General features: G+C 44.4%; 1 protein-coding gene across 1 annotated transcript; it reads left to right on the top strand.

The window, feature by feature from the left end:
- Positions 1 to 39,854: 39,854 nt before the first annotated feature.
- VGLL3 (vestigial like family member 3) lies at positions 39,855 to 64,699 on the top strand. Its single transcript, XM_069760975.1, has 3 exons — positions 39,855 to 40,190; positions 57,779 to 58,025; positions 63,915 to 64,699. Exons 1-3 carry the CDS (start codon positions 40,080 to 40,082, stop codon positions 64,439 to 64,441), a joined length of 885 nt encoding a protein of 294 aa, XP_069617076.1. The 5' UTR covers positions 39,855 to 40,079; the 3' UTR covers positions 64,442 to 64,699.
- The last annotated feature ends 512,017 nt before the right edge of the window (positions 64,700 to 576,716 follow it).

The raw sequence follows: 576,716 nt of genomic DNA, 5'->3' as shown, positions 1-576,716 counted from the left end.
CGTATATACTCGAGTATAAGCCGAGATTTTCAGCCCCAAAAAATGGGCTGAAAGTGCCCCTCTCGGCTTATACTTAAGTGATGGTCAGCGGGGGGGTGAGGGGGAGTGATGATGGTCACATACTCACCTGCTCCTGGCGCTCCTGACAGGTTCCCTGCATGTCCCATGGTCTCCGACACCAGCACCTTCTTCCTCTGTTCAGCGGTCACGTGGTACCGCTCATTAAAGTAATGAATATTTACTCCACTCCCATAGGGGTGGAGCCGCATATTCATTCCTGTAATGAGCAGTACCAGTGACCACTGACAGAAGAAGAAGCTGCCACGCCCGGAGACCATATGCCTGGGAGAAGCGGGGACCGCGCTGGGAGCAGGTGAGTATTTCATATTCAACTGTCCCTCGTTCCAGCGTCGGCGCCGCTCAGTCGTCTGAGCATCCTCTGCAGTGACTGTTCAGGTCAGAGAGCGCGATGACGTATTAGTCTGCGCACCGCCCTCTGCCTGAACAGTCAGTGCGGAGAGACGGGACGCTGAGGAGCAGCAACGAGAGGTGAGTATGTCATTTTTTTTTATTGCAGCAGCAGCATTATATGTGGCACATTGTTATATGGAGCGTCTATGGGGCCATAATGAACTGCATGGGGCATTAGATGTGGCACATTGTTATATGGAGCATCTATGGGGCCATAATGAACTGCATGGGGCATTACATGTGGCACATTGTTATATGGAGCATCTATGGGGCCATAATGAACTGCATGGAGCATTATATGGGGCATATTTGTATATGAAGCATCTTATGGGGCCATCATGAACTGTATGGAGCATCTTATGGGACCATCTGTTATGATGCGGTGGTTTAGGAGCAACATGGAACGAGCTCTGAAGGAAGTGGTAACTGTACTGACCGCAGTCCCTAAGCTCAACACAACACTAGAAGTAGCCGTGGGGTGCTCCTAACTCTCCCTAGGCACCTCGTCACCGCCTAAGAGCTAACTACCCCTAAAGATAGAAGCAGGAAAACTATCTTGCCTCAGAGAAAATTCCCAAAGGATAGATTAGCCCCCCACAAATAATGACTGTGAGTGGAGAGGGAAAAGACATACACAGAATGAAACCAGGATGAGCACAGGAGTCCAGTCTAACTTGATAGATAGGACAGGATGGAATACTGTGCGGTCAGTATAAAACACTACAAAAATCCACGCAGAGTTTACTAAAAATCTCCACACCTGACTAAAGGTGTGGAGGGTAAATCTGCTTCCCAGAGCTTCCAGTAAGACAAAATTAATTCATACTGATAACGCTGGACAAATATAGAAGCACAGAACGGATAAGTCCACAAACTGTGAACAGAAAAGAGCAAGCAAAAACTTAGCTTTGTTGAACTGGTCAGGATAACAGGGAACTCCAAAGAGATGTGAATCCAACCAGGAACCATTTACAAGTGGCACAGGCAGAAGGACAGAGCCAGGCATAAATAGCTGAGCAGAAAAGACGATCAGTGGAAGCAGCTGAAGACAGCTAACTCCAAGGAGCAGCCATACCACTTGAAACCACAAGAGGGAGCCCAAGAGCAGAACTCACAAAAGTGCCACTTACAACCACCGGAGGGAGCCCAAGAGCGGAATTCACAACAGTGGCCACTTGTACTGTTATGATGCGGTGGTTTAGGAGCAACATGGAACGAGCTCTGAAGGAAGTGGTAACTATACTGACCGCAGTCCCTAAGCTCAACACAACACTAGAAGTAACCGTGGGGTGCTCCTAACTCTCCCTAGGCACCTCGTCACCGCCTAAGAGCTAACTACCCCTAAAGATAGAAGCAGGAAAACTATCTTGCCTCAGAGAAAATTCCCAAAGGATAGATTAGCCCCCCACAAATAATGACTGCGAGTGGAGAGGGAAAAGACATACACAGAATGAAACCAGGATGAGCACAGGAGGCCAGTCTAACTAGATAGATAGGACAGGATGGAATACTGTGCGGTCAGTATAAAACACTACAAAAATCCACGCAGAGTTTACTAAAAATCTCCACACCTGACTAAAGGTGTGGAGGGTAAATCTGCTTCCCAGAGCTTCCAGAAAGACAGAATTAATTCATACTGATAACGCTGGACAAATATAGAAGCACAGAACGGATAAGTCCACAAACTGTGAACAGAAAAGAGCAAGCAAAAACTTAGCTTTGTTGAACTGGTCAGGATAACAGGGAACTTCAAAGAGATGTGAATCCAACCAGGAACCATTTACAAGTGGCACAGGCAGAAGGACAGAGCCAGGCATAAATAGCCGAGCAGAAAAGACGATCAGTGGAAGCAGCTGAAGACAGCTAACTCCAAGGAGCAGCCATACCACTTGAAACCACAAAAGGGAGCCCAAGAGCAGAACTCACAAAAGTGCCACTTACAACCACCGGAGGGAGCCCAAGAGCGGAATTCACAACAGCCATCATCAACTGTATGGAGCATTATATGGGGCTTCTGATTCAATATGGATATTCAAAAACACTTAACCTACTGATGGCTCAATTTATTTTACTTTTATTGGTATCTATTTTTATTTTTGAAATTTACCAGTAGCTGCTGCATTTCCCACCCTAGGCTTATACTCGAGTCATTAAGTTTTCCCAGTTTTTTGTGGCAAAATTAGGGGGGTCGGCTTATACTCGGGTCGGCTTATATTCGAGTATATACGGTATTACTGAAAGAACAGTGTATGTCAGTACAACAAATATGTGCATAATGAAATGTAATCATGGCATATGCCTAGGGTAAATGACAGCGGTTATTTTATAGGGGCCAATAAACCTAGGTCCCAGCTTCCAGGAAGGGATTTTCAACTTGATATTTCTGGTAGACAACCACGCAAAGTCATTCATACTTAGGTTCAGACCTGGCGAACATTTCCTGACAGCCATACGTTTGCACCTGTCTCCCATGATCTTAAAATTACTCTAAAGCCCCTACCACACAGAAGAGAGTGACATAGCAAAACGTTCCTCCTTGGGAACTGCTGAAGCCCCTCCCCCACTAAAAGTACTAATCTGTGGATGGAAACCGTAGGCACCAAAGAACGGTGACCTGCCAGTAGATTCTTGGCAATGATTATTAATAGCAAATTCGGCCAGTGGTAAGTAAGATGCCCAGTCCTACTGGGTTTCGGAGACTAAACACCTTAGGTACCGTATTTTTCGTTTTGTAAGGCGCTCCGGATTATAAGACGCACCCTAGATTTTGAGGAGAAAAATAAGAAAAAAACTTTTAATAAATTGGTGGTGCTTCTTATAATCCATGCATCTTATTGCTTACCAGGGGTTGTGGCTGCAGTGGATTAGGGTCCCAGGGCCGCTGCTGGAGACAGGAGTGAAGCTTTGCTGCAGACTGAGATGAGCTCTGGTGCTGCAGGGGTGTCTCTGGTGCTGCAAGGGTGCCTTCGGTGCTGCAAGGTTGCCTCTGGTGCTGCAATGGTGTCACCGGTGCTGCGGGGGTGTCTCCAATGCATTGGGGGTGTCTCCGGTGCTGCGGAGGGCTCTGCCGACATTTTGTGAAAGGCCAAAGCCCCCCAGCAGTTCGTCCATGCTTTCTTGTGCGGTGGACTTCGGGAAAATGGCCGCCAGGAGGCGGCGCATGCGCACATGGAGATCTTGGGACCAAGATCTCGAGAAATGATATCTCAGCGCTGAAATCTCATCTCCCGAGATTCCAGCGGCCATTTTCCCGAAGTCCGTCGCACAGGAAAGCCTAGACCAACTGCTGGGGGGCTCTGGCCTTGCACAAAATGTCGCCCGAGCCCCCGCAGAGCACCGGAGACTCCAGCATCACCCTGGGCGGCAGCGGACAACCGCGGCAGCAGTGGCTGACAACCGCGGCAGCGGTGGCGGACAAACCCTCATCCCAGCCTGTAACCGTTAGCGGTATATCCGCTTTGTAAGACGCATCCCCATTTCCCCTCCAAATTTGGGGAAAATAAAGTGCGTCTTACAAAGCGAAAAATACAGTAAGTCTCTAAATTCTGATTATTGTTCTCGGTCTGTCCATTCGATTGAGGATGGGAAGTATAGGAGAAGGACAGCTGCACCTCTAGTCAAGTACAGAAAGCTTTCCAGAACTTAGAAACAAATTGGGTTCCCGGATCTGACACCATATCGGAGAGAACCCTGTGAAGCTTCACGATCTCATAAATAAAAACCTGAGCAAGAGTCTTGACGTTCGGAAGTGCTGGTAATGCGATGAAATGAACCGTTCTACTGAACCTATCTATAACCACCAGTACCATCATTTTGCCTGCCCATACCGGTAGGTCAGTAATAAAATCCATGGACAGCTGTGTCCATGGTCTACTGGGAATGGTCAATGGAAGAATAGGACCAGACTGATGGGTATGCAATACTTTAGAATTGAATGTGTGCAAACATTGAAAGCAGACACCTGTTCAACCACATCCCGGTGCAAGCCTGGCCATCAAAAATGACGAGAAAGGAGGTCCGCGGTTGCCTTACCGCCTAGAAGACGAGCAAACACAGAGTAATGACGTTTGTTATTTACTTTACGGTGCAAATTAGATGGTACAAATAACCTCCCCGAAGGGCAGGAGGCAGGAATATCCCCTGAGCCTCCAACACCACTCCCTCCCGGTTAGGGTGCAAGGCCAAAATGACTACCCCTTCTGCAAAATTGGGGCAGGGTTCTCATGGTCACCATCACCAGAGAAGCTCCAGGACAAAACATCAGCCTTGGTGTTTTTAACTACTGGACAGAAAGTGACAACAAAATTGAACCTAGTAAATAACAGGGATCACCTAGCTTGTCTAGGGTGAAGACGTTTAGCAGATTAAAGAAATGACAGGGTCTTGTGGTTCGTGATTACAGTAATAGGATGAACTGCTCCCTTCAACCAATGTTGCATTCCTCAAACGCCAATTTAATTGGAAAAAGTTCCATATTACCCACGTCATAATTTCTCTCAGCCTAGGATAATTTTTGGGAAAAGAAGGCGCATGGACGTCATTTACCAGGGGACGGACCCTGAGACAACACTGACCGAGCCCCCACCTGTGACGCATCCACTTCTATGATAAAAGGTTGACAAACATCAGGTTGACTGAGTATAGGCATAGTGTCAAAACAGCTCTTTAAGGAGGAAAAAGCCTGCTGAGCAGCATTCGACCATTTAGAAAAATCAGACACTTTCCTTGTCATGTCAGTAAGGGGTTTCACTATTACCGAATAATTTTGAATAAACTTCTGGTAAAAATTAGTGAAACCCAGAAAGCTCTGTAATAGCTTCAGGTTCTCAGGACAGTCCCAATCAAGTACAGCATGATCCTTCTCCGGAACCATCCAAAAACCCGAAGATGACAACAGGTACCCCAAAAACTGCAACTCCTGTATGGCGAAAACACATTTCTCTAGTTTGGCATAAAGCTTTTTATCCCTTAATATCTGAAGCACCTGTTCAACATGCCCCCGATGTGTCTCAAAATCAGGTGAATAAACCAAAATATCATCCAGATAGACCATCACAAACCAGCCCACCAAATTATGGAAAATATAATTTGTGAAACGCTGGAACACCGCCGCTGAGTTTGTCAGACCAAAAGGCATAACCAGACTTTCGAAATGTCTCTCGATGGTATTGAACTCTGTCTTCCTTTCAACTCCTTCCCTAATCCTAACCAGGTTATAGGCCCCCCTTAAATCCAACTTGGAGAAAACCTGTGTAGAATACTGTGCACAGTTCTGGTCTCCGGTGTATAAGAAAGACATAGCTGAACTAGAGTGGGTGCAGAGAAGAGCGACCAAGGTTATTAGAGGACTGGGGGGTCTGCAATACCAAGATAGGTTATTACACTTGGGGCTATTTAGTTTGGAAAAACGAAGACTAAGGGGTGATCTTATTTTAATGTATAAATATATGAGGGGACAGTACAAAGACCTTTCTGATGATCTTTTTAATCATAGACCTGAAACAGGAACAAGGGGGCATCCTCTGCGTTTGGAGGAAAGAAGGTTTAAGCATAATAACAGACGCAGATTCTTTACTGTAAGAGCAGTGAGACTATGGAACTCTCTGCCGTATGATGTTGTAAAGAGTGATTCATTACTTAAATTTAAGAGGGGACTGGATACCTTTCTAGAAAAGTATAATGTTACAGGGTATATACACTAGATTCCTTGATAGGGCGTTGATCCAGGGAACTAGTCTGATTGCGGTATGTGGAGTCGGGAAGGAATTTTTTTCCCCAATGTGGAGCTTACTCTTTGCCACATGGGTTTTTTTTTGCCTTCCTCTGGATCAACATGTTAGGGCATGTTAGGTTAGGCAATGGGTTGAACTAGATGGACTTATAGTCATCCTTCAACCTTAATAACTATGTAACCTTAGCTCCCACAACCTGGTTGAATAAATCTGGAATCAGAAGAAGAGGATATGGATCTTGGATAGTAATTAGATTCAATTCCCGGAAATATAAACAGGGACAGAGACTGCCATTCTTATTTTTCACAAAAAAGAACCCTGCCACCAAGAGCGAAGATGAAGGTCTGACATGTCCCTTCTCAAGACACTCAGCAATAAAATCTTTCATGGCTTGTCTCTCAGGGCTGGAAAGATTGTACAGTCTGGACTTGGGTAGTTTAGCTCTGGGAGTCAGGTTAATAGGACAGTCATATGCATGATGGGAAGGCAAACACTGACACTCCTCAGAAATTACGTCCTCAAAACCAGACAAAAATGCAGGTAAGGTCCCGTAGATACTGCACAAAGTGAAATGTTTAAGCAGTTCTCACAGAAGTGATCTGCCAATTCCACAATTTCTCTAGATGGTCAATCCGCTATCGGATTATGGTTCACCAACCAGGGTAATAAGTGTGAGCACTCTCTGTTAATTGGGGATGTGGTTGTTTTCAGAATTGGCCAATCACATTTAAACTCATTTTGAATTGTAGTTAGTACACAGCTGCCATCATTCATAGTGATTTGGATTAACCCCATATAAAGTTGAGCTGTACTTGTAGGGTTTTCCTAACATCTTCTTTGTTGCATCTGATAACAAAAGCCATGGTTCGTAAACAGCTTACAATACAGCAAATGAATCTCATTGTTGAAAGTTATTAGTTAGGAGAAGTGTATAACAAAATTCTAAGACATTATATTACCATGGAACACTGTCAATAAGGTCATCAACAAGTGGCTTATATTTGACACAACAGTGACATTACCTAGAACTTGACATCTCTCAAAAAAATTGATGAAAAGACAAGAAGAAAATTGGTCTGGGAGGCAGCCAAGAGGTCTACAGCAATAGTAAAAGAGTTGAAGAAATTTCTGGTAAGTAGTTGTGGTCTTCATGTGAACTCAATCTCCTGTATTCTTCATCTGACTCGGCTGTGGGTTAGGATAAGACAGAAGCCTTTTCTTACAAAGAACAACATCGAAGTCCAACTATTTTTTACCAAGACTTAAATCCCATCTGCCAAAAGCATGTCTGAAAACATGACTTCGTCTAATGAGATCAAGGTTAAGCTTCTTAATCATAATTCCAAAAGGTATATTTGAGGCACAGCATCAAAAGAAGATCATACTCACAGTGAAGCATGGTGGAGGCAGCATTATCTTTTAGGGCTGGTTTTTGGCAGCTGTAACTAACGCTTTAGACAATGTGGAGGGAATAATGATGAAATATCTGTCAATCTTACAACAAAACCTTCAGGCCTCTGCTAAAAAGCTGAAGATAAAGAGGTATTTCACCTTTCACCATAACAACAACCCCAAGTATACCTCCAAATCAACAAAAGATTGGCTTTGCCAGAAGAAGATCAAAGTTTAGGAATGTCCCAAAAATAGCCTGAATCCAGTTGAAAATCAGTGGGTGACTTGAAAATGGCGATGGAAACAGGAGATACCGTCAAAATGTAACCGATTTGAAGTGCTACTGCAAGGAACAGTGGGTAAAGGTTGACAATTCTAACTGTGTCATTGTGGTAGACTCCTACCCAAAAAAGATTAGATGCTGTCAAAAATGTACAGAGTACTTCAAAAAAGCATAAGTTTAACCCTCCGTCACATACAATATTCGGACTAACGAGTTCACATACAATGTGCCTGTCAGGCGCCTGCTGGAAAAATACCTATAATATCTAATGTTTGCAATTTCAGTGCTCTAAAAGTGATCAGTGACCTTCATAGGGATGTAATAAAAGAGACTACACATAATCAGTTGCAAAAAAAAACATTTACTTAACATAAAACTAATAACTATGAAATACAAACTTTTCAAAACTCCCGCCAAATAGTCCCCAGTTCGACTCTCTCAAAAAAATGTACAAAGAAAATTTTTGAACACAAACTTAATTTTAAGGTACCTTAAGTACTATTAGAAACATATTCAATCAGAAGTAGATGCTGAGGTTTCCCCAGAAAAGTCACACTTGCAGAGCAAATAGCAAGAATTACACACCATTTTTGCATGTGTCAGGCAAATTGCTTTATGACATTTGAGACATTCATAATTTGAAAGCCTTCTGGTTCCGCGTTCCGTTTGGCAGGTGGTGCATCTCCTTCTTTTGTGAGGTGGTGCAGATGGTGACTTTTCACCATCATCTTCTGGGCGGAACCTTTTGAGCTGAACTTGAAGGCGAGAGGGGATACCGATTGTTTTCACGCTTCTCCTGCGTAGCTCTCCAAGTACTAGTTCATGGGCCAATTTTTTCAGATACAATCGTCTACGGAGTGGTTCAAGCTTGTTTTCAAGATAAATTACTTGTGAATTTATACCACCCAAATTCAACATAGCAAAAAATATGACCATTGGCCAGCGTTTGATGTTTCTGCTGACGTTGAAAGTGGAGCACATCTGATCTGCTGTATCCACACCCCCTTTGGTGGCATTGTAAAATGTAATTATCTCCGGGTTTTTTTCTGCCCCAGTCCCAGGATCGATGGCAGCATCATCATGAAGTGTTGATAGAAGAAGTACGATTTTTTTGGCATGTGGTACATAGGAAACTAAAGCCTTTCCATTATGGAATGCAAACATACTGCTGTACTGTTGTCTCTCTTTCACACTTACAAACTGTGGCGGCAATTCCCTTTTGTTTTTTCTTACAGTTCCCACATATGACAGCTTCTGAATTTTCAGATAATCAATCAGATCACAACTTGTAAACCAATTGTCAGCTGTAATATTGCAACCCGATCCAAATAAGGGTTCAGCCAGTCTTTTTACAACATCAATGGATTTGTTGCTCACACAGTATGGACCTTCTGGTTGTTTTCCTGCATAAACTTCCAGGTTGTAAGTGTAGGTCTTACTGGCATCAACAAGGGCATACATTTTTATTCCATATTTGTTTGGCTTTGATGGAATATATTGACAAAAGGCACATCTACCACGAAAACCAGGGAGCATTTCGTCAATAGTGAGATTCTCTCCAGGGTAATAACTTTGTTTACAGTTTACAACAAATCTTTGAAATATATCACGAATTGGAGCAAGTCGGTCATGTGTTTTGCGTTCGGTTCGGGTAGTTCTGTCGTCAAACCGAAGGCAACGAATTAGAATCTTGAATCTGTTTATGGACATAACAAGGCTAAATTTTTCAACTCCATCCCCATCTTTACCCCAAAGTTCCTCCAAACTTTGTCTATTTGCCCTATAAGCTCCTGCAAGGTACAGTAATCCAAAAAAAGCACGCAGTTCTATTTCATCTGTGGGCTTGATGGTTCTGTTGCAGATGTACTTGTCCTTTATAATGTCTATATATTGGTTGGTATATGTGACAATAGAGTCCAGAATGTCATCTGTAAATATACTGTTCCAGCATTCAACTGCAGTTTTTGCATTACGTGCAGTTCCTATTACTGCAGGAAGGTGAGTAATAATGTTTAAAGGTTCCCTACGTTTTTTCTGGAATGGCTTCTTGTTCCATTTAGTATTTTTATCTTTTCCAATATAATATGATCCAACTTCTTCATCCTCACCACTGTCACCATCTTGCTCTGTTTCAGAATCCAGGACACATTCTTCCACCTCATCATGAGAATCAATCTCACTTTCCTCTCCTAAATCCTCATTCAGTGTGAGGTCTCTATCATCTAACAGCATGTTTGTTACTTCCTCAACATCAAGTTGTTTGGATAAATTGTACATTTTCCTCTCCATTTCAGCAGATAATCTGAAGCAAGAGAAGGAATATGTTAGGGAACTACTGTATATGCCTGAGCAGCACACTTTCTTTTATAAAATCTCCCTTATTTCTATGAAATATCCTCACATTTTGTGCTATACATTCATAAAACAAGCTAAATAAACTATTGTGATGAATAAAAACATAAAATACCAACCTTACTGAATGTGACGTATTCACATACAATGAGCCTGAGAGATCTGTGCAGCTATATCCTCTCCCCTGAAGCTCTGAAATCCAACTGTGATATCAGGTTTCACAGACCTTCAAGAGACAGGAGACTACCTGGAGGGAGAGGGTTTCCTCACAATCTGGTGAGGAAGGAGAAATGAAAGTAAAAGAGAAGCGCCTGTCAGATCAGTTGTATGTGACGGAGGGTTAAGGGTGTGCATATTTATGTAACAGCATTATTTTAGTTGTTTTTCTTTTCCACCCAAAAAGATGTCTAATTTTTCTTTGACTGAATTGTACAGATTATGGGTGACGATGTAGCTGGAGAAAGTTCTGAAATGATGCTTCTGGGTATGATATTTTTACATGATAAAAACCTGGCATTTTAATGTAGACTTTTAATATTGACTGTATGCATCCATTCTTGGCTGCTATGGGTCTCTGCATGTCTTTGTACATTTAAGTCAGCTCTTGGGGTTAGATGAACTCTGTGCTGCCTACACTCACACCCACGATCTTATTGTTTCTTGGCAGACTAATGGGCTGCATTCTGCTCTTCTGAGATGGTATAAGAAAGGTTTCTACTTGTTACTGAATAGCGTGTATACGCAGATAACATGTAGAACAATCCATGCATTGAATACCTACAGAAATGAGCGCTTGTTGCTCTGAAGCACTCGGCCAAAACTGATATGAGCAGCACAAATCAGTTTTTCTATTATTTGAACCAACCTCTATGTTGAGATTTCCATTATTGTACTCATTTATGAGTGGTACATTGTACCTTATCAGTTCAAATAGAGTTTAACATGGCATGATTATAAAAATCCCTTTATCAGTTTTAGCAATTTAGAAATGTCTTGGTTTGCAGGATTATTTAGAGAAATAAATGTGATTGTGTTAAAAACAAAACAAAATACCATCACATAATAAAATGGCTACCTAGGTAAATTTATATTAAAGAATGATTGTGTATGTATATATATATATATATATATATATTTCACAGTAATATTTCATCAGATCCACAACCAAGTAGCGGGAATTGTATGCAGGAACATCTCCAGTCCAGGTGGGAGACCACAGAGAAAGTGGTGGAGAATAAGGGTATGTGCACACGTTCAGTTTTTTTTGTGTTTTTTTGCATTTTTTTGTGTGATAAAAACGCTATAAAAACGCCTACATATGCATCCTATGATTTAGAATGCATTCTGCAATTTTTGTGCACATGATGCGTTTTTTTCCACAAAAAAACGCATCGCAGTAAAAAAAAGCAGCATGTTCATTAATTTTGTGGATTTTTCGCGTTTTTCCCACTATATAATGCATTGGGGAAAAACGCAAAAAAAAAAACTGCACAAAAAACACGTCAAAAACGCATAAAAACCACAAAAAAGCGCAAAAAAAACCACATGCGGATTTCTGGCAGAAATGTCCGGTTTTTGTCAGGAAATTTCTGCTAGAAAATACTTGAAGTGTGCACATACCCTGGCTAAAATCCTGTGGGAATTCAAGATCCGGACAGATAAGAAGGTGTCGGCTAACCAACCAGACATTGTGATAGTAGACAAGGATCAGAAGACAACAAAAATAATAGATGTGGCAGTGCCTAGTGACAGCAACATCAGAAAGAAGGAATATGAGAATCTGGAGAAATACCAGGGCCTCAAAGGAGAATTGGAGAAGATGTGGAAGGTGAAGCCAACAGTGACTCCAGTGGTGATAGGAGAACTTGGAGCAGTGACCCCTAAGTTGAGAAAATGGCTACAACATATCCCAGGAGCAACATCTGAACTCTCTGTCCTCTGGTAGAGGACCCGAGAATGAGAAAGAATTACAAAGACCACCCCCCAGTGGGGTGAGAAGGAAGTTTTTAAAAAAAATTAATCTATACATCTATTTATTTATCTATCACATAGTTATCCATCAATATACAGTATATATAAACTGTATATATATATATATATATATATATATATATATATATATATATATATATATACACAGTACAGACTAAAAGTTTGGACACACCTTCTCATTTAAAGATTTTTCTCTATTTTCATGACTATGAAAATTGCAAATTCACACTGAAGGCATCAAAACTATGAATTAACACATGTGGAATTATCTACTTAACAAAAAAAGTGTGAAACAACTGAAAATATGTCTTATATTCTAGGTTCTTCAAAGTAGCCACCTTTTGCTTTGATTACTTATTTGGACACTCTTGGCATTCTCTTGATGAGCTTCAAGAGGTAGTCACCGGAAATAGTTTTCACTTCACATGTGTGCCCTGTCAGGCTTAATAAATGGGATTTCTTGCCTTATAAATGGGGTTGGGACCATCAGTTGTGTTGTACAGAAGCCTGGTGGATACACAGCTGATAGTCCTACTGAATAGACTGTTAGAATTTGTATTATGGCAAGAAAAAGCAGCTAAGTAAAGAAAAACGAGTGGCCATCATTACTTTAAGAAACGAAGGTCAGTCAGTCTGAAAAATTGGGAAAACCTTTAAATTGTCCCCAAGTGCAGTTGCAAATACCATCAAGCGCTACAAAGAAACTGGCTGACATGAGGACCGCCCCAGGAAAGGAAGACCAAGAGTCACCTCTGCTTCTGAGGATAAGTTTATCCGAGTCACCAGCTTCAGAAATCGCAGGTTAACAGCAGCTCAGATTAGAGACCAGGTCAGTGCCACACAGAGTTCTAGCAGCAGACACATCTCTACAACAACTGTTAAGAGGAAATTTTGTGCAGCAGGCCTTCATGGTAAAATAGCTGCTAGGAAACCACTCCTAAGGACAGGCAACAAGCAGAAGCTACTTGTTTGGGCTAAAGAACACAAGGAATGGACATTAGACCAGTGGAAATCTGTGCTTTGGTCTGATGAGTTCAAATTTGAGATGTTGGGTTCCAACCACTGTGTCTTTGTACGATGCAGAAAAGGTGAGCGGATGGACTCTACATGCCTGGTTCCCACCGTGAAACATGGAGGAGGAGGTGTGATGGTGTGGGGGTGCTTTGCTGGTGACACTATTGGGAATTTATTAAAAATTGAAGGCATACTGAATCAGCATGGCTACCACAGCATCTTGCAGCGGCATGCTATTCCATCTGGTTTGTGTTTAGATGGACCATCATTTATTTTTCAACAGGACAATGACCCCAAACACATTAGGCTGTGTAAGGGCTATTTGACCAAGAAGGAGAGTGATGAGGTGCTACGCCAGATGACCTGGCCTCCACAGTCACCAGACCTGAACCCAATCGAGATGGTTTGGGGTGAGCTGGACCGCAGAGTGAAGGCAAAAGGGCCAACAAGTGCTAAGCATCTCTGGGAACTCCTTCAAGATTGTTGGAAGACAATTCCCAGTGACTACCTCTTGAAGCTCATCAAGAGAATGCCAAGAGTGTGCAAAGCAGTCATCAAAACAAAAGGTGGCTTTGAAGAATCTAGAATATAAGACATAATTTCAGTTGTTTCATACTTTTTTGTTAAGTATATAATTCCACATGTGTTAATTCATAGTTTTGATGCCTTCAGTGTGAATTTACAATTTCCATAGCGATGAAAATACAGAAAAATCTTTTAATGAGAAGGTGTGTCCAAACTTTTGGTCTGTACTGTATATACAGGTGTTTCTCACAAAATTAGAATATCATTGAAAAGTTAATTTATCCCAGTTCTTCAATACAAAAAGTGAAAGTCATGTATTCTTTAGAGTCAAACAGAAGTAAACACTTGAAATAGATCACTGTGTTTGCAATGACTGTATATAATATATGAGCTTCACTTTTTGTATTGAAGAACTAAAATAAATAAATAAAGCTTCTTTATATACAGCTCTGGCAAAAATTAAGGGAGCACTGCAAGATTTTCATTTTTTCTGATTTTTCTCTTTATAGGTATATTTTTGAGTAAAATGTAATTTTTTTCTTTTTTTCTCTAAACTACTGACAACTTGTCTCCGAAATTTCCAAGCGATAAATTTTATATTAATTTTCTGAAAAGGAAAAATTGTCAAAATTAAAAAAAAATACAGTGCTTTCAGGACCTCAAATAATGCAAAGAAAACAAGTTCATAATCATTTAGAAACAACAATACTAATGTTTTAACTCAGGAAGAGTTCAGAAATCAATATTTTGTGGAATAACCATGATTTTTAATCACAGCTTTCATGCGTCTTGGCATGCTTTCCACCAGTCTTTCACACTGCTTCTGGCGCACAAATGTAAGCAGTTCTTCTTTGTTTGATGACTTGTTGTGACTATCCATCATCCTCTTGATTACATTCCAGAGGTTTTCAATGGGGTTCAGGTCTGGAGATTGGGCTGCCCATGACAGCGTTTTGATGTGGTGGTCTCTTAATTTTTGCCAGAGCTTTATATGCACATATAGTCAATGTGATTTTACAAATTCATGTGATGCCATATACAATTGTAGGTATTAGTATCTTTATGATAGATCATCAGTAATTGATCATCGGAGTTTACACCCCAAATAAATATCAGAAATATTAGGAGTGTTTGAATGAGGCTCATCTCTGCTACCAGGCAAAGCAGCAAGTACGTGATGCGCTTCCATGGACATTGATTGGGTGCTGGTGCTCTTCGGAGTGGTATAGAGTGCTAATTTTGTTAATAAAAAGGGTTGTCCACTACTCTGCCAAGCCCTTCTCAATCCTTATATTTCCCCTCATAGAATAATAACACCTGCACTTGCCTCCGGTGCCGGCGCTGTCACACAATCCCTGCAGTAAATCAGCTCTGGCTTAAGGTACCGTCACACATAACGATATCGTTAACGATATCATTGCTTTTTGTGACGTAGCAACGATATCGTTAACGAAATCGTTATGTGTGACAGCGACCAACGATCAGGCCCCTGCTGGGAGATCGTTGGTCGCTGGGGAAAGTCCAGAACTTTATTTTGTCGCTGGATCTCCCGCTGACATCGCTGAATCGGCGTGTGTGACGCAGATCCAGCGATGTCTTCACTGGTAACCAGGGTAAACATCGGGTTACTAAGTGCAGGGCCGCGCTTAGTAACCCGAAGTTTACCCTGGTTACCGTTGTAAATGTAAAAAAAAAACACTACATACTTACATTCCCGGTGTCTGGTCATGTCCCTCGCCGTCAGCTTCCCGCACTGACTGGTGAGCGCCGGACGGCCGTAAAGTACAGCACAGCGGTGACGTCACCGCTGTACTTTACAGCCGGCGCTCAGTCAGTGCGGGAAGCTGAAGGCGAGGGACATGACCAGACACCGGGAATATAAGTATGTAGTGTTTTTTTTTTTACATTTACAACGGTAACCAAGGTAAACATCGGGTTACTAAGCGCGACCCTGTGCTTAGTAACCCGATGTTTACCCTGGTTACCAGGGATTTCAGGATCGTTGGTCGCTGGAGAGCTGTCTGTGTGACAGCTCTCCAGCGACCAAACAGCGACGCTGCAGCGATCGACATCGTTGTCGGTATCGCTGCAGCGTCGCTTAGTGTGACGGTACCTTTAACATCATTCTATACTGTAGATTATAGTCAATGTTTGTAGAACTCTGTGGGAGCAAGACTGTTAGATAAATGGAGCTGTGTGGTAGATGCTGTGCTGCACTGGTAAGTAGGCTGAAGGGCATGAGAGCTATGTATAAAAAGACAAGCATGGCAAGAGAGGATATGAATTGGCCAGCAAAATATTGCCCCACCAAAGAAAATCCCCACTATATATTAACTCTAGAGGACCAGTGCTGGTGGCGTGCACACGGCAAAGTGAATGGCTGACTGGTGAGCTGAATGAGTGAAAATACCGGAGCTGCTGACAGATTCTATGTAGAGCCCAGTGGTCGATATATGCTTGCCAATAGCTGCTTTACTCTGCTTTGGCAGTCACTAATACAGCAATATAAATAATACAGTTTAAAAGCTTTTTCTAACCCAATCTAGGAAGAGGTTTATGTCCATAATTATGGTTAAGGTTATGGTTAGGGTAATAAAAGAGTTAAATAAAAAAAAAAAGAAAAAATGTACTTTAATAAAAGAATTAAATAATATTTCAAAAACATATGACCTTTAATTTTTAAAACATTATGTTGTAATTCTGAAAAAACAGGGGGCATGAGGGCAAACTATAACAAGCTATCAGTATATTCTTAAAATGCAATACATGTGCTTGAAATAAGGTTTCCTAAACTGGATTGTGCATAAGGAAGACCTGCCATGGGATAGGCCCAGATAATTAATCAGCATGGCTAAATTCCTGTACAGACATGCCACGTCCTCCTAAAACCAAATGGAAACAACATGCAGATGAAGCAGTGCTGAAGAGTGCTGCAAGAGGCAAGCTCAGTGAGACGAGCTGACACAAGCAGAAGATACGCGGCGACCACGGTTAGTAGGGCGGCACTGAGGAGTTACCACTGTGACAATTTCCTTAAAAGGGTGTGTCCCTTCACAGTCTGACATTGCCAACCCCGATTCGACATCATATGAATGCGTAGGGGCACAGTCTAAACTAGTTTCATTTTTTTCTTAAAAATCTCTAGAAGGAGTAACAGTGTTATGCTCGAAAGTGGCGCAAGTTGTTCGTGGACCCACTGTGCCACAGCCCAGATGTGCTCTGGAGGGGCGTAACTAAGCAGCTACCTTAGTGTTCAATGGAGCCTCTGGTGGTGAGGGCAGACTTGTGCAGCAAGTAGCTGCCCAGTTGGCACTCCAGGGCAGCGTCCGGCAGTAGCAGCTGACCCCAAATGTTTAAGCGGTTAATCCAGATTCCTAGACAAGGCAGGACGTCTACTAGGAAGCTCAGAAAGTGCAGACAGGATGGCTACTGGGAACGGTTCAGACTGTGCAGGCAGGAGAGCCACGAGGGACAGGTACAGACACACAGGTCTCGGGTAACAGTTCTGATGCTGATGCGACCACGGGGTACAGATACTACGGATGCGGTTTCATGATTAGGACACCGCTGTAGCAGTCACAGGTAACAAGGACATCCTACTGTATACTGGATTAATGGGACACAGGATATGGGAAAATTTATAACAAACTATGCGTGGGGGACCTGGAAACATACAGCTGCACACACCAAACCACCTAGCCATAACTATACAGGTTGCTTAGGCATCTTCTTATTGGGGCTGAGAGACATCTTGGAGCTATTGGTTGGGAGACATCTTGCAGGTGTTCACATTAACTAAATACCTCCCAGCTGTTAGCTAGGGGCATTTACCATGTGCTCACTACCTCTTTAAGAGCACGCTCTGTTCTTGTGCATGCCGCACTGTGTCTCAGACAGGGAGTACGCCGGGATCACACCGGAGGGCCTGGGCGGTGAGTAAGCTGCCATCCTTGCATGGAGGGAGAAGGGAACACCATGCAGGGGCTCCGGCCATCGCTCTACACAGAGGAATGACACCATGCAGAGTTATAAGAAAAAAATACTCCAAACTTGTTATAAAAACGGGAATAAAATTATTTGCTAAAACTTTTCCTTTATTCAGGTCACAATGAAAATAACAATTATTACGGTAATTCTTTTATTTTATTTAAAAAATTGTAGCTTTTTTAAAAAAAAACTTTTCACTAACCAGTTGCAAGAAATCAACAGTTGCTACTTGTTGGGCTTTCTAATGTTTGGTGAAAATCCTTGAATTATTTCTTTACCTCTTACATTCAATCATTTCCATGCAATACACTAAGTTATTTTCCACTTATGCTGAAGCAGAACTTAGAAGTAATCAGCCTATTACACATTTACCAGCAAGCCATCTTTCCCTTAATTGAGACTAGATAATGTCAGAAAACCCACACAGCTCCTTGAGCAGAATGGTCTCTGCCTTTTACAGCAGAATTGCATGTCATCGTTCTGCTGTATTGATTCTCTGGGTACATTAGCTACCAAAACCTATTTTACCTTTCATAACTTAATGCATTTTATTAATGCGCAATAACAAGGTATGATGGAATAACAAGGCAGTCTGACCAATTGAGATTGAATGGAAACATGTTTTATTTATAGTTCATCTAGTTAAACATCATTTTCAAGTAACCCTTCCATGACACAGCTAAGCCTGTTTAGTTCACTTTATTGCTGGGGTCGTATTTGCTACTTTACACTGTGGGCAGGGATGAAATTAAATTTTTTCAAAATTCGGTCTTTTAACGACACCCATTTACACACATCCTACCTCACTCAAAACAATAAAATTATGGTGACCAAAATTAAAGGCATATTTTCCTGCAGATTTTATTATATATATATATATATATATATATATATATATATATATATATATATATATATTACTGCTAATAGCACACAGTGATATCTCTTGAGTGCTGATAATGTAGTATGTGCTATACAGGTATTTTATGCGATTTCAGAATTTACACATATGTATAATTCAGCATACTGGGGTCGGATGTCGATCTTTCCTTACCCAACAAATAATAAGTTTTAGTGCTCCTATTAAATATTGTGAAGTAGTAATTTTTATTAACTTGCAACCATGGTGGTTCTATGTTAATAAAAATTAGTACTTCACATTATTTGTTAAATGCACTATAACGTATTATTTGTTGTACATGAATACATAATTAAAACCTCCAACCGTACATGAATACAACACTATAACCACCATAAGTACATACGTACAACACCAAAACCACCATTAGAATATGAATATAACTTCAGAACCATCATGAGTACATGAAAACAGCTCCATAACTAACATATGTACATGGTTCATTTAAACCAGGACATCAATACAAAACCAGAAACATCACTACATGAATAAATCACCAGAACCATCATCAGTACATGTATACAACAAAAGATCCCTCATGAGTACATGAATACAGCACAAGAAAAGCTATCATCACCAAGCTTAGTACAGCGATCAAATAAGATATCAGATCAGAATTGAACATGTATTTTTGCATTGCATAAACCTACAATTCCCAGTATGAACTTAAAATGATAATTCCAGACTTGCATTATTTTTCACAAAGAACAGTAAATGCATATGTATTGATAATATATAGTGTAACCCAACATAACTTTTTCCATATTTATCTGAACCTTGGTACATAAAGTTTCAGAGATATTCTTATCTGCTAAAACTACATTTCACAGCAGCATTTGCTTCTCTTTAGTGCTGCAAAGTCCTTCCTCCTTATTTTGTGTACTCCTGGCAAGTCCACCTCTCTGAGCTAATCTACTGTAAGTTTAGAATTCACCTTAAGGTACCGTCACACTCAGCAACTTTGCAAAGAGAACGACAACGATCCGTGACGTTGCAGCGTCCTGGATAGCGATCTCGTTGTGTTTGACACGCAGCAGCGATCTGGATCCCGCTGTGACATCGCTGGTCGGAGCTAGAAGTCCAGAACTTTATTTGGTAGTCAGGTCGGCGTGTATCGTCATGTTTGACATCAAAAGCAACGATGCCAGCAACGTTTTCCATGGAGCTAACAACCAGCGAGAACGATAAGTGAGTCACCGTTACGTCACAGGATCGCTCCTGCATTGTTCTGGAGTTGCTGTGTTTGACGTCTCTACAGCGACCTAAACAGCGCCGCTGCAGCGATTGGCTCATTGTCTATATCGCTGCAGCATCGCTGAGTGTGATGGTACCTTAACGCTTTTGTGCTCCTCTACATTACCATGCCTGACTGATTTTATATTCTGTCATCTACATCACTATAGCTTAAGTGTGGCTTTACATCGTTATCTGATTCTAGCAGAACTGGACTGTCCCACACTCCTCCTCAGTGGCAGTACAAAGTTGTAATTGTTGTCTGCTGCACACAGAGGCATATAGTAGAAGATAATCCTCTGCAATATTCATCCATGTAGCAGCAATTTCAGCTTCACATCACTGATCTCCTAGCATTAGGCAACAATCACAGCTCAACTAATCTCAGTCCAATTAGACAAAGTCCTATTCTATAATATAAAACTCCCTTCAGTCCCCTGTATACAGCCCATTTTGCAGTGTATATATCTTGTTTCTATCCCCTCTATATTAAGACTATCCTACAGTTAATATCTCCTTTCTGTCCCTGCTGAAATCGCCATCCTGCAATGCATCACTTCACTTAGTTAGCAGCATGGAGGCACATGGCTTTTCCTGGAATGAGCTCTGCCCTTTTCCATCACATCATCCTTCAGAATAGAAGCCTTGTTCTAGACACAGGACAGCAATCCTAGCTGAGAAAAATGCACTATGCAGGATTGACTTGGGCCCCTAGAACTACAGCAGGATTCCAATGGCAACTTAAGAGTAAATAATGCCTGGAGGGACATTCTTGTGGAAAATGAAGCAGATTTTTAAATGGGTTATATTGGCACAGATAAATGAATATATGTTATAAAAAGAACAAAATGCAATAGGGTCTCATCTGAGTAATAAAGTTGAAGATTTACTGTAATTTGCTCTCCTGTAGTGGTTGTGTGTGACACAACCACTATCGTAGCATAGCTGACAGCCATTGTAATTTCCACAGATTGGAATGCAATATAGGGCGAGCCAGAACAAGTGGACTTCAAGTGCGCTGCTGATTTATGAATGGATCTTGACAAATTAATAGTGTCAACGCGTTTAAGAGGTAAGCCCAACTCTTTGCTCAGTACAATCACATCATGTTTGACTCTGAAATGCGTTCACAATAAACCACTTTGCGTCTGTTAGACAGCCACAAAACATTCAGGGATTGCCTGACTAACACTAACAATACCCCCATGTTTTATGGCTGTGTAACGGCTGTGAAACATCTGGCTACGGGGACTCAAACATGTCACTTGAGCACTCGCAATACTCTGTGCGTACCCGGGCACCCTAGGCAAACTTGAGTAACGAGCACTTGCGCTCATCACTACAAGTTACTTGAAAGTGGTCATTGTCAACGCATTTTAGAGTCAAACCCGACTTCTTCCTTAGGACAACCACTTGTAATCGTCATGAGGAAAGAGTCGTGTTTGACTCTGAAACACGTTGCCAATAAATCACCTTCAATTCATTTGTCATCAGATCCGTTCTTAAATCAGCAGCGCAATTGAAGTCCACTTATTCTGGCTCTCCCTACAAATCAATATATGTGACATTATTACAAAATCACATTGTGATTTTAGTAATACCCCTTTATCAATGGTAAGGATGCTGGAGTCGTTACTAGTCATCACCAGACTGTGACCGATACAGGTAACACAGAACTAATTAGATGCAGTCAGTATCACAACTAAACATTTACCTCCAGTTAAATTATAGTTGACATCTTATCTCATTGGAATTGTTCCCTTTCTGTTTTTCTCCATTTTATGCATAGCCATAATGATTTTTCACATCCACAGCTTGTCTCTGTAGACTTGCCTTTTTTTTCTGCCTTCTACAGCACATTACAACACAGTGCCCTTAAAAATAAGTGTTAGTACAGTGTCCCCAAATTAAAAATATATGCCTGTAACAGCGTGTCCCTCCCCTGGCCTGTGTCACTGGACTGCCATGTAATCAGGCTTGAGTCAACAACCAGTGTGGGAGCCCTCCCCCATGGAAGGGTGGATCCCCAGACACAGATCAATAGACTCAAGTGTTGGCTGATTCAGTTGTGGGGTGACTTGCTAAGGGCTGGGATCTTTTGCTGAGGTGAGATCCTGGTGACAGTGTGTGGAGGGTTAAAAGCTGCCACGTTGGACTCTGTTGTGACCCTCATCTGCTGGAGCCATTGAATTCACTCAAGGACTATTTCTATTTCCCTGGCGTTGGATTGCTGGGTGGCGCCCCCGGATCTACTCCCTTTCTGTGGACTCATTGTGGATTCATTGTGGACGCTGCAGAATTACTTTCATTTGCATTGTCCCAGTTCCCTGCACCAATAAATCTTGTTGGATTGTTTATTGGCCTGGTGTCTCTTTCTGCTCTGTCGCATACCCCGTCACAAATTTTAATGTTGCTTCCTCCACAAAATATGGAGTCCCCCATATGGTACATTGCCTCTACTCTTCTGTCTCCTATAAAATATTTCCTCCACAACATCCCCTTTATGAACTATAACTTCCATACCATCCTAGGTTATGAACTATACCCACTAAACTGTCCACACTTGTGAACTATAAGCATCTTATTGGCCTCCTCATTAAATATGTATATGAACCCAGGAAGTATGGAACCCGAGTCAGCATGCTGTTTTACCGATGCACCGAACCGGCTGTGTTTTTAACAACTTGTTTTGGCGAATTTATGAGAACCAGTAGAGTCCCATCCCTGACTTTAGCTCCTATTCTTGCCAGACTTCCTGCTAAAAAATAAAATAATTTGAGAGACTGTGTGTTGATAAGAGATGAGCAAACTTGTTTGGAAAATGTTCGCCAATCTCAAATTCGGTATAAATGTTGCACATTCGGATTCGTGTTCGAATTCCAGAGCATTTCTCCTTAAAATTCCATTAGCAGCATGGGCCACAAAACGTCCTGCAAGCATGCACACTGATGCCACACGGATGATATTCATGTGTCATCGGTGTAACATGTAATGGTGCCTGGGAAACAGTGGTACTTTTCCCTGAAGAAAGCTTACATCACTGTCCCCTGCTCGCTCTGTGATCAGCGCTAGAAGGGGACAATGTTGAGAGATATATTCTACTGTTAATAGCGAGAGCAGGCGGGGGCTGATGGCAGTATTCATCAGCCGCCACCTGGATTATAAATAAATAAATATCAACATATCAATATATTAATAAAATTACCTGGGGTTCCCCTGTATTTTTGATAACTAACCAGGCTAAACTGACAGCTACAATACTCAGCTTTCATCTTTAGCAAGGTTGGTTATCAAGAATAGAGGGGTCCCCATGCTGTATTTTTTAATTATTTAAATAAATACTTCAAAAAACAGCGTGGGGTCCCCTTCATTTTTGACAACAAGCCAAACTAAAACAGCTGGGGGCTGGTATTTTCTATTAGAGGCGCTGATTCTGTCACTTTTCCCGGCTTTTGCCACTTGCCCTGGTGTGGTGACAAGTGGGGTAATAATCGGGATAGTTGATGTCACCTTTGTATTGTCAGGTAACATCAAGCCCAGAGGTTACTAACCCCATAGTGATACTGTATAACTAAAACACACACCCAGAATAAAGTTCTTTATTTGTAAAAATAACACAGACTCCTTTAGTGAATCTAAATTAAACTATTTTCACATCATCGTCCAGTCCACAGAAGCCAAAGTCTCCTGTAAACGAATTAAAATAATAATCAACAATGTTCCTCACCTGTCCACTGAGAAGATAATAATCCATTTGTCCCATGATGGATTTAGCTCTGCTACATCTAGATGGCAGGCTGGATTGTTACATCATGCGACTTTACAGCCTGCCATCCATCAGAGACACTGAGCAGCATGTGATAGCGCTTCTCAGTGTCTCTTGGTGCACTCCTATGACTTGACTGATGTCACTTTAGCATGAGAAAGTTCTCACGCTCATGGTGCCGTCAGAATGAAAGCTGGCTTTCTGCCGACAGTACTAGCAGTATTGACCTTGAAGACTTTCGATGAGGTGCCAGTCTTGTTTTTTTTCGCCATTTGGTTCTGAATGTACTGATTTCTATCAGTTGCTAAGATGAAAAGCCTCCATTCTGCATCAACCAATCCTAGGCAAGTAATCTTTTAGGAGATGATTTCATAAAATGTTATTTTTTTTAAATTTATACTGTAGTTATAGATTCACAAAAATTGTACACAGTTCTTAATTTTTTTATGTCAACATTGTAAAACTTACATTTAGCTCATCCTCTTTTTCCAGAAATCTCCCAGGAGCTAAAGTAATGAAATGAGCACAATTTGCTTATATTAGAGCCCTGCGTGACACTGTTTATTCTGCTTTTATGAAGTTCTCAGTGTTGTGCCTCCATTAGAAATCATATATATTGCTTTCTGCCATTTTATGCTTTCTGACCTAACCTTTCAAAATTCATAGTGACAATCTTGAATGACGGTAATTGCTCAACAATAACTGAAAATAATATTAAACACATGCATACATGTACCTGCTCCACACTTGTACACCCAAGTGCACTTAACCGGTAGGAACTGACGAATGTTCTGTCTTGTCGATGGGAATAATAACGCTCAATACTCTGTGTAGTGGATGTGTTACATGAAGCTGTTCAGAGAATAGACATTATTTTTAACAGTACAATATTTAACTACTTATAAGAACACTTAGCACAAAAAAAGCATAAAGTATAGAAAAAAAATACCCAGCAACTTCTCCCCGAGTCACGTTTTCTGTGATTTTCTATTGTCAAATAGTAGAGTTAAAACTGAGAAATATATAACAAAAACTCCTGCATCCAAGGAATTAAGTCACATCTATGTTCTTCCTCTAAGCCTTGTTTGTGGCTGTAAGACAACTGGCTGTAGCAGAAACCTTCCACCTCTGCCCTATCTGTAGCAAAGCGAAAGAGCACTAAGGCTGGGTTCACATTACATTTCCCCAGACCGTTAGACGGACTTCGTAACACCGCGGCATAACAAGGTGTAATGCAGTCCGTTAACGCTGCCATTAAGCCCTATTTCGGGTGCATCGCTAGCGCACGCCCAAAATGGGCGTGCGCTAGCGATGTGGCGTCATTGAGTGACGGACCCTCGGACGCGGGCTGCAGCGTTTCCGGGTCTATCACCGCTAGCGCAGATAGAGCATCTGCTAGCTCTATGCACTAGCGCGATCGAATTTCGGCACTTGAGTTATAGCAGCCTGTTTAACGCATGTGTTGATCGGGCTGCATTAACGCAATGTGAACCTAGTCTTTAAGTCTGCCCCTTGTATAAGGGAATATTCTTCATTGAGGTACCAGCCTTAGATGGAATTGATCAGTAAGAATTTTATCCTTAGTCCTCTGCTGGATTTTTACAAGACCGTGTTTAATATACTCTTTAGTATGTAAATAGTAACAGTACATGTATACATGTAATTAACATTACTTAGTTATAATTATATATTATATATATTATATTATATATTATATATATTTATTATATATTATATATATTTATTATATATATATTTATATATATTTAAAATATATATATTATATATATATTATATATTATATATTATATTATATATTATAATTATAATACTTAGCTAATGCTATTTTGATTTGAAAAGCATAAAAGCTAACCCACCGTGACAACGTGTACCCAATCGGGACCGACCTATCCAGTCTCTAGTATTAAAACCTGACCTTATGTCAGCCAACCTCAATGTGGATAAGGGCAGATTAGGGCAGGGTCCGACTGTTCAGAGACCTGCCCATGCAAAGCTATGTAGTTGTAATGCCAAGATAAAAAAGAGGTAACAAACAATGAGGACAACCATATTTTTTGTTTAATTCAACAATTTCTAGGTTTTCTGTTCCTTTGACCTTCTATAACCTTTTGTTAATTTATTTCGCTATAGCACAGTCATATATATCATTTGCTTAAAACATGGGTTACCACAAGAGCAGCCACTAAATAACAACAAAACGGGGGAACTAATTTCCAATTAGACCACTTTGACATGTCTGACATATGTCCAAAGATATATCAATATTGGAGAATCCTTTCTTAGGCTTCGCGTTTTTTTCACGATAAAAACGCGATAAAAATGAATAAAAACGCATACATATGCATCCCATCATTTATAATGCATTACTCAATTTTTGTGCATATGTTGCTTTTTTTTCTGAGAAAACAAAACGCATTGCGGTAAAAAAGCAGCATATTCATTAATTTTGCAGATTTTTTGTGGATTTTCCACTATATTATTGCATTGGGAACCTCCAGAAAAATCCGCAAAAAATCCGCGAAAAAAAACGCATGGTGATTTCTTGCAGAAAATGTCCGGTTTTGTTCAGGAAATTTCTGCAAGAAATCCTGACGTGTGCACATAGCCGTATAACTTTAGTTCTGATTAATTGTTGCATTTGTGTTTTTTTGTCTACTTTATGGTGTTTTTCACCTATTTTTCATTTGTACTCTTGTTTTCCTTTCATCTTAATGTTTGTTTATATGTGTTAATCTGTGTTTTTTTATGTTCATCATTTTGGGTTTGGTGTATCCACATGTTTTCAACTCATTCATTAATTGCTACTTTTTTAAAGTTACGACATTTTTGCACAGATGTAATCCAGTCCCTTTCTGGAATGATTTTACGTAAGTGTAAAATTTCGGGCAACATTTTTTAAGTATGTAGCAGGAAATGCAGTTTATTTTGCTAAAACATTACTAAAAAAGGTTGCATTAATTTTATTTTAGGCAATATTCATGAACCACGTGCACCAGTTTTGAAGATTTTGATGCAAAAAATGCCATCGGATACCAAAAGACAAATGAAAAAAAAAAATGACATTAATTCTAGTTAATATTTTGAGCAGTAGATGACCATTTCCCTTTCACTCAGCCCAATCCACTTCTTAGAAAAGTGACAAAAGTAGTGGAAAACTGAAAAAGAAAGTTAGTTGTTTTTTTTGGGGGGGGGGGCAATGTATAGTATGTGCAGTCAACTTTTTTTTCCTAGAAAGTGACACAAACAGCTTAATAAATCCTTATCCTAAAAGTCTCAACAAGTTCTCCATGCTTTATTCCTGAGTCCATGCAGATTCCCCATGTACAGACAGCTGATAATGAAACACACAAAGGTTAATTCTACATTCCCTAAAATCTACACTACATCCAAAATAATAGTCGTTTCTTTTGACTTTCATTTTAGGCTAATTTGCAAACCTTTTGGGAGATAATCTATGCTGCCCTGGTTGCAAATTATCCATATCCATGTTTGCCGGTAATTACAATACACTGACCATAAATAATGGCAGCGGTATCTGTACGCCTGCAGATTTTCTATATTTTTACAAACAAATTAATATTGTCAAGTAAATTCTCTTGTTATAAGAAAAGCAACCTGTGCATAGGACCTAAACAGGTGATCAAATACACTTTTTACTATTACCATTTTACTGTCGTTTTTACTATTAATTCATAAATCAATAGTAAAAACGCTTAAAAATATAAACGTTGTTATATATTTTTTCAGAGCAATTTGCTTCTTTCTCCTCCTGGACTGATCTTTTATTTTCAAAAATCTCAATTTACTTGTAGAATCCACATTCAAAGAATAACAAAGTATAACCGCGACATCTAGGATGAAATTAGATTTTTTTCTATATGATAAATTATTTAATTTTTCAGTGCTTTTCTGGTATATAAATGTAAAAAAAAATTTAAGCATCTGGAGTGCCCTCAAGGGGCCATGGGTTACTCAGTATCAGGTCAGCACAGTTAAAGGGACACTGTCACCTGAATTTGGAGGGAACAATCTTCAGCCATGGAGGCGGGGTTTTGGGGTTTTTGATTCACCCTTTCCTTACCCGCTGGCTGCATGCTGACTGCAATATTGGATTGAAGTTCATTCTCTGTCCTCCGTAGTACACGCCTGCACAAGGTGCAATCTTGCCTTGCGCAGGCGTGTACTACGGAGGACAGATAATGAACTTCAATCCAATATTGCAGCCAGCATGCAGCCAGCGGGTAAGGAAAGGGTGAATCAAAAACCCCAAAACCCCGCCTCCATGGCTGAAGATTGTTCCCTCCAAATTCAGGTGACAGTGTCCCTTTAAAGGGGTGGTCATGGCGGCGGTGACCCGGTCCGTGGCCCTGGGCGTCCAATAAAAGGGAAAAGATGTAGTGGATAATAAAGTCTATGGAGTAATGTTCGTGACGCCACCTGTGGTACTCGGCCAGGGATGGCCGACGCTGCTTAAAGGGATCCATTGGGGCCGGTGGTGATGCAGCTTAGATGGTTTTGCTCCCCACAGGTGGAGCAGGGCCCCAGGGCTACCAGGACAATCTAAGAGGGGTTGTAGATGTTGAGACGCAGGAAAGAATTGGAGGACACAGGGTTTGCAGTCTCTTTACCTTTTAATTGCCAGTGTAGTCCAGAATGCTGGTGACAGGTGATCTTTGAAATCTGGGCAGCCTGGAAGCAGTTCGGAATCCCCCTAGCCAGGTGGGGTTAACAGCCTTCCTTTCTGCGCTTAATTCTAGGTTCTTGATGCATTAGCTTTCTTCATGTCCGTCTCTCAATCTGTCCCTCAGATGGAACATTACCCACATGGCAGGCAGCTCAAGCCTTTTTCAGGTATCCCTCTCTTATGGCGACTCCGGGCTCTAATCTGCTGCTGTACCTTCAGGTGTAGTTGTGGCCAGGAGACCTGCAATCTCCTGCCCTCCGGTTTCAGCTGTGGGGCATACAGTTCCCACACAACCTCGGACCCCGGTGTCCGGTTTTTTATTCTCAATCCTGGGGGTGAGCTCAATTGCAGCTATACTCCCAGTTTCTCTCTCTTCATGTGCTTCCTCTCCCTTCACTGTCTCACACAGACTGACCTCTAACTCCTCCTCCAGACCAGAACTTATAGGGAAGCTACCCTGAAACCGGGTTTAGAGCTCCCCCTTCTGGCCTGGAGTCAGGAAAGTGTTGTATGCAAGTGTTACCTGCTAAGGAGATTCCTGTTCACTTCCAGGCATGGCATAACCCTCCCCCGAGAGGCAGGCAATGCCACTGTGACAACTGAACTCCTGGGGTGCCACATATCATTATTAAAACAATTTTCACCTATCCATCCATAAAGGGTATCCTACAGAAAAGGACGTTTTCTAGTTTATTGACTTATGTAAAATCAAATTACATACATGTAAATAGAAGCAGAGGCATATCTACAATACCTGGGCATGCTCTTGATGAGGCGGCGGATGATCTCCTGAGGGATCTCCTCCCAGACCTGGACTAAAGCATCCGCCAACTGCAGGGCAGTCTGTGGTGCAACGTGACATTTGAGGATGGAGCGAGGCATGATGTCCCAGATGTGCTCAATCGGATTCAGGTCTGGGGAACGGGCGGGCCAGTCCATAGCTTCAATGCCTTCATCTTGCAGGAACTGCTGACACACTCCAGCCACATGAGGTCTGGCATTGTCCTGCATTAGGAGGAACCCAGGGCCAACCGCACCAGCATATGGTCTCACAATGGGTCTGAGGATCTCATCTCAGTACCTAATGGCAGTCAAGCTACATCTGACAAGCACATGGAGGGCTGTGCGGCCCTCCAAAGAAATGCCACCCCACACCATTACTGATCCACTGCCAATCTGGTCATGCTGAATGATGTTGCAGGCAGCAAATCGCTCTCCACAGCGTCTCCAGACTCTGTCATGTCTGTCACATGTGCTCAGTGTGAACCTACTTTCATCTGTGAAGAGCACAGGGTGCCAGTGGCGAATTTGCAAATCCTGGTGTTCTGTGGCAAATGGCAAGCATCCTGCATGGTGTTGGGCTGTGAGCACAACCCCCATCTGTGGATGTCGGGCACTCTGACCATCCTCATGGATTTGGGTTCTAACCATTTGTGCAGACACATGCACATGTGTGGCCTGCTGGAAGTCATTTTGCAGGGCTCAGGCAGTGCTCCTCCTGTTCCTCCTTGCACAAAGGCTGGGGTAGCGCTCCTGCTGCTGGGTTGTTGCCCTCCTACAAGCCCCTCCATGTCTCCTGGTGTACTGGCCATTCCCCTGGTAGTGCCTCCAGCCTCTGGACACTAAGCTGACAGACACAGCAAACCTTCTTGCCACAGCTCGCATTGATATGCCATCTTGGATGAGCTGCACTACCTGAGCCACTTGTGTGGGTTGTAGAGTCCGTCTCATGCTACTACGAGTGTGAAAGCACAACCAACATTCAAAAGTGACCAAAACATCAGCCAGAAAGCATTGGTACTGAGATGTGGTCTGTGGTCCCCACCTGCAGAACCACTCCTTTAGTGAGTGTGTCTTGATAATTGCCAATAATTTCCATCTGTTGTCTATTCCATTAGCACAACAGCATGTGAAATTGATTGTCAAACAATGTTGCTTCCTAAGTGGACAGTTTATTTCACAGAAGTCTGATTTACTTGGAGTCATATTCTATTGTTTAAGTGTTCCCTTTATTTTTTTCTAACAGTGTATAATCAGTGCTTTGCATGTGTAGTTTCCTGTATGTTTATTTTTTTGAGCAGTGTATGTGTTATATATTTGTTTAATATATATAACAATACTATGGTATTGCATTATAAAGTATAAATAATCAGACTATTGCAGGTTCAAATCCCATAACGTGACTAAATAATGATGAAAAATAATGATGGAAGTGTGTTTGCTTATGGCAAGTTTACTGTGCACTGTGGGGAAGGGCGCTGTTTCAGTTTTTGCCTCATGTTCTGATAACATGTTGCATGATGCCAGAGGTAGCAGTGGCGTAGGAAGGGGGGTGCGGGGGGGGCGGTCCGCCCCGGGCGGCACAATGCTGGGGGCGGCCGGCGCTGCAGGAGAAGAAGATTAAAAAAAAAAAAAAAAAAAAAAAAAAAAAAAAAGACGCCCCTTTAAATCTTCGGGCGGCGCCGTCCGCCGCCACGACCAGGGCCAGCTCCCCCCACCCCCCGCCCCCCGCCCCCCGCCCCCCGCTCTATACTCACCTCTCCTGGTTCCTGCGGCGCCGGCAGCTGCAGCGTCCTCTGACTCTGCGACGTCTCAGAGCAGAGGGCGCGATGACGTCACTACTGTGCGCGCCGCTCTGCCTCTCTGTCCTGAGCGTCGCAGAGCCGGAGAGATGCTGACTGCACCGGACCTGCGCTGGGAACGGGAGAGGTGAGGATTTTACTTTTTTTTTTTTTTTCTTTATGTCTGACTGTCTGGGGCTGGGGCAATGCTGGAGACCATGGGGCAGAATGCTGGACACACTGGGGCAATACAGGAGACCATGGGGCAGATTGCTGGACACACTGGGGCAATACAGGAGACTATGGGGCAGATTGCTGGACACACTGGGGCAATACTGGAGACCATGGGGCAGAATGCTGGACACACTGGGGCAATACAGGAGACCATGTGGCAGAATGCTGGACACACTGGGGCAATGCTGGACACTGGGGCAGATTGCTGGACACACTGGGGCAGTACTGGAGACCATGGGGCAGATTGCTGGACACACTGGGGCAATACAGGAGACCATGGGGCAGATTGCTGGACACACTGGGGCAATACAGGAGACTATGGGGCAGATTGCTGGACACACTGGGGCAATACAGGAGACTATGGGGCAGATTGCTGGACACACTGGGGCAATACAGGAGACCATGGGGCAGATTGCTGGACACACTGGGGCAATACAGGAGACTATGGGGCAGATTGCTGGTCACACTGGGGCAATACTGGAGACCATGGGGCAGAATGCTGGACACACTGGGGCAATACTGGAGACCATGGGGCAGAATGCTGGACACACTGGGGCAATACTGGAGACCATGGGGCAGAATGCTGGACACACTGGGGCAATACAGGAGACCATGGGGCAGATTGCTGGTCACACTGGGGCAATACTGGAGACCCTGGGGCAGATTGCTGGACACACTGGGGCAATACTGGAGACTATGGGGCAGATTGCTGGTCACACTGGGGCAATACTGGAGACCATGGGGCAGAATGCTGGACACACTGGGGCAATACTGGAGACCATGGGGCAGAATGCTGGACACACTGGGGCAATACTGGAGACCATGGGGCAGAATGCTGGACACACTGGGGCAATACAGGAGACCATGGGGCAGATTGCTGGACACACTGGGGCAATACTGGAGACCCTGGGGCAGATTGCTGGACACACTGGGGCAATACTGGAGACCCTGGGGCAGATTTCTGGACACATTGAGGCAATGCTGGAGACCCTGGGGCAGACTTCTGGACACACTGGGGCAATGCTGGACACTGGGGCAGATTGCTGGACACACTGGGGGTAATATACTGGACACAGTGGGGCAATGCTGGACACTGGGGGTAATATGCTGGACACACTGGGGCAGACTGCTGGACACACTGGGGAAAGGCTGGACACTGGGGCAGATTGCTGGACACACTGAGGGCAGATTGCTGGACACACTGGGGGTAATATGCTGGACACACTGGGGCAGATTGCTGGACAACATGGGGGTAATATGCTGGACACACTGGGGGCAGGACTTGAGGCATGGGCAGAATGTAGATACGGGGCATGATTGGAGACACGGGGCAGGATTGGATCATGGGGCAGGACGGATACGATGGAGGCTGGTGGGGCAGGATGGGGAGATCATATGGGGTAGAATGGATACTCATGAGGGCAGGATACGACAACATATGGCTGGAGCCAGGAATGAGATAAACGGGGCCAGGGTGGGGAATATTATTACCATAGGGGATAATTAAGGGATATTATTACTGCAGTGATGTATTTATTTTATTTTTTGAGTATACTGTTTTAAATGGGGGGGCGGTCCTGTTACTGTGCAGAGTGACACTATATCACCTTTTTTTCTTCATGTGGTGTAATGTAGAAGTTGTGAAAAATTAAGTAATGTGTTCTGCAAGCGGAGCTCGAGATAACTGTGTTATTTCCTGCAGAAACGAGTCCTGGCTGGAAGGAATGATGGCGGTCTGTGCTGGATGAAAGATGAAGGACTTCACCTAGAGACGTCACTGGTGAGTCAGTGTTACCTATACACTGACACTATACACTGTATACTATATAGAGGTCCTGTGTATAATGTCACCAGTGATCTCTGCATTACCTCTACACAGACACTGCATACTAAGTACAGATCTCCTGTGAATACTGGCACTTATGGTGATAGTATTGTGGTTTTTTTTTTTATTACTGATCAGTATTGTAGTATTCAGTCACTATGTGGTGGTAATATGTGGTCTGGAAATGGTGCGGTGGTATTTGTCCCTTGTATGTAGTATTATTCGGTCACTATGTGGCCTGGTCATGGTGTGGTGGTATTAAGTCACAGGTGTGGCATGTGGGGGTGACACCATTAGGCCCAGTTTAAGTTCTACAAAACAGGAAAACCATTTTTGGTAACCTTTGTGTGTATTGAGCTGGGGGGGTGGGGGGGGGGGGGCGCCAAACTCGGGATCAGCCCCGGGCGGCAAAAGCTCTAGCTACGCCTCTGAGAGGTAGCACCAACAATCCAACTGGCCAGAGTGTTTAGATACTGTCTTGGGCAGCAAACGGAATATTTGCCAAAGATGCATAAATGCCTATACTATACTTATAAAGAAACAACTAAATGATACAATCAGTTCTCATTCCTCTGTATCTCTTCAGCTGACACTGAGCACAGTATTTCCTTTGTCATGTTGACCCTTTCATTTGTGGTTTTCTCTGTTCCCGCTCTACAGTTCCCTTCTTTTTCTTCTCCCTTGAAAAGAGAGGCAGACCATCCTACAGGCCATATTAATGTTCTGCCCTTTTTACGCGACCATGATATTGCCTCTTGATTTGTGTACTGTTTTCCTAGTACCTTTTCAAAATTTAGAGTATATTTTTACGTTTTTATTTATTTGTAACTCTCTGTCATGATTTGGATATCTATAATACAAACAGATTTTGCAAAAATAATTATTTGCAAGATGTAGAAATTATTATCTCTCTAAGATTTACACAGGACCAATTCACCTGTGCTATACAGAGTGGTAAGCTTTCCTTCATTCAGAGAGCAATCCTAGAACTGTATCTAAATACCATGGACAAAGTAGAGTTGGCAACTCCGAGGCATCCGGCATCAGGGTAACATGCTGCGCCGGCCACTTCACCTCTGCATGTAGTACAATCATTACTTCTTTGTTTCAATTGATGAATTATGTGTTACTCTGTAATGTATGATTTTGTTTTGTTTATATATATCCTTCTAAAGTGCAACATATTTGTGTTATATAAATAAAAAAGTATTATTATTATTATTTTTATTATTATTATTATTATTGTATCCGTTCTGCCATACAGATAGATGGCTGTAAAACACATTATTATTATTGTTATTATTATTATTATTCATTCCCTGAACTGAAACACCCTGCATGTCTATTGCTCCAGTCCCTGACAGCAAGCAGCCTGAATGGTATCTGAGTCACTCTATCTTCGGCATTGAATTCTGCATGTTTCTAGATTTGTTAGCCATCTTAGTAAGCAATTCTTTTTGTTTATAGATATTTAACTCACGTCTGCTTGTCCTCATGCAGAGAGATCACATAACTGTTTTCAAAGCGGTTTATGATCCATGTAGACCTGGACATTTGTTTATGTGTTCACTACATTTATTGTGTCCTGCTGTCTCAAATGAGTTAGATTGATTGCTAACGAGAGGGGGAAAAAAAAGTGAGATCTAAGAGCTAGCCTTCTATAAATGTAGACATACTTTGGGGACGCATTTGTGCAGCGGTGCATTCGTGCACTATTATTCGTGTACAATTATTCAAAGTACATTTTCTAAGTACTGGCAGTTATAACATGGCAGTTAGACAGGGCAGGAGACAGGTAAAACTATCTAAATCTAATCCCTGTTCATTTGGAACAGAACAAATACTCACCATATGCATTTGTATGATCTATATCCTGGCTACTGCATTCACTCACATTCACCGGCCTTGCATAAACTCTTTACACTCCATCCATATCGGCCCCTCTGTCCTTGCCTCTCCTATGTATAGCACTCATGCTCTGTTCACATTGCTTAACAGCGCAGATCCATTCAGTCCCACCATCCAACACAAGAGACGCTCTCACAAATCACTTAACCATCTGCTCACTCTTTCTATCCTCCTTCTCCTAGTCGCTGGAGACATCTCTCCCAACCCTGGCCCCCCATGTTATAGCCAGTCAAACCTCCCAACTGCTACACTCAGAAACCCCTCTAACCTTATTAATATTCCATGCATGCCTTCTGTCTCTTTCAATTGTGCCCTTTGGAATTCTCGCTCTGTGTGTAATAAACTCTCCTTCATCCATTACTTCTTCCTTTCTAATTCTCTTAATCTCCTGGCTCTTACTGAAACCTGGATCCAGCAGTCAGACACCACTGCTGCTGCTGCTCTTTCATATGGTGGACTACACTCATACCCCAAGATTGGACAACAGAGCAGGTGGAGGCGTTGGTCTGCTCCTTTCACCCAAATGTACCTTCCAAGTAATCCCCCAAGTTACCTCACTTGTCTTTCCCTTCCTTTGAAGTCCATGCTGTCAGACTCTACATCCCCCTTCTCCATGCGAGTGGCGTATCGTCCTCCCGGCCTCTCTCATCAGTTCCTGGATCACTTTGCCACCTGGCTTCCAAACTTTCTCTCCTGTAACATCCCACCCTCATCATGGGTGAGTTCCACATCCCCATTGCTTCTCCCCTCTCCCCATCTACTTCTCACCTTTTATCTCTAACCTCCTCTTTCGGCCTCTCGCAGCATACTAACTCTCCAACGCATGAAGACGGAAACTCCCTCGACTTGGTCTTCTCCCGGCTTTGCTCAGTGGACGATTTCACAGACTCCCCTCGACCGCTCTGACCACCACCTTCTTTCATTCTCTATCAAGAACTGCCATTGCGCTCAGGTCACCCCCACTTTCCACACTTATAGAAACATACAGGCAATTAACACCCAGAAACTTATGAAGAACTTGCAGTCCTCATTGGCCCCAATCTCCTCCATCCCATGTCCTGATTCTGCTCTCAAGCATTACAATGAAACCCTGCAAAGTGCCCTGGATGAAGCTGCACCTCATATACATAGAATAACTCGACACAGACGGCGACAACCGTGGCACACGCTGCAAACATGTTTCCTGCAGCGGTGCTCCAGGTGCGCAGAACGTCTGTGGAGAAAATCTAATCTACCCGAAGATTTCATCCATTATAAGTTCATGCTAAACACATACAACTCTGCCCTTCACCTCTCCAAACAAACCTATTTCAACACCCTCATCACCTCACTATCAAATAACCCTAAACGTCTCTTTGACACTTTCCAGTCCCTACTCAACCCAAGAGTACAGGCCTCAACCACGGATCTCCGAGCTGACGATCTGGCCAAGCCAATTACTTCAAGAAAAAATTGACCACATTCAACAGGAAATCATCTCCCAATCTCTTCATACCATGCACTGTCCTCCCTCCCCCACTGCATCTAGCTCACTCTCTGACTTGAACCAGTTACAGAAGAAGAAGTAATCAAGCTCCTTGCATCTTCTCGCCCACCCACTTGCACCAGTGACCCGATTCCGTCACATCTCCTCCAGTCCCTTTCCCCGGCTGTCACCTCTCACCTAACAAAAATATTCAACCTTTCTCTCTTCCTTTATTTTTCCCTCCTCATTTAAGCATGCCATCATACATCCATTACTTAAAAAACCATCCCTCGAACAAAACTGTGCCGGTAATTATAGACCTGTCTCTAATCTTCCCTTCATCTCTAAACTCCTCGAACGCCTGGTCCACTCCCGTCTTACCCGCTGTCTCTCAGATAACTCTCTTCTCGACCCTCTTCAATCTGGTTTCCGCTCTTTACACTCTACTGAAACTGCCCTCACTAAAGTCTCTAATGACCTACTAACAGCTAAATCTAATGGTCACTACTCCATGCTAATTCTCTTGGATCTCTCCGCAGCATTCGATACTGTGGATCATCAGCATCTCCTCACTATGCTCCGCTCCATCGGCCTCAAGGACCACCGTTCTCTCCTGGTTCTCCTCCTACCTCTCTGACCGCTCCTTCACTGTATCTTTTGCTGGTTCCTCCTCCTCTCACCTTCCCCTTACTGTTGGGGTTCCTCAAGGATCAGTCCTAGGCCCCCTCCTCTTCTCTTTGTATACTGCCCCTATTGGACAAACAATCAGTAGATTTGGTTTCCAGTACCATCTCTATGCTGACGACACCCAATTATACACCTCTTCTCCTGTTATCACGCCGACCTTTTTAGTAAACACCAGTGATTGTCTTACCGCTGTCTCTAACATCATGTCCTCCCTCTAGCTGAAACTGAACCGTGTCAAAAACTGAACTCCTTGTGTTCTCTCCCTCTACTAACCTACTTTTGCCTGACATTGCCATCTCCGTGTGCGGGTCCACCATTACTCCAAAGCAACATGCCCGGTGCCATGGGGTCATACTTGATTCCGAGCTTTCATTCACTCCCCACATCCGATCACTGGCTCGCTCATCTTATCTGCATCTCAAAAACATTTCTAGAATTCGCCCTTTTCTTACTTTCAACTCTGCAAAAACTCTTACTGTTTCACTCATTCATTCTCGTCTGGAGTATTGTAACTTTCTACTAATCAGCCTCCCTCTTACCAAACTCTCCCCGCTGCAATCTGTCCTGAATGCTGCAGCCAGGATCATATTCCTCACCAACCGTTACACCGATGTCTCTACCTTGTGCCAGTCATTACACTGGCTACCCATCCACTCCAGAATCCAGTACAAAACTACTACCCTCATCCACAAAGCACTCCATGGCTCAGCACCACCCTACATCTCCTCTCCAGGGGCGTAACTACCACGGTCGCAGCAGTCGCCATTGCGACCGGGCCCAGGGTAGTCAGGGGCCCCGGCAGGTCAGATGCACGCCGACACCAGCAAAAAGTTAAAAACTGTTGCCGTGCAGGTGATTCGTCCCGCACGGCAACAGACAGACCTGCCCTCCACCTGACCTGCCGGGCGCACACATCATATCAGCAGCCGACGCCTGATCTGAAAGGAAGAACTGAAGATCCTGTGGTGACGTCATCACTATGATAGGTCTTTCACTTTTTATCAGCTCCGCCTCCTGATCACATGACGATGACGTCACCACAGGTCCTTCAGCTCTCAGCACCTCAGTCCTGGTTGTGTGCAGCTCGTGTTCTCTGGTATCAACCAGCAGCAGATTTCCGGTTCCTGCTGTTCTGGTGAGATGTGGAGACAGGGGCAGAATGTGGAGACGGATGGGGCAGAATGCGGAGACGGATGGGACATAATGCGGAGACGGATGGGGCAGAATGTGGAGACGGATGGGGCAGAATGCGGAGATGGATGGGGCAGAATGCGGAGACAGATGGGGCAGAATGCGGAGACGGATGGGGCAGAATGTGGAGATGGATGGGGCAGAATGCGGAGACGGATGGGGCAGAATGCGGAGACGGATGGGGCAGAATGCGGAGATGGATGGGGCAGAATGCGGAGGTGGATGGGGCGGAATGTGGAGATGGATGGGGCAGAATGTGGAGACGGATGGGGCAGGAGCATGGGCAGGATGTGGATTTGGGTGCAAAAATGTCTTGGTGGGGGGGCCCCATTTGAAAGTTCGCATCGGGGCCCATAACTTTGTAGTTACGCCACTGCTCCTCTCAGTCTACCACCCTACCCGTGCCCTCCGCACTGCTAATGACCTCAGGTTAGAATCCTCAATAATCAGAACCTCCCACTCCCGTCTCCAAGACTTTACACGTGCTGCGCCGATTCTTTGGAATGCACTACCTAGGTTAATACGATTACTCCCCAATCCCCACAGTTTTAAGCGTGCCCTAAAAACTCATTTGTTCAGATTGGCCTACCGCCTCAATGCATTAACCTAACGATCCCTGTGTGACCCATTAAAAAAAAAACCTAAAACCATAATCAGGTTCCTCGCATCATGGTCTCATTCACTTTATGCAGTTAATAGCCCTCTGTGTCTGTACTGCTACATACTTAAGCAGTTAACTGGTTCATGCAGCTTTACATGAACACCCGAGCCTTACACTATGGCTGGTCCGAATAACTAAAGCAATTGTTACCATCCACCTCTCGTGTCTCCCCTTTTCCTCATAGTTTGTAAGCTTGCGAGCAGGGCCCTCATTCCTCCTGGTATCTATTTTGAACTGTGATTTCTGTTATGCTGTAATGTCTATTGTCTGTACAAGTCCCCTCTATAATTTGTAAAGCGCTGCGGAATATGTTGGCGCTATATAAATAAAAATTATTATTATTATTATTGTATCCATTCTCCCATACAGACAGCTGTAAAACACATTATTATTATTATTATTATTACTATTATTATTCTTGCAGCTGTTCTCCCATGCAGATAGATGGCTATAAAACACATTATTATTATTATTATTATGATGATGAGTGTGTCTGTTCTCCCATACAGATGGCTGTACTGCACATTATTATTATTATTATTATTATTATTAGATCAGTGTACCGTTCTCCCATACAGCCTTAGGCTGCCATCACACTAGCAGTATTTGGTCAGTATTTTACCTCAGTATTTGTAGCCAAAACCAGGAGTGGAACAAATAGAGGAAAAGTATAATAGAAACATATGCACCACTTCTGCATTTATCACCCACTCCTGGTTTTGGCTTACCAATACTGAGGTAAAATACTGACCAAATACTGCTAGTGTGACGGCAGCCTTAGAGCACAGCTTCCTTGCACCAGTCTCAGTGATCTGATGAAAACTTCATTCTGAAGAATCAAGTGAGAGGGAAGACTCCTCCTCTGTTCCCGGGCAGCCAATCACAGCGCAGCCCAGTGTCAAACTTTCGTCCAGTCAGAGGCGCCGAGCTGGCCCCGCCCCCGCCCCGTGCAGCGCTGCAGATGAGCCGTCCTGTGTGCACAGAGCCGAGCTGCCCATTGGCCGCGGTGTGGCCCGTCCATTGTGTGCATGCTAATGCTGCTGCCTGTGCCCTCACCCTGCTCGTCTATAAGGGACCTATGGAGAGAGCACCCAGGAGCGCGGAATATGCGGGGCTCGCCCACCCACTCCTAGGATCCGCCGTATTCCGGGGGAGCAGCTGCCCGGGGGTCCTGCCATGAGCTGTCTGGATGTTATGTATCATCACCAGGTGTACGGCATGCCCCAGTGTGTGCCCGGCACGGCAGCGTGCACAGCGTCCTGTTACCACCGCCACCACAGCCAACAGGTGAGTCCGGGATTCTGGGTTGTTCTCCGGTAAGTGGGAAGAGAAGTCATCGCCGGCAGCGGAGCCTGTGAGATGCCAGGATGTTTACCTAGGACTGCAGGCAGCCCCATGTAGGCAGCCCCATGTAGGCTTTATTCACACCTCAGTATTTCTCTGCCAGAACCTGAATGTCTCTACAGCACAGAACTCGGGTCTGTTCATTCTAGTTTTTCTCTGTAAGTTCCAGTCCTGGTTTTGGTATACGGATACTGATGGCAAATACTGAGCGAATACTGACGTGTGAGAAAGCCCTAATATAAGCAGAAAAGAGGCGAAGATTACTGAGCGACAAACTCAGCGCTGCTATTCCTGTAACGGGAAGATGGGGCAGATCTATCACCGACATGTCTCATCTGATATCAAACAGGAAAGTATGAAAGTGATGAACCCAAAATACAGACAGAGGGTGACGGGGGTCCTGCGGCCATACTGACAGTCCCCGCTACACATCCATAGGGCACAGCGCTGTCAGCGGGCGGTCACACCGTCACTACAACAGTGCACAGCGTGGAAAATGTGAGTGTTGGAATAAAACCACCTCCTACTAGGAACTGTCTGTACTGACACGGGTGTAGATACAAATCATAGCAAGTGAGAGTGTGATTAAAAAGTCTAACGTCCGTCTATTATCTATCATCTATCTATCCATTATCTATCTATCATCTATCTATATATATATATTATCTATCATCTATCTATTATCTATTATATATCTATTATCTATCATATCTATCTATTATCTATCTATTAACTATCATCTATTATCTATCTATTATCTATCTATGTGTTATCTATTGTCTATCATCTATCTATCTATCATCTATGTATTATCTATCTATTATCTATCATCTATCTATGTATTATCTATTTATATATCTATGTATTATCTATCATCTATCTATTTAATCTATCTATTATCTATGTATTATCTGTCATTTATCTATCATTTATCTATCATCTATCTATCTATTATCTATCTATTATCTATCTATCTATTATATATCTATTATCTATCTTCTCTCTATCTATTATCTATCGATCATCTATCTATTATCTATCTATCTATTATCTATATCTACTATCTATCTATTATATATCTATTATCTATCGATCATCTATCTATCATCTCTTTCCTTCCTTCTTTCCTCTCTATGATGCTGTCTGTCCGTCCGTCCATATTCCTGTGTGCTGTAGTGTCCAGCTCTGCAGACATAACAGCACCTGGAGATGACATAATAAGTGATGTATACATTGGCTGTTGGGCTCTGAAGTCAGGATACATAAAGTACAGCGCACTGTCCAATTGTACGTCTCTAGCTTGTAATCTGGAGAATAATTATTGTTTATTAATTCATTTAGTGTCAAATTATTAGACGCTAATTAATTGCAAAATGAAGTATAAAAACAAGGAAATAATGCAAAATTAAGACAAAGTGTATATCCTATTGCCCATTGTGGAGATAATAATAATACAAAAAAAAAATTACCATTAACAAAATTGCTTTTTAATATATAGGTATATTTATATAGCAGAGATGTAGATATGCAGATATAGCAGAGCTGAAATTGTCAATTGTGCCATGTGTTGTTTTACAAAACACAACAGGTTATCTTAAAGTGGATCTGCCACCAGATATCACAATACAGACTGTATACATGGATTAGACCTGATGAGGCTGGTGTACTGACCTTGAAAATAATCCTGAAATTCAAATGAGCATGTCGTCATTTCAAACAGAGCTAGAACTGGGCTACTAAAGTACTATATTTAAAACCAGTCAGAAAAACGTTCAAAAATAAATATATAGACATTTTGACCTGGATATTCAAAGTAAATACACCGGCCTCATCCTCTCTAAGCAATGTATTTAATCGTGTATGTAGTTTATATCGTGAAATCTGTTGACAAGCTCACGGACTAAATTCATCTCCTTTATGGAATTTGCATTAATGGTGGGGTTAGAGGACATTGTTAGTTTTCATTAATGGTGGGGTTAGAGGACACTGTTAGTTTTCATTAATGGTGGGGTTAGAGGACACTGTTAGTTTTCATTAATGGTGGGGTTAGAGGACATTGTTAGTTTTCATTAATGGTGGGGTTAGAGGACATTGTTAGTTTTCATTAATGGTGGGGTTAGAGGACACTGTTAGTTTTCATTAATGGTGGGGTTAGAGGACACTGTTAGTTTTCATTAATGGTGGGGTTAGAGGACACTGTTAGTTTTCATTAATGGTGGGGTTAGAGGACACTGTTAGTTTTCATTAATGGTGGGGTTAGAGGACACTGTTAGTTTTCATTAATGGTGGGGTTAGAGGACATTGTTAGGTTGTATTAATGGTGGGGTTAGAGGACACTGTTAGTTTTCATTAATGGTGGGGTTAGAGGACACTGTTAGTTTTCATTAATGGTGGGGTTAGAGGACACTGTTAGTTTTCATTAATGGTGGAGTTAGAGGACATTGATAGTTTTCATTAATGGTGGGGTTAGAGGACATTGTTAGGTTTTATTAATGGTGGGGTTAGAGGACACTGTTAGTTTTCATTAATGGTGGGGTTAGAGGACATTGTTAGTTTGCATTAATGGTAGGGTTAGAGGACATGGTTAGTTTTCAGTAATGGTGGGGTTAGAGGACATTGTTAGTTTGCATTAATGGTGGGGTTAGAGGACACTGTTAGTTTTCAGTAATGGTGGGGTTAGAGGACATTGTTAGTTTTCATTAATGGTGGGGTTAGAGGACATTGTTAGTTTGCATTAATGATGGGGTTAGAGGACATTGTTAGTTTGCATTAATGGTGGGGTTAGAGGACACTGTTAGTTTTCAGTAATGGTGGGGTTAGAGGACATTGTTAGTTTACATTAATGGTAGGGTTAGAGGACACTGTTAGTTTTCATTAATGGTGGGGTTAGAGGACATTGTTAGTTTTCATTAATGGTGGGGTTAGAGGACATTGTTAGTTTTCATTAATGGTGGGGTTAGAGGACATTGTTAGTTTTCATTAATGGTGGGGTTAGAGGACCTTGTTAGTTTTCATTAATGGTGGGGTTAGAGGACATTGATAGTTTTCATTAATGGTGGGGTTAGAGGACATTGTTAGTTTTCATTAATGGTGGGGTTAGAGGACATTGTTAGTTTTCATTAATGGTGGGGTTAGAGGACACTGTTAGTTTTCATTAATGGTGGGGTTAGAGGACATTGATAGTTTTCATTAATGGTGGGGTTAGAGGACATTGATAGTTTTCATTAATGGTGGGGTTAGAGGACACTGTTAGTTTTCATTAATGGTGGGGTTAGAGGACACTGTTAGTTTTCATTAATGGTGGGGTTAGAGGACATTGTTAGTTTACATTAATGGTGGGGTTAGAGGACACTGTTAGTTTGCATTAATGGTGGGGTTAGAGGACATTGTTAGTTTGCATTAATGGTGGGGTTAGAGGACACTGTTAGTTTGCATTAATGGTGGGGTTAGAGGACATTGTTAGTTTACATTAATGGTGGGGTTAGAGGACATTGTTAGTTTACATTAATGGTGGGGTTAGAGGACACTGTTAGTTTGCATTAATGGTGGGGTTAGAGGACATTGTTAGTTTTCAGTAATGGTGGGGTTAGAGGACATTGTTAGTTTGCATTAATGGTGGGGTTAGAGGACACTGTTAGTTTGCATTAATGGTGGGGTTAGAGGACATTGATAGTTTTCAGTAATGGTGGGGTTAGAGGACACTGTTAGTTTTCATTAATGGTGGGGTTAGAGGACACTGTTAGTTTTTATTAATGGTGGGGTTAGAGGACATTGTTAGTTTGCATTAATGGTGGGGTTAGAGGACACTGTTAGTTTTCAGTAATGGTGGGGTTAGAGGACACTGTTAGTTTGCATTAATGGTGGGGTTAGAGGACATTGATAGTTTTCATTAATGGTGGGGTTAGAGGACATTGATAGTTTTCATTAATGGTGGGGTTAGAGGACACTGTTAGTTTTCATTAATGGTGGGGTTAGAGGACACTGTTAGTTTTCATTAATGGTGGGGTTAGAGGACATTGTTAGTTTACATTAATGGTGGGGTTAGAGGACACTGTTAGTTTGCATTAATGGTGGGGTTAGAGGACATTGTTAGTTTTCATTAATGGTGGGGTTAGAGGACATTGTTAGTTTACATTAATGGTGGGGTTAGAGGACACTGTTAGTTTGCATTAATGGTGGGGTTAGAGGACATTGTTAGTTTTCATTAATGGTGGGGTTAGAGGACATTGTTAGTTTACATTAATGGTGGGGTTAGAGGACATTGATAGTTTTCATTAATGGTGGGGTTAGAGGACATTGTTAGTTTACATTAATGGTGGGGTTAGAGGACACTGTTAGTTTGCATTAATGGTGGGGTTAGAGGACATTGTTAGTTTTCATTAATGGTGGGGTTAGAGGACATTGTTAGTTTACATTAATGGTGGGGTTAGAGGACATTGATAGTTTACATTAATGGTGGGGTTAGAGGACACTGTTAGTTTTCATTAATGGTGAGGTTAGAGGACATTGTTAGTTTGCATTAATGGTGGGGTTAGAGGACATTGTTAGTTTTCATTAATGGTGGGGTTAGAGGACATTGTTAGTTTACATTAATGGTGGGGTTAGAGGACACTGTTAGTTTTCATTAATGGTGGGGTTAGAGGACACTGTTAGTTTTCATTAATGGTGGGGTTAGAGGACATTGATAGTTTTCATTAATGGTGGGGTTAGAGGACACTGTTAGTTTGCATTAATGGTGGGGTTAGAGGACATTGTTAGTTTTCATTAATGGTGGGGTTAGAGGACATTGTTAGTTTACATTAATGGTGGGGTTAGAGGACACTGTTAGTTTTCATTAATGGTGGGGTTAGAGGACATTGATAGTTTACATTAATGGTGGGGTTAGAGGACACTGTTAGTTTTCATTAATGGTGGGGTTAGAGGACATTGATAGTTTTCATTAATGGTGGGGTTAGAGGACATTGATAGTTTACATTAATGGTGGGGTTAGAGGACACTGTTAGTTTTCATTAATGGTGGGGTTAGAGGACACTGTTAGTTTTCATTAATGGTGGGGTTAGAGGACACTGTTAGTTTACATTAATGGTGGGGTTAGAGGACACTGTTAGTTTGCATTAATGGTGGGGTTAGAGGACATTGATAGTTTTCATTAATGGTGGGGTTAGAGGACATTGTTAGTTTACATTAATGGTGGGGTTAGAGGACATTGTTAGTTTGCATTAATGGTGGGGTAGAGGACACTGTTAGTTTGCATTAATGGTGGGGTCAGAGGACATTGTTAGTTTGCATTAATGGTGGGGTTAGAGGACACTGTTAGTTTTCATTAATGGTGGGGTTAGAGGACATTGTTAGTTTGCATTAATGGTGGGGTTAGAGGACACTGTTAGTTTGCATTAATGGTGGGGTTAGAGGACATTGTTAGTTTTCATTAATGGTGGGGTTAGAGGACATTGTTAGTTTACATTAATGGTGGGGTTAGAGGACACTGTTAGTTTTCATTAATGGTGGGGTTAGAGGACACTGTTAGTTTACATTAATGGTGGGGTTAGAGGACACTGTTAGTTTGCATTAATGGTGGGGTTAGAGGACATTGATAGTTTTCATTAATGGTGGGGTTAGAGGACATTGTTAGTTTACATTAATGGTGGGGTTAGAGGACACTGTTAGTTTTCATTAATGGTGGGGTTAGAGGACACTGTTAGTTTTCGTCCCATAGAAGCCCTTGCTGCTCCTCTGTAGTAGAGGTGTCCTCTTCTCGGCATGCACGGAGCGTGGGTGTGAGCTGGCCCTGCACTCTTCTGGCTCAGACCTCGCAGTCATTAGAGACTCCAGAATTCTGTTGTTGCATTCCATAAAGTTTTATCATTATTAAGCATGAAGATCATTCTTTACATGGGAAGTGTCTCTGAAGGAAGGAATCTCGCCAGTAACCGAGAAGGATTTCTGAGCCGTTCTGGCGCTGGGTGCAACTACAGGAATATTTAGTGTATTGGAATTACAATTGCATAATAAAGCCATTTGAATAAGTTTGTACACCCTGTAGTATTATGGTTGACTTCATGATCAGCCAAAACTTATAGTGGAACTCTCGCTTTATAAAACTCTTTATATACTACAGGCGCTGCATAATGCTGCCGATCGGTCAGGGATCGGGTCCTAAGACACCCACTGATTGGTCAAAACACTGCTCTGAAGTCCGCAGCGTGCACAGAGCGATGTACAGGTTCTATAGTAAATCTATGGGTCTGTACATTCACCCTCACAGAGCTGTGTACGGCCCCATCGATCTGCTATGGAGCGCTGTGTGCAGCATATGCACTTCAGAGCGGTGTTTTTTGCCAATCTATGGGGGTTTCAGGTCCCGGACCCCCATCATCAGCAACATTGTTCAGAACCTAGGGTATATAAAACATTTTATAAAGCGACTATTAGATTTTAGTCTAGACCACTGTACTGTATGTCTAACATGTGAACCTGAAAAATAGAAACATATGTAGGGAGAAGAAGCTCAGACTTGTACTTCAGCAACAGGAAAAGTACATAAATTGAGTCAAAGGATTATACCCAAAATCGTAAGTTATCCCTTAGTTAAAGGAAAGGGGATAAGTTACTGATTGTTAGAGGTCTGATCGCTGGAAACTCCATAATTCTCAATAACTGGGCTCAAAATCTGCTCTATTCATTGACTACGGTACTGCTGCCTGTGAAGCAGTCCCATAGACAATGAAGGTAGCGGTTCCACCCCTCTAGATCCTTGTTCCCAGTGCTTGGACCCCAGTGATTAGCAAGATATCCCTGTCCTATGGATAAGGGATAACTGTGACCTTGGGAATGACCCTTTGTTTGATCAGGGACATTTATTGCACTTAGATGACCCCATCTTAGGTTGACCCATTGGGTGGTAAGAACAAACACAAAGTTCTCCGTCTCCACAGGCCCCTCTAGGCAACAAGGATCTGTGGATCTTCTCTCTTGGAGACTTACAAAAGTGTTATGGGGAAAACAACAGGTAGAGAGATGTAATATGGTGGCCTAGGTAGCACGAGGAAAAGGCCTGATTTAGTTTCCCCCCATAAACCGGCTGTTCCTACATGTGCCCCTCGTTAATGTAACTTTTTACTTGTCTGTGTGTTTGATACTTGTAAAACTATAAAAAAGAAGAAAAATATCTTTGTTGTCCATGGCAACCAATCAAAACACAGCTTTCATTTTTCTCAGCATAGATCAAGAAAAGAAAACTAAGCTGTGATTGGTTGCTATGGGCAACAAAGACTATTATCCTTTTAGTTTCGACAAATTAGGACCCGTGTGTTTCTTCAGTCTAAACCCCCCCCCCCCCCAAATTAAAACTATTCTTCTATAATTCCTAAATAATGCAATAAGTCTACATGTGCCACTGTAATGTATTCCTGTACACATAACAGCGCAGGTCGGGAAGGATTACAACCAGCTAAAGAAGACGGAGGTTTTCCCTATAGCAACCAATCAGAGCCCTTCTTTCATTTCTTAACCTGCTCTGAAAAAATGAAAGCTACAAGGTGATTGGTTGCTATGGACAACAAGGTTTTCATTTGAGACGGTTTATTTTTTTTGTGCCAGAGATGATGCTTTTACTTAAAGGGGTTGTCCAAACAAAACAAGTTATCACCTAACCACAAGATGATAATTGATCGGTGGGAGTTCAACCACTGGTGCTCACACCGATCACCGGACAGAGGAATTCTTATCTCCATCAGAACAGAGCAGTAGTGCGCATGCCTGACTACCACTCCATTCCTGGGCAGCACGGTGGCTCAGTGATTAGCACTGGGGCCCTGGGTTCAAATCCCACCAAGGACAACATCTGCAAGGAGTTTGTATGTTCTCCCTGTGTTTGCGTGGGTTTCCTCCAGGTTTTCTCCGCTTTCCTCCCACACTCCAAAAACATACTGATAAGGAATTTAGATTGTGAGCCCTAAGGTGGACAGTGATGATGATGTCTGCGGAATATGATGGCGCTATATAAGTAATGCATAATAAATAATAATTCTCTGCCAGAAATCCCAATGCACAGCTCTCAGCAGCCCCATCCTGAATGAATGACCCCCACTGATTGATAAAGTATTACCACCTATCCTCTCAATAACTTAGAACTTGTTTTTACCAAACAACCCCTTTAGCTTGAAATTTGTAGTTACAATTATGAGAAAAAAGTTATTCATATTAATATGACACACATAAGGCACTTTATAATATATCTTATCAGAGAAATCTGAGTCTTTCTCCTCCAGGACTTAAGTTGATGAGTAAAATCTGTATTCAGTGAAGACAGATTTTCACATTACTGAGATAGGAGATGGCAGGTGGTGCTTATAAGATTCAATGGAGAGAGTAAGGGAGAGATCTGCGAGAGGCAGGCACACATTCTCCTGCAAATTCTCCGTAAGGCCGGTTTCACACGTCAGTGGCTCCGGTACGTGAGGTGACAGTTTCCTCACGTACTGGAGACACTGACTCACGTAGACACATTAAAATCAATGTGTCTCTGCACATGTCAGCGTGTGTTCACGGACCGTGTGTCCGTTTGGAAAACACGGAGACATGTCAGAGTTCGTGGGAGCGCATCCGTGTGCCGCACGTGTGCCGACTGAGGACCACACGCACCGTGCAGGAGACAGCGCTACAGTTAAGCGCTGTCCCCTGCATCTGGTGCTGAAGCCGCCATTCATTTCTTCTCTCCAGCATCGTTCGCTGGAGAGAAGATATGAAAAATCTTTTTTTGTTTAACCCCTTCATGACCGGGGGATTTTTCGTTTTTCCGTGTTCGTTTTTCGCTCCCCTCCTTCCCAGAGCCATAACTTTTTTATTTTTCCGTCAATTTGGCCATGTGAGGGCTTATTTTTTGCGGGACGAATTGTACTTTTGAACGACATCATTGGTTTTAGCATGTCGTGTACTAGAAAACGGGAAAAAAATTCCAAGTGCGGTGAAATTGCAAAAAAAGTGCAATCCCACATTGGTTTTTTTTTTGGCTTTTTTGCTAGGTTCACTAAATGCTAAAAATGACCTGCCATTATGATTCTCCAGGTCATTACGAGTTCATAGACACCAAACATGACTAGGTTATTTTTTATCTAAGTGGTGAAAAAAAATTCCAAACTTTGCTAAAAAAAAAAAAAAAAAAAAAAAAATTGCGCCATTTTCCGATACTCATAGCGTCTCCATTTTTCGTGATCTGGGGTCGGTTGAGGGCTTATTTTTTGCGTGCCGAGATGACGTTTTTAATGATAGCATTTCGGTGCAGATACGTTCTTTTGATCGCCCGTTATTGCATTTTAATGCAATGTCGCGGCGACCAAAAAAACGTAATTCTGGCGTTTCGAGTTTTTTTCCCGCTACGCTGTTTAGCGATCAGGTTAATACTTTTTTTTATTTGATAGATCGGGCAATTCTGAGCGCGGCGATACCAAATATGCGTAGATTTGATATTTTTTTTATTGATTTATTTTGATTGGGGCGAAAGGGGGGTGATTTAAACTTATATGTTTTTTTTAATTTTTTCCCATTTTTTTAAACTTTTTTTTTTTAACTTTTGCCATGCTTCAATAGCCTCCATGGGAGGCTAGAAGCAGGCACAGCACGATCGGCTCTGCTACATAGCAGCGATCTGCTGATCGCTGTTATGTAGCAGAATTGCACGTGTGCTGTGAGCGCCGACCACAGGGTGGCGCTCACAGCGACAGGCAATCAGTAACCATAGAGGTCTCAAGGACCTCTATGGCTACAATGGAGACGCATCGCCGACCCCCGGACATGTGACGGGGGTCGGCGATGACGTCATTTCCGGCCGCCCGGCCGGAAGCGGTAGTTAAATGCCGCTGTCTGCGTTTGACAGCGGCATTTAACTAGTTAATAGGTGCGGGCAGATCGCGATTCTGCCCGCGCCTATTACGGGCACATGTCAGCTGTTCAAAACAGCTGACATGTCCCGGCTTTGGTGCGGGCTCACCGCAGAGCCCTGCATCAAAGCAGGGGAGCCGGCATCGGACGGTATAGTACGTCCGATGCCGGTAAGGGGTTAAAAAAAAGATCCCATAGGGGTGGAGCCGCATATTCATCACTGTAATCATTCGCTGGAGAGAAGATATGAAAAATCTTTTTTTTTTTTCAAAAAAAAGATCCCTGTCCCCAACCCCCTCCCACCCCCTGTGCGCCCCCTGCTGTTAATAAAATACTTAGCCGGCTCCCTCGCTGCTTCCTGTCCTAGACGCAGCTTCTCCTGTATGAGCGGTCACGTGGTGCCGCCCATTACAGTGATGAATATGCGGCTCCACCCCTATGGGATCTTTTTTTTTAAACAAACAAAAAAAGATTTTTCATATCTTCTCTCCAGCGAACGATGCTGGAGAGAAGAAATGAATGGCGGCTTCAGTGCCAGATGCAGGGGACAGCGCTTAACTGTAGCGCTGTCTCCTGCATGGTGCGTGTGGTCCTCAGTCGGCACACGGATGCCGCATGTGTGCCACACTGATGTGTCACATAAACGCACGGACACAGGGACACGGATAATTCCGGTACCGGAATTATCTGGACGTGTGAGACTGGCTTAAACGATAGTTAGATTTTAAATAAAGTGGGTAAAATATGAATTGAAGCGCAAATAATTGGTGAAATATCCCCTGACTATTCTCTTTTCCCACTATGAGGACATGGTACAGTCACCGTGCTGTAGCCGTTGTCTTACATTCATTACACGAACAAAGAAAGAAAAATATTTTTTTTTACGTTCTCCGAGGAAACTTGTGACCTGATAGATATAAATGAAGGAAAGAGGTGATATAAATATATTGAAAATTAGATAAAAAGGTTGTATTGTTGTACTTAGCTGCCATGGGTCACAGAAAACTGCAACTAGTTAAAAGAAGTGCAGTTACTGAGTTACGCCTCATTTAGACACCCAATGTTCTCATGTACAAGATTAGTTCGATGAGACTCTGATAACTTTGATCAGAGTGCGATCAAATAAATAAGGCACCACTCCGCAGCACCAAAAATTGCAAACATGAAATATGAAAATTGAATTGCATTACTGCACTAGAAATATGAAAAATTTAAAAAGTTTAGCACATAAATTGGCCAATTCATGTGTACCTGGTAGCCACGATAAGGCATTTCTCGTTTACCAGGGCCTAGCAATGCCTTTCCTCACTTAGAATAAAGTCTTGTATGGGAACATGAATCCTCTATTAGACTAAAATCTATATCTCTGTGGAGGGGTAGTGGACCTGCTGTGATTAAAAATACCTGTGGCTAAAAGGCGGAGTGCTCAGTCAGAAGGCTAATGAATACAAATTTCAAAAAAACTGACCGTCACATCCAAACAGACTAAATGGGAACAGGTGCTTTTTTTGAAACTTGATCAGAGTGCGGTCTGAGTGTCAGAAGTTATTCTCGTACGTGGAAAAATACAAAAGTTTCCCCATGAAAATTGGACCGCAGTCAGCTATCATCCGAGTGCTGTCCAATTCTTTTCACGTACCCATAGATTTGCATTGCCAATGTTGACCCAACCCACGAGTCAAAATCGGACATGCCTCCACAATTTTGTGAAAATTCACAAACGTGTGAATAGCTCCATAATTTGTAACAGGTACGAGTGATATCCGTTAAAAGCACGGAGAACTCTCGTACGCGAAAATTGGATATCTGAATGGGGACTGAAGTAATCAAATTTTACGTTTTCCCAATGTTTAGCTCTATATACTCGCTACACTTGATTACTTTATTAACCAACTCTTACCATGTCTCAAAGAATTTTGTTTTCCCCAAAATTGAGAATTTTTTTGCATTTTTAACACAAGGCCTGTGGTAAATGAAACAACTTCACTTGTTTTACCTTTCAGTCCATGTAAAAATTGTCGCCATTTTCTGAGATGCGCTTCATTTTCTGTTTTCAGAGGCAGAGCTATGTGAGGGCTTGTTTTTGCGAGGTGAGCTGTCATTATTATTATTAATATTTTGTGATAGACATTTTAATCACTTCTTAGTGTATTTTTTTTGCTACGTAAATTCGGTGTCAGGAAGGAAATTTTGTTTTTCCTAAAAGTGATCAAAATGGACTGAAAACAAGGTCTGGGGGAACAGAAGTTCCACGATAAAAGAAATTCTATTCCTTAATTAGTGTAACCTTCTCAATTATTTTTAAGCCGTAACGTAACTTGTCCATTCATTTCTCTCTTTAGCCTCACGGCATATTTTTGTCCAAATGTCTCCAGCATTGTCCCTCGTTTTCAATTTAAGGTTACGTGTAAATTAGATCAAAAGTGAGACCCCAATTTATTGTTTGTGTTTTTTTTTTTAAGCGACTTTCCTTTTCTGTCTTGTTGTGTTCTATAAAATGGTGCAATAGGTTAGTGAATTTTGCTCAAAATTAAAGATGTTCTTTTTTTTTTTTTGTCTTTTACCTTTTTCTTTTTTTTTTTTGGCTCCATTCTAGATCATAAAAGTTACAGGATGCTTTAAAATGTTCCACATTAGTCTTCAAAAAAGAGAAAAGTCACAAATTATAAAACCTCTTCATAAGTAAAAGTAAATTAAAAAAACAAACAAAACAATAAAATGGATAAGAGGCAAACAAAATAGTCCGTATTAGGTCCGGATCACACTTGCGAGTGCAACGCGAGAAATTTGTGCAAGTCTCTCACATCAATACCCGGCACTGCCGCTGGCACTCGGGACCGGAGTGTGTTGCCTCATGTATTTCTATGCAGCTGAATGCTCCGGCCCCGAGTGCTGGCGGCAGTGCCGGGTTTTGAGACGAGAGACTCGCGCGAGTTTCTCGTGTTGCACTCGCAAGTGTGACCCCGGCCTTAGGGCTCGCTCACACATCCGATGATTCTCTCAGGCGAGAAAATCAGATGCTACATGGAAATGACCCTCGGCTGTGAGTGTGAGCCGAGAGTCATCTTTCTGTGAGCCGTGAGTCATCTTTCTGTGAGCCGTGAGTCATCTTTCTGTGAGCCGAGAGTCATCTTTCTGTGAGCCGTGAGTCATCTTTCTGTGAGCTGATTCTCTCTCATGTAAGAATCAGATCACAGGTGCGGAGAAGATGGAGAACTTCATTTCTCCATCTTCTCCTTTCTGGCAGTCGGCGTATATTGGACTGCAGTGGGATGACATCCGATGTTTTGCACCCACCCGTAGACTTGTATGGGTACGTGCCGTCCAATGTACGCTGCCAGTCGCAGCATGCAGCAATTTTTTTTTCTCGTGCCAACTCATGAAACACCTGATAGCACTGGTCCGAGCTATACGATGGCTGCTCGCCAGTGTGAGCGGACTATGAGAAAAAGACACAACAACAACGATGAATTCAGGCCTCAGTGTTTCTTCAGGGTGGAAACAATGCGACATAAACATACAGAGATTTTCCAGACTCCACAAATATGTTTTTCACTATATTAAAATATGCGCCAAGAGAAGAATACCTCGGTATTGAAATTTAAGATGATTCATACGTAGTGCAAACCTATGAGACTACAAGAAATTTACTTCAAATTCCTAATTGTGGGTTATTCAAGTTATTTTCCCCCATGATTCATATTCGCAGCAATTTTTGTACTTTTCCAGTAAATTCACAGTCACACAAGTTCAGTCCAGCAGATAACTTCACATCGTAAGGTCAATACAAAAAGCGACGTCTGATATCTGCAGTGCAGTGGTTTATTGTGATCTGACTCAGATATGATAGGATTCCTCATAAGACAAATATCTCCTGTACAGAAGGCTCTATGCAGTGAATTGTGCAGACGTGCAGCCATTGTCCTGCTGACCGCTGTCAGTCACCCCGCTCATTGTGCCTTTTATATGGAGGTGAGGAGGACGGCACCTCCTGTGCTTGGTCAATAATGGGAGGACAGGACTCACAATTTTTCTTGGTCAGTAAAAGAAACTTCTGTATCTGAGAGCTATTGTGTGTACAGATGGAGAGTGGAGTTTTCATATGCTAAAGCAACGTGTTTTCTTCTTGTGCCCTTCACTCTTTTATGTACATAGAGCAGGTACACGTAAAATACACAGATATACCCACTGTACATAGTGGTAATGAGACAACCTAAGATCCAAAATCTATCTATCTATCTATCTAATAAATGATAATAATTTTATTTCTATAGCGCCAACATATTCCGCAGCACTTTACATTTTAGAGGGGACTTGTACATACAATAGACATTACAGCATAACAATGAGCACATAGTGTAGATCAAAACAGATACAGTGAGGGCCCTGACTGCAAGCTTACAATCCATGAGGAATCTATCTATCAATCTATCTATCTATCTATCTCATATCTATCTATTATTTATCTATCATCTATCTATCTATCTATCATTTATCTATTATATGTTTATCTATTATCTATCTATCTATTATATGTTTATCTATCATCTATCTATCTAATATCTATATATTATCCAATATCTATATATTATCTATCTATTATATGTTTATCTATTATCTATCTATTATATGTTTATCTATTATCTATCTAATATCTATCACCTATCTATCTACAGTATCTATTTATCATCTATCTATTATCTATCTGGTCCTCTCTCCTCCTCTACTTGTGTGTGCCTTGTTTTACTCATGTTTATTGTACTTGTCTAAATTTTCCCCGTTCACATGTAAAGCGCCATGGAATAAATGGAGCTATAAAAATGTATAATAATAGTCATCTGTCATCTATCTATCTATTATCTATCTATCTGTCTATTATCTATTATGTGTCTATTGTCTTTCTATCTATCATTTTTCACTTGCACTGAATACTTTATAAAATATAATAGTATATAGTAGCTCTAGTACACTTTTCATAGAGCTTTAGCAGTGCCCATGTTTATCGCGCCGTACACCTATATGTAAGAGTATGATCCCTCTGAAATATTAGTGCCAGGATTACCTGCCTGTATTAGTGTCAGACATCTCCACCTGCCTGTCTCGTGGAGTGCACACTGCCTCTTTATCTGGGCCTGTGGATGGAGGCCAGGTCATGGAAGTATGTTCTGCAGATCGTGCACGTGATCACTGGAATGGAATGGAAACTATTTGGTAGCACATTGTGCCAGAATCCTGTGCGATGTCTGCTCGGCTATTATTTTTTATATTTTTTCATATCAGTATTCTTGTTTGGTAATAGAGAAGTATACGCTGTGTATAAGGTATTACCCTTCTTACTGTTGCTGAAGAAGGAAATCACATTGTCTTATGCATTGATTACGGTACATTTATTCTTTAGCTTTCTTGAGATATTTTCATACGTTATATGTTTCACATAATTAAATAATTCCTCCCATTGGTAGAGTGAGTATAGTCCTATAGTATTAGAGCGGATAGAAAATGAGTAACGGGAAAATGATTGGCTGGTCCAATACTACGGATCCCCCTAGTCACAAGCATGGAGATCCCTCATTCCTCCGCATCAGCGTTACTCATATAGAAGGAGATTGTATGGAGCAGTAATAGTTTACTAGAATTGCTCCTTTGCTAGGGGTGTAGTTATTCGGGATGCAGGTGTAACATGGCACACACTGGTATCTGAGGGTAAGAAGTCGCTGGCAATAGATACGGAAGTTAATGGGCCCTGTTACATAATGTGCATTGTGTGCGGCCCAGAACTTCATATTAAAGGGATTTTCCGAGATTAGAAAGAAACTGCTGAAAGAGAAAATGCCTTAAAATAGGAAATTGCCTGCAGAGGTCATATGGGTAGATGGGCTCATCATTGCCTCGGTGTATTGAACGGAGAATGGAGGGGACAGAGAGGTTGGATTCACCGGGAATATTCACTGGTAGATAACCGTTATTTTGCTACTTGACGGCACATCTTTTAAACAAAACCCCCAAAAATTAGCCAGAGCATGTGTTTGTATAAGTGCAACGCATATGTGCACATTCACACTGTGGCCATTTAACAGACATAACCTAAGATAAAAACAAAGTGAGCAATTACCCAGTAAATAGATAATACATGTAAATATCACAGGGTACTTAGTTAACACTAGTTTGATTAAAATAACGTGTAAAATATATCCCACCGCGACAAGGTGTACCCAATCGGGACGTTGCGTAAGGGTACCGTCACACTATACCATTTCGATCGCTACGATGGTACGATTCGTGACGTTCCAGCGATATCGTTACGATATCGCTGTGTCTGACACGCAGCAGCGATCAGGGATCCTGCTGAGAATCGTACGTCGTAGCAGATCGTTTAGAACTTTCTTTCATCGCTGGATCTCCCGCTGTCATCGCTAGATCGGTGTGTGTGTGACACCGATCTAGCGATCTAGCGATGCGATCCAGCGATGCGTTCGCTTGTAACCAGGGTAAACATCGGGTAACTAAGCGCAGGACCACGCTTAGTAACCCGATGTTTACCCTGGTTACAAGCATAAAACTAAAAAAAAACAAACAGCACATACTTACATTCTGGTGTCCGTCAGGTCCCTTGCCGTCTGCTTCCCGCACTGTGACTGCCGGCCGTAAAGTGAAAGCAGAGCACAGCGGCTGTGCTTTCACTTTCACTTTACGGCCGGCAGTCAGTGAGTGCGGGAAGCAGAGGGAAGCAGACAGCAAGGGACCTGACGGACACCAGAATGTAAGTATGTGCTGTTTGTTTTTTTTTTAGTTTAACGCTTGTAACCAGGGTAAACATCGGGTTACTAAGCGCGGTCCTGCGCTTAGTTACCCGATGTTTACCCTGGTTACCCAGGGACCTCGGCATCGTTGGTCGCTGGAGAGCTGTCTGTGTGACAGCTCCCCAGCGATCACACTATGATTTACCTACGATCACGGCCAGGTCGTGATCGTAGGTAAATCGTATAGTGTGACGGTACCCTAACTCTTGTAGTTCAAGTTACTATGTATTAGCAGTCGTCCAAATGCATAAGGGCAGAGCAGGATCAGCTCCCGACTGGCAGCCACCTGTCCGTGGGTCCGCGGAAAGCAATGTAATCAAAAAGCCCTTATTTAGTTAAATGGTTAGTCAGCTAAAAAGTAATGGGATGAATGACCAATTGGGTATGCAATCAGCCCCCATGGCTGGAAGCGACCGACAGTCCCATGGGAGATAAAGCACAGTAGATAACAGTAGCTGAGATAGTAGTTAAGTAGTTGAGATCGTAAGTAGTTGACTAAGTAGTATTATTGTTGAGTAAGTAGGTAGTTACCTAAGTTGAGTAAAGTAGGTAAGTACTTGAGATAATAATTGAGATAACTGTAGTTGATAGCAGTTTAGGATGCTCAATTTTGATTATTTTTCTATCTACTGGCTAACATGGTTCAGAGATATATTTTTCCCGTAACTTGCATTTATTGAAATGAAGTGTTTCATGGCTATAGGGGTCAGTAATGGATCTATGACCTTTAACTCCCATGGTTCAGTTACTACTACTACATTATTTTATAACTGTAGCAGGATAATTATATATTTAAAGGTAGTAAAATCTTGTGGCTTCAAATTTCCTTTTTTTTCCTTTTTTTCAATGCAGAAGAAGATTGTTGCATACAGTAAGATGCAAGAAGCCTTAGAAATGGCCTTTCCCACCAAGCAAGAAGAAGATGAAAAAGACCAGCCTGCTGAAATGGAATATCTGAACTCGCGCTGCGTCCTCTTGACCTATTTTCATGGAGACATCGGAGCGGTTGTAGATGAACATTTCTCTAGGGCCTTAAGTCAAATAAGAAACTTCAATCCAGAAAACATAGTCTCAAAGAGCAAAATAGGAACAAGTCGAGGTAATCGTAAATTTTATTTCCTAACAGTAGCACAATGGCCATGCAACACCAGTTCTAATGCTTACCCCGTTTCTGCTGAGATATATTTTATGGTCCTGTCTCGGCACACTGACTGAGATTGTTCACGTCACCACTCTTTTCGGTAATTACTTCAGTGGGCATTTCTGGCCTTTTTTGGACAGTCGAGAAGCAGGGACTGGGTAAGCATCAGAATGGAAGCTGTGGACAATTGAGAAGACTCAGTATTAATTCCTCTATTTTTCTTAAGGACATGTGAGCCTAAAATATCCCAGCCAGTGTTAAAATTGCAAGTGTTCTACTTTTTTTTTCTGCAGATTGTGATATGAAAATATAAATTGGCAAAAATTTATTTAAAAAAAAAAATGCATTTAACCCAAAAACCTGAGCCCTGCATAAAATATTAATTATTCCTTTATATTAACATAATATGGGCTCAGGTATTTTACAAGTCAACATCTGAGACATCCTAGAGGTCATTGAACTTCTTCAACTTGTGTGTCTCTTGATATGAAATATTGTACCTGCCATTGATCTAGGACATCCTCATGACTTTATGATTTGTGACTCGTGTAGAATATCAACCTTATCTCATTCTAGGACATATAAAGAATTTGGACCAAATTTTAGACTCTCGACCTTGAGCTTTAGTGTAGAAAATTTCCTAAAAGAAATAGATGGCCTAGAAACACAAACAATAACACAAAGCTCGCTGATTCTTCATACCCTTTCTGTTAGACATGTAAAGGAAAATCTAATCCAGGCATCAGAAACTGTTCCCATGGGATGTTCCCTCTTAAAATAGTTGACATTTTACTTATAATTAGAAAAATGAGCGAGCTTAGCCCCGAACAAGGGAAAAAACTCCAGCAAACTATTATTCAGTAGACAAATTTATCCATTCTTCAATAAGCAGCTTCCCTTTTTTCAGTCTTGACTATAAAAGGCGTTTTATAAGTCATGGATTTGTTATATCGATTATATCAGTCTATCTCGAAGACTCTTCTTGAGCACATGGTCATTGCAGATGTCCTTGGACTATGCATGGGTTACATTTGCTCTATACAGGTCCTTCTCAAAAAATTAGCATATAGTGTTAAATTTCATTATTTACCATAATGTAATGATTACAATTAAACTTTCATATATTATAGATTCATTATCCACCAACTGAAATTTGTCAGGTCTTTTGTTGTTTTAATACTGATGATTTTGGCATACAACTCCTGATAACCCAAAAAACCTGTCTCAATAAATTAGCATATTTCACCCATCCAATCAAATAAAAGTGTTTTTTAATAACAAACAAAAAAACCAACAAATAATAATGTTCAGTTATGCACTCAATACTTGGTCGGGAATCCTTTGGCAGAAATGACTGCTTCAATGCGGCGTGGCATGGAGGCAATCAGCCTGTGACACTGCTGAGATGTTATGGAGGCCCAGGATGCTTCAATAGCGGCCTTAAGCTCATCCAGAGTGTTGGGTCTTGCGTCTCTCAACTTTCTCTTCACAATATCCCACAGATTCTCTATGGGGTTCAGGTCAGGAGAGTTGGCAGGCCAATTGAGCACAGTAATACCATGGTCAGTAAACCATTTACCAGTGGTTTTGGCACTGTGAGCAGATGCCAGGTCGTGCTGAAAAATGAAATCTTCATCTCCATAAAGCATTTCAGCCGATGGAAGCATGAAGTGCTCCAAAATCTCCTGATAGCTAGCTGCATTGACCCTGCCCTTGATGAAACACAGTGGACCAACACCAGCAGCTGACATGGCACCCCAAACCATCACTGACTGTGGGTACTTGACACTGGACTTCAGGCATTTTGGCATTTCCTTCTCCCCAGTCTTCATCCAGACTTTGGCACCTTGGTTTCCGAATGACATGCAAAATTTGCTTTCATCAGAAAAAAGTACTTGGGACCACTTAGCAACAGTCCAGTGCTGCTTCTCTGTAGCCCAGGTCAGGCGCCTCTGCCGCTGTTTATGGTTCAAAAGTGGCTTTACCTGGGGAATGCGGCACCTGTAGCCCATTTCCTGCACACGCCTGTGCACGGTGGCTCTGGATGTTTCCACACCAGACTCAGTCCACTGCTTCCTCAGGTTCCCCAAGGTCTGGAATCGGTCCTTCTCCACAATCTTCCTCAGGGTCCGGTCTCCTCTTCTCGTTGTACAGCGTTTTCTGCCACATTGTTTCCTTCCAACAGACTTACCATTGAGGTGCCTTGATACAGCACTCTGGGAACAGCCTATTTGTTGAGAAATTTCTTTCTGGGTCTTACCCTCTTGCTTGAGGGTGTCAATGATGGCCTTCTTGACATCTGTCAGGTCGCTAGTCTTACCCATGATGGGGGTTTTGAGTAATGAACCAGGCAGGGAGTTTATAAAAGCCTCAGGTATCTTTTGCATGTGTTTAGAGTTAATTAGTTGATTCAGAAGATTAGGGTAATAGGTCGTTTAGAGAACCTTTTCTTGATATGCTAATTTATTGAGACAGGTTTTTTGGGTTATCAGGAGTTGTATGCCAAAATCATCAGTATTAAAACAATAAAAGACCTGACAAATTTCAGTTGGTGGATAATGAATCTATAATATATGAAAGTTTAATTGTAATCATTACATTATGGTAAATAATGAAATTTAACACTATATGCTAATTTTTTGAGAAGGACCTGTAAGTCTCCGATCACATATCTGTGTGAAAAGTTCGTGTACTGCCAAATTTTTTGTCGGATGGCACATGAACCTTCAGGCCCCGATTCATCAAAACCAGCAATTTTCTTAATAGGGCTTGGCGGAGTCAGATGCTCCTGATTCATTAAGAGGTGCATGTCCTCATGAAACTGGAGCGCTTGCTGAGTTGTTTGCGTCTCCAGTCACCGTGCCCGAAATCTCACTCCATTCAGAGACTTCTGGCATAAGGATTGCCACAGCTGACCATGAATTAGATGAGTTGTGGTGTCACACCCCTGCTGTGACGTCCACCCTTGGTTTTGTGCTTTTGGCAAAGTTGGGAGAAACTGATGTGAAAACACCGAAAGTCGGAAACTTTTGGCACAACTTTGAGTTGAGCCAATATTATATGACCTTTCAAAGCTTTTACAGCACTTTTTTTGTAATAAAAGCTTTGATGAATCTGGGTTTTAGAGTTTCCTGGATATGTTCACAAATCCCTGAAAATCACGAATCTGACAGCACACTTACACTATCTAGCCTTAGAATGAAATAATTAGGATAATGCTGTAATGAGAATGAAATGAAAGGAATCGCGAAGGTCAGTTTGCATGAATGAAAAAGACACTTATTTGTACCCAATATTATTGCATGCTGTTTCCAAGCTCGAGAAATCATAAACCAAGATACTGTCCAATTCTGCTAATCACCATGGGTCACCTACATTTTTTACGCCCATGTAATGCTGTAAGTGTTTTTTTTACACCTGTTTATTTTTTAAACACCTGTTTTGCATACATTAACGAGACCGTACTTTCAAGTAACCTTTCAGAATAAGCTGTCTTTTGTGTGTACATGAGGAATAACACTATTTCTGCCCATTATATGACTAGTATCCTGCATTTTTTCTATTTATCTCCTTTAGTTATCTATTTCTTAGTTTATAATCAACTCTGAGCTGGTGGTAGGAAACTGATTGTTATGATGTCTCCTACACAGGGCATAGCAGACAGAAAAGTGCTTCTGGTCTTTATTCCATAGTTTGTACACATACAGAAGCAACAGCAGAATGGAGGACAATTTCTAGAGCACTGAGAAGTGTAGATGTGAGCTCAGCTCTGGTGCCAGGGAAAACACATGTAGAAAGCTGTGTACGACCTTTCTGTGTCCCTCTCTAGTTATTTTCTCACGTTGAACCTCACTCATCCTCCCTTCTTCTGATCTCCATAGAGTATTTGTGCAGCACAATGGCTCAGTGTTGTATTGCATATCTGAGGTCATGGGTTCAGATCCCACCAAGGGGAGTTTTTCTGTTCTCCCCATGTTTGCGTGGGTTTCTTCCGGGTTCTCTGGTTTCCTCCCACACTCCAGAGACATACTGATAAGGAATTTATATTGTGAGCCCTAAGGAGGACAGTGATGATGAAGTCTGTAAAACTCTGTGGAATTAATGGCGCTTTATAAGTGAGCCTTATATGTGCAGTCTGACACCTCCCTGTGCTGGCAATTCATCTTGTCTTGAACAAGATGGAGTTGAGCTGTTTTATCAGAGGGGATGTGTTTAGAAGGCAGGATGGAGTGGCATGAAAGGCTCTTATGTGGAGAAAAAGCTGATAAGATAGATTACAAAATCTGGGACAGCTCGTAGAATCCCACAGTTTGTAGTATCATCTCTATGCCGATGACACCCAGATCTACCTATCTGGACCTGACCTCACCTCCTTACTGACCAAAATCCCACAATGTCAGCTATATCAGCCGCCTTTTCTGCTCGCTTTCTAAAACTGAACATGGATAAAACAGAATTCATTATCTTTTCCCCATCTCACTCTACCCCTCAACCAGACCTATCCATCAATGTCAATGGCTGATCACTTTCCCCAGTCTCACATGCTCGGTGCCTCGGGGTGATCCTCGACTCTGCGCTCTCTTTCAAGCCACATTTCCAAGCCCTTACCTCCTCCTGCCGACTCAAAACTGAAAAATATTTCCCACATCCGTGCATTCCTTGACCAGGAAACCACAAAAACATTAGTGCATGCCCTTATCTCCCGCCTCGACTACTGCAACCTCCTACTCTCTTGCCTGCACTCTGGCACCCCTCCAATCCATGCTACACTCTGCTACCCGACTAATCCACCTGTCTCACCGTTATTCCCCAGCATATCCTCTCTGCCAAGCCCTTCACTGGCTTCCTGTTGTCCAGAGACTCCAGTTCAAAACCCTAACTATGACATACAAAGCCATCCACAACCTGTCTCCTCCATACATCTGTGACATGGTCTCCCGGTACTTACCTACAGGCAACCTTCGATCCTCCCAAGATCTCCTTCTCTACTCCCCTCTGAACTCTTCTTCCCACAACCGCATCCAAGACTTCTCCCGTGCTTCCCCCATACTCTGGAACTCTCTACCCCAACACATCAGACTCTCGCCTACCATGGAAACCTTCAAAAAGAACCTCTTCTGACAAGCCTATAACCTGCATTGATCCTTAGTCTACTGAACCCCCGTACGATTAGCTCTACCCTCTCCTAGTGTATCCTCACCCATCCCCTGTAGACAGTGAGCCCTCGGGGGCAGGTTCCTCCCTCCTGTACTTGTGTGTGCTTTGTTTTGCTCATGTTTATTGTACTTGTCTATAATTGCCCCTTTCACATGTAAAGCACCATGGAATAAATTGAGCTATAAAAATGTATTATAATAATAATATTAATTTGTACTATTGATTTATACACAATTTGGTGAGTTTCAATTTAATATCTTTTAAGATTATAAAACCTGCTAAGTTTATGGGGCCTACTGAGTAATGTAGTGTTGACAAAAGTAGACAACCCAGTGTCAGTTAACAAGATAGTGTTCATTCTTTCTGTCTTCGACATAACACTGGCTGATTAACCCCAGTTTCCTCTTTAACTGGTTTTCCAGGAGAACATAAATATAGCTGGGGGTATGTGGATCTATATCTCACCCAAAAGGTACTTTTATATTGATCCATGCATGTGCATATATATTTATCACTGATCCATGAACCATCATATTGTGCAGTGTTTGGAATCTGGATTATAACGAAGAATAAATTAAATAAATTAGTGGTCAGAAGGGTCATTGTATACAGATGTGTATAAACAATAGAGATTTAATTTATACTAGCATTTTTAAAATGTCACATTTTTATTCTATTTTCCATTTTTAGAGAGTCCGTCGTCATCATGTCAAAGGACTAGTTTACCTCCGTCACTGTGGACAAGCTCATATCAATCATCACCACCAGCTTGCTTGAGCGGAACTCACCCAGACTTTACAACGACAGCCACTGGCACTTTCTCCACCACCGACCCAAACAGCTGGGCTGGAGAGAACGTGCACCAGACTATACCACATCCTTCACCAGAATCCTGGCATTATCCATTGGCCTCGCCAACCAGTTCTCCTTACGCACACATGCATGATGTTTACATGTATCACCACCATGCTCATCCACATATGCATCACCACCATCACCACCATCACCACCCTGGCTCCCACCTAGACCCACGATATGGACCTCTTCTAATGCCTTCAGTACGTACGGCCAGGATTCCCCCACCGCAGTGTGATGTAGCTAAAACAGAACCAAGTACAAGCCCAATGGCCACCACAACCTGGGCCGGGGCGTTTCATGGCACTGTGGACATCGTACCAAGCTTTGGCTTTGAGTCAGGTAACAGTTTTACAGCCTAAATGTTTCTTTGCTAGTCAGGAGGACAGTACAACTGCAAGGAAGCCAAATCCGGGATTTTAGCACGCTTTACTATGGAGTCTGGAAGAGAACCTATGTAGACCTAAAAGGACTTTATGATTGTATTTTCTTATGCAAAACCAAATATGAATTTCTATGTAAATGTTTTTGTTTTTTTTGTCTTTTTTTTGACCAAAGCATTCTGTGAATAATTAAAAAGAAACAGACTGGTTTTATATTAAATATTAATGATTTCTTAATCAGTTTCCTCCGGAATGCTCCTACTTTTGTGTGTGGTCTTTATTCATGCTTTACAATTGCTCCGGTGGAAAGATTGAAACCAGATTATTCTGGGGGAACAAAATAAGTCATCTAACTCACTATATAAAGCCAAAAAGCAGACTGTGGCCATGTATGAAAAGCCATTGAATTATTCCTAACGGTCCTTCACGCAACCAGTATAGCCGGTACAGAAAGGTCGGAATGGAGCACACCGAGTTATGAAGCCGTATAAGGCATTATTCATTGCATCTTATATGTATCAGTACACTTATTGATGCGTTTCATGGCATCGTAAGATCACATCGTCTACTGATTACTGTAAAAGCAAATAGAAAATGTGGCTGAGGTTTCTCGTAAACTAGATTTAGAGTAATAATGCTCAATTCTTTATAAACTCCCTATGAGTCGCCACCTAAACCTCGTAGACGAAAATGCTATAAAAATCTGTTTGTGCGGTATGGTCGCTGCAGTGCAATAAATCACATTTAAGTATACTGTACTCTCTTGTAAATTTGCAATTGTGATCCCCTAATTTTCTACCACCAGTATGTCATGTAAATATTTAAAGGGTTCTTGCCTTATAACCACTTGCCTACGCAACCAACTTTCATTTTTACGTTTACCTTTTTCCTTCGCCAAATTCAGGACCCATAGCTTCTATATTTTTTCCATCCACACAACCATGTCAGGCCTTGTTTTTTTGCAGTAAGAGTTGTACTTTTAAACAACATCATTTTATTATTTAATGGACTAAAAAGAGAAAAATTCCCAAGTGGGATGAAAGCGTGAAAAACCAAATGCATTGATTTTTTTTTTTTGTTTTAATTTTTACATTATTAATTTTAGGGAAAACAATGACCTGGTATCTTGATTTCTCCAGGTCAATACAATTATGGCGACACCAATGTTTCATAGATTTCCATTTTATTTAAATGATTAAAAGAAATTCAGAAGTAAAAAAAAAGTGCTGGTCTCTGTTGCCGTTTTTCAAGACCCTAACCAGTTTATTTTCTGGTCGATGGAGCTATGTGAGGGCTTTTTTTCTTGTGTGATGATTTTATTATCATCAATTTGGTATACATACAATTTTTTTTTTTGTTTGTTTTAAATGCGTTTTTTAGGGAAGTGAGTTGATTGAAAAAAACACAATTCTGGCATTTTGATTTTTTTCTCTTTATGGCATTTACCTTATGGGTTTTATATATTTTATATTCCGATACACATTTAATGACATGGTAATATCAATTTATTTATATTAATTTGATAAAGATTTTTATTTTTTAACCCCTTCCCTCCAAAGCTTGTTTTCACCTTCCTGTCTAGGCAAAATTTTCCAATCCTGACAATTTCTCACTTTATGCTGCAATAACTCTGGACACATTGTACTTTATGGTAGTGGTAAATTTTAGGTCAATATTTTTTGTGTTTATTTGTGAAATTATAAGAAATTTGGCAAAAATGTCACAATTTTCAAACTTATAATTTTTATACCCTTAGACCAGAGTTATATCACTCAAAATAGTCAATAAATAACAACATTTAACACGTGTCTACTTTATATCACCATGATTTTTTTTAAACATTTTTTTAGGAAGTTAGATTACATGATTATTAGCAATTTCTCATTTTTCCAACAAAATTTACAAAACCATATTTTTAATATTTCTACTATTTTTGAAAACTTATTTTTTTTTCTCTTACCTTATCTCAGGATGGGTCATCAACTTTCTTTTGTCTGATTGCTGATCTAATACCCTGTAATACTTTTGCATTGCAGGGTATTATATCTATGCATTGAAAGCAGACAGGTGGAATGTCACCTCCTGTCTCAGCAGGCACTTGCAGGCTGTCATACCTGGGCAACTTTGCCACTATCTTTCAGCCCGGAGTCCATTTGCATTACGTGGTCTCAATGGCATTTTGCCAATCAGAGCAGAGAGGGAGCGCAGTGTCATGAGAGGGGTTAAACAGCCGCGGTCGGCTCTAGCACCGATCATGGGTGATTCTGTAGGGTGACAACTATAATATAGCTCTGACACCAGCTTATGATCGCATCCACTATGTGATTGAGCCAATGTGATCATCCCACCGTACACGTACAGTGGTTTGCAGGAACACACCTCTCGTGATGCCGTACATGCATAGCAGACATCACAAAGGGGTTTGTAATGTGGCCGTGGGTGACCTACTCGTCTCCTGTGTCCTGACGCTCTACAGGAAAACAGGCTCTCTGAATGTGTGTTGATGTTGCTGTTGGGGACACCTTCAGGTTCAACTCCACTAACCTTGGAGCGGCACCGGACCCCTTTAAACCCACGCTGATGGAACCAGACATGTTGTTAAAATCAAAATCCTTTTTATTGACAATCCAACTGCCACACAAAGGATAGCAGAAAATAAACTTGCTGTTCTCTTCTGGACAATACAGAGGCACAATTTTGGTGGTTACTGATGGCGACATAGTACTTGTGATGAACTGTAGATTTACAGGTTAAACTGAAGACCTCCATCATACCGGTGTAGCGCCACCCAGGTCAATCAATTTAGCTGTGGTAACAACACTCCGACTACACTTCCAGGAAACAGACGTAAGTAGCTTCTGCTGTCTCCTTCTTATACTTGCCAAGCCTCGCTGACTCTGTCTCAATGACCACAGCTCCGACCAGCGTTAAGGGCATTCCCACCAGTCTCTTAAAGACATTCCTAGAAACTTCTTGCTGTAGGTCCCCCGATTTGCCTGTTTAAAGAAGAACACCTTTCCTTCTCACCCACACCCAATAATGATGATTCTCTGCCTCTCTGTGGGTATCCTCTCTTGTCTTTCACATACTGACTACATACTAACATAGTTATTAAGGTTGAAGGAAGACTTTAAGTCCATCTAGTTCAACCCATAGCCTAACCTAACATGTTACTACAAAAACAGGAACTTACCCACAGGTCCCCAATCCTTCTCAACTATGGGCTGGCCCTACAGTAAGCCCTGTCGACCCTGACTACCAGGAACTGCAGGTTCCCAAGGAAAACACATTTAAAATATCAGTGATTTCCAGACGGGGTGCACCTCGAACGATGCAAAACCATCCCCTCACCCCAAGAGGGTTGATGGGGAATTAGGCAGGTGATTCTAATTTTTCATGTTTTTAGTTTTTTTTTACATTTTAATTTTTTTCACTTTATTTTTGTGTCTCCTTAAAGATCTTTAACATGCAGTTGTTTGATTGCTTAAACTATATACTACTGTACTATTTCAGAAGTCCCTCAGCTGCCATTCTATTTCATAGGTGTACCGCAATCACATTTCTGCGGTTCCATAGTTTTTAACAATATCAGCAATATTATGCGGATCTAAGTCGGTCACTGCTTGCTTGGCCCATCTGGCATTTGCAAGAATTATCAGATGGGTCAAACTGCTCTGGATGATAAATGGATAGATTGATAAAAGATAGATCAGAGGTGAACATATCATTGGTGCAACCTGTGCACAGGGGCCCAAGAGGTAAGAGGGTGCTATTTTCACCTCTAAAACAGGTGGAATTGTGCATTTTGATGAGTTACTGGACTGCAAAGGGCCCATATGCTGTTCTTGCACAGGGGCCTTCTCTTTTTATCCACCAGTGAGACAGATGAAGCATACAGTAGATAGAAAAGAGTAAACACTTGGTGATATATACGAAATAGATAGATTGATAGATAATTAGATGATAGATTGACAGATAGATTTATAGATAAATAGATGATAGATTTATAGATAAATAGATAGATGATAAATTTATAGATAGATGATGGATATATAATAGATAGATGATAGATTTATAGATAGATAATAGATTTATAGATAGATTAGACTGTATGTTCGCTAGTACATTCGTATGTACAGTACATCCACTAAGGTCCAAATATCTTCTGCTTTGAACCAAAGAGTACAGGTAAAGACCCCACACACATTAGACTAAAGTTGACTTCTCAATATCGGCAGGTCTGGCCAACAGTCTATTATCCATGGGGCCTCCCATCTTGAAGGGTCGGAATCTTGAATTTTAACTCGACCTTTTTGTTATTCAGGAGATGAACTCCTTGCTGAGCTGTTTGTCAGCTGTCTCCACTATCCCCTTTGAAAATAAATGAATGTTCGGCTAGGCCAAGCATTAATGTGAATGGTGGAGTTAGCAGAGTTAGCAGATGGCTGAATGAGCGCTTGATCGTCAGGTATCGCATGTGTATGGGGACATTAAGTCCTTGAGGGAAGAGATACCGGTAGGTTAGAGGTGTCCGCCGTATTCAGGCCTATGTGTGATAATTATCAGTCCTCATTTTACCAGTACAGTATAGTATGAATCATTGTGAATAATCACATAACATACTTTTCTACATGATGAATTTTGCAATTTATTTTCCTTTCCATCCCTCCCCATATATAATAAACCATTTAAGAGGTGGGGAAAAAATTCTCATGGCGTAAAGTAAAAACAGGCAAGAGACTCTGAAAATAAGCAAAGTTACCAGACATAAATCTCCGCAGTATTGTGCTGTAGGTAGGTTGCCAGTTAACAAAGAGAATTGCTGAGCGCTGCAGTTAAGTTTTTAGCACCTCGAGAAACTCACATTCTGTAATAATTACCTTCTGCAAGTCGTCTCTCAACAGGAACATGCAAATTATTAAACTGGAATTTATGGATGGCTGTAGTATTCTAACAAACAGGTTAGCAGATGGCTTCATCAGACGAGGGAACGAAGCCTCCTTCCTACTACTATGTATTATTCTGGAATTTCCCATGTGAATGTTTCACTATTACACTTTGCAGTTAATTAGCAAAATAGATTAGAATAGAAGTGAAGCTCCAGCTCCACCCTGGAGAAAATATCTATCATATGTACTGTATGGACACTGCTAACATCAGTCAGTCATATAGAGACTGTATGAGAGCAGAAAATGGGGATAAGTTGCAGTACCAAACATGGCCTGTGGACAAAAGTGGTGCTGTTTCAGGAGTAACAGTAGCTCTGGACTGTTTTGCTCTTGCCCAGGTCTGGAGGACAGTGACGGGTTACTGTTTGTTCATGCATTTTCAAGAAAAATAACGCAGGAACAACAGAAAATGGAGTTCTACAAAAAGAGGTCGCAACTTGGTTATTTTCTGGGGAATACAGAACTTGATTATTTTCTGGGGAATACAGTTGTTTCCTAGAACAGGTATGTTAACAGAGCTACTGATCCTCTTCGAATGTCTTTATGCCAGTTTATCCTATATTTATTATGCCCCTGAACACATTTTACGTATGTGAACATATAGGGGTTTGGTCATGTTTCAGACCTGACTTGGCACTGTTTTCAAGGGGTTTTCCACTACTAGGATATTGATGACTAGTGTTGAGCGATACCTTCCGATATCGGAAAGTATCGGTATCGGATAGGATCGGCCGATATTCAAAAAATATCGGATATCGCCGATACCGATACCCGATCCCAATGCAAGTCAATGGGACCAAAATATCGGAATTAAAATAAACCCTTTCTTGCCTTGTAGGTTCATTCTACATGAAGGAAAACAACTAAGAATAATGTAGGATGTATTGTGGGAGGTGGCGGAGACATTAAAGGCAATGAGGTTTAGCCCAATCAAATAGAATAGCATGTTTTTTGTTTTTTTTTAAGACGTTCGGAGTGAAAAAGATATTGAGTATGTAAATTTTTTTTTATTTTGTCAGATATTGATGTTTCACTATTCCACGCCCTTCCCCTTCTTTTTTTTTCTTTTTTTTTTTTACTTTTCCCACACTTTCATCTTCATCATCATCAGCATCTTTGACATCAACTTCTTCTTCACCTTATTCATCTTCTTCTTCATCTTCTACCTATTTTTTTTTTTTATTACATTCTTCATATTCATTTTATTCAACTATTATTATTCTTCCTATTCTACATATTCTTTTTATTCCACTGTTATTATTCTTCCTATTCTACTTCTTCATCATATTCTCATTTGTGACAGGCATTCCCGTAGTTGTTATCTATAAAAGTTGGAAGATTACACCTTCCGTTCTGCCAGTCACAAAAGTTACATTTGTCCGCGTTCAGTTTGGCCTGCAGCATCAGGCTTTATCCAGGGGCACCACGAGGAGGAACGGACTCACCCCCATACACTGCTTAGTCTTCTTCTGCATATAATTTAGATAATATCTTTTGCTCTGATATTAAGTCTTATGCTTAATGTTCTTCTGCTCTTTGTTCTGCAGCCTCTTGTTCTTCTGCTTCTCGGTCTTCCATGTCGTCGTCTCCAGGGTCGTCGTCTCCAGTGTCGTCATCTCCGCCGTCGTCGTCTCAGCCGTCGTCGTCTCCGCCGTCGTCGTCGTCGTCATCGGGGTGGTCTTCCGGGTCGTCGTCGTCGTCATCGGGGTGGTCTTCCGGGTCGTCGACTTTAGGGTCTTCAACTTGGAAATGTAGCAGAAGGTACAAGAAGGCTGAGAAAATGCCAAGAACCAGCTGATGGAACTGGAACTCGGATGGCTACCCGAAGGTTCAAGAGCCTATGGAACTACCGAGGACCAGCTGACGTTACTGGAACCCGGTTACTAAGCAGGAGGTACCCGTGCTAAAAAGCACTACCAAGGACCGCCTGACGTTGGCGGAACTCGGATACCCAGAAGGAGGCACCTAAGCCAAAGGCTCTGCCCGGAACCAGCTGACGGTACTGGAACCAGGATGGGGAGCAGAAGGTACAAGAGAAAAAGACACTGCCGAGAACCAGCTGACGGTACTGGAACCCGGATGGGTAGCCGAAGGTCCAAGAGCCAATGGAACTACCGAGGACCAGCTGACGTTACTGGAACCCGGTTACTAAGCAGGAGGTACCCGTGCCCGAAAGCACTACCAAGGACCACCTGACGTTGGTGGAACTTGGATACCCAGAAGGAGGCACCTAAGCCAAAGGCTCTGCCCGGAACCAGCTGACGGTACTGGAACCAGGATGGGGAGCAGAAGGTACAAGAGCAAAAGACACTGCCGAGAACCAGCTGACGGTGCTGGAACCAGGTGGTGGACGTGAAGGTCCACAGGAGAGGAGAGAACAGCTAGGCTGCGAAGCAGCCGCAGTTACCGACCCCAACAGTCCTACAGGGGGCAGCTGGGCCTACTGGCACTACAGAACCAGCCTTGACTACCAGTTCACGCAGCCCACATAGGAAGCTCCTAAACTGGAGGCACCCTGGAGTTGGCTAACCCGACCGCACCACGACGGGGCAAGCATAGGCATCTCAGTGAGCTTGACACAACCCGGAAACAGCTGGCGGTGCTGAAACCAGGCTTGGCACGAGGGAGTACCTGTGTCTAGAACACTGTCGAGAACCAGCTGGCGGTGCTGGAACCCAGATGCGTTGCCCCAGTGTGCAAGAGCCAATGGCACGACCGAGGACCAGCTGACGGTGCTGGAACCCGGTTACTAAGCTGTAGGTGCCCGCGCTTAAAAGCACTACCAAGGACCGCCTGACGTTGGCGGAACTCGGATACCCAGGAGGAGGCACCTAAGCCAAAGGCTCGGCCCGGAACCAGCTGACGGTGCTGGAACCAGGTGGTGGACCCCAAGGCCCACAGGAGAGGAGAGAACAGCTAGGCCGCGAGGCAGCCGCAGTTACCGAACCCCAACAGTCCTACAGGGGGAGCTGGGCCTACTGGCACTACAGAACCAGCCTTGACTACCAGTTCACGCAGCCCACATAGGAAGCTCCTAAACTGGAGGCACCCTGGAGTTGGCTAACCCGACTGCAACACGACGGGGCAAACATAGGCGTCTCAGCGAGTTTGACACACCCCGGAAACAGCTGACGGTGCTGAAACCAGGTTTGGCACGAGGGAGTACCTGTGACAAAAACACTGCCGAGAACCAGCTGGCGGTGCTGGAACCCAGATGCGTTGCCCCAGTGTGCAAGAGCCAATGGCACGACCGAGGACCAGCTGACGGTGCTGGAACCCGGTTACTAAGCTGTAGGTACCCGCGCTTAAAAGCACTACCAAGGACCGCCTGACGTTGGCGGAACTCGGATACCCAGGAGGAGGCACCTAAGCCAAAGGCTCGGTCCGGAACCAGCTGACGGTGCTGGAACCAGGTGGTGGACCCCAAGGCCCACAGGAGAGGAGAGAACAGCTAGGCCGCGAGGCAGCCGCAGTTACCGAACCCCAACAGTCCTACAGGGGGAGCTGGGCCTACTGGCACTACAGAACCAGCCTTGACTACCAGTTCACGCAGCCCACATAGGAAGCTCCTAAACTGGAGGCACCCTGGAGTTGGCTAACCCGACTGCAACACGACGGGGCAAACATAGGCGTCTCAGCGAGTTTGACACACCCCGGAAACAGCTGACGGTGCTGAAACCAGGTTTGGCACGAGGGAGTACCTGTGACAAAAACACTGCCGAGAACCAGCTGGCGGTGCTGGAACCCAGATGCGTTGCCCCAGTGTGCAAGAGCCAATGGCACGACCGAGGACCAGCTGGCGGTGCTGGAACACGGTTACTAAGCTGTAGGTGCCCGCGCTTAAAAGCACTACGAAGGACCGCCTGACGTTGGCGGAACTCGGATACCCAGGAGGAGGCACCTAAGCCAAAGGCTCGGCCTGGAACCAGCTGACGGTGCTGGAACCAGGTGGTGGACCCCAAGGCCCACAGGAGAGGAGAGAACAGCTAGGCCGCGAGGCAGCCGCAGTTACCGAACCCCAACAGTCCTACAGGGGGAGCTGGGCCTACTGGCACTACAGAACCAGCCTTGACTACCAGTTCACGCAGCCCACATAGGAAGCTCCTAAACTGGAGGCACCCTGGAGTTGGCTAACCCGACCGCACCACGACGGGGCAAGCATAGGCGTCTCAGTGAGCTTGACACAACCCGGAAACAGCTGACGGTGCTGAAACCAGGCTTGGCACGAGGGAGTACCTGTGACAAGAACACTGCCGAGAACCAGCTGGCGGTGCTGGAACCCAGATGCGTTGCCCCAGTGTGCAAGAGCCAATGGCACGACCGAGGACCAGCTGGCGGTGCTGGAACCCGGTTACTAAGCTGTAGGTGCCCGCGCTTAAAAGCACTACCAAGGACCGCCTGACGTTGGCGGAACTCGGATACCCAGGAGGAGGCACCTAAGCCAAAGGCTCGGCCTGGAACCAGCTGACGGTGCTGGAACCAGGTGGTGGACCCCAAGGCCCACAGGAGAGGAGAGAACAGCTAGGCCGCGAGGCAGCCGCAGTTACCGAACCCCAACAGTCCTACAAGGGGAGCTGGGCCTACTGGCACTACAGAACCAGCCTTGACTACCAGTTCACGCAGCCCACATAGGAAGCTCCTAAACTGGAGGCACCCTGGAGTTGGCTAACCCGACCGCACCACGACGGGGCAAGCATAGGCGTCTCAGTGAGCTTGACACAACCCGGAAACAGCTGACGGTGCTGAAACCAGGCTTGGCACGAGGGAGTAACTGTGACAAGAACACTGCCGAGAACCAGCTGGCGGTGCTGGAACCCAGATGCGTTGCCCCAGTGTGCAAGAGCCAATGGCACGACCGAGGACCAGCTGGCGGTGCTGGAACCCGGTTACTAAGCTGTAGGTGCCCGCGCTTAAAAGCACTACCAAGGACCGCCTGACGTTGGCGGAACTCGGATACCCAGGAGGAGGCACCTAAGCCAAAGGCTCGGCCAGGAACCAGCTGACGGTGCTGGAACCAGGTGGTGGACCCCAAGGCCCACAGGAGAGGAGAGAACAGCTAGGCCGCGAGGCAGCCGCAGTTACCGAACCCCAACAGTCCTACAGGGGGAGCTGGGCCTACTGGCACTACAGAACCAGCCTTGACTACCAGTTCACGCAGCCCACATAGGAAGCTCCTAAACTGGAGGCACCCTGGAGTTGGCTAACCCGACCGCACCACGACGGGGCAAGCATAGGCGTCTCAGTGAGCTTGACACAACCCGGAAACAGCTGACGGTGCTGAAACCAGGCTTGGCACGAGGGAGTACCTGTGACAAGAACACTGCCGAGAACCAGCTGGCGGTGCTGGAACCCAGATGCGTTGCCCCAGTGTGCAAGAGCCAATGGCACGACCGAGGACCAGCTGGCGGTGCTGGAACCCGGTTACTAAGCTGTAGGTGCCCGCGCTTAAAAGCACTACCAAGGACCGCCTGACGTTGGCGGAACTCGGATACCCAGGAGGAGGCACCTAAGCCAAAGGCTCGGCCTGGAACCAGCTGACGGTGCTGGAACCAGGTGGTGGACCCCAAGGCCCACAGGAGAGGAGAGAACAGCTAGGCCGCGAGGCAGCCGCAGTTACCGAACCCCAACAGTCCTACAGGGGGAGCTGGGCCTACTGGCACTACAGAACCAGCCTTGACTACCAGTTCACGCAGCCCACATAGGAAGCTCCTAAACTGGAGGCACCCTGGAGTTGGCTAACCCGACTGCAACACGACGGGGCAAACATAGGCGTCTCAGCGAGTTTGACACACCCCGGAAACAGCTGACGGTGCTGAAACCAGGTTTGGCACGAGGGAGTACCTGTGACAAAAACACTGCCGAGAACCAGCTGGCGGTGCTGGAACCCAGATGCGTTGCCCCAGTGTGCAAGAGCCAATGGCACGACCGAGGACCAGCTGGCGGTGCTGGAACACGGTTACTAAGCTGTAGGTGCCCGCGCTTAAAAGCACTACCAAGGACCGCCTGACGTTGGCGGAACTCGGATACCCAGGAGGAGGCACCTAAGCCAAAGGCTCGGCCCGGAACCAGCTGACGGTGCTGGAACCAGGTGGTGGACCCCAAGGCCCACAGGAGAGGAGAGAACAGCTAGGCCGCGAGGCAGCCGCAGTTACCGAACCCCAACAGTCCTACAGGGGGAGCTGGGCCTACTGGCACTACAGAACCATCCTTGACTACCAGTTCACGCAGCCCACATAGGAAGCTCCTAAACTGGAGGCACCCTGGAGTTGGCTAACCCGACCGCACCACGACGGGGCAAGCATAGGCGTCTCAGCGAGCTTGACACAACCCGGAAACAGCTGACGGTGCTGAAACCAGGCTTGGCACGAGGGAGTACCTGTGACAAGAACACTGCCGAGAACCAGCTGGCGGTGCTGGAACCCAGATGCGTTGCCCCAGTGTGCAAGAGCCAATGGCACGACCGAGGACCAGCTGGCGGTGCTGGAACCCGGTTACTAAGCTGTAGGTGCCCGCGCTTAAAAGCACTACCAAGGACCGCCTGACGTTGGCGGAACTCGGATACCCAGGAGGAGGCACCTAAGCCAAAGGCTCGGCCTGGAACCAGCTGACGGTGCTGGAACCAGGTGGTGGACCCCAAGGCCCACAGGAGAGGAGATAACAGCTAGGCCGCGAGGCAGCCGCAGTTACCGAACCCCAACAGTCCTACAGGGGGAGCTGGGCCTACTGGCACTACAGAACCAGCCTTGACTACCAGTTCACGCAGCCCACATAGGAAGCTCCTAAACTGGAGGCACCCTGGAGTTGGCTAACCCGACCGCACCACGACGGGGCAAGCATAGGCGTCTCAGTGAGCTTGACACAACCCGGAAACAGCTGGCGGTGCTGAAACCAGGCTTGGCACGAGGGAGTACCTGTGACAAGAACACTGCCGAGAACCAGCTGGCGGTGCTGGAACCCAGATGCGTTGCCTATTAAAGATTGTCTTCCTAGAGCCCCAACTAGCGGTGTTGGAGCTAAGGGTAAGCAGGGGGAGCAGAGTGTAGGCCGAAGCCTGCACTGGAGGCAGCTTTGTGTCTGCGTTGCGTTTGCAGGACACTTTGCCGGCTACACAGTGGGGGAACAGCTGGCGTTGCTGAACCCCACTAACACAATGGCGTGTGTTTTTCTCTGTGCAGCTAGCACTTGCGGTCAAAAACTAGCGATGTTAGAGCCCGTGTTGAAGCAGGAGGAGGAGGAGAGGAGCAGAGTGTAGGCCGAAGCCTATTTGAACCAATTTCAAAGGAAACCTTTAACCCCCCCTCAGGTGTTACAAAGTACAAGAGACACACCTTGTGCAGTATTAATGCTGCACAAGTGAAAGGTTGCTCTATTAATTTGTATACTTGCACACGCTGAATGAAAGACGTACACAATTTAGCCCATTCTACAGTCAAACTGTAGTGGATGCGTGACTTGGCTTTTTAAGGAGACGCAGCACAGGTGTCCCAAATAACGCCTTGGTGCTTGGCGCAGCTTCCTGAGCGTTGTTATTTGCTGTACAGGAGTCTGCGCTCTTGTGTTATCCCTTGGCAATGCCCTGTTAGAGCTGCCCGTCTTATGACCTCATTTCATGTTGGCCGGTGCGGTTAACGATGGCCATAAATCCCAGACCCACAGTGCCTTTTCATAAAGTCACACTGCGGTGCTGTGATTCGTGGCCTTGAGCAGTAAATATTTTGGCCGCTCACACACGTCCTTACACCTGCTTCAGACTGGGCGGCCTCTGCTGATCCCTTCTCGCATGCCGCGGCCATGAGGCTGCACAGTCTGAAGAAGGCGGAAGGAGATGAGTTAAGACAGGTGAAGATATGCACTGCTCGTGCCCATCAATCACATCCTCACAGTCAAAATAAGACAACGAGGAGCATTGTTTCAGGCAGGGCGGACGCACAGGCGCAACAAGCCAACCAATGATGTCAGAAGACGGGAAGCGCTACCAAGGGGGGTGCTGCGTATCATTAGAAAGGAAAGTCACACCTCAGGGACAGTGGAATGGTCTCAATAAGACACATTTTGTACGTTTTGAGTTCCACGTGGGCAAGGACAAAAAGTCAGCCACCTTGTACAAATGCAGCAGTACTGCTGTACAAGGTGGCTGTTATACATAGAAACACCTGGGGGTGGGGGGCAGGCTCCCTTCAATTTCAGTTCATGTGCCTGCGTGGCGTTTGCAGGACACGTTGCCAGCTACACAGCAGGGGAACAGCTGGCGGTGCTGAACCCCACTAACACATTGGCTGGTGTTTTTCTCTGTGCAGCTAGCATGTCCGGGCAGAAACTGGCGTTGTTTGAGCCCAGGGTCAGCAGGAGGAGGAGAGGAGCAAAGTGTAGGCCGAAGCCTGCACTGGTGGCAGCTTTTGGTCGGTTGTGCCAGCGTGGCTTGTGCTGGACACGTTGCCGACTACACAGCAGGGGAACAGCTGGCGTTGCTGAACCCCACTAACACATTGACTGGTGTTTTTCTCTGTGCAGCTAGCAGTTCCGGGCAAAAACTAGCGGTGTTTGAGCCCAGGGTCAGCAGGAGGAGTAGAGGAGCAGAGTGTAGGCCGAAGCCTAGTTGAACCAATTTCAAAGGTTACCTTTAACCCCCCCTCAGGTGTTGCAAGGTACAAGAGCCACACCTTGAACAGCATTAATGATGCACAAGTCAAAGGTTGCTCTATTTAATTTTGCTCCTTGCACACGCTGAATTAAACACGTACACTATTTAGCCCATTATACTGTCAAACAGTAGTGGAGGCGTGCCTACTAGTCTTTTTAAGGAGACGCAGCACAGGTGTACAAATTTACACCTAGGTGCTGTGCGCAGATTCCTTACCGTTGTTATTTGCAGTACAGGAAACTGCGCTCTTGTGTTATCCCTTGGCAATACCCTGTTAGTGCAGGCCGTCTCATGACCTCATTTCATGTTGGCCGGTGCGGTTAACGATGGCCATAAATCCCAGACCCACAGTGGCTTTTCCTAAAGTCACACTGCGGTGCTGGGATTCGTGGCCTTGTGCAGTAAATATATTCGCCGCTCACACATGTCCTTACACCTGCTTCAGACTGGGCGGCCTCAGCTGATCCCTTATCGCATGCCGCGGCCATGAGGCCGCACAGTCAGAAGAAGGCGGAAGGAGGGGCGTGAAGACAGGGGAACATATGCACTGCTCGTGCCCATCAATCACACCCTCGCAGTCAAAATATATGAGACAACGGGGGGCGTTGTGTCGGGCAGGGGGGACGCACAGGCACAGCCAGCCAACCAATGATGTCAGGAGACGGGCAGCGCTAACAATGGGGGTGCTGCGTGTCATTAAAAAGGAAAGTCACACCTCAGGGACATTGTAATGGTCTGTAATGAGACACATTTTGTACTTGTTGAGTTCCACGTGTGCAAGGAGAAAAAGTCAGCCACCTTGTACAAATGCAGCAGTACTGCTGTACAAGGTGGCTGTTATACATAGAAACACCTGGGGGGGTGGGGGGCAGGCTCCCTTCAATTTCAGTTCATGTGCCTGCGTGGCGTTTGCAGGACACGTTGCCAGCTACACAGCAGGGGAACAGCTGGCGGTGCTGAACCCCACTAACACATTGGCTGGTGTTTTTCTCTGTGCAGCTAGCATGTCCGGGCAGAAACTGGCGTTGTTTGAGCCCAGGGTCAGCAGGAGGAGGAGAGGAGCAAAGTGTAGGCCGAAGCCTGCACTGGTGGCAGCTTTTGGTCAGTTGTGCCAGCGTGGCTTGTGCTGGACACGATGCCGACTACACAGCAGGGGAACAGCTGGCGGTGCTGAACCCCACTAACACATTGGCTGGTGTTTCTCTCTGTGCAGCTAGCATGTCCGGGCAGAAACTGGCGGTGTTTGAGCCCGGGGTCAGCAGGAGGAGGAGAGGAGCAGAGTGTAGGCCGAAGCCTGCACTGGTGGCAGCTTTTGGTCGGTTGTGCCAGCGTGGCTTGTGCTGGACACGATGCCAACTACACAGCAGGGGAACAGCTGGCGGTGCTGAACCCCACGAACACATTGACTGGTGTTTTTCTCTGTGCAGCTAGCAGTTCCGGGCAGAAACTAGCGGTGTTTGAGCCCAGGGTCAGCAGGAGGAGTAGAGGAGCAGAGTGTAGGCCGAAGCCTAGTTGAACCAATTTCAAAGGTTACCTTTAACCCCCCCCCTCAGGTGTTGCAAGGTACAAGAGCCACACCTTGAACAGCATTAATGATGCACAAACGCTGAATAAAACACGTACACTATTTAGCCCATTATACTGTCAAACAGTAGTGGAGGCGTGACTACTAGTCTTTTTAAGGAGATGCAGCACAGGTGTCAAAATTTACACCTAGCTGCTGTGCGCAGATTCCTGAGCATTGTTATTTGCTGTACAGGAGTCTGCGCTATTGGGATCCCTTGGCCATGCGCTGTGAGCGCTTCCTGTCTTCTGACCTCATTTAATGTCGGCCGTTACGGTTAGCGATGGACATGAATCCCAGACCCACAGTGTGTTTTCAAAAAATCACACTGCGTGGCTGGGATTCGTGGCCTTGTTCAGTAAATATGTTTGACGCTCACACATGTCCTTACACCTGCTTCAGACTGGGCGGCCTCATCTGATCCCTTATCGCCTGCCGCGGCCATGAGGACACCCAGTCTGAAGAAGGCGGAAGGAGATGAGTGAACACAGGCAAACATATGCACTGCACATGCCCATCAATCACACCCTCGCTGTTCAAAAAAATAAGACACCGAGGGGCGTTGTTTCGAGCAGGGCAGACGCACAGGCGCAGCCAGCTAACCAATGATGTCAAAAGACGGGCAGCGCTAACAAGGGTGGTGCTGCGTATCATTAGAAAGGAAAGTCACACCTCAGGGACAGTGGAATGGTCTCAATGAGACACATTTTGTACGTGTTGAGTTCCACGTGGGCAAGGAGAAAAAGTCAGCCACCTTGTACAAATGCAGCAGTACTGCTGTACAAGGTGGCTGTTTTACATAGAAACACCTGGGGGTGGGGGGCAGGCTCCCTTCAATTTCAGTTCATGTGCCTGCGTGGCGTTTGCAGGTCACGTTGCAAGCTACACAGCAGGGGAACAGCTGGCGGTGCTGAACCCCACTGACACATTGACTGGTGTTTTTCTCTGTGCAGCTCGCATGTCCGGGCAAAAACTGGCGGTGTTAGAGCCCAGGGTCAGCAGGAGGAGGAGAGGAGCAATGTGTAGGCCGAAGCCTGCACTGGTGGCAGCTTTTGGTCAGTTGTGCCAGCGTGGCTTGTGCTGGACACGATGCCGACTACACAGCAGGGGAACAGCTGGCGGTGCTGAACCTCACTAACACATTGACTGGTGTTTTTCTCTGTGGAGCTAGCAGTTCCGGGCAAAAACTAGCGGTGTTTGAGCCTAGGGTCAGCAGGAGAGGAGCAGAGTGTAGGCCGAAGCCTAGTTGAACCAATTTCAAAGGTTACCTTTAACCCCCCTCAGGTGTTGCAAGGTACAAGAGCCACACCTTGTGCAGCATTAATGCTGCACAAGTAAAAGGTTGCTCTATTTGTTTTGCTCCTTGCACACGCTGACTAAAACACGTACACTATTTAGCCCATTATACTGTCAAACAGTTGTGGAGGCGTGACTTGTCTTTTTAAGGAGACGCAGCACAGGTGTCAAAATTTGCACCTAGGCACTGGGCGCAGATTCCTGAGCGTTGTTATTTGCTGTACAGGAGTCTGCGCTATTGTGATCCCTTGGCCATGGGCTGTGAGCGCTTCCTGTCTTCTGACCTCATTTCATGTCGGCCGTTGCGGTTAGCGATGGACATGAATCCCAGACCCACAGTGTGTTTTCAAAAAATCACACTGCGTGGCTGGGATTCGTGGCCTTGTGCAGTAAATAGGTTTGCCGCTTACACATGTCCTTACACCTGCTCCAGACTGGGCGGCCTCAGCTGATCCCTTATCGCCTACCACGGCCAGGAGGCCGCACAGTCTGAAGAAGGCGGAAGGAGATGAGTTAAGACAGGCGAACATATGCACTGCTCGTGCCCATAAACCACACCCTCGCTGACAAAATAAATATGACAACGAGGGGCGTTGTTTCTAGCAGGGCGGATGCACAGGCGCAGCCAGCTAACCATGATGACAAAAGACGGGAAACGCTACCAAGGGGGGTGCTGCGTATCATTAGAAAGGAAAGTCACACCTCAGGGACAGTGGAATGGTCTCAATGAGACACATTTTGTACGTGTTGAGTTCCACGTGGGCAAGGAGAAAAAGTCAGCCACCTTGTACAAATGCAGCAGTACTGCTGTACTAGGTGGCTGTTATACATAGAAACACCTGGGGGGGTGGGGCCAGGTTCCCTTTAATTTCAGTTCATGTGCCTGCGTGGCGTTTGCAGGTCACGTTGCCGGCTACACAGCAGGGGAACAGCTGGCGTTGCTGAACCCCACTAACACATTGGCTGGTGTTTTTCTCTGTGCAGCTAGCACTTCCGGGCAAAAGCTAGCGGTGTTTGAGCCCAGGGTCAGCAGGAGGAGGAGAGGAGCAGAGTGTAGGCCGAAGCCTGCACTGGTGGCAGCTTTTGTTCTGTTGTGCCAGCGTGGCTTGTGCTGGACACGTTGCCGACTACACAGCAGGGGAACAGCTGGCGGTGCTGAACCCCACTGACACATCACCTAGTGTTTTTTCTGTGTAGACAACACTTCCAGGTGGCAACTGACAGTGTTGAAACCCAGGGAATCAAAGAGGAGCAGAGTGTAGGCCGAAGCCTGCAGTGGAGCAAGTTGAAAGGGAACCTTTAACCCCCCCCCCCCAGGCATTTGTTGCTGAAAGAGCCATCTTGTACAGCAGTAATACTGCACATGGAAAATGGTGGCTCCGAAAATTATGCTCCTTGCAAACGCTGAAGTACACACTCATATAATGTGTCCCCTCACACCGTCAAACCATCCCGGAAGTGGGACTTTCCTTTGTAATGTGACACAGCACAGCCGTCATTCCAACCCCCTTGGTGCCGGGCGCCACCTCCTCAACGTTGTTTGGTTCTGTCACGGAGCCCGCGCTGTAATGTTATCCCTTGGCCATGCACAGTTAGCGGTGCCCGTCTTCTGACATCATGTAGGTGTCAGGCTGGCAGTGCCTGTGCGTCCAAGCTGCCCGAGATCCAACCTTGCAGTGTCATCTAATGTAGTCCCACTGCGGGCCAGGGATCCATGGGCATGCGCAGTGCATATCATCGCCCCTCACTCACCTCCTTCCTGCTTCTTCAGACTATTAGGGATCAGCTGACGCCGCCTAGTCTGAAGAAGCGTGAAGAAGGGGAGTGAGAGGCTAGTATATGCACTGCGCATGGCCATGGATACCAGGCCCACTGTGGGATCACATTAGACGACACTGCGAGGTGTGATTTCGGGCAGCGTGGACGCACAGGCGCAGCCAGGACGACAACAAATGATGTCAGAGGACGGGCAGCGCAAACTGTGCATGGCCAAGGGATAACATAACAGCGCAGGGTCCATGACGGAATCAAACAACGCTAAGGAGGCAGCGCACGGTGCCAAGGGGGTAGCAATGACGGCTGTGCTGCGTCACATTACAAAGGAAAGTCCCACCTCCGGGACGGTTGGACGGTGTGAGGGGACACATTACATGAGTGTGTAGTTCAGCGTTTGCAAGGAGCATAATTTCAAGAGCGACCTTTCCCTTGTGCAGTATTAGTGCTGCACATGGTGGCTCTTTCAGTAACAAACGCCTAGGGGGGGGGGGGACAGGTCCCCTTACATTTTAGTTGTGCCAGCGTGGCGGTCGCATGACACGTTGCCGGATACACAGCTGGGGATCAGCTGACGTTACTGAACCCCAATAACAGAGGAGCGACTGTTGACTGTGCACACAGCACTTCCAGGCACCAACTGGCGGTGTTAGAGCCCAGGGACAGCAGGAGGAGCAGATTGGAGGTATTGCCGCACACACAGCTGGGGATCAGCTGACGTTACTGAACCCCAATAACAGAGGAGCGACTGTTGACTGTGCACACAGCACTTCCAGGCACCAACTGGCGGTGTTAGAGCCCAGGGACAGCAGGAGGAGCAGATTGGAGGTATTGCCGCACACACAGCTGGGGATCAGCTGACGTTACTGAACCCCAATAACAGAGGAGCGACTGTTGACTGTGCACACAGCACTTCCAGGCACCAACTGGCGGTGTTAGAGCCCAGGGACAGCAGGAGGAGCAGATTGGAGGTATTGCCGCACACACAGCTGGGGATCAGCTGACGTTACTGAACCCCAATAACAGAGGAGCGACTGTTGACTGTGCACACAGCACTTCCAGGCACCAACTGGCGGTGTTAGAGCCCAGGGACAGCAGGAGGAGCAGATTGGAGGTATTGCCGCACACACAGCTGGGGATCAGCTGACGTTACTGAACCCCAATAACAGAGGAGCGACTGTTGACTGTGCACACAGCACTTCCAGGCACCAACTGGCGGTGTTAGAGCCCAGGGACAGCAGGAGGAGCAGATTGGAGGTATTGCCGCACACACAGCTGGGGATCAGCTGACGTTACTGAACCCCAATAACAGAGGAGCGACTGTTGACTGTGCACACAGCACTTCCAGGCACCAACTGGCGGTGTTAGAGCCCAGGGACAGCAGGAGGAGCAGAGGAACAGAGTGTAGGCCGAAGCCTGATTGGAGCAAGTTGAAAGGAAACCTTTAACCCCCCCCCCCAAGACGTTTGTAGCTGAAAGAGCCATCTTGTGCAGCACTAAGGATGCAAAAGGAAAAGGTTGCTCTTTTAATTATGCTCCTTGCAAACACCGAAGTAAACACTAAAAATGTGTCCCTTTATACCGTTAAACCGTTCCGGAGGTGCGAATTTCCTTCGTAATGGGACACAGCACAGCTGTCATTCCTATCCCCTTGATGCCGTGCGCTGCCTCCTCAGCGTTGTTTTAAGCTGTCACGGAGCCTGCGCTGTTCTGTTAGCCCTTGGCCATGCCCAATTAGCGCTGCCTGTCTTCTGACATAATTTGGTGTCAGGCTGTCAGTGCCTGTGCGTCCACGCTGCTCCAGATCCAACCTCGCAGTCTCATCTAACGTAATCCCACTGCGGGCCTTGGAACCATGGGCATGCACAGTGCATAACCTCGACTCTCACTCCCCTCCTTCCCTCTTCTTCAGACTGTGCGGTGTCACGGCCATGGCATGCTAGGGATCAGCTGACGGCGCACAGTCTAAAGAAGGCGGAGGGAAATGAGCGAGAGCCCGAGGGGAAGATATGCACTGCGCATGCCCATGGATCCCAGGCCCGCAGTGTGACTCAATCAGAAGACACTGCGAGGCGGGATCTCGGGCAGCGCGGCCGCACAGGCGCAGCCAGCCTGACACCAAATTATGTCAGAAGACAGGCAGCGCAAATAGGGCATGCCCAAGGGATAACAGAACAGCGCAGGCTCCGTGACAGCTTAAAACAACGCTGAGGAGGCAGCGCATGGCACCAAGGGGGTAGGAATGACGGCTGTGCTGCGTCACATTACGAAGGAAAGTCCCAGCTCCGGGACGGTATAACGGTATCAGTGAACACATTTTATAAGTGTTAAGTTCTGCGTGTGCAAAGAGCTAAAAAAAAAGAGCTACCTTTTCCTTGTGCAGCATTACTGCTGCACAAGATGGCTCTTTCAGTAACAAACGACGGGGGGGGGGGGACAGGTTCCCTTACATTTAGGTTGTTGTGCCAGCGTGGCGGTCGCAGGACACATTGCCGGCTACACAGCTGGGGATCAGCTGACGTTACTGAAACCCAATAACACTGGGTCGTATGTTTTTACTGTGCAGCCTGCACTTCTGAGCCGCAACTGGCGGTGTTGGAGCCCAGGAATAGCAGTTCAGGTGGTAGAAAGATGAACACAGCAGGAGACCTGGATGACACCCAATTACTTAATCAGGCAGAGGAGTGGCAAATTCCTGCGAGATCCAGGCCTGGTTCATTTTCAGGAAAGTAAGCCGGTCAACGTTATCGGAGGATAGTCGCATGCGACGGTCTGTTAGTACACCACCTGCGGCACTAAAGACACGTTCCGATAAGACACTAGCCGCAGGGCAAGCCAGCACCTCCAATGCATACTGGCTTAGCTCTGGCCATGTATCCAGCTTAGAGACCCAAAACTTGAATGGGGAAGAGCCGTCTGGGAGTACAGTAAGAGGGCAAGCGATGTAGTCTGTCACCATCTGACGGAACCGTTGCCTCCTGCTGACTGGAGCCGCCGGTGATGGTGTAGACATTTGGGGCGGGCACACAAAAGTGTGCCAGAGTTGTGCCATACTGGGCTTGCCTTGGGCAGAGGCACTGCTTCTGCTCCCTCTTTGGGCAGAGCCTCCCCCACTGCCTCGACGCACTGAGCTGCTTTGTAAAGCACTAGCAGCACTCCTCTCAGTTGGACAGGAGAAGATGATGGTATTCACCAGTGTGTCGTGGTACTCCCGCAATTTACGCTCACGGGTCAACGCAGGGATGAGGTTTTGGACGTTGTCCCGGTAGCGAGGATCGAGGAGGGTGAACACCCAATAATCAGGCATGTTGAGAATGTGGTCGATGCGGCGGTCGTTTCTCAGGCACTGCAGCATGAAATCCACCATGTGCTGCAGAGTGCCAACTGGCCCAGAAACGCTGTCCCCTGCTTGAGACATGATCTCTGCCCGCTCGTCATCACCCCACCCTCGCTGTACACACTGACCACTGGACAATTGTGTCGCTCCCTCCTCTGGACGGAGCTCTTCCTCCTCCATTGACTCCTCCTCATCCTCCTCACAAATTGGCCCCTGCGTACCCCTTTGTGAGGAACCACGTGGCGCTGACTCTCCAGAAGCTGATGGAAAAGGTGACTCCTCATCCTCCACCTCTTCCACCACATCATCCCTTAACCCTTGCAAAGTTTGCTGAAGCAGGCAGATAAGGGGGACAGTCATGCTGACTAGTGCATCATCTGCACTTGCCATCCGCGTGGAATAATCAAAAGGAAGCAAAACCTGGCAGACGTCCTTCATAGTGGCCCACTCTGTGGTTGTGAAGTCTGATCGGCGCTGACTGCGACTTCTTTGCGCCTGATGCAGCTGGTACTCCATAACTGCTTGCTGCTGCTCACACAACCGCTCCAACATATGTAACGTGGAATTCCACCGGGTAGGTAGGTCACATATGATGCGGTGTTCCGGAAGGCGGAATCGGCGCTGCAGAGCAGCAATGCGGGATCTGGCCAAGCTGGAACGCCGCAAGTGAGCACACTCTAGACGGACCTTGTGCAGCAGGGCATCAAGATCCGGATAGTCCCTCAGAAAACTCTGCACAACCAAATTGAGCACATGTGCCAGACATGGGATGTGAGTGAGGTTGCCAAGGGCCAAAGCTGCCACCAGATTTCGGCCATTGTCACACACTACCATGCCTGGCTGGAGATTCGCTGGCAGTAACCACACATCGCTCTCCTGCTTGATGGCATTCCAGAGCTCCTGCGCTGTGTGGCTTCGATGCCCCAATGAAACTAGTTTCAAGACGGCCTGCTGACGTTTGGCCACGGCTGTGCTCATGTCGGTCATAGGTAAACGTTCACGGGTCCATGTGGAGGTGGACTGTGACGGATCCTGCAGAGAGGAATCAGAGGAACTGGTGTAAGAGGAGGAGTCGATGCGTACAGACTGGATTCCTGCAATCCTTGGAGTGGGCAGGACACGTCCTGCGCCACTCGCACGATCTGTACCTGGCTCAACAACATTAACCCAATGGGCAGTGAGGGAAACATATCGCCCCTGTCCATGCTGACTGGTCCACGCATCGGTGGTGAGGTGGACCTTGCTACTGACGGCGTTCAGTAGCGCATGTTTTATGTTTGCCTCAACATGCCTGTGCAGGGCAGGGACAGCCTGCCTGCTGAAGTAAAAGCGGCTGGGCACCTTGTACTGTGGGACTGCCAATGCCATCAAGTCACGGAAGCTGTCAGTCTCCACCAGCCTGAACGAGAGCATTTCCAGGGACAACAGTTTGGCAATGCCTGCATTCAGAGCCTGTGCTCGGGGGTGGTTGGCCGAGAATGCCCGCCTTTTCTCCCATGCCTGGACTACCGATGGCTGTAGAGTAGACTGGGAGTGTGAGGATGACTGGGAAGGTGGTGCTGTGGGTGGAATTACACTAGGTCTCTGGACAACAGTGGAGGAAGAGGCAACACGAGATGAAGAGGTGGTAGCTGCCGCTGTTGGTTGTCCTACGTCTTCACTGTGTTTCTGTAACTCCACCGCGTGCCTGTTCCGCACATGTTTCCACATATTTGTGGTATTGAGGTTGCTGACACTTTTACCTCTTTTTACTTTCTGATGACACAGCTTGCATTTGACAAAACAAATGTCATCTGCAACTGTGTCAAAAAAGGACCAGGCACTGCAAGTCTTGGGAGCGCCCTTTTTGGCTTTGGAAAGAGACAGGCTCCTAATGGGTGCCAAAGTGGAGGCTACAGGCTCCGCAGTCTTCCCCCTCCCTCTCCCTCTTTGGCCCGTAAGGGGAAGCTCTTCCTCAGAGCTGCTCCCACCACCTTCCTGTTCCTCACGCCACGATGGGTCAAGGACCTCATCATCTCCACTACCCTCTGCCACCAACTGCTCCTCCTGGGTAGTCTCGGCAGCACAGTACGCATCAGAAAGCGGCACCTGAGTTTCATCATCAGATGCGTACTGCGCTGTGGTCACCGGAGGCACTGGCCCACCTGCCTCTTCAGAGTCAGAGAGATAAAGCTTTTGGGCATCACTGCACACTGCCTCTTCTTCCATTTCTCCAATGCTGCTTGGCTGGCCCCCTGTTTCCAAGCCAAGAGATTCAGAGAACAGAAGTAGAGACGGCTCCTGTCCTGGGCTCTCTGACTGCCTGGCCAATTTGGCAGGTGGTGAAGAGACAGATGGCTGCTCTCCAGTGCTCTGTGCCTGAGAGGATGTGGCACTAACTGAAGTCGATGCCGAGGCGTTAGCTGCCATCCACCCGACAACGGCTTCAATTTGGTCTTCACGTAGCAGCGGTGCACGGCGCTCTCCGACAAAGCTGCGCATGAAGGACTGTTCCCTGCTGAAACTGAGTGACGACGAGTCACCGGCGCCCGCAGCAGGCACAGAATCACCACGTCCTCTCCCTGCTCCTCTCCCTGCTCCGCGCCCACGCCCACGTGCCTTACTCCCTGCCCTCTTCATCTTGGTTGACAGATAAAGATAAGCAGAAAAGTACTAAGGCCTTAGTGTGCTTATTCCTGAAATGCTCCTCCTAACAGGTATAAGAAACACTAATGTTGTAAATTGTGGACTAAACTTTATTATTTTTCAAATGTGGCCTACACAAGTGTTAAGTTGTGTTTGGTGAACTTAACTTTTTTTTTGGTGCAGATCGGGCTACAGAGCTAGTTTAAATCACACGGAGACCGTGTAGACAGCCGTAAACGGCGCTGCAAGGCCAAAAAACCCTCCTCTCGGTTATCCTATATAGTGTTTTTCCACTATTTAGCTGGATACGAGTGGAAAGACACTAATAGGAATTTTTTTTTTCAAATTTTAAACTGGGTGCACTATTTGAAAGAAAGGAAATTGTTTTTCAAGGTATGAGGCAGTAACGCACCCTGAGCTGAATCCAACCGGCTATGGCTGCACACAGACTACAGGGCGAGCTGCGCTCACACAGAGACCGTGCAGACAGCCGTAAACGGCGCTGCAAGGCCAACAAACCCTCCTCTAGGTTATCCTATATAGTGTTTTTCCACTATTTAGCTGGATACAAGTGGAAAGACACTAATAGGAATTTTTTTTTTCAAATTTTAACCCCTTTACCCCCAAGGGTGGTTTGCACGTTAATGACCAGGCCAATTTTTACAATTCTGACCACTGTCCCTTTATGAGGTTATAACTCCGAAACGCTTCAACGGATCCTGGTGATTCTGACATTGTTTTCTCGTGACATATTGTACTTCATGATAGTGGTAAAATTTCTTTGATAGTACCTGCGTTTATTTGTGAAAAAAACGGAAATTTGGCGAAAATTTTGAAAATTTCGCAATTTTCAAACTTTGAATTTTTATGCAATTAAATCACAGAGATATGTCACACAAAATACTTAATAAGTAACATTTCCCACATGTCTACTTTACATCAGCATAATTTTGGAACCAATTTTTTTTTTTGTTAGGGAGTTATAAGGGTTAAAAGTTGACCAGCAATTTCTCATTTTTACAACACCATTTTTTTTTAGGGACCACGTCTCATTTGAAGTCATTTTGAGGGGTCTATATGATAGAAAATGCCCAAGTGTGACACCATTCTAAAAACTGCACCCCTCAAGGTGCTCAAAACCACATTCAAGAAGTTTATTAACCCTTCAGGTGTTTAATAGGAATTTTTGGAATGTTTAAATAAAAATGAACATTTAACTTTTTTTACACAAAAAATTTACTTCAGCTCCAATTTGTTTTATTTTACCAAGGGTAAAAGGAGAAATTGGACCCAGAAAGTTGTTGTCCAATTTGTCCTGAGTACGCTGATACCCCATATGTGGCAGTAAACCACTGTTTGGGCGCATGGGAGAGCTCGGAAGGGAAGGAGCGCTATTTGACTTTTCAATGCAAAATTGACAGGAATTGAGATGGGACGCCATGTTGCGTTTGGAGAGCCACTGATGTGCCTAAACATTGAAACCCCCCACAAGTGACACCATTTTGGAAAGTAGACCCCCTAAGGAACTTATCTGGATGTGTGGTGAGCACTTTGACCCACCAAGTGCTTCACAGAAGTTTATAATGCAGAACCGTAAAAATAAAAAATCATATTTTTTCACAAAAATTATATTTTTGCCCCCAATTTTTTATTTTTCCAAGGGTAAGAGAAGAAATTGGACCTCAAAAGTTGTTGTCCAATTTGTCCTGAGTATGCTGATACCCCACATGTGGCAGTAAACCACTGTTTGGGCGCATGGGAGAGCTCGGAAGGGAAGGAGCGCAGTTTGACTTTTCAATGCAAAATTGACAGAAATTGAGATGGGACGCCATGTTGCGTTTGGAGAGCCACTGATGTGCCTAAACATTGAAACCCCCCACAAGTGACACCATTTTGGAAAGTAGACCCCCTAAGGAACTTATCTAGAGGTGTGGTGAGCACTTTGACCCACCAAGTGCTTCACAGAAGTTTATAATGCAGAACCGTAAAAATAAAAAATCATATTTTTTCACAAAAATTATATTTTTGCCCCCAATTTTTAATTTTTCCAAGGGTAAGAGAAGAAATTGGACCTCAAAAGTTGTTGTACAATTTGTCCTGAGTACGCTGATACCCCATATGTGGCAGTAAACCACTGTTTGGGCGCATGGGAGAGCTCGGAAGGGAAGGAGCGCCGTTTGACTTTTCAGTGCAAAATTGACAGGAATTGAGATGGGACACCATGTTGCGTTTGGAGAGCCACTGATGTGCCTAAACATTGAAACCCCCCACAAGTGACACCATTTTGGAAAGTAGACCCCCTAAGGAACTTATCTGGATGTGTGGTGAGCACTTTGACCCACCAAGGGCTTCACAGAAGTTTATAATGCAGAGCCATAAAAATAAAACAAAAATTTTTTCCCACAAAAATTATTTTTTAGCCCCCAGTTTTGTATTTTCCCTAGGGTAACAGGAGAAATTGGACCCCAAAAGTTGTTGTCCAATTTGTCCTGAGTACGCTGATACCCCATATGTGGGGGGGAACCACCGTTTGGGTGCATGGGAGGGCTCGGAAGGGAAGGAGCGCCATTTGGAATGCAGACTTAGATGGAATGGTCTGCAGGCGTCACATTGCGTTTGCAGAGCCCCTAATGTACCTAAACAGTAGAAACCCCCCACAAGTGACACCATTTTGGAAAGTAGACCCCCTAAGGAACTCATCTTGATGTGTTGTGAGAGCTTTGAACCCCCAAGTATTTCACTACAGTTTATAACGCAGAGCCATGCAAATAAAAAATATTTTTTTTTCCACAAAAATTATATTTTAGCCCCCAGTTTTGTATTTTTCCAAGGTTAGCAGGAGAAATTGGACCCTAAATGTTGTTGTCCAATTTGTCCTGAGTACGCTGATACCCGATATGTGGGGGGGAACCACCGTTTGGGCGCATGGGAGGGCTCGGAAGGGAAGGAGCATCATTTGGAATGCAGACTTAGATGGATTGGTCTGCAGGCGTCACATTGCGTTTGCAGAGCCCCTAATGTACCTAAACAGTAGAAACCCCCCACAAGTGACCCCATATTGGAAACTAGACCCCTCAATGAACTTATCTAGATGTGTTGTGAGAACTTTGAACCCCCAAGTGTTTCACTACAGTTTATAACGCAGAGCCGTGAAAATAAAAAATCTTTTTGTTTTCCCACAAAAATTATTTTTTAGCCCCCAGTTTTGTATTTTCCCAAGGGTAACAGGAGAAATTGGTCCACAAAAGTTGTTGTCCAATTTGTCCTGAGTACGCTGATACCCCATATGTTGGGGTAAACTCCTGTTTAGGCACACAGGAGAGCTCGGAAGGGAAGGAGCACTGTTTTACTTTTTCAACGCAGAATTGGCTGGAATTGAGATCGGACGCCATGTCGTGTTTGGAGAGCCCCTGATGTGCCGAAACAGTGGAAACCCCCCAATTATAACTGAAACCCTAATCTAAACACACCCCTAACCCTAATTCCAACGGTAACCCTAACCACACCTCTAACCCTGACACACCCCTAACCCTAATCCCAACCCTATTCCCAACTGTAAATGTAATCTAAACCCTAACCCTAACTTTAGCCCCAACCCTAACTGTAGCCCCAACCCTAACCCTAACCCTAGCCCTAACCCTAGCCCTAACCCTAACCCTAGCCCTAACCCTAGCCCTAACCCTAGCCCTAACCCTAGCCCTAACCCTAACCCTAGCCCTAGCCCTAACCCTAGCCCTAACCCTAGCCCAAACCCTAGCCCTAACCCTAGCCCTAACCCTAGCCCTAGCCCTAACCCTAGCCCTAACCCTAGCCCTAATGGGAAAATGGAAATAAATACATTTTTTTTTATTTTTCCCTAACTAAGGGGGTGATGAAGGGGGGTTTGATTTACTTTTATAGCGGGTTTTTTAGCGGATTTTTATGATTGGCAGCCGTCACACACTGAAAGACCCTTTTTATTGCAAAAAATATTTTTTGCAATACCACATTTTGAGAGCTATAATTTTTCCATATTTTGGTCCACAGAGTCATGTGAGGTCTTGTTTTTTGCGGGACGATTTGACGTTTTTATTGAAAACATTTTTGGGCACGTGACATTTTTTGATCGATTTTTATTCCGATTTTTGTGAGGAAGAATGACCAAAAGCCAGCTATTCATGAATTTCTATTGGGGGAGGCGTTTATACCGTTCCGCGTTTGGTAAAATTGATAAATCAGTTTTATTCTTCGGGTCAGTGCGATTACAGCGATACCTCATTTATATCATTTTTTTATGGTTTGGCGCTTTTATACGATAAAAACTATTTTACAGAAAAAATAATTATTTTTGCATCGCTTTATTCTCAGGACTATAACTTTTTTATTTTTTTGCTGATGATGCTGTATGGCGGCTCTTTTTTTGCGGGACAATATGACGCTTTCAGCGGTACCATGGGTATTTATATCTGTCTTTTTGATCGCGTGTTATTCCACTTTTTGCTCGGCGGTATGATAATAAAGCGTTGTTTTTTGCCTCGTTTTTTTTTTTTTTTCTTACGGTGTTTACTGAAGGGGTTAACTAGTGGGACAGTTTTATAGGTGGGGTCGTTACAGACACGGGGATACTAAATATGTGTACTTTTATTGTTTTTTTTTTTTATTTAGATGAAGAAATGTATTTATGGGAATAATATTTTTTTTTTTTTTCATTATTTTGGAATATTTTTTTTTATTTTTTTTACAAATTTGGAAAAATTTTTTTTTACTTTTTTACTTTGTCCCAGGGGGGGACATCACAGATCAGTGATCTGACAGTTTGCACAGCACTCTGTCAGATCACTGATCTGACATGCAGCGCTGCAGGCTTCACAGTGCCTGCTCTGAGCAGGCTCTGTGAAGCCACCTCCCTCCCTGCAGGACCCGGATCCGCGGCCATCTTGGATCCGGGGCTGGAGGGAGCAGGGAGGGAGGTGAGACCCTCGCAGCAACGCAATCACATCGCGTTGCTCCGGGGGTCTCAGGGAAGCCCGCAGGGAGCCCCCTCCCTGCGCGGTGCTTCCCTGCACCGCCGGCACATCGCGATCATCTTTGATCGCGATGTGCCAGGGGTTAATGTGCCGGGGGCGGTCCGTGACCGCTCCTGGGCACATAGTGCCGGATATCAGCTGCGATAAGCAGCTGACACCCGGCCGCGATCGGCCGTGCTCCCCCCGTGAGCGCGGCCGATCGGCTATGACGTACTATCCCGTCCAGGGTCAGATAAGCCCAGGGCACCTCGACGGGATAGTACGTCTAAGGTCACAGAGGGGTTAAACTGGCTGCACTATTTGAAAAAAAGTAAAATTTTTCTCTAGGTATGAGCCAGTAACGAACCCTGAGCTGAATCCAACCGGCTATGGCTGCACACAGACTACAGGGCGAGCTGGGCTCACACGGAGACCGTGCAGACAGCCGTAAACGGCGCTGCAAGGCCAAAAAACCCTCCTCTAGGTTATCCTATATAGTGTTTTTCCACTATTTAGCTGGATACGAGTGGAAAGACACTAATAGGAATTTTTTTTTTCAAATTTTAAACAGGCTGCACTATTTGAAAAAAAGTAAAATTTTTCTCAAGGTATGAGCCAGTAACGAACCCTGAGCTGAATCCAACCGGCTATGGCTGCACACAGACTACAGGGCGAGCTGGGCTCACACGGAGACCGTGCAGACAGCCGTAAACGGCGCTGCAAGGCCCAAAAACCCCCCTCTAGGTTATCCTATGTAGTGTTTTTCCACAATAAAGCTGGAGACTGGTGGAAAAACACTAATAGGAAATTTGAGAAAAAATGTGCAGCAGGCTGCACTAAGAGCAAAAAAGGACAACTGTGTGAGGCAGTGTGAACCCCCCCTGAGCTGAATACAACCGGGTATATGGCTGCACACAGACTACAGAGTGAGCTGCACACACACACACACAGAGACCTTGCAGAACGCTGTTAAAACAGCGCTGCAAGGCAAGAGCAAGGTGAACAGTGAAGAACACACAGCGTTTTGCTAAATTAGCCTTTGGAAAGGAAAATAAAGCAATTAGCTAGCTCGACTGGCCCTCAGTTAGAACACAGCGTCCTGTCCCTAACTGAAATCACAGCAGAGTGAGCGCAAAATGGCGGCAGCGTTTTTTATAGTGCAGAGTGACATCATTTCAGCAGCCAATCCAAGCCTTGCCAGTACTTACATGCCCACCATGCTAAACAGGATGTGCCCACACTTTCATTCATTCCTCATTGGCTGCTGCGTTCAGTTTGAATTCTGGGAACTTCCGATTCCGGTATCCGATACGCGGGAAGTATCGGAATTCGGTATCGGAATTCCGATACCGCAAATATTGGCCGATACCCGATACTTGCGGTATCGGAATGCTCAACACTATTGATGACCCGTCCATCCATAGGATAAATCATTAGTATTAGATCAGTGGTGATACGGCACACAGATCAGATGTAATCAATACAATGTGCATTTATGTCTATGTATATTCAGATCAATGGTTGGGACCATCGATTCAATTTTTATTTCATAAATCAATAGTACACATGAAAATAAGAAACTTTATAATACATCTCATCAGAGAAATCTGCTTCTTTTACTCCATGGACTGATCTTTTACTTTCAATTTATTGGTAAAATCTGTAAAATCTGTATCCAGTGAAGACAAGACAGATTTTCCCATTACTGAGATATAAGATGACAGTTGGTGCTTTTTAATACTATGGTAAAAGGAGGTGGAAGAGGAGGAGTTAGACGCAGACACAGATATTCTGCTGCAAGTTCTTCTGAAATGACAGTTACAGCTCTCTATAGAACTTCAAGGGCATCAACTGTCATCTCCAACCTCAATAATGCAGAAATCTAGTGTCAATGAAGACAGACTTTACCTGTGAATTACAAAATCTTGAGATTGAAAGGTGAATAAGATTTGTCTGATAAAATTAAAAAACCTTCCTTCTCACCCCAATGGGGATGGTCTTTGTTGTCCTTTCTCATTGTTGGGTAATCTACCAGATGCCTAGGAGTTTGAGGGTTCCTAGCATTGCGCTTTTCTGGACAGAGCTCAGATGTTGCTCCTGGGACATGTTGTAGCCATTTTCCCATCTTATGGGTCACTGCTCCAAGTGCTCCAATCACCACTGGAATCAATGTTGCCTTCACCTTCCACATCTTCTCCAGTTCTCCTTTGAGGCCCTGGTATTTCTCCAGCTTCTCATATTCCTTCTTTCTGATGTTGCTGTCACTTTACACTGCCACATCTATTATCATTAGTGATGAGCATTCAGATACTGCAAGTATCGGGTATCGGCCGATATTTGCGGTATCGGAATTCCGATACCGAGTTCCGATATTTTTGCAATATCGGGAATCGGTATCGGGAAGAAGAATCGTGTAAAATAAAGAATAAAAATAAAAAATATTGATATACTCACCCTCAGACGCGCCCTGGTTGTAACCGCCTCAACCGCCATGCTTCCCTTCCTAAGAATGAGCGCGTGAAGGACCTGCGATGACGTTGCTGCTTGTGATTGGTCGCGTGAGCGGTCACATGAGCTGCTAGTAACAGGCGGTACTATATGGCGGTATGAGCGAACTCTGTTACTTCACAGATTCACTAAGAAAAGAGAACGCTGTGCCCTTTTAACCTCACCGGAGATCACAGCTACCTAATAGAGCCAACAGTGGTCATGCAGTCAGAAAAGCACACAAGCAACTTCTCTCCGGTGGAGCCGGTATTCTAATGGCGATACGCCAGCCCTGAATCCACATACACAAAACTCCTCACCGGAGGTGCCGGTATTCTAGGGGCTTCTTTCAGCCAAACCCTGATCACATACAACCATGACCACACTGGCGCTGAGCTCATAACATAGGTTTGATACTAGCGTATGGCCGTGCGGCCATGCGAACCTTTTATAGTTTTAGCACTCAAGGACCTTCCTAGTGGTCCAACAGGAACCGCTTCAGGACATGCGCATGTAACCCCCCGACCTCCAATGGGAGGTCGTCCCGTGGGCATGCCCAGTATGGGAAAAGCAGGACTTAGTCCCAGAAAGATGTGTTCGCTGCTGTTCAGCGCTGGCTACAAAGGCAGAGCCTGGAAGAACACTAGTAACCAGTCACCCAGTATCAGCCTGAGACAGACGCTGGGACCGACGTCTCCATTGAGTAGGCTCTACTGCGGCTTGAGAAGAGTGGGAGACAGCAGCGGAGATGGTTTGAGATCCCCCTGTGCAGAGGCGGGAATTCAACACCTAACACCTTGTCAGGTGGATCAGTGAATTGATGTCTCCTTCGTTTATCGCATACAGCTTGATATCATCCATGTAGAGGAGGTGGCTGATGGTGCTTCCGCTCTTGAACTTGTATCCATAGCCACACTCTGTAATTATCTGACTGAGGGGCTTCTAGCCTATGCAGAACAGCAATGGGGACAGTGCATCAGTTTGGTATATGCCACATTTGATGGTCACTTGTGCTACTTGTGCTACTTGTCTTGAGTTGAATTCCAATTTTGTTCTCCATAGCCCCATTGAGTTTCTGAGGAAGGTTCTTAATTTCCTGTTGACACTGTAGAGACCCAAGCATTCACAGATCCATGTGTGTGGCATTGTGTCATAGGGTTTCCTGTAATCCATCCAGGCTATGTTGAGATTGGTCTGTCTGGATCTTGAGTCTTGAGCGACTGCTCTATCTACTAGGAGCTGGTGCTCAGAGCCTCTGGTGTCGGTCCCAATGCCTTTCTGAGCTGGATTCATGTACTGGTTCATGTAGTTCTGTAGCTTGGTGGCTATGATGCCTGACAGGCATTCCCATGTTGTTGTAAGGCAGGTTATTGGGCGGTAGTTGTAAGGAATTGTTCCTTTGTGAGGATCCTTCGTGATCAGCACTGTTCTACCTGGTGTTAGCCAATCTGGGTGGTGGCCTGCTTCTAGCAGTTGGTTCATCTTTCTTGCCATGCGTTCATGTACTGCTGTTAATTTCTTTAGCCAGTAGGTGTGGATCATGTCTAGGCCAGGTGCTGTCCAGCTCTTCATGTTCTTTTGGATGTCTCCTTCTGTAATGGTGACTGGTTCTTGCTCTAGGTGGTTGCTGTGTTTCATTCTCAGATCTTGCAGGCACATTGCACTGGTGTTGTGTGTTTTTTCCTTCTCGCATATGTTCCTCCAGTATTGCGCAGTCTCTGCTATTTGTAGAGTTGCTGCCTTTGTGCTATTACTCTGTAGTTGGGAGTACACCTTGGATTGTTCTTTTGAGAACAGGGCATTTATTTTCTTGGCCTCAGCTTCTCTAGTGTATCTCCCTAGTTTTGCAGTGAGTGCTGTGAGCCTTTGTTTAGTAGTCTCTAGGGCTTCACTTGGGGTTAGGCCTTTGTACTTGTCCAGCTTGGTCTTATTCTTGATCTTTACACCCTTCTGTATTTCTGTTAGTTGGCTGACTTTCCTTCGTGTCACCTTGATCTTTGTCTCACGTCTTCTTTTCCAAGGGGGGCATGTACTTCTGCTGTTCTTGCTGGTTGTATAGCCAAGCATTTCCTTGATAGCTGAGGCAGTAGCATAGATCAGTTTTTTAGTTTGAGTTACGGTGGTGGTAGGTATTGATGCAAGTGCTCTATTGGCATCTTCTAGCATACTGTCTCGGGGTGTTTCTTTGCTGAGCCTTGGCAGTCGATCTTTGGTATTGATGGTATTTCATTTATCTAAGATCTTCTGTTTCACATCAGCTGCAGTGCTCTCTAGCTGCAGGTTTGATTAGGATCATCAGGGGGTTGCACATGTTGTTCTTCCAGGTCTTCATGTGGGGTGGATCTGCAGTGCAGTTGATCCATCTCAAGTTATGACAATAGCGTTCTCTTTATGATATTGAAACATTGGGTGACTACTTGTTTCTCAGTTAGTGGACATGCAGGTCTTGTATTCAACCAGAGTTTCCTCATACGTTTGATACAGCTGCATTTCACAAAATTAGAATATCATCATAAAGTTAATTTATTTCAGTTCTTCAATACAAAAAGTGAAACTCCTATATCATATAGAGTCATTACAAACAAAGTGATCTATTTCAAGTGTTTATTTCTGTTAATGTTGATGATTATGGCTTACAGCCAATAAAAACCCAAAAGTCATTATCTCAGTAAATTATAATACTTTATAACACCAGCTTGAAATGTTGGCCTACTGAAAAGTAGATTCCGTAAATGCACTCAATACTTGGTCTGGGCTCATTGTGCATCAGTTACTGCATCAATATGGTGTGGAATGGAGGCGATCAGCCTGTGGCACTGCTGGGGTGTTATGGAAGCCCAGGTTGCTTTGATAGCAGCCTTCAGCTCATCTGGATTGTTGTGTCTGGTGTCTCTTATCTTCCTCTTGACAATACCCATAGATTCTCTATGGGGTTAATGTAACACCCCATGGTCCTGGTTGTTACAGTGGCATTGCTTTCCTCATGGGGAAATTGATGCCACGCTTGGAAGCGAACGAAGATCTCTTTTATCAGGTAATACGTAATAATGTCATACGGGTTTGTGTCCTAACCTTCATGGAGGACAGAGAGAATTGTGAGGACCTTGCCAGAAGCCAAAGGCAGTAAGGGACTACAAAATCACTGGGCTAATAGGAAGGCTTCTAATTCCACCTGGAAAAGGGGACTCTGAATTTGCTTCCAAGCCGGCCGGACCCTGCCTGTACCTGTGATCTGGTGCCCTGGACCACGGTTGCCTGAAGCCTTCAATAAACGAGGTAAAGAGACTGCAAACCTGTGTCCTCCGTTCTTTACTGCACCATTCACCATCCTCATCTATACTCCGGGAGCCCTGGGGACCTACTTCACCTGTGGGAAGTTATACCATCCAGCTGCCATAACATCACCCGAGAGGACCCCTTTATGCAGCGTCGGTCCCCACTGACCAAACACCACAAGTGGCGTCACGAACACAAACTTTATTTCAAATCCCATTAAAAGAAATTTCCCTTTTAATTGGGCGCCCAGGGCCACGGACCGGGTCGCAGCCACTGTGACATCCCCTTAAGTACCGGACCCGGTACTGAGTATCCCACGGCCCTGGCGGGCGACTCATTAAGGTCAGATGAGTTTTCTGGCCAATCAAACATAGTGATACTGTTGTTTTTAAACCAGCAACTGGTACTTTTGGCAGTGTGGACAGGTGCCAAGTCCTGCTGGAGAATTAAATGTCCATCTCCAAAAAGCTTCCCAGCAGAGGGAAGCATGAATTGCTCTAAAGTTTCTTGGTAGACTACTGCGCTGACTTTGGTCTTGATAAAACACAGTAGACCTACTCCAGCAGATGACATGGCTCTGGAAACCATCATTAAATGTGGATACTTCACACTAGACCTTGGAAATCAGGGTCTCAGAGTCGGGAGGAAGAGTGGAGAGACAGACATTCCAAGCTGTTTGAAGTCTAGTGTGAAGTTTTCACAGTCAGTGATGGTTTGGGGAGCCATGTCATCTGCTGGTATAGGTACACTATGTATTATCAAGGCCAAAGTCAGCACAGCCGTCTACCAGGAAATTTTAGAGCACTTCTGATGCCCTCTGCTTACAAGTGTGACGCCCAAGAGACCGGGATACCCAGCACCGGACCAATGGGGTCTGTCTCTTGAGGGGGATGTCTAGGGTGGCTTGACCCGGTGCTGTGGCCTCAGGCAATGCACAGTGTAAGGGGTATCGTGAGGGGACAGGCACTTACTTGATCAGCAGCAGGTTCTCCCAGCGGTGACGATCCCGATCCTGGATAGATGGCTATTGTCCAAATGAAAGACTGAGGCACTGAAATGTTTAACCAGTTTACTTTAACATAAAAGGATTTACAACCAGTCCTGTCACCGGAGTCTGTATGGGAACTCTGAGTTACTTTGACCCTGCCGGGGTCTTCGCCTCTTATTGTACGCAATTTCTGTGTGGCCCTGCTGCTGTATGTGAACTGGCTGCCGGCCCAATCTGTCCCCTCCGGGTCCTGGTTCGACGGGCAACCCGAGTCCTTTTATCGGCTTACCCCCTCCAGGAGTACCGCTGAACTCTGTGTCTGTTGCTGCATCCAACCCTAGTGAAGCTGATATCACCTCACGTTTTTCCGGTTGCTGTATTATATATAATGAATACAGCCACGGATCCGGTATCCGTCTTTGCGCCTGTTCTGGGTAGTGATTAATGCTACCCGGTTCTCACAATGTCCTTTTTCTCTATCCCTCTTCTCCTCAGGCCGGTGATTTAGGCCTGGAAACCGTCATAGGGCTGTTAGAAATTCAACTGTATGACCTCTCACTTTCAGCTCCTTGGCCCAACTGCCATTTCTTCTCTCAGACCAGAATGGATCAAGGGGAGTCTCTGAGGGCTCCCCCTTCTGGCCGGAGGTGGTAGTGCAGTCTTGCTATTTTAGTATTTGTATTTACTGTCAGTAACTATTTTTGTGGCAAATACCCCTAGGGGTGCCACATTCCCCCTTAGTTAAGAACAGTACTCCGGGACTGTGGGACGATAACATTTTGAAATAACAATTAATAGGTACAGAGTCTTAAAAATGAAAAGTTACAAAAACCACTCAAGGAAACAAAAATAGAGTTCTGTAAAAAGTCACTTCAAATAGCGTCCATTAATACAGTTCTATCCTTGAAGGTATTAGGAAAGGCACTGTACTTAGTGTCCAGGAATTTAGTTCTATTTTTCCAACGGAGTTATCAATATAAAGTCTAAAGAAAGTTCAAAAAGAGCAAAAAGCAAAGTTCAAAAAGCAGTCTTTCCGGAGCTTAAACGTTGCAGACTGATAACAATGACTATACTACATTTTCTGTTTAACTATATACGGCATAACATATATACAATTCACATTATGAGCTTTATAGTTGGTAATCTGCATACCTGGCCGGTAATTGACCCTGGGTACTACGCTGTGATCTACGTAATAGCGGTGTCTCTTCATGTGGTGTACTACTGTCTACTGCGGATGTAGTATCTGCCCGCTCTGCTAAAGATAATTCCACCACTATGGAGTTGGCAAGTCCACCGTGAATGGGATTACTCTGACCAGGAATCTGTTCTTCCTGGCCTGGAACCTCCTGTAGTACGGGGTCAGCCTCTTCCTGTCTTGGGACTTCTGGTATTGGGTTCGGTGTTGGGTAAAAGGCCACCATGGGAACCACTACTGCACCATGGTATGTTAGTAGGGTTTTGGGAAAGTCTCCTATACAGGTGTGATACACTTCCTCTTCTTTTTCCTTTACTGGTTGAACCTGTATGGGTTGAATAACTTCTGGTTCTGGCTGGACAACGTCTGGCTCTTTCAATGCTTCCGGACATAATTTAAGATTGTCTCTTGACACTAGTACAGATGTTAAGCCTCCGTTTTTGCTAATGAGACACATTTTAGGATTATCCACTCTTGTTGGTAAAACTGTGTAGGGTACGGCTTCCCACTGATTGTCCAGTTTATTGGTTCGACGATTTCTCTTGAGCACTTGGTCACCCGGTCTTAATGGGGTCGCTAGAGCATTCTGGTTGAAAGTTCGCTCTTGTCTTTCTCTAGTTTGCTGAAGGCTTCTTTCCACACTCTCTTGCACTTGGCGATACTGCTTTTGCCGTATGATATCCCAATTGGAGTCTTGAACTTCTGCGTCTGGTTTCAGAATTCCCATTTCTAGATCGATTGGTAATTGGCCGGGTCTTGCACGCATAAGGTAAGCTGGGGTGCAGTTGGTGGAGCTCACCGGGACATGATTATACAGATCCACCAAGTCAGGCAATTTCTCTGGCCATTGATTCCTTTCTGTCTCAGGTAAAGTCTTTAGTAGGTCTATTACAATATGGTTCATCTTCTCGCATAAGCCGTTTGTTTGTGGATGATAGGCTGTCGTCCGGATCTTTTTGCAACCATACATATTACAGAATTCTCTGAAGATCTCTGATTCAAAGGCTGTACCTTGGTCGGTGAGAACCTGTTCCGGATATCCATGGGGTCTACAAAAGTACGTTTGGAACGCTTTGGCTGCTGTTTTTGCTGTCAGATCTTTTACGGGTACTACTACCAAGAAGCGTGAATAATGGTCCACGATGGTCAAGGCATAGACATAGCCGGACCGGCTTGGTATTAACTTCACGTGGTCTATGGCTACAAGTTCAAGTGGTTGTTTGGTGATTATGGGCTGCAGTGGTGCTCTTTGGTTCTTTTGATCGTTTCTTCTGAGGTTGCACGGGCCACAATTTCTGCACCACTGTTCGATTGATTTTCTCATCCCGACCCAATAAAATCTTTCTCTTAGAAGTACTTCTAACTTTTTCCAACCGAAGTGACCAGCACCATTATGGTAAGCTTCGAGGACCATCTTGACATCTTGTTTAGGCACGATAATCTGCCAAACCAATTCATGTGTTTTCGGATTGGTGTACCTTCTACAGAGCTTCTCTTGATACAGGAACATTTTGCCTCTCTCTTTCCAGAGTTGATGCGTCTCTTCTGGGGCATCCTCATCGGGATATGCACTTTGGTCAGTTAACAGTTCCTTCACCAACTTCACAGCCGGATTGCTGTCTTGGGTGTCAGCCCATCTATGGTGTGCTAACGGATTAAAATTCACCTCTTGTTGTTTCTGATAGGTACTTGACTGATGATGTTTTGCCTTGGGATGATGGAAGGCTGGTAGTTCAATTTCTTCAAGCTCCCCCGTTTCTTCTTCTACATATCTCAAGTGTGGCATCCGGGATAGGGCATCAGCATTTCCATTCTTGCGACCTGCTCGATACTTGATCTTGAAGTTGTAATTAGATAACCGGGCTATCCATCGCTGTTCTAACGCACCTAATTTGGCTGTGTCCAGGTGGGTCAACGGATTGTTGTCAGTATAGACAATAAATTCTGCAGCGGCCAGATAGTGTTTGAAACGTTCAGTCACAGCCCAAACTACTGCCAGTAGTTCCAATTTGAAGGAGCTATAATTTTCTGGATTTCTTTCAGTAGGCCGGAGCTTTCTACTTGCAAAGGCGATGACTTTCTCCCGACCTTCTTGCTTTTGTGACAGCACCGCTCCTAGTCCCACATTACTGGCATCGGTGTAGAGGATGAAAGGTTGATGGTAATCTGGGTATGCCAGAACCTCTTCTCCGGTTAGTGCCTTCTTTAGTTGTTCAAAGGAGTCTTCCCTTTCGTCGTTCCACTGGAAAGGAGGGTTTCGGTTTGAAGGTTTCTTCGTCTGCCCTACCAAGGCGTCTTGCAAGGGTGCTGCCAACTTGGTAAATCCTTTTATAAATCTGCGATAGTAACCCACCAATCCCAGGAATTGCCTCACTTCTTTTGCGCTGGTAGGTCTCGGCCAATCCCTTATGGCGGTTATTTTCTCGGGATCCGGTGCTACTCCCTCCGAACTCACGATGTGTCCCAGGTACTGTACCTTTGGCTTGAGAAGGTGACATTTGGATGGCTTGATTTTCATGCCATACCTGGATAAGGCTTCGAGCACTTCTGCCAAGTCTTTTAAGTGTTGTTCGTAAGTCTTTGAGTAGACGATCACATCATCTAGGTACAGGAGGACGGTCTCGAAGTTCTTGTGTCCGAGGCAGCATTCCATCAGCCGCTGGAAGGTACCGGATGCATTGCAGAGTCCGAACGGCATGCGATTAAATTCACTTAGACCCATTGGTGTGGTGAATGCCGTCTTTTCCTTATCTCTCTCAGCCACCGGGACTTGCCAATACCCGCTTGTTAAGTCTAAGGTGGAAAAATAATTAGCAGATTTCAAAGCAGTCAAGGACTCTTCTATCCTAGGCAAGGGGTAGGCGTCTTTATGGGTGATGTTATTAATCTGCCGGTAGTCTACGCACATTCTCATGGTTCCGTCTTTTTTTTTGACAATCACTAGAGGGGCCGCCCAGGGGCTACAGCTGTCTCTTATTACCCCGGCCTGTTTCATCTCCCTCAGCATATCTTTTGCACATTGATAGTGAGCGGGCGGTATGGGTCTATATCTTTCTTTTATTGGGGGATGGTCACCGGTGGGGATTGTGTGTTCTACCTCTTCTATCCGTCCGAAGTCCAATGGGTGTTTACTGAAGACTTGTTCATATTCCATCACTAGCCTATACACCCCTTGTTTTTGATGGGTAGGTGTTGAATTTATGCCCACGTGTAGCTGTTGGCACCAATCCTCCATTTCTCCATCTGAGCCATTGCCTTCCACCTGACAGGTTGGTTCTAAGGGCTCAATGGTTGTGATGGCATTGTCGTCAACAGTATATAGCTTTGCCATTGTAGCATACCTTGGCAAAGTGACCTCTTCCTCTCCACAGTTCAAAAGTCGTACCGGCACTCGTCCCCGGTGTACCTCGACTATCCCTCGTGCTGTGAGTATAGTGGGCCTGCTGTCGGTGTACACTGGTTCTATTAAGGCTTGATAATCTCGTCCCTTAGTACCAATGGCTGCTCTACACCATACCAGCATTTCTGTTTTTGGTGGGATTACAATAGACGTTGGATCACTTACCCTCACACTGCCGATTTCTCCACCTGCAACTTCTACCTGTTGCCTTAACATCAATACTTTTATTTCCCTCTGGAGAACTCTCTGCTGGCAGGATTGGGCAGTTTCAGCAATTTGCTGTAAGACAGAAATGACTTCGGAAAAGCAGTTCTCTAACACATTCATTCCTATCAATACAGTTGGTTCACAGTTCCGCCGGTCAACATCAACAACAATTATACCCTGTTTCTTCAATTCTACTTTACCAATCTTTATGGTCATCTCCCTGAATCCTAGTTTCGGTACCAACTTACCATTACTGGCCCATATATCTAGTTCAACATCAGAGGGCCCTTTATCAATATCTGCATCAGCCCAGTACCTCTTATAAAGGATATACGGTATAGATGAAATCTGGGAACCTGTGTCCAGCAAAGCGTTGAGGGGCATTCCGTCCAGCACGATAGGGATAATGGGTCGTCCTCCGATGTACCTGTCGTGCCAGGGTGTTGGGCCTTGAAAGTTCATTCCTGCGAAGCGGCCCGCATTCCCAGGGGATTCCCGTTTAAATCACAATCTCGTGCAAAGTGACCTGGCTGCTGGCAACGGCGGCAAATGGGCTGTCCATCCGGTTGGTAGCGGTCACGGGGTCGTCCTCTCCATGTCGGGTATCTCCGGGGTCTCATCCATGGAACACCTTCTCTACGGTTTGACAACTCCATCTTGGGTCCTCTCATCTCCTGCATGGTTTTAGCCATTGAAGCAACAACATCAGTTAAAGAGTCAAGCTTTTGTTGAAGAGCCTCATTAGTACTGGGCCCCAGGGGCTTAGCAATGGCCCCGGACATAGATGATGTCACTGGTACTCCATGTTGTTGAGGTGCCTCTGCCATGGGTTGCGCAGGATCCTGATCCCGAGGTGCCTCTGCCAGCTGGAGACGTATAACGCTCTCCTTTAATTGGGCAAATGTCAATTCAGGGTTCTTAAAAACAAGCATGCTCACATGCCCCCGGTGAGAAGGGGTGTAGAGTCCCTCAATAAATTGATCTCTTAGCAGTTTATCCGCTCCGGTGTTAAAAATGGGTTCAGCCAGTGTAAGTGATTTAAGGGCTTCCTGCAGGTTTAAGGCAAAGTCTCTCACGCCCTCATTAACTTTTTGTTTGCAATTAAAGAATCGTACTTTAGCTTTGCTGCTGGCAGTGGTTTCAAATGTAGCTTTTAATCCAGCAAATATGCGTTCAACAGTGCCTTTTAGATCAGCTGCCCATGCTGTGACTTCTCGCTTAGCATGGCCACTTAACTGCATCATCAGGAGACTAACACGCTGAACTTCACCCACGGGGAACATGTCAAAATGGGCCAGCATCTTTTCCCTGAAATCGTCAAGGGTATTAGGCTCACCTTCATACATTGGAAGCCATGGGCCACCCGGGGTATATGGCATCAGCACCGGCATGATGGGCGCCACTCCTTGCACCGCTGCGCTACCGGACTCTCTATCGACACTCTGTCTTTCAGCTGCATTAGCGTCGCCGGGTGCTGCGGCGTCTCCGTGCTGCGACATACTGTGCCCCCTTAGTTAATCCGGACCCTTCCGGTCCTCCGCTTCCGTCGGGATAGTGTAGATTCGTTCCGCTGTGCAGCAGGATCGATTTTCCCCTTGCTCTGATGTCAGAGCGCTCAGCTTGGTGCCGCCCACAATGACACGCCCCCTGCTGCTCCCACCCGCCGCGCTCTGTAATGGCGGATTCTGAAGTTTTTCAGTTAAACTGGGGCTCATGTGATGGCGTAGCTCAATTAACAGTCTCGTGCCTAACGGTTATGAAGTGATTACCTCAGGGGATGGCGGCCATCTTTACTCCATTATAACCAATGGGGAAAAGTCACTTTCAATAGTTTTCAATGGGAAATGGAATTTTCTTTAATAAAGTCAATTTTCAAGATTTTTCATCCAAGTTTTCACAATTTTGGACTCCAATCATGGCACACAATACCCGGTATACGGGCTGGCTGAATCCTGTTCGTGACGCCAATTGTGACGCCCAAGAGACCGGGATACCCAGCACCGGACCAATGGGGTCTGTCTCTTGAGGGGGATGTCACGGATGGCTTGACCCGGTGCTGTGGCCTCAGGCAATGCACAGTGTAAGGGGTATCGTGAGGGGACAGGCACTTACTTGATCAGCAGCAGGTTCTCCCAGCGGTGACGATCCCGATCCTGGATAGATGGCTATTGTCCAAATGAAAGACTGAGGCACTGAAATGTTTAACCAGTTTACTTTAACATAAAAGGATTTACAACCAGTCCTGTCACCGGAGTCTGTATGGGAACTCTGAGTTACTTTGACCCTGCCGGGGTCTTCGCCTCTTATTGTACGCAATTTCTGTGTGGCCCTGCTGCTGTATGTGAACTGGCTGCCGGCCCAATCTGTCCCCTCCGGGTCCTGGTTCGACGGGCAACCCGAGTCCTTTTATCGGCTTACCCCCTCCAGGAGTACCGCTGAACTCTGTGTCTGTTGCTGCATCCAACCCTAGTGAAGCTGATATCACCTCACGTTTTTCCGGTTGCTGTATTATATATAATGAATACAGCCACGGATCCGGTATCCGTCTTTGCGCCTGTTCTGGGTAGTGATTAATGCTACCCGGTTCTCACAATGTCCTTTTTCTCTATCCCTCTTCTCCTCAGGCTGGTGATTTAGGCCTGGAAACCGTCATAGGGCTGTTAGAAATTCAACTGTATGACCTCTCACTTTCAGCTCCTTGGCCCAACTGCCATTTCTTCTCTCAGACCAGAATGGATCAAGGGGAGTCTCTGAGGGCTCCCCCTTCTGGCCGGAGGTGGTAGTGCAGTCTTGCTATTTTAGTATTTGTATTTACTGTCAGTAACTATTTTTGTGGCAAATACCCCTAGGGGTGCCACACAAGCTTTTTGGAGATGGAGATTTCATTATATACTGTATGTATCTCAACAGCAAAAAAAGTGTTTTTATCTGCTGAATGACTATAGACATGGTTGCTTGTCATAGCCTCAAAACATCTCGCCTATTGTGTGGGCACTGTTGCTGTGCTTATATAATGCCTATAATGCACAACCACTGCCCCATTCTGATAGTGGAGATCAGAGCAACTGATGATCCTCTACATTTAACCAGTTAAATGCCACAGTCAATATAAGTGATTGCATGGACAGGGGAAATTTGGGGGGGTAGAAGAGGCAGTTTTGTTTGCAATACCAGCAAAATACTCAAGATGGAGCAAAATTATAGAGCCTCACCTCTTCTCTTACTCACCGGCATAAGAGCAGCTGTGACTAAAGAGCTTCCAGGGCCAAATACCCTACCTGTAGCATGCACAGATAGTAGGTAACAACCAGCATAGGAAGATGAAAGTCCATTGAGGTACAAGACCAGGTGACCTGTGGGTTCCATTCCTGACTTTCCCAAATGTATCCATGGGGCTCGGGTGACCGTTGCGTCCAAATCGTGACTACCCCAAATGTGTCCAATGGTCAATGGAGCACATCTGTATTATTTCAGCCATGGTCCTGTAAGCTGGCATCCTGTAGAATGTCAAATCTATGTCCCTCAGGATGGAGCCATGATCTTTTGGCTGCTGTCCTGTAGAGTGTTCCTGGCTGTGGTTTTGTAAAAAGTTTCTAGTTCTTTGGATCTCTGGATCTCCTGGCCATCTGGACTCTGGATGTCTCGATGTATATTGTTAGAGGCATATCCCACTTATATAGCTCAGAACTGTTGTCCTTCAAGCCAGCATCCAGAGGGGAAAAGGAAGGTGTGATTAGACTAACTCCCATTGTTTGACTATTTCATCAATTTGCATAGTTTTTACTCCTCTGTTTTGAAAATCAACAAGCTAGCCTGGACAATGTGCAATCAACATATTAGCAAACATCATTGTTCAATTACCCTTTGTCTCTGAGATCCAGGATAACAGCACATTATGTTACAACAAACATCAACACATAAATTCAAAAGTCATCAAATAGATAACAGTCTATTCCACCTGGCTTACCGAAAATAGATATCTGGCTAATTAAGATAAAATGCTGTGTTGTCACATGCCCTATTAAAAGATGTCTCATTACCAAAGTGTCACACAAGAACTATCTCATGATGGGTAAAACCAGTGAGCTGTCTCAAGATCTTTGCAACCTTATTATTGCAAAATATACTGATAGCAATGGTTACATAAGAATTTCTAAACTACTGACTGTTCCCAAGAGCACTGTTAGGGTCCTAATCCAGCAGTGGAAAGAATATAATTTTACCATTAACCATAAACTGGCTACAACCAGGTTCTCCTTGCAATATTTCATAGAGAGAAGTGAAAAGTATTATCAGAAGAGTTGTCCAAGAGCCATGGACCCCTGGTGGAGAACTACAAAAAGATCTAAAATCAGCAGGTATTTATTTATTTTATTCAATTACATTAGCGTCATTATTTTCAACAGTGCTTTGCAGACATTATCAGCACTGTCCCCATTGGGGCTCATAATCTAGACTCACCATCAGTATGTCTTTGGAGTGCAGGAGAAAACCGGTGTACCAAGGGGAAACCCAGGCAAACTCTTTGCAGGTGTTGTGCTTGGTGGAATTTGTACCCAGGACCCCAGCGCTGCAAGGCTGCACTGCTAATCACTGAGCCACTGTGCTGCATGTGCAACTGTTTCAAAGAAAACTGTAAGTAATGCACTTCACCTCCATGGCCTGTATGCACTCTAACCACGCCATTTCTGAGCAAAAAGCATGTTAAAGCGCTTTTAAAGTTTTCTCAACAACATTTAGAGAAACCTGTGAAATACTGGTAGGATATAATCTGGTCAGATGACACCAAAATTGAACTATTTGGATGCCATAATACACACCATGTTTGGAGGCCAAAAAGCACTGCATATCACGCAAAAAGCACCATACCAACAGTAAAGTTTGGAGGTGGAACATCAAGGTGTGAGTCTGTTTTTCAGCATATGGCACTGGGAGACATTATATGATTAAAAGAAGGATGAATGGACAAATGTACTGAGACATTCTTGATAAAAATCTGCTGCCATCTACCAGGATGATGAAGATGAAACAAGGGTGGACGTTACAACAAGACAAAGATCCCAAACACACAGCCAAGGAAGCTCTTAATTGGTTTCAGAGTAAGAAAATAAAGTTTCTAGAATGGCCTAGCCAATCACTAGACCTTAAGTCAATGGAAAATTTATGAAAGGAACTAAAGCTCACAGTTCATATCAGAAGTCCAAAAATGTAGGATTTGAAGAGTATTTGTATAGAATATTTTTTAATTTCAGAATGGTAACAGGAGAAAATGGACCCCAAAAATTGTTATGTAATTTCTCCTATATATGGTTGAAAACTACTGATAGTGTGCATGGCAGGGCTCGTAAGGGAAGGAGCACAGTTTGACTTTTTAAGCTCAAAATTGGCTGAAATCAAGAGCAGATGCCATGTCATGTTTGAAGAGCTCCTGATATACCTACAGAGTGTAAACCCACATAAGTGACACCATTTTTGAAAATAGACCCCTTAAGGAATGTATGAATGTATCTAGATGTGTGATATGCACCTTGAACCGCCAGATGCTTCACAAAAATGTATAATGTTGAGTCGTGCTGTGAGAATTAAAAAAAATCACATTTTTTTTCCCATAAAAGATGTTCTTTTAACCCCAATTTTTTAATTTTCACAAGAGTAACAGGAGAAACTGGACCCCAAAAATTGTTGAGAAATTTCTCCTGAATAACCTGGTACCAGATACGTGGGAGAAAACTTCTTTTTGGCCACACAACAGAGCTCAGAAGGGAAGGAGTGAGGTTTTGGAATGCAGACTTTGATGGAATGGTCTGTGGGTGACGGATCATTTTTGGAGAGCCCCTGATGTGCCTAAACAGTAGAAGCTCCCCACAAGTGGTCCTATATTGGATTTGATCTAGTGTTTTTCTGATATGCAAATTTCACAATTTGGTGACATGTGCAAATTGTGTAGAGGGCTTCAGATTGGCATAAGTGAGTTGTGTAGAGTGCATCAGGTTGGCTTATGTGAGTATTGTAGAGTGCATCAGGTTTGCTTTCACAAGTTGCGTAGAATGCATTAGGTTGGCATACATGAATAGTGTAGAGTGCATCAGGTTGGCTTATGTGAGTTGTGTAGAGTGCATCAGGTTGGCATACATGAGTAGCATAAAGTGCATCAGATTGACTTACATGAGTTGGTAGAGTACATTAGGTTGGCATACATGAGTTGTGTAGAGTGTATCAGGTTGGCTTATAAGAGTTGTGTAGAGTGCATCAGGTTGGCTTATGTGAGTAGTGTAGAGTTCATCAAATTGGCTTAACCCCTTCCTGACCTGTGACGCCACGTAGGCGTCATGAAAGTCGGTGCCAATCCGACCTGTGATGCCTATGTGGCGTCATGGAGGGATCGCGTCCCTGCAGATTGGAAGAAAGTGTTAACTCCAATTTCACCCGATCTGCAGGGACAGGGGGAGTGGTACTTTAGCCCAGGGGGGGTGGCTTTGCCCCCACGTGGCTACGATCACTCTGATTGGCTGTTGATAGTGCAACAGCCAATCAGAGCAATTTGTAATATTTCACCTATGAAATTTGGTGAAATATTACAATCCAGCCATGGCTGATGCTGCAATATCATCGGCCATGGCTGGAGACCACGATTTGACCCCCCCACCGACTGACAGCGGCGATCTGCCGCCGCTGTCAGTATTTCCTCCCCTCCATTTTGTGCTCCGCTGCTTTCCTCTCCCCTCCGGTGCCCCTCCGCTGTCCGATCCCACCCCACTTACAGCTGGAGTCCCGGGGACCCTTCCGGTGTCCGTCCTGCATCTTCGATGGGCGCCACCATCTTCCAAAATGGCGGGCGCATGCACAGTGCGCCCGCCGAATCGGCCGGCAGATTAGTTACAGGTACATTTTGATCACTCTGATAGGTTATATCACAGTGATCAAAATAGAAAAAATATTAAATAAAGTCCCCCCTTATCACCCCCATAGGTAGGGAAAATAATGAAATAAATTAAATACATTCATTTTTATTTTTCTACTAGGGTTAGGGCTAGGGTTAGGGCTAGGGTTGCAATTAGGGTTAGAATTAGGGTATATGCACAAGGTGCGGATTTGGCTGCGGATCTGCAGCGGATTGGCCACTACGGATTCGTGGCAGTTTTCCATCACGTTTACAGTACCATGTAAACCTATGGAAAACCAAATCCGCTGTGCCCATGGTGCGGAAAATACCATGCGGAAACACTGCGTTGTATTTTCCGCAACATGTCAATTCTTTGTGCGGATACCGCAACGTTTTACACCTGTTCTTCAATAGGAATCCGCAGGTGAAATCCGCACAAAAAACATTGGAAATCCACAGTAAATCCGCAAGTAAAACACAGTGCTTTTACCTGCGGATTTTTCAAAAACGGTGCAGAAAAATCCGCTTACGAATCCGCAACGTGGGCACATAGTCTTAGGGCTGGAACTAGAGTTAGGGTTGGAATTAGGCTCGGAAAGGAAGTAGTGACGTTTTGAAATGAAGACTTTGATGGAATGGTCTGCGGGCGTTACGTTGCGTTTGCAGAGCCCCTGATGTACCTAAACAGTAGAAACCCACCACAAGTGACCCCAGGGAAGGGGTTAAGAAGATGGAGAAAGGGAAAAAAAGGGGGGAGATGGCAATTGGGGTGGATTACAAAAAATCAGGGATCAGGAACAGATCAGGAAAATTTTCTTTTTTCTTTCAGGAACTGCAGCATCAACACCAGCAGTGTTTGCACAGGTTTAGAAACATTTGTGGCACCACAATGCCCAGCACAGCACAATAGAACAGCACATTGTCTGGATCCAGCATGAGAAAGTACACAGCGGTTATTGTAGAGTCAGAGCATGTCTATGCACTCTGATTGGTGCGACGTCATACGTTATCATCTGATCCTAACAAATATTGTTGGGCCAGGTGATGGTGGCATTGCTAGGCTGCAGCTGATGATCGACGCTGTTACAGCACCAATCATCGATCGTAGTTGTGGGGGTGGACAAAACCCTTCGTGATGATGTGTCCAGGTAACCTGCTGTCAGAAACAGCAGGCACCTTGATGTAATCACTGCGACTACCGTCACTGTGCCGCATTTTAGCCATGACATACCCAGTATGTCCAATGTTGGGAGGTTCCTCTATTTTATGACGTACTGGGAGCGTTCAAGGTCGGGAAGGGGTTAAAGGTGTTCTCCACTGCTAGTACAACCCCTTCTCAATCTGAATGTGTGCTCCTGTGAAAAAAACCACAACCAGTGCTGGTGTCACTGTCCCCATTTTCAGATGTATTCATAAAATGAATCTAGAGCTGTGGCTGGCAGCTCACTTCCTATGATTACTTATAAGTCTGAAAGTGGGGACAGTGATGCCAGCCCTGATTGGATGCAGGGATCAAGAAACAAAACAGATGCACATGAGCCTCAGAAACGTGAGAGACGATACCACTCGAACAGCACTGGCATGGAAGGGGAGTATAAGTGTTTTTATTTTCACAGCGAAAAAAAGATAGAGGGAAGGTTGTGCCTTCAAAGGGGTTGTCCAGCCTAAAATAAAAACTTTGCAGTCACTCTTTGTGTCTGCAGACTTGTGAATCCTCCCAGCGCCCTCACTGTGCTCTATAAGGACTTGCCTTTTTCTTAGCTGGAAACGTAGGATAGGTATGCGATATTCCCTAGACGCACAGAGTGACTGTAGACTTTTCATTTTAGACTAGATAGCCTTTTCAATTTGTAAGGTTTTGATAAAGAACACCACATAATAATATTGCCTTGCTAGTGTGGCACCCCAGGAGTCCGGTTGCCACAGTGGCATTGCCTCCCTCTCAGGGGGTGATGTCATGCCTGGAAGCAAAGAGGGGTCCCCTTACCAGCTGACGTCCGCATCCAACACCTTTCCTGACTCCAAACCAGAAGGGGGAGCTCTAACATAGTTTTCAGGGGAGCTTCCCCCATAAGTTCTGGTCTGGAAGCGGAGTTAGCGAGTTTTAGTGTGTGTGTGAGGGAGCAGACAGAGAAGGAGGAAGTGGCAAGAAGTGAGGAGAACCTGAGGGATTGGAGCTGTGACTGAGCTCACCCCAGGACTGAGTGCCAAAGATTGGACACCGGAATCCATGGTTGTGTGGAATCTGCAGGCCTGGCAACCAAATCCGGAGGACAGGAGATTGCAGGTCTCCTGGCCCAAGCCGACACCTGGAGGAACAGAAGCATACTAGAGCCCGGAGCCACCACGAGGGAGTGACACCTGGAACAGGCTCAAGCTGCCTGCCATGTGGGTAGTGTTTCACTTAGATGACAGACTGAAAGAGGGACTTAAAGAGAAATAAAAGCACCAAGCACCCAGAGAATAGCGCAGCGGGAAGGCCTCCAACCCTACCTGGCTAGGTCAGCTCTGAGTTGCATACAGGCTGCCCGGATCTCCATCACCAGCTGTGACTTGTGCCCCGGACTGCACTTGCAACCTGGGATTAAAGGTAAAGAAAACTGCAACCTTTGTGTCCTCTAGTTGTTCCTGAATCCTCAGTCCTGCACCCCAACATTGCAAGTCCCTTACAAAAATGTACCTGTAGCCCTGGGGCCCCGCTCCACCTGTGGGGAGCAGAACCATCCCAGCTGCTTCATCATCGGCCCCAGCGGTCCCTTTAAGCAGTGTCGGCCATTTATAGCCAAACACCACATGTGGCGTCACATACAATCCCTTTCTTATTTTATTGTGTGCCCAAGGCCATGGCCTGGGTCACTGCTGCTGTGACCACCCCTTTAAGAGCCATGTGACCCAGCTCCGAGTACCCCATGGCCCTAGTGGGTGTTGCATTTTCTGACATCACAAACAGGATGGCCCGACCCAGCAAACTGGGTCCTGAGCGCCATAGACTTTATTAAACTGAGTGATAACTGCCATTTTTCACACCGCGTGGCGTGCAAGGAGCAGAGGTGGTGTGTCTTCGTGGGTGGAGCCAAAGAAAGAGTGCAAAAGGAAGCTGCGCTCCATCTTCTGCCGTCAGAGGGCGAAAAAGCAGGAGGCCCTGGACCTAAAAAAAACAGAAAGAGCACCGTCCAGACCGCCGGTGGAGCAGCCACTCACTCTGGTAGTGAAACGCAGAGCCTGGCTGAGGTTCACTAGGGGGGAAGGAGAAAATGTCCACTACAGGTGGAGGTTCAGCGGCAGCCGCAGCCCCCATAAGCCTGCCGGATCCAGCCACAGGGTCCATAATGCCATTATCAATGCCATATATACCAGGAGCAGCCTTGTTACTGCAGTATTCAGGGGAGTCACACACCCTGAGCGATTTGAAGGCCAGACCCCCTGTCTGAGAATCAAAAAGTCAGCATCCTCACTGTCCAGTTAAAGGGAACCTGTCACCCCCAAAATCGATGGTGAGGTAAGCTCACCGTCATCAGGGGCTTATCTACAGCATTCTGTAATGCTGTAGATAAGCCGCCGATGTTACCTGAAAGAGGAGAAAAAGAGGTTAGATTATACTCACCCAGGGGCGGTCCTGCTCTGATGGGTGTCTCAGGTCCGCTCCGGCGCCTCCCATCTTCATTCCATGACGTCCTCTTCTGGTCCGGCGCAGGCGTACTTTGTCTGCCCTGTTGAGAGCAGAGGAAAGTACTGCAGTGCGCAGGCGCCGGAAAGGTCAGAGAGGCCCGGCGCCTGCGCACTGCAGTACTTTGCTCTGCCCTCAACAGGGCAGACAAAGTACGCCTGTGCCGGAGCCGTGGCGTGAAGACCAGAAGAGGACGTCATGGAATGAAAATAGGAGGCACCGGAGTGGACCTGAGACACCCATTTGACCAGACCGCAGCGGGACCCGCCTGGGTGAGTATAATCTAACCTCTTTTCTCCTCTTTCAGGTTACATCGGGGGCTTATCTACAGCATTACAGAATGCTGTACATAAGCCCCTGATGATGGTGAGCTTACCTCACCATCGATTTTGGGGGTGACAGGTTCCCTTTAACTGGTGCAGCTCAGAGGGAGGTAAAGTCCTGGCTGGACACTGAAAAAGAACTGTTAAACAATTCTTGGCCAGGCTGAAGGACACCTTTGACAACCGCACTGCAAAAGAGATAAAAATCAGATTCTTTGGGTGCAAACAAAGGGTGCAGGACAGTATACGGGACTATGCCCTTAATCTCCAGGAGGCGCTGCGGGCTGTTAGGCAGGTTGATCCTGACAGCATGCAAGATGGGGACAGATTGTTAAAGGAGCAATTTATTGAGGGACGTCTGTCTAGCACCCACAGAACACATCTGCACATCTTGGTCCTACAAAACCCTGACCTGGACTTTGCACACTTTAGAGATAGGGCCATCTGGGTGCTGCATGAGCCAAATTCCAGCCGAGTACCCCACGTCCCTAGCGGGTGTTGCACTAGCTTTATTCATTTCATTCCATTTCTCTGCCTGCAGGTTGGACAAATGTAAGGAACAAGTGCTTCAGGATATAAGACGTCCTACTCAAAGGTTTCATCATTCTTATGTCTGCATCAAGTGCATGGAGCACATTTATATCAGACCAATGAATGTCGTAAATTGTGATTTTCTCTATGAAGATGATATCGGTGATATAAAACAGCTGTGTACATGTAGAAGCAGTGTGGACATATTTCCCTGAATCTAACCCATGTGTAGGCTTACCCATATGTAAGTGAACTCTGAATAAACCCTGGTTTATTCCTATTACTATATTGTTTACATCACTTTACCCTTCATTTTAACCAGAAATTCTATTTATGCAATGGCAGTCAGAATGCTATAATGCTAATAAACTTCTCAACTTCAATATGCCCATAATATCCATAGAACAAGAACATTATTGTAAATGTGCAACATTCCTTTCATAAAGGGCTGGTGCATGTTTTGGCCAAAATATATCCAATAAAGTCATAAAACTGTTAAAACATTGCACATGGAGCTTTTACTATCAATAAAAATGTAATCTAAAGTGTATTATTGAGAAATATTTATTGTGTATATGACTTTAATAAATCATCTGTAAGTTATTTTCAAGAATATTTTCAGACAAGTTTTCCAAGAATTAGTTGCTGATTGTGTAAATAAATCTGCGAGTTTTAGTTTTTCTGTACACCAAGTGTTTATTCATCTAACGTAAATTGCAAATGATATAATATGCATAACGTCAGAATATTCCCTACAGAAGAGAAGGCGCATATACACATTGCTATATTGAAAGAACGGACCAATAATCCTCATCAGGCTATGCACAAAAATTATCCAAATAGATTGACCTTCACCAACAACTGGAACCTATTGGTGGCTGCACTCGGTAAGCCCTTGTGATATCTTAAGGGTGAGGTGGGTTCTTGAAACATTTAGTCTGAATAAGCTGTTGTGAAGCAACACGGACTGATAGTGATGGTGGAGCAGGAGAATCCAGATGGAACAACGGAAGCTGTGGTGGCAGAACAGCAAACTGGAATCATAAGAGCTGATGAAGCAGGGTTGAAAAAACAGAAACAGGTGTCATAAGAGTTGTTGCCCATAAAGAAGCAGAGGAGGACAACAAAGTTATCTCAGTCATAATAGAACTGACTTTGTCAGGAGGTCTAATGTAGAGCTGGTAGCAATATAGTAGGTTTGTATCTGTGATAGCAGAGCTGAGTTTGTTATAGAGTCAAATGCAGAGCTGGCAGCAGTTCAGCACAGTTAACGCACAAGAACAATGCTGAGTTTGTCTCATGGTCCAATGCAGATGTCTCAGCGGTGCAGCAGAGTTGACTCTGTGAGAGCAATGCTAGGCTTTCCCCAAAGATCCATAAAGGCACAGAACTGATAGAGGCGTGGAGGAGTTGACTCAATGGTACCAGAGCTGTCACAGTCTTCAATGCAGTGGTGTACAGGTGCGTCGACATCAACTAACTGAATACTCAGCAGAAAGAAATAAATAAACTGGAGTATAAGTTGGCATACATGCAATATGTAGGATCATGTTCACACTGGCAGTAAAAAAGATAAAACCTAAGATTAAAATAAAATGGACACAACCAAGCTGGGTACACCAGCGTCAAGGTGTACCCAATCAGGATGGTCTTGCCCTCTATTATTACAACCTTAGCATGTGTCAAAAAAGACGTTAATGTGAATAAGGGCCAAGCAGGACTTGGGGCTAACTGCTCAATCCTTATTCACATTGAGGTTATTTTTGACACATGGTAAGGTTTAAATATTAGAGTTTCGAACCATCCTAACTGGGTACACCTTGATGCTGGTGGGATGGCTTTTATGCTTTTTTAATTAAATACAGTATTTACTAAGTACCCTCTGTTATTTATAAGCACTATTGCTTTTTACTTGCTTGTAGCAATGTATATGTTCATTTTATTGCCATCATAGGTTTTCATTGAATACTCAGGTAGCATCCAGCACCTGAGATGGGTTATAAGTCCAGTGAGCAGGGTATCACTGAAACATCTCAGGGTACATTGATTTGGTCATGGAAACAGTGGGACGGTCCTTCCCACAAGTGTCCCAGGAGCTGAGTTTTAGCACGATAACACTAGGCTGCATGTTGCTGTTGCTACTGTGAACAGCCTGCGTGACCTAACTGTGCTAGGTCTCCAGACTTGTCTCCCGTCAAGCACATCTGTGACATCATAAATCTGAAATTGCAGTGGGAGCTGCCAGCAGTGGATTTTGATGATTTTCCCAAGTGCATTCAGCATGGCAGAACATTCCTCTGACCATTAATAACCTCACTGATAGCAAACAAGGCCGTAAGTGCGGGGATTTTCTGCATATGGTACTCATACACAATACTGAATAAATCAAGATGTTTTGAAAATTTTGTTTCCATTTTATCATCATTTGCATATCATTAAGTGGTCTATCCATCCTGTGATTGCCATAACTCAGTGATTTTTCCTTCCTGGTGTTGGCATGTCAATCTTGAACGGTGTATATTAGGATCAACCTCTATAAAATATTAATGACAAGGAGCTCCCATATACTTCATCAAATGGGCCAATCTGGGATTATTACTATCTTTATTGCTAAAAAATGAAAATTTGCATGTACTATGTTGAGGCTAGGTCACACGACTGATTTAAATAATCAGAGTAGTCACTTGAACAAATGGGAAAATCAATTTCGCAGCTATTTACATTACAAAAAGTGAAAAACTTTATTAACCATGAACCATATACTGAAAAGTTTACCCCCTTACCGACCTCCGCTGTACTATTACAGCGGAAGTCGGATCCCCTGCTTTGATGTGGGCTCCGGCGGTGAGCCCGCATCAAAGCCGGGACATGTCAGCTGTTTTGAACAGCTGACATGTGCGTGCAATAGCGGCAGGTGAAATCGCGATTCCCCGCTGCTATTAACTAGTTAAATGCCGCTGTCCAATGATGACAGCAGCATTTAACCGGCACTTCCGGCTGCGCGGCCGGAAATGCTCGCATAGCCTACCCCATCACATGATCGGGGGTCAGTGATGCGTCGGCATAGTAACCAGAGGTCTCCTTGAGACCTCTATGGTTACTATGCCGGCTTGCTGTGAGCGCCACCCTGTGGTCGGCGTTCATTGCAAGCCTGTAATTCAGCTACATAGGAGCGATCTGATAATCGCTGCTATGTAGCAGAGCCGATCAGGCTATGCCAGCTTCTAGCCTCCCATGTAGGCTATTGAATCATGGCAAAAGTAAAAAAAAAAGTTCTAAAAAATGTGAAAAAAATAAAAAAAATATAAAAGTTTAAATCACACCCCTTTCGCCCCATTCAAAATGAAACAATAAAAAAAATCAAACCTACACATGTTTGGTATCACCGTGTTCAGAAATCGCCCGATCTATCAATAAAAAAAAGCATTAACCTGACCGCTAAACAGCATAGCGAGAATTACGTTTTTTTGGTCGCTGCTACATTGCATTAAAGGGAACCTGTCACCTGAATTTGGCAGGACTGGTTTTGGGTCATATGGGCGGGGTTTTCGGGTGTTTGATTCACCCTTTCCTTACCTGCTGGATGCATGCTGACCACAATATTGGGTTGAAGTTCATTCTCTGTCCTCCGTAGTACACGCCTGCGCAAGGCAAACATCGGCCTTTCTATTATATATCTATGGATATATCTATCTATAGATATATTTATAGATAGATATATCTATAGTCCAAAAAAATGAAGACAGCACTCCAATAGAAAAAATAAAAGTGATTTATTGGCACATGGGCCAATAAATCACTTTTATTTTTTCTATTGGAGTGCTGCCTTCATTTTTTTTGGACAATAGTATGAGGTTTGGTACATGCCTGGAAGGATTTTTTGCACCCTTTGTTTTCTTTTGGTGCTGCTTTTTGTTTTCTTTTTCTATAGATACAGTGGGGCAAAAAAGTATTTAGTCAGTCAGCAATAGTGCAAGTTCCACCACTTAAAAAGATGAGAGGCGTCTGTAATTTACATCATAGGTAGACCTCAACTATGGGAGACAAACTGAGAAGAAAAAAATCCAGAAAATCACATTGTCTGTTTTTTTAACATTTTATTTGCATATTATGGTGGAAAATAAGTATTTGGTCAGAAACAAAATTTCATCTCAATACTTTGTAATATATCCTTTGTTGGCAATGACAGAGGTCAAACGTTTTCTGTAAGTCTTCACAAGGTTGCCACACACTGTTGTTGGTATGTTGGCCCATTCCTCCATGCAGATCTCCTCTAGAGCAGTGATGTTTTTGGCTTTTTGCTTGGCAACACGGACTTTCAACTACCTCCAAAGGTTTTCTATAGGGTTGAGATCTGGAGACCGGCTAGGCCACTCCAGGACCTTGAAATGCTTCTTACGAAGCCACTCCTTCGTTGCCCTGGCGGTGTGCTTTGGATCATTGTAATGTTGAAAGACCCAGCCATGTTTCATCTTCAATGCCCTTGCTGATGGAAGGAGGTTTGCACTCAAAATCTCACGATACATGGCCCCATTCATTCTTTCATGTACCCGGATCAGTCGTCCTGGCCCCTTTGCAGAGAAACAGCCCCAAAGCATGATGTTTCCACCACCATGCTTTACAGTAGGTATGGTGTTTGATGGATGCAACTCAGTATTCTTTTTCCTCCAAACACGACAAGTTGTGTTTCTACCAAACAGTTCCAGTTTGATTTCATCAGACCATAGGACATTCTCCCAAAACTCCTCTGAATCATCCAAATGCTCTCTAGCAAACTTCAGACGGGCCCGGACATGTACTGGCTTAAGCAGTGGGACACGTCTGGCACTGCAGGATCTGAGTCCATGGTGGCGTAGTGTGTTACTTATGGTAGGCCTTGTTACATTGGTCCCAGCTCTCTGCAGTTCATTCTCTAGGTCCCCCTGCGTGGTTCTGGGATTTTTGCTCACCGTTCTTGTGATCATTCTGACCCCACGGGGTGGGATTTTGCGTGGAGCCCCAGATCGAGGGAGATTATTAGTGGTCTTGTATGTCTTCCATTTTCTAATTATTGCTCCCACTGTTGATTTTTTCACTCCAAGCTGGTTGGCTATTGCAGATTCAGTCTTCCCAGCCTGGTGCAGGGCTACAATTTTGTTTCTGGTGTCCTTTGACATCTCTTTGGTCTTCACCATAGTGGAGTTTGGAGTCAGACTGTTTGAGGGTGTGCACAGGTGTCTTTTTATACTGATAACAAGTTTAAACAGGTGCCATTACTACAGGTAATGAGTGGAGGAAAGAGGAGACTCTTAAAGAAGAAGTTACAGGTCTGTGAGAGCCAGAAATCTTGATTGTTTGTTTCTGACCACATACTTATTTTCCACCATAATATGCAAATAAAATGTTAAAAAAACAGACAATGTGATTTTCTGGATTTTTTTTTCTCAGTTTGTCTCCCATAGTTGAGGTCTACCTATGATGTAAATTACAGACGCCTCTCATCTTTTTAAGTGGTGGAACTTGCACTATTGCTGACTGACTAAATACTTTTTTGCCCCACTGTATATCTATAGATACATAGATGTATCTATCCATATATCTGGCTGCTTTCACACATCAGGTTCTTGCCGTCAGGCACAATCCGGCGAGTTTTGAAAAAAACGGATCAGTTTTTTCCGCCGGATCCATTTTTTTCTCATAGTGTTGTATTAGCGCCACATTGCGCCTGATGGCCACACAATTCTTCCGTTTTTTGCAGGATCCATCAAAAAAGCTGTTTCCGCCGGACGGAAAAAAAAGCCTGATATATGGATAGATACATCTATGTATCTATAGATATATCTATCTATAAATATATCTCTAGATAGATATATCCATAGATATAAAATAGAAAGGCCGATGTTTCTAAGGCTACTTTCACACTTGCGTTTTTAGCAATCCGTCGCAATCCGTCATTTTGGGAAAAAAACGGATCCTGCAAATGTGTTCGCAGGATACGATTTTTACCCATAGACTTATATTAGCGACTGATCGTGACAGATGGCCACACGTCGCGTCCATCGTGCAACGGATCCGTCGTGTTTTGGCGGACCGTCGGCACGAAAAATGTAAACGTTTTTTTGTCCATCGTGTCCGCCATTTTGTAACGCGCATTTTCTCCCCAGACTTCAGAATGGGCAGCGGATGCATTAAAAAACTGCATCCGCTGCCCACGTCATGCACAAATTTCACAACGCGCGTCGGTACGTCGGCCCGACACATAGCGACTGACCCGTACCGACGCAAGTGTGAAAGAGGCCTTAATGAGCGTTTAATTTTTAAAAAATGCACGCAATTATCTGCTCTAGACGGGGAAATCCGACGGTCGAGGGCCAATATTTGTTGTCTGGGAAGGGGGTAATACCCATGACCCCTCCCAGGCTATGAATATCAGCCCGCAGCTGTCTGCGTAGCCTTTACTGGCTATTAAAATAGGGGGACCCCCCAAAAAATGACGTGGGGTCCCCCTATATTTTATAGCAAGAAAGGCTACGCAGACAGTTGCGGGCTGATATTCATAGCCTAGAGAGGGGCAGCCGCAGAGTCCGCAGCTGCCCCAAAAATGGCGCCAATTCCGGCACTTAGCCCCTCTCTTCCCACTCCCGTGTAGCAGTGGGATATGGGGTAATAAGTAACCAGAGGTTGCATCACTGAGGTTACTATAGTTTAGAGTCTCACTTCATGGCATTTGCTGTGTGGGAAATTTCTCACACAGCAATGCCAAAAGTGAGACTAGGGACTATTTTTTACAGCGGCACAGGAATACAGTGGGGAAGGATACCTTCCTCCTGTCATTGTGTTTCTCGAGCCCCTAGAGAGCGGTCGCATCATCTGATGCTGCCGTTCTCCACGGGAGATCGACGTGGGACACTCGTGGATTTCTGCGGATCAGGGAGTATATTGTTTGTTTGTTATTTTCATATTTTTTATAGATGACACTGGCTTCGGGGAACAAAATGATGGTGAGTATGTACTCTATGTTATATGTACTGTATGTCTATATGTATGTATTGTATGTAATGCATGAATGTATTGTATGTAGTATGTATGTAGTATGTGTAGTATGTTGTATGTATGTAGTATGCATGTAGTATGTATGTAGTATGTTGCATGTATGTTGTATGTTTGTAGTATGTATGTAGTATGTATGTATGTAATATGTACGCTATATGTTGTATGTATGTAGTATGTATGGATGTTGTATGTATATTGTATGTATGTTGTATGTATGCAGTATGTATGTATGTAGTACGTATGTTGTATGTTGTATGTATGTAGTATGTATGTATGTAGTATGTATGTATGTATATAGTATGTATGTTGTATGTATGTAGTATGTATGTAGTATGTATGTATGTAGTATGTATGTAGTATGTATGATGTATGTAGTATGTATGTAGTATGTATGCAGTATGTATGTATGTATATAGTATGTTGTATGTAGGTAGTATGTATGTAGTATGTATGTTGTACGTATGTATGTATTATGTATGTTGTATGTCTGTAGTATGTATGTAGTATGTAGTATGTATGTAGAATGTATGTAGTATGTATGTATGTAGTATGTAGTATTTTGTATTTATGTTGTACGTATGTAGTATTTATGTATGTATGTAGTATGTATGTAGTATGTAGTATTTATGCATGTATGTAGTATGTATGTATGTAGTATGTAATATGTATGTAGTATGTATGCTGTATGTATGTAGTATGTTGTATGTAGTATGTATGTTTGTGGGGTTTTTTTTACATTCAACACATTAGTCAGATAATGGAACTACTACTGTCCCATCATTGGCTATTGTGTCAGTCACTGTCATTGTAGCAGGCATAGCCCGATGGGACTTGTAGTCCCATCGGACGATGCCTGCACTCACACACACAACCCGCGAGAGGCCCGCACAGACCCCCAGCAACCCACACAGACCCCTGGCACCTCTGACAGACCCCCAGCAGCCCGCACAGACCCCCAACAGGCTCATACAGACCCCCGGCAGGCCCGCACAGACCCCCGGCAGCCAACACAGACCCCCAGCAGGCCCGCACAGACCCCTGGCAGCCCGCACAGACCCACGAGAGGCCCATAAAGACCCACGGCAGGCACACACAGACCCCCGGCAGCCCGCACAGACCCCCACGGTCCCGCACAGACCCCACCCACACACACAGACACACAGTCTCCACCCACACACCGCCCACACTCTTCCCCCCTCTGGAACTGGATGTGCAAAGGAAAGAAAGGGCTAATTTTCATTCCGATATTTGTGTCCCATTGACTTGCATTGGTTTCCGGTATCGGTATCGGCGATACCCGATATTTTTTGGGTATCGGTCCAATCCAATCCGATCCGATATTTCCCAATATCGGAAGGTATCGCTCAACACTACTCAGCACGCAAAAAATAAGCCCTCACCCAACCCGAGATCACGAAAAATGGAAACGCTACAGGTATTGGAAAATTGCGCAATTTGTTTTTAATTTTTCTTTAGCAAAGTTTGAAATTTTTTTTTACCACTTAGATATAAGGTAACCTCGACATATTCGGTGTCTATGAACTCACAATGACACAATGAGAATCATAATGTCAGGTCAGTTTTAGCATTTAGTGAACCTAGCAAAAAAGCCAAACAAAACACAAGTGTGGGATTGCACTTTTTTTGCAATTTCACCGTACTTGGAATTTTTTTCCCATTTTCTAGTACACGAAATGCTAAAACCAATGATATTGTTCAAAAGTACAACTTGTCCTGGAAAAAAACAAGCCCTCACATGGCCATAATGATGGAAAAATTAAAAAGTTATGGCTCTGGGAAAAAGGGGAGTGAAAAAAGAGAACGCAAAAACGGAAAAGGGCAAGGTCTTGAAGGGGTTAAAATTTAGAAGTGGACACAAAATTATCACAAGGTTACCCACCATACAAATCAAATCCATTATTAAATATTACCTTACAAGATTGGTGTACTTACATTGAAAATCCATGCCAGATTGGCTATATAACCCTACTATGAAGATGAGCATTTTATGAGGCCAAATCTTGCTCCAGCTGTGCTCGTAAATTGCTCACTTTAATATCTGGCAGAAAAACTTTCAATCAGGATTATACAGCCTTTCTGACGTTGATTTGTAAAGTAAGTACACCAGCCACATCATGCCTAGGAAATCTATTCCATTATGTTTGCAATTGTACACTCCATGACAGAAGTTATGTCGCTTATCCATGTTATGTAAATAAAACCTTACGTTAAATTCATCCATTGGTTGTAGAAATTATTCTTTTGAAAGCTGAAACCCTCCAAAATGTGGTTTAGGTTAAGAAAATAAATTGGCATCAATGCAGAAATATTGGTCAGTTAATGGACACAGAATGGTCAGATTTTGGCAAGACAAAATTTTGTCGCCCACCGAAAGTAATGTGATATTCAAACAAAAAATTAACTTAAAATACAAATATATGTTGCATAACAATGGTGAATGAAGTTGTGGTGCTATTAGAGTTATATTTAATATTTTGTGTGACTTCTATAAGCTTGAAGGACTGCATCCATGCGGTTTAACAATGATTCATACAATTTATTAATGACGTCATCAGGAATAGCAAAGAATGCAGTCTTACATGCCTCCCAGAGTTCATCTAGATTCTTTGGTTTTATCTTCCAAGCTTCCTCTTTCATCCTACCCCAAACATGCTCAATGATGTTCATGTCTGGTGACTGGGCTGGCCAGTCCTTGTGCACCTTGACCTTTTTTGCCTGAAGGAAGTCTGTTGTAGAGATGGTTGTATGAGATGGAGCACCATCCTGCTGCAGAATTTGACCCCTTTTATGATTTGGAACATAAGAGGTAGCTAATACTTCTTGATATTTTAGGCTATTGATATTGCCTTCCACCTTGCAAATGTTTTGCACACCCTCATACTGAATGTAACCCCAGACCATGATCTTTCCACTACCAAATGTAACTGTTTTCTGGGTGTATTTTGGATCCATACAGGCTCCAGCAGGTTTCCTGCAGTATTTGTGGCGACTTTGGTGTAATTATAATGAAGATTCATCAGAGAAATCCACCTTCGGCCACTTTTCCAGCGTCCATCTGTTTAGCAGACTGTGGGACTTTGCAAATGCCACACGGTTTTTTATTTGCCTTTTGTTTAGTGCTGGCTTCTGGGCACTGATTCAACCATGGAGGCCATTTTGAGACAAAATCTTCCAAACTGTTCTAGTAGACACAGGGACTTGAGGTGACCAGGCCTGTTGGAGCTCTGCTGCAGTGGAAGAGGGGCTTGCTTTGGATTTTCTAACTAACAAACGTTCCTCCTGAGCAGTTTCCATGGGGGTCAGCCGGACCTGGGCTTGTCAAACACATCTCCAGTCTCTTCAAATCTTTTTTTAATTCTTTGTACTTGACGCTGAGACACATTAAAGGTATCAGCCACCTCTCCAGTGGATCTGGTCTTCAGCCTCTTGATAATCCAGGCTTTGGTCGCAGGGTGGATTTTTGGGATGTTGTCATAGCTCAAGTTGCAGTTCAAGTGAAGGTCTGAGGTGCTGGGTTTCTTTTTATACACACACACTAATTAACCGATCATTTACTGAGCCCAGGTGAGGATTAGTGATGAGCGAGTATACTCATTTCTTGGGTTTTCCCGAGCACGCTCGGGTGATCTCAGAGTATTTGTTAATGTTCGGTGATTAAGTTTTCATCACCTCAGCTGAATGATTTACAGCTACTAGACAGCTTGATTACATGTGAGGATTCCCTAGAAACCAGGCAACCCCCACATGTACTCAGCCTGGCTAATAGCTGTAAATCATTCAGCTGAGGCGATCAAAACTTAATCTCCGAACACTAACAAATACTCGGAGGTCACCCGAGCGTGCTCAGGAAAACCCGAGCAATCAATACACTCGCTTATCACTAGTGAGGATGTAAACTAGGATTGGGTGCATTATATGATCAGGCGACAAAATTTTGTCTTGCCAAAATCTGACCATTCTGTGTCCATTAACTGATCAATATTTCTGCATTGATGCCAATTTATTTTCCTAACCTAAATCACATTTCGGATGGTTTCAGCTTTCAAAAGATTAATTTATACAACCAATGGATGAATTTAATGTCAGGTTATAAGCTATTATTTACATAACATAGATAAGCGACATAACTTCTGTCAGGGAGTGCATTGTGAAATATGGTGACAGATCTGCTTTACCTACAGAAAAGTAGAAAGTCCCTTTTAGTGGTTTCCACTGAACATGAAGTTCCTTTGGTCATGAAGTTCCTTTAGTCATGGTTGGAGAAGATTTTCTTGTATAGTGAGACTGGTATTTGTTGAGTCAGATAATGTGCCGGGTGAGCAGGAGGACATCTGGAGAGAATTCTTCACAGCTGAAGTGTGTTTCCCCTTGGGCAAAATCTATCACTTAACTGGGGTCTTTTTTCTGGCATCAACTTATAAAACATCTTGTACAAAGTTTAATCACACAAGTATTTATACTGTATGTGCAGAAATGTTGCTATAACTTTGTACATTCCAATAATACAAAAGACTGAGCAGTCATATGATTGATACAAGAACTTGTGGTCAGGCTAATATCATATATTTATTGATAAGCATACATTAGTTTAATATCAGGCCAGAGTAAAGATCATTTTAGCAAAAACTGACTACATCAAAGGGAACCTAATTTGAGAGCAGCCTGATATAGGAAAAGAGACCCTGATTCCAACGATGTATCATTGTCTATTGACAGTGAGCTGCTTATCAGAGGTGTGGGTGTGGTTGGACCACTGTGGAGCTAATCTGGGCAGTGACAATCTCCTGGTTATTAAACATTCATTGTATGGCAACAAAAGCAACACAGCCTGATAAGTGACACATCCTTGAAATCTGCATCTCAGCTGCTAAATCATATGGACCTCAGATTACATACTGTAGCAAAAACCTGCTCACAGATTCCCTTTAATAACATTAAAGAGGTTATCCACTACTACGATAACCCTTTATTGATGTAAATGTTTGTCCCCAAAAAAATAAAAAAGCTTATGCTCACTTCCCGTGCCAGCGTCGTCCCAGCGGTGTCAGTATTCGTGGTCCCTGGACCGGTTGAAGAGTAGTGTGCACACAAAATATTCATGGTGTGCACGGTCACATGCGCTCCACAGCCTCCATGACTTTTTTAACTAATAAAGACATTTTTTTCACCTGTCAGTCTCAGCAGAGTATCACCCTTCATCTTCTCTCCTGCACTTTTGAATGAGTTCATCTGTCGGGGTCAGTCTTCGATGTAAGAAGCAATCTGACCACAAGCCGAATCCGATGCTCGCATGGAGGTACCCACGTTTGTTTAGTGCCAGTTTTCCTTCTCCTTTCCCAAATTAATAAATCATAAATACAGTTCCAAATTCCCCTTAGAAACACTTGGAAAACTCTTCCTATTCATTTCTATTGGAAACTCTGCTGTCCAGTTTTTCAAGTATTTTTTTCCCTGAAAAATGTCTCGAAAAATGGCGGTTGGGGGAAAAAAGTGAGTGTCACTTCTCTGAAGGGGATCCTGATGGATTTGACTCCAATCTAAACACCGTCAAATAAAAAGGATGAAAAAAAGTTTCACTAAAATGTAAAAAAAGGCTTATAAAAGGGGCGTTTGCTGAAACAGTTTCCTCTTGAAAAACCTCCATGTGAACGTAGATTAATGACAGCAAATTATAGTCCTTTTTGCATGTCCTTGGCTGCTATACATCAATTTACTTTTCTTTTGCATATAGGAAACAGAAGCTCCAATCAATAAGTACAACCTATTGTTAATTGGCAGATAGGCAGCGGGCGCAGCCTGCACATTTAGTATGTCCGCCCTTGTACATGTGTAATACTTATAATATCTTATATCCTAATGGGGTTGCATCACAAACACGATTGCTTTCTTTCAAAAACAGCGTCACACTTTTCTAAAGGTTAAGCTATTACCCATTGACTCTAATGTAAAAAAAAATGGATCCATCAGAAATCAGTTAGTGAATACACATATACATAAGACAATGAACATGTGGTGTGCATTTACCAAAATATACCAAACCTATAATATAATGCACAACTCATAGAATCATGATAAACGTAATTTTATTAATCATAGAAAATCACATAGCATAAATAGAAGGGAAAAACAAAACCAGGTGGAAAAAAGAGAGGTACGGGGTAACACAGAGACCAAAATAGCATATAACATCAAATAATAAAATTGAATAATTCTCCAATAAATATCCAAATATAAGCAAATAATGGTACCAACACTAGTATCCACAATACTGGTTTTGTTTTTCCCTTCTATTTATACTATGTGATTTTCTATGATTAATAAAATTACGTTTATCATGATTCTATGAGTTGTGCATTATATTATAGGTTTGGTATAGGTTGAGAAATCAGTTAGTGACTAACGTACTAAAAGTTGTGACTGCGCAACTTTTTTCCTAACAGATTTCTGCGTGATCCATTCTAGCGGATCATTACTGGACATGTGAACATAGCCTTAGTGGAATAGTCTCACCATATATCCCTATACAATTCCACATGGTTTTTTAAATGCAAATTTCCCCATTCTTAAGAAATTGATGATCATACACTAATATCCATGTGGCGTTTATCCTAAGCATGGATATAGGATTTTGTAATATCTCGATCACATACGTGTACATTACGGTGTCACCATCTGTAGCATGTAAACCTGGGCAAAGATCTTTTTATAGGCAACAATACGCATTTCCATGTTGAAATCTGCAGCCATTGACATTTCCTCTCCAGCAGAGTCGCGTTCCCAGTGGGTCAGATTTAAACCATCTGCAGCCAGATGGAAGTGTAAAGTGGAAGGATTGTGTTTTAATTTGCAGCTGTCGGGGTGTGCTTGAAATGGGTCTAATGGCTCAAGTGTGAACTTTAGTCATTGCTCAGTGTGAAAGTCCAGGTCCGTGATTACATAATGCTAGCTCACCACAAGCAGACATCTGAAATAGTGAAATTCTTCTCCATCACTGAATTACGCAAATCACAAAAGACGTAGGAAAAAATGTTTGATAAGTGTCTTAGATATCATCATCATCAGAAGAGATGAGAAAAAGCTCAAATTCTTTCCAAAATAACAAGTTATTATCTCTTATCCGTAGGTTGCTAATGGCTGGGTATCTGGATATTTGGGCTCACAGTGATCCTGAGAATGGGGTAGATTCCTGTCTTGAATGGAGCAGAGGTGCAAATGTTTGACCACATTTATTGTCCATGACACTGCCGGAAAAAGCAGAGTATAATGACTAGACGCGCAGCAGTCAATGGGTAGGTTATTACTTGCTATTTTGGTTATAACCCATCAAATAGATGTAACATGTACTTTATTTATTTATGGTATTTTAATTTATTTACTTATAATAGCGCCATTAAGTTCCACAGCACCTTACAGATATCAGCACCAATGTTCCCATTGGGGTTCCCAATCTAAATTCCCCATCATTATGTCTTTGGAGTGTGGGAGGAAACTGTACAACCCAGAGGAAACCCTTGTAAACATGAGGAGGACATACAAACTTCTGGCAGATGTTGTCCTTAGTGGGATTTGAACCCAAAACCCCAGTGCTGCATGTTGAAGCTTTGAAAAGGAAAGTATTCATTAAAAGAGCAAATAACTATTCCTACAGAAATCCCCTTAGTAAGAGTTTCAGGATCTTAACCTGGCTTTGAAATTCATAACTTACCAATCTTTTCAAAATAGAAATATGGCACTAAAATTTGTCAAATAAAGAAGACACCAAAAAGTAAAAAGCTCAACATAGATCACAAGTTCCACTGGCAACTAAGCATCCAACTGCTTTTAGTGAAACACTCACAGTTTAGAATCTGTCCAGCCGTTACACCGATGCCTCCATCCTGTGCCAGTCATTGCACTGGTTGCCTATCTGCTGCAGAGTATAGTATAGACGTATCATTCTTACTCCCAAAGCCCTACACAGTTCTCCACTGTTCTTCATCTCCCCCTTGTCTCTGTTTATCACCCTAACGGTGATTTCTATTATGCTAATGAACTAAGACTAAGATTTTGTACAATCCAATCCTCCCACTCGCATCTTCAAGACTTCTTTGTGCTGTGTCAATTCTCTGACACTAGCCTAGACAATCCGGTTACTTCCCAATATACACACAAGGCTGGACTGGTGATCCCAAGAGAAAGATGGGAGATTTGGGTAATGGACCGGTTCTTTATTAGATAATTATAGAAGAGTTGTTGCTATTTTATGGAGTTTTTTGGCCTAGGTGGCCTCTACCACTCATTATTGAGCCATGCAGATTTTAATTCTGATCAATAATTAGGTTATATACAAGCAAACAGATGCACAAAATGTTTAGAATAAAATGTTCCTTACATGCACGTGAAGCTATTGTTTTCATGCTTTTTTTCCGCTTGGAAAATGCCCACTGAATCAGCAAAAAACAAAACAACAAAACACCCACTCCACAAAAACAGTGTCAAAAGCAGCGTAAATAATGTTTCTTTTTTCTGCTGTAGATTTGTTATTCATAAAAAACCTGGTCAAAAGTCTTAAATGTAAACCCACCCCCTCTATATTTTAATTTTCCTAATTTAGACGCAGTGTATACTATTTGTAGCAACATTATATGACCTATAGTAAAGGGTCAATGTTTTACAGAAAGTTAAAGTGCTATTCCCAAAATGAGAAGTTATCCCATATTCACAAAATAGGGTTAATGATCTCTGCGACTCTCTGAGAACGAAGCTCTATATCACATGATCCGGCTCGTGAGTAGAACATACGTGCAAATCCTCGGTCTTCGCTCCATTCACTGTCTATGGGACCGGCAGAAAAAGCCAAGAACAGCGCTTGGAAATTTCTGGCAGTCCTATAAAATCATCTGCTCCCTCTTCTTGGGATCCTTAGGGTTAGGGGCACCAGCAGTTGGACCCTGGTGATCGGTAAGTGATTCTATATGTTATAAGAGATAACTTGTAAATTTAGGAATAACTCTTTAAGCCAAATACCCTTAGCTGAAGTTACACATGTAGATTCTGGTGCAGAATTGGGGTAAAATCCAGGAGTATATGCATATACTGTAGAAGGAGAAATTTAAAGGAAGAACCCATTTGTTTGCTCCTGTTGGATCCTCTTCCGAAGATCTAGAGTGTAACATTATGTTGTACTGCCCTTCAGATTCATTTACCATAAACCACTTTTGAGAGCCACATAAATCTGTCACATTTCTATTATCTCCATCTCCAGTCAGTTTGTTTTGTTTTTTGTGCTGTTTGCTTCCTGGAGGATTTCTCAGAGGGAACAAAAATCAAGCATTAATCCCACTGTACTCAAGTTACCCTCAACTAGTCACAACAGGCTTCACATCACTTTTTACGGATGGGAAATTGTAAAGCCTTTAAGAAGAATGAAAATCCTTCCTGAATTTGTCCTAATTTGTTCTCTTATGCTTTGCATGAATCCCCATAAAGTTGTAGCACATCCTATTAAGAGCGTTAACTGACATGACCCAACCGCCAAATCCATCTCTTCCATATTCAGTCAAGGATTACGCCAATGTGTCTTTTTTTTAAAGACTAATCATACATAAAGAGCACCTTTCACTTGTTTGAGCATGGTAAACTGGCCACATCATGGAACCTGTCATGCCCTCAAACACTATTATCTTGCAGATACGGGGTTAATCTGCAGACTAATAAAATTCAAATTTTGTTCATCCACCTTACTGAAAATGCAACTAAGAAATCGAAATTTACTCCTTCCGGCAGCTGCCAACTTTCAGTCATAGAGGTGAAATACAGAAAAGAACACTTGTTATGCTATGTTCACACATTCAGTATTCGGTGAGTTTTTTTACATCAGTATTTGCAAGGCAAAACAAGGAGTCGGTGATAAATACAGAAGTGGTGAGGTGTTTCTATTATACTTTTCTTCTGATTATCCCACTCCTGGTTTTGGCTGATGTAAACTTTTGACAAAATACTGACCGTGTGAACGTGGTCTGATGGGGGAGGGTGACCCATGTGGTATTCACCTGTCCACGTTCCACCACCGTGCTGTTTTCTGCATCCTCTTGCTGTGACGTTGAGGTCAGAGGGCACGATGACATGGTTAGTGCGCGCCCTCTGCCTGAACAGTCACTGCAGACACCCGGAAGACACAGCGGTGCCCGGTGGTGGAAAGGGGACAGGTGAATATCGCAAGTGCCGGGGACCTGAGCCAGTGGCGACTCTGGCACCTGGCCCCCATAGCTATGGGAGGTGAGGATGTCATTTTTTTCTAATCACAGCAGCAGCATATGCAGCATATTATTCTGTGGAGCATCTTATGGGGCCATCAAATTTTATGGAGCAGCATATGTGGCATATTATTCTATGGAGCATCGACTGGGGCCATCAACCTTTATGGAGCAGCATATGTGGCATACTATTCTATGGAGCATCTTATGGGGCCTTTGTGCAGCATTTTATGGGGAATATTATTCTATGGAGCATCTTATGGGGCCATCATTAACCTTTTATGCAGCATTATGTGGGGCATATTTTAATATGGAGCATCTTATGGGGCCATCATTAACCTTTGTGCAGCATTATATGGGGCATACTTTTTATATGGAGCATCTTATGGGGCCATCATTAACCTTTGTGCAGCATTATATGGGGCATACTTTTTCTATGGAGCATCTTATGGGGCCCATCATAAACTTTATGGAGCATTATATGGGGCATATTTTGTATGGAGCATCTTATGGGGCCCATCATGAACTGTATGGAGCATTATATGGGGCTCCTGATTCAATATGGATATTCAAAAACACTTGACCTACTGATGTCTCAATTAATTTTACTTTTATTGGTGTCTTTTTATTTTTGAAATCTACCAGTAGCTGCTGCATTTCCCACCCTAGGCTTATACCCGAGTCATTAAGTTTTCCCAGTTGTTTGTGGAAAAATTGGGGGTCTCGGCTTATACTCAGGTCGGCTTATACTCGAGTATATACGGTATATGGAACCAATAAAAAAAATCCTTCTGTAACATTTTGGGGCTGGGGTTCATGCAGTGCCAGTTGGTATGTAATATTGCCTTCAGAGGTGTTTTAAGGCTCAGATCGTGCAGTACAAATAAGTAATAGCTCTGATTGCAGTTTTTAGCTGCGGGTAATATACAAAGAGCTTACTAATAAGGTCACCAAAAGGTAGTCTCTGCAAAATTATAAAAGTTTTATACAAGCTATCATCTGTAAATGCTACCTAGTAGTGTCAAGCATTGATTCATTCCCATCTTCATGCTGATTTACTAAAGCCAAGTATTAGTAACTACATTGTCATCAGTCAATGGGCAACACCCAGTAATAAGTACTACAGGGAAGTGCCGCTATGAGACCTATGGCCCTTTCAAGCCGGTGACAGACAAATATGTCCTATTAGGCTTCTTTTATACTTACCATGATTTTGAGACCCATTTTTGCAGCCTCAACAGATTTCTATGGGGCCGCAAAAACGGGCCGCAATAAATGCACAGAGCGCCGTACACCGTATGGTCGTGAGGGCCGTATTTACGGCCGTGAAAAAATATCGAGCCTGCTCGATCTTTTTCACGGCTTACGGACATGGCCCCCATTGAAAATCAATGGTGCCGCAAACGCAACGGAAGCTTGTTTTTGTGGTGCATCGTGACTTCCGGTTTTGGGAAATGTCGTTTTTTTTTCAATACTTTTTCCATAGTATTGAAAACCTGAAAAACGTCGATCCGCAAGTTTTTTGTGGTCCATTATTGCGGCAGACCGGGAAAATTGTGTCGATATGGCCCGCAAAAAATGCCAGCAATAACGGACGGCAAAAAACACGGTAAGTGTAAAAGAAGCCTTGGGGTATGTGGATATTATACTGGTGGGTTCCATGCTTGGGAATCCCTCTACGTGCCAGAACAGTTGGACTATCCCTCTGCTATTTCTCAAATAATTTTCTGAATAAATTGACAGCTGGGTGTTATCAGTTCGGGCTGTGTCCCACAGTCTGATACTGCCCAATCATTGCCGTCTGAGTAGAAACATAGCCCTTTTGGGAACATGAATGGTAACATCCAGTTTTCAACTATTCAGGAGGAATAACAGAGGAACAGAACAATGCAGAGTTGTATGAAATGAAGCTTTAAAAATGTAATTTCACGGGAAATACAAGTAAAGAGAATCAACAGCAACTGTGGATCTTCCATTGGGGGCAATTAGAACAGCTGCAAGTTTAGATCTTTATGATTCTTTTGGAGAGGATATGATGGATGGAAAAAAAGCACATTTCTAGCATACAAAGCATTCTTTACCACAGCTGACTTTCTTTAGATATTACAATTACCTACAATATTAAGTTCTGTTCATATTTCTAAATGATCAATAAGCAATCTGTGTTTAATAGATCTAAAAGAAGCCAAGTAGTTCATGCTTATATTTATGGGTTTTTATAAAAAAAAAAAAAATTAAATGTATAAAAAAATTAAAACTTGGTGGATGAAAAAACTGATAAATGTGTATGTGATCCATTTGCTTTTTAGACCTGTTAGACTGATTACCCAAAAATCCTATTCAAAAACCTATCAAGGTAAAGCTACATTTCTACGATGAGCTTTTGATGAGTTTTTGATGTTACAGATTTTCAGCACCATTTCTGCTAAGTAAAATACCGCATATACTCGAGTATAAGCCGACCCGAGTATAAGCCGAACCCCCTAATTTTGCAACAAAAAACTAGTGTTCTCGCATATTATGCATAGCGCCATCCCTCAGTATAGTGTACTCACTTATTATGTACTAGATGGTGGCCTGATTCTAACGCATTGGGTATTCTAGAATGCACATCCACGTAGTATATAGCACAGCCCACGCAGTATATAACACAGCCACGATGTATATAGTACAGGCACGTAGTATATAGCACAGACACGTAATATATATCACAGCCCATGCAGTATATAACACAGACACGTAGTATATAACACAGACACGTAGTATATAACACAGACACGTAGTATATAACACAGACACGTAGTATATAACACAGACACGTAGTATATAACACAGGCACGTAGTATATAACACAACTTATGTAGTATATAGCACAGCCCACGCAGTATATAACACAGACACGTAGTATATTGCACAGGCACGTAGTATATAACACAGCCCACGTAGTGACCAGAGCGCGAGGAGCGGGAAAGGCTGCGGCAGACTTCAGAAGGTGAGAATATAATTTTTTTTAATTATTATTATTTTGCATAGGCAGCACCAATAGTAAAAAGTGAAGCGGTGTTCAAATCCCGCCCCAATCTCGCTGATTGGTCTTGGCCGGTTGCCATAAGAGGGGGGGCTGTCAGTGTCCGCCCCTGACTAAACTATTGAAGTTTACAATGTATAGCAAGGATCTAAAAATATTGCTATCTAGTGGATTTCCCATGCTAATAATATGCTTGTAATCCCACAACCAATCAAGCACTCACCTACCATGCTCGCCTAAATGACCAGGATCTGTTGGTTTACTTTTTTCTTTACTTTGCACACCTATCGGCGATGTTTGGTCATTATAGCCAGCAACATCATCATCATCAATTTCTCATTGATTGCTAACCTCATCCTTTACGTTGACCCCTCCATATTTCTACTTCTAGATTTCCCTGATTCAAAATGCCAATGCCACCTCAACGGCACTGCTAGTGCCCCTACCACCACAGCTGACAGAGATACCAACACAGCTAGGTATTGGTACTGTATATGTAATTTCTTCTGTCACCATATTATCCGAATACAAACACTGACTGTTCATCTCATCCAATAAATTAACTCTAAGAAATTTTTGCTGTGAAATATCTTTATTAACCCTCAGAATGCTATGGAAATGGGAACTAAGGGGCAGAACAAATTAACGTCTCACTGGTGGAATTGGAATTCTGCAATGTAACTGTTATGCAGTGGAGTAGGACTGCTCCATAACAGATACTCAAACTGACAGTGTCACTGTCAGAGGTAACATCATCCTGCTGTGACTGAGATGAGTGATGTGTCATATATTTCATAATGTCCTCCACTTCTGTCCACTAATAGAGTTAAGAATAAGAATTGTGAATTGCGTTTAGTGTCATTACTGCTTAGTCAGTTGGTGCCAGTTCAGATGTTGCTGTTCCCTTCTGTGGCTCCCACAGTCTTAGCTGTGGTATGAGTTTTTTTTTCTTTTTATATTGTCCTTTACATTGCTACTGCCACTTTTTCTTTAACCATATTTATCTGGGCACACTATAATTAACTTTTAGCACCCAATTATTTTCCCCTTGATAAAAAGGATAGAACAAAAAATGCTAGTAGGTAGAAGTCCAAAAAAACAAAAGCTAAAGGTGTCCAATTTCACTACTAAAACATGTGTACAAAAGCCACAGCCCCAGTTAAATGTCTGCATTTTTTAAAAATGTGAACAAAATAATATAATACAATTATGAAAAATATAGCTCCTTTGAATGTCTAGATTTTTAAAAAATGGTTTTCCATTTTTTATGCGTAATGATTCCCTTTTTCTCAAAAAGGGCTGAACAAAAAATGCCAAGGAGGAACATATTAAAAAAGATAGCAACCACAACAGGCCACAATATTATTGTGACATATACGGGTTGTCAAATTTCACTCAAATAAGTGTTCAAAAGTAAATGATAAAACAATGAGGTAGACAGTCGCAGTAAAATGTCTGAATTTTGGTTATTTGTTTTGTATTTTTTTTAACTTTATTATTCCATCCTTTCCACAAAAGGTTTTGAACAAAAAATGCAAAAACTCAGGCACTTGACAAGCAAACTCTCTGACACAAACTGAGTTTAGGTTTTGCTTTCATTAAGAAATATTCTGTTGGCTCGCTGGCTGCTTTCTTCTGCATGAAGAATTAAATAACATGTGTAACTCACATGCAAGATGACAGCTGCCAGTTACCCCAAATCAATGTGTGACCAATCAGTAGCGCTGCTGCTGGCACCTCTCCTTTCTCTCCCTCTATCAACTGAATTTGCGTATTATTCACAGACCACTATGCTCACCATACTCAGTGCTTCGGGTCTACAACATATTACTAACTGTGGTGTTTCAATACAGGAGAGAAAAGCTGGAGTCTAAAGTGCTTCACATATGAAAAACATTTTATTAGAACACACAATTAGAAGCAGAAAAATGGCATAAGAACAGTTTGTGTAACAAGATCACAGCAAAAGAGGAGACTGACAAAAATGTATCTGGTGTTAGAAAATCTCATAAAAAGGACTCACATAATAGCATTAAATAATCTTAGCATAATAGACAATGGCAGTGCACAAGTCCTTATAAAGAAGTATATATTATATGCATGCTGATAATCTCACACTCTTCAAGATATCCTAAATAAGTATGGACATAATGGAGAGACAGAACATACCAATAAATAGCACCAAAAAAGAAGTCAGGAATGGAACCCCCTGTGTTTCCTTCGCGTTTCGCTTGTTCTTGTATACGGCTTCATCAAGGGGAGATGGTATCCCATTTCTCTAGCAGGACCTTATATTGTCACGGCAACTGGTCATGTGACAGAAGCAGTGTCCAGTGGATAAGACTGAAGCGGTGCAAGCACACCATATCACCCACGTCACAGACCAATTCACACTGGCGCTAGGCATGGAGTGCATGCGCTGGAGCATGAACATGTGCACAGAGACGCCATGGAATGGTAGGACGCCGGGTGACGGGCAGACACATGTGCACATTATAATCATCGGTGGTGGATGTCTACAACAAAATTGTATTTGATATAAGGATCTTTTTAAAAAGATGAACAAAATTTGGTGAAATCAAGCATTCCAGGAGAAATATACACAGAATTGCTTGATTCCCAGGGGTCTGAGAATTCAAGTATTCCCTTCTTTCACAGTTGAGGATGAGGTGTTTAAGGACAAATGGGAGGAGTTATCAAACACCTGGACCAATGGTTTTATTCAATTACTATCTGAACTGAATTCAGCCTCCCTCATTGAGATGGAAGCGGAAATGCAGGATTTACAGACCACTATTAAGAACGAACTTTCAACTGATGCCCTCAGGAAATTCAATGAGGGGATAGATGTTGATTACCAGAAATGGGAAAAAGAAGTCCAGAAATTTTAAATAAAAAACTTTCAGAGAGATCTAAATGACCAACAAACAACCTGGGTATACACATGTAGGATACTGAAAAATATGTCACGACCACCATCAAGATCTAGCTCAATTTTACGGTCTATATCTGCTTCCATTAGATTTCTCACATTAAGCAATAAATCAAGTCTGGGTGGAGTTAAAATAATATCAACTAGAGATGAATATATAACTACAAAGACCAAGATATGGAAGAAAGAAACTGGGAAATAAAAAGCTCATTAGGGTCTTATCTGATGACAATGGGGTGTCAGGGAATAGGGAAATACACTCACCTTGCTAGGTTGCTGAATGGCAACACATAACAAGCATGTAAAACAGCAGCTGAACAGATACCAGTCAAAAGGACAACCATGGATACAGAGATGAAGACGGAGGTATCACTCATGCACTGCTGATATACAAATATTGGTAAAATTAAAACATTTATTTAGACAGATTTAAAAGTCAACACATTTTGAGGTCATGCAGGACCTCTTCATCAGGACAAAGACCAAGGCCAAGTCTACAAAGACCAAGAAAAATGCTGTGTCCAAGTGTGTCAGTGGATTGTTGTCCGTTAAGACGGTGAATTTTGTTGAGGCCAGGTAGTGCTTGAACCTCTCCGTCACTGCCCACACGATGGCGAGGAACTCCAGCTTAAAGGAACTGTAGTTGCCAGGGTTCCTTTCAGTGGGACGAAGTTTCCTGCTGGCGTAAGCAATTACCCTCTCTTTGCCTTTCTGGACCTGGGACAATACGGCTCCCAGTCCCATGTTGCTGGCATCCGTATACAGCACAAATGGTTGGTCATATTCAGGGTAGGCCAGTACCTCTTCTCCCATCAGCGCCAACTTCAAACAAGTGAAGGATCCCTCCAGTCCGTCGTTCCAGTCAAATGGGGTATTCTTACCCTTGGTTTTCTTGGATTGGCCCACTAACAGGTCTTGCAATGGCGCAGCTTTCTTGGTGAAGTCCTTGATGAATCTTCTGTAATAGCCTACCAACCCAAGGAACTGCCGGACTTCATGGAGGTTGCTGGGCTTCGGCCAGTCTCTGATCACAGTGACCTTGTCAGGGTCTGGGGCTACTCCTTCAGCGCTCACCACATGGCCCAGGTACTGCACTTTGGGCTTTAATAGATGACATTTGGACGGTTTTACCTTTAGGCCAAAGTTGGACAGAGCTTCGAACACCTCTGCCAGGTGCTTCAGGTGGTCCTCATAGGTTTTGGAGAAGACGATGACATCGTCCAAGTACAGCAGGACGGTTTCGAAATTCTTGTGTCCCAGACAGCACTCCATCATACTCTGGAATGTTCCTGGGGCATTGCACAGTCCGAATGGCATGTAGTTGAATTCACAGAGACCCATCGGTGTGGTGAAGGCCGTCTTTTCCTTGTCCGCCTCTGCCACGGAAACTTGCCAGTACCCACTGGTGAGATCCAATGTAGAGAAATAGTTAGCAGATTTTAAAGCAGCCAAGGACTCTTCTATTCTGGGCAGTGGGTATGCATCTTTATGTGTAATGCGGTTTATCTGCCTATAATCAAAACACATACTCATCGTGCCATCCTTCTTCCTGACGAGGACTAATGGAGCTGCCCAGGGGCTACAACTGTCTCTAACTACCCCAGCCTCCTTCATCTCTCGCAACATGTCTTTGGCACATTGATAGTGAGCTGGGAGCACGGGACGGTATCTCTCTTTAATGGGTGGATGATTTCCCATGGGGATATGATGCTGAATCCCTTTTACCTGCCCAGAATCTAGGGGGTGCTTGCTGAATACCCGCTCGTACTCATGAACCACCTTGTAAGCCCCTTGTTTTTGGTGCGATGGGGTAGCGTCAGTGCCCACGTTTAATTTCTGACACCAATCTTCCGTTTGTCCTGCAGAGCAATTGTCCTCCGCCTGGTTGGACGGGACCAAGAGTTCTGCTGCCCTTATCACATTATTATCAACAGTAAACAATTTGGCAAGTGTGGCATATCTCGTTAGGTGGACCTCTTCCTCTCCACAGTTAAGGACACATACCGGCACCCTCCCCTTGCAGACTTCAACCACCCCTCTGGCTGTCAGGATTGTGGGGCTGCTTTCTGAATACACAGGTTCTACCAGGGCTTGGTAATCTTTACCTCTGAGGCCTATTGCTGCCTGACACCATATTAACATTTCGCTCCTGGGGGGTATTGCAATGGGGATTGAATCACTCACTGTGACACAGCCAATTTCTCCACCAGTCAGTTCTACCTGCTGTCTCTGCACTAGAGCTTTGATTTCTTTCTCCAGGGCACGTTGTTCACTGTAACCAGCTGTTTCTGCCACCTGCCGTAACAAGACAATAACCTCGGACAGACAATTTTCAATAACATTAGTGCCAATGGTCATCATAGGGTTACATTTACGGCGATCAATATCAACAATCACGATCCCTTGGGACTGTAATTCTACCCTCCCCACTTTAATGGTGACCTCTTTGTACCCCACTTGTGGCAATGGCTGGCCGTTACTGGCTACTATGGTGAAATCGTCATCAGGGCCGCGGGTAATGTCGGAATCAGCCCAATAACGTTTATAAAGAATGTAAGGCATAGTGGTCACCTGAGAACCAGTGTTCAGCAAAGCGTTCATGGGGATACCGTCGATCACAATGGGGAAAACAGGTCGTCCTCCAACGTATTTGGCTCTCCAGTTTTGCGGGCCTGGACGTACTACTCCTGGGGGTTGGCCCTCTGCCCCAGGGGTTGCTTGTTTAAATGACAGTACCTTGCAATGTGACCTGCTTTATTGCAGCGGTGGCAAATGGGTCGTCCGTCCTGATGGTAGCGACGGATGTCTCTGCCTCTGTTTGGCGGAATCCGCTTCTGTCATCGCCAGGGAACATCCTCCGGTCCGGAAGCCAGCTGGATCTTCTCCTTAGGGGCCTCCTGTAGGGACTGCACGGTCCGAGCTAAGGCAGCAATGGTCTTGGTCAGCTCCTGCATCTGGAGGCGTAGTCCTGCAGGGGAATCGTCTTCTAGGATCTGGGCATCTGCCTTGGCAGAAACTTGACGCCTAGGAAGTACTGCACGGCTGGGCTGTCGCTCCTGTAACACTTGGATGGCCTTGTCTTTAAATTGCGCAAAGGTCAGATCAAGATTCTGTATGGCCAGGAGGTGCAGTTGGGCCCTTTGGTGATTGCACAGGAGCCCCTCGATGAACCGCTCCTTTAAGAGTTTATCCTCATCCTGCATGCCGTTTGGATCATCCTGCTTAATTGCCCGCAGTGCCTCCTGGAGATTAAGGGCATAGTCCCGTAAGCTATCCTACGGCCTCTGCTTGCACCCATAGAACGTTAATTTAATTTCTGTAGCGGTGCGGGTGTCAAAGGTGGTTTTAAGCTTTGCAAAGACTTGTTGCACGGTTCTTTCATCCGCAGCAGGCCAGGACTTCACTTCTCTCAGAGCCACCCCAAACAATTGGCCCGTTACCATGTGAACCTTCTGGGGCTCTGCCAGGGGATAAAACTCGAGCAGGCTGCAGATCCCTTCTTTAAAGTCAGTTAACATATGCGATTCTCCAGAGTATCGCGGGAGCCAGACTGCTCCAGGTATGTACGGCATGGAGAAGGGCATTATGGCCGCTGTAGCCGTGGCGGTGTCCGGCTAGCTGATGGATCGGCAAGCTCTGCGGGACCCGGCGGCGGTACAAGACCTGCAGCTGCACCTATTGCGGGGCCTGGAGGCGCCTCTAGGTCTGCGGCTGCGACCGCCGCTACTTCCCTTCCCCGATCGGACATGGCCGCTCCTCCCCTCTGCTAACCTGGTGGAAGTCAGGGCTCCTCTCCGCAATCGGCACTTTGCAGCGTCTCTTCTGGCGGCTCTGCCACGCGGCGTCTCCACTTCCGGCTTTTCAGGCAGCAGCACGGCACCCGTCTTCTTGCTTTGCGCTCTTCCTGGCTGGCTCCGCCCACGAAGGTATGACCCCTCCCCTCGCGCTCCACATGGCGCTGCAATGGCGGATTTTGGCGGCAAATCGCAACACACAGTCTTTAAGCAAATCACAAATACAGTTCTTAGGCGCACATGACCCGATTTTCAGGCTTAAGTAGATCCTGTTCGTGACGCCAAAAAGTTGGATCGCCCCCGCAAGGGCTGTGGGGTACTCGGTACCGGGTCCCTCTGTAGTCGATGGGGATGTCACGGTGGCCTGACCCAGTCCGTGGCCCTTGGGGAACGTCCGTTGATGAAATGGGGAAAGGTCTTTAAAGGTATAATGTTCGTGACGCCACCTGTGGTATTCGGTCAGGATGACCGATGCTGCTTAGGGGTCCGCTGGGGTGATGTTATGGCAGCTAGATGGTATACCTTCCCACAGGTGAAGTATGTCCCCAGGGCTTCCCAGAGTGTAGGTGGTGGATGGTGTAAGGTGCAGTGAATAACGAGGACACAGGGGTTGCAGTCTCTTTACCTTTTACTGAAGGTTCGGCATCCACAGGCCAGAGTAGGGACCACAGGGTAGGCAGAGTCCGGTCGGTCTGAAGGCAAATCCAGAGTCTCCCTGTCCAGGAGGAATTCAATAGCCTTCTCCTAGCGCACAGTAACGTAGTAGGTCCCTACTTGCATAAGCTACCATAAGGTCCTCACTGTTGTTACTCCTCTCTGTCCCCCAGATGGTACGGATAGGACAAAACCCGTATGACTGATGGCCTGAGGCTTGTTTATAGGGACCCTAGAGACGCCCCGACCCCCACAAGTTGCCACTCTGTCTTTTTAGGTATAAAGGTCGGGCAGCCAACCTGGAATTGACTGTCCTTCCGGTCTCTGAAGCAAGGCTTAGAGACAGTTGCTCCCTCGGTGTTCCTGGCTGCCGGCTTCTGCGCCTCAGAAAGGAGCAGCTTGCTCCTGGCTGATCTCCCTCTGCTATTTCTCTCCTGTGCTCTGCTTTCCTGCACACTCTCTGCAGTATGGTCACCTTTTAGTGTTTTTTCCCAGGAGTTGCAGCACGTCATGCCAGCAGAGCTCCTCTCCTTCTCACTGCCTGACAGGAACTAAACTCCTTTTCCCTCCTGATCAGGATGTAAGTCGGGGAGCTCACCCTAAACAGGCTTAGAGCTTCCCCTTCTGGTCTGGAGTGTGAACATGTTGCATGTGTGTGATACCTGAACGTGGTTGTCTTTCATTGCTTTCAGACATGACATAATTTCTCCCCTGAAAGGATAACGACATCACTGCGACGACCAGGACACTGGGGCGCCGCACACTACCCAGGTTAATACGATTAATCCCCACATTTTTAAGCATGCCCTAAAAACTCTTTTGTTCAGATTGGCCTACCGCCTCAACGCATTAACCTAACTATCCTTGTGTGGCCCATTAAAAAAAAACAACAAAAAAAAACTTAAACCATAATCAGGTTCCTCGCATCATGTTCTCATTCACTTTATACAGTTAATAGCCCTCTGTGTCTGTGCTGTTACATACTTAGGCAGTGAACTGGTTCATGCAGCTTTACATGAACACACGAGCCTTACACTATGGCTGGTCCGAATAACTAAAGCAATTGTTACCATCCACCTCTCGTGTCTCCCCTTTTCCTCATAGTTTGTAAGCTTGCGAGCAGGGCCCTCATTCCTCCTGGTATCTATTTTGAACTGTGATTTCTGTTATGTTGTAATGTCTATTGTCTGTACAAGTCCCCTCTATAATTTGTAAAGCGCTGCGGAATATGTTGGCGCTATATAAATAAAATTATTATTATTATTATTATTATTTTTACAAGGGTAAAAGGAGAAAATAGTCACTGAAATTTTTGGTGCAATTTCTCCTGAGTGCGCTTGAACCCCATATGTATTGGGCGCATAGAAAGATCACCGTTTGACAATTTGAATGCAATAATTCTGGGAATTGAGAGCGGACACCAAGTCGTGTTTGGAGAGCCCCTGAGATGTGTAAAAAGTGGAAAACCCACACAAGTGACCACATTTTAGAAACTAGACCTCTTAAGGAATGTATCTAGATGTGTGGTGACTCTGGTGAGCACTTTTAACCTATAGGTGCTTCACAAACGTTTATAAACGTAAAGCGATTAAAATCAACATTATTCCCACAAAAAAAAAATATTTTAGCCCCAATTTTTTTTATTTTCATAATGGTAACAGGAGAAAATGAAACCCAAAATTTGTTGTGCATTTTCTCCTGAGTATGGTCAAAATGTCCCCAGCCAATATCTGGAGGACAATTACTATTCAGACACCTCCTTCAGCATCGAGGTGCCTGAGTAACATTGTTTGTATGTTCCAGCATGTTTGCTAGTTCTCAGATCCCAGCACTTGTATCCTGTATACCAGTCGTGCCCTGCAGTCATATCAGCCTGCCTGTCTATCAGCCATGCCTGCCTATCTATTAGCCATGCCCACCTACCCATCTCGCAACCATGCCCACCTGCCTGTCTATCAGCCATGCCTTCCTGCCTGTCTATCAGACATGCCCACCTGCCTGTCTATGGCACGTGGCCGCCTACCTGTCTGTCCGTCAGCCGTGCCCACCGACACTCACCTACCACGATATCTGTTGTTTCTGCCAATACCAGCCTGTGTGTCAGTTGTGTCAGCTACTGTACCAACCGGACCTTTCCAGTCTGCCATCCCTGTCTCTAGTCCCTTGGGTGTCAGCAGCCATCCACCCATGGTCTGTCCTGGTGTAGTACCTGGTTCCACTTCCTTCCTCTCTTCTCGGATTATGGTGTCATCAGCCGCCATGAATCCTAGGTCGAACTTGGTGAGGCCCCTTCAGGCTTTCCTTGGGCCATGGCCCAATGGTTCCACCACCGAGCCCATTACACTGAGCACTTACAAAGCAGTCATCAAAGTAAAAAGTGGCTACTTTGAAGAACCTAGAATATAAGACATAATTTCAATTGTTTCACACTTTTTTGTTAAGTATATAATTCCACATGTGTTAATTCATAGTTTTGATGCCTTCAGTGTGAATGTACAATTTTCATAGTCATGAAAATATAGAAATATCTTTAAATGAGAAGGTGTGTCCAAACTTTTGTTCTGTACTGTATGTCCGTAAAACTTACTAGTGTGACGCCGGCATTACTTTGATCTTTGGGAGACCGAATGAAAAAATCAACAGCAGATTAAGAATAGGTTTTATTTATTTTTTACATAGATCCTCTTGCGGTAGAAGACGACTGTCAGTGCGATTACAGCAATACCAAATTTATATATTTTTTTTATGTTTGGCTGCTGTTTTGATTTCCAAAACTTTAAACATCCCAAGGAGCAATGTGCAAGCGATCATATTGAAATGGAAGGAGTATCATACCACTGCAAATCTACCAAGACCCTGCAGTCCCTCTAAACTTTCATCTCAAACAAGGAAAAGACTGATCCGAGATGCAGCCACAAGGCCCATGATCACTCTGGATGAACAATGCCAAATGATATGTTTGGCGTAAAGGCAACACAGCTCGTCACCCTGAACACACCATCCCCACTGTCAAACATCGTGGTGGCAGCATCATGGTTTGGGCCTGCTTTTATTCAGCAGGGACATGGAAGATGGTTAAAATTGATGGGAAGATGGATGGAGCCAAATACATGACCATTCGTGAAGAAAACCTGTTGGAGTCTGCAAAAGACCTGAGACTGGGACGGAGATTTGTCTTCCAGCAAGACATTGATCCCAAACATAAAGTAAAATCTACAATGGAATGGTTCACAAATAAACGTATCCAGGTGTTGGAATGGCCAAGTCAAAGTCCAGACCTCAATCCAATAGAGAATTCACAAACGATCTCCATGAAACCTCACTGAGCTCGAGCTGTTCGCCAAGGAAGAATGGGCAAGAATTTCAGTTTCTCGATGTGGAAAACTGATAGAGACATACCCCAAGCGACTTGCAGCTGTAATCGCAGCAAAAGGTGGCGCAACAAAGTATTAAGTTAAAGGGGCTGAATAATATTGCACGCCCCACTTTTCAGTTTTTGATTTTCCACAAAAATGTAAAATATCCAATAAATTTCATTCAACTTCACAATTGTGTTCCACTTGTTGTTGATTCTTAACCAAAAATTTACATTTGGTATCTTTATGTTTGAAGCCTGATATGTGGGAAAAGGTTGAAAAGTTCCAGTGAGCCGAATACTTTTGCAAGGCACAGTAGGTCTGCCAAAGTCACTTCAAAACTGAATACGTCCCTAAAAAATAAGTTTTGTAAATTTCCTTGACGAAATGAGAAATTGCTGCTACAGTGTTAAATCTTCTAACATCCTAACAAAATAAAATGATATTTTAAAAATGGTGCTGACATAAAGCAGACATGAGGGAAATGTTATTTCATGACTATTTTATGCAGTATGACTATCTGGATTAAAGGGATAATCATTAAAAGTTTGAAAATTGCTAATTTTAAGAAATGTTTCACAAATTTTGGATATTTCTATGAATAAAAGCAGAAAATAAATTTACTGCTAACATAAACAACAATGTGTCACGAAAAAAACATTCTCAAAATCAATTAGATCTGTTGATGCGTTCTTGACATATTACCATGTAAAGAGACACTAGCCAGATTTGAAAAATTTGGCCTGGTCACTAAGGGATCAATTCATCCCAGAACCGAGGTTTGTCTTTTTTTTAACACAGGTTGTAAGGTAGCAAAATAGGTAAAAAGCCGAGGGGGTGAATACTTTCGCAAGTGGCTGTAATGCCTCAAATTGTTGTCTATCTGCCTTTAAAATGCAGCAGAGCTGGCAGGTACCTCATTATGTTTGCTCTCTATAACCATTTCTCTTTCCAGATAATGTACATAAGGATTCAGTACATAGAAGTGTTTTACATTGACTAGGACCAAGTAGGCAATGCTTTGACGTTTGAGGCTCCATATCGCACCATCCACTACTGCTTCCAATGTGAGACTACCATCATTTCATAGACAATCATCTCGGCTATCTCATACATTACATTTGACCTACAACTATTTTGCATATGATTAGTTGTGCAGATACTTGTCATGTCACTACATTCTTACTGTTTTGCTCCTGTTGAGGAAACCTGTTTTTCTTCCTGTATACTACAAAATATGACCTGTTCTCACATTCCCCAATATCTCAGTGTGTAATTCGGTTAATTCCCAAGCGAAAGGTCACTGGTTTGAATCTAGTAGCAGCAATGAAGAAGATTTCCCAACAAAAGAGAAACCGTATCACCCAGCTCAGTGATAAAAGTCTCTCGGTCAAGAAAAGGTGATCTAGTCATGTACTGACAGTGGTTCTGGTGATGTAGTCATGTAACTATGGTAGTTCTGGTAATATAGTCATTAGCCAATGTGGTTCTGGTGATGTAGTCAAGAACTGATTTAATTATTATTAGACTTGATAGTAGATCATTGTAGGGTCAGTGTGGAAGACTAAATATATAGCAGTCTGAATGAGGACATACATGTCAGCTGCACAAGTATTTGACTAAAGCCCCCATATGCTATAGACCGCTGTCCCATCATTCGGCTGCCAGCTATCTCACCCCACTCTCCCATACAAAGGATCACTCACTTTGTTGAACACTTTTGTGTTCTCTATAAGACAACTGCTGGTAGACATGTCTGGTGGTGTGCTTATTTCTTAGAGAACAAAAGATTCTGTAGTCTAAAATCAGACATGCTGGATCCTTATCTCCCTGACAATCATCAGACTGTCAGTGGAATCTGTCTGTCTCTGGGTTCGGCCAACTTTAGTCCAATGTGTGGGACTGCCTTAACTATTATCTAAAGGGTATCTGAACTTGTAGAGTATGTGCACACAAGACTTTAAGATATCTACTAATCTTGTGAGGTTTTAAGGCAGAAAAAACTTTAGGACGCACTGAAGTCTTTCTTTTGTCCTAATGCGGCTGTTTTTTTGCTTCTTTCCAAACCTCTTTTGGGTTTTTCTTTAAATTAAATTGTATTAAGTTCTAGTGGGCGACTTCCTAGTGGTAACCACTTAACAAATAGTTAGGTTACCTATTTTAACTGCTTGGCGTCTTTGAAAACCTGAAGCTGTTAAAAGAAACTCAAAAGTCTGAACAAACGCACAGAAAGTACAGATGTTCATTCTTTTCAGTGTTTATTTAGCGCTTTTTCATGCGGGTTACATAGCAGATCTACTTTAAATAGTGCACAAACTCCTAGACTGACTTATCAGTAGGGGGAGTAACCACTTAAAGTGCCTAGGGCAGCGTGAATGCCAAATACGGCTGTAAAGACTACACACATTTTCTTGAACATTTTCTTCAAATGCTAAAATGTACCCGATATCCTGTAAGTCACCAACTATACACAGTTTGTCCTTGAATCCTAAGAGGTGCTTATGTGCAAATACCTACCGCGACAACCTGCTGGATCATAAAGACGTTAAATTAGATTCTTTATACAATTCCATAAAGGTCCCTGCAGATGCAGAACAATTGATTTTACTTTGCATTTTCATTTATTTATTCTTTTCTCTAACCAGTTCATTGCCGAGGAGACCACTAATTATTTGCCGTATCTTCATTTTCTACCCTTGATGGAAAAGAATAGGTTAATGACCAGCAGGCTGTTGCATATCGCGGTGAAATGTTCCCTACCCTTCAGCATATGTTTATTTCTCTCTCTACATGAAACAATCTGCACTTACACTTAAACTGCATGAAAGTCAACCTGTGCTAAATGAGACTGAAAATAAATATATTAGGGTCTGCTGAGCTTTACGGCTAGTTTATGTTCACGATTTTAATATCATGAGTTGTTTTTTGCCAGAGGGAGAGATCTCACTTCAGACCAGAAGTGTTTTGAATGACAATATGGATTTCATGGCAGATTAAAACTCCATTTTCTGAATGTTTTGTAATTTACTTCACAAAATTGCAAGTGAAACAAATAATTAGGTGCATCAAGAAGTATATAAATAAAAAGGCATAAGCTGCCCTGTAAATGGCACCCATTAGTATATGAGGATTAGGTAAGTGAAGTGCTAGATTGTAAGATATAAGTAACATTACAAGAACATCACGACTGGGACACTGTACAAAAGAAAATCATGTATGTATGTAATAATATTGTTCTTGGTGTGAATTCACACATACCATTATGGACCAGTAGTGAGCCACACAAGCAAAAAAGCAACATATACAGTGGGGAAAATAAGTATTTGATACACTGCCGATTTGGCCTGTTTTCCCACCTACAAAGAATGGAGAGGTCTGTAATTGTTATTGTAGGTACACTTTATCTGTGACAGACCGAATCTTAAAAAAATCCAGAAAATCACATTGTATGATTTTTACATAATGAATTTACATATTATTTCGCAAAATAAGTATTTGATACAATTGAAAAACATAACTTAATATTTAGTACAGAAACCTTTGTTTGCAGTCACAGAGGTCAGACTTTTCCTGTAGTTCTTGACCAGGTTTGCACACACTGCAGCAGAAAGTTTGACCCACTATTTCATACAGATCTCCAGATCTTCCATGTTTCACTGGGTAACATTGAGTTTCAGCTCTCTACACAGCCCTGGTTGTATTTTGGGCAATAGTCATGCTGGAGGACCCAGCCCAGCCACGACCCATCTTCAATGCGCTTACTCAGGGAAGGAAGTTGTTGGCCAAAATCTCGTGACCCTATCAATACACCCATCTATACAGTCCTCCTGTCTCCTTTGCAGAAAAACACTCCCAAAGTATGATGCTTCCCCTACCATGCTAGCCAGTTGGGATGATGCTCTTAGGTTGTACTCATTCTTCTTCCTCCAAACACGGCGAGTGGAGTTGATACCAAAAAGTTCTATTTTTAATCTCATCTGACCACTAGTGATGAGCGAGTGTACTCGTTGCTCGGGTTTTCCCGAGCACGTTCGGGTCATTAACGAGTATTTATGACTGCTCGGAGATTTAGTTTTCATCGCAGCAGCTGAATGATTTACAGCTATTAGCCAGGCTGAGTACATGTGGGGTTGCCTGGTTGCTAGAGAATCCCAACATGTAATCAAGCTGGCTAATAGCTGTAAGTCATTCAGCTGCGGCGATTAAAACTTAATCTCTGAACACTAACAAATACTCAGAGATCACCCGAGCGTGCTCGGGAAAACCCGAGCAACGAGTACACTCACTTATCATTACTGACCACATGACCTTCTCCCATGCTTCTCCTGGATAATTCAGATGGTAATTGTTGAACTTCACATGGACCTGGACATGTGCTTGTTTGAGCAAGGGGACCATGCTGGATTTTAATCCATGATGGTGTGGCTTGTTACTGATGGTAATGTTTGAGTTTATTGTCCTAGTTCTTTTCAGGATATTGACCATGTCCTCTTGTGTAGTTCAGGGCTGATTCCTGACCTTTCTCACAATCATCCTTACCCAATGAGGTAAGATCTTGTGTGAAGCCTCAGACCAAGTAAGATTGACAGTCATCTTGTGTTTCTTCCATTTCTTAATAATTGTGCCAACTGTTGTTGCCTTCTCACGAAGCTGTTTGCCTGTTGTCCTGTAGCCCATCCCAGCTTTGTGCATGTCTACAATTTTGTCCCTGGTGTCCTAAGACAGTGCTTTAGTATTGGCTGTGGTAGAGACGTTGAAGTGTGATTGAGTTTGTGGACAAGCGTCTTTTATCCAGGTAATGAGTTCAAACAAGTGTAATTAATACAGGTGATGAGGGCAGAGTATGAGGGCTTTCTAAAGAAAAACTAATATGTCTATGAGAGCCAGAATTCTTGCTGGTTGGTAGGTGATCAAATAAAAATGGAATTTAATTATTTAAAGATCACACAATGTAATTTTATGTTTTCCTATTTGTAGATTCTGTCTCTCACAATTGAAGTGTACCTTACGATAAAAGTTACAATCTTTGTAGGTGGGAAATCTTGAAAAATTGGCAGTGTATCAAATACGTATTGTCCCTACTGTACAGGCCACACCGAATCACACACATGTTCCTCTTCATAGAGACAGAGACAAACTGTATGTGGTTTGGAGCAGATCTCTTCTTGGTTTTTCTGGCCTAGGGCACCAAGATAAGACTCTGCCTATAGTCTCGCCCTGGAGCATGGGCATCTCATTAACTGAAAACTTATAACACTGATTACACAAGTACCACAAGATGGATTTAATCAACCAAGGTATAATTTTAATCAGTATAACAGCAGCAACCTGAGTGTCTGTAGTTTACATAGCAAAATCCTGCTGATAGGTTTGCTTTAAACTTGTCCTATATTTTATCATTATTATAATTATCTTTTTTACTTTTAATGTTTTGTGATTTTTTTTAATATAGCTATTTTTTGTATCTTGTCCTAAACCAACCCTAGCTGTAGCCCTAACAGTAGAATGTGTGTAAAAACATAAAATATATTTTAACGTTTGATTTTTTTTTTTTTTTTTACGGGACAGCTCTCCCAACTAGTCTAATTCTCTCCACTCACAAAATTATAAATGAGAGGATAGTTCCATGTGTAATGCACATGATTCAATGCTGTCTTCACTCATTAGCTGCTTAGCTTGTAATCTCAATCACTGCTTGTCAATGGCTGCTGCACTCTGCAGATGCCAAAGTTAAGCTCATCTCTACTGCTGTGCTAAGTATAGGAACTTGAGGCAGCAACTGAGATTATAAAACAACCGCTGTCTGCTTTATTAATTTAGCTCACTGGCTGCGGAGTAAGCACTCATTGTGCTATTCCAAGAAGAAACGGTGCAGTGGAGATTCCCTAGTTCTGGTCCTCCATAGAAATTTAGTACTCATAAAATTTACATCAATTAATCACACCACAACCTCCCCACTATTGCCAATACCAATAAGCTTGGATGGGCTACAGTACAATAGGCAAGTAGCTTGGTTCGAAGGCAAGAACTGTTGGCACAATTATAAGAAACTTCAAGAAAAACAAGATGACAAGATGTCAATCTTCCTCAGTCTGGGGCTCGATATAAGATCTCGCCTCGTGGGGTAAGGATGATTGTGTGAAAGGTCACGAATCAGCCCAGTACTAAACAGGAGCACCTGGTCAATGACCTGAACAGAACTCGGATCATAGTCTCAAACATTACCATTCGTAATACAACTTCGACAACATGGATTAACATCTTGCAGGGCATGTAAGGTCCACCTGCTCACGCCAGTGCATGCCCGGACCCGTTTGAAGTTCACCATTGACCATCTGGATGATCAAGATGAGACATGGGAGAAGATTGAAGAAGAACTTTTTGGTATCAACTCCACTTGCTGTGATTGGAGGAAGAAGGATGAGTACAACCCCAAGAACACTGTCCCATGTATCGTGAGATCTTGGACAACAACCTCCTTCCCTGAGTAAGAGCATTGAAGATGGTTCGTGGCTGGATTTTCCAGCATGATAACATCCAGCTAGGGCAACTAAGGAGTGGCTCCGTAAGAAGCATTTCAACATCCTGGAGTGGCCTCGCCCGTTTCCAGACCTGAACTCAATAGAAAATCTTTAGAGGGAGCTTGAACTCAATGTTGCCCAGTGACAGCCCCAAAACCAGATCGATCTGGAGAAGATCTGAATGCAGGAGTGGGCCAAAACCCTTGTTGCAGTATGTGTAGACTTGGTTAAGAACTACAGGAAATGTCTGACCTTTGTAATTTCAAACAAAGATTTGTATACCAAATATTAAATTCTGCTTTTCTATAGTATCAAATACTTCACGCAATTAAATGCAAATGGGTTATGTACAAATCATACAATGTGATTTTCTGTTCTTTTTTTAAGATTCTGTCTCTCACAATTGAAGTGTGCCAACAATAAAAATTACAGACCTCTCCATTCTTTGTAGGTGGGAAAACTTGCAAAATCGACTATGCATCGAATGCTTATTTTCCCCACTCTAGTGGTAGATACTGAAAACACAAAAACATAGAGCAGAGTCATCCTAAATACAATGTAACAAAGTTTAAATTAAGAAAAATAAATTTGCACTGAATAACTAAGCAAAATATAACAAAATAATGTAAATGCTGACAAAGTAGATACGGTAATTAGAACACCTGTGTAAAGTACAAAGTCCCACACTATTTTAGTGGTTGGGAAGACCAATAGCTAGCAGCCAGTGCTGGTACGGTAAATGCCCCAGCGGCACACGTCTCCATAAAGATAAAACCACTAAGTGGTTACACTTATATATATGGTAGTGCTACACAAGCAACCTGTATTGTCACACACAAGTGTGGAATCAACAATCAGGAAATGTTTATCACTAAAGAAAATAATCGGGTATATATCGTTTTAAGAGAGCATGATCAGTATGGAAAATACTGTTATATAAAGGTCTTACCCATATTCTCCACTTGGGACCATGTGCCGCCAGCCCCAATGCACGTTTCACGTGAGCTTCCTCGGATGGCTGTCAGTAGTAGATACCAGTGTTGCAGAACATATAAGAGATTACAGTGCAGTTATATATAGTAACTTACAGCTGATGTTCTTTCTGATGGAGTTGTTCATTTTTCTTGTCTTTTCCATCTAGTCCAGACCGACATGACAACTTCTCCAGCCATGACTCATCTGTAGAGTTTACAACACATTTGACTTCTCACATTTCCAGCACAGTCCTCATCTATTCCAAACTCCTCATCTTGCTAATACCCCAATGGTGAGCTGCTGCTGCTGCCGTATGTGTCCCTATTACGGCACCTACTGTGTGGTACAAAAACAGCACTCCTCTTAGTGCCCCACATAATAGTTCCCACCACTGTGCCAATTACAAAGTAAAATGCCTCCTTTGTGCGCTCTAGATGATTGTTCTGTCTTCATACACGTTGATAGGGTGTGTGATCCGACATACGGCATAAACCACTTCTGTCTCCCAAATAAGCAGACTGTTCTCTGTAGTCTAACTTGTTTATTGGTAAACATGAGCGCGGTAAAACTATAAGAATACAAATGATTTGTATAAGTATTGGGCAAATAATAACATGACTGCAACTAACAGGGAAAGCATACAGGATGATGCAACTTCTATAATAACTACATACAGCAGGTAACCAAAAATCACATTTCCTGTGTACTAGCTGCTATACAGTTAATCACACTCTGTACAACATTACATAGCAAGAACAGGGATAATGGTCTTACCGGATAATCTTACCCGGAATGGCAAGTAAGTGAGGTAGTACAACACAGCAGATTAACACGTGTGTCCAGGGAAATACACAGAGAGAAAATGGAGTTTCCCCTTCCCATGATACCTTGGTGAATCCCAGAATGCAACACTCTAATAGTTACTGAAAAACACAGGTAATAAATTTAACCACCACTGGGTGGTGCTATAACACAGCAAAACCAAAACTATGGTATTAAACCTTTTTAAAGCTAGATACGAAACCTGACCTTCGCTAGAATGGGCAGAACAATGATAAAAAAGACCTTTAGAACACATTAATTCCCTGTGCAAGTGCCCTAGAAAGCAGTGCCCCCTAGGCACTAGGCACTTTCATGGCCACAATACCCTATAACAATTAATGGCCACTTAACATTTATAATGTCACTTGAGACTTCCCCTGTACAGCTCCCCTCTACACAATAGATCACAACTCCGTTATACACAGTACAATGTCCCAACAGCTCTGTTCTAAATACAATGATGCCCCTACTGCTCCACTATAAACTGTTAATGCCACAAAAACTATATGATGTCTCCACAATAGTCTCCACATTGTATGTTTACCCCACAGTAGCCTCCACACTGTATAATGGCCCCTTAGTAGCCGCCATACTGTTTGAAGGCTCCCACACTGTACAATGTCCCAACTGTAGACCCCACACTGTATTATGGCCTCCTCACTGTATGACGGATCCCTCAGTAGCCCCTAAACTGTATGATAGCCTCCACAGTAGTCCACACTGTATATTAACCCCCTTAGTAGTGAACACTCTGTAAGATGACCCTCTAGATAGACCTCACTCTGGTGGTACCACTAGAAGCCCCAACCCTGTAGGAGGACCACCTTATTAGCACCCACTCTGTAGGAGGACCCCCTTAGTACCTCCAACACTGTATCATGAGTAGTGTTGAGCATTCCGATACCGCAAGTATCGGGTATCGGCCGATACTTGCGGTATCGGAATTCCGATACTGAGATCCGATACTTTTGTGATATCGGGTATCGGTATCGGATCAATAGGGATGTGTAAAATAAAGAATTAAAATAAAAAATATTGATATGCTCACCTCTCCGGCGGCCCCTGGACATCACGCTGCTAACCGGGAGGCTTCTTTGTTTAAAATGCGCGCCTTTAGGACCTGCGAATGACGTCCCGGCTTCTGATTGGTCGCGTGCCGCCCATGTGACCGGCACGCGACAAATCAGAAGCCGTGACGTCATTCGCAGGTCCTCAATTCCTAGAATTAGGAGTTTAGTGAATGAGAATGACGTCGCAGCTTCTGATTGGTCGCGTGCCGGTCACATGGGCGGCACGCGACCAATCAGAAGCCGGGAAGTCATTCGCAGGTAGTAAAGGCGCGCATTTTAAACAAAGAAGCCTCCCGGTTAGCAGCGTGATGTCTAGGGGCCGCCGGAGAGGTGAGCATATCAATATTTTTTATTTTAATTCTTTATTTTACACATCCCTATGGATCCCAGGGCCTGAAGGAGAGTTTCCTCTCCTTCAGACCCTGGGAACCATGAGAATACCTTCCGATACTTGATGTCCCATTGACTTGTATTGGTATCGGATATCGGTATCGGCAATATCCGATATTTTTCAGGTATCGGCCGATACTATCCGATACCGATACTTTCAAGTATCGGACGGTATCGCTCAACACTAATCATGAGCCCTTTAGTAGCCTCCAAGCCTTAGTAGCCAGCACTCCACAGGATGACTCCTTAGTAACCCCAACACTGTATAATGGCCCCTTTAGTAGTCCCCATGCTATATGATGGTCCTCCTTAGTAGCCCAAACGCTATATCATGGCCCCCCTTAGTAACTCACACTATGTGTGTGGGCCCACTTGGTAGCCCCCACTATGTGTGAGGGCACAATTAGTAGCACCTATGTTAAATGATGGGCCCCTTAGTATGATCCCTCACTCTGTTATGGCCCCCTCAGTAGTAGCCCCCATATATAAAGACACAAACACACAATCTTAAAATAAAAAAGACAAACATAATTTAGCTAAACTTGGTGAATCCAGCAGATAGACAAGCGTTACGGGCAGTCCAATGCGGTGGCATCATCGTGTCGGGAGTCTGACATCCGGTGCATGGTGCAGCATGATAACGTCATCGTGTCACTGCGCCCTGGACCTGCCAATCTATAGACCTCAGTCCTAATGTTACTTGTTGCCTGCAGAGTGGAGAGTAGAGGTGTCGGGAGACCATTTCTCCCGACTCTGTCGCAGGTTTAGTTATATTGGAGCGCCATGCAAATACAGTTAAAGGTAGCGCAGCTCCGGGTGGGCCCCTCAGAGCACTGGGCCTGGGGCACCGCCCTCTTTGCACCCCCACCTGGTAACTACTCTACTTATCAAAATGATTTATGAAGAAAATCTAATACCAACCTGTAGAGTTTATTTATGAGCGGCAACTTTGCATGTCATGACCTTGCATCATATGTGCTCCATAATAGAAAATCAGGCCACAAGACTCACCGTACAGATGAGTCTATGTCAATGCTGCAGAAAATCAAGTATCCAAGTTTCTGTTCCCTTGACTTTTTACCATTAATTGTCTGCTGGGGATTGGGAATTGTCAAAACAAGGTTTTGTGCCACATTCCAGTATGATTAAGTACATGATTAGGCAAATGCAGTAACATCTGTGCGGAGCTTATTGCTATATACACTACCATGGCTTTTACAACATATGGTTATAATAAAGCTGATTATTTCTTTTAAGTATAATTAAAACTTATTTTCTTTGGTTCTATGTACATTACAAAAAAAACCAAGATCAGGCAGCAGCAATGTTTTATTTTGTCCTTCTAATTGGAGCAGATCAGATTATGCAGTCATATAATGTACAGTAAGCTTTTGCTTTTTACTTTACGTGGAAACATATGTTTTGATGATTATATTAATTCACATCAGTTCCTCTATAGACTATTAACAAAATGTGGCCAAGAGATGTCTCCTTACTAAGACATTGAAGTGTGACCTTGCTTGCATAGCTCTCGTTATGGTTCACCTGGTGAGCAAGGATGACGAGCATCTAGAAATTCCCGGACAGTCTGTAAAAATAGGACACGTTTTTCAGCTGTCCTCAAAAAAAATGATGCATCCAAGGTTTTCTTGAAGCTGGAGAGACTTGTACAGATTTTTGTGACTGTGTTTATCATGCTTTTACAGTTCACAGTGAACGCAGCTAATGTCTTCATATAGAATTTATGGTCCGACTCTGCAGACATGTATCACTTACAATCTCAATGATTTATTGTGGTCATCTAACGTGTCTGTAAAAAAAGTTATTTTTTTGAGAAGCTGTTCACAAAAAATTAAAAAAATCCAGTTGTCAACCCTTCTAGTGACGTGGATATTCGCTAAGGTGTAGGTCAGGATGTGAAGCACAGACCAAAGGAATTGATTGAGGATCAGTGAAGCAGAAGATGCGGACAGGCACTTTGGAATAGCAGAGCCAAGTGTGTGGACAGTATCTTGTAGCCGGAGGCAAAGTACACAGTCAAGCACCTTGGTGCAGGAGAGACTAGTGTGTGGATAGCACATAGGATCAGAAAGGCAAAGAACATGGTCAGGCACCTTGGAATGACGGAGCTGAGTGTGTGAACTACACCATGGTACATCAGAGCCAAGTTGACAGACAGGAACCATAATGTGGGAAAGGTGAGTATGCATACAGCTCCTTTGGACAGCAGAGCTGAGACAACAGACTGGCTCATTGATGTAGAAAAATTATATATTTTGGAATAGCAGAGTAGAGGTAGCAGACAGGCACCTTGATGTAGCAGAGGTGAGGTGGTAGTCTGGCACCTTGTAACAGCAGAGGAGTGTTTGTCAGGAAGTACACTTATAACTAATTGGAGTTGATCACAGACACAGTGATAGCAGAGCCGGCATTGTAAATGGGTGAAGGTCTGAGAACGTATTTGAAAGCAGCGTTTGCTACTACCTGAATATATATACAGGCTGCGTGTAGCCGCCTAAACGTGCCTTTAAGGGCCTAGGGACGTGACATCACTAGTGCACACTATGGACCGGCGCTGGACCCAGAGGCCATGGGAAATAGATGAAGACAGTAAGAGTAAGTGCTGTTTAGCCCGTAACGTGACTGTGTCAGCCCATGTTTTACATATGTCTCTGTGCCAATAAAAGTTATTAACTTTTTTTGCAAATATACTGCACTGCTGGAATTTGTCCTTCTTGCTCTCTGGCTCTTGTGGTCCTACACTTTCCAAGCACACTTTTAGCTTCTGATCACCTACATGCTGTAGAGTTAGTATATGGTTATGTCACACCCTAAATGAAGAAAACAAATATTACTGCTCCCTAAACTGTGGGCAACAGGGAACCTCTGCATTCAATCCAAATGGAAATCAAACAATATATCTTTAATACATTGAAAAGGGGAGGAACCAAAAGGTAACACACAGAGCACATAGTACGGCTCCAAAATATAATGACGATCTGACTGTCAAATTTACTTTTTTGCTTTTTGTCTTGATAACATCATACAGACACCTTGATTTAAAGACACATTAGCAAACTAAACATTAGTTAAAATATTCAAAATAATGTATATGTCTATGGCTCCTAACACTAATACGATCAACAAAGAAATGTAGAAATTTTTGCAAGAAGATTGAAAAGACTGAAATATCACATGGTCATAAGTATTGAGACCCCCTGCTCAGACACTCATATTTAAGTTACATGCTGTCCATTTCCTTGTGATTCTTCTTGAGATGGTTCTACTCCTTCATTGGAGGCCAGCTGTGTTTAATTAAATTGATAGGACTTGATTTGGAAAGGCACACACCTGTGTTGTGAATTCTGTGGCAGAGCTCCCTCCTGTGGTCACAAGTGGTACTTCGGCTGATTCTCTCTGGGAGCTTCCGTTTGTGGAGGAAAGTGGTTCTGCGGCTTCTGAGTTTCCTCCCTCAGGTGATCTGGTGAGGTCGTTAGGTGCTTCTCTACTTAACTCCACCTAATGCTTTGATCCATGCTTCCTGTCAATGTTCCAGTGTTGGACTTGTTTTTCCCTGGATCATTCCTGTGGCCTGCTGCTCTGCATAGCTAAGTTCTTCTTTGCTATTTGTTTGCTATTTTTTCTGTCCAGCTTGTCTAATTTATTTGCTGGAAGCTCTGGGACGCAAAGGGTGTACCTCCGTGCCGTTAGTTCGGTACGGAGGGTCTTTTTGCCCCCTTTGCGTGGTTTTCTTTAGGGTTTTGTGTAGACCGCAAAGTTATCTTTCCTATCCTCGCTCTGTTAAGAAAGTCGGGCCTCACTTTGCTGAATCTATTTCATCCCTACGTTTGTCTTTTCTTCTTAACTCACAGTCATTATATGTGGGGGGCTGCCTTTTCCTTTGGGGTATTTCTCTGAGGCAAGGTAGGCTTATTTTCTATCTTCAGGCTAGTTAGTTTCTCAGGCTGTGCCGAGTTGCATAGGCAGTGTTAGGCGCAATCCACGGCTGCCTCTAGTGTTGTTTGGAGAGGATTAGGGATTGCGGTCTGCAGAGTTCCCATGTCTCAGAGCTCGTTCTATTATTTTGGGTTATTGTCAGATCACTGTATGTGCTCTGACTGCTATGTCCATTGTGATACTGAATTGCCTATCACAACAGTACAGGAAGCCAAAAGTGCTAATGATTCTCAATAGAGGGAAAAAAGAAGTTCTGAGACCATTTTTTTTTCTTTGCACTGTGTTTTGCCTTTTTTTTCCCCTAGACATTTGGGAGGTTCAGGACACAGGTGTAGCAATGGACATTAAAGGTCTGTCTTCATGTGTGGATCAGCTCACGGCAAGAGTTCAAAATATTCAAGATTTTGTGGTTCAGAATTCTTTGTTAGAACTGAGAATTCCTATTCCAGATTTGTTTTTTGGAGATAGAACTAAATTTCTGAGTTTCAAAAATAATTGTAAACTATTTCTGGCTTTGAAACCTCTCTCCTCTGGTGACCCAGTTCAACAGGTTAGGATCGTCATTTCTTTTTTGCGTGGCAACCCTCAGGACTGGGCATTTTCTCTTGCGTCAGGAGATCCTGCATTAAGTAATATCGATGCGTTTTTCCTGGCGCTTGGATTGCTGTACAATGAGCCTAATTCAGTGGATCAGGCAGAAAAAAATTTGCTGGCTCTTTGTCAGGCTCAGGATGAGATAGAGGTATATTGTCAGAAATTTAGAAAGTGGTCCGTTCTCACTCAATGGAATGAATCTGCGCTGGCAGCTATATTCAGAAAGGGTCTCTCTGAAGCCCTTAAGGATATCATGGTGGGATTTCCTATGCCTGCTGGTTTGAATGAGTCTATGTCTTTGGCCATTCAGATCGGTCGACGCTTGCGTGAGCGTAAATCTGTGCACCATTTGGCGGTATTACCTGAGATTAAACCTAAGTCTATGCAGTGCGATAGGACTATGACCAGAGTTGAACGGCAAGAACACAGACGTCTGAATGGGCTGTGTTTCTACTGTGGTGATTCCACTCATGCTATCTCTGATTGTCCTAAGCGCACTAAGCGGTTCGCTAGGTCTGCCACCATTGGTACAGTACAGTCAAAATTTCTTCTGTCCGTTACCTTGATCTGCTCTTTGTCATCGTATTCTGTCATGGCGTTTGTGGATTCAGGCGCTGCCCTGAATTTGATGGACTTGGAATATGCTAAGCGTTGTGGGTTTTTCTTGGAGCCCTTGCAGTGTCCTATTCCATTGAGAGGAATTGATGCTACGCCTTTGGCCAAGAATAAGCCTCAATACTGGACCCAGCTGACCATGTGCATGGCTCCTGCACATCAGGAGGTTATTCACTTTCTGGTGTTGCATAATCTGCATGATGTGGTCGTGTTGGGGTTGCCATGGCTACAAGCCCATAATCCAGTATTGGATTGGAAATCCATGTCGGTGTCCAGCTGGGGTTGTCAGGGGGTACATGGTGATGTTCCATTTCTGTCAATTTCGTCATCCACCCCTTCTGAGGTTCCAGAGTTCTTGTCTGATTACCGGGATGTATTTGATGAGCCCAAGTCCGATACCCTACCTCCGCATAGGGATTGTGATTGTGCTATCAATTTGATTCCTGGTAGTAAATTCCCAAAAGGTCGACTGTTTAATTTATTCGTGCCTGAGCATGCCGCTATGCGCAGTTATGTGAAGGAATCCCTGGAGAAGGGGCATATTCGCCCGTCATCGTCGCCATTAGGAGCAGGGTTCTTCTTTGCAGCCAAGAAGAATGGTTCGCTGAGACCTTGTATAGATTACCGCCTTCTTAATAAGATCACTGTTAAATTTCAGTACCCCTTGCCATTGTTATCTGATTTGTTTGCTCGGATTAAGGGGGCTAGTTGGTTCACCAAGATAGATCTTCGTGGTGCGAATAATCTGGTGCGAATCAGGCGAGGCGATGAATGGAAAACTGCATTTAATACGCCCGAGGGTCATTTTGAGTATCTAGTGATGCCATTCGGACTTGCCAATGCTCCATCAGTGTTTCAGTCCTTTATGCATGACATCTTCCGAGAGTACCTGGATAAATTTCTGATTGTGTACTTGGATGACATTTTGATCTTCTCGGATGATTGGGAGTCTCATGTGAAGCAGGTCAGAACGGTTTTTCAGGTCCTGCGTGCTAATTCTTTGTTTGTGAAGGGATCAAAGTGTCTCTTTGGTGTGCAGAAGGTTTCATTTTTGGGGTTCATCTTTTCCCCTTCTACTATCGAGATGGATCCTGTTAAGGTCCAAGCCATCCATGATTGGACTCAGCCGACATCTCTGAAAAGTCTGCAAAAGTTCCTGGGCTTTGCTAATTTTTATCGTCGCTTCATCTGCAATTTTTCTAGTATTGCCAAACCATTGACCGATTTGACCAAGAAGGGTGCTGATTTGGTCAATTGGTCTTCTGCTGCTGTGGAAGCTTTTCAAGAGTTGAAGCGTCGTTTTTCTTCTGCCCCTGTGTTGTGTCAACCAGATGTTTCTCTTCCATTCCAGGTCGAGGTTGATGCTTCTGAGATTGGAGCAGGGGCTGTTTTGTCGCAGAGAGGTTCTGATTGCTCAGTGATGAAACCATGCGCTTTTTTTTCCAGGAAGTTTTCGCCTGCTGAGCGAAATTATGATGTGGGCAACCGAGAGTTGCTGGCCATGAAGTGGGCATTCGAGGAGTGGCGTCATTGGCTTGAAGGAGCTAAGCATCGCGTGGTGGTATTGACTGATCATAAGAACTTGACTTATCTCGAGTCTGCTAAGCGTTTGAATCCTAGACAGGCTCGTTGGTCGCTGTTTTTTGCCCGTTTTGACTTTGTGATTTCGTACCTTCCGGGCTCTAAAAATGTGAAGGCGGATGCTCTGTCTAGGAGTTTTGTGCCCGACTCTCCGGGTTTATCTGAGCCGGCGGGTATCCTCAAGGAAGGAGTAATTGTGTCTGCCATCTCCCCTGATTTGCGGCGGGTGCTGCAAAAATTTCAGGCTAATAAACCTGATCGTTGTCCAGCGGAGAAACTGTTTGTCCCTGATAGGTGGACGAATAAAGTTATCTCTGAGGTTCATTGTTCGGTGTTGGCTGGTCATCCTGGAATCTTTGGTACCAGAGAGTTAGTGGCTAGATCCTTTTGGTGGCCATCTCTGTCGTGGGATGTGCGTACTTTTGTGCAGTCCTGTGGGATTTGTGCTCGGGCTAAGCCCTGCTGCTCTCGTGCCAGTGGGTTGCTTTTGCCCTTGCAGGTCCCGAAGAGGCCTTGGACACATATCTCTATGGATTTTATTTCAGATCTTCCCGTTTCTCAAAAGATGTCAGTCATTTGGGTGGTCTGTGATCGCTTTTCTAAGATGGTCCATCTGGTACCCTTGTCTAAATTGCCTTCCTCCTCTGATTTGGTGCCATTGTTCTTCCAGCATGTGGTTCGTTTGCATGGCTTTCCAGAGAATATCGTTTCTGACAGAGGTTCCCAGTTTGTTTCGAGGTTTTGGCGAGCCTTTTGTGGTAGGATGGGCATTGACTTGTCTTTTTCCTCGGCTTTCCATCCTCAGACTAATGGCCAGACCGAACGAACCAATCAGACCTTGGAAACCTATCTGAGATGCTTTGTTTCTGCCGATCAGGATGACTGGGTGTCCTTTTTGCCTTTGGCTGAGTTCGCCCTTAATAATCGGGCCAGCTCGGCTACCTTGGTTTCGCCATTTTTCTGCAATTCTGGGTTCCATGCTCGTTTCTCTTCAGGACAGGTTGAGTCTTCGGACTGTCCTGGTGTGGATACTGTGGTGGACAGGTTGCAGCAGATTTGGACTCATGTAGTGGACAATTTGACCTTGTCCCAGGAGAAGGCTCAACGTTTCGCTAATCGCAGATGCCGTGTGGGTCCCCGACTTCGTGTTGGGGATCTGGTTTGGTTATCTTCTCGTCATATTCCTATGAAGGTTTCCTCTCCTAAGTTTAAACCTCGTTTCATTGGTCCATATAGGATTTCTGAGGTTCTTAATCCTGTGTCTTTTCGTCTGACCCTCCCAAATTCTTTTTCCATACATAACGTATTCCATAGGTCATTGTTGCGGAGATACGTGGCACCTATGGTTCCATCTGTTGACCCTCCTGCCCCGGTTTTGGTGGAGGGGGAATTGGAGTATATTGTGGAGAAGATTTTGGATTCTCGTGTTTCAAGACGGAAACTCCAGTATCTGGTTAAATGGAAGGGTTATGCTCAGGAAGATAATTCCTGGGTTTTTGCCTCTGATGTCCATGCTCCCGATCTTGTTCGTGCCTTTCATGTGGCTCATCCTGGTCGGCCTGGGGGCTCTGGTGAGGGTTCGGTGACCCCTCCTCAAGGGGGGGTACTGTTGTGAATTCTGTGGCAGAGCTCCCTCCTGTGGTCACAAGTGGTACTTCGGCTGATTCTCTCTGGGAGCTTCCGTTTGTGGAGGAAAGTGGTACTGCGGCTTCTGAGTTTCCTCCCTCAGGTGATCTGGTGAGGTCGTTAGGTGCTTCTCTACTTAACTCCACCTAATGCTTTGATCCATGCTTCCTGCCAATGTTCCAGTGTTGGACTTGTTTTTCCCTGGATCATTCCTGTGGCCTGCTGCTCTGCATAGCTAAGTTCTTCTTTGCTATTTGTTTGCTATTTTTTCTGTCCAGCTTGTCTAATTGTTTTGCTGGAAGCTCTGGGACGCAAAGGGTGTACCTCCGTGCCGTTAGTTCAGTACGGAGGGTCTTTTTGCCCCCTTTGCGTGGTTTTCTTTAGGGTTTTGTGTAGACCGCAAAGTTATCTTTCCTATCCTCGCTCTGTTAAGAAAGTCGGGCCTCACTTTGCTGAATCTATTTCATCCCTACGTTTGTCTTTTCTTCTTAACTCACAGTCATTATATGTGGGGGGCTGCCTTTTCCTTTGGGGTATTTCTCTGAGGCAAGGTAGGCTTATTTTCTATCTTCAGGCTAGTTAGTTTCTCAGGCTGTGCCGAGTTGCATAGGCAGAGTTAGGCGCAATCCACGGCTGCCTCTAGTGTTGTTTGGAGAGGATTAGGGATTGCGGTCTGCAGAGTTCCCATGTCTCAGAGCTCGTTCTATTATTTAGGGTTATTGTCAGATCACTGTATGTGCTCTGACCGCTATGTCCATTGTGATACTGAATTGCCTATCACAACTCACCTGTATGTGTGGAGAAACCAGGCACTGCTCATCACCTGCCCAATACAATCCCAACAGTGAAACATGGTGGTGACAGCATCATGCTATGGGGGTGTTTTTCAGCTGCAGGGACAGGACGATTGGTTGTCATTGAAGGAAACATAAATGCGAGCAAGTACAGAGATATCCTGGGTGAAAACCTCTTCCAGAATGCTCTGGACCTCAGACTTGGCCAAAGGTTTACCTTCAAACAAGACAATGACCTTAAGCACACAGCTAAAATAACAAAGGAGCGGCTTCAGAACAACTCTGTGATCATTCTTGACTGGCCCAGCCAGAGCCCTGACCTAAACCCAATCGAGCATCTCTGGAGAGACTTGAAAATGGCTGTCCACCAACATTCATCATCCAACCTGACGGAATTGGAGAGGATTTGCAAGGAAGAATGGCAGAGGATCCCCAAATCCAGGTGTAAAAAACTTGTTGAATCATTCCCAAGAAGACTCATGGCTGTACTAGCTCAAAAGGTGCTTCTACTAAATACTGAGCAAAGGGTCTGAATACTTATGACCATGTGATATTTCAGTTATTCTTTTTTAATAAATTTGCAAAAATTGCTACATTTCAGGTTTTTTTTTCAGTACAGATGGGGTGCAGAGTGTGCATTAATGAGAAAAAAAGGAACTTTTTTTGAATTTACCAAATGGCTGCAATGAAACAAAGAGTGAAAAATGTAAAGGGGTCTGAATACTTTCCGTACCCACTGCATATTTGTAATACCTCTTTTCGGGAATACAACTCTGTTTTTCTAAAGCACACTCCAAATCCTCTACTTATTTTTCATAGCGGACTATATATACAAATTTGCAGCTGTTACTACAGCAAACTCAGTACATTAGTGCATACAGCAAGGATATTGGGAGTTGTATAAACCTCTATACAAAGAGCTCAACTGTAGTGGCAAATGCAGGTAGCTAACATTTTTGTCCATGAGTTGATAGGTGTGGTGAGCAGATCCATGACAGTGATGAACTCTGATAGGACTGATATATTTATACTGTACGTGCTTATGACCTTTCCTCCAGCATCAGAAGGGTATATGACTGAAGTTATAAGTGCTTGGGCACTAAAGTGGTGGTGGGGCGGTAACAGAGTTATTCCAATGAGTGGAGGGATTGGAGGGCCGCTTTTAAAAACTTCACCCACACAGTGAAAACAAAGAAAAAATGGAGTGAGCAAATAAAAATTAGACTTCAACAAAGACACAAATGAAATAGTGAACTGGGTGCACACAAAAAAGGCACAAAACAAAAAAAATCAAGTGCAAAGTCAACGATTCATCGAGACCTTAGTTAGTGTGGGACAACACAGCGGAGAAGAACGATTACCATCCATTTACCCATAGCCAAATGTATTGAGGTCACCGACGTTCCTAAGGCTTTTGTGTTGGAGAGCTTGAAAGGAGTTGGGTACATTGCTAGGAGTCTTTGGAGTGTTATACCTGCCCGGCTTAACAGAGTACTTGCAGTTCACCAAGAATCAAGTCAAAGCTTATGACGTTTTGGGGAAAATCTTTGATGAAGTTGATGCATTTAAATTGCAGGATTCACTTATCTCTAATTGGGACACTTTTTAAAATTTGGGACAGCTCCATCAGCAGGTACCTGTGTCACCTTTTGCAAAATTACAAATGACAGGACAGTTGTGGAGAGAAGGAGAGAACAGAGCAGCCTTTGCCATCCCCGTTTCTATCTATAAAATGCAAATGCGGACTCTCACTGTGACCCAATTCCCCTTCAAGAAAAAGCGTCAGTGGGTTCTAAATTTTGAACCCCTGTGCCCTCTCAACAAAACCACATTTCTGCCTTAAGATATGAAACATACCATATTATTTTGCTTAGGTTCCCAAACAAAAATATTTCCTAGAACTTCGAATACTTAACAGAGCAATGAGCCCAGCCTCACCATATAAGTGAAGAATAATGGAAAGAAGCCCTTCTATCATCTCCGTGCCGAATATTAACAGACATATAATTAATATTTCATTTCCCCTCTGTCTGCACTGTAAGCCCCATCCATGCTTTATAGCACAGTGAGAGCAGCTGAGATCTCATTGCATAAAGTACATAAATATCACAGGAAATAAAATGTGATACATATTAGCCATTCTGGAGCGAGGGATAAATAACTTGCCGGGAATATTATTTTACAGAGTCGGGTAATTAGAAGCTCTGCTTATATTTTTTTAAAGAAAATATCAGAAAAGCAAATTATTGCTGACAATGTTTTACATTATGTGAGAACATAACAGTGTATATTAACAAAATAAAATATAATTAAGCTGCCAGAAACGACTAGAACTGGAAATCGTGCTGAAGTGTGAAATGTCATGTGCTAGTAATTCATGGCAGTGATACGCCTCAAACCAAATATTATTATAACAATCAAGCATGTCATAGAAAAAAGCATAAAATTGGATTTTATTTCTATTTCTTGGTTTTAGATTATCATACATTTTTGTTTCTGTTGGTTCAAGCAATACACATATAGCAGGGCCATGCCACATGTAAAATGCCCTGATAATGGTTTGTGTGCCTATAACATTTAAACAAACTTCCCAAAAGTTCTCATCAAGGATCCAAAGTGAAACAAAAATAATAATAAAAAGTTTAGCAAAATAGAAGCGCATCTATCTACTATCTATCTATTATGCATCAATCATATATCTATCTATTTATCTATCTACTAGATGGTGTCCCGATTCTAACGCATCGGGTATTCTAGAATATGTATGTATGTATGTATGTCGCGCTTAGCACAGGCACGTAGTATGTAACACAGCCACGTAGTAGTAAAACACAGCCACGTATTATATAACACAGACAGCCAAATAGTATATAGCAAAGCCACGTAGTATATAGCACAGCCACTTAGTATATAGCACAGCCACGTAGTATATAGCAGCCACATAGTATATAGCACAGCCCATGTAACACAGACAGCCACGTAGTATGTAGCACAGCCAGGTAGTGTATAGCAGCCATGTAGTATATAGCAGCCACATAGTATATAACACAGCCCACGTAATATATAGCACAGCCCACATAATATATATCACAGCCCACACAGTATATAACACAGGCCACGTAGTATATAACACTGCCCACGCAATATATAACACTGCCCACATAGTATATAGCAGCCAGGCAGTATATAACACAGCCCACATAATATATAGCACTGCTCACGAAGTATATAACACAGTCCATGGAGTATATAACACAGCCCACGCAGTATATAACACAGCCCACGTAGTATATAGCAGTGTGGGCACCATATCCTTGTTAAAAAAAAATTTGAATAAAAAATAGTTATATACTCACTCTACGGCGTCCAACGAAGCTGTCCCGATGCGCGCGATGCTGCCGCCAGCTGTCGTTCCCAGTGATGCATTGCGAAATTACCCAGATGACTTAGCGGTCTAGGAGGCCACTAAGTCATCTGGGCAATTTTGCAATGCATCACTGGGAATGGAAGCCGGCGGCAGCATCGCGCGCATCTGTGGACGGCGGAAGGTGAGAATAGCACAATTTTTTATTTTTCTATTATTTTTAACATTATATCTTTTTATTATTGATGCTGCATAGGCAGCATCAACAGTAAAAAGTTGGTCCGGGATGGGGCGACACACTGCCACTGACTGGAGGGGAGTAGGGAGGGGGCACTGACTTGAGGACAGTAGGGAGGTGCCAATTCGCCGGCCGGCCGCGACCTATCAGCAATGCAGGATTTCCGTTACAGACAGACAGACAAACAGACGGAAGTACCCCTTAGAAGATTATATAAATAGATTTATCATCTATGTATCTATTATCTACAGTATCTATCATCTATCATATAATATTATCTATCTTTCTAGCTATGCCACACACACACACACACACGTAAAGTTGTGCTCAAAAGTTTACGTACCCCGGCAGAATTTTTTCTTTCTTGGCCTTTTTTCAGAGAATATGAATGACAACACCAAAACTTTTTCTCCACTCATGATGAGTGAGTGAAGCCATTTATTGTCAAACTACTGTGTTTTCTCTTTTTAAATGAAAGTGACAACCCAAAACATCCAAATGACCCTAATCAAAAGTTCTCTTACCCTATTTCTTAATATCGTGTATTGCCCCTCTAACATCAATGACAGCTTGAAGTCTTTTGTGGTAGTTGTGGATGAGGTTCTTTATTTTCTCAGATGGTAAAGCTGCCCACTCTTCTTGGCAAAAAGCCTTTAAATTCCTGGCCTGTCTAGCATGAACTGCACGCTTGAGATCTCCCCAGAGTGGCTCAATGATATTGAGGTCAGGAGACTGAGATGGCCACTTCAGAGCCTTCACTATTTTCTGCTGTAGCCAATGACAGGTTGACTTGGTCTTGTGTTTTGGATTGTTGCCATGTTGAAATGTCCAAGTACTGTGCAGCTTCTGGGCTGATAAGTGCAAATTTGCCTCCAGTGTTTGCTGATATTGTGCTGCATTCATCTTTCCTTCAACTTTGATGAAGTTTCCTGTGCCTTTGTAGCTCGCACATCCCCAAAACATCAGCGATCCACCTCCGTGCTTTACAGTAGGAATGGTGTTCCTTGCCTCATAGGTCTTGTTGACCTCTCTCCAAATGTAACGTTTATGGTTGTGGCCAAAAAGTTCAATTGTGGTCTCATCACTCCAAATTTCCTTATTCCAGAAGTTTTAAGGCTTGTCTCTGTGCTGTTTTGCATATTGTAGGTGAGATACTCTGTGGCATAATGACTTTTTTCTGGTGACTCGACCATGCAGCCCATTTTTCTTCAAGTGCCTCCTTATTGTGCATCTTGAAACAGCCACATCGCTAGTTTTCAGAGAGTCTCGTATTTCAGCTGATGTTATTTGTGGGTTTTTCATTGCATATCGAACAATTTTCCTGGCTGTTGTGGATGACATTTTTGTTGGTCTACCTGACCTTGTTCTTGTTATTACAGAGCCCCTGATTTTCCATTTGTTAATCACAGTTTGAACGCTGCTTACTGACATTATCAATTTCTTGGATATCGTTTTGCATCCCTTTCCTGTTTTATACAGTTCAACTACCTTTTCCTGTAGATCCGTTGACAATTCTTTTGCTTTGCCCATAACTCACATCCATAAATATCAGTGGCTTGATGAAAGATGTAAGAGTTTGTCTGGATCCCAGACACTCACTCAGGTTTTTTATGCACATACACTAATTACAAGCAAACAAGTCACAGGTGAGGAATCGCTGTTACCCTTAGTAGCCATTCAAACCCATTTGTGTCAACTTCTGTGCATGTTATCAGGCTAAAATAACCTGGGTATGTGAACTTTTGATCAGGGGCATTTGGATATTTTGGGTTATCATTATAATTTAAAAAGAGAAAACACAATAGTTTGACAATAAGTGGCTTCACCCAACCACTAAAGTTTTAGTGTTAGCATTCATATTCTCTGAAGAATAGCCAATTAAGCAAAATTTCTGCCAGTATATCTAAAACGTTTGAGCACAACTCTATATACATTACCTAAGCTCCTTTATTATGTATATTGCCATCCCTTATTATACAGTGCCCTCTCTTGTTATATACAGCTCCATCCCTAACATATCAGATTAAATAGAGACCTGTCTTTATTACATACTATCCTCTTATGTTAGATATATAATGCAATGATGGCTGATGGAGCATGGGAAATCTTTTTTTCTAATAGAGGAGCTGATGGACTGGTCGCCTGGTCACCGACTGCTCCATCAGCAGTCATATTATATCTAACAAGAGAGGGGACTGTGTAATAAAAGAGGGCGCTGTGAATAACAAAAACACCAAAAATACACTATGTAAGATGCAGTGCTGTACATAACAGCAGAGGAAGCTATATAATATGGGACAGCACTATATATAACTAGAGAGGATGGAACTTAATAAGGGATGGTGTTATACATAATAAGTGAGTACACTATATACTAAGGGACTGTGCTATACATAATAAGTGAGTAAACTATATATCAAGAGACTGTGCTATACATGATAAGTGAGTGCACTATATATCAAGGGACTTTGCTATACTTTGCATATGATATATGCTATCATAAGGCTACATTCCTGTATCTAGATGTATCTACAGATGTGTGAATGGACCTATAAAACTCTGAGTCTGTGTGCCATCCGATAAGAAAACCTGGAAGCGCACGGACATTTCACACAAATGTGAGAATGTAGAATAAGGGATTTTACAAAAAACATTATCACTCCACGTCACACAGTGCAGATACAGAATAATCTACATCCAGGCACTTACCGCTGACATCTCATCTAATTAGAGTCGTTTTCTGCTGTTTCCTCTCCATCTGGTTAGACCTTCATGTCGACATCTCCTTGCCACGACTCATCTTGTCACAATGATCTTCGCAGCCCTAAAAATAACAAGGTCACATAGAATAACAAGGTCACAAAGAAAATCTAGGCGCCATAATGTGTAGCACATAAGTGCAAGGTGTTGAGCTGCACAGTAACCACGCAAGCTCCACACATGCTCTAAACATGCTTCAAGAGGGGGGGCTGTATGGGGCGCAGCTAAAAGGAGGCCCCCACATGACTGCGTTGCCATGGGAGCAGTGCAGTAGGTTTTTAAAATAAAGAAGTTATGAGAAAAGGGGCCCGGGGATTGGAAGAGTAGGATTGGGGGTGGGGATTTATGCAAAAAGGGAGATGGGGGCTTGGGAAAGTGCGGGAAAAGGGAGATCAGTCACCTTAGACGGGCGAAGTGAGTGGACCTGCTGCCACATCCTCTTACCATGTCTTCCGTGGACATCCTGGTCGCTCAGCTTCGCCGGGAGGCCAGATCCAGGAGGGCCGGATGGCTGGAGGAGCAGCTCACAGGGCTGCTCGGAGGCAGTGGGAGCCAGGACAGCGGGAGCCGGGGCAGCAGAACCAGGCGGTCTAGGCCGCCAGACAGGCTGTCCCCCGACACTACACCGCGCGGCAGGCGCAGGCCGCGAAGCCCCTCCCGGGACCCTGCGGCGGCTGGGGGTCGCGGCCGATCCACCTTGCCCGCCCCCTCCCCCGGCAGGAATCCACCTGGTGGCCCTGCCGGCGCGAGGCGGCGCGGTGCTGGGCGAGCGGTGCAGACGCGGCAGGACGCCGGCGCTGCACAGGATGCCAGGGCCGCACTTCCGGTGCGGCCTGGCAGATGGCGCGGCGGTGCCGCAGCACCGAGAACAGCAGCTTCTACCCGCCGGGGAGCATCTCCCGCGGTGGCGGCAACGCGAGCGGCGGGACGGGGGAGGAGCCCAGCGGCGGCGGCAGCATCCACCAGGCAGGAGCCGGGGAGTATCGCAGCGGGTGCAATTGCGGCGGGTGCACCCGGATCCCATCCCCCCAGTGCACCTGGCTCTGCGACAGGACGGCAGAGCAGATTATCGGGCAGGACAGCGGCGGCATCACGGCAAGGAGCGGGTCGCGGTCGCGCCGCAGGAGCGGCGTCCAGAGGAGACAGTCCAGCGTCAGGAAACAGAGGACTCACGGAGCCGGACAGATCCAGATCCAGCAGGAGGTCGAGGGACCGGTCGCCTTCGCCAGTCTCGGTCCCCCCTGGTGACGTGGAGGCCAGGGGCGCGGGCCTGGGGCAGATGAGCGGCAGCGATGATTCCGGGAACGAACATCGCGACGAAATGGACCAGCAGGATTCAGGAAGCATGGCTGGTGGGGACACAGCACCTGCGCAGCCACGTGAGTACATGTCCAGTCTTTCCCCAGTGCCGGGTGTTTCGGGTGTAGTGGAGCGGGGTGGGGGCTGTAATGAGGTTCCGGGGGTTAGAGAGCTTTTAGCGGGTATGTCGCAGATTTTGCGTAGATTGGATGGGGGCGGGGGTAGCTCAGTTGCTAATAGTGTGGGATCGTCGCCCGCTGGTGCCTGGGTGTCGGTTGCCGGGGGCGTAGCAGGGGGTTCGAACGAGATTGCGAGCTCGGGTAGTGGGACGCCTGTTCCTGCGGCGGGGGTGTCGGTGTCGGTACAAACCGAAACGGGAAAAGGTGATACCGTTAAGTTAGACGACAGGGCAAAAGGTGAGGTATATGTGTGTTTTGAGGGTCCGCTGGGGGCCCATTTGAAGAAAGAAGTCAAGGAAAGGATTTGGAAAGATGAATATGTAGAGATTTTCTCTCTCCTTCCTTTAGAAAAATTTAACTTGGATAAAGGAAAGAAAGACGACAGCAAAAAGGAGGAGGAAGAAAAGAGGCGTTGGCGCCTTATTCCTCAGACGTTCGTTAACTGGCAGCAGGCCTTTGCCATTTTAGCGAGTGTTATAGGGGAGAAATTCCCCGAGAATTGCTCGGGCCTGTTTTGTTATTTGGATGCTATTGGTGAAGCGCATCGTACCTATGGGGGCCAGGCTTGGCTGAGATACGATGAACAGTTCAGGCAGCGAAAAGCAGTGAGGCCGGAGATAAGGTGGGACCAAAAAGACATCGGGTTGTGGTTGAAGGTGATGGCTCCGGTGCGTTATGGGCAGTCCTTTCAGGGGGGAGGGGGGGATAGCAGTCAGCAGTCAGGACAAAGTGGAGGACACGGGTCTCAGGGTTCAAAGGAAAAATCCGGGACATGCTGGCAGTTTAATGAGGGCCAGTGCAAGTATGGCACCACTTGTAAATTTAAACACGTGTGCTCCCACTGCAACGGGGCCTCTCACGGAGCCGCTAAGTGTTTCAAGAAATCACGTGGTAAGCCATCAGTGGGTGGCGGTCAAGGGGGTGACTCCGGTGAGGGTTCAAAAGATGGCCCCCTATCTAAGTAGATACCCGGATGTTAAAAAGGCGGAGGTTATTAGGGACGGTTTTCTTGAGGGGTTTAAGATCCCTCACCCGATGCATGCTGTTCCTTTTTCTACAAAAAACTTGAGATCAGCTAGCTTGCATGCGGAGGTTGTTTCGGCTAAATTGGCAAAAGAGGTTGAGCTGGGAAGAATGGCGGGGCCTTTTAGTTCGTTGCCCATGGCTGGTGTAATTGTTTCCCCGCTTGGGGTGGTGCCCAAGAAGGAGCCAAACAAGTTCCGGCTAATTCAGCATCTTTCGTATCCCAAAGGATCTTCAGTTAATGATGGGATTGCGGAGGAGTTGTGCTCCGTTGTTTACACATCGTTTGATGCGGCTGTTTGGTGGGTGCGAATGTACGGGCCTGGAGCATTGCTGGCAAAAACGGACATCGAGTCGGCCTTTAGGCTCTTGCCTGTGCACCCGCAGAGCATTCCTTTGTTAGGTTGTTGGTGGGAGGGTGGTTTTTACTTGGATAGGTGTTTGCCTATGGGATGTTCGATTTCCTGTGCATTGTTTGAGACTTTCAGTACCTTTTTAGAGTGGGTAGTGAGAGATGTATCGGCCGTTCCTTCTGTCATTCACTACTTGGATGATTTTTTGTTTGTTGGTCCACCGGATTCAGCAGTGTGCGGTCATTTACTTGGGACCATGGAATGGGTGGCCGGACGGTTTGGTGTTCCTTTGGCTCAGGAAAAAACGGAGGGCCCCTGCACGGTCCTGAGTTTTCTAGGGATTCTCATTGATTCTGAAAGAATGGAGTGTAGGTAGCCTGATGATAAGTTAGAGTTGCTTAAGCAAGAGGTGAGTCGGATTGGAAAATTGCGGAAGACTTCATTGAAGGAGTTGCAGTCGCTGCTTGGCCGCCTGAATTTTGCTTGTCGTATTATGCCAATGGGCAGGATATTTTGCCGCAGATTGTCCAGGGCGACGGCTGTAGTCCGGTCGGCTCATCATTTTATTCGTTTGGGTAGAGAGCATAAGGAGGACCTTCTTGTTTGGCAACGTTTTTTGGAAGGCTATAATGGCAGGTCGCTTATTCAGCAGGAGGATCTGAATGCTTTTGATTGTGAGATCTACACAGACGCAGCAGGTGGAGTTGGTTATGGGGCCTACTGTGGAGGAAAATGGAGCGTCGGGGTGTGGCCAGAGGATTGGCGAAAGAAGGGGCTTACCAAGAATTTGACATTGTTGGAGTTGTTCCCGATTGTGGTGTCAGTGTTTGTTTGGGGTGACAGCTTTCGTGACCGGCGAGTACGTTTTCATTGCGATAACTCGAGCGTGGTGTCCGTGATTAACAGCCTATCTTCTTCTTCCCCTCCAGTAATTAGGTTGGTCAGGGAGTTGGTCTTGAGATGCTTGGAGTTGAATGCATGGATTTCGGCGGTGCACGTGCCAGGAGTTCAGAACAATATAGCTGATGCTTTGTCTCGTTTGCAGTGGGACCGATTCCCGGGATTTGGCTCCAGATTCGGAGGCGGCAGGAGCAGCATGTCCTTTGCATCTGTGGCAGGTGGTTACGGAAGGGGAGGCCGATTGATTCAAGCCTCGGTGTCAAACAGGACATGGTCAGATTATGCGGCGTCATGGGCCATGTGGGAAAGTTGGTTGTTTCAATGCGGCTCGGCTGAGTCAGATAGCGACAGGGCAATGGCGTTATTGGCACTGGTAGGTAAGGTCGTGGAGTGGGGTTGGTCCGTGTCTAGGTTAAACAAGTTTATAGCAGGTTTGGCTTTTGGTTTTCAGTTGCAAGGATTGAGGGACGTAACAAAGGACTTTGTTATACGGCAGGCGTTGAAAGGTTTTTGTATGGGTAATTCGACTTTTGATAAACGTAGGCCCATTTCTTTTGGGTTGTTGCAGCGGTTAGGGGAGGCCTTGGGCGTCATTTGTTCATCTCAGTTCGAGGTGGTACTATTTCGATTGGCCTTTTCTTTAGCGTTTTTTGGTGCTTTGCGTCTGGGTGAATTGGTTTCCCCGAGCAAGGACAGGTTGGGTGGTCTTTTGGCGGAAGATGTGGTTTTTTGGGAAGGGGGAGTTGCTTTTTGGATAAGGCGTTCAAAGACGGATCAGCTAGGTAGGGGAAAGAAAGTAGTGCTAGGAAGGGTGGCGGGTAGCGGGATGTGTCCGCAACGCTGCTTAGAGGCATATTGGAATTTGTCATCGGTCAGGGCAGGCCCTCTGTTGCAACACCCAGAAGGGGATTTCTTGTCACGTTTCCAGTTTGTAGCCATTTTGAAGAAGGGCTTGGGTTTACTGGGGGTTAACCCGGAAAATTTCGGCTCGCATTCTTTTAGGATTGGGGCCGCATCTGAGGCCGATGGTTTGGGCCTCGGGCCGGAGGTGATCAAGAAAATAGGCAGGTAGAGTTCTAATCGTTACCTGTCTTATGTGCGGCATTAAATCAACAATGCGGGGTGAAGAAGTGCGTCTTTGCGGATTGCTAATTGTGGTTGTGTTTTTTCAGGTCGTGCCCCTCTTTTGGCGTGGATTGTCGGACACTCTTTCGTATATTGGGGCGCCCTCCGGGCCGATGCGCGCGCGAATGGTAGGCAACTGGGTTTCGGCCGGGAGGCAGTGATCATCCGTTGGATGGGAACTCGTGGTATGTCGTGGCGTAGTTTCTTGCCGGAATTCTCCCGTGCCGCCCGTCTGGATCGCCCCCCGGATATTCTAGTGGTTCACTTGGGGGGTAATGATTTGGGGGCAAAACCGGTGAGGGAACTCATTCGGGATATCCGTTACGACTTGTTGAGGCTGTGGGTATCTTTTCCCGGTATGATGACAGTGTGGTCGGACATCGTGCCACGGAAGACGTGGCGGGAGGCCCGTTCCCATAAAGGGATTAACAGAGCCAGGGTAAAATTGAACAGGATGGTGGCGAGTTTTGTGTCCCGGAATGGGGGTATTGCCGTGAGGCATTTCGAGCTAGAGGCCGGGGTCGGGAATTTTTGGAGGGATGATGGAGTGCATCTTAACGAGATCGGGATGGATTTATGGGCGCTCGGTCTACAGGAAGGAGTAGAAAGAGCTTTGGCGGTGGTGGGGCACTCACGAGCCTGAGGTGGTCAGGGCTGTTCGTGTGTGGCGGGGGGTGGGGTTCTTGGAGTTGGTGATGATGCTGATAGGGTTGATCTGGCTTTTGGTACGGGCTCTGGACGGGGTGTTTACCTCGGGAGCTTTGTGGTTGGTTTGCCCGAAATGGGTTACATGGTGCCCTCGAGCTGGTGGTTACGGCTGAGGGTAAATACGTGTTTTTTGTCAAAATTTTGGGTAGGCTCTCTGCCTATTATGAGCCAGATTTTTTAGCTCCAAGAGCCCCCCCCTCGAGGTTTTATATTTACTGTTTACATGTTGTTATTTATGTATTTGTTTGTTAATAAAATGGCCGCTGTGGCCAAATTATCCAAAAAAGAAATTAACGTGGTGGTGTGTTTTCTTGGGTAATAGATGGAGGGGTTAAGAGGGGCAAGGTAGTTGGGGGTGGGGGATGCTTTACGTAAAGGATCCTTTATTGGTCATGCACATGATGCTGTCCTGGGTATGACATCCTGGTCAATAATTTAGACAAACTTGGAGATATTTTGAAATTAATCTGATTATTGAGTTATGTAAAATCATTGTACATAAGTAACTATTTCACCCCCCATATTATAAATTGTGCTGATAAGAAAATAGACAGATAGAGTCTGCATATGGAGCCTACAGGCAAGGTCAGAATGCACTCAGCGTTCTACCAGTTTGGCCATATAAATTAGTAGTTCAGCAAAGATTTGTGATATGTCACATACAAATGTATGACGTCTACGGTATATACTCTGGCTAGAAATACATGCATGGAGGGAATATAGCGTTTTTTCTGTTGTACACACTCCTACAGATATTACTTTAAAAAGAAATAAACCTGGGACATGGAGCACCACAATGGCGCGCACAAAGTGTGTACAAGTCAATAATATAGAGCTGGCGCATCCTCCTGCATAAGGACCACAATTCAACATTTGAATTTTTTTATGACTTTTCTTTTTATCTTGTCATTTTTGTTGCCTTTTTTGTGCTAAATTCTTAAAAATGGAAGGATACTGGCAGCCAATTGTGTAAAACTTAAAAAAGGCAAAGGGAGTCGGTCACTACCAAAATGCAATTTAAATGGGCTTTACAGTGTTGTAGGGGACTTACCCCCTATAACAACATACTAGCACTATGCCTGTTACTGGTACACTGCCTGAGAAAATAACTTTTAATTCATATGCAAATGAGGAGGATTTGGAGCACCCTCGATGTGGCCAAGACTTAGGGGCACCATTACTTCTCCTCATTTGCATATTGGGAGTCTTCCCCTGCTTCTTAGGCTACTTTCACACTGGCGTTTTTTTAATACGTCGCAATGCGTCGTTTAGGGGAAAAAACGCATCCTGAAAAGTTGTTTGCAGGATGCGTTTTTGCCCCATAGAGTAACATTACCGACACATTGCGACGTATTGACACATGTCGCAACCGTCGTGCGACGGTTGCGCCGTGTTGTGGCGGACCGCCGGGAGCAAAAAATGTTAAATGTAACGTTTTTTGCTCCAGATGGACGGCTTTTTCCGACCGCGCATGCGCGGCCGGAACTCCGCCCCCACCTCCCCGCACCTCACAATGGGGCAGCGGATGCGCCGGAGAAATGCATCCGCTGCACCCATTGTGCGGCGCTAACAACGCTAGCGTCGGAATCTCGGCCCGACGCAATGCGACGGGCCGAATTCCGATGCTAGTGTGAAAGTAGCCTTATTGACAGTGATTGCTTACTAAAGCGAGTACTGACTGAATGCCGCGGGTGAGTGCCCAATTAGGCGCACGCAGTGGTCGCTCGCATTCTCCTCCCTGTCTCCGTTTTTCCGATGACGCTGTGCTTCCAAGTGAATTAGTGCAGTGAGCGGTATCAGAAGAAAATCCATTTTATGGGTGATGGACTCCCTTTGAATAATGAATAAGGTGCAAACAATGGAACCACTTTTACGCCAGAAAAAGGCGTAAAGACTATGTCAAATCAGCGCCTTGTTCCTATTAACAGAATGATACATTAACATGTGTATAGGAGGGCAGTCACACTCGGTCTTACAGACAGATATAGGAACACAGTGTGCGGACTGGCCGGCAGCTCTCCCCACCTGAGCATGAGAGCTGCATAGAAATACATAAAGCCGTCCTGCCCTGGTGGGGAGAGCCAATGGCCAGTCCACTCATTGTGTTTTTTGATCTCGGTCCGATTTATACATTCATCTGAGTGCTCACTAATACAAAGAAGATAGGACTATAACCAAGCAGTTTATATTAAACACAAATAAATCTGCCTTTAAATCTCCATCTGACCCTAAGAACTTGCAATCACCGAAGCAAATGTCCACTCCTCTCTACTGATCTGAAGCTACGCGACAATCATCTGTATAATAGCCTTGCTGTAAATGAGGCATGCTGCTTTTCTTTAGCTGTTTCCCCCATACTTAATCTGCCCACACGCTGATTTACATGCTGTATACACAATGATGGTACTTATGTATATTTGAAGAATACAGAAGAATGCTGGCAGGGCAGCAATAGAAAATACAAGATTAGTTCATTGTAATATTAAACATGTGTGTGGTTACTCAAATTTATATATTTAGCTTGAAAGTCGCAATTAAAGAAACACTTTCCACATGTCAGGGCGGTGTACACAAATCCCTAAATGTCGGGAAAACATCCAGGACAAAATATTGACATGACTTTACGATAAAGACTGCAGCTCTCACTTTGGTGTTCTGTTTACATGTGATTTACAGATAACCTGCTCACTATGTATTACATGTCCTGTATTCATGACGGCCATTTAATTTTATTAATTAAAGAGTTGCTTTACAATAACATGAAAGAGATTGAGACTCATTCCTTTTTTTGCTAAATGGGGTTGAATATTATCTTACAAATAAAATTTAATGGGGTTGTCCCAAACTTAAATGAGTAAAATAGTGTTTCTAATAATAATAATAATAATAATAGTAGGAGTAAAAACAGCAACTTTGCCACTTATTTGTTACCAAAAATCCTCTGTGTTTTCAAAAGCTACAGGAGTTTTAACTTTATTTTTTACTGCTCGTTGCTTAGGTTACTAGCCACCTCTCCAGTCTGTCAGCAGTGGCCGGTCTCCTAGGCAAGGAGCACAGCACTTACAAGCTCTGAATCGGGATAGATTTTCGGATCCGGCCACCTTATGTGACACTGTGCTATTCTAATCCTGCAGAGGTTAGGCTACCTTGCAGCAGCAGAGAGTGTAACCTCGCTCCTGGTCTTTACTGTCCATCAATCAAGGGTAAACCTCCCCCCTGTACAAGCTGGAAGCCAGGAATTTGGTGGTGCACTTCTGTTCAACAACATGAGACAACCCCTTTAATCATTTCAATAGATGTAAAGAAAAATATGTGTATGTGCTGCAATTAACTGAACTTGATAGGATCTTGACTTGATCTGGATCCACACCAGGTGATGAATCAGCTCCTTTAGATAATCCTCCACCGAAGATGAAGACAGTTTGCCATCTTCTCTTCTCACTGGGATCCCTGAAGCAGGAGTTATTAACCTTTGAAATGCATCGGATTAACCACATCTTTTCCTTTCCATAAAGGAAAACTTGTGTCTGGAGTGACGTTACAAGGACGCAGGACGGCAAACTTCCACATGTCAGTGAGAAGACAGATGTGACCAGCCAGTCTGTGGAGGATTATTTAAAACAGCTGATTCATTACCTGGGGTGCATCTAGGTCGAGTCCAAACCTTCCAACCACCCCATCTTTTTGTCTGTGCATAGCACCAAGTGTTTGTGTAAAGCACATTTTTCTTTGTAGGTCTCATTACATTTTTTGAAGGCCTCATTCAATTTTATATATATATATACACTGCTCAAAAAAATAAAGGGCACACGTAAACAACAGAATATAACTCCAAGTAAATCAAACTTCTGTGAAATCAAACTGTCCACTTAGGAAGCAGCACTGTTTGGCAATCAATTTCACATGCTGTTCTGCAAATGGAATAGACAACAGATGGAAAGTATTGGCAATTATCAAGACACCCTCAATAAAGGAGTGGTTCTGCAGGTGGGGACCACAGACCACATCTCAGTACCAATGCTTTCTGGCTGATGTTTTGGTCACTTTTGAATGTTGGTTGTGCTTTCACACTCGTGGTAGCATGAGATGAACTCTACAACCCATTCAAGTGGCTCAGGTACTGCAGCTCATCCAGGATGGCACATCAATGCGAGCTATGGCAAGAAGGTTTGCTGTGTCTGTCAACGTAGTGTCCAGAGGCTGGAGGCGCTACCAGGAGACAGGCCAGTACACCAGGAGATGTGGAGGGGTCTGTAGGGCAACAACCCAGAAGCAGGACTGCTACCTCCGCCTTTGTGCAAGAAGCAACAAGGGGAGCACTGCCAGAGGCCTGCAAAATGACCTCCAGCAGGCCACAAATGTGCATGTGTCTGCACAAATGGTTAGAAACCGACTCCATGAGGATGGTCTGAGTGCCCGATGTCCACAGATGGGGGTGTGCTCACAGCTCAACACCGTGCAGGACGCTTGGCATTTGCCACAGAACACCAGGATTGGCAAAATCGCCACTGGCAACCTGTGCTCTTCACAGTTGAAAGCAGGTTCACACTGAGCACATGTGACAAACGTGACAGAGTCTGGAGATGCCATGGAGAGCGATCTGCTGCCTGCAACATCCTTCAGCATGATCGGTTTGGCAGTGGGTCAGTAATGGTGTGGGGTGGCATTTCTTTGGAGGGCCGCACAGCCCTCCATGTGCTCGTCAGAGGTAGCCTGACTGCTAATAGGTACCGATATGAGATCCTCAGACCCCTTGTGAGACCATATGCTGGTGAGGTTGGCCCTAGATTCCTCCAAATGCAGGACAATGCCAGATCTCATGTGACTGGAGTGTGTCAGCAGTTCCTGCAAGATGAACGCATTGAAGCTGTGGACTGGCCCACCCGTTCCCCAGACCTGAATCCGATTGTACACATCTGGGACATCATGTCTCACTCCATCCACAAATGTCACATTGCACCACAGACTGTCCAGGAGTTGGCGGATGCTTTAGTCCAGGTCTGGGAGGAGATCCCTCAGGAGACCATCCACCACCTCATCAGGAGTATGCCCAGGCATTGTACAGTAGGGAGGTCATACAGGCATGTGGAGGCCACACACAATACTGAGTATCTTTTCCTTGTCATGAGGCATTTCTACTGAAGTTGGATCAGCCTGTAAATTGATTTTCCACTTTGATTTTGAGTATCATTCCAAATCCAGAGCTCCTTGGGATATTCATTTTGATTTAATCAGATAATTGTTATGTTTTATTGTTATGAACACATTCCACTATGCAATTAATACAAATTTGCAACTGGAATATTTCATTCAGAGATATCTAGGATGCGGTATTTTAGTGCTCCCTTTATTTTTTGAGCAGTATATATATATATATATATATATATATATATATATACATATATATATATATATATATATATATATATAATATACAGTACAGACCAAAACTTTGGCACACCTTCTCATTTAAAGATTTGTCTGTATGTTCATGATTATGAAAATTGTACATTCACACTGAAGGCATCAAAACTATGAATTAACACATGCGGAATTATATATTTAACAAAAAAGAGTGAAACAAATGAAATTATATCTTATGTTCTAGGTTCTTCAAAGTAGCCACCTTTTGCTTTGATGACTGCTTTGCACACTCTTAGCATTCTCTTGATGAGCTTCAAGAGGTAGTCACCGGAAATGGTCTTCCAACAATCTTGAAGGAGTTCCCAGAGATGCATAGCACTTGTTGCCCCTTTTGCGGTCCAGCTCACCCCATTCATCTCGATTGGGTTCAGGTCTGGTGACTGTGGAGGCCAGGCAGGGGTGGATTAAGGGTAGCCAGGGCCCCGGGCTGTTCAGACTCTGTGGGCCCCCCGGTCATGTGACGAGGTCATGCGACGTGGTCATCATATACCTGAACCAGATTATTCCCGAAAAATAGTTGCTGAGTGAAACTCCACTTCTCACCTATCACACATTAACCCCTTTCTGTCATTGGACGTACTATTCCGTCCATGTGGGGTGGGCCTTACTTCCCAAGGATGGAATAGTACGTCCAGAGTGATCGGCCGCACTCACAGGGGGGAGCGTGGCCGATCGCGGCCGGGTGTCAGCTGCATATCGCAGCTGACATCCGGCGCTATGTGCCAGGAGTGGTCACGGACCGCCCCTGGCACATTAACCCCCGACACAGCGCGATTAAACATGATCGCGGTGTGCCGGCGGTATAGGGAAGCATCGCGCAGGGAGGGGGCTCCCTGCGGGCTTCCCTGAGACCCCCGCAGCAACGCGATGTGATCGAGTTGCTGTGAGGGTCTCTTACCTCCTTCCTCGCTGCAGGCCCCGGATTCAAGATGGCCGCGGCATCCGGGTCCTGCAGGGAGGGAGGTGGCTTACCAAGTGCCTGCTCAGAGCAGGCGCTTAGTAAGCCTGCAGTGTTCTAACTCAGATCGCTGATCTGACAGAGTGCTGTGCAATCTGTCAGATCAACGATCTGTGATGTCCCCCCCGGGGCAAAGTAAAAAAGTTTTTAAAAAAAATTCCACATGTGTAAAAAAAAAAAAATTCCTAAATAAAGAAAAAAAAATATATTATTCCCATAAATACATTTCTTTATCTAAATAAAAAAAACCTATAAAAGTACACGTATTTATTATCGCCGCGTCCGTAACAACCCAACCTATAAAACTGTCCCACTAGTTAACCCCTTCAGTAAACACCGTAAAAAAAAAACGAGTCAAAAAACAACTCTTTATTATCATACCGCCGAACAAAAAGTGGAATAACACGCGATCAAAAAGACAGATATAAATAACCATGGTACCGCTGAAAACAACATCTAGTCTCACAAATAAGGAGCCACCATACAGCATCATCAGCAAAAAAATAAAAATGTTATAGTCCTCAGAATAAAGCGATGCAAAAATAAATATTTTTTCTATAAAATAGCTTTTATCGTATAAAAGCGCCAAAACATAAAAAAATTGTATAAATGAGGTATCGCTGTAATCATACTGACCCGAAGAATGAAACTGCTTTATCAATTTTACCAAACGCGGAACTGTATAAACGCCTCCCCCAAAAGAAATTAATGAATGGCTGGTTTTTGGTCATTCTGCCTCACAAAAATCAGAATAAAAAGCGATCAGAAAATGTCATGTGCCTGAAAATGTTACTAATAAAAACGTCAACTCATCCCGCAAAAAATAAGACCTCACATGACTCTGTGGACTCAAATATGGAAAAATTATAGCTCTTAAAACGTGGTAACGCAAAAAATATTTTTTGCAATAAAAAGCGTCTTTCAGTGTGTGACGGCTGCTAATCATAAAAATCCTCTAAAAAAAATGCTATAAAAGTAAATCAAACCCCCCCTTCATCACCCCCTTAGTTAGGTAAAAATAAAAAAATAAAAAAAATGTATTTATTTCCATTTTCCCATTAGGGTTAGGGTTAGGGCTAGGGTTAGGGCTAGGGTTAGGGTTAGTGCTAGGGTTAGGGTTAGTGTTAGTGCTAGGGTTAGGGCTAGGGTTAGGGCTAGGGTTGGGGCTAGGGTTAAGGCTACAGTTAGGGTTGGGGCTAAAGTTAGGGTTAGGTTTGGGGCTAAAGTTAGGGTTAGGGTTTGGATTACATTTACGGTTGGGAATAGGGTTGGGATTAGGGTTAGGGGTGTGTCTGGGTTAGAGGTGTGGTTAGGGTTACCGTTGGGATTAGGGTTAGGGGGTGTTTGGATTAGGGTTTCAGTTATAATTGGGGGGTTTCCACTGTTTAGGCACATCAGGGGCTCTCCAAACGCGACATGGCATCCGATCTCAATTCCAGCCAATTCTGCGTTGATAAAGTAAAAGCTCTCCCGTGTGCCCAAACAGGGGTTTACCCCCACATATCGGGTATCAGCGTACTCAGGACAAATTGGACAACAACTTTTGGGGTCCAATTTCTCCTGTTACCCTCGGGAAAATACAAAACTGGGGGCTAAAAAATAATTTTTGTGGGAAAAAATGTTTGTTTTATTTTTACGGCTCTGCATTATAAACTTCTGTGAAGCCCTTGGTGTCACTTGTGGGGGGTTTCAATGTTTAGGCACATCAGTGGCTCTCCAAACGCAACATGGCGTCCCATCTCAATTCCTGTCAATTTTGCATTGAAAAGCCAAATGGCGCTCCTTCGCTTCCGAGCTCTGTCATGCGCCCAAACAGTGGTTTACCTCCACATATTGGGTATCAGCGTACGCAGGACAAATTGTACAACAACTTTTAGGGTCCATTTTCTCCTGTTACCCTTGGTAAAATAAAACAAATTGGAGCTGAAGTCAATTTTTTGTGAAAAAAAGGTAAATGTTTTTATTTAAATAATAATCTTTATATAGCGCTAACATATTCCGCAGCGCTTTACAGTTTTGCACACATTATCATCACTGTCCCCAATGGGGCTCACAATCTAGAATCCCTATCAGTATGTCTTTGGAATGTGGGAGGAAACCGGAGTGCCCAGAGGAAACCCACGTAAACACGGAGAGAACATACAAACTCTTTGCAGATGTTGTCCTGGGTGGGATTAGAACCCAGGACCCCAGCGCTGCAAGGCTGCTGTGCTACCCACTGCGCCACCGTGCCGCCCATTCCAAACATTCCAAAAATGCCTGTGAAACACCTGAAGGGTTAATAAACTTCTTGCATGTGGTTTTGAGCACCACGAGGGGTGCAGTTTTTAGAATGGTGTCACACTTGGGTATTTTCTATCATATAGACCCCTCAAAATGACATCAAATGAGATGTGGTCCCTAAAAAAAAATGGTGTTGTAAAAATGAGAAATTGCCGGTCAACTTTTAACCCTTATAACTCCCTAACAAAAAAAAATTTGGTTCCATAATTGTGCTGATGTAAAGTAGACATGTGGGAAATGTTATTTATTAAGTATTTTGTGTGACATATCTCTGTGATTTAATTGCATAAAAATTCAAATGTGGAAAATTGCAAAATTTTCAAAATTTTTGCCAAATTTCCATTTTTTTCACAAATAAACGCAGGTAATATCAAAGAAATTTTACCACTATCATGAAGTACGTTATGTCACGAGAAAACAATGTCAGAATCACTGGGATCCGTTGGAGCGTTCCAGAGTTATAACCTCATAAAGGGACAGTGGTCAGAATTGTAAAATTGGCCTGGTCATTAACGTGCAAACCACCCTTGGGGGTAAAGGGGTTAACAGTTCCCATCACCAGATCACACATATAACTGGCAGCTTTTGTTTTGGCCAAAAGATTTTTCAAGCCGCCGCCATAACACGGTAGACACTTTTGGCCGGGCCCTACGCTACTGTAACCTATTAAATATTTGTTAAAATATGCAATACAATTTAGGTATATTTTTATTTATTTTTCAATTTTTAAAATGACCAATAATATCACATACAAGGAACAAATACCACCGCACCATGACCAGACCACATATTACCACAACAAAGTGACCAAATAGCACATACAAGGAACAAATACCACAACACCATGTCCAGACCACATATTACCACCACATAATGACCTGATACTGCAATACTGATCACTGATGGATGATATGGATAATATCCATCCGTTCACCTTTTCTGCATCACACAAAGACACGGTGGTTGGAACGAAAGATCTCAAATGTGGACTCATCAGACCAAAGCACAGATTTCCACTGGTCTAATGTCCATTCCTTGTGTTCTTTAGCCCAAACAAGTCTCTTCTGCTTGTTGCCTGTCCCTATCAGTGGTATCCTAGCAGCTATTTTACCATGAAGGCCTGCTGCACAAAGTCTCCTCTTAACACTTGTAGAGATGTGTCTGCTGCTAGAACTCTGTGTGGCATTGACCTGGTCTCTAATCTGAGCTGCTGTTAACCTGCGATTTCTGAGGCTGGTGACTCGGATAAACTTATCCTCAGAAGCAGAGGTGACTCTTGTTCCTCCTTTCCTGGGGTGGTCCTCATGAGAGCCACTTTCTTTGTAGTGCTTGATGATTTTTGCCACTGCACTTGAGGACACTTTTACAAGTTTGCCCAATTTTTCGAACTGACTGACCTTCATTTCTTAAAGTAATGATGGCCACTCGTTTTTCTTTACTTAGCTGCTTTGTTCTTGCCATGCAAATACAGAAAAATCTTTAAATGAGAAGGTGTGTCCAAACTTTTGGTCTGTACATAAAGTTACCAAATGTAAATTTTTGGTGAAGAATCAACAATAAGTGGAACACAATTGTGAAGTTGAATGAAATATATTGGTTATTTTAAATTTTTGTGGAAATTCAAAAATTGAAAAGTGGGGCGTGCAATATTATTCGGCCCCTTTAACATAATGCTTTGTGGCGCCACCTTTTGCTGCGATTACAGCTGCAAGTTGCTTACATTTGGTGTCTTTATATTTGAAGCATGATATGTGGGAAAAGGTTGAAAAGTTCCAGGGGGCCGAATACTTTCGCAAGGCACTGTACATACAGCAGGTGAAGTAAGTATTGAAAAAGTCACAAATTTTCTAAGTAAATATACTACTAATTGTGCTATTGACATGGGCGTCATCAATAGGCTGTACGCCAGACACTGTTTATCACACGTACCTGTGTGACTGTTGCCTTATGCAAGCCTTATCTGTATGCATTTTCAATACTAGGCAACCATCCACTTCATGAATTGGTAGCTTTGTGAGTGGCTGCTCCAACAGCATTTCGCACCCTTGCAGTCTTCGTCTTTATTATGGGTGTTTTCTGCATCCTGCTCATGCATTGGTAATCTGAACTGGTAATGGTAAGGCTGTTAGTTTTTCTGTGATGGTTTTTTTAATTTATATCCTTCTGTGATCAGTTTTTGACAACAAATTCTCATCAGATGTCAGTAGCAACTCATCAAATTTAATAATAATAATTTATACAGACAAAGACACAAAGCCTATAGAAAGATAGTACATTACCAGGTGTCACACAAGAAACATCACATTATGGGTAAAACCAGTAAGCTATCTCAAGACCTTTGCAACCTTATTGTTGCAAAACATAGTGATTGTATTAGTTTAGAAGAATTTCTAAATTGCTGAAAGTTCTATTGAGCACTTTTGGGGCCATAATTTGGAAGTGGAAAGAACATCATTTTACAATAAACTGGCCATGACCAGATTCTACCCGTAAGATTTCAGAGGAGTTAAAATAATTTTCAGAACAGTTCTCCAAGAGCCAAAGACCACCTGTGGAGAGCTACAGAAAGCCCTGGAATTGGCAGATACAATTGTTTCTAAAAAACTATAAGTAATGCACTCAAATTCTATGGCCTGTATGTAGGTTCATCACGCAAGACTCCATTGCTCAACAAAAAGCATGTTAAAATATTTTTACAGTTTGCACAACAACGTTTAGACAAGGCTGTAAAATTCTGGGATTATACATACTGTAGTCTAGTCAGGTGAGACCAAAATTGAACTCTTTGGATGGCATAATACACACCATGTTTGGAGGCCAAAAGGCACTGCATATCACTCCAAAAATGCCATAGCAACAGTGAAGCTTGGAGATGGGAACATCATGTTGTGGGGCTATTTTTCAGTATATGAGACATTCTTGATTAAAACCTGCTACCATCTACCAGGATGAAAAATATGAAATGAGGGTGTCCATATCAGCAAGCCAATGATTCTAAACACACAGCCAATGACATTCTCAATTGTTTTCAGAAAATAAAGCTGCTAGAATGGTCCAGCCACTCAACGGACATGAATCCGATAGAAAATGTATGGAAGGAACTAAAGCTCAGAGTTTATAGAAGAAGCTCCGAGGATCTTTAGGGTTTGAAGAGTGTTTGTGTGGTAGAATGGGCCAAAATTGCACCTTAACAATGTACGTGACTTGTTTCTCCATGCAGGACGCATCTTTAAGCTCTCTTCACCAAAAAAGGCTTTTGCACAAAGTATTAAATACATTTCTGTAAGAGTGCTGAATACTTTTTTTTTCCAGTTTCATCTCTCATTACTGCACCTAACTCAATTTATGGAAATATATGGTTTGATTTCTTTGCCTTTGTGAATTGAATGGGTTGTTTCCGACATCTGGGGATAATTTCATGTCAATATCACCTTTAAAAATACATTTACTTGGAAAATTGGTGATGTGTTCAATAATTATTTCATCCAGTGTACTAATTTCAAAACTTTTTGATATCTTCACATGCCCAGTATTGATATATAATTTTTATTTTTCTAGTTTGGTCATAAATTTGTATCTGTTGTGCTGGAGATCTTTATTAGCAACTTGAAGATTATGGTAGTATTAGATGATCAGCAGCTAGGTCCTTTTTGTTTCTTTTTTTATATATATATTTTATATTTTTATGTCATATCTAAACTTTAATGTCAAGCCATTAGCTATCTATAGGTTATACCTTTTCAGAAATACTGAATGAGTGTTTCATTGCATATAGATATAGATTAAAGGACAGGGGATCAGAAGCGATTTGCATTAAAAAAAAGCCCATTAAAGACATTTGTCTAAGATGTTTATTATATATTGTTATAAGTGTTAGAAGAAAAAGTAATAACAATAAACACTGATGTACAAAAGTGTATCTTCTTCCACAAATAAGCAAATACACATAAGTCTACATGCAAGGTGCTGGTTACAGTCTTTATGTTCTTTATATAGAAGTCTAAATGCCCTCTATAATAGACAATATAAGTACAGTGCCCCCTGCAGAGGGACATAAGAAAACACTATTATCATTCTGCCTCTGAGAACACAGTGTGGGATCACTTCCTTATGAAATAATTATGCAGAGGGAGGAACTGATTTGCATACCTTGACTCCTTCTTTTGTCCCATGAGTTGTGTTAGACAAGAAAGAGAAAGGAGTGAGAAAGAGAGAAAAGACAGATAGATAGAGAGACAGACAGACAGATAGATAGATAGATAGATAGATAGATAGATAGATAGATAGATAGATAGATAGATAGACAGATAGACAGATAGACAGATATAAATATATAGATAGATGATAGATAGATAGACAGATAGGGAGACAGATAGATAGATAGATAGATAGATAGATAGATAGATAGATAGATAGATAGATAGATAGATAGATAGATAGATAGATAGATACTGTAGATAGATAGATAGACAGACAGACAGATAGATAGATAGATATGGGATAGATAGATAGATAGATAGATAGATAGATAGATAGATAGATAGATAGATAGATAGATAGATACTGTAGATAGATAGATAGATAGATAGATAGATAGATAGATAGATAGATAGATAGATAGATAGATAGATATGGGATAGATAGATAGATAGATAAATAGATAGATAGATAGATACTGTAGATAGATAGATAGATAGATAGATAGATAGATAGATAGATAGATAGATAGATAGATAGATAGATAGATAGATAGATAGATAGATAGATAGATATTGTAGATAGATAGATAGATAGATAGATAGATAGATAGATAGATAGATAGATATGGGATAGATAGATAGATACGGGATAGATAGATAGATAGATAGATAGATAGATAGATAGATAGATAGATAGATAGATAGATCATATATGGCTATGGTTAGACGAGTGGTGTTGGGCTATATACTAAACGTTTGAAAGGAACCATGACAAATTTCCAGCATGAAAAAACTATCACCAAATCAGTGGGTTACAATGTAACCTCAAAAGATGCTTAGGTTCCAAAAAAATTAAATTAGTTTATCATGGCAATAGCATAATGCAGTGTTCCCCAACTACGGTCCTCAAGAGCCACCAACAGGTCATGTTTTCAGGATTTCCTTAGTATTGCACAGGTGATAATGGCATCACCTGGACAGGCAAGCATTCAATGACCTGTGCATTACTAAGGAAATGCTGAAAACATGACCTGTTGGTGGCTCTTGAGGACAGGACTTGGGGAACACTGGCATAATGGGTGAAGAATAGATACTAAATACACAGAGAGACATCCTTATTATTCACAATCAGTGAGAAACAAAGTTAGCACCCAGTTCAGGGGTATCTCCTTTTATATTGACCCCCACAATACACTATACACAAATTCTTTTTTAGAGTCTGTGTCCCAAGTTGTTCCAATGGTTATATTTGGTTTATCAGGGGACCATAAGCAGGGATGAGTCAAGCAACAGAATAGAACGATTGGGTGTATGATGCTTAAAGCAGCTCTCCAACATTTTTTTTTTTATTACAGCGCTGGAGTTGGGATTCTACTCTACGTTCCCTGTCCTTGGTCTCATATTTACCCTCAGCCATCTTCACCTACGTTCCCTGTCCTTGGTCTCATATTTACCCTCAGCCATCTTCACCTACGTTCCCTGTCCTTGGTCTCATATTTACCCTCAGCCATCGTCACCTACGTTCCCTGTCCTTGGTCTCATATTTACCCTCAGCCATCTTCACCTACGTTCCCTGTCCTTGGTCTCATATTTACCCTCAGCCATCTTCACCTACGTTCCCTGTCCTTGGTCTCATATTTACCCTCAGCCATCTTCACCTTCTATCGGTGCTGCTCCGATCGGTCTCCAGCAGTTTGTGACCTGCCAGATTGATCAGGTGTTTGCTGAGCGAGCCGGAGGTCACTTTTCAATGCAAATTTATCAGGCTTCATTCTGGCTTTCATATAGTACAATGCATTCAGAGCTTGTGATGTAGCTTCTGACTTCTGACCAGTCAGAAGTTGGGGAAACAAGATGGCGCCGCAGGACAGGAGCGGACCGGACAAAAGGTGAACCACGGTGGGTAAGCATAAGACTAGGGACAGGGACCTTAGATTAGGAGCATCACTCCAGTGCTGAAATCAAAACGCTGAAGTGGTGCTTTAATAATGTTTATTAGTAGGGCTTATAATAGAGCAACTCCCAACCCTTCTGTGCGGGTGTATGTGGCCACCATTCTGGTCTGACCCCTAAATAATATGATTTTCTTGTCAGATCCCTAAATTAATTATGAATCCAGACTCCTAAAAAAACTAGGTCCCATATGAGGCACAATAGGTTACATTATGCAAGTTTGTTTTTTGTGCTCTCTTTTCTTTTTGGAAGAATAAAAAGCTGGAAACTAAATAAAATGATATGTACTGAGCCAAGTTCCAGAGATTAGAACATGATGCTTCTCTAACTGAACAATTTAACAGCAAATTCTAAGCTATACTTCAAAACCTAAGTGAATTATTGTATGAATAGAATTTGTAAAAACAAAAGCAAAGACATAAAATGCAGAAGAAAATATTTAGAATTCACTTGAAGGAATGTTTGCTTCCATCAGATTTGGATGGATTTTATATAAAAGTTTGGTTCTGGCACCAGAACGGTACCTGAACTTGATCACAATCCTGGGGGAACACGGCTGCGTGTGGCCAGCGGTGACGTCATTAAGTTACCGCCGGTCACACGCAGCCGTGTTTTCACGCTTAGCTCAGTGTTATCTGGTTGCTGGGCTGAGCGGTCACATATTATTGATGTCAATGCTCAGCAATGCAACCAGATACAGCAGAGTTGGGGTTTGTCATGAGACATCATCATTATGGATTAATGGCGGACAGGTCTGTGTTCGGGGTCCATGCTCGGACCCCGAACTTTACTGTTCAGGTTTGCCCATCTCTATTTCCTTGTGTTACAATATGATTTCCGTTTTATTTTTGTAGATAATCAACACATACTAAATGGAATAAACATCGTCGAAGGATTTGTTGAATTACATTGTTTTTGACAAGAAGAAAAGATATTATTTTTCTTGAAAACTACACCCCCCAAACTTTCACTCAATAATAAGTCAATGTAGTCCATCAATCGCTGCTTGTGTCCGCCATGCGAGGGATCTGGCTCTGTGTCATGGTTTCCATTTATGACGATATGAACAGGACCTTAAATACACATTGACCCTTAGCTGAAAATAAAATCATATTTGCTTCCTTTCATTAAGCAAGAACAGGAGCATCTTACCCTGTTATCTCCGCAAGAGTTACTATGGCAATAGCTGAGAAAGGATTTTCGATAATTAATTGCTTGGTTCTCCATATAGTCATTGAATGCTTAGTCAAGGATATCTATTTAAGTCAAAATAGGGAAAAAAATAAAAATATTAAATGCATTTCAAACAAAAGCTCCTTAAACTAATGTTCTTCCGCAGAGCCACGAATTATGCTATACAATAGCTGTACAATATTTGACTTAATGTCTCTCTAATTTTGACGTAATAGTTAAAGAGCCGTCTGCTGAGAGCACTTGGTGTCAGTAAAAGTAGACCATTTATATATATTTTATACAAGCAGACATGTTTTACTTTAACAAATAAATCCAAACTTCCTAATAGTCTTGGAGATCTAGTCACTTATTAAAAGTTAGTATCGTCCTTTCGCATCACAGTTTTACGATTTAGTATTTTAGATTCATGACTTGTGTTTAGAGGGGTTGCTCTATTTAAAAAGCGCACACTTTACACTTATTCTGCTATGGAATCTGTAACTAAAGAAGTACTCCTCCCATCAAAGTTTTTATCCCCATCTACTATATAATTGTCTAAGGGTCACTTCCGTCTGTCTTTCTGTCTTTCTGTCACGGTTATTCATTCGCTGATTGGTCTCGCCAGCTGCCTGTCATGGCTACCGCGACCAATCAGCGATGGGCACAGTCCAGAAGAAAATGGCCGCTCCTTACTCCCCGCAGTCAGTGCCTGTCGCCCGCATACTCCCCTCTGGTCACCGCTAACACAGGGTTAATGCTGGCGGTAACGGACCGTGTTATGCCGCGGGTAACGAACTCCTTTACCGCCGCTATTAACCCTGTGTGTCCCCAACTTTTTACTATTGACGCTGCCTATGCGGCATCAATAGTAAAAAATGTAATGTTAAAAATAATAATTAAAAAAAAAACCTGCTATACTCACCCTCTGTAGTCCGCTGAGCTGCGCGCGCCGGCCGCCATCTTCCGTTGTAGGTTCCGGTGGCAAAGATGGTATGGGAGAAGGACCTGGCATGACATCACTGTCATGTGACCGCGATGTCATCACAGGCCCTGCGCGCCTGCGCGAGAAGGACCTGCCATGAGGTCACGGTCATGTGACCGCGACGTCATCACAGGCCCTGCGCGCCTGCGCTAGAAATACCTGCCATGACGTCACAGTCATGTGACCGCGACGTCATCACAGGTCCTGCGCTCATAAGAACCCTGGGACTGGAAGCTGTCGTGGACTACAAGGGGCCCTCGGAAAGGTGAGTATATGTTTATTTTTTATTTTTTAAACTGTGACAAACCTGGCTGGGCAATATTCTACGTAGCTGGGCAATATACTACGTGACTGGGCAATATACTACGTGGCTCTGTGCTGTATACTACTTCGCTGTGCAATATGCTACGTGGCTGCGCAATATACTACGTCACTGGGCAATATACTACGTAACTGGCCAATATACTACGTGGCTCTGTGCTGTATACTACGTCACTGGGCAATATACTACATGGCTGCGCAATATACTACATCACTAGGCAATATACTACGTAATTGGGCATTATACTATGTGGCTGCGCAATATGCTACGTCACTGGGCAATATACTACGTGGTTGGGCAATATACTACGTGACTGGGCAATATACTACTTCACTGGGCAATATACTACGTCACTGGGCAATATACTACGTGGCTGGGCAATATACTACGTAGCTGGGCAATATACTACGTCACTGGGCAATATACTACGTAGTTGGGCAATATACTATGTGGCTGGGCAATATACTACGTCACTGGGCAATATACTACGTCACTGGGCAATATACTACGTGGCTGGGCAATATACTACATAGCTGGGCAATATACTACATCACTGGGCAATATACTACATCAATGGGCAATATACTACGTCACTGGGCAATATACTACGTGGCTGGGCAATATACTACGTGGTTGGGCAATATACTACGTAGCTGTGCAATATACTACGCGATTGGGCAATATACTACGTCACTGGGCAATATACTACGTGGTTGAGCAATATACTACGTGGCTGGGCAATATACTACGTGACTGGGCAATATACTACGTCACTGGGCAATATACTACGTCACTGGGCAATATACTACGTGGCTGGGCAATATACTACGTAGCTGGGCAATATACTACATCACTGGGCAATATACTACATCACTGGGCAATATACTACGTCACTGGGCAATATACTACGTGGCTGGGCAATATACTACGTGGCTGGGCAATATACTACGTAGCTGGGCAATATACTACGTGATTGGGCAATATACTACGTCACTGGGCAATATACTACGTAGTTGGGCAATATACTATGTGGCTGGGCAATATACTACGTCACTGGGCAATATACTACGTCACTGGGCAATATACTACGTGGCTGGGCAATATACTACGTGGCTGGGCAATATACTACGTGGTTGGGCAATATACTATGTAGCTGGGCAATATACTACGTGATTGGGCAATATACTACGTCACTGGGCAATATACTACGTGGTTGAGCAATATACTACGTGGCTGGGCAATATACTACGTGGTTGAGCAATATACTACGTGACTGAGCAATATACTACGTGGCTGGGCAATATACTACGTGGCTGGGCAATATACTACATGGCTGTGCAATATACTACGTGGATATGCATATTCTAGAATACCCAATGCGTTCGAATCTGGCCACCATCTAGTCATATTATATCCTCTTAATATATTGGAGTCATGATACTATATCCTATGACTAAGGGCATTTACTGCCAGGAATGTGCCAGGCTTTAACTATCTATACTGGATGGATCCATTTTTTTTAAAAATGTTTGTATGAAAGAAGAAGTTTAATTACTGGATGGTTGTGCCGTACAACTTCCTCTTCACTTCCTGGATTTGGTGTGCTCCACCAACAGGAATCCTCACCCTCCAGATGCAAGCTTCTCTGTGATTCATTGTCTGGCCAACATGGAAGCTCTCAACTTCCCTCTTTTGCATACACGGAGGAGACTTAAAGGTCCCCATACACATTACATAAAAGTTGTCCGAATCCATCAGGTGAAAGCGTAATGTGCATGTAGGCTTCCTGATGATAAGTGAAGAAAATCTGGAAAAACAATAGGGCATAAAGGTCGTTTTTGGTGTATAAGGGGTATTGGGTTGCTGGGAATTGCTCACCTGACAGAGATGTATAATACACAACAACTCAAACAGCTTGAAAATATCAGCTTCTATAGACTATCAAGTTAACTGAGGCTAAGAAAAAATGGTGAGATGAGGTTCACTATGCTGCCAAGGATACCAGTATATGAAACCAGGCAAACCATAAGACTAACCAGGAGACCAAGCATACTTCTGTACAGTTTATTGTCAATGTGTTTCAGTGTTAACAAACTTCCTGTACTGATGAAGAAATTTTGTTCACTTTGAAATGTGTTGACAATAAACCACACAGAAATATCCTTGGTCTCCCGGTTAGTCTTACGGCATTTCCTGGTTTGATCTACTGCTTTCCTTGACAGCTTAGTGAAGCCCAGCTCTCCATTGTTTTGGCTTCCTGACGATGTCAGGTTAGAGAAAGACCCATCCTGTTAATTTCAATCCTTTTGTTTGGCAAGGTGACAAGCTGCTCGCAGAGAACATTGGGAGTGGATCCCTCATGGAGGACACATGAACGATTGGTCAAGATGAGCATTATGTATGGGAGAGTCGAGAACATAGCTATCAGCGTTGGGCGTGACCTAGTTTACTTACTTTTCATCTTGAATCCACATATTCCTAGACATGCCGAGTTAAAATATCAACTTAAAAGCAAAACAAAAATAACAAACATGACTTTGTGATACTTTGTTGGGAGATGTTTATGATCTATGTTTCTCTGTGGGGCCACCTACTGGTAATGATATGAATTGCATGCTGTTAAGGGCCTTGATAGCGTGTCAAGATAATATATTATTATTATTTATTTATATAGCACCATTGATTCCATGGTGTTGTACATGAGAAGGGGTTACAGCAAAATACAAATATCACTTACAGTAGACAAACTAACAATGATAGCTTGGTACAGAGGGGCGAGGACCCTGCCCTTGAGAGCTTACATTCTATTGGATTATGGGGAAGGAGACAATAGGTCGGGGACTGCAGTAGCTCCGAAGGTGTTGAGGTGGCAGTGTAGTCATTGCAGGTTATAAGCTTTTTTGAAGAGATGGGTTTTCAGGTCCCGTCTGAAGGATCCAAATGTGGTGGATAATCGGACGTGTTGGGGCACAGAATTCCGGGGGATATTCGGAAGAAGTCTTGGAGGCGATTGGGTGAGGAGTGAATAAGTGTGGAGGAGAGAAGGAGGTCTTAAGAGGACCAGAGATCACGTGAGGGAACATATTGGGTGACAAAATCTAAGGAGAAGGTTAGGATGGACACATCTGTATGTTAAAATATGAAATATTTCATCCAAATAAGATAGAAATATTACAAGAGAGATGTATAAAGTGACCTGGAGAACAGTCTGAGAGACTAACCAAATTACAGCCATTTGTCGAAGCCACATAAGGAAGAAAAGTTTATTTATCCTAGGCAGAAGACATATCCCGGCTGGATGGTTGTAGGTATTTTTGTATAGCTCTAATAAACCCCCATGCTATAGGCATATGAGGACCCTGATGAGGGGTTTGCTTTGAAGATGATGTAAAAACCTTTTAATAATATTGGTTCCATCTGATTTCTTTAACTTTTTATGCAACTCAGATAAATCAACCCAACTAATAAAGAGTAAGTGAAGTGGCGCGGATGAGGACAACAGCTTATTCTCATTGTTGTCAACGCTATGTATGTAACATTTCCTCTATGTGGTCCTGAGAAATACAAAGCTTTCATTTTCTATGTTTTCCCTCTTGATTGATAAGTGATCTCGATGGATGTAATGATTTGCTGTTGAAGGATGTTTTTATGCTTTTCTTTCGTTCTCTTCTACTTATTTGCAGTTATTGGGACCCAGCTGATGCCAGCGGTGATGAAATTCGTTGTCACAGAGCTGGATGTTCAGCAAAGTTATGGGAGTGAGAAGAATTGCTGCATGATAGTGGTATATGCATGGTCGGATTAAGGTCTATGGAATGCATTGGGTGTGGTGGCCAGAGATGGACATACCGTACAAAAAAGGAAAAAGAAGGATTGCCAGCTTGCGAATCATGAATGTTTGAGTCAAGTTAGACCAAAACCAAGATCTGACCAAGTACAGAAAATTTGCCAAAAGAAAGAGTTGCACTTTAAGTAATATATTGGTTGTGTTGGTTCACATTGATGAACATCTTAATAATATCACCAATGCAAGTCATTTGAATCCTCGTGTTTAATGTCCTGCTAAACACTTTATTTTAAATCACCAGTGATGCTTTTTTTCCTACCAAGCATTTGGTATCGAAAAGATTAATAGGCCGGTACAGAGGTGATATGAAGAGTCGCCTACCCACCAGGGAAGCCTTTTGGATTTTTAGTCTTGGTTCCAGATATCCAGATGGTTTAAATTTGTGCAGTGAAATTGTGTATCATTATTAGCACATCAAGATTTACGCTGTTATGGACCTGGTGGTTAGGAGCACCCGGAACGACCTGATGGTTAAACTCACACAGGACAAGCTCTGGGAAGTGGGAGCTCTGCTGACCACAACCCCTAATCCTATCACACAACTAGAAATAGCCGTGGAGCGTACCTAATTCTGCCTAGACGCCTCTTCACAGCCTAAGAGCTAACTAGCCCTAGAGATAGAAAATAAAGCCTACCTTGCCTCAGAGAAATTCCCCAAAGGAAAAGGCAGCCCCCCACATATATTGACTGTGAGTTAAGATGAAAGTCACAAACACAGAAATGAAACAGGTTTCAGCAAAGGGAGGCCAGACTTACTAAACAGACTGAGGATAGGAAAGGTATCTTTGCGGTCAGCACAAAAAACTACAAAAAGACCACGCAGAGTGTGCAAAAAGACCTCCGCACCGACTCATGGTGCGGGGGTGCCACTCTGCATCCCAGAGCTTCCAGCTAGCAAGGCAAAATCATGATAGCAAGCTGGACAAGGAAACAATGATCAAATAATTAACTAGCAGGGACTTAGCTTCTGCTGGAGTAGACAGGTCACCAGAAAGATCCAAGAGCGAACTGAACCAGTACAAGAACATTGACAGCTGGCATGGAGTAACGATCAGAGTGGAGTTAAATAGAACAGCCAGCCTAAGAATAAACTAGGTCACCTGTGGAAGGAACCTCAGAACCAGAAGCTCCACTCACAGCCACTAGAGGGAGTCCATGGACAGAACTCGCCGAAGTACCATTCATGACCACAGGAGGGAGTTCGATAACAGAATTCACAACAGTACCCCCCCTTGAGGAGGGGTCACCGAACTCTCACCAGAACCCCCAGGCCGATCAGGACGAGCCAAATGAAAGGCACGAACCAGATCGGTAGCATGAACATCAGAGGCAACAACCCAGGAATTATCTTCCTGACCATAACCCTTCCACTTGACCAGGTACTGGAGTTTCCGTCTCGAAATACGAGAATCTAAAATCTTCTCCACCACATACTCCAACTCCCCCTTGACCAAAACCGGGGCAGGAGGGTCAACGGAGGGAATCATAGGCGCCACGTATCTCCGCAATAACGACCTATGGAACACATTATGGATGGCAAAAGAAGCTGGAAGGGCCAAACGAAATGACACAGGATTGAGAACTTCAGAAATCTTATACGGACCAATGAAACGAGGCTTAAACTTAGGAGAGGAAACCTTCATAGGAACATAACGAGATGACAACCAAGCCAAATCCCCAACACGAAGTCGGGGACCAACACAGCGCCGGCGGTTAGCGAAATGTCGAGCCTTCTCCTGGGACAATGTCAAATTGTCCACCACATGAGTCCAAATCTGCTGCAACTTGTCCACCACAGTATCCACACCAGGACAGTCCGAAGGCTCAACCTGCCCTGAAGAGAAACGAGGATGGAAACCAGAATTACAGAAAAAAGGCGAAACCAAAGTAGCCGAGCTGGCCCGATTATTAAGGGCGAACTCAGCCAAAGGCAAGAAGGACACCCAATCATCCTGATCAGCAGAAACAAAGCATCTCAGATATGTTTCCAAAGTCTGATTAGTTCGTTCGGTTTCGCCATTTGTCTGAGGATGGAAAGCCAAAGAAAAAGACAAATCAATGCCCATCTTAGCACAAAAGGACCGCCAAAACCTCGAAACAAACTGGGAACCTCTGTCCGAGACGATGTTCTCCGGAATGCCATGCAAACGAACCACATGCTGGAAAAACAATGGCACCAAATCAGAGGAGGAAGGCAATTTAGACAAGGGTACCAAATGGACCATCTTAGAGAAGCGATCACAAACCACCCAAATGACCGACATCCTTTGAGAGACAGGGAGATCTGAAATAAAATCCATGGAAATATGCGTCCAGGGCCTCTTCGGGACCGGCAAGGGCAAAAGCAACCCACTGGCACGAGAACAGCAGGGCTTAGCCCGAGCACACGTCCCGCAGGACTGCACAAAAGAACGCACATCCCGTGACAAAGAAGGCCACCAAAAGGATCTAGCCACCAAATCTCTGGTACCAAAGATTCCAGGATGACCAGCCAACACCGAACAATGAACCTCAGAGATAACTCTACTAGTCCATCTATCAGGGACAAACAGTTTCTCCGCTGGACAACTGTCAGGTCTATCAGCCTGAAACTTCTGCAGCACCCGCCGCAAATCAGGGGAAATGGCAGACAAAATTACCCCCTCTTTGAGAATACCCGCCGGCTCAGGAACACCCGGAGAGTCAGGCACAAAACTCCTTGACAGGGCATCAGCCTTCACATTCTTAGAGCCCGGAAGGTACGAAACCACAAAGTCAAAACAGAAGAAAAACAGCGACCAACGAGCCTGTCTAGGATTTAACTGTTTGGCAGACTCGAGATAAGTCAAATTCTTGTGATCCGTCAAGACCACCACGCTATGCTTGGCTCCTTCAAGCCAATGTCGCCACTCCTCGAATGCCCACTTCATGGCCAACAACTCTCGATTGCCAACATCATAATTGCGCTCAGCAGGCGAGAATTTTCTAGAAAAGAAGGCACATGGTTTCATCACCGAGCCATCAGAACTTCTTTGCGACAAAACAGCCCCTGCTCCAATCTCAGAAGCATCAACCTCGACCTGAAACGGGAGCGAAACATCTGGCTGGCACAACACAGGTGCAGAAGAAAAACGACGCTTCAACTCCTGAAAAGCCTCTACAGCCGCAGAGGACCAATTGACCACATCAGCACCTTTCTTGGTCAAATAAGTCAACGGTTTAGCAACACTAGAAAAATTAGCGATGAAGCGACGGTAAAAATTAGCAAAGCCCAGGAACTTCTGCAGGCTCTTCACAGATGTCGGCTGAGTCCAATCATAAATGGCCTGAACTTTAACAGGGTCCATCTCGATAGTAGAAGGGGAAAAAATAAAACCCAAAAATAAAACCTTCTGAACTCCAAAGAGACATTTTGACCCCTTCACAAACAAGGAATTCGCACGAAGGACCTGGAACACCATTCTGACCTGCTTCACATGAGACTCCCAATCATCCGAAAAGACCAAAATATCATCCAAATATACAATCATGAATCTATCCAGGTACTTTTGGAAGATGTCATGCATAAAGGACTGAAACACAGATGGAGCATTAGAAAGCCCGAATGGCATAACCAGGTACTCAAAATGGCCCTCGGGCGTATTAAATGCTGTTTTCCATTCATCGCCCTGTTTAATTCGCACAAGATTATACGCCCCTCGAAGATCTATCTTGGTGAACCAACTAGCCCCCTTAATCCGAGCAAACAAATCAGACAGCAGCAGCAAAGGGTACTGAAATTTGACTGTGATCTTATTAAGAAGGCGGTAATCAATACAAGGTCTCAAAGAACCATCCTTCTTGGCCACAAAAAAGAACCCTGCTCCCAACGGTGATGACGACGGGCGAATATGACCTTTCTCCAAGGATTCCTTTATATAACTCCGCATAGCGGCGTGCTCTGGCACAGATAAATTAAATAGTCGACCCTTAGGAAACTTACTACCAGGAATCAAATTAATAGCACAATCGCAATCCCTATGAGGAGGTAGGGCACTGGATTTGGGCTCATCAAATACATCCCGGTAATCTGACAAAATCTCAGGGACTTCAGAAGGAGTGGAAGGCGAAATTGACAGCAATGGAACATCACCATGTACCCCCTGACAACCCCAGCCGGACACAGACATAGATTTCCAATCCAATACTGGATTATGGACCTGTAGCCATGGCAACCCCAAAACGACCACATCATGCAGATTATGCAACACCAAAAAGCGAATATCCTCCTGATGTGCAGGAGCCATGCACATGGTCAATTGAGTCCAGTACTGAGGCTTATTCTTGGCCAAAGGCGTAGCATCAATTCCTCTCAATGGAATAGGATACTGCAAGGGCACCAAGAAAAAACCACAGCGCCTGGCAAACTCCTAGTCCATCAAATTCAGGGCAGCGCCTGAATCCACAAATGCCATAACAGAATAGGACGACAAAGAGCAAATCAGAGTAACGGACAAAAGAAATGTAGAATATGCTGTACCAATGGTGGCAGACCTAGCGAACCGCTTAGTGTGCTTAGGACAATCGGAGATAGCATGAGTGGAATTACCACAGTAAAAACACAGCCCATTCCGACGTCTGTGTTCTTGCCGTTCCGCTCTGGTCAAAGTCCTATCACATTGCATAGGCTCAGGCCTATGCTCAGAGAATACCACCAAATGGTGCACAGCCTTGCGCTCACGCAAGCGCCGATCGATCTGAATGGCCAAGGACATAGACTCATTCAGACCAGCAGGCGTGGGAAATCCCACCACGACATCCTTAAGGGCTTCAGAAAGACCCTTTCTGAAAATTGCCGCCAGGGCACACTCATTCCACTGAGTAAGCACAGACCACTTTCTAAACTTCTGACAATACACCTCCGCTTCATCCTGACCCTGACACAAAGCCAGCAAGATTTTCTCTGCCTGATCCACTGAATTTGGTTCCTCATAAAGCAATCCAAGCGCCAGAAAAAACGCATCTACATCACACAATGCAGGATCTCCTGGCGCAAGGGAAAATGCCCAGTCTTGAGGGTCACCACGCAACAAAGAAATAATGATTTTTACTTGTTGAACGGGGTCACCAGAGGAGCGGGGTTTCAAAGCTAGAAACAGTTTACAATTATTTTTGAAATTCAGGAACTTAGATCTATCCCCAGAAAACAAATCAGGAATTGGAATTCTAGTCTCTAACATCGGATTCTGAACCACAAAATCTTGAATGTTTTGTACCCTTGCAGTGAGATGATCCACACAAGAGGACAGACCTTGAATGTCCATATCTACACCTGTGTCCTGAACCACCCAGAGGTTAAGGGGAAAAGAAAGACAAAACACACTGCAGAGAAAAAAAAATGGTCTCAGAGCTTCTCTTATCCCTCTATTGAGATGCATTAATACTTTAGGCCAGCTGTACTGTTATGGACCTGGTGGTTAGGAGCACCCGGAACGACCTGATGGTTAAACTCACACAGGACAAGCTCTGAGAAGTGGGAGCTCCGCTGACCACAACCCCTAATCCTATCACACAACTAGAAATAGCCGTGGAGCGTACCTAACTCTGCCTATACGCCTCTTCACAGCCTAAGAGCTAACTAGCCCTAGAGATAGAAAATAAAGCCTACCTTGCCTCAGAGAAATTCCCCAAAGGAAAAGGCAGCCCCCCACATATATTGACTGTGAGTTAAGATGAAAGTCACAAACACAGAAATGAAACAGGTTTCAGCAAAGGGAGGCCAGACTTACTAAACAGACTGAGGATAGGAAAGGTATCTTTGCGGTCAGCACAAAAAACTACAAAAAGACCACGCAGAGTGTGCAAAAAGACCTCCGCACCGACTCACGGTGCGGAGGTGCCACTCTGCATCCCAGAGCTTCCAGCTAGCAAGGCAAAATCATGATAGCAAGCTGGACAAGGAAACAATGAACAAATAATTAACTAGCAGGGACTTAGCTTCTGCTGGAGTAGACAGGTCACCAGAAAGATCCAAGAGCGAACTGAATCAGTACAAGAACATTGACAGCTGGCATGGAGTAACAATCAGAGTGGAGTTAAATAGAGCAGCCGGCCTAAGAATAAACTAGGTCACCTGTGGAAGGAACCTCAGAACCAGCAGCTCCACTCACAGCCACCAGAGGGAGTCCATGGACAGAACTCGCAGAAGAACCATTCATGACCACAGGAGGGAGTTCGATAACAGAATTCACAACATTACCCGTTTGTTGCTTTCTGTTGTATATATAATTTTGTTCTGTATTCTCTTTATAACTTCACATTTGTGTCATTAAATATTTATTAATTTCATCACTTGTTCCCTATGTCCCACTTTGATCGGTGTACTGGGATATTTATGGTTGTTGTGAAGATTTTCCTATTGAGCATCGATAAGGAACGCCGGATAGTTTTATTTCTTTTTTCCAATGCTGTTTTTGGAATTAATTTTTAATGTACTACAATAAAGAGGAATTTTATCTGGGATCTGGAACGTTACTCTTTTCCTATTCTTGAAAGATAGGAGACAAAAAAAGCGCAAATAGGGTCTTATCCCCAGGATTGTTCTTAATCAATTGTGAGAGAACTGCTCACCTGGTGGTACACAGTACAAGCGTGTAGTTGTCAGCTGCTGCAGATCCACAGGTCGGCGTTGCGACCTCTCAGAACCGTTATAATAAATGAAATGTGGATTACATCCGCGCTGCTGCGACAAATAATAGATCCAGATATACTGTTAGGGTGTTCGGGTGGTTTATTCAACGCGTTTCGAAGCTCAAAGGCTTCTTCTTCAGGAAGTTTCCACACAAAGATATCTTTGTGTGGAAACTTCCTGAAGAAGAAGCCTTTGAGCTTCGAAACGCGTTGAATAAACCACCCGAACACCCTAACAGTATATCTGGATCTATTATTTGTCGCAGCAGCGCGGATGTAATCCACATTTCATTTATTATAACGACTCTTTTCCTATTGACGTACCGTAGGCAAAAAAAAAAAAAAAAAAATCACATCAGCTCACCCAGTCCAGGTATTGTTCAATCTAATACGAGTGTGGTGCTTGGACAGAGAACACGCACTAGCTCCTGGGGGGGAAAATGATCAGAAAGAAGGCAGGAAGACATCAAGCAACTGCAATGGAAAGGACTATAAAAGTATTAGTAACTAATAAAAATAAACACACCAGGCCTACGCATTTCGAGGACTAAGTTTCTTACTCATACTATGACTAAGAGCATTAGTGCTCGAAACGCGTAGGCCTAGTGTGTTTGTTTTTAGTTTTCCCTTTTGATATTTTAATAGTCACTAATAAGTAATGTTTTTGTAGTCCTTTCCATTGCGATTGCTGGATTTTATCCTGCCTTCTACCAGATCATGGACATACCATACAATTTGTGCAATCTGATCCCAAAAAGTAAAAAGGCTTTGCCACCGAAAAGCAGCTCCCTACTAATTATCAGCATGAAACGCTGAACTTAATAAAGCATTGTATAGTGACCAAATAAGTGTTAGTGAGCTACAACCGTGATCCCGTCATGGCCGGGAGCTTGGTTATAGACGCTGCTCTGCATGTTCAGAAAGGTGACTGAGCCCGCGCCGGCAGTTCCAGGGGAATAAAGTTCATTTCCCCACATTCAGCTAAATGCTGGGAAGACAAGTAATGCTATTAACCTGCAGATTAGCTTGATATCTGCAGATTAATAACATTTTTTTCTGGTCACAGGTTCCCTTTAAATGCATGTTTTTGGGAATAAAAATAATTTTGGGAAAAAGTTTTTTGTTTCCAGGCACTATCAGAAAAAGACAGATAACTTGTTACAATCACCGACGGATACTCAGTTTAATAATTCTTCTTCTGCCCAATGCCACACAGAGGTTATCAAAAGGAAAGAGTGCAACATTTTTAATTTCTAATTATAAAAAAAAATTTTTTTAGCTTGAAATATAAGCATTAAAAAAGAAATGTCCTCAAATGTAGAAAAACCTTTCTCGTTCTTTTTCTATCTTACTTTAAAAATATACTGAAAAAAACCAACGAGAACAGTACATTTAAGAGCAATAGAAAAAAAACTAAAACAGTAGAAAACCCTTTGAAACTCTAAGGGTTTTTTATTTTTCCTTGTCAACTTTGCTTTTCCAGATGTTTCAAATAGATTCATGAAATGTGACTTGCACCCAATGTCCCTTTTTTTTTATTCTCACCCTAGTCGCTGCATGGAGTGAGGTTTCTGGCGGAGTTTTTCATTTGGTACATTTAAGAAATAGTGTAATTTTTCTTTAAAGGGTTTTCAACTTTTTTAATTAAAAGGTCACAAAAAATGGTTAAAGACAAAAATAAGGAACATTTTTATTTTGCTCCAAATTCATGAGACACGCTGGCAAATGTCACAAGACAAAATATAGAAAAGTGACTTCAAGAAATTGCAAATGATGAAACAGGATCCAATCTTTTGCAACGCCAATGCCGGAATGATGCCTCTCCCTTCTCCCCGCAGGGACTGCAATGTACTCCCTGCCTGATGCGCAAGGTGGTGTCAACGTTCCCCGCTATGGCTTCCTGCTCCCCTGGGACTGTGCATGTTGTGCAGGTGCTTCTCGATTCTTAAAGGGGCATGCACTTTGGAAATGCCCCCATTCAATAGCTAGGAGGCATCAGGTATATAATGCTTGCTGCCCAGTAGGGAGGTACCTGTTAAATGCTCCCACCTTGAATAAGTTAGTGATGTGCAACTAGTCAGTTGCCAGGTCCACTGTGTTGTCTGAACTAGTACATGTTTCTGTCACCCATGTAGCCTAGCCCTGTACTTGAACCTGGAACCGCTCCAGATTTGGTGGGTTTTTTTCATGCATTTTATTTCCACTCAATTCAATGGGTCAAAAACGCTGAAAAATGTGACGTGCTCTATGTCCAAAAATAACATTCAAAGTGCAAAATACTGATGACAAATAAACAATGTGCGTGCGTGAGATTCCTGAAATCTCATAGGCTTTGCTGGTACTGTAAAAAGCAGCTAAAAATTAGCATAAAAAAAGCAGGAAAAACACCTAGCGTGAACTTCAACTTTGATCTTTTGGTGGACACACAACCAGCCCTGGTTACTCAAATCTCCTAAGGGTATGGGCCGCACACGTTACGGAAAGGTGTGCGGATTTTTCCGCACTGATTTTGGTAAATCCGCAGGAAATCCACACTGCCGGATTTACCGCTTTTTTTTCTGCGGTTTTTGTGTGGATTCCACCTGCGGATTTCTAATGAGGAGCAGGTGTAAACCGCTGCAGATCCGCACAAAGAATTGACATGTTGCGGAATAAACAACGCTGCATTTCCGCACAATATTTTCTGCAGCATGTGCACTGCGGATTTTGTTTTCCATAGGCTTACATGATACTGTACAACGCATGGAAAACTGCTGAGCGGCCAATCCACTGCAGATCCGCAGCAAAATCCGCAACGTGAACACATACCCTAATACTTGAAGGTATGGCACAGGGCACAGTCTAATCTTTGGCTCACTCTGGATATATAAACTTTATAGAACCTAAAGGAAACAGAAGGAAATAAAAGAAAAGAAGCAACAGCATTTTAGCTTGCAAATGCACACTCTGAATGAGATAATAAATGGACGTGCTGATAAGAAGTCGGTTTGATTACTTTGCTTAACTTCTTAAGACAGCTGTCTGGCTTCCATAGATGAGGTTTGTTATATTTCATAGTGCTACACACAGATACATAGACATTTCAATGCCTCAAATTTTGAAAATTGCAAAATTGCATTTCTTTTGCCCTGAAAATAATGATCACAATGCATTGCAGGAGGGTGGAGATGCTTTTTTTTTATACCTTTTTATACCTTTTAATACAGTTGCTTTACATTTGTAAATTACATAATGAGCAGAGGTTACTGTTATAGTAAAGGTAAAAAATACTGCATAACTGTGAGAGCCCACACAAAAACATTGATTCAAGTGCAGGCAAACATAACATCCCAAAAAGTGATTATTGAAGCATTAACGCACTGCAGGGGTTTGGGTATTACACTATCAACTAATCCCACCATTAGAGGGCTAATGAGGCATGAAACACAAGGGGGATAACTGGTGAAATCAAGTGAGACTGTGTGAACTGGGCAGGATCACATAGAAACTTGTAATTCCTTCTATCCACACTTAAACAGTCCCGGATTAGTAGCTTAGAGGTATTGACCCTTTATCAGTTAGCTTTGAACAAAATAATGTAAATCTGGTAAATTCCGGTGCCAAAATCTATAGAATAGCTACCCAAATGTTCCTTTACGCATCATTTGTACAGGATTATTTTTTTGTCTTCCAGTGGTTTGTGATTTATTTTAAAGAAAAATGTATATGCAGCCTGGTGTTGTGTTGAAAAGCTGTTCCTGGGACACTTTGAAGAAATGGCCTTACTACTGGTTCAACAACTTAAGTCAATGTACTGCTGAGCACTTAGTGTACCTGCCATGAAGATATTATGCCCCCCCACACCATAATCTTAGACCAACATGATGCTCCCTGGTGGGGGCCTCTTCAGGGTGTTGCACATGTGATATCATTAGGTTTGATGAATGGAACCTACTGATCCATTCCGTACTACAAGGCAACCTTGACCACGTCTACAAAGTGCGTCTACACAAGCCATCAGAAGACGTTTGAATGACATTGGGCTATGAGCCACACATCCAGCTACAGGTTTCCCATTGACCACACACCACTGATCTCAAAGGCTATCAAGACAAGACGGAAATAATGGGTGGAATGGAGGTCTGTCCTCTTCATTGAACAGTCCCAATTTTGCCTTGTAAGCAATGATAGCTGGGGATTGGTCTACTGTTGAGACCAAATGGCAAATAGAGCTATTTTTCAGCATGATCACACCAGGATACATGTTGCTTCTATTACTGTGAGAAGCCCGCATGTCTTAAACATGGTGCCATGGCATCTTCAGACTTGTCTCCCAAAAGTCACAACAGGGACAAAAGGGAACTGCCAACAGCGGCTCTTGATGATTTGCCAAGGTGCATTCAGCGTGGCAGAACATTCCTCAGACAACCATTAATAACCTCACATGGCACGCAGACACAATATTGAATAAATCAAGAAGTTTTGAAAATGTAGTTTCTATTTTATCATCATTTGCATTTCATTGACATGTTTTGTGTTCCTGTTTGTTACATAACTTCACAACTTTCCCTTCTTGCTGTTGCAGTTTCAATGTTCAGGAAAGTATATGTGATCTTTCATACGCAACTCTTATATTCCTTTCTCATTTTGAACAAAATATTTTGAATACAGCTCTACGCATATGTTCAATCATCGCGCCCATCCTTTCAGAGCCACATCTGTCAACCTGATAATATCCCACCATGCAATGCATGACAATGGCTGAAGACAAATCCTGCCATTCGTTCAGAAGAACAATGCTGTTTGTGAATAAGAGTTGTCGCACGTAACGAATCAGCGAACCAGTTGTCAGATTTCTCTGTCATTTGTTTCCTGTTCCTATTCCAAGTGATTTATAGGTGGGAAAATCTGCGGTAGTTAAATATTAACCAATAGTCTAGTAGTATTGGAAAGCATGGTCGTAACATGGTGCGTAATGCTCTAGTCACCTTTCATCAGGGAGGGATTCATTGTTAAATTTGCAAAAGTTCTTGCACTTATTCTAACACTTATGTTGTGGCATAATATAGGCTAATCAATCCTTTTTATAGCTTGAGTTCAAGCCTTGCATCTACATAGATTACTATTTAAATATATTGATTTTTACCTGACTTCAAGGGACTTGCGATCAAAGTCAGGAGCCTCCTCACCTACGGTAAACTCACAGGAGTTGATTTTGGTGAAAGATCTGGTTGATCGGCGCTCCCAAAGTAGGGAAATAATCACAAATCAGATGCTGATTTCTTAGAAATACATGAACCCTCCGCACACGGCACAGACCCCCGGGATCCGTCTGTCTCTCAGCTGACGCTTTACACTAATCTAAGCTTAGATAGAGCCACATTTTTCTTTCTTTTTCCCCAAGAGATTTCCATCATTTTTATGGCAAACTCACAGCAAACCTCAAAGCTCCGCTTTTACGATACCACTAAATACCTCTGTAAGTGGCCCGTCCAACTATTTCATTTATTTTTCTTAATTATATAGCGCCTCAGCACTTTACAGATATTGTCATCACTGTCCCCATTGGGGATCACATGCTAAACACCCTATCAGTCCATCTTTGTAGTGAGAGAGTAAACTGGAGAACCCGGAGGAAATCCATAAAAACAAAGGGAGAGCAGACAAACTCATTGCAGATGTTGCCCTGGGTGGGTTTAAATCCAAGAGACTAAAGCTGCAAGTTTCCTTTAGTGCTAACCACTGAGCCACCCTGCTACTGAAGCCAATATACAGAATGTAACCATTGCCAGATTAATAACATGAGCCCAAAAGAGTCATAATCTGCGCGTATTGTGCATAAACTTTACACTTGCACTATGTAGTCAGTGATTTAACTTAAAGTTTCTGGGCAGAAAAAGGTAAAAAGACAAAAAATGCCAAAAGATAATGATTAATAAAAAAACTTAAGTAGAAAAAGTAGAGTAGCAACAAGTTCTTGACACATTTCGACGACTTGGCAGTCTTAATCATAACATACTTTTGTATGAAGCCACTTCTTTTTAAAACCATAAATCTATATTAATGACATTATAATATTATGATATTAACATCAGTGTGGTTTATGGTTTAAAAGGAAGTGAATTTATATCAAAAGAATGTTCTGATTCATTTTTGTCACTATTGGACATTGATATACTTTATGTATATCTACTCTTTTGATTGACATTGATCCCCTCAGTCCTCTGTCCATACAGATATTCCGATTCCATGCACGGCCTATGTAGTGTCTATTACCGGTACCTGGGTAGGTGGGATTTTTGGGTCCTATACTCCTGTTGTGATTTTATTCCTTTTATTATTCACATTATATTGTGTTGCAGTTTTTTGCTTCTAATCTTCTTTAGATATATTGCATTTTCAGAATCGCTTTTACATTTTGGTTCTTTATAGGTTTTGATACTGATTAACAGGGTAGTTAATTAAATGAATAATTTGATCCTGCGTTTGTCAGTAAATAGTGAATCAAATGCATTATGTCAATTACTGCTCATATAGAGGGGTGCGGGGCCCTTTCTGTATAGGGGCCCACCAGCGGATTCTCCTGTTCCCCTATGGGCCAGTCATAGCAAATATGTCCTTCTGTGACTGGTGAAACATGCACATGTATTATTATAATACTAGTATACACTAAACTACAATATGTTACTATGTTGTCTTCCAAACATCATTAAGCCCTCCATTTAGCACAATGGCCAATGTAACAGATGGGTAGTGTCAATCACAACGTCACACCATATTTACTACTTTTGTTTTGACACATCCTAAGAGCCAGTTTTCTTATTTCTCTGGCATATCGAGCCCGTTATTCAGACCTGGCTGGGAATGCAATGAATGGCAGGAATGCTGACTTTGGAAATAGTCATCACATTCCATCCTGCACTTTTTATTTCTGATATAATGTGTAGCGTTACTCTAAAGCTCCACAGTGGTCTGGCATCTGCTTTGGCAGTACTAAAATTCCTAGATGTACCTAGAATTACAATGGAGAGTATGAGAAGGAGTGGACAGCAGTCACCGTACTAAACAGATGTAAACTATCTTGTTGTCACTGTCCTCAACAGCTGTCAATCACCAGACAAGACACCCCTGAGGGCCAAAGTCAGTATCTCTGAAGGCTTGTCATACTCATAGAGGCTTCACAGTGGGAAGTATTGTGGGACAGGTTACCTGTCAATTCAAGTTTTCCGAGATCCATGGCTATAGACTTTCACTTAAACAAACAAGCAGGGAGGTTGGAAGCTTTTCTTTGGAAGCACACTTGGAATTTACTGGTCAATTGGACAGAAGAACAAAAGAACGAACAATGGAATTAGCATCCAATTTGTATCGAATCCCCATAGATTTAAGCCAAACCATGTTATCTCTCTTGCTCACTGCAAGGCAGAGTAAAACTAAGCTGTGTAATTCTGGAGCTTCTGATGGAGACGTGTTATCCTAAACTTCTTTAAGAAGATTACAATGGTCTCAGTTGTTTGATTTGTGGACACCTCTTTCTTTCCTTGCCTTCAGATACTTGATTGACAATACCCTGGGAGATGTCACTTGACTTGTCTCCCTCATTGTCGACCCCCAATGCATGAGAGCTGTGTCCTGCGTTGTTTTTCAGGTGTTCCACATAGTTATCCAGGCTCGGGAATGATGGACAAGAATTGGGATCGCATTTCTAACATCTTTGTGTCTGTTAAAAGGGACAACAAAAATCATTTACAATTCCATTGGGCCAAAAAAGAGGCAAAACTCAAAAAACAGCATGTGTGGAATGTCAAAGTAATAATGCGATTGACAGTTTTCCTCTGGTTTCCTGATACCACAAAGCTTTCTTTCACGGCTTATGAAAGGGGAGCATTGTGGGATGGGGATAGTGGCACTGCATACATTTGTGAATGTTCTGCATAACTTGGATTCTACTTAATGCCATCGTTATAAAGTAGCCCGTCAAACTCTTATACCCATTGACCAAGGGCTCTGGTGTATGGAGACCTGGTGAACTTACCCAGTGTGAAGTACAGTGCAAATCATTATCTGCTATCACACGGAATGCCATTGAGTACTGCATGTGCGCCTTTCTCAAACATATATTTTCATACATGCATTCTTAATAGATCAGGGCACAAAAGTGACATTGTATTACAATGGTAATACATGCTGGGATCAAATAGGATTTGGATTTTTAAATATTTAACAATGTGGAATTATCTAAAGATCACTTTTAGGAACAAAAAATAATTGGACATAATTATTAGTGATGAACGAATGTGCCTGGATAACTTGTTATCCGTGGGTGCTTGGTTGCTATCCGAGTTACATGGGCGTGCTTGAATAATATGCTTGAGTCTCCATGGCTGCATGATTTGCGGCTGTTAGACAGCCACAATACAAGATGAGATTGTCTGCTATCTAACAGCCGCAAAATATGCAGCCGCAGGGACCCGAACATATTATTTGAGCACGCCCAAGACACTTGGATAACTCCCGAGCATGTGTATTTAACACGTTATCAGAGCACTTTCTTCCATCAATAATAATTATCAGTCTGAGAGCGCAGTTAGACAGCTGTATAAATCAGACCGAGATCAGAGCACAATGCATGGACTGGCTGGAGGCTTTCCCGATCCAAGCATGACGGTTTCATGTATTTCTCTGCAGTTATCACGCTCGGGTTGGAAGAGCTACCGGCCAGTCCGTCCACTGTGTTCCGTTCTTAGTCCAATTTATATGGCCATCTGGCTGCGCCTTTAAAGTGCACCTGATTTATCACAGTGGTTAAAGCTGTTTTATACATCTGGTGTATTTTTAGGCTATCTAGTCTAAAGCTTCAAGTGAAAAAACAGTTTGCACCAGAAGACTTGAGTAAAAATGTAGCAAATAATGCAAACTTTTTCGTGTTTTTACCCCAGCAAGGCTTAGCGGGAGGAGGCATGTTATAGCGTGACCCGCCATATTCATTATAATTTACCCCATTTTTGTGGTATGTTACAGCAGAAATATACTTTAGTCCATGACATTTCTTACAGTGGCGCACTGAAGCTGTAAGTTGCGGCAAATTTCTTAAGAGATGCACAACTCTAGGAAACTGTGGAAAATGCTTCAAGTTGTAAAGGAAATGTTCATAAGACTTCGTACCCGCTATCCCTATATTTCATTGGTGATCCTTGAACTGTGAAACACCTGGTCCTGGAAAACCCACAGCATTGGTTATATGTGGCCCTGCACAGGCATAAAGCCCTCATAGAACAAGTCCACACACCCAGCCAAGATCCCCACGTTCATGTAATGTGAATGAGCTCCACAGACGAGTGCCTCACCCAAGGCTACCGACTCCGCTATGTTACTTAATAGTCAGCTTCTTAAAAAAAAGATATAACTAGGCGATAACTCAATAGAATGCGTTACTGTAGGCACCTCCAGCACCTTCCGAGCTTTGATGATGATATCATAGAACACAAGGTAACCAAGGTTTTTCTGTAGAAATATTTTAAGACTTGTACTTTATGTTGCCCCTATTCACTGTGACATTCTAGCAGTCCCTGAGGAGAGGCTCTCATCTGTAATGAAATATATTTTTCTGGTGCTAGAAACAATTTCTGTGGGGATTTGTAGGAATGAGCAAGATGTAATATTAATCGGTTACTCAAGAACATCTCTGTGATGATCTTATGTCCTGTTTAATCTGTTTTCCAATCTTCAGTAATAATTGAATCAAGAAATACACATTCAGTAATCAAATTGTGCGAAGCCATGATTACCATTCAGCTCATTCGTTAGCTCAATGCTTTACCTAGACATTCATTCACTGTAACTCATTTGAATAGACATTCTGCCACAGTACATTCACTCACACAGTAAGATGACCCCACATAGTGGCCCCTCACACTGTTCGATTTCCCACAGTAGATTCCCTTCACTTGGTTTGATGCCACTCTCATTATGCTCATCTCATATAGTTTGATGCACCCAACAATGCCCTCTAAAGAGTATGATTCCATTATGCTTCCCATACATACAATAAAACCATCCCACAATGGACACCAATGTACTTGGTCTTTTACACATCCTAATAGTACTGTGTTTAGAAAAATAACCAAGATCAAAACTCATTAAAGGACACTCCAACAGTATATAGAAAACACCAGAGAAAAATACGGAGTATGAGTCCCATTTAGAAAAAGCATAAATACATATCTTTATTAACAAAACCATCAAATACAAATTCATATAGACAATAAATCATTATGAACATAATATACATAGAGAGGAACCGAAGGACAGCACTGAAAAAGTCACTGCAAGGCGGCAGCCCCTGTGAATCCCTGTCAGTTGAGCAATCATAAAGTGCCAGTAGTGCATGTAAAGGTAAGAAACGCTATGTAAACCGGATGACTAGGAGTCCATCCATATACCTCCCATAGTGGGATACTGATCGCCATATTCGGCTGCTATCATACTCGATCCGGTTCAATATCTCTTACCCATAGGACAGGAGCACAGGGATAACCGCCAAGGCCCCAACGCGCGTTTCGTGTCGGCTTTGTCAGGGGGCAGTAATTAAAGGCCTGAAACAAGAGAGGCTATATAAGGATCATCAGTACGGGGCAGGGTGTTATGATACGGTGGTCTAGGAGCAACATGGAACGAGCTCTGAAGGAAGTGGTAACTGTACTGACCGCAGTCCCTAAGCTCAACACAACACAAGAAGTAGCCGTGGAATGCTCCTAACTCTCCCTAGGCATCTCGTCACAGCCTAAGAGCTAACTATCCCTAAAGATAGAAGCAGGAAAGCTATCTTGCCTCAGAGAAAATCCCCAAAGGATAGATTAGCCCCCCACAAATAATGACTGTGAGTGGAGAGGGAAAAGACATATGTGACGCCCAGGAGACCGGGATACCCAGCACCGGACCAATGGAGTCTGTCTCTTGAGGGGGATGTCACGGGTGGCTTGACCCGGTGCTGTGGCCTCAGGCAATGCACAGTGTAAGGGGTATCATGAGGGGACAGGCACTTACTTGATCAGCAGCAGGTTCTCCCAGCGGTGACGATCCCGATCCTGGATAGATGGCTATTGTCCAAATGAAAGACTGAGGCACTGAAACGTTTAACCAGTTTACTTTAACATAAAAGGATTTACAACCAGTCCTGTCACCGGAGTCTGTATGGGAACTCTGAGTTACTTTGACCCTGCCGGGGTCTTCGCCTCTTATTGTGCGCAATTTCTGTGTGGCCCTGCTGCTGTATGTGAACTGGCTGCCGGCCCAATCTGTCCCCTCCGGGTCCTGGTTCGACGGGCAACCCGAGTCCTTTTATCGGTTTACCCCCTCTGGGAGTACCGCTGAACTCTGTGTCTGTTGCTGCGTCCGGCCCTAGTGAAGCTGATATCACCTCACGTTTTTCCGGTTGCTGTATTATATATAATGAATACAGTCACGGATCCGGTATCCGTCTTTGCGCCTGTTCTGGGTAGTGATTAATGCTACCCGGTTCTCACAATGTCCTTTTTCTCTATCCCTCTTCTCCTCAGGCCGGTGATTTAGGCCTGGTAACAGTCACAGGGCTGTTAGAGATTCAACTGTATGACCTCTCACTTTCAGCTCCTTAGCCCAACTGCCATTTCTTCTCTCAGACCAGAATGGATCAAGGGGAGTCTCTGGAGCTCCCCCTTCTGGCCGGAGGTGGTAGTGCAGGTAGGAATTTAGTTCCATTTTTCCAACGGAGTTATCAATATAAAGTCTAAAGAAAGTTCAAAAAGAGCAAAAAGCAAAGTTCAAAAAGCAGTCTTTCCGGAGTTTTGATTTAGTGCCTCCAGGCTGATAAAAAGTTCAAGAATATGCAATAAGTTCATACAGACAAGTCTCTGTAGGCACTGGGCTTAAACGTTGCAGACTGATAACAATGACTATACTACATTTTCTGTTTAACTATATATGGCATAACATATATACAATTCACATTATGAGCTTTATAGTTGGTAATCTGCATACCTGGCCGGTAATTGGCCCTGGGTACTATGCTGTGATCTACGTAATAGCGGTATCTCTTCATGTGGTGTACTACTGTCTACTGCGGATGTAGTATCTGCCCGCTCTGCTAAAGATAATTCCATGACTATGGAGTTGGCAAGTCCACCGTGAATGAGATTACTCTGATCAGGAATCTGTTCTTCCTGGCCTGGAACCTCCTGTAGTACGGGGTCAGCCTCTTCCTGTCTTGGGACTTCTGGTATTGGGTTCGGTGTTGGGTAAAAGGCCACCATGGGAACCACTACTGCACCATGGTATGTTAGTAGGGTTTTGGGAAAGTCTCCTATACAGGTGTGATACATTTCCTCTTCTTTTTCCTTTACTGGTTGAACCTGTATGGGTTGAATAACTTCTGGTTCTGGCTGGACAACTTCTGGCTCTTTCAATGCTTCCGGACACAATTTAAGATTGTCTCTTGACACTAGTACAGATGTTAAGCCTCCGTTTTTGCTAATGAGACACATTTTAGGATTATCCATTCTTGTTGGTAAAACTGTGTAGGGTACGGCTTCCCACTGATTGTCTAGTTTATTGGTTCGACGATTTCTCTTGAGCACTTGGTCACCCGGTCTTAATGGGGTCGCTAGAGCATTCTGGTTGAAAGTTCGCTCTTGTCTTTCTCTAGTTTGCTGAAGGCTTCTTTCCACACTCTCTTGCACTTGGCGATACTGCTTTTGCCGTATGATATCCCAATTGGAGTCTTGAACTTCTGCGTCTGGTTTCAGAATTCCCATTTCTAGATCGATTGGTAATTGGCCGGGTCTTGCACGCATAAGGTAAGCTGGGGTGCAGTTGGTGGAGCTCACCGGGACATGATTATACAGATCCACCAAGTCAGGCAATTTCTCTGGCCATTGATTCCTATCTGTCTCAGGTAAAGTCTTTAGTAGGTCTATTACAATATGGTTCATCTTCTCGCATAAGCCGTTTGTTTGTGGATGATAGGCCGTCGTCCGGATCTTTTTGCAACCATACATATTACAGAATTCTCTGAAGATCTCTGATTCAAAGGCTGTACCTTGGTCGGTGAGAACCTGTTCTGGATATCCATGGGGTCTACAAAAGTACGTTTGGAACGCTTTGGCTGCTGTTTTTGCTGTCAGATCTTTTACGGGTACTACTACCAAGAAACGTGAATAATGGTCCACGATGGTCAAGGCATAGACATAGCCGGACCGGCTTGGTGTCAACTTCACGTGGTCCATGGCTACAAGTTCAAGTGGTTGTTTGGTGATTATGGGCTGCAGTGGTGCTCTTTGGTTCTTTTGATCGTTTCTTCTGAGGTTGCACGGGCCACAATTTCTGCACCACTGTTCGATTGATTTTCTCATCCCGACCCAATAAAATCTTTCTCTTAGAAGTACTTCTAACTTTTTCCAACCGAAGTGACCAGCACCATTATGGTAAGCTTCGAGGACCATCTTCACATCTTGTTTAGGCACAATAATCTGCCAAACCAATTCATGTGTTTTCGGATTGGTGTATCTTCTACAGAGCTTCCCTTGATACAGGAACATTTTGCCTCTCTCTTTCCAGAGTTGATGCGTCTCTTCTGGGGCATCCTCATCGGGATATGCACTTTGCTCAGTCAACAGTTCCTTCACCAACTTCACAGCCGGATTGCTGTCTTGGGTGTCAGCCCATCTATGGTGTGCTAACGGATTAAAATTCACCTCTTGTTGTTTCTGATAGGTACTTGACTGATGATGTTCTGCCTTGGGACGATGGAAGGCTGGTAGTTCAATTTCTTCAAGCTCCCCCGTTTCCTCTTCTACATCTCTCAAGTGTGGCATCCGGGATAGGGCATCGGCATTTCCATTCTTGCAACCTGCTCGATACTTGATTATGAAGTTGTAATTAGATAACCGGGCTATCCATCGCTGTTCTAACGCACCTAATTTGGCTGTGTCCAGGTGGGTCAACGGATTGTTGTCAGTATAGACAATAAATTCTGCAGCGGCCAGATAGTGTTTGAAACGCTCCGTCACAGCCCAAACTACTGCCAGTAGTTCCAATTTGAAGGAGCTGTAATTTTCTGAATTTCTTTCAGTAGGCCGGAGCTTTCTACTTGCAAAGGCGATGACTTTCTCCCGACCTTCTTGCTTTTGTGACAGCACCGCTCCTAGTCCCACATTACTGGCATCGGTGTAGAGGATGAAAGGTTGATGGTAATCTGGGTATGCCAGAACCTCTTCTCCGGTTAGTGCCTTCTTTAGTTGTTCAAAGGAGTCTTCCCTTTCGTCGTTCCACTGAAAAGGAGGGTTTCGGTTTGAAGGTTTCTTCGTCTGCCCTACCAAGGTGTCTTGCAAGGGTGCTGCCAACTTGGTGAATCCTTTTATAAATCTGCGATAGTAACCCACCAATCCCAGGAATTGACTCACTTCTTTTGCGCTGGTAGGTCTTGGCCAATCCCTTATGGCGCTTATTTTCTCGGGATCTGGTGCTACTCCCTCCGAACTCACGATGTGTCCCAGGTACTGTACCTTTGGCTTGAGAAGGTGACATTTGGATGGCTTGACTTTCATGTTATACCTAGATAAGGCTTTGAACACTTCTGCCAGGTCTATTAAGTGTTGTTCGTAAGTCTTCGAGTAGACGATCACATCATCTAGGTACAGGAGGACGGTCTCGAAGTTCTTGTGTCCGAGGCAGCATTCCATCAGCCGCTGGAAGATACCGGATGCGTTGCAGAGTCCGAACGGCATGCGATTAAATTCACATAGACCCATTGGTGTGGTGAATGCCGTCTTTTCCTTATCTCTCTCAGCCACAGCGACTTGCCAATACCCGCTTGTTAAGTCTAAGGTGGAAAAATAATTAGCAGATTTCAAAGCAGTTAAGGACTCTTCTATCCTAGGCAAGGGGTAGGCGTCTTTATGGGTGATGTTATTAATCTTCCGGTAGTCTACGCACATTCTCATGGTTCCGTCCTTTTTTTTGACAATCACTAGAGGGGCCGCCCAGGGGCTACAGCTGTCTCTTATTACCCCGGCCTGTTTCATTTCCCTCAGCATATCTTTTGCACATTGATAGTGAGCGGGCGGTATGGGTCTATATCTTTCTTTTATTGGGGGATGGTCACCTGTGGGGATTGTGTGTTCTACCCCTTCTATCCGTCCGAAGTCCAATGGGTGTTTACTGAAGACTTGTTCATAGTCCGTCACTAGCCTATACACCCCTTGTTTTTGATGGGTAGGTGTTGAATTTATGCCCACGTGTAGCTGTTGGCACCAATCCTCCATTTCTCCATCTGAGCCATTGCCTTCCACCTGACAGGTTGGTTCTAAGGGCTCAATGGTTGTGATGGCATTGTTGTCAACAGTATATAGCTTTGCCATTGTAGCATACCTTGGCAAAGTGACCTCTTCCTCTCCACAGTTCAAAAGTCGTACCGGCACTCGTCCCCGGTGTACCTCGACTATCCCTCGTGCTGTGAGTATAGTGGGCCTGCTGTCGGTGTACACTGGTTCTATTAAGGCTTGATAATCTCGTCCCTTAGTACCATACCAGCATTTCTGTTTTTGGTGGGATTACAATAGACGTTGGATCACTTACCCTCACACTGCCGATTTCTCCACCTGCAACTTCTACCTGTTGCCTTAACATCAATACTTTTATTTCCCTCCGGAGAACTCTCTGCTGGCAGGATTGGGCAGTTTCAGCAATTTGCTGTAAGACAGAAATGACTTCGGAAAAGCAGTTCTCTAACACATTCATTCCTATCAATACAGTTGGTTCACAGTTCCGCCGGTCAACATCAACAACAATTATACCCTGTTTCTTCAGTTCTACTTTACCAATCTTTATGGTCATCTCCCTGAATCCTAGTTTCGGTACCAACTTACCATTACTGGCCCATATATCTAGTTCAACATCAGAGGGCCCTTTATCAATATCTGCATCAGCCCAGTACCTCTTATAAAGGATATACGGTATAGATGAAATCTGGGAACCTGTGTCCAGCAAAGCGTTGAGGGGAATTCCGTCCAGCACGATAGGGATAATGGGTCGTCCTCCGATGTACCTGTCGTGCCAGGGTGTTGGGCCTTGAAAGTTCATTCCTGCGAAGCGGCCCGCATTCCCAGGGGATTCCCGTTTAAATCACAATCTCGTGCAAAGTGGCCCGGCTGCTGGCAACGGCGGCAAATGGGCTGTCCATCCAGTTGGTAGCGGTCGCGGGGTCGTCCTCTCCATGTCGGGTATCTCCGTGGTCTCATCCATGGAACATCCTCTCTACAGTTTGCCAACTCCATCTTGTGTCCTCTCATCTCCTGCATGGTTTTAGCCATTGAAGCAACAACATCAGCTAAAGAGTCAAGCTTTTGTTGAAGAGCCTCATTAGTACTGGGCCCCAGGGGCTTAGCAATGGCCCCAGACATAGCTGATGTCACTGGCACTCCCTGTTGTTGAGGTGCCTCTGCCATGGGTTGCGCAGGATCCTGATCCCGAGGTGCCTCTGCCAGCTGGAGACGTATAGCGCTCTCCTTTAATTGGGCAAATGTCAATTCAGGGTTCTTAAAAACAAGCATGCTCACATGCCCCCGGTGAGAAGGGGTGTAGAGTCCCTCAATAAATTGATCTCTTAGTAGTTTATCCGCTACGGTGTTAAAAATGGGTTCAGCCAGTGTAAGTGATTTAAGGGCTTCCTGCAGGTTTAAGGCAAAGTCTCTCACGCCCTCATTAGCTTTTTGTTTGCAATTAAAGAATCGTATTTTAGCTTTGCTGCTGGCCGTGGTTTCAAATGTAGCTTTTAATCCAGCAAATATGCGTTCAACAGTGCCTTTTAGATCAGCTGCCCATGCTGTGACTTCTCGCTTAGCATGGCCACTTAACTGCATCATCAGGAGACTAACACGCTGAACTTCACCCACAGGGAACATGTCAAAATGGGCCAGCATCTTTTCTCTGAAATCGTCAAGGGTATTAGGCTCACCTTCATACATTGGAAGCCATGGGCCACCCGGGGTATATGGCATCAGCACCGGCATGATGGGCGCCACTCCTTGCACCGCTGCGCTACCGGACTCTCTATTGACACTCTGTCTTTCAGCTGCATTAGCGTTGCCGGGTGCTGCGGCGTCTCCGTGCTGCGACATACTGTGCCCCCTTAGTTAATCCGGACCCTTCCGGTCCTCCGCTTCCGTCAGGATAGTGTAGATTCATTCCGCTGTGCAGCAGGATCGATTTTCCCCTTGCTCTGATGTCAGAGCGCTCAGCTTGGTGCCGCCCACAATGACACGCCCCCTGCTGCTCCCGCCCGCCGCGCGCTCAGTAATGGCGGATTCTGAAGTTTTTCAGTTAGACTGGGGCTCAGGTAATGGCGTAGCTCAATTAACAGTCTCGTGCCTAACGGTTATGAAGTGATTACCTCAGGGGATGGCGGCCATCTTTACTCCATTATAACCAATGGGGAAAAGTCACTTTCAATAGTTTTCAATGGGGAATGGATTTTTCTTTAATAAAGTCAATTTTCAAGATTTTTCATCCCAGTTTTCACAGTTTTGGGCTCCAATCACGGCACACAATACCCGGTATACGGGCTGGCTAGATCCTGTTCGTGACGCCAATTGTGACGCCCAGGAGACCGGGATACCCAGCACCGGACCAATGGAGTCTGTCTCTTGAGGGGGATGTCACGGGTGGCTTGACCCGGTGCTGTGGCCTCAGGCAATGCACAGTGTAAGGGGTATCATGAGGGGACAGGCACTTACTTGATCAGCAGCAGGTTCTCCCAGCGGTGACGATCCCTATCCTGGATAGATGGCTATTGTCCAAATGAAAGACTGAGGCACTGAAACGTTTAACCAGTTTACTTTAACATAAAAGGATTTACAACCAGTCCTGTCACCGGAGTCTGTATGGGAACTCTGAGTTACTTTGACCCTGCCGGGGTCTTCGCCTCTTATTGTGCGCAATTTCTGTGTGGCCCTGCTGCTGTATGTGAACTGGCTGCCGGCCCAATCTGTCCCCTCCGGGTCCTGGTTCGACGGGCAACCCGAGTCCTTTTATCGGTTTACCCCCTCTGGGAGTACCGCTGAACTCTGTGTCTGTTGCTGCGTCCGGCCCTAGTGAAGCTGATATCACCTCACGTTTTTCCGGTTGCTGTATTATATATAATGAATACAGTCACGGATCCGGTATCCGTCTTTGCGCCTGTTCTGGGTAGTGATTAATGCTACCCGGTTCTCACAATGTCCTTTTTCTCTATCCCTCTTCTCCTCAGGCCGGTGATTTAGGCCTGGTAACAGTCACAGGGCTGTTAGAGATTCAACTGTATGACCTCTCACTTTCAGCTCCTTGGCCCAACTGCCATTTCTTCTCTCAGACCAGAATGGATCAAGGGGAGTCTCTGGAGCTCCCCCTTCTGGCCGGAGGTGGTAGTGCAGTCTTGCTATTTTAGTATTTGTACTTACTGTCAGTAACTATTTTTGTGGCAAATACCCCTAGGGGTGCCACACATACACAGAATGAAACCAGGATGAGCACAGGAGGCCAGTCTAACTAAATAGATAGGACAGGATGGAATACTGTGCGGTCAGTATAAAACACTACAAAAATCCACGCAGAGTTTACAAAAAATCTCCACACCTGACTAAAGGTGTGGAGGGCAAATCTGCCTCCCAGAGCTTCCAGCAAGACAGAATAATTCACACTGATAAGCTGGACAAACAAAGAAAGCACAGAATGGATAAGTCCATAATCTATGGGCAGAAAAGGGCACGCAAAAACTTAGCTTAGCTGAACTGGTCAGGATAACAGGGAACTCCAAAGAAATGTGAATCCAACCAGGAACCATTTACAAGTGGCACTGGCTGAAGATAGAGCCAGACTTAAATAGCCGAGCAGAAGAGACGATAAGTGAAGGCAGCTGATGACAGCTAACTCCAAGGAGCAGCCATACCACTAGAAACCACAAGAGGGAGCCCAAGAGCAGAACTCACAAAAGTGCCACTTACAACCACCGGAGGGAGCCCAAGAGCGGAATTCACAACAGCAGGGATCATCCCTGAGGAAGGAGACAGACGTCTCTGAAACGCGTTGGACTTTTTTGATCCTCACTGCACTCCGTACACACCTTTGGCCTCTGTTAGCAGTAACGTGATCCCATGTGTCACGAAGGTCCTGCGCACCATCCGGATTCACCGCTGACGCCTCACGCGGCACCGGCCTCGCAGGATCCCGCTCTCCATCGGAGGTCAGTTGTAGGTGGCTGCTACCGGCCAGGGCAGCCACCTGTTTTGATAATTTTCTGTTACCCGGACTTATCCAGTACACGAGCAGCATTACTGCCGCTTTCCAAACCGGGACAACTCCTATTGAAGGTAGGAACAGCTGTTTATTCCTCTATACAGGTTTTATGCACTTACTGCAGGGGATAATAACCTACGGGGTATATCAGAAACTTCAGGACATTAGATTTCATATATTTTTAAATACATTCTTTAATTCTTTTTTACCATTTTACATTCTTTCAGTGGATTCTTCCATCATTATTTACCATCTGCTATTGCCCAGCGCGTCTCGGTATATACCAAGGTATACACTAGTATATAGCACTGCCCACACATTAGTATATAGCACAGCCCACATAGTAGTATATAACACTGCCCACACAGTAGTATATAGCACATCCCACATAGTAGTATATAACACTGCCCACATAGTAGTATATAGCACAGCCCACATAGTAGTATACAGCACAACCCGCATCTCTCCTCCCCCCCGAGAATGGCCCCACAGTCCAGTGAAAAAAAACACCTCACCTCTCCTCGTGCCCGCGTTGCTCCGTGCTCCTGTCTCGGCGGCTGCCACTGCACTGCCTGGGACACAGTGAGTGCACACGTACCCGCAGTGTCAGAGGCAGAGCGGGGAATGATGGGAGAGGGAGCGTCAGCAGACGCTCTCTCCTCATCATTGCATTCAACTGTAGCTGAATGAGGCGGTGGCGATGGCGCTGGTGGGGGAGGATGAGTCAGCGCGCAGCGGCCCACTACTGGCATCGGCCCTTCTGGCATTTGTCAGAACTTCCTGATGGCCAGTCCGGCCCTGGTACTGCACACAGTATGAAGGTCTACAGTCCACCCACACACTACACCCACACACTATATAATATTATATTAATATATAATATTCCACAGTACCCCCACACAATATGATTTCTACCATGATGCTCTTCCCACATAGCCTCTCATTCACCACACACAGTATGATCCTTTCCACAATGCTCTTTCCACTAAGCATGATGTGCCCACAATCCCTCCACACAATATTATGCCCCCACAATTTATCCACACTTTATTATGCCACATCCCACACATTATGATGCCCCACAGTATTCCCACACAGTATGCAACCCCCACCGTCTTTCCACACAGTATGAAGACCTCACAGTTTCCTTGCTAACACAACTAAGGCCTCTTTCACACTTCAGTCTTTTAGCTCCCGTCGAAATCCGTTGATTTTTCAAAAAACAGGATCCTGCAAATTTTTCTGCAGGATCCTGTTTTTTCCCATAGAGTTGTATTAGGGACGGATTGTGACTGATGGCCATCCGTTTCTTCCGTCGTGCACTGGATCCGTCGGAAAATTTCTGTCCGTCGGGCGGAAAAAACGTTCAGAGGAACGTTTTTTCTGCACGTCGGAAAATCGCTCAGCGACGGATCCTGCGCTGCCCGTCGTCAGCTATAATGGAAGCCTGACCGTCAAAAACAGGAATCCAGTGACGTATCCCGATTTTCTATTCTGAGCATGCCTGGAAGGATTTTCTAGTCAGGGGAATCTCTCTCTCTCCCCACAGTTTTCTACATTCAAATTCAGGCAGCGCCTAATTCAACAAATGTAACTGCCGTGTGGCAGTGGCACATATATGGTGTTCATATTTGTGAGGTTGATGCCACCTTTGTCAGACCCAAAGACCCAGGGGTTCTCCCATCACTAGTCAAGAGGTCCAAGGTCAAAAGTCAGGAAGATGTGTCATAAACAGAAGGAAGTGGCAAAGGCATACTCAGGTAACGTTCCTAGGTCAGAATACCAAGAGGATAGCGGATCAGAGCAGAAATGGTTAAACAGATTGATGGTCAGAATGAGGTCCAAGGTCAGGCAAATAAAGAGCTACTAACAGATTGCAAGGCACAGAGAGATTAACCACACAGTAGCTGAATGTGCAGAGATCTGGGAGTAACAGCCCAGTTAAGTAGAAAGCCAGCGACTCCCAGTCTTAGATTGCATGGCCGAGCTGTCAATCAACACACTGAAAGCTGAGCATGCCCATACACCAGACAGGATGGTTGAGCTGTCAATCAAAGTTCTGGTAGCTTCAGCACGCTCCTGTACCAGCTTGGATGGCTGAGCTGTCAGTAACTGCATCCTAGACACACTGAGGGGTGGAACTGTGACAGTACACCCTCTTCTAGGTGGGGCACCTGACCCCCAGGTTTCACAAAAAATTTTAGGTGGAAGGCCCTGACAAACCGATCAGCCCTCATATCTCTAGCTGGTCATGATATTAACTACATTGCACTTATATTGGAAGACCTCTAACAAAATCAGCTTTGTCATAATGCAAATATGCACACTGCCTGTGGTTTTTTACAACTGTAGGTTTTATTTGTTGCTTGCTAGACTTTATTCTCAGTTTTTCCTATTTTTTAATCTTTTTTTCTTTCATGTCAAACATATAAAACCAGAGATGTAACATTTATTATCTGATGTCAGAGTATGTAGTATCTGCAGAACATACTGTGGGACAATTAGCTCCCCCTCTCAAATATCCTACAGTGAATTGGGAAGGAAAGACTTGACAAGCGTGAGTGCAGTCCGGAAACAAAACATGCTTGGACCCTGTTTAATTTCAACAAGTGCCAACAGATGGAGTTTATCTCTGGATTACAATATGGCCGGCATGCAAGTATTCTGCTTTTACAGTGTTATTTTGGACTCTTTCTGACTCTCAACATGCACATTCACAGAAAACAAACAACAGGCTTGGAGCTAATATAATTCATGCATAAGAAAGTATTGTATATAAAGAATAGAGGTTCCCAAAACAAAATTTAAAATTGTGCTCCTTATTGGTGCTAGATCGTGCTGTTATATTTTTCATTCCATCTAACTTTTCTAGGACACATCTATTTTGGCCCTTAAAACTGTATGTTATTTCGTACCTACAGGATATGTTGCCTGCAATGTATTCTGCTTGTTGTTTGGATTTTTAGTCCAGCATAATTAAGGGGGAGCTACAGTGTCTGTTGTCGTGGGTGACTGCGCCGCCGTATCACTTGTAGGTGCAACAATTACTCTGTCTTCTCTGGCCTGTGTTTAGTCTCACACAGACCTGTCCTGCACAGAGCCTCCTGCTCTGATGTTTGCAAAACCAAACACTGACACACCCAAACCTTAACTGAAATTTTAAATGGAAATCGTGGACATGGGCCACTCCCAAAACCTAGAGTGGAGGGAGAGATCCGCTCCACTACCATCCTGCAAATCTCTCCAAAAATAAAAGCCCATGTCAGGTTTTCCTTAATCTAACTTGGTCAAATAGCTTGACAAAGTCCACACCCTTTTTTATTTTGCTCTGCAGCTACAGCTATGGCTGTGATTACAATGCACCCCAGCGGTTTAAGAATGCTTCTATGCGCATCCTAGGGGAGACATAATGGCCCTCGTATATGATTCCCCTCGCTGCCTCTCACTATCTATCTGTAAATGTAGATACAGTATATGTCTGTGTATACCGTGCTCGCTAGATATATTGTTTTTTCCCCACTGAACTGTAGAAAGATGAAGCCAAAAACAGGCAGAATTGCTGTACTATGAATACGGTAATAACAAATTTTGATGTTTTTTTCCACTATATATGTACTCTATGGCAATTTTATCTGAAAAATGTTTTATCTGATATTTTACTTTATTGATTTGTATATAAAATGTGACTTAGTTTTGCCATTTTCTGATCACTCTTTTCACTGATAATATTGCCTGACAGTGATTTACTGGCAGTTAACTTAGTAGGAAGGGCCACATAAGTAAATACTGATGCGAGACATAGGGACCGTTCTTCTGACCCTGCTGGCATTACAACCCACTATCATCCTGAAAGTATGATCCTGAAATGTACATGTATCATAGAGTACGAGTATATATGTGTATGTGTGTATGTGTCTCGGTGTATGTACTGTACATGCAGTGTATGCACGTGTCGCTGTGTGTGTGTGTCTGTAGGTGACTCTGCATATGTGGTTTTGTGTGTCAGTTTGTGTCTGTGTGTATGTGTCTGTATATATGTATGCAATATGTATGCAACTGTGTTTGTGAGTTTTTTTTTATATGTGTGTATGTTATATCTGTATTCATATGTATGCCTCAGTGTGTGTATGAATGTGTGTGTTTGTCTCTGCTTGTAAATATGTCTATATGACTGTATGTGTGTATGTATATGTGTGTGGGTATAAATGTGTGTATATTTGTGAGTTTGATGTGTTTATGTCTGTGTTTGTGTGTGTGTGTGTGTGTATATGTGTGAGTATGTGTGTAAGTGTGCATGTGACTGTGTATGTATATATGTGCCTGTAGGTGTGCATGTGTATGTCTGTAAGAGTGTGTATATGTGTGTGTATGTATATGTGTGTGTGTGGATCGCCCCCACCAAGGGCCGTGGGGTACTCGGTACCAGGTCCTGCGGGTCACAGGGGGATGTCACGGTGGCTGACCCGACCCGTGGCCCTGGGACGTCCGTGTAAAAGGGAAAGGTCTTTAAGGGGAAGGTTAGTGACGTGATACCACCTGTGGTATTTAGTCAGGGTGACCAATGCTGCTTTAAGGGGTCCGCTGGGGTGATGTTATGGCAGCTAGATGGTATACCTTCCCACAGGTGAAGTATGTCCCCAGGGCTTCCCGGTGTATAGATGGTGAATGATGAATGGCGCAGTGAAGAACGAGGACACAAGGTTGCAGTCTCTTTACCTTTACTGAAGACTTCAGCATCCACAGTCCAGAGCACCAGATCACAGGGCAGGCAAAGTCCGGCCAGTTGGGAGTCAAGTCCCTTTGTCCAGGTGGAAATCAGTAGCCTTCCCTTGCACTGCAGTGATGTAGTCCCTTACTGCCTATAGGCTTTACATAAGGGTCTCACAGATGTGATGTTTCGCTCTCTCTGTCCCCCATATAGGATAGGACAATACCCGTATGACTTGTGACTTGAGACTGTTTATAGGGTCTCTTAGATAACCCATCTCTGTAGGTGTCACCGTGCCTCCTGAGTGTAGGTGCAGACAGGTAACCTGCAATTAGCTGTCCTGCCGGTCTCTGAAATAAGACATAGAGGTCCTTACTCCCTCAGTGTTCCGGCTACCGGGATGTTGCACCTCAGAAGGAGACAGCTTGAGCGGGGCTGGTCCCCTTCTGGTATCCTCTCCTTTGCTTCGACTTCCTTCACGTTCGCTGCAATACAATTCTGCCTTTCAATGTCTCTTTCTGGGAGCTGCAGTTCTGAGGGCATGCACAGCTCCTTTGACCCTCTGTCCTCCTCAGACTCTGGTCTGGAACATTCTAACTCTCCCTACAGACTACCAGTTCTATATATATGGGGAGTGACCTAAGATATAGGAGCAGAAGCTCCCCCTGGTGGTCTGGAGTGTGAAATGTGTTGCATGTTTGTGATACCTGGATGCAGTTATCCTTCTTTGCCTCCAAACGTAGCATCACTCTCCCCCGAGAGGAAAGCAATACCACCGCGATGACCAGGACCCTGGGGCGCCGCATGTGGGTGTATATGTGTGTATATTTGTGAGTGTGTGTGTATGGCTGTGTTTGTGTGTGTATATGTGTGAGTCTGTGTGTAGGTGTGCATGTGCCTGTAGGTGTGTATATGTGTGTCTGTAAGTGTGTGTGTATATGTGTGTGTGTGTGTGTGTGTGTGTGTATGTGTCTATGTGCATGTGTATATGTGTTTCTACATGCATACTTTTACTATGCAAATATGCTCATGAACATGCTTCCCTTTACAAAATTCTGCGAGTGCCCCTGTTTGTCCCCTGGCTTTGTCGTTTGAAAGGTCCCCCATTATTTGTGGGGACCATGTGACAGATTGAGCTACAATTTACACTTCTATGTATAGCCCTCATACACGACTTATTTATCAGCGGATTGGATCATTTTGTTGTCAGCAGCACATTGCCCCATGTTACCATCTTATTGGTGCTAGATCGTGCTGTTATATTTTTCATTCCATCTAACTTTTCTAGGACACATCTATTTTGGCCCTTAAAACTGTATGTTATTTCGTACCTACAGGATATGTTGCCTGCAATGTATTCTGCTTGTTGTTTGGATTTTTAGTCCAGCATAATTAAGGGGGAGCTACAGTGTCTGTTGTCGTGGGTGACTGCGCCGCCGTATCACTTGTAGGTGCAACAATTACTCTGTCTTCTCTGGCCTGTGTTTAGTCTCACACAGACCTGTCCTGCACAGAGCCTCCTGCTCTGATGTTTGCAAAACCAAACACTGACACACCCAAACCTTAACTGAAATTTTAAATGGAAATCGTGGACATGGGCCACTCCCAAAACCTAGAGTGGAGGGAGAGATCCGCTCCACTACCATCCTGCAAATCTCTCCAAAAATAAAAGCCCATGTCAGGTTTTCCTTAATCTAACTTGGTCAAATAGCTTGACAAAGTCCACACCCTTTTTTATTTTGCTCTGCAGCTACAGCTATGGCTGTGATTACAATGCACCCCAGCGGTTTAAGAATGCTTCTATGCGCATCCTAGGGGAGACATAATGGCCCTCGTATATGATTCCCCTCGCTGCCTCTCACTATCTATCTGTAAATGTAGATACAGTATATGTCTGTGTATACCGTGCTCGCCAGATATATTGTTTTTTCCCCACTGAACTGTAGAAAGATGAAGCCAAAAACAGGCAGAATTGCTGTACTATGAATACGGTAATAACAAATTTTGATGTTTTTTTCCACTATATATGTACTCTATGGCAATTTTATCTGAAAAATGTTTTATCTGATATTTTACTTTATTGATTTGTATATAAAATGTGACTTAGTTTTGCCATTTTCTGATCACTCTTTTCACTGATAATATTGCCTGACAGTGATTTACTGGCAGTTAACTTAGTAGGAAGGGCCACATAAGTAAATACTGATGCGAGACATAGGGACCGTTCTTCTGACCCTGCTGGCATTACAACCCACTATCATCCTGAAAGTATGATCCTGAAATGTACATGTATCATAGAGTACGAGTATATATGTGTATGTGTGTATGTGTCTCGGTGTATGTACTGTACATGCAGTGTATGCACGTGTCGCTGTGTGTGTGTGTCTGTAGGTGACTCTGCATATGTGGTTTTGTGTGTCAGTTTGTGTCTGTGTGTATGTGTCTGTATATATGTATGCAATATGTATGCAACTGTGTTTGTGAGTTTTTTTTTATATGTGTGTATGTTATATCTGTATTCATATGTATGCCTCAGTGTGTGTATGAATGTGTGTGTTTGTCTCTGCTTGTAAATATGTCTATATGACTGTATGTGTGTATGTATATGTGTGTGGGTATAAATGTGTGTATATTTGTGAGTTTGATGTGTTTATGTCTGTGTTTGTGTGTGTGTGTGTGTGTATATGTGTGAGTATGTGTGTAAGTGTGCATGTGACTGTGTATGTATATATGTGCCTGTAGGTGTGCATGTGTATGTCTGTAAGAGTGTGTATATGTGTGTGTATGTATATGTGTGTGTGTGGATCGCCCCCACCAAGGGCCGTGGGGTACTCGGTACCAGGTCCTGCGGGTCACAGGGGGATGTCACGGTGGCTGACCCGACCCGTGGCCCTGGGACGTCCGTGTAAAAGGGAAAGGTCTTTAAGGGGAAGGTTAGTGACGTGATACCACCTGTGGTATTTAGTCAGGGTGACCAATGCTGCTTTAAGGGGTCCGCTGGGGTGATGTTATGGCAGCTAGATGGTATACCTTCCCACAGGTGAAGTATGTCCCCAGGGCTTCCCGGTGTATAGATGGTGAATGATGAATGGCGCAGTGAAGAACGAGGACACAAGGTTGCAGTCTCTTTACCTTTACTGAAGACTTCAGCATCCACAGTCCAGAGCACCAGATCACAGGGCAGGCAAAGTCCGGCCAGTTGGGAGTCAAGTCCCTTTGTCCAGGTGGAAATCAGTAGCCTTCCCTTGCACTCCAGTGATGTAGTCCCTTACTGCCTATAGGCTTTACATAAGGGTCTCACAGATGTGATGTTTCGCTCTCTCTGTCCCCCATATAGGATAGGACAATACCCGTATGACTTGTGACTTGAGACTGTTTATAGGGTCTCTTAGATAACCCATCTCTGTAGGTGTCACCGTGCCTCCTGAGTGTAGGTGCAGACAGGTAACCTGCAATTAGCTGTCCTGCCGGTCTCTGAAATAAGACATAGAGGTCCTTACTCCCTCAGTGTTCCGGCTACCGGGATGTTGCACCTCAGAAGGAGACAGCTTGAGCGGGGCTGGTCCCCTTCTGGTATCCTCTCCTTTGCTTCGACTTCCTTCACGTTCGCTGCAATACAATTCTGCCTTTCAATGTCTCTTTCTGGGAGCTGCAGCTCTGAGGGCATGCACAGCTCCTTTGACCCTCTGTCCTCCTCAGACTCTGGTCTGGAACATTCTAACTCTCCCTACAGACTACCAGTTCTATATATATGGGGAGTGACCTAAGATATAGGAGCAGAAGCTCCCCCTGGTGGTCTGGAGTGTGAAATGTGTTGCATGTTTGTGATACCTGGATGCAGTTATCCTTCTTTGCCTCCAAACGTAGCATCACTCTCCCCCGAGAGGAAAGCAATACCACCGCGATGACCAGGACCCTGGGGCGCCGCATGTGGGTGTATATGTGTGTATATTTGTGAGTGTGTGTGTATGGCTGTGTTTGTGTGTGTATATGTGTGAGTCTGTGTGTAGGTGTGCATGTGCCTGTAGGTGTGTATATGTGTGTCTGTAAGTGTGTGTGTATATGTGTGTGTGTGTGTGTGTGTGTATGTGTCTATGTGCATGTGTATATGTGTTTCTACATGCATACTTTTACTATGCAAATATGCTCATGAACATGCTTCCCTTTACAAAATTCTGCGAGTGCCCCTGTTTGTCCCCTGGCTTTGTCGTTTGAAAGGTCCCCCATTATTTGTGGGGACCATGTGACAGATTGAGCTACAATTTACACTTCTATGTATAGCCCTCATACACGACTTATTTATCAGCGGATTGGATCATTTTGTTGTCAGCAGCACATTGCCCCATGTAATCAGAGGTTGTGCTGCCAACTACATGCATGCAATATGGGGGCAAAGCAATCATATTAAGGATTCTTCTTTTCATGTCAGCTTGTGTTGGTCTGTAGTTAATCGGCACTCATTTTTGGCCTGAAATCTATCCAGGAAACTTCATCGAAGTGATGTTTGTGGCAGAACACTTGAATGGGGGATAAAGTGCAGTATATAGCAATAGCCATTAGGCAATAAACAGGGCTTCTGTGTTGTGCCCTGTACATCGCTTAGTCCCCATTGCTGCCGAAGCAGTTTTCAGCTGGTCGGTGAGGTGGCAGCACCTCGGACCCCCATCGATGGACAACCCATTTTAACTTCATGTTTAATTTGCACTTTTTTTTCATTTATTTCTATATTAAACCATTGATTACACAATTCTGGTGTCAAGATGAGGTATGTTCATCATCAATCCCATCCCTACTCTATCAGTGATGTCAAGAATTCCGTCTATTACCTTGTAAATAAGTATATACAGATGTGAAACACAATGGCTTCCCATTGCAGAGCTCTACTACTAGTAGTCACAAAATTGTGTAACATAGATGGATGTTGTAATGAGTTTGTATGTTCTCCCCGTGTTTGTGTGGGATTTCTCCGGGTTCTCTGGTTTCCTTCCATATGCCATAGGGAATGTAGATTGTGCACCGCCGGTGGGGGCGGTAATAATAATGTAAGTAAAGTGCTGCGGAATATGATGGCGCTATTTAAGTGAGTAAAATAATTAAATAAAAATGATTAGGTGAAGGATAGATAGATAATATATAGTGTGAGGCAGTGACCTGTGTTATATGCGAGGGTCGCTATGTGTCCCCCAGGATGCGCATAGAAGCATATTGAGGTCGCAGGAGTGCATTGCAGTCACAGGCATAGCTGTGATTGCAGTGCAAAATAAAAGTAGGTTTGGTCTTACCCAAGGCAGATTAAAGAAAACCTGCAATGGGCTTTTATTTTTAGAGCGGACTACAGGATGGTAGTGTGGCGGTCCGCTTCCTTCCAGTCAGGTCTTACAAGTGGCCTATGGCCACAGATTCCTTGTAAAAAACCCTGCACCAAAGCGTTGGGTGTGTCAGTGTTTGTTTGCAAGTGGCAGAGCAGGTGGCTTTGCAGCATCCAGCTTGTGTGAGGTAACACAGAGCCAAGAGCAGTGAACGCCTGGTACCCCGCAGCGTGATACGGTGGTGCAGTCGCCTTCAGCAACCGGTCTCGGATACGGACTGTTGTGATGCCCAGCTGCCACCCAGAGGATACCATGTGCTGTACACTGTGTGAGTTTGGACATTAAACACGTTTGCCGTGAACTTTCCTGTGGCCACTGCCTGTCTGTCACACTACACCAACCCCACTGCACTACAATAGATAAATATATAGAAAGATAGATAGATAACAGATTGATAGATAGATAGAAAGATAGATAGATAATATATAGATAGATAGATAGATATCACTGGATTAATTTAGATAAACAGATAGATGGATAAATAGATACAACATTTATCGATGAGATTGAAGTTAATGGATAGGGACACACATAGGTAAATTACTCTGATAGTCACTGTAAATTATGACAGTGGTAATATTTATTGAATGCATTATCTATGGCTCTCTCTTTATATTTCATTCCTTCACTTTTACTTGGGGCATCTGACATGACATTCCCAAATATGGTCTCACACCACGAGGCTGAGCTTATTGCTTGCAGTGACATAACAGCAAAGGAATTATAACAATATAAATAGCTGCAGTTTGCACTGTGAGATGCTCTAAAAAAGCACAGACATAACAAAAAGCATTAACAGACTGCCATATTTTTAGCAATGAGCTGAGTATCTGCCTCGGCTGCTCAGCAGTCGCACACGTGTATTCACCGTGGCAGCATCTTGTCCGGCAAAGATTTTCTAATGTGATTCAGAGCAACAACTTAGACACATGCGGGTAGAGTTGAGCGACCTTGACCTTTTTAGAGTCGAGCCGGGTTTTGCGAAACCCGACTATGTCCAAAGTCGGGTCGAGTGAAATCGGCCGATTATGACGTAAAGTCGGGATCGACCGAAACACGAAACCCAATGCAAGTCAATGGGGCAGCATAGTCGGCAGTGAGTGGGGGCCAGGAAAACACCTAGAGTGCCCATTTTAATGTCAAAACCATCCATTCTTCTTAATGAAGCTTGTCAAGCGTAATTTACCTTATAATAATTGGAAGGCATTTGAAATTGGGGGTCATTTGGCTAAAGTTGTGGGGGGTAGGGCTGGTTCAAGTAATTAGTGGGCCCAGGAAATCTGGACCACGTCACGGCAGTGGAGCAGGGAGAGGTAAGTATTTCAACTTTGCAAGTGCTGTGAACCTGAGCAAGCAGGGGGGGCCCACTCGTTGGCATTGGCACTGGCACAGGGCCCCTCAAAGTACAGCGGTGTGTTTGCACGGCGGGGGCGCCTCCCACCGGCAGCAACACTTTTGCGTACTATGAGAGGCCCTGTGCCAGTGACGTCGCCAACTAGTATTCCTCCCCCCACCTGATGAAGGAACCTGCACTTTCATCTGCACCTTCCTCTTTGTCCCCGTGTAAGGTGGTATGGTATGCGGGAAGAGCAACCTGACTTTCAGCAGGGTCACAATGTTGTTGTGTAGCGTGCACGGGGAATGTTGCGTTATGGGTCAATGTACCAGCAGACTCATCTATCACTGGCTGGGCAATGGGCACGATGAAGTGGAAACACAGATATAGGCCCAAAGAAGAAAGTGGGCTAAATGCAGTTCAAAATTGGTAACACAGGAATAACCAGGGGGCATTGCAGTGGAGGACAACTGGAATGAGAGGCTGACACAGAGAGTAGGGCCAAATCAGTAAGTAGTCGAAATGCAGTTCAAAATTGGCAACCGTAGTAAACAGGCGGCACAGCTTTGTTCAGTGGAGGAGAACAGCAAGGAGTGGCAGACACCGATAGTAGGCCCCAAACCAACTAGTACGCCAAATGCAGTTGTTCCATTTAACCACAATTTAATGAGAGCCTGAAGATAGAAGCTCAGGAAAGGCAACCTGGGGAACACCTTGGAGTGTAACACACCATCTCTCTCCACCCCATACCCATTTTGTATGGCCTAATGCAGTGTACTTTTCTACAACTACTAAACGAGAGTCGGAAGACCGAAGCAATGGCAAGGAAACCTGGGGAACACCTTAGAGTGTAACACACCCTCTCTCTACACCCCATACCCAATTTGAAGGTCTAATGCAGTGTAGTTTCCAAGAACTACTAAACGAGAGCCGGAAGATCGAAGCTCAGGAAAGGCAACCTGGGGAACACCTTGGAGTGTAACACACCCTCTCGCTACACCCCATACCCAATTTGAAGGCCTAATGCAGCGTAGTTTCCAACAACTACTAAACGAGAGCCGGTAGATCGAAGCTCAGGAAAGGCAACCTGGGGAACACCTTGGAGTGTAACAAACCCTCTCTCTACACCCCATACCCAATTTGTAGGCCTAATGCAGCGTAGTTTCCGACAACTACTAAACGAGAGCCGGAATATCGAAGCTCAGGAAAGGCAACCTGGGGAACACCTTGGAGTGTAACACACCCTCTCTCTACACCCCATACCCAATTTGTAGGCCTAATGCAGCGTAGTTTCCGACAACTACTAAACGAGAGCCGGAATATCGAAGCTCAGGAAAGGCAACCTGGGGAACACCTTGGAGTGTAACACACCCTCTCTCTACACCCCATACCCAATTTGAAGGCCTAATGCAGTGTAGTTTCCAAGAACTACTAAACGAGAGCCGGAAGATCGAAGCTCAGGAAAGGCAACCTGGGGAACACCTTGGAGTGGAACACACCATCTCTCTACACCCCATACCCAATTTGAAGGCCTAATGCAGCGTAGTTTCCAACAACTACTAAACGAGAGCCGGTAGATCGAAGCTCAGGAAAGGCAACCTGGGGAACACCTTGGAGTGTAACACAACGTCTCTCTACACCACGGAAGGGATGATTCTTAGGAAGGAAGGCTGTTGGAAATAAGCATTGCGCGTCCGAGGGTGATTAGATTCTTATTAGGTATATACTCACCCTCGGACGCGCCCTGCTTCTTTATTTGGAATGAATGTTTATTTGCAATGTGGTGTTGACTTTCTCTATTATTTTGGTAATTAATGATTTTATTATTTTCATTATTTTGCATCTTATCGGCAATAATATAAAGAAGACGCGACAGGACAACACTCGGTGGATGCCATATGTGTGTTTTCAATTTAAAAAACCTTTCAGTTAACTACTTGCAGGAGAAAGTAATTGTAGCTGGTGGCCATTTTTAGTACTGTACCAGATTTTAGCTGTTTGTTTGTTTTTAATGTCAAAATGTCTGCATTTGATATCTCACCAGTATTTTCTTTTTTATAAGCAAAATCCTTTTTTTTTTATTTTATGATGTTGGTTCAAGGGGTACACGGGCAGCAGTAGACAGGTCAGTGGAGGCCTAGTGGAAGGAGGGACCGCAGACAGGCTTCGAAGCCCTAACATAATAAATTGGGCTGCCTGTAGGCAATTTAAAATTGGTTCCAGGGGAACACGGGCAGCAGTAGACAGGTCAGTGGAGGCCTAGAGGAAGGAGGGACCGCAGATGCGCCAATGTTTCCCCCATACCAAATTTGTAGGCCTAATGCAGTGTAGTTTCCAACAACTACTAAACGAGAGCCGGAATTTCGAAGCTCAGGAAAGGCAACCTGGGGAACACCTTGGAGTGTAACACACCCTCTCTCTACACCCCATACCCAATTTGAAGGCCTAATGCAGTGTAGTTTCCAACAACTACTAAACGAGAGCCGGAATATCGAAGCTCAGGAAAGGCAACCTGGGGAACACCTTGGAGTGTAACACACCCTCTCTCTACACCCCATACCCAATTTGAAGGCCTAATGCAGTGTAGTTTCCAAGAACTACTAAACGAGAGCCGGAAGATCGAAGCTCAGGAAAGGCAACCTGGGGAACACCTTGGAGTGTAACACAACGTCTCTCTACACGACGGAAGGGCTGATTCTTAGGAAGGAAGGCTGTTGGAAATAAGCATTGCGCGTCCGAGGGTGATTAGATTCTTATTAGGTATATACTCACCCTCGGACGCGCCCTGCTTCTTTATTTGGAATGAATGTTTATTTGCAATGTGGTGTTGACTTTCTCTATTATTTTGGTAATTAATGATTTTATTATTTTCATTATTTTGCATCTTCTCGGCAATAATATAAAGAAGACGCGACAGGACAACACTCGGTGGATGCCATATGTGTGTTTTCAATTTAAAAAAACTTTCAGTTAACTACTTGCAGGAGAAAGTAATTGTAGCTGGTGGCCATTTTTAGTACTGTACCAGATTTTAGTTGTGTGTTTGTTTTTAATGTTAAAATGTCTGCATTTGATATCTCACCAGTATTTTCTTTTTTATAAGCAAAATACTTATTTTTATATTTTCTGATGTTGGTTCCAGGGGTACACGGCCAGCAGTGCCCTGGTCAGTGTAGTAGTAGTTGAAAGAATGGACCGCAGACAGGCATCGAAGGCCTAAAATAAAAACACATGGCTGTAGGCAATTTTAAATTGGTTCCAGGGGTACACGGACAGCAGTGGTGTGGTCAGTGGAGGCCTAGTGGAAGGAGTGACCGCAGACAGGCATCGAAGGCCTAAAATAATAACACATGGCTGTAGGCAATTTTAAATTGGTTCCAGGGGTACACGGGCAGCAGTGACCTGGTCAGTGTAGTAGTAGTTGAAAGAATGGACCGCAGACAGGCATCGAAGGCCTAAAATAAAAAAATTGGGCTGGCTGTAGGCAATTTTAAATTGGTTCCAGGGGTACACGGGCAGCAGTGACCTGGTCAGTGTAGTAGTAGTTGAAAGAATGGACCGCAGACAGGCATCGAAGGCCTAAAATAAAAAAATGGGGCTGGCTGTAGGCAATTTTAAATTGGTTCCAGGGGTACACGGACAGCAGTGGTGTGGTCAGTGGAGGCCTAGTGGAAGGAGTGACCGCAGACAGGCATCGAAGGCCTAAAATAATAACACATGGCTGTAGGCAATTTTAAATTGGTTCCAGGGGTACACGGGCAGCAGTGACCTGGTCAGTGTAGTAGTAGTTGAAAGAATGGACCGCAGACAGGCATCGAAGGCCTAAAATAAAAAAATTGGGCTGGCTGTAGGCAATTTTAAATTGGTTCCAGGGGTACACGGGCAGCAGTGGTGTGGTCAGTGGAGGCCTAGTGGAAGGAGTGACCGCAGACAGGCATCGAAGGCCTAAAATAATAACACATGGCTGTAGGCAATTTTAAATTGGTTCCAGGGGTACACGGGCAGCAGTGACCTGGTCAGTGTAGTAGTAGTTGAAAGAATGGATCGCAGACAGGCATCGAAGGCCTAAAATAAAAAAATTGGGCTGGCTGTAGGCAATTTTAAATTGGTTCCAGGGGTACACGGACAGCAGTGGTGTGGTCAGTGGAGGCCTAGTGGAAGGAGTGACCGCAGACAGGCATCGAAGGCCTAAAATAATAACACATGGCTGTAGGCAATTTTAAATTGGTTCCAGGGGTACACGGACAGCAGTGGTGTGGTCAGTGGAGGCCTAGTGGAAGGAGTGACCGCAGACAGGCTTCCAAGGCCTAACATAACAAACTTGGGCTGGCTGTAGGCACTTTTAAATTGGTTCCAGGGGTACACGGGCAGCAGTGGTCTGGTCAGTGGAAGTCTAGTGGAAGGAGTGACCGCAGACAGGCTTCCAAGGCCTAACATAACAAAATTGGGCTGGCTGTAGGCACTTTAAATTGGTTCCAGGGGTACATGGGCAGCAGTGTATGGTCAGTGGAAGTCTAGTGGAAGGAGTGACGGCAGACAGTCTTCGAAGGCCTAACATAACAAAATTGGGCTGACTGTAGGCACTTTAAATTGGTTCCAGGGGTACATGGGCAGCAGTGTATGGTCAGTGGAAGTCTAGTGGAAGGAGTGACGGCAGACAGTCTTCGAAGGCCTAACATAACAAAATTGGGCTGACTGTAGGCACTTTTAAATTGGTTCCAGGGTAACATGGCCAGCAGTGGCCTGGTCAGTGTAGTAGTTGTAGAAAGAAGGGACCGCAGACAGGCTACGAAGGCCTAACATAACAAAAATGTCAAAACAATGGTATTGTCAGTGCCAGGCATTGAAGGATGTCAGCGCCTAGACTACACATTGGTGAAGCTGTGAGAGATAATTTTGCTAGTGGTAGAGCACTGTTTGAGCTGGGGGGGGGAACTGTCTTGTGGCCGGCGTTACAGGCACAGGGCCCCTCATATTACAACGGTGTGTCTGACGTTGGGTGCGCACCACCACCGCCAGAGACACTTTATTGTACTATGAGGGACCCAGTGGCAGTGCCGTCGACCAAAAGCGGCCACACCCACCTCTTCAGACAAACAGCACTCTCAAGGGTCCAAGCGCAAAGTGGCGATAGCACGGCCCCGTGTGGGGAGTTTGGCCATTTCGTGAGGTGGAAACATGTCGTATGCTGGACAATCAGGTGAAGAAAATTACGAGATTGGAAAAGTCATTCAGAATAGTCCACAGGCAAGACCTTTTCATAGGAAAGCTAGGTGTCAGCCGGGCAGGGTGGGGCAAAAGATTTTGAAATCCAGTTGTGGTTCATTTTAATGAAGGTTAGATCATCTACATTTTGGGTAGCCAGACGAGTCCTTTTTTCTGTTAGTATTGAACCTGCAGCACTGAATACTCTTTCTGATAGGACACTAGCTGCCGGGCAAGCAAGCTCCTGCAATGCATATTCTGCCAATTCTGGCCAGGTGTCTAATTTGGATGCCCAGTAATCAAATGGGAATGACGGTTGAGGGAGAACGTCGATAAGGGATGAAAAATAGTTTGTAACCATACTGGACAAATGTTGTCTCCTGTCACTTTGAATTGATGCTGCAGTACCTGTCCTGTCTGCGGTCATAGAAAAATCACTCCACAACCTGGTCAGAAAACCCCTCTGGCCAACGCCACTTCTGATTTCTGCCCCTCTAACACCTCTGGTCTGCTGGCCCCTGGAGCTCGTGTGAGAACGATCACGGGCGCTGTGTGCAGGGAATGCCAGAAGCAAACGGTCAACAAGAGTTGATTGTTTTGTTGCTAATATTAGTTCCAAGTTCTCATGTGGCATAATATTTTGCAATTTGCCTTTATAGCGAGGATCAAGGAGGCAGGCCAACCAGTAATCGTCATCGTTCATCATTTTTGTAATGCGTGTGTCCCTTTTGAGGATACGCAAGGCATAATCCGCCATGTGGGCCAAAGTTCCCGTTGTCAAATCTGCGGTTGTGCTTGGTTGAGGGGCAGTTGCAGGCAAATCTACGTCACTTGTGTCCCTCAAAAAACCAGAACCCGGCCTTGCCACGCCACCAATTTCCCGTGCCCCCGGGAAAGCTTCCTCATTAAAAATATACTCATCCCCATCATCCTCCTCATCCTCCACCTCCTCTTCGCCCGGTACCTCGTCATGTACACTGCCCTGACCAGACAATCGCTGACTGTCATCAAGGCTTTCCTCTTCCTCTGGTGCAGACGCCTGATCCTTTATGTGCGTCAAACTTTGCATCAGCAGACGCATTAGGGGGATGCTCATGCTTATTATGGCGTTGTCTGCACTAACCAGCCGTGTGCATTCCTCAAAACACTGAAGGACTTGACACATGTCTTGAATCTTCGACCACTGCACACCTGACAACTCCATGTCTGCCATCCTACTGCCTGCCCGTGTATGTGTATCCTCCCACAAAAACATAACAGCCCGCCTCTGTTCGCACAGTCTCTGAAGCATGTGCAGTGTTGAGTTCCACCTTGTTGCAACGTCTATGATTAGGCGATGCTGGGGAAGGTTCAAAGAACGCTGATAGGTCTGCATACGGCTGGAGTGTACAGGCGAACGGCGGATATGTGCGCAAAGTCCACGCACTTTGAGGAGCAGGTCGGATAACCCCGGATAACTTTTCAGGAAGCACTGCACCACCAGGTTTAAGGTGTGAGTCAGGCAAGGAATGTGTTTCAGTTGGGAAAGGGAGATGGCAGCCATGAAATTCCTTCCGTTATCACTCACTACCTTGCCTGCCTCAAGATCTACAGTGCCCAGCCACGACTGCGTTTCTTGCTGCAAGAACTCGGACAGAACTTCCGCGGTGTGTCTATTGTCGCCCAAACACTTCATAGCCAATACAGCCTGCTGACGTATGCCAGTAGCTGCCCCATAATGGGAGACCTGGTGTGCAACAGTGGCAGGTGCGGATGGAGTGTTTGTGCGACTGCGGTCTGTGGACGAGCTCTTGCTTCTGCAGGAGGACGAGGAGGAGGAGGAGGAGGGGGTGCGAACGGCTACAGACAACTGTTTACTAGACCGTGGGCTAGGCAGAACTGTCCCAAACTTGCTGTCCCCTGTGGACCCTGAATCCACCACATTTACCCAGTGTGCCGTGATGGACACGTAACGTCCCTGGCCATGCCTACTGGTCCATGCATCTGTTGTCAGGTGCACCTTTGTGCTCACAGATTGCCTGAGTGCATGGACGATGCGCTCTTTAACATGCTGGTGGAGGGCTGGGATGGCTTTTCTGGAAAAAAAGTGTCGACTGGGTAGCTCGTAGCGTGGTACAGCGTAGTCCATCAGGTCTTTGAAAGCTTCGCTTTCAACTAACCGGTAGGGCATCATCTCTAACGAGATTAGTCTAGCTATGTGGGCGTTCAAACCCTGTGTACGCGGATGCGAGGCTAAGTATTTCCTTTTTCTAACCATAGTCTCATGTAGGGTGAGCTGGACTGGAGAGCTGGAGATCGTGGAACTAGCGGGGGTGCCGGTGGACATGGCAGACTGAGAGACGGTGGGAGATGGTATTGTTGCCGCCGGTGCCCTAGATGCAGTGTTTCCTACTACGAAACTGGTGATTCCCTGACCCTGACTGCTTTGGCCTGGCAAAGATACCTGCACAGATACAGCAGGTGGTGCGCTAAATGGTGGTCCTACACTGCCGGAAGGGATGTTGCGTTGATGACTAGCTTCATTGGCCGAGGGTGCAACAACCTTAAGGGACGTTTGGTAGTTAGTCCAAGCTTTCAAATGCATGGTGGTTAAATGTCTATGCATGCAACTAGTATTGAGACTTTTCAGATTCTGACCTCTGCTTAAGGAAGTAGAACATTTTTGACAGATGACTTTGCGCTGATCAATTGGATGTTGTTTAAAAAAATGCCAGACTGCACTCTTTCTAGCATCGGATACCTTTTCAGGCATTGCAGACTGAGCTTTAACCGGATGGCCACGCTGTCCTCCACCAGGTTTTGGCTTTGCCACGCGTTTTGGGCAAGATACGGGCCCGGCAGATGGAACCTGTGGCGATGTTGATGCCTGCTGCGGCCCCTCCTCCTCCTCTGCTTCAGAACTGCTGCCGCCTGCACCCTGTTCCCCCAATGGCTGCCAATCGGGGTCAAGAACTGGGTCATCTAATAACTCTTCTTGTACCTCCTGCGCAACTTCGTCTGTGTCACCGTGTCGTTCGGTGGTATAGCGTTCGTGATGGGGCAACATAGTCTCATCAAGGTCTGATTCTTGATCAGCACCCTGCGAGGGCAATGTTGTGGTCTGAGTCAAAGGACCAGCATAGTAGTCTGGCTGTGGCTGTGCGTCAGTGCACTCCATGTCAGATTCAATTTGTAATGGGCATGGACTGTTAACTGCTTCACTTTCTAAGCCAGGGACGGTATGTGTAAAGAGCTCCATGGAGTAACCCGTTGTGTCGCCTGCTGCATTCTTCTCTGTTGTTGTTTTTGCTGAAGAGGACAAGGAAGTGACTTGTCCCTGACCGTGAACATCCACTAACGACGCGCTGCTTTTACTTTTACCAGTTTCACGAGATGAGGCAAAAGAGCTAGAGGCTGAGTCATCAAGATAAGCCAAAACTTGCTCTTGCTGCTCCGGCTTTAAAAGCGGTTTTCCTAATCCCAGAAAAGGGAGCGTTCGAGGCCTTGTGTAGCCGGACGACGAACCTGGCTCCACAGCTCCAGACTTAGGTGCAATATTTTTTCCCCCACGACCACCTGATGCTCCACCACTACCACTACCCTCTTTACCAGCTGACAATGAACGCCCCCGGCCACGACCTCTTCCACTAGACTTCCTCATTGTTTTAAAAACGTAACCAAACTAACGTTATTTGTTGCAGTCACACAACTTACACGGTGAGCTATAACTTCAGTATGATTTAGCTACCCCTTTACAGGTTGGTGAGACCACAGCGAAAATCAGGCCCAATGTTACACACTCTTTTTTTGGTGGCTGCAAATTAGAGAGATGCCCCACACGCAGGACTGTCACTGAAGCACAAATGTTAATATTAATGTCACACTATTATTTTTTTTTTATTTTTATTTTTTTCAGGAACACTTTAGAAACCCCCCCCAAAAAAAAAAAAAGATTTTTGCAGGGAGAATTTAGAAAACAAATGTAACAAACTATATGCTTTCTATGGGCCACTGAGTGAGAGATGACGCACACAGGAATCAGGAGTGGCACACAAGCCCAGAGGCCAATATTTTTCTACCAATGATTGATGGAGTTATTTTCTCTGGTAGATTTTGGAACCCAAATCAAGGAAAAAAAATGTAGGCTTTCTATGGACCACAATTGGAGAGAGAGAGAGAGAGAGAGAGAGAGAGAGAGAGAGAGAGAGAGATGGCACACCCAGGAGTCAAGACTGGCACACAAGCAGAAAGGCCAATATTAATCTCCCACTGTTTTTTTTTTTTTTTTTTTTTTTTGTTTTTTTTTCAGGGAGACTTTAGAAAAAAAAATAATAAAAAAAATATGATTTTATCAGGAAGAATTTAGAAACCAAATAAAATAAAATGATTTTTTCAGGGAGAATTTATAAAACAAATAAAAACAAAAATAGGCGTTCTATGGCCCACTGACTGAGAGATGACGCACACAGGAGTCAGGAGTGGCACACAAACCCAGAGGCCAATATTTTTCTACCAATGATTGATGTAGTTATTTTCTCTGGTAGATTTTAGAACCCAAATCAAGGAAAAAAAATATAGGCTTTCTATGGACCACAATTGGAGAGAGAGAGAGAGAGATGGCACACCCAGGAGTCAAGACTGGCACACAAGCAGAAAGGCCAATATTAATCTCCCACTGTTTTTTTTGGTTGTTTTTTTTTTTTTTTTTTCAGGGAGACTTTAGAAAAAAAAAAAAAAATATGATTTTATCAGGAAGAATTTAGAAACCAAATAAAATAAAATGATTTTTTCTGGGAGAATTTATAAAACAAATAAAACCAAAAATAGGCGTTCTATGGCCCACTGACTGAGAGATGACGCACCCAGGAGTCAAGACTGGCACACAAGCAGAAAGGCCAATATTAATCTCCCACTGTTTTTTTTTTTTTTTTTCAGGGAGACTTTAGAAAAAAAAATAATAAAAAAAATGTGATTTTATCAGGAAGAATTTAGAAACCAAATAAAATAAAATGATTTTTTCAGGGAGAATTTATAAAACAAATAAAACCAAAAATAGGCGTTCTATGGCCCACTGACTGAGAGATGACGCACCCAGGAGTCAAGACTGGCACACAAGCAGAAAGGCCAATATTAATCTCCCACTGTTTTTTTTTTTTTTTTTCAGGGAGACTTTAGAAAAAAAAAAAAAAAAATATGATTTTATCAGGAAGAATTTAGAAACCAAATAAAATAAAATGATTTTTTCTGGGAGAATTTATAAAACAAATAAAACCAAAAATAGGCGTTCTATGGCCCACTGACTGAGAGATGACGCACCCAGGAGTCAAGACTGGCACACAAGCAGAAAGGCCAATATTAATCTCCCACTGTTTTTTTTTTTTTTTTTCAGGGAGACTTTAGAAAAAAAAATAATAAAAAAAATGTGATTTTATCAGGAAGAATTTAGAAACCAAATAAAATAAAATGATTTTTTCTGGGAGAATTTATAAAACAAATAAAACCAAAAATAGGCGTTCTATGGCCCACTGACTGAGAGATGACGCACCCAGGAGTCAAGACTGGCACACAAGCAGAAAGGCCAATATTAATCTCCCACTGTTTTTTTTTTTTTTTTCAGGGAGACTTTAGAAAAAAAAATAATAAAAAAAATGTGATTTTATCAGGAAGAATTTAGAAACCAAATAAAATAAAATGATTTTTTCAGGGAGAATTTAGAAAACAAATAAAACCAAAAATAGGCGTTCTATGGCCCACTGACTGAGAGAGAGAGAGAGAGAGATGGAACGCTTAGTACTGGCACACAAGCCCAAAGGGCAATATTAATCTCCCTTTTTTTTTCCAGGGAGAATTTCTAAAACCCAAAAAAAAAAAAAAATAGGCTTTCTATGGCCCACTATTTGTGAGAGAGATGGGACGCTCAGGACTGGCACAGATGGCACGCTCAGGACTGGCACAGAAGCCCAGAGGCCAATATTAATCTCCCTTTTTTTCTGGTAGAATTTATAAAACCAAAAAAAAATTTAAATAGGCTTTCTATGGCCCACTATTTGTGAGAGAGATGGCACGCTCAGGACTGGCACAGATGGCACGCTCACAACTGGCACACAAGCCCAGAGGCCAATATTAATCTCCCTTTTTTCAGGGAAAATTTATAAAACAAAAAAAATAAATAAATAGGCTTTCTATGGCCCACTATTTGTGAGAGAGATGGCACGCTCAGGGCTGGCACAGATGGCACGCTCAGGACTGGCACACAAGCCCAGAGGCCAATATTAATCTCCCTTTTTTTCAGGGAGAATTTATAAAACCCCCCAAAAAAATAAAATAGGCTTTCTATGGCCCACTATTTGTGAGAGAGATGGGACGCTCAGGACTGGCACAGATGGCACGCTCAGGACTGGCACAGAAGCCCAGAGGCCAATATTAATCTCCCTTTTTTTCTGGGAGAATTTATAAAACCAAAAAAAAATTTAAATAGGCTTTCTATGGCCCACTATTTGTGAGAGAGATGGCACGCTCAGGACTGGCACAGATGGCACGCTCACAACTGGCACACAAGCCCAGAGGCCAATATTAATCTCCCTTTTTTCAGGGAAAATTTATAAAACAAAAAAAAAAATTAAATAGGCTTTCTATGGCCCACTATTTGTGAGAGAGATGGCACGCTCAGGGCTGGCACAGATGGCACGCTCAGGACTGGCACACAAGCCCAGAGGCCAATATTAATCTCCCTTTTTTTCAGGGAGAATTTATAAAACCCCCCAAAAAAATAAAATAGGCTTTCTATGGCCCACTATTTGTGAGAGAGATGGGACGCTCAGGACTGGCACAGATGGCACGCTCAGGACTGGCACAGAAGCCCAGAGGCCAATATTAATCTCCCTTTTTTTCTGGGAGAATTTATAAAACCAAAAAAAAATTTAAATAGGCTTTCTATGGCCCACTATTTGTGAGAGAGATGGCACGCTCAGGACTGGCACAGATGGCACGCTCACAACTGGCACACAAGCCCAGAGGCCAATATTAATCTCCCTTTTTTCAGGGAAAATTTATAAAACAAAAAAAAAAATTAAATAGGCTTTCTATGGCCCACTATTTGTGAGAGAGATGGCACGCTCAGGGCTGGCACAGATGGCACGCTCAGGACTGGCACACAAGCCCAGAGGCCAATATTAATCTCCCTTTTTTTCAGGGAGAATTTATAAAACCAAAAAAAAAAATTAATAGGCTTTCTATGGCCCACTATTTGTGAGAGAGATGGCACGCTCAGGGCTGGCACAGATGGCACGCTCAGGACTGGCACACAAGCCCAGAGGCCAATATTAATCTCCCTTTTTTTCAGGGAGAATTTATAAAACCCCAAAAAAAATAAAATAGGCTTTCTATGGCCCACTATTTGTGAGAGAGATGGCACACTCAGGACTGGCACACAAGCCCAAAGGCCAATATTAATCTCCCACTGTATTTTTATCAGGGAGAATTTATACACCCCACAAAAAAAAATACAGAAAAATGAAAAGGCTTTCTATGGCCCACTATGTGAGAGAGATGGCACACACAGGGATGGCACTCTAGCAGAAATGCCAAATTGCCAATCTTAATCTCCCACCAAAAAAAAAACAAAAAAAAAAACAGGGAATGTCCTACAATTACTATCTCCCTGCCTGCAGTAATCTCAGCCAGGTATGGCAGGCAGCTACTATCTCCCTGCCTGCAGTAATCTCAGCCAGGTATGGCAGGCAGCAATAAGGAGTGGACTGATGCACAAATCAAATAAAAAGTGTGGACAAACAAAAAAGATAGCTGTGCAGAAAGGAAGGAACAAGAGGATTTGTGCTTTGAAAAAAGCAGTTGGTTTGCACAGCGGCGTACACACAGCAATGCAGCTATCAGGGAGCCTTCTAGGGCAGCCCAATGAGCTACAGCGCTGAGGGGAAAAAAAAAAAAAAAAAAAAACTTCCACTGTCCCTGCACACCGAGGGTGGTGTTGGACAGTGCAAATCGCTGCAGCACAAGCGGTTTTGTGGTTAATGGACCCTGCCTAACGCTATCCCTGCTTCTGACAAAGCGGCAGCAACCTCTCCCTAAGCTCAGATCAGCAGCAGTAAGATGGCGGTCGGCGGGAACGCCTCTTTATAGCCCCTGTGACGTCGCAGACAGCAAGCCAATCACTGCAATGCCCTTCTCTAAGATGGTGGGGACCAGGACCTATGTCATCACGCTGCCCACACTCTGCGTTTACCTTCATTGGCTGAGAAATGGCGCTTTTCGCGTCATTGAAACGCGACTTTGGCGCGAAAGTCGCGTACCGCATGGCCGACCCCGCACAGGGGTCGGATCGGGTTTCATGAAACCCCGACTTAGCCAAAAGTCGGCGACTTTTGAAAATGTTCGACCCGTTTCGCTCAACCCTACATGCGGGTTCTACATAAATTGTCCTTTTGATATTTCTTTTTGTCTCAGCCCCGTATTCTTTGCAATAATGTAGCAAAGAGAAGTTTGCTTGAGCTATAAAAGGAGTAATCTGGGTCCGTTCACTTTTGCTTTGGGATATGAGTGGGGCTGTAGACGTCAGATCTTCAGATATCTACCGGTGCGCGATACCTGCTACTCACGTACTTGTGCCGGCATAACGATGTACTGTAAATGTGGGGTACACCGATCCCGCTCAACTCCCGATATGGACTGCCATAGGTCAGATCTGCAGAAAAGTTCACATAGTGGAGCAAGACAGCAGAAAGCTACCCCACAAAGAGGAATGCTGTTCTCACACTCAAGTGGCCATCCTAGGTCTTGGGGCACGACAGAAACTTCTGTCAGTTAACAGTGCATTCGGTTTGCGTCAACAGAGCAGCGACTTCTCTTCTGCTCTGCTCAGTTGACAGGGAGTGACTGCTGACGTCATGTTGATTGATTTGATGCCTAAATGCAGGGAGGCAGCTGTCAATCAGCATGACATTGGCAGTCACATCCCGTTGACAGAGCAGCTCAGAAGAGAAAGAGTTGTTGATGTGGAACAGCTGAATCATCACAGGAGTGGTTGGTGAATGATCGGAGCTGACGCCGGGTAGAACAGGCAGGTAGTTGCCTTTATTAGCAACTACCTGCCTGTTAATAAAATATTCCTTGACAACCCCTTTGAAGTGAATGAAGTTATAAATACGCTATATCTGATTAAAAAAACTAATACCTCTCTCAACTTTAAGAAAAGGGCACTTAACCTTACATTAGGGGTAAGTTTACACAGGGCGTTTTTGCTGCTTTTTTATGCTAATTTTCAGCTTTTTACAGTACCAGCAAAGCCTATGAGACTTCAGAAATCTCATGCACACACATTGATTTTTAGTGTGATCAGTATTTTGTGCTTTGCTGCGTTTTTTGGACATAGGGCATGTCACTTCTTTCAGCATTTTTCCAGAGTTTTTCACCCATTGGATGGTGAAAAAAACGTTGCAAAATCGCAGGTTTACTTTCTTGCAGCGTATTTGCTGCAGAAAAGTCAAGAAGAACTGGATGCGATGTCACACTCGGCTCTGCTACCTCTAGATGGCAGGCTGCACGATGCATCCATACAGCCTGTCATCCAGCAGAGGAGACCTGAGCCCCATTCACTTGAATGGGGGGTTCGACTTTACAGTTGTAAGGGGGTTACCTTCTCTGCTCCGTGCCTGGAACCACTTAGCTGCGCAGCAGGTTTCCCTGTGGGCAGACTTAGAGACCGGGACAGGAAGGAAGCCGGGCTGAGGGAGAGAAAGGGCGCGCTTTCCAGGGCTAGAGGAGCGTGTACTGGACACAGAGTAGCGCATGCAGCAAAGAGAGCAGCAGGTGCAGCGGAAAGATCAGCGGATACAGTGGCAAGAACAGCACGCAGCTGCACTCTGGGGAAGAGAGAGAGTTCCCGGTCGGAGGACTGATATAGGGAGATTGTCCAGAAAGACTGCATCTTGTGAGTAGGTGAAATCTGACTCTGCTGTGACTGGAGAGGTGCTCCCTTATGCCCGTTCAGAGACAGTGACCCAAGCAGAGACTGTGGCCCGTGCAGAGACAGTGGCCTGTGCAGAGACAGTGGCCCCTAGTACCCACGGCATTAGTGCAGAGCCCCTAATTCCTGTTGGGAGACCCAAAAAAAAACTGAACATCTTTCTCCCAGGATAGGCTGCACTGTTAAAGCAAAAGACTCAGAGCACAGGGGACCCCGTTTGCCTAGCACCCCCAGGTTGCGGGTTCCTAGAGACTACACAGCCAACGAATAACAGAGGGATGACAAGTGCCGCTGTTTCTCGGCGCCTACGTTGGAGAAGATGACCCTACAAGCAAGTCCTCATCAGATTGATAAGTCTTTTCTCCAGAAATTCCATTTATTACTGTTATACTGTTTGACTGTCTGGGAACTTATACTGCTTCCCATATTTTTGAAAAACATGAGTCCCAAAAATATTAAATACCTTAACAATACTTTATAAAACAAGATTTCCCTTATATGCATGGGGAAATAAAGGTATATACACTAGAACTAAAAAATGAAAAACTTTATTAAATATCATATATCAATAAAATGCCATGAGACAATATACATCTAGAGAACGACATAATAAAAACACAACAAACACAGAAATAGCACAATGAGCACCTCGCAGTATCAAAATATGAGTAGGATTGGCATGCAAGAATTGCCTATAAATGTAATCTAGATATTACAAGTATAATTACATAGTCCTATATAATCTAATGTGCTAATACAAGGTACACAAGACCCTATTCCCCAAAGCACATGACTAACTCTGTACTGCCAATAAGCATACGGGCAAAATGATCACTATTAAACATGGACTCAGAAAGGTATGCAAAACTAACTATATAATCTTGTGAGTCACAATAAGGCCTAACTGAGACCGTGCTGCTTAAACAGAGCCCATGTATAGAAAATTATGAAAGCCCAGATTCCAATCAGTATGCACAGTCTATACTTACAATGAATCCCATGAGCCACATTCAGCACTCACCACTATTATAGTGGTATGCTATAGGTAACAAACCATATCTATACATCCATATTACAAGGTGTCAGAGGTGGACTTACAAGGGGAATTGCAAGAGGTGCCGTGCGTCTGTGCTGTAACCCCGACAGCGCCGTTTCAGGCTTCTTCCTTATGGGGGCGAGTGTTTCTCGGCGCCTACGTTGGAGAAGATGACCCTACAAGCAAGTCCTCATCAGATTGATAAGTCTTTTCTCCAGAAATTCCATTTATTACTGTTATACTGTTTGACTGTCTGGGAACTTATACTGCTTCCCATATTTTTGCACAGTTATTTTATCAGTTTATATTCTACTGTTTTCACCCTGCGAGGAGAATATTGTCCCTGTTAATAAAAGCCCCTCAACAATTGGTCTGTCTGTTCCGTGGTGACATACTCTACCCTGCACTCTATTACACAGTGTTTGACATGCTGTCATATGCTTGACAGCGCAGCAAACACTGCTTCTGATCGGCGGGGAAAACATCCCCTACTGATCCCATTATCTGAAACCTACAGACACTAAATACAGTGAGAGCAGGAGTGGCGGATGGGAGTTTTCATCTGCCGCTCCTGCACTATCAATAAATAATAAAAAAAACGGCGTGGGTTCACCCCTATTTTTGATAACCAGCCAGACAAAACTCACAGCTGGGGGCTTCAACCCCCAGCTGTCTGCTTCAGCAAGACTAGTTATTAAGAATAGAGAGGTCCTCACACTTTAAAAAAAAAAATATTTAAATAAATAATTAAAAAAAAACGGCGTGGGGTCCCCCTCCATTTTTGACAACCAGTCCTGCTAAAGCTCACAGCTGACAGCTGGTATTTTCAGGCTGGTTTGGCTCCAATGATATAGGCCCCCCAGCCTAAAAATACCAGCCTGCAGCTGCCCAGAAAAGCCGCATTTACTAGATGCGCCAATTCTGGCGCTTTGCCCGGCTCTTCCCACTTGCCCTGTAGCTGTGACAAGTGGGGTAATGAGGGGTTACTGTCATCTTCCTATTGACAGGTGACATTAAGCCAGCTTAGTAATGGAGAGGCGTCAATAAGACACCTATCCATTACTAATCCTATAGTAATTAAAGGTTTAAATAAACACACACACATGCAGAAAAAGTGTTTTAATTAAATAAAACATCACACAGTTTTAACATTTTATTATTTTGCCATTCCAAGAAAAGCCATCGATCTTCTGAAATAAAAATAAAATAATTAACCAAGAGTATACTTCCTGATCTGTCGTAGTCTGATATAACGAGTGTCCCACGCAGTATCTGGGGGAGATAAAGCTTACAACCGGGGGCAATGCTAATGTGACCGCTCTCAGCTGTAAGTACTGGGGAATGAATGCGACGGAGCAGGCGCAGGCTCAGTAACGAGCGGTGACGTCACCGAGCCTGCGCTGCCTCACAGCCTGAGGTCACCTCTACACCATGGGAAAATGCCGGGGAAGAGGATACCGCAGGCTAATGTATCTCTTCTATCTATTCTATCTATTCATTCTATCTATTCTAACAATCTGTCTATTCATTCCATCTATTCATTCCATATATTCTATCTATTCTATTCTATCAATCTATTCATTCTATCTGCAGGAAGTTGTTTTTATTTCTCTGTGTGCACTCAACTTTATTGGCATGTACGAAGAGAAAAAAAACGCATGAAAAAAATGCACCAAAAACGCGGCAAAAAACACACCTAACCCTGCGTTTTTGGTGCAGCTTCTTTCCTGCCGAGAAGATCAGATTTTGCTGCAGAAAAAAAACGCAGCAAAAACGCCCCGTGTGAACTTACCCTTAGATCTGCAACCTACACCCACAGATATAGTATAACATCTTACAGATGTCATAATATTAGTGGGGCTCCCCATGGTGACACTACAGGAACATTTACAGATTGAATACCCCATTATTAATATATCTCTTGTATTTTGAGCATGGGTTACAGAGCTGCATTCATAGTTCTGCTTGTTTTTACTTGAAATATTAGCAAGATTTTTGACTGGCACATCTCTGACAGGTCACCCCAGATCCCATAGTGCAAGAGATTACAGTATAGTCATTAATGGAAGCACTTCCAATTAAAAGCGGTTCTCCTTGTTGCTGCAGCACCTGTGATTGCCGATTACACAGGTATTGCGCTGTGCTGTCTGGCTTCGTATGTCATGCACATTTTGCCATTGCAAGAATTGCAAATACAGCTGATATCTTGGAGGGCGGGTGTTGGACCCCCCCAAAATCTAAAATTTATGGCCTATTCCAGGGATGCCCCATTAAGTAATTCCAGCTTTTGAGTTCCTTCTTTATGTAATAATAATCTCTCGCCTGCCCCTGAAGTATTTAATACATCTGAGCGCCCAATTCAAGAAATATTGCCCACTATGTTCTCCATTAGGTAATAATGCCCCCTTGAAAATAATAACTGAGCAAACTTGGAGATAAAAGTGAATGTACAGTGAGGAGCAAAAGAGCAAACAATGTTTTCAATGTTTGACTTTCAGGCTCCGTATCTCACCATCCACTACTGCAGTGACATGACAAGAATCCGTAAAACTAATCATATGCTAAATAGTTGCAAGTCAAATTTATGTAAGCCAAGATGATTGTCTATAAAATGATGGTAGTCTCACGATGACAGCAGCAGCGGGTGGTGAGATATGGGGACTGAAAGTCAAGAGTTCAAAACATTGTAATCTTTTTTCTCTTCCCTGTAGCTGCCGAGGATCCAACATACCACAGGGTCTGATCATTGTGGTTTGTACTGCCGAGGAGGTACGATCAGCTGGAATATGCTGAAAAAAAAAATCATACATTGATCTAAAGCCGCTAGGCAAAAATACATATAACTGAACATGAAACGCCTTAACCTTGTTGTGTCTGCATGTAAGGGGGATACATGACCAACTGACCCGCTTCTGCTAACGGTCTTGGTTCATGTAGTGGATGAGGTCATTGCATGAAAATTGTTAATTAGGGCCAATTTTCACAAACTGAGGAGGGCAAAGCACAGAAATAATTCATTTAAAAAAAAAAAAAAAAAATAGAGTTTAGGTTCCCATAGGCAGTCATCCATTTTTCTGAAAGGAAGATTTTTATTCTTTAACACTGGGATGATCTTGTTTGTATTCTTCAACTACTATCGTACGGCCATGGAAAGCCTCTATCATACACGGTAAATATGCCCAGAGGGCCAAAAGAGTGTCGGGCTGGTATACATCATGTCTGATATTTACATCTGTTAGACATCTGCTTTTATACGTCAGCAGAGTTTACACACCCAAGCACTGTTTCCATGTAGTAGTAGATGCAGTGTATCTGTAAATGCAATCCTGATGTAACGTGAATGATTTGTGTCTTTTTGCGCTCCGGTAGATTAGAATGGACGCATCCAAAAAACGGAAGAGAATAGTTCATGCTGTAAGTTTTTTCGGTCTGTGTGAAAAACAAACAAACACGCCCCTAGGAATTACATTGATCAGTGGACTGTCTGTGTGATATCTGATTTTAACACAGAAAGTGAGCGATCGTATAATGCGCTCGTCTGAACGTGGCCTCAGACAGATATTATTATAGTCTATGGGTGGTGGATGCTACTGTGAGGCTTCCCTCTAACCCCTTTACCTCATGGCTATTTTTCGTTTTTCATTTTTTCCTCTCCTTCTTCCTAGAGCCATACTGTTTTATTTTTCTGTTGATGTAACTAAACAAGGGCTTGTTTTTTTTGTGCGACAAATTGTACTTTTAAATCGCTCCATTCATTTTATCATCTACTGGAAATCTTCCAATTGTGGTGAAAGTGTGAAAAAAGTGCATTTATGCATTTGTTTATTTTTGTTATTCACAGTGTTACTGGATCGCCCCCATGGGGCTGTGGGGTACTCGGTACCGGGTCCTGCGGTTCACAGGGGGATGTTACGGTGGCTGACCCAGTCCGTGGCCCTCGGGACGTCCGTGTAAAAGGGAAAGGTCTTTAAGCTGAATATTTCTGATACCACCTGTGGTATTTAGTCAGGGTGACCGACGCTGCTTTAAGGGGTCCGCTGGGGAGATGTTAGGGCAGCTAGATGGTATACCTTCCCACAGGTGAAGTATGTTCCCAGGGCTTCCCGGTGTGTAGATGGTGGATGGTGAGAGGCGCAGAGAAGAACGAGGACACAAGGTTGCAGTCTCTTTACCTTTACTGAAGACTTCAGCATCCACAGTCCAGGGCACCAGACCACAGGGCAGGCAGAGTCCGGCCGGTTTGGAGGCAAGTCCAGAGTCCCCTTGTCCAGGTGGAAATCAGTAGCCTTCCCTTGCGCTGCGGTGGTGTAGTCCCTTACTGCCTATGGTTTCACATAAGGGTCTCACAGATGCGATGTTTCACTCTCTCTGTCCCCCATATAGGATAGGACAATACCCATGAGACTGGTGACTTGAGCCTGTTTATAGGGTCTCTTAGATAATCTGGCTCTGTAGGTGTCACCGTGCCTCTTGGGTGTAGGTGCAGACAGGTAACTTGCAATTAGCTGTCCTGACGGTCTCTGAAGTAAAGCATAAAGGTCCTTACTCCCTTGGTGTTCCGGATACTGGGATTCTGCGCCTCAGAGGGAGGCAGCCTGTGTAGGGCTTGTCCCCTTCTGGTATCCTCTCCTTTATTACGATTTCATTCATGCTTGCTGCAATAAAATTCTGCCTTCAATGTCTCTTTCTGGGAGCTGCAGCTCTGAGGGCATGCACAGCTCCTTGGACCCCTGGTCCACCTCAGACTCTGGTCTGTAATGTTCTAACTTTCCCTACAGACTACCAGTATATATATATATATATATATATATGTATATATATATATATATATATATATATATACATATATATATATGTATATATATATATATATATATATATATATACATATATATATATATATAGGGAGTGACCTAATAAATAGGAGCAGAAGCTCCCTCTGGTGGCCTGGAGTTTAAACTGTGTTGCATGTTTGTGGTACCTGGACGGAGTTATCCTTCATTGCCTCCAAACGAAGCATCACTCTCCCCGAGAGGAAAGCAATACCACTGCGACGACCAGTACCCTGGGGCGCCGCATTACTTATAGGGCTCAAGCTCACTTGCAAGCAAAACGGACAAGTGCAATCCGATAAAAAATCGCATTGTACTCGGATCAATGCTAACCCCTTAATCCCATATGACGTACTATCCCGTCGAGGTGACCTGGGATTTAATTCCCAGTGACTTGATAGTACGTCATAAGCCTGGGAACTTTTCAGAATATTTTCCCACGCTCGAGTTCATATGAGGACATCCAGCAGAGGGCGCCTCACCGCAACTGAAAGTAACTACAGGTCATTGACCTACTTTCCATTCATTCGCTGGGGTTTTACTGGCATGAGCACAGCTGCATTAGCAGAGCTCCTGCTTGTAAAATTAGTTAACCCCTTCAGATGGATTTACAGCGTGGGATGAGACTGATCATCTGAAGGTATGGGATATTGTTGTTTTTTTATTTTACCTTTTTTTACAGAGCGAGGGTCTCCAGGTGGATTACCAGTATAATAAAATATTACAAAAACCTGTGTATTTGTTTCATTAAAAGACTTTGTAATGTGTGTGTGTGTTTTTTAACCATTTCATATTATTGGATTAATAATGGATAGGTGTCATAATTGATGCCTCTCCATTATTAATCTGGCTTAATGTCACCTTACAATAGCAAGGTGACATTAACCCTTCATTACCCCATATCCCACCACTACACGAGAGTGGGAAGAGAGAGGCTAAGTGCCAGAATAGGCGCATCTTCCAGATGTGCTTTTTCTGGGGTGGCTGGGGGCAGGTGTTTTTAGCCAGGGGGGGGGCAATAACCGTGGACCCTCTCCAGGCTATTAATATTTGCCCTCAGTCACTGGCTTTACCATTCTGGCGGAGAAAATTGCGCGGGAGCCCACGCCAATTTTTTCCGCGATTTAACCCTTTAAATTAATAGCTACAGCGCCCAAATTTTGCACATACACACTACTAACATTAGTAGTGTGGAATATGCAAAAAAAAAGGGATATGAGATGGTTTACTGTATGTAAACCATGTCTCATATCATGTCGGGTTTGGGAAGGAGATAGCAAAACCGGCTTTTAAGCTATCTAGCGCTGTATGAAATATTAATATATATACATATATGTGTCTCACTGACATATATATATATATATATATATATATACACCCCTATACTATATCTAGACATTTATTTTAGCTATTCTATTCTATTCTGTCAGTGTGATTTTACTGTACACCGCACTGAATTGCCGACTTTTATCTCTAACACCGCTGCGTATTTCTCGCAAGTTACACTGCTGGTCCGTGTGTAATCCGTATTTTTCTGGCCCCCATAGACTTTCATTGGCGTATTTTTTGCGCCATACGGTGACAAACGCAGCATGCTGCGATTTTTTACGGCCGTAGAAAGCTGTATAATACTGATCAGTAAAATACAGCAGATAGGAGCTGGGGCATAGAGAAGCATTGTACAGTATGCAATCCGTATTTTCAGCACCTCTCTTACGTCCGTAAAACAAGGTAGTGTGACGCCGGCCTTATAACTCCCTAACAAAAAAATTATGGTTCCAAAATTGTGCTGATGTAAAGTAGACATGTGGGAAATGTTACTTATTAAGTACCGTATATACTCGAGTATAAGCCGAGATTTTCAGCCCAAATTTTAGGGCTGAAAGTGCCCCCCTCGGCTTATACTCGAGTCACGGTAGCGGTGGGGTCGGCAGGTGAGGGGCTGAGGGCGCTGAGGCATACTTACCTAGTCCCAGCGATCCTCGCGCTGTCCCTGCCGTCCCACGGTCTTCTGTGCTGCAGCTTCTTCCTCTCTTCAGCGGTCACGTGGGACCACTCATTACAGAAATGAATAAGCGGCTCCACCTCCCATAGGGGCGGAGCCGCTTATTCATTTCTCTAATCAGCGGTGCCGGTGACCGCTGATAGAGAAAGAAGCTGCAGCGCCGAAGACAGGAGGGGACAGCGCGAGGATCGCCAGGACTAGGTGAGTATGTTATATTCACCTGTCCTCGTTCCAGCCGCCGGGCGCCGCTCCATCTTCCCGGCCGGTGCCTCCATCTTCCCGGCGTCTGCGCTCTCTGACTGATCAGGCAGAGGGCGCGATGACGCATACAGTGTGCGCGGCGCCCTCTGCCTGATCAGTCAGAGCAGAGACGCCGGGAAGATGGAGGCGCCGGAACGAGACGCTGGGAGCTGCAATCAAGGGAGGTGAGTATGTGTTTTTTTTTTTTTTATTGCAGCAGTAGCAGCGGCAGCACAGATTAATGTGGAGCATCTATGGGGCACAGTGAACGGTGCAGAGCACCGTATAAGGCACAGCTAGGGGGCACAATGAACGGTGCAGAGCACCGTATAAGGCACAGCAATGGGGCACAGTGAACGGTGCAGAGCACCGTATAAGGCACAGCTAGGGGGCACAATGAACGGTGCAGAGCACCGTATAAGGCACAGCTAGGGGGCACAATGAACGGTGCAGAGCACCGTATAAGGCACAGCTAGGGGGCACAATGAACGGTGCAGAGCACCGTATAAGGCACAGCAATGGGGCACAGTGAACGGTGCAGAGCACCGTATAAGGCACAGCAATGGGGCACAGTGAACGGTGCAGAGCACCGTATATGGCACAGCAATGGGGCACAGTGAACGGTGCAGAGCACCGTATAAGGCACAGCAATGGGGCACAGTGAACGGTGCAGAGCACCGTATAAGGCACAGCTAGGGGGCACAATGAACGGTGCAGAGCACCGTATAAGGCACAGCTAGGGGGCACAATGAACGGTGCAGAGCACCGTATAAGGCACAGCTAGGGGGCACAATGAACGGTGCAGAGCACCGTATAAGGCACAGCAATGGGGCACAATGAACGGTGCAGAGCACCGTATATGGCACAGCAATGGGGCACAGTGAACGGTGCAGAGCACCGTATAAGGCACAGCAATGGGGCACAGTGAACGGTGCAGAGCACCGTATAAGGCACAGCTAGGGGGCACAATGAACGGTGCAGAGCACCGTATATGGCACAGCTAGGGGGCACAGTGACCGGTGCAGAGCACTATATGGGGCACAGCTATGGGGAAATATGAATGGTGTAGAGCACTATATGGCACAGCTATGGGGAAATAATGATCTATTTTTATTTTTGAAATTCACCGGTAAATGCTGCATTTCCACCCTAGGCTTATACTCGAGTCAATAAGTTTTCCCAGTTTTTTGTGGCAAAATTAGGGGGGTCGGCTTATACTCGGGTCGGCTTATACTCGAGTATATACGGTATTTTGTGTGACATATCTCTGTGATTTAAGGGCATAAAAATTCAAAGTTGGAAAATTGCGAAATTTTCAAAATTTCCACCAAATGTCCATTTTTTTTCACAAATAAACGCAGGTAATATCAAATAAATGTTACCACTATCATGAAGCACAAAATGTCATGAGAAACCATGTCAGAATCATCGGGATCCGTTAAAGCGTTCCAGAGTTATAACCTCATAAAGGGACAGAGGTCAGAATTGTGAAAATTGGCCCGGTCATTAACATGCAAACCACCCTTGGGGGCAAAGGGGTTAATGAATAGGTGACATCTCATTTGCGATTTTTTTTCTCAGCCGAAATCGGACTGAGAAAAAAAATCGCAGCATGCTGCTATTTGCTGCGAGTCTCGGACGAGACTCGCTAATGCAGGTCAATGGGTGCGAGAAAAAAAAAGCACGGAATACGGACCATCCATTTTCCGTCCATTTTTTACAGATACCTTACCATTCTGTAGCATAGAACACTGTAAATGGTCCTGTAAATGGTTGTATAAAAATAGTTGCAGAGAAAAAAAACGCATTGTATATGGAAGTAAAACGGATGGTGCGATTACAAATCACATTGAACTCTTATGACAATCGCATCGTTTGCATCCAATTTTTTCGGTCTAGATTTCGGACCGTTTTTTTTCTAGCAAGTGAGTACGAGCCCATATGGTAAAAATTACTTGGCAGTATGATTTTCCAGGTCAGTGCGATCATGGGGGATAAAAACCATACAAACATTTTCAATTTTCGGTCTATGGAGCAGTGTGAGGGCTTCTTTTTGCATCCTGTGCTGATGTTTTTATTGATAAAATTTTGGCGTGGATACAAAGTTTAGATCGCCTCTTATTGCAATTTTTTTGTGGTATTATACTGTTTCAAAAAATGCAATTCTGGTGGGGGGTTTTTGTCATTACAGCGATTACAGGTTTGGTTAATTAATTTCAAATTTTAACAGCTCAGACTTTTAACAATATCACATAAATGTATTTTTTTTAAAGGGGGTGATTATTACTTTTATATTTTTTTTTAATTTTCTGCAAACTTTTTCTAATATTTGTTAGTTCCCTTAGGGGACTTCAACCTGCGATTGTCTGAAGGCATCCCTACATTATGTAATTACTGACTATGTGTATGTGAAATCACTGTCTCCTCACTTCTGACATTTCTCCTCGCCTCTAGTATCACTCCGTGCAGGAGAGAGCAAGAGAGAGCAAGAGACTCTCTTCTCACTACACAGATATACCTGTGCCATCAGCAAGGAACGAGTTATTTATTTCCTCTCTTATGACAAAGGATATCTCATAGCACTTATGATAGTATAAGTGATGAGCAATGTCAGAGGCGAGGAGAGAGTGATTTGTGCACAGGGCCTGTGATCACAAAACATTTTATCTTCTGTCAATCAACATAAAAGCAGTGCTAGTCATCTAAATAAGGGGGTGAGACGTTTATCGACTCTGAGGTCGCAGTCAGACAGCCGTATACCATGGACGGTGATCGTACGGCAGTGCACGGACTGGCTGGCTACTCTCCTGACCCGAGCGTGACAGCTGCATAGAAATACACTGTGTCACAGTCAGGTCAGGAGAGCTGTCGGCCAGTAAGAGCTTGCGATGCAATTATCGTCCATGTTATATGGCCGCCTGATTGTGCACTAAGCGTGCACTGAGCACCTTAATTTGCATATTACAATGAAGCACAAAAGTTGTTTTTTTAGGACAACAGAGGAACAGATTTTAAAGAGAACAACTGTTATTGTTGATCCATCTCTTATAAGGCTATGTGGTTAGTTTTAAGTGGCAATTTGGGGTGACAGACTCCCTTTAATGTATATTGTGCATCTTTTCCCTGGTATATACATTAAAGGGAACCTGTCAGGTCCAGTTATGCCAATTAATCTGCTGATATAGGGTTAATCTGCAGGCTAATTGCGTTATGAAGGTTTTGAAACTGCGGCACCCAGGAGGAAATGAACTGTATTTCTCTATGGAGCTGCCGGCTTTCAGTCATTCAGGCAGACTCAGAGCAATTACAGTCAGCAGTAAGAGCATTGAGAGCGGCTGTGAGCACACCCTGGCACTGACTGACAGCCGGCTCTTTCCTAATGCACAGAAGAGCTGGTTGTCCATCAGTTCCTCGCTCTCAGTGCTGTGAGCGGTGACTGTAAATGCTCTGGGGACGCCTGAATGACTGAAAGCCGGCAGCTCTACACAGAAATACAGTTCTTTTTTTCCCTCATTTTCAGTATAGTGGCCGGGCTGATGATTAACCCTATATTTGCTGGTCAATAGGTTTATTAGACTTGACAGGTTCCCTTTAAACACAGACTAGTACAGCGATTTAAACACAGCCTAAGATGTATTCCACAATGTACTATCATTGTTTGTCTTGCTTTTTTTAAACTTGATTTCCATGCTAGTCACTCATAGTTATGATGACTCCTGCTCCTAGGTGTCGGGATCGGGTAGTTGGATCCCAGGACACAGCAGAGTGAGCTGATTTGTGCTGTTTCTGTCAGGCTTCGTGCTCAAGATCAGGAACTATAGCGTTTTGGGCGCCACATATTTTTGCTGCCTTCTACATTACGCATTTTGTCTTTTAGAGACAAATGTATAAGCCACATCTAATGACAGTGTATTCAGGGAAAGTACGCAGAGGGGACTCGTGTCTCCGCTACAGAAATTGACATGCTGCGGCTGAGGAACCCGCGCCACAGTTCATTTTACGCAGCATTATAAAGGAGAACAGTGGGCATGGGATTTCTATAACTCACATCCACTGTACTTGTAACGTAGAACGCAACGTTTTGGACTCAGCAAAAATATGATGCGTCCAAAATGCTACTATTCCTGATCGTGAGCACGTACCCTAAGGCTATGTGCCCACGTTGTGGATTTCTGTGCGTGCTTTTCTAATCTTAACCCTTGTCAGGCTGCATAATTTTACAACCTTAACAGGCTGCATAGGTACAATTGTACCTTCACATATACCTCCACTGTGGGAAGACTTTACTTGGTTTCAGAAACTAAAGTTCATTCAGCTACAAATGTTATGCTGATATCTATTGTTCAGTGTTGTTACTGGTCACTTATGTTGCTGTCAATTAAGTTAATTCAAACTGGGAGTGGCTTCTACTTGTCTTCCTGCCTCCCTCCTCTCATTAGCCATTTTGCTGTTCATCTCATTGCTGTGAGCACACATTTCTAGGCTTGTGAAGTCTTCAATTTCTTGGAAACGAAGGTAGGAAAGTCTCACAGCATCTAACAGCCAGTTATACCTTTATTCTCATTATGTGGGGACAGAACAGTCAAATTGTCTTTCAGCCTGGACTTGGCTTACATATATTTTGTATGAAACTTATCACTATAGGTATAATTTTTATACGAAAAATGGATAATAATTAGTATCTACATATTGTTTTACGATGTTTTATTTATATTCAGCACAAAATACGAAGCCAAAATTCATCTAGCAAGTCATCATGAGTGATAGTAATGCTGGATCTAGTTTCCGCCATAATCCAAGAAAACGTGTTTGCAGGTTAGTATAATTTTGTGAAAAGCCAATAATGTAGTATTTCGGAAAATTATTTATTTTACATTTTTTCATATTTACAGATTTACGTCTGACGAAATAATGCGAATGCTAGAAGAATCTGATTCTGAGCATGAGGATGAACCATATGTTCCATCTGATGATGAAAACTATGTACCACAAGTGGATGTTACTGAAGAAGATTCAGACATTGAACAAGAAATGGTCATAGAGCATGAAAATGAATACGAATCAGACGAAAGTGTTGAGGATGATTCTGTGCCTCAAAGTGCAGGCGACATTTGGACTGCTAAGGATGAAACTCAATGGTGCAGTAATCCACTGCCAAATGCACAAACAAAATCTCGTAATGTCCTACGACAAAGAGGTGGCCCTGCAGCAATCAGCAACCTATATACAGCAAAAGAGCTATTCAAGTCCATCATGACTCCCGAGATGTGTGACATCATATTACGGGAAACGAATCGAAAGGCCAAGAGAGTTTGTGATGCTTACAACAACGAACTGGTACAACGTTTTCCTGATTCTTCCAAACGGCCACCACAAAAAACATTCAAGCAATTTACTGAAACTGAACTTCATGCATTTTTGGGCATACTGATTGCTGCTGGTGTGCACAGAGCCAACAAAGAGAATCTGGAGGAAATGTGGAATGTTGCTGCTCTGCCTCTTATACGTGCAGCCATGTCTCGTGACCGCTTCAAGATGATACTCAGATTTATCAGGTTTGACAACGAAAATACACGTGCAGAACGTGTGCAAACAGATAAAGCTGCACCAATACGGGACATCTGGACAATGCTGAACAGTAATCTGGAGAGAGCCTACAAGCCATATCATTGTATCAGCGTCGACGAGAAATTATTTCCATTTAGAGGTCATACTAAATTTACCCAGTATATACCTTCAAAACCAGCTAAATATGGCATAAAGATTTTCTGGGCTTGTGACTCATCAAATGCCTACCCTTTACAAGGTCAGCTCTACACTGGGAAACCAACTGATGGTCCTCGACAAGTAAACATTGGAGAACGAACAGTATTGGACCTAGTGAGCTCGTATAAAGGCTCTGGAAGAAATGTCACCACCGATAACTTCTTTACAACCATGGAACTAGCTAAGGTATTGAACTCCTGGAACATGACACTAGTTGGTACAGTGAGAAAAAACAAAAGGTTCCTACCTAACAACATGCAGCCTGCCAAAGAAAGGCCTGTATACTCGACAAATTTTGCCTACAATCATGATGCAACAGTCTGTTCATATGTACCAAAGAAGAACAAATCAGTCGTGCTTCTATCATCTATGCACATGACGGGAGAAGTTGAAGAGACACTAGCAGCCAAGCCAGAGATAATAAAATACTACAACATAACAAAAGGTGGCGTTGATGTTATGGATAAAATGTTGGGAGAGTACACTGTGAAACGACGAACATCACGTTGGACTTTGGCATTTTTCTACAATATGATTGATGTCAGTGGGTTAGCATCCTACATCATCTACAGAGAACACAATCCAAGCTTCAGGGCAAAGGATCAACGAAGAAAGTTCCTGAAAGATCTCGCAAATCAGCTGTGTATGATTGCAATTGAAGATCGTAGTACAAACAAAATGATAATGAGAAACCATTTTCTTCGAGGTGCAGTAGAAATGGTGCTTGGACGATGCATTGTGGTAGCATCGCAGCCAGCAGCTGGCCCCAAAATACCTCATGGTAGTCGTGGACCCTCCCCTGTTGTTGGTAGTTGCTATGTCTGCAGAGACCTGAGGCGAAAACAACGCAAGACTAGAAAGTCTTGTGTGGTTTGTGTGAAACCCATTTGCGATGAACACTCTGTAGCAAAGCCAACATGCATTACTTGCAAAGAAAATCAATAAAAAAAAGTTTCTTACATTTTCTTTTAGAATGTAAATGAACAGTTTTTTACTTGTTTATAATAGTTAAATAGCATTATCATTAAAAAAAAAATTATGCTTTTTCCCTTGCATTATCTTCATTCAAAATATATGAGGTACATTTGTACCTATGCAGCTTGTTATGGATGCAAAAAGATCTCGACCCCTTATCTCGGAAGCGGGTGGAGATATTTTATTGAAATTTGGCCAATATATTCTGGACCAAAAATGTAGAGATGTCACGAAATTTCAGCCCTCTACGTCTTTTCAAAAAAAAGTTATTGCAATTTTAAAACGGAATAGTTACAATTGTACCTATTCAGCCGGATAAGGGTTAATAAATAAATAATCTTTATTTTTATATAGCGCTAACATATTCCGCAGCGCTTTACAGTTTTTGCACACATTATCATCACTGTCCCTGATGGGGCTCACAATCTAGATTCCCTATCAGTATGTCTTTGGAATGTGGGAGGAAACCGGAGTGCCCGGAGGAAACCCACGGAAACACGGAGAGAACATACAAACTCTTTGCAGCTGTTGTCCTGGGTGGGATTCGAACCCAGGACCCCAGCGCTGCAAGGCTGCAGTGCTATCTACTGAGCCACCGTGCTGCCCAGTTTTCTGCTCAGTTTTTGAAAAACGCACGCGGATTTCCAGCGTTTTTGTGCGGATTTCACCTGTGGTTTTAAGCAAAGTGCACATGTTGCAGAATTGACGTGGAACTTTCCGCGGCAATTCCACAACTGCTGCCGCGGGTATATCGCATGCGGAATTGGCATGCGTATTCCCGCTAAACACTAGCGTTTTGCAAGCGTAATTAGCTTGCAGAATGATAGCGTTTTCCAAGCGATCTGTAGCATCGCTTGGAAACTGATTGACAGGTTGGTCACACTTGTCAAACATAGTGTTGGACAAGTGTGATCAACTTTTTACTATTGATGCTGCCTATGCAGCATCAATAGTAAAAAGATCTAATGCTAAAATTAATAAAAAAAGAAAAAAAGAAAAAAAATTGATTATTCTCACCTTCCGATGTCCCCCGATCTCCTCAGTGGTGCACGCGGCAGCTTCCGTTCCAGGGATGCTTTGTGCGAAGGACCTGGGATGACATCACGGTCACGTGACCTCGATGTCATCTCAGGTCCCTCGCACACAGCATCCCGGAGAGCTGAAGGCGCCGCGTGCACCACTGAGAGGCAGGAGGACTCCGGGGGCCATCAGAAGGTGAGTATATCACGATTTTGTATTTCTTTTTTGTTTAACAGTGATATGGTGCTCAGTCTGTAGAGGAGAGTCTCCTCTCCTCCACCCTGGGTACCATCCGCACATGATCCGCTTACTTCCCGCATGGTGGGCATAGCCCCATGCGGGAAGTAAGGGAATCAATGCATTCCTATGTGCGTGGAATCCCCGCAATTCCGCAAATTAATGAACATGCTGTGTTTTTTTCCGGAATGCGTTACCGCTCAGGAAAAAAACGCACCATGTGCATACAAAATACGGATTGCATTCTATTAATAGGATGCTTAATGTGAGAGGTTTTTTCACGGTTTTATCGAGTTTTAATAGCAAAAAGAATGGATTCCTATTGAGGAGCAGGTGTAAAATGCTGCAGAATCCACACAAAGAATTGACATGCTGCGGAAAATAAACCGCAGTGTTTCCGCACTGAATTTTCCACCGTATGTGCACTGCGGATTTGGTTTTCCATAGGTTTACACGGTACTGTAAACCAGATGGAAAATTGCTGCGAATCCGCTGGCAAATCCATAATATGTGCACATAGCCTAATTCATGGCCAGCATATAGAGATCTTGGCCTTTTGAGATGTTGAGGCACAGAGATTTTTGAAGTTTTTCAAGTGGAAACTGCTTCAGCAAATGCTTGTTCTTTACTTATGTGCACACAAATTTTTTGTAGCAAAAAAATGAATGGAAAATCTCCAAATTTTTTTCCAAATCTTAAAACTCCTCCTTGACTGTGCACACAGAGACTTTTTTGTAGAGTTTTTGGAGCGAAAACTGGGCAGAAACTCCCAGTTGTTGACGAGTGTATTTTTTTTAGGAGGATTTGGAGAGTTTCTGCTGAGCTTTAAGGCTATGTCCACACGCTGCGGATTTTGCTGCAGATCCGCAGTGGATTGGCTGCTGCGGATTCGCAGCTGCTTTCCATGCGGTTTACAGGACCATGTAAACCTATGGAAAACAAAATCCGCAGTGCACATGCTGCGGAAAATACCACGCAGAAACGCAGCGTTGTTTATTCCGCAGCATGTCAATTCTTTGTGCGGATTCCGCAGCGGTTTACACCTGCTCCTCAATAGGAATCCACCACGCACATGTTACCATCTTGTAATAAAATGACAAAGGGTTAAATCAGAATGGCCATAGCTTGTATTGAAGCGCTCAGTTTATATAGGGCAAATGATAAAAACCAAAGTTACTGTCGGTGCTCTGTTTAGAGAAATACCGATACTTAGAAATCTCGCTCTTGGATAAATGGGCGGAAAGTGCGGAACGTTAACCCATTAAGAACCTACTCAAGTCCTAGAATTGAAGAAGCGGCAGGGTTAACTGCAGCCATGCCACAGAAAAGTCTAAAAGACATATTCAGCTCTGCTACATCTCTTCTTGCATAGCAAATTGGATACAAAATCCTGCAAATAGCCAGAAGGTCAATGTCACCAAGTATAAGGTCAAATAACGAGTTTTCATGTATCGTTTTCATCGCTAGTCTTTTAGCAAGTGGCTATTTTTCATCTTTATTTCTTTTCCCCAATGCTGTTCCTAGTGAGCAGCAAATCAATCCAAAGATAATAAAGAAAGCAACAACATAAAATATTAACACAATAATTAGTATTGAAGCTTCTGCGCAGTGACAACAAAAGACATAAAAGTAGCAGAAAGCCATACAGGAGTGAGCGTCTACCACCCCCTAGTGGGGAAAACCAGGTACTGCAGTAAGTATTCTTTTGGTATATTCTATTTATAATTTTAGATTTTCCAGAATATCATAGTCTCATAAACAGGCACAAATATTACCACTAACAATGAGGGCAGGAGCAAAGACCACTGCTGACTGCCCTTACAGTGGAGTATAAATACCGTCGTCAAAATTGGGGCCATAAATGTTAAATGCTTTACAGGTGCGTGTACATATAACATTTCCATGAACAAGTTCTGCACAGTTGTTAAATTTAAATGGTCAGGAAGTTTTCACCAACTAATCTGAAAACAGCAAAATGTGGGGCAGAGACCCTGATTCCAGCAATTTGTCAATTACTGGGTTCCTTGCTGTAGTTTTTGTGAAATCAACTGTTTTATCAGCAGGAGAATATCATTCAAGGGCAGGTAAACCTGCTGCTATGAAGTCCAACCACAGCCCTACCGCTCATTGGTAGTTTTCTTTCTGCCTACGCACAGTGAACACAACAAGATGCGAATAAGTGCAGTTTGAGGGGTTATACACAGCTCAGCATTCAGAGAACTGAGATATCTGCAGCAGATAAAACATGGAGTTTATCAAGTTTGTCAGACAGTCCCATAAGTGACACATCACTGGAATCAGGATCTCTGCCTCCACATTATGCTGCTGTAAGATGGTCAAAAACCTGGCGACACATCCTAAACAGCAGCATTTTACACGGCCTCTTTATTGAGCCAATTTGCACAATTAACTTTTTTATGAGCTTTGTTTTAGTTAGAAGAGAAGTTGTTCATATTTCTTAACAGTGTCTCCCCCTCTGGACAAACCTTTTCTAATCTAAAAACCTACAAAAATATCCTCAGGGCCAAAGGAGGACAAACCCCTAAGCAATAAACATATAAACCAACAGAAAAAAAGATGGGATGGATCGATGAATAGTATTTGAATAATAATAGTGTTCATAGACTCACGATACTGCCATATACAAAATCCATACCAAATAGGAGCTTGTTAGATAAATGCAAATTATTTTACTTAAGGAAAATATATAAATGTATAAATTAATACAGACAAGGTGCAGGGTGAGACAAAAATGACAGCTGAGGCTATGTGCACAGTTTGCGGATTAGGCTTAGGAATTTCTGGTGCGGATTCTGCCTCTCCTGGCAGAAAACACACCTGCAGATTTGTTGCGTTTTTTGTGCGGTTCCGCAGTTTTTTTGCGGCGGTTTTCTTGAGGATTTGCTGCGTTTTTTACCCCTGCGGTTTTCTATAATGGAATGGGTACAAAAACGCTGCAGATTCACAAAAAAGAAGTGACATGCTACTTCTTTTAAAGGGAACCTGTCACCCCGTTTTTTCAGTAGGAGATAAAAATACTGTTAAATAGGGCCTGAGCTGTGCTTTACAATAGAGTATTTTTTGTCCCGATTCCCTACCTACTGAAAAAACGGGGTGACAGGTTCCCTTTAAACTGCAGCGTTTCCGCAGTGGATTTTCCGCAAAGTGTGCACAGCATTTTTTTTCTCATTGATTTACAATGTACTGTAAATCAATTGCGGATCTGCAGCGTTTCTGCACCTCACAAAACTCTGCGGATCCGCAGAGAATCCGCAACGTGTGCACATACCCTAAAGCACAGTGTGGTTAGGTGGTAAAACACCACACTGGTGGAAAACACATATATCCTGAAGCTCCACCTGCAATGGATAATCCAAAAGAGTAATCACTGCTATGATTATCGTGCTAAGAGGGCCATGTCAGGCAGATAAATGGGCATAATAGCCAGTCAGGGGATCCTCAGAGCATCTAGATCACTAATAGACATAAGTGAGTCCCAAGTGGAGTAATAGTGAACCTATATCAATAATGGTTCTGAATTCATACCTTGAGACATGATGGTAAAAGGATGCAGGCGTGCTGTAATCTCAGCACAATATCGCTGTAGGATTAATGTGGTATATTACAAGGTACCCAGCACTTGAGCCTGTTTTGCACTCTCCACGCTGTCTTAGGTCACATTCACACTAGCAGTATTTGGTCAATATTTTACCTCAGTGTTTGTAATTGTAAGCCAAAATCAGGAGTGGGTGATAAATACAGAAGTGGTGACGTGTTTCTATTAGACTTTTCCTCAGATCGTTCCTCTCCTGGTTTTGTCTTACAAATACTGAGGTAAAATACTGACCGAATACTGAACGTGTGAACGAGGCCTTATAGTCACGGGTGTCAAGCGATGCATCATCATTTCGATACCTTTTTTAGACTGCCGTCACACTAGCAGTATTTGGTCAGTATCTTCCTCAGTATTTGTAAACCAAAACCAGGAGTGGGTGATAAATGCAGAAGTGGTGCAGATGTCTCTATTATACTTTTCCTCTAATTGTTCCACTCCTGGTTTTAGCTTACAAATACTGATGTAAAATACTGACCAAATACTGATAGTGTGACGGCAGCCTTAAACTGCGAGATGACTATTATTTTACTGGTAGATACAGACGGATTTCTCTGAGAAGTGATCCAAGAGGCAGCGTTCACAGGTTTCTTGATTTCACTCATTCACCTAGGACAGGTTATAGCCAGGAGAAACGCTGCTTGAAACATACGTGATGATTGTCAGGCTGAGGAGCAGCATCGAGAGCAAGCAAAAGTTTTCTGCGCTTCTCACTTAGCTTGACAGGTTTCCAGTAGGGCACAGACAAGTAGGAAAAATAAACCTCTTCTGTGCACCTCAGTGCTCTGCTATAAACTGGAACCAGCGGAACAGAGAGGCTCAATGAGTGTTTTTTGTTTGTTCTGGTCCATGACCTTGTTAACCTGTCAGGCTGAGTGAGCAGATAAATGATGCTTGTTCATGATGCTGCTCCTCAGCATGGCAGTCATGACAAATGTCTCAAACAGCGTTTCTGCAGGCTCCAACCCATCCTAGATGCATGTGTAGGACAGACTGCAGCCTTAAATAGGTGACAGCAGCCATCTTAAACCCCTTCACGACATGCGCCGTACTAGTACGGCGCATGTCGTGTCTCCCGCTTTGATGTGGGCTTTGGCGGTGAGCCCACATCAAAGTCGGGACATATCAGCTGTTTTGTACAGCTGACATGTGCGCGCAATAGCGGCGGGTGGTATCGCGATTCACCCACTGCTATTAACTAGTTAAATGCCGCTGTTAAACTCTGACAGCGGCATTTAACTAGCGCTTTCGGCCATACGACCGGAAGTGCGCGCATCGCTGACCCTCATCACGTGATCGGGGGTCAGCGATGTGTTGGATTGCTGTGAGTGCCACCCTGTGTTCGGGCTCATAGTAATGCTGTAATTCAGCTACATAGGAGCGATCTATGCTGCGCTCCTATGTAGTAGAGCCGATCAGTCTATGCTAGCTTCTAGCCTCCCATGAAAGCTATTGAAACATGGCAACAGTAAAAAAAAATGTTTTCAAAAATATGATGTAAAAGTTTAAATCACCCCACTTTCGCCCCATTCAAAATAAAACAATAAAAAAAAATCAAACCTACACATATTTAGTAACGCGGTGTTCAGAATCGCTCCCGATCTATCAATAAAAAAAGGATTAACCTGATCGCTAAATGGCATAGCGAAAAAAAAATCAAAACGCCAAAAATCACGTTATTGCATTAATATGCAATAAAAACGGGAGATCAAAATAACGCATCTGCACCAAAATGGTATCATTAAAAATGTCAGCTTAGTGCTAAAAAAAAAAGTCCTCAGCCAACCCCAGATCCCGAAAAATGGAGACTCTACTTGTCTCCGAAAATTGCGCATTTTTTTTTTTTAGCAAAGTTTGGAATTTTTTTTCACTACTTAGATAAAAAAGAACCTAGACCTGTTTGGTGTCTATGAAATCATAATGACCTGGAGAATCGTAATGTCAGGTCAGTTTTAGCATTTAGTGAACCTAGTATGAAAGCCAAACAAAAAACAAGTGTCGGATTGCACTTTTTCTGCAATTTCACCGCACTTGGAATTTTTTTCCCCTTTTTCTAGTACACGACATGGTCAAACCAATGGTGTCGTTCAAAAGTACAACTTGTCCCGCAAGAAACAATCCCTCATATGGCCATATTCATGGAAAAATAAAAAAAGTTTGGGCTCTGGGAAGGAGGGGAGCAAAAAACGAAAACGCAAAAACGAAAAAGGACTGCAACTTGAAGGGGTTAAATTACATCTTTCTAAACATTGTTTCCTACAAGAGATGAGCAAAAAGATTCAACCTACCCTGGCCTGGTGTCCAGTTTGGTTTGTTGCAGAAGAAATAAGGTGTTGTTCACTTCTGCATCGGCAAACCTTTGTCTGATATCTTGGGCATCTCTGCCACCTACCTGGTTACGGTTAGATCATGACATATCACCATAGCAGGCTTCACTGTGGCAGGTGACTGGTGTCTTGGATGCCAGACGGATGGTTTCTGGTGCAGACATTCACATTGCACTTGTCCAGCTGCTCCAGAGCACCAAACTGGATGCCAGACAATGGAAGTGTAAATCTTTTTCTTCACCTCTATGGCGCATCATTTCAGTGGATTGTTGCTACTGTGGAAACAAAATGAAGCAAAAGATGCCATTGTGAACGGAAGAACTATTGGACTCTTGGAGCTTCTTTCATTCTGCTTTAAAATGTTTTCTTTATAGAGATCTGGCGGATGCAGTATAACTACACTTTGTCTTGTTGCTCTGCTGAGTCTTGCCATGGTGAATGACCTGTGAAAGGAAACTGTCTTCTACAACCTCACCTTTATAGCAAAGTTTGGCTTTTTTTTATCCAGTTTTCCTCACTCCTACATAGCTGCTTCTGCTAGTGAATGTGTTTCAACCTATCTATGAAAACCATTATCATCTGTTTTATATACTTGATTATTAGAGGTGAGAGCATTGTATCACAGCACTCCAGTCCATTGGCCAGATCAGTAATATGTGACCACTGAATGGGAGGTCTGCAAATATCCTCACCTCCTAGCTTTCCCAGTGTTAGGTGTCGAGTTCCCACTGCTGCACAGGGGGAATCTCGAACCATGTCTGCTGCGGTCTCCAATTCTCCTCCAGCCGCAGTGGAGCCTGCTCAGCAGAGATGTCGGTCCCAGCGTCTGGCTCAGCCTGATACTGTGCAAAGGGTTACTGCTGCCTTTCCAGGCTCTGCTTTTGTAGCCAGCACTGGTCAGCGGCGAGCAGGCTTTTCCGGGACTAAGTCTTGCTTTGCACACACTGAGCATGCCCACGGGAGGACCTCTAATTGGAGGTCGTGGGTCACACGCTCAGGCCCTGTAGCAGCTCCTATTGGTTCTCCAGGAAGGTCCTGAAGAGCTGCAAATATAAAGCATTTGCATGGCCGCACGGCGATGCGCTAGTATCAAATGTGTATGGCTTAGGCCAGTGGATACTATACCACTCTTTATACATGTGGTGTAAGACTGTAGCGCTGGGACTGTACACTCAGTCAGGCAGTTAGCGTCAGTGGGGGCAATTAGCCGTTGGCTTGCTTGCAAGCACAACCCTAGTTAGGGTAATAGTTTTTGTGTACAGCGCAACTCTGTGCGGCAACAGAGATCGCTTTCAGTTCACACAGGGGGAAGCTTAACCCACGTGTGAGCTCAGAGATGATCCGCCATTACTTTGCAGCAGATATCTCTGCACGCTGGACCCCGGGCTGCGAACGCACCTTGTAGCTACCTATCTATACTCGGTGCGTTCCACTAGCCCTAACACCCAGCTCCTCTTTTGATTAGTCGCAAATGCTAGGAGAAAAGGAGATTTGCCAGTTGTCACAGATTACTAACCTGGTAGATGCACCGGTGTCCTTTGATATAATGCCTCAATCAATATTTACCAATTTTACTATAGAGTCTCCCGTTTCTAATGTTTACTCATAGAATTGACCTCTGTTTTATGGTGAGGATGCAGGAGAGGTTTTCTTCTGATGATTCTTCCATTAACGCTATATTTGTGCAGGTGTCTCTGAACAGTAAAATAATGTATCACAACTTAAGAGTATGCTAAATCTTTCTGAAGGTCTTTTTCAGTCAAGCGGGAGTATTGTTTTGCCTCTCTAGCAATCCTACGAGCATCTCTCACTGAAATTTTGCTTGGTCTTATAGAACTTATCTTGACCTCCACTGTTCCTGTTAACTGTCATTTCTTAATTATGCTTCGAATCTTCTTATAGCCTTTTTCTGCTTTGTGGGTCTCTCACATTTTCATTTTCAGAGTGCTAGGCAGCTGCTTAGAAGAACCCATGACTGTTGTTTTTTAGCACAAGGTTAGAGGAAGTTGGGTTTTTATAAAGTTGGGAAATTTGCATCACCTGGCCTTTCTCAAAAATGAACAACCAACAACCTTTTCAGACTAATTAAGGTCTGAAACCTTGGTCCAAGTTTTCTCAGCACACAAATCTGCAATAGTGCCCAAACTTTTGCATTGGCCCATTTTGCGTTTGTAATTTTTAAAATATAAAAAAAAACAGCACTATATTTTTTTTCTGAAAATGTAAAAGGAAATGTGTCATCATTAACTTTAGGCCTTTTAGAGATCATTTCATCTTCATCTTGCTTAACTGTTCAGAATAATGCTAATTTTGACCAGGGGTGTCCAAACTTTTACATGCCGCCGTATCTATCTATCTATCTATCTATCTATCTATCTATCTATCTATCTATCTATCTATCTATCTATCTATCTGGCAGACTCAAAGACTGCTATTTGGCCATGAACTGCCATGACAAACATCAGGACCACACAATCATGATCTCAGTGTGCTGCTGGTGTGGCACTGCTAGTGCATGGATGGCAGCAGTACATGCAATTGGTCTGCAGTAGAGATGAGCGAATATTTCAATTTACTGATTAATTAGTCGAATATTTGCCGAACATAACCGAACGCCATGCGTGTCAATGGGAGGCAAAAACAAACGCATGCACAACACCTTATAACAACCACAAATGCTGACAATTCACATCAAATGAGGGACAGACGCCAGGTAAGAGGCCTCAGTTCACCCAAAGTACAAATTGTAGCATGGCACTGCAGCAATCAGCCAGGCATGAGGTACTGGGACAGCATTTACAGCTTTCAATTGAACACAGTAAAGGTACCGTCACACATAACGATATTGTTAACGAAATCGTTATTTGTGACAGCGACCAACGATCAGGCCCCTGCTGGGAGATCGTTGGTCGCTGGGGAAAGTCCAGCACTTTATTTTGTCGCTGGATCTCCCGCTGACATCGCTGAATCGGCGTGTGTGACACCGATCCAGCGATGTCTTCACTGGTAACCAGGGTAAACATCGGGTTACTAAGCGCAGGGCCGCGCTTAGTAACCCAATGTTTACCCTGGTTACCGTTGTAAATGTAAAAAAACAAACACTACATACTTACATTCCGGTGTCTGGTCAGGTCCTTCGCCGTCAGCTTCCCGCACTGACTGGTGAGCGCCGGCCAGCCGTAAAGCACAGCACAGCGGTGACGTCACCGCTGTGCTTTACGGCCGGCCCTCAGTCAGTGCGGGAAGCTGAAGGCGAGAGACATGACCAGACACCGGGAATGTAAGTATGCAGTGTTTGTTTTTTTACATTTACAACGGTAACCAGGGTAAACATCGGGTTACTAAGCGCGGCCCTGCGCTTAGTAACCCGATGTTTACCCTGGTTACCCGGGGACTTCGGGATCGTTGGTTGCTGGAGAGCTGTCTGTGTGACAGCTCTCCAGCGACCAAACAGCGACGCTGCAGCGATCGACATCGTTGTCGGTATCGCTGCAGCGTCGCTTAGTGTGACGGTACCTTAAGATGAGATGGGTGAGGGATCAGTTTAAGGATAGTAACACGGGTCATTGAGTCCAAGGAAGTGGAGGCCTGATGGTCTTGGAGACCTACCGCTATAGGCAACACACATGAAGGAGGCCCAACCAAAAGTGGCATAAATTTCACAAGAATAGAAATAGTATAATAGGGACTGACAGGTCTACACCCAATCCAGCAGGTGGACACCCAACCAGGAGTGTTGACATTTAAACAAATCAGGGCCTTTCACCACAGAAGTGGCATATGAGTCACCCACAGGGCAGTGGGGTACTCGGTACCGGGTCCGGTCGCAAGGGGGATGTCACGGTGGCTGCGACCTGGTCCGTGGCCCTGGGCCTCAACGTTAAAGGGGAAAATGTTCAAAGTTTGTTGTGACGCCACCTGTGGAGTTCGGCCACTAGTTGGACCGAAGCTGCATTAAAGGGGTCCCCTGGGGGATGTTGCGGCAGCACAGATGTTATACTTCCTACAGGTGAAGTGGGGTCCCCAGTGGTCCTATAGTGTGTGGCAGAGATGATGGTATGTGCTGGTGAATGAATAGAGGAGACAGTTGTAAGTCTTTACCTGGTTTACTGCAGGTTGCTGGCCACAGTCCAGGTTACCAGACACGGGTGATGGTGGTCCGGCCGGCTCAGAGGCTGTAGAGGGTTCTCTTCTCCAGTAGAGGTCCGTGAGCCTTTCCAACTAGCACCATTAAAGGTGAGGTCCCTGCTGCCGGAAGCTACCTACAGGGTCCTCCATTTTCCCCCTGTTCCTGGGACAGGTACCTGCATGACGGGCAGCTTCAGCCTTTTTACAGGGACTCTAACATGCTCTGGGCTCCTCAGGTGTGGTGCCTGCAGGTAATGTGTAGTGTCATGCCCTCCGATTCTGCTCTGTGTCCTAGAGTCCCACAAAAGCCTCGGGCTCCCAGTTCCCGGCTACTGCGCTTCAGCTCTGAGGGTGCCCTGACACAGTTCCCCTCTGAGCTCTGTTCCTCTCCTGTGCTCCTTCCCTTCCGGCTACTCCACATTCAACAACCGTTCAGTTTCTTCCTCCTTCCAGAGGCTGCAGCTCCCTCGTGGCTGCCAGGCCTCTATGTCTGCACTCAGTTCCAGACTTCCTTCTACTTCTGTGTCTCTCCCAGACTAAACTAGCTCCTCCTCCAGGCCAGAATACATCAAGCCTAGGGAAGCTCCCCTGAATCCGGGTGCTAAGCTCCCCCTCCTGGCCTGGATTCAGAATGTGTTGTATGTTTGTGCCTTACCTGGCGAAGAGAACTCCACTGCCTCTGATCATGACATTACCCTCCCCGAAGGAAAAGCAACATCACTGCAGCAACCGCTCACCTGGGATGCTGCACATACATTTCATGAGAGTAGAAATAGTATAATAGGGACTGACACGTCTGTGAAGGAACAAATTAGGAAAGATTCTCCATTTTGTGCTTTGACTCCATTTTGTTGTTGGTTAAAGATAAATTCTGTAATTTACTTAGGTAGAAGGTTACAGCTGCCATGAAATAACTCTGTCCTGTTTCTCACAAAGATAACATTTTGTTATTCAACTAGGCTATGGTTTATAATTGGTACAAAGACCTTGAGTATTCTAACTCGAGCCGAGCCAGATAAGAGACTCGTGGGTGTATCGCTATACAAGACTGAGGCACCTGTTAATATGTTTTTTATGCCAAAAAGACATGACCATATCTGTAGTTTCCATTTTTCCTGTATCCTCATGGGTTAAGGTTTTCCTGTATTCTTATAGGTTAAGAACTGTGAGCGTGTTCTTATGCTGATTGGTTGAAGTATAATTTCTATGACTATGAAAACTCATGCACAATAAACGGGGGCCCAGAGATCTGCTTGATTCCCCATACAGAGGCACGAGTATCCGTCTGGTCATTTTCAGTTGCCGGCAACGCCCTGTAGATTAATTTGGAAATCACTGAGTCAACCGTGAAGGATCACTTTAGATCCTCCCTCAACAGAAATAGTATAATAGGGACTGACACGTCTACCACTGCACCCAATCCAGCAGATGGACATCGAACAAGAAGTGTTCAAATTTCTAAAACATATTGGCATACAATACCAAAGTGGCAGTAATTTCACCACAGTAGAAATAGTGTAATCGGGACCGACAGGTCTTCCATTATGCCCAATCCAGCAGATGGACACCCAACCAGGAGTGTTCACATTTAAACAAATAAGGGCCTTACACCACCAAAGTGGCAGGAAAAAATGCTCATCCTCTGTTATAGCCCATCCATGCTATGGAATTGCAAACTGACAAAAAGTTGTGTATATCCACAAGAGCTCGTCTTGGATATTTCCTCCACCTTACCTCCTCGGTATACACTAGCCATATTGTAACCTGATGTGCTGCAGGTCATGTCTACAATTTTACGTAGCCTGTGTGCTGTAATATTCCTCAGTTCACACTGTCTATTTTTTGTTTTAAATACTACTGTGTTATCTATTGAGAAATCTGTTTTCAGTATCACATCGTATTATGTCAAAATCTCTACAGATCATCAGCAGTTTATTAGAACAGAATTGTAAATCCTATAAAGCCACCTAGTGGCCACAAGGATTGTATTGTGTAAAAACAAAAATAAAAGGTTGGAAAAAATAATTTGCTATTTTTCTTTTCAGTACACACTAGGCATTTTTTCAGCGTTTTTTTTCTACAGCTAAACCTGATCTCTTGGCAGGAAAGAAGCTGCAGAAAAAAAGCATATTTTCCTTGCATTTTTTTAAACGTTTTTGATGCATTTTTTTGGCTGATTTGGCATGCTAGATTTGTCTCTTGTACATGCTGATAAAGTTTAATGTTGAAATAAAGTCCTATTCCATTAAATCAGGTTTTGGCACAAAAAAGGGAGCAAAATATGATACCTGCATTTTTGGTGTTTTTTTCAGCCTTTTCTCACCACCCATTTAATTCAATGAGTGAAAAACGCTGAAAAATTTCTAAAAGAAGTGACATGCTCTGTGTCCAAAAAAACATGTAAAGCACAGACTACTGATGACAAAAAACAATGAGCGTGCATGAGATTTCTGAAATCTTATAGGCTTTGCTGGTGTAAGGAGGTGGTTTAGACCCTCGGCTGCTCTCTCTCTCCTTCCCTGTATGTGGTCATTAATGTGTATTGTCCAGTAAAGTTTACTGTATTAAGGTATGTGCTGTGTTTACCTTGTCTTACTGTTCACCATTGTCAATTGCAATGTATGTAACTTAGGGATAGTAAAGGGTTAATTAAAGGGAGCTGGGTCAGCAACCTCCAAAGGGATAGGAAGTCCCCGTCTGCAAGGCAGAGCCCAGCCAGGCTTGGCCATGGCAGGAAGTGCTCCTCTGTTGGGAGCGTGCTATATGAAGAGAGCTGCTAGTGGACTACTGGGCAGCGTGCACAAGGACGGTGTGCGTGGCCTACAAGAGACTTTTCGCTCCGGAGAACTGACTGGGGCCAGTGCTTCTGTTGCTGCAGCCGTTGCTGTGAATAGGGACTGATCAGGAGTAATTACCTTTCTCTATCCTTCATCTATATTAAATCAGTTGCCACTGTTTGGCCTTACAAAGTTTGACATGTGGTACCCCCAGAGGACGCCGTTCCAGCATGGAGAGCCACAGTGTGACAGAGGTAAACAACTGTGACCTGTGACTGGGGTCAGATCTGTCTCTTTATGTGCAAGGGGCTGGGGTGCTCACTGACTGTGACCTAGTGGACACGGCTATGACTACCACCCTGTGCCACATTGTTACATTTGGCATAGTCGGAAGGATTGAACCCAGCAGCCCTGAAACCCTAAGACTGCCAGAGAAGGATCAGGGGTCTAAGATCGGGGAGGGGGCAGCTGATATGGCACCCCCGGCACCTTTCCCCATTATAACCGGATGAGAGGCTGACAGTGACTTTGAGAAGACTCCTGAGCTTTGTAAAGTGTTGACCGCCGTGAAGGAATTGAAGATGGTGGCTGACAGTGATTTTGAGATGTTGACTGCCGTGAAAGAGTCAAAGATGGCGGTTGTTGCAGATTTAAAGATGGCGTCGACCGCTGCCGAGAAGATGGCGGCCATTGGCATGAAAGCTAAGGATGGTGCTGCCTTTCGTGGGCGTCAGGTGCCAAACCTTGGTGCCAAAAGGAAGAAAGCCACATCCCTTTATGAAAGTGAAAACTGCCCATCCTAAATGGTTGTGGGCAAAGAGAAAGCTCCAGCCCCTACAGCAGAATTTGGAGAAATCGGTGGAGCAGCAGGAAGTGACTCCACCCACGAATGGGAGGACCCCAATAGAGGCAGACTACCTGTTGATGGATGAGACACCATTGTTGGACACGATGGAAAGGCGCAGCATATCTTTCCATGGCGGCATTGGCCGCCAGGACTGAAGGCGATCTGTGGCAACCCCACAGCATTATGGATCTCCACCATGTTTAACTGTTGGTAGGGTGTTCCTTTCCTTATAAGCTTCATTGCACCATCTGTAAACAAACTGTTGCTTTGCATTGCCAGAAAGCTCTAATTTTGTTTAATTTGTCCACAGAACATTTTCCCAGAAAAAATGTGGTTTGTCAAGGTACTCTTTGACAAAGATCAGACATTCTTTTTCATGTCTTTTCTTCAGCAATAATTCCTTACTTGACCTTTGCCCATAAAGCTCTGCTTCGTTTAGTTTTCGGCATAAATTACTTATTGCAACCATGACCGCAGACTGTTCCAGGTTGGCCTTCAGGTCTTTGGATGTTTGATGTGGTGTTTTTTCCACCATTCGCACCAACCTCCTGTTAATTTTCTTCTTTTCCCATGTCCAGGGAGGTTTTTGACGGTACTATGCTTGAAAAACTTTGTGATAACATTGGACGCTGTTCAATCTGGGATATCAAGGTCTTTGAAGGTAGACTTATACCCATTGGAAGTCTTGTGTTTACTAATAATAGCAGTTCTGATTTCTTCAGACAGTTCCTTTGTCTTCAGCATTGTGACAAAGGAACCAGGCCTACCAAGTGACTTTTTAAAACATGAAGTCATCATTCATTGGCTAAGTCATGTCACATATACACCAACAATGAATCACAGTTGCTTCTCATTTGTGATTTACGACAGGCGAGTCAAAATGTGTTTCCATGCTAATCTAATGTAAAGGATGCCAAAACCTGCATCACAGGAAGCTTAAGTTTTTTCTTTTTTTCCCTCCCATTGTTTTTTTGTTATAAATTATTGTTTATCATTTGCTGTTTTGTATTTAACACAAGTGCTCAATACAAAAAACTGTTTCACGCGATTCATTTGTTTTCAGGAGATATTCCACATTATGTACTTAAACTTCATAGGTGCCAATAACGATGAGTAGGACAGTAAAGTCTGGATCACTTAATCTTCAAGTTGCAGTTAAAGGGGTGGTCACAGTGGCAGCGACCCGGTCCGTGGCCCTGGGCGCTCAAGTAAAAGGGGGAAGGTCTTTAAGGGATTTGTAAGATAATAAAAGTTTGTATTCGTGACGCCACCTGTGGTATTCCGTCAGTAGGGACCGACGCTGCTTAAAGGGGTCCTCTGGGGTGATGTTACTGCAGTATAGATGGTGACGCTTCCCACTGGTGAATCTGGGTCCCCAGGGCTCCCTGTTGCTGGGCAAGGATGGTGTATGCCGGTAAATAAATAGAGGACACCAAGATGTAATGTCTTTACCTAGTTTACTGATGGTAGCAGGCCACAGTCCAGGGTACCAGGAACAGGTGTTGATATGGTCCCGCCTTCCTGAAGTCAAAGGTGGATCCCTTTCCCAGGTGAGGTCCTTAAGCCTTCCTACTTGCGCTCGTCTGTGAAGTTCCTGCTGCCTGTAGCTTACTGGCAAAGTCCTCTCTCCTGTCCTGGGACAGTTACCCATATGATGGGCAGTGTGAGCCTTTTTATATGGTCTCTATCACGACCCGGGCTCTTCAGGTACTGCTTCACCTCCAGGTGTAGGTGCGGACAAAATATGTAAAGTCCTTTGTCCTCCGGTTCTGCTGTGTGACCTAGAGTGCAACACAAGCTCAGGCTCCCGATGCCCGGTTCCTGCGCTTCGGCTCTGAGGGTGCCCAATCAATCACAGTTCCCCTCTGAGCCCCTTTCTCCTGTGTTTCTTTCCTCTGATGCTCACTGACATTCAACCCCTCAGGTTATCTTCCTTTCCTGGAGCTGCAGCACACTCTTGGCTGCACGGCTCCACTCTCTCTTCTCCTTCCTCTCTCCCCACTGTCTGCTCCAGACTGAACTAACTCCTCCTCCAGACCAGAATACTTAAAGCTAGGGAAGCTCCCCTGAATCCAGGTGTTGAATGTAGGTGCTTAACTGGTAAAGGAAATCCCCCTGGCCTCCAAGCATGATATCGCCCTCCCCGAAAAGGAAGGCAGCATCACTGTAACAACCGGTTATCTGGGGTGTTACACATGTGTGCCCTGCGTTTTTCCCCATTCGCTTCTCTCAAATCAATCAAAACCATGGGCAAAAATGCTCTTAAAACGTGGCAAAAATATGTTGTTTTTTTTACAATTTTTCATGCCAATTGATGCAGAAATCATGCAGAAATTTTACTCAACGTGTGCACATACCCTTATCGGTATTATATTGCTCACCCATAGGCTATTCCATGGTCTGGAGTACATTTCCTTATTATATGACCCTCAAAAGTACATAGTCTGTATGAGTATAGGAGTACCAACACATGATAATTTGCAGAGAATGTGTATGAGGCACTACTTTATGTCTAATACAGAGTGTATCTTAGGCCTTTATTTTTGGCAGTTCTTCCTTCATAAAGGAAACTGAAATATATTCTTTCTTAATAAATCAATTTTGGTTTACTTAAATTATATTTTTTGCATCTTTATATACAAGTCATAATACAGGAAAAAAATGTTTCTTAACACTTTTTTTTCCTGTAAAATACAATTTCTAGTCAGTTTATAATGTTTTATTGTCACTCCTTAAAATGGAGTAAAAGTGTGACATCATTGTTCTTGGCAGCGATGCTTCCAGGGGTCTTCCCCATGCTGTTCTCCTTCCATTCAGCACTTTTTCCATCCATTTGAACATTTTCACTGCCCCAGACCTCTTTGTAAAGTCTGACAGAAAAAAATTTGGCTTTGCCATTTACTCCCATTATTATCATTATTCGAAACGAGCATGCGAGTATTAAAAATTGCTCGGTTCGAGCAACAAGCACCTGAGCATTTTAGTGCTCGCTTATCCCTAGAAGATTTAGAATATGAAGAGCAAGATTCTGATGAGATTATCACGCTAGTCCCAACGAGCCAAGAGCGAGTATGCTTCAGTGCCTGCAGGGCATACTGTGCACTTGAAGGAAAGCTATGAGAATAAAGCCTTTAGTCTCAACAATGAGGATCGAGGATGGTCAATATGTGGTCATCTGAACGTTCTCTCTTTGTTCCTTGGGCAGCAAGGAGGATTCATGAAGTACCCAAGCTTTTTGTGTGAATGGAACAGCCCTGATAGGACTCATCAATGGAGCCAAGAGCCCAAAAAGTTGGCCAAAGAGAACATCTTTGTAAGCTGGACATTATTGTGGAAAATCTAGTTGATCCATCTAAAGTTCTCCTGCCACCACTCCACATTAAGCTTGGACTGATGAAGCAGTTTGTGAAAGTTCTACCAAAAAGAGAGACTTTTAAGTACCTGTGCACCAAGTTTTAGAGACCGTCCAAAGCAAAACTGAAGGAAGGCATTTTTGTGGGTCCAGATATTCGGAAACTCATGAAGGACGATGTGTTTGAAACAATAATTAAAGTTGTGGAGAAAAGAGCTTGAGCTTCTTTTAATGAAGTCATGAACAAATTTCTAAGTAACAACAAAGATGCAAAATTTCAGTCCATCATGGAGAACATGCTAAAACGCTTCAAAGCCTTGGGTTGTCTGATGAATTTAAAGTTTCACTTTATAAATTCCCATTTGGACCTCTTTCCTGAAAGCTTTGGTGCTGATAGTGAAGAGCAAGGAGATATTAAGGAGATGGAATGACGATACCAAGATAGATGGAAGGTGAACATGACGGGAGACTTCTGCTGGATGCTTCACAGAGAAGATCCGCAGGCTTTCTATAAGAGAAAAGGGATCAAGAGAAGCTTTGAAGAGAAAAGGAAAAGGTGCAAGAATTAATTCCAATAAAGTTGCAGAACGAATGTCCAATATATTTTTATATATCATATTGTGTACATTTTTGGCTACAATAAAGATTTTTCTTGTTACTCTCGCTTGTACGGGTTTTCCATACATGCTGATTAAAAATAGAAGTGTTTTTTTATTTTTAAATCAGGGCATAAGAAAATATTAGAATCAGTCATTAGATTTGAAACAACTTTCATAAACTCAAATTTTCCATACCTGTTTTATTTTTTGCCAAATGCAGAAGTGGAGGTAACAAAAATGTATTATATCCTCTTCTCTCCAGATCCATTACCTATTTATCAGGAGAGAGAAAAAACTTCATACATAAAGACTGAGTTAGATCTGGGAGAACAGCAGTATTTTTGCTCTGAGGAATACACCATAGATGTTTCTGTGATAGAATGACATCTAGTGGACACATTTGATTTTGCAAGGAACTTTGAAAACCTGCAAATCAAATTTGATAGGTGATCAATATTAACTCCATAAGATCTATTTAATTTTAGGCCTTCAATACAAAGCTATTTTATAATTACTGTAAGGATCATAACTACTTCACTTTGACATATGTTAATTGTAGTATTCATACAAGCTAATATAGGAAAACAGCAAATCTAACATTGTTTGGCATGGTCTGATAGATTGAGGGTTTTGTTAGGCTCCCAGGTGCTATGATAACCGATGGGCATCATGTAATCATGCCATCTGCTGTGAACTTTCAGTGTGGTTGACAACATCTCCTCTCACAGAGTAGATGATAACTATATAGTAGTTGGGAGTCCAGCTGCTGAGATCCCTAATGCCGTACTTGCCAACTGTAAAAGACAGGAAAGAGGGATACTGTAAAGTCTGATGCCCGTCATAGAGTATGATGCTCCTACAATGCCCATGATGCCCTCACAGTGTCCTGCAAACAATGTGATACCCCTACTTTGCCCCTCATACAATATGCTGCCTCCATAGTGCCCCTCATGAATTATGTTATCCCACAGCGCCCGTTGGGACAGCAGACCCCCTCTAGTGAAGTCATTGCACATCTTGCATTGAACATCACATGAAAATGAGGGCATACACCTACTGTATGGTGGGAGCAGGGAGCTGACACTGCAGCACCATTATGTTTATCTGTATCCACATCATAAGAATGCGGATAACGTTGAACCCTGGACATACCGCTAACTTACCATGACAGCTGAACAGCTTTCCAAATCCAAGAGTATCCTGCTGGATGGAAGACATGCCTACCTAACCTGAGTGTTAGTGAGCATGTGCGACTACTGCTCAATTCACTGTGGTCACACATGCTCACTAACACTTCATTCACACATATTGATTTTGGACCACTTTTATGATTGACGAGTGTCCCAACAGTACTCCCTGTGAGTAGGTAATAAATATTTATGACGCAACCCCTGGAAGGAGTTAATCTGCCAGTATTGCATATGATCTCATCGATTGTTTCAGGAGCTCGACTACATTTAACAGCAGCGCTCCCGCTATAATTGCGTGTGTGCACTGCCAATGTCTCAGTGCCAGGTATATTCCACACTCACTGTTATGAGCTTTAAATAAACATTTTAACATAAAGTAATACCATTTATTCAATAACAGTCAATAATGTTCTAGGTTATAATAATATATTCCTAATAAATTGACTGCACTGTTGGAGTGATACCATGTGCTAGATGATTTTCAGCAGTTATTATCTTATATCTCTGTGCTTATACATGTAATAGTTAATTCACTGTATATGGTAAACATAGAAGTTATAATGACATTTTATGTAGCGGCCACACTGCTGTCATCATACCTCTGCGAAAGAGGAAGACATACTAAGGTGCGACAATTAGACCAGTACAGTGGGTGGCAGAGAATTTTGGTGGCAATTAAATGGGGACACTGGATGTCAGGAGCTCTTGGTGGGGATTATAGAGGAACACTGAATGGTAGGAGCTCTTGTGGGGGTTAGAGGAGGACGATGGGTGTCAGGAGCTCTTGGTGGGGATTAGAGGGGAGCATTGAATGGTAGGAGCTCTTGTGGGGGTTAGAGGAGGACGATGGGTGTCAGGAGCTCTTGGTGGGGATTAGAGGGGAGCACTGAATGGTAGGAGCTCTTGTGGGGGTTAGAGGAGGACGATGGGTGACAGGAGCTCTTGGTGGGGATTAGAGGGGAGCACTGAATGGTAGGAGCTCTTGTGGGGGTTAGAGGAGGATGATGGGTGTCAGGAGCTCTTGTTGTGCATTAGAGGGGAGCACTGAATGGTAGGAGCTCTTGTGGGGGTTAGAGGAGGACGATGGGTGTCAGGAGCTCTTGGTGGGGATTAGAGGGGAGCACTGAATGGTAGGAGCTTTTGTGGGGGTTAGAGGTGAACGATGAGTGGCAGGAGCTCTTGGTGAGGTTTATAGAGGAGCACTGAATGGTAGGAGCTCTTGTGGGGGATAGAGGAGGACGATGGGTGTCAGGAGCTCTTGGTGGGGATTAGAGGGGAGCACTGAATGGTAGGAGCTCTTGTGGGGGTTAGAGGAGGACGATGGGTGTCAGGAACTCTTGGTGGGAATTAGAGGGGAGCACTGAATGGTAGGAGCTCTTGTGGGGGTTAGAGGAGGACGATGGGTGTCAGGAGCTCTTGGTGGGGATTAGAGGGGAGCACTGAATGGTAGGAGCTCTTGTGGGGTTAGAGGAGGAGGACGATGGGTGTCAGGAACTCTTGGTGGGGATTAGAGGGGAGCACTGAATGGTAGGAGCTCTTGTGGGGGTTAGAGGTGGACGATGAGTGGCAAGAGCTCTTGGTGGGGATTACAGGGGAGCACTGAATGGTAGGAGCTCTTGTGGCGGTTAGAGGAGGACAATGGGTGGCAGGAGCTCTTGGTGGGGATTAGAGGGGAGTACTGAATGGTAGGAGCTCTTGTGGGGGTTAGAGGAGGACGATGGGTGGCAGGAGCTCTTGGTGGGGATTAGAGGGGAGCACTAAATGGTAGGAGCTCTTGTGGGGGTTAGAGGAGGACGATGGGTGGCATGAGCTCTTGGTGGGGATTAGAAGGGAGCACTGAATGGTTGGAGCTCTTGTGGGGGTTAGAGGAGGATGATGGGTGTCAGGAGCTCTTGATGGTGATTAGAGGGGAGCACTGAATGGTAGGAGCTCTTGTGGGGGTTAGAGGAGGACGATGGGTGTCAGGAGCTCTAGGTGGGGATTAGATGGGAGCACTGAATGGTAGAAGCTCTTGTGGGGGTTAGAGGAGGACGATGGGTGTCAGGAGCTCTAGGTGGGGATTAGAGGGGAGCACTGAATGGTAGGAGCTCTTGTAGGGGTTAGAGGTGGACGATGAGTGGCAGGAGCGCTTGCTGGGGATTAGAGGGGAGCACTGAATGGTAGGAGCTCTTGTGGGGGTTAGAGGAGGACGATGGGTGGCAGGAGCTCTTGGTGGGGATTAGAGGGGAGCACTAAATGGTAGGAGCTCTTGTGGGGGTTAGAGGAGGACGATGGGTGGCAGGAGCTCTTGGTGGGGATTAGAGGGGAGCACTGAATGGTAGGAGCTCTTGTGGGGGTTAGAGGAGGACGATGGGTGTCAGGAGCTCTTGGTGTGGATTAGAGGGGAGCACTGAATGGTAGGAGCTCTTGTGGGGGTTAGAGGAGGATGATGGGTGTCAGGAGCTCTTGGTGGGGATTAGAGGGGAGCACTGAATGGTAGGAGCTCTTGTGGGGGTTAGAGGAGGACGATGGTGTCACGAGCTCTTGGTGGGGATTAGAGGGGAGCACTGAATGGTAGGAGCTCTTGTGGGGGTTAGAGGAGGATGATGGGTGGCAGGAGCTCTTGGTGGGGATTAGAGGGGAGCACTGAATGGTAGGAGCTCTTGTGGGGGTTAGAGGAGGACGATGGGTGGCAGGAGCTCTTGGTGGGGATTAGAGGGGAGCACTGAATGGTTGGAGCTTTTGTGGGGGTTAGAGGAGGATGATGGGTGTCAGGAGCTCTTGATGGTGATTAGAGGGGAGCACTGAATGGTAGGAGCTCTTGTGGGGGTTAGAGGAGGACGATGGGTGTCAGGAGCTCTAGGTGGGGATTAGAGGGGAGCACTGAATGGTAGGAGCTCTTGTAGGGGTTAGAGGTGGACGATGAGTGGCAGGAGCTCTTGCTGGGGATTAGAGGGGAGCACTGAATGGTAGGAGCTCTTGTGGGGGTTAGAGGAGGACGATGGGTGGCAGGAGCTCTTGGTGGGGATTAGAGGGGAGCACTAAATGGTAGGAGCTCTTGTGGGGGTTAGAGGAGGACGATGGGTGGCAGGAGCTCTTGGTGGGGATTAGAGGGGAGCACTGAATGGTAGGAGCTCTTGTGGGGGTTAGAGGAGGACGATGGGTGTCAGGAGCTCTTGGTGTGGATTAGAGGGGAGCACTGAATGGTAGGAGCTCTTATGGAGGTTAGAGGAGGTTGATGGGTGTCAGGAGCTCTTGGTGGGGATTAGAGGGGAGCACTGAATGGTAGGAGCTCTTGTGGGGGTTAGAGGAGGACGATGGGTGTTACGAGCTCTTGGTGGGGATTAGAGGGGAGCACTGAATGGTAGGAGCTCTTGTGGGGGTTAGAGGAGGACGATGGGTGGCAGGAGCTCTTGGTGGGGATTAGAGGGGAGCACTGAATTGTAGGAGCTTTTGTGGGGGTTAGAGGTGGACGATGAGTTGCAGGAGCTCTTGGTGGAGATTAGAGGGGAGTACTGAATGGTAGGAGCTCTTTTGGGGGTTAGAGGAGGACGATGGGTGTCAGGAGCTCTTGGTGGGGATTAGAGGGGAGCACTGAATGTGAGGAGCTCTTGTGGGGGTTAGAGTAGAACGATGGGTGTCAGGAGCTCTAGGTGGGGATTACAGGGGAGCACTGAATGGTAGGAGCTCTTGTAGGGGTTAGAGGTGGACGATGAGTGGCAGGAGCTCTTGCTGGGGATTAGAGGGGAGCACTGAATGGTAGGAGCTCTTGTGGGGGATAGAGGAGGTTGATGGGTGGCAGGAGCTCTTGGTGGGGATTAGAGGGGAGCACTGAATGGTAGGAGCTCTTGTGGGGGTTAGAGGAGGACGAAGGGTGGCAGGAGCTGTTGGTGGGGATTAGAGGTGAGCACTGAATGGTAGGAGCTCTTGTGGGGGATAGAGGAGGACGATGGGTGTCAGGAGCTCTTGGTGTGTATTAGAGGGGAGCACTGAATGGTAGGAGCTCTTATGGAGGTTAGAGGAGGATGATGGGTGTCAGGAGCTCTTGGTGGGGATTAGAGGGGAGCACTGAATGGTAGGAGCTCTTGTGGGGCTTAGAGGAGGATGATGGGTGTCAGGAGCTCTTGGTGGGGATTAGAGGGGAGCACTGAATGGTAGGAGCTCTTGTGGGGGTTAGAGGAGGACGATGGGTGTCAGGAGCTCTTGTTGGGGATTAGAGGGGAGCACTGAATGGTAGGAGCTCTTGTGGGGGATAGAGGAGGACGATGGGTGGCAGGAGCTCTTGGTGGGGATTAGAGGGGAGCACTGAATGGTAGGAGCTCTTGTGGGGGTTAGAGGAGGACGATGGGTGTCAGGAGCTCTTGGTGTGGACTAGAGGGGAGCACTGAATGGTACGAGCTCTTATGGAGGTTAGAGGAGGATGATGGGTGTCAGGAGCTCTTGGTGGGGATTAGAGGGGAGCACTGAATGGTAGGAGCTCTTGTGGGGGTTAGAGGAGGATGATTGGTGTCAGGAGCTCTTGGTGGGGATTAGAGGGGAGCACTGAATGGTAGGAGCTCTTGTGGGGTTTAGAGGAGGACGATGGGTGTCAGGAGCTCTTGGTGGGGATTAGAGGGGAGCACCGAATGGTAGGAGCTCTTGTGGGGTTTAGAGGAGGACGATGGGTGTCAGGAGCTCTTGGTGGGGATTAGAGTGGAGCACTGAATGGTAGGAGCTCTTGTGGGGGTTAGAGGAGTATGATGGGTGTCAGGAGCTCTTGGTGTGGATTAGAGGGAAGCACTGAATGGTAGGAGCTCTTGTGTAGGTTAGAGGAGGATGATGGGTGTCAGGAGCTCTTGGTGAGGATTAGAGGGGAGCACTGAATGGTAGGAGCTCTTGTGGGGGTTAGAGGAGGACGATGGGTGGCAGGAGCTCTTGGTGGGGATTAGAAGGGAGCACTGAATGTGAGGAGCTCTTGTGGGGGTTAGTGGAGGACGATGGGTGGCAGGAGCTCTTGGTGGGGATTAGAGGGGAGCACTAAATGGTAGGAGCTTTTGTGGGGGTTAGAGGAGGACGATGGGTGTCAGGAGCTCTTGATGGGGATTATAGGGGGGGGCAATGAATGGTAGGAGCTCTTGTGGGGGTTAGAGGAGGACGATGGGTGTCAGGAGCTCTTGTTGGGGATTAGAGGGGAGCACTGAATGGTAGGAGCTCTTGTGGGGGATAGAGGAGGACGATGGGTGGCAGGAGCTCTTGGTGGGGATTAGAGGGGAGAACTAAATGGTAGGAGCTCTTGTGGGGATTAGAGGAGGACGATGGGTGGCAGGAGCTCTTGGTGGGGATAAGAGGGGAGCACTGAATGGTAGGAGCTCTTGTGGGGGTTAGAGGAGGACGATGGGTGTCAGGAGCTCTTGGTGTGGACTAGAGGGGAGCACTGAATGGTACGAGCTCTTATGGAGGTTAGAGGAGGATGATGGGTGTCAGGAGCTCTTGGTGGGGATTAGAGGGGAGCACTGAATGGTAGGAGCTCTTGTGGGGGTTAGAGGAGGATGATTGGTGTCAGGAGCTCTTGGTGGGGATTAGAGGGGAGCACTGAATGGTAGGAGCTCTTGTGGGGTTTAGAGGAGGACGATGGGTGTCAGGAGCTCTTGGTGGGGATTAGAGGGGAGCACTGAATGGTAGGAGCTCTTGTGGGGTTTAGAGGAGGACGATGGGTGTCAGGAGCTCTTGGTGGGGATTAGAGTGGAGCACTGAATAGTAGGAGCTCTTGTGGGGGTTAGAGGAGTATGATGGGTGTCAGGAGCTCTTGGTGTGGATTAGAGGGAAGCACTGAATGGTAGGAGCTCTTGTGTAGGTTAGAGGAGGATGATGGGTGTCAGGAGCTCTTGGTGAGGATTAGAGGGGAGCACTGAATGGTAGGAGCTCTTGTGGGGGTTAGAGGAGGACGATGGGTGGCAGGAGCTCTTGGTGGGGATTAGAAGGGAGCACTGAATGTGAGGAGCTCTTGTGGGGGTTAGTGGAGGACGATGGGTGGCAGGAGCTCTTGGTGGGGATTAGAGGGGAGCACTAAATGGTAGGAGCTCTTGTGGGGGTTAGAGGAGGATGATGGGTGTCAGGAGCTCTTGGTGTGGATTAGAGGGGAGCACTGAATGGTAGGAGCTCTTGTGGGGGTTAGAGTCGGACGATGGGTGTCAGGAGCTCTAGGTGGGGATTAGAGGGGAGCACTGAATGGTAGGAGCTCTTGTAGGGGTTAGAGGTGGACGATGAGTGGCAGGAGCTCTTGGTGGGGATTAGAGGGGAGAACTAAATGGTAGGAGCTCTTGTGGGGATTAGAGGAGGACGATGGGTGGCAGGAGCTCTTGGTGGGGATAAGAGGGGAGCACTGAATGGTAGGAGCTCTTGTGGGGGTTAGAGGAGGATGATGGGTGTCAGGAGCTCTTGGTGTGGATTAGAGGGGAGCACTGAATGGTAGGAGCTCTTGTGGGGGTTAGAGTCGGACGATGGGTGTCAGGAGCTCTAGGTGGGGATTAGAGGGGAGCACTGAATGTGAGGAGCTCTTGTGGGGGTTAGTGGAGGACGATGGGTGGCAGGAGCTCTTGGTGGGGATTAGAGGGGAGCACTAAATGGTAGGAGCTTTTGTGGGGGTTAGAGGAGGACGATGGGTGTCAGGAGCTCTTGATGGGGATTATAGGGGGGGGCAATGAATGGTAGGAGCTCTTGTGGGGGTTAGAGGAGGACGATGGGTGTCAGGAGCTCTTGTTGGGGATTAGAGGGGAGCACTGAATGGTAGGAGCTCTTGTGGGGGATAGAGGAGGACGATGGGTGGCAGGAGCTCTTGGTGGGGATTAGAGGGGAGAACTAAATGGTAGGAGCTCTTGTGGGGATTAGAGGAGGACGATGGGTGGCAGGAGCTCTTGGTGGGGATAAGAGGGGAGCACTGAATGGTAGGAGCTCTTGTGGGGGTTAGAGGAGGACGAAGGGTGTCAGGAGCTCTTGGTGTGGACTAGAGGGGAGCACTGAATGGTACGAGCTCTTATGGAGGTTAGAGGAGGATGATGGGTGTCAGGAGCTCTTGGTGGGGATTAGAGGGGAGCACTGAATGGTAGGAGCTCTTGTGGGGGTTAGAGGAGGATGATTGGTGTCAGGAGCTCTTGGTGGGGATTAGAGGGGAGCACTGAATGGTAGGAGCTCTTGTGGGGTTTAGAGGAGGACGATGGGTGTCAGGAGCTCTTGGTGGGGATTAGAGGGGAGCACTGAATGGTAGGAGCTCTTGTGGGGTTTAGAGGAGGACGATGGGTGTCAGGAGCTCTTGGTGGGGATTAGAGTGGAGCACTGAATGGTAGGAGCTCTTGTGGGGGTTAGAGGAGTATGATGGGTGTCAGGAGCTCTTGGTGTGGATTAGAGGGAAGCACTGAATGGTAGGAGCTCTTGTGTAGGTTAGAGGAGGATGATGGGTGTCAGGAGCTCTTGGTGAGGATTAGAGGGGAGCACTGAATGGTAGGAGCTCTTGTGGGGGTTAGAGGAGGACGATGGGTGGCAGGAGCTCTTGGTGGGGATTAGAAGGGAGCACTGAATGTGAGGAGCTCTTGTGGGGGTTAGTGGAGGACGATGGGTGGCAGGAGCTCTTGGTGGGGATTAGAGGGGAGCACTAAATGGTAGGAGCTCTTGTGGGGGTTAGAGGAGGATGATGGGTGTCAGGAGCTCTTGGTGTGGATTAGAGGGGAGCACTGAATGGTAGGAGCTCTTGTGGGGGTTAGAGTCGGACGATGGGTGTCAGGAGCTCTAGGTGGGGATTAGAGGGGAGCACTGAATGGTAGGAGCTCTTGTAGGGGTTAGAGGTGGACGATGAGTGGCAGGAGCTCTTGCTGGGGATTAGAGGGGAGCACTGAATGGTAGGAGCTCTTGTGGGGGATAGAGGAGGACGATGGGTGGCAGGAGCTCTTGGTGGGGATTAGAGGGGAGCACTGAATGGTAGGAGCCCTTGTGGGGGTTAGAGGAGAACGAAGGGTGGCAGGAGCTCTTGGTGGGGATTAGAGGGGAGCACTAAATGGTAGGAGCTCTTGTGGGGGTTAGAGGAGGACGATGGGTGGCAGGAGCTCTTGGTGGGGATTAGAGGGGAGCACTGAATGGTAGGAGCTCTTGTGGGGGTTAGAGGAGGATGATGGGTGTCAGGAGCTCTTGGTGGGGATTAGAGGGGAGCAATGAATGGTAGGAGCTCTTGTGGGGGTTAGAGGAGGATAATGGGTGTCAGGAGCTCTTGATGGTGATTAGAGGGGAGCACTGAATGGTAGGAGCTCTTGTGGGGGTTAGAGTCGGACGATGGGTGTCAGGAGCTCTAGGTGGGGATTAGAGGTGAGCACTGAATGGTAGGAGCTCTTGTAGGGGTTAGAGGTGGACGATGAGTGGCAGGAGCTCTTGCTGGGGATTAGAGGGGAGCACTGAATGGTAGGAGCTCTTGTGGGGGATAGAGGAGGACGATGGGTGGCAGGAGCTCTTGGTGGGGATTAGAGGGGAGCACTGAATGGTAGGAGCCCTTGTGGGGGTTAGAGGAGGACGAAGGGTGGCAGGAGCTCTTGGTGGGGATTAGAGGGGAGCACTAAATGGTAGGAGCTCTTGTGGGGGTTAGAGGAGGATGATGGGTGGCAGGAGCTCTTGGTGGGGATTAGAGGGGAGCACTGAATGGTAGGAGCTCTTGTGGGGGTTAGAGGAGGACGATGCGTGTCAGGAGCTCTTGGTGTGGATTAGAGGGGAGCACTGAATGGTAGGAGCTCTTATGGAGGTAAGAGGAGGATGATGGGTGTCAGGAGCTCTTGGTGGGGATTATAGGGGAGCACTGAATGGTAGGAGCTCTTGTGGGGGTTAGAGGAGGATGATGGGTGTCAGGAGCTCTTGGTGGGGATTAGAGGGGAGCACTGAATGGTAGGAGCTCTTGTGGGGGTTAGAGGAGGACGATGGGTGTCAGGAGCTCTTGGTGGGGATTAGAGGGGAGCACTGAATGGTAGGAGCCCTTGTGGGGGTTAGAGGAGGACGAAGGGTGGCAGGAGCTCTTGGTGGGGATTAGAGGGGAGCACTATATGGTAGGAGCTCTTGTGGGGGTTAGAGGAGGACGATGGGTGGCAGGAGCTCTTGGTGGGGATTAGAGGGGAGCACTGAATGGTAGGAGCTCTTGTGGGGGTTAGAGGAGGACGATGGGTGTCAGGAGCTCTTGGTGTGGATTAGAGGGGAGCACTGAATGGTAGGAGCTCTTATGGAGGTTAGAGGAGGATGATGGGTGTCAGGAGCTCTTGGTGGGGATTAGAGGGGAGCACTGAATGGTAGGAGCTCTTGTGGGGGTTAGAGGAGGATGATGGGTGTCAGGAGCTCTTGGTGGGGATTAGAGGGGAGCACTGAATGGTAGGAGCTCTTGTGGGGGTTAGAGGAGGACGATGGGTGTCACGAGCTCTTGGTGGGGATTAGAGGGGAGCACTGAATGTGAGGAGCTCTTGTGGGGGTTAGTGGAGGACGATGGGTGGCAGGAGCTCTTGGTGGGGATTAGAGGGGAGCACTAAATGGTAGGAGCTTTTGTGGGGGTTAGAGGAGGACGATGGGTGTCAGGAGCTCTTGGTGGGGATTAGAGGGGAGCAATGAATGGTAGGAGCTCTTGTGGGGGTTAGAGGAGGATGATGGGTGTCAGGAGCTCTTGATGGTGATTAGAGGGGAGCACTGAATTGGTAGGAGCTCTTGTGGGAGTTAGAGGAGGACGATGCGTGTCAGGAGCTCTTGTTGGGGATTAGAGGGGAGCACTGAATGGTAGGAGCTCTTGTGGGGGATAGAGGAGGACGATGTGTGGCAGGAGCTCTTGGTGGGGATTAGAGGGGAGAACTAAATGGTAGGAGCTCTTGTGGGGATTACATGAGGACGATGGGTGGCAGGAGCTCTTGGTGGGGATTAGAGGGGAGCACTGAATGGTAGGAGCTCTTGTGGGGGTTAGAGGAGGATGATGGGTGTCAGGAGCTCTTGGTGGGGATTAGAGGGGAGCACTGAATGGTAGGAGCTCTTGTGGGGGTTAGAGGAGGATGATGGGTGTCAGGAGCTCTTGGTGGGGATTAGAGGGGAGCACTGAATGTGAGGAGCTCTTGTGGGGGTTAGTGGAGGACGATGGGTGGCAGGAGCTCTTGGTGGGGATTAGAGGGGAGCACTAAATGGTAGGAGCTCTTGTGGGGGTTAGAGGAGGATGATGGGTTTCAGGAGCTCTTGGTGGGGATTAGAGGGGAGCACTGAATGGTAGGAGCTCTTGTGGGGGTTAGAGGAGGACGATGGGTGTCACGAGCTCTTGGTGGGGATTAGAGGGGAGTACTGAATGGTAGGAGCTCTTGTGGGGGTTAGAGGAGGACGATGGGTGTAAGGAGCTCTTGGTGGGGATTAGAGGGGAGCACTGAATGTGAGGAGCTCTTGTGGGGGTTAGTGGAGGACGATGGGTGGCAGGAGCTCTTGGTGGGGATTAGAGGGGAGCACTAAATGGTAGGAGCTCTTGTGGGGGTTAGAGGAGGATGATGGGTGTCAGGAGCTCTTGGTGGGGATTAGAGGGGAGCAATGAATGGTAGGAGCTCTTGTGGGGGTTAGAGGAAGATGATGGGTGTCAGGAGCTCTTGATGGTGATTAGAGGGGAGCACTGAATGGTAGGAGCTCTTTTGGGGGTTAGAGGAGAACGAAGGGTGGCAGGAGCTCTTGGTGGGGATTAGAGGGGAGCACTAAATGGTAGGAGCTCTTGTGGGGGTTAGAGGAGGACGATGGGTGGCAGGAGCTCTTGGTGGGGATTAGAGGGGAGCACTGAATGGTAGGAGCTCTTGTGGGGGTTAGAGGAGGATGATGGGTGTCAGGAGCTCTTGGTGGGGATTAGAGGGGAGCAATGAATGGTAGGAGCTCTTGTGGGGGTTAGAGGAGGATAATGGGTGTCAGGAGCTCTTGATGGTGATTAGAGGGGAGCACTGAATGGTAGGAGCTCTTGTGGGGGTTAGAGTCGGACGATGGGTGTCAGGAGCTCTAGGTGGGGATTAGAGGTGAGCACTGAATGGTAGGAGCTCTTGTAGGGTTTAGAGGTGGACGATGAGTGGCAGGAGCTCTTGCTGGGGATTAGAGGGGAGCACTGAATGGTAGGAGCTCTTGTGGGGGATAGAGGAGGACGATGGGTGGCAGGAGCTCTTGGTGGGGATTAGAGGGGAGCACTGAATGGTAGGAGCCCTTGTGGGAGTTAGAGGAGGACGAAGGGTGGCAGGAGCTCTTGGTGGGGATTAGAGGGGAGCACTAAATGGTAGGAGCTCTTGTGGGGGTTAGAGGAGGATGATGGGTGGCAGGAGCTCTTGGTGGGGATTAGAGGGGAGCACTGAATGGTAGGAGCTCTTGTGGGGGTTAGAGGAGGACGATGCGTGTCAGGAGCTCTTGGTGTGGATTAGAGGGGAGCACTGAATGGTAGGAGCTCTTATGGAGGCAAGAGGAGGATGATGGGTGTCAGGAGCTCTTGGTGGGGATTATAGGGGAGCACTGAATGTTAGGAGCTCTTGTGGGGGTTAGAGGAGGATGATGGGTGTCAGGAGCTCTTGGTGGGGATTAGAGGGGAGCACTGAATGGTAGGAGCTCTTGTGGGGGTTAGAGGAGGACGATGGGTGTCAGGAGCTCTTGGTGGGGATTAGAGGGGAGCACTGAATGGTAGGAGCCCTTGTGGGGGTTAGAGGAGGACGAAGGGTGGCAGGAGCTCTTGGTGGGGATTAGAGGGGAGCACTATATGGTAGGAGCTCTTGTGGGGGTTAGAGGAGGACGATGGGTGGCAGGAGCTCTTGGTGGGGATTAGAGGGGAGCACTGAATGGTAGGAGCTCTTGTGGGGGTTAGAGGAGGACGATGGGTGTCAGGAGCTCTTGGTGTGGATTAGAGGGGAGCACTGAATGGTAGGAGCTCTTATGGAGGTTAGAGGAGGATGATGGGTGTCAGGAGCTCTTGGTGGGGATTAGAGGGGAGCACTGAATGGTAGGAGCTCTTGTGGGGGTTAGAGGAGGATGATGGGTGTCAGGAGCTCTTGGTGGGGATTAGAGGGGAGCACTGAATGGTAGGAGCTCTTGTGGGGGTTAGAGGAGGACGATGGGTGTCACGAGCTCTTGGTGGGGATTAGAGGGGAGCACTGAATGTGAGGAGCTCTTGTGGGGGTTAGTGGAGGACGATGGGTGGCAGGAGCTCTTGGTGGGGATTAGAGGGGAGCACTAAATGGTAGGAGCTTTTGTGGGGGTTAGAGGAGGACGATGGGTGTCAGGAGCTCTTGGTGGGGATTAGAGGGGAGCAATGAATGGTAGGAGCTCTTGTGGGGGTTAGAGGAGGATGATGGGTGTCAGGAGCTCTTGATGGTGATTAGAGGGGAGCACTGAATTGGTAGGAGCTCTTGTGGGAGTTAGAGGAGGACGATGCGTGTCAGGAGCTCTTGTTGGGGATTAGAGGGGAGCACTGAATGGTAGGAGCTCTTGTGGGGGATAGAGGAGGACGATGTGTGGCAGGAGCTCTTGGTGGGGATTAGAGGGGAGAACTAAATGGTAGGAGCTCTTGTGGGGATTACAGGAGGACGATGGGTGGCAGGAGCTCTTGGTGGGGATTAGAGGGGAGCACTGAATGGTAGGAGCTCTTGTGGGGGTTAGAGGAGGATGATGGGTGTCAGGAGCTCTTGGTGGGGATTAGAGGGGAGCACTGAATGTGAGGAGCTCTTGTGGGGGTTAGTGGAGGACGATGGGTGGCAGGAGCTCTTGGTGGGGATTAGAGGGGAGCACTAAATGGTAGGAGCTCTTGTGGGGGTTAGAGGAGGATGATGGGTTTCAGGAGCTCTTGGTGGGGATTAGAGGGGAGCACTGAATGGTAGGAGCTCTTGTGGGGGTTAGAGGAGGACGATGGGTGTCACGAGCTCTTGGTGGGGATTAGAGGGGAGTACTGAATGGTAGGAGCTCTTGTGGGGGTTAGAGGAGGACGATGGGTGTAAGGAGCTCTTGGTGGGGATTAGAGGGGAGCACTGAATGTGAGGAGCTCTTGTGGGGGTTAGTGGAGGACGATGGGTGGCAGGAGCTCTTGGTGGGGATTAGAGGGGAGCACTAAATGGTAGGAGCTCTTGTGGGGGTTAGAGGAGGATGATGGGTGTCAGGAGCTCTTGGTGGGGATTAGAGGGGAGCAATGAATGGTAGGAGCTCTTGTGGGGGTTAGAGGAAGATGATGGGTGTCAGGAGCTCTTGATGATGATTAGAGGGGAGCACTGAATGGTAGGAGCTCTTTTGGGGGTTAGAGGAGGACGATGGGTGGCAGGAGCTCTAGGTGGGGATTAGAGGGGAGCACTGAATGGTAGGAGCTCTTGTAGGGGTTAGAGGAGGACGATGGGTGGCAGGAGATCTTGGTGGGGATTAGAGGGGAGCACTGAATGGTAGGAGCTCTTGTGGGGGTTAGTGGAGGACGATGGGTGGCAGGAGCTCTTGGTGGGGATTAGAGGGGAGCACTGAATGGTAGGAGCTCTTGTAGGGGTTAGAGGAGGACGATGGGTGTCAAGAGCTCTTGGTGTGGATTAGAGGGGAGCACTGAATTGGTAGGAGCTCTTTTGGAGGTTAGAGGAGGATGATGGGTGTCAGGAGCTCTTGGTGGGGATTAGAGGGGAGCACTGAATGGTAGGAGCTCTTGTGGGGGTTAGAGGAGGACGATGGGTGTCACGAGCTCTTGGTGGGGATTAGAGGGGAGCACTGAATGTGAGGAGCTCTTGTGGGGGTTAGTGGAGGACGATGGGTGGCAGGAGCTCTTGGTGGGGATTAGAGGGGAGCACTAAATGGTAGGAGCTTTTGTGGGGGTTAGAGGAGGACGATGGGTGTCAGGAGCTCTTGGTGGGGTTTAGAGGGGAGCAATGAATGGTAGGAGCTCTTGTGGGGGTTAGAGGAGGATGATGGGTGTCAGCAGCTCTTGATGGTGATTAGAGGGGAGCACTGAATTGGTATTAGCTCTTGTGGGGGTTAGAGGAGGACGATGCGTGTCAGGAGCTCTTGTTGGGGATTAGAGGGGAACACTGAATGGTAGGAGCTCTTGTGGGTGATAAAGGAGGACGATGGGTGGCAGGAGCTCTTGGTGGGGATTAGAGGGGAGAACTAAATGGTAGGAGCTCTTCTGGGGATTAGAGGAGGACGATGGGTGGCAGGAGCTCTTGGTGGTGATTAGAGGGGAGCACTGAATGGTAGGAGCTCTTGTGGGGGTTAGAGGAGGACGATGGGTGTCAGGACCTCTAGATGGGGATTAGAGGGGAGCACTGAATGGTAGGAGCTCTTGTAGGGGTTAGAGGTGGACGATGAGTGGCAGGAGCTCTTGCTGGGGATTAGAGGGGAGCACTGAATGGTAGGAGCTCTTGTGGGGGATAGAGGAGGACGATGGGTGGCAGGAGCTCTTGGTGGGGATTAGAGGGGAGCACTGAATGGTAGGAGCTCTTGTGGGGGTTAGAGGAGGACGATGGGTGGCAGGAGCTCTTGGTGGGGATTAGAGGGGAGCACTAAATGGTAGGAGCTCTTGTGGGGGTTAGAGGAGGACGATGGGTGGCAGGAGCTCTTGGTGAGGATTAGAGTGGAGCACTGAATGGTAGGAGCTCTTGTGGGGGTTAGAGGAGGACGATGGGTGTCAGGAGCTCTTGGTGTGGATTAGAGGGGAGCACTGAATGGTAGGAGCTCTTATGGAGGTTAGAGGAGGATGATGGGTGTCAGGAGCTCTTGGTGGGGATTAGAGGGGAGCACTGAATGGTAGGAGCTCTTGTGGGGGCTAGAGGAGGGTGATGGGTGTCAGGAGCTCTTGGTGGGGATTAGAGGGGAGCACTGAATGGTAGGAGCTCTTGTAGGGGTTAGAGGAGGACGATGGGTGTCACGAGCTCTTGGTGGGGATTAGAGGGGAGCACTGAATGTGAGGAGCTCTTGTGGGGGTTAGTGGAGGACGATGGGTGGCAGGAGCTCTTGGTGGGAATTAGAGGGGAGCACTAAATGGTAGGAGCTTTTGTGGGGGTTAGAGGAGGACGATGGGTGTCAGGAGCTCTTGGTGGGGATTAGAGGGGAGCAATGAATGGTAGGAGCTCTTGTGGGGGTTAGAGGAGGATGATGGGTGTCAGGAGCTCTTGATGGTGATTAGAGGGGAGCACTGAATTGGTAGGAGCTCTTGTGGGGGTTAGAGGAGGACGATGCGTGTCAGGAGCTCTTGTTGGGGATTAGAGGGGAGCACTGAATGGTAGGAGCTCTTGTGGGGGATAGAGGAGGACGATGGGTGGCAGGAGCTCTTGGTGGGGATTAGAGGGGAGAACTAAATGGTAGGAGCTCTTGTGGGGATTAGAGGAGGACGATGGGTGGCAGGAGCTCTTGGTGGTGATTAGAGGGGAGCACTGAATGGTAGGAGCTCTTGTGGGGGATAGAGGAGGACGATGGGTGGCATGAGCTCTTGGTGGGGATTAGAGGGGAGCACTGAATGGTAGGAGCTCTTGTGGGGGTTAGAGGAGGACGAAGGGTGGCAGGAGCTCTTGGTGGGGATTAGAGGGGAGCACTAAATGGTAGGAGCTCTTGTGGGGGTTAGAGGAGGACGATGGGTGGCAGGAGCTCTTGGTGGGGATTAGAGTGGAGCACTGAATGGTAGGAGCTCTTGTGGGGGTTAGAGGAGGACGATGGGTGTCAGGAGCTCTTGGTGTGGATTAGAGGGGAGCACTGAATGGTAGTAGCTCTTATGGAGGTTAGAGGAGGATGATGGGTGTCAGGAGCTCTTGGTGGGGATTAAAGGGGAGCACTGAATGGTAGGAGCTCTTGTGGGGGTTAGAGGAGGACGATGGGTGTCAGGAGCTCTTGGTGGGGATTAGAGGGGAGCACTGACTGGTAGGAGCTCTTGTGGGGGTTAGAGGAGGGTGATGGGTGTCAGGAGCTCTTGGTGGGGATTAGAGGGGAGCACTGAATGGTAGGAGCTCTTGTAGGGGTTAGAGGAGGACGATGGGTGTCACGAGCTCTTGGTGGGGATTAGAGGGGAGCACTGAATGTGAGGAGCTCTTGTGGGGGTTAGTGGAGGACGATGGGTGGCAGGAGCTCTTGGTGGGAATTAGAGGGGAGCACTAAATGGTAGGAGCTTTTGTGGGGGTTAGAGGAGGACGATGGGTGTCAGGAGCTCTTGGTGGGGATTAGAGGGGAGCAATGAATGGTAGGAGCTCTTGTGGGGGTTAGAGGAGGATGATGGGTGTCAGGAGCTCTTGATGGTGATTAGAGGGGAGCACTGAATTGGTAGGAGCTCTTGTGGGGGTTAGAGGAGGACGATACGTGTCAGGAGCTCTTGTTGGGGATTAGAGGGGAGCACTGAATGGTAGGAGCTCTTGTGGGGGATAGAGGAGGACGATGGGTGACAGGAGCTCTTGGTGGGGATTAGAGAGGAGAACTAAATGGTAGGAGCTCTTGTGGGGATTAGAGGAGGACGATGGGTGGCAGGAGCTCTTGGTGGGGATTAGAGGGGAGCACTGAATGGTAGGAGCTCTTGTGGGGGTTAGAGGAGGACGATGGGTGTCAGGAGCTCTTGGTGTGGATTAGAGGGGAGCACTGAATGGTAGGAGCTCTTATGGAGGTTAGAGGAGGATGATGGGTGTCAGGAGCTCTTGGTGGGGATTATAGGGGAGCACTGAATGGTAGGAGCTCTTGTGGGGGTTAGAGGAGGATGATGGGTGTCAGGAGCTCTTGGTGGGGATTAGAGGGGAGCACTGAATGGTAAGAGCTCTTGTGGGGGTTAGAGGAGTATGATGGGTGTCAGGAGCTCTTGGTGTGGATTAGAGGGAAGCACTGAATGGTAGGAGCTCTTGTGTAGGTTAGAGGAGGATGATGGGTGTCAGGAGCTCTTGGTGAGGATTAGAGGGGAGCACTGAATGGTAGGAGCTCTTGTGGGGGTTAGAGGAGGATGATGGGTGGCAGGAGCTCTTGGTGGGGATTAGAGTGAGATACTGGGTGGCAGAGGTTCTTGTTTTGCAAGGATTTGAGGGGGACACTGGGTAGCAGGTGCAATTAGTGGAGAATAAAATAGGTCACTGGATGGCAGGGGGCATTTGAGTCGGGGTTGGGTCACTGAAAATCTGATGCCACTGAAGCATCTACCTGCACAGTACACAGGGAGGTAACTCCATGTCCTTGCTACAAAGTTGCAAAGTAAATCAAATAAGCTGTGCTGTCAGGTCAGTCTCACAGAGAAGTCCATTTATATCAGCAGCACGGCAGTAAGGAGGGAAGGAGAACTCTTCACTAGGGATGAGCGAACAGTATATAACGCTCCAAAAAAACATTGAAAATTTGTCATTGCTCCAATTATTCATTCATAGAATATTATGTGCACTATGGTGAATTTCTGTGGTATACAAAATTCAAAAAAAGCGTAGAAAATGTTTTCTAGATTAAATTACTCATCCATACAGTTTTATGTGCTTTGTGGTACATTTCTGTATTATATAACACTCCAAAAGTGCAATGAATTTTTTTTCTGTATTAAATTACTCATCCATATAGTATTTTGTGTTTTGTGGCACATTTTGATGGTATGTTACACTCCAAAAAAGTGTGGTAAAAATTTCTGGATTCAATTACTCATAAATAGAGTATTACCTGATTTGTGGTACATAACGATGGTGTTAGGCACTGACTTGGAGTAGTGATATTGCAACCACCAGGGGCAGTACCAACAGGTAGCATCATCAGGGTATTGCCACAGGTCGGTACATGGAGCATTTGTGTAGTTGGAAGGGTAATCAGGAATCGTAGTCAGGATGTAGCCAGAGGTCGGTACATGGAGCAGCAGTAGGATCTTGAGGATAAACGGAAATCGTAGTCAGGATATAGCCAGAGGTTGGTACACGAAGCAGCAGTATAGTTGGGAGGATAAGCAGGTAACGTAGTCAGAATATAAACACCTTTGCAGAGCAGAAAAAAGTAATCCAAACATAGTTTGCATGTAAAGAAACATTTTTTATTGAAACATATAATTAAAAAATATTTAAAAAAATGTTTGGATATGTAAACAGACATACAGAAAAAAACAAGCAAAACAATGGAGCCAGAAATAGAAGGATAATACCAAAAATTATATTGCATCCATTATTATATGCGATTTGTAAACACCTGCACAGTAAGCTCTAATTATAAAGTGCAACTATGCAAAAGTAATGAACAGTAGTCTTCTGAAAAAAAATATAAATAAAGTGCAGAGCACAGAGAATTATATGCAGCAATAGGGTACAAATGAGTAAATAAATTAGTAACCCTGGACACTGCTAGGGTTTTGTCTCTGGTAACCTTAAGGGGTTACACTGGGACCTCCAGCACTCTGTATTTACCGTATTTATCTCCCTGGCTCCTCATTGTATGCTTATGATTGATCTATTAACTCTTTACCTTGACCCATGGTATGCAATTTATTTTTGTCTCCGGTTTCCCCTATGAGGTGTTCTTTCACTGCATTTATTTATCACACAATTTCTGTATGCCTCAGCCTGGGTTACCAGAAGCTAAACCCTAGCAGTGTCCAGGGTTACTAATTTATTTACTTGTCCACTTAACAACCAACACGTGGACAAGTGCTTGTGGCTAGAGAGACGCTACATTTCACTGATTGCACACTGGGTAATCATTGTGGAGGCAGAGGCTGAGTCCCACCATGGCACTACACATGTGCTACCGACGCCGATGATTGATGGCCTTACTTCTATCAGGATTTCCTCCACCTCCTACATCAGTTCCTGCCCCCCCTCCTGCTCCTCCTCATCCTCCATCTCTGATATATGTTATCACAGAGCACACATCAGCTGGGAACTCTTCAGCACTGCCTCAGCAAAATGGCAACAGGCTCTGCTGAAGCCAATTAGTCTAGAAGACAAACCACAAGCTACAGCACAGTTATTGAAAAGAATAACAGACTAGACAGATCGGTGGCTCTCGCTGCTCAACATACAACAGGTCATGGTTGTTTGTAATAATGGCCATAACCTGGTGGCTGTGAAGCTTGGCAAGCTCACACACATAATATGCTTGTTCTATGTGCTCAACTTGATAGTTCAGCTGTTTCTGAAAACCTATTTGCCAGAGCTTGTGGTCAAGGTACGCCACGTCAGCGGCCATTTCCATAAGTCAGCTACAGCTGCCACCGCTCTGGCCATAATACAGCAGTGCATACAAGTGCCAGCCAGCTCACTGACTGATGTGCGACGTGATCATGCACTGGAACTCCATATTGCACATGCTGGCAAGGCTTTGTTAGCAGCAGAGGCCAGTTGTGGAGTATGAGCTCCAACACACCTGTAATCAAGTTGTGGGATGCAGTGACAGACAGAAGGCAGAACAAGGGTTAACGAAATGTAACAATTTAATAGAACAGAGTGTTCACTCCTCGCAGGGAGGTAAATGGTTAAAGAATGGACAATAAAAGAAATGGTAGTAAAACAATAGCAGTCCAGTTAAGGAACTTATTGTGTCCTTTATGCTCCCCATCAGCAGGTGATCTCACAAGGGGCAGCGTCTGGGAAGATGTCCTCAGATGGGGTCCTTGAAACGATGGTTCATCTTCTGGCTCCAGTACCTTCCGCTGAGCCCCTTGTCCATGAACTGAGGTGGCCGAAGCAAACAAGAATGCAGCACTCTCCAAGTCTAACGTGGGTTGATCAATATTAACTGGCAAGGAAGGCCGCAGGTATATGTCTGGTACCCGGCCTTCTTTACTCTGCAAGTGCGCTGTACTCACGGTCATGGAGCGCACAGCACCTTGCTCTCTGGCAGTCACTGGGCGCACGGCATCTTGCACTCTGGCAGTCACTGGGCGCATGGCACCCCGCTCTCTGGCTATCACTAGGCACATGGCACCTCGCTCTCTCACAGTCCCGCTGGTAGTGGCGGGAGCCGGCCGGCACAAAACATTACCGCGCCGATGCTCAAGGCACGCAGCATGCTGCTCACCCTGCTTTGCTCTGCTTGTCCCCGTCAAAACTGTCTGCTGCCTTGTGGGCTTTTCTTTAGCCATTCCCCCTGCCTCCTCCAGATCACCTGGTCTGTGTCACTCACTATCCTTTCCCCTGGGCAACCTGAGATGCAGCCTTGATGGTTCCAGACCCGATTCAGCACAGGCACCCGCAGCCCGGTCTTCCACCTTTCTCACCCATCAGAATACTGGTCAGCCTCAACACATGACAACTGAAGAGTGGGAATTATCAGTGCAACGATCCCACGTCTGTGCCTACTTAAACAGTCACTGCTGACAATTTAATATGAAGCTTTTCATGCAGGCAGGGTTTATATGGAGGAAGACAAGAAAGAGGGAGATACTACCCAGCCTCATCTCATCTGCTCAGCGGGGATAGGGTAACAATGAGGAAATTAAGGCTGTGGAGGAGGAGGAAGAACAGGATCTGGCAACAGAGGATATTACGCAAACACACTTCGTTCTGCCTCTCCTACATGGTTGGGGTGAGGAAGGCAATGAAGAGGAAGATATGTTAGTAGTCATGATGGACACAGGGAAGTGTTGGCTGTGGGGACCTTGGCAAATATGGCAGACTTTATGTACTGCTGCCTTTCCCATGACTCTCACATTATATTCATCTTGGCCAAAAAAAAGTAGTGGTTGTTCACACTGCTACACTCACACTACAAGGACAATTTTGCTGCATTTCTCCTTCCTGAGCCAGATAGGTCTGCTAAAATGGTGATATTGCAGAAGGCCATTGTTGAAAATATGTTGGAAAAATTGCCATCGGACATTACTAGAGGCAGGAGGCAAGCTTCCTTGTCTAACCAAGGAGGAAAGGCGAGGAAGACACACAGTAGAGCAAGGGGTTTACTGTCAAAGGCCTGAACCAATTTCATGACACCCACCCAGCGTCCAGGCCCTTATGACTGGGTATTTTTGACAAGGAGGTAAACGTTTTTAAAAGTTAGTCAAAAGATAGTCAGTTAGTTAAGAGATAGTCAAGCAATACCTGGACGACCAAACCACAAAACTCCCTACTTCCTCTGCAACCTTCAGCTTTGGGTCTCACACCTGGACACCTGTCATGAGCTGTCTCTCTATAGCCTTGGAAATGTTGTGCTGCCTTGCCTCTAAAGTCTTGTCAGAGCGGGTTTTCAGTGCTGCCTAGGGGTCAAAACAGACAGGAGCATTCACCAATTAACAGAAAGTGCTGACAGGCTCAATCTGATAAAAATGAACAAGCCTGGATTAGCCCCAACCTTTCACATCATCAGATGACAGCAGCACATAAAGTGTTTTTAATCTTCAATATTTTATTGAGACCCTCCAGTTGTTGCCTTCAAGGGTCTATGCATGACTGTGTTACCCTCCTTATCATTACTTTTTCATGGTTTAGCATTTTTTTAGAGACTTTATGAACGTAGCAGCACAACAACTATACTTTATTAATATTTTAATGAGGCCCTCCAGTTGTTGTCTTCAAGGGGCTATGAAAGAGCCTGCTTATAATTGTTTCCTGGCTTTGCGCTGTATGCAGAGCATTTATGAATGTAGGAGTACCACAAGTACACTTTTTCATAGTATTTTACTGAGATACTACAGTTGGTGCCTTCAATGGTGTATGGATGACCCTGCTTGTAATTTTAGGCAGGCTTTGCACTGAGCAGAACTTTTATAAATGTAGTAGTACCACAACTATTCATTGTTCAGAATATTTGAATGAAGTAATACAATTGGTGCCTTCAAGGGTGTATGGATGATTCTCTTGTAATTTTTTGTCAGGCTTTGCACTTAGTGCTTAGCCTTTATGAATCTATAAGTACCACAACATGACAATTTGAACAAAATGTGTATGAGGCCCTCCTTTATGTCTAAGGCAGGGTCTAAAACAGTCCCTTTTCCATCATGTGTTTGGCAGTTATTTCTTCCTTCATAAATTACACTGAAATTTCCAATTTTTCAATTTCTCGTTGATTTTAAATGTTTTATTGCCAGTTTTTAAAGTGGAGTAAAAGTGAGACACCATTGTTCTCACCAGTAATCTTGGAGCCTGAGATGCTTCTATTGATCTTCCCCATGCTGTTCTCGTTCCATTCAGCACTTTTTTCATCCATTTCAACATTTTCACTGCCCTCTGGCCTAGAGGTCCTCCTTATAGGATCTGTCGGAAAAATGCTTGGATTTCCCATTGACTCCCATTATACTCGGTACTCGAAACTAGCATCCGAGCATTAGGAATTGCTGGATTCAAGTAACGAGCATCCGAACATTTCAATGCTCGCTCATTTCTACTCTTCAAACTCCTACTTCTCCTCTCTCCTTCCTCTGCAGCATGAACCAATCTCACTCCTGGCACTAATCTGTGTTTTAAAATGCAATAACGGGCGATCAAAAGAACGTATCTACACCAAAATGGTATCATTAAAAACGGCAGTTCAGCGCGCAAAAAATAAGCCCTCCCTGACCCCAGATCATGAAAATTGGAGACGCTACGGGTATTGGAAAATCGCGCAATTTTTTTTTTTTTTTTTTTTTTTTAGCAAATTTGAAATTTTTTTTCACCACTTAGATAAAAAATAACCTAGACATGTTAGGTGTCTATAAACTCGTAATGACCTGGAAAATCATAATGACAGGTTAGTGTTAGCATTTGGTGAACCTAGCAAAAAAGCCAAACAAAAAACAAGTGTGAGATTGCTCTTTTTTTGCAATTTCTTCACACTTGGAATTTTTTTCCCGTTTTCTGTTACATGGCATGGTAAAACCAATAGTATCGCTCAAAAGTACATCTCGTCCCGCAAAAAATAGGCCCTCACATGGCCATATTGACGGAAAAATAAAAAAGTTATGGCTCTGGGAAGGAGGGGAGCGAAAATCGAAAATGAAAAACGGAAAAAGCTCCGGGGGTGAAGGGGTTAAAGGCAGTAGGAGGCAGGATAGCGATTCCCTCACCTACTGGACAAAATAATTAACTCCTGCAAAACAATTATTGATGCTGCTGAAGCCAAGATTGTCCTGCTTCCTCTCTGTGCTGCTAGGAGCCAGCTCAAGCCAGGGCATACCCTGAGCTCTCAGTAAAGAGGGCAGCTCCCCAAATTCAAGACAGTGCCTCTGGATAGTAGGGAGGTATGCTATAAGTGAAAAGTGCAGAAGAAATGATGTGAGAATTCATAAAGGATTGGAAATGTTAGAATGACAGTGCAATTACAATGACCACTGAGTGTCCTGAGTTGACTAGTGATGAGCGAGTGTACTCGTTGGTCGGGTTTTCTCGAGCACGTTCGGGTGGTCTTCGAGTATTTATGACTGCTCTGAGATTTAGTTTTTGTTGACTCAGCTGTAGGGGTTGCCTGGTTGCTAGGGAATCCCCACATGTAATCAAGCTGTCTAGTAGTCGCAAATCATGCAGCTGCGGCAACAAAAACGAAATCTCCGAGCAGTCACAAATACTAAGACACCACCCGAGCGTGCTAGGGAAAACCTGAGCAACGAGTACACTCGCTCATCACTAGTCCTGACCTGATGAGCTATATGAAACAGTTCAGCTCAGGAGACTCGTCGGACAATCTGTATCTTCCAATCCGAGCACAGTCTGTTCTTCACAGAAAATGTGAAACTTGCCTTACATTGTAGCAAACTACAGGGTCATTTACCCAGAAAAAATGCTGTAACTTATAAAGGAGACAAGCAATTGCACTGCCATTTTCACTGCGCATAACTTCAAGAGAAAATTATATTTTAAAGCAGATGTTGAAAATATCCACCGTTCGCATCCATGGATGCCTGCACTCACCATTTGATATTGTTGAATGTATTCCTAAGAACATCTGGTGTCATAGCCTAAATTTCCTGCTGCATGTTCTCTCAGAGTGCCTGTAATGTTTGTGGCTTGTCACTGTACACCCGACCTTTCAAAAGGCACCAAAGGAAAAAAATCCACTGGTGTTAAATCAGATGACCTTGTTGGCTACAGTCTTTTGGGGTTCAGTTTGGTTTGGTTCAGCGAACATCCTGATGTTCACCGAACATGTTCGCTGAACATACCAGAACCTCATTGATTTCAATGGGAGGCAAAACCACAGGGTGCAGTGCTGATCTCACCTAGGTCGCCACAGTTCAGGAGCTCTTCTAGGAATGCAGCCTAAGTGACCAACGTTAACCTCGATGACGTTTCATCTAGTGACTGAGACTGAACTTGCAGCATTCATCAGTGATTATCAGCGTAGACAGTCGCATCTTGGCACCATCCAGCTTGAAAACAGTTTATACCCAGACATGGATTATGGCGTGGAACAGAACCACAGACAGGTGAGGGATGTGTTTTATTATATTTTTGTTTTATTACAGAAGACCATAACTTCATTGGAATTGGTGATGATGTGAGTATGATTTAACTTAGATTCATTACAGGAGTCTGTGTCATTCTTTTAATTAAAAGACTTTATTCTGGGTATGTGTTTATTTACAATATAACTATAGGATTAGTAATGGAAAGGGATCTTATAGATGTCAACAGACAATGCAAAGGTGACTTCAACCTCGCAAATATGAACCCCATTTGCCACCATCATAGGGCAAGTGGGAAGAGCTGGGCAAAGTGTCAGAATTGGCGTATGTAATAGATGCGCCATTCTGGGTCAGCTGCAGGCTGCTATTTTTAGGCTGGGGGAGCAAAATCCATTACCACTTACCAGCCAGAAACACCATCTCCCAGCTGTCATCTTTATCTTGGCTGGTTGTCAAAAATGGGGGAACCCATGATGTTCTTTTTAAATTATTTATTTATTTAAATAATTTAAAAATACGACGTGGGGACCCATCCATTCTTGATAACCAGCCTGGCAGAAGCTGATAGCTGAGGCTTACAGCCAGCAGCTGTAAGTTTTGCCTGTCTGGTTATCAAAAATTCAGGATAACCCCACAACTTTTTTTGTAGCAGTCTCCCATAAGTATACAGCTGTGAGATTTGGCAACATTTATGAGTATTGTCTTTCCCAGAATATTAACATCAACCCCTAGCTTTCACTCTGCTGATGAAAATCACGGGGGACCCCACCCATTTTTTTTTCAATTACTTTTTTAATTGTCGTCAAGAACAGTAAGGTTAACCGAGTTCATAGCAGCTGTTTCTCTTGCTTGGCAAGTGCCAGTGCTGGACTTATTAACAGACAAATCCGGCACCAGGCACTCTGTCATTCAACAGTCCGGCACTAAAATAACCTTCAGGTTACCAGAGTTAAAAGCCACTGGGTCTCCCAGCAGCTGCAAGGCTCAGAAACTAGGAGGGGCATTTTAAGGTTATTTAAGTTTCCAGCTACTGGAATACCTGAAGGCTGTAAACTAAGGTTACCTTAGATGTGCATTTTACTGTACTTGTTGATAAATAAAAAAAAAAACAAACAAAATAGTGGAGTCCCCCTTAATTTTCATAAACTGCTGAGGGAAAACTGACGGCTGGGGGCTGATGATAGTATACAGGGAAAGAGACAATATTCATATACTGTAGGTTCCCAGGCTATCATTATCAGCTCACAGCTGAATACTTAGCCTTTCCTGGCTATTAAAATGGGGTACCCCCCAAAAATGACGTAGGGTCCCCCTATATTTAATAACCAGCAAAGGCTAGGCAGACAGCTATTAATAGCCTAGGAAGGGGCCATGAATATCAGCCTCACCCAGATTAAAATCAACAGCTGTCAGCCACTCCTGAAATGGTGTATTTATAAGATGTGCTAAATCTCACACTTAGCCTCGCTCTTCCCACTTCCCCTGGTGCGGTGGCAAGTGGGGTTACACATCTAATAGATGTACCTTTTCTGGGGCAGCTATGTGCTGCTATTTTAAGACTGAAGGGGAAATATCCATGGTGCTTTACCAGCCTGAGAATACCATCCCCCAGCTGCCTGCTTTATTTTGGCTGGTTGTCAAAAATACAGGAGAACCCACACCGTTTCTTTAAATTATTTATTTAAATAATTTAAAAATACAATGTGGGGACCCCTCTGTTCTTGTGGCTGCGGCTTCAACTGTCAGTTTTGCCTGGCTGGTTATTAAAAATACAGGGGAACCCCACATCATTTTAATTCAATATTTATTTATTTATAGCGCAGCTGTTGCCTGCTCTAGCTGTTAACACTTAAATACAACCCTCAACATTGTTCGCTGCTAGATCTGACTACAGCGCTATTAGTATACCCCTTTCAGAGCTCACCCATTAGGATACCCCTTTCATGACTCCCATAGAATATGATGACCCCACACCGTATGATTGCCCTGAAACCCATCACAGTAAGATGGTCACTGCAGCCCTATATGGGCTATAGCCAAAGGTATGATTGTCCCCCCAACAGCAACCTATGTAGTATGATCGTCAACCCCACAACCCTCTATATAGTATGAAGGTCTCCAGAACAGCCCCCTATGTAGTATGATGGTCAAGTTCACAGCCCCCTATATAGTGTTATGGTCCACCACACAGCCCCTTATATTGTATGATTGTCCACATGACAGTCAACTATAATAATAGTAATAATAATAATAATTTTTATAACGCCAGCATTTTCCGCAAAACTTTACAATTTTAGAGAGAACTTGTACAGACAATAAAGACGTTACAGAATAAACTTAAATGAGATATCAAGAGGAGTTAGGGCCCTGCTGCTACATAGTATGATGGTCCATGCCACAGCCCCCTATATAGTATGATAGTCCATGCCACAACCCCCTATATAGTGTGATGGTACCTCTAACAGCCCCCTATATAGTATTATTGTACCCCAACAGCTCCCTATATAGCATGATAGTCCCTCAACAGCTAACTATAGTAGTTACAGACATCAAAAAGAGTGAAGTCTCTGCTTCTATATATTATGATGGTCCACCCCACAGCACCCTATATAGTATATGGTCCCCCATGTCCCCCAATATAGCACGATGGTCCACACCAGACACCCCTATATAGTATGATGGTCCCCCAAGCACTCCTAAAATAAAAAACCTTTTGCTCACTCTCTGTCTGCTTTTCTATCCTGTCTTGTAGTGGACGCTGGTGACACAATACAGTGACATCATGGCACTCCTAACATCTCCTGCATGGCACTGGCTTCGGGCAGGTTGAGTCTAAAAAGAAGCCTATTGGGGTAAGTGATGCAGTCTGTGGCTCTGTGCTCCATCACAACTGTTAACAGCATTGGTGTCCTGAGTACGCCAATGCTGTGAACAGTATAGCACACTTGCCAGAATTGCCAGATAGTCAGTCTGGCCCTGGTGCCTCTGATATCACATACTCTGTAGAGAGCTTTCTCCCAAATAAGAGGGAAAGTAATAAATGCTTCAACACTATTCATGGACAATCTAATGTTTGACACGAATGCATCTACATCTATCATACTTCCTCCTATGTTCAAAAATACAGATCTGCACAGAGATTTCGTATAGATTCTGGTTCATTTTCCTTCATTTGGGAGAACAATTTAATGAAGATTAAATGAGACTATGCCAGGAAGCAGATGTCAGGACTTAATGATATGTTCAAGGGATTGAAGCTGTAGGTAATATAATGTATCACATCTGAATCATGGTGACATTCCGAGGCTCTGGTAGAGGATTTACTATACATGATCCTTGGTATCTTCCTTCACGCTAAGAACAATGGTTATTTTAGTCGCCCACGATAGGTTTCAGCAGCAGGTGATATCTCTAATGTGTAATTATTGTGATGAACTTTTTTTTCTGCAAAATTTCTAATTATTTCCGAAACTGAATGTGTGAAATAGAAGGAAGATGACTGACACTCGTCTCTTACCACTAAACATCCAGTAATTTCCCTTAATTACTGACAAATGAGCTAAGAACAAAGCTTTATTTTTAGGTCCTGTCACTTTGTCACTAGCGTAGACAGGAACTAATGTGATTCAGCTGTAACAAAGAAGAATCGTATCATTTACTTGTAGTACTTGAACTTAGTTGGGTCTGTAAGTCTCATCATCTCAGACATCACACATGCACCTGCAGGCCATCTATAACTCCACTACCATGTGGCTTTTTCTTTTGTTTTCAACATCATCAAATACTTGTCAGGTTCTATTGATTGCATATTAAAAAGATATGGACCTGGCAGTTTTTTTTTTAACTTTAATGCATATATTTGGGGCTAAATTTATTTTTTTTGCACTGTTCGGCTTTTAAAGGGTGATTAATTATTGCTGTGGTCATTGTTAGGTAAAAAAAATTAGGTAACTAAGAATCTGTGAGGGAGCTAGCTCATTCCAATAGGAGAGTTTATAGCTAGGGATGAGAGGACCGGTGGATGTTCAGGTTTGTAGCTCAGAATTCAGGCATCGATACGAACCTGACCCCGAACCCAAACCCAATAGAAGTCAATTTTGAACCTGAACTTTGGTGCCTTAAAATGACTGTAAAATGGACATATTAAGGGCTAGGTGGCTATAAAAGGGTGAAAAATGGGGGTAAGAGCAGGACAATTGTCCTGCAAACAAATGTATATAGTGAAATTACTTAAAAATGCATAGAAAAAAATTGCATAGAAAAAAAATCTAGGAAACCAGTAGGCGAAAGTGCAAGTGGAGGAGGAGGTTAAGAAGGAGGTGGAAATGGACATGATTGTGTAAGTGGAGGAGGCAGAGGAGGATGTAGTCAACACAGTTTTTTTGTATATATCTTTTAGGGGGCATTTTTAAAAATAGGCTCTATGTGGACACTCTGCATACAGGCCGAGTAATAATCTGCAAGCCACTCTCTCTCTCTGTATATAAGCCGTGTAATACTCATTTTTTTGGGGATGCAAAGAATGAGGACAGCATCAGATAGGGGATGTGGCCATGTTGCTACAGGGGTGACGTAGCTGCTGCCGGCAAAGAGAAGATGTGGTTGATCTGTTCCTGCTACAAGCCTGAAGCACGTTCTTCTGGTGCATGCAGGCAGAGTGAGGCCAGAAAAAGTAGAGGCAGTTTTAGATTGTATGGCTGAGAGTGCCTTCAGTTCTTTGCTTTGTCTTCCATCCGCTCCCCTGCTGAAAGCTCAGATTTGGTACCTGTGCCCCACGGATATCTGTCTTTCACCTCATCCCCTTGTAAATCAAACAAGCAGTCTGAGCTCCAAGTCATGCATTAGTCACTTCTGATTTTTGACGGCTCCTCTGGCTGCGGTTTCAAGGGCCATCCACCTGGTCCTGCCCCACATGTGGAAGAGATTAAGTACACTGATGCCCAACCACTTGTTCTGTTTGAAGACAAGTACGTGGGAGGAGTAGTGCAAGTGGTCAGCGGACCATGGCAGCACACCTCAGATGATGATGATATTGACGAAACACAAGTGCCTACTGCTGTGGCTCTTTGCTGTGTGCAGACCAGCAAGGAGGGCAGGTGTGAGGACAGGGTGAAAGATCAAGCAGGGGATTATTATTATTTATTTTCAGAGCACCATTGATTCCATGGTGTTGTACATAAGAAGGGATACATAGAACATAGAAATTACAATGAGCAAACTAATAGTGACAGACAGGTACAGAGGGGAGAGGATTAGTTGGGCATTAGAGTGAAGGACAGACTGGATAGGTGTGATGATGCAATGGGGAATGATAAGATCCTAGACCCCATATGGATTCAAGGCCATCCGAGTTACATGGGCAGTTTGGTGGAAAAGGTAGTGGTCATGCTTCTCCAACTGCACAGCAAAAGAGGGAGCTGGTGCAAAAGCACAGCGACTGGCCCCTAACCAGTAAGGCAGTTGCTACTGCCCACCATACTGATGAACTGAGCACACCAAAGCCAGCTCAAAGGAGCTCCCTGACAAGACATGGGTCGTTTGCACATGGTGCCATCAGAGACAGAAGCGACACATAACCTGAGCACCACCTTCATGACTATGCAACTCAATAATAAACATGAGCTGCAGTTAAGTACACATTTGAAAATCCATGAAAGACCTGGGTCTTCTCCTGCTCCCTCTTCTGCTGCAGTCTCTGCCTCTTTCTACCAATCACAAGGGATTTTTAAAGGGGTAACAATAGATTGGGATCATGGGAATCACAGTACCTGGTTTCCAGCCACCCCTATATTTCCAGGCGGTCCATCTCTGCACGAAAATGTTACATAGAACAGAAGATGTGCACTGTGCAACTCCACCTGTGTCAAGGTCCACATGACCATAGATACATGAACCAGTAAGTAAGGGGGAGACTGTTATGACCTGGTGGTTAGGAGCACCCGGCACGACCTGATAGTTAAACTCACACAGGATGAGTTCTGGGATGTGGGATCTCTGCTGATCGCAAGCCCTAATCCTATCACACACACTAGAAATAGCCGTGGAGCGTTCCTGACTCTCCCTAGACGCCTCTTCACAGCCTCAGAGCTAGCTAGCCCTAAAGATAGAAAATAAAGCCTACCTTGCCTCAGAGAAATTCCCCAAAGGAAAAGGCAGCCTCCCACATATATTGACTGTGAGTAAAGATGAAAGTCACAAACGCAGAAATGAAACAGGTTTCAGCAAAGGGAGGCCAGACTTACTAAACAGACAGAGGATAGGAAAGGTATCTTTGCGGTCAGCACAAAAAACTACAAAAGACCACGGAGAGTGTGCAAAAAGACCTCCGCACCGACTAACGATGCGGAGATGCCACTCTGCATCCCAGAGCTTCCAGCTAGCAAGACAAAATCATGATAACCAGCTGGACAAGGAAACAATGAACAAATAATAACTATCAGGAACTTAGCTTCTGCTGGAGAAGACAGGTCACCAGAAAGATCCAAGAGCGAACTGAACCAATGCAGGAACATTGACAGCTGGCATGGAGTAACGATCTGAGTGGAGTTAAATAGAGCAGCCAACCAAAGGATAAACCACGTCACCTGTGTAAGGAACCTCAGAAGCAGCAGCTTCACTCACAGCCACCAGAGGGAGTCCATGGACAGAACTCGCCGAAGTACCATTCACGACCACAGGAGGGAGTTCGACAACAGAATTCACAACAGTACCCCCCCTTGAGGAGGGGTCACCGAACCCTCACCAGAGCCCTCAGGCCGATCAGGATGAGCCAAATGAAAGGCACGAACTAGATCGGCAGCATGAACATCAGAGGCAAAAACCCAGGAATTATCTTCGTGACCATAACTGTTATGAAATGGTGAATCAGAACCACAACAGACCTGGTGGTTAAGAGCACAAAAAGTGACCTGATAGTTACTAATAACATAGGACGAGCTCTGAGACGTGGGAACTCTGCTGACCGCAATCCCTAATCCTATCACACCACACTAGAGGTAGCCGTGGATCGCTCCTGACCAGACCTAGGCGCCTCGGGCACAGCCTGAGAAACTAGCTAGCCCTGAAGATAGAAAAATAAGCCTACCTTGCCTCAGAGAAATTCCCCAAAGGAAAAGGCAGCCCCCCACATATAATAACTGTGAGTAAAGATGAAAATACAAACACAGAGATGAAATAGATTTTAGCAAAGTGAGGCCCGACTTACTGAATAGACCGAGGATAGAAAAGATAGCTTTGCGGTCAGCACAAAAACCTACAAACAACCACGCAGAGGGCGCAAAAAGACCCTCCGCACCGACTAACGGTACGGAGGTGCTCCCGCTGCGTCCCAGAGCTTCCAGCAAGCAAGAAAAACCAATATAGCAAGCTGGACAGAAAAAATAGCAAACAAAAGTAACACAAGCAGAACTTAGCTTATGCAGTGAAAACAGGCCACAACGATCCAGGAGAGAGCAAGACCAATACTGGAACATTGACTGGAGGCCAGGAACAAAGAACTAGGTGGAGTTAAATAGAGCAGCACCTAACGACTTAACCTCGTCACCTGAGGAAGGAAACTCAGAAGCCGCAGCCCCACTCACATCCACCAAAGGAAGCTCATAGACAGAACCAGCCGCAGTACCACTCATGACCACAGGAGGGAGCTTGACCACAGAATTCACAACAGTACCCCCCCTTGAGGAGGGGTCACCGAACCCTCACCGGAGCCCCCAGGCCAACCAGGATGAGCCAAATGAAAGGCACGAACCAGATCGGCAGCATGAACATCAGAGGCAAAGACCCAGGAATTATCCTCCTGACCATAACCCTTCCACTTAACCAGGTACTGGAGTTTCTGTCTCGAAATACGAGAATCCAAAATCTTCTCAACTATATACTCCAACTCCCCCTCAACCAAAACCGGGGCAGGAGGATCAACGGATGGAACCACAGGTGCCACGTATCTCCGCAACAATGACCTATGGAATACATTATGGATGGAAAAAGAAGCTGGAAGGGTCAAACGAAAAGACACAGGATTAAGAACCTCAGAAATCCTATACGGACCAATGAAACGAGGCTTAAACTTAGGGGAGGAAACTTTCATAGGAATATAACGAGACAACAACCAAACCAAATCCCCAACACGAAGTCGGGGACCCACACAGCGCCTGCGGTTAGCGAAACATTGAGCCTTCTCCTGGGACAATGTCAAATTGTCCACTACATGAGTCCAAATCTGCTGCAACCTATCCACCACAGTATCCACACCAGGACAGTCTGAAGACTCAACCTGCCCTGAAGAGAAACGAGGATGGAAACCAGAATTGCAGAAAAACGGCGAAACCAAAGTAGCCGAGCGGGCCCGATTATTAAGGGCGAACTCAGCCAAAGGCAAAAAGGACACCCAATCATCCTGAGTGATCAGCAGAAACAAAACATCTCAGATATGTTTCCAAGGTCTGATTGGTTCGTTCAGTTTGGCCATTTGTCTGAGGATGGAAAGCCGAGGAAAAAGACAAATCAATGCCCATCCTAGCACAAAAGGCTCGCCAAAACCTCGAAACAAACTGGGAACCTCTGTCGGAAACGATGTTCTCCGGAATGCCATGTAACCGAACCACATGCTGGAAAAACAATGGCACCAAATCAGAGGAGGAAGGCAATTTAGACAAGGGTACCAGATGGACCATCTTAGAGAAGCGATCACAAACCACCCAAATGACCGACATCTTTTGAGAGACGGGGAGATCCGAAATAAAATCCATAGAGATATGTGTCCAGGGCCTCTTCGGGACCGGCAAGGGCAAAAGCAACCCACTAGCTCGAGAACAGCAGGGCTTAGACCGAGCACAAATCCCACAGGACTGCACAAACGAACGCACATCCCGTGACAGAGACGGCCACCAAAAGGATCTAGCCACCAAATCTCTGGTACCAAAGATTCCAGGATGACCAGCCAACACCGAACAATGAACCTCAGAGATAACTCTACTCGTCCATTTATCAGGTACAAACAGTTTCTCCGCTGAGCAACGGTCAGGTCTATTAGCCTGAAATTTTTGCAGCACCCGCCGCAAATCAGGGGAGATGGCAGACAAAATTACCCCCTCTTTGAGAATACCTCCTGGCTCAGGCAAACCCGGAGAGTCGGGCACAAAACTCCTAGACAGGGCATCCGCCTTCACATTTTTAGAGCCCGGAAGGTACGAAACCACAAAGTCAAAACGGGAGAAAAACAGCGACCAACGAGCCTGTCTAGGATTCAACCGTTTGGCAGACTCGAGATACGTCAAGTTCTTGTGATCAGTCAAGACCACCACACGATGCTTAGCTCCTTCAAGCCAATGACGCCACTCCTCGAATGCCCACTTTATGGCCAGCAACTCTCGATTGCCAACATCATAATTACGCTCAGCAGGCGAAAACTTCCTGGAAAAGAAGGCACATGGTTTCATCACCGAGCAATCAGAACTTCTTTGCGACAAAACAGCCCCTGCTCCAATCTCAGAAGCATCAACCTCGACCTGGAACGGGAGCGAAACATCTGGTTGGCACAACACAGGGGCAGAAGAAAAACGACGCTTCAACTCCTGAAAAGCTTCCACAGCAGCAGAAGACCAATTGACCACATCAGCACCCTTCTTGGTTAAATCAGTCAACGGTTTAGCAATACTAGAAAAATTATTGATGAAGCGACGATAAAAATTAGCAAAGCCCAGGAACTTTTGCAGACTCTTCAGAGATGTCGGCTGAGTCCAATCATAAATGGCCTGAACTTTAACAGGGTGCATCTCGATAGTAGAAGGGGAAAAAATGAAACCCAAAAATGAAACCTTCTGAACACCAAAGAGACACTTTGACTCCTTCACAAACAAAGAATTTGCACGCATGACCTGGAACAGCATTCTAACCTGCTTCACATGAGACTCCCAATCATCCGAGAAGACCAAAATATCATCCAAGTATACAATCAGGAATTTATCCAGGTACTCTCGGAAGATGTCATGCATAAAGGACTGAAATACTAATGGAGCATTAGAAAGCCCAAATGGCATAACCAGGTACTCAAAATGGCCCTCGGGCGTATTAAATGCCGTTTTCCATTCATCGCCCTGTTTAATACGCACAAGATTATACGCACCACGAAGATCTATCTTGGTGAACCAACAAGCCCCCTTAATCCGAGCAAACAAATCAGACAGCAGCGGCAAGGGGTACTGAAATTTGACTGTGATTTTATTTACAAGGCGGTAATCAATACAAGGTCTCAGCGAACCATCCTTCTTGGCCACAAAAAAGAACCCTGCTCCCAATGGCGACGACAACGGGTGAATATGACCCTTCTCCAAGGATTCCTTTACGTAACTCCGCATAGCGGCATGCTCAGGCACAGATAAATTAAACAGTCGACCTTTAGGAGCTTACTACCAGGAATCAAATCGATAGCACAATCGCAATCCCTATGCGGAGGTAGGGCACTGGACTTGGGCTCATGAAATACATCCCGGTAATCCGACAAGAACTCTGGGACCTCAGAAGGGGTGGATGATGAAATAGACAGAAATGGAACATCACCATGTACCCCCTGACAACCCCAGCTGGACACAGACATAGATTTCCAATCCAATACTGGGTTATGGACTTGTAGCCATGGCAACCCCAACACGACCACATCATGCAGATTATGCAACACCAAAAAGCGAATATCCTCCTGATGCGCAGGAGCCATGCACATGGTCAGTTGGGTCCAGTACTGAGGCTTATTCTTGGCTAAAGGCGTAGCATCAATTCCTCTCAATGGAATAGGATACTGCAAGGGCTCCAAGAAAAACCCACAGCGCCTAGCAAACTCAAAGTCCATCAAATTCAGGGCAGCGCCTGAATCCACAAATGCCATGACAGAATAGGATGACAAAGAGCAGATCAAAGTAACGGACGAAAGAAATTTCGACTGTACCGTACCAATGGTGGCAGACCTAGCGAACCGCTTAGTGCGCTTAGGACAATCGGAGATAGCATGAGTGGAATCACCACAGTAAAAACACAGCCCATTCCGACGTCTGTGTTCTTGCCGTTCAGCTCTGGTCAAAGTCCTATCACATTGCATAGGCTCAGGTTTATGCGCAGATAATACCGCCAAATGGTGCACAGTTTTACGCTCACGCAAGCGTCGATCGATCTGAATGGCCAAAGACATAGACTCATTCAGACCAGCAGGCATAGGAAATCCCACCATGACATCCTTAAGGGCTTCAGAGAGACCCTTTCTTAAAATTGCTGCCAGCGCACATTCATTCCATTGCGTGAGCACAGACCACTTCCTAAACTTCTGACAATATATCTCTACCTCATCCTGACCCTGACACAGAGCCAGCAAATTTTTCTCTGTCTGATCCACTGAATTAGGTTCATCATAAAGCAATCCGAGCGCCAGAAAAAACGCATCAATATTACATAATGCAGGATCTCCTGGCGCAAGGGAAAATGCCCAGTCTTGAGGGTCACCACGTAATAAAGAAATAATGATCTTGACTTGTTGAACTGGGTCACCAGAGGAGCGGGGTTTCAAAGCCAGAAACAGTTTACAATTATTTTTAAAACTCAGAAACTTAGCTCTATCTCCAGAAAACAAATCAGGAATAGGAATTCTTGGTTCTAACATAGAATTCTGAACCACAAAGTCTTGAATATTTTGTACTCTTGCAGTGAGATGATCCACACAAGAAGACAGACCTTTAATGTCCATAACTACACCTGTGTCCTGAACCACCCAAATGTCTAGGGGAAAAGAAAGACAAAACACAGTGCAGAGAAAAAAAAATGGTCTCAGAACTTCTCTTTTCCCTCTATTGAGAAGCATTAGTACTTTGGGCCTCCAGTACTGTTATGAAATGTTGATTCAGAACCACAACAGACCTGGTGGTTAAGAGCACACAAGGTGACCTGATAGTTACTAATAACATAGGACGAGCTCTGAGACGTGGGAACTCTGCTGACCGCAATCCCTAATCCTATCACACCACACTAGAGGTAGCCGTGGAGCGCTCCTGACCAGACCTAGGCGCCTCGGGCACAGCCTGAGAAACTAGCTAGCCCTGAAGATAGAAAAATAAGCCTACCTTGCCTCAGAGAAATTCCCCAAAGGAAAAGGCAGCCCCCCACATATAATAACTGTGAGTAAAGATGAAAATACAAACACAGAGATGAAATAGATTTTAGCAAAGTGAGGCCCGACTTACTGAATAGACTGAGGATAGGAAAGATAGCTTTGTGGTCAGCACAAAAACCTACAAACAACCACGCAGAGGGCGCAAAAAGACCCTCCGCACCGACTAACGGTACGGAGGTGCTCCCGCTGCGTCCCAGAGCTTCCAGCAAGCAAGAAAAACCAATATAGCAAGCTGGACAGAAAAAATAGCAAACAAAAGTAACACAAGCAGAACTTAGCTTATGCAGTGAAAACAGGCCACAAGAATGATCCAGGAGAGAGCAAGACCAATACTGGAACATTGACTGGAGGCCAGGAACAAAGAACTAGGTGGAGTTAAATAGAGCAGCACCTAACGACTTAACCTCGTCACCTGAGGAAGGAAACTCAGAAGCCGCAGCCCCACTCACATCCACCAAAGGAAGCTCATAGACAGAACCAGCCGCAGTACCACTCATGACCACAGGAGGGAGCTTGACCACAGAATTCGCAACACATAACCCTTTCACTTGACCAGGTACTGGAGTTTCCATCTCGAAACATGAGAATCCAAAATCTTCTCCACCACATACTCCAACTCCCCCTCGACCAACACCGGGGCAGGAGGATCAACGGAGGGAACCATAGGCGCCACGTATCTCCGCAACAACGACCTATGGAACACATTATGGATGGCAAAAGAAGCTGGAAGGTCCAAACGAAATGACACAGGATTAAGAACTTCAGAAATCTTATATGGCCCAATGAAACGAGGCTTAAACTTAGGAGAGGAAACCTTCATAGGAACATGACGAGATGACAACCAAAGCAAATCCCCAATACGAAGTTGGGGACCAACACAGCGCCGGCGGTTAGCAAAACGTTGAGCCTTCTCCTGGGACAATGTCAAATTGTCCACCACATGAGTCCAAATCTGCTGCAACCTGTCCACCACCGTATCCACACCAGGACAGTCCGGAGGCTCAACCTGCCCTGAAGAGAAACGAGGATGGAAACCAGAATTACAGAAAAAAGGAGAAACTAAAGTAGCCAAGCTGGCCCGATTATTAAGGGCGAACTCAGCCAAAGGCAAGAAGGACACTCAATCATCCTGATCAGCAGAAACAAAGCATCTCAGATATGTTTCCAAAGTCTGATTAGTTCATTCGGTTTGGCCATTAGTCTGAGGATGGAAAGCCGAAGAAAAAGACAAATCAATGCCCATCTTACCACAAAATGACCGCCAAAACCTCGAAACAAACTGGGATCCCCTGTCCGAGACGATGTTCTCTGGAATGCCATGCAAACGAACCACATGCTGGAAAAACAATGGCACCAAATCAGAGGAGGAAGGCAATTTAGACAAGGGTACCAAATGGACCATCTTAGAGAAGCGATCACAAACCACCCAAATGACCGACATCCTTTGAGAAACAGGGAGATCAGAAATAAAATCCATGGAAATATGCGTCCAGGGCCTCTTCGGGACCGGCAAGGGCAAAAGCAACCCACTGGCACGAGAACAGCAGGGCTTAGCCCGAGCACAAGTCCCACAGGACTCCACAAAAGAACGCACATCCCGTGACAAAGAAGGCCACCAAAAGGATCTAGCCACCAAATCTCTGGTACCAAAGATTCCAGGATGACCAGCCAACACCGAACAATGAACCTCAGAGATAACTCTACTAGTCCATCTATCAGGGACAAACAGTTTCTCCGTAGGACAACGGTCAGGTCTATCAGCCTGAAACTTCTGCAGCACGTGCCGCAAATCAGGGGAGATGGCAGACAAAATTACCCCCTCTTTAAGAATACCCGCCGGCTCCGGAACACCCGGAGAGTCAGGCACAAAACTCCTTGACAGGGCATCAGCCTTCACATTCTTAGATCCCGGAAGGTATGAAACCACAAAATCAAAACGGGAGAAAAAGAGCGACCATCGAGCCTGTCTAGGATTCAACCGTTTGGCAGACTCGAGATAAGTCAAATTCTTGTGATCCGTCAAGACCACCATGCGATGTTTAGCTCCTTCAAGCCAATGTCGCCACTCCTCGAATGCCCACTTCATGGCCAACAACTCTCGATTGCCAACATCATAATTGCACTCAGCAGGCGAGAATTTTCTAGAAAAGAAGGCACATGGTTTCATCACCGAGCAATCAGAACTTCTTTGAAACAAAACAGCCCCTGCTCCAATCTCAGAAGCATCAACCTCGACCTGAAACGGGAGCGAAACATCTGGCTGGCACAACACAGGGGCAGAAGAAAAACGATGCTTCAACTCCTGAAAAGCCTCTACAGCCGCAGAGGACCAATTGACCACATCAGCACCTTTCTTGGTCAAATCAGTCAACGGTTTAGCAATACTAGAAAAATTAGCGATGAAGCGACGGTAAAAATTAGCAGAGCCCAGGAACTTCTGCAGGCTCTTCACAGATGTCGGCTGAGTCCAATCATAAATAGCCTGAACTTTAACAGGGTCCATCTCGATAGTAGAAGGGGAAAAAATGAAACCCAAAAATGAAACCTTCTGAACTCCAAAGAGACACTTTGACCCCTTCACAAACAAGGAATTCACACGAAGGACCTGGAACACCATTCTGACCTGCTTCACATGAGACTCTCAATCATCCGAAAAGACCAAATTGTCATCCAAATATACAATCATGAATCTATCCAGGTACTCTCGGAAGATGTCATGCATAAAGGACTGAACCACAGATGGAGCATTAGAAAGCCCGAATGGCATAACCAGGTACTCAAAATGGCCCTCGGGCATATTAAATGCTGTTTTCCATTCATCGCCCTGTTTAATTCGCACAAGATTATACGCCCCTCGAAGATCTATCTTGGTGAACCAACTAGCCCCCTTAATCCGAGCAAACAAATCAGACAGCAGCGGCAAAGGATACTGAAATTTGACTCTGATCTTATTAAGAAGGCTGTAATCAATACAAGGTCTCAAAGAGCCATCCTTCTTGGCCACAAAAAAGAACCCTGCTCCCAATGGTGACGACGACGGGCGAATATGACCCTTCTCCAAGGATTCCTTTATATAACTCCGCATAGCGGCGTGCTCTGGCACAGATAAATTAAACAGACGGCCCTTAGGAAACTTACTACCAGGAATCAAATTAATAGCACAATCGCAATCCCTATGAGGAGGTAGGGCACCGGATTTGGGCTCTTCAAATACATCCCGGTAATCTGATAAATACTCAGGGACTTCAGAAGGAGTGGAAGGCGAAATTGACAACACTGGAACATCACCATGTACCACCTGAAAACCCCAGCCGGACACAGACATAGATTTCCAATCCAACACTGGATTATGGACCTGTAGCCATGGCAACCCCAAAACGACCACATCATGCAGATTATGCAATACCAAAAAGCGAATATCCTCCTGGTGTGCAGGAGCCATGCACATGGTCAATTGAGTCCAGTACTAAGGCTTATTCTTGGCCAAAGGCGTAGCATCAATTCCTCTCAATGGAATAGGATACTGCAAGGGTTCCAAGAAAAAACCACAGCGCCTAGCAAACTCCAAGTCCATCAAATTCAGGGCAGCGCCTGAATCCACAAATGCCATAACAGAATAGGACGACAGAGAGCAAATCAGAGTAACGGACAAAAGAATTTAGACTGTACCGTACCAATGGTGGCAGACCTAGCGGACCGCTTAGTGCGCTTAGGACAATTGGAGATAGCATGAGTGGATTCACCACAGTAAAAACACAGCCCATTCCGACGTCTGTGTTCTTGCCGTTCAGCTCTGGTCAAAGTCCTATCACACTGCATAGGCTCAGGCCTATGCTCAGAGAATACCGCCAGATGGTGCACAGCTTTGCGCTCACGCAAGCGCCAATCGATCTGAATGGCCAAGGACATAGACTCATTCAGACCAGCAGACGTGGGAAATCCCACCATGACATCCTTAAGGGCTTCAGAAAGACCCTTTCTGAAAATTGCCACCAGGGCACATTCATTCCACTGAGTAAGCACAGACCACTTTCTAAACTTCTGACAGTACACCTCCGCTTCATCCTGACCCTGACACAAAGCCAGCAAGATTTTCTCTGCCTAATCCACTGAATTTGGTTCATCATAAAGCAATCCAAGCGCCAGAAAAAACGCATTAACATCACGCAATGCAGGATCTCCTGGCGCAAGGGAAAATGCCCAGTCTTGAGGGTCACCACACAAAAACAAAGAAATAATGATTTTTACTTGTTGAACGGGGTCACCAGAGGAGCGGGGTTTCAAAGCTAGAAACAGTTTACAATTATTTTTGAAATTCAAGAACTTAGATCTATCCCCAGAAAATAAATCAGGAATAGGAATTCTAGGCTCTAACATAGGATTCTGAACCACAAAATCTTGAATGTTTTGTACCCTTGCAGTGAGATGATCCACACAAGAAGACAGACCTTGAATGTCCATATCTACACCTGTGTCCTGAACCACCCAAAGGTTTAGGGGAAAAGAAAGACAAAACAGTGCAAAGAAAAAAAAATGGTCTCAGAACTTCTCTTATCCCTCTATTGAGATGCATTAATACTTTGGGCCAGCTGTACTGTTATGACCTGGTGGTTAGGAGCACCCGGCACGACCTGATAGTTAAACTCACACAGGACGAGTTCTGGGATGTGGGAGCTCGGCTGATCGCAAGCCCTAATCCTATCACACACACTAGAAATAGCCGTGGAGCGTTCCTGACTCTCCCTAGACGCCTCTTCACAGCCTCAGAGCTAGCTAGCCCTAAAGATAGAAAATAAAGCCTACCTTGCCTCAGAGAAATTCCCCAAAGGAAAAGGCAGCCCCCCACATATATTGACTGTGAGTAAAGATGAAAGTCACAAACGCAGAAATGAAACAGGTTTCAGCAAAGGGAGGCCAGACTTACTAAACAGACAGAGGATAGGAAAGGTATCTTTGCGGTCAGCACAAAAAACTACAAAAGACCACGCAGAGTGTGCAAAAAGACCTCCGCACCGACTAACGATGCGGAGATGCCACTCTGCATCCCAGAGCTTCCAGCTAGCAAGACAAAATCATGATAACCAGCTGGACAAGGAAACAATGAACAAATAATAACTATCAGGAACTTAGCTTCTGCTGGAGAAGACAGGTCACCAGAAAGATCCAAGAGCGAACTGAACCAATGCAGGAACATTGACAGCTGGCATGGAGTAACGATCTGAGTGGAGTTAAATAGAGCAGCCAACCAAAGGATAAACCACGTCACCTGTGTAAGGAACCTCAGAAGCAGCAGCTTCACTCACAGCCACCAGAAGGAGTCCATGGACAGAACTCGCCGAAGTACCATTCACGACCACAGGAGGGAAGTCGACAACAGAATTCACAACAAGAGACGTTATTTCTCCCTAACTGACCACTGTGTAATTATAGTGCAGATAGCATTTTGGCGCTTGTACTACCACCACCGAGGATTGTTGGATGTTTCTCTGTCTCGTAACACCCCAGGGCCTAGCTAGTTTGAGGTGAATGTGCTGAATTTGGTGGTGCAGACCTTCCTGGAAAATTGCCCTAAGATGTCAGAGCTAGGGTTGAGCGAAACGGATCGAAAATTTTCAAAAGTCGCCGACTTTTGGCAAGGTCGGGTTTCATGAAACTCGACCCGACCCCTGTGTGGGGTCGGCCATGAAGTCGGCGATCTTTTGAATCTAGAATCGGAATTCCGATACCGATTCCCGATATGTTTAAGATATCGGGAATTGGTATCGGAATTCAGATTTAAGTGTAAAATAAAGAATTAAAATAAAAAATATCGCAATACTTACCCTCTGACACGCCCTGGTACTAACCGGGAACCTTCCTTCCTTAGAATCAGCCTTCCAGGACCTTGCGGTGACGTCGCGGTGACGTCGCGGCTTGTGATTGGGCGCGCGGCCGCCCATGTGACCGCTCGCGCGACCAATCACAAGCCGCGACGTCACCGCGACGTCACCGAAAGTCCTGGAAGGGCTGATTCTTAGGAAGGAAGGCTGTTGGAAAGAAGCAGGGCGCGTCCGAGGGTGAGTATATACCTAATAGGAATATACTCACCCTCGGACGCGCCCTGCTTCTTTCCGGCAGCCTTCCTTCCTAAGAATCAGCCCTTCCAGGACCTTCGGTGGCGTCGCGGTGACGTCGCGGCTTGTGATTGGTCGCGCGAGCGGTCACATGGGCGGCCGCGCGGCCAATCACAAGCCGCGACGTCACCGCAAGGTCCTGGAAGGCTGATTCTAAGGAAGGAAGGTTCCCGGTTAGTACCAGGGCGCGTCAGAGGGTAAGTATTGCGATATTTTTTATTTTAATTCTTTATTTTACACTAATATATGGATCGCAGGGCCTGGAGGAGAGTTTCCGCTCCTTCAGACCCTGGGAACCATGGAAACCCAATGCACTGCATTGGGTTTCGGGTTTCGGCCGACCCCGACCCCGACTTTTTTATAGGATCGGCCGATTTCACTCGACCCGACTTTTGAAAAAGTCGGGTTTCGTGAAACCCGACCCGATCCTATAAAAGTAAAGGTCGCTCAACCCTAGTCAGAGCTGCTACAGAAAGTGCGGGCCATCTTTGCATGCTTTTGGCATTCTCACCATGCTGCTTGCCTGTCTGCTCTCTAGCATCATTTCTGTCTCCCTGCTCACAGCCTCATAGGCTACGTACCAACAAGGTTGAACTCCACCTTGTTGCATTACTAACCCAGTTCTATGCCTCCTTGAAAACATGCTTCAGACGATGATTTGAGATGTGAGAGGTGGTGACACAGGTGGAAGAGGAGGAACATGGATCATTCACACTATTATCAGGCCAGTTGTCCACACATTGCTTGGAGGGTGGGTTCCTGTACCAACAGTGGTCAGGAACACACTGCCCAGCCATGGCACAGTTTTGGAGTGTGAGGAGAAGGAGGATATTTTCACTGCAGGATGACACACAAAACAGCTCACAGGCATCAATGGAGTGTGGGGGATACTGTGGATACAGACAATACAAAGGACACAGACAATACATTTCCTACCAAAGACAGCTTGTCATTGCCTCTGGGCAGCCTGGCACACATGAGCCAGTACGTGCCTGCACAACGACTGCAGAGTTGGCCGGATTGTTACCAGTGCTGATTACTGTGTGGCACCCTACTGTATCCCCGCTTCAAGGAAAACATACCATCCTTACTTCCATAACTGACGTGGGATCATAAAATGCGGGAATACAAGCGCACGCTTGTAGACGCACTAGTGACAGCATTCCTACCTGACAGTGAGGGCTCAATAGAAGAATAAGACAGAGGAGGAGGAAGTCACCAACATAGCTGGAGCACTGGCACCATCTCGGCAGAGAAGGTTAGCCTGGTCGCCACAACATCCAGCTCCACCACCTGATGCAGTCCATATTAGCAGGAGGCAGAATTTAAACAACATGGTGAAAGAGTATGTGTCCACATGTCTCCATGTACTAAATGATGGGTCTGCAACATTTAACTTCTGGGTCTCCAACTTGGACACATGGCTGGCCTGAGCATGCCTTTTACACCTTGGAGGTGCTGACCTGCCCTGCTGCAAGTGTACCATCAGAATTTGTGTTAACCATGGCGAAGGATGTGATCACAGATGGGTGCCTGTCCACAGCCAACAGCTGCTGGATGATATTAATAGGCTGGGAAGGGGCCATTTTGGCACGCTTCCAGACTATTATTATCAGCCCTCAGTTACCCCAGAAATGGTGATTCCATTAGCCTTAGTCTGATGGTAATGACATGATGGCATTGACATAATGGGAAAGAGAATTAGCTGGGTATAAAGGCAAAATGAGCATTTGTACACTGACAAGCAAAAGGGTAACACCTCTACTTTATTGTCATTGAACAGTTTCTTCGGGAATCTCGATGTATGCTTCTGGTCATTGTCATGCTGGAACATTATGTGATTCTTTTTATACCCATAGTACTCAAATGTTGTAAATAACTCATCTTGCATGATACACACATAGCTCAGCATTGAGAAACAACCCCATATAATCAGGCTTCCTCCACCAAACTTGACATTTCCTTCAGTTTCTTGATTCATTTGTCTCTTTTTACCTTGTTTCTTCAAGACCTATTTGCACTCATCAGAACCTAATCAATTGACTTTTGTCTCATAGCTCCAAATCACTCGTTTCCAAGCTACTACTGTCCACTTTTCAAAGTTTTCTGCAAACTCGAGCCAAGACTTCTTATGACAATATTGAAGTCAAGACTTCTCACCTTTTTTCGAGCCACCGTCCCAGACTTACGTAATGTGCATTGCATAGTGCTTACATGGATGTCTCTAATCTCACTATTATGAAATATATGAGCCACTACCGCTGCCACTGCCATGTTTGTCATGCCAGAATTGACAGATCTTGTGATGAACTGAATTGTTGACTTCGATATTTTGCCTGGACGTCAACCTTTTGGCTTTTGAATAGATGGAGGACTTAATTTCATATTCTTCCATCTATCATGACAATCACATGATGATGTTTTTCAATTTTCTTGGCCGAGAGACCGTTTAGCTGCATGATGCTGTTTCTCTTTTTCTTGGGAAATCTTCATGGCTGCTCAATTCTTCATGGCATCTCAATTCGAACCAGTTACCTCTTGCTTGGGAATCATTCTAATTATACACTTAGCTAGTAAAAACTTCAAAAACAGGTTGTATTTTGCAGTATATGTAGTATACAGAAAGAAAAAGATTTTTCTACCAACAGGAGCAAAACAGTAACAATGCAAGCGACATAATAAGAATGTGCATAACTGATCATATACAATATAATTTCAAGTCCAATTTATGTATGAGCTATTCAAGATGTTTATAAGAACGTAGAAGAGGGGAAAAGTCATCTCACCCATTAGATATCTGGGAACTGGAGCACGAAATAACCCTGCCCTAGGCTTTGTTTAATTATGCACCTGTGTCTCAGCCTGTCTTACCCTTTATCTGTGGTGCTGGATGGGCAGTGTGGAGGTTGGACCTGAAATATCTATGCCTGCACCTGGTCAACCTTTATCCTCGCTTGCCCCTCTGGTGCCATGGGAGTGATTCAGTAATGTTCCAGGTACAGCTTGCATTTAATGTGGTCTTGCTTTTAATCCGTTTAGGAGGCCTTTATGGCACAGCGAATATAAAAAAACATAGAGTAGGACTGTCCCATTATGAGAATGCCGTGAAGTGGCGGGGTAGCTCAAAGAATTGATCAATTGTTTGCTAAATGCCTTATTTTGAAAATACAGCTAGAAATCAATATGTGCATTTGCACTTTATGTATTGCGTTTTAACCATAGGCAGCGCTGGCTTCTCCCCTCTTTTGCCACAAAATAACTATGGTGCAGCAGAAACGGTAATCAATAAGGAAAAGGAATATCCAGCTCCACTTGTCCCATAAAAACATATTTTATTGAAGATTCTTAAAATGGTTACACTAAGCATAAGAAGCCACTAGCCCCCAAGTGGGATTGTGTTTATGGGCAGACACGTTTCAATCCTTGTGGTTCTTAGTCATTGCATACCACGTAGCCTTAACATCGACCTTATATACAACATCCTGTCTAGGTCAGGTGATTTAATCCAACCTATCATTCTTCAATTATTAAAAATTATCATGTAATGAGGTATCCATAATTACAGTGTTGTTCACAATGTATTATCCATATTATAAAGCACAGTGTACACAGTGTTTTATAATATGGACATTGCAATATATCAGGAGGATAAACATTTTGAACGGCGTGACTCTTCGATAATTATAATGTATCCATAAAAATCAGATGCAATAATGATGACACATATAGGATCTAAGTGTTTTTGTGCTCACGAACTTCAATAGGTTATTCTCATCAAAAATATGTATAAGACTAGTGCATGCTGCAATTTTTTCACATAAACACTAAGTCCAGGGCCGGCGTCAGCACACGGCACAGCGGGCAAATGCCGGGGCCCTGGGGAGAGAGGGGGGCCCACTCATGCTGTGATAGATACAGCTGGGAGTGCAGAGCAGGAGATAACATGCTCTCTCCGCCTACAAAGTCACTGCTGGCTGCGTTCTCTTAACCCCTATGTGCCAGCTCTGACACAAGCATCTTATCACTCAGTGAGTGCAGCCAGGCAGGCACACATAGGGGTTAAGAGAAGGCAGCCAGCGTGACATTGTTTGTGGGGGGAGAGAGCACGTTCTCTGCTCTGATCTCCGCCCCTGGCTGGCTGCCTTGCTGCTGAACTTATGAGGCAGATTCAGGAGGAGCTCCTAGTCCTACCAGTGCATGAGTGAGTGGCGCTGCTATATACTATGTGGGCTGCGCTGCTATATACTACGTGGGCTGCTATATGCTACGTGGGCTGCTATATACTACATGGGCTGCTATATACTACGTGGGCAGTGTTATATACTACATGGCTGTGTTTATATGCGATCATGAATCGGGGTGTGTTAAAGGGGGGGCCCACTGAGACTCTTTCGCCCGGGGCCCTCAAAAACCTGGAGCCGGCCCTGACTAAGTCCATATAAAAACCTCTCATCTGAGCAGCCCTATTTAATAACATCGGTGCACGTGCTGCCTGCGTGATATCCAATTGTAAGATGGGCACACATGGGCTCACATATGTATAATATGCTCGTCTGAACGAGAACTTACCAAAATTGTAAAACATTTTCTCATGAAGATCAAGAGTTATAATTTATCTTTATGCAGTTACAAAACAGTTAAATTAGTAGTCAAGGGTGTATTTCACTATTTGTTAAAGTAATTGGTGTGATAATTGAAGCCCATGGGAGAAATCTGACTGCCTTTAAGACACTTTTATCTAATGTCACCAAGCGATGGGAAAATAGACCTGTCCTTTACAAGTCAAAGTCATGGTATAAAAGGGAAATGCCATTTAAGTCTTTTTCCACTTTTGATCCTGTAACGAGAAAGAAGAAAGGGCACTGCACAGAGCATAAACCTTAGTATATTAAAAAGACGTTAATAAAGTGTTCCTTGCCTTTAATCACAAATTTGCTCTTTCGAATTTTGCATTCAGCGGAATTTATTAAAAAAATGTACAAAATCCCTCAAACCATGATAAATATGTATTAGATAGGCACAGTGGAAATTATATTCATAGTGATAATAATAATGTCATGTTATCACTCAGGAGGTTATCAGAAGTCAGCTCCATGCAGTTCTCCAAACCGAACTACTCCTAAGTGTGGGGTTTAATCTGCACTTGAACTCTGACATGCTTCTAATACAGAGATTAGTAAGCCTTGGGCATTAGACTCATGTCATTTAGTATGAATATATACACATATACTGTATATATATATACTCACAGTGAGGAAAATAAGTATTTGATCCTTTGCTGATCTTGTAAGTTTGCCCACTGACAAAGACATGTACAGTCTATAATTTTATGGGTAGGTTAATTTTAACATTGAGAGATAGGATATCAAAAATAAAATCCAGATAATCACATTGTATAAATTATATAACTTTATTTGCATTTCGCAGTGAGAAATAAGTATTTGATCCGCTACCAGCCACTAAGAGTTCTGGCTCCTACAGACCAGTTAGACACTCTTAATCAACTCATTACCTGCATTAAAGACAGCTGTCTTACATAGTGACATTTATAAAAGACTCCTGCCCACAGACTCAATTAATCAGTCAGACTCTAACATCTGCAACATGGGCAAGACCAAAGAGCTTTATAAGGATGTCAGGGACAAAATCATCGACCTGCACAAAGCTGGAATGGGCTGCAAAACCATCAGTAAAATGCTGGGTGAGAAGGAGACAACTGTTGGTGCAATAGTAAGAAAATGGAAGAAATACAAAATCACTGTCAATCGACAACGATCTGGGACACCATGCAAAATCTCACCTCGTGGGGTATCCTTGATCATGAGGAAAGTGAGACATGAGCCTAAAACTACAAGGGGGGAACTTGTTAATGATCTCAATGCAGCTTGGACAACAGTCAAAAAGAAAACCATTCGTAACACATTACACCGTAAAGGTTTAAAATCCTGCAGTGCCCGCAAGGACCCCCTGCTTAAGAAGACACATGTGCAGACCCATCTGAAGTTTGCCAATGAACACCTGGATGGTTCTGTAAGTTATTGGGAGAAGGTGCTGTGGTCAGATGAGACAAAAATTGAGGTTTTTGGTATTAACTTAACTAGCTGTGTTTGGAGGAAGAGAAATGATGCCTATGACCCAAAGAACACTGTTCCCACTGCTAAGCATGGAGGTGGAAACATTATGTTTTGGGGGTGTTTCTCTGCTAAAGTCACAGGATTACTTCATCGCATCAATGAGAGAATGGATGGAGCCATGTACCACAAAATCCTAAGTGACAGCCTCCTATCCATTAAAAATGGGACATGGCAGGGTCTTAAAGGAGTAGCTCAAAAGAAGCACATTAATGTCATGGAGTGGCCTAGCTAGTCTCCATACCTTAATCCCATAGAAAACCTATGGAGGGAGTTGAAGCTCCAAGTTTCTTAATGATTTAGAGATGATCTGTAAAGAGGAGTGGACCAAAATTCCTCCTGACATGTGCGCAAACCTCATCATCAACTACAAAAAGCATCTGACTACTGCGCTTGCCAACAAGGGTTTTGCCACCAAGTATTAAGTCTTGTTTGCCAGAGGATTCAAATACTTATTTCTTACTGCAAAATGCAGATACATTTACATAATTTATACAATGTGATTTTCTGTGTTTTATTTTCGATATTCTATCTCTCAAATTATAGACTGTTCATGTCTTTGTCAGTGAGCAAACTACTTACAAAATCAGCAAGGGATCAAATAGTTACTTCCCCCACTGTATATATATCTGTATATATATATATATATATATATATATATATATATATATATATATATCTATAATATAACGCTGGGAGCGTCACTCTGTCCGAAGCCTCTATAGACTGCGCAGGCGCAGGCGCCGGCGCAGTCTGGGCCTCACAGAGTGACGCTCCCGGGAGATCGCGGTGTGCGTTCACACTGAACGCACACCGCGATCTCCAACAGAGAAGCAGGGACCGCCAGGAGGGTGAGTATCGGCCATATTCACCTGTCCCCGTTCCAACGCTGAGCGCCGCCATCTTCCCGGTCTTCGGCCTGTGACCTTCAGTTCAGAGGGCGCGATGACGCGCTTAATGCGTGCAGGCGCCGCCCTCTGACTGAACAGTCACAGCCAGGAGACCGGGAAGATGGCGGCGCGCAACGCTGGAACGGGACAGACAGGTGAGTATAGGAAGTGCTGGGGGGCCTGAGCTGGCGGCGATACCGGCACCTGACCCCCACAGCGCGCCGGTGTCCCCGCCTGCTCAGGCCCCCCAGCACTCGGCGCCAAGCGGGTCAGAGGCAGGATGGGGACGCAGGATGGAGCAGCACATAAGGATGGGGACGCAGGATGGAGCAGCACATAAGGATGGGGACGCAGGATGGAGCAGCACATAAGGATGGGGACGCAGGATGGATCAGCACATAAGGATGGGGACGCAGGATGGAGCAGCACATAAGGATGGGGACTCAGGATGGAGCAGCACATAAGGATGGGGACGCAGGATGGAGCAGCACATAAGGATGGGGACGCAGGATGGAGCAGCACATAAGGATGGGGACGCAGGATGGAGCAGCACATAAGGATGGGGACGCAGGATGGGGACGCAGGATGGAGCAGCACATAAGGATGGGGACGCAGGATGGAGCAGCACATAAGGATGGGGACGCAGGATGGAGCAGCACATAAGGATGGGGACGCAGGATGGATCAGCACATAAGGATGGGGACGCAGGATGGAGCAGCACATAAGGATGGGGACTCAGGATGGAGCAGCACATAAGGATGGGGACGCAGGATGGAGCAGCACATAAGGATGGGGACGCAGGATGGAGCAGCACATAAGGATGGGGACGCAGTATGGAGCAGCACATAAGGATGGGGACTCAGGATGGAGCAGCACATAAGGATGGGGACGCAGGATGGAGCAGCACATAAGGATGGGGACGCAGGATGGGGACGCAGGATGGAGCAGCACATAAGGATGGGGACGCAGGATGGAGCAGCACATAAGGATGGGGACGCAGGATGGAGCAGCACATAAGGATGGGGATGCAGGATGGAGCAGCACATAAGGATGGGGACGCAGGATGGAGCAGCACATAAGGATGGGGACGCAGGATGGAGCAGCACATAAGGATGGGGACGCAGGATGGGGACGCAGGATGGAGCAGCACATAAGGATGGGGACGCAGGATGGAGCAGCACATAAGGATGGGGACGCAGGATGGAGCAGCACATAAGGATGGGGACGCAGGATGGAGCAGCACATAAGGATGGGGACGCAGGATGGAGCAGCACATAAGGATGGGGACGCAGGATGGAGCAGCACATAAGGATGGGGACGCAGGATGGAGCAGCACATAAGGATGGGGACGCAGGATGGAGCAGCACATAAGGATGGGGACGCAGGATGGAGCAGCACATAAGGATGGGGACGCAGGATGGAGCAGCACATAAGGATGGGGACGCAGGATGGAGCAGCACATAAGGATGGGGACGCAGGATGGAGCAGCACATAAGGATGGGGACGCAGGATGGAGCAGCACATAAGGATGGGGACGCAGGATGGAGCAGCACATAAGGATGGGGACGCAGGATGGAGCAGCACATAAGGATGGGGACGCAGGATGGAGCAGCACATGACAGGATGGGGATGCAGGATTGAGCAGCGCATCACAGGATGGGAGCAGCGCATCACAGGATGGGGACGCAGGATGGGAGCAGCGCATGACAGGATGGGGACGCAGGATGGAGCAGCACATACCAGGATGGAGACCATATACCAATATAAATGCTCGCCACCCGGGCGTAGAACGGGTTCAATAGCTAGTATATATATATATATATATATGTATAGTGGTAGATTGGCTCACTCGGCTGCACACAGAGGTAGACATGGGAACACTGTGGCTTTAGGAATGCACTTGACTTACTAGATACGGCATAAACCAAGCTAATGCACAAAATAAACATGGCCCTCTGGGCGAAACAGCAAAAGAATACTGAATTAGCAAGGCTCATGGCTCAGACATAAACAAAACACCTAATCTTCTCTGGAGTGTTTCCCTTCAAACACTGAACACTGCTGCCTTTGGAGGCCAGCTCTTTAAGCTCCAGAACACACCCTGGGGTGGATATCCTCCCACATGCTTTATGGAGGTCCACATAAATGCCAGCCCATTATGTAAATTAGATTAACTCCTCACCGCACTCAGTGTACTGGAGGAAAAACTCTGGGTTTGATATCACTGACACCATTAAGCGCAGTGAAACCTAACTCCCCTCCAGCTCTTTACCAGTGACTTTGTAAAAAATAAAATATTTATATATATACACTGCTCAAAAAAATAAAGGGAACACAAGCAACACAATGTAACTCCAAGTCAATCACACTTCTGTGAAATCAACCTCTTCAGTTATGAAGCAGCACTGATTTTGAATCAATTTCTCTTGCTGTTGTGCATATGGAACAGACAGCAGGCAATAATTATAGGCAATTAGCAAGACAACCCCTGGTTCTGCAGGGGGTGATCACAGACCATTTTTCTGCTGTAGGAGGGCAACAACCCAGCAGCAGGACCGCTACCTCCTCCTTTGTGCAAGGAGGAACAGGAGGAGCGGTGCCTGAGCCCTGCAAAATGACCTCCGGCAGGCCACTAACATCTATGTGTCTGCTCAAACTTTTAAAAAAAAGACTCAATGAGGGTAGTATGAGGGCCCAACATCCACAAGTAGGCGTTGTGCTTACAGCCCAACATTGAAGGGTGAATGGAATTTGCCAGAGAACATCAAGATTGACAGATTCAAAATTGGCACCCTGTGATCTTCACAGATGAGAGTATGTTCAAACTAGCTACATATGATAGACGTTAAAGAGTCTGGAAACACCATGGATAACATTCTGCTGCCTGCAACATCCTCCAGCATGACCGGTTTGGCAGTGGGTCAGTAATGATATGGAAAGGCATTTCTTAAGAGGGTGCCCAGCCATCCATGTGCAAGTTGGAGGTACCCTGACTACCATTAGGTACCGGCATGAGATCCCCAGACCCATTGTGAGACTATTTGAAGGTGCAGTAAGCCTTGGGTTCTTTTTGATGAATGACAATGCTAGGCCTCATGTGACTGAAGTGTGTCAGCAGTTCCTGCATGATGAATGCATTGATGCTATGGACTGGACTGCCTATTCCCTAGACCTGAATCCAATCGAGCACATCTGGGACATCATGTGTTGTTCTTTCCACCAACTCCACATTGCACCACAGACTGTCCATGAGTTGACTAATGCTTTAATCCAGGTCTGATGAAAAAAAAGACTGGCTTTTCCATGCAAATGTGAATAGGTACGTACTAGGAGCAGTTACCTTCATATGCAATAAACAAAATAAATTGCACTCTGTAGTGCTAAAGCATGTCAATATGAAATATATGAAATATAAATAGCAATACTGCTTCTGGATACTAGGAAAAAATGAGACGCTTAGCAAATAATTTGGCCAATTAATGCATGCCCAGCAACCAACGACAAGGTGGTCTCAAAACTGCTGGGTCCTACGTATCTAGTGTGAATACCTCTCTAAATTCAGACTTCAATCTTAGAGAGGTATTATCTTATTTAGCAATTAGATTTTAAAATGGATGTTACTATATGCTTCCACTGAGGAATATTATTTTGCTGAAAAAAAAAACAATTATAGGCTGCTACACAGGCATATTATGTAGCCCCTTAAAAAATGGTTTTGTGTATGTTGGTACTACCTAATATTATTTCCCTCTACAAATAGCTGATTTTTATATTTTTGTATTGGATGAAACCCTCCCTATTTCACCCTAATTCCACAGTCTTTTCATAATACTAACTACTATACAACACAGTGAAAAATATCAGAGATCTGCAGCACATACTTTCAATGAGGAGAATACCCAGGAGCCTGCCTTTCACCCTGCCTCCTATTAAATCCCTACTTAAATCCCCACCTAACAAACAAGTAGCCTCTTGACAATTTTCGCTCTTTAAAGAGCTCTTTGGAATGAATAACACTCACTATAACTTTCTATCACTGTCCCTACACTTCATTACTGCCCCTACACTGTAACTACGCTCTCCCTACCATGTTTCTTGTGTGCAAGATGGCACAGGCAGCCTTTAAATAGTCCATATAATGCTAGAAGGCCAGCCAATCACAGTAATGCCACACGAAAGAAGGCGCCGGCATTACTGTGATTGGCAAGCCAGCCCAGCATGTTCACTGTCTCCAAATAAAGCACCAAACATGCTGGGTGGGTCACTTGAAAATACCGAGGCGAATGCCTAATTAGTCACCGAGTAACGAATAGCCCGAACACCATACTATTCATGCAATTAACGAATAGTGCCGAATGTATTCGCTCATCACTATATAAAATATATGAGTTTCACTTTTTGTACTGATGAACTGAAATAAAGAAACTTTTTGATGATATTCTAATTTTGTGAGATGCACCTGTATATATAGAGTGGCGACTGAAAGTTTTACATTTTTTTAAAAGTGTGATTACTTCTGTCTGGTTGTTGTGATGCCGTTTTCCTGGTGATTTTAGTAAACAAGAAACAAATGGTTGTCAGCTATTAGGATGAAAATTGTGTTTGACTTTGTTTTATCCCTTTATGTGTTAGTTTTCAAATTTTCTGGACCAAGTTTTGCATATTTTGTCATGGGTAGTTGAGTTTTACCTAAACTTTTTTTTTGTGTGTGTGTGTCTTTTGGTTAAAACATGGCAAAGACAAAACCAAATTTATCAGCAGATGTCAGGAAGCTTATTATTCAGGGAATAGCCAAAAAGAGGTAGCTATAAAATTCTCGGAGTCAAGTGTCACGTATAAGAAAGAAAAATAAGAACAAGAAGGTTATGGATCAGCTGACAAACCAAGAAGTGGACAACTGCATAAAACTTCCTCCAAAGTTGATCACATTATTAAGAAAAAGTAAGTATCTGATGTCCATAAAACTGCTGTACAGATTTTTCAGCAAATGAACAAAATATATGGGGTCAAAGTGAGTCATCAAACTCTGGGGCGACGGTTAAGAGCAGTAGGGTTGAGAGCATGAGTTCCAGTCAAGAAGCAAAGAATCGGAAGGTCTGACTTGAGTTTGTCAAAAAACTCAGACAATGGAAAGAAACAGATTGGTCTAAGGTCTTGTTGTCGGATGAATCCAAGTTCAATCTATTTTGTAGTGATGACAAACTCTATATATACTGCCCAATTGGAAAATGTAATTATGTAAGGTACTAAACATTTACAGTGAAACATGATGGTGGCAATGTCATGGTTCGGGGCTGCTTTTCTGCATCTACCAATGGCCCTCTGTATAGAATTGATGGAAGTATGAATGCTGCCATGTACAAGAATATACTGGAGAACGTAATGCTGCCACACGATAAAACCAAAGTAAGCAGGGGCTGAAGATTCCAGCAAAACAATGATCCCAAGCACACATCCAACTTAGTAAAAAATTGGTTAACAAAGAAAAATATTTGCCTGTTGCAATGGCAATCACCTGATTTAAACCATATAGAGCACCTTTAGGATGAGTTAGGGCAATGAGTTGGGGCTCGCATCAATTGCAAGAAAGATGAATTGTTTGCAGATTTGCAAATGGAATGGAGCAAGATCCCTCAGGATGTCTTGAATACCAAGTTGTTATGAACAGGTAATTCAGAACCACAATGGACATAGAAGTACAGAGCACACAAGTGACCTGACAATGACCAAAAATTAAGGACGAGCTCTGAGACGTGGGAACTCTGCTGACCGCAATCCCTAATCCTAACACACCACACTAGAGGTAGCCGTGGATTGCGCCTAACGCTCCCTATGCAACTCGGCACAGCCTGAGAAACTAACTAGCCCTGAAGACAGAAAAATAAGCCTACCTTGCCTCAGAGAAATTCCCCAAAGGAAAAGGCAGCCCCCCACATATAATGACTGTGAGTAAGATGAAAATACAAACACAGAGATGAAATAGATTTAGCAAAGTGAGGCCCGACTTACTGAATAGACCGAGGATAGGAAAGATAGCTATGCGGTCAACACAAAAACCTACAAACAACCATGCAGAGGGGCAAAAAGACCCTCCGCACCGACTAACGGTACGGAGGTGCTCCCTCTGCGTCTCAGAGCTTCCAGCAAGCAAGAAAAACCAATAAAGCAAGATGGACAGAAAAAATAGCAAAGAAAAAATAACACAAGCAAAACTTAGCTTATGCAGGATAAACAGGCCACAGGAACGATCCAGGAGGAAGCAAGACCAATACTAGAACATTGACTGGAGGCCAGGATCAAAGCACCAGGTGGAGATAAATAGAGCAGCACCTAACGACTTAACCTCATCACCTGAGGAAGGAAACTCAGAAGCCGCAGTACCACTCTCGACCACAGGAGGGAGCTTGGCCACAGAATTCACAACAGTACCCCCCCTTGAGGAGGGGTCACCGAACCCTCACCAGAGCCCCCAGGCTGACCAGGATGAGCCACATGAAAGGCACGAACCAGATCGGCAGCATGGACATCAGAGGCAAAGACCCAGGAATTATCCTCCTGACCATAACCCTTCCACTTAACCAGATATTGGAGTTTCCGTCTCAAAACACGAGAATCCAAAATCTTCTCCACTATATACTCCAATTCCCTTTCAACCAAAACCGGAGCAGGAGGATCAATAGATGGAACCACAGGTTCCACGTATCTCCGCAACAATGACCTATGGAACACGTTATGGATGGAAAAGGAAGCTGGAAGAGTCAAACGAAAAGACACAGGATTAAGAACCTCAGAAATCCTATATGGACCAATGAAACGAGGCTTAAATTTAGGAGAGGAAACCTTCATAGGAATTGTTATGATAGACAATTCAGTACCACAATGGACATAGCGGTCAGAGCACATACAGTGATCTGACAATAACCCAAAATCATAGAACGAGCTCTGAGACGTGGGAACTCTGCAGACCGCAATCCCTAATCCTCTCCAAACAACACTAGAGGCAGCCGTGGATTGCGCCTAACTCTGCCTATGCAACTCGGCACAGCCTGAGAAACTAACTAGCCTGAAGATAGAAAATAAGCCTACCTTGCCTCAGAGAAATACCCCAAAGGAAAAGGCAGCCCTCCACATATAATGACTGTGAGTTAAGATGAAGAGACAAACGTAGGGATGAAATAGATTCAGCAAAGTGAGGCCAGACTTTCTTTACAGAGCGAGGATAGGAAAGGTAACTTTGCGGTCTACACAAAACCCTAAAGAAAACCACGCAAAGGGGGCAAAAAGACCCTCTGTACCGAACTAACAGCAAGGAGGTACACCCTTTGCGTCCCAGAGCTTCCAGCAAAACAATTAGACAAGCTGGACAGAAAAAATAGCAAACAAATAGCAAAGAAGAACTTAGCTATGCAGAGCAGCAGGCCACAGGAATGATCCAGGGAAAAACAAGTCCAACACTGGAACATTGACAGGAAGCCAGGATAAAAGCATTAGGTGGAGTTAAGTAGAGCAGTACCTAACGACCTCACCACATCACCTGAGGGCAGAAACTCAGAAGCCGCAGTACCACTTTCCTCCACCAACGGAAGCTCACAAAGAGAATCAGCCGAAGTACCACTTGTGACCACAGGAGGGAGCTCTGCCACAGAATTCACAACAGTACCCCCCCCTTGAGGAGGGGTCACCGAACCCTCACCAGAGCCCCCAGGCCGACCAGGATGAGCCACATGAAAGGCACGAACAAGATCGGGAGCATGGACATCAGAGGCAAAAACCCAGGAATTATCTTCCTGAGCATAACCCTTCCATTTAACCAGATACTGGAGTTTCCGTCTTGAAACACGAGAATCCAAAATCTTTTCCACAATATACTCCAACTCCCCCTCCACCAAAACCGGGGCAGGAGGGTCAACAGATGGAACCATAGGTGCCACGTATCTCCGCAACAATGACCTATGGAATACGTTATGTATGGAAAAAGAATCTGGAAGGGTCAGACGAAAAGACACAGGATTAAGAACCTCAGAAATCCTATACGGACCAATGAAACGAGGTTTAAACTTAGGAGAGGACACCTTCATAGGAATATGACGAGAAGATAACCAAACCAGATCCCCAACACGAAGTCGGGGACCCACACGGCGTCTGCGATTAGCGAAACGTTGAGCCTTCTCCTGGGACAAGGTCAAATTGTCCACTACATGAGTCCAAATCTGCTGCAACCTGTCCACCACAGTATCCACACCAGGACAGTCCGAAGACTCAACCTGTCCTGAAGAGAAACGAGGATGGAACCCAGAATTGCAGAAAAATGGCGAAACCAAGGTAGCCGAGCTGGCCCGATTATTAAGGGCGAACTCAGCCAAAGGCAAAAAGGACACCCAGTCATCCTGATCAGCAGAAACAAAGCATCTCAGATATGTCTCCAAGGTCTGATTGGTTCGTTCGGTCTGGCCATTAGTCTGAGGATGGAAAGCCGAGGAAAAAGACATGTCAATGCCCATCCTACCACAAAAGGCTCGCCAAAACCTCGAAACAAACTGGGAACCTCTGTCAGAAACGATATTCTCTGGAATGCCATGTAAACGAACCACATGCTGGAAGAACAATGGCACCAAATCAGAGGAGGAAGGCAATTTAGACAAGGGTACCAGATGGACCATCTTAGAAAAGCGATCACAGATCACCCAAATGACTGACATCTTTTGAGAAACGGGAAGATCTGAAATAAAATCCATAGAGATATGTGTCCAAGGCCTCTTCAGGACCGGCAAGGGCAAAAGCAACCCACTGGCACGAGAACAGCAGGGCTTAGCCCGAGCACAAATCCCACAGGACTGCACAAAAGAAGGCACATCCCGCGACAGAGATGGCCACCAAAAGGATTTAGCCACTAACTCTCTGGTACCAAAGATTCCAGGATGACCAGCCAACACCGAACAATGAACCTCAGAGATAACTTTATTCGTCCACCTATCAGGGACAAACAGTTTCTCCGCTGGACAACGATCAGGTTTATTAGCCTGAAATTTTTGCAGCACCCGCCGCAAATCAGGGGAGATGGCAGACACAATTACTCCTTCCTTGAGGATACCCGCCGGCTCAGACAAACCCGGAGAGTCGGGCACAAAACTCCTAGACAGACCATCCGCCTTCACATTTTTAGAGCCCGGAAGGTACGAAATCACAAAGTCAAAACGGGCAAAAAACAGCGACCAACGAGCCTGTCTAGGATTCAACCGCTTAGCAGACTCGAGATAAGTCAAGTTCTTATGATCAGTCAATACCACCACGCGATGCTTAGCTCCTTCAAGCCAATGACGCCACTCCTCGAATGCCCACTTCATGGCCAGCAACTCTCGGTTGCCCACATCATAATTTCGCTCAGCAGGCGAAAACTTCCTGGAAAAAAAAGCGCATGGTTTCATCACTGAGCAATCAGAACCTCTCTGCGACAAAACAGCCCCTGCTCCAATCTCAGAAGCATCAACCTCGACCTGGAACGGAAGAGAAACATCTGGCTGACACAACACAGGGGCAGAAGAAAAACGACGCTTCAACTCCTGAAAAGCCTCCACAGCAGCAGAAGACCAATTGACCACATCAGCACCCTTCTTGGTCAAATCGGTCAATGGTTTGGCAATACTAGAAAAATTGCAGATGAAGCGACGATAAAAATTAGCAAAGCCCAGGAACTTTTGCAGACTTTTCAGAGATGTCGGCTGAGTCCAATCATGGATGGCTTGGACCTTAACAGGATCCATCTCGATAGTAGAAGGGGAAAAGATGAACCCCAAAAATGAAACCTTCTGCACACCAAAGAGACACTTTGATCCCTTCACAAACAAAGAATTAGCACGCAGGACCTGAAACACCGTTCTGACCTGCTTCACATGAGACTCCCAATCATCCGAGAAGATCAAAATGTCATCCAAGTACACAATCAGGAATTTATCCAGGTACTCTTGGAAGATGTCATGCATAAAGGACTGAAACACTGATGGAGCATTGGCAAGTCCGAATGGCATCACTAGATACTCAAAATGACCCTCGGGCGTATTAAATGCAGTTTTCCATTCATCGCCTCGCCTGATTCGCACCAGATTATACGCACCACGAAGATCTATCTTGGTGAACCAACTAGCCCCCTTAATCCGAGCAAACAAATCAGATAACAATGGCAAATGGTACTGAAATTTAACCGTGATCTTATTTAGAAGGCGGTAATCTATACAAGGTCTCAGCGAACCATCCTTCTTGGCTACAAAAAAGAACCCTGCTCCTAATGGCGACGATGATGGGCGAATATGCCCCTTCTCCAGGGATTCCTTCACATAACTGCGCATAGCGGCGTGCTCAGGCACGGATAAATTAAACAGTCGACCTTTTGGGAATTTACTACCAGGAATCAAATTGATAGCACAATCACAATCCCTATGCGGAGGTAGGGTATCGGACTTGGGCTCATCAAATACATCCCGGTAATCAGACAAGAACTCTGGAACCTCAGAAGGGGTGGATGATGAAATTGACAGAAATGGAACATCACCATGTACCCCCTGACAACCCCAGCTGGACACCGACATGGATTTCCAATCTAATACTAGATTATGGGCTTGTAGCCATGGCAACCCCAACACGACCACATCATGCAGATTATGCAACACCAGAAAGCGAATAACCTCCTGATGTGCAGGAGCCATGCACATGGTCAGCTGGGTCCAGTATTGAGGCTTATTCTTGGCCAAAGGCGTAGCATCAATTCCTCTCAATGGAATAGGACACTGCAAGGGCTCCAAGAAAAACCCACAACGCTTAGCATATTCCAAATCCATCAAATTCAGGGCAGCGCCTGAATCCACAAATGCCATGACAGAATACGATGACAAAGAGCAGATCAAGGTAACGGACAGAAGAAATTTTGACTGTACTGTACCAATGGTGGCAGACCTAGCGAACCGCTTAGTGCGCTTAGGACAATCAGAGATAGCATGAGTGGAATCACCACAGTAGAAACACAGCCCATTCAGATGTCTGTGTTCTTGCCGTTCAACTCTGGTCAAAGTCCTATCGCACTGCATAGGCTCAGGTTTAAGCTCAGGTAATACGCCAAATGGTGCACAGATTTACGCTCACGCAAGCATCGACCGATCTGAATGGCCAAAGACATAGACTCATTCAAACCAGCAGGCATAGGAAATCCCACCATGACATCCTTAAGGGCTTCAGAGAGATCCTTTCTGAACATAGCTGCCAGCGCAGATTCATTCCATTGAGTGAGCACGGACCACTTTCTAAATTTCTGACAATATACCTCTATCCCATCCTGAGCCTGACAAAGAGCCAGCAAATTTTTTTCTGCCTGATCCACTGAATTAGGCTCATCGTACAGCAATCCAAGCGCCAGGAAAAACGCATCGATATTACTTAATGCAGGATCTCCTGACGCAAGAGAAAATGCCCAGTCCTGAGGGTCGCCACGCAAAAAAGAAATGACGATCCTAACCTGTTGAACTGGGTCACCAGAGGAGCGAGGTTTCAAAGCCAGAAATAGTTTACAATTATTTTTGAAACTCAGAAATTTAGTTCTATCTCCAAAAAACAAATCAGGAATAGGAATTCTCGGTTCTAACAAAGAATTCTGAACCACAAAATCTTGAATATTTTGAACTCTTGCCGTGAGCTGATCCACACATGAAGACAGACCTTTAATGTCCATTGCTACACCTGTGTCCTGAACCACCCAAATGTCTAGGGGAAAAAAAGGCAAAACACAGTGCAAAGAAAAAAAAATGGTCTCAGAACTTCTTTTTTCCCTCTATTGAGAATGATTAGCACTTTTGGCTTCCTGTACTGTTATGATAGACAATTCAGTACCACAATGGACATAGCCGTCAGAGCACATACAGTGATCTGACAATAACCCAAAATCATAGAACGAGCTCTGAGACGTGGGAACTCTGCAGACCGCAATCCCTAATCCTCTCCAAACAACACTAGAGGCAGCCGTGGATTGCGCCTAACTCTGCCTATGCAACTCGGCACAGCCTGAGAAACTAACTAGCCTGAAGATAGAAAATAAGCCTACCTTGCCTCAGAGAAATACCCCAAAGGAAAAGGCAGCCCCCCACATATAATGACTGTGAGTTAAGATGAAGAGACAAACGTAGGGATGAAATAGATTCAGCATAGTGAGGCCCGACTTTCTTTACAGAGCGAGGATAGGACAGGTAACTTTGCGGTCTACACAAAATCCTAAAGAAAACCACGCAAAGGGGGCAAAAAGACCCTCCGTACCAAACTAACAGCACGGAGGTACACCCTTTGCGTCCCAGAGCTTCCAGCAAAACAATTAAACAAGCTGGACAGAAAAAATAGCAAACAAATAGCAAAGAAGAACTTAGCTATGCAGAGCAGCAGGCCACAGGAATGATCCAGGGAAAAACAAGTCCAAAACTGGAACATTGACAGGAAGCCAGGATAAAAGCATTAGGTGGAGTTAAGTAGAGCAGTACCTAACGACCTCACCACATCACCTGAGGGAGGAAACTCAGAAGCCGCAGTACCACTTTCCTCCACCAACGGAAGCTCACAAAGAGAATCAGCCGAAGTACCACTTGTGACCACAGGAGGGAGCTCTGCCACAGAATTCACAACAAGGAATATAACGAGATGACAACCAAACCAAATCCCCAACACGAAGTCGGGGACCCACACAGCGCCTGCGGTTAGCAAAACGTTGAGCCTTCTCCTGGGACAAAGTCAGATTGTCCACTACATGAGTCCAAATCTGCTGCAACCTATCCACCACAGTATCCACACCAGGACAGTCCGAAGACTCAACCTGCCCTGAAGAGAAACGAGGGTGGAACCCAGAATTGCAGAAAAACGGCGAAACCAAAGTAGCCGAGCTGGCCCGATTATTAAGGGCGAACTCAGCCAAAGGCAAAAAGGACACCCAATCATCCTGATCAGCAGAAACAAAGCATCTCAGATATGTTTCCAAGGTCTGATTGGTTCGTTCAGTCTGGCCATTTGTCTGAGGATGGAAAGCCGAGGAAAAAGACAAATCAATGCCCATCCTAGCACAAAAGGCTCGCCAAAACCTCGAAACAAACTGGGAACCTCTGTCAGAAACGATGTTCTCTGGAATGCCATGTAAACGAACCACATGCTGGAAAAACAACGGCACCAAATCAGAGGAGGAAGGCAATTTAGACAAGGGCACCAAATGGACCATCTTAGAGAAGCGATCACAAACCACCCAAATGACCGACATTCTTTGAGAGACGGGGAGATCCGAAATAAAATCCATAGAGATATGTGTCCAAGGCCTCTTCGGGACCGGCAAGGGCAAAAGCAACCAACTGGCACGAGAACAGCAGGGCTTAGCCCGAGCACAAATCCCACAGGACTGCACAAAAGAACGCACATCCCGCGACAGAGACGGCCACCAAAAGGATCTAGCCACCAAATCTCTGGTACCAAAGATTCCAGGATGACCAGCCAACACCGAACAATGAACCTCAGAGATAACTTTATTCGTCCACCTATCCGGGACAAACAGTTTCTCCGCTGGGCAACGGTCAGGTTTATTAGCCTGAAATTTTTGCAGCACCCGCCGCAAATCAGGGGAGATGGCAGACAAAATTACCCCCTCTTTGAGAATACCCTCCGGCTCAGGCAAACCCAGAGAATCGGGCACAAAACTCATAGACAGGGCATCCGCCTTCACATTTTTAGAGCCCGGAAGGTACGAAACCACAAAGTCAAAACGGGAAAAAAACAGCGACCAACGAGCCTGTCTAGGATTCAACCGTTTGGCAGACTCGAAATAAGTCAAGTTTTTGTGATCAGTCAAGACCACCACGCGATGCTTAACTCCTTCAAGCCAATGACGCCACTCCTCGAATGCCCACTTCATGGCTAGCAACTCTCGATTGCCAACATCATAATTTCGCTCAGCAGGCGAAAATTTCCTGGAAAAGAAGGCGCATGGTTTCATCACCGAGCAATCAGAACTTCTCTGCGACAAAACAGCCCCTGCTCCAATTTCGGAAGCATCAACCTCGACCTGGAACGGAAGCGAAACATCTGGTTGGCACAACACAGGGGCAGAAGAAAAACGACGCTTCAACTCCTGAACAGCTTCCACAGCAGCAGAAGACCAATTGACCACATCAGCACCCTTCTTGGTTAAATCAGTCAACGGTTTAGCAATGCTAGAAAAATTAGCGATGAAGCGACGATAAAAATTATCAAAGCCCAGGAACTTCTGCAGACTCTTCAGAGATGTTGGCTGAGTCCAATCATAAATGGCCTGAACTTTAACAGGGTCCATCTCGATAGTAGAAGGTGAAAAAATGAACCCCAAAAATGAAATCCTCTGAACACCAAAGAGACACTTTGACCCCTTCACAAACAAAGAATTAGCACGCAGGACCTGGAACACCATTCTGACCTGCTTCACATGAGACTCTCAATCATCCGAGAAGACCAAAATATCATCCAAGTATACAATCAGGAATTTATCCAGGTACTCTCGGAAGATGTCATGCATAAAGGACTGAAACACTGATGGAGCATTAGAAAGTCCGAATGGCATAACCAGGTACTCAAAATGGCCTTCGGGCGTATTAAATGCTGTTGTCCATTCATCGCCCCGTTTAATATGCACAAGATTATACGCACCACAAAGATCTATCTTGGTGAACCAACTAGCCCCCTTAATCCGAGCAAACAAATCAGACAGTAGCGGCAAGGGGTACTGAAATTTGACCGTAATTTTATTTAGAAGGTGGTAATCAATACAAGGTCTCAGCGAACCATCCTTCTTGGCCACAAAAAAGAACCCCGCTCCCAATGGCGACGATGACGGGCGAATATGACCCTTCTCCAAAGACTCCTTCACGTAACTCCACATAGCGGCGTGCTCAGGTACAGATAAATTAAACAGTCGACCCTTAGGAAACTTACTACCAGGAATCAAATCGATAGCATAGGGCATTGGACTTGGGCTCATCGAATACATCCCGGTAATCAGACAAGAACTCTGGGACCTCAGAAGGGGTGGATGATGAGATAGACAGAAATGGAACATCACCATGTACCCCCTGACAACCCCAGCTGTACACAGACATTGATTTCCAATCTAATACTGGGTTATGGACTTGTAGCCATGGCAACCCCAACACGACAACATCATGCAGATTATGCAACACCAGAAAGCGAATATCCTCCTGGTGCGCAGGAGCCATGCACATGGTCAGCTGGGTCCAATACTGAGGCTTATTCTTGGCCAAAGGCGTAGCATCAATTCCTCTCAATGGAATAGGACACTGCAAGGGCTCCAAGACAAACCCACAGCGCCTAGCATACTCCAAGTCCATCAAATTCAGGGCAGCGCCTGAATCCACAAATGCCATGACAGAATAGGAAGACAAAGAGCAGATCAAAGTAACGGACAAAATAAATTTCGACTGTACAGTACCAATGGTGGCAGACCTAGCGAACCGCTTAGTGCGCTTAGGACAATCGGAGATAGCATGAGTGGAATCACCACAGTAGAAACACAGCCCATTCTGACGTCTGTGTTCTTGCCTTTCATCTCTGGTCAAAGTCCTATCGCACTGCATAGGCTCAGGTTCATGCTCAGATAATACCGCCAAATGGTGCACAGATTTACGCTCGCACAAGCGTCGACCGATCTGAATGGCCAAAGACATAGACTCATTCAGACCAGCAGGCATAGGAAATCCCACCATGACATCCTTAAGGGCTTCAGAGAGACCCTTTCTGAAAATAGCTGCCAGTGCGCATTCATTCCATTGAGTGAGCACGGACCACTTTCTAAACTTCTGACAATAAATATCTCATCCTGACCCTGACATAGAGCCAGCAAAATTTTCTCTGCCTGATCCACTGAATTGGGTTCGTCGTACAGCAATCCGAGCGCCAGAAAAAATGCATCAATATTACATAATGCAGGATCTCCTGGCGCAAGGGAAAATGCCCAGTCTTGAGGGTCGCCACGTAATAAAGAAATAATGATCTTAACTTGTTGAACTGGGTCACCAGAGGAGCGGGGTTTCAGAGCCAGAAATAGTTTACAATTATTTTTAAAATTCAAAAACTTTGCTCTATCGCCAGAAAATAACTCAGGAATAGGAATCTTAGGTTCTAACATAGGATTCTGAACCACTAAATCTTGAATATTCTGTACATTTATAGCGAGATTATCCATCAAAGAGAACAGACCTTGAATGTCCATGTCCACACCTGTGTTCTGGACCACCCTGATGTAAAGGGGAAAAGAGAGACAGAACACAGTGCAAAGAAAAAAAAAACGGTCTCAGAACTTCTCTTTTCCCTCTATTGAGAAGCATTAGTACTTTTGGCCTCCAGTACTGTTATGAACAGGTAATTCAGAACCACAATGGACATAGAAGTGCAGAGCACACAAGTGACCTGACAATGACCAAAAATTAAGGACGAGCTCTGAGACGTGGGAACTCTGCTGACCGCAATCCCTAATCCTAACACACCACACTAGAGGTAGCCGTGGATTGCGCCTAACGCTCCCTATGCAACTCGGCACAGCCTGAGAAACTAACTAGCCCTGAAGACAGAAAAATAAGCCTACCTTGCCTCAGAGAAATTCCCCAAAGGAAAAGGCAGCCCCCCACATATAATGACTGTGAGTAAGATGAAAATACAAACACAGAGATGAAATAGATTTAGCAAAGTGAGGCCCGACTTACTGAATAGACCGAGGATAGGAAAGATAGCTATGCGGTCAACACAAAAACCTACAAACAACCACGCAGAGGGGCAAAAAGACCCTCCGCACCGACTAACGGTACGGAGGTGCTCCCTCTGCGTCTCAGAGCTTCCAGCAAGCAAGAAAAACCAATAAAGCATGCTGGACAGAAAAAATAGCAAACAAAAAATAACACAAGCAAAACTTAGCTTATGCAGGATAAACAGGCCACAGGAACAATCCAGGAGGAAGCAAGACCAATGCTAGAACATTGACTGGAGGCCAGGATCAAAGCACCAGGTGGAGTTAAATAGAGCAGCACCTAACGACTTAACTTCATCACCTGAGGAAGGAAACTCAGAAGCCGCAGTACCACTCTCGACCACAGGAGGGAGCTTGGCCACAGAATTCACAACACCAAGTGGCTTCATTGCCCTGTCGGTGTGGGGCGGTAAATAAAGCAAGAGGTTATGCTGCAAAATAGTAATTTAAGGCATTGTAAACAATACATTACTCTCTATGTTGTGATCAATGAATAGTATATGCAAAACGTTTGGCAGTCAGTTGTCTTTAATTAATTAAATGATCATACCTATATACTAAAACATTTTGGTTAAAGTTGAGATCTTGCATAATGACAACTTCATGAACTTTCTATTTATCACCAGGAAAATGGTGTCACAACATCCAGACAGATGAAATCACACTATTAAAGAAAATGTAAAACTTTTTGTCGCCACTGTATGTCAATATGACATATATGAAATATGAATAGCAGTACTGCTTCTGGACATTAGGAAAAAATGAAATGCTTACCACATAATTTAGCAAATTCATGCATGCCCAGCAGCCAATGACAATTTGGTCTCAAAACTGCTTGGTCCTACGTGTCTAGGAAATTGCTTCTCTCATGTCGGAGGCAGATGTGCCATTTTCAGTGCATGTGTACCATAGGGCCGTTGTGGAAGACTTGCTAAAAAGATTACCCTCAGACAATGCTGCTGGCAGAGGTTCCTGGCTTTTTTCACCCACAAAGATTACAGGGGAGGCCCACGCATACCAGGTGAAACTCAGGGGGGGATGTCCACTAACTGGCACATTTTCATGAGACCATCAAATCAGCAAGGGCTATCTGTGGGTGTAACTATGATGAGATGGAGAAGTTGACCAAGTTGGTGAAAGACTACTTAAGTAACCATACTAGCTCCTTCCTTACTCTTCAGTGCCCTTTAACTATCAGTTGTCCAAGCTCCACATTTGGCTTGACCTCTCCTTCTACACCTTGGAGGTGCTGCCATGCCATGCTGCAAGTGTGTTGTCTGAGCGGGTATTTAGCTTGGCTGGTGCAATCATAATGAATAGGTGCAAACGCCTGACAACAGAAAATGCAGACAGACTGACTGTTCTAAAATTGAACAAGGGCTAGATTTCCAGGGACTTTGTAAGCCCTACAGTTGACAGCATCGTAATGTAAAAGCAGCCCAAATGTTTTGTTTGGGAAGTTGTCTTAACATCCATCCCTTACCATCCAAACCCATTTTGTTCATGAAATCATCTCCTCCTCCACCTGCTTCTGCAACAAGTACTTAGTAGTCATGTATGTATACCCCACGTGGCTAATGTTTTGTACTTTTATGAAAGCTTGTTACATTGTGCAATGATAAAACTTGTACCTCCTATCGGCTCCCTTGATGAATCTATAGATATAAGCCTCTGGCTAATTTTTGTTATAGCTCCTTTTAGTCTATGTTTACTTATTTGCGTGTCATCTTATTTTGTCTATTTTAATGAATTTTCTCTGAACGCTGTAATTTCCCATTGTAGCCGAAAACTTGCATAAATTTGTATCTGTTATGCTCTAAATAATCCTTAGCCTTTCTGAGAGTTTGTCTTTTGGCTGACAGAAGAGTGCATTTTGTACCCATTATCCCATTTGTTTAGAAAGTGTAGTGTATCTGGGGATGGTGTGATTTTTACTCAGTTTGCAGTCTGAGTGGAAAATGAATGTAAAAATTGAGTGAATGATAGATTCAGAAAGAAGTATGTACATGATAAACATCATTATGTTAGTCTTGGGAAAACGCTTTAACCCCTTCACCCCCGGAGCTTTTTCCGCTTTTTAATTTTCGTTTTTTGCTCCCCTCCTTCCCAGAGCCATAACTTTTTTATTTTTCCTTCAATATGGCCATGTGAGGGCTTATTTTTTGTGGGACGAGATGTGCTTTTGAACGATACCATTGATTTTACCATGCCATGTAACAGAAAACGGGAAAAAAATTCCAAGTGTGATGAAATTGCAAAAAAAGTGCAATCTCACACTTGTTTTTTGTTTGACTTTTTTGCTAGGTTCACTAAATGCTAAAACTAACCTGCCATTATGATTCTCCAGGTCATTATGAGTTCATAGACACCAAACATGTCTAGGTTATTTTATATCTAAGTGGTGAAAAAAATTTCCAAATTTTGCTAAAAAAAAAAAAAATTGCGCGATTTTCCGATACCCGTAGCGTCTCCAATTTTCGTGATCTGGGGTCAGGTGAGGGCTTATTTTTTGCGTGCCGAGCTGGCGTTTTTAATGATACCATTTTGGTGTAGATACGTTCTTTTGATCGCCCGTTATTGCATTTTAATGCAATGTTGCGGCGACCAAAAAAACGTAATTTTGGCGTTTTGATTTTTTTTCTCGCTACGTCATTTAGCGGTCAGGTTAATCCTTTGTTTTTATTGATAGATCGGGCGATTCTGAACGCGGCGATACCAAATATGTGTATGTTTGATTTTTTTTTAATTGTTTTATTTTGATTGGGGCGAAAGGGGGGTGATTTGAACTTTTAAATATTTTTAATTTTTTTTATATTTTTAATCACTTTTTTTTTTAAATTTTAGCATGCTTCAATAGCCTCCATGGGAGGCTAGAAGCATGCATAACTCGATCGGCTCTGCTACATAGAGGTGAAGTACAGATCACCTCTATGTAGCAGAAATGCAGGGTTGCTTTGAACGCCGACCACAGGGTGGCGCTCAAAGCAATCGGCCATCAACAACCATAGAGGTCTCAAGGAGATCTCTGGTTGTTATGGCGATGCACTGCTGACCCCCGATCATGTGACGGGGGTCAGCAGTGCGAGCAGTTCCGGCCGCGCGGCCGGGAGCGCTAGTTAAATGCCGCTGTCAGCGCTTGACGGCGGCATTTAACTAGTTAATGAGCGCGGGCGGATCGCGATTCCGCTCGCGCTCATTGCGCGCACATGTCAGCTGTACAAAACAGCTGACATGTCGCGGCTTTGAGGTGGGCTCACCGCCGGAGCCCACCTCAAAGCAGGGGATCTGCCAGCTGACGTACTATTCCGTCAGCTGGCAGAAAGGGGTTAAGGACCTGATTCTCCATTAGTGATGAGCGAATATACGTGTTATTCGAGATTTCTCGAGCATTTTCAGGGGTCCTCCGAGTATTTTTTAGTGTTCGGAGATTTAGTTTTTTTTGCCGCAGCTGAATGATTTCCATCTGTTAGCCAGCATAAGTACATGTGGGGGTTGCCTGGTTGCTAGAAAAACTAAATCTCCGAGCACTAAAAAATACTCGGAGGACCCCCAAGCATGCACGAGTAACGAGTATATTCGCTCATCACTATTCTCTATGCAACTTCTATATGATTTAACTATTTTTTCTTTGCATATCATTAGGCAGTAGTCTACATAAAACAATGGTGACGAACCTATTTCCCATGATTACCTTTTCTCAGGGCTCATGGCAGATTTATGGAGATCGTAGTGCTCATCCCAATTGCCCTTTAATTCCTTTCTGCCCTGTGAGCATGAACACTCAGAATTCAGTACTGAATGCTCTGGCGCATGCAATGAAGGATTATATCATGGCGATGGGCAGTGTCAAAGTCCAGACATTCTTTGTGGTTGGACTCCAGTCCCACAATTGAAGACAACAGCAGCAGCCCCAGTGTCTCCTGTGATGTTTATGCTTCTGCTCCAGTATCTCATGTGGTGTATATGCTCCTGCCCCAGCTTCATCTGTGATATATATGCTTCAGCCCCGATGTCTCCTGTGATGTACATATTCGAGCCCCAGTGTCTACTCTAATGTATATGCTGCAGCCCCAGTACATCCTGTGATGTATGTACTCCAGCTTAAGTATCCCCTATTTTATATACCCCAGCCCCAGTGTCTCCTGTGATGATTAATGCTGCTGCCCCAGCATCTCCTGTGATGTATGTGCTCCAGCAACACTGTCTACTATGTGATATAAATACTTGAGCCCATTGTCTCTTATGTGATGTATATACTCCAGCCCCAGAGTCTCCTATGTTTTGCATATGCTCCAGACCCCTTATAGCCTATGTGATGTATATGCTCCTTCCTCAATGTCTCCTATGAGCTTTAGATTCTCCTGCCCCATTGGGTCTCCTATGTGATGCATATACAGCAGTCTTTGTGTATGCTATGTGATATATATGGCAGGCTCTGTGTTTCCTGTCTGATATATACAGCAGTACCAGTGTTTTATATGTGATGTATACAGAAGACCTTCAACTGCTTGAGTTCTATAATATGTGAGCAGTGATGAATTTCGCATTGTGAGGTGACCTGCAGAGTAATACATAACTGTGTTCGGTACTTTCTGCTGTGAGTTCCTTTCAAAACTCATCATCATAAAGAGTCTCCTGCGCTCCAGGCCAATGCAGACCTTAAAAAACAGAAGCGCGTAGCAACATCATCAATGCCACCTAACATCACAGCGGTACCAAAGAGAAGCAGCCCCGCCACCACATTAGGGGTGGGCTAATTCAATGTTTGACCAAATATAGCAGGATACATTTTTAGTTGATCATTTTGCATGGCCCCCAAATTATGTTAGAAATATCTAAATGGCCCTTGACAGAAAAAAGGTTTCCAACCCCTGAGCTAGAAAGTGAAGTACTAACATCTTCTAAAACTTTGTATTGGGGTAAATGCACAGGAGAAGGGATTCCTCTGCCTAATCTCACTAAACAAAGGAAGACTACCCATGTAAAATGAAATTTCAATCTTTGTAGTAAAAAATTAAAATATATATACGTATAAATAGTGATGAGCGAGTGTACTCATTGCTCAGGTGACCTCCGAGTATTTATGACTGCTCGGAGATTTAGTTTTCATAGCGGCAGCTGAATGATTTACAGCTACTAGCCTGCTTGATTACATGTGGGGATTCCCTAGCAACCAGGCAACCCCCACATGTACTCAGGCTGGCTAGTAGCTGTAAATCATTCAGCTGCCGCAATGAAAGCTAAATCTCCGAGCAGTCATAAATACTTGGAGGTCACCCGAGCAATGAGTACCCTCGCTCATCACTACTAATAAACAATGTATTGACATGTAAAGTGCCATGGAACAAATGGCGCTATAATAATAAATAATAATAATATTATGTAACATTTAAAGGGAACCGACCCAATGTCTTTATCCCTGTTTTTATACTGCTTCCAACAAGTAATTTTGATTTGGTCAGTGATTTGCAAATCATTGGGTAACTAGTTAAGGGGGCATTTTCTTCCCCCCAGAATAATTGTACCATTTTTTGTGATATCATGCTCTTGTGGGCCTGAGTAATAAAAGCAAGAGCGAAGGCACTGCTAGCTCTTTCTACCTGACAACACACATTAAGAAACAGTGTATGCACGCTCATGTATGCACGCTCATGTATGCTTGCTCATGTATGCACGCTCAAGTATGCAGCAGTGACATAGCACACAGATTTGCAGAGCCGCTTTTAATGGCTGGCTGTGTACGTGGCTTCAGTGGACATTGTCTGAGAGGCAGAGATTTGATAAGAGCAGGCGGTGATACCATTCTTGCATGTCATGTAACTCATGCTTACAGGGACGTGATAACATGATTAGCGGGATGATTCGTCTTAGTGAAAAAAACGCCCCTCTCGATTAGTTAACCGCAGATTGGCACATCTTTGGCCAAATAAAATAAACAATTTTGAGGAAATTAGTTAAATAGGAAACTAAAGAATAATGGGCTTGTTTTAATCAGTATAAAGAGTGAGATAAAAGACATGGGGCACGTTTTGTGGGACATTGTCAGGTTCCCTTTAACTGATCATCAGATTATATGGCAGCCATAATACTATTAAAGTTATATGGACTAGAATAAGTTACTTCTGGCGGATCACTACTGCAGCATAAGAAAATGACAGGTCGGCAGAAGGCGTGTGAAGCTCGTGGCAATTTTCGTTAGAAGAAACCTTGCATGCGTGCATGTTACCACCTACATAAACTTACTTATCTGTATCGCAGGTAACATCACCCATGTACATAATAGATGAGGTTAAAGGGGGTTATCACTTCTGAGTCAGGAGACAGCAGAAAGCCACTTCATTCAATGGTTTTAAGAAAATCTTTTCCAGACTGATGTCTCTGGGCTTCGGCTGCACTGAGATCTGAGTTCTTGCTGAACGCTTGTGTATTACTGCAGAGACTCAGCTTTCTATCAGAACACTGCAGGCTCTAAAGCCTTTAAGGAATCCTCTGTTTGTTTGTCTTGCAGGCTTAGCTGACCACAAATAAAAAAGATGGTACCGAATATTGGTTTTATCAGATTACAACACAGGGGATGAGTGGGATGCTGTTTAAAAATGTATGGCGTGTTTTATGTCCCACAGCACGGTGCTGTATGGCATTGACACGGAAAGCATCAAACATCCATAAAATTGGTTAATACAATGAACTAAATCATGAATACTGTGAGATAAAATTAGCAGAGTCCAGTCAATGTTATTTGTAGAATATGTTATGGATACAAATGAGCGAAGCACCTGATATTTCATTAGGCCAAAATCGCTCATATTCAGCCAAATTTAATTTGGTCTGAATACATTTGGTACAAATGTAAACTACAAATAGAGGACTTGAAAACCCTCCAAAAATCTATAAAACACATCAAGAAAAAGTTAGAGATACTTACATGCCCAGGCCTTAAAACAAATGCACCGACAGGGTGCAGTGGACCCTTTTAAAGATGGCGGCTACACAGGTGCAGTAATAACGATGAGATAGCCAGCCACAGTTTACAGAGCCATCTGGGCCCAACTGCATCCTGACCGTCATGAACATTTCCCCTTTAAAGAACTTTCCCCCTTTTACAACGGACGTCCCTAAGGCCACGGACCGGGTCAGTCACCATGACATCCCCCTTGAGAACCGAAGGACCCGGTCCCGAGTACCCCAAGCCCTTGGGGGCGCTCCAACCTTTTGGCGTCATGAACAGGATCTACTTAAGCCTGAAAATCAGGTCATGTGCACCTAAGAACTGTGCAGAACTGTGCTTAATCGTGATTTATTGAAAGGACTGTGTATTGCAAAAGACCGCCAAAATTCCCGCTAATACCGCCGCCATTACAGTGCCACGAGGAGCGCAGGAGAAGAAGAAGGGCATGCCAACATGGGAGGAGACTACCAAAGCAGCGCCAAAAGTGGTGAACACCCCCTCCGACTGCTGCTACGAGATGAAGACGTGCCCAGCAGCCAAGGAGGACCGCCCCCTTAAATGGCGGGAACAAGGAAAAGAAGGAGCCCCGTCTCCAGAAAATGGAGGAGCAGCATGCATGTGCGACCGCAGATCCAGGAGCAGGGATGGCGACCAACGGGTACCTGAACGACGACTAAGTGAACCAGGACCATCCCAGGCGACCAGAGGTGAACCCGAACTCACCGCTGCTGGAGGATCCGGACTTCTTGGATCCGCAGGTGGAGGTGCCAAGCCATCAACTCCCGGACGCAGAGCCGACAGCAGTGAAGAAATGGAAGTCGGAGCTGTGCAGGAAGATCACACTGGAAGAATCGCGGTCCGGGAAGCAGCAGACTCCAGCGTCCTCATCAGTGGAGCAGACCGGCATCGGTGGAACCACATCAGATGCAGGTACAGAAAATGCCCCTGCCCCACCGACCGATCCTGCTATAGTGACCACTCCTCGCCCAGACTGTGACCAAACACCAGCCATCGCTCCAGTTTTGCAATTGCGAAACAATGATGCCCCAGATGTGTTTGAAGGGAGAGAAGCTTGGCAACTCTTTAGTCATAGTAGCACGTTTAGGACACACCGGCTACTCACAGCAGATCGAGCAACATGCAGACCGGCATAGTTCTGCTGAAAATTGGCTCTTTGGATAACAATATTGTAGCAGGATCAGACTACAAAGGGTCTGATTGTTGTCTGTTGCCACGGAGATGCATTTTTCCGCAAATGGGTTGGAGATACCAACCAATAGGAGAAATGTATTAAGATTGTGGAATTTCCCTAAAATATGTGATTGTGATTCAAAATAGAATGCAAAATATTAAATATTATGAAATTGAAAAGTGACATCTCCATTACTCAGGATAATTGTTTTTTTTTTTCATTTTTGTTAATTCTATTATGTTTTTTAATTTGATTTATTGTCATAATAAAGGTTTCTATGAGCTTCTGTATTTGAGGTCACAGAGCTGGATTTAATGCTTTCTACATTTCTGTCAACTGATATGTTTAATATAATCATTCTACACTAGGAAATCAGCTACTGTATGGGGATGGACGGGAAGTAAATAAAATTACTTCATGTTTTCATATAAAAGGGTTTACAGTTCACCGTGTGATTGACAGAGAGAAGTCCTGAAGAAGCCGCACAATTACCACTCTGAGATGTCTTTTCTGAGCTCTCAAGGCACAAGAACATTTATATAATTACTCGACAATCAATCTGTAAAAGCAATACAAAAATGTTGACCTTTCCAAAGTAAATGTCAACATCAATTTCTGCTCTTCATTTAATGTAAAACACCGTTGTAGAGGCTGAACCCAAATATCTGTCAGGGAACCATGGTAAAACAATGTGCAATGTCAGTTACATTATATAATAACATTAGTGTGAAATATATGGTGGGATTGTGCAGCGAGACATCACTGCCAATGAACAACACACAGAAATCCTAAAAGAATAAATTCATGGAAGACCTGCTCGAAATACTGATGAGTTGATCCTTACCGACCTGGCGCCAAAATGCTGGCTCCTTTTGTGGACGGAAGAGTTTATTTCAGGGGTTTTGGTTTTGTGACATTCATTATACGGTAAGGGACCTAGGACTATCATTCTCCAGCTCAGTACAATTACGACAATACCAAACTTGAATAATAGGCTGATAACATTTTTTTTTTACGTTTTAAAAATTGAAAATGTCTTATTTTTTTATCCTCACAGGACTAAAAAATAAAGTAAGACCTGCGATTGCAGTATTTCAGTATGGGCTTTCACAGGAGGACCAAGATGGCAGGTATCATGGTGCACATCGATTCCCTGAAATTGCGGGAGACAGATAGGACTTGGGAACCAGCATTTCCAGTTGGCGGACACCACTGCTGACACCAATAACATCAATAAATAATACAAAGGAAAGCTTACAGTAAGTATGATATGAGGGTGAAAAAAATTATAACATAAAATAATTTTCCGCGTGATATAAGTTACTGGCGAGCCAGACCAACGTGAAGAAAAAATGGACAGTCGGAGAATACACTACTAAAAACCAAAGGAGAACCACAGAACCGACCAGAAGTCCAGTATAAAATAATTTTAATTGGTATAAAATTACTAATAAAAAACAACAGTAATTGGGGGGAAAAGAATCAGTGAAAATATCGCTTCTAGGTCACAGTGCCTTATTATTCATGGTATGACATGGTATGACACATGGAGTACTGTGTCCAGTTTTGGGCACCGGTGCTCAGGAAGGATATAATGGAACTAGAGAGAGTACAAAGGAGGGCAACAAAATTAATAAAGGGGATGGGAGAACTACAATACCCAGATAGATTAGCGAAATTAGGATTATTTAGTCTAGAAAAAAGACGACTGAGGGGCGATCTAATAACCATGTATAAGTATATAAGGGGACAATACAAATATCTTGCTGAGGATCTGTTTATACCAAGGAAGGTGACGGGCACAAGGGGGCATTCTTTGCGTCTGGAGGAGAGAAGGTTTTTCCACCAACATAGAAGAGGATTCTTTACTGTTAGGGCAGTGAGAATCTGGAATTGCTTGCCTGAGGAGGTGGTGATGGCGAACTCAGTCGAGGGGTTCAAGAGAGGCCTGGATGTCTTCCTGGAGCAGAACAATATTGTATCATACAATTAGGTTCTGTAGAAGGACGTAGATCTGGGGATTTATTATGATGGAATATAGGCTGAACTGGATGGACAAATGTCTTTTTTTGGCCTTACTAACTATGTTACTATGTTACTATGTTACTATGTTATATATGTAAAAAACAAATAAGGACGTATATCCAGGAGACAAGTATTGTAAATGACATGACATAAACCACAAAAGTGTAAAAAAATGTTGAAAGGGATCACACTTATTTATGCAAGGGAACAACAGAATATCAAACCATTGTAAAAAGCAACTATAAGGCCGGCGTCACACACAGCGTAAAACAATACGGTCCGTATATTACGGCCGTAATACGCTGAAAAGTCCCGAAAAAAGTGGTCCGTAGCTCCTCCGTAGGCAGGGTGTGTCAGCGTTTTTTGCGCATGGCATCCTCCGTATGTAATCCGTATGGCATCCGTACTGCGTGGTTTTCTCGCAGGCTAGCAAAACCAACATACCGCTATAGAAGTGATCCATGTGTCCCAAAAAGAAAAGAAAATATATATATACTGTCTATATATATATATATACAGTGGGGCAAAAAAGTATTTAGTCAGTCAGCAATAGTGCAAGTTCCACCACTTAAAAAGATGAGAGGCGTCTGTTATTTACATCATAGGTAGACCTCAACTATGGGAGACAAACTGAGAAAAAAAATCCAGAAAATCACATTGTCTGTTTTTTTAACATTTTATTTGCATAGTATGGTGGAAAATAAGTATTTGGTCAGAAACAAAATTTCATCTCAATACTTTGTAATATATCCTTTGTTGGCAATGACAGAGGTCAAATGTTTTCTGTAAGTCTTCACAAGGTTGCCACACACTGTTGTTGGTATGTTGGCCCATTCCTCTATGCAGATCTCCTCTAGAGCAGTGATGTTTTTGGCTTTTCGCTTGGCAACACGGACTTTCAACTCCCTCCAAAGTTTTTCTATAGGGTTGAGATCTGGAGACTGGCTAGGCCACTCCAGGACCTTTAAATGCTTCTTACGAAGCCACTCCTTCATTGCCCTGGCAGTGTGCTTTGGATCATTGTCATGTTGAAAGACCCAGCCACGTTTCATCTTCAATGCCCTTGCTGATGGAAGGAGGTTTGCACTCAAAATCTCACGATACATGGCCCCATTCATTCTTTCATGTACCCGGATCAGTCGTCCTGGCCCCTTTGCAGAGAAACAGCCCCAAAGCATGATGTTTCCACCACCATGCTTTACAGTAGGTATGGTGTTTGATGGATGCAACTCAGTATTCTTTTTCCTCCAAACACGACAAGTTGTGTTTCTACCAAACAGTTCCAGTTTGGTTTCATCAGACCATAGGACATTCTCCCAAAACTCCTCTGGATCATCCAAATGCTCTCTAGCAAACTTCAGACGGGCCCGGACATGTACTGGCTTAAGCAGTGGGACACGTCTGGCACTGCAGGATCTGAGTCCATGGTGGCGTAGTGTGTTACTTATGGTAGGCCTTGTTACATTGGTCCCAGCTCTCTGCAGTTCATTCACTAGGTCCCCCCGCGTGGTTCTGGGATTTTTGCTCACCGTTCTTGTGATCATTCTGACCCCACGGGGTGGGATTTTGCGTGGAGCCCCAGATCGAGGGAGATTATCAGTGGTCTTGTATGTCTTCCATTTTCTAATTATTGCTCCCACTGTTGATTTTTTCACTCCAAGCTGGTTGGCTATTGCAGATTCAGTCTTCCCAGCCTGGTGCAGGGCTACAATTTTGTTTCTGGTGTCCTTTGACAGCTCTTTGGTCTTCACCATAGTGGAGTTTGGAGTCAGACTGTTTGAGGGTGTGCACAGGTGTCTTTTTATACTGATAACAAGTTTAAACAGGTGCCATTACTACAGGTAATGAGTGGAGGAAAGAGGAGACTCTTAAAGAAGAAGTTACAGGTCTGTGAAAGCCAGAAATCTTGATTGTTTGTTTCTGACCAAATACTTATTTTCCACCGTAATATGCAAATAAAATGTTAAAAAAACAGACAATGTGATTTTCTGGATTTTTTTTTTTCAGTTTGTCTCCCATAGTTGAGGTCTACCTATGATGTAAATTACAGACGCCTCTCATCTTTTTAAGTGGTGGAACTTGCACTATTGCTGACTGACTAAATACTTTTTTGCCCCACTGTATATATATATATATATATATATATATATATATATATATATATATATGTCAGTAGACACATATATTAGAGAGAAAAGCCGGTAATTCAGAGCGGTGTACAGTAAAATCACACTGACAGCTTACAGTAGAATAGGTAGAATAAATGTGTACACATAGAATAGGTATATATATATATATATGTCAGTGAGACACATATATGTATATATATTAATATTTATTCCAGCGCTAGACAGCTTGAAAGCCGGTAATTCAATTACCGGCTTTTTCCTTCTCCTTCCTAAAACCCGACATGATTTGAGACATGGTTTACATACAGTAAACCATGTCTTCTCTCCATTTTTTTTGCAGATTCCACACTACTAATGTCAGTAGTGTGTATCTGCAAAATTTGGCCGTTCTAGCTCTTAAAATAAAGGGTTAAATGGCGGAAAAAATTGGCGTGGGCTCCCGCGCAATTTTCTCCGCCAGAGTAGTAAAGCCAGTGACTGAGGGCAGATATTAATAGCCTGGAGAGGGTCCATGGTTATTGGCCCCCCCCTGGCTAAAAATATCTGCCCCCAGCCACCCCAGAAAAGGCACATCTGGAAGATGCGCCTATTCTGGCACTTGGCCACTCTCTTCCCATTCCCGTGTAGCGGTGGGATATGGGGTAATGAAGGGTTAATGCCACCTTGCTATTGTAAGGTGACATTAAGCCTAATTAATAATGGAGAGGCGTCAATTATGACACCTATCCATTATTAATCCAATACTAGTAAAGGGTTAAATAAAACACAAACACATTATTTTAAATTATTTTAATGAAATAAAAACAATGGTTGTTGCAGTATTTTATTCAACGCCCAATCCAGTCACTGAAGACCCTCGTTCTGTGAGTAAAAAAACATAATAAACCAACAATATACTTACCCTCCGCAGATCTGTAACGTCCAACGATGTAAATCCTTCTGAAGGGGTTAAAACATTTTGCAGCAAGGAGCTGTGCTAATGCACGCTGCTCCTCGCTGCAAAACCCCAGGGAATGAGGCTAAAAATAGATCAATGATCTATATTTAGCATCATTTGCGGTGAGGCGCCCTCTGCTGGCTGTTCATAGATCGTGGGAAATTACCTAGAAAGCCAGGGAGCTTTCTAGGTAATTTCCCACGCCCTCTGCTGGCTGTTCATAGATCGTGGGAAATTACCTAGAAAGCTCCCTGGCTTTCTAGGTAATTTCCCACGATCTATGAACAGCCAGCAGAGGGCGCCTCACCGCAAATGATGCTAAATATAGATCATTGATCTATTTTTAGCCTCATTCCCTGGGGTTTTGCAGCGAGGAGCAGCGTGCATTAGCACAGCTCCTTGCTGCAAAATGTTTTAACCCCTTCAGAAGGATTTACATCGTTGGACGTTACAGATCTGCGGAGGGTAAGTATATTGTTGGTTTATTATGTTTTTTTACTCACAGAACGAGGGTCTTCAGTGACTGGATTGGGCGTTGAATAAAATACTGCAACAACCATTGTTTTTATTTCATTAAAATAATTTAAAATAATGTGTTTGTGTTTTATTTAACCCTTTACTAGTATTGGATTAATAATGGATAGGTGTCATAATTGACGCCTCTCCATTATTAATTAGGCTTAATGTCACCTTACAATAGCAAGGTGGCATTAACCCTTCATTACCCCATATCCCACCGCTACACGGGAATGGGAAGAGAGTGGCCAAGTGCCAGAATAGGCGCATCTTCCAGATGTGCCTTTTCTGGGGTGGCTGGGGGCAGATATTTTTAGCCAGGGGGGGGCCAATAACCATGGACCCTCTCCAGGCTATTAATATCTGCCCTCAGTCACTGGCTTTACTACTCTGGCGGAGAAAATTGCGCGGGAGCCCACGCCAATTTTTTCCGCCATTTAACCCTTTATTTTAAGAGCTAGAACGGCCAAATTTTGCAGATACACACTACTGACATTAGTAGTGTGGAATCTGCAAAAAAAATGGAGAGAAGACATGGTTTACTGTATGTAAACCATGTCTCAAATCATGTCGGGTTTTAGGAAGAAGTAAAAAGCCGGTAATTGAATTACCGGCTTTCAAGCTGTCTAGCGCTGGAATAAATATTAATATATATACATATATGTGTCTAATGACGTATATATATATATATACCTATTCTATGTGTACACATTTATTCTACCTATTCTACTGTAAGCTGTCAGTGTGATTTTACTGTACACCGCACTGAATTACCGGCTTTTCTCTCTAACAGCGCTGCGTATTTCTCGCAAGTCACACTGCTTGTCCGTGTGTAATCCGTATTTTTCACGCTTCCATAGACTTTCATTGGCGTATTTCTTGCGCAGTACGGTGACAAACGCAGCATGCTGCGATTTTGTACGGCCGTAGAAAGCCGTATAATACTGATCAGTAAAATACGGCAAATAGGAGCAGGGGCATAGAGAATAATTGTGCCGTATTTTTTGCGAGTTTTACGGACGTAGATTCTGCGCTCTTACGTCCGTAAAACTCGCATGTGTGACGGCGGCCTAAATGTGAGTGTCCAACTCAAAAAATATAGAACAGCAGCAAAAATATATACTGTGTGAGACAACCAGTGTCTATCAAAATCTTGAGACCACCATCAATTAAAACATAGTACACATTTAAGTGTGACATATCCACTAAGTGATAAAGAAGTGTAACTATCGTGAGGAACAATAAGTGACACGAGTGAAGGGAAAAATGATTGGATATCAGTGTAAATTTTCACTCACAATAGGTCTGTGGATCCCGGGCTCCTGGATGGCGTCCTCCCCAATGCGTGTTTCGGCTCTTTTGCCCCCCTGACGAAGGCAAAAGAGCCGAAATGCGCATTGGGGAGGTTGCCATCCAGGAGTCTGGGATCCACAGACACACATTTTTTCCTTCACTCATGTCACCTATGTGGGACCCCCTGTGCGATGTCTGGGGCCCCGATCTTGAGTATATCACTCAATCCTGTGTTTTGCCTGGGGCCCCTGTGTGCTGCCTGGGGCCCTGTGCACTGCCTGGGGCCTCCGTGTGCTTCCTGGGGCCCCATGCACTGCCAGGGTTCTCAGTATGCTGCCTGGGGCCCTCTGCGCTGCCTGGGGCCCATGTGCTGCCTGGGGCACTGTGCACTGCTTGGGGTCCCTGTGGCTGCCTGGGGCCCCGTGTGCTGCCTGGGACTCCGTTCGCTGTCTCTGCCCCCCCATGTGCTGCTTGGGGCCCCTGTGTGCTGCCTGGGGCCCTGTGTGCTGCCTGGAGCTTTATACTGACACAACAGACCATGTACAGTATCTAATGTCCATCACATTTTTGGAAGTGCATTTGGACAGCAAGGTGGATTGCTGTTAAGGGAACTAGAGAAAAAAAAATCGATAAATCTTCAGCAGAGCGAGTGTGAGCGAGCTGAGTGTGATCTGAACGTAAGTGTGAACGGCGGTAAGTGTGACTTGTGATTCAGTGACTTTGGAGTCAGGGGGTTTCCAAGGGAGGAAGTACTGAATTGCTGTCTGTATTTTTTTTTTTTTATTAATACTTTGTATTTATTTTTTATTTGTTTTTATTTAACTTTTCTGTCTGGTGCAATCTCCATTAGGAAATGTGCTCCACTCTTGTTAATGCCATCCAGTGCACATCTTGCCACATGTATGCAGTCCTTGAGCAGCCGATCGAGGGTGCATACTGCTGTGCGAGATGTGAGCACGTTGTGCATTTGGAAAACCAGATTCTGAATCTAAATGTGCAGCTGGCAACTGAGATCCATAGACAACATGGAGAGGAGTCTTCTGCTCACGAAGCAGACACTCAATGGGACAGATGAGGGGGGGGATGGTGGGATGGAGCTGCAGGACGATGAAGTAGCAAGCTGGGTGACAGTTAGGAAGCGGGGTAGAGGGAAGAGTGCCAGGGAGGCTAGTCCTGATCTGGAACACCCCAATAAGTTTGCTAAGTTGGCAGATGAGGGGGTGCCAGTACAGGGGTAGCACTGCTGCAGCAAGGCATGTCCTCTGAAAGCCAGAAGAGTGACTGCTCCAGTAAGGAGGGAAATAGGAGAGCAGGGCAGGCCAGACAGGTGCTGGTAGTGGGCGACTCTATTAGGGGAACAGATAGGGCAATCTGTCACAAAGACAGGGATCGTCGAACAGTGTGCTGCCTTCCTGGCGCTCGAGTCCAATACATCGCTGATCGGGTGGACAGATTATTGGGAGGGGCTGGTGAGGACCCAGCGGTCATGGTGCACATAGGCACAAATGACAAAGTTAGAGGTAGGTGGAAGGTCCTTAAAGATGATTTCAGGGAATTAGGTCGCAAGCTGAAAGCAAGGACCTCCAACGTGGTATTTTCCGAAATACTGCCTGTACCACGTGCCACGCCAGAGAGGCAACGGGAGATTAGGGAGGTTAATAAGTGGCTCAAGAATTGGTGTAGGAAGGATGGGTTTGGGTTCCTGCAGAACTGGGCTGACTTCTCAGTTGGCTACAGGCGCTACGCTAGGGACGGGCTGCATCTCAATGGGGAAGGTGCAGCTGTGCTGGGGGAGAAAATGGCTAGAAGGTTGGAGGAGTGTTTAAACTAGGAATTGGGGGGGAGGGTATTCAATTTATAGGAGGGGAAGATAGTGCAGATAGAGACCTGGGCACAAATAAGGAAGTTGGGGGTGGCGGTGGCATGGGGGGTGGGGTTAGAACAGTTAATAATTTAAGAAAGAATAGAGGTGCAGAGAGATACATAAAATGTATGTATACTAATGCCAGAAGCCTCGCCAACAAAATGGACGAATTAGAACTAATGTTGTTGGAGCATAATTATGACATGGTGGGGATATCTGAGACATGGTTGGATGAGAGCAATGACTGGGCTGTTAACTTGCAGGGCTATAGCCTGTTCAGAAATGACCGTACAGATAAGCGAGGGGGTGGGGTGTGTCTATATGCAAAATCGTCCTTAAAACCCATCCTGCGTGATAATATAGGTGAATTTAATGAAAATGTAGAATCCCTGTGGGTGGAGATAAGGGAGGGGGAAAAAATAATAAATTACTGATAGGGGTTTGTTATAAATCTCCAAAAATAATGGAAGCAATGGAGAATATCCTCGTAAAGCAAATAGATGAAGCTGCGACTCAAGGAGAAGTCATTATTATGGGGGACTTCAACTACCCTGAAATAGATTGGGGAACAGAAAACTGCAGTTCAAGCAAAGGTAATCGGTTTTTGACAACTATGAGAGATAATTACCTTTCACAACTGGTTCAGGACCCAACAAGAAGGGGGGCACTGCTAGACCTAATATTAACCAACAGGCCAGACCGCATATCAAATATAAGGGTTGGGGGTCACTTGGGAAATAGCGATCACAAAATAATAAGTTTTCATGTATCCTTTAAAAAGATGTGTAATAGAGGGGTTACAAGGACACTAAACTTCAGGAGGGCAAATTTCCAACGGATGAGAGAGGATCTTGGTGCAATTAACGGGGACGATATCCTGAGACACAAAAATACACAAAGAAAATGGGAGACATTTATTAGCGAGCAAAAAAGGGGAGAAGCCAGCGCAGCCTAAGGTTAAGACGAAATACATAAAGTGCAAATGCACATCTTAATTTCTAACTGTATTTGCAAAATGAGACATTTAGCAAACAATTGATCAATTCTTTGAGCCACCCCGCCTCTTCACGGCAATCTCATATTGGGGCAGTCCTACACTACGTTTTTTATATTCGCTGTGCCATAAAGGCCTCCTGAATGAACTAAAAGCAAGACCACATTAAAAGCATGCTGTACCTGGAGCATTACTGAGTCACCCCCATGGCGCCAGAGTAGGCAAGCGAGGATAAAGGTTGACCAGGTCCAGACAGACATTTCGGATCCAACCTCCACACTGCCCATCCAGAACCACAGATGAAGAGTGAGACAGGCTGAGGCACAGGTGCATAATTAAACAAAGCCTGAGGCGGGGTGGCTCAAAGAATTGATCAATTGTTTGCTAAATGTCTCATTTTGAAAATACAGTTAGAAATTAATATGTGCATTTGCACTTTATGTATTGCGTCTTAACCTTAGGCTGCGCTGGCTTCTCCCCTTTTTTGCTCTGACATTTATTAGCATCCTGGACAGGACCTGTGCACAGTATATACCATATGGGAATAAACATACTAGAAATAGGAGGAAACCAATTTGGCTAAATAGAGCTGTAAGGGGCGCAATAAGTGACAAAAAGAAAGCATTTAGAGAATTAAAGGAAGTAGGTAGTGATGAGGCATTAAATAAATACAGAAAATTAAATACCGTATTTTTCGGACTAAAAGACGCACTTTTTCCCCCCCAAAAAAGTAGGGAAAATGGGGGGTGTGTCTAATAGTCGCAATGCAGGCTTACCTAGGTGGCAGAGGTGCGGTGGCAGAGGTCCGGTGGCAGAGGTGCGGTTGCGGGGGTGTGGCGGCAGAGGAGGCGCAGTAAGCGGGGTCCCTTTCCCCGGTATGGTGATGCAGCAGGCCCGGTATGCAGCAGAGCCGGGTGAATCCTCTTGTTATCGGTGGTGGCGGCCATTTTCCGGAGGCCGCGCGTGCGCAGATGGAGCGCTCTGCTTCCCGGGGCTTCAGGAAAATGGCCGCAGCGATCTCCATCTGCGCACGCGCGGCCTCCCGCGGCCATTTTCCTGAAGCCCCGGGAGCAGAGCGCTTCATCTGCACACGCGCGGCCTCAGGAAGATGGCCGCGCCCACCGATAACAAGAGGATTCACACGGCTCTGCTGCATACCGGGCCTGCTGCATCATCATACCGGGGAAAGGGACCCCGCTTCCTGCGCCTCCTCTGCTGCCACACCCCCGCCACCGCACCTCTGCCACCGGACCTCTGCCACCGCACCTCTGCCACCTAGGTAAGCCTGCATGGTACGCCAGGGACCCCTCCCGCGCCATACCTCTCACTGCACCTCCTGATCCCAGCACCTCCTGATCCCAGCACCTCCTGATCCCAGCACCTTCTCATCCCAGCACCTCCTGATCCCAGCACCTCCTGATCCCAGCACCTCCTGATCCCAGCACCTCCTGATCCCAGCACCTCCTGATCCCAGCACCTTCTCATCCCAGCACCTTCTCATCCCAGCACCTTCTCATCCCAGCACCTTCTCATCCCAGCACCTCCTCATCCCAGCATCACCCCACCTTGCCTCCTGTGACCCTGCTCTGCCACCGCCATAAGATACTGTAAATTCGGACAATAAGACGGACCCCCATGTTATAAAAAATCTTTTTTTCTGCAATTTTCACCCCAAATTTGGGGTGCGTCTTATGGTCCGGTGCGTCTTATAGTCCGAAAAATACGGTAAATTCTGTAAAAAGCAAATCAAGGCAGCAAAGATTGAGACAGAGAGACTCATTGCCAGAGAGAGTAAAAATAATCCTAAAATATTCTTTAACCCCTTCATGACCTTGGGATTTTTCGTTTTTCCGTGTTCGTTTTTCACTCCCCTCCTTCCCAGAGCCATAACTTTTTTATTTTTCCGTCAATTTGGCCATGTGAGGGCTTATTTTTTGCGGGACGAGTTGTACTTTTCAACGACATCATTGGTTTTAGCATGTCGTGTACTAGAAAACAGGAAAAAAAATTCCAAGTGCGGTGAAATTGCAAAAAAAGTGCAATCCCACACTTGTTTTTTGTTTGGCTTTTTTGCTAGGTTCACTAAATGCTAAAACTGACTTGCCATTATGATTCTCCAGGTCAGTACGAGTTCATAGACACCTAACATAACTAGGTTATTTTTTATCTGAGTGGTGAAAAAAAATTCCAAACTTTGCTAAAAAAAAAAAAAAAGAATTGCGCCATTTTCCGATACTCGTAGCGTCTCCATTTTTTGTGATCTGGGGTCGGTTGAGGGCTTATTTTTTGTGTTCCGAGATGTCGTTTTTAATTATAGCATTTTGGTGCAGATACGTTCTTTTGATCGCCCGTTATTGCATTTTAATGCAATGTCGCGGCGACCTAAAAAACGTAATTCTGGCGTTTCGAATTTTTTTCTCGCTACGCCGTTTAGCGATCAGGTTAATGCTTTTTTTTAATTGATAGATCGGGCGATTCTGAACGCGGCGATACCAAATATGTGTAGATTTGATTTTTTTTATTGATTTATTTTGATTGGGGCGAAAGGGGGGTGATTTAAACTTTTATATTTTTTTTATTTGTTTCACATTTTTTTAAACTTTTTTTTAACTTTTGCCATGCTTCAATAGCCGGCATGGGAGGCTAGAAGCAGGCACAACTCGATCGCCTCTGCTACATAGCAGCGATCTGCTGATCGCTGCTATGTAGCAGAAATGGAGGTGTGCTGTGAGCGCCGACCACAGGGTGGTGCTCACAGCCACCGGTGATCAGTAACCATAGAGGTCTCTAGGACCTCTATGGTTACCATCCTGACGCATCGCCGACCCCCGATCATGTGACGGGGGTCAGCGATGACGTCATTTCCGGCCGCCCGGCCGGAAGCGGTAGGTAAATGCCGCTGTCTGCGTTTGACAGCGGCATTTAACTAGTTAATAGGTGCGGGTAGATTGTGATTCTGCCCGCGCCTATTACGGGCACATGTCAGCTGTTCAAAACAGCTGACATGTCCCGGCTTTGATGCGGGCTCACCGCGGAGCCCTGCATCAAAGCAGGGGATCTGACCTCAGACGTACTATCCCGTCCGAGGTCAGAAACGGGTTAACTACATAAATAGTAAGAAACTAAAAAATGATAGTGTTGGCCCCCTTAAAAATAGTCTGGGTGAAATGGTGGATGAGGATGAGGAAAAAGCCAATATGCTAAATGACTTTTTTTCATCAGTATTTACACAAGAAAATCCCATGGCAGACAAAATGACTAGTGATAAAAATTCCCCATTAAATGTCACCTGCTTAACCCAGCAGGAAGTGAGGCGGCATCTAAAAATCACTAAAATTGACAAATCTCCGGGTCCGGATGGGATACACCCTCGAGTACTGCAGGAATTAAGTACAGTCATTGATAGACCATTATTTTTAATCTTTAAAGACTCCATAATAACAGGGTCTGTACCACAGGACTAGCGTATAGTAAATGTGGTGCCAATATTCAAAAAGGGGACAAAAACTGAACTCGGAAATCATAGGCCAGTAAGCTTAACCTCTACTGTGGGTAAAATCCTGGAGGGCATTCTAAGGGATGCTATACTGGAGTATCTGAAGAGGAATAACCTCATGACCCAGTATCAGCACGGGTTTACTAGGGACCGTTCATGTCAGACTAATTTGATCAGTTTCTACGAAGAGGTAAGTTCCGGATTGGACCAAGGGAACCCAGTGGATGTAGTGTATATGGACTTTTCAAAAGCTTTTGATACGGTGCCACACAAAAGGTTGATACATAAAATGAGAATAATGGGGATAGGGGAAAATATGTGCAAGTGGGTTGAGAGCTGGCTCAGGGATAGGAAACAAAGGGTGTTTATTAATGGAGCACACTCGGACTGGGTAGCGGTTAGCAGTGGGGTACCACAGGGGTCAGTATTGGGCCTTCTTCTTTTTAACATATTTATTAATGACCTTGTAGGGGGCATTCATAGTAGAATTTCAATATTTGCAGATGACACTAAACTCTGCAGGGTAATCAATACAGAGGAGGACAATTTTATATTACAGGATGATTTATGTAAAGTAGAAGCTTGGGCTTATAAATGGCAAATGAGCTTTAATGGGGATAAATGTAAGGTCATGCACTTGGGTAGAAGAAATAAGATGTATAATTATGTGCTTAATTTGAAAACTCTGGGCAAAACCGTCAATGAAAAAGACCTGGGTGTATGGGTGGATGACAAACTCATATTCAGTGGCCAGTGTCAGGCAGCTGCTACAAAGGCAAATAAAATAATGGGATGCATTAAAAGAGGCATAGATGCTCATGAGGAGAACATAATTTTACCTCTATACAAGTCACTAGTTCGACCACACTTAGAATACTGTGCACAGTTCTGGTCTCCGGTGTATAAGGAAGACATAGCTGAACTAGAGCGGGTGCAGAGAAGAGCGACCAAGGTTATTAGAGGACTGGGGGGTCTGCAATACCAAGATAGGTTATTACACTTGGGGCTATTTAGTTTTGAAAAACGAAGACTAAGGGGTGATCTTATGTTAATGTATAAATATATGAGGGGACAGTACAAAGACCTTTCTGATGATCTTTTTAATCATAGACCTGAAACCGGGACAAGGGGGCATCCTCTGCGTTTGGAGGAAAAAAGCTTTAGGCCGGCGTCACACACAACGTCTAAAAAATCGGTCTGTTTTATACGGACGTGAATCGCACAAATGTTTCCTAAACAGTGATCCGTCTGTAATCCGATTGTAATGCGAGGATGCGATTTCCTCGCATGTGAGCGTCCGTTTGAAATCCGTTTGACATCCGTCTGGCGATATTTTGTCGGCGGCTAGCAAAATGGACCAATAACGGTTTTTAGGCCTGTAATAAATTAAAATCAACAGCCAGACACCTACTTATTGTGAGTCTAACAACTTTGCTGAACATTTGTTGTTTGGTTTGTGTTATTTGTGCTTTGTGACAATCATGACAGATAGACTGGCATTTAACCACCACTTTTCAATTGTGTTTTCTCCCGACGTTTTTGAGAGGCATACCCTGTGATTGTGGATCCGAGAAGGCGGAGAAAAAATGTTGGTCCATCTACTTTTGAGGCAAAGGATAACTAAAAGGCCATTTCCCCCGTCTAGAATCATGTCTGCGTATCCATCCTGACAATTATTTGCAATATTGTTGGATGAGCCTTGTTACTTTCGATATTTTTTGAGAGATTGTGAACCCTGAGATCACGTTTCAGGACACCAGAATGCCCAAACCTATTTCTGGAGAGGAGCGGCTTATCCTTACGTTATTGTGTGTCTAAACAATGATATGTGGATGTTCCTACAATCAGCATAGTTACTTCCCTGCCCTAGGACCCTCCCTCCCCATCGTCCCCTTGTTGACTAAAAGTACGTGATGAGTTAACAACTTATTTAGTGTCACCTCCGGGTGCTACTCCCTGGCAAGAGGATGGATTATCTATGTAGTGTTGCTAGATTTTCCTAGTATAAACTCGATTAATTTTTTGTTTTTGTGTTTGTGATTTTGCTACTGTTTTCCTGTTCGATTTAGCTAACAAATTACGTTACATGTCCTAACATTAACAAGGAGTAATTGTGATTAAACATGTTAGTTTTTATTTGTTGGTTTGTCTGAAAAATAAAAAAACATATTTTAAGCATATGGTACAATGTTACACTCACATTTCAAGGTAATAATATAAAACCAAACCAAGAATTTTGGAACAAACAACTAGAAGGCACTCATTGTGTCACAAATGCTAAACTACAACTGATGGTAGGTCGGGGGTGGTGAAGGCGGTGGTCCAGATTGGGTTGTTTGCCTAGGTTGCTGGCCAACCTCAGTGTCAGCATGTGTGGTGGCAGACAGACCTGGATTCTGTTGTATCCTTCCAGGATCCAGTTGTGGGTTTGGGTATTGATAATTTGGAAAATGATGAGGGTTGTCCTGAGTGTAGGGCTGTCCAATCTTACTGTATCCCCCAATATGGCCATGTCGCCCATACCCATGTTGTGGCCAGCCAACAATATTGGGTATGTTCAAGTGGCCATAATGGGCATGTGCACTATGGCCCATATATTGGCCCTGATTATGCACGTTTGTGAGTGGTGCTAGCTGTGGCTGAGGTGTAGGCATCCGTGCAGGAGTAGGAGGAGGAGCTTGCACTTGATGGCTTACATCTGACTGTATTGTATTAGCATTTGTAAGCTGCCACCTTTCTAAAAAATCAAATACAGGCCTGGGATTATTGGGTGGGGTACTGGCATCTAGGACTATTTGTATAGCCCCTCTTGTACACAACCGGAACTCACGCGGAATAGCCCTGATATACTGTGCCAGACTGCATCCATATGCCTCCTCCCCATCATCACGAGTAACTGTTGACAAATAATCCAAAACACCTCTGTCCACCTGAGTCCTTGTTACAGAACCTGTTGCTTCTCTCCTTTGCCAGGCTCGCCGTGGGATGCCAGAAGCCTGGGGAGAGGCAGCCAGAGGCATAGTGGGGCTGCCACTGATGGCCTGTTCCTCGTGATGTGCTGCCTGGCTTTCAGATTCCGGTGGTGGTGGTGGTGGTGCTGCTTGGGTGCTTCTTGAAAGTGATGAGGAAGGACCAGCCTGTTCATCAGCATCACCCACTGGATCAATTTGCACCTCGGATTCGGTACCCGTCTCCCTCTCAGTAAGGTTTGACTCAGTGCTATATTTATAAATTAAATAACCAAACAATTTTTAGAAGTCAATCACCCAAAAAAAAAACCCTAATAAAAAAATGCACTTACGGTCTCTGATCCATCACCGGAGCTAGGAAATTCAGACGGTCAAAGTAGAGGTATTTCCTCTTGGTGGTTCCATCCGCACCACTCCGGCTCCACAGCTGTCTCTCCCTCCTATATGAATCCCTACAGCTGCGCCAACGCCTTGTCACATCATTCACTGAAATGGAACACAAAACACAAGTATTAGTAAAACAAATATGGTATGTTCCGACCATCTAAAAATTTACTTGGCACACAATATAAATAAAATAATTAATTGTTTAACCCCCTAAAAAAAAAGGGTGAAAAGGACCTTCATCAGAACATACTTTAAAGGAAAATCACTACACTGATGAAGTTTTGAATCACGTATATACTGGCTAAGATAGGGCCAAAACATCAACAAGAAAAAAAATATTTTTTGTGTGAAAAATCTGGTAATTAATGCATAGCAAAGTAATGGGAACAACACACATTGAGCCAAAAATTTTATGGGGTAAAGATTCACACATAACAATGTGCCGTACTATTTTTAAAAAGATGTTTATCTGAAAAGGAGGACACTTTTGAAAAATTAACACCCCCCCAAAAAAAAATAAAAAAAAAAACATCTTGGGATGACACATAAACCCCCCCAAAAAAACACATTCATTAGTGTACTTACTAATTCTCTCCTGGTCCTCCCGAGATCTGTCTGCATAATCTGTGAACATTTGGCAACATATTCTTCTCCACGCTGCGTCCTTGCATGCCCGGTCGGCATAGTGGGCATCTCTCTGATCCCATAGTTCTGGTCTCTCTTGGACCAGAACTATGAGCATCTCGACGTTAATTAGCGTCGACATGCTTGTAGGAATCCGTGGAGGCGTTGTTCCTGGTTTTTTTAAACTCTCCCAGTGTAATTTGCATGCCAAAGCTTCCTGGCAATGCCTGATGCAATTTCCTGTCACCTGGAGAAGTCTGGCGATTTAATCGCAAGTCACACTTGTGGTCCGTTTGTTATCCGATTTTTCCTCGCATCCATAGACTTGCATTGGCGAGTCCGATCCGATAATCGGTGACAATCGCAGCATGCTGCGATTGTCTCGGACCGAGGAAAACGGCCGACAAAAAGTCGGCTGCTGGGAGCAGCCCCATAGCTTAACATTGGTCCGAGTGCAATGCGATTTTTCATCGCATTGCACTCGGCCGTTTTAAACGCCATTGTGACGCCGGCCTTAAGCATAATAACTGACGTGGATTCTTTACTGTAAGAGCAGTGAGACTATGGAACTCTCTGCCGTATGATGTTGTAATGAGTGATTCATTACTTAAATTTAAGAGGCGACTGGATACCTTTCTGGAAAAGTATAATGTTACAGGGTATATACACTAGATTCCTTGATAGGGCGTTGATCCAGGGAACTAGTCTGATTGCCGTATGTGGAGTCGGGAAGGAATTTTTTTTCCCCAATGTGGAGCTTACTCTTGCCACATGGGTTTTTTTTGCCTTCCTCTGAATCAACATGTTAGGGCATGTTAGGTTAGGCTATGGGTTGAACTAGATGGACTTATAGTCTTCCTTCAACCTTAATAACTATGTAACTATGTAACATTACGCAGCTGCTCCCATAGAAGTAAATTGAGTGGAATAACACATTACACTACTGCTCCCATAGAAGTGGACGTAACGAGGTCACATCCTACATACATTAGACACTGTGTATATAACCCCAACCTGAGTGATCCCCATGACTGAGCGCAATATCTAATCCTATCATGTGATAAACTGCACTTAGATCTGTGGGAAAGTGTCACAAGAGGTGGACAATGATGAGAAACAATTGCCAGAAAGTCAGGAGGAGGAGCAGGGTGCGGATGTCGAAGACGAGGTGGTAGATGATATAGTGACTGACCCAACTTGGCAGGAGGACATGCATAGCGAGGACAGCAGCGCACATGAGGAAGGAGGTATATTCCCCCAACATGCAGGAAGAAGCAGTGTGGTTATTCTACCTATATACAGCACTATTTTGCATTTATAAAAATAAAAAATACAGGCCACATATTTGGCAGTGTGGCATTTCCGTGACAGGCCTCACACATCTGTGTGCTCCAAGTTTGGGCATTTTAGGATGGTTTTCCACTGTTTTTGCTGTCTCTTACTCTACTTATATACAGCACTATTTTGCATTTAAAAAAATACAGGTCACATATTTGGTAGTGTGGTCTTTCCGTGACAGGCCTCATATATGTGTGTGCTCAAAGTGTGTGCATTTTAGGCCGGTATTCAGTTTTTGTTCCTGTCTGTTACTCTACATATATACAGCACTATTTTGCATTTAAAAAATATAGGCCACATATTTGGCAGTGTGGTATTTCAGTGACAGGCCTGATATATCTGCGTGCCCCAAGTTTGGGCATTTTAGTCCGGTATTCCAGTTGCTTTCCTGTCTGTTACTCTACTTATATACAGCACTATTTTACATTGAAAAAAATAAAAAATACAGGCCATATATTTGGCAGTGTGGTATCGCTGTCAGACATCTGTATTTGTGGCCAACAAATTGTGGAAATTCAGGCCTACATTCTGCTGTATTTGCTGTCTGTTACCCTAGTTCGGTACACTATTTTAGTTTAAAAAATAAAAAAATACAGGGCACATATCGAACAGTGTGGTATCTCGGTAAAAATACTTCTATTTCAAGTTGTTATGGCTGCTTCATGACTGTCTTAAATGCTCCAACTACTACTACCACCATTATCATCTTCTACCTAGAGGCAGTCACTGCGCACATAGAAACTCTGAGGAGCAGTGTGTGATTGCTTGGGCGGTGTTGTACTCTGTCTCTGGATTACGAAGGCAAAATCTTCTAGATTAAATCATGACTGGAAGAGCCAGAGCAAGAGCATGTGGAACAGCACATGGCAAGGACCCGAAACTACTGAAGCCTGCTGTTCCTGGTCCATATTCTGACAATCCATTACCTAATAATACTGAACTGGTTGGATGAAGACATCAAAAAGGAGCCCCTGCATTTTCTATAACAGAAGCTAGACATTTAGACATTTCGGCTGTACTTCAAGAGCTGTCAATTGGTGGTCGTAGATGTAACTTCTACACCACCACCGGAGCTGCCGCCTCACCCCCATCCGAGCTACCTCTCCCCCAACCTTCTGTCTTTTCCCCATTATTACATAGAATATAAGTCTGCAAGGATAGGGTCCTCTCTCCTCTGTACCAATCTGTCATTGTAATTTTTTTTTACTGTAAACAATATCTATTACTTTGTATGTAACCCCTTCTCATGTACAGAACCATGGAATAAATGGCGTTATATAAATATATAATAATAATAATACTTTAAGGGTGTTTCCACCAGACAATCCATCCAACATGTTATTGAATCAAAATATTGTTTTTCTGACAATTCTGTTCAGCTGTGCGCAAACTATGTCAAATTGGTAGCTAGACCCCAGTGGGTCTTTTCACAGTGTCATGTTGACTACAGTCCACAGATGTTTTCTAGATCCCTAATCTCATCTCTACTTTACCAGCATGATGAATTAATAGTAAAAGCCCGTGGTATTGATGGAGCTGTTGTATTCTTGCCAAAGAAACTCAATAAGATCAATGAGGTGGTTAGCCGTACACTTAATGGAGAAATAGTAAAGATGACAATTACTTTGCCACTTGAGTTAACACACACTTCACCAACTTGTTTTCTCTTTTACAACATTATATTCCAAAGCCTTGAAGGAAAATATGAATATATTGTGAAGCAAATAGGCATGAATAATTATCACCCAAATTATGAAGCATAAGTCAAAACATACACAACCTATCTGTGGGGAAATGACTTACCACTGAAATTTTGGAGTATGAGACTAGTGTCATCTTGTGGATTGATATGAGTCACAAAGTCCCTCAAAGTGAAACTGTTCTGGATGTAATGTACAATTTTATCTTGAAAATTAGAAGAACATGCCTTCTATGATGCTTGCATTAAAGAACGAATTGGTGAGATATGTCCGGACTGAGGATGACCCGGCTGTTCTGCGCCGGGTCTGGAACTGTCAAGGCTGCATCCCCTGTTTCCCGGGGGAAGGAATAGGGGAATGGTCAGGCCCCAGTACCTAGGAGGAGGGGTGTGTTTAGCCATGGAACCTGGCTGTAAGCTGAGGGAAAAAAATGCAAAGCAGAAGTGAGTCCCCAGCTGTCAACGTCTTAGCAGCAAGGGGAGCAGTGCACTACGCACCTGAAGTGCCGGTGCTGTGACCAACTGTACCAGACAGACCCGGTGACCTAGACGCAGGGGTGCCAGCTTAAGAGAAAGCAGGCACAACAGCAGAGATTTTTGTCGTGGACAAGTAGCGCATAGGAGGCTGAGCAGTGTGCTCCATCCTTAGAGCACTGGCGCCGCAAAGGACTGTTCCCAATTGCTCCCGCCAATAAAAAGCGGTACTGCCAGAAAGCGAGGAGCCATGTGCCCAGTGACCACAAGAGAGCCAGGCACCGTGCACTCAATGACTGTGAGTACAGCGCATGTGCGCAGTAAAGAGAGCCAGTTCATGCTCTGTGTTCAGCTTTGCTAAACAATAATTAAAGGGCGCAGAGGAATGACAGAGGACATTAGTACTGTCAGCTTAGTACTCCCTCAGCATTTTCCCAAACTTTGTACTCCTTGTGAGAGTCCCCAATGCCTCAGGGCCAGGGCGATGGGAGGGTCTTAGAAAACTCTCCCTGAACTTTGCTGGATTGGAGTTATGTCTCTCTCACCTGTACTCCTTGCTTGGCCAATGAATTGTGACCTCTTCTGCCAGCATTTTCAGATGGGATTTTTTTAAATAGTTCAGCAAAAAGGGCCCTATGGTCCTCCAATATTGTGGTACACCTGTCTGCCTCTGGAATAAGAGATATAAATTTCTCCTTGTAGCGTGGGTCTAGAAGTGTCACCAGTCAGTTTTGCCTGTCACCCAAAATTTTGAGAACACGAGGGTGATGGGAAAAGCAGCATAACATAAACTCAGCCATGCGTGCAAGACTGCTATCAGTCGAAACTTCCATGTCCACACCAAGAGGACAACTGACCATGCTCTCCTCCTCGTCCTTGTCCTCAGACCTCCACGTCTTTCAACAAACCTCAGTAATATCTTTGTAAATACATCATTGAAAATATATTACCCTGTAGTTTTTATCTCCCCCACCTCATTGTAGATTGTAAGCTGTCGCAAGCAGGATCGTTTTTTGGGTTTAATTATTGTTATTGTTGTTACTTAGTGTAGATTGTAAGCTGTCATGAGCATGGTTGTTTTATTTCTGTTTAATTATTCTATTGTTGTTATCATTGTTACTTAGGACTGTTGTGTTTGAAACTGTAAATATGTTGACGCTATATAAATAACTATAAATATTAATATTACAACACAGAGAAGCAGGATGGAGATGTTAATTATGGCGTCATTGACGCTCACCATCTTGGTGAATTTCTCTAAGTTTTGGAGGATGGTACATATGTCTGACACCCATGTCCACTCATGAGATCTTATGTGTGATGTCAGAACTGAATACCGACGGCCTTGTTGATGCTGGTAGTCAATAACTGCCCTCTTCTGCTCACAAATCCTTTCCAAAATATGCAGTGTAGAGTTCCAATGCATGGGGAAGACATCACACACCAGTCGGTGAGCCAGAAGCTGCAAGCCCTGCAGAAGCACGGCAAGGGTGGATGAAGCTCTAGCTGACTTTCTAAAATGGGTACGCAGAGCCTCGTACTTTTCCTAGCAGATCTGGCACCTCCGTGTCGCTTTTCAGAAAATGTTGAACAATGAGTTTAAGCACATGGGCCAGGTATGGCACGTGTGTGAGCTCGCCTCGACACAGAGAAGCCACCAGGTTCCAGTCATTGTTACACACAACAATGCCTGGCTGTAGGTTCAGCAGTGTCAGCCACAGATCTGCTTGCTCTCTCAGAGCTGTCCGGTGTCCACAACTCTTCATCATTGTGCGGTTTGCCACCTAAGCATATTAGCTTCAGCACAGCCTGTTGCCGCTTGGCTGAAGCAGTGCTGCAGCGCTTATAGCTTGGGACTGATGCGTTACTTTCGGAGATGGAGCCTGAAGAGGATGTGAAGGAGGAGGTGCAGGAGCTGTAGACTGTGGGGGCAACCCAGATTGACAAATGGCCCACAATACTCAGGGTTGGGAGGAAATGCACCCTCCCATGGTAAGACTGGGTCCCGGCTTCCACTATGTTAACCCAGTGTGCCATTAGTGAGATGTACCATCCCTGACCACAAACACTTGTCCATGTGTCTGTGGTTAGGTGGACTTTCCCAATAAGAGCATTGTGGAGGGCATGAGTAATGTTGTGGGACATGTGCCTGTGTAACGGCACACCGATACAAATAGTCCAGCATGTTCGGGGCCTCGGGGTGATCCTCAACTCTGCCCTCTCTTTCAAGATATCTATCCAAGCCATTGCCTCCTCCTGCCCACTACAACTCAAAAACATTTCCAGGATCTGTACATTTCAAGAAACTGCAAAAATGTTTGTGCACGCCCTCACGATCTCTCGTCTCCACTATTGCAACCTTCTACTCTCTGGTCTCCCCTCTAGCACTCTTGCACCACTCCAATCTATCCTAAAGTCTGATGCCCGAGTAATCCAACTGTCCCTCTGTTATTCCCCAGCCTATCCTCTCTGCCAGGCCCTTCACTGCCTTCCAATTTCCCAGAGGCTACAGTTCAAAACCCTAACTATGACATACAAAGCTTTCCACAACCTGTCTCCATACATCTGTAACATGGTCTCCCAATGTCCGACTGGGTCACAGCTTCCTGTACGCTAACCCAGCGTGCTGTCAGCGAGATGTACCATCACTGCCCACAGCACTTGTTCACGTGTCCATGGTTAGGAGCACTTTTCCTGTAACAGCATTGTTGAGGGCCTGATTAATGTTGTCAGACACGCTTGCTTGTGTAAGGTCGTGACGGCAGACCGAGAAAAATTGTGGTGGCTTGGTAACGAGTACCTTGTGATGGTCACCACCATCATGTTGCGGAAAGCTTATGTCTCCCACGGGCCTAAAATGCAACATTTTGAGCACAAGCAAATGAGAAATGTGTGAATTCAGTACTGTGGCATTGGCTGCATATTTCCACTTGCGTTCCAAGGACTGTGGTATGGAAAACTGAACGCTGCGCTGGGACAAGGATGTGGACGTGCTTGCTGATGAGTTTTTGTGCAACTGCAGATGCAGGGCATGAGGCATCTTTACATGCATCATGGATAGGGGATTGGCTCGCATGCACAACATCGGAAGAACCAGTGATATCACCTGCAGACACTGTTCATGGAGCCTTGTGTTCAACCAACAAAGTCAGATGCTTTGCTGCCATGTGCCTGATCATGCTTGTATTGGTTAAGATGGGAGTTTTGCTACCCTTGCTGATGCGGGCATGGCCAGTGGTGTAAATGGCTTTTTTGGGGTTATCGGCAGAGTCTTTAAAAGACAACCAGGCTGTTATGGGGGCATTCAGTGTCTCCGTCTCCCACACCACCTCCTCACCTCAACCCCGGTCTTTTGGTGTTCCCCAAGGCTCGGTTATAGGGCTCGGTTATAGGGTGCATACTCTTTTCCATCTACACTTTTCGCCTGAGACAGCTGATGTAATGGCATGGTTTGACATATCATCAGTACACCGATGACACGCAGATCTACCTATCTGTACCTGACATCACCTCTTTACTGACGAAAATCATACATCTTTCCACTATTTCATCATTTTTTTCTGCTTGCTTTCAAAAAGTGGACATGGACAAAACAGAATACATCATCTTTCAACCATCTCACACTAAATAGACATGAGAGCTGTGTATGCATCATTCGGTACCACTTTAGTAAGAGGGAAAGTTTGCCCAAGAGAAAATGATTTTCCAGACATTCATGGCCTTTTTTACACATTTTTTGCAGCTGTGATCTTCATCTTCTTGGTGTGGATGTGGTAAATTTCAAAGTCGTCATCAATACCATCATCGTCCATATCTTGTAAAGAGGAAATCTGGTGTTTCCCAGGGTTGTGGTTATCTATGTTTAGTGGCATTCCTTTAACAGTGTTCGTTACCCGAGAACAAATAATTTTCGACTGTGACATTTGGATATTATTGGTAATAAGTTAAGATGAAGAAGCTTGTGCCACGGGTGTGTTTATAGTTACGGACTCCTCTTTAAACTTAGTTTTTCACAAGCATCCATCAGTTTGTTTAGTTTTCCTCCAACACTGATCTTTCTCTAATTCAGCATCTCATGAACATGTTGCACTATGTCCTTTAGACAGACACGTGCGTCTTTGGCAAAACATGTACCTTAACATACTTCCCAGGAAAATCCATTTTGGTTTTGTTTTTGTATGCTTTTTGGTGCACCTGTAAAAATGCATGAAACTCTGACAACATTGCTTACAGCTGTGACCTTGGAGTCAGAAATGCTTCCAGGGGCGATCCCCATGATGTTCCCATGTTATTTGAGCAGTGTTTCCATCATTTTCAGACGTTTTTAGACCTTAAAAGGACCCCCAAGGGGATCGCTGTAAAAATACTTGGGTTTCCCATAGACTTACATTGGGCTCGTTGCTCAGGTCGAGTACCCGAGTATTCCAATTTGCTCAACCCGAGCAATGAGCACCCAGGCATTTTAGTGCCCGCTCATCACTATTCCTGACGCCACCGGTGGTTTTTGGCAATGGATGACCAACGCTGATAATGGGACCACTGGGGCTGATGGTGACTCAGCTGGGACAGTTCTGCTGCCCACAGGTGGAGCGGGGCCCCAGGGCTACCAGTACTGTTGTAAGGGATCATGGACATTAGGGTGCAAGACTGAGGGTGTGAGAAATGACTAGAGGACACAAGGGCTGTAGTTTTCTTTACCTTTGCTTGATGGCTGCAGGTGCAGTCTGGGACATGGGTAACAGATGGTAATGGAGATCTGGGCAGCCTGGAAGCAATTTAGGATTCACCTAGCCAGGTGGGTTCGGAGGTATTCCTACTGTGCTGTCCTGTTTTGTCCTTGCTGCTTTAAGCTCTGCTTAAGTTTCTCTCACTATCTGACAGAATAAAACATTAACCGCAATGCAGGCTGCTTGAGCCTATTACAGGTGTCGCTCCTTTGGGCTCTGGTATGCTGTTGTGCTGCTGGGTGTTAGATGGGCCAGGAGACCTGCAGTCTTCTTCCCTTCAGATTTAGCTGCCGTGACTTCAGTACCTGCGCAACCACTGACTCCGGTGTCTGGTTTTGTAGCGCTCAGCTCTGGGGTGAGCTTGGTTACAGTTCCACTCCCCAGGTTCTCCTCGACTTCTTTCCTCTCACTCTCTCCATCAGACTCAGACAAACTAACTCCGCCTCCAGGCCAGAACTCATAGGGATGTCCCCTGAACCCGGATGTTTGAGCTCCCCCTTCTGGTCTGGAGTAAGGAAAAGTGTTGGATACTGTTGTTACCTTGTAAGGGGACCCCTCCTTGCTTCCAGGCATGACATCACCCCTTGTGAGGGAGGCAATGCAACTATGGCAACCGGACTCCATTTTTGACATCTCAGGTTGGGATTATTTTTGCATGCCAAGCTAGCTTTTTTATTCACACCATTTTGGCTTAGATTGCTGGGCAGCACTCATAGTTATTCGCTATGACAACCACAAGGGTCTCCTGAAGACCCCAGGTTGTCATGCCAACCCATCAACGACCCACGTTCATGTGACACTGGTGCTGATGGGCAGGGTTAAAAACGCAAGTCCTGCGCGTGCATGTTAAACGCCACTGTCAGAGTTTGACAGCAGCATTTAACATGTTAACAGCTGAGAGTGGACCGCGTGGGCCGGAAAACATTGGACTATTCTGAAATGGCATTCTATGAGTCCTGACCTAAATCCTATTGAGAATCTTTTGAAAGTTCTGAAACATGCCATCTGGAAAAGGCAATCTTCAGACACAAGACAACTGAAGCAGTTTGCTCTTGAGGAGTGGGCCAAAATACCTGTCGTGAGGTGCAGAAGTCTCAATGACAGTTACAAGAATTGTTTGATTACAATGATTGCCTCAAAAGATTTTGAAACAAAATGTTAAGTTAAGGGTATCATCATTTCTGTCCAGGCCTATTTCATGAGTTTTTTTTTTTTTTTTTTAATTCTGTAGAAGCATGGTTGAAAAGCAATGTATGACTTTCATTTGTTCATTTTCATATATTTTTTTTATTACTTTTGTCAGATTAACCCCTTACCGGCATCGGACGTACTATACCGTCCGATGCCGGCTCCCCTGCTTTGATGCAGGGCTCCGCAGTGAGCCCGCACCAAAGCCGGGACATGTCAGCTGTTTTGAACAGCTGACATGTGCCCGTAATAGGTGCGGGCAGAATCGCGATCTGCCCGCACCTATTAACTAGTTAAATGCCGCTGTCAAACGCAGACAGCGGCATTTAACTACCGCTTCCGGCCGGGCGGCCGGAAATGACGTCATCGCCGACCCCCATCACATGATCGGGGGTCGGCGATGCGTCTGGATGGTAACCATAGAGGTCCTAGAGACCTCTATGGTTACTGATCGCCCGTCGCTGTGAGCGCCACCCTGTGGTCGGCGCTCACAGCACACGTGCAATTCTGCTACATAGCAGCGATCAGCAGATCGCTGCTATGTAGCAGAGGCGATCGTGCTGTGCCTGCTTCTAGCCTCCCATGGAGGCTATTGAAGCATGGCAAAAGTTAAAAAAAAAAGTTTAAAAAAATGTGAAAAAAATAAAAAAAACATAAAAGTTTAAATCACCCCCCTTTCGCCCCAATCAAAATAAATCAATAAAAAAAATATCAAATCTACGCATATTTGGTATCGCCGCGCTCAGAATCGCCCGATCTATCAATTAAAAAAAAGTATTAACCTGATCGCTAAACAGCGTAGCGGGAAAAAAATTCGAAACGCCAGAATTACGTTTTTTTGGTCGCCGCGACATTGCATTAAAATGCAATAACGGGCGATCAAAAGAACGTATCTGCACCGAAATGCTATCATTTAAAACGTCATCTCGGCACGCAAAAAATAAGCCCTCAACCGACCCCAGATCATGAAAAATGGAGACGCTACGAGTATCGGAAAATGGCGCAATTTTTTATTTATTTTTTTTAGCAAAGTTTGGAATTTTTTTTCACCACTTAGATAAAAAATAACCTAGTCATGTTTGGTGTCTATGAACTCGTACTGACCTGGAGAATCATAATGGCAGGTCATTTTTAGCATTTAGTGAACCTAGCAAAAAAGCCAAACAAAAAACAAGTGTGATTGCACTTTTTTTGCAATTTCACCGCACTTGGAATTTTTTTCCCGTTTTCTAGTACACGACATGCTAAAACCAATGATGTCGTTCAAAAGTACAACTCGTCACACAAAAAATAAGCCCTCACATGGCAAAATTGACAGAAAAATAAAAAAGTTATGGCTCTGGGAAGGAGGGGAGCAAAAAATGAACACGGAAAAACGAAAAATCCCCCGGTCATGAAGGGGTTAATGTCATTTCTGTGACCATTGTGGGTTTTTCTGTCATTAAACGAGGGGTACCAACAATTTAGACCACGTGTGTATATTTTTAATTTGTCTTTTTGCTTTATGTATTTATTATGGGGATTTAAAGTGACTATTATTCTTGATCAATCGGTTATACCTTTTTCAATTCCTGCCTATTTGAAATGCTTCTTTTTGGTTTAGATAATTTGGTATTATTCAGTGGCTTTCATAATTTTTTTATTGATGGGAATTTCCCTCCAAATCAGGTGTCAATTGTTTTACAGGCTGCAGCGATAACATTACAATACTGCTAATGTTGAAACAATGGGTTCAGCAACTTGTACCGTCTACCTCAGTAATTGGCTGCAGTGGTAACATGCGCTGAAGTCATAACATTACCAAACCAACCTGTCAACAAAGACTAGATCGACATCAGAAAGGCAAAGCTGGACCTAGAGAAGTTTTATTATTTTTTCCTATGGGCATAAAAAATATAGAAAATGTTTCATCCTTTTAGGATTGAGTGACTCATGCACAATTTGTGCATGAGGGCCTTTTACTCTTGGTTTCTGCTCCTTTGTCACCCAAATGATAATTCACGTTTTAATGAATTTTTTTAGTTTAAGGAAATGATCCTTAGTTTGCAAATTCTGACAATCAATACAGAATATTAAGTTATTGTTTCCTGTCCAGATCAGTCTGCCAGTATGTGTAGTCAGTCTACATTAGCATTTATCTATGACTAGATTGTGGCCCGATTCTAACGCATCGGGTATTCTAGAATATGCATGTCCCCGTAGTATATGGACAATGATGATTCCAGAATTCACGGCAGACTGTGCCCGTCGCTGATTGGTTGAGGCAACCTTTATGACATCATCGTCGCCATGGCAACCATTATGACATCTACGTCGATACTGTGCCCGTCGCTGCTTGGTCGAGGCCTGGCAGCCTCGACCAATCAGAGACGCGGGATTTCCAGGACAGACAGACAGACAGACAGACGGAAAAACCCTTAGACAATTATATATATAGACTAGATTGTGGCGAGATTCTAACGCATCGGGTATTCTAGAATATGCATGCCCCCGTAGTATATGGACAATGATGATTCCAGAATTCGCAGCAGACTGTGCCCGTCGCGGATTGGTCGAGGCAACCTTTATGACATCATCGGCGCCATGGCAACCATTATGACATCTACATCGATACTGGCGGCCTCGACCAATCAGAGATGCGGGATTTCCATTATGACATCATCGACGCCATGCTGTGCCCGTCGCTGATTGGTCGAGGCCTGGCGGCCTCGACCAATCAGAGACGCGGGATTTCCAGGACAGACAGACAGACAGACAGACGGAAAAACCCTTAGACAATTATATATATAGAAGATATCTGAGCCCATTAGGTTCCTGAATATCAAAAAGATTAGAACTGCACTTTGAGATAAGGCACTATCTTTATTTCATGGATTTAACATATTGCTTTAAAAAAAGACAAACTTTTAAAACATATATTTTTTTATTATTTGAATAATAAATATTCTGTTATTTAGTAAAAATGTTTTCATAAACTCTTCATCTTTCCACATTCTAATCAAAATATATTCTTTTTATTTTACACAGAACCCCCCCCCCCCAACATTTTTCTTATACAGGACATTTTTTGAGCAATACTATTTTTTTTTACTTGCAGTTGATCTTAAAGGGGTATTCCCTTCTCCAAGATCCTATCCCAATATGTATTAGGTGTCATAACAATATTAGCAAATTCCTCCAATTAGCAATGTAATTTAGTTCTTCAGTTTCACTAAGTCACTTTTCCCATTTGCAGGGCTTTGCAGTGGTTTATGTAACCATTAGTGATGATTAGTGTTGAGCATTCCGATACTGCAAATATTGGGTATCGGCCGATATTCGCTGTATCAGAATTCCGATACCGAGCTCCGATATTTTTGTGATATTGGAAATCGGAATCGGAAGTTCCTATAAGTTCCCAGTCATCTTCGGCGTGTGCGGTGCGTATGGTTCCCGGGGTCTGGAGGAGAGGAGACTCTCCTTCAGGCCCTGGGATCCATATTCATGTAAAAAATAAAGAATAAAAATAAAAAATATGGATATACTCACCCCTCCGACGGACCCTGGCTCTCAGCTCTGTAAGCGTCTGCCTCCATTCCTAAGAATGCAGAGAGTGAAGGACCTTCAATGACGTCGCGGTCAGGTGACAGCTCACCTGACCGCTCACGTGACCGACCGCGACGTCATCAAAGGTCCTTCACTCTCTGCATTCTTAGGAACGGAGGCAGACGCTTGCAGCGGTGACAGCCAGGGTCAGTCGGAGGGATGAGTATATCCATATTTTTTATTTTTATTCTTTATTTTTTACATGAATATGGATCCCAGGGCCTGAAGGACAGTTTCCTCTCCTTCAGACCTTGGGAACCATCCAGGATACATTCCGATATTTGTGTCCCTTTGACTTGCATTAGTATCGGGTATCGGTATCGGCGATATCCGATATTTTGGGGATATCGGCCGATCCAATCCGATACCGATACTTTTGAATATCGGAAGGTATCGCTCAACACTAGTGATGATCAAACATGCTCAGTGATGCTCAGATATCACTTGAGTATCTGAGTGCTCGGATTTTTTCGGCACTCTTAAGCATTTGTTGGTGCTCGGATTAAATGCTCGAATCCCCACCTCGCAAGTTTGGCGCCTGATACACAGCCAGTAAACATGCAGGGATTGCCTGCCAGTTAATTTAATTCTGTATCCATCTTGGCAGTGGCATTACTGTGATTGGCATTACCTCAACAGAGGTTATAAAATGACTGGCACCATGGCGCTCAGCACAATGACGTCATTGCTCAGCTTAAGGACAGTTCTTATTAGAGAGAAAGAGCAGTTGTCCTTGCGTGTTTGTGCATAGTTTTAGAAATCAGAATCTTCTAGTGGTGATGCTTTGCTGAATTATCATACTACAAGTCCTTCTGAGGGATAATTTTGCGCTTTGCTATTTCTATGCAATACATTTTGCATTTAGCCTAGGGACAGCTAGAGCAGAATGGAGAGTGGCTGAGTACAGCCTCAAAGCAGAGCTTAGGGCTTTGCAGTCCATTGCTAAATATATAACTGCTGCAGGTGACTACATTTTTTTTAGCTTTAAAATTTACTGTATTGTCATCTGTACAGTTTAACGTGCTTCGTGTGAAATTACGGTAGTTTAAATATTTTAAAAACCACTTGGCCTGCTACAGTGGACAAAATTTATTGGTTCCAAAATTGACTATTGTCATACATACAGTTTAATGTTATTTGTGTAAATTTAAAAAAAAATGATTGGCCTGCTACAGTTTACAGCATTTTTTGCTTTTGTTCCAAAAATTTACCATTGTCATCCATATATTTTAATGTGTTTTGTGTAAAATTATGGTCGTTTAAAATTTGTAAAAAACACGACTTGGCCTGCTACAGTTCACAATATTGAGTTCCAAGAATTGACTATTGTCATCCATATAGTTTAACTTTCTCTGTGTAAAATTATAGTAATTTCACATATTTAAAAAACATTAGGTCTGCTACAGTTTGCAAAATGTTTTAATTCTAAAAATTGACTATTGTCATCCATACAGTTTAACATGCTTTATATAAAATTATGGTGGTTTTAAATTTTTAAAAACTACTTTGCCTGCAACAGTTCAAAACATTTTTTGTTCTAAAAATGACTAATGCCATCCATACAGTTTAACGTGCTTTGTGTAAAATTACCATGGTTTAAAATTTGTAAAAATCCCTTGGCCTGCTACAAGTGACCATATCTTCTTGTCCCAAAAATTGACTATTGCCATCCATACAATTTAACCTGCTTTATGTGAAATTATGGTGGTTTGAAATAAAAAAAAAAAACGCTTGGCCTGCTACAGGTGCACACTTTTTTTATTTAAAATTTTTTGTTTTAATTAATCAACAAAACTTTGTTTCCAGAGACCTAGCAATTATAAAATGCATAAGATGTGCGGTAAGGGATGGGGAAGTGGAAGTGCTAATGATACTACATGCAGACAGTGAAGACGTGGGGTCGGTGCAAGCAACACGCCCATCCACGACACATAGATTCCTGTCGCACTTTGCAGGGAGGCAAAGGACACCACTTCTGTAGCCACCCCAGTGCTAACAGGAGAACAGATGGTCGGTTGAATAGCAGATAATGCTTCCAGCATGCTTACCACGCCACCCAGTCTTCCACATGGTCCAGTCTAAGTCCTGCTTTGCACTCTGAGCATGCCCAGGGCAAGATCTCTCAGTGGAGATCTTGGGTCACATGCTCAGGTACTGCAGCAACTCCATTGGTCCTTCTCTGAAGGTCCTAAACATGCTGCAAGTATTTAAGGCTCGCACTGCCACATGGCCATGCGCTAGTATTGACTTTAGTAAACGTGTGTGTGTTGTGAGAAAGTCATTCTTTACAATCCACTCCCTATTGTATGACTGCTCGCGGAAGGTGGATGATTGCTATCTAGCGCCCGACTTAGCCATCAGCAAGTTAGACACATTACAGCGTCTAATTGCTGTGACCGCTAGTGCGGTGCCGTGCGCTTTCTCTGCGCTTTCCCGACCCAAGCCTGGGTGGTTAGTGGCGTCCGCCAGTGCGGCACCACACGCACTCTCGTGCTTCATAAATAATATATTATTTCTGTCTCTCTGACATCCCAGTAGCGGTGTCGAGCTCATGAGGTCTTTATGAATTCAAATCCTGAGTCTTGGGATTGAGTTCTGAGACTCTTTGTTTGCGCTCTTGGTGCAGTACCGTGGCCCTGTGATGCAACAGGGTTCGCTTCCTTCACACAGGGTGAGGTTAACCCATGTGTGTATTCACATTGTACCACCATATCGTCCGTCTCTACTAGCAGCAGGGTTTTCACCTGCACGATGGACCTCGGACTGCGAACACACCTAATACCACTACATCTTAAACTTGGTGCGTTCTGCCAGTCCTAACAGTGTGCGCCTTTCTAAATCAAGTCCTAACAGTTTAAACACAGCTGGACTCCAAAGAAAAAGTAGAACCATCTTAAGGAGGAAATGGACAGCATGTGACTTAAATATGAGTGTCTGAGCAAAGGGTCTGAATACTTATGGCCATGTGATATTTCAATTTTTCTATTTTAATAAATATGCAAAAATGTCTACAGTTCTGTTTTTTTCAGTCAAGATGGGATGCAGAGTGTAAATTAATGAAAAAAAAACCCTTTCTTTGAATATACCAAATGGCTGCAATGAAACAAAGAGTGAAAAATTTAAAGGGGTCTGAATACTTTCCGTACCAACTGTATATGGGAAAAAGCTCCCAACATATATTGCAGACTAGATACAAAGAAACAGTGTGCCTAGTCTTAGTTCCACTATTGGACATGGACATACAATTCCTTGATCACTTCTACGTCATAGTGTAAAATTCTGTATTATGTTCTTTAATGCCAGTGGGAAAAAGCCATTTCTATTCTCCTGATTATTGGCTTTCCCCACCAATAACATCAATATCAGAAATTAGGGAAGAGGGACTGAACTACTGTACAAAGTGTGTGTGTGGTCACCACCAGTGTCAGAAGCATTACATTTTTCATTTTACTCTAGGGGACCAATTCATCAAGACTTGCGTTTCGTAAATTATTCTTGTGTCCACACTAAACTGGATTAAGGTGCACTAAGTTCATTAAGAAGCATGCACATATTAATCAATGTGGCACCTCTTTCATCTGCGTTGCTCTAGTATCAGAAATGTGGAATAAATTATGATGATTTTTGGTGGCCGCTCTTGCTAAGCTAAGCTTATTTTTCAAAACTTGGGCAGAGCAGGTGTAAAAAATTGCTAATTTTTTGCACAATTAAACCAGATTTATGTGCAAAGCCCATAAGCTGTAAACCCTAATTCTACAGGCCCTTCTACACAGACCAATAATCTAGCAGACAAACATTAATTCCCGACGATTGGCCTATGTAAACATGTCCACTGATCCAACAACTAACGTTAGCTTGCATCTTTTATGTGAATATTAAAATTGTGGTCGGTCAGCAGCTTATCACCAAGCTTTTGAAAAATTTAGGGATGCAGTGAAACTACATCCAGTATACTGTATAATGATCGCTTTATCATATAGAGCGCCATAATGAATATCCTACGAAAATGTAGCAAAACCAGTGAACATCAACGATCATTATCATTGATTGGCGCATATTTCAGATAGAAAATTTGCTCTTCCAAAGGACCCTATGCCTGTTCTCTCTGCACGTGTCCTTAGTTCCATCTTCGAATCACTAAGTGTACAAATGTAATGCACTAATTCATCCCTGAAGTGCGTATGTGTTTGTTCCCATTTCGTTCTAAATGATACAGAATAAAGCATTGTACATGTTAACCGCCTCGCGCTACTCGCGAACTCCATCGCTGTTTCACAACTATAAAATGTCATCCGTGATATTGCTTTGACTGCCGAAAAATATTTATCTTTCTGCATACCGTAATTTTATAATCAGACAGCCATAGATTAGGAGTTTATAATGCTTTTCATTATACAACAAGCAGCAAGACTACAAACAAAACAAGTGTAAATGAGCACAAATGACTCAGGCGGCTCACTTGGGGTGTATAATTCCGCCTCATGGTAAGATAAATACTCAAATTCAGGTGCTCAAAGCCAGAGCAGTGCATTTCTCTTAGCTTGTCTGGGCACATCTGTGTTTCCCTGTTCATGAAATATTAATACTTATTGATTGTTTCCTTGTTTATTTATTTCATTAGTTGTAGCAGACAGTCATTCAGCAAAGCATTTTACTGCAAATCCCTCTGCGGTGCTGAGGATAAATTTACAATGGGATAATGATGCCCGCTCCACAGATGACTTGCAAATCAAACTTGTAATCAGGGAGCAGTTGTATATTTTGGAGGAAAGAACTAATGCCGGGCTGCAGCGTAAAGGGACATAAAGCTAAATTACATGTCTGGAGATGGACTGTGTTTGGGAACGTTGGGCCTCTGGGTTCTGAGTCTCTCGGTTTAGCCAAAATTGATTGTTCTTCTAATCATTAAATAGGGTTAAAGGGAGAAAATAAGACTTGCACAATAATTCAGTAATTTAATGGACTTTTAATGAACACACTTTGAAAAGCACTGGCACAGTTAGGCTAAGTGCACACGTAGCAGAATTGCCGCCGGAATTTCCGCAACTCCTGCCGCGGGTATATCGCATGCGGAATTGGCATGCGTATTCCCGCTAAACACTAGCGTATTGCAAGCGTAATTAGCTTGCAGAATGCTAGCGTTTTCCAAGCAATCTGTATTATCGCTTGGAAAACTGATTGACAGGTTGATCACACTTGTCAAACATAGTGTTTGACAACTGTGACCAACTTTTTACTATTGATGCTGCCTATGCAGCATCAATAGTAAAAAGATATAATGTTAAAAATAATTAAAAAAAATAAAAAAATCATGATATTCTCACCTTCCGGCATCCCCCGCAGCCTTCCCGTTCCTCGCGATGCTCTTGTTCCCAGTAATGTATTGCGAGAATGACCTGTGATGATGTGGCGGTCTTGCGAGACTGCTATGTCATCACAGGTCATTGTCTCAAGGCATTATTGGGAACAGGAGCATCGCGAGGAGCGGGAAGACTGCCGGGGACGCCGGAAGGTGAGAATATCATGACTCTTTATTTTAATTCTTTTTTTTTTTTTTTTACAATTATATGGTTCCGAGGGACTGGAGGAGAGTCTCCTCTCCTCCACCCTGGGAACCAACCGCACATGATCCGCTTACTTCCCGCATGGTGGACATAGCCCTGTGAGGGAAGTAAGCGGATTAATTCATTCCTATGTGTGCGGAATCCCCGCGATGAAAGAATGAACATGCTGCATTTTTTTCCGGAATGCAATTCCGCCGCGGAAAAAAATGCAACATGTGCACAAAAGTTGCGGACTGCATTCTAATAATAGGATGCTTAATGTATGCATTTGTTCTGTGGTTTTATCACGTTTTTATAGCAAAAAAACATGAAAAACCATGAAGAATCCTGAACGTGTGCACACAGCCTTAGGCCTACCTGCCAGTTTTTGGCGACTTTTAGGCTGCATATTTTCTAAAAAAAATACAAATAATCTATTTTACTTAATGGGTACAGAAAATCTGAAATATTAAAAACTCATCAAAAACTCATCATGGGAGCATAGCCTTAGGCTACGTTCTGATGATAAATATTTGGTGAGCTTTTGATGTTGCAGATTTTCTGCAATATTTCTGCACTTAAGTCAAATATGTTACTTGCATTTTTAGTGGTTTTTTACATGCATTTTTATCGCTTTTTTGATTATGCATTTTTTGGTACGTCCTGTTATAAATAAAGCTAAACAACAAAGAGTCACGTCAGCTAACCCTATCCAGATATGAATCAATCTCATTTGGGCAAGTACTCCAAGAAGGAGCTTGGGACCGCTCCTGAGTAGAAATAGCTGAATAGAAGGTAACTATCCAGCAGCCGCGGTGGAAAGGACTTATAAAATCATCATTCATTAGTAACTAAAAAAAAGTGTCATGAAGAAAATTAAGACGGAAACACCCTGTAAGTATTTTGAACATTAAGCCATAGCACTATATTTTTGTCAAGATTTCCCTTAAATACATTAACACTAGTGTTGAGCGATACCGTCCGATACTTGAAAGTATCGGTATCGGATAGTATCGGCCGATACCCGAAAAATATCGGATATCGCCGATACCGATATCCGATACCAATACAAGTCAATGGGACATCAAGTATCGGAATGTATCCTGATGGTTCCCAGGGTCTGAAGGAGAGGAAACTCTCCTTCAGGCCCTGGGATCCATAGTGAGGTGTAAAATAAAGAATTAAAATAAAAAATATTGATATGCTCACCTCTCCGGTGGTCCCTGGACATCACGCTGGTAACCGGCCGGCTTCTTTGTTTAAAATGAGCGCCTTTAGGACCTGCGAACGACGTCGCGGCTTCTGATTGGTCGTGTGCCGCTCATGTGACCGCCACGCGACCAATCAGAAGCCGCGACGTCATTCGCAGGTCCTCAATTCCTAGAATTAGGAGTTTAGTGAATGAGAATGACGTCGCGGCTTCTGATTGGCCACGTGGCAGTCACATGGGCGGCACGCGACCAATCAGAAGCCGCGACGTCATTCTCAGGTCCTAAAGGCGCTCATTTTAAACAAAGAAGCCGGACGGTTACCAGCGTGATGTCCAGGGGCCGCCGGAGAGGTGAATATATCAATATTTTTTATTTTAATTCTTTATTTTACACATCCCTATGGATCCGATACCGATACCCGATACCACAAAAGTATCGGATCTCGGTATCGGAATTCCGATACCGCAAGTATCGGCCGATACCCGATACTTGCGGTATCGGAATGCTCAACACTAATTAACACATATATGACGTATGACGATATAGGTGGTTATTACTCACACATCATATACAGCTCTGGCAAAAATTAAGAGACCACTGCAAAATGTTCAGTTTGTCTGATTTTTATTCTATAAACTTCTGACAACATGTCTCCGAATTTCCAAGCAATACATTTTGAATTTTTTTTCTGAAAAGGAGAAATGGTCAAAATTACAAAATTGCTTTCAGACCTCAAATAATGCAAATAAAAAAGTTCATAATCATTTAGAAACAACAATACTAATGTTTTAACTCAGGAGGAGATCAGAAATCAATATTTTATGGAATAACCATGATTTTTAATCACAGCTTCCATGCGTCTTGGCATGCTTTCTATCAGTCTTTCACACTGCTTCTGGCACAAAAATGTAAGCAGTTCTTCTTTGTTTGATGGCGTGTGACTATGCATCATCCTCTTGATTACATTCCAGAGGTTTTCAATCGGGTTCAGGTCTGGAGATTGGGCTGACAGGGTTTTGATGTGGTGGTCTCTTAATAGATAGCTGAAAAGCTGACAATTCAGCAGCCACATACAGTAAAATCACAGCGGGACCTGACAGAAAAGAGTAGATTACATGCAGTATATAAACATAGAATAGATAGATATAAAGATGTTAGTCACATATATCATTAGTGCAGTGTGTGTGTGTAGCTTACTGCATGTGTATTTCATTAATTAATATATAATTTTTGTGAAAAAAATGGCGTGGGCTCCCGCATATTTTCCCAAACCAGCAGAGGGAAAGCCAACGGCTAGGGGCTGATGTTTATAGTAAGGGAAAGGGTTATACCCATGGAGCTTCCCAGGCTATTAATATCAACTTAGCCTTTCATGGCTATTAAAATGAGGGACCCTTTGAAAAAACATACATAGGGGCCCCATATCTATCTATATAATTGCCTTAAATTGTCTGTCATTCACTTTTGTCTGGACATCCTCGAATCCCACAATCCACCGCACCGGAAGTACGCCGACCACCATATTGGAATACCTAAGTGATGGGTATTCCAATATGGCACCCGCTGGTGGTACCAGGCCCTTGCGCAGTACCACCAGCGGGTCATCGCCGGACTTTCCAGGTCAGCGGGGGAGGGGGAGCATCAGCTGTCCATCATACTCACCTGCTCCTGGTGAGTCTCTACATGTTCCTGCTTCTCCGGCACCGGCAGCTTCTTCCAGTGTTTAGCGGTCACATCGTAGGAAGAAGCAGCCGGCTCCCGGAGACCATCTGTCAGTGAGAAGCTGCCAGGGACCGTGCCAGGAGAAGGTGAGTATAACGGGGAGGTGAGCATTCCGATATTCACCTGCCCCCATTCCACCACTGGGCGCCGCTCCGTCTTCCGCGTCCTCTGCCTGTGACGTTTAGGTCAGAGGCCGCGATGCTGTGTTTAGTGTGCGCGTCGCCCTCTGCCTGAACAGTCATTGCAGAGGACGCCGAAGACAGAGCTCAGGACAAGAGGGGAGTATGTCATTATTTTTTTATCGCAGCAGCAGCATATGGGGCACATTTTCTATGCAGCATCTTATGGGGCCATAATCAACCATTATGCAGCATTATATGGGGCTTGGGGACGAGAGAATCTCAGTGCTACAAAGCCTGCCCCCATCGGGACGTCACCACCCTCCCGATGCGATAGCATCGGGCCTACATCAATAACAATCATCAAAGGTTAGGCAGACAGCTGCGGGGTTGATAATAATAGCCTGGGAAGCTCCATGGCTATTACTCCCTTCCCATTCTATATACATCTGCCCCAGACGTCGACTTTGTCTCTGCTGGTTTGGAAAATACACGCGGGAGCCATCACCATTTTTTTCAGAAAAATAATCATGAGTTAATTAAATACATGTACAGTAAGCTGCACACACACTGTCTTAATTGTATATGTCACTGACACCGATATATCTATCTTTTCTTTGCATACATATTGTATGAATTCTATTCTATTCTGTCGGGTCCTGCTGTGATTTTACTGTACGCGGCTGCTGAATTGCAGGCTTTTCAAAAGACATTGGTGTGTAAAAATTGGACAGCACTCACACGGTCTGTATGGTGTGTAATTTTTTTGCCCGCACCCATTGACTTGCATTGGCGAGTCTCATCCAGGATACGCTGTAAATTGCAGCATGCTGTGATTTTTTTCTCAGTATGATTTCAGCTGAGAAAAAAATTGCAGATGAGATGTAACCCACTGAAAAACATTGGTCAGAGTGCAATCCAATTTTTTATCGGATTGCACTCGTCCATTTTTCTCGCAAATGAGTATGGGCCCTTAGAGTTAAACTAGCGCACCATCCATCTCTGCTGAGTTTTGTCTTTTGGCAATTAACTGTCGGTCACCTAGCCATGGTAGCTCAGCCCCACTCGAATGGCATTTTGTAAATCCATTTCTGTGAAATCTATGACTCGGCCCATTCACAATGTGTGAACACAAAAAGAAAACTAATGATATGTTTCTGTGTTTGAGTTGGCAATTACATTCAGGGTAGCACTTGGATAGTTTGCTTATTACAGACCAGATAGGAGTTAAAGCTTATGACGGTTCTGCAGAGATAAGGTAGAATTTATTTGGTCTCCAATAGTAGAGAACATGGGAAATCAGACTTTGTTATCACAATGCAATCACGGTAAGGAAAAATACAATACATGAGATTATTAATCAGTGTCTTGCATTTGATGAATTATATTATTTCTGTTTTTATTAAACGGAATACATAAATGACATTCTCTTTCCTGCCATGTGGGTCGTCTGCTCCTTTTTAATCTCGGCTTCTTGTCTGGTATCTTGTTTGTTTTATTACTAATAAAACAAAGCAGGCACAAAACAATGAGAAGACAGGACTTGTTTGCTGAAATTCCTATTTGCTTTATCTTTTGGAATGTATAGACTAAATAGTTAAAGCTTTTTATCATTTCTATTTTTCAACCTCTTCAATCCTAGATGATTTTTCATTTTCTCACTTCTGTTTTTTCCTCACCTTCTTCCAAATTGAAGTGAAATTGCAAAAGAAACCGACAGTTCCACCATTATTTTTGCTTGTTTTTATGGTGTTGATTGTGCAGCAAACATTAGTGTCCATGTCAGTATGATAAGGATGATACCAAACATATACAGCTCTGGCAAAGATTAAGGCTAGGCTCACATTGTGTTAGGGCAATCCGTTAAGCGCATAGCTCTAGCGGATTGCGCTAATGCAATGTTTGTTTAGGGTCCACGTTCGGCGTCCCCGCTAGGGACGGACCTCGGACACACCTCGGACGCTGCAAGCAGTGTCTGAGGTCCATCACAAAAGAACGGCACATCACTAGCGCGTGCCGAAAATGGCATGCGCTACCGATGCTCTACAGCAAAAAGTAACATTGCTGTCAATGGGTGCACTAACGGACCTGTTGCACGGCGATAATTGTGACATTTTCGCCGTGCAACGCAGTCCGTTAGCGTTAACCCATAACGCAATGTGAACCTAGCCTAAGAGACCACTGCAAAATGTTCAGTTTGTCTGATTTTTTTCTTTATAGGAATATTTTTGAGTAAAATGTAAATTGTTCTTTTACTCTATAAACTTCTGACAACATGTCTCCTAATTTCCAAGCAATACATTTTGTATTTTTTTTCTGAAAAGGAGAAATGGTCAAAATTTCAAAAATAACTAGTGCTTTCAGACCTCAAATAATGCAAAGAAAAAAGTTCATAATCATTTAGAAACAACAATACTAATGTTTTAACTCAGGAAGAGATCAGAAATCAATATTTTATGGAATAACCATGATTTTTAATCACAGCTTCCATGCGTCTTGGCATGCTTTCTATCAGTCTTTCACACTGCTTCTGGCGCAAAAATGTAAGCAGTTCTTCTTTGTTTGATGGCTTGTGGTGACTATCCATCATACTCTTGATTACATTCCAGAGGTTTTAAAAGGGGTTCAGGTCTGGAGATTGAGAAGCCCATGACAGAGTTTCGATGTGGTGGTCTCTTAATTTTTGCCCAAGCTGTACACATATTTTTTTCCTAGCTTAAAAGGCTTGTACAGATGGACGTATGTTTGCTCTGAGTACTATTTGACAAAACATTGGATCATACTCGAAGCAAAGTTATTTATCGGGCTGTGCATGGCAGATTTTTTTCTCGGGCTGAGCCAGTCCAAGAAATCAATCGTAGCATGCAAAATTTGCATCCAATATTTAGTCCATCTAGTCCATGCCCTCATCATCTCTCGCCTTGACTACTGCAACCTCCTGCTCTGTGGCCTCCCCTCTAACACTCTCGCAACCCTCCAATCTATTCTAAACTCTGCTGCCCGACTAATCCACCTGTCCCCCGGCTATTCCCCAGCCTCTCCCCTCTGTCAATCCCTTCACTGGCTCCCCGTTGCCCAGAGACTCCACTACAAAACCCTAACCATGACGTACAAAGCCATCCACAACCTGTCTCCTCCATACATCTATGACCTCATCTCCCGGTACTTACCTACACGCAACCTCCGATCCTCACAAGATCTCCTTCTCTACTCCCCTTTTATTTCCTCTTCCCACAATCGTATACAAGATTTCTCTCGCGTATCACCCCTACTCTGGAACCCTCTATCACAACACATCAGCCTCTCGCCTACCATCGAAACCTTCAAAAAGAACCTGAAGACCCACCTCTTCCGACAAGCCTACAACCTGCAGTAACCACCGATCAACCAAACCACTGCATGACCAGCTCTACCCTCGCCTACTGTATTCTCACCCATCCCTTGTAGATTATGAGCCTTCGCGGGCAGGGTCTTCACTCCTCCTGTACCAGTTATGACTTGTATTGTTTAAGATTATTGTACTTGTTTTTATTATGTATACCCCTCCTCACATGTAAAGCGCCATGGAATAAATGGCGCTATAACAATAAATAATAATAATAATATGTGGATCACACTTGGCCATATAAGTCAATGAGTCCGTGCAAAAAATTCGGACTGGACTCGGTTGACTTCTGAATGCAGTCAGATTTTCACGGACTAACAGAATAAAATAAGAGACTATTATGCCCTAGACAATACCATGGAGCACCGTGATTGAAGAGGACCTATAAGAGAACAAGATCATCCAACATCAATAATAATGATCATAAATATTTACTTTTTATTGACAGATAAAAGCAGAGATGCAAAAACAAACCGTACAAAAAAACAACAAACACTTTTCAGGAGTTTGGTCAAGGGTGGGTTCTCAGAAGCACATGGCACTTAGCACTTTTGTTTAAATTTGCACCTTAATGGTTTCTGTCTTTATAATCTGACATATTCATGATTATTTTTTCTTTATCATTATAATAATGAAGGCCAGACAGGTCAGCCATACTTATGCCATTATGAAATGATAACCTTATTTATATGATCCATACTTTTTAGCCGGCCCATAACAGAGGTTTTATTCAGTACGATATGGTATATAGTATTAAGAACCCAACCTTGACCAAACTCCTGCACAGTGTTTGTCGTTGTTTGTACGGATTGTTTTGTCAAAGCTTCTTTTATAGATTGATTGATTTTATGCCTTATTTGTCAATAAGAATAAATATTTATGATCATTATTATTTGCTTAGGAGGATCTTATTCCCTGACAGAATGATATAGTTAGAGAATTTTTTTTCTCCATCTTCTCCACGACCGAGAAAATTGGACTACACTGTGATCACACTCTGATCAAAGTCTGATCAGAGTTTGATTAAAGTGTGATTTGCATAATTGTTCGGATTCTTTCAGATGAGAGAAAATTAAATCCTGTCGTATGACCCTAGCCAAATGATGAGAAAGTTTTTTTAATTTTGTAAAACAAATGCTTTATGTTGCTCGACAGACAGACCTGTGTGAAAGCGTGTTTTTGTTTGGCAAGCTGACGTTTTCATTGATCCCTTTATTGGTATTACTTCAATTTTTTAATCATTTTTTACTGCCTTTTTTGTCTATATATTACTGGGGAAAAGAGAGGGTGATTAGAATTTTTATATTTATTTTTTAATTTTTTTCATATTTTTAAAAACTTTTCTTTTTTTACTTTTTTTGAACCTGTATTCGTATTGCAATATATAGAAAAAAATGACATTCTCCTACAAACCCAGCCACTGGGTTGTCAGCTGTTATGACAATTTATCGGTCTCACGCACATGTCAATGATATTTCAGAAGGGCTGATAGGAGCTATGTAAATGCCACTGTCAGTGATTGACAGAAGCATGTAAATGGTTAAAACAGTCATAGAAGATAAATGACTCTGCTGTTGTAGCTAGATTCCAGCTATATATCACTGCCAGCATCTGCTGTGTATGGTGCGGGCTCAGCTACTCAAGGGGACTCAATTATTAGGGGAACAGATAAGGCAATCTGTCACAAAGACAGGGATCGTCGAACGGTGTGCTGCCTACCTGTCGCTCGAGTCCGACACATTGCTGATCGGGTTGATAGATTACTGGGAGGGGCTGGTGAGGACCGAGCGGTTATGGTGCACATTGGCACAAATGACAAAGTTAGAGGTAGGTGGAATGTCCTTAAAAACAATTTCAGGGAATTAGGCTGCAAGCTGAAAGTAAGGACCTCCAACGTGGTATTTTCCAAAATACTGCCCGTACCACCTGCCACCCCAGAGAGGCAATGGGAGATTAGGGAGGTTAATAAGTGGCCCAAGAATTGGTGTAGGAAGGAGGGGTTTGGGTTCCTGTAGAACTGGGCCGAATTCTCAGTTGGCTGCAGGTTCTACGCTAGGGATGGGCTGCACCTCAATGGGGAAGGTGCAGCTGTGCTGGGGAAGAGAATGGCTAGAAGGTTGGAGGAGTGTTTAAACTAGGGACTGGGGGGAGGGTATTCATTTTATAGGAGGGGAATATAGTGCAGATAGAGACTTGGGCACAAATAAGGAGCTTGGGGGTGACGGAGACATGGGGGTGGGGTTAGACCAATTAATAATTTAAATAAGAATAGAGGTACAGAGAGATACAAAAAGTGTATGCATACTAATGCCCGAAGCCTTGCTAATGAAATGGATGAATTAGAATTAATGTTGTTGGAGCATAATTATGACATGGTGGGGATATCTGAGACATGGCAATATCTGAGAAATGACCGAACGGATAAGTGAGGGGGTGGGGTGTGTCTATATGTAAAATCATCCTTAAAACCCATCCAGCGTGATAATATTGGTGAATCTAATGAAAATGAAAATTTAGAGTCCCTGTGGGTGGATATAAGGGGGGGGGGAAATAATAAATTACTAATAGGGGTTTGTTATAAGTCTCCAAAAATAATGGAAGCAACGGAGAATAACCTCGTAAAGCAAATAGATGAAGCTGCAACTCAAGGAGAAGTCATCATTATGGGGGACTTCAACTACCCTGAAATAGATTGGGGAACAGAAACCTGCAGTTCCAGCAAAGGTAATCGGTTTTTGAAAACTATGAGAGACAATTACCTTTCACAACTGGTTCAGGACCCAACAAGAAGGGGGGCACTACTAGACCTAATATTAACCAACAGGCCAGACCGCATAGCAAATTTAAGGGTTGGGGGTCACTTGGGGAATAGTGATCACAAAATATTAAGTTTTCATGTATCCTTTAATAAGATGTGTAGTAGAGGGGTTACAAGGACACTAAACTTCAGGAGGGCAAATTTCCAACGGATGAGAGATGATCTTGGTGCAATTAACTGGGACGATATCCTGAGACATAAAAATACAGAAAGAAAATGGGAGACGTTTATTAGCATCCTGGATAGGACCTGTGCACAGTATATACCGTATGGGAATAAACATACAAGAAATGGGAGGAAACCAATATGGCTAAATAGAGCTGTAAGGGGCGCAATAAGTGACAAAAAGAAAGCATTTAGAGAATTAAAGGAAGTAGGTAGTGATGAGACATTAAATAAATACAGAAAATTAAATAACTTATGTAAAAAGCAAATCAAGGCAGCTAAGATTGAGACAGAGAGACTCATTGCCAGAGAGAGTAGAAATAATCCCAAAATATTCTTTAACTACGTAAATAGTAAGAAACTAAAAAATGATAGTGTTGCCTCCCTTAAAAATAGTCTGGGATTGAGGAAAGATGAGGAAAAAGCCAATATGCTAAATGACTTTTTTTCATCAGTATTTACACAAGAAAATTCCATGGCAGACAATATGATCAGTGATATCAAAAATTCCCCATTAAATGTCACTTGCTTTACCTAGCAAGAAGTAAGACGGTGTCTAAAAACCACTAAAATTGACAAGTACTGCAGGAACTAAGTACAGTCATTGATAGATCATTATTTTTAATCTTTAAAGACTCCATAATAACAGGGTCTGTACCACAGGACTGGCGTATAGCAAATGTGGTGCCAGTATTCAAAAAGGGGACAAAAACTGAACTCGGAAATTATAGGCCAGTAAGCTTAACCTCTACTGTGGGTAAAATCCTGGAGGGCATTCTAAGGGATGCTATGCTGGATTATCTGAAGAGGAATAACCTCATGACCCAGTATCAGCACGGGTTTACTAGGGACCGTTCCTGTCAGACAAATCTGATCAATTTCTATGAAGAGGTAACTTTCGGACTGATCCAAGGGAATGCAGTGGACGTAGTGTATATAGACTTTTCAAAAGCTTTTGATACGGTGCCACACAAAAGTCTGATACATAAAATGAGAAATGGGGATAGGGGAAAATATGTGTAAGTGGGATAAGAGCTGGCTCAGGGATAGGAAACAAAGGGTGGTTAATTAATGGAGCACAATCAGACTGGGTCATGGTTAGCAGTGGGGTACCACAGGGGTCAGTATGGGGCCCTCTTCTTTTTAACACATTTATTAATGACCTTGTAGGGGGCATACAGAGCAGAATTTCAATATTTGCAGATGACAATAAACTCTGCAGGGTAATCAATACAGAGGAGGACAATTTTATATTACAGGATGATTTATGTAAACTAGAAGCTTGGGCTGATAAATGGCAAATGAGCTTTAATGGGGATAAATGTAAGGTCATGCACTTGGGTAGAAGTAATAAGATGTATAATTATGTGCTTAATTCTAAAACTCTGGGCAAAACCGTAAATGAAGAAGACCTGGGTGGATGACAAACTCACATTTAGTGGCCAGTGTCAGGCAGCTGCTACAAAGGCAAATAAAATAATGGGATGCATTAAAACAGGCATAGAAGAGGAGAACATAATTTTACCTCTATACAAGTCACTTGTTCAACCACACTTAGAATAATGTGTACAGTTCTGGTCTCCGGTGTATAAGAAAGACATAGCTGAACTAGAGCGGGTACAGAGAAGAGCGACCAAGGTTATTAGAGGACTGGGGGGTATGCAATACCAAGATAGGTTATTACACTTGCGGCTATTTAGTTTGGAAAAACGAAGGCTAAAGGGTGATCTTATGTTAATATATAAATATATGTATAAATATATGAGGGGACAGTACAAAGACCTTTCTGATGATCTTTTTAATCATAGACCTGAGACAGGGACAAGGGGGCATCCTCTACGTTTGGAGGAAAGAAGGTTTAAGCATAATAACAGATGCGGATTCTTTACTGTAAGAGAAGTGAGACTATGGAACTCTCTGCCGTATGATGTTGTAATGAGTGATTCATTACTTAAATTTTAGAGGGGACTGGATGCCTTTCTTGAAAAGTATAATGTTACAGGTTATATATATTAGATTCCTTGATAGGGCGTTGATCCAGGGAACTAGTTTGATTGCCGTATGTGGAGTCGGGAAGGAATTTTTTTTCTCCAATGTAGAGCTTACTCTTTGCCACATGGGCTTTTTTTTGCCTTCCTCTGGATCAACATGTTAGGGCATGTTAGGTTAGGCTATGGGTTGAACTAGATGGACTTAAAGTCTTCCTTCAACCTTAATAACTATGTTACTATGTTACTATGTTTAAATATTTAGGTATTAAATATTTCCTTTGTGAGAAAAGACAAATAAAATGCTTAAATAAAAATGATTCCTTAAACTAAGGTGGTAACTGGGAAGGGGGTTAAATATTGTAGCCCATCTTAATTCTCCAAGATACTTAAATACTTGATTATCGTGCAGAGTAGAGATGAAAAGATCAGTCCGCAGAGTATCGACTTTGAGTCGAATTTCCTGAAATTTGCAGGTCCTCATGAATTCGGACAGTCTATGAAACGATTCGTGAGGATCGCAAAAAAAAAGACTGCAGCTCATGCCTTACTCTGCTCATTCATCAGAGAGCGGGCTAATGATCAAGGGGATTATCAGACATCATATAATAAACCAGGCAGAATATCCAGAGGTCATTTTAGGGTGAATTTAGGCTAGTGTTACCAGAGTTCAGCGATCAGGACAGAGAGACAGCCCCTAAAAAATCTGTCAGATACTCTAGAAAGCAATATGTAGAATAATTGCATAGGGCTAGGGTAGTGCAAGATTACTAATTTTGCTTTTAATAAAGATCGGGACATCATGTGAAAAAACATATGCCAAAACAAAAAAAAATGCATGCAACACAAACATTTAATTTAAACATAATGTTTTCTGATGATAGCTTCCCTTTAAACCCTTAATGACTTATCCAATTTTAACCTAAATGACGAGGCCACATTTTTAAAATCTGACCAGTGTCACTTTATAAGGTAATAACTCTGGAACTCTTTAAAGGGAACCTGTCACCTGAATTTGGCGGGACTGGTTTTGGGTCATATGGGTGGAGTTTTCGGGTGTTTGATTCACCCTTTCCTTACCTGCTGGCTGCATGCTGGCTGCAATATTGGATTGAAGTTCATTCTCTGTCTTCCGTAGTACATGCCTGCACAAGGTAATCTTTCCTTGCGCAGGCGTGTACTATGGAGGACAGAGAATGAACTTCAATCCAATATTGCAGCCAGCATGCAGCCAGCGGGTAAGGAAAGGGTGAATCAAACACCCAAAAACTCCGCCCATATGACCCAAAACCAGTCCCGCCAAATTCAGGTGACAGAGTCCCTTTAATGGATCCCACTAATTCTAATAAGATTGTTTTCTTGTGACGAATTGTACTTCATGATAGTGATAAAATGTGTTCTATATGACTTACTTTTATTTGTAAAAATATCCGAAATTTGAAAAAACTTTTGAAAATTTCTCAATATTCAAACTTTTAATTTTTATGCCCTAAAACCAGAGTTATGTCACACAAATTAGTTAATAAATAACATTTATCACATGTCCACTTTACATCTGCATCATTTTTAAAAACTTTTTTTTCTTCAAAGTTAGAGGGGTTCAAATTTCATCTGTAATTTCAAATTTTTCTAATAAAATTATCAAAACCATTTTTTAGGGACTTGAAGTGACTTTGTGGGGGCCTATGTGACATAAAATACCAAAAGGGACACCATTCCAACACGTTCAAGAAGTTTAATAACCCTTTATGTGCTTCACAGGAACTAAAGCAACGTGGAAGGCAAAAATGAACATTTTACTTTTTTGCACAAAAAATTTGCTATAACCCCAAACTCTTTTATTTTAACAAGGTTAACAGAAGAAAATGTGCCACAAAAATTGATGTGCAACTTGTCTTTAGTATGCCGATGCCCTATATTTTGGGAAAACTTACTGTTTGGGTGTGCGGCACGCTCGGAAAGGCAAAAGCACTGTTTGAAATATTGAATGCAAAATTTGCTGGAATAAAAAACAGATGCTTTGTCATGTTTGGAGAGCCCCTGATGTTCCTAAACAGTAGAAACCCCTCTGAAGTGACCCCATTTCGAAACCTAGAGCCCTCAAGGAATGTATTTAGATGTGTGGTGAGCACCTTGAAACCCCAGGTGCTTTACAGAAGTTCATAATGTAGAGCCAAAATAAAAAATTCAAAACTGTAATTTTAGCCCCATTTCTTTTTATTTTTGAAAGGGTACCAAGAGATATTGGACCACAAAAATTGTTGCTCAATTTCTCATGAGTATGCCAATAACCTATATGTGAGGGAAAACTACTGTTTGGGCGCATGGCAGAGCTTATAAAGGAATTAGTGATGTTTTGGAACGCAGACTTTGATTAAATGGTTTGTGGGTGTCATGTTGCATATGGACTACCCCTGACATGTAAAACAGCAGAAACTCCCCCTCAAGGAATTCATCTATGGGTGTACTGAGAATTTTTAACCTACAGGTTTTTCACAAAATGTTATAACATTTTAGATGTGAGAAAGAAAAAAATTCAACTAAAATACTGTTTTAGCACCAAATTTATAACTTACACTTGGGGTGGCTTGGTACATGGAGAGGAAGGACAATAGTGATAAGGACCATCCATATTTAGGTACGCCTATATGAGGTTGGATGGTTTCTCCACTATTTGATTAAAAAACGCTAACTAAGTACCTTACATTTTAATATTTAGAGCAATAGAGGAATTTATGTATTCATTAATTCCAATGTGCTGACATATGGTGTATGTATATGTTTGTATACTAGACACTTTTGTGCACCTGTACGTTAATTTAATACTAATATTGTGCAGGCCCTATTTTTTTAATTTAAAAAAAATGTATGAAATTTTGAAATTGCCATGTTTGTGCTATCCTGGAAAATCATGTTGCTAGTTCATTTTTACAATGAATATCATAAACATTTTTAAAGGTTTTTAGGTTTTTTAATTTCCTTTACATGAATGTTGGTTTGAGTCCTGACACCTCATCCCATAGCCATTATTGAAAATACCACTGTGAAGTGCATAGCTCAGGAGCCAGAAGCTGACAGCTCCTCCACGAGAGCATGCTCAGAGCAAAGTACTCATTCACTAGAAAGCTGCGCCGGGCAGCCGGAAAGCAGAGCGGTGACGTCACCGCTCTGCTTTCCGGCCGCTGTGCTCACAGCCAGAGCAGAGAAGCAAAGCGCCGGGGACAGACAGCGGTAGGTAAGTATGTAGCGTTTGTTTTTTTTACTTTTAGGATGGTAACCAGGGTAAACATCGGGTTACTAAGCGCGGCCCTGCGCTTAATAACCCGATGTTTACCCTGGTTACCAGCGAAGACATCGCTGAATCGGTGTCACACACGCCGATTCAGCGATGTCAGCGGGAGAGCCAGCGACCAAAGAAAGGTCTGGCCCTCTAGCCCCGACCAACGACATCACAGCAGGATTCTGATCGCCGCTGCGTGTCAAACTAAACGATATCGCTAGCGAGGACGCTGCAACGTCACGGATTGCTAGCGATATCGTTTAGTGTGAAGGTACCTTTTGGCTAGGGTCATACCAGTTTATTTTCTCTCATTAGGTCAATTATGCTAATCACACTCTGATCAAACTCTCAGCAGAAACTGTTTTCGATGAATCTTCATGTTGATACAGAGCAAAAAAATACCTAGCTGCTATCACGACACCAAACTGTGTAGAATATTAAAATGTGACCTTGACAGTAAGATATTACAAAATGATTTGGATAAGAAGTCTGAATGGGCAAACACTTGGCAGATAAGATTTAATGTTGATAAATGTAGATTAATGCACCTAGGACAAAGTAATCCTTTTAATGCATATACATTAAATGGCAGTATACTTGGGACTACAGAACAGGATAAGGACTTGGGTATTCTGGTTAGGCCGGAGTCACACATGCGAGAAACCTGTCCGTGTCTCGCATGTGAAAAGCAAGCTCTGGCGCCGGCACTTGGGAGCGGAGCGTGCAGCTCCATGTGTTGCTATGCGGCTGCACGCTGCGCTCCGAAGTGCCGGCGCCAGAGCTTGCTTTTCACATGCGAGACACGGACGTGTTTCTCGCATGTGTGACTCTGGCCTTACAAGTAAGCTGAGCATCAGTACTCAATGTCAAGGAGCAGCCGCAAAAGCAAACAAAATTTTAAGGTGTATAAAAAGAAAGAAAAAATCAGTTGATCCCAACGTATTGTTACCACTTGTGTGAGGTCACATCTAGAACATGGGATACATTTTTGGGCTAAACATTTTTTAAAAGGATATTCAGCAGTTAGAGTCAGTTCAAAGACGGGCAACTATATTATTACAAGGATTGAAAGGCCTCTCGTATGAGAAAAGGTTGGAAAAGTTGGGCTTATTTAGCTTAGTAAAAAGAGGGGATCTCGTTTATATGTAGAAATACTGCACATGTGTGGTCAATTCAAAGGACTGTCATATGACTCATTCCTTCCAAAGACCATTCAAAAGACCAGGTAGCACTCATTACGGGTGGAAGAAAGGCAATTCCATCAGCTAAATAGGAAAATGTTTTTTACAGTTAGAGCTGTCAAACTGTGGAATGCCCTACCACAAGAGGTAGTAATAGTAGATACTATAAAAGCTTGAAAAACGGGCTGAACAATACCTCAATACACATAACATTGCGTGTTACAGTAAATTTAGTGACAAAATGAACAATTGGTGGAGGAAAGTTGAACTTCATAGACTTGAGCCTTTTTTTTCAACTAGTCCTCTTAATATAACGAGCACCTAAAGCATTGCGGTTATTGTTTTATAGGTCACAGAGACACAAACAATAAATGTGGGAACAGTGCCCTAAGCTGACAAAAAAGCTAAGTAAAATAATAATAATAAATATTCTTTTTTTTATATGGCGCTAACATATTCCGCAGCGCTTTACAGTTTTGCACACATTATCATCACTGTCCCCGATGGGGCTCACAATCTAGAGTCCCTATCAGTATTCCTTTGGAATGTGGGAGGAAACCAGAGTGCCCGGAGGAAACCCACGCAAACGCGGAGAGAACATACAAACTCTTTGCAGATGTTGTCCTGGGTGGGATTAGAACCCAGGACCCCAGCGCTGCAAGGCTGCTGTGCTAACCACTGAGCCACCGTGCTGCCCAAAAATGATTTTAAAAGTAAAAAAAAAAAAAAAAATCCAATTTACTACTTTTCCCAGTTTAATAATAAAGATATAAAAGTAAGAAACTTAACATAATATTCACAAAAAATAAATACGTAATCGAGACTGCTCTCAAATATGCAAATAATCCGAAAAATATAAGCCACCAAGCAGTAATGATGGTCCTCTGTATCTCAGTAAAAAAGTTAAAATTCAAAGGTGCTAAAGAGCCAAAGAAAAGGTTAGTGAATATGAAATATCAGTGACCCAGTTTAATCCAGTCTACTCTCTTCAGTAAAGATATAATTTGTTGTTTGTGATTCCACACTAAATAATATGGTATTACAGCTTGGGGGGTTCCTTGTTTTTTTCTTTTTTTTTTCTGCTGAAAAAACATGTTTGGCATTGCCATATCTATACAGTAAACATTGCAAATGTAAAAATGCAAACCACAGAATTGCTAATTCTCAGTCTCCATGGCTCATCCAAAAATACAATAAAAAGAGTAAATGTCATATGTAGCCCAAAATGGTACCAATAAAAGGATAGCTCGCTATGCAAAAACAAGCCCCCATCCAGCTCAATCGACAGAAAAATGAAAACATTATGAGTCTCTGAAAATGGCAACACAAAGTAGTTATTTTTCTTCTACAAGCTTAAGAATTTGTTTTCACGATTTCCATTTATTAAATATACTTAAAGGGAACCTGTCACCTGAATTTGGCGGGACCAGTTTTGGGTCATATGGGCGGAGTTTTCAGGTGTTTGATCACCCAGGTAATCTTGCTTTGCGCAGGCGTGTACTACGGAGGACAGAGAATGAACTTCAATCCAATATTTCGGCCAGTATGCAGCCAGCGGGTAAGGAAAGGGTGAATCAAACACCTGAAAACTCCACCCATATGACCCAAAACTGGTCCCGCCAAATTCAGGTGACAGGTTCCCTTTAATATTCTTTACAAGATTGGTATCGCTATAATCCCTCTAAGAACATATTCCCACGTTCTTTATTTGGTCCGTGTTTTTAAAGTGTTTTCTGTATTTGGGTGATAAATACAGAAGTGATGATGACGTGTTTTTTTTACTTATCCTCTGATTGTCTTATAAATACTGATGTAAAATATTGACCAAATACTGAACGTGTGAACCTGGAGAAAATAGTTTATAGGTAGTGATGAGCGAATATACTCATTACTCTTTACTCGAGATTTCCCGAGCACGCTCTTGTGTATTTTTTTAGTGCTCGGAAATTTAGTTTTCATCTCCGCAACCAGGCAATCAGCCACAACCAGGCAACCCCCACATGTACTTATGCTGGCTAACAGATGTAAATCATTCAGCTGCGGCGATGAAAACTACATTTCTGAGCACTAAAAAATACTCGGAGGACACCTGGGCGTGCTGGGGATATCTCGACTAACAAGTATATTCGCACATCACTATTTATAGGTCATCTTTTTTTATTACTCAATGAACACCATAAACACAAAGCACACAATTAATGGTGGAATAGCTGTTTTCTTTTTACCATCTATTTGTACTTAGATTTTTTTTCCTATTTTCAAGTACATTATATGGTGAAATAAATGGTAGCACTCAAAACTTAGAACTTATTCTGTAAAGAAAAAGTTCTAATAAAGTTATGTCAATTGAAAAATACAAATGGATTACTCGAGGAAGAACAAAGCAAAAGTGGAAAAATTGATTATTTTATTTTAACCCAATTATTAGCAATAAAAATGATTGACATGTTATTCACTATAGTTATTCACATGAGTGGACATTGGACTTAAATAGATTGCAATCTGGGAAAATGACTTGTACTTCTATAATAATATTTTGGGTTTTATTGTTAATAGATAGAAAACAATACAATGTTCCTGTATATGGATTGGTGAAAATGTGTTTGGTCCTCCTGCCGTGTTTCCAAAGACTTGATTTTGACAGAACGGAACAAAAGACTTCTTATATGAGATGAAGTAGGCAGCTGGCCAGGTTTTCAGTATTAGCATTACACAATGACAGCTCCGGTATACTCATCCAAAATTGTATTTAGGTTCTCTGACTCATGAAACACATTTATTGAATTTTAGAAAGCTGTGGTTTGTAATGCTCTGCACAAATACCCGTTTGTGAGAACATTTTTGTTCATTTCCTTGACACCATATTATATTCAAGAAATCTAATATCAATCATTTTGCCATTAACCTCCTGTGCAATGCTGATCGAGTTTCCTTGCAGCATTAAGCCTTGTCAAATGACTAAACCAAGTGTACTCCACATTAAGATGATTCGGCAAAGGTCATTCATCTCAGTGATTGTGTTGTCATAAGCATTAGGTTATTGGCATATTTTACAATGAGAGAGAGCCGGAATGCAGATACATAATCCGTCTAAGTTTACTGTTGTTACTTTTATGTTACATTTATTGTGTGAAAACTTTTAGGCTACATTCTTATAATGAGTTTTTGATGTTCCAGATTTTCTTTACTATTTCTGCAAGTATTAACTAAATTAGGATACTTGCGTTTTTCATTGTGTTTATGAGCGTTTTCTTACTTGCGTTTTTAACTCTGTGTTTTTTGTCTCTTGCATATTTTAAACAAACCTGCATTATTTTTTATACTTTCTAGTATTTGATAACTTTATTGATACAATCATGTACGGATTACATTTTCCAGCATTTCCGCTGCAGAAATGCACTAATAGTATATGGGCATTTTAACCTATGGATATTACGCATCTAATTTAATTCTATGGGAAAAATCTACACATAAAACTCAGAGTAAGGACAGGATCACACATGAGAGAAACGCGCACGAGTCTCGCATCTCAATACCCGCCACTGCCGCCGGCACTCGGGACCAAAGCGTGCGGCTGCATGTATTTCTATGCAGCTGAGCGCTCCTGTCTGAGTGCCGGTGGCAGTGCCGGGTATTGAGTTGCGAGACTCGTGCGCGTTTCTTACTAGTGTGATCCCGGCCTAACCGTAAGGTAAATTGACATCTTGAAGATTTGAAACACGCATCAAAGGTGCCCACACTGAGTTTTTGGTGAATTTTTGATGCACATTCTGTTAGGAGTCGAGTTTCCTCTGCTGCACAGGGGGAATCTCGATCCGTGTCTGCTGCGGTCTCCCATTCGGTATCGGCCGCAGTGGGCTCTGATACGGTGCATAGGGTCACTACTGCCTTTTCTGGCTTTCCTATGGTACCCTGCACTGATCTGCGGCGAGCGAGCCTCTCTGGGACTAAGTCCTTGTTTACTGAGCATGCCCAGGGCAGGGTCTCCCATTGGAGGTCGAGGGCCACATGTTCGGTCACATGCTCAGGTGCTGCAGTACATTCCATTGGTCCTTCTGGAAGGTCCTGAAAGGGCAAAACATGCTCAGGTACTGCAGCACTTTCCATTGGTCCTTCTGGAAGGTCCTGAAAGGGCAAAAACTTCAGTAGCAGCTTCCTGTGCTGCAACTATATAAACTGCGCATGACCGCACGGCCATGCGCTAGTATCGTCTTATGCTATATGCTTTGCGCCAATGTGGTCATGTGTTTGAATGTGTTCAGGGACCCGGCTGAAATAAGCCCCTAGAATGCTGGCATCTCCGGCGAGAAGATTGTGTTTAAGTGTGTTCAGGGACCCGGCTGAAATAAGCCCCTAGAATGCTGGCATCTCCGGCGAGGAGTTTTGTATGCATGCATGACCACTCACTGCTCACATCTGGGTAGTTGGCCTGTGCCTCTGTGAAAGTCTAACAGGGCACAGAGCTTTCCTCTCGCGGTTACTCTGTGAAGCTAACAGAGTTGGTATATACCGCCATATAGAGTCGCCATTATTTAGCAGCAGGTGCTTTCCTGCACGGTGGATCCCGGGTTGCGAACGCACCAATTCCATTTAATAAATTATATATTTGGTGCGTTCCGCCAACCCTAACACATTCTTTCTGCATCAAGAAGCGCAGCACCTTACGGTTCCAGCAAAGTTGAGGGAATTTATAGATATCTTATGCCCATTATGCCTTTTTGTACTCAGTGTAAATTGACCTGCAGTGCGTGTTTCAAATATGCAACATGTCAATTTTCGCCATAGACATGCATTAGATGCAGAATTGTTATGTTTGCTAATGACAGGCGTTATGAAGGCAATCCAGAAACACAGTGTGCTTAGCGATCAGAGCGCACACAGTGATCTGACAAATACCCAAAAATACAAGAAGCTCTGAGACGTGGAAACTCTGTAGACTGCACACCTGATCCTATCCTAAATACAACTAAAAGCGGCTGTGGATTGCGCCTAACAACTACCTAGGCAACTCGGCACAGCCTAAGAAACTAGCTAGCCTGAAGATAGAAAAATAGGCCTGACTTGCCCCAGAGAAATTCCCCAAAGGAAAAGGCAGCCGCCCACATATAATGACTGTGAGTAAGATGAAAAGACAAAACGTAGGGATGAAATAGATTCAGCAAAGTGGGGCCCGATATTCTAGGACAGAGCGAGGACAGTAAAGCGAACTTTGCAGTCTACAAAAAACCCTAAAGCAAAACCACGCAAAGGGGGCAAAAAAAAACCACCGTGCCGAACTAACGGCACGGCGGTACACCCTTTGCGTCTCAGAGCTTCCAGCAATACAAAAGACAAGCTGGACAGAAAAAAAGCAACAAAAAAGCAAAAGGCACTTAGCTATACAGAGCAGCAGGTCACAGGAACAATCAGGAGAAGCTCAGATCCAACACTGAAACATTGACAAGGAGCAAGGATAGCAGCATCAGGCGGAGTTAAGTAATGAAGCAGTTAACGAGCTCACCAGAACACCTGAGGGAGGAAGCTCAGAAGCTGCAGTACCACTTGTGACCACAGGAGTGAATTCAGCCACAGAATTCACAACAGTACCCCCCCTTGAGGAGGGGTCACCGAACCCTCACCAGAGCCCCCAGGCCGACCAGGATGAGCCGCATGAAAGGCACGAACAAGATCGGAAGCATGAACATCAGAGGTAAAAACCCAGGAATTATCTTCCTGAGCATACCCCTTCCATTTAACCAGATACTGGAGTTTCCGTCTAGAAACACGAGAATCCAAAATCTTCTCCACAATATACTCCAATTCCCCCTCCACCAAAACCGGGGCAGGAGGCTCAACAGATGGAACCATAGGTGCCACGTATCTCCGCAACAACGACCTATGGAATACATTATGTATGGAAAAGGAGTCTGGGAGGGTCAAACGAAAAGACACAGGATTGAGAACCTCAGAAATCCTATACGGACCAATAAAACGAGGTTTAAATTTAGGAGAGGAAACCTTCATAGGAATATGACGAGAAGATAACCAAACCAGATCCCCAACACGAAGTCGGGGACCCACACGGCGTCTGCGATTAGCGAAAAGTTGAGCTTTCTCCTGGGACAAGATCAAATTGTCCACTACCTGAGTCCAGATCTGCTGCAACCTATCCACCACAGAATCCACACCAGGACAGTCCGAAGACTCAACCTGTCCTGAAGAGAAACGAGGATGGAACCCAGAATTGCAAAAAAATGGAGAAACCAAGGTAGCCGAGCTGGCCCGATTATTAAGGGCGAACTCAGCCAACGGCAAAAAGGACACCCAATCATCCTGGTCTGCAGAAACAAAACATCTCAGATGTTTCCAAGGTCTGATTGGTTCGTTCGGTCTGGCCATTAGTCTGAGGATGGAAAGCCGAGGAAAAGGATAGGTCAATGCCCATCCTACCACAAAAGGCTTGCCAAAACCTTGAAACAAACTGGGAACCTCTGTCAGAAACAATATTCTCAGGAATGCCATGCAACCGAACCACATGCTGAAAGAACAAAGATATGCTGAAAGACATGCTGAAAGAACAAAGGTACCAATATTCAAAAAGGGCTCTAAAAGTGAACCTGGAAATTATAGGCCAGTAAGTCTAACCTCTATTGTTGGTAAAATATTTGAAGGGTTTCTGAGGGATGTTATTCTGGATTATCTCAATGAGAATAACTGTTTAACTCCATATCAGCATGGGTTTATGAGAAATCGCTCCTGTCAAACCAATCTAATCAGTTTTTATGAAGAGGTAAGCTATAGACTGGACCACGGTGAGTCATTGGACGTGGTATATCTCGATTTTTCCAAAGCGTTTGATACCGTGCCGCACAAGAGGTTGGTACACAAAATGAGAATGCTTGGTCTGGGGGAAAATGTGTGTAAATGGGTTAGTAACTGGCTTAGTGGTGGGTTCGAACCCCACCAAGGACAACATCTGCAAAGAGTTTGTATGTTCTCTCCGTGTTTGCGTGGGTTTCCTCCGGGCACTCCGGTTTCCTCCCACATTCTAAAGACATGCTGATAGGGAATTTAGATTGTGAGCCCCATCGGGGACAGTGATGATAATGTGTGCAAAAAATGTAAAGCGCTGCGGAATATGTTAGCGCTATATAAAAATAAAGATTATTATTATTATTATTATTATAGTGATAGAAAGCAGAGGGTGGTTATAAATGGTATAGTCTCTAACTGGGTCGCTGTGACCAGTGGGGTACCGCAGGGGTCAGTATTGGGACCTGTTCTCTTCAACATATTCATTAATGATCTGGTAGAAGGTTTACACAGTAAAATATCGATATTTGCAGATGATACAAAACTATGTAAAGCAGTTAATACAAGAGAAGATAGTATTCTGCTACAGATGGATCTGGATAAGTTGGAAACTTGGGCTGAAAGGTGGCAGATGAGGTTTAACAATGATAAATGTAAGGTTATACACATGGGAAGAGGGAATCAATATCACCATTACACACTGAACGGGAAACCACTGGGTAAATCTGACAGGGAGAAGGACTTGGGGATCCTAGTTAATGATAAACTTACCTGGAGCAGCCAGTGCCAGGCAGCAGCTGCCAAGGCAAACAGGATCATGGGGTGCATTAAAAGAGGTCTGGATACACATGATGAGAGCATTATACTGCCTCTGTACAAATCCCTAGTTAGACCGCACATGGAGTACTGTGTCCAGTTTTGGGCACCGGTGCTCAGGAAGGATATAATGGAACTAGAGAGAGTACAAAGGAGGGCAACAAAATTAATAAAGGGGATGGGAGAACTACAATACCCAGATAGATTAGCGAAATTAGGATTATTTAGTCTAGAAAAAAGACGACTGAGGGGCGATCTAATAACCATGTATAAGTATATAAGGGGACAATACAAATATCTCGCTGAGGATCTGTTTATACCAAGGAAGGTGACGGGCACAAGGGGGCATTCTTTGCGTCTGGAGGAGAGAAGGTTTTTCCACCAACATAGAAGAGGATTCTTTACTGTTAGGGCAGTGAGAATCTGGAATTGCTTGCCTGAGGAGGTGGTGATGGCGAACTCAGTCGAGGGGTTCAAGAGAGGCCTGGATGTCTTCCTGGAGCAGAACAATATTGTATCATACAATTATTAGGTTCTGTAGAAGGACGTAGATCTGGGTATTTATTATGATGGAATATAGGCTGAACTGGATGGACAAATGTCTTTTTTCGGCCTTACTAACTATGTTACTATGTTACTATGTTACTAAATCAGAGGAGGAAGGCAATTTAGCCAAGGGCACCAGATGGACCATTTTAGAAAAGCGATCACAGACCACCCAAATGACTGACATCTTTTGAGAAACGGGAAGGTCAGAAATGAAATCCATCGAAATATGTGTCCAAGGCCTCTTTGGGACCGGCAAGGGCAAAAACAACCTAGAAAAATTACAGATGAAGCGACGATAAAAATTAGCAAACACCAGGAACTTTTGCAGACTTTTCAGAGATGTCGGCTGAATCCAATCCTGGATGGCTTGGACCTTAACTGGATCCATCTCGATAGTAGAAGGGGTAAAGATGAACCCTAAAAATGAAACTTTCTGCACACCGAAGAGACACTTTGATCCCTTCACAAACAAAGAGTTAGCACGCAGGACCTGAAAAACCATTCTGACCTGCTTCACATGAGACTCCCAATCATCTGAGAAGATCAAAATGTCATCCAAGTAAACAATCAGGAATTTATCCAGATACTCACGGAAGATGTCATGCATAAAAGACTGAAACACAGATGGAGCATTGGCAAGTCCGAACGGCATCACTAGATACTCAAAATGACCCTCGGGCGTATTGAATGCAGTTTTCCATTCATCTCCTTGCCTGATTCTCACCAGATTATACGCACCACGAAGATCTATCTTAGTGAACCAACTAGCCCCCTTAATCCGAGCAAACAAGTCAGATAACAATGGCAAGGGATACTGAAATTTAACAGTGATCTTATTAAGAAGGCGGTAATCAATACACGGTCTCAGCGAACCATCCTTCTTGGCTACAAAGAAGAACCCTGCTCCCAGTGGTGATGACGATGGGCGAATATGTCCCTTCTCCAGGGATTCCTTCACATAACTGCGCATAGCGGCGTGTTCGGGCACGGATAAATTAAATAATCGACCTTTAGGGAATTTACTACCAGGAATCAAATTGATAGCACAATCACAATCCCTATGCGGAGGTAGAGCATCGGACTTGGGCTCTTCAAATACATCCTGATAATCAGACAAGAACTCTGGGACCTCAGAAGGGGTGGATGACGAAATCGACAAAAATGGAACATCACCATGTACCCCCTGACAACCCCAGCTGGATACCGACATGGAATTCCAATCCAATACTGGATTATGGGTTTGTAGCCATGGCAACCCCAACACGACCACATCATGCAGATTATGCAACACCAGAAAGCGAATAACTTCCTGATGTGCAGGAGCCATGCACATGGTCAGCTGGGCCCAGTATTGAGGTTTATTCTTGGCCAAAGGTGTAGCATCAATTCCTCTCAATGGAATAGGACACCGCAAAGGCTCCAAGAAAAACCCACAACGTTTAGCATAATCCAAATCCATCAGATTCAGGGCAGCGCCCGAATCCACAAACGCCATGACAGAAAACGACGACAAAGAGCATATCAAGGTAATGGACAGAAGGAATTTGGACTGTACAGTACCAATGACGGCAGACCTAGCGGATAGTGTTGAGCATTCCGATACCGCAAGTATCGGGTATCGGCCGATATTTGCGGTATCGGAATTCCGATACTGAATTCCGATACTTCCCGCGTATCGGATACCGGAATCGGAAGTTCCCAGAATTCAAATTGAACGCAGCAGCCAATGAGGAATGAATGAAAGTGTGGGCACATCCTGTTTAGCATGGTGGGCATGTAAGTACTGGCAAGGCTTGGATTGGCTGCTGAAATGATGTCACTCTGCACTATAAAAAAGCACTGCCGCCATTTTGCGCTCACTCTGCTGTGATTTCAGTTAGGGACAGGACGCTGTGTTCTAACTGAGGGCCAGTTGAGCTAGCTAATTGCTTTATTTTCCTTTCCAAAGGCTAATTTAGCAAAACGCTGTGTGTTCTTCACTGTTCACCTTGCTCTTGCCTTGCAGCGCTGTTTTAACAGCGTTCTGCAAGGTCTCTGTGTGTGTGTGTGTGTGTGTGCAGCTCACTCTGTAGTCTGTGTGCAGCCATATACCCGGTTGTATTCAGCTCAGGGGGGGTTCACACTGCCTCACACAGTTGTTCTTTTTTGCTCTTAGTGCAGCCTGCTGCACATTTTTTCTCAAATTTCCTATTAGTGTTTTTCCACCAGTCTCCAGCTCTATTGTGGAAAAACACTACATAGGATAACCTAGAGGGGGGTTTTTGGGCCTTGCAGCGCCGTTTACGGCTGTCTGCACGGTCTCCGTGTGAGCCCAGCTCGCCCTGTAGTCTGTGTGCAGCCATAGCCGGTTGGATTCAGCTCAGGGTTCGTTACTGGCTCATACCTTGAGAAAAATTTTCCTTTTTTTCAAATAGTGCAGCCTGTTTAAAATTTGAAAAAAAAAATTCCTATTAGTGTCTTTCCACTCGTATCCAGCTAAATAGTGGAAAAACACTATATAGGATAACCTAGAGGAGGGTTTTTTGGCCTTGCAGCGCCGTTTACGGCTGTCTGCACGGTCTCCGTGTGAGCCCAGCTCGCCCTGTAGTCTGTGTGCAGCCATAGCCGGTTGGATTCAGCTCAGGGTTCGTTACTGGCTCATACCTTGAGAAAAATTTTCCTTTTTTTCAAATAGTGCAGCCTGTTTAAAATTTGAAAAAAAAAAAAATTCCTATTAGTGTCTTTCCACCAGTCTCCAGCTCAATTGTGGAAAAACACTACATAGGATAACCTAGAGGTTTTTTTGGGGGCCTTGCAGCGCCGTTTACGGCTGTCTGCACGGTCTCTGTGTGAGCGCAGCTCGCCCTGTAGTCTGTGTGCAGCCATAGCCGGTTGGATTCAGCTCAGGGTGCGTTACTGCCTCATACCTTGAAAAACAATTTCCTTTTTTTCAAATAGTGCAGCCAGTTTAAAATTTGAAAAAAAAAATTCCTATTAGTGTCTTTCCACTTGTATCCAGCTAAATAGTGGAAAAACACTATATAGGATAACCTAGAGGAGGGTTTCTTGGCCTTGCAGCGCCGTTTACGGCTGTCTGCACGGTCTCCGTGTGATTTAAACTAGCTCTGTAGCCCGATCTGCACCAAAAAAAAGGTTAAGTTCACCAAACACAACTTACACTTGTGTAGGCCACATTTGAAAAATAATAAAGTTTAGTCCACAATTTACAACATTAGTGTTTCTTACACCTGTTAGGAGGAGCATTACAGGAATAAGCACACTAAGGCCTTAGTACTTTTCTGCTTATCTTTATCTGTCAACCAAGATGAAGAGGGCAGGGAGTAAGGCACGTGGGCGTGGGCGCGGAGCAGGGAGAGGAGCAGGGAGAGGACGTGGTGATTCTGTGCCTGCTGCGGGCGCCGGTGACTCGTCGTCACTCAGTTTCAGCAGGGAACAGTCCTTCATGCGCAGCTTTGTCGGAGAGCGCCGTGCACCGCTGCTGCGTGAAGACCAAATTGAAGCCGTTGTCGGGTGGATGGCAGCTAACGCCTCGGCATCGACTTCAGTTAGTGCCACATCCTCTCAGGCACAGAGCACTGGAGAGCAGCCATCTGTCTCTTCACCACCTGCCAAATTGGCCAGGCAGTCAGAGAGCCCAGGACAGGAGCCGTCTCTACTTCTGTTCTCTGAATCTCTTGGCTTGGAAACAGGGGGCCAGCCAAGCAGCATTGGAGAAATGGAAGAAGAGGCAGTGTGCAGTGATGCCCAACACCTTTTTCTCTCTGACTCTGAAGAGGCAGGTGGGCCAGTGCCTCCGGTGACCACAGCGCAGTACGCATCTGATGATGAAACTCAGGTGCCGCTTTCTCGTGCGTACTGTGCTGCTGAGACTACCCAGGAGGAGCAGTTGGTGGCAGAGGGTAGTGGAGATGATGAGGTCCTTGACCCATCGTGGCGTGAGGAACAGGAAGGTGGTGGGAGCAGCTCAGAGGAAGAGCTTCCTCTTACGGGCCAAAGAGGGAGAGGGAGGGGGAAGACTGCGGAGCCTGTAGCCTCCACTTTGGCACCCGTTAGGAGCCTGTCTCTTTCCAAAGCCAAAAAGGGCGCTCCCAAGACTTGCAGTGCCTGGTCCTTTTTTGACACAGTTGCAGATGACATTTGTTTTGTCAAATGCAAGCTGTGTCATCATAAAGTAAAAAGAGGGAAAAATGTCAGCAACCTCAATACCACAAATATGTGGAAACATGTGCGGACCAGGCACGCGGTGGAGTTACAGAAACACACTGAAGATGTAGGCCAACCAACAGCGGCAGCTACCACCTCTTCAGCTCGTGTTGCCTCTTCCTCCAGCTCACGCACAGCTGGTTTGGCTTCCTCCCAGAGACCTAGTGTAATTCCACCCACAGCACCACCTTCCCAGTCATCCTCACACTCCCAGTCTACTCTACAGCCATCGGTAGTCCAGGCATGGGAGAAAAGGCGGGCATTCTCGGCCAACCACCCCCGAGCACAGGCTCTGAATGCAGGCATTGCCAAACTGTTGTCCCTGGAAATGCTCTCGTTCAGGCTGGTGGAGACTGACAGCTTCCGTGACTTGATGGCATTGGCAGTCCCACAGTACAAGGTGCCCAGCCGCTTTTACTTCAGCAGGCAGGCTGTCCCTGCCCTGCACAGGCATGTTGAGGCAAACATAAAACATGCGCTACTGAACGCCGTCAGTAGCAAGGTCCACCTCACCACCGATGCGTGGACCAGTCAGCATGGACAGGGGCGATATGTTTCCCTCACTGCCCATTGGGTTAATGTTGTTGAGCCAGGTACAGATCGTGCGAGTGGCGCAGGACGTGTCCTGCCCACTCCAAGGATTGCAGGAATCCAGTCTGTACGCATCGACTCCTCCTCTTACACCAGTTCCTCTGATTCCTCTCTGCAGGATCCGTCACAGTCCACCCCCACATGGACCCGTGAACGTTTACCTATGACCGACATGAGCACAGTCGTGGCCAAACGTCAGCAGGCCGTCTTGAAACTAGTTTCATTGGGGCATCGAAGCCACACAGCGCAGGAGCTCTGGAATGCCATAAAGCAGGAGAGTGATGTGTGGTTACTGCCAGCGAATCTCCAGCCAGGCATGGTAGTGTGTGACAATGGCCGAAATCTGGTGGCAGCTTTGGCCCTTGGCAACCTCACTCACATCCCATGTCTGGCACATGTGCTCAATTTGGTTGTGCAGAGTTTTCTGAGGGACTATCCGGATCTTGATGCCCTGCTGCACAAGGTCCGCCTAGAGTGTGCTCACTTGCGGCGTTCCAGCTTGGCCAGATCCCGCATTGCTGCTCTGCAGCGCCGATTCCGCCTTCCGGAACACCGCATCATATGTGACCTACCTACCCGGTGGAATTCCACGTTACATATGTTGGAGCGGTTGTGTGAGCAGCAGCAAGCAGTTATGGAGTACCAGCTGCATCAGGCGCAAAGAAGTCGCAGTCAGCGCCGATCAGACTTCACAACCACAGAGTGGGCCACTATGAAGGACGTCTGCCAGGTTTTGCGTCCTTTTGATTATTCCACGCGGATGGCAAGTGCAGATGATGCACTAGTCAGCATGACTGTCCCCCTTATCTGCCTGCTTCAGCAAACTTTGCAAGGGTTAAGGGATGATGTGGTGGAAGAGGTGGAGGATGAGGAGTCACCTTTTCCATCAGCTTCTGGAGAGTCAGCGCCACGTGGTTCCTCACAAAGGGGTACGCAGGGGCCAATTTGTGAGGAGGATGAGGAGGAGTCAATGGAGGAGGAAGAGCTCCGTCCAGAGGAGGGAGCGACACAATTGTCCAGTGGTCAGTGTGTACAGCGAGGGTGGGGTGATGACGAGCGGGCAGAGATCATGTCTCAAGCAGGGGACAGCGTTTCTGGGCCGGTTGGCACTCTGCAGCACATGGTGGATTTCATGCTGCAGTGCCTGAGAAACGACCGCCGCATCGACCACATTCTCAACATGCCTGATTATTGGGTGTTCACCCTCCTCGATCCTCGCTACCGGGACAACGTCCAAAACCTCATCCCTGCGTTGACCCGGGAGCGTAAATTGCGGGAGTACCACGACACACTGGTGAATTCCATCATCTTCTCCTGTCCAACTGAGAGGAGTGCTGCTAGTGCTTTACAAAGCAGCTCAGTGCGTCGAGGCAGTGGGGGAGGCTCTGCCCAAAGAGGGAGCAGAAGCAGTGCCTCTGCCCAAGGCAAGCCCAGTATGGCACAACTCTGGCACACTTTTGTGTGCCCGCCCCAAATGTCTACACCATCACCGGCGGCTCCAGTCAGCAGGAGGCAACGGTTCCGTCAGATGGTGACAGACTACATGGCTTGCCCTCTTACTGTACTCCCAGACGGCTCTTCCCCGTTCAAGTTTTGGGTCTCTAAGCTGGATACATGGCCAGAGCTAAGCCAGTATGCATTGGAGGTGCTGGCTTGCCCTGCGGCTAGTGTCTTATCGGAACGTGTCTTTAGTGCCGCAGGTGGTGTACTAACAGACCGTCGCATGCGACTATCCTCCGATAACGTTGACCGGCTTACTTTCCTGAAAATGAACCAGGCCTGGATCTCGCAGGAATTTGCCACTCCTCTGCCTGATTAAGTAATTGGGTGTCATCCAGGTCTCCTGCTGTGTTCATCTTTCTACCACCTGAACTGCTATTCCTGGGCTCCAACACCGCCAGTTGCGGCTCAGAAGTGCAGGCTGCACAGTAAAAACATACGACCCAGTGTTATTGGGTTTCAGTAACGTCAGCTGATCCCCAGCTGTGTAGCCGGCAATGTGTCCTGCGACCGCCACGCTGGCACAACAACCTAAATGTAAGGGAACCTCTCCCCCCCCCCCACCCGTCGTTTGTTACTGAAAGAGCCATCTTGTGCAGCAGTAATGCTGCGCAAGGAAAAGGTAGCTCTTTTTTTTTAGCTCTTTGCACACGCAGAACTTAACACTTATAAAATGTGTTCACTGATACCGTTATACCGTCCCGGAGCTGGGACTTTCCTTCGTAATGTGACGCAGCACAGCCGTCATTCCTACCCCCTTGGTGCCATGCGCTGCCTCCTCAGCGTTGTTTTAAGCTGTCACGGAGCCTGCGCTGTTCTGTTATCCCTTGGGCATGCCCTATTTGCGCTGCCTGTCTTCTGACATAATTTGGTGTCAGGCTGGCTGCGCCTGTGCGGCCGCGGTGCCCGAGATCCCGCCTCGCAGTGTCTTCTGATTGAGTCACACTGCGGGCCTGGGATCCATGGGCATGCGCAGTGCATATCTTCCCCTCGGGCTCTCGCTCATTTCCCTCCGCCTTCTTTAGACTGTGCGCCGTCAGCTGATCCCTAGCATGCCACGGCCGTGACACCGCACAGTCTGAAGAAGAGGGAAGGAGGGGAGTGAGAGTCGAGGTTATGCACTGTGCATGCCCATGGTTCCAAGGCCCGCAGTGGGATTACGTTAGATGAGACTGCGAGGTGGGATCTGGAGCAGCGTGGACGCACAGGCACTGACAGCCTGACACCAAATTATGTCAGAAGACAGGCAGCGCTAATTGGGCATGGCCAAGGGCTAACAGAACAGCGCAGGCTCCGTGGCAGCTTAAAACAACGCTGAGGAGGCAGCGCACGGCATCAAGGGGATAGGAATGACAGCTGTGCTGTGTCCCATTACGAAGGAAATTCGCACCTCCGGAACGGTTTAACGGTATAAAGGGACACATTTTTAGTGTTTACTTCGGTGTTTGCAAGGAGCATAATTAAAAGAGCAACCTTTTCCTTTTGCATCCTTAGTGCTGCACAACATGGCTCTTTCAGCTACAAACGTCTTGGGGGGGGTTAAAGGTTTCCTTTCAACTTGCTCCAATCAGGCTTCGGCCTACACTCTGTTCCTCTGCTCCTCCTGCTGTCCCTGGGCTCTAACACCGCCAGTTGGTGCCTGGAAGTGCTGTGTGCACAGTCAACAGTCGCTCCTCTGTTATTGGGGTTCAGTAACGTCAGCTGATCCCCAGCTGTGTGTGCGGCAATACCTCCAATCTGCTCCTCCTGCTGTCCCTGGGCTCTAACACCGCCAGTTGGTGCCTGGAAGTGCTGTGTGCACAGTCAACAGTCGCTCCTCTGTTATTGGGGTTCAGTAACGTCAGCTGATCCCCAGCTGTGTGTGCGGCAATACCTCCAATCTGCTCCTCCTGCTGTCCCTGGGCTCTAACACCGCCAGTTGGTGCCTGGAAGTGCTGTGTGCACAGTCAACAGTCGCTCCTCTGTTATTGGGGTTCAGTAACGTCAGCTGATCCCCAGCTGTGTATCCGGCAACGTGTCATGCGACCGCCACGCTGGCACAACTAAAATGTAAGGGGACCTGTCCCCGCCCCCCCTAGGCGTTTGTTACTGAAAGAGCCACCATGTGCAGCACTAATACTGCACAAGGGAAAGGTCGCTCTTGAAATTATGCTCCTTGCAAACGCTGAACTACACACTCATGTAATGTGTCCCCTCACACCGTCCAACCGTCCCGGAGGTGGGACTTTCCTTTGTAATGTGACGCAGCACAGCCGTCATTGCTACCCCCTTGGCACCGTGCGCTGCCTCCTTAGCGTTGTTTGATTCCGTCATGGACCCTGCGCTGTTATGTTATCCCTTGGCCATGCACAGTTTGCGCTGCCCGTCCTCTGACATCATTTGTTGTCGTCCTGGCTGCGCCTGTGCGTCCACGCTGCCCGAAATCACACCTCGCAGTGTCGTCTAATGTGATCCCACAGTGGGCCTGGTATCCATGGCCATGCGCAGTGCATATACTAGCCTCTCACTCCCCTTCTTCACGCTTCTTCAGACTAGGCGGCGTCAGCTGATCCCTAATAGCATGCCACGGCCGTGACGCCGCACAGTCTGAAGAAGCAGGAAGGAGGTGAGTGAGAGGCGATGATATGCACTGCGCATGCCCATGGATCCCTGGCCCGCAGTGGGACTACATTAGATGACACTGCAAGGTTGGATCTCGGGCAGCTTGGACGCACAGGCACTGCCAGCCTGACACCTACATGATGTCAGAAGACGGGCACCGCTAACTGTGCATGGCCAAGGGATAACATTACAGTGCGGGCTCCGTGACAGAACCAAACAACGTTGAGGAGGTGGTGCCCGGCACCAAGGGGGTTGGAATGACGGCTGTGCTGTGTCACATTACAAAGGAAAGTCCCACTTCCGGGATGGTTTGACGGTGTGAGGGGACACATTATATGAGTGTGTACTTCAGCGTTTGCAAGGAGCATAATTTTCGGAGCCACCATTTTCCATGTGCAGTATTACTGCTGTACAAGATGGCTCTTTCAGCAACAAATGCCTGGGGGGGGGGGTTAAAGGTTCCCTTTCAACTTGCTCCACTGCAGGCTTCGGCCTACACTCTGCTCCTCTTTGATTCCCTGGGTTTCAACACTGTCAGTTGCCACCTGGAAGTGTTGTCTACACAGAAAAAAACACTAGGTGATGTGTCAGTGGGGTTCAGCACCGCCAGCTGTTCCCCTGCTGTGTAGTCGGCAACGTGTCCAGCACAAGCCACGCTGGCACAACAGAACAAAAGCTGCCACCAGTGCAGGCTTCGGCCTACACTCTGCTCCTCTCCTCCTCCTGCTGACCCTGGGCTCAAACACCGCTAGTTTTTGCCCGGAAGTGCTAGCTGCACAGAGAAAAACACCAGCCAATGTGTTAGTGGGGTTCAGCAACGCCAGCTGTTCCCCTGCTGTGTAGCCGGCAACGTGACCTGCAAACGCCATGCAGGCACAGGAACTGAAATTAAAAGGGAACCTGGCCCCACCCCCCCAGGTGTTTCTATGTATAACAGCCACCTAGTACAGCAGTACTGCTGCATTTGTACAAGGTGGCTGACTTTTTCTCCTTGCCCACGTGGAACTCAACACGTACAAAATGTGTCTCATTGAGACCATTCCACTGTCCCTGAGGTGTGACTTTCCTTTGTAATGATACGCAGCACCCCCCTTGGTAGCGTTTCCCGTCTTTTGTCATCATGGTTAGCTGGCTGCGCCTGTGCATCCGCCCTGCTAGAAACAACGCCCCTCGTTGTCATATTTATTTTGTCAGCGAGAGTGTGGTTTATGGGCACGAGCAGTGCATATGTTCGCCTGTCTTAACTCATCTCCTTCCGCCTTCTTCAGACTGTGCGGCCTCCTGGCCGTGGTAGGCGATAAGGGATCAGCTGAGGCCGCCCAGTCTGGAGCAGGTGTAAGGACATGTGTAAGCGGCAAACCTATTTACTGCACAAGGCCACGAATCCCAGCCACGCAGTGTGATTTTTTGAAAACACACTGTGGGTCTGGGATTCATGTCCATCGCTAACCGCAACGGCCGACATGAAATGAGGTCAGAAGACAGGAAGCGCTCACAGCGCATGGCCAAGGGATCACAATAGCGCAGACTCCTGAACAACAAATAACAACGCTCAGGAATCTGCGCCCAGTACCTAGGTGCAAATTTTGACACCTGTGCTGCGTCTCGTTAAAAAGACAAGTCACGCCTCCACAACTGTTTGACAGTATAATGGGCTAAATAGTGTACGTGTTTTAGTCAGCGTGTGCAAGGAGCAAAACAAATAGAGCAACCTTTTACTTGTGCAGCATTAATGCTGCACAAGGTGTGGCTCTTGTACCTTGCAACACCTGAGGGGGGGGTTAAAGGTAACCTTTGAAATTGGTTCAACTAGGCTTCGGCCTACACTCTGCTCCTCTACTCCTCCTGCTGACCCTGGGCTCAAACACCGCTAGTTTTTGCCCGGAAATGCTAGCTGCACAGAGAAAAACACCAGCCAATGTGTTAGTGGGGTTCAGCACCGCCAGCTGTTCCCCTGCTGTGTAGTCGGCAACGTGTCCAGCACAAGCCACGCTGGCACAACAGAACAAAAGCTGCCACCAGTGCAGGCTTCGGCCTACACTTTGCTCCTCTCCTCCTCCTGCTGACCCTGGGCTCAAACAACGCCAGTTTCTGCCCGGACATGCTAGCTGCACAGAGAAAAACACCAGCCAATGTGTTAGTGGGGTTCAGCACCGCCTGCTGTTCCCCCGCTGTGTAGCCGGCATCGTGTCCAGCACAAGCCACGCTGGCACAACCGACCAAAAGCTGCCACCAGTGCAGGCTTCGGCCTACACTTTGCTCCTCTCCTCCTCCTCCTGCTGACCCTGGGCTCTAACACCGCTAGTTTTTGCCCGGACATGCAATCTGCACAGAGAAAAACACCAGTCAATGTGTCAGTGGGGTTCAGCAACGCCAGCTGTTCCCCTGCTGTGTAGCTTGCAACGTGACCTGCAAACGCCACGCAGGCACATGAACTGAAATTGAAGGGAGCCTGCCCCCCACCCACAGGTGTTTCTATGTATATCAGCCACCTTGTACAGCAGTACTGCTGCATTTGTACAAGGTGGCTGACTTTTTCTCCTTGCCCACGTGGAACTCAACACGTACAAAATGTGTCTCATTAGAGACCATTACAATGTCCCTGAGGTGTGACTTTCCTTTGTAATGACACGCAGCACCACCCTTGTTAGCGCTGCCCGTCTTTTGACATCATTGGTTAGCTGGCTGCGCCTGTGCATCTCCCCTGCTCGAAACAACGGCCCTCGGTGTCTTATTTTTTTGGACAGCGAGGGTGTGATTGATGGGCATGTGCAGTGCATATGTTTGCCTGTGTTCACTCATCTCCTTCCGCCTTCTTCAGACTGGGTGTCCTCATGGCCGCGGCAGGCGATAAGGGATCAGATGAGGCCGCCCAGTCTGAAGCAGGTGTAAGGACATGTGTGAGCGGCAAACATATTTAGTGCACCAGGGCACGAATCCCAGCACCGCAGTGTGATTTTTTAAAAACACACTGTGGGTCTGGGATTCATGTCCATCGCTAACCGCAACGGCCGACATGAAATGAGGTCAGAAGACAGGAAGCGCTCACAGCGCATGGCCAAGGGATCACAATAGCGCAGACTCCTGTACAGCAAATAACAACGCTCAGGAATCTGCGCCCAGTACCTAGGTGCAAATTTTGACACCTGTGCTGCGTCTCGTTAAAAAGACAAGTCACGCCTCCACAACTGTTTGACAGTATAATGGGCTAAATAGTGTACGTGTTTTAGTCAGCGTGTGCAAGGAGCAAAACAAATAGAGCAACCTTTTACTTGTGCAGCATTAATGATGCACAAGGTGTGGCTCTTGTACCTTGCAACACCTGAGGGGGGGGTTAAAGGTAACCTTTGAAATTGGTTCAACTAGGCTTCGGCCTACACTCTGCTCCTCTACTCCTCCTGCTGACCCTGGGCTCAAACACCGCTAGTTTTTGCCCGGAAATGCTAGCTGCACAGAGAAAAACACCAGCCAATGTGTTAGTGGGGTTCAGCACCGCCAGCTGTTCCCCTGCTGTGTAGTCGGCAACGTGTCCAGCACAAGCCACGCTGGCACAACAGAACAAAAGCTGCCACCAGTGCAGGCTTCGGCCTACACTTTGCTCCTCTCCTCCTCCTGCTGACCCTGGGCTCAAACAACGCCAGTTTCTGCCCGGACATGCTAGCTGCACAGAGAAAAACACCAGCCAATGTGTTAGTGGGGTTCAGCACCGCCAGCTGTTCCCCCGCTGTGTAGCCGGCATCGTGTCCAGCACAAGCCACGCTGGCACAACCGACCAAAAGCTGCCACCAGTGCAGGCTTCGTCCTACACTTTGCTCCTCTCCTCCTCCTCCTGCTGACCCTGGGCTCTAACACCGCTAGTTTTTGCCCGGACATGCAATCTGCACAGAGAAAAACACCAGTCAATGTGTCAGTGGGGTTCAGCAACGCCAGCTGTTCCCCTGCTGTGTAGCTTGCAACGTGACCTGCAAACGCCACGCAGGCACATGAACTGAAATTGAAGGGAGCCTGCCCCCCACCCCCCCAGGTGTTTCTATGTATAACAGCCACCTTGTACAGCAGTACTGCTGCATTTGTACAAGGTGGCTGACTTTTTCTCCTTGCACACGTGGAACTCAACAAGTACAAAATGTGTCTCATTACAGACCATTACAATGTCCCTGAGGTGTGACTTTCCTTTTTAATGACACGCAGCACCCCCATTGTTAGCGCTGCCCGTCTCCTGACATCATTGGTTGGCTGGCTGTGCCTGTGCGTCCCCCCTGCCCGACACAACGCCCCCCGTTGTCTCATATATTTTGACTGCGAGGGTGTGATTGATGGGCACGAGCAGTGCATATGTTCCCCTGTTTTCACTCCCCTCCTTCCGCCTTCTTCTGACTGTGCGGCCTCATGGCCGCGGCATGCGATAAGGGATCAGCTGAGGCCGCCCAGTCTGAAGCAGGTGTAAGGACATGTGTGAGCGGCGAACATATTTACTGCACAAGGCCACGAATCCCAGCACCGCAGTGTGACTTTAGGAAAAGCCACTGTGGGTCTGGGATTTATGGCCATCGTTAACCGCACCGGCCAACATGAAATGAGGTCATGAGACGGCCTGCACTAACAGGGTATTGCCAAGGGATAACACAAGAGCGCAGTTTCCTGTACTGCAAATAACAACGGTAAGGAATCTGCGCACAGCACCTAGGTGTAAATTTGTACACCTGTGCTGCGTCTCCTTAAAAAGACTAGTAGTCACGCCTCCACTACTGTTTGACAGTATAATGGGCTAAATAGTGTACGTGTTTAATTCAGCGTGTGCAAGGAGCAAAATTAAATAGAGCAACCTTTGACTTGTGCATCAATAATGCTGTTCAAGGTGTGGCTCTTGTACCTTGCAACACCTGAGGGGGGGGTTAAAGGTAACCTTTGAAATTGGTTCAACTAGGCTTTGGCCAACACTCTGCTCCTCTACTCCTCCTGCTGACCCTGGGCTCAAACACCGCTAGTTTTTGCCCGGAAATGCTAGCTGCACAGAGAAAAACACCAGCCAATGTGTTAGTGGGGTTCAGCACCGCCAGCTGTTCCCCTGCTGTGTAGTCGGCAACGTGTCCAGCACAAGCCACGCTGGCACAACAGAACAAAAGCTGCCACCAGTGCAGGCTTCGGCCTACACTTTGCTCCTCTCCTCCTCCTGCTGACCCTGGGCTCAAACAACGCCAGTTTCTGCCCGGACATGCTAGCTGCACAGAGAAAAACACCAGCCAATGTGTTAGTGGGGTTCAGCACCGCCAGCTGTTCCCCTGCTGTGCAGCTTGCAACGTGACCTGCAAACGCCACGCAGGCACATGAACTGAAATTGAAGGGAGCCTGGCCCCCACCCCCAGGTGTTTCTATGTATAACAGCCACCTTGTACAGCAGTACTGCTGCATTTGTACAAGGTGGCTGATGTTTTCTCCTTGCCCACGTGGAACTCAACACGTACAAAATGTGTCTCTTTGAGACCATTCCACTGTCCCTGAGGTGTGACTTTCCTTTCTAATGATACGCAGCACCCCCCTTGGTAGCGCTTCCCGTCTTCTGACATCATTGGTTGGCTACTTGCGCCTGTTCGTCCGCCCTGCCTGAATAAAATGCTCCTCGTTGTCTTAATTATTTTGACTGCGAGGGTGTGATTGATGGGCACGAGCAGTGCATATCTTCGCCTGTCTTAACTCATCTCCTTCCGCCTTCTTCAGACTGTGCAGCCTCATGGCCGCGGCATGCGAGAAGGGATCAGCAGAGGCCGCCCAGTCTGAAGCAGGTGTAAGGACGTGTGTGAGCGGCCAAAATATTTACTGCTCAAGGCCACGAATCCCAGCACCGCAGTGTGGCTTTATGAAAAGACACTGTGGGTCTGGGATTTATGGCCATCGTTAACCGCACCGGCCAACATGAAATGAGGTCATAAGATGGGCAGCGCTAACAGGGCATTGCCAAGGGATAACACAAGAGCGCAGACTCCTGTACAGCAAATAACAACGCTCAGGAAGCTGCGCCAAGCACCAAGGCGTTATTTTGGACACCTGTGCTGCGTCTCATCAAAAAACCAAGTCACGCATCCACTACAGTTTGACTGTAGAATGGGGTAAATTGTGTATGTCTTTCATTCAGCGTGTGCAAGTAGACAAATTAATAGAGCAACCTTTCACTTGTGCAGCATTAATACTGCACAAGGTGTGTCTCTTGTACTTTGTAACACCTGAGGGGGGGGTTAAAGGTTTCCTTTGAAATTGGTTCAACTAGGCTTCGGCCTACACTCTGCTCCTCTCCTCCTCCTCCTGCTTCAACACGGGCTCTAACATCGCTAGTTTTTGCCCGCAAGTGCTAGCTGCACAGATAAAAACACACGCCATTGTGTTAGTGGGGTTCAGCAACGCCAGCTGTTCCCCCAGTGTGTAGCCGGCAAAGTGTCCTGCAAACGCAACGCAGACACAAAGCTGCCTCCAGTGCAGGCTTCGGCCTACACTCATCTCCCCCTGCTTACCCTTTGCTCCAACACCGCTAGTTGGGGCTCTAGGAAGACAATCTTTAATAGGCAAGGCAACGCATCCGGGTTCCAGCACCGCCAGCTGGTTCTCGGCAGTGTTCTTGTCACAGGTACTCCCTCGTGCCAAGCCTGGTTTCAGCACCGTCAGCTGTTTCCGGGTTGTGTCAACTTCACTGAGACGCCTATGCTTGCCCCGTCGTGGGGCGGTCGAGTTAGCCAACTCCAGGGTGCCTCCAGTTTAGGAGCTTCCTATGTGGGCTGCGTGAACTGGTAGTCAAGGCTGGTTCTGTAGTGCCAGTAGGCCCAGCTCCCCCTGTAGGACTGTTGGGGTTCGGTAACTGCGGCTGCCTCGCGGCCTAGCTGTTCTCTCCTCTCCTGTGGGCCTTCGGGTCCACCACCTGGTTCCAGCACCGTCAGCTGGTTCCGGGCCGAGCCTTTGGCTTAGGTGCCTCCTCCTGGGTATCCGAGTTCCGCCAACGCCAGGCGGTCCTTGGTAGTGCTTTTAAGCGCGGGCACCTACAGCTTAGTAACCGGGTTCCAGCACCGTCAGCTGGTCCTCGGTCGTGCCATTGGCTCTTGCACACTGGGGCAACGCATCCGGGTTCCAGCACCGCCAGCTGGTTCTCAGCAGTGTTCTTGTCACAGGTACTCCCTCGTGCCAAGCCTGGTTTCAGCACCGTCAGCTGTTTCCGGGTTGTGTCAACTTCACTGAGACGCCTATGCTTGCCCCGTCGTGGGGCGGTCGAGTTAGCCAACTCCAGGGTGCCTCCAGTTTAGGAGCTTCCTATGTGGGCTGCGTGAACTGGTAGTCAAGGCTGGTTCTGTAGTGCCAGTAGGCCCAGCTCCCCCTGTAGGACTGTTGGGGTTCGGTAACTGCGGCTGCCTCGCGGCCTAGCTGTTCTCTCCTCTCCTGTGGGCCTTGGGGTCCACCACCTGGTTCCAGCACCGTCAGCTGGTTCCGGGCCGAGCCTTTGGCTTAGGTGCCTCCTCCTGGGTATCCGAGTTCCGCCAACGCCAGGCGGTCCTTGGTAGTGCTTTTAAGCGCGGGCACCTACAGCTTAGTAACCGGGTTCCAGCACCGTCAGCTGGTCCTCGGTCGTGCCATTGGCTCTTGCACACTGGGGCAACGCATCCGGGTTCCAGCACCGCCAGCTGGTTCTCGGCAGTGTTCTTGTCACAGGTACTCCCTCGTGCCAAGCCTGGTTTCAGCACCGTCAGCTGTTTCCGGGTTGTGTCAACTTCACTGAGACGCCTATGCTTGCCCCGTCGTGGGGCGGTCGAGTTAGCCAACTCCAGGGTGCCTCCAGTTTAGGAGCTTCCTATGTGGGCTGCGTGAACTGGTAGTCAAGGCTGGTTCTGTAGTGCCAGTAGGCCCAGCTCCCCCTGTAGGACTGTTGGGGTTCGGTAACTGCGGCTGCCTCGCGGCCTAGCTGTTCTCTCCTCTCCTGTGGGCCTTCGGGTCCACCACCTGGTTCCAGCACCGTCAGCTGGTTCCGGGCCGAGCCTTTGGCTTAGGTGCCTCCTCCTGGGTATCCGAGTTCCGCCAACGCCAGGCGGTCCTTGGTAGTGCTTTTAAGCGCGGGCACCTACAGCTTAGTAACCGGGTTCCAGCACCGTCAGCTGGTCCTCGGTCGTGCCATTGGCTCTTGCACACTGGGGCAACGCATCCGGGTTCCAGCACCGCCAGCTGGTTCTCGGCAGTGTTCTTGTCACAGGTACTCCCTCGTGCCAAGCCTGGTTTCAGCACCGTCAGCTGTTTCCGGGTTGTGTCAACTTCAATGAGACGCCTATGCTTGCCCCGTCGTGGGGCGGTCGAGTTAGCCAACTCCAGGGTGCCTCCAGTTTAGGAGCTTCCTATGTGGGCTGCGTGAACTGGTAGTCAAGGCTGGTTCTGTAGTGCCAGTAGGCCCAGCTCCCCCTGTAGGACTGTTGGGGTTCGGTAACTGCGGCTGCCTCGCGGCCTAGCTGTTCTCTCCTCTCCTGTGGGCCTTGGGGTCCACCACCTGGTTCCAGCACCGTCAGCTGGTTCCGGGCCGAGCCTTTGGCTTAGGTGCCTCCTCCTGGGTATCCGAGTTCCGCCAACGCCAGGCGGTCCTTGGTAGTGCTTTTAAGCGCGGGCACCTACAGCTTAGTAACCGGGTTCCAGCACCGTCAGCTGGTCCTCGGTCGTGCCATTGGCTCTTGCACACTGGGGCAACGCATCCGGGTTCCAGCACCGCCAGCTGGTTCTCGGCAGTGTTCTTGTCACAGGTACTCCCTCGTGCCAAGCCTGGTTTCAGCACCGTCAGCTGTTTCCGGGTTGTGTCAACTTCACTGAGACGCCTATGCTTGCCCCGTCGTGGGGCGGTCGAGTTAGCCAACTCCAGGGTGCCTCCAGTTTAGGAGCTTCCTATGTGGGCTGCGTGAACTGGTAGTCAAGGCTGGTTCTGTAGTGCCAGTAGGCCCAGCTCCCCCTGTAGGACTGTTGGGGTTCGGTAACTGCGGCTGCCTCGCGGCCTAGCTGTTCTCTCCTCTCCTGTGGGCCTTGGGGTCCACCACCTGGTTCCAGCACCGTCAGCTGGTTCCGGGCCGAGCCTTTGGCTTAGGTGCCTCCTCCTGGGTATCCGAGTTCCGCCAACGCCAGGCGGTCCTTGGTAGTGCTTTTAAGCGCGGGCACCTACAGCTTAGTAACCGGGTTCCAGCACCGTCAGCTGGTCCTCGGTCGTGCCATTGGCTCTTGCACACTGGGGCAACGCATCCGGGTTCCAGCACCGCCAGCTGGTTCTCGGCAGTGTTCTTGTCACAGGTACTCCCTCGTGCCAAGCCTGGTTTCAGCACCGTCAGCTGTTTCCGGGTTGTGTCAACTTCACTGAGACGCCTATGCTTGCCCCGTCGTGGGGCGGTCGAGTTAGCCAACTCCAGGGTGCCTCCAGTTTAGGAGCTTCCTATGTGGGCTGCGTGAACTGGTAGTCAAGGCTGGTTCTGTAGTGCCAGTAGGCCCAGCTCCCCCTGTAGGACTGTTGGGGTTCGGTAACTGCGGCTGCCTCGCGGCCTAGCTGTTCTCTCCTCTCCTGTGGGCCTTGGGGTCCACCACCTGGTTCCAGCACCGTCAGCTGGTTCCGGGCCGAGCCTTTGGCTTAGGTGCCTCCTCCTGGGTATCCGAGTTCCGCCAACGCCAGGCGGTCCTTGGTAGTGCTTTTAAGCGCGGGCACCTACAGCTTAGTAACCGGGTTCCAGCACCGTCAGCTGGTCCTCGGTCGTGCCATTGGCTCTTGCACACTGGGGCAACGCATCCGGGTTCCAGCACCGCCAGCTGGTTCTCGGCAGTGTTCTTGTCACAGGTACTCCCTCGTGCCAAGCCTGGTTTCAGCACCGTCAGCTGTTTCCGGGTTGTGTCAACTTCACTGAGACGCCTATGCTTGCCCCGTCGTGGGGCGGTCGAGTTAGCCAACTCCAGGGTGCCTCCAGTTTAGGAGCTTCCTATGTGGGCTGCGTGAACTGGTAGTCAAGGCTGGTTCTGTAGTGCCAGTAGGCCCAGCTCCCCCTGTAGGACTGTTGGGGTTCGGTAACTGCGGCTGCCTCGCGGCCTAGCTGTTCTCTCCTCTCCTGTGGGCCTTCGGGTCCACCACCTGGTTCCAGCACCGTCAGCTGGTTCCGGGCCGAGCCTTTGGCTTAGGTGCCTCCTCCTGGGTATCCGAGTTCCGCCAACGCCAGGCGGTCCTTGGTAGTGCTTTTAAGCGCGGGCACCTACAGCTTAGTAACCGGGTTCCAGCACCGTCAGCTGGTCCTCGGTCGTGCCATTGGCTCTTGCACACTGGGGCAACGCATCCGGGTTCCAGCACCGCCAGCTGGTTCTCGGCAGTGTTCTTGTCACAGGTACTCCCTCGTGCCAAGCCTGGTTTCAGCACCGTCAGCTGTTTCCGGGTTGTGTCAACTTCACTGAGACGCCTATGCTTGCCCCGTCGTGGGGCGGTCGAGTTAGCCAACTCCAGGGTGCCTCCAGTTTAGGAGCTTCCTATGTGGGCTGCGTGAACTGGTAGTCAAGGCTGGTTCTGTAGTGCCAGTAGGCCCAGCTCCCCCTGTAGGACTGTTGGGGTTCGGTAACTGCGGCTGCCTCGCGGCCTAGCTGTTCTCTCCTCTCCTGTGGGCCTTGGGGTCCACCACCTGGTTCCAGCACCGTCAGCTGGTTCCGGGCCGAGCCTTTGGCTTAGGTGCCTCCTCCTGGGTATCCGAGTTCCGCCAACGCCAGGCGGTCCTTGGTAGTGCTTTTAAGCGCGGGCACCTACAGCTTAGTAACCGGGTTCCAGCACCGTCAGCTGGTCCTCGGTCGTGCCATTGGCTCTTGCACACTGGGGCAACGCATCCGGGTTCCAGCACCGCCAGCTGGTTCTCGGCAGTGTTCTTGTCACAGGTACTCCCTCGTGCCAAGCCTGGTTTCAGCACCGTCAGCTGTTTCCGGGTTGTGTCAACTTCACTGAGACGCCTATGCTTGCCCCGTCGTGGGGCGGTCGAGTTAGCCAACTCCAGGGTGCCTCCAGTTTAGGAGCTTCCTATGTGGGCTGCGTGAACTGGTAGTCAAGGCTGGTTCTGTAGTGCCAGTAGGCCCAGCTCCCCCTGTAGGACTGTTGGGGTTCGGTAACTGCGGCTGCCTCGCGGCCTAGCTGTTCTCTCCTCTCCTGTGGGCCTTCGGGTCCACCACCTGGTTCCAGCACCGTCAGCTGGTTCCGGGCCGAGCCTTTGGCTTAGGTGCCTCCTCCTGGGTATCCGAGTTCCGCCAACGCCAGGCGGTCCTTGGTAGTGCTTTTAAGCGCGGGCACCTACAGCTTAGTAACCGGGTTCCAGCACCGTCAGCTGGTCCTCGGTCGTGCCATTGGCTCTTGCACACTGGGGCAACGCATCCGGGTTCCAGCACCGCCAGCTGGTTCTCGGCAGTGTTCTTGTCACAGGTACTCCCTCGTGCCAAGCCTGGTTTCAGCACCGTCAGCTGTTTCCGGGTTGTGTCAACTTCACTGAGACGCCTATGCTTGCCCCGTCGTGGGGCGGTCGAGTTAGCCAACTCCAGGGTGCCTCCAGTTTAGGAGCTTCCTATGTGGGCTGCGTGAACTGGTAGTCAAGGCTGGTTCTGTAGTGCCAGTAGGCCCAGCTCCCCCTGTAGGACTGTTGGGGTTCGGTAACTGCGGCTGCCTCGCGGCCTAGCTGTTCTCTCCTCTCCTGTGGGCCTTGGGGTCCACCACCTGGTTCCAGCACCGTCAGCTGGTTCCGGGCCGAGCCTTTGGCTTAGGTGCCTCCTCCTGGGTATCCGAGTTCCGCCAACGCCAGGCGGTCCTTGGTAGTGCTTTTAAGCGCGGGCACCTACAGCTTAGTAACCGGGTTCCAGCACCGTCAGCTGGTCCTCGGTCGTGCCATTGGCTCTTGCACACTGGGGCAACGCATCCGGGTTCCAGCACCGCCAGCTGGTTCTCGGCAGTGTTCTTGTCACAGGTACTCCCTCGTGCCAAGCCTGGTTTCAGCACCGTCAGCTGTTTCCGGGTTGTGTCAACTTCACTGAGACGCCTATGCTTGCCCCGTCGTGGGGCGGTCGAGTTAGCCAACTCCAGGGTGCCTCCAGTTTAGGAGCTTCCTATGTGGGCTGCGTGAACTGGTAGTCAAGGCTGGTTCTGTAGTGCCAGTAGGCCCAGCTCCCCCTGTAGGACTGTTGGGGTTCGGTAACTGCGGCTGCCTCGCGGCCTAGCTGTTCTCTCCTCTCCTGTGGGCCTTGGGGTCCACCACCTGGTTCCAGCACCGTCAGCTGGTTCCGGGCCGAGCCTTTGGCTTAGGTGCCTCCTCCTGGGTATCCGAGTTCCGCCAACGCCAGGCGGTCCTTGGTAGTGCTTTTAAGCGCGGGCACCTACAGCTTAGTAACCGGGTTCCAGCACCGTCAGCTGGTCCTCGGTCGTGCCATTGGCTCTTGCACACTGGGGCAACGCATCCGGGTTCCAGCACCGCCAGCTGGTTCTCGGCAGTGTTCTTGTCACAGGTACTCCCTCGTGCCAAGCCTGGTTTCAGCACCGTCAGCTGTTTCCGGGTTGTGTCAACTTCACTGAGACGCCTATGCTTGCCCCGTCGTGGGGCGGTCGAGTTAGCCAACTCCAGGGTGCCTCCAGTTTAGGAGCTTCCTATGTGGGCTGCGTGAACTGGTAGTCAAGGCTGGTTCTGTAGTGCCAGTAGGCCCAGCTCCCCCTGTAGGACTGTTGGGGTTCGGTAACTGCGGCTGCCTCGCGGCCTAGCTGTTCTCTCCTCTCCTGTGGGCCTTGGGGTCCACCACCTGGTTCCAGCACCGTCAGCTGGTTCTGGGCCGAGCCTTTGGCTTAGGTGCCTCCTCCTGGGTATCCGAGTTCCGCCAACGCCAGGCGGTCCTTGGTAGTGCTTTTAAGCGCGGGCACCTACAGCTTAGTAACCGGGTTCCAGCACCGTCAGCTGGTCCTCGGTCGTGCCATTGGCTCTTGCACACTGGGGCAACGCATCCGGGTTCCAGCACCGCCAGCTGGTTCTCGGCAGTGTTCTTGTCACAGGTACTCCCTCGTGCCAAGCCTGGTTTCAGCACCGTCAGCTGTTTCCGGGTTGTGTCAACTTCACTGAGACGCCTATGCTTGCCCCGTCGTGGGGCGGTCGAGTTAGCCAACTCCAGGGTGCCTCCAGTTTAGGAGCTTCCTATGTGGGCTGCGTGAACTGGTAGTCAAGGCTGGTTCTGTAGTGCCAGTAGGCCCAGCTCCCCCTGTAGGACTGTTGGGGTTCGGTAACTGCGGCTGCCTCGCGGCCTAGCTGTTCTCTCCTCTCCTGTGGGCCTTGGGGTCCACCACCTGGTTCCAGCACCGTCAGCTGGTTCCGGGCCGAGCCTTTGGCTTAGGTGCCTCCTCCTGGGTATCCGAGTTCCGCCAACGCCAGGCGGTCCTTGGTAGTGCTTTTAAGCGCGGGCACCTACAGCTTAGTAACCGGGTTCCAGCACCGTCAGCTGGTCCTCGGTCGTGCCATTGGCTCTTGCACACTGGGGCAACGCATCCGGGTTCCAGCACCGCCAGCTGGTTCTCGGCAGTGTTCTTGTCACAGGTACTCCCTCGTGCCAAGCCTGGTTTCAGCACCGTCAGCTGTTTCCGGGTTGTGTCAACTTCACTGAGACGCCTATGCTTGCCCCGTCGTGGGGCGGTCGAGTTAGCCAACTCCAGGGTGCCTCCAGTTTAGGAGCTTCCTATGTGGGCTGCATGAACTGGTAGTCAAGGCTGGTTCTGTAGTGCCAGTAGGCCCAGCTCCCCCTGTAGGACTGTTGGGGTTCGGTAACTGCGGCTGCCTCGCGGCCTAGCTGTTCTCTCCTCTCCTGTGGGCCTTCGGGTCCACCACCTGGTTCCAGCACCGTCAGCTGGTTCCGGGCCGAGCCTTTGGCTTAGGTGCCTCCTCCTGGGTATCCGAGTTCCGCCAACGCCAGGCGGTCCTTGGTAGTGCTTTTAAGCGCGGGCACCTACAGCTTAGTAACCGGGTTCCAGCACCGTCAGCTGGTCCTCGGTCGTGCCATTGGCTCTTGCACACTGGGGCAACGCATCCGGGTTCCAGCACCGCCAGCTGGTTCTCGGCAGTGTTCTTGTCACAGGTACTCCCTCGTGCCAAGCCTGGTTTCAGCACCGTCAGCTGTTTCCGGGTTGTGTCAACTTCACTGAGACGCCTATGCTTGCCCCGTCGTGGGGCGGTCGAGTTAGCCAACTCCAGGGTGCCTCCAGTTTAGGAGCTTCCTATGTGGGCTGCGTGAACTGGTAGTCAAGGCTGGTTCTGTAGTGCCAGTAGGCCCAGCTCCCCCTGTAGGACTGTTGGGGTTCGGTAACTGCGGCTGCCTCGCGGCCTAGCTGTTCTCTCCTCTCCTGTGGGCCTTGGGGTCCACCACCTGGTTCCAGCACCGTCAGCTGGTTCCGGGCCGAGCCTTTGGCTTAGGTGCCTCCTCCTGGGTATCCGAGTTCCGCCAACGCCAGGCGGTCCTTGGTAGTGCTTTTAAGCGCGGGCACCTACAGCTTAGTAACCGGGTTCCAGCACCGTCAGCTGGTCCTCGGTCGTGCCATTGGCTCTTGCACACTGGGGCAACGCATCCGGGTTCCAGCACCGCCAGCTGGTTCTCGGCAGTGTTCTTGTCACAGGTACTCCCTCGTGCCAAGCCTGGTTTCAGCACCGTCAGCTGTTTCCGGGTTGTGTCAACTTCACTGAGACGCCTATGCTTGCCCCGTCGTGGGGCGGTCGAGTTAGCCAACTCCAGGGTGCCTCCAGTTTAGGAGCTTCCTATGTGGGCTGCGTGAACTGGTAGTCAAGGCTGGTTCTGTAGTGCCAGTAGGCCCAGCTCCCCCTGTAGGACTGTTGGGGTTCGGTAACTGCGGCTGCCTCGCGGCCTAGCTGTTCTCTCCTCTCCTGTGGGCCTTGGGGTCCACCACCTGGTTCCAGCACCGTCAGCTGGTTCCGGGCCGAGCCTTTGGCTTAGGTGCCTCCTCCTGGGTATCCGAGTTCCGCCAACGCCAGGCGGTCCTTGGTAGTGCTTTTAAGCGCGGGCACCTACAGCTTAGTAACCGGGTTCCAGCACCGTCAGCTGGTCCTCGGTCGTGCCATTGGCTCTTGCACACTGGGGCAACGCATCCGGGTTCCAGCACCGCCAGCTGGTTCTCGGCAGTGTTCTTGTCACAGGTACTCCCTCGTGCCAAGCCTGGTTTCAGCACCGTCAGCTGTTTCCGGGTTGTGTCAACTTCACTGAGACGCCTATGCTTGCCCCGTCGTGGGGCGGTCGAGTTAGCCAACTCCAGGGTGCCTCCAGTTTAGGAGCTTCCTATGTGGGCTGCGTGAACTGGTAGTCAAGGCTGGTTCTGTAGTGCCAGTAGGCCCAGCTCTCCCTGTAGGACTGTTGGGGTTCGGTAACTGCGGCTGCCTCGCGTCCTAGCTGTTCTCTCCTCTCCTGTGGGCCTTCGGGTCCACCACCTGGTTCCAGCACCGTCAGCTGGTTCCGGGCCGAGCCTTTGGCTTAGGTGCCTCCTCCTGGGTATCCGAGTTCCGCCAACGCCAGGCGGTCCTTGGTAGTGCTTTTAAGCGCGGGCACCTACAGCTTAGTAACCGGGTTCCAGCACCGTCAGCTGGTCCTCGGTCGTGCCATTGGCTCTTGCACACTGGGGCAACGCATCCGGGTTCCAGCACCGCCAGCTGGTTCTCGGCAGTGTTCTTGTCACAGGTACTCCCTCGTGCCAAGCCTGGTTTCAGCACCGTCAGCTGTTTCCGGGTTGTGTCAACTTCACTGAGACGCCTATGCTTGCCCCGTCGTGGGGCGGTCGAGTTAGCCAACTCCAGGGTGCCTCCAGTTTAGGAGCTTCCTATGTGGGCTGCGTGAACTGGTAGTCAAGGCTGGTTCTGTAGTGCCAGTAGGCCCAGCTCCCCCTGTAGGACTGTTGGGGTTCGGTAACTGCGGCTGCCTCGCGGCCTAGCTGTTCTCTCCTCTCCTGTGGGCCTTGGGGTCCACCACCTGGTTCCAGCACCGTCAGCTGGTTCCGGGCCGAGCCTTTGGCTTAGGTGCCTCCTCCTGGGTATCCGAGTTCCGCCAACGCCAGGCGGTCCTTGGTAGTGCTTTTAAGCGCGGGCACCTACAGCTTAGCAACCGGGTTCCAGCACCGTCAGCTGGTCCTCGGTCGTGCCATTGGCTCTTGCACACTGGGGCAACGCATCCGGGTTCCAGCACCGCCAGCTGGTTCTCGGCAGTGTTCTTGTCACAGGTACTCCCTCGTGCCAAGCCTGGTTTCAGCACCGTCAGCTGTTTCCGGGTTGTGTCAACTTCACTGAGACGCCTATGCTTGCCCCGTCGTGGGGCGGTCGAGTTAGCCAACTCCAGGGTGCCTCCAGTTTAGGAGCTTCCTATGTGGGCTGCGTGAACTGGTAGTCAAGGCTGGTTCTGTAGTGCCAGTAGGCCCAGCTCCCCCTGTAGGACTGTTGGGGTTCGGTAACTGCGGCTGCCTCGCGGCCTAGCTGTTCTCTCCTCTCCTGTGGGCCTTCGGGTCCACCACCTGGTTCCAGCACCGTCAGCTGGTTCCGGGCCGAGCCTTTGGCTTAGGTGCCTCCTCCTGGGTATCCGAGTTCCGCCAACGCCAGGCGGTCCTTGGTAGTGCTTTTAAGCGCGGGCACCTACAGCTTAGTAACCGTGTTCCAGCACCGTCTGCTGGTCCTCGGTCGTGCCATTGGCTCTTGCACACTGGGGCAACGCATCCGGGTTCCAGCACCGCCAGCTGGTTCTCGGCAGTGTTCTTGTCACAGGTACTCCCTCGTGCCAAGCCTGGTTTCAGCACCGTCAGCTGTTTCCGGGTTGTGTCAACTTCACTGAGACGCCTATGCTTGCCCCGTCGTGGGGCGGTCGAGTTAGCCAACTCCAGGGTGCCTCCAGTTTAGGAGCTTCCTATGTGGGCTGCGTGAACTGGTAGTCAAGGCTGGTTCTGTAGTGCCAGTAGGCCCAGCTCCCCCTGTAGGACTGTTGGGGTTCGGTAACTGCGGCTGCCTCGCGGCCTAGCTGTTCTCTCCTCTCCTGTGGGCCTTCGGGTCCACCACCTGGTTCCAGCACCGTCAGCTGGTTCTCGGCAGTGTCTTTTGCTCTTGTACCTTCTGCTCTCCATCCTGGTTCCAGTACCGTCAGCTGGTTCCGGGCAGAGCCTTTGGCTTAGGTGCCTCCTTCTGGGTATCCAAGTTCCACCAATGTCAGGTGGTCCTTGGTAGTGCTTTCAGGCACGGGTACCTCCTGCTTAGTAACCGGGTTCCAGTAACGTCAGCTGGTCCTTGGTAGTTCCATTGGCTCTTGGACATTCGGCTACCCATCCGGGTTCCAGTACCGTCAGCTGGTTCTCGGCAGTGTCTTTTGCTCTTGTACCTTCTGCTCCCCATCCTGGTTCCAGTAACGTCATCTGGTTCCGGGCAGAGCCTTTGGCTTAGGTGCCTCCTTCTGGGTATCCGAGTTCCGCCAACGTCAGGCGGTCCTTGGTAGTGCTTTTTAGCACGGGTACCTCCTGCTTAGTAACCGGGTTCCAGTAACGTCAGCTGGTCCTCGGTAGTTCCATAGGCTCTTGAACCTTCGGGTAGCCATCCGAGTTCCAGTTCCATCAGCTGGTTCTTGGCATTTTCTCAGCCTTCTTGTACCTTCTGCTACATTTCCAAGTTGAAGACCCTAACGTCGACAACCCGGAAGACCACCCCGATGACGACGACCCGGAAGACCACCCCGATGACGACGACGACGGCGGAGACGACGACGGCTGAGACGACGACGGCGGAGATGACGACACTGGAGACGAAGACCCTGGAGACGACAACATGGAAGACCGAGAAGCAGAAGAACAAGAGGCTGCAGAACAAAGAGCAGAAGAACATTAAGCATAAGACTTAATATCAGAGCAAAAGATATTATCTAAATTATATGCAGAAGAAGACTAAGCAGTGTATGGGGGTGAGTCCGTTCCTCCTCGTGGTGCCCCTGGATAAAGCCTGATGCTGCAGGCCAAACTGAACGCGGACAAATGTAACTTTTGTGACTGGCAGAACGGAAGGTGTAATCTTCCAACTTTTATAGATAACAACTACGGGAATGCCTGTCACAAATGAGAATATGATGAAGAAGTAGAATAGGAAGAATAATAACAGTGGAATAAAAAGAATATGTAGAATAGGAAGAATAATAATAGTTGAAGAAAATGAATATGAAGAATGTAATAAAAAAAAAAAATAGGTAGAAGATGAAGAAGAAGATGAATAAGGTGAAGAAGTTGATGTCAAGGATGCTGATGATGATGAAGATGAAAGTGTGGGAAAAGAAAAAAAAAAAAGAAAAAAAAGAAGGGGAAGGGCGTGGAATAGTGAAACATCAATATCTGACAAAATAAAAAAAATTTACATACTCAATATCTTTTTCAATCCGAACGTCTTTAAAAAAAAAAAAAAAACATGCTATTCTATTTGATTGGACTAATCCTCATTGCCTTTAATGTCTCCGCCACCTCCCCCATACATCCTACATTATTCTTAGTTGTTTTCCTTCAGGTAGAATGAACCTACAAGGAAAGAAAGGGTTTATTTTAATTCCGATATTTTGGTCCCATTGACTTGCATTGGGATCGGGTATCGGTATCGGCGATATCCGATATTTTTTGAATATCGGCCGATCCAAACCGATACCGATACTTTCCGATATCGGAAGGTATCGCTCAACACTACTAGCGGACCGCTTAGTGCGCTTAGGACAATCAGAAATAGCATGAGTGGAATCACCACAGTAGAAACACAGACCATTCAGACGTCTGTATTCCTACCGTTCAACTCTAGTCATAGTCCTATCGCACTGCATAGGCTCAGGTTTAACCTCAGGCAGTACCGCCAAATGGTGCACAGATTTACGCTCGCGCAAGCGTCGACCGATCTGAATGGCCAAAGACAAAGACTCATTCAAACCAGCAGGCATAAGAAATCCCACCATGACATCCTTAAGAGCCTCAGAGAGACCCTTTCTGAACAAAGCTGCCAGCGCAGATTCATTCCACTGAGTGAGTACTGACCATTTCCTAAATTTCTGACAATATACTTCTATATCATCCTGACCCTGGCACAAAGCCAGCAAATTTTTCTCAGCCTGATCCACTGAATTAGGCTCATCGTACAGCAATCCGAGCGCCAGGAAAAACGCATCGACACTACTCAATGCAGGGTCTCCTGGCGCAAGAGAAAATGCCCAGTCTTGAGGGTCGCCGCGCAAAAAAGAAATAATAATCAAAACCTGTTGAATAGGATTACCAGAAGAATGAGGTTTCAAGGCCAGAAATAGCTTACAATTATTTTTGAAACTTAGAAACTTAGTTCTATCTCCAAAAAACAAATCAGGAATAGGAATTCTTGGTTCTAACATAGATTTCTGATCAATAGTATCTTGAATTTTTTGTACATTTATAACGAGATAATCCATTGAAGAGCACAGACCCTGAATATCCATGTCCACACCTGTGTCCAGAATAACCCAAATGTCTAGGGGAAAAAAAAAAAATGAACACAGAGCAGAAAAAAAAAAAATGATGTCAGAACTTTTTCTTTCCCTCTATTGAGAATCATTAGTTGGGCTCCTTGTACTGTTATGTTTGCTAATGACAGGTGTTATGAAGGCAATCCAGAAACACAGTGTGCTTAGCGATCAGAGCGCACACAGTGATCTGACAAATACCCAAAAATACAAGAACGAGCTCTGAGACGTGGAAACTCTGTAGACTGCACACCTGATCCTATCCTAAACACAACTAAAAGCGGCTGTGGATTGCGCCTAACAACTACCTAGGCAACTCGGCACAGCCTAAGAAACTAGCTAGCCTGAAGATAGAAAAATAGGCCTGACTTGCCCCAGAGAAATTCCCCAAAGGAAAAGGCAGCCCCCCACATATAATGACTGTGAGTAAGATGAAAAGACAAAACGTAGGGATGAAATAGATTCAGCAAAGTGGGGCCCGATATTCTAGGACAGAGCGAGGACAGTAAAGCGAACTTTGCAGTCTACAAAAAACCCTAAAGCAAAACCACGCAAAGGGGGCAAAAAAAAACCACCGTGCCGAACTAACGGCACGGCGGTACACCCTTTGCGTCTCAGAGCTTCCAGCAATACAAAAGACAAGCTGGACAGAAAAAAAGCAACAAAAAAGCAAAAGGCACTTAGCTATACAGAGCAGCAGGTCACAGGAACAATCAGGAGAAGCTCAGATCCAACACTGAAACATTGACAAGGAGCAAGGATAGCAGCATCAGGCGGAGTTAAGTAATGAAGCAGTTAACGAGCTCACCAGAACACCTGAGGGAGGAAGCTCAGAAGCTGCAGTACCACTTGTGACCACAGGAGTGAATTCAGCCACAGAATTCACAACACAGAATATACTGTGCACGGGTAAAAAACATATATGCACTTTTAGTGCAATTTTGTGGCAGAAAAGTGCAAAAAAATGCATGTAATCTGAATATAACTGTATCAATTAACTTTTGTCAAAGCAAAACACCAGGAAGTATCAAAAACAAAGCCGCTTTATTTAACCCCTTTACCCCCCAGGGTGGTTTGAATGTTATTGACGAGGTCAATTTTTACAATTCCATTTCTGACCACTTGTCCCGAGGTAACGTCCATAGAAAAGAAAGCAGATTGGCACATACACGTGCAAACAAAATACTTTATTGTGGCATCATCATACCAACAGCAGGCAGATAAAACAGTGGAGCAAGTACAGACAACAATTGTTTCACGCTTACATTGCGCTTCAACAGGTTATCGAGGTAATAACTCTGAAACACTTCAATGGATTCTGGTGATTCTGAGAATGTTTATTTTGAGAGTTATTATACTTCATAATAGTGGTAACATTTCTTTGATATAACTTGCATTTATTTGTGAAAAAAAAACCAACAGAAATTTGGCAAAAATGTTGAAAATTTCGCAATTTTCCAACTTTGAATTTTTTTTATGCCCTTTAATTACAGAGATATGTCACACAAATAAGTAACATTTTTCCCATGTCTACTTTACATCAGCACAAATTTGGAACCAACGCATTTTTTTGTTAGGAAGTTATAAGCAATTTCTTATTTTTACGACACCATTTTTTTAGGGACTACATCACATTTAAAGTCCCTTTGAGGGGTATATATGATACCCAAAAGTGACACCATTCTAAAAACTGCACCCTTCAAGATGCTCAAAACCACATTCAAGAAGTTTATTAACCCTTCAGGTGATTCACAGGAATTTTTGGTGTGTGGAAAAAATGAAAATTTTACTTTTTTCCCCCAAAATTTATTTCAGAACCAAATTTTTTTATTTTGACAAGGGTAACAGGAAAAAATCAACCCCAAAATTTGTTGTGCAATTTCTCCTGAGTATGCACATACCCCATAAAGGAGAAAACAACTGTTTGGGTACATGGCAGGGCTCCAAAGGGAAGGAGCACCATTTGACTTTTTGAATGTAAAATTTGTTGCAACAATTGGCAGATGCCATGTTGTGTTTGGAGAGCCTCTCATGTGCCTAAACAGTGAAACTCCCCCCCACAAGTAACACCATTTTGGAAACTAGACCCTTCAGGGAACTTATCTAGATGTGTAGTGAGCACATTGAACCCTCAGGTGCTTCACCGAAGTTTATATTGTTGAGCCGTAAAAATAAAAAAAAATCAAATTTTCCCCACAAATATGTTTTTAGCACAAAATATTGCATTTTCATAAGGGTAACAAGAGAATTTGCACCATGCAGTTTGTGTTACAATTTCTCCTGAGTACGCCAATACCCCATATGAGATAGAAAACCACTGTTTGGGCACACGGCAGAGCTAGGAAGGGAAAGAGCGCCATTTGACTTTTTTAATGCAAAATTTGCTGCAACAATAGGGGGATGCCATTTCACGTTTGGAGAGCCTCTGATGTGCCTAAACAGTGGAAACCCCCCACAAGTCACCCCTTGTGACAAATTGTTGTCTAAGCCCAAAGTTTTTGATTTTTCTTAGGGCTAGTAAGACTTTTTTTTTTTTACAACAAACTGAGGTCCATTTTTTCCTGAGTGCGCCAATACCATACATGTAATTAGGAAATATTTTTCAGGTGCACTGCAAATCTCAGAATGCAAAAAGCGCCAGAATTTACTGTCATAGTTTGCAGTTACCATGATCCACTGGGAGAGCTCATGAGGTGCCAGAATAGCAGAACACCCCATAAGTGACCCCATTTTACAAACTACACCTCTTAAAAAATTCATCTAGGGGTGCAGTGATCATATTGACACCATGGGTCTGTCACAGTAAATTACACCATTGAGCAGTGAAGAAAAAATAACTACATTTTTATCATCAAAATTTAATTTTAGCCTCAGATTTTACATTTTCAGACAAAAAGTGGGTAAAAATAGCACCAAAATTTGTCCCACAATTTCTAATGAACATGGATATACCCCATATGTGGCTGTACAGTTCTGCTTAGACTTAGACTTGAGAGGAACAGAGCGCTATTTGCCTCCTGGAGCACAGATTTTCCTAGAAGAGTTTGTGGACTCTATATAGAGAGCCCTTAAATGCTATAAAAGCAGAATGCACCCTCAAGTTATAACACCCCAGGTAACTGGTTGTTACAATGATGTTGCCTTCCTTTCCAGGAGGGTGAAGTCATGCCTGGAAACAAGTAAGATCCCTTTAACAGGTAGTACATCTACGTGCAACACATTTTGATTCCAGGCCAGAAGGGGGAGCTCTGAACATTGTTTCAGGTGAGCTTCCCCCAGATATATATATTCTGGTCGGGAGGAGGTGTTAGTTAGTTGAGTGAGAGAAGTGAAGGAGAGAGGAGTGTGAGCAGAGCTGGGGCTGTTCAGGTATGTGTGATGCTGCAGCTCCAGGCCATAGAGGAAAAGCAGGAACGTTGCATTAATAGCAAGTGCCTGAGGGGAGAAGCACAGGAGAACAAGGGAGCTGGAAGGGAGCTGCGGTTGTGTTCCTTCCAAGCTGAAGCACAGGAACAGGGCACCGGGAGCCCAAGGCTGTGTAGTACTTTATTTCCCACAGCAGGACCGGAGGACAGTAGATTTTAAGTCTACAGGAGAGAGGACCTTGACAGAAGCCACAGGCAGCAAGGAACTCGCTTAAAAGCATGAGATGAAAGGCTTACAAACGTCTCCTGTGAAAGTGATCTGTAATTGCTTACAGGCCAACTGGTCCTCACCAACACCTGTTGCTGGTACTCTGGACTGTGGCTGTCTACCATCAGTAAACCAGGTAAAGAGACTGCAACCCTGTGTCCTCCATTTATTTTCCAGCACCATCCTTGCCAAACACAACGGGAGCCCTGGGGACCCAGCTTGACCTGTGGGAAGCCATACCATCCCTGCTGCCATGACATCACCCCAGAGAACCCCTTTAAGCATCGTCGGTCAGCCGTGACCAAGTACCACAGGTGGCATCATAAACTTTTATTATTTCACAAACCCATTTAAAGACCTTCCCTTTTACTTGGGCACCCAGAGCCATAGACCGGGTCACCGCCGCCGTGATGCATCCCTTTAAGTACTGGACCCGGTACCAAGTACCCCACGGCCCTGGCAGGCACTCCAAAGTAACCCTATTTTGGAAATTATACCCCTTTGGGAATTTATACAGATGTACTACTGATTTTGACTCCATGGGTATTTTCCAGAAACATGTAGCAATGAATGTTGCCAAGTGAGAATTGCAAACTGCCGCTGTATTGACCAGTACGTTCCATTCACCAGGACATTATGCCCAGCCTGTGCTTCTGGAGACAAGTACTTGAAAGCTAGGGGGTTCTTGTCTCTTCAGGACCAAATGTGGATGCTATATGTGGTTTAGGTACACTGTGGGGCTCAGAAGGGAGGGGGGCATTTGGATTTGGGAGCGCAAAATTTGCTGAATTTCTTTTGGCGGGTGAGGAGCCATTTCACTTTTCCAGAGCCTTTGTACTATGCTGTACTGTGCTTTTTGTGGATTGAGTTGAAGCTTTTATTGGAACATTTTACATTACATTGAGATCACATTTATCTGTCGCTGTATGCTGAGCACTTACTTTGGGGTTTCCATCTAAATCTCTGAGTGGCGTGATTCAGATGAAACCCCCTAGGAATCCATTCACCATAATGAGGCAGCAGAGTTACTCTGGACTCTGTCTGGCCTCTGTTCAGTGGGGTCCTTCTTTTCAGAAGTGCCCAAAACTGTGGTTGATGGCATTTTTGTGCCTGCCTAAAAAGACGGACTCTGCTGGATCACAGGCCAGACGGCATCCGCAGTGCCTCCACCTTCCTCATTATAGAGACTCTTCTGCCAGAGGTTCTTTCTGAATCATGCATTTCAGAGATTTACATGGAAACCCTGATGTGATTGGAGCGCCCCCAAGGGCAGCGGGGTACTCGGTACTGGGTCCCTCGGTTCTCAGGGGGAATGTCACGGTGGCTGACCTGGTCCGTGGCCCTTCGGATGTCCGTGTTAAAAGGAAAGGTCTTTAAAGGGGAAATGTTTGCGATGCCACCTGTGGTATTCGGTCAGGGTGACCGACGCTGCTTTAAGGGGTCCGCTGGGGTGATGTTAAGCAGCTAGATGGTATACCTTCCCACAGGTGAAGTATGTCCCCAGGGCTTCCCAGTGTGTAGATGGTGGATGGTGAGCGGCACAGTGAAGAACAAGGACACAAGGTTGCAGTCTCTTTACTTTTTACTGAAGGCTTCAGCATCCACAGTCCAGGGTATCAGACCACAGGGCAGACAGAGTCTGGCCGGTTTGGAGTCAAATCCAGAGTCCCCTTGTCCAGGTAGAAATCAGTAGCCTTCCTCTAGCGCCGTGGTGTTGTAGTACCTTACTGCTAAGCTTCTCATAATGTCCTCACAACTGTTGAAGATGTTACAGATGTTATGTTTCTCTATCTGTCCCCCAGATGGATAGGACAAACCCGTATGACCGGTGGCTTGAGGCATTTTACAGGGACTCTATCATGCCCCAGCCTCAAAGGGGTGCCACCTTGCCTCCTGGGTATAGGTCGGGCAGGTAACGTGAAATTAGCTGTCGTGCCAGTCTCTGGAGCAATATACCACGGTAAATGAGGTGCTCACTGTATCTAGAGGTGCTCAGGAGAAAACTGATATATATAAAAAATGAAAAAGCTCCGGCACACTATAAAGTCCGAATGAGATTATGATTTATTATCCAGAAATTTTCAGCAATGCATGATATAACATAGGATTTCAAAAAAAGAAGGTGTTCTGTACACTTAATTTGGACATACACAATTTCTTTCTCAATGTTTCGGCTTAGAAAGCCTTTCTCAAGAGATTAAATGTCCTTTTGCGGGTACAGGGAACCGGGCAAGGAAAGCCACTTAGTATGGAGTCACAGAAGAGCGTCGCATAAGGTGCGGGGGGCCAGGGAGCTGTGACCGCCATCCAGGAAGCGTGTGTCTCTGGAGCAAGGCATAAAGGATCGTTGCTTCCTCAGTGTTCCGGCTACTGGGATCCTGCGCCTCAGAAGGAGGCAGCCTGTGCAGGGCAGAACTCCTCTGATATCCACTCCTTTGGTACGACTTCTTCACCTTCTCTACAATACAGTTCTCCTTCAGTGTCTCTTTCTAGAAGCTGCCGCACGTAGGGCAGGCTGTTGTGAATTCTGTTGTCGAACTCCCTCTTGTGGTCGTGAATGGTACTTCGGCGAGTTCTGTCTATGGGCTCCCTCTGGTGGCTATGAGTGAAGCTGCTGCTTCTGAGGTTCCTTACACAGGTGACGTGGTTTATCCTTTGGTTGGCTGCTCTATTTAACTCCTCTCAGATCGTTACTCCATGCCAGCTGTCAATATTTTTGCATTGGTTCAGTTCGCTCCTGGATCTCTCTGGTGACCTGCCTTCTCCTGCAGAAGCTAAGTTCCTGATAGTCATTATTTGTTCACTGTTTTCTTGGCCAGCTGGTTATCATGATTTTGTCTTGCTAGCTGGAAGCTCTGGGATGCAGAGTGGCCCCTCCGCACCGTGAGTCGGTGCCGAGGTCTTTTTTGCACACTCTGCGTGGTCTTTTGCAGGTTTTTGTGCTGATCGCAAAGTTACCTTTCCTATCCTCTGTCTATCTAGTAAGTCTGGCCTCCCTTTGCTGAAACCTGTTTCATCTCTGCGTTTGTGACTTCCATCTTTACTCACAGTCAATATATGTGGGGGGCTTCCTTTACCTTTGGGGAATTTCTCTGAGGCAAGGTAGGCTTTATTTTCTATCTCTAGGGCTAGATAGTTCTTAGGCTGTGACGAGGCGCCTAGGTCTGGTCAGGAGCGCTTCACGGCTATTTTTAGTGTGTGTGATAGGATTAGGGCTTGCGGTCAGCAGAGCTCCCACATCCCAGAGCTCGTCCTGTATGAGGTTTAACTATCAGGTCATTCCGGGTGCTCCTAACCACCAGGTCATAACAGCAGGCACAGCGCCGTGTCCTTCTGTCTCGACCTCTGACAGGATCCCACCCCTGTCAGCGACCAACTACCTGAGCGAAGCTCAGCCAGCAACTAACTAACTTCCTCCCCGAGCAGCCAGTTTTACATGAGTGTGAGGAGTGCCTTAATAAATAGGAGCAGAGCTCCCCCTGGTGGCCTGGAGTGCAAAATGTGTTGCATGTTTGTGATGCCTGGATTCAGTTGTCCTTCTTTGCCTCCAAATGTAATATCACTCCCCTAGAGGAAAATGACATTACTGCAACGACCAGGACCCTGGGGCAGGAAAAATGTGCGCCGAGCCTTACTGTGATCTTTGGGAGGCAGAATGAAAAATTGAACAGTAGGAGAATAATTGATTTTATTTATTTTTAACAACGTTACTTGTGCGGTGTAAGTGATTAGGCGCTTTATTTTTGGGGTTGGTGCGATTATAGCGGTATCAGATATAGGTTTTTTATGTTTGGCTGCTGTCACACACTAAAATATGCTTTTTATTGCAAAAAATAGTTTTTGCATCACTGTATTTTGAGAACTATAATTTTTCCATATTTTTGGCCCACAGAGTTGTGCTGGCTTGTTTTTTGCGGGACGAGCTGACGTTTTCATTGGTACCATTTTTGGGTGCATGACATTTTTTGATATCTATTTATTCAGATTTTGTGATGCAGCAATTCAGGAATTTCATTTGGGGGGGGGGGGGTTATGCCATTCCGTGTGTGGTAAAAAAGTTTTTTCTTTTTCGAGTCAGTACGATTGCAGAGATACTTCATTTATATCTTTTTATTTTGCATTGCTTTATTGTATGAGCTATAACTTTTTTACTCTTCCGCTGATGGAGCTGTATGATGGCTTGTTTTTTGTGGGACAAATGATGTTTTCAGCTGTGCCATGTTTATGTATATCCATCTTTTTTATCACATTTTATTCCACTTTTTGTTCGGCAGTATGGTGATAAAGCATTTTGTTTGCCTTGTTTTTTATTTTTTTATGGTGTTCACTGAAGAGGTTAACTAGTGGGACAGTTTTATAGGTTTGGTCGTTGCGGACGTGGTCATACAAAATGTGTGTACTTTTTTTTTTCATTCAACTATTTGTTTAGAGATGCAATATATTTAGATTTTTTTATTATTACTTTTTATTTTTAATATTTTTACAAATATACATTTTTCTAACTTTTTTACTTTGTCCCACTATGGGAAAATCATTTTTTGCATTCTGACCACTTCTACAGCATGTAGATGAAGCAAAATCTTCATGCTGCAGAAACTGTCAGTTCTACTCTGACAGACAAATGTGCTCATCTTGCACTGGGCATGATCAGCAAGTTTGCTCAGTCTGGTGACCCCAATGTCATCATGACAACATTGGGTCACCATGTCAATGATTGAGACCCACATCACGGAGTCTCGGATCCAAAGGTAGAGGGGGCTGTCAGCCCTCTGCCTGCTCCTGGAATGCTGCGATCGTGTTCGATCGCAGCATTTTAGGGTTTAAAGTGCCGGGAGCAATGTGTGACCGCTCCTGGCACCTAGTGCCGGGTGTCAGCTGTCAGAATCAGCTGACACCGGTGGCGATCGCCCACACCCCGTCTCTCCGTGTGTGTGGGCGATCACAATGATGTAATACTCCATTCATCGTCAAATAGGCTCAGGGCACATGGATGGAACATTACTTTCGATGTCAGACTTCCCAAAATGGAGTCACTTGAGAGGGGATTATGCTTTTCTAGCACTTAGGGGCTCTTCATAAGGAATCCACAAACTTTTCTAGGAAAATCTGCGTTCCAGAAGGAAAATAGCCCTCTGTCCTTCCCGTGTACTGTACAGCCACATATGAGGTATTTCTACATTCTGCAGAAAGTGTGGGACAAATTCTATTGCCATTTTTACCAATGTTCCAGTGTGGAAATGTAAAACCTGGGGCTAACACACAACCTTGGTGGTAAAAATGTGAATTATTTTTTCTTCACTGCTCAATGGTATAAACGTTTGTGACACACCTGTCGTGTCAATATAATCACTGCACCCCTAGATGAATTCATTGAGAGGTTTAATTAGTAAAATGAGGTCACTTATGGGGGGTTCTGTTGTTCTCGCTCCTCAAAGGCTTTGTCAATATAACGTGGCACCCTCAAGTGCAGCAAAATCTGCAGTGTCATATGGTGCTACTTCCCTTCTAAGCTTTGCACTGTGCCTCAAAAGCAGTTTTCGACAACATATGGGGGATTGGTGAACTCAGGAGAAATTGCACAACAAACTTTTGGGTCCACTTTCTCCTTTTGCCCTTGTGAAAGTATAACATTTGTAGCTAAAAAAAGATTTTTGTGGGAAAAATGTGATTTTTTAAATTTTCACAGCTTAACGTTATAAAATTGTGTGAAGCACCTGGGGATTCAAGATGCTCAATACACATCTAGATAAGGTCCCAAAGGGGTCTAGTTTCCAAAATAGTGTAATTTGTTGTGGGATTTCCACTGTTTAAGCACATCAAGGGCTTTTCAAACGGACATGGCGTCCGCTAATTATTCTTTAAAATTTTGCATTCAAAAAGTCAATTGGTGCTCCTTCCCTTCCAAGCCCCGCCGTGCGCCCAAACATTAGTATTCCCTCACATATGGGGTATCGGTGTACTCAGAAAAAATTGCAAAACGAATTGTATAGAGGCTTCTCCATTACTAAGCCCTTGAGCTTGATGTTACCAGACAATACAAAGGAGACATCAACCCCACAAATATGAACCCCACTTGCCACTGCTACAGGGCAAGTGGGAAGAGCCAGGCAAAGTGCCAGAATTGGCTCATCTAATAGATGTGCCTTTTCTGGGTGGCTGCGGGCTGCTGTTTTAGGCTGGGGGGTCCTATATCAATGGCCCCTTACCAACCTGAGAATACCAGCCCACAGCTGTGAGCTTTAGCAAAAATCTGTTGTCAAAAATCGGGGGAAACCCCACGCCGTTTTTCTAAATTTATTTTATTAACTAAAAAAACAGCATGGGCACCCTTCTATTCTTGATAAGCAACCTTGCTGAAGCTGACAGTTGAGGGCTGCAGTCCCCAGCTGTGAGTTTAGCCTGGTTGGTTAAAGAAAATAGGGGGGAACCCATGCTGGGTTTTTCATTCATTTATTTCGCTATATCGCAGGCCGGTGGCTGAGGAACACACTGATCATCCACTAATGCTGTCACTCTTATAAGCGGTAGCAAGTGTCAGATGATGGGAGTAAGAGTCCCAAAAGCCCCCACCTGCTGTCATCTTTCTGACTTTAATATAACTCTCATCATTCTCCTCTGATTGATTGCTGGCAGAGCAGGGGAGAATGATGAGAGCTGTCTTCAGCACCCACCGCCGGGGAACAGCACTTACTGTGGCGAGTCTTCCATGGCGGCAGTCCGTGTGGTACTGATGCGGCACACGGACGGCAGCCTTGTGCGGTACGTGTTTACATGGAAGAGGCACGGGAGAAGGTAGAAAATAGATTAAAAATAACTTAAAAGAAAATAGAACAAAAAATAAATAAAAGATAACAATCTAGAAACAGAAGGCAGAGATCAAATGGAGGAGGAGGTCGAGTAGGTGGAGGTGGACTTGGCTGTGTAGGTTGACGAGGAGGTAGCCAACAGTTTTTGTGTTGTTTTTTTTAATTTTCTTTTGTTTTTTATTTGGTGGGCCCAAAGGAAGTAAACAAATGACAAATAGAGTATAATAATGGCTAAGTGCAGCTAGTTTAGTTGTCTTGTCAGTCAACGGTATTGACAAGTACTGTGGGTACCATGCCTGGTTCATTTTAATGAATGTTAGCTTCCCTATCATGGCCGTGGACAGGCAGATGTGCCTTTCTGCGATCACAACCACTTCCATGCTAACCACATGATCCAACAGAACACTTGCTATAAAGGCACTGTGAACCAGGCAGTTAGGGCAGTATGTACCAGGCTGTAAGGCCAGTGTGCTCCAGGCTGATAAGGAACTTTGCACTAGGCTGATAGGGCACTATGAATCAGGCTGTAAGGACAGTGTGCACTAGGCTGTAAAGGCAGTGCGCATCAGGATGTACGAGTAGTGTTCACCAGGCTGTATGGGCAGTATGCCTCAGACAGAATAGGCAGTGTGCACCAAACTGTGCAGACAGTATGCACCAGGCTGTGAAGGAACGCTGCACCAGGCTTTTATAGCATGCTGCATCAGGCTGTTATGGCATCCTGCACCAGGTAGTTATTGCATGCTGCACCAGGTTGCTAGTGCTTGCTGCACCAGGCTGTTAGGGCACTCTAAACATAACTGTTATGGCATGCTGCACCAGGCTGCTATGGCCTGCTGCATGAGGCTGTCATGGCATGCTGCCCCAGGCAGTATGCACCAGGATGTTAAGGCAGCAGGCATCAGTCTGTAAGGGCAATGTGCACCTGCCTGTATGGGCACTCTGCACCAGGCTGGCAGGGCACACTGCACCAGGGTATTAAAGAACTCTTCACAAGTCTGTTATGGTACTCTACACAAGGCTGTTAGGGCATGCTGCGCCTTTCTGTTAAGGCACTCTATACAAGGCTGTTGGAGCACTCTTCACAAGGATGTTTTTTGGACACCCTGTGCCAGGTTGTTAAGGAAGTGTACAACAGATGGTTAGTTCACCATGCTCTGAAGCTCTGAAGTCAGATTGGAGGCGTAACATGTGAACCAGCCTTTATACAGGCCTGGTCACGTGGTGTGGTGGCCAATCACAGCCATGCCAATATTTGTCATGGCTGTGAAGGGGCCGAAAGTGTCCACAGACTTACAGGCTTGTTGATTGGCTGATATTAATAGGCTTCAAGCTCTATAATTATTGGGCCCTTCCCAGCATAATAAGACCAGCTCACAGCCAATAGAAGCAAATGGGGGCCCAAACATTTGCGCTGTAAAATGTGGTTAGTAACTGGTGTAGGGGGCTACAAAAGAAGCAAACTTGGAGTAAGAACCGGACAGTTGCTCTGCAAACAAGTGTGGATAGAGAAATGGCATACATTAATAGGAAATAAAAATAATAATAATAGTCTTGAACCAGGAGGAGGTCATAGCGGAGGAGGAGGTGGAGGTGAATGTGGCGGTGGAGGTGGAAGACGCAGGGGAAGATGTAACCAATACTGATTTTGCTGTTTCTTTTTTTGGAAGGAAATAGCCTAAAAGAAAATAGAATTAAAAAAAAAGAATATCAATCTATAACCAGGAGGTGGAGATCCAAATGGAACGGGAAGTGGAGTAGTTGAAGGAGGTGGAGGTGGATTAGTAATGTAGGTGGAAGAGTCGGAGGACAAGATAGCCAACACTGTTTTTGCGTTTTTTTATTTTTGGTTTTGTTTCTTGTTTTTGTTTTTCTTGTTAGCTTTTTTTATTTCAGGAGGCCCCAAAATTAAATGACTGGCAAATAGAGTATAACAATGGCTGGTTGCAGTTGGTATAGTTGTCTAGTCAGCCAAAGATATGGGAAAATCCTGTTGGATCCACACCTGGTTCATTTTACTGAATGTTAGCTTCCCCACATTGGTTGTGAACATGCAGTTTTGCCTGTCTGTGATCATACCCCTTCCATGCTAAGTTGCTATGGCACTCTAGCCAGGGATGTTTTTTGGACATGCTGCATCTATTTTATGACTCTAATAGCACCACAACTTCATTCACCAATGTTATGCAACATATATTTTTATTTTAAGTTAATTATTTGTTTGAATATCACATTACTTTCTGTGGGCGACAAAACTTTTATCTTGCCAAAATCTGACCTTTCTGTGTCCATTAACTGATCAATATTTCTGCATTGATGCCAATTTATTTTCTTACCCTAAACCACATTTTGGAGGGTTTCAGCTTTCAAAAGAATAATTTATACAACCAATGGATGAATTTAACGTCAGCTTTTATTTACATAACATGGATAAGTGACATAACTTCTGTCAGGGAGTGTAATATACATAATACAAAAAGAGTACAAAAGTAGTATTAAAGTGCACAAGAATGGAAAAAGAGGACAACTGGTGCCAATTACCAACCCAACACATGTAAATATAGGCAGAGAGCCGCTCAGTATAATAAATAATATAAATAATTATCAGATGATATAATAATATCAACATAAAGAGCAACGCTAACCAGTATTAGTGCCAGGAGGCACTGGACTGAATCCTAGAGAGCCCCCAACGCGCGTTTCGCTTGTTAATACTGTTCTTTCTCAAGGGGATGTGCGCGGGGGGTGAAACAAGTTCAAGAATCCTTCGGTCATGCGTGAGAGGTACCAAAGATGCTGCACCAACACACCAACACACTGGTCATAAGCAACAAAAGCACAATTGAGTAATGGAAGAACAAAACCCCCTATACAGACATATATGTGAAATAACAGCAATGTGTGGCAAATTAAATAAAGCCACAGATGTATGCAAATTAGATGTCATTCTGGATAACGCGGGCTTTAGTCCAATCACAATGAGTGCAATGATAATCAGGTCAATGAAGACTTTAAACTGTTCTAAAAACTGAAAAGATAATAAGCATAACAGAACAGACAATGTATTAAAATATAACATAAAAAAATAAAAAAATAAAAAAGATTCAGATTCGGTCCAGAATAATGAGGAAATTGATGGGAAGGAGCTGAAATGCAGCGAGTCAGTATTAATACCCATAAAAAAAATAACTCACATGAACGAGGAAAAATGAGAGACTCATTGAGGCCTCTGGGTGCGATGGCGTTAGGTTGCACAATGCAACTAGTCTACTGTTGTTCCAGGAGTTTTTTGTAATTACCACTTCTGATACCCAAATGTAGACTCTTGATCCCCCTGACCGAAAGAGACCCACCGTCACAATCATGGTATTGTTTGAAGTGAAGAGGGATTGTCTTAAGGTCAGAGGGATCAGCCTCCATCCTGGCTGAGCAAATGTACCGAATGTGTTCGCGTACACGAACGCGGAGCTCCCTTGATGTTAATCCTACATATATCAGAGAACAACCACATGTAGCATAATATATAACGTTTGTAGTGCCAGAAGTAATATGCTGTCTGATTTGCAATTGTTTTAAACCATCTGATGAATCAACGGTGGAGAAACGTAGGACAGTTGCGCAGGCAAGACAGTGGCCACATTGAAAGCACCCCAAAATATGACTCCTAGTGCCAAATGGATTCTTGATAGGTGGAATGTAATGGCTTCTGACTAATAAATTACCCAAATTCAGTGATCTCCTTGCGGTCATGGACAGGAAATTGCCCTACAGTAGTCCCAGGGAGGGCTCAGTCGTCAATATAGACCAATATTTGGTCAGAATGTCTCTGATGTTAGTCCATTCATGACTATAAGTTGTTATAAATCTAATTCTTTCCACTTCCACTCCCCCTTTCTTCTTGCTTTTTGACAGATTGTTATGGCAGTCTAAAATAGGCTGTTAGGTCACCAGGCTCTGGAGTAAGAATGGCAGCGCAACACGTGATCCGGCCATTATGCTTGGCATGGCTGTGACTGGGCCAGAAGTGCCCATAGACTTAAAGCTTATTGATTGGCTGCAATGGAAGCAAAATGGGGGTAAAAGCAGGACAATTGTCCTGGAAACAAATGTGGATATGAAAACTAAAATTAACAGTGATTTGAAAAAAAAGGTGCTGCAGCCTTTCAACAAGCTTTATTTGGCTGGTGAACCCAAACAGTAACAAAGACTCACGTTTAGATATCCATGTTTGGCGTTCGGCACTGGACACTAGGTGTCCTTTGTGAACCCCAAATATTACCATTCAGGTTCGCTCATCCCTAGCCTGGAGGAGTATGAAGAATGTCTTGCATTTCACTAACTGAAAGGGTGATCCCCAATTCTTATAGCCAGGACAACAGACATGATGTTTTAGAATGTGATTGCACAACTTTGAATTTATGCTGTATATTAGATATTTTTCTCAGCAGAAAAGATATGGTTGATGTCAGAACCTAAAATGCTCCAGGCTTGTTCCTGGGAAATTTGCAAGGAAATTAAAAAATGTATTTTTGAAATGCATGTAATGCAGAAATGTGAACTTGAAATGATTGAGTAGAAAATGATGGTCCTCTTTCCTAGCTGTGAATTTATTAGGGAGAACTTAGATACAATTTTCCTACCTAAAGCCTCCCACATTTCTTTATATTCAATAAGTCTGTAGTCTCATTTCTCTTTGGGAGTACGCTTGCTGCAAGTTGAGGGCAGGGGCTTGATATCAGGTGGTGTAGCCTTACAATCTCCATACATTGCTAGTGTTTTTTTTCAGTAATATGTCTATACTGTATCAGTTGTGAGATGGATTCTGAGGAATTCTCCTTTACGGCATTGTTGCAACTTTAATGTCATATGGTTCAGATTCTTGTAAGATATACAGTGGGGAAAATACTGTAAGTATTTATTACACTTCCGATTTTGCAAGTTTTTCCACCTTCAAAAAATAGACAGGCCTGAAATTTTTTAATGTAGGTAAACTTCAACTGTGAGAGGCATAAACTTAAAATAATCCAGAAAATTACATTGTATGATTTATACATAAATAATTTGCATTTTATTGCATGAAATAAGTATTTGATACAATAGAGAAGCAGAGCTTAACATTTGGTACAGAAACCTTTGCTTGCCATAACAGAGGTCAGAAGTTTCCTGTAGTTCTTGACCAAGTTTACTTACACTGTAGCGGGGATTTTGGTCCCTCCTCCATATGGATCTTCTCCAGATCTTACAGGTTTTGGGGCTGTCACTGGGCAACATTGAGTTTCAACTTCCTCCAAAGATTTTCTATTGGGCTCAGTTCTGGAGACTGGCTAGGCCACTCCAGAACCTTGAAATGTTTCTTACAGAGCCACTTCTTAGTAACCCTGGCTGTGTGTTTTGGGTCATTGTCATGCTGGAAGACCCAGCCATGACCCATCTTCAAAGGAGGTTGTTGTGGCTGTGACCTGTTGAGCCCTATGTTTTTGCTACCACCCTGTCACTTGGCATCCCAGTGGTATGTGTCTATGTGCCCATATAAGAACCTGCCTCACTTAATTAGGTTTCTTTAGCACTCATACGTTCTTATATACAGATTACCGCAGCGTATGTCATATACTTTCTGGCAGACTAAGTATATAGGTTATTTGACCAATATGTTTGGTGTTTTATCTTCGCTTTGTAGGATTTCTATATATGTCTGTAGACCTATACACATTGTGTTATGTTAGTATAACTGCATATGGATGTAATACACCCCTCAGAGAGTATGGGGTATTTATGGTTGATTGTTGCCATATTATTATTTTTATTTCTGTTTTTCTTGCTTTCATATGACATATGCACATGGATTCTATTTATAATTTATATAATTACAGATACAGGTATATCTTGTGTAGGGATTTCACTCACTCAGGTGCGACGGCTGATATTCAGAAGGCACGTTCCTTTCAAAGTTCACAGGGTTTATTGCTTCATAAACCACATGGCAAAAAATAACAGAAAACAAATAGCCTTTGGCTCAGGAAAGAAAAGCAAGTGTCCAGTCCTTCAGGCTCAGTCCTGGAGCCTTAACACACTCAGGAGGGTTTCATCTCCACACATATCTGCTGTGTAAAGCATTAGCCTGTCTTAAATAGAGCTAACCACACCCAGTTTCCCATCACATGATTAGACATGTGGTCTGACATCACCACAGGTCCTGAAACACATATATACATGGCTATGTGAAATAAAGAAAACACTCTGGGCTACATCACAGCGACACACCACCTATGTGACACATACCTCCCGTCGACTACACACCCTTTAGCCATGCTACACTTGATAAAGGCTCATAGTCAGCCGAAACGTTGAAATTGATACCTGATACGAAATGATACCTGATATTTTCATCTTGTTTTGCTACCGTGTGCAGATTCTATTTTTGCATTTAATTTTTGAATTATGAGATATTAGGAAGATTATAAATAAACTTTATCATTCATTTGGATTCCTCTTTTGTGTGCCGGAGTTCTTTTCTGATATGCCCCCCTAAGGAGACACATACAGGTAATATCAGGACATGCTGCAAGGACAGCTTTCATAATCTGAGGATGTCTCGCAGGATCAGGGACAGTTGGGAGGTAGTGATGATGGGCCTTCCACCCTCCTCAGACTCCAGTGTCCAGGTATGTCTGCCACCTCCATACCCCCTACAGCTTCTCTCCTGTATGGAGCTTGCGTACAAGACTTGACATAGGTAAAATAAGATGACAAAACTCCCAATAAGACAGTATCCCAAGTATAGCTGCACTTTAGATTTTATAGCAAAGATTCACTTTCAATCCTCAACAATGTGGTTCTTTGTATCTGCTTACATGTGGACCTAGGAATATGGCTACTCTCCAAAAGTTTATTTTTTTTTGTTACTCCTGTAATAGTCATAAAGAAACTTAAAATGCATATGAAAAAGCACTCTTGTGGATGACACAACACATTATTTAAGCTTTTGTAGAACTGTATAAAGTTTATGATTCACTGCTTCTTTTCTCATTATAGTCACACTTCAGTACTATGATATCATTACATTCAAATTCTGCCTGGATACCTTCATGTTTCTAGCATAGCCACTAATCCAGTTCACTGCTATCATGAATTTATCAGATCTTTCGTTTTGGCATTCGAACATGTAGTGAAAGTTTCACTAGTTGAGGTTAACCAGCAGAGGGCGATGTTGTCAATGTAATGTAATGCTGAGACTGGAAAAAAATCCATATTAAAATGACAGAAGCTTTTCTAATCATTCTTTAGGGTTCTCTTTGTAGAGGGCCAACAACGTCAGTCAATGCTTTTTTTATTACGAGAATCAGACGCCATGGCTTCATATCATCTTTAAAGGACTAGTAGATCCGGTTAGTTTCGCATTTAGCTTCACAGTTCATGGTATCTCCTGACAGAATCATTACATGTTTTATTTTTCAATATTTTACACGTTATTTTTTCTGCACAGATAGTTTTAACCTATTTTATGTCTGAACTGTACAGTTCTGAACATGTGTTTTAAAAGTTATACACAGTATCAAGTATGATTTATATAAACATACTTTTTTTTATAACATTTCTTTTACAAGCCAAAGTTTAAAGATTTGAATGTTTCCTAAAGAATTGAACATGTTAACATAGTACATGATGGCTAATATAAGCAATTACGATGATCTTTAAAGGGATTGTTGTCTCATCCTCATCAATGGGTAATGCTTGTAAAAACAAGGAACTTTGCAAATCTTGTAAGCGCTGCTCTGATGCTGCCCAAATATCTGAATTCTGCCAGCTTCAGGGCCCCTGTGTCTTCTGATGCTGTAGAGGCCGAGCATACATTTGGGGCCAAGGTCACATTCATCCCACTTGTCCACATTGTCCATCAGTCAGGATATCAATACCGTCCCGCAAACAGAAAGCCAAGAGGCTGGGGAGAGGTGCGCTCTTAAAAAATCGAAATGAACACAACCCCTTTAACCCTTTAAAACATTTTACTTTTAACACCATGTAGTTTTTCTATCATACAGTCCCAGTGCTGCTCAACCTTTTACTCAGATAGCACACATTTGTATTAAAAACTGATCTGAACCATGCTTGTCATGATCCAGACCCGGTTTTGTATTCTGCCTTTCTTTCCCGGTCTGATCATGTCAAGGGTCAACTTTTCTCTGCCTCGTTTTGGCTTCAGGCTGGCTATTTCTCTTCACTGCATCCTGCAGGTGGTGTCAGATATAGTTCTGCCTACGACGTGAGTAGCTGTGTTATGTTTGCTAATGACAGGTGTTATGAAGGCAATCCAGAAACACAGTGTGCTTAGCGATCAGAGCGCACACAGTGATCTGACAAATACCCAAAAATACAAGAACGAGCTCTGAGACGTGGAAACTCTGTAGACTGCACACCTGATCCTATCCTAAACACAACTAAAAGCGGCTGTGGATTGCGCCTAACAACTACCTAGGCAACTCGGCACAGCCTAAGAAACTAGCTAGCCTGAAGATAGAAAAATAGGCCTGACTTGCCCCAGAGAAATTCCCCAAAGGAAAAGGCAGCCCCCCACATATAATGACTGTGAGTAAGATGAAAAGACAAAACGTAGGGATGAAATAGATTCAGCAAAGTGGGGCCCGATATTCTAGGACAGAGCGAGGACAGTAAAGCGAAGTTTGCAGTCTACAAAAAACCCTAAAGCAAAACCACGCAAAGGGGGCAAAAAAAACCCACCGTGCCGAACTAACGGCACGGCGGTACACCCTTTGCGTCTCAGAGCTTCCAGCAAAACAAAAGACAAGCTGGACAGAAAAAAAGCAACAAAAAAACAAAAAGCACTTAGCTATACAGAGCAGCAGGTCACAGGAACAATCAGGAGAAGCTCAGATCCAACACTGAAACATTGACAAGGAGCAAGGATAGCAGCATCAGGCGGAGTTAAGTAATGAAGCAGTTAACGAGCTCACCAGAACACCTGAGGGAGGAAGCTCAGAAGCTGCAGTACCACTTGTGACCACAGGAGTGAATTCAGCCACAGAATTCACAACAGTACCCCCCCCTTGAGGAGGGGTCACCGAACCCTCACCAGAGCCCCCAGGCCGACCAGGATGAGCTGCATGAAAGGCACGAACAAGATCGGAAGCATGAACATCAGAGGCAAAAACCCAGGAATTATCTTCCTGAGCATAACCCTTCCATTTAACCAGATACTGGAGTTTCCGTCTAGAAACACGAGAATCCAAAATCTTCTCCACAATATACTCCAATTCCCCCTCCACCAAAACCGGGGCAGGAGGCTCAACAGATGGAACCATAGGTGCCACGTATCTCCGCAACAACGACCTATGGAATACATTATGTATGGAAAAGGAGTCTGGGAGGGTCAAACGAAAAGACACAGGATTGAGAACCTCAGAAATCCTATACGGACCAATAAAACGAGGTTTAAATTTAGGAGAGGAAACCTTCATAGGAATATGACGAGAAGATAACCAAACCAGATCCCCAACACGAAGTCGGGGACCCACACGGCGTCTGCGATTAGCGAAAAGTTGAGCTTTCTCCTGGGACAAGATCAAATTGTCCACTACCTGAGTCCAGATCTGCTGCAACCTATCCACCACAGAATCCACACCTGGACAGTCCGAAGACTCAACCTGTCCTGAAGAGAAACGAGAATGGAACCCAGAATTGCAAAAAAATGGAGAAACCAAGGTAGCCGAGCTGGCCCGATTATTAAAGGCGAACTCAGCCAACGGCAAAAAGGACACCCAATCATCCTGGTCTGCAGAAACAAAACATCTCAGATATGTTTCCAAGGTCTGATTGGTTCGTTCGGTCTGGCCATTAGTCTGAGGATGGAAAGCCGAGGAAAAGGATAGGTCAATGCCCATCCTACCACAAAAGGCTCGCCAAAACCTTGAAACAAACTGGGAACCTCTGTCAGAAACAATATTCTCAGGAATGCCATGCAACCGAACCACATGCTGAAAGAACAAAGGTACCAAATCAGAGGAGGAAGGCAATTTAGCCAAGGGCACCAGATGGACCATTTTAGAAAAGCGATCACAGAACACCCAAATGACTGACATCTTTTGAGAAACGGGAAGGTCAGAAATGAAATCCATCGAAATATGTGTCCAAGGCCTCTTTGGGACCGGCAAGGGCAAAAGCAACCCACTGGCACGAGAACAGCAGGGCTTAGCCCTAGCACAAATCCCACAGGACTGCACAAAAGTATGTACATCCCGTGACAGAGATGGCCACCAGAAGGATCTAGCCACTAACTCTCTGGTACCAAAGATTCCAGGATGACCAGCCAACACCGAACAATGAAGTTCAGAGATAAGTTTATTAGTCCACTTATCAGGGACGAACAGTTTCTCTGCTGGACAACGATCAGGTTTATTCGCCTGAAATTTTTGCAGCACCCACCGCAAATCAGGGGAGATGGCAGACACAATGACTCCTTCCTTGAGGATACCCGCTGGCTCAGATAAACCCGGAGAGTCGGGCACAAAACTCCTAGACAGAGCATCTGCCTTCACATTTTTAGAGCCCGGAAGGTACGAAATCACAAAGTCGAAGCGGGCAAAAAATAACGGCCAACGGGCCTGTCTAGGATTCAAGCGCTTGGCAGACTCAAGATAAGTCAAGTTCTTATGATCAGTCAATACCACCACGCGATGCTTATCTCCTTCAAGCCAATGACGCCACTCCTCGAATGCCCACTTCATGGCCAGCAACTCTCGATTGCCCACATCATAATTACGCTCAGCGGGCGAAAACTTCCTAGAAAAGAAAGCACATGGTTTCATCACTGAGCAATCAGAACCTCTCTGTGACAAAAGCGCCCCTGCTCCAATCTCAGAAGCATCAACCTCGACCTGGAACGGAAGAGAAACATCTGGCTGACACAACACAGGGGCAGAACAAAAACGACGCTTCAACTCCTGAAAAGCTTCCACAGCAGCAGAAAACCAATTAACCAAATCAGCACCCTTCTTGGTCAAATCGGTCAATGGTTTGGCAATGCTAGAAAAATTACAGATGAAGCGACGATAAAAATTAGCAAAGCCCAGGAACTTTTGCAGACTTTTCAGAGATGTCGGCTGAATCCAATCCTGGATGGCTTGGACCTTAACTGGATCCATCTCGATAGTAGAAGGGGTAAAGATGAACCCCAAAAATGAAACTTTCTGCACACCGAAGAGACACTTTGATCCCTTCACAAACAAAGAGTTAGCACGCAGGACCTGAAAAACCATTCTGACCTGCTTCACATGAGACTCCCAATCATCTGAGAAGATCAAAATGTCATCCAAGTACACAATCAGGAATTTATCCAGATACTCACGGAAGATGTCATGCATAAAAGACTGAAACACAGATGGAGCATTGGCAAGTCCGAACGGCATCACTAGATACTCAAAATGACCCTCGGGCGTATTGAATGCAGTTTTCCATTCATCTCCTTGCCTGATTCTCACCAGATTATACGCACCACGAAGATCTATCTTAGTGAACCAACTAGCCCCCTTAATCCGAGCAAACAAGTCAGATAACAATGGCAAGGGATACTGAAATTTAACAGTGATCTTATTAAGAAGGCGGTAATCAATACACGGTCTCAGCGAACCATCCTTCTTGGCTACAAAGAAGAACCCTGCTCCCAGTGGTGATGACGATGGGCGAATATGTCCCTTCTCCAGGGATTCCTTCACATAACTGCGCATAGCGGCGTGTTCGGGCACGGATAAATTAAATAATCGACCTTTAGGGAATTTACTACCAGGAATCAAATTGATAGCACAATCACAATCCCTATGCGGAGGTAGAGCATCGGACTTGGGCTCTTCAAATACATCCTGATAATCAGACAAGAACTCTGGGACCTCAGAAGGGGTGGATGACGAAATCGACAAAAATGGAACATCACCATGTACCCCCTGACAACCCCAGCTGGATACCGACATGGAATTCCAATCCAATACTGGATTATGGGTTTGTAGCCATGGCAACCCCAACACGACCACATCATGCAGATTATGCAACACCAGAAAGCGAATAACTTCCTGATGTGCAGGAGCCATGCACATGGTCAGCTGGGCCCAGTATTGAGGTTTATTCTTGGCCAAAGGTGTAGCATCAATTCCTCTCAATGGAATAGGACACCGCAAAGGCTCCAAGAAAAACCCACAACGTTTAGCATAATCCAAATCCATCAGATTCAGGGCAGCGCCCGAATCCACAAACGCCATGACAGAAAACGACGACAAAGAGCATATCAAGGCAATGGACAGAAGGAATTTGGACTGTACAGTACCAATGACGGCAGACCTAGCGGACCGCTTAGTGCGCTTAGGACAATCAGAAATAGCATGAGTGGAATCACCACAGTAGAAACACAGACCATTCAGACGTCTGTATTCCTGCCGTTCAACTCTAGTCATAGTCCTATCGCACTGCATAGGCTCAGGTTTAACCTCAGGCAGTACCGCCAAATGGTGCACAGATTTACGCTCGCGCAAGCGTCGACCTATCTGAATGGCCAAAGACAAAGACTCATTCAAACCAGCAGGCATAGGAAATCCCACCATGACATCCTTAAGAGCCTCAGAGAGACCCTTTCTGAACAAAGCTGCCAGCGCAGATTCATTCCACTGAGTGAGTACTGACCATTTCCTAAATTTCTGACAATATACTTCTATATCATCCTGACCCTGGCACAAAGCCAGCAAATTTTTCTCAGCCTGATCCACTGAATTAGGCTCATCGTACAGCAATCCGAGCGCTAGGAAAAACGCATCGACACTACTCAATGCAGGGTCTCCTGGCGCAAGAGAAAATGCCCAGTCTTGAGGGTCGCCGCGCAAAAAAGAAATAATAATCAAAACCTGTTGAATAGGATTACCAGAAGAATGAGGTTTCAAGGCCAGAAATAGCTTACAATTATTTTTGAAACTTAGAAACTTAGTTCTATCTCCAAAAAACAAATCAGGAATAGGAATTCTTGGTTCTAACATAGATTTCTGATCAATAGTATCTTGAATTTTTTGTACATTTATAACGAGATTATCCATTGAAGAGCACAGACCCTGAATATCCATGTCCACACCTGTGTCCAGAATCACCCAAATGTCTAGGGGGGAAAAAAAGTGAACACAGAGCAGAGAAAAAAAAAAAAAATGATGTCAGAACTTTTTCTTTCCCTCTATTGAGAATCATTAGTTAGGCTCCTTGTACTGTTATGTTTGCTAATGACAGGTGTTATGAAGGCAATCCAGAAACACAGTGTGCTTAGCGATCAGAGCGCACACAGTGATCTGACAAATACCCAAAAATACAAGAACGAGCTCTGAGACGTGGAAACTCTGTAGACTGCACACCTGATCCTATCCTAAACACAACTAAAAGCGGCTGTGGATTGCGCCTAACAACTACCTAGGCAACTCGGCACAGCCTAAGAAACTAGCTAGCCTGAAGATAGAAAAATAGGCCTGACTTGCCCCAGAGAAATTCCCCAAAGGAAAAGGCAGCCCCCCACATATAATGACTGTGAGTAAGATGAAAAGACAAAACGTAGGGATGAAATAGATTCAGCAAAGTGGGGCCCGATATTCTAGGACAGAGCGAGGACAGTAAAGCGAACTTTGCAGTCTACAAAAAACCCTAAAGCAAAACCACGCAAAGGGGGCAAAAAAAACCCACCGTGCCGAACTAACGGCACGGCGATACACCCTTTGCGTCTCAGAGCTTCCAGCAAAACAAAAGACAAGCTGGACAGAAAAAAAGCAACAAAAAAACAAAAAGCACTTAGCTATACAGAGCAGCAGGTCACAGGAACAATCAGGAGAAGCTCAGATCCAACACTGAAACATTGACAAGGAGCAAGGATAGCAGCATCAGGCGGAGTTAAGTAATGAAGCAGTTAACGAGCTCACCAGAACACCTGAGGGAGGAAGCTCAGAAGCTGCAGTACCACTTGTGACCACAGGAGTGAATTCAGCCACAGAATTCACAACATAGCTGACTCTGTTACACCCTGACTTGTCCTGCGGTTATTCCTGACTCGACCCCTGTCTGTGTTATACCCTGATCCCTGTCCTGTCTCTCTGTGTTCCCTTTGTGTCTGGACTTCTTGGTACTTGAACTCGGCTTGGACACTGACCTGCTTTTGTCTCTTGTCTTTGGCATATCCGCTCCTGACCGTTACTGATCCTCTGGCTTGTCTCTGACCCTGAGTTTGCTTATTCCTTTGGTACTGCGCTACAGTCTTAAAGGTTACCCGGCTTGTTTGACTTGTCTGCTCCACACCTGGTGGTAGCTTCCCTGCTGAACAGCAGGTCTGCTTTATCTGTGTGCATGACCTCTCTCCACTCTATCGCCACCAATTGGAGCTAGCTTCTACCGACATTGCAGCAGCGTGTTAATGCTGAAGACTCTATTGGTTACTTCCCTTCTGTACTGTAATCTTTCTGTTCTCCCCTTGCTGGTATCTCTAACACTATACTTCTGAGAGAAGAGGAGGAGGAAAAGCAGAGAAAGCAGATGACATCATGCCAGAGAAGATTTTTGTCAGAAGCAGCAGAGCAGTCAGCTATGTAGAGTTACACAGATTTTACAGCAACCAAACAAAATAAAACTTGATTGATATTAATTAATAATCCATACAAGTTGCAGGATTACTGCAAGAGAACATTTTATATTTCTTATAATGGTTGGGGTACACCATGTCAAGGTGGGATGGTTTTTACACTTTTTTGATCAAAAACAGTGTTTACTATTTAGGCACTTACCCTATGTTATTTATAGTCACTATTCTTTTACCTTACAGCAGGGTATATGTTAATTGTGTTTCTATCTTAGACTTTGTCTGCTAAATAGCCACAGTATGAACAAACTTCTATATGTTGCATGCATGCCAACTTCACCGCCGGCTCATTTTTCTGTTTTTTTTTTTTCATTTCTTGTACTTTGTCCAAACGGTAATGGCTCCCCCTTTATGAGCTTGACATTTCATTTATATAGCTTCCCATGGTTGGTTGTCTGAAAAGTTGGGCTCCGGCCCTGCACTGCTCCCATTTATATTGACATCATCTGACACAAGGTGAGGTTTCACATTAGAGGATAGGACCATTCCGATTAGTGTACACTTTGATGCAGTAGGATGGTTTTATGCTTTTTTTTTAAATAAAAAACAGTGTTTACTAAGTACATATTTTATTTACAGCAGTTTGAAAAAATGTTTGCACCCTTCCGGATTTCCTATTATTTTGCACGTTTTTCACACTTAAATGTTTCAGATCACCAAGACAATTGAAATATTAGACAAAGATAACACAAGTAAACCCAAAATGTAGCTTATAAATGAAGGTCTTTATTATTAAGGGAAAAAAATCCAAACCTACAGGACCCTGTGTAAAAAAGTGATTGCCCCTTAAACCTAATAACTGGTTGGACCACCCTTAGCAGCAACAAGAACAATCAAGCATTTGCTATAACTGGTAATGAGTCTTTTACAATGCTCTGGTGGAATGTTGGCCCACTCATCTTTGCAGAATTGTTGTAATTCATCCATACTGTAAGTGATATCTGTAATTTGTATGTAACCCCTTCTCATATACAGCCCATGGAATCAATGGTGCTATATAAATAAATAATAATAATAATAATAATAATAGTAATAATAATAATAATAATAATAATAATTGGAGGATTTCCGTTCATGAACCACCTTTTTCAGGTCATGCCACAGCATCTCAATTGGATTAAGGTCAGGACTTTGATTAGGCCACTCCTAACAAGTCTTAATTTTGTTTTTATTAAGCCATTCAGAGGTGCACTTGATGGTTTGTTTTGGATAATTGTCCTGCTGCAAAACCCAAGTGTACTTCAGCTTGAGGTCATGAACAGATGGCCAGACATTCTCCTGCAGGATTTTTGGCAGACAGCAGAATTCATGGTTCTATTTGCCACAGCAAGTCTTCCAAGTGTTGAAGCAGCAAAACAGCCTTAGACCATCACACTATCTCCACCATATTTTTCTGATGATAACGATGATTATTTTCTGGAATGCTGTGTTACTTCAATGCCAGATGTAATGGGATATACACCTTCCAAAAAGTTGTTTTTTTTTCTCGTCAGTCCACAGAGTATTTTCCCAAAAGTCTTGGGGATCATCAAGATGTTTTATTGCAAAACTGAGACAAGCCTTTATGTTCATATTGCTCAGCAGTGATTTTCGTCTTGGAATTCTGCCATTCAGGCCATTTTTGACAATTCTCTTTCTTATGTTGGAGTAATGAACACTGACCTTAACTGAGGCAAATGAGGTCTGCAGTTCTTTGGATTTTGCTGTGTGGTCTTTTGTGACCTCTTTGGTGTGTTGTTGCTGCGCTCTTGGGGTAATTTTGGTAGGCTGACCACACCTAGGAAGGTTCACCACTGTTTCATGTTTTCGCCAGTTGTGGATAATGGCTTTCGCTGCAGTTTGCTGGAGTCCCACAGCTTTAAAAATGGCTTAATAACCTTTTCCAGATTGATAGATCTCAATTACTTTGTTACATAATTACTATGTTTTGGATGATGTCTATATTTTGAAGAGCTTTTTCACTACTTCACTTTGTCAGGCTGGTCCTATTTACATGAGTTCTTGATTGAGAACAAGTGTGGTAAAAATCAGGCCTTGGTGTGGCTTCGGAATTTGAGCTCAGCTTCACAAAGATGTGATAAACCACAGTTTATTTATGTTTTAACCCCTTTTCTACATGTGCCATATATTTGACACATGTTTTGTCTCCTCCTTTGATGTGGGCTCAGGCTCTTAACCCACATCTTTTCAAGCATATGACAGCTGATTTAATTAGCTGACATACAATGGGGGAAATAAATATTTGATCCCTTGCTGATGTTGTAAGTTTGCCCACAGACAAAGACATGAATAGTCTATAATTTTAAGGGTAGGTTAATTTTAACAATGAGAGATAGAATATCAAGAATAAAATACATAAAATCACATTGTATAAATTATATAAATTTATTTGCATTTAGCAGTGAGATATAAGTATTTGATCCCTCTGGCAAACACTTAATACTTGGTGGCAAAACCCTTGTTGGCAAGCACAGCAGTCAGATGTTTTTTCAGATTCAGTTGATGATGAGGTTTGCGCACATGTCAGGAGGAATTTTGGTTCAATCCTCTTTACAGATCATCTCTACATCATTAAGATTTTGAGGCTGTCAACTCGGAGCTTCATCTCCCTCCATAACTTTTCTATGGAATTAAGGTCTGGAGACTGGCTAGGCCACTCCATGACCTTAATGTGCTTCTTTTTGAGCCACTCCTTTGTTGCCTTGGCTGTATGTTTTGGGTCATTGTCTTGCAGGAAGAGCAAGCGATGACCCATTTTTAATGGCCTGGCGGAGGGAAGGAGGTTGTCACTCCGGATTTTACAGTACATGGCTCCATCCATTCTCCCATTGATGCAGTGAAGTAGTCCTATGCCCTTAGCAGAGAAACACCCCCAAAACATAATGTTTCCACCTCCATGCTTGACAGTTGGTATGGTGTTCTTTTGGTCATAGGCAGCATTTCTCTTCCTCCAAACCTGGCGAGTTGAGTTAATGCCAAAGACCTCAATTTTTGTCTCATCTGACCACATCACCTTCTTCCAATCACTCATAGAATCATCCAGGTGTTCATTGGCAAACATCAGATGGGCCTGCACATGTGCCTTCTTGAGCAGGTGGACCTTGCGGGCACTGCAGGTTTTTAAACCTTTACGGTGTAATGTGTTACCAATGGTTTTCTTGGTGACTGTGGTACCAGCTGCCTTGAGACCATTAACAAGTTCCCCACATGTAGTTTTTGGCTGATCTCTCACCTTCTTCTTGATCAAGGATACCCCACAAGGTGAGATATTTCATGGTGCCCCAGATCAATTGACAGTCATTTTGTATTTCTTCCATTTTCTTACTATTCTAACCCAACATCTTATGTATGCTTTTGTAGCCCATTCCAGCTTTGTGCTGGTCTATGATCTTGTCCCTGACATCATTATAAAGCTCTTTGGTCTTGCCCATGTTGTTGATGTTATAGTCTGACTGATTAATTGAGTTTGTGGGCAGGAGTCTTTTATAAAGGTGACTATGTAAGACTGCTGTCTTTAAAGCAGGTAACAAGTTGATTAGGAGGGTCTAACTGGTCTGTAGGAGCCAGAACTCTTAATGGTTGGTAGATGATCAAATAATTATTTCTCACAGCAAAATGTAAATACATTTATATAATTTATACAATGTGATTTTCTGGTTTTTATTTTAGATATCCTATCTCTCAATGTTAAAATTGACCTATCCTTAAAATTACAGACTGTTCATGTTTTTGTCATTGGGCAAACTTACAAAATCAGCAAGGATCAAATACTTATTTCCCCCACTCTATGCCCCTAACAGCCATGGGTGGAATCGCAGTCCACCTGCAGCTGTTAACATACTGAATGCTGCTGTTAAATCTCTGACAGCGGCATTTAACATGCACACACTGGAAACGCGCCACAAACCATGGCCATCTGCGTCCCTGTTACATGATTGCGGAACAACAATGAGTTGGTATGACAACCCGAGGTCTGCAGGAGACCCCTGTGGTTGTCATGGCCCGTCTGTTTTGATCGCCACCCAGTGGCTGGCGTTAATAGCAGATGAGCATTTCTGCTACACAGAGCAGGGCTAAAGCCCTTCTTTGTGTAGCACAAGCGATCCGAAGATCACAGCTTCAAGTCTCCTAAGGAGACTATTGATGCAAGTAAAAAGTTAAAAAAACTTTTTAAAAATATATAAAAGATAAAATCATCCCCCTTTTGCCCCATTCCAATTAAAACTATAAAAAAAAATTAAAAATACACATATTTGGTGTCATTGCATTCAGAAACGCCTGTTCTATCAAAATATAAAATTAATTATTCAGATCTGTAGATGGTATAATGAAAAAAAAATTAAATCCTCCAGAATTAAATTTTTTGATTCTGTCAACATTGCAATAAAATGCAATAACTGGCGATCAAAGCATTTTATCGATCCCAAAATGTTATTGATAAAAATGTTAGCTCGCCGCACAAAAAATAAGCCCTCACCCAGCCCCAGATCCCGAAAAATGGAGACGCTATGGGTCTCGGAAAATGACGTGTTTTTTTTTTTCAGAACAAACTTTTAATTTTTTTTCACTACTTACAGTAAATAAAAAAGAACCTAGAAGTGTTTGGTATATACGAACTCATAATGACCTGGAGAATCATAACTGCAGGTCAGTTTTAGCATTTGGTGAACATGGTAAAAAACACAAAGAAAAAAACAATTGTGGAATTGCAAATTTTTTTCCCATTTTCTAGTACATTATATAGTTAAATCAATGATGTTGTTCAAAAATGCAACTCGTCTTGCCAAAAACAATCCCTCACACGGCTATATTGATGGAAAATACAAAAGTTATGGCTCTGGGAAGTATGTGAGCAAAAAACAAACGCAAAAACGGAAAATGTCTCTGGGGTGAATCGTTTAAGGGAGAGGCAAATCAGTTTTCCCCACAGGGTCCTGTATGTTTGGATTTCTTTTTTCCTTAATAATGAAAACTTTCATTTAAAAACTGCATTTTGTGTTTACTTGTGTTATCTTTGTCTAATATTTACATTTGTTTGATGATCTGAAACATTCAAGTGTGACAAACATGCAAAAGAATAGGAAATGAGGAAGGGGGCAAACACTTTTTCACACCACTGTATATGCACTATTGCTTTTTACTTACACGTGCATATGCTCATTTTGTTTTTACCTTATGTTTTGTCTTATGATAGTTGTAAGATAACTTTTAACTTTTTTTCAAAAGTGACCCAAAGTTTACAGTGACTTGTATATGAATAATTGTGTCTTGACCTAGAGGAATTCTCAAAAGATATTTATAGATAGTTAATGAATTGAAAAAAAAAGTTTTACCCTACAAGCTTTAAAAGTGAATGAAATATGCAATTAATACAAGTTCCTGCCTTTCTAATAGACCCTGTCATAGCTACATGATAGACTTTCACATACATAGCAAAAACTTCAATTGAGTCAATTAACAGAGTCCCATATCTTGTCAATTAATTTATTAGTTAGAACGCCAAATAATGTTGTTGTGATAAATGAATTTTCAAACAAATATATTACCTGTCATCCTCACCGTGAATGGAGCTGCGGGTTCACGTCTCAGCCTTACCGTGTAATTTTCACTGATAATAGGTGTCTGTCATGCATTGTATAATTTGCATCACTTACTGTTCCATCTTCATCGAGATCATTATTACAATTAGATGAGAAATACATCCATTGTAAATTATAAGACACATTAAAACAAATATCAAATATAAAGTAGGAACAAGTTATCAGCTGGACGGACAATGGTTGATGCAACTCTCGGGGGAAGGAAGAAGATGCAATGAATTTTTAATTTTCTTAATTGCAATTAGGCAGATAAGATAAAGTAATGATTGTGGTTACAGAGGTATATTACTTTCTAATTATAGACTTTAGGGACATGTCCATCAGTTGGAGACAGGATAAGGCTATGTTCGCATTAGCAATGGGACTGCATTCAGAACCCCCTATGGAGCTCACTGGAAGTCAATACGATATTTCAAGTTTTAGCTGTATCCATCAAATGCTGGATTCAGGCAAAAATTGCAGTTTATCTGACTTAAAGGACCATCATTTGTCGCTTAAAGGTCCGTTTACAGAGATCGAATGGCGACACAATACGACCTCCAATCGGTAAACTTTTATCAGTTGGTGGTCGTTTGATTGCCTATTTAGGCCAAAGCAAATGATGTGCACCAATTAATTTATACTAGCTTTCTGTGCATGGGCTGCCATGGTTCTCGCAAATGTGAATCCTGTTTACACAGGACGATACACCACTGAGAATGATGATTTTTTACCCAATGAATAAGCATTTTGCTCATTCATCGTGTGACTGGCAGCCTGACTACATGGCAAGACAGTCGTGAACAAAGCAAATTTAACAACGCTCGTTCACAATTATCTTTAGTCCTACCTAACTATCCACTCTTATATGATTTCAATGCTCTGTATGCATCAAAATACATCAAAATGGATTGTAAGAAAACCTTTAAAGGGATTGTCTGGTATAAACTTTTCATTCCTCAAAGGCTCTCAGACGTATGAAATAAACTGAGCTGTTACTAGCCCTGAGAGGTCCAGAAATGCCTCTCTGCTGCTGCCCTATTCTTGTTGATAGGGTGTGGTGGTAACTCGATGACTATTGTGCATACTACTGTTGGCGCAAATCATTGTACCCGTGCTCTGTAGTAATGAAGTCACAATGCAACCTATCATGAAAGAGGTGGCAGCCGTGAAGAGGCATTGCTGGACATTAAGAGGGTGAGTAACAGCTCAGTTTGTATTTAATATCTATGCAAGCCTTTGGAGAACTAAACGTTTATCATGTATAATCCCTTTACATGTTTTCTCCAGCAGTTGAAAGGCATTCCTGGACTTCAAGAGGGTGGGTAACAGATTGGTTTACTATTTTATACATTTGAAATCCTCTGAAGAAATAAAAATTTGGCCTGGATAGCCCCTTTAACATATTGGCAACACCTACGAAAGATAGCCAAACACATTAGATGAAAGCCGGCTTATACTTCTGTTTTCCGTACTATCAGCTTAATATGTATGGTAAAAAAGGGGGAAAATAGCACTCAGTTATATTTTATTTTAATTGAATATGAGGTGTTACATCCATGTTTGTAGCCAATGTTATAACCTCTCCTTCTGTAACTAGTTAGTGCTGTTCTTGCAATGTAGAAAGATCTGGGTGTTGAAAGCATGGTTTTGGCAAGAGCATTTTGCAAAGCTAGGACTCATGGTGCCGCCTAGCAAATGTGTCAATTTTTTTTTGCAAAGTAGATAATTGGCAATCGTATTTTGCTCTTTGTTATGCGTTCTGGGTGGGGCCACACCCTATTTAAACTCCCAGCAGTTTGCTGGCATTTGCCAGTTATCTGTGCATTCTCACCCTTCTCCGTAGTCTGATGATTCTCTTCTGCATTACTTGCAGTTGTGCTCAAACATTTTCATACCTCGGCAGAATTTTTGCTTTCTTGGCCTTTTTTTTAAGAGAATATGAATGAAAACACCAAGACTTTTTCTCCACTCATGGTTAGTGGTTGGGTGAAGCAATTTATTGTCAAACTACTGTGTTTTCTCTTTTTAAATCATAATAACAGCCCAAAACATCCAAATGACCCTAATCAAAAGTAGTTACAACTGTAGCTTTTCATTCTCATTGCTGATATTTGACTGAGTTAACCTTTCATCTGCCTACCAACTCTGACATTGACTAAGTTTTATTGGTTTTGACCTTGGTTATTTCCTGATTTAATCCTTGTTTCATTATTTATTCTGGTATTTTCCCTCTACTTGTTTTGACACAGCTTGATGTGCCTTTTCTACCAGTTTGCTACATGGTTGTGGACATTACCCTGTAGACTCTGTGTAAGTCCAGATCCCTGTATATTGGTTAAAGGGTGAAGGCCAGGGTAGCTCTAGAACATGCTTAGGAATGTCTACATGGTAGCCCTATTAAAATTTGCAAATTATCCACGCACAGTTTTATATTACAAAATGCTATATAATAGCGGGGCCTGCACACATTTTTGCTGCAGTTTGCAATTAAGTAATGCTTTGTATGCAAAAAATAATATTCTGTTATTGTCCCATCTAAACTCATTAGCGAACGCCAGACAACCAAAATACTTGTTCAGTAGGTGCAATAATGGTTAGCTGGCTTAAAAATAATTGTTATCAGGAGCACACCTCTTTGCATAAATCAGGCATTACTCCGCTTCATACTTAAAAAAATAGTGTACTTGATCTATGCTATAAAATATGGATAAAGGAACTGATGGATGGATGGATAAAGGAACTGTTTACAACTATCTTTTGGAAAGTATTTTTTAAATTAAAATTGAAAGTGGTAGAAGAAAAACCTAAAATGTCTGCAACATAGTTTGGTGTAAAAATACACCAGCGATAATCAGGGCCGTATTTAGAGTTTCTGCTGCCCTAGGCACTTTTAGTGCTGCCTCCCCCATTGGTGAGTATGACACTATCGGCAGTGACTTTGGCAAAAATCGCTGATGTGAAAGTCGCCTTTTGCAGCAGATCCGACAGTTTTTCCGCATCTGCCGCGTAATGGATCACTTAGGGCAACACTGCGTTCGGCCTCATTCATTCCCTATGGGACTTACAGACATGTGCGGCTCTTGCGGTTTTGCCGCCATCCGGCAAATGCGGTACTTGCAGCAATGAGAAAAAACACTACTAGCAGTGTTTTATGTATCATCGTAAGTGCAAAACCGCAATTGCCGCACATGTTCGCAAGTAGCCATCATTACCTGTCCCTGCACCTTGCTAGCTCATCCCTATCCAACCCTCCCTGACCTAAAACTACACTATAAAGCTTCAGAAAAGCAATTTATTAACTGCCATATTCCTATGATAATGAGGGCTCTAGGCTACGGCGTAGACTGGGACGGGCAGTCTCCGGGTCTCCATCCTCTCTGTGCACACCCTCAGTCCCTGCCTCACTGCCTGTGCACAGACCACCCTCCACCGCACCCGGTAATCACCGCTCGCAGTAGCATACCAGCAGAGGTGTATCTAGGGTTTCTGGCACCCGGGGAAAGAATTCATTTTGGTGCCCCCCCTCCGCCAAGGACATATGTGATTTGCACACTCAGTCATGTGCCCACGAGCTCCTCTCCCTAATGCTCTCAATCTTCAGTGAAAAACTAAGAGAAGCAGAAGAGAAGCTCGATGTCGCAGGACCATAAGAGTATGTGTCCACGTTCAGGATTGCATCAGGATTTGGTCATGATTTTTCATCAGTATTTGTAGCCAAAACCAGGAGTGGAACAATTAGAGGAAAACTATAATAGAACCATATGCTCCACTTCTGTATTTATCACCCACTCCTGGTTTTGGCTACAAATACTGATGTAAAATACTGACCAAATCCTGATGCAATCCTGAACGTGGACACACACCCTAAGTCTGAAAAATCGCATATGAGTGACGTGTCCATGTGACGACTACTGGAACTTGCAGAGCTGAATCCTGACATCGCAGCTTCTGAATTCTCACAACGCATGCACTGCACTTTTAGGATTCTCCCTTGCCGGTGGACGGTCATGTCAGCACAAGTATGTGATTTGTAGACTTCTGACCACATTCTGACTAGATGTGCCCGGCCTCGCTCAGTTCATTTTCATTGACGGAGGTCACGCATGTCTAGTCAGCACGTGATCGCATTAATGTAAATCCCCAGCATGAGAGAATCCTGACAGCGTGCAGTGTGCACTGTGAGAATTCAGAAGTCTGCAGTCACAAAGAATGACTGCAGACTCATCACAAGCCTGGACATCCCCTTTAAAAGGGACTCTGTCACCTGAATTTGGAGGGAACAATTTTCAGCCATAGGGGTGGGGTTTTCGGGTGTTTGATTCACCCTTTCCTTACCCGCTGGCTGCATGCTGGCTGCAATATTGGATTGAAGCTCATTCTCTGTCCTCCATAGTACACGCCTGCGCAAGGCAAGATTGCAGATTGTGCAGGTACAGTATGTACTACGGAGGACAGAGAATGAGCTTCAATCCAATATTGCAGCCAGCATGCAGCCAGCGGGTATGGAAAGGGTGAATCAAACACCCGAAAACCCCACCCCTATGGCTGAAAATTGTTCCCTCCAAATTCAGGTGACAGTGTCCCTTTAAATCTCCTAACATATATAAAAACATGAGAGTTAGCATCACAAATAACATTTACATCCAGGTACCTGATAGATGACGTCGCCTCTGGAGCCGTTCTCCTTTTCTTCATCTTGTCCAGATCCCATGATGAGTTTTCTCATCCACAGCCGTCTCTGCAGACTTCCATCTTCGCCGCTCTTTTGCAGAAAGTCTCCACATGACGCCCTTAAAGATACAAGTGTCATTATAATGCTCCCAAATAAAAAATTGCCCCTCACTATATTGTCTGCACAAAGTATGACCCCCACACTGTCCCTCTTATGGTACATGCTCTTCACACTGTCCTCTCCTTTCTATACCAGTCCCCTCTTCACACTGTCCTCTCACACTGTGTCCCCCTTATAGGGCCCAGTATTTATACTCCATATTTATACTCCATCCTCCCACACTGCGTTCATGCCTCCCCCATCCTCCCACCCTGCGTTCATGGCTCCCCCATCCTTCTCCCCTGCAAGCATGGCTCCCCCATCCTCCCACTCTGCGTTCATGGCTCCCCATCCTTCTCCCCTGCGTTCATGGCTCCCCCATCCTTCTCCCCTGCGTTCATGGCTCCCCCATCCTCCCACTCTGCGTTCATGGCTCCCCCATCCTCCCACTCTGCGTTCATGGCTCCCCCATCCTCCCACTCTGCGTTCATGGCTCCCCATCCTTCTCCCCTGCGTTCATGGCTCCCCATCCTTCTCCCCTGTATGCACGGCTCCCCATCCTTCTCCCCTGTATGCACGGCTCCCCATCCTTCTCCCCTGTGTGCACGGCTCCCCATCCTTCTCCCCTGTGTGCACGGCTCCCCATCCTTCTCCCCTGTGTACATGGCTCCCCATCCTTCTCCCCTGTGTGCACGGCTCCCCATCCTTCTCCCCTGTGTGCACGGCTCCCCATCCTTCTCCCCTGTATGCACGGCTCCCCATCCTTCTCCCCTGTGTACATGGCTCCCCATCCTTCTCCCCTGTGTGCACGGCTCCCCATCCTTCTCCCCTGTGTGCACGGCTCCCCATCCTTCTCCCCTGTGTGCACGGCTCCCCATCCTTCTCCCCTGTGTGCACGGCTCCCCATCCTTCTCCCCTGTGTACATGGCTCCCCATCCTTCTCCCCTGTGTGCACGGCTCCCCATCCTTCTCCCCTGTATGCACGACTCCCCATCCTTCTCCCCTGTATGCACGGCTCCCCATCCTTCTCCCCTGTATGCATGGCTCCCCATCCTCCTCCCCTGTGTGCACGGCACCCCACTTTTTTCCCTGTCATACTTACCTCTCACCGGCGCGCAGCACAGAACTTCCTGGCATCTCAGCGTCTTCCTTCCTGTCTTCAGCGGTCACATGGTAGCGCTAATTAAGGGTGATGAATATGCGCATATTCATCACCCTTAATGATCGGTACCATGTGACCGCTGAAGACAGGACGGCGCTGAGACGCAGTTGCAGCCACCGCTGGAGGAAGGTGAGTATTACGTCTTCAGGGAGGGAGGGAAGGGGGCGGGAAGGAGGGAGGAGGGGGGGGGCGGGAAGGGGGGAGGGAGGAGGGGGGGCGGAAACTTGACCCCGGAGTTTTATAAAATAAAAAAAAAAAAAAAAAGGAAAAAACCTAGCTCAAGGGCGCCCCCCCGCATCCCGCCGCCCTAGGCACGTGCCCTCAAGTGCCTAGTGGCAAATACGGCCCTGGCGATAATAGATAAGGAAGATAAAGGTGTCGACCATGTCAACTTTATGGTACATTAGTCCAACAGTACAGTACATAACAGAACAGGCTTTTAGACTTAAACAAGGCAGCAGCTCAGTCGGTTGTGTGCTGATTATGTGCATTGGATTGTAAAATATTTAGAATTGAGAGTCCTCAGTGGTTGATACCTTTTTATCTGAGGACTCTCAATTCTAAATATTTTTCTATCTACTAGCTAACACGGTACCAAGATATATTTCTTTCCTGTATCATCATTGGATTGTAACACGTTTCCATCACATTTACCTGCTTTTATCTCCATTGCTGGATATATTTGCTTCCTGAAGATTCATTTCTGTACCTATTCAGAATTCTGCCTTTGACACTGTGGACCACTCTCTTCTGCTACAGATCCTCTCATCTCTTGGCATCACAGACTTGGCCCTATCCTGGATCTTGTCATATCTGACAGACCGAACATTCAATGTCTCCCTCCCCCACACCACCTCCTCACTCTGCCCCTTGTCTGTCGGTGTTCCTCAAGGTTCTGTTCTAAGACCCCTACTATTCTCCATCTACACCTTCAGCCTGGAACAGCTCATAAAATCCCATGGTATGCAGTATCATCTCTATGCCGATGACACGCAGATCTACCTATCCGGACCTGACCTCACCTCCTTACTTACCAAAATCCCACACTGTCTGTCTGCTACCTTGGCCTTCTTTTCTGCTCGCTTTCTAAAACTGAACATGGACAAAACAGAATTCATCATCTTTCCCCCATCTCTCGCTACCCCACCACCAGACCTATCTATCAATGTCAATGACTGCTCACTTTCCCCAGTCCCACACGCTTGGTGCCTTGGGGTGATCCTCGACTCTCTCTTTCAAGCCACATATCCAATCCCTTGCCTCCTCCTGCCATCTCAAACTCAAAAATATCTTCCGAATCCACGCGTTCCTTGACCGTGACACCACAAAAACACTAGTGCATGCCTTTATCATCATCCGCCTTGACTACTGCAAACTCCTACTCTCTGGCCTCCCCTCTAGTACTCAGGCACCACTCCAATCCATCCTACAATCTGCTGCATGACTAGTCTACCTGTCTCCCCACTAGTCCCCAGCCTCTCCCCTATGCCAAGCCCTTCACTGGCTTCCTATCACCCAGAGACTCTAGTTCAAAAACCTTACAATGACATACAAAGCCATCCACAACCTGTCTCCTCCATAAATCTGTGACATGGTCTCCCGATACTTACCTACATGCAACCTTCCCACAACCGCATCCAAGGATTCTCCCGTGCTTCCCCCATACTCTGGAACTCTCTACCCCAACACATCAGACTCTTGCCTATCATAGAAACCTTCAAAAAGAACCTGAAGACTCACCTCTTCCGACAAGCCTACAACCTGCAGTGATCCTCAACCTACTGAACCGCCGCACAAACAGCTCTACCTTCTCCTAATGTATTCTCACACATCCCCTGCAGACTGTGAGCCCTCGCAGGCAGGGTCCTCCCTCCTTATGAACCTGTGTGCTTTGTTTTTTGCTCATGTTTAATTGTATTTGTCTCTATTTGCTCCTTTTTCACATGTAAAGCGCCATGGAATAAATGGCACTATAAAAATGTATCATAATAATAATATTAATAGTAATAAGTGAAGCACAGTGCATGAAGGAGCAGCTAAACATCAAATGTGGCAAGCTGATATTATCTTTACTTGTAAATCCACAGGTTAGCTGCTACACATCTAAAGAGTTAAATGTGCTGTTCACGCTCAGCTAAAACTTTACAAGTCTCATGTATTCCTTAAAAATAAGAAAAGCAGACATACTCATTGTCAACCCTGTTAATTGAGCACAGGCTGCACTGGTAGTCTGAAAGCGATAGCGCCTTGTTATTTCATCCCCTGACTGCGGAAGCCAAAAAATGACAGCAGTGCAGTGATGAGCAACCACTAAAATGTTCTAATGCTCAGTACTCGATTTGAGCAGGTTGGACGTAAATGGGAAATTCATGCATTTTTCCTGGAGACTCTAACAGGAGGGCTTAAAATGGATGCAAACAACAATCATATGGAATGGGAACAGCATGGAGAAGACGCCTGGATGCATCTCTGACTCACAGGTTTCTGCTAAGAACAATGTTGTCAGAGTATTACTTCAATTTTATAGACTGACAATGAAACATACTGTAATGACACAGCATTTTACCTTAATTAACCAGACATCTATCTTCAGCAATCCAGGAGGAATAGACTGTTATCTATATTATGACTTTTGAAAGTATGTGTTACTTTCTGGATGATCAAGAAAACACAGACTTTTGTTCATATAAGTCTGTAATATTGATTTGTATGTTGACATTTGATGTAACCTATTATATTGTGCTGTTATCCTGGATAACTAGTGATACAGGGGGATGGAACAATGTCCAGGCCACCTAGTTTAATTGCTTGCAGAACAGAGGAGGAAAAACAATGCAAATAAAATTCCATAATCAAACAATGTGAGTTGGTCCCATCATCATTCTTCCCCTTTACCTGTGAATGCTGACTTGTAGGACATTTGTTAACTATAAAAAGGATAGATACCTCCATAGATAGAGATTTAGCCAATACCTCCAGACATCCAGACAGCCAAGAGATCCAAAAACCAAGAAACTCTGTACAGGAAAGCAGTCAAGACATGGCTCCATTTCAAGGGACACAGATTTGTCATTCTACTGGATGCCAGCTAAGGACACCTCAGTTCCGACTGGAAGAATACAGATCTGCTCCATTGACAATTACAAATCCATGGATACATTTGGGGTAGTCAGAAATGAGACCCGTAGGTCGCCTGGCTCCATGAAGATGTTCGAAGAAGCCAGGTTGTGACCCTCTGGTCAACTGGCCTTGTACTCCAAAGGACTGTTATTTTCCTAAACTTGTGGTTACATCCTCTCTGTGTATGCCACAGGTTGGGTAATTGGCCCTGGAAGCTATGAAGTCACTGCGGCTCTTATCCCAACAAGTCAGTGGAAGGGTGATACTCTATTATATGCACCATCTTGGGTATTTTGCTGTGACTGTTCTATGTGTTATTTGCCTGTATTGTGGTTCAATAAAGTATTGCCACACTTTCTCACCTTCACCCTGTGTTGTCTGAGTAGCATTAAGCCCACGGTGAAAAGAGAGTAGGTGTTTGGTGGGATGGTCCTTGGTCCATGTGGTTTCAGCTAGCGGATTAGAGCAACAGATGATCCCCATGTCTCCATACATACCAAACCGAAAATAAAATGGATTTTACAGGAAAAAATGATAGGAAATATATCCATCTCTCACCGTATTTCCCTGTCACCTATGACTACAGTAGATGACATAGTAGAGGGGAAAATAAAACTACACCCACCTGTAGTCTCGGGTAAACGTAATTTTAACATTTTATTACCTATTCTGGGCATGTGGTGTTTGTGACACATCTTGTTTAATTTATGAAGGAATTAAGATTTTTGCTCTCCGCAATACCACAAAACATGCTGTAACAAGTTACCAAAATGTCATACCTGTTTCAAAATGGAATGAATAAAAATGTCTTCTCACCCCGAAAAAATAAAGCCCTCACACGGCTCCACTGATAAAAAGTAAAAACATTAAGGGGTCTCGGAAAATGACGACACAAACAAAAACATTTTTTTTTCAAAGTCCTGATTTTTTTTCATCAATAAAATAATTTAAAAACTGAACATGTTTGGTATCGCTGTAATCGAACTGATGAGGGGAATCATATTGTAAAGTAATTTTTAACACACATTGTATGCCGTAAAAACAATTCCCAAAAAACTATGTATGAATTTTGTTTTTTGTTTTTTTCAGAATTTCACACTTTTTTCTCGTTTTCCAGTACACTATGTAGTAAAATAAATGGTGTAATTTAAAAGTACAACTCATCCAGCAAAAACACTCTCATACATCTGTATGGACTGAAAAATTTAAAAGGTTTTATCTGTTCAAAGTAGGGGAGGTAAAAAACAAAAATGAAAAAAAAAAAGTCAATGGGCTGCGTCATGAATGGGTTAATCTCTGAACTGCTTATTCTGTATGTACAACCATGGGAAGGGCAGTAAAATCCCGAAACAGCTGTCTGTGGATGGATACCGTGCTTGGCATAGGTGGCTTTCCTTCATAGGATACTGCCCTTCCCGTGGTTGTTCCTTCCCGGGGAAAGGCCTGGCTATTCACTGCTTGCGTCGAGAAACACGTGACGGTGTCTCCGCAGCTTCTTTACATGCATCTGCATATTTCCCATAAGGGATGGGGGCAGTGTTCTGGAATCACTGCGTTGAGAAACACGTGATGGTGTCTCCGCAGTGTTGGATGTTTTGGTCTCACCGAGGCCAATCATCTGTGCCTTTATAGCCTTTTTACTAGGCACTGCTCCTAATAGCCAGATTCCTACTCCACACTGATGAGGGGCAAAATCCCGAAACAGCTGTCTGTGGATGGATACCATGCTTGGCATAGGTGGCTTTCCTTCATAGGATACTGCCCTTCCCGTGGTTGTTCCTTCCCGGGGAAAGGCCTGGCTATTCACTGCTTGCGTCGAGAAACACGTGATGGTGTCTCCGCAGCTTCTTTACATGCATCTGCATATTTCCCATAAGGGATGGGGGCAGTGTTCTGGAATCACTGCGTTGAGAAACACGTGATGGTGTCTCCGCAGTGTTGGATGTTTTGGTCTCCCCAAGGCCAATCATCTGTGCCTTTATATTCTGTATGTACCGCAGCTTATATGTCGGTACACTAGCAATTAAATAACTGAAAGACATTGGGAAAGCCAGTCTAGGATTTTTTTTTAAATCAGTGGTTTATACCCCATTGCTGGAGGCTCCTAAGTACCCTCTGCTACTGGCAATCAGACAGAATTTTATAATCTATCATTACTATTTTTATGCAGTGGATTTTGAGCCATGTAGCGACCGCCTTAAAGATAAATGATGAAATAATTCAGCACAGAATGTTGGATCTTAAAACATGGTGTTAAAAAATGGACAGTTACTTTAAGCTCCATTGCTCCAGAAATAGGAGCTTTTAAGAAATCCAAAAGAATATCTCTAGCATTGACTTTATATATATATTCTACCTCCGAGTTTCCATTCATATACAAATACGGGTTTGTTAGAACAATATTGGGTTACATACTTGTTTTCTCCCACAGAATGACGCCAATATTCACAGAATATATTTGTGCCGGGAAGTAAACGACATTATTTCTCTTTATATCAATTCCTCTGGCGACTGCATATACTTTAAACATCTTTAAGTCCCGTGTCTTTGATGCAAATGTCTTTACCATAAATTCATATTGAAACGATGTCCTTGCACCAAAACGCTGCAAAGGAAAAAAGAAAAATAAGCAGAAAATGATACATGCATTTACAGCGTGTGGCTCAAGCAATTTGAGCTCATTTTATTGATCTATAGATCCATGTTCAAAATAACATTTCCAAGCAAATGAAGCAAAGCAGCATGAAAGGAGCGTTGTGTGCTGATGTATAGCTGAAATGAGTATGTACATTAGGTTAATGTCAGTGTATACTGCTCCGTCTACGGCGTATACTTATAATACAATGGTAACATTTATAGTGTCATTGTGCTAAAATAATATAACACCTATGCTTTTTATAAACAGATTGAGACTAGCGACTTTGAGAAAATTTGCTTTACTACTGTGGTGTCCATGGGAAAGCTTCATATTATTATATCATGTTTCCCGCTTTCACTCGCCAGTAAAAAATATGTATGTATGAATACAGGTCCTTCAAGGGATTGTCCCAAGAACAAAGTATATTTTATCGCACTCAACCCCTTGCTATTTTCCATTTTTGCGATTTCATGTTTTGCTCCCCCTTCTTCCCAGTGCCATAACTTTTATATCTTTCAATATTGCCATGTGAGGGCTTGTTTCATGCGGGAAGAGTTGTTCTTTTGAATGACACCATTGATTAAATTTAAACCACGTAGTGTACTGGAAAACGGGAAAAAAAATCCAAATGAGGCAAAGTTGCAAGAAAAATGGAATTCCCAAATGTTTTTTTATTTACGATATTCGCTAAATGCTAAAACTGACCTGACATTATAATTCTTCAGGTCAATATGAGTGTACAGGTAATAAACATGTATAGCTTCTTTTTTATTTAAGTGGGGAAAAAAATCCAAAATTTGTAAGAATCTATCTATTATCTATCTGTCTCATATCTATCTATCTACAGTTAGGGCCAGAAATATTTGGACAGTGACACAAGTTTTGTTATTTTAGCTGTTTACAAAAACATGTTCAGAAATACAATTATATATAATATGTGCTGAAAGGGCACACTCCCAGCTGCAATATGATAGTTTCCACATCCAAATCGGAGAAAGGGTTTAGGAATCATAGCTCTGTAATGCATGGCGTCCTCTTTTTCAAGGGACCAAAAGTAATTGGACAATGGACTCTAAGGGCTGCAATTAACTCTGAAGGCGTCTCCCTTGTTAACCTGTAATCAATGAAGTAGTTAAAAGGTCAGGGGTGGATTCCAGGTGTGTGGTTTTGCATTTGGAAGCTGTTGCTGTGAGCAGACAACATGCGGTCAAAGGAACTCTCAATTGAGGTGAAGCAGAACATCCTGAGGCTGAAAAAAAAGAAAAAATCCATCAGAGAGATAGCAGACATGCTTGGAGTAGCAAAATCAACAGTTGGGTACATTCTGAGAAAAAAGGAATTGACTGGTGAGCTTGGGAACTCAAAAAGGCCTGGGCGTCCACGGATGACAACAGTGGTGGATGATCGCCGCATACTTAATTTGGTGAAGAAGAACCCGTTCACAACATCAACTAAAGTCCAGAACACTCTCAGTGAAGTAGGTGTATCTGTCTCTAAGTCAACAGTAAAGAGAAAACTCCATGACAGTAAATACAAAGGGTTCACATCTAGATGCAAACCATTCATCAATACCAAAAATAGACAGGCCAGAGTTAAATTTGCAGAAAAACACCTCAAGAAGCCAGCTCAGTTCTGGAAAAGTATTCTATGGACAGATGAGACAAAGATCAACCTGTACCAGAATGATGGGAAGAAAAAAGAAAGGGAACGGCACATGATCCAAGGCACACCACATCCTCTGTAAAACATGGTGGAGGCAACGTGATGGCATGGGCATGCATGGCTTTCAATGGCACTGGGTCACTTGTGTTTATTGATGACATAAGAGCAGACAAGAGCAGCCGGATGAATTCTGAAGTGTACCGGGATATACTTTCAGCCCAGATTCAGCCAAATGCTGCAAAGTTGATTGGACGGCGCTTCATAGTACAGATGGACAATGACCCCAAGCATACAGCCAAAGCTACCCAGGAGTTCATGAGTGCCAAAAAGTGGAACATTCTGCAATGGCCAAGTCAATCTCCAGATCTAAACCCAATTGAGCATGCATTTCACTTGCTCAAATCCAGACTTAAGACGGAAAGACCCACAAACAAGCAAGACCTGAAGGCTGCGGCTGTAAAGGCCTGGCAAAGTATTAAGAAGGAGGAAACCCAGCGTTTGGTGATGTCCATGGGTTCCAGACTTAAGGCAGTGATTGCCTTCAAAGGATTTGCAACAAAATATTGAAAATAAAAATATTTTGTTTGGGTTATGTTTGTTTGTCCAATTACTTTTGACCTCCTAAAATGTGGAGTGTTTGTAAAGAAATGTGTACAATTCCTACATTTTCTATCAGATATTTTTGTTCAACCCTTCAAATTAAACGTTACAATCTGCACTTGAATTCTGTTGTAGAGGCTTCATTTCAAATCCAATGTGGTGGCATGCAGAGCCCAACTCGCGAAAATTGTGTCACTGTCCAAATATTTCTGGCCCTAACTGTATATATCTATTTATCTATCATCTTGTTTATGCATCAATCCAGCTATGATATCGGAGCCTCGTACATGTTTGCACAGAAACTTTCTGTAACTCATCAGCTGGAAATCCTGGTCTGGGGATTCAGCGCTCTGTGACGGTGATAAGAGGAAGTGCCAAGAAGCGGACAGATGACCGTGAGAACCGATGGGGCTGGAGAACTAACCGATGAGGTCAGTATCAATGATTTTTTTAGTTTTTTACTTCTTATGTTTATTGTGCTCAAGGACTATAATTAGGGACATTCAATTAGTAAAAATCTTCTCTGCAAATTGAATTTCCTGGGAAAATCAGACAAATTCGAATTACGCCTGACCCGCTCAGCTCCTTTTATCATGTTTATTTATTGGAATTCTTTATTTTTTGCTTTTCGATATTTTATTTCCTTTCTTAAAACCACATTTCTTCCCAATTAGAGAGACATGTTTGTTCTGCGTTATTATTCTACATACCAAGTGTAACTGAGAAACGTACACTGTTGGGGGCTTTCACTCCTTGCTTTATTCTTGCCAGCAATTGTCTGTCACCGTTTGATATATATGCTTGTTTGGAAAATATGAATAACTCTGCTAATTAATCTAGAAGCTAGATGCGTATATCATGAAGGGGTATAATGAAGCATTTTAGGGCTCAGATGCCAAACAAATACACAGGATATGAATTATTGTGGATTGAGCACATACAGCTCCCAACGCAAATAAAGCCGAGGCATCTTTTCTCCTTGTCAATGAAGTGGATGCAGTTGCAAATTCATTATGCTACAACACACGGCAGCTTAAAGAAAACTTGGTTTAATAATCAATCTCTGATTTGTTTATCAACCCATTGTCAAGTAGTTTTCAAGTAAATGTCTCAATTAAAGATAAAAATATTGTTATTTATTACACTGTTGCTTTTTCTCTAGGATGGTTGCCCAATATTTAAACTAAGGCAGTGATTGTTCAAAAAAGTCAACTAAAAAAATCTAAACTTTAGTTAATACTAGAATTTATGTAAAGGTTAATTTTATATGAATTTTGATATACATATAAATATATATATATATACAGTGGGGCAAAAAAGTATTTAGTCAGTCAGCAATAGTGCAAGTTCCACCACTTAAAAAGATGAGAGGCGTCTGTAATTTACATCATAGGTAGACCTCAACTATGGGAGACAAACTGAGGAAAAAAAATCCAGAAAATCACATTGTCTGTTTTTTTTATCATTTTATTTGCATATTATGGTGGAAAATAAGTATTTGGTCAGAAACAAACAATCAAGATTTCTGGCTCTCACAGACCTGTAACTTCTTCTTTAAGAGTCTCCTCTTTCCTCCACTCATTACCTGTAGTAATGGCACCTGTTTAAACTTGTTATCAGTATAAAAAGACACCTGTGCACACCCTCAAACAGTCTGACTCGAAACTCCACTATGGTGAAGACCAAAGAGCTGTCAAAGGACACCAGAAACAAAATTGTAGCCCTGCACCAGGCTGGGAAGACTGAATCTGCAATAGCCAACCAGCTTGGAGTGAAGAAATCAACAGTGGGAGCAATAATTAGAAAATGGAAGACATACAAGACCACTGATAATCTCCCTCGATCTGGGGCTCCACGCAAAATCCCACCCCGTGGGGTCAGAATGATCACAAGAACGGTGAGCAAAAATCCCAGAACCACGCGGGGGGACCTAGTGAATGAACTGCAGAGAGCTGGGACCAATGTAACAAGGCCTACCATAAGTAACACACTACGCCACCATGGACTCAGATCCTGCAGTGCCAGACGTGTCCCACTGCTTAAGCCATTACATGTCCGGGCCCGTCTGAAGTTTGCTAGAGAGCATTTGGATGATCCAGAGGAGTTTTGGGAGAATGTCCTATGGTCTGATGAAACCAAACTGGAACTGTTTGGTAGAAACACAACTTGTCGTGTTTGGAGGAAAAAGAATACTGAGTTGCATCCATCAAACACCATACCTACTGTAAAGCATGGTGGTGGAAACATCATGCTTTGGGGCTGTTTCTCTGCAAAGGGGCCAGGACGACTGATCCGGGTACATGAAAGAATGAATGGGGCCATGTATCGTGAGATTTTGAGTGCAAACCTCCTTCCATCAGCAAGGGCATTGAAGATGAAACGTGGCTGGGTCTTTCAACATGACAATGATCCAAAGCACACCGCCAGGGCAACGAAGGAGTGGCTTCGTAAGAAGCATTTCAAGGTCCTGGAGTGGCCTAGCCAGTCTCCAGATCTCAACCCTATAGAAAACATTTGGAGGGAGTTGAAAGTCCGTGTTGCCAAGCGAAAAGCCAAAAACATCACTGCTCTAGAGGAGATCTGCATGGAGGAATGGGCCAACATACCAACAACAGTGTGTGGCAACCTTGTGAAGACTTACAGAAAACGTTTGACCTCTGTCATTGCCAACAAAGGATATATTACAAAGTATTGAGATGAAATTTTGTTTCTGACCAAATACTTATTTTCCACCATAATATGCAAATAAAATAATAATAAAACAGACAATGTGATTTTCTGGATTTTTTTTACTCAGTTTGTCTCCCATAGTTGAGGTCTACCTATAATGTAAATTACAGACGCCTCTCATCTTTTTAAGTGGTGGAACTTGCACTATTGCTGACTGACTAAATACTTTTTTGCCCCACTGTATATATATATATATATATATATATATATACTAGATGGTAGCCCGATTCTAACACATTGCGTATTCTAGAATATGTATGTAGTTTATTTATGAAGATTTTAGAATAATACATTGAATACACAGGATTTGGCTGGCCACGACCAATTAGTGAAGCGTGGTTCAAATCCCGCACCAATTCGCTGCCGGACTGCGCTTGTCGCTGATTGTTCGCGGCCGGCCATGTAGTATATAGCACAGCCACGTAGTATATAACAGCCCACGTAGTAATTAGCACAGCCACGTAGTACATAGCACAGCCACGTAGCATATAGCACAGCCCACGGAGTATATAGCACAGCCCACAGAGTATATAGCACCGCCACGTAGTATATTACACAGCCTACGGAGTATATAGCACAACCAAGTAGTATATAGCACAGCCACGTAGTATATAGCACAGCCCATGGAGTATATAGCACAGTCCACGGAGTATATAGCACAGTCCACGGAGTATATAGCACAGCCCACGGAGTATATAGCACAGCCCACAGAGTATATAGCACAGCCACGTAGTATATTACACAGCCCACGGAGTATATAGCACAACCATGTAGTATATAGTACAGCCACGAAGAATATAGCACAGCCCATGGAGTATATGCAGCGCCTCAGAGACCTGGTCATTGCAGTAGTATTGCTTTGCCACTAAGGGGAGTGATGGTACGTCTGATGGCACCAAATGAGTTCATCTGACCAGGTATCACCAGCACACAGTACACTTCACACTCCGGCCACTAGGGGGAGCAAAAGGTTTTATTTATTAGGCCACTCCTCACACTGGTAAAACTAGGGGTTGGATAGGAAGTGGGAACCTGGCAGGTACCTAGCGACTAGAACAGATCGTTACGGAACTGCGCCTGCACCACCCGTGGCGGTATCCAAAGAAAGAGACACGAAGCGAAGGATACTGTGGACAGTGAGAAACGAGATCAAGCACAAAGGAGAGCCAGTAGGAGTCGTGCCTGGAGAACGGCAACATCCTACTGAGGCGCATAGCTGGTGGCCGGAACACCGAGGAAGTAACTGACTCTATGCCTCACTTCAAACTCCGCAGGACAGTTAATTATAGGTTGGCTGTCTACCTTACATCACCTAAGCAGACATAGGGGGCAACGCGTGGAGAGGGGCGTCTCTAGGGTCCCGGAAGAACTCCGAGCCTTCCCGTCAAACGGGTGCGTCCTAGCCATAACATACCTGGGGGACGGAGAACTAGAAAGAACTGGAATGAATTAGAAAGAACGAGAATAGAAGTTGTGAGGACTATCCCTAATGCTCAGCAGGGAAGCACTACAACACACAGGCGCTAGTGGTAGGAAACGATTTCCACCTGCAAAGGGAACTCTGGATATGCCTTCGGACCGGCCGGTCTCACACAGCCCTGTTAACCATGCTCTGGATTGAGGATCCTGAAGTCTTCAGTAAAAAGGTAAAGAGACTACAACCCTGTGTCCTCGTTATTGACTGCACCTCACACCATCGCCATCCACCTTACTGGGAAGCCCTGGGGACATACTTCACCTGTGGGAAGGTTCATCATCTAGCTGCCATCACATCACCCCAGTGGGCCCCAAGCAGCATTGGTCACCCTGACCGAATACCACAGGTGGCATTACAAAACCTTGACAGACTCGCTCACCTTTTATTGGACGCCCCTTAGCAGGGTCATGGACCGGGTTGTTGTGAATTCTGCTCTTGGGTTCCCTCCAGTGGTTGTAGGTGGGAATGCAGTTGTCTCTGAGTCACAGCCTGGCCAGGTGTATCTGCTGATTGCTGTTCTGACTGGGATATTTAAGTGTGCAGGATTCATTAGCCCTTGCCAGATGTCAATGTTTCTTCTGAAGTGTTGGATCAATTTCTGGCTTCTCCTGCTCAGCTGTCAATTCAGCAAAGATAAGTGTCTGGTTTTTGTTTCTGTGGCACACATGCAGTGTGCTTATATTCTAAGCTATTCATTTGTTTTTCTCTTGTCCAGCTTAGACTGTGTCAGTGTTTTCTCGGTCTTGTTGGATTCTCTGGAGATGCAGATATACGCTCCAAATCTTTAGTTAGATGGTGGAGTTTTTGTATTTTCTGCTGTGGATATTTTTGGAAGGATTTTTTAATACTGACCGCTTAGTATCCTGTCCTATCCTTTCCTATTTAGCTTGTGTGTGCCTCATTTGCTAAATCCTGTTTTCTGCCTACGTGTGTCTTTTCCTCTACTACTCACAGTCAATATTTGTGGGGGGCTTCCTATCCTTTGGGGTTCTGCTCTGAGGCAAGGTAGTAATTCCTATTTCCATCTATAGGGGCATTTAGTCCTCCGGCTGTGTCGAGGTGTCTAGGTTTTGTTAGGCACACCCCACGGCTACTTCTTTTTGCGGTGATAAGATCAGGGTTTGCGGTCAGTATAGTTACCACCTACTCCAGTGAAAGTTTTCATGCTGCTCCAAGGTCACCTGATCATAACACCGGGTCCAGCCACCGTGACATCCCCAGAACTGAGCCAGAGAGGACCGGTACCGAGTAACCCGCGGCACTGCGTCTGGGGGCGCTCCATATATAGCACAGCCCGCTGAGTATATAGCACAGCCACATACTATATAGCACAGCCCACGGAGTGTATAGCAGTCCACATAGCATATAACACAGCCACATAGTTTATAACAGCCCACGAAGCATATAACACAGCTCACATGGTATATAACAGCCCACACATGCAGTATATAACACAGCCCACGTAGTGTATTACACAGCCCATGTAGTGTGTAACACAGGCCACGTAGTATATAACAGCCCATGTAGTGTATAATACAGGCCACGTAGTATATTGTACAGCCACGTAGTATATTGCACAGCCACATAGTATATTGCACAGCCCACGTAGTATATTGCACAGCCCACATAGTATATTGCACAGCCCACCTAGTATATAACAGCCCATGTAGTGTATAACACAGCCCACGTAGTATATTGCGCAGCCCACGTAGTATATTGCACAGCCCACATAGTATATTGCACAGCCCACGTAGTATATTGCACAGCCCACATAGTATATAGCAATGTGGGCACCATATCCCTGTTAAAAAAATAATTAAAATAAAAATAGTTATATACTCACCTTCCATTGGCCCCCGGATCCAGGCGAAGCGTTAACCGATGCTCCTCGCGCGCTTCGGTCCCAAGAATGCATTGCGGTCCCATGAGATGATGATGTAACAGGCTCGCAAGACCGCTACGTCATCATCTCGCGAGATCGCAATGCATGGAGCGGTCACCGACACGTCGCGAGGAGCGGTAAAGGCCTGTTCTGGATCCAAGGGGCTGACGGACGGTGAGTATATAACTATTTTTTATTTTTAAATTATTTTTAACATTAGATCTTTTTACTATTGATGCTGCATAGGCACCCTGATTGGTCGTGGCTGTTTTGCCGGGACCAATCAGCGACTTGGGATTTCCGTTACAGACAGACAGACGGAAGTGACAATTAGACAATTATATAGTAGATTATGAGCACAAAGAGAGTGGGCCACAGATTGCACATAGTGATAGGAAAACCTCTAAAAAAAAGTACTAGTCGTGCAGATATGAATAAAGGTGATTCTAATTTTAACAAAGATTAAAAATTATTAGAAACATACAAGACATAAAAGACACAAGACACTTGTGGCTGGTGAGAGAATGGTAGACAGTATAATATACCCTTTAAGGGTAAAGTACGTAAAGTCAATTATGATAAGGAAAAGAGAGTATATTATACCAAACATAATCTAGATGTTACAAATGGATACCATTGTAATCACAGCATTAGTGTTTAGCATTCCGATACCGCAAGTATCGGGTATCGGCCGATACTTGCGGTATCGGAATTCCGATACCGAGTTCCAATACTTTTGTGGTATCGGGTATCGGTATCGGATCCATAGTAATGTGTAAAAAAAAGAATTAAAATAAAAAATATTGATATACTTACCTCTCCGGAGGCCACTGGACATCACCGCTGGTAACCGGCAGCCTTCTTTGTTTAAAATGAGCGCGTTTAGGGACTCCCATGACGTCACGGCTTCTGATTGGTCGCGTGCCGCTCATGTGACCGCCACGCGACCAATCAATTCTAGGAATTTAGGACCTGAGGAATGACGTCGCGGTCTCTGATTGGTAGCGTGGCGGTCACATGAGCGGCACGCGACCAATCAGAAGCCGCAACGTCATTCCTCAGGTCCTAAACTCCTCATTCTAGGAATTTAGGACCTGAGGAATGACGTCGCGGCTTCTGATTGGTCGCGTGGTGGTCACATGAGTGGCACGCGACCAATCAGAAGCCGCGACGTCATTCTCAGGTCCTAAATGCGCTCATTTTAAACAAAGAAGGCTGCCGGTTACCAGCGGTGATGTCCAGGGGCCTCCGGAGAGGTGATTATATCAATATTTTTTATTTTAATTCTTTATTTTACACACTAATATGGATCCCAGGGCCTGAAGGAGAGTTTCCTCTCCTTCAGACCCTGGGAACCATCAGGATACCTTCCGATACTTGGTGTCCCATTGACTTGTATTGGTGTCGGGTATCGGTATCGGCGATATCCGATACTTTTCGGGTATCGGCCGATACTATCCGATACCGATACTTTCAAGTATTGGACAGTATCGCTCAACACTACACAGCATGATAATATGCAATATTAATGTATACGGGCAAACACCCAGATTAACTATCAAAGAATAACAGGCAGTATAGATCCAGAGGTATGGAGTATAGAGTTAAGCACAGTGGCAGAAATTTAACAATGTCTCACTAGTCCATGTCAAACCCCACCCAACGTGCGTTTCGCCTCTAACTTCATCAAGGGGTGAAGTTATGGTATGTATCTAAGTTATTTATAATAGGAACAATTAATAATACCTTTTATTGCACATGTGCTCGAAGGTGGAAGTGATGTCTCATGCCATCCAATGTTGCGCCGCCCATAAACCAATGAAAATCTTCAAAATAAAGTTCACCAATAGGGATATCTGAAAGAAGTGAAAATTCCTGTATAAATGTCGCAAGGACCTGTAGTGAGATCACATGAGGATCACATGTCTTTGACACAGACATTATTGTCATTGTGATGCAGGGTGTATAAAGAGAATGGACATGCTATGTAGCAATGCAATAGGATCTTTCAATGATGTAACGATCATGTGACCGATGACACGGTTAACACATGACTGGCGGCGTCACTTAGCAACAATGATACAAATTTATTAAGAGTGCAAGGAATAGCTATAGTGACCAATAGCACGATTAGTCAAATAACTGGAGGTATCACTGTCATCTATGGCGGCCATGTAGAGAGGAAAACAGCATAGGAATACATAGTCAAGAAAGCAACTAATATATTTTAGTGGAAGAATATTTAAGAAAATTTAACCCAATTTCTACAATAATAGTCAAATATATATATATGAGGTAGAGCAATATTGCTTAGATAGTTCACCATAATGTCACTATTGTGGCAAAATAAATGACATGAAATAAACATATATTAAATATAAAATATAGCACATGAGATGTGATATAATAATACTCAAAACATGAGCATTACGATCGTTCTTCATGATGGATGAGTCACAGGATAGATGAGGTATAATATAGAAGAACCTAAGAAATACACATGAAAATACAGTAAGCATATAAGTATACAAAACTAAAAATAATTATATATACACATTTGATAATACCCATATGATAATAATGAAACACATATGTCATGTGAAAAAGATATACTTGTTTATTTGTGCATGCATATCTCTCAATGAGGGTGCAAAATGATGATATATGAATGTATATACACCAAACTGATAACATAGCATATCTATGACTTTGCATGGACGAGGGGAAGTACCACGAAACACAGTGTTTGCAAATTGAGATTCTGGTTTGGCTTTTATCCTAAGTCATGTGACAAGGCTCGTTAAAGGGTCGACATTACTGTTAGGATTGCTACTTCCGATAGGCGGCACTAGAGTTCTAGTCCTCTTCCTCTCTGAAGAAACAATTTGCATATTTCTCAGAGGAGCATTGCGGCTTTAAAGGGAACCTGTCACCTGAATTTGGCGGGCCCTTTTTTCGGTCCAATGGGCGGTGTTTTCGGGTCTTTAATTCACCCCTTCCTTTCTCGCTGGCCACACGCTGGCCGCAATATTGTCTTGAAGTTGATTCGCTTTCCTCCGTAGAACACGCCTTGCGCACGTGCAGTATGTTTTGCCCAACTGAGGGCAATGCCAAAAGCATTAGTGCGCATGCGCCGGCGCACTATGTCCCGGAACACAGCTAAATACTTCTGGGACATAGTGCGCTGGCACATGCGCACTAATGCTTTTCGGCTTTGCCTGCATTTGGGCAAAGCATACTGCGCGTGCGCAAGGCAAGATTGCTTTGCGCACATGTGTTCTACGGAGGAAAGTGAATCAACTTCAAACAATATTGCGGCCAGCGTGTGTCCAGCGGGAAAGGAAGGGGTGAATAAAATACCCGAAAACACTGCCCATCGGACTGAAAGAGAGCCCGCCAAATTCAGGTGACAGGTTCCCTTTAAGTCTCCTCATCTTGACATGCTTAACATGTCATTCTCCGCAAGGAGAAACAATACTTCTTAAAATAAAAGCCCTTATTTAAGTTTCTACCTCCATGACAGATTCTCTTTAAGTCAAGCAAGTTACTCAAGGGCATTTCAGATAAATAATATATAGGGGAAGACTTTCCTTAAAGAGGACCCGTCACTGCTTTTGACATGTTTACTGAATATTTATACTCTTCATAATCTAACAATGTGCTGCTGCTCTGATAATCTGCCTGAAAATATACCAATTATTTAACTACCATCTACCTGGCTGTGTACCTGCACAATGTGGCTGCACCAATTGAACAATGATAAACTGCTTAGGCACACACTATGTCATTTATTTGTAAATTTCTAGCAGAAATAATGGAGATGTCCTGCAGTGTATGGAGTATTATTTCCTTACATGGGGAAACATTATTCAAATTATTATTATTGTTATGTATTGCTTATACAGCGCTATCATATTTCTCAGTACTTTACAGAAAACCGAAGAACCCAAAAGAAATCCGCACAAACACATGAAGAACATACAAACTCCTTCCAGATGTTGTTATTTGTGGAATTTGAACGCAGGACAACAGCACTGTAAAGCAACAGTGCTAACCACTGAGCCACCATGCTGCTTTATACAAAAAAATTTGCTCTGTTTAAAAAAAAATAGGCAACTATGTTGCCCATGCCATTTATTTGAGTCAGCTATGCTGAAATTTACCTTACAATATCTGACTTTTTCCCCAATATATTCCCCCTCCAAGGTTCATCGAAGGCATCTCCTTCATCCAGCAAAATGCTGCACCGCACTAGTGTTGAGCCACCCCCCTAGTGTTCGAGTTCGGTTTGGTTCGTCGAATTGGGGCGTGTTCGACGAACAACGTCAAACCCCATTGAAACCAATGGCAGGCAAACACAAACACATACAAACATATAGAAAGCACATAGAAAGCAACCTTGAAAGGTGTCCAAAAGCTGACAAACTGCTCAGAAGACACAACAAACACATGGAAAAGTCACAAGTACATATAGCCATGCGAAAATAAAAGAGGTGGAGGAGTAAAAGGAGGAGACACATATATAGGCATGTCATGCCCTTCTAAAATCAAGAAAGGCTGGAGTAAAAATCTAAAATCAGCCTACCAACAACCAGACGTCATGACAAAATTAAAAAAAAAGAAATATCTTTACGTAGAATGGCCGGTCCAGGTCCATTCAGAACACTTTCATTAGAAGACATAGTGGTATCCCCATTGGGAGTCATGCCAAAAAATGAATCCAATACATTCAGACTCAACCACCATTTGTCATATCCAAGGGGCAGGTCAGTAAACGACAACATCGACGCGGAACCAAGTACAGTACTATATACTGTACCTCCTTTGACGAGGCAATCAGGCGGGTCAAGAAGTTGGGAAGGGGCACCCCATCGGCCAAAACAGACATTGAGGGGGTGTTCCGGTTACTACCTGTGCCTCCAAATAGTGTCCACCTATTGGGCTGCTTCTGTGAAGGAGCATACTACATAGATCGCTGTTTGCCCATGGGGTGCTCCATATCCTGCTCACAATTTGAGGCATTTAGTTGCTTCCTCGATGGCTCGTCATGGACGTTTCTAAGAGGGCACATATTATCCCTTACCTCAACAACTTCTTATGCCTGGGCCCAAAAGATTCACCACAGTGTGAATAAATGCGGTAGTCCACCTGTGAGAAGGAGAGAGCTGGAGGGAGAGCTGATACCCCAGAGCCAAGGGGTTAAATTAAGAAAGAAAGAAGGTGGTGTAGCTTGCTTCATGGGTGGTGTACTCTGCTGAGTAGCAGAAACTGCTTCTAGGCCCAAAAGGATTTCCTGGGCTAGATGCAGTTAAAAATGAGTAATTAGATAAACAGACGGTGTAGCTTGCTTCATGGGTGGCGTACTCTGCTGAGTAGCAGAAACTGCTACTAGGCCCAAAGTATTGCATGGACTAGATGCAGTTAAAAATCAGTACTTAGATAAACAAGAGGTGTAGCTTGCTTCATGGGTGGGGTACTCTGCTGAGTAGCAGAAACTGCTACTAGGCCCAAGTATTGCATGGACTAGATGCAGTTAAAAATCAGTACTTAGATAAACACGAGGTGTAGCTTGCTTCATGGGTGGGGTACTCTGCTGAGTAGCAGAAACTGCTACTAGGCCCAAAGTATTGCCTGGGCTAGATGCAATTAAAAATCAGTACTTGCATAAAGAGGCGGTGTAACTTTCTTCATGGGTGGAGTACTCTGCTGAGTAGCATAAAATGCAACTAGGCCCAAAAGGATTTCCTGGGCAAGATGCAGTTAAAAATTAGTAATTAGATAAACAGGCGGTGTAGCTTGAATCATGGGTGCACAGCTCTGCTGACTAGCAGACACTGAAGCTTTGGAGCAGACCTTTGAATCCCAGGCCATTTTTTGAGTAAACAGCTCTGCAGACTCAACCATCTGTGTTACCCCAAGCCATAGTGTATGTAGTTTCTGAAGGTTAAAAAAGGGGGAGCGATCCAACCCACCTGGAATTGATGATGCCAACGTCATGTAAAACACAGCAAGCGGACTCCAAAAAGAGTCTCCATTTTTTCCAAAAATTGGGCCACAGACACCACTTAAGTGGCATCAATTTCGCCAGAGTTTCTTAAAATGGTGAGTGAGGTGATTTTCAAAAACCATCAAGCTTTTAGTCTCCCCAGGATGACACAGGGGTAGAAAAGTCCTTGCGGATCCAGGATTTGTTCATCTTGATGAACGATATTCTGTCTACATTGTCACTGGACAGCCGCGTGCGCTTATCTGTCAGCACACCTCCAGCAGCGCTGAACACACGTTCAGACAGAACGCTGGCTGAAGGGCATGACAAGATCTCCAAGGTGATATCTTTGTGTGGAAACTTCCTGAAGAAGAAGCCTTTGAGCTTCGAAACGCGTTGAATAAACCACCCGAACACCCTAACAGTATATCTGGATCTATTATTTGTCGCAGCAGCGCGGATGTAATCCACATTTCATTTATTAAAAAGATCTCCAAGGTGTGAGTGGCAAGCTCAGGCCATTTTTCCAGATTGGAAGCCCAAAATGAGCAAGGGTCCAGTTCCACAGTCATGGCATCGATGTTAATTTGGAGATACTCCTGTACCATCTTCTCTAGTCGATGGCTATGCGTCAGCCTTCTTGTCTCCTGTGGCCTTGCAAAGGATGGTCTAAAAAATTCTTGAAACAATTGGAAAAAAATGATGTTACAACCAGATATGATGTTACTGTTATGGTTTGAGTGATGACTCGATAGTCCCACGGTTGGCAAGTTAGAACTCAGAGATTCACTACGTGCACCACTGGTGTTTTGTGGAAAAGCAGACATAAGATTCTGTAACAGTCTCTGCTGATAATCCTGCATGTGTGAATCCCTTTCTATGGCAGGAATTATTTCGCCAAATTTACTTTTGGACCAGGGATCTAAGAGTGTGGCAACCCAGTAGTCGGCATTACTTCGGATTCTGACAATCTGAGGGTCATGTTGCAGGTAATGCAGCAAGAAGGCACTCGTGCATCCGGGAGGACCAAGGTGAGAATCATTCTTCCTTCCTCTGCCCTCTCCCCCTAACCTCGCACAACAGAAATTTGATCAAGGTCTTTCTCATCTGATGAGTCTTCCATGCCCAGCACCAGTTTGTCCTCCACTTCTTCCTCGGCTCTTGCACCTTCCTCAACAGTTTGACTGCTACTTGCGCCTTCGGTAATCCCTCTCCCCCACCCTCCAATATCAGACGCCTTGGTGCTGCCTACCATCTGGACCTTGGAGATATTATCCCTTCCGCATATGACTCCTCCTGTTCCTCCTCCTCCTCCTTCTCCTCTTGTCCCACCACCTGACTCCGAATACTGTTTAAGGTGTGCTCCAGCATGTAAATAACCGGAATAGTCTTGCTGATTGTGGCATCGTCAGCACTAAACATCTTAGTTGCTATTTCAAAACAGTGCAGAAGGGTGCATAGGTCCCTGATCTGAGACCACTCCTGCAGCGGGATTTGCCCCACCTCTGGATCTCGTTGGCCCAGGCTATACGTCATAACGTATTGCACCAGGGCTCGTTGCTGCTGCCACAGTCACTGCAACATGTGCAGAGTTGAATTCCACTGTGTGGGCACATCGCATTTCAGCAGGTGAACTGGCAGGCCCAAAGACTTCTGTAGAGATCTAAGTCGTTGAGCTGTGGGATGCGAACAGCAGAAGTGAGCACACAGCGACCATGCCCTCTGCAGAAGCCTATCTAGTCTGGGATAGTAGGATAAAAATTGCTGGAAAACCAGGTTCAAAAGGTGAGCCATACAAGGCACGTGTGTGACATTGCCCCGGCGAGGGGCTGCACCCAGGTTTGCAGCATTGTCGCACACGGCCTTCCCTGGCTGCAGGTTCAGTGGAGACAACCATTGATGGAACTCGGTCTCCAGAGCTGACCACAACTCCTCAGCTGTGTGACTCACATTTCCCAAACATTTCAAGGTAAACACTGCCTGATGCCTTGAGCCCTGGTGACAGCATAGTAAGGAGGTGTGCAGGATTCTTTATCCACAATTAGAACGCGGGTGGCATTACCAGACAGGTTTTGGGTGCAGGTGGAGGACCGAGAGGAGGTTGAGGAGGCAGAAGCAGTGGAGGAACTTAGAGATACAGAGGATGGACGCGCAACTCGTGGGGATGGCAAGACTTGGACAGCAGCCCCTTCTCCTGATGTCACCATAGTTACCCAGTGCCCAGTCACCAACATGTAACGTCCCTGTCCTTGTCTACTCGTCCAAGTGTCTGTGGTGAAATGCACCCTGTCACACACAGAGTTTCTCAATGAAGCGGTGATGTTGTGTGCGACATGCTGTTGTACCACAGGCACAGATTTCTTTGAGAAGTAGTTTCGACTGGGCATCTGGTACTGGGGCACTGCGACAGACATAAGGTCTCGAAAATCCTCTGTGTCCACCAGGTGGAAAGGTATCATTTCTGTAGCCAACAGCTTGCAGATGGTGAAATTCAACCTCTAAGCTTTGTGATGGCTAGGAGGAAATGGTCTTTTACTTGTCCACATCTGAGGGACTGAGGGCTGGCTGTCGTGATTAGACGGGGTTGAGTAGGGTGTCCCCAGCAAACTGCTGGTCTGTGAGGAAAGTGCAGGTGGAGATATTATGTTGCCTTGATCAAAATGTGGTGGTCTCAATGTCGGAGAGCGCTCAACACCAGCAGGTGTTTCCACTTGCAAATTTACTGATGACCTGCCAATCACACTGGCTGTTGCGGGTAAAGAGGTGGAAGGTCTGCATCCAAAACCATGTGCCACTGCTGTCCCCACAGTCACAGAGGATGAAGAGGCCATGGATGCACTTCATGGGGCAGACGGTGGTTAGCCCGGCCCACTAGGCCGCATTGTAGTTCAGTGAGCTTCCCACTGCAACTTATGCCTCATTTCCATGTGACGGTTCATGCATGAAGTACTCAAACTATTCATTTTTTGGCCTCTACTGAGATTTTGGTGACAAATCTTACAGACAACATGAGATGGGTCATCCTTTGTGATCTAAAAAAAATGCCCAGGCTATGCAAGGCTTAGAGCCCATGCAACCTGAAGAGGCACAGTTGTGGTTGAGGATGCAGTTGTTGATGTGCTTCCAGTGCTCCATCTCTGTCCATTGGAGGCGCAACCTAACCTCATCGTCAGACTCATCACTAGCATCCTCCTCCACCTCTTCTGCTGACCTCATGGACTGGTGGACTGTGGGTTGACAGTAAGTGGGGTCTCCAACCTCGTCATTATCACCCTCTGTGTTCTCACACCCGTCATCCTCAGAGCCAACCTTTTCCTGCCCTGACCGAAAAGTCAAGTTTTCATTCTAATCAGGTATCTCAGTCTCATCATCATCTTCCTCATTGTCTCCACCAACAGGAATTACAGTTTGGGAACTAGGGTCTACATTATGCTCAGAACCTTCTTCATCTGGGCCTGGATCCGACTCACAAAGATTCTGGGCATCAGTGCAGATCATTTCCTCGTCTGGATTCACAGAAGCTCTGGAGCAGACCTCTGATTCCCAGGCTATAGTATGAGTAAACAACTCTGCAGACTCAACCATCTGTGTTACCCCATACTCAGACAGGCGGCTGGAGACTTGGGAGCTGTGAGGAAGCAAGTGTGATTGGGGTGACACCTCTGAGGACTGAAGTAGTTGTGATGTTGAAGTTGAGGTGGAGGAGAGCCCACTTGAACGAGCACTTGATATCCATTCAAGCACCTGCTGTTTTTGTGCCTCATCTGGAATTTGTAGCGATGCTCGAAGCAATGGTTGTAAGAAAGGGATCATATCAGATTGTCCATGAAAAGAAGTAGACATCTTACTTTGGCTGGAAGATGGTCTTTCTTCTGCAGATGTTACTGTTGCTTTACCACCTACCCCACGGACACAACCTTTTTTTTCTCTTTTCAAGAAACCTATTGCCCTTTCCACCAGCAGCAGGCCTTTTGCCATTTTTCCAATGGATGGAAACCAAGCAGAGCTGAGTGGCCAAACTGTGGTACTAGGCCCAAAACGATTTACTGGGTTAGATACAGTGAAAATTTAGATACACAGGCGGTGTAATTAGCTTCACAGGCGAGCTACTCCGCTAACATGCAGACACTGCTCCTATGCCCAAAACAATTTACTGGGTTAGATGCACTAAAAATTTACATACTCAGGCAGTGTAGCTTCACAGGCAGGCTACTCCGCTGACGTGCAGACACTGCTACCAAGCTCAAAACTATTTACTGTGTTAGATGCAGCAAAAATTTAGATACACAGGCAGTGTAGCTAGCTTCACAGGCGGGCTACTCAGATGACTACCAGACAATGCTACTAGCCCAAAAAGATTGGCTGAGCTGGATTACACCAAATGCTGTGACAAACCCTTTCACAGCACTGGCACAGACCTGCCTGGCAAAAAGTGCTATGAACTGCTGTGACCTACCCTGAAAAAGGCTGATATTACAACTAGTCCCGACTCCCTAAACCTATCTCTCTCTGTCTAGCAGAAAATTTGCGCACAAAAACCACTCTTAGACTGTATAGCGCCCACAGCAGCAGCGGTGCCATCTAACACTAAGCTGCAGCAGTGAGGAAATGGTGGCGATGGGGAAAATAGCTGGTTCTTTTAGGGCAAGGACATGTGACATACACAGCTAATGACACATGCCCTTGCTTGTGTGCATCACATGCACATTGCTCTGCGTGTGTGCACTGCTGATAGGCTGAGAGACTGCACCGCCCCACTGTAAATGCGGGAAAGAAATAGAAAAATGGAGATCTGCATTATTTCAGCACAGATCTACCCCCCCCCCCCCCCTGCCCACTATACACTGAAGCAGTCTATTAACATTGATAAACAGGTTAAATGTGAAAATCAAGTTAGGCATTTGGTGAACGAACAGTTATCGAACAGAAACTCGAACAGCCGAATTTTAAGCAAATTGTTCGAGTTCGGTGAACGACTCAAACACCGCCCAAAACAGCTCGAATTTGAAATTGGTGAACAGTTCGACTCAAACACCGCTCATCTCTACTCTGCACTGATGGGTGTTTGACTCTACAATATTCCTAATCATATTGTACAGCCCGCTAAATGGTAAGTTATTTGTTGTTTATTTTCAATAGATGGATCTCGTGAGATATTTTTTTCTTTAAGAATACTAATTTATATTGCTAATAATAGTACTACTACTAAAAATATTTTTTTATTTTGAAAGCGCCAACATATTCTGCAGCACTTTCCATTTTAGAGGGGACTTTGTACAGACATTACAGAATAACACATAACTCAGATACCACTAGGAGTAAAGGCCCTGCCTCTTGCAAGATTGTAATCTATATGGAAATAAGTGAGACACAAAGGGTAGAACGTTTAAAGTGTTTGTATTGTATGATCCAGCCATCAATATAATAAATAGGGTATTCACATGACGCTGCATGACCAGTCACCAGCCAGAATGTGAACAGGTACTGATACAGAGGCTATTAAGTACATTAATGGTGTAAGAACAGATGCTATGAGGATCCTGATTTTGGAGAAAATGTTGTATGAGTAAAACTGGATAGTTAGATAAGTGAGGTGAGGTGATAGGCTAGTCTAAAGAAATGAATTTTTAGGCCACGCTTAAAACTCGAATTGTCATGGGTAGTGCATTCCAGAGAATGGGCAAAGCACCGGAGAAGTCTTGGAGATGGGAGTGGATGGTTCAGATTGTTAAGGATTTTAGTTTTAGGTCATTAGCAGATTGTAGGGCATGGGTAGGGTGGTAGACCGGGATGTGGGGGAAGATGTAGGGTGGTGCTGAACCTCTCATTGTTGGTGAGAGTGATACTTGCAACAGTAAGAGTTTTTGCTAAGCCTAAAGTAAGAAAAGTTTGAATTCTAGAGATGTTACCTAATTTGCATATAGGAAAAGATAATGATATTTTTTTCTTGCATATGTTTCACACAGTATTATAACAACTGTTTCATAATATTATTATCTGTGCTGTGCTGCTGTTTATTTTATTATAGAAAACACTTTTTTTCGTGCTAATTGTACAGTAGAATACCCTATTTTGCATTTGTCATTGAGGTTTAATGCTAAGGACAAACAGTAGGTTAATGAGGCAAAAATCTAAATTAGATTGCATGTTTGTGCTATACTGTTTAAATTAGTTCTTACATGTAATTTTCCCATTAAAATTGATCTTTTTAAAATATTTACCAATTTTATTACTACATGGAAGTTGTACAATTATAAAACAATAATTATTTGCTGCACTGACGCTACTGTCCTCTGGAATAAATAAAAAATATTAGGCTGGAGACGTCAACTGTAACAGTGTCAGTATATTGTACATTTCGAATAAAAACCTATTTACAGTTTTACTCTCTTGAAATATTAAAGACTTCAAACCACAAATCTCAGGATGCCAAACTCAAATTCACTGAAAGAAATAAGGGTCCACATACACAGACCAAACGGTGACATGATGCGACCACCTATCGGTGAACTTTTAACGATGAAAATTTCCAATCTGTTCTCCTTAACATGGAAATGACTAAGTGATTTTTCCTTTTGGAGTTTTGTATATATTTTTTTATTAACTAAAAAAAAAAATCAGAAATTGGGACCCATAGCTTTGGTATTTTTTCGGGCAAAAGACCCATATGAGGGCATGTTACCATTTTGGAATACATGCAATGCAGTGATCAAAATTGGCAATTTTGTTTTTCTTTATACAGCATTTACTGTATAGGTTAATTACTGTTATATTTTGATAGATTGGACTTTTATGGAAGCAGCGATACTAGATGTGTAACATTATTGTAGTATAAAGTGTAAATGATGTCAGTTACAGATCATTGGTCAGAGCTTTTTTGCATGAGCGCTAGCAATTGCTCCATTTTGATGGTCTGATTAACTGCAGCCTTTAAATGATTATCTAGCAATGATTAGAGCTCAGCGTCTTTCACACTTACGGAACCCAGCACATTTATACTTTGTTCTAAGGGGTAAAATTGTATGTCGATTGCATTAAATGACATAAAAAATGGGTCAGAATTCAGAACATAAAACCTCTACTTACCAACCAGATCTTGCTGCACTGACATCCTGCTGCTGGTGTTCCTCACAGTTCGCTTGTTTTTTTTCTTCTCACAAGGGCATCCAATGACCTCTGCCGCCAATCTTTGGCCACAAGGTGGTGGCAGTGGTCATATCATATTCTGTCTGACATGGATGAAATAAGAGCTTGGAGACAGTTTCTTCCGACTAATAGGGTATATAACCACTGGGACTATTTTCAACAGTGGCCTCCAGATTTTCTCTCCTGGAACAGGAAGTCAGGAACACCAGCAGTAAAACTGAGGAATGGAAGTGGTCTAGAAGGTTTATGTGGGGTTTTTTTGTGTTCAGATTCCTATAGGGGCATTTTTAAAGCCATAAAATGTAGTTTTTCTGCATGAATTTGGCAATCCTTGCAAAGTTCTCTAAGTTTATGAAGAGTGTCTTGGAAAGTTACACAACTCGGAGAGTAAGAACCAACATACCTGAAATACAGCAATTGCACTATGTTTTGTAGCTTTTTTTACACCTATTGTAAAGCCCAAATTTAATTTTTTTCTGATAGTTCTTATGATTACTACAACACTGAATATGTATTGTTTTATATTAATATGTTATGTTTTAAACATAGCCAAACTGTTTGTTAGATTCCTCTCTGCCATAATAACCCATTGACTCCAAATGATTCTGTTGTGGAGTTCCCCAATTGATTGGCATAAGGGACATCAAGCAACAGATTGTAAGTCCATTTTTGTCATAATCTGATATACACATTATTTACACCACCCAGCTGGTTTCTTTAATGTAGTTGTCCACTACATATAACCACTTTAATGATAGGCCCTGTGCAGGTCCAAAATAATAATAATAATAATAATAATAATTAATAATAATTTTTATTTATATAGCGCCAACATATTCCACAGCACTTTACAATTAAGCGGGGGCTTTGACATCTAATAGATTTATCTTGGCATTTGTGTCATAACTAGTGTTGAGCATTCCGATACCGCAAGTATCGGGTATCGGCCGATACTTGCGGTATCGGAATTCCGATACCGAGTTCCGATACTTTTGTGGTATCGGGAATCGGTATCGGATCCATATTAATGTGTAAAATAAAGAATTAAAATAAAAAATATTGATATGCTCACCTCTCCGGAGGCCCCTGGACATCACCGCTGGTAACCGGCAGCCTTCTTTGTTTAAAATAAGCGCGTTTAGGGACTTCCATGATGTCACGGCTTCTTATTGGTCGCGTGCCGCTCATGTGACCACCACGCGACCAATCAGAAGCCGCGACGTCATTCTCAGGTCCTAAACTCCTCGTTCTAGGAATTTAGGACCTGAGAATGACGTCGCGGCTTCTGATTGGTCGCGTGGCGGTCACATGAGTGGCACACGACCAATCAGAAGCCGCGACGTCATTCTCAGGTCATAAAAGCGCTCATTTTAAGCAAAGAAGGCTGCCGGTTACCAGCGGTGATGTCCAGGGGCCTCCGGAGAGGTAATTATATCAATATTTTTTATTTTAATTCTTTATTTTACACATTAATATGGATCCCAGGGCCTGAAGGAGAGTTTTCTCTCCTTCAGACCCTGGGAACCATCAGGATACCTTCCGATACTTGGTGTCCCATTGACTTGTATTGGTATTGGGTATCGGTATCGGCGATATCCGATACTTTTCGGGTATCGGCCGATACTATCCGATACCGATACTTTCAAGTATCGGACGGTATCGCTCAACACTAGTCATAACATGCATTGCTGCTACTTTGTCATAGGTACACTACAGATTCAGTTGAGATCAAAGTAATGGCATATATCTGACCCTGACAGATCAGCAAGAGATTATTTGGATTGTGTAAATCCCTTCACTGCATGCATCCATTAGGAAAGAAAGTGAAATCATTATGAGGGGAAAAAATAACAAAAACAAAATAATGTTTCTGCAATGGTGTAAACATCCTCTTAAAATTGGAGATATAGTTGTGATCAGAATTAGCCACTCACAGCACAACAATGGTTCATAAACAGCTTAGAACACATCAAAGGGATCTTATTGTTGAAAGTTATCAGTTAGTTGAAGGGAACAGAAAAATTGCCAAGGTATTAGATACACCATTGACAGGGCTGGCGTTAGGGGTAGGCAGACCAGGCAGCTGCCTAGGGCTCCCGCTCCTCTAGGGGCCCCCAGCCAGTGGCATACCACTAATAGCTGCACTACATGTGGCCACAGTGGGGCCCATAGTAGGGGCCCACTCCCCACATCGCGCATTCAATTTATTGGCATCATAGATGCCGATACAGCTGAAAGCAATGATGGAGGAGAGCGCGTCAGATGATGCTCCCTCTCCCATCTCTCCCTCTGCTCCTGACTCAGCGGGTGCACAATGATGTCACATCATTGTGCGCCACGCTGTGACAGAAGTAGAGCTGATGAGACCAGGGCAGAGCCTGGAGCAGCGTGGCGATTGAGGAAGAGAGGTGAGTATTGTATATGTGTATATATGGGTACTGTGTGCGTATGTATGTGCATATATGTGTATGCATGTACTGTGTGGGCTGCACTATACTGTGTGTGTGGGCTGCATTATACTGTGATTGGGATGCTGCATTATTCTGTGAGTGGGGGGCTGCATTATACTATGTGTGTGGGGGCTGCATTAGACTGTGAATAGGGGACTGCATTATACTGTGAGTGGGGGACTGCATTATACTGTGTGTGGGGGCTGTATTATACTATGTGTGTGTATGTACAGTATGTGTATATATGTGTATGCATGTACTGTGTGGGCTGCACTATACTGTGTGTGTGGGCTGCATTATACTGTGAGTGGGGGCTGCATTATTCTGTGAGTGGGGGGCTGCATTATACTATGTGTGGGGGCTGCATTAGACTGTGAGTAGGGGACTGCATTATACTGGGAGTGGGGGACTGCATTATTCTGTGTGTGGGGGCTGTATTATACTATGTGTCTTCAGCTGCATTACACTGTGTGTGAGAGGGGCTGCATCATACTGTTTGAGGTGCTGCATTATATTGTGCGGGGGACTGCATTATACTCATTATACTGTGAGTGTGGGGCTGCAATATACTGTGTGTGGGGGTGGCATTATGCTGTGAGTGCGGGGGGGCTGCATTATTCTGTAAGTGGGGGGCTGCAGTTGACTGTTAGGGGGGCTGCATTAAACTGTGTGTGAGGGGGCTGCATTATGCTGTGTGTGTATGTGTGTGGGAGTTGCATTATACTCATACTGTGAGTGTGGGACTGCATTATACTATGTATGGGGGCTGAAATATACTGTATGTGGGGGGATTCTTTATGCTGTGAGTGCGGGGGCTGCATTATACTGTGTGTGGGGGCTGAAATATACTGTGTGTAGGGGGTTGCATTATGCTGTAAGTAAGAGGGTTGCATTATTCTGTGGGTATGGGGAGGTTGCATAATACTGTGAGTAGGAGGCTGCATTTTACTGTGAGCGAGGGCTGCATTTTACTGTGAGGGGGCTGCATTATACTGTGTGTGAGGGGGGCTGCATTATACTGTGTGTATGTGTGTGGGGGTTGCATTTTACTGTGTTTGTGGGGCTGCACTATACTGTGTGTGTGTCTGCACTTTACTGTGTCTGCATTATAGTGTGTGTGTGTGTGTGTGGAGGATCTGCATTACACTGGGTATGTGGGGCAGCAGTATACTCTGAGTGAATGCATTATACTCTGGGGGCTGCATTATAGTCTGAGAGGGGCTGCAGTATACTCTGAAGGGGGCTGCAGTTTGCTCTGAGGGGGGGCTGCATTGTACTCTGAGTAGGGCTGCATTATACTCTGAGGGAAGCTCCATTATACTCTTAAGGGGGTCTGCAGTATACTATTGAGGGGGGGCTGCAGTATTTCCTGAGGGGTCTGAATTATACTCTGAGGGGGCTACCTTATACTGTGTGGGTGGGGCTATATTATACTGTGTGTGGGGGGCTGCAGTTTACACTATGAGGGGGACTGCAGTATACTATATGAGGGGGGCTGCAGTATACTCTGAAGGGGGCTGCAGTATACTGTGAGGGGGTCTGCATTGTACTCTATTAAGGAACATGGGGAGTGCATTGTACTGTATTGGAGCTGCATTGTAATGTATCTAAGACTATTTGTCCCCATCATTCTGCCTCAGCCGGTGTATAGAAACTTGGGAACAAGTGTCGAACAACTTCAATATTGTCGATCATGCTCCATTAACAGCTTGAATCACATTTTTCTGCCAAAAATTTTTTGGGGTCACATTTTTTTATTTTCAAAACAGTAACAAGAGACATTGCACCATACAATTTATTTTGCAATTACTCCTGAGTACACTGATACCCCATACGTGGCTGAAAACTACTTTTGAGGCACAGTGCAAAGCTCAGAAGGGAAGAAGAGTCATACTGGAGATCAGATTTTGATGGAATAGTTTGTGGTTGCCATCCACATTGGCAAAAGCCCCTGAGCTGACAGAGAAGCAGAAACCCCCCCAATAAGTGATGTCATTTTACAAACTACACCTCTCAATGGATTTATCTAGGGGTGCAGTGAGGATGTTGACAACAAATGTGCCTCACAGAAATTTATAAAATTGGGCGGTGAAGAAAGAATTAAATTTTTACTGCTAAAATGTTATTTAGCCCCAAATTTTTAATTTTCATAAGGGTTAAAAGGAAAATATGGACCTCTACATTTGTTGTGCAATTTCTCCTGAGTATGCCAATACCTTACATGTAATTGGGAACTACTTTTAAGGCACAGTGCAAAATTCAGAAGGGAAGGAGAGCCATAATTTTACGCAGATTTTACTATTATGGTTTGTGGGTACCATGACCCACTGGGGAAGCCCCTGATGTACCAGAACAGCAGAACCCCCTAACTTGTCCCCTTTTTGTAAATTATACCCCTTTGGGAATTTACCTACAAGTGTAGTGATGATTTTGGCTCCATAGGTATTTTCCAGAAACAGGCAGGAGTGTATCTTGCTGAGTGAAAATTGCAAATCTGCTATTGTAGTGCCCGTACATTGTAGTGCTTGGTACACTGCAGTGTCCAGTACATTATGCCCAGCTTGTGCTTCTGCACCAGTAAATTAGGCAGGTTCTCACTGCTTGAAAACAAAAAAAAAGCACAGTAAAACCAAAAACACTCTGTTGCAAAAAAAATCACAGTGGACAGCAAGTGCTAGTAAAAGGATGGAAAAAACAGGGTATTTGGTTGATACGTATTTTGCAAAAAATGTATATTAAGCCGCTCTACCAAACGTCAAGGTATACCCATATGAGAGCAGTCCTAACTGATGTACAGTATGTAATCCTTATCTGATGCATTTAAACCTGGTCATATGTACAATACCTGTATGAGCAGGATTCAGAAAAGCAATGTCCATGTGAACACGCTGGACAGAACGGCTCATGTTCGCACAGCTCAAAAAAGAGGGGTGGAGGCCTCCCCAGTCGTGTGGACACAAGGTTCTTATTGCTGCAGAAATGCCAAACATGTGGATGCTAAATGTAATTTAAACACACAATGGTTTCATTTGGATTTAGGAGCACAGGATTCACTGAATTTCTTCATTCTCTACATGTCAGCTGAACACCCAGCGGCAATCGCACGTGCACAGTTCCTGTGCGCACAAAATCGCCAGGACATATCTAACATCGGTAAACACCTGTTAACGTGGATCAGGTCGTAAAGGGGTTAAGGACGAGTGATGAGAGAGAGTGCTTGTTACTACTTGTTACTCGCTCGAGCAATAGTGTGCTCAGAATGCTCATCACTCGGCCAGCATTTTTTGAATGTTTGAGCCGAAGCTTGAGTTTTTGCGCTGCAGGTTTGGCACTTTTGTAGACAGCCAATGATCATGTGGGGATTGCCTAACAGTCTCTATAATGATGCAGCCATCTTGTTTGTGGCATTACTATGATTGGTTGGCCGCATAGCGTCATCAGGTCTATATAAGACTCATGACGCCATGCTCAGCATAGTGCACCAACAGACACAGGCAGAGTAGGGAGTGGTGCAGATGAGAGAGGGACAGAATTGTAGCTGTGTATTAGCCAGGGATTCAACCACATTTATGTTTCTGTAAAGTACAACAAAAGTCCTTTTTAGGGATTATTATAATCAATATTAATACTGCTCTTAGCAGCACTTAGGGAGAGATTGTGCTGAAGAGATCATGTAGTAGAGGATAGGGTGAATTGCAAGTCCTTTATGTTGCAGCCTGCAAATGATATCAAAACCTTTTTTCAGGGCTAATAATATTCTTTTTGCTCTTAATTCTGCAAATTATTCGAAGCAGGGAAATATTATACCCCATTTTTACTGTGGCAGTTGTGTGTCAAAAGCATACAGCCAGACGTGCTTGGATCTCAATAGCACTGCAAATTTGCCTGGCATTGTAATACTGCAATTTTTTTTAAGCGTTGAAATTTTATATGGCATTTATCATGCTACAGCAGGGCTTCAAATCTCCCCGCCAAAAAAAATAGTTTGTTAAAAAAATTGCATTGCTGTATTGATACTGCTGTCTTATATGTCCATATGTATTGGGCACATGTTTCTGGCGTTGTAATACTGTCTGCAAGGATTTCTCAACAGTGATATATCACACATAATTTAAAATGGGTAAGGCGCATGGTAAGGGATGGGGAAGTGGAGGTGATGCTGTGGGTAAGCTGTGCTTGCCGCAGGAGCACAACAACCACACACATCATGTTGATCTAGCTTCCTGTCCCACTTTGCAGGGGGGCCTGGAACAACATTCTTGAAGAAAAACCAGTGTGAAAAGGTTGTCAAATGGATAGCAGACAATGCTTCCAGTCACATTGCCAGCACCATTCTGTCTGCCACACGGTCCAGTCTCAGTGGTCATGATTCTGGACCACATAATCTTCACCCTGATCATCCTTCCTCCTACTATGCTGAGTGTCCGGAGACAAGTGATCCCACACTTGGACACTCCGAAGAGATGTTCACATTTCCATATATAGATTTTGGCCTCTCGCCCTGCTTGTTTCAACCGAGACATGAGGAGATCGCATGTAGCGATGTCCAAATATTTGAGCACCTCATTCACAAGAAGGTGACAGTGGAAAAGTGCAATTACTGTCACAAGTAGAGTTGAGCGACCTTGACCTTTTTAGAGTCGAGCCGGGTTTTGCGAAACCCGACTATCTCAAAAGTCGGGTCGAGTGAAATCGGCCGATTATGACGTAAAGTCGGGATCGACCGAAACACGAAACCCAATGCAAGTCAATGGGGCAGCATAGTCGGCAGTGAGTGGGGGCCAGGAAAACACCTAGAGTGCCCATTTTAATGTCAAAACCATCCATTCTTCTTAATGAAGCTTGTCAAGCGTAATTTACCTTATAATAATTGGAAGGCATTTGAAATTGGGGGTCATTTGGCTAAAGTTGTGGTGGGTAGGGCTGGTTCAAGTAATTAGTGGGCCCAGGAAATCTGGACCACGTCACGGCAGTGGAGCAGGGAGAGGTAAGTATTTCAACTTTGCAAGTGCTGTGAACCTGAGCAAGCAGGGGGGGCCCACTCGTTGGCATTGGCACTGGCACAGGGCCCCTCAAAGTACAGCGGTGTGTTTGCACGGCGGGGGCGCCTCCCACCGGCAGCAACACTTTTGCGTACTATGAGAGGCCCTGTGCCAGTGACGTCGCCAACTAGTATTCCTCCCCCCCACCTGATGAAGGAACCTGCACTTTCATCTGCACCTTCCTCTTTGTCCCCGTGTAAGGTGGTATGGTATGCGGGAAGAGCAACCTGACTTTCAGCAGGGTCACAATGTTGTTGTGTAGCGTGCATGGGGAATGTTGCGTTATGGGTCAATGTACCAGCAGACTCATCTATCACTGGCTGGGCAATGGGCAGGATGAGGAGGAAACACAGATATAGGCCCAAAGAATAAAGTTGGCTAAATGCAGTTCAAAATTGGTAACACAGGAATAACCAGGGGGCATTGCAGTGGAGGACAACTGGAATGAGAGGCTGACACAGAGAGTAGGCCCAAATCAGTAAGTAGTCGAAATGCAGTTCAAAATTGGCAACCGTAGTAAACAGGCGGCACAGCTTTGTTCAGTGGAGGAGAACAGCAAGGAGTGGCAGACACCGATAGTAGGCCCCAACCCAACTAGTAGGCAAAATGCAGTCTAACATTAACAACTACTTAACGAGCGCCTGAAAACGGAATTTCAGGACAGGAAACCAGGAGAACAGCAAGGAGTGGCAGACACCGATAGTAGGCCCCAAACCAACTAGTACGCCAAATGCAGTTGTTCCGTTTAACCACAATTTAATGAGAGCCTGAAGATAGAAGTTCAGGAAAGGCAACCTGGAGAACACCTTGGAGTGGAACACACCATCTCTCTACACCCCATACCCAATTTGTAGGCCTAATGCAGTGTAGTTTCCAAAAACTACTAAACGAGAGCCGGAAGATCGAAGCTCAGGAAAGGCAACCTGGAGAACACCTTGGAGTGGAACACACCATCTCTCTACACCCCATACCCAATTTGTAGGCCTAATGCAGTGTAGTTTCCAACAACTACTAAACGAGAGCATGAAGATCGAAGCATTGGCGAGGAAACCTGGGGAACACCTTGGAGTGGAACACACCATCTCTCTACACCCCATACCCAATTTGTAGGCCTAATGCAGTGTAGTTTCCAAGAACTACTAAATGAGAGCCGGAAGATCGAAGCTCAGGAAAGGCAACCTGGAAAACACCTTGGAGTGGAACACACCATCTCTCTACACCCCATACCCAATTTGTAGGCCTAATGCAGCGTAGTTTCCAACAACTACTAAACGAGAGCATGATGATCGAAGCATTGGCGAGGAAACCTGGGGAACACCTTGGAGTGGAACACACCATCTCTCTACAGTGGAACACACCATCTCTCTACACCACATACCCAATTTGTAGGCCTAATGCAGCGTAGTTTCCAACAACTACTAAACGAGAGCCGGAAGATCGAAGCTCAGGAAAGGCAACCTGGGGAACACCTTGGAGTGGAACACACCATCTCTCTACACCCCATACCCAATTTGTAGGCCCAATGCAGCGTAGTTTCCAACAACTACTAAACGAGAGCCGGAAGATCGAAGCTCAGGAAAGGCAACCTGGGGAACACCTTGGAGTGTAACAAACCCTCTCTCTACACCACGGAAGGGCTGATTCTTAGGAAGGAAGGCTGTCGGAAAGAAGCAGGGCGCGTCCGAGGGTGATTATATTCTTATTAGGTATATACTCACCCTCGGACGCGCCCTGCTTCTTTATTTGTAATGAATGTTTATTTGCAATGTGGTTTTGACTTACTCTATTTTTTTGGTAAATAATGATTTTATTATTTTCATTGTTTTGCATCTTCTTGGCAATAATATAAAGAAGACGCGACAGGACAACACTCGGTGGATGCCATATCTGTGTTTAAAATTGAAAAAACCTTTCAGTTAACTACTTGCAGGAGAAAGTTATTGTAGCTGGTGGCCATTTTTAGTACTGTACCAGATTTTTGTTGTATGTGTTTGTTTTTAATGTTAAAATGTCTGCATTTGATATCTCTCCATTATTTTCTTTTTTATAAGCAAAATACTTATTTTTATATTTTCTGATGTTGGTTCCAGGGGTACACGGGCAGCAGTGGTGTGGTCAGTGGAGGCCTAGTGGAAGGAGTGACCGCAGACAGGCATCGAAGGCCTAAAATAATAACACATGGCTGTAGGCAATTTTAAATTGGTTCCAGGGGTACACGGGCAGCAGTGGTGTGGTCAGTGGAGGCCTAGTGGAAGGAGTGACCGCAGACAGGCATCGAAGGCCTAAAATAATAACACATGGCTGTAGGCAATTCTAAATTGGTTACAGGGGTACACGGGCAGCAGTGCCCTGGTCAGTGTAGTAGTAGTTGAAAGAATGGACCGCAGACAGGCATCGAAGGCCTAAAATAAAAAAATTGGGCTGGCTGTAGGCAATTTTAAATTGGTTCCAGGGGTACACGGGCAGCAGTGGTGTGGTCAGTGGAGGCCTAGTGGAAGGAGTCAGCGCAGACAGGCATCGAAGGCCTAAAATAATAACACATGGCTGTAGGCAATTTTAAATTGGTTCCAGGGGTACACGGGCAGCAGTGCCCTGGTCAGTGTAGTAGTAGTTGAAAGAATGGACCGCAGACAGGCATCGAAGGCCTAAAATAAAGAAATTGGGCTGGCTGTAGGCAATTTTAAATTGGTTCCAGGGGTACACGGGCAGCAGTGGTGTGGTCAGTGGAGGCCTAGTGGAAGGAGTGACCGCAGACAGGCATCGAAGGCCTAAAATAATAACACATGGCTGTAGGCAATTTTAAATTGGTTCCAGGGGTACACGGGCAGCAGTGGTGTGGTCAGTGGAGGCCTAGTGGAAGGAGTGACCACAGACAGGCATCGAAGGCCTAAAATAATAACACATGGCTGTAGGCAATTTTAAATTGGTTCCAGGGGTACACGGGCAGCAGTGCCCTGGTCAGTGTAGTAGTAGTTGAAAGAATGGACCGCAGACAGGCATCGAAGGCCTAAAATAAAAAAATTGGGCTGGCTGTAGGCAATTTTAAATTGGTTCCAGGGGTACACGGGCAGCAGTGGTGTGGTCAGTGGAGGCCTAGTGGAAGGAGTGACCGCAGACAGGCATCGAAGGCCTAAAATAATAACACATGGCTGTAGGCAATTTTAAATTGGTTCCAGGGGTACACGGGCAGCAGTGCCCTGGTCAGTGTAGTAGTAGTTGAAAGAATGGACCGCAGACAGGCATCGAAGGCCTAAAATAAAAAAATTGGGCTGGCTGTAGGCAATTTTAAATTGGTTCCAGGGGTACACGGGCAGCAGTGGTGTGGTCAGTGGAGGCCTAGTGGAAGGAGTGACCGCAGACAGGCATCGAAGGCCTAAAATAATAACACATGGCTGTAGGCAATTTTAAATTGGTTCCAGGGGTACATGGGCAGCAGTGCCCTGGTCAGTGTAGTAGTAGTTGAAAGAATGGACCGCAGACAGGCATCGAAGGCCTAAAATAAAAAAATTGGGCTGGCTGTAGGCAATTTTAAATTGGTTCCAGGGGTACACGGGCAGCAGTGGTGTGGTCAGTGGAGGCCTAGTGGAAGGAGTGACCGCAGACAGGCATCGAAGGCCTAAAATAATAACACATGGCTGTAGGCAATTTTAAATTGGTTCCAGGGGTACACGGGCAGCAGTGCCCTGGTCAGTGTAGTAGTAGTTGAAAGAATGGACCGCAGACAGGCATCGAAGGCCTAAAATAAAAAAATTGGGCTGGCTGTAGGCAATTTTAAATTGGTTCCAGGGGTACACGGGCAGCAGTGGTGTGGTCAGTGGAGGCCTAGTGGAAGGAGTGACCGCAGACAGGCATCGAAGGCCTAAAATAATAACACATGGCTGTAGGCAATTTTAAATTGGTTCCAGGGGTACATGGGCAGCAGTGCCCTGGTCAGTGTAGTAGTAGTTGAAAGAATGGACCGCAGACAGGCATTGAAGGCCTAAAATAAAAAAATTGGGCTGGCTGTAGGCAATTTTAAATTGGTTCCAGGGGTACACGGGAAGCAGTGGTGTGGTCAGTGGAGGCCTAGTGGAAGGAGTGACCGCAGACAGGCATCGAAGGCCTAAAATAATAACACATGGCTGTAGGCCATTTTAAATTGGTTCCAGGGGTACACGGGCAGCAGTGGTGTGGTCAGTGGAGGCCTAGTGGAAGGAGTGACCGCAGACAGGCATCGAAGGCCTAAAATAATAACACATGGCTGTAGGCAATTTTAAATTGGTTCCAGGGGTACATGGGCAGCAGTGCCCTGGTCAGTGTAGTAGTAGTTGAAAGAATGGACCGCAGACAGGCATCGAAGGCCTAAAATAAAAAAATTGGGCTGGCTGTAGGCAATTTTAAATTGGTTCCAGGGGTACACGGGCAGCAGTGGTATGGTCAGTGGAGGCCTAGTGGAAGGAGTGACCGCAGACAGGCATCGAAGGCCTAAAATAATAACACATGGCTGTAGGCAATTTTAAATTGGTTCCAGGGGTACACGGGCAGCAGTGCCCTGGTCAGTGTAGTAGTAGTTGAAAGAATGGACCGCAGACAGGCATTGAAGGCCTAAAATAAAAAAATTGGGCTGGCTGTAGGCAATTTTAAATTGGTTCCAGGGGTACACGGGCAGCAGTGGTGTGGTCAGTGGAGGCCTAGTGGAAGGAGTGACCGCAGACAGGCATCGAAGGCCTAAAATAATAACACATGGCTGTAGGCAATTTTAAATTGGTTCCAGGGGTACATGGGCAGCAGTGCCCTGGTCAGTGTAGTAGTAGTTGAAAGAATGGACCGCAGACAGGCATTGAAGGCCTAAAATAAAAAAATTGGGCTGGCTGTAGGCAATTTTAAATTGGTTCCAGGGGTACACGGGAAGCAGTGGTGTGGTCAGTGGAGGCCTAGTGGAAGGAGTGACCGCAGACAGGCATCGAAGGCCTAAAATAATAACACATGGCTGTAGGCAATTTTAAATTGGTTCCAGGGGTACACGGGCAGCAGTGCCCTGGTCAGTGTAGTAGTAGTTGAAAGAATGGACCGCAGACAGGCATCGAAGGCCTAAAATAAAGAAATTGGGCTGGCTGTAGGCAATTTTAAATTGGTTCCAGGGGTACACGGGCAGCAGTGGTGTGGTCAGTGGAGGCCTAGTGGAAGGAGTGACCGCAGACAGGCATCGAAGGCCTAAAATAATAACACATGGCTGTAGGCAATTTTAAATTGGTTCCAGGGGTACACGGGCAGCAGTGGTGTGGTCAGTGGAGGCCTAGTGGAAGGAGTGACCGCAGACAGGCATCGAAGGCCTAAAATAATAACACATGGCTGTAGGCAATTTTAAATTGGTTCCAGGGGTACACGGGCAGCAGTGCCCTGGTCAGTGTAGTAGTAGTTGAAAGAATGGACCGCAGACAGGCATCGAAGGCCTAAAATAAAAAAATTGGGTTGGCTGTAGGCAATTTTAAATTGGTTCCAGGGGTACACGGGCAGCAGTGGTGTGGTCAGTGGAGGCCTAGTGGAAGGAGTGACCGCAGACAGGCATCGAAGGCCTAAAATAATAACACATGGCTGTAGGCAATTTTAAATTGGTTCCAGGGGTACACGGGCAGCAGTGGTGTGGTCAGTGGAGGCCTAGTGGAAGGAGTGACCGCAGACAGGCATCAAAGGCCTAAAATAATAACACATGGCTGTAGGCAATTTTAAATTGGTTCCAGGGGTACACGGGCAGCAGTGGAGTGGTCAGTGGAGGCCTAGTGGAAGGAGTGACCGCAGACAGGCATGGAAGGCCTAAAATAATAACACATGGCTGTAGGCAATTCTAAATTGGTTACAGGGGTACACGGGCAGCAGTGGTGTGGTCAGTGGAGGCCTAGTGGAAGGAGTGACCGCAGACAGGCATCGAAGGCCTAAAATAATAACACATGGCTGTAGGCAATTTTAAATTGGTTCCAGGGGTACACGGGCAGCAGTGGTGTGGTCAGTGGAGGCCTAGTGGAAGGAGTGACCACAGACAGGCATCGAAGGCCTAACATAACAAAAATGTCAATACAATGGTATTGTCAGTGGCAGGCATTGAAGGATGTCAGCGCATAGACTAAACATTGGTGGAGCTGTGAGATAATTTTGCAAGTGGTAGAGCACTATTTGAGCTGGGGTGGGGGGAAACTGTCTTGTGGCCGGCGGTACAGGCCCAGGGCCCCTCATATTACAACGGTGTGTCTGACGTTGGGTGCGCACCACCACCGCCAGAGACACTTTATTGTACTAGGAGGGACCCAGTGGCAGTGCCGTCGACCAAAAGCGGGCTCACCCACCTCTTCAGACAAACTGCACTCTCACGGGTGCTGTCGCCAAGTGTCGATACCACGGCCCCGTGTGGGGAGTTTGGCCATTTATTGAGGTGTAAACATGTCGTATGCTGGACAATCAGGTGCAGAAAATTACGAGATTGGAAAAGGCATTCAGAATAGTCCACAGGCAAGACCTTTTCATAGGAAAGCTAGGTGTCAGCCGGGCAAGGTGGGGCAAAAGATTTCGAAATCCAGTTGTGGTTCATTTTAATGAAGGTTAGATCATCTACATTTTGGGTAGCCAGATGAGTCCTTTTTTCTGTTAGTATTGAACCTGCAGCACTGAATACTCTTTCTGATAGGACACTAGCTGCCGGGCAAGCAAGCTCCTGCAATGCATATTCTGCCAATTCTGGCCAGGTGTCTAATTTTGATGCCCAGTAATCAAATGGGAATGACGGTTGAGGGAGAACATCGATAAGGGATGAAAAATAGTTTGTAACCATACTGGACAAATGTTGTCTCCTGTCACTTTGAATTGATGCTGCAGTACCTGTCCTGTCTGCGGTCATAGCAAAATCACTCCACAACCTGGTCAGAAAACCCCTCTGGCCAACGTCACTTCTGATTTCTGCCCCTCTAACTCCTCTGGTCTGCTGGCCCCTGCAGCTCGTGTGAGAACGATCACGGGCGCTGTGTGCAGGGAATGCCAGAAGCAAACGGTCAACAAGAGTTGATTGTTTGGTTGCTAATATTAGTTCCAAGTTCTCATGTGGCATTATATTTTGCAATTTGCCTTTATAGCGAGGATCAAGGAGGCAGGCCAACCAGTAATCGTCATCATTCATCATTTTAGTTATGCGTGTGTCCCTTTTGAGGATACGTAAGGCATAATCCGCCATGTGGGCCAAAGTTCCAGTTCTCAAATCTGCGGTTGTGCTTGGTTGAGGGGCAGTTTCAGGCAAATCAATGTCACTTGTGTCCCTCAAAAAACCAGAACCCGGCCTTGCCGCGCCACCAATTTCCAGTGGCCCCGGAAAAGCTTCCTCATTAAAAATATAATCATCCCCATCATCCTCCTCGTCCTCCTCCTCCTCTTCGCCCGCTACCTCGTCCTGTACACTGCCCTGGCCAGACAATGGCTGACTGTCATCAAGGCTTTCCTCTTCCTCAGCTGCAGACGCCTGATCCTTTATGTGCGTCAAACTTTGCATCAGCAGACGCATTAGGGGGATGCTCATGCTTATTATGGCGTTGTCTGCACTAACCAGCCGTGTGCATTCCTCAAAACACTGAAGGACTTGACACATGTCTTGAATCTTCGACCACTGCACACCTGACAACTCCATGTCTGCCATCCTACTGCCTGCCCGTGTATGTGTATCCTCCCACAAAAACATAACAGCCCGCCTCTGTTCACACAGTCTCTGAAGCATGTGCAGTGTTGAGTTCCACCTTGTTGCAACGTCTATGATTAGGCGATGCTGGGGAAGGTTCAAAGAACGCTGATAGGTCTGCATACGGCTGGAGTGTACGGGCGAACGGCGGATATGTGAGCAAAGTCCACGCACTTTGAGGAGCAGGTCGGATAACCCCGGATAACTTTTCAGGAAGCACTGCACCACCAGGTTTAAGGTGTGAGCCAGGCAAGGAATGTGTTTCAGTTGGGAAAGGGAGATGGCAGCCATGAAATTCCTTCCGTTATCACTCACTACCTTGCCTGCCTCAAGATCTACAGTGCCCAACCACGACTGCGTTTCTTTCTGCAAGAACTCGGACAGAACTTCCGCGGTGTGTCTGTTGTCGCCCAAACACTTCATAGCCAATACAGCCTGCTGACGTTTGCCAGTAGCTGCCCCATAATGGGAGACCTGGTGTGCAACAGTGGCAGCTGCGGATGGAGTGGTTGTGCGACTGCGGTCTGTGGACGAGCTCTCGCTTCTGCAGGAGGACGAAGAGGAGGAGGAGGGGGTGCGAACGGCTACAGCCAATTGTTTCCTAGACCGTGGGCTAGGCAGAACTGTCCCAAACTTGCTGTCCCCTGTGGACCCTGCATCCACCACATTTACCCAGTGTGCCGTGATGGACACGTAACGTCCCTGGCCATGCCTACTGGTCCATGCATCTGTTGTCAGGTGCACCTTTGTGCTCACAGATTGCCTGAGTGCATGGACGATGCGCTCTTTAACATGCTGGTGGAGAGCTGGGATGGCTTTTCTGGAAAAAAAGTGTCGACTGGGTAGCTCGTAGCGTGGTACAGCGTAGTCCATCAGGGCTTTGAAAGCTTCGCTTTCAACTAACCGGTAGGGCATCATCTCTAACGAGATTAGTCTAGCTATGTGTGCGTTCAAACCCTGTGTACGCGGATGCGAGGCTAAGTACTTCCTTTTTCTAACCATAGTCTCATGTAGGGTGAGCTGGACTGGAGAGCTGGAGATCGTGGAACTAGCGGGGGTGCCGGTGGACATGGCAGACTGAGAGACGGTGGGAGATGGTATTGTTGCCACCGGTGCCCTAGATGCAGTGTTTCCTACTACGAAACTGGTGATTCCCTGACCCTGACGGCTTTGGCCTGGCAAAGAAACCTGCACAGATACTGCAGGTGGTGCGGAAAATGGTGGCCCTACACTGCCGGAAGGGATGTTGCGTTGCTGACTAGCTTCATTGGCCGAGGGTGCTACAACCTTAAGGGACGTTTGGTAGTTAGTCCAGGCTTGCAAATGCATGGTGGTTAAATGTCTATGCATGCAACTTGTATTGAGACTTTTCAGATTCTGTCCTCTGCTTAAGGTAGTTGAACATTTTTGACAGATGACTTTGCGCTGATCAATTGGATGTTGTTTAAAAAAATGCCAGACTGCACTCTTTCTAGCATCGGATACCTTTTCAGGCATTGCAGACTGAGCTTTAACCGGATGGCCACGCTGTCCTCCAACAGGTTTTAGCTTTGCCACGCGTTTTGGGCAAGATACGGGCCCGGCAGATGGAACCTGTTGCGATGTTGATGCCTGCTGCGGCCCCTCCTCCTCCGCTTCAGAACTGCTGCCGCCTGCACCCTGTTCCCCCAATGGCTGCCAATCGGGGTCAAGAACTGGGTCATCTATTACCTCTTCTTGTAGCTCGTGTGCAACTTCGTCTGTGTCACCGTGTCGGTTGGTGGTATAGCGTTCGTGATGGGGCAACATAGTCTCATCAGGGTCTGATTCTTGATCAGCACCCTGCGAGGGCAATGTTGTGGTCTGAGTCAAAGGACCAGCATAGTAGTCTGGCTGTGGCTGTGCATCAGTGCACTCCATGTCAGATTCAACTTGTAATGGGCATGGACTGTTAACTGCTTCACTTTCTAAGCCAGGGACGGTATGTGTAAAGAGCTCCATGGAGTAACCCATTGTGTCGCCTGCTGCATTCTTCTCTGTTGTTGTTTTTGCTGAAGAGGAAAAGGAAGCGACTTGTCCCTGACCGTGAACATCCACTAACGACGCGCTGCTTTGACATTTACCAGTTTCACGAGAGGAGGCAAAAGAGCTAGAGGCTGAGTCAGCAAGATAAGCCAAAACTTGCTCTTGCTGCTCCGGCTTTAAAAGCGGTTTTCCTACTCCCAGAAAAGGGAGCGTTTGAGGCCTTGTGTAGCCAGACGACGAACCTGGCTCCACAGCTCCAGACTTAGGTGCAATATTTTTTTTCCCACGACCAGCTGATGCTCCACCACTACCACTACCCTCATTACCAGCTGACAATGAACGCCCCCGGCCACGACCTCTTCCACCATACTTCCTCATTGTTTTAAAAACGTAAACAAACTAACGGTATTTGTTGCTGTCACACAAATTACACGGTGAGCTATAACTTCAGTATGATTTAGCTACCCCTTTACAGGTGAGTGAGACCACAACGAAAATCAGGCACAATGTTACACACTCTGTTGTTGGTGGCAACAAATGAGAGAGATGCCACACACGCAGGACTGTCACTGAAGCACAAATGTAAATATTAATCTCCCACTGATTTGATTTTTTTTTTTTTTTCAGGGAGACTTTAGGAAACAAAAAAAATAGAATAAAATGATTTTTTCAGGAAGAATTTAGAAACCAAAGAAAATAAAATGATTTTTTCAGGGAGAATTTAGAAAACAAATAAAACAAAAAAAGGCTTTCTATGGCCCACTGAGTGAGAGATGACGCACACAGGAGTCAGGAGTGGCACACAAGCCCAGAGGCCAATATTTATCTCCCACTGATTGATGTAGTGATTTTTTCAGGTAGATTTTGGAACCCAAATCAAGCTAAAAAAAATAATAGGCTTTCTATGGCCCACAATTGGAGAGAGAGAGAGAGAGAGAGAGATGGCACACCCAGGAGTCAAGACTGGCACACAAGCAGAAAGGGCAATATTAATCTCCCACTGATTTGTTTTTTTTTTTTTTTTTTTTTCAGGGAGACTTTAGGAAAAAAAAAATAGAATAAAATGATTTTTTCAGGAAGAATTTAGAAACCAAATAAAATAAAATGATTTTTTCAGGGAGAATTTAGAAAACAAATAAAACAAAAAAAGGCTTTCTATGGCCCACTGAGTGAGAGATGACGCACACAGGAGTCAGGAGTGGCACACAAGCCCAGAGGCCAATATTTATCTCCCACTGATTGATGTAGTGATTTTTTCAGGTAGATTTTGGAACCCAAATCAAGCTAAAAAAATAATAGGCTTTCTATGGCCCACAATTGGAGAGAGAGAGAGAGAGAGAGATGGCACACCCAGGAGTCAAGACTGGCACACAAGCAGAAAGGGCAATATTAATCTCCCACTGATTTGTTTTTTTTTTTTTTTCAGGGAGACTTTAGGAAAAAAAAAAAATAGAATAAAATGATTTTTTCAGGAAGAATTTAGAAACCAAATAAAATAAAATGATTTTTTCAGGGAGAATTTAGAAAACAAATAAAACAAAAAAAGGCTTTCTATGGCCCACTGAGTGAGAGATGACGCACACAGGAGTCAGGAGTGGCACACAAGCCCAGAGGCCAATATTTATCTCCCACTGATTGATGTAGTGATTTTTTCAGGTAGATTTTGGAACCCAAATCAAGCTAAAAAAATAATAGGCTTTCTATGGCCCACAATTGGAGAGAGAGAGAGAGATGGCACACCCAGGAGTCAAGACTGGCACACAAGCAGAAAGGGCAATATTAATCTCCCACTGATTTGTTTTTTTTTTTGTTTTTTTCAGGGAGACTTTAGGAAAAAAAAAATAGAATAAAATGATTTTTTCAGGAAGAATTTAGAAACCAAATAAAATAAAATGATTTTTTCAGGGAGAATTTAGAAAACAAATAAAACAAAAAAAGGCTTTCTATGGCCCACTGAGTGAGAGATGACGCACACAGGAGTCAGGAGTGGCACACAAGCCCAGAGGCCAATATTTATCTCCCACTGATTGATGTAGTGATTTTTTCAGGTAGATTTTGGAACCCAAATCAAGCTAAAAAAATAATAGGCTTTCTATGGCCCACAATTGGAGAGAGAGAGAGATGGCACACCCAGGAGTCAAGACTGGCACACAAGCAGAAAGGGCAATATTAATCTCCCACTGATTTTTTTTTTTTTTTTTTTTTTTTCAGGGAGACTTTAGGAAAAAAAAAAGAATAGAATAAAATGATTTTTTCAGGAAGAATTTAGAAACCAAAGAAAATAAAATGATTTTTTCAGGGAGAATTTAGAAAACAAATAAAACAAAAAAAGGCTTTCTATGGCCCACTGAGTGAGAGATGACGCACACAGGAGTCAGGAGTGGCACACAAGCCCAGAGGCCAATATTTATCTCCCACTTTTTTTTTTTTGTTCCAGGGAAAATTTATAAACCCAATAAAAAAAATAATAAATAGGCTTTCTATGGCCCACTATCTGAGAGACAGAGAGAGATGGCACGCTTAGGACTGGCACACAAGCCCAAAGGCCAATATTAATCTCCCTTTTTTTTGTAAGGGAGAATTTATAAAACCAAAAAAAAATAAATAAATAGGCTTTCTATGGCCCACTATTTGTGAGAGAGATGGCACGCTCAGGACTGGCACACAAGCCCAGAGGCCAATATTAATCTCCCACTTTTTTTTTTTTTTCCAGGGAAAATTTATAAACCCAATAAAAAAATAAATAAATAAATAGGCTTTCTATGGCCCACTATCTGAGAGAGAGAGATGGCACGCTTAGGACTGGCACACAAGCCCAAAGGCCAATATTAATCTCCCACTGATTGATTTATTGATTTTTTCAGGTAGAATTTAGAACCCAAATAAAGCAAAAAAAAAAAAAAATGGGCTTTCTATGGCCCACTGAGTGAGTGATGATGCACACAGGAGTCAGGAGTGGCACACAAGCCCTGAGGCCAATATTTTTCTCCCACTGATTGATGTAGTGATTTTTTCAGGTAGATTTTAGAACCAAAATCAAGCAAAAAAATAAATAGGCTTTCTATGGCCCACTGAGTGAGTGATGATGCACACAGGAGTCAAGAGTGGCACACAAGCCCTGAGGCCAATATTTTTCTCCCACTGATTGATGTAGTGATTTTTTCAGGTACATTTTATAACCCAAATCAAGCAAAAAAATAAATAGGCTTTCTATGGCCCACTGAGTGAGAGATGACACAGACAGGGATGGCACTCTAGCAGAAAGGTCAATCTTAATCTCCCACAAAAAAAAAAAAAAACAGGGAGTGTCCTTCAATTACTATCTCCCTGCAGTAATCTCAGCCAGGTATGGCAGGCAGCAATAAGGAGTGGACTGATGCACAAATTAAATAAAAAGTGTGGACAAACAAAAAAGATAGCTGTGCAGAAAGGAAGGAACAAGAGGATTTGTGCTTTGAAAAAAGCAGTTGGTTTGCACAGCGGCGTACACACAGCAATGCAGCTATCAGGGAGCCTTCTAGGGCAGCCCAATGAGCTACAGCGCTGAGGGGAAAAAAAAAAAAATGTAGCTTCCACTGTCCCTGCACACCGAAGGTGGTGTTGGGCAGTGGAAATCGCTACAGCACAAGCGGTTTGGTGGTTAATGGACCCTGCCTAACGCTATCCCTGCTTCTGACGAAGCGGCAGCAACCTCTCCCTAAGCTCAGATCAGCAGCAGTAACATGGCGGTCGGCGGGAACTCCCCTTTATAGCCCCTGTGACGCCGCAGACAGCAAGCCAATCACTGCAATGCCCTTCTCTAAGATGGTGGGGACCAGGACCTATGTCATCACGCTGCCCACACTCTGCGTTTACCTTCATTGGCTGAGAAATGGCGCTTTTCACGTCATTGAAACGCGACTTTGGCGCGAAAGTCGCGTACCGCATGGCCGACCCCGCACAGGGGTCGGATCGGGTTTCATGAAACCCGACTTTGCCAAAAGTCGGCGACTTTTGAAAATGAACGACCCGTTTCGCTCAACCCTAGTCACAAGAGTTAGAGGATGATGATGAGACACAATTGCCAACAAGTGGTGTTAAGTCAGCAATTCAGGAGGAGAACCAGGGTGCAGAAGTGGAAAATGAGGCAGTGGTCGATGAAGTCACTGACCCAACCTTGGAAGATAACATGCAGAGGGAGGACAGCTGAGCACAGGGGGAAGAATCCTCAGCATCACAACAGGCAGGATGAGGCAGAGGGGTGTCCAGAGACACAAAGCATGCAACTGTTCCCCAGAGCACCAACACGGGTAAAGTTGCCAAACCAACGTATAGGTGTTCACGAGTCTTGTGCTTTTTTTAAAGACTGTCCAGTTAACCCCCAAAAAATATCTGCAACATCTGCCATGCCAGTATCAGCAGTGGCAGTACAACTACCATCCTGATCACCACCAGCATGCTCAGGCACATGCAAGCCAAGCACCCAAGCAAAGCACTTGGACCTAACGCCAGGGTGCAGAAACAATGACACCAAAGCTTCATCCCCTGTTCTATATGCATGCCAATTCCCTGTATATGATGTAGGTGAAGATGCCTCCCACTCTGCACCTGCCATTGCAAAATTGCAACTACATTCAGCAACCATGTCCACGTCCTCGTCCCAGCACAGTGTTCAGTTGTCTATACCCCAGTCCCTGGAATGCATGTGTAAATCCATTTTAAGAGTGGTTTTGTATGTTTCATTGTCAGTCCATAAAAGTAGCATAATACTCTGACAACATTGATCTCAACACTGATCTGGGATTCAGAAATGCTTCAAGGGGTCTTCCCCATGATGTTCCATGCCACTGTTTACATAGTTTTCAGCAATTTTTAAACTCACTACAGACCTTTCAGGGGGGAGGGTGGGCACTGGAAAAATGCTCTAGTTTTCCAGTGACTTTCATCATAATCGGTCTCTTGGGTCAAGCACCCGAGCATTACAATTTGCTCGACTAGAGTAACCCAAGCTTTTTAGGAGCTGTGAGAAATGACTGATGTAATAAAGAAGGCTGTTGATTAGTGTTGAATAATTATTTTCCCCAATAAACTACTTCAATGACAGCTAGGATTCTGATCCTTAATAAATTAATAACAAAATTGTGTGGTCTTCAAATCACTAAATTAAAAGAATGATGACTCAGAAAAGCAAAAAACAGTTTTTGGCACAAAACTGTACCTAGTTGAGATTGAGAAATCTTCTTTAATTGAAGATATGTAGTAAATTAACAACTTTAGGAATTAGAGACACAATATTTACAATTGGATTCCCTAGCTGTGGAGACACAGGGGGCCGGCGTATGCCCGCTCTCCCTTTAACATGGGCATAACGCTACTCAGACAAAGCAGGATGAGTTTAAAACAGTGTGGCAATGCTTTATTGAACCACAAAACAGGCAGATAACACGTAGGACAGTCCCAGCAAAATACCTTCAAGATGATGCACATTAGAGTCTCATTACAGAGTCTTACCCTTTCACCTATTCTTCTTGACTTGCTAAAAATAGTCGTCTGGGTAATTAAGATACAATGCAATGTCTTCACATTGCTCCCCATCTTAATTAGCCAGATGTGATGGGATTCTGATCATCCTTCTCCACTTATTGGACATTGTCCACAACATTTCACAAATGTAAGAGATCTCACCTTTATGACAACAAAACTTTCTATCATCCAGTTTCCTCAGAGCATATTCCATGTCCTCCTTATGAAAATAAACTCCACACGTAATTGAGGAGAAACTGGTATCCATTGGGTCCATACATGGCTTCCTCCACATTCCGTTGTTCCTGGATTAAATCCCATTCAATCCATCAAACCTGGCACAGCTCCTATAGTTTCCATTTCTTGTTGAGGTCATACATCCACTCTGGTCTTCTTCCCAAGGCCGAGATGATGGAGTTGGACATAGTAGCATCCAAAACCTGCTGTGCATGCCTCATCAATGGTATGCTGAGTCTGTCTGTATGCCTCCCTGGTTGTGGAGCCCTGGACAGTGTGTGAGAACACCAGTCTCCTCCAGCTACCATAATCTAAAGACATGGGTTGTCGGTGGGCGCCCCAGTCCATTAGCGGAAACCACATGGAGCAGGAATCATCCCGCCGAACGCCCGCTCTCCCTTTAACGTGGGCATAATGCAACTCAGACAACACAGGGTGAGGGTAAAACAGTGTGGCAATGCTTTATTGAACCACAAAACAGGCAGATAACACGTAGAACAGACCCAGCAAAATGCCCCCAAGATGGTGCACATTACAGAGTCTCACCCTTCCGCTGACTCGCCAGGATAATGGCAGCTGTTACTTCAGAGCTCCCAGAGTTGGCTACCCCACCTGTGGCATGCACACAGAGAAAGGGTAATGACAAGCTTAGGGAGATAACAGTCCAGTCAGATACAAGGCCAGTTGACCCGAAAGTCACAACCTGGCTTCTCCGAACATCTCCGTGGAGCCAGGAGACTGGCGGGTCCAATTCCTGGCTTTCTCCAAAGGTATACATGGTTCAATGATGTCAGTGGAGCAGATCTGTATTCTTCCAACCAGGGCCAAAAGCCACTAGGTTGCTTCCTGTAGAATAATAGAACTGTCCCTCGTGATGGAGCCATGATATTGGATGCTGTCCTGCCTCTGGTCTTTTGGATATGTGGATGTCTTGGCAGAATCTCTGGCTGTCCCTTTCAGTCTCTCGGTCTCTGAGTCTCTTTATACAGAGGCATGTATCTATTTTTAGATTTAACAAAGGTCTTTCAGTCCAGCATCACAGATAAGGGGAAGAATGGTAATGAGATCAAGTGTAGCATTACTTAATCTTATTATTTATTTAGATTACTTAATCTATTTTCATAGTTTTTACCTCTCTGCTTTCATAGTCAGCAAGCAGGCTCCATGAGACAATGCATAATTAGCATATAAGCAAACATCACTAGTCATCAATAATAAGAGCACACTATGTTATATGAAATATCAGCTTACAAGTCAATATTACAGGCTTACACAAGCAAAAGTAGAGATAACAGACTTTTCTTCTTGGTTTGCTGAAAAGAGTAATTTGGGTGATTAAGATACATTGCAATGCAATAAAACAAGAGCAAAATGTGACCGCTTATAACTTTGTGACAGTTCTTCTTTAACCCCTTAACGATTGCCGATATGCCTTTTCATGGCAGTAATTAACGGTACTTAAACCACAGCGATGTTAATTAACGGCACTGTGGAAAAAGTATATAGCATTCCCCAGAGTCTGATTTTCTCCAGGGTCTTGACTGCAGGGGGTAAACGAGACCCCAGAGAACATGATTCAGGTCGGTTTTTACCGACCCCCAGGTTGCAATCATCGTTATTAACTGTATAACGGCGACCACAAAAAAGCGCTATTTGCCATTTAATTTCTCTGTCTTCTGATGTGATCGCACATCAGAGGACAGAGAAATAGGTTCTCTGATTGCCCCCCGATACTTACCAGTGTCTCTCGGTGTCCATGGATCCTCCTGCTTCCCCCCACGGCCGCTGGCATCTTTTTCCGGTAAGAAAATGGGAGGCGCAAGCGCAGTGTGCCCACCTAGATCTACTGGCCGGCACCCGGCAACAATAGGAAGATTTTTCCTATTGGTTCATTTTCGTCACTGGGATAGACCCTATCACAGTAATCAAAATTAAAAAAAATAGTAAATTAACCCTCCCTTTATCACCCCATTAGTGAGAGAAAAATAATAAAATAAAGAAACTATATTCATTTCCATTTTGTCATTGGGGTTAGACTTGGGCTAAATTGAGTTGGGCTAAAGTTAGGGTAAGGGATAGAGTTAGTGTTGGGGCTAAAGTTAGGGTTAGTTTTGGGGATAACGTTAGGGTTAGAGTTGGGATTAGGGTTAGAATTGGGATTAGGGTTAGGGTTGAGATTAGAGTTAAGGTTGGGATTAGGGTTAGGGTTGGGACTAGGGTTAGGTTTGTGGTTAGGGCTATGGTTAGGGTTGCGATTATGATTAGGGGTGTGTTGGGGTTAGGGTTGTGATTAGGGTTAAGGTTAGGGTTGGGATTAGGTTTAGGTGTGTTGGGGTTAGGGTTGGGATTAGGTTTATATTTAGGGTTGGGATTAGAGTTAGGGGTGTGTTGGGGTTAGGATTTTGATTATGGTTATGGTTTGGGTTGGGATTAGGGTTAGGGGTGTGTTGGGGTTAGAGTTGTGATTAGGTTTATGGTTAGGGTTAGGGGTGTGTTGGGGTTAGGGTTGGAGTTACAAATGAGGGGTTTCCACTGTTTAGGTACATCAGAGGGTCTCCAAATGCGTCATGGCGCCACCATTGATTCTAGCCAATTTTCCGTTCAAAATGTAAAATGGTGCTCCCTCCATTCTGAGCTCTGCCATGCACCCAAATAGTGGTTCACCCCCACATATGGGGCATCATCGTACTCGGGACAAATTGGACAACAACTTTTGAGGTTCAATTTCTCCTGGTACCCTTGGGAAAAAATGGGGGCTAAAAAAATCATTTTTGTGGAAAAAAAATGATTTTTTATTTTCACGGCTCTGCGTTATAAACTTTAGCGAAACACTTGGGGGTTCAAAGTTCATACAACATATCTACATAAGTTCCTTGGGGGTCTAGTTTTCAAAATGGGGTCACTTGTGGGGGTTCTACTGTTTTAGGCACATCAGGGGCTCTGCAAACGCAACATGATGCTCGCAGACCATTCTATCAAAGTCTGCATTCCAAAAAGGCGCTCTTTCCCTACTGAGCTCTGCCATGCACCCGAACAGTAGCCCCTCCACATCTGGGGTATCAGAGTCCTCAGGACAAATTGTATAACAACTTCTATGGTCCAATTTCTCCTGTTACCCTTGTGAAAGTAAAAATGTGATTTTTTTATTTTCACCGATCTATGTTATAAACTTCTGTGAAGCACTTGGGGGTTTATAGTGCTCACCACACATCTGGGTAAGCTCCTTGGGGGGATCTAGTTTACAAAATGGAGTCGCTTGTGGGGGGGTTTCTACTGTTTAGGCACTTCAGGGGCTCTGCAAGCGCAACATGACGCCCGCAGACCACTCTATCAAAGTATGCATTCCAAAACTGCGCTCCTTCCCTTTCGAGCTCTGCCATGCGCCCAAACAGTGGTCCCCTACACATATGGGGTATCAGAGACCTCAGGACAAATTGCACAACAACTTTTATTGTCCAAATTCTCCTGTTACCTTTGTAAAAATTTGGGATGAAAAGATCATTTTTGTGTGAAAAATATGATTTTTTATTTTCACGGCTCTACATTATAAACTTCTGTGAATCACTTGGGGGTTCCTAATGCTCACCACACATCTAGATAAATTTCTTAAGGGGACGAGTTTCCAAAATGGTGTCACTTGTAGGTTGTTTCCTCTGTTGAGGCACATCAAGGGCTCTCCAAATGCGACATGGCATCCTATCTCAATTCCAGGCAATTCTGCATTGAAAAAGTCAAACGGCACTCATTCCCTTCCAAGCTCTGCCGTGCACCCAAATAGTGGTTTACTCCCACATACAGTATGGGGTTATCGATGTATTCATGAGAAATTGCTCAACAAATTTTGTGGTTTATTTTACCTTTTTACCTTTTTACCCTTGTGAAAATAGAAAAATTGATTCTGAAATAAAATGTTTGTAAAAAAAGGTTAAATGTTAATTTTTTCCTTCCACATCGCTTAAGTTCCTGAGAAGCACGTAAAGGGTTAATAAACTTCTTGAAAGTGGTTTTGAGAACCTTGAGGGCTGCCGTTTTTAGAGTGGTGTCACTTTTTGGTATTTTCTGTCATGTATACGCCTCAAAGTGACTTCAAATGTGAGATGGTCCCTAAAAAAAATAATTTTGTAAATTTTGTTGTAAAAATGAGAAATCGCTTGTCAACTTTTAATCCTTATAACTTCCTAACGAAAAAAATGTTATTTCCAAAACTGTGCTGATGTAAAGTAGACATGTGTGAAATTTTATTTATTAAGTATTTTGTGTGGCAAATTTCTTTGATTTAATGGCATAAAAATTAAAAGTTAGAAAATTGCAATATTTTAAATTTTTTGCCATATTTCCATTATTTTCATAAATAAACGTTAGTAATAAGAATCAGCGGGTTACCTTAAAGTGTTCTAGAGTTTTAACCTCATAAATTGACAGTGGTCAGAATTGTATAAATTGACCTGGTCATTAAGCTGCAGATTGGCTCTGTCATTAAGGGGTTAATTATAGTCTTTATTAATTACAACAATCATGTAACAGGCAGATACATGGAGATTCATGCTAATACTTGCTTTTAGATGAGTCCATAATCCTTACATTTTTATATATTTCCTTAAGGACTTCAATTTTTTACAATACAAATTTACATTCATACACTATTCCCACATGCTAACCAAGACTTACACAGGCTGCAATTCACATCACAACCAACGGGAGCCACATACAGACATATATAACATATACATCTCCTGGCAGAGTATCAACATGAGTCATTTTTTTCTCAGTTTGCTCAGTTTGAGCCACTTATCTCAGGATATGTCTAGCCAAGAGAATAAGCAAGGAAGGACAGATATGTAAAAGCCCAACAACATAACTATGTCAGTTGTATTTATTTGATTTAGATAAGGTCATTATAATTAAAATTTAGTTTACTGATATAGATGTGATGATTTAAAAAGTAGGGATTTCACTAACAACTTCTTTCTTTAACCCCTTAGTGACAGAGCCAAATTTTTGAAATCTGACCAGTGTCCCTTTATGTAGTAATAACTCTGGAACGCTTCAACAAATCCCCTTTATTTTCAGAATGTTTTTTTGGGACACATTATACTTTATGATAATGATAAATTTAGGTCAATATGCTTTGTGTTTATTCATAAAAAATATTAGAAATTTGAGAAAATGTTAAAAAATTTGCAATTTTCAAACTTTGCATGATTATCCCTTTAATTCAGATAGTCATACCACAGCAAAACATTAATAAATAACATTTCTATCATGTCTGCTTTACATCAGCACCATTTGTAAAATGTTCTTTTATTTTGTTATCATTTTAGGAGGATTAAAAATGTATCAGTAATTTTTCATTTTTTCAAGGAAATTTTCAAAATTTCTTTTTTTAGGGACCTATCCATGTTTGAAGTGACTTTAAGGGTTCCATATATTGGTCAACCCCAAAAAGTTATACCATTTTAAAAACAGCACCCCCTGACATATTGAAAACTTCTATCAAATAGTTTATTAACCCTTCAGATGATTTTCAGGAGTGAATGCAAAATGGCATGACAGAAATGAAAATGTGTATTTTTACCACCTAAATGTTGCTGACTTCTGAACAGGTTACAACAGATGTCAGACACTAAGGCTAGATTCACATTAGGCTAGGTTCACATTGCATTAGGGCAATCCATTTAGTGCATATGCTAGTGGATTGCGCTAACGCAATGTCCCAAAAGGGATCGCGTTCGGCGACCCCGCTAGCGCAGAGCAGCATCCACGGTCCGTCCGAAACTAGCGGGACATCGCTAGCGCATGCCGAAAATGGCATGCGCTAGCGATGCGCTAGAGATCCGTTAGCACATTGCCGTCAAGCTATAGTGTACAGCAGACAGCTGCTGGATTATCATCTGTATGGGGATACTATTCTCTTATATCTCAGGTCAGTTAAAAGACGTATTGGCAGTCATTAAGGGGTGCATGCTGGAGTTTTTTCATAGAGTTTTACCACATTTCCTGTTCTATTTAATGCATTACATTCTGTTCCTATTCCAACAGAACTTCACAAACTAATATGGCAAAATAGTGCGAAAAGGAGTTACAGACTGAATAGATAAAAACTTCTTCATCACTTTTTACAGCTGATAATGTTTGTGAGAAAATTCGGGTCATCGAGAACGACTTTGAAAAGGTCAAAGAGTTCATTGTAGAACCTCATGACTGTCAAGATTATTGATTTAAAAAGTTTTAATAATGTTGAAATTGTACTGCATGATTCTGCTTTTTCTTTAAGAGTGCTTGCACCGCCTGTCATGACATGAGAATCCCAACAATTATGTTATCTGGCCATTAAGTAAAAAAGGGCACTGCTATAGAGAGCTGGTCATATAATTAATGATAATGAAGGGACATATTGATTCTGAAGGAGGAACTCCTAGAGGATGCATATACTTGTGTCTAATTTTGATGTAGTAGACCTAAAACTCTAGTGGCATAGCTCATTTTGAGTTTATTTTTAATTGAGCTATAAGTACACTTACTAAATGAGAAAGGTTTTTGCTAATTAACTTCTCTAAATATTGAAGTGCAGGAGCTACAATTGAAACCAGAGGTTTACATACACTATATAAAAAGACACATCTGCATGTTTTTCTCAATATCTGACATGAAATCAGAATAAACCTTTCCCGTTTTAGAACAATTAGGATTACCATAATTATTAATATTTGCCAAATGCCAGAATAATGAGAAAGAGAGAATGTTTTAAGGCATTTGAATTACTTACTACAAAGTCAAAAGTTTACATACACTAAGATACACTAAGATTGCTATGTCTTTAAACAATTCTGGACTGCCCATATGATGACGTTATGTGTTTGTTAGCTTCTGTTATGTTTTAGCAACATCTGAGTTAATTAGGGATACACCTGTGTAGCATTATAGGAAAGTCTCAAGAAATCTGCCGAGATATCAGGAAAAGAATTGTGGACTTGCACAAGTCTGGATTATCCTTTGGTACAATTTCAAGATACCTGAAGGTGCCTCGTTCATCTTTACAAACAGTTGTACTCAAGAACAAAGAGGATGGGAATGTCCAGCCATCATACCGCTCAGGAAGGAGAAGGGTACTGTGTCCCAGAGGTTAACTTGTCTTGGTATGACATGTGCACATCAACCCAAGGCTAAAAGCAACCTTGTAAAGATGATGGCAGAAGCTGGTAAGTTTGTGTCAATATCCACAGTGAAATGAGTACTGTATCAACATAAGCTGAAAGGACCCTTTGCCAGGAAGAAGCCATTACTCCAAAAGAAACATAAAAAAGCCAAATTGATATTTGGAAATGCACACAGGAACAAAGACCTTAATTTTTGGAGACATGTCCTGTGGACTGATGAAACTAAAATGGAAGTTTTTGGGCATAATGACCATTGTTGCGTTTGGGGGAAAAAGGGGGAAGCTTGGAAGCATAAGAACACCATCCCAACCGTTGAAACATGGGGATGGCAGCAGCATGTTGTTGTTTTTTTTTTGCTACATGAGGAAATGGTGCACTTCACAAAATAGATGGCATCATGAGAAAAAAAGATTCTGTGGCAATACTGAAGCAACATCTCAAGACATCAGCCAGGAAGTAAAAGCTTGGATGAAAATGGGTCTTCCAAATTGACAATGACCTGAAGTATGCTACCAAAATGGTAACAAAGTGGCTTGAGGATAACAAAGTCAATGTTTTGGAGTGACCATCACAAAGCCCTGATCTCAATCCTATTTAAAATTTATGGGCAATGCTGAAAAAGCAGGTGTGAGCAAAGCGACCTACAAACCTGGATCAGTTACACTTCTTTTGTCAGGAGGAATAGACCAAAAATCCAACCAACTATTGTGAGAAGCTTTTTAAATTCTTGTCTGCTATCAACTACAGACCGCTTATTATGATCATAATGCTAATCACATACATGATTATCTATTCACCCAAATGAACCTTTAACAAGAAAAAATGTCATTTTACCCAATCGGGGGACTCTAAGTTGATAAAGGGTGTCCGCAGTAGAGAGCAGCTACAAAAGCATCTCTCGCCTTAGGGAACTAGCCTAACCTGCATTATATAGACAGCCCATTGATCTGAATGATAGCAGTATTATCCTTGATATTCCTTATGAAGGAAAAATGGAAACAAGATTTTAGGGTGTATAGAAAGTGGGATGAAATCCCATGATCCAAATATATAATTAAAACTCTAAAAAGTACTCAAAAGTAGGGATGAGGTCACCTGTGGATATTCGGTTCATCGAACTGTAGTCCAATGGTTGGTTTGGGTATCAGAACTTGACCCAAACATGACCGCATACTCAAACTCAAAAGTATTCAGTTGGGACCCAAGCTTTGGGTAAAACATTCGTAGTAAGGGCAAGGGGGTTCCAAAGGAAAGCAAAATGGCGGTAAGAGCATGACAATTGCCCTGAAAACAAATGTGAATAGGAAAATGAGTTAAAATAGCCCCAAATAAAAAAATAATAATCTAGTACCAAAAGCCAGTCTATGAGGAGGAGGTGGATATGGTGATGTAGGAGGAGGTAGCTAACACAGTTTTTGTGTTTTGTTTTTAAATATTTTTTGGGATACTTTGAAAACAGGCTCTATAGGGGCACTCAAATACAGGAAATGCAATAATCTGCTGACCACTCTTTCTCTGTATACAGGCTGTTTTGTTTTCTGCATTTTTTTGGGATGCAAAGAATGAGGAGAGCATCATATAGGGGACATAACCATATTGCTGCTGGTGGTGGAGTAGCTGCTGCAAGGCGAGAGAGGACATGGTCAATTTGCGCCAGCTATGTGCCCAAACGAAAAACTTCCCTCTGCTGCAAGCAGGCGACAGGAAGTTTTGCTTAATTTCATAGGTCTGAGTACTGATGGACAAATAGTGAGGCCAGAATATGTAAAGGCAGTTTTATATTGGATGGCTGAGAGTACCTCCAGTGCCTTCGCTTTTTTTACCACCCGGTCACCTGCTAGAAAGTTCAGAGTTTGCATCTGCTCTGTAACTAAAGGCCATTTTTATAAAATTCATAAAAACAAAAGAGAGTGACAAAGAGGACCCACACCCTGAGGTTTGCGGTGAGAAATGTTACAAGAAAACAGTTACTTGCATTATGGGAGACTTCAACTATAGGGCAATATATTCCCATGTTGGATACCCTTTAAAGTAAAGATGAAGCACTCCGATCTATTGTACAGTACTTAGGAAAGTTGTACCTATATATCACAATATTTTTAGAGGTCCATATTTATCTTCTGAGGTATTGTGGAGGGGGAGGTCTTTGGAGGATCTGAGATTACGTGATCTGAGATATCAGGAGATTAGTTCAGAGACATATAGGGAAGACAGATTATGGATTGTATGTCAGAGTTAGTAGCTTGTAATCTATATCTATATATATACTAGATGGTGGCTCGATTCTAATGCATCGGGAATTCTAGAATATATATGTAGTTTATTTATGAAGATTTTAGAATAATACAATGAATACACAGAATTCAGCTGGCCGGGCGCAACCAATTAGCAAAGCATGGTTCAATTCGCAGCTGGAGTGCGCTTGTCGCTGATTGTTCGCGGCCAGCCATGTAGTATATAGCACAGCCACGTAGTATATAGCACAGCCACATAGTATATAGCAGCCCACATAGTATATAACACAGCCACATAGTATATGACACAGTTCACGTAGTACATAACAGCCCACATAGCATATAACACAGCCACATAGTATATAATACAGCCTACGCAGTATATAACACAGCCCACGCAGTATATATTACAGCCCACGTAGTGTATAACACAGCCACGTAGTGTATACACAGCCACATACTATATTGCACAGCCATGTAGTATGTAGCACAGCCCACGTGGTATATTGCACAGCCCAAGTAGTATATTGCACAGCCCACATAGTATATTGCACAGCCACGTAGTATATTGCACAGCCCATGTAGTATATAGCAAAGTCACGTAGTATACAGCACAGCCACGTAGTATATTGCATAGTCCACGCAGTATATTAAACAGCCACGTAGTATATTACAGGGCCCACATAGCATATAACAGCCCACGCTGATACTGATATCACAGCCCACATAGTGCATAACACAGACCACGGAGTGTATAACACAGCCACGAGTATATAGCACAGCCCACGTAGTATATTGCACAGCCGCGTAGTATGTAGCACAGCCCACGTAGTATATTGCACAGCCCACGTAGTATATTGCACAGCCCATGTAGTATATTGCACAGCCACGTAGTATATAGCACAGCCACGTAGTATATTGCACAGCCACGTAGTATATTGAACAGCCATGTAGTATATAGCACAGCCACGTAGTATATTGCACAGCCACGTAGTATATTGCACAGCTGACGCATTATATAACACAGCCCATGCAGTATATAGCACAGCCCAGGCAGTATATTACAGCCATGTAATATATTACACAGCCCACGTAGTATATTGCACAGCAGACGTAGTGTATAACACAGCCACGTAGTGTATACACAGCCACGTACTATATTGCACAGCCATGTAGTATGTAGCACAGCCCACTTGGTATATTGCACTGCCCAAGTTGTATATTGCACAGCCCACATAGTATATTGCACAGCCACGTAGTATATTGCACAGCCACATAGTATATTGCACAGCCCATGTAGTATATAGCACAGCCACGTTGTATACAGCACAGCCACGTAGTATATTGCACAGTCCACGCAGTATATTAAACAGCCACATAGTATATTACAGGGCCCACATAGCATATAACAGCCCACGCTGATACTGATATTACAGCCCACATAGTGCATAACACAGACCATGGAGTGTATAACACAGCCACGTAGTATATAGCACAGCCCACGTAGTATATTGCACAGCCGCGTAGTATGTAGCACAGCCCACGTAGTATATTGCACAGCCCACGTAGTATATTGCACAGCCCATGTAGTATATTGCACAGCCACGTAGTATATAGCACAGCCACGTAGTATATTGCACAGCCACATAGTATATTGAACAGCCATGTAGTATATAGCACAGCCACGTAGTATATTGCACAGCCGACGCATTATATAACACAGCCCATGCAGTATATAGCACAGCCCACACAGTATATTACAGCCATGTAATATATTACACAGCCCATGTAGTATATTGCACAGCAGACATAGTATGTAGCACAGCAACGTAGTATATAACACAGCCCATGCAGTATATAACACAGCCCACATAGTCCCACATAGTATATAGCACAGCCAAGTAGTATATTGCACAGCCACGTAGTATATTGCACAGTCATGTAGTATATTGCACAGCAACATAGTATATAGCACAGCCACGTAGTATATTGCACAGTCCACGTAGTATATAGCACAGCCCATGGAGTATATAACACAGCCGCGTAGTATATTGCACAGCCGAAGCACTATATTGCAGAGCTGACGCAGTATATAACTCAGCCCATGCAGTACATAGCACAGCCCACGCAGTATGTTACACAGCCCATGTAGTATTTAGCACAGCTACGTATTATATTGCACAGCCGATGTAGTATATAACACAGCTCACACAGTATATAACACTGCCCACGTAGTATATAACACAGCCCACGCAGTATATAGCAATGTGGGCACCATATCCCTGTTAAAAAAAGAATTAAAGTAAAAAATAGTTATATACTCACCCTCCGACGGCCCCCGAATCGAGCCCAAGCCTTTCCTGCTCCTCGCGCGCAGCTCCGGTCCCAAGCGGCAATAACACATGATGATGTAGTGGTCTCATCTCCGGTCATTGCCGCAATGCATTCTGGAGACAGGAGCGCCGCGCGAGGAGCGGGAAAGGCCTGGGCTGAATCCGGGGGCCGTCGGAGGGTGAGTATATAATGATTTTTTTTAACATTATATGTTTTGACTATTGATGCTGCATAGTTGGTAACATAGGGTTAATGGCAGCGTTAATGGACTGCCTTACACCGCGTTATGCCGCGGTGTAAAGCAGTCCGGTTAACGCTATGTGGGCGCTGACTGGAGAGGAGTAGGGAGGGGGCACTGACTGCAGGGGAGGAGGGAGGGGCCAATTTGCGGCTGTACTGTGTCCGTCGCTGATTCTTAGCGGCCTTGTGCCATGACCAATCAGCGACGCGGGATTTCCGTGAGAGACAGACAGACAGAGACAGACGGTAGTGACCCTTAGACAATTATATAGTATACAGTTATATGAAAAAGTTTGGGCACCCCAATTAATCTTAAGTTTAATGTTGTTGTTTTTTTGCAACAGCTATTTCAGTTTCGTATATCTAATAACTGTTGGACACAGTAATGTTTCTGCCTTGAAATGAGGTTTATTGTGCTAACAGAAAATGTGCAATCTGCATTCAAACAAAATTTGACAGGTGCATAAGTATGGGCACCCTTATCATTTTCTTGTTTTAAATACTCCTACCTACTTTTTACTGACTTACTAAAGCACTTTTTTTGGTTTTCTAACCTCATTGAGCTTTGAACTTCATAGCCAGGTGTATGCAATCATGAGAAAAGCTACTTAAAGTGGACACTTGCAAGTTGTTCTCCTGTTTGAATCTCCTCTGAAGAGTGGCATCATGGGCTCCTCAAAACAACTGTATAATGATCTGAAAACAAAGATTATTCAATATGGTTGTTCAGGGGAAGGATACAAAAAGCTGTCTCACAGATTTAACCTGTCAATTTCCACTGTGAGGAACATAGTAAGGAAATGGAAGAACACAGGCACAGTTCTTGTTAAGGCCAGAAGTGGCAGGCCAAGAAAAACATCAGAAAGGCAGAGAAGAAGAATGGTGAGATCAGTCAAGGACAATCCTCAGACCACCTCCAGAGAGCTGCAGCATCAACTTGCTGCAGACGGTGTCACTGTGCATCGGTCAACTATACAATGCACTTTGCACAAGGAGAAGCTGTATGGGAGACTGATGCGAAAGAAGCTGTTTCTGCAAGCACGCCACAAACAGAGTCGGCTGAGGTATGCAAAAGCACATTTGGAGAAGCCAATTTCTTTTTGGAAGAAGGTCCTGTGGACTGATGAAACCAAGATTGAGTTGTTTGGTCATACAAAAAAGCGTCATGCATGGTGGCCAAAAAACACAGCATTCCAAGAAAAACACTTGCTTCCCACAGTAAAATTTGGTGGAGGTTCCATCATGCTTTGGGGCTGTGTGGCCAATGCTGGTATCGGGAATCTTGTTAAAGTTTAGGAACGCATGGATTCCTCTCAGTATCAGCAGATTCTTGACAATAATGTTCACGAATCAGTGACAAAGTTGAAGTTATGCAGGGGATGGATCTTTCAGCAAGACAATGATCCAAAACAATGCTCCAAATCTACTCAGGCATTCATGCAGAGGAACATTTACACTGTTCTGGAATGGCCATCCCAGTCCCCAGACCTGAATATCATTGAACATCTGTGGGATCATTTGAAGAGGGCTGTCCATGCTCGGCGACCATCAAACTTAACTGATCTGGAATTGTTTTGTAAAGAAGAATGGTCAAAAACCTTCATCCAGGATCCAGGAACTAATTAAAAGCTACAGGAAGCGACTAGAGGCAGTTATTTTATACAAAAGGAGGATCTGCTAAATATTAATGTCACTTTTATGGTTGGGTGCCCATACTTATGCACCTGTCAAATTTTGTTTGAATGCAGATTGTACATTTTCTGTTAGTACAATAAACCTCATTTCAAGGCAGAAACATTACTGTGTCCAACAGTTATTAGATATATGAAACTGAAATAGCTGTTGCAAAAAAAACAATTTTTATAAAATATTAAGCTTAAGATTAATAGGGGTGCCCAAACTTTTTCATATAACTGTATAGATATGGTCAATACACAGAACTGGCACATGACTTATTCCTTCCATAAACCTTGCTTACTAATCATGAACTGATGGGATCTCAGGGTGCCTTCACTCCTGATATCGGCGCAAGTAATATATAAGCTGTTCTGAAATGTATCTAATAATTAATCCTGGTAAGGCTAAGTGCACACATTGCAGAATATCGCATGTGGAATTGGCATGCATATTCCCGCAGAAAACTAGCATTTTGCAAGCATAATTAGCTTGCAGAATGCTAGCGTTTTCCAAGCGATCTGTAGCATCGCTTGGAAAACTGGTAGACAGGTTAGTCACACTTGTCAAACAGTGATTGACAAGTGTGACCAACTTTTTACTATTGATGCAGCCTATGCCGCATCAATAGTAAAAGATAGAATGTTAAAAAAATAAAAAAAATTAAAAATGGTTATACTCACCTACCGTAAACAGCCGATCTCCTCAGCGGCTTCCGTTCCTATAGATGGTGTGTGTGCAGGACCTTCGATGACGTCGCGGTCACGTGACCACGATGTCATCGCGGTCAGGTGACCACGACATCATTGCAGGTCCTTCACACACCATCTACAGGAACAGATGCGGCCGCGTGCAGCGCTGAGGGGCAGGAAGACTTTGGGGCCATCAGAGGGTGAGTATATCATGATTTTTTTTATTTTAATTATTTTTTTTTAACAATTAAATGTTGCCCAGTCCATGGAGGAGAGTCTCCTCTCCTCCATCCTGGGTACCAACCGCACATGATCTGCTTACTTCCCGCATGGTGGGCATAGCCCCATGTGGGAAATAAGCAGATCAATGCTTTCCTAGGGGTGCGGAATCCCCACGATTCCGCAAATTTAATGAACATGCTGCGCTTTTTTCTGGAATGCGAATCCGCTCAGGAAAAAAATGCAACATGTGCACAAAAAATGCGGATTGCATTCTATTAAATAGGATGCTTAATGTGAGCGTTTTTTTCAGTTTTATAGCATTTTTATAGCGAAAAACCGTGAAATATCTGCTATGTGTGCACAAAGCCTAAATATGCTTTTTAATCTACGGTATTATCCCATTGATATTATTGTGTGTAACAATAATTTTTAGTGTATTAGAACAAAGGCTAACTATTAGTGGCCTGTTAGCTAGGAGTTTGTATGTCTAGTAGGGCATTGCCTTTCTTGGGTTATTTTGTGCAATAAAGGGAGTTACTGAGCATCAATAATATCTTGGCCAGTGTTAATACATAATAAGTTTAATTCTGTTGACTGGTAACAATATAAGGCACAAATATATATTATTGCCTCAGCAAAGATGGGAAAATGGATTGGAATTACATTTAGTAAGTAGTGTTGAGCGATACCATCCGATACTTGAAAGTATCGGTATCGGATAGTATCGGCCGATACCCGAAAAATGACTTGTATTGGTATCGGATATCGGTATCGGCGATATCCGATACCAATACAAGTCAATGGGACATCAAGTATCGGAAGGTATTCTCATGGTTCCCAGGGTCTGAAGGAGAGGAAACTCTCCTTCAGGCCCTGGGATCCATAGGGATGTGTAAAATAAAGAATTAAAATAAAAAATATTGATATGCTCACCTCTCCGGCGGCCCCTGGACTTCACGCTGCTATCCGGGAGGCTTCTTTGTTTAAAAAGCGCGCCTTTCGGACCTGTGAATGACGTCCCGGCTTCTGATTGGTCGCGTGCCGCCCATGTGACCGGCACGCGACCAATAAGAGGCCGCGACGTCATTCGCAGGTCCTCAATTCCTAGAATTAGCAGTTTTGTGAATGAGAATGACGTCGTGGCTTCTGATTGGCCGCGTGCCAGTCACATGATATTTTCCCTACATGCCAGCAGAGGTTGGCACACTAGGGGGAAACGATATGGTGCCCCCGCTCCACAGCGGCTCTCCCTTCACTTTCCTTAACAATAAAAAGTAAAAGGGGCCAGTGCAAAAGTTTGGGCACCCTGTATGGTTAGTACCTAGTAGCACCCTCTTTTGAAAGTACACAGCTTGTAAATTCTTTTTGCAGCCTGACAATAGTCTTTTCAATTCTTGCTTGAGGGGTTTTTATACATTCTTCTTTGGAAAATTCTTCCAATTCTGTGAGATTCCTGGGTCGTCTTGCATGCATTGCTTTTTTGAGGTCTAGCCATAGATTTTCGATGATGTTCAGATCATGGGACTGTGAGGGCCATTGTAAAACTTTCATCTTCCGCCTTTGGAGGTAATATATTGTGGATTTAACATTTAGAATCATTAATATTATCCATTTGTAGAAGCCATCCTCTTTTCAATTTTTTTTTACAGATGGTGTTATGTTTACTTCAAGAATTTGTTGAAATTACATTGAATTCATTCTCTCCTCTATCTGTGAAATGTTCCCTTTGCCATTGGCTGCAACACAACCCCCAAAAAATGATTGATCCACCCCCATGCTTTATGGTTGGCAAGATATTATTTTCCTAAACTTATATGCCCTTTTTTTCTCCACACATACCATTGATCATTGTGGCCAATGAGTTCTATTTTAACCACATTGGTCTACAGGACTTGTTTTCAAAACTAATCAGGCTTGTTTAGATATTCCTTTGCATGCTTATGATACTGAAATTTATGGTTAGGACACAGGAGAGGTTTTAATGTGATGACTCTTCCATGCAGGCCATATTTGTGCTGGTGCCTCTGAACAGTAGAACAATGTACCACAACTCCAGAGCCTGCTAAATGTTTCTGAAGATCTTTTGCAGTCAAGCGCGTTTTCTGATTTGCCTCTCTAGCAATCCTACGAGCAGCTCTCATTGAAATTTTGAGATCTTCCAGACTTTATCTTGACCTCCACTGTTCCTGTTAACTCCCATTTCTTAATTGCATTTTGAACTGAGGAGGAAATGGCAACTTTAAAGTGCTTTGCTATCTTGCTCTCGACTTCCCCTGCTTTGTGGGCCTCCACCATTTTCATTTTCAGAGTGCTGTGCATCTGCTTAGAAGAACCTATGGCTGCTGTATTTTGGAACAAGGATAGAGGAGGCTGGGTTTCAATAAAGCCGCAAAATTTGCAACACCTGGATTTCCTAACGATGATAGTGAGCAGGCCATAACCTTAAGAGGTTAAATAAGGTATGAAATATTGATCAAAGTTATCTGAGCACACAAATCTCCAAGGGTGCTCACACTTTTGCATCTGCCCATTTTCCTTTTTGTAAATTTTAAAATGTAAAAAATACTATATACTGTTAGGAGTCGAGTTCCCACCGCTGCACAGGGGGAATCTCGAGCCGTGTCTGCTGCGGTCTCCCATTCTGCATCGGCTGCAGTGGAGCCTGCTCAGTGGAGACGTCGGTCCCAGCGTCTCATTGGATCTGATACTGTGCAAAGGGTTACTACTGCCTCTCCAGGCTCTGCTATGGTACCCTGCACTGGTCTGCGGTGAGCAGGCTTTTCTGGGACTAAGTCCTGCTTTGCACACACTGAGAATGCCCAGGGAAAGATCTCTCAGTGGAGGTCTAGGGTCACATGCTTAGGTACTGCAGCGACTTCCATTGGTCCTCCAGGAAGGCCCTGTACCTGATCAAGTTCTGTGGCAGCCTTCCATTGGTCCTTCTTGGAAGCTATAAAAGGTTCTCATGACCGCACAGCCATGCGCTAGTGTCAATTTAGGTATGAGCTCAGCGCCAGTGTGTTCATATTTTGTATGCAGTCAGGGACCCGCCTGAAATAAGCCCCTAGAATGCTGGCACCTCCGTTGAGGAGTTTCGTGTGTGTGTATTCAGGGACCTGGCTGAAATAAGCCCCTAGAATGCTGGCACCTCCAGCGAGGAGTTTCATGTGTGTGTATTCAGGGACCCGGCTGAAAAAAGCCCCTCCACCAGAGAGGAGCTGCGTGTTTGCATTTGACTGCATGACCACTAACTGCTCTACTAAGTAGCTGTGTTCCTCTGTGAGCCAAACAGGGCACAGCGTTCTCTTTGCTCTGAAGTAACAGAGTTTGTTTATAGTACTATATTGTACCGCCATACTTAGCAGCAGGTTCTTTCCTGCACGGTGGATCCCAGGTTGCGAACGCACCTACTACAACTAATAAATATATATATTCGGTGCGTTCCGCCAACCCTAACTTAAACATATTTATTTATTTATTTTGCCTAAAATACAAAAGAAATGTGTCATCTTTAACTTTAGGCCTTTCAGAAATTATTTAATCTTCAACGTGCTTAACTGTTCACAATAACAGTAATTTTGATGTGGGGTGCCAAAACTTTTGCATGCCACGGTAATGCTGACTGAAGAGAAGAATAATTTTTGTTTTTTTTTATTATAAAACTGTTGCAGAGGTATTAGCAATCAAAGTATTTGGCAACTAATGAGTTTACGTTTTAAGTCGTAGTGGGTTGTGTACTTATTAACACTGCATGTTGTGGACCAATTATAAGCAGGCAGCAACACAGTAGAAAAAGGACACGCCCCTCCAAAAGTTTAAAGCAATATTCTCAATTTGTGAGATGCAATCACACTTATGTCTGCTGTGCTCGGACAGCATGTAATCACACTGCAGTGAGAGGAGAGAAGGCCGTTTTTAGATCCCACACATTAGTGACTTGTTTGCTCCAGACTACGCTTGTGTGAGACGTAATAACAGCCTGCTATTACATCATGAGTGTAACTTACCTTGAAACATTTTGTGAAAGATCATCTTTAAAGGGAATCTGTCAGCAGATTCATGCTATGTAATGTGAGAACAGCAAGAGGTAGCAGCTGAGACACTAAATTCAATGATGTGTCACTTTTTTGGCTGTGTGCTGTTGTTTACTTGCAATGAAAGTTTAATCACTAAGAGATAATCACTTCTGCACTACACCAGTGCATGAGCCCTGGTCTGACCAAGCCCCCAGCTTTGATTAGCAGCTCACTGTCAATAGACAATGTACATAGGGAGCCTTGTGTGGATGGGGCTAGCTTTCTCACCTCTGTTTCATGCTGCATCTAAAAACTCTTATTGTGTCACAACCTCTGCACATAGTAAATTTATAAACATAAGGATGAATGACCTCGGGGAGATCAAAACATCCAACACCGCGGAGACACCATCACGTGTTTCACAACGCAGTGATCCAGAACACTGCCCCCATCCCTTATGGGAAATATGCAAATGCATGTAGAAAAGCCGCGGAGACACCATCACGTGTTTCTCAATGCAAGCAATGTGTCTCCGTGCTGTTGGATGTTTTGATCTCCCCGAGGTCATTCATCCTTATGTTTATAGACTTTCTACTAGGCACTGCTCCTAATAGCCAGTTTCCTACTCCACACTGATGAGGGGCAAATACCCTGAAACAGCTGTCTGTGGATGGATACCATGTTTTGGCATAGATGGTTTTCCTTTTTGGATGCTGCCCTTCCCGTGGTTGTTCCTTCCCGGTGAAAGACCTGGCTATTTCTTGCTTGCGTTGAGAAACATGTGATGGTGTCTCCGCGGCTTTTCTACATGCATTTGCATATTTCCCATAAGGGATGGGGGCAGTGTTCTGGATCACTGCGTTGAGAAACACGTGATGGTGTCTCCGCGGTGTTGGATGTATATATCTCAGAAGTCATTCATCCTTATGTTTATAGTCCTTACTAGGCACTGCTCCTAATAGCCAGTTTCCTACTCCACACTGATGAGGGGCAAATACCCCGAAACAGCTGTCGGTGGATGGATACCATGTTTTGGCATAGGTGGTTTTCCTTTTTGGATGCTGCCCTTCCCGTGGTTGTTCCTTCCCGGCGAAAGGCCAGGCTATTTATTGCTTGTGTTGAGAAACACGTGATGGTGTCTCTGTGGTTTTTCTACATGCATAGTAAATTTAGTGACACAACATTAGAATCAGGGTCTTCGTTGTGTTGTAAAGACCCTGATTCTAATGCTGTGTCACAATAGTGATTTAGGGTTAACAAGACATAACAGCAAAACATCTGCCAATCATTTCTCATTTTTCCTGTACTTCCATCTCCAGTGAGCTTTTTCAGTAGAATGACCAGTAGTGAAAAAATGACAGCAGTGACATAATAAAATATTCCCTATGGTAATTATCCATTCCCTGCACAAGTCTTTAAAGGTGTTGTTTGCAAAATGTTCAAGAACATTGTCTGCTGCAGCCATTCGTTGGCTACAGGGTTAATTTGCATCGGGATGCATTATGATGACATGCAGAAGAGGCCAGTGGGGGACTGAGTAGCATTGGAATGGAAAAGTTAAAGGACTGCTATGGTGTGAATTGCGCATTTTTTTAATCAATTTTGCTTGGTAGGTTTGTAGTTGTGCCATACTCCTTCCATTTTTTGGATGATGGATTAAACAGTGTTTTGTGAGATGTTCAGTGCTCGGGCTATATTTCTCACAACCCAACCCTGCTCTCTTCTTCTCCACACCTATATCCCTATTCCCACTGGCGCGACCTTTAGTTTTCATGATCCTGTTTTATCCTTAATATTCCCAAACAAACCTCTGAGGCCTTCACAAAATTGCTGTAGGTATACTAAGAAAAAAAATTACACATGGGTGGACTCAATTTACTAAATATACTAATTATGTGACTTGTTGAGTCAATTGGTCACTCAGGATTATATTTAGCGGTATCAGACTATCGGGGGCTGAACAGAAATGTACGTGACAATTTTAAAATTTTGTAGTTTTAAAATATTTAGAAAACCATGTATCTCTTCCTTTACACATCCTAAATACTTGCTAATTTGTGTTGGTATATCACATAAAATCCCAATAAAATACGTTTAAGTTTGTGGCTGTAATGTGATAAAATGTGAAAATGTTCATGGGGTATGAATACTTTGTCAAGACACTGTAGGCAAACACTTAAGATTAAATATCCCCCATATATTTTCCAAAGAAAAGGAAACAGAAAGAATTAGAAAATGTATAGTTTAACAGAATAATCTGAAAGGAAAACTTAAAAGGTTGATAGATTTACTATAAGGAGTAATTAATTAATGCAGAAAATTTCAAACAAAAACAAGCTTGATTGCATTTTCCTTCCAAATATAGGAAAATAAATGCCATTAAATGTATTCATCATGTATATTATATAAAGCTGATAAGGCATAGAAGCAGAACTGTGTTTTTAACGGCCGGCTACAATAGCTGACAACAGAGTGACTGAGATAAATGAGACTGAATGGTAGCACTGAGAGGTGACACAGCTCAAACTGTCTCCTTCAGTAAGAAACGTTAACCCTGGTGAAGGTCACCAGCCAGGCCTGATCTAGCCACATAAAGATTCATGTCACATGCTCACAGAAATACCAAGATTGTTGCAAAGAAATGATTAACATATATAAAAAAAATATATATGAAGGAAAAACATAAACAAATAGAATTATCTTAAAATGCAAACAATAAAAAATGCAGGAGAAAATTCAGTAAAGTGCTCACTGTTGTTTGTGAACATTAAGTTTCTTGTTTTCTGAGTTTTGAAGCCTTGAAAGTTACATGGCAGTTGTTAAAGTAATTGCATCAATGCTTTTGTTGTGGATTTAAAAACAATAGGGAAGTAGATAGAAGAGAACAACAAAGCTCCTTAATTACCAACAGATAAAAAAAAAATGTCAAGAGCAGATCCCAGTGAAACAATTGTCATGTCTTCCAAGATACAGGAAACATTTTGTAAGCAGTGGAATAGTCCTTTGCATTGGTCTGAGCAGCGTTTTTACTGTAACCACATGGCAGGTACCCCTTAGCACTGTCCGTGGTTCAAAAGTCACAAATTGATAATGATGACGGCTGCATACAGATTTGAAGTCTATGTCCAGCTAAAAACAGAAGATGTGAAGCAGTAAGAAAGGAGCTGCAGAAGAGGTCTCCTGCATGTGTCCAGGCAGAGAGAACTGAATGGGGGTAGCACAGGCGCTCTTAGGTGAAAATAAGGGAATGCTGGAGAGCAATAGAATGGGAGCAAACTTAAATGACCTGGGAAAGAAGAGCGGAGGTTGGTAGTGTGGGAGAGGGAGTCTCCCACCTGATTATTGGTGGTAGTAGAGATGGTATAAGCAAATTTGCCTTCCTGTGCCAAAGTAAAGTAACAGAGAGAGTAGTGATGAGCGAGTATGCTCGTTATTCGAGTGTCTTCGTTTCTCTGAGCATGCTCGGGTGGTCTCCAAGTGTTTTGGCGTGCTCGGTGATTTAGTTTATGTCAACACAGCTGCACGATTTGTGGTTGCTAGATAGCTTGAAAACATGTAGGGATTGCCTAACAAACAGAAAATCCCCCCATGTATTCAAGCTGTCTATCAGCTGCAATCATGCAGCTGTGTCGACATAAACTGAACCTCCTAGCACGCCAAAATACTTGGACACCACCCAAGCCCAAGCATGATCAGAGAAACTCGAGCAGCGAACACACTCGCTCATCACTAACAGAGAGTCTACCTTTCACTGATATATAATGAATGAATATAACTAGGCCTCAAACTGGCCTAAGTCTAGTCAATACTAAGCTGCGCATCAAATACCCTTGGCTTGAGTATTGAAAAGCAAATTGCAAAAAGAAACAAGCCCAGATTGAAGGGGAGCTTACGTACGTACAGAGATATTTTCATGGAGAGTGTTCTAGACTCACACTTGGACAACTGAAGAGATTTAAGGACTATAATAGATACTGAATAGGGATGAGCGGACCCATGGAAGCTTGGGTTCTTCGGGTTCAGCCAAACCTTAGTCCAAAGCTTGGTTTGGGTAACATAACTTGACCTGAAATTGACACCCAACCCTTACACCATATAAGTCAATGGAGATCCAAACTTTGGTGCAGTAAAATGGATGTAAAACGAACATAGTAAGAGCTTGAGGGCCAAAAAAGGAAGCAAAATGGGGGTAACAGCAGGGCAATTGCCTTGCAAACAAATGTGGATAGAAAATAACATAGAATAAAAATCATAATAATAATCTTGAACCAGGAAGTGGAGGTCCAAGTGGAGGAGTAGAGGAATGCCTTGCATGTGCATTGTACTGTACTTGAGAGGCGTCTATCAGACACCCTCATTACTAATGGAGAGAAGCATGAGATCCAGCAGTGGCTGATACTCCAGTCTATGGAACTTTTTCTCTGAACTGGACTGTGGAAAAAAAAGATCATCTTGGGACCTCCATGTGGACTATGGCTTACCGACATGGGCCCTAGATGTAAACTATGGCAGACTGGCGTGGCTTTTTTGGGTTTGAAAGAGGGAAATTGTTGAACTTTTTTTTCAAATGATTTTTTTGTGTGTTTTTTCTTTTTAATACTGAGATAGTGATGGGGTGTCTGATAGACACCTCTCCATTACTACCCCCTGGGCTGGATGCTAGCTGACATGTTACACAGCTGACATCAAACTCAAAAACTACTACTCAATTTACCACCACACCAGAGCAATCGGGAAGCCACGGATGCACCATTTCTGAGGCTACTGAGAGCTGGTCTTATTAGACTGAGAAGATGCCAATCTGCTTGGACCTTCCCATTCTGCTTTCCCTTGGCTGGTTATTAAAAATAGCGGGAAGCCCATGTCCTTTTTTTCATTTTTTTATTTACTAACAAGAACAGTAAAATACACATGCAAGGCACTACTCCACTTGTATCTCTGCCTCCTGGTTCAAGATTTTTATTTTTTATTCTTTTTATTCTGTTATTTTTATTTATTTTCCTATCCATATTTGTTTGCAGTGTAATTGTCCTGCTCCTACCACCACTTTGCTTCCTTTTTCAGCCCCCTTGTCACAGTTCCTCCTCTTAGTGTGTCTAGGATGCAATTACTGACAGCTCAGCCGTCCAATATGGTAGAGGAGAGTGCTGAAGCTGTTAGGGCTTTGTTTGACAGCTCAGTCATCCAGTCTGGTGCAGGGGCATGCTGAGCTGTCAGTGTGTTGATTTGACATGAATTGAATCTGAGACTGGGAGGCACTGGCTGTCTCCATGTGTTCATTATCCCAGATGATTGCGAGGTTAATTAATTGAGCTGTTTCCCCTAGACCTCTGCCAGACATACATTCAGCTACTGTGTGGTTTGTTCCTCTGTGCCTTGCATTCTGTTTATGGATCTTTCGCTGTCTGACCTTGGACCTCATTCTGACCATCCATCTATTTAATACTTCTCCTCTGATCTGCTATACTCCTGGTAGTCTGAACATGAAACCTTACTTGACTACACCTCCTGGCATCTGACCTTGGACTCCTTGACTATCCTGACTCATATCTTGGCCATGAGAAGTAACTCAGCATCACATTGCATCTGGTCAATATGTTTTTCTTTCTTGCCAGTATGGAGCCTGTTCACATGCTTTGTGACCAGGTGGCAAACTTATCACAGATAACTCTAGGTCTGGCTAAGAAATATCAATTGCAGGGTCAGAAAAGTAATTTGATGAAGACCGCCTATTGCCTTCCTCTGCTGGCAGTGGCTTTAAAGTTGGTACTCTGTGATGTACAGTTGGTCTCTCAGAAACCTGTAATGGCCCTCCCTGATAAATTCTCAGGAGCTAGAAAGCAGTTTAACCCCTTTCTGCCATTAGACGTACTATTGCGTCCATGTGGGGTGGGCTTTACTTCCCAAGGACGCAATAGTACGTCATATGCGATCGGCAGCGCTCACGGGGGGAGCGCCGCCGATCGCGGCCGGGTGTCAGCTGTTTATCGCAGCTGACATCCGGCACTATGTGCCAGGAGCGGTCACGGACCGCCCCCGGCACATTAACCCCCGACACACCGCGATCAAAGATGATCGCGATGTGCCGGCGGTACAGGGAAGCACCGCGCAGGGAGGGGGCTCCCTGCGGGCTTCCCTGAGCCCCCCGCAGCAACGCGATGTGATCGCGTTGCTGCGAGGGTCTCACCTCCCTCCCTGCTCCCTCCAGCCCCGGATCCAAGATGGCCGCGGATCCGGGTCCTGCAGGGAGGGAGGTGGCTTCACAGAGCCTGCTCAGAGCAGGCACTGTGAAGCAGCCTGCACTCCTATCAGATCAGTGATCTGACAGAGTGCTGTGCAAACTGTCAGATCACTGATCTGTGATGTCCCCCCCTGGGACAAAGTAAAAAAGTAAAAAAAAAAATTTCAAATGTGTAAAAAAAAATAAAAAAAAATATTCCAAAATAATGAAAAAAAAAATAAAAATATTATTCCCATAAATACATTTCTTTATCTAAATAAAAAAAACAAAACAATAAAAGTACACATATTTAGTATCGCCGCGTCCGTAACGGCCCGACCTATAAAACTGGCCCACTAGTTAACCCCTTCAGTAAACACCGTAAGAAAAAAAAAAAAAAAACGAGGCAAAAAACAACGCTTGATAATCATACCGCCGAACAAAAAGTGGAATAACACGCGATCAAAAAGACAGATATAACTAACCATGGTACCGCTGAAAACGTCATCTTGTCCCGCAAAAAACGAGCCGCCATACAGCATCATCAGCAAAAAAATAAAAAAGTTATAGTCCTGAGAATAAAGCGATGCAAAAATAATTATTTTTTCTATAAAATAGTTTTTATCGTATAAAAGCGCCAAAACATAAAAAAATGATATAAATGAGGTGTCGCTGTAATCGTACTGACCCGAAGAATAAAACTGCTTCATCAATTTTACCAAACGCGGAACGGTATAAACGCCTCCCCCAAAAGAAATTCATGAATAGCTGGTTTTTGGTCATTCTGCCTCACAAAAATCGGAATAAAAAGCGATCAAAAAATGTCACGTGCCCGAAAATGTTACCAATAAAAACATCAACTCGTCCCGCAAAAACCAAGACCTCATATGACTCTGTGGACCAGAATATAGAAAAATTATAGCTCTCAAAATGTGGTAACGCAAAAAATATTTTTTGCAATAAAAAGCGTCTTTCAGTGTGTGACGGCTGCCAATCATAAAAATCCGCTAAAAAACCCGCTATAAAAGTAAATCAAACCCCCCTTCATCACCCCCTTAGTTAGGGAAAAATTAAAAAAATGTATTTATTTCCATTTTCCCATTAGGGCTAGGGTTAGAGTTAGGGCTAGGGTTAGGGCTAGGGTTAGGGCTAGGGTTAGGGCTAGGGCTAGGGCTAGGGTTAGGGCTAGGGTTAGGGTTAGGGCTAGGGTTAGGGCTAGGGTTAGGGCTAAGGTTAGGGCTAGGGCTAGGGTTAGGGTTAGGGCTAGGGTTAGGGCTAGGGTTAGGGCTAGGGCTAGGGTTAGGGTTAGGGCTAGGGTTAGGGCTAGGGTTAGGGCTAGGGCTACAGTTTGGGTTGGGGCTAAAGTTACAGTTAGGGTTTAGATTACATTTACGGTTGGGAATAGGGTTGGGATTAGGGTTAGGGGTGTGTCAGGGTTAGAGGTGTGGTTAGGGTTACTGTTGGGATTAGGGTTAGGGATGTGTTTGGATTAGGGTTTCAGTTATAATTGGGGGGTTTCCACTGTTTAGGCACATCAGGGGCTCTCCAAACGCGACATGGCGTCCGATCTCAATTCCAGCCAATTCTGCGTTGAAAAAGTAAAACAGTGCTTCTTCCCTTCCGAGCTCTCCCGTGTGCCCAAGCAGGGGTTTACCCCAACATATGGGGTATCAGCGTACTCAGGACAAATAGGACAACAACTTTTGGGGTCCAATTTCTCCTGCTACCCTTGGGAAAATACAAAACTCGGGGCTAAAACATATTTTTTGTGGGAAAAAAAAAGATTTTTTATTTTCACGGCTCTGCGTTATAAACTGTAGTGAAACACTTGGGGGTTCAAAGTTCTCACAACACATCTAGATTAGTTCCCTGGGGGGTCTAGTTTCCAATATGGGGTCACTTGTGGGGGGTTTCTACTGTTTAGGTACATTAGGGGTTCTGCAAACGCAATGTGACGTCTGCAGACCATTCCATCTAAGTCTGCATTCCAAATGGCGCTCCTTCCCTTCCGAGCTCTGCCATGCGCTCAAACGTTGGTTTCCCCCAACATACGGGGTATCAGCGTACTCAGGACAAATTGGACAACAACTTTTGGGGTCGAATTTCTCCTCTTACCCTCGGGAAAATACAAAACTGGGGGCTAAAAAATAATTTTGGGGGGAAAGATTTTTTTTTTTAATTTTCACGGCTCTGCGTTACAAACTGTAGTGAAACACTTGGGGGTTCAAAGCTATCACAACACATCTAGATGAGTTCCTTAGGGGGTCTAGTTTCCAAAATGGTGTCACTTGTGGGAGGTTTCTACTGTTTAGGTACATTAGGGGCTCTGCAAATGCAATGTGACACCTGCAGACCATTCCATCTAAGTCCTCATTCCAAATGGAGCTCCTTCCCTTCCGAGCCCTCCCATGCGCCCAAACAGTGGTTCCCCCCCACATATGGGGTATCAGCGCACTCAGGACAAATTGGACAACAAATTGTGGGGTCGAATTTCTCCTTTTACCCTCGGAAAAATACAAAACTGGGGGCTAAAAAATAATTTTTGTGGGAAAAAATTTTTGTTTTATTTTTACGGCTCTCCATTATAAACTTCTGTGAAGCCCTTGGTGGGTCAAAGCGCTCAGCACACATCTAGATAAGTTCCTAAGGGGGTCTACTTTCCAAAATGGTGTCACTTGTGGGGGGTTTCTACTGTTTAGGTACATTAGGGGCTCTGCAAACGCAATGTGACACCTGCAGACCATTCCATCTAAGTCTGCATTCAAATGGCACTCCTTCCCTTCTGAGCCCTCCCATGTGCCCAAACAGTGGTTCCCCCCACATATGGTGTATCATCGCACTCAGGACAAATTGGGCAACAAATTTTGGGGTCCAATTTCTCCTGTTACCCTCAGGAAAATACAAAACTGGGGGCTAAAAAAATAATTTTTGTGGGAAAAAAATTTTGTTTTATTTTTACGGCTCTGCATTATAAACTTCTGTGAAGCACTTGGTGGGTCAAAGTGCTCACCACACCTCTAGATAAGTTCCTTAGGGGGTCTACTTTCCAAAATGGTGTCACTTGTGGGGGGTTTCAATGTTTAGGCACATCAGTGGCTCTTCAAACGCAACATGACGTCCCATCTCAATTCCTGTCAATTTTGCATTGAAAAGTCAAACGGCGCTCCTTCCCTTCCGAGCTCTCCCATCCGCCCAAACAGTGGTTTACCCCCACATATGGGCTATCAGCGTACTCAGGACAAATTGTACAACAACTTTTGGGGTCCAATTTCTTCTCTTACCCTTGGGAAAATAAAAAATTGGGGGCGAAAAGATAATTTTTGTGAAAAAATATGATTTTTTATTTTTACGGTTCTACATTATAAACTTCTGTGAAGCACTTGTTGTGTCAAATTGCTCACCACACCTCTAGATAAGTTCCTTAGGGGGTCTACTTTCCAAAATGGTGTCACTTGTGGGGGGTTTCAATGTTTAGCCACATCAGGGGCTCTCCAAACGAAACATGGCGTCCCATCTCAATTCCAGTCAATTTTGCATTGAAAAGTCAAATGGCACTCCTTCGCTTCCGAGCTCTGCCATGCGCCCAAACAGTGGTTTACCCCCACATGTGGGGTATTGGCATACTCAGGACAAATTGTACAACAATGTTTGGGGTCCATTTTCTCCTGTTACCCTTGGTAAAATAAAACAAATTGGAGCTGAATTACATTTTTTGTGAAAAAAAGTTAAATGTTCATTTTTATTTAAACATTCAAAAAATTCCTGTGAAGCACCAGAAGGGTTAATAAACTTCTTGAATATGGTTTTGAGCACCTTGAGGGGTGTAGTTTTTAGAATGGTGTCACACTTGGGTATTTTCTATCATATAGACCCCTCAAAATGACTTCAAATGAGATGTGGTCCCTAAAATAAAATGGTGTTGTAGAAATGAGAAATTGCTGGTCAACTTTTAACCCTTATAACTCCCTAACAAAAAAAAATTTTGGTTCCAAAATTGTGCTGATGTAAAGTAGACATGTGGGAAATGTTACTTATTAAGTATTTTGTGTGACATATCTCTGTGATTTAATTGCATAAAAATTCAAAGTTGGAAAATTGCGAAATTTTCATAATTTTCGCCAAATTTCCGTTTTTTTCACAAATAAACGCAGGTACTATCAAATAATTTTTACCATTGTCATGAAGTACAATATGTCACGAGAAAACAATGTCAGAATCACCAGGATCCATTGAAGCGTTCCAGAGTTATAACCTCATAAAGGGACAGTGGTCAGAATTGTAAAAATTGGCCCGGTCATTAACGTGCAAACCACCCTTGGGGGTAAAGGGGTTAAAGCATTCAGGAAAAGCTGCAGGCTATTTTTTACCCTACACCCCCTGCCATCAAGTAAAGAGTTTCGGTGGATGGGAATAATCATGTCCCTACAGCGAGGGGGTCCTCAGACTTGGGCATTTTCTTTGTACAAAGCAACAACTGACAGCACTCAGATGACTATGATGCACACTAGAAAGTCCAAGGATCCCACTGGACCAATACTAACAAATGTTGAAGAAGGAGCAACATCCGTTCCAGGTGAAAAAAGTAACAAAATCTTTATTCTGCCATCACATCATACAACAGTTCGGCCTAGCATGGCCTTTGTCAAGTATGACAAGTATGACTTGACAAAGGCCATGCTAGGCCGAAACGTATGATGTGATGGGAGAATAAAGATTTTGTTACTTTTTCCCCTGGAACGGATGCTGCTCCTTTTTCAACATTTGTGTATTTTCTTTGTCCCTACAAGCTCCAGAATGGTTTTCTGTTGACTGCTTTTATTAACAGTTTAGGTTTGATATATAACGAACCTGAAAGGATCTAAGTCGCTGATAAAGATGAGCAAACCCCTGGATGTTGGGGTTCTCCGGGTTCGTCAAAAGAACAATAGACAAGTGAGGGATATGATTCAATACTGAAAAAATGAAGTAAAAAAGGTCTGCTTAAATATTATACAAAAAATCCTTTTATTAAAGTAGCATATAATAACATTTAGTAACAGCAGTCAATAAAACATGATAGCATAAAGAGCAGAATAAATCATAAAGTAATCAGGTCTGGGGTCTATACTAAATAGTATATAGATCGGGGGAATCATGTTCCTAAAAAGTATAACATTTATATCCAAAATTGCAGATATGGACAGTTGTCATTTGAAGGTCCATGACAAGCGTCAAGTTGAGTGTAGCTATAGTTATAGAGTAAAAAAATACAATTTGAACATACAAAATGACAAATGAAGAATCCAAGATTAAAAATATTGATTCTTTCTTACCCATGTGGAGGCCAGACAGACAAACCCAACTTCCTCAGGAGTAAGGAGCTGCAAAGTGAACAATCTAAATTTATGCCTATCATTTAAAAATCATATTATAATTTCTTAATTATATTATATTTCTGCACAATTAAGTTTAAATTTTGCTGTCCCAGCTGTTTATTTTACGTCCAAGTTCCCTGCTTAAGTTCCACACACATACTATGGCATAAAGAATCAGACACACCGTTGCAAATACAGTGCAAACCATATGTTCCACCATAAAACATTTCGTCTACATACTATATCATGCAAAGTGACAACCTCATGCCTCATAGGTAATAGTGACATTGACAACTAAATTTCCCACAATTGATGTTTGTTTGATATGTCCTCCACTATATGGAAAACAATACTTTCTTATTAAACAAAAAGGCCTATGTGGATCCAGGTGGGCGTTGTCACCCTGTATAACATAAGAGTGATGTAGACATGATATACCACTCCTATTAGTGTATAACTGTATATGCCCATTCTCTACCTCTGCATTATTCTCCATTAATTGATGAAGCCTGTGTAGCAGGAGGTTGCCTCCATTAAAGGAGATTTCCAGTTAAGATAAGTTATCATCTATTCAATGGTGATGACGATGACTTGTAGCTCAGTGATAGTCTGACCGTTGGGAACGATCGGCAAAACGAGGAACATTTTTTCCCAATGATGAACTTTGTCCACATTACAATTAGAGTGGTAGGGTCATCCACGGCGCCATTCATTCACAATGGTGCTGCTGAGCGCTCCATTAGACCTTTTCTTGTAGCCCCATATAGAATGAATTGAGTGTCTGGTCGCTCTTGACCACTGTGTCTCTATTGCAACAGACATAAAAGATCTCCATTCTGCCAATCAGTGCCTGCAGTTTGACTACCACGATCTATAAGTTACCACCCATCCTGTGGATAGGATAGAATCTTCACAGGAGAACTTCTTTAAGTGTTGTAAGGACTCTACTGTGCACCTGAGTGCTTAGTGTGAACCTAATCTAGTCGTCACAATGATAGGAGCTAAATTACTTGTCACAAACCTTTTAAAAGTTTTCTAATTAAGACACTGTTACAATTATCTTCATTTCTAACCTAAATAGTTTTGCCGAATTTCTTTATCAACTCTTCATTATCTTCATGCAAGTTATCAGTACAAGTAAAAAAAAAAAAAAACATAAATATTTAAAACACTGTTACAAAACGAATTGCCTTGAAAAGGTTAACAATGACTTTCACCTCAATTTACTTCCCTCATGGTAAAATAAAATTGACCTCCCTTATCTTGACATAGGAAAGCTGAGATCAATGTCTATCACTGCTTGTAAACTGATAAGACGCCTTGCTTATACGATAAGACTCCTTGCTCATACTTTGTGGATAGTAAACAAGAATTCAAAGAGAATTGGGATCCGCTTGTCCTGTAGGGGATTTTACACAAGACGAGGTCTGTTTGTTAAATCAGTAAAGGGTTACTTGACTTTCTATACAAAAGTCTATAAAAAAAAAGAAGAAAAAATAGAACAGAAAACAAACAATATAAAAAACCTTTTTTTTCCCCAGCGTTTTCCCCAGTCTGACAAAACGTTATGTTGCTATGTCAACTGCTTGTAATTTATACCTTTCTTATTTCTCCCGACTTTCTATTTGTGCGAGAAGTAAAATTCGCTCTCCTCCTCGGCAACGTAGAGCAAATAAAACAGTAGCTTAGTCTAGCATGGAAAGTAAATTAGTTTTTTTTGGGGGGTGGACAGTGACTTTGAGATGAAGGTTTTGTTTTATGTTGTCTTAAAAAATAATGTTGAATCTTCTTCCGCTGTGTGCCTCCTAAATGCGGAAATATAAAATCTCTGTGTTCTGGCGATGCATTCCTTGATCCAGAAAAGATTTCGCACACCACATTTACTCCATTGTTCTTGGCCGTCTTCTGTAAATGTAATTTTGCTGTGACAACCGCAAAATAGAATATGAGGAAATCGCCTTGAAAATAAAATTCTTTATTAATATTTACAGGGACCTCTGTGCAACAACTGCCGGGGGCTTCTCACTGCCTACAATTAACAGAATGTAGATGTGAAGCAATAGCTGTGATGACCCAAGGTCAGAGGTTTCGCATGTGACATCATCAAATATAATAAATGTAAACGTTTAATAATAAAATGCCCCATTCATGTATGCCGCACACATAGAAAGTGAAAAGGGCGATTTCCTTCTTTGTTTTCTTGAATAAAACAGAACATAAAAACAATTCCCAGCCAACATGTTGTTTTCATATTAAATGTTTTTTTTTTCTTTTAAGTTTTATCTGTAAAATATTAATAGGTATCATTTGAGAAAAAAACAAAAACTGTTTTACCTCCAGAATAATGTATTAGTAACAAAAAAATCTCATTTAAGCTACGTTCCCACTTTGAGTTTTTGGTGAGTTTTTGATATAGATTTTCTTCAGCATTTCCGGAACTAATAAATAAATTAGGTTACTCGCGTTTTGTTCATTGCATCTTTGAAAGCATTTTTTACGTGTGTTTTTATCGTATTTTTGATCCTATGGGTTTTGTCCATTGTTAATATGTCATGTTAAACAAAGATGTTTTGTTTCTGATCCTTCTTGGTATTTGTCGTTGACAGAACTTTATTAATACAGTCATGTGCAGATTGTGAGTTTTTTTGTGCATTTCTGCAGAGGAAACATGCTTAAAAAATTCATGTGTGTTTTCTATCTGCATATTTTCTGCTTCTACAATTCTTAGAGGAAAAGTAGCTAAAATTCAGCATACCTGCCATAAAAATTTGCATTTTTCGATTTGGAACAGTCATCGCAGGTGAGTTTACACTGAGTAAAAAAAAGGCCAGTGGGCATGAGACCTCTATAAATCACATCCACTTTGCTGGAACTGTGAGGACAAATTCAGATTTCAGTAGTTTTCATGTACAAGAAAAACATAATTATTTTTTTTATCAGATTTTGATTAGAATTTGAACTGAGTTTGGTCTGTGTCATCAGTTTTTCCTGTAAGTGGAAATTAAAAATACCCTAATTTCTCTTCACTAGCAGCCCATGAAATCAGACTGCACTGAGTTTTAGGCCTTCGTCACGCATCGGTTTTATATGTCCTTTGGCAGCCTGTTTTTTAAAGACCGCAAATACGTTCATATGGACACCCATTGTATTCAATGATGGTGCACACATGTCAGGTTTTTCACATGGATCATGAGCCCGTGTAAAAACCCTCAGACATGTCAGTGTTTTTTGCGCAGCATGAGCAAAGCTTGTGCTGCACATGTGCACACTGATGACACATTGATGGCATGCTTATGTCATCAGCGTGACATGTACTGGTGCTTGGGCACAAGTGGTACAGTTTACGCTGTTCCCTGGCGCCAGTAGGCTGTTGAAGTCAGCTGTGATCATTGTCTCCTGCTTGAGTTGAGATCACTGTGAGACAATGATGGGAGTTGCCATTAGTGTGGCAAGTACCATCGCCAGGGAAGAAGAGGTACAATTCTTGCTCTTCCCCGGAGCCGGCCGGCTGCTCTCATCATTGTCTCCCACTCGCACTGATCTCTTATAGATGTGCCATTTCTGGGGTGGCTGAGAGCTGATGTTGGTAGTCTGTGGGGGCAATATTGCTGACACTTTCCCAGGCTATTAATATAAAGCCACAGCTGTCTGTTTAGCCTTTGCTTGTTTGAATTCATAGGGGACACAACGTCATTGGGTTCCCCGTAAATTCACCAGGAAGGGCAAAGCAAACAGCTGTGAGCTGTTATTAACAGCACGGGAACCTTTTGGGATATTGCCCCTTTTCCCAGGTTAGTAACATCAGCACCCTGCTGTGGGCTTTCCCTCTGCTGTTTATGAAAATTGTGCAAAGCCCACACTGGTTGCTTTATTTAATTATTTTAAGCAGGAGGTACACATCTGCTGCTGAGTAGAACTCCCATCATAGTCTCCTGGTTGTACTGAGGTCAGCACGAGCAGGAGACGATGATGAAAGCTTCATTAAACAGCTGTCCGGCGCCAGTGAACAGCGTGAACTGCACCGCTTCTTCCCTGGTACTGGTACTTGTCACGCTCATGAGAACTCCCATCATTTTCTCCTGGTTGTCCTGATCTCAGTGCAAGCAGGAGACAATGATGACAGCGGAGATCAGAAGCCAGGGAACAGTGCAAACTGTATCGCTTCTTCCCTGGTGCCAGTACGTGTCACATGGATGGCACACATATTTAACATATGGACACAAGGACACACTGGCACACGGATAAACGGACAGCAAACGGATTGCACGCAAATATCATATAAGAAGCAATTTGCATATAAGCACACATGGACACGGACCACTGATCTCACCTGTCCTTGTTTTTCTGTACAGGAATCACCAGGATGTGTGAAGGAGGCCTTAAAGAGTTTTTTTACTTTCACAGTTCATTGCTCAGTTCCTGAGTCCCCAGCCACCTCTTCAGTCTAACAGTGGTGGTTGGTATCCCAGGAATGGAATGTAGCACTTACAAGGTCTTTTTTGTAGAGCCTTCAAGTGCAGCTCTGAACTTGTTGAGAGTGGTGGATCCAACCACCTTCAGTTTCATTCTGCTCCTCTGACAAAGTTACTTTTGATAGCAGCACAGAAGTGACCACAATTCAAGCTACCTGCCATTAGTTTGAACTGTCGTAAGTGCACTGCTGCAATCAAGAAGGAAGTCAGGAGGCAGTGTAGTGGTGCACTTCTGTAGATTGAATGTTAGACAACTCCTTTAAGGTGTGCAATTACTTTAGATAGCTGTCTTCTGAATGCTGGGTAATAGCGGAAAGCTGTCTCTCCCTCTTCTCCAGTAGACATGAGGATTTGGTAGAACATTCCTGTGCTTTAGTTTGGAAGAAAGAAGGAAGTGTTTGCCAGACACATTTGACAGTGACTTATCTCTTGAGGGCACAAAAGGAAAAGATGATAATGTTCAACCATTCTCTACCCAACATGAGAGAGTCAAGTGGTCCCATATGTATAAGATGGCTGACTGGTTCCCCAAAAATCAGTAGGTTTGGAGGGTTGTCAATCAAGCAGGAGGGAGCAGTGCTGGTCAGGGGATAGAGCTGGAGTGACAGAGGCTTCAGAAATACAAACAGCTCAAAAGCCTTATTTGAATATCAAGTTAAGTTGAGGGGTTCAAGAGAGGCCTGGATGTCTTCCTGGAGCAGAACAATATTGTATCATACAATTAGGTTCTGTAGAAGGACGTAGATCTGGGGATTTATTATGATGGAATATAGGCTGAACTGGATGGACAAATGTCTTTTTTCGGCCTTACTAACTATGTTACAATGTTACTATGTTAAATACTGATATCTCAATAATGGAGGAGCAGATTGACCATATAAAATGTTGTCTTTGAGAGAGCTACATGCGGGTATAAATATTTTGGGATTTGAAGTCCTGCTGATAGTTTACCAATAAAGGTAAAAATACCTTTAAATTCTCCTATATAGATTGTTTATAGTAGATGCAATTTAATGTTTACCATGAACTGAATATTCTCAATGTGCAGAACGAAGTTTATCAGAAGGTCAGAGCTATCTAATTTCAAGTCTTGTTACCCTCGATTCCTATGTAAACATCATGTGATAAACAAGTCATCTATAAAGCTGGTGTAACGTGTTTAGATTCGCTCATGTTTATCTGTTAGAGAAGGACATAGACTGTATCTACTTTGATTTATGAGTCGGAATCAGCTGTCAATCATATGTCACAAAGGCAGAATGTAAGTAGTCATGCAGTTCATTATGATATATGGTTTATTCTAGCGTGAGGAACTGCGGATGACACTTTAGTTTTATTTGACGATGATATGCTTCATAGACAGTTGATGTAAAAGTAAAATCCATTTTCTTACTTGTTAGAACAGTTCTTATTAAGCAACATAGTCATAAAGGTGTTGTATTTGCCACTTTTCTAATTTTCATATTCCAAAAGTCATATAACTGAGGCTTTAATTGAATAAAATGTGTCAGTTGAGACAATGTGCAGTAACTTTCACTACTGCCTAGATTGCTAAATTTGAACGTTCTCGTTACTATACTTTACAATTTATATATACAGTAGGGAAAATAAGTATTTGATACACTGCCGATTTTGCAACTTTTCCCACCTACAAAGAATGGAGAGGCCTGTAATTTCTATCATAGGTACACTTCAACTGTGAGAGACATATTCTAAAAATAAAAAACAGAAAATCACATTGTATGATTTTTATATAATTAAATAGCATTTAATGGCATGAAATAAGTATTTGATACAATAAAAACATAACTTAATATTTGGTACAGAAACCTTTGTTTGTAATTACAGAGGTCAGACGTTTGCACACACGGCAGAAGGGCTTTTGGTCCACTCCTTAATACAGAAGCCATACGGATCTTCTCCACATCTTTGAGGTTTCGGGGCTGTTGATGGGCAACAATGAGTTTCAGCTCCATTTAAAGATTTCTACTGGGTTCAGGTCTGGAGACTGGCTAGGCCACTCCAGGACCTTGAAATGCTCTTGCTCATCACTAGTGGCTATATGTTGCTATCTTGGTCTATGCCTAGAATATTTGGTGCTGTCCTTAAAAATAATAGAGTTCATGCAAAATATTAGATGTAGTAATTTTTTTATATGAGGCGTATTCATTTTAGTAAATTTTAGTGAAACTAAACATTTTGTAAATAAATATATATTACTAGATGGTGGCCCGATTCTAACGCATCGGGTATTCTAGAATATGCATGTCCACGTAGTATATTGCCCAGCCACGTAGTGTGTTGCCCAGCGACGTAGTATATTGCCCAGTCACGTAGTATATTGCCCAGCCATGTAGTATATTGCCCAGCCACGTAGTATATTGCCCATTCACGTAGTATATTGCCCAGCCCTGTAGTATATTGCCCAGCCACGTAGTATATTACCCAGCCATGTAGTATATTGCCCAGCCACCTAGTATATTGCCCAGCCACGTAGTATATCACCTATAGAGAACAACGGAGTATGACGCCCCAAGAAAAAGAAATTTCTTATGCATAATATAATAAAAAATCCATAATTTTATTTGAAAAATGCAATATACCATAAAAAGACAGTAACATGATAGATAATTTGGTGATGACACAAAAACAAACACAAGCGGTACCATAAAAATACGTTTTTAGCACCAAATAGCACCATGGCTCATAGAAGACAGATCACTCTGTAAAAAATCTAGCTGCATCTTACATAAAGTGAAAGAATAGATTGCGATCTGCCCAGCGCCCATAGGAACCTCTGGCGTTACCCAAAGTACATCTAAAGTGGCATCCTGCCTGGAGATCCATGTGCCACCGCCATACAGTAAAGTGCCAAGTGCTTAAAACCCATGTTGCATAAGGTGCTTACCCATGTGGGAGTGGTGAACACCGAGTTTGTAGCCACGTAGTATATTGCCCAGTCACGTAGTATATTGCCCAGCCACGTAGTATATTGCCCAGCCACATAGTATATTTCCCAGTCACGTAGTATATTGCCCAGCCACATAGTATATTTCCCAGTCACGTAGTATATTGCCCAGCCACGTAGTATATTGCCCAGTCACATAGTATATTGCCCAGTGACGTAGTATACAGCACAGATCCACGTAGTATATTGCACAGCCCATGTAGTATATTGCCCAGCCATGTAGTATATTTCCTAGCCACGTAGTATATTGCCCAGCCACATAATATATTGCCCAGCCACATAGTATATTGCCCAGTCACATAGTATATTGCCCAGTCACGTAGTATATTGACCAGCCACATAGTACACAGCACAGAGCCACATAGTATACAGCACAGAGCCACATAGTATACAGCACAGAGCCACGTAGTATACAGCACAGACACGTAGTATACTGCCCAGTCACATAGTATATTGGCCAGTCACGTAGTATATTGCTCAGCCACATGGTATATTGCCCAGCCACATAGTATATTGCCCAGTCATGAAGTATATTGCCCAGTCACGTAGTATACAGCACAAAGACACGTAGTATACAGCACAGACACGTAGTATACTGCCCTGTCATGTAGTATATTGCCAAGCCACATAGTATATTGCCCAGTCACGTAGTATATTGCCCAGTCACGTAGTATATTGCCCAGTCACGTAGTATATTGCCCAGTCACGTAGTATATTGCCCAGTCGCGTAGTATACAGCACAGACACGTAGTATACTGCCCAGTCACGTAGTATATTGTCCAGTCACGTAGTATGCACCATATTCCTGTTAAAAAAAAGAATTAAAATAAAAAATAGTTACATACTCACCTTCCGGAGCCTCCCGATCGAAGTGGCCGGTTACTAATTGTCCATGCGCGCTCCGGTCTGAAGAGTGCATTGTGGTCTCGCAAGATGATGACGTAGCGGTCTCACGAGACCGCTACTTCATCATCTCGCGAGATCGCAGCATGGATCGGTTACCTGAGCATCGCGAGCGGGAAAGGCCTGTTGTGGATCCGAGGGGCCGACGGACGGCGAGTATATAACGATTTTTTATTTTTTTAATTATTTTTAACATTAGATCTTTTTACTATTCATGCTGCATAGGCCGCATGAATAGTAAAAAGTTGGTCACACAGGGTCAATAGCAGCGTTAATGGAGTGCGTTACACCGCAGTCAACGCTGCCATTAACCCTGTGTGAGCGCTGACCAGAGGGGAGTATGCGGGCGCCGGACACTGATTGCGGGGAGGAAGGAGCGGCCATTTTCTTCCGGAATGTGCCCATCGCTGATTGGTCGTGGCTGTTTTGCCGCGACCAATCAGCAACTTGGATTTCCATGACAGACAGAGACCGCGACCAATGAATATCTGTGACAGACAGACAGATAGAAGGAAGTGACCCTTAGACAATTATATAGTAGATTAACCTTACTTTCATGTTATGGGTTAAAGTAAACCTGTCAGCAATAGTTTGCTTAGTAAACTACATGCCATGTTGTCATTGACAGACTTTGGTGTGGCCTGTGGGCAGGTCTCTCCTTGGTTTCTCTGGCTTAAAGCGGGAAGATAAAACCCTGCCTACAATCCCACCCCGTAGCATGAGCATCTCATTAACTAAAAACTTTTAACACCGATTACCCAAGCACCACAAGATGCATTTCTTCACCCCAGGTATCATATAAATCAGTCTAACACTGAAAAACTGACAATGTCTGTAGGTTACTTAGCAAAATCCTGCTGACAGGTTTGTTTTAAAAAATGTTCAGTCTTGTAAACATTTTGAAAATTGTTCTTGTGTTCACCTAGGATATTGATTAAAATCTTAGTTTTAAATCGAGTGTACTCATTTATGCAGCATATAAAAAGTGTATGTACTGTACACATGCTTCACACAAAATTAGAATATCATCAAAAAGTTAATTTATTTCAGTTCTTCAATACAAAAAAATGAAACGTATATATTATATACCAAAAGAGAAAAAAGAGCAGCACAGCTCGCAGACAAGAGAAAATCAACTGTGGCACATCAGAAATGTATAGCAGTCCGAGAGATAAATGGAGGTGTTACTTGCGTGAAAAAAGTCTGAGAGAAATCCAAAAAATAGAAAAACGCAAATGCACTCACCAAATATGCAGTTTCAAGTGTCCTTTATTGTAACACCAAGCGGTACATCTTCACGGCACGGGGGAGTGGAAAGCAACGGATGGGAGTGCGGCAGACGAGACAACGGCCGTTTCGCTCTACACAAGAGCGCTTCTATAGGTCCATGTCCAAAGGGAAAGTGACGCCAGGTTAAGTAGGTAAATGAACACGAACTCCACCTGCGTCATCATCCCATTGGACAATAGAAGAAGTGCACAGTGTAACATAGTAACATAGTAACATAGTTAGTAAGGCCGAAAAAAGACATTTGTCCATCCAGTTCAGCCTATATTCCATCATAATAAATCCCCAGATCTACGTCCTTCTACAGAACCTAATAATTGTATGATACAATATTGTTCTGCTCCAGGAAGACATCC

The sequence above is a fragment of the Ranitomeya imitator genome, chromosome 3 (assembly GCF_032444005.1).
Source record: "Ranitomeya imitator isolate aRanImi1 chromosome 3, aRanImi1.pri, whole genome shotgun sequence".
NCBI lineage: Eukaryota > Metazoa > Chordata > Amphibia > Anura > Dendrobatidae > Ranitomeya > Ranitomeya imitator.
Note: the sequence above shows the minus strand (reverse complement) of the source record. Positions and strands in the feature narration are given on the sequence as shown.

Coding starts and splice junctions, on each gene's coding strand:
- VGLL3 (XM_069760975.1), top strand. CDS start 40,080: ATGAGCTGTCTGGATGTTATGTATCATCACCAGGTGTACGGCATGCCC. Junction 40,191..57,778: donor ACCGCCACCACAGCCAACAG/GTGAGTCCGGGA, acceptor TTTTCAATGCAG/AAGAAGATTGTTGCATACAG. Junction 58,026..63,914: donor CAAAATAGGAACAAGTCGAG/GTAATCGTAAAT, acceptor TTCCATTTTTAG/AGAGTCCGTCGTCATCATGT.